The following is a 576716-nucleotide window of genomic DNA, read 5'->3' on the forward strand; positions in this document are numbered from 1 at the left end:
GTGGAACACAGCAGGCTGGGCAGCATCTATAGGGAGAAGCACTGTCGATGTTTCGGGCTGAGACCGATGAAGGGTCTGGGCCCGAAACGTCAACAGTGCTTCTTCCTATAGATGCTGCCCAGCCTGCTGTGTTCCACCAGCATTTTGTGTGTGTTGCAAGTCTATTGAATGCAATTATAGTAATTTATAATAAATATTATGTACAACAGGATATTCAATATAACATAGAAATACAGTTGTGTCAGCATGAATTAATCAGCCTGATGGCCTGGTGGACGAAGCTGTCCCGGAGCCTGTTGGTCCTGGCTTGTATGCTGCAGTACCATTTCCCAGATGGTAGCAGCTGGAACAGATTGTGGTTGGGGTGACTCAGGTCCCCAATGATCCTTCGGGCCCTTTTTATACACCTGTCTTTGTAAATGTCCTAAATAGTGGGAAGTTCACATCTCCAGATACACTGGGCTGTCCGCACCACTCTCTGCAGAGTCCTGTGATTGAGGGAGGTACAGTTCCCATACCAGGCAGTGATGCAGCCAGTTAGGATGCTCTCAATCGTGCCTCTATAAAAAGTTCTTAGGATTTGGGGGGGCCATACCAAACCTCTTCAACCGTCTAGGGTGAAAGAGGCACTGTTGTGTACAGACTACGTGAGATCCTTGGTGATGTTTATGCCGAGGAACTTAAAGGTGCAAGATAAGGACAGAGCTGATTGTACCGTCAGGAGTCCATGTCCGCATACTAGGGAACAGTTTAATAGTAGTAAAAGGTATCCTGAGCTTGGTGGTATGGTAACTTCAGGCTTTTACCCGATGGGAGGGGGAAGAAGAGAGAATGTCCGGGTGGGTGGGATATTTCGTTATGCTGGCTGCTTTACTGAGGAAGCGAGGTGTAGATAGTTTTCACAAATAATTTCCTATGCTTTTAAAAGATAATGTTGTCAAATCAGGTCAGCCAGCATTTATGGAAATGAATAAACAGTTGACATTTCAAGCCGAGACACTTCTTGAAAATTGGCTTTGTGGACGTTGAAAGGCTTTGAGTCAACAGTCAGAACTGAGTGGCTCTCTGTAAAGTGTTCTGCCAACACCAGCCGGCTCAGGAGCTCAGCTGAGGAGGAGGAAGAGAAGAAAGAAGAAATGAAGAAAGAGGGGGGAGAAGTTGGAGGAGTAGGACAGGAAGAGGCAGTTGGGGTGGAGAAGATGGAGGAGGTGGGAGAGGGCAAGGACGTGGAGGAAGGGAAGGGAAGAGGAGTTGGATGAGAAGTAGTAAGTGGAGGAACTGAAAAGATGGATGGGTTGGGGAGAAAATAGGAAGGGGAAAGATCAACTCACCCAGACAGCAGCAAGCTGGTCAGGGACCAAGGGACTGTGAGCACTGGCACTGTCATGTCCCAGCCCCAGGGATCTTGCTGAAGATCAGAAGAGGACTTCATACAGACCCCCACTGGACCCTCTCACAGTGTGAATAACCTGGTGGTCAGGTACCAGGAAGCCTCATGGTTGTTGGAGGAGTCCTACACTTTGGCCACCTGAAGTCATTTGATCTGCCACCCAGTTAACCTAGAGACTGGAGGTGGGCAGTGTCCACAGAGATGTAACGTGAAGATCTCCATAGAAAGGGTTGGGTGGAGTCTACCCAATGGCTTCCTTTGTCTGTGCTTTGCATCAATACAGAGGGCAGACACTAATCATCACTACCTGCAAGGTTTCCCCTCTCCCTCAATGACTTGAAGGACTCAAAACCATTAACTGGACCCTGTGAGTTTGATCTATCACAAACTGACCTAGCTTAGGCAATTCACCACACAACTCTTAGATACCTCACAGTGATACCTCCTGTTACTTGTAGATAGAAGTATGCATAGAAGAACCTTTAACCACAAGTCACACAGACTGCCACCCACACAAAATGTCTCCAGGGCTTTGGAAAAGCTGTGGATCACGGTGGGATAGTCCTCTAAGCACCTATCAGGAGCTAGGTGCTCTAGCTTGTGAGCTGGAAACAGAAAATACTGGCTTTCCTAACACAAGGAAGTCAGGCAGGATTCCAGTATGTCTTTCACCTTTCCTTTGGAATGCTCCAAATCAATTTTCTCACTGAAGTGCGAAGTAAAGCGGGAAGTGTGCCAACCAACCCGTACAAAGAAAGATTCCTCAAGCAGCAGTGGGTGAATGAACTACGTGGCCCTGTTGCTGAATGTGGAGTCTCTGAACAAGACGCTGTCCTGGCCAGGGGGTATCTTACACACTGCTCGGACAGAACGTTCAGCAGACATCCCATCTGAAGGACACAAAAACAGAATGCAAGCTGACACCGAAACACTTGATCAAGTTTCAAAGAAAATTTATTATCACAGTATGTATAAGTCACATATACTACCTTGAAATTCTCTTTTTTCTCGCAGGTATCCACAGTAGAACTGGAAAGTACAGTAATCAACAAAACATTACATACAGACTGACAATCAGCCAATGTGCAATAATTGTGTATATTTAAATAGATAAATAATACTGAGAACACGAGTTGTAGAGTTCTTGAAAAGTGAATCCTTAGTTCAGAGTTCAGGTGAGTGAAGTTATTCTCGCTGGTTCAGGAGCCTGATGGTTGAAGGGTAATAACTGTTCCTGAACCTAATGGTGTGGGAGCTGAACCTCCTGTACCTGCTTTGTGATGGCAGCAGTGAGAACTTGATCTTGAACCTTGAACAATTATGTTCAACGGGGGAGCTGTCAAACTTGCTGTAAACACTTGTGCAATCTGAAATGAAATTCCCGGCCTGTTCGCTGCCCAGCAAAATCTCCTCCCATTAAGGCAGCCAGGTCGGTGTAATCTCAGGAGCTGCTTCACAGATAGCGCTGTACTATTGCACCGAAGGAGATGAAGAGCAACCTCGTCACCTGACTGATTAGAAATGGACCAAGTTCAAGGCCATTAAAGGCAAGTTTAAAACTTGATCCCAAGCCTCCAGTCAATCTCTTCTCAAGTTTCCAGGGAGCACCAAGCCACCTTAACCAGCTGCAACATGAAAGGTTGGTGACACCGCAATTCAAATAATCTGGATTATTTAAATATTCCACTTGACTAACAAGTTTTTTGAAAATTGGAGCTCGTTGTACAACCAACAAAGGATACACAGATTCTGCTGTTCCTGGAATCATTCAAAATCAACCCTTCTCTAATGTCTAAAAAAGCACTCATTTCTCTCTTGTTTCTGAAACTTTCCACAGATAAAGAGAAGGCACCCAAGGAGCAGGGAAGCTCAAAGGTGAGTGGATTTTCTACCGTTCATTCCACACTGCGTTCGGATTGCCTTACCTCTTGCTATGGAACCATTCAGAATCAGTCATAGTGCCTGGATGAGAGACTGTCTTTTACAGGGAAGATACCCGATCAATATTTTTGCTGTGCAGCACCTTTACAAAGAACAAATTAGTTGTAGAATGTCACTCTCTACCTGCCGAGTAATAAGTTATAAGGAATCTTTCGTACACCAGTGTAATAATTCTGTTTCTAGGTTACTTTTGAAGATCACTATTAATCATTTCCTTTCCGCTTTGAACTGCTGCTTAATGTACTTTCTGTTGCAATCTTCATTGAAATATTGCCAAGAAATGTATTTAACATGTTTCCATTCTTGGTAAGATTTATGATGATCTAAAATTATACTTCAGTCATGACTGTCAGACACTTGCCCACATCTTAATTATTCCTGAGGTTTCAACTCTGGAAGAAAAGGTTTGCATTTTGTCGTAGAAGGGAAAACACTAGGTATACTTAGCAGATCAGGCAGCACCTGTGGAGCGAGAAACAGAGTTAATGCTTCAGGTGGAAGATTCTTTGTCAGAAAAGAGAGAAAGCAGGTTAGTTTTTAAGCGGCAGAGAAGATTGGACAGGAGGAGAGGGGTTAGACCAGTGGTTCCCAACCTTTTTTTGGCCATGCCCCACCTAATCACCTCTAAAATCCTGATGCCCCCTGTGGTGATATATAATTCTTATTATTCAAAAAGTGAACTCCTATTCACCTGGAGGAAGCCTAAAAGACCATTAACTTGGTTTAAACAAGCTTCCAAAGAACATGGCATTCATGAAAGAGAAAAATAAAAGAACCAAAGGACTGTTAAAGTTCTGAGGAAGAAATTACTAAGAAATTGTAAAAAAAAAGAACATTAAGTGATATTAAAATAATAATAATAATTAATAAATAAAACAATGCCGATTCGTTTCTACAGCATACAAAGACAGATACACCGTTTAAAAGAGATGACGCAATGTACACACCTTCACACCACCAAGAACCGAAAGCTACTGCAAAAAACAGCATTGGCGCGACCTCGTACGAGTTTCTTACGCGTTTGGACTTGTTCATTTGTTCCTTCCTACATCAGTCAATTCATTAATTTAATTATGAAAGCCATTTGATGGTTGTAATGATGGTGATACACTATATATACAGTACATACGCAATTATGCATGTACATACACAAGTATTTTTATGTATGCATACTGTATATACACATATGTATTAACTCGCACACACACTCATACTCACACAGACTTACTAGAAAAAATTCACTGTTAATAACTCATTCTCGAATTGCCCCCCTTAAAAATCAAATTACCCCCCTGTGGGGCGTACGCCCCACATTGGGAACCACTGGGTTAGACGGATAAACCAAAGGGAATATCATTGATGGGGTGTGGGGTGTGATGCTAAGCTTATTGTGGGGAGGGAGAGTCAGTGGGTGAAAGGGTGTGGTTAGAGAATAAAGCTGTGAAATGAAAACGATTAGAAAGTGAGAATACAGACAAAGGAACGTGAAATACTGTGAAACATTTTACATGACTGTGCAGTCTATGCAAATGACCCAGTATCACTGACACCTAGCTGACTTTTACTGACTTATCCCCACAGCAACCTTAGCACCACCCTTCAGAGAGACTCCACTTGCCCTCCTTCCCCCACTCTCTCTGCAACTTCATGCTAACTTGTCTTCTCTCTATTGTCCTGAAGAAGGACCTTTAACATGAAACTTTAGCTCCGTTTCCCTGTCCACAGTCACGGCCAGAGTGTTCCCTGCACTTAATGGTTTTATTTCAGATTTACAATGGCTTTTGACATCACAACTTGTAGTGACGTCTGTAAGTCAATGGATAATGTTGTGAGAATACTCACTGCTGAAGCCCAGAGACACTGCGGCCGACTTTGCATGCCAGGATTTCCCCAAGAGCAAATGAAAAGGACCAGACAATCTGCTGGTGGATGGTGCTGAGTGAGGGAGACAGGAAGACGATTCTGGCTCTCTGAGCTGTGGCCCCCACATCCACCTGAGCAGGCAGGTAGGATCTCATTTCTTATGAGGAAAGGTTGAGTAAGCTGGGACTTCCCTCTTTGGAGTGAAGGAGGATGAGCGGTGACTTGATAGAGGTGATAAGAGGCATGGATAGAATAGACAGCCAGCACCTTGTTCCCAGTGTGGAAACGGCTAATATGAGAAGGCACGATTTTAAGGTGATTGGTGGAAAGTATCGAGGGGATATCTGAGGTCAGATTTTTTTGCACAGAGTGGTGGGCGTGTGGAGCATGGGCCAGGGTGGTGGTAGAGGCTGGTACATGAGGGACATTTAAGAGATTCTTAGACGAATGAAAGTAAAATGGAGGATAATGTTGGAGGGAAGCATGAGATTGATCTTGGTGTAGGTTAAAAGGCTGGCATAACCCTGTGGGCCGAATGGCCTGTACTGTGCTGTACTGTACTGTTCTATTTTCTATGTCAACATCTTCTCTGGAAGATGGTGACTGACACTCTGTCACACCCTAGGAGTGCCAGTCTGTCGAGAGTCACTAGTGAACCCCCCAAGACCAAACTAGTGGTTAACTAATAGCTGAACTCCCTAAACCAAAAAGCACTCAATGGAGCTAGAAGGAGAATTAAATCCCTCAGAATGGGCTTCAAGTTTATTGCCTCTAACCCTGGGGCCATTAATCCACAGAATGGGCTTCAAGTTTATTGCCTCTAACCCTGGGGCCATTAATCCACAGCTGAGTAGACATCAGACTTGCTTTTGTGCAGGCCTCCAATTTAAATAATTGGTTCACCCAACGCGATTAATGAAAGACTTTTTGTTTGTGCAAGGACTGGCTGCTCATTTACATTAGTGGATACAGAGATATCTGCAACTCAGATGGATAAAAGTTACCAGCCTTCCTCGTTACAGTCATGTCAGCAACAAATATTGCGAATGAAATTTATTTCAGGTTCAAAGGTCCTGGTTGAGGAAGTCCACTACTCTGTTGACTTTGCCGTTTGGAATCTTGTTTGGATGTCTTTGAGAAACCTTCAGCAGCTCTCTCAGTGTGTGATATACACTACGTCGATTGTTACAGGTCAGGGGTGTGATCCTCACCAGAAACTGGAAACTACCAAAGAAAATCAGGAAACAGCAGGTGCTGGAAACGTAAAATAAAAATACAACTCTAGAAACACTCAGCTGGTCAGGCAGGAGGTTATCATTTCAGAACTGACCCTGAGGATAAGCTGTGAACAGGTTTGCCTGGTTATTGAGTGAATGGGAGCATTTAGAGAGTGAGAATGTAGACAAAATGATGGGGGAGTTGTGAAACGCAGACTGGGGCGACGTGTCCGGAAGGTTAGGCTGGGTACGTCTTCCACCCCAGAGAGGAAAAAATTGAAAGGGCTAGGAAAAACAAACATGGTAAGTCAACGTCACAGACCATTGACTGTAACAGACAGAAATCAAGTTATCTGAAGCTGTAGATTTCAATAGTGAGTCCAGAAGGCTACCAGGTGCCCAGACAGAACATGAAGTGGTGTACCTCGATCATAATTTCCCCAATTATACCTTAGCGGAGACAACCCAATCCCCAAGCTTCTTTTGTCTCCTTCCCAGTTCAGACAGATGGTTTTCACCCTGAAACATTAACTCTGTTTCCTTTTCCATAGATGCTGCCTGGCCTACTGAGTGTTTCCTTCACCTTCTGTTTTTATTTTGGATTTCATGCATCTGCATTGTTTTAAAGATTTGGTTTCAACAACTCGTCCTCTTCTTTAGATTACTAGAGTAATATCCTTCACCTGATCAATAAAAATATAGTTCTCCTGTCAGTGTGATATGTAAAATTGCAGAAAGGTTCAGAAGAGGTGCAGACCATTCATCTCATGGTCCCTATGCTGGTTCTTTGAAAGACCTAGTCAGTGCAACTCTCTTCTCTAATAAGCTACTCCCCTGGCAAGAAACAGCTCGGGAGTTTAAACCTTGCAGTGTTTTCAGGAATACACGTTTGGCCTTAGCACAATGTGTTAAATGTGCACATGTTCCCCATCAGCACTAGCCTCCACCTTCTGCCTTCACTCACAGCCCTACTACACATTCCCGCTTCCATTTCCACCATCCAGTCCATGCTCTCTTCTCACTACTACCATTGGGTAGGAGGTGCAGGAGCCTATGGTTCATCACCACCAGGTTCAGGAGCTCAGGAACAGTTATTACCCGACAGCCATCAGGCTCCTGAACCAACATGGATAACTTTACTCAGGTCAATTCTAAACTGCTTCTACAACCTATAGACTCACTACAACCTACAACACGTTCTCAGTATATACATTTATAAATACAGTACGCAGTATTGAACCCAGCTCACTAAAGCTGTGAGACACCAGCTCTGCCTGATGCACCCCTGTGCTCAGGGCCCACCACCATTGCAAGGAAGTTCTTCCTGGTTTCAAGCCTCCCTATCAAATGTCCCTTCATTCTCAAGGTAAGAGGGATCTTTTTATTCCTGAGAGGATTCCAGTAACAAACACAAAATGCTGGAGGATTCTTCTTCAGATCCCAGGCCTTGAAATCCTGCACAACACCCCTGGGAACTATTTCTTCTCAAACTCTGTCTGCAATTGTAGTCTTCCACTTAAATTGAAAGGTGTTAATTTCAATCCCACCCAAAGATTTGAACATAAAGTCTTGGTTGGAACAACAGATGATCTGTTGTTACGTGAAAGGCATTGCATTTTTAACTAAGATTAAACTGAGATCCCATCTTTTTAACAGCTTTAGAATAAGAATAGTATGGAAACAGATACTTTGGTCCAACCAGTCCATGCCAACCAAGGTGTCCATCTATGTTCGCTCATTTGCCAGTGTTTGGCTCTTATCTCTCTAAGTCGAGGGCTCCAAGCTTTTTTGTGCCATGGACCAAAGCCATTAAGCAAGGGGTCCATAGACCTCAGGATGGGAACCCCTGCACTAAATCGTTCAAATCCATGTACCTGTTATTACTGTTGTTCCTCTTCGTGCCCTGTGGCGCACTAAGTGGAAACCTTGCTGTTTCTTTGGCATTAGTCTATTTTTTATGAGGCCGAGTTGCTAGCCCAGTGCTCAAACCAGCATGAATGGAAAGTGTGAAAGGAGCCGGGCGGATTTGTACCCAGGACCACTCATCCCGAAGTCCGGTGTGGGTGCCACTACACCTCCAGCCAGCAACGTACCCATTACATGCTGTTTATGAACCTGCCTCAACCACTTCCTCTGGCAGCTCATTCCATGCCCTGACCACACACCTTGTCAAAAAAAAGTTATCCCTCAGGTTCCTATTTCTCCCTTCTCACCTTAAACCAATGTCCTTAAGTTCTTGTTTGCCCAACTCTGGGATAAAACTGTGCACGTTCACCCTAACCAAGCCCCTATGATTTTATACAACTCTCTGTGATCACCCCTCAGTATCCCACACCACAATAAATAAAGTCCTAGCCTGCCCAGCCTCTCCTATCACTCAGCTCAACCTCTCTCTCTCTATAACTCAGTTCCTTTTTTATAATGCCTCTGTTCATTTGCATAATGGATTGTGCCAATTCAGTACCTCGGAGGCTTTACTGGATTACTTCAGACCTTCACATTCCAAGTTTGCTTCATACAAGAATACTAGATGCACGCTGTAGGACTGCTGTCCCAAACAGAAGATCAGGGAAGAATTGCTCGAGTACTAGGCCTATTGTTCCTTCTGATTGACTCGGGTACTCGAAGGACTGATCTGAGGTGATTGAAGGGTTTGCTTGGGATGGAGAACTATTCCCCTCTGGAGAAGGCTGCCCTCAGAGTTGTCTTCCAGTCAGTCATGAGTGAGAGAAGGATATGTGGAAGTTGTGGCAAGGCAAGGGTTAAGATGATGTCCAGGCGAGGATAGCCTTCAGATAATGTGCAGTCAGCCGAGGCAAGAAAGGTCTTTCAAGAGCATAGCTTCCCTCTACATAGCAGGGGCCCAGAGCCATTGGGCTTACTTGAGACAAGGTAAGGATGTAATGGAAGGATGCAAGGACATGCCAACTGAGGGATTGTTCCTTTAATAACCTCATAGTATTGTAGGCTGTGAGCTTGCAGTTTCTATTGATTTTTAACAACTGTACTGTGAATGTCAATTAAACTTGCAAATAACAAATTTGAACAAATACAAGGTTAACCATTGATCGATTCTGTACAAAAATAGCATTTCTTTGCTCAGAATTCAGAACAGTGTGGTGACAGGGGCCATGTTGTTCTCCTCGTGCACAAGGAACTAAAGAACGATTGAGAAATGAGTGTGAGTTTGCAGGGTCCAGGTAATCGGCGGTGACAGATACACCTCCTCCTCACACTGCAGGAGCCAGGAGTCTGAAGCTCCTGCCCCCAACAAGGGTGGGGCGTCAGTAACAGTGGCTCATCTGAGGTTGTTTGAAGTTTGTTTTGGAGAGGCACAGACCTAAAGTAGGCCAACGTGGTCAAGGGACAAATTAATCACGGAGTAATGGGATACCAGGAAGCGAATGTCCTCCTCCTGTTCCAGTTTAATGTCCCTGAGTAAATATCCAAACGAAGGGAGAGAATGAAGGCAGAAACCTTGACATGGTGATAAGAATATTAAAACTCAGCATGTAGGTAGGTCAGTGCAGACATTTATAAAAGAGTGTGCTAAAGCCCCTCAGTCATTCTTGACCCATTGGGCACAACCCTAATCACTACAGTTTAGCAACATTATGACAGCTTTGATCACTTTGCAGTAAAATGGACTGTTTTATTTCTTTCTAATTGTGTTCCCTTTTGTAAAACCAGTGATAATTTACGCTTCATTTATATTTTGTCTTGTAAGTGCTTCTTATGTATGTGCTCTGCAAGTTAGTCTTTGACAGCTCCTGTGCATTCATGCATTTGTGCACCTGACAATAAACTCAACTTTGACTTTGACAGCATTAGATACTAAAGGGCAAAGGGAGTCAATTGGCTGTTCCTACAGCCTATGGACTCTATTTCAAGGACTCTTCATCACAGGCTCTGGATGTTTATTGCTTATTAATTTATTTATCATTATTATTATTATTTCTTATTTATTTTTGTATTTGCACAGTATGTTGTCTTTTGACCATTGGTTGTCAAACAGGGTGTGGGCTTTCATTGATTCTATTATGGTTATTGGAATTATTGAGTATGCCTGCAAGAAAATGAATCTTGGGGCTGTATATGATGACATACATGTAGTTTGATGATAAATTTACTTTGAACTTTGAGGTACTCATCTACCTGATTTTATTGGTCACTATAAATGAAAAAAAAAATCTTCAGATGCTGGAAATCTGAAATTGGATTAAACAACACCGGAAACACTCAGCAGGTCAGGCAGTATCTGTGGAGAGAGATAGAGAGTTAATGTTTCAGCTTCAAGACCTGATGAAGGGTCTTCAGCCCGAAACATTAACTGGTTTCTCATATCACAGATGCTGCATGCACTGCTCAGTTCACAGAACTTAAAAAAAGATTCTGTGTTGATTGTAAACCTGGTTGGGTTGCGTATTAAATCAGAATTTTAGAACAGTGAGTCCTTTTGGAGCTTCTCCTAACTTGCTGCCTTAGACATGCCAGTCCTCCACCCGGATGTGGCTCTCAGCTTCCAGCAACCCAATCGTCGTCCATCTTCCATCCCCAACCTCCTCCATCCCCCTCCATCCCCCTCTTCTCACTTTCTTTCCTCCATGTGGACCTCACTGGTGATGCCTGCATTTTTTGGCCATCCCTAATCACCCTGACTGAGCAGCCTGTTAAGAGCCGACCATGTTGGTGGGTCTGGAGTCACTTTGAGGACAGACCAGGTGAGCACAGCAGGACCTTAGTGAAGCATTCCTCGCTGGTTTCTCTTACCTGGGATGAGGTTGCTCTTATGTTTAGTTGTTTGACTTCAAATTGTAATGGCAGGATTCCAGCTCGTAAATTTAGAACTAGAAACCCAAGCTTTGCCATGGGAGACACAGCACAGAAACCCTTCAGCCCATCGAGTCCACACTGACAACCAACCACTCATTTACACCAGCCCTACATCCATATCAACTCTCTCAGTTCCTAGCTACACCTATAAACCATAAGATGTACAGTAGGAGCCATTCAGCCCATTGAGTCTGTTCCACCATTCAATCATGTTTCGACCCCATTCACTCCAAAACCTTTAACTTCCTTACCAGAGTTAGAATCAGAATCAGGTTTTTTAATGACTGAGATACATTGTGAAGTTTGTTGTTTTGCGACAGCAGTACAATGCAAGACATAAAAAAGCTATAAATTACAATTTTTAAAAAAAGTGTAAAAGAGGAATAGTGAGTTAGTGTTCATGGGTTTGCCAGCTGCACGGAAATCTATCCAATCTCTGCTTTTCATATACCCAGTGACTTGGCCAGCACGTCTTTTCTTATACACAGGGGTCACAATATTCCAAATGTTTGATGAAACCTCAGCAGTACATCCTTACTTTTATACTCTAGTCCTCTTGAAAGGAATGGTAATTCCCCTCTTTACTGCTGACTCAACCTGCAAGCTAACTCAAAGAGCATGCTGAACTAGGACTCGCAAGTCCCTTTGCGCCTCCAATCTATAAATTATTTCCTCATTAGGAAATAGTCTATAGCGACAATTTCCTGTAGACAATTAACCTATTGACCTAAGTATCCTTAGGAGTGTCTTTAGGAAGAATCTCATGTGGTCACATGGAGAACGGGCAGACTCCACACAGACAGCAGTGGAGGGCAGGACCGAACCATGTCTCTGACTCTGAGGCTGTGCTGGCCATTGATTCAGTAAATTAACCACGATGTTACTGAGGAGTCTGTCTGTATCCCTTCCGTCCATCACACCTGTCTTCCCCCATTTCCATATGACTGTTAAACATAGGAGCAGAATAAGGCCGCGTTGCTCATTGAGTCTGCTCTGCCATTCCATTGTGATTTATTACCCCTCCCAATCCCTTTCTCCTGCCTTCTCCCCCCAACCCCAAGGACGATCCCAGGTTTGAGGTTCAAAGTTTAAAAGTTCAAAGTACACTTATTATCAATGTACTGAGATTCATTTACTTAGACCATAAGACATAGGAGCAGAATTAGGCCATTCAACCCCATTTACCTCCCCTCTTGCCACATCCCTTGATGCCCCGACCAATCAGCTTCCACTCTGAATGTACCCACGGACTTGGCCTCCGCTGCAGCCTGTGGCAGAGCATTGCAGTCCACTTGCAGGCATTTACAGGGAAAAAACAGAATTTAATCAAAATCTGCACATAAACTGGAAAGACTAATATATAACGAATGTACAAAAGAAGACAGAACATGCAAATAAAGAAAATAATGCTGAGAATCTGAGTTGTCAGAAGCCTTTGAAAGTGAGTCTGTAGGTTGCTGAATGAGTTCAGAGTCGTTTATTCTCACTGGTTACAGGGTAATAATTGTTCCTGAACTTGATAGTGTGGGACCTAAGGCTTCTGTACTTCCTGCCCAATGGTAGTAATGAGAAGACAACATGGCCTGGATGATGGGGGTGATGGGTCTCGGATGATGGGGGTGATAGGTGTCTGATGATGGGGGTGATGGGTCTCGGATGATGGGGGTGATGGGTCTCTGATGATGGGTGTTGCTTTGTTGTGGCAGCACTCCATGTACTCAATGGTGGGGTGGACTTTGCTTCTGATGGACTGGGTTGTATCCATCATTTTCTGTAGCCTTTTCTGTTCCCTTGTCATTGGTGTTTTCATTACCAGGCAACCAGTTAGAATACTCTCCACTGTGGATCTACAAAACTTTGTCAATGATTTTGCTGATACACCGAATCTAGACAGACTTCTAAGAAAGCAGAGGTGCATGAGGGCTGGTTCATGACTCAGATCCCTTCTGACTTCCCGCCTGACCAGCCCTTGACCAGCTGGTTGTGTTAGGTGACCCAGGCATGTGGTTTGGAGTTCATCCACCCAGGCCTTGAGATGGACAGAGAGCATAGAGTTCACTTACCATCTTATAACAGAATCCTGGCAACAGCTCGATTTCCTGCCCTTTGTAGTTTTTGTTTGTAACAGGAGCTGGATTTTCTGATTTTCTTTCCCTTTTCTGGGAAAATGGGCAAAGGAGGCGTTTGCCAAATGAGACATTCCCTAAGGCACCAAGGTCTCTCAAAGACAGTGGGGGAAGCCAGCCTGGTACCTTGGGGACAACTTGTCAATCTCACTCAGAAAGGGTGTGTGGTTCTCACCATCGAGCTACCATCTTGCAATGACAACTACATTTCAGTGTTTGTGAAATGCACTTTTGAAGCACAACCGTTTCTTTTTACTGCCTGGTTATTGAGTTAAAGCATTATTTCTGCTTCTCTCTCCACAGGTGCAGCCTGATCTCCTGAGAATTGCCAACACTTCTTATTTTTATTTCAGATTTCCAGTATCTGCTGTACTTTGCCTTTGTTTGTGTCTGCTCCTCTCCGCTTCCAGTCAGTATGTTGTTTCTCATGACTACGATTAAACAATAAGAACCAATCAGTGTTCAGGTCCTATCACTCATGCATGAAGATGACATATTCGGACAGCAGGGGCAGGTGTGACACGTGATAAGCCAGCTCCTTATCACAGATGGACCATTGATGAAGATTGGAGGTCACGTATCTTTGTTTTCTTACAGCTGAATATTCTTGGATATCCCATCAGCATCTGCTTCATTGTGGTTAATGAATTCTGCGAAAGGTTCTCCTACTATGGAATGCGAGGTACCAGCTGTTTTGTACGCGATGTGTCAGTGACCAAAAATCCTCGTCCCTGGGTTCTACCTGGTAGCGGGTGACTGCATGGGATCTTGTGGTTCTTGGCTGGGTTGGTCGTGCTCTATCCTCACTCTGAAAAAGTGAAGATGCTACCTAGGATCCCGTATCCTGTTTCAGAAACTTATTGACACGAGACTTATCTTTCTAATGAGCAATGACTGACAAATAAATGGGTTCAATAGCACTGTGATCACTAAGTCAGCATCCAGGGACCTGAACTGAATCCTACCATCGTGGATGAGAGTATAACTTAAAATTGGAAGATCATATATATTATTACTAACTTATATCACATGAAGTTTGCAGCAGCAATACAGTACAAAGACATAATAATTAGGCAGCAAGGTAACTTAGTGGTTAGCAAAAGGTTTTACTGTATGGGGAACCCAAGTTCAATTCCTGCTGCTGCCTGTAAGGAGTTTGTACGTTCTCCCTGTGACTGCTTGGGTTTCCTATGGGTGCTCCAGTTTCCTCCCATAGTCCAAAGTCGGTAGGTTAATTGGTCATTGCATATTGCCCCATGATTAGGCTAGCATTAAATTGGTGGGTTGCTCGAGGGGCCAAAAGGGCTGTATCTCATTAAATAAATATATAGATAGTTAAATAGATGACTATAAATTATAAAATTAGTAAATAGTGAAAAAAAGAAAGGCTGGTTTCTCAAAGAGTATTGAAAGGAGGGATTTAGGGAGGCAACTTCACAACTCAAAGCCTTGGCAGGCAAAAACATTGGGGATTCAAATTTGGGATGAGTGGGAGGTCAGAAATGTTAGAGTTCAGGAGATAAGAGGGGCTGGAGGAAGTGGAGAGGGGCCAAGCTGATGAATAATTGATGTTGGGTTATTACTGTCACACATACCTAGACACGGTGAAAAAACTTTGTTTGCAGACCATTCAAGACAGATCATGCCAGGCACAATGGCACTGAGGTAGAAAACAGAGTTAAGTATTTTTCATTCATAGAACATAGAAGAGTACAGCACAAAAACAGGCCCTTTGACCCACAGTGTCTGTGCCAGCCACGACTGCTGTCGAAACTAATCCCATCCACCTACATATGGTCCATATCCCTCCATTCCCTGCCTGTTCGTGTGTCTGCCTAACTCCCCCTTAAACATCGTTGTTGTCATATGGGCTTCCACCAGCTCCCACGGCAGTGCATTCCAGGCATCCACCACTTTCTGTGGAAGACAGAAAGCTTGCCTTCTAAACCTCATTTAATCTTCTCCCCGCTCACCTTAAATCTATGCCCTCTGATATGTGGCATTTCCATCCTGGGAAATCGATCTGTTGTCGGTCTATTGACTGGAGACAGAATTGAACACTGAGCATGGGTGCTGGAGTGTACTCGACCCTGTGGAAGAGAGGACACAGGCAGCAGAGGTCTGGACAGTGCTGAGTTTACGGGACAGGAGAGGACAACTGAAGACGACAAAGGCGAGGAGAGTATGTGCCAGAACAACAGAGGACAGGAGAGCCCTTTTAATATTGCAATTTAATTAGAGTTGTAGATCATACAGCATAGAAACAGGCCCTTCAGCCCGACTCACCCATTCTAACAAAGGTGCCCTCCTAAGGCCATACTCTCTAAACCTTCTCTTTCCATGTACATATCCAAGCGTCTCTTACATGCCATTAACTCACCTGCCTCAACTACCTTCTCTGGTAGCTCCTTCCACCCTCTGCATGACGAAGTTTCACCCATAGGTCTCTTCTTAATTTTTCCCTTCTCCCCTCTCACTTTCCACTTAATTTTCATTTCTTATGCAGATTCACCCTATCTATGCCCCCTCATGTCACCCCTCAATCTCCTATGCGCCAGGGAATACAGGTAAAGTCCTGGCCTGCCCAAGCTCTGCCTGTAACTCAGGCCCTTGAGTCCTGGCGACTACCTCACGAGTATTCTTTGTGCTGTTGCACACTGATTTCCTATTTTAGTGTGTGGGGGGGGGGGGGGGGGGAGATGTCCACGAATGAACAATGCTGAGATGATTCTGCCATTCTGTCTCTTTCACAGCGGTGCTCGTGCTGTACTTCCGCTATTTTCTTCGCTGGGATGAGGATCTCGCCACCGCAATTTACCACGGCTTTGTCGCTTTGTGCTTCTTAATGCCTATCCTTGGAGCAATTATCGCTGACTCCTGGCTGGGAAAATTCAAGTAAGCTCCTTAGAAATTGCTTTACTTCATAAATAAATTTAGAAGAAAAAAGCCTGGCCTTGCGTAGCATCTACGTTGAACTCTCAAAATGTTTTCTAGTCTGTGCGGGAGCAAGTGGCCACTCTGTAATATAATCAGTCTCTAAGATTAATGTGGTGGAGTAACTACCATCTGGAAGACTGGAGACAGCTTCAATGCTGAACCGAAGCTAGGGTCTTTGGTGCCATCTGAAAGAGCAGAAGGAGCCTCAATTTAAGTTTTCATTCAACAATACCATTCCTCTAATTACGTATTGGAGCGTGCACATGTGTGTAACATATTTAAATGAGGATTCTTGTTTTTGTGTTTCAGAGTGTGAATGAGTGTGGTTTTGTGTGTGTTTATGGGTGTCTCCTTGTATCAGGGAGTGTGTGTATATCACGATGTGTGTCAAAATGTGTGTGTGTGTGTGTGTGTGTGTGTGTGTGTGTGTGTGTGTGTGTGTGTGTGTGTGTGTGTGTGTGTGTGTGTGTGTGTGTGTGTGTGTGTGTGTGTGTGTGAGAGAGAGAGAGAGAGAGAGAGAGACCGCCACAATAGGTGTAAAAAGTGCCTGAGTGTGTTTGGTGTGTCTGTCTCACTATATGTGTGAAAGTGCGAGAGTGTGTGCTTACGTTTGGGTGCCTCTGTGTCAGAGTGTGTGTGTGCGGAAGTGATTGAGTGTGAGGGGGTGGAAAGTGAATATTTGCTGACTGATTCGGAGAACAAGGGGAAGAATGTGTCAATAACAGCGGGGCAGTGAAGGTGAGTACCCACCTGAGACTTGAGCCTTTGAGTATAAGTGTGCAGGCTGGAATATTGTCGTGGTGTGATAGATAGATAGATAGATAGATAGATACTTTATTCATCCCCATGGGGAAATTCAACATTTTTTCCAATGTCCCATACACTTGTTGTAGCAAAAACTCATTACATACAATATTAACTCAGTAATAATATGATATGCATCTAAATCACTAATTCAAAAGCATTAATAATAGCTTTAAAAAAAAAAGTTCTTAAGTCCTGGCAGTTGAATTGTAAAGCCTAATGGCATTTCTATGCTGCCTGAGGCGAGCACTTTCTCAGTTCCAGCCCAGATGCTGAATGACCTGGAGGCACCTGTGTTCTTCTCTGATGTATCTCTATTTTTATTGCAACAGGACTATTGTCTACCTGTCTATTGTGTACACCATTGGACAAGTGGTTATAGCCGTCAGTAGCATTGCGGACATATCTGATACTAATGGAGACGGTTACCCAGACAACCTGAATTTGCATATGTAAGTAAACTCAATCTTTCAATTAAATTGCATCAGTAATACTCGCAGTGTGGGTTCGCAGATCTCTTGCAAATGGGGCTTGAACCCATAAACCTGGGGCATTGCTTCAGAGAGACTATGGAATACTAGTGTTCCAGACGTCCTCGGAGAGTTCCTATGCCAATGCAGCAAGTAATGAAGAGGCTGGTTTCTATTGCAAGGGGCATAAAGGAAGAAGTTGGTGACACCACGAAGAGTTTGATCTTCTCATTTTAAAGAGGGATATTCTTGCCTTGAAGATGGTGCAGAGGAGATTCACTGCATTGATTCCAGATGTGAAGGAGCTGCCTGATGAGGAAATATTAAGCATTTTGGATTGAAAAGCAAAAGAAAATCATAAGATGCAGGAAACACTCATCAGGTTTGGTAGACCCGATGAAGGGTCTTGACGTGAAAGGTCAACCATCCCTTTCCATTCACAGGCAGTGCCTGACCCAGCATCTGTCGTCCCTCATGTCAACTGTGGGGAAGAAAGCAGAGGGAACAAGCTGATATGTTAATTCAGCATCTCTCTTGACAGATACTGCCTGATTTACTGGGTGTTTTTGGCTTTGCCTTTCTTATTTCGGACATCAGTGTCAGGAGATTTTGCTTTTTGTTAAGCAGACTGGAATTTGGAAGAATTAGAGGTGATGTTGATTATCAGTGGGCTGTGCAGAATGGATGGTTGGAGGGTGTTTTCTTTGGTGGGGGTATTTAAAACTAAGGGTGATTGCTTCATGATCAGGGTCGGCTATTAGGGATGGAGACGAGGAGGAATTCCTCTTTCAAAGGATGGGGAGGGAATCTTTGTAACTCACCAATTGGGGAGTTGTGGGGGATCAGTGATTTAATATATTCAAGTCAGAGATAGGTTTTTAGAAATTGGGGGAATGGTAAATTATGGGGACTAGAACATTACGAAGATGAATTGGTGGGATAATTAGCCTCTGCTAATGACTCCATTGCAGAGGTGACAAGGAAGGCAAGTAGTGCTGGTGGGCTGGTGCCTTAAGGAAGAGGTTGCAGAGACTCAGTGAAGAAAGGAGAGCAGGAGTAGGACTGATAGTCCTGGGTGTTACGGTTTGAGGGGTTGAATATCCAGCTCCCTATCCTTGTGTTTGATGCCTCAGAAGTGAGACTGCAACCAAATGAGCTGCAGCCAACTTTTTCCCTCAAAGTCTGCACCAAAGCCCAAGTGTTACAATGCAAGATTCTGTTTCTCCCAGAGGTTTGTCAATGCTCGGACTGCTGCTTATTGCTTTGGGAACTGGTGGTATCAAACCATGTGTGTCTGCATTTGGAGGAGACCAGTTTGAAGATGATCAGGTAAACAAAAACATTAAGATTAAAGTATATTCTTTAATCTACTGCTAAAGCCAATAAGAAAGTACTTTAATATATCAAACATGTTAACAATCATTTCAGTGCAAAAGCATATTTCTTCATTAACTGCATAGCGATTTTATTTTGTAATTATTCAAGTGTGAACATTACAGGACATGCTGTCCCTAGCTGAATGGAGCATCTCATGATGTACTGTTAGGTAGATCTATCCCTGCATTTACTGTACTTTCCTGTATCTCGCTGGGAGATACACGTAGCAAAGAAAACATAGCAGATTCCAATAAGTAATCTGTCTCCTGAACAAAACAAGGTCACAAAAATGGTGCTAGAAGAAAGCAGGTGAATTCAAATCATGTACAGGCGGGTTAAGCAGGCTGGCATTTTACTCATTGGAGCAAAGGAGAATTTGAAGTGAACTTGCAGAGGTGTATAATATCATGAGGAGCATAGGTATTGTGAATGCACGCAGCCTTTTACCCAGGGTTGGGGGATTAAAGGGCCATAGATTTAGGCCAGGGGCCTGTGGATCCCTTGCTTAATGGAAGTGGTCTATGGCATAAAAAAGGTTGGGAACCCCTTGTTTAAGGAGAGAGGGGACAAAGTTAATAGAAACCTGAAGAGCAACTTTCTCACCCAGAGTGTGGTCAGTAAATGGAAGTGGTTGAAGCAGGTACAACAGTAGCATTTAAAAGACTCTTGGACAGGTACATAGATAGGAAAAGTAGGAAAAGTTTAGACTGAGATGCAGGCCAAATGCAGGCATACTGGACTAGCTTAGACATGTGTCTTGGCCTGCATGGACAGATTAGACCAAAGGACCTGTTCATCCGATTCTATGAGGGACAAATAAAAGAGTGGGAGAAAGATTGGATGGATTAAGAGAGAAAGGAATATCGAGGAAACATGTTAAGTTCCTAACAATTGACGTTAAACCATTCCCTAAAAACAATTTGCTACCTGTTGGTGAGAGGTTGCCTAGATTCTGGATCTGAAAGGTTTAGGAAGAAATCAAATCATTAAAAGAATCATTAATAACACAGTGTGATGTGCCAACTCTAATTTTCTGCAGATACAGCAACTTTTCAATGCATCAGGTTTCTGGTTCTCTCAAGGGTTGATTGAAAGGGGGTGAGACTTGTTGGAAGATTTAGATATGACCTTAAGCATCATTAAACCTACTGTAACATCATCAGCTACACCAGGAGTAGGTAAATGTGATGATCTGTGAAAATGCGTTTGGTTCCTATTGCTGCTGGAGTCAATTCTCTCTTCTTTCTCTCAAGGAAAAGCAAAGGAGCAAGTTCTTCTCAATTTTCTATTTATCAATCAATGCAGGAAGTCTAATTTCCACAATTGTTACTCCCATCCTGAGAGGTATGCATGTCTGATGAAGCAAGTATCAATGTACAACAATCAACCGCAAAGTTTTTGGAAACTACTCCAAGCCAATCAGTCTTTTTTGATCAACATTCTGATTGAAAACACATCAAAGCTAATTGCAAAATAATCCAGTATTCTTGATTTCTACCATTTTCCGGATGCAGCGATTGTATATGCCTTTCAGTGCGGCTTTGTGCAACTGCGTTTTCATCAATGGAGTTGATATTCACTCCATGCATTCTTTTCAAAAAAAAGGGGAAAAGGACAAAGAAAACGGCTATTCAGCTCCTTGAACCAATTCAGCCATCGCCAGTCTTTGGCTCAGCTCAACTTACTCACCCTGGTCCCCAAGCTTCAAAGTTCTTGCCTACAAGAACAAAAATCAATTAAAGGTGCAAAGATCTAGAAAATTACAACGTAGCAAGTTGTGTTTGCAATAGGTTAGGCTGCATCTTTGCCGAGAAAGAGTGCTGATGTTTCTGATCATTAGGCTTTCAAAACTCTACTTACCCCTTGAGCTGTTAAGGACAGCATTCCAGATTTCCCCAGCTTTTGAAAAAGTGCAGAGAGAACTCCCTTTGATTTTGTGGCCTTGTCCGTTTGCTATAGGCTCTCCCTGCTATCTATCCTCTGAAGACCTACAATCATCTTAAGCTCCCCAATTAGGTAATGTTCTGAACTCCAGGGTAGGCAAGTTTGGTCTGAGTGATATATTTCTTTCGACCCTAAGCTGTTGTCTCGTCAATCGCTTCTCCTCCGAACTTTTCCATCCCTACAACCCATGCAGATTGCCATTTCTGGGCCTCTAATCATCTTGATTACTCTGTGATTGGGTGGCCATGTATTCAGTGCTTCATCCCACAACTCCTGATTCCTCCTCCCTCGGTCCTCTAGGAAGTTCCTTAATACCGCTCTCTTCCACCAAGTGTTTTGCCAATTGGCCTGAGGTGATGCCCAATGGTAACACTTCAGTGAAAACCCATGCATGTTCTGCCATTGTTGAAGGCATAGCACATTTTGATCTTCACAGTTGTTGGTGAGTCTGATCGAGCTTTCCTCCGAGGGCAGTAGATCCAACCTTAAGTGCAGTGTTCCAAGCTATTCTCAGAGCTCCAGATGTGGTCCAATCAGAGTCCAGTACAGCTGGGTGGCCTCCAAACCCTGTCCTCCTGATCAATGCATTCCAGCCGTCCTCACAAGATACACCCAGGCAGATCGCTTGCGTTTTTGTTTACATTTTGTACCCGACCCTGAATAGTTCACAAAATGGTTTTGCCTTTTGGCCTTCTAACCTTGGAATGCTCTTCTGTTTTAGAACAAAAATGTGGCCATGTTCCCCAGGCATGTTATCCCCTGGCCTTTGGGGTCCCAGGCGCACTGATGGCAGTGGCTCTGCGTAAGTCTTGTTAATTCTTTCCTCCAAGAAATGTACTGTAACCGGTATCACTTTCCAATATCAGTCATCACTGCAGGGGAAGTGATGTTGGTGGTGAAGTAACCATATTGGGTCTTTTGGTTATAGATACAGCATCCAATAACTTACCTTACCTTCATGAGGGGGAATAACCATTGACTTTTGATTCATTAAGGGCTGTCAATGCTATAATGTGGTCCAGGGACCTCTGGGAACTTGGCTTCCTCAGGTGTACTCAGAATGACCATCTCCAGAAGGGGCTGAAGAATTATCTTTTATGTCTCATTTAGTTTGAAACATTATACGCTGTGGAAGGAGGCATTTCAGCCCGTTGTCCCTGTGCAAACTTTTTGAAAGTGCTCTGCGGTAAAACCCTCTCCTTGTAATTATTGAGGGCGGGGATAGGATGGAAGACTATTTTATTTGGCATTTTGGAGGACAAAGGACATTTGACAAAAGCTCAAAGAAATCCCTGAACCAGAGTTGTGGAACCCTTTAGTAAAAGATGTCTTTGCATCCCAGAAATGGGTAGGAAATCAAAACCATGGAAGTACTCAGTGAGCTGGATAGCATCAGTGGAGAAAGAAATTGGTTTCATGTGTCAGGTGGATGAAGATTAGAGGAAGTTATAAATGAAGTTTGATAAGTACTCACCTTCTAACTCCACCATCTAGAAGGTTCAGGCTAGGAGTGTCATCAAACACTTTCCAACTTCAGCAACTCTAGAAGCCACACACTGTCCAGGACACAGCAGCCCAGATGGTAAGCACCCAATTCATAATCATCTCACTGCACCACTGACACACAGTGGAAGCAGTTCATACCATCTTCAGGAGCAACAACTTGCCAAGACTGCTGGGACATCACCTTCCAAACACACCGCCTCTACCAGTCAAAAGGACAAGGGCAGCAAAAGCACACTCTCAGCTGGAAATATATCACCGTTCCTTCACCGTCACTGGGTCAAAATCCAGGAATCCCCTCCCTGATAGCACTCTGGGTGTACCCACACCTCAAGGAATACAGCGATTCAAGTGCAGTCTTCCCACCTTCTTCTTAGGGGCAGCAAGGGATGGGCAATTAAATGCTGGCTCAGCCCACACCCTTTCAATGAATAGATGGAGGGAAGGGGGTTGAGCAAAGACGAAAGGGAAGATGTGTGAAGATGGAAGGCAAGTGAGAATAATGGACAGGGGAGATGATGGTGAAATGTGAAAGTGATAGTAATCAGGCAGGGATGGATCAGAGAAGGTGAAAATGAGAGCTGGAGATTTACTGGGTTACTTTCATTGATTTTCCCAGATCTGACACTGTGGGCAAAGAGCATTATTTACTGCCCTTCCCTGATTCCCATGAAGATGCTCCCACAGCACTAGTGGGGAGGGTGCACCAGGACTCAGACCCAGTGACAACGGAGTTCCAGTGATGGGCTTTCAAAGTCAGGGTAGTGTGGGGATCTGAAGGTGGTGGTGTTCCCCCGTGCCTGCTGCCCTTGATGTTGGACCTCATGGGTATGGGAGGTGTCGGCGTAACCTGCTTGAGGAACCACAGTGCACTCTGTAGACGGTGTACATTGAACATAGGAGCAGGAGTAGGTCACCTGGCCAGTCAATCCTGCTCTGCTATTCAATAAGATCATGGCTGATCTGGCCATGGACTCATCTCCACCTACCTGCCTTTTCCCCATAACCTTTAATTCCCCTGCTAAGCAAAAATCTATCCAACCTTTTCTTAAATATATTTACTGAGGTAGACTCCACTGCTTCATTGGGCAGAGAATTCCAGATTCACCTCTCTCTGGGAAAAGCAGTTCCTCCTCATCTCCGTCCTGAATCTACTCCCCCGAATCTTGAGGCTATGTCCCCTAGTTCTAGTCTCACCTACCAGAAATAACTTTCTTGCCTCTATCTTAACTATCCCTTTCATAATTTTATATATTTCTATAAGATCTCCTCTCATTTTTCTGAATTCCAGCTAGTACAGTCCCAGGTGACTCAATCTCTCCTCATAGTCTAACCCCCTCATCTCTGGAATCAACTTGGTGAACCTCCTCTGCACTGCCTCCAAAGCCAGTATATCCTTCCTCAAGTAAGGAGACCATTTGCTTTCTTGATTGCCTGCTGCACCTGCACTACAGCCACTGTGGGTGGTCATGGTGGGAAGGAATGCCTAAGACGGTGAGTGAGATTTCAGTCAAGTGAACTGCTTTGTCCTGGATGGCTTTGATCTCCTTGGGTACTGTTGGACCCACTTGATGGGACATGTGGCAAGCATTTCAATACAATCCATGGGTTCTCATCTGTTCTCTAAGCTTGTGAGAAGCTTCATATTCAAATGATCATCGTCGATTAACCATTGCATTTTGTGTATTTCAGTTGTATTTATCGGAGGAAGTCCCTTGTACAAGAAGTCTTCTCCACAGGGAAATATCGTGCTTAAAGTTAGCAAGTGCATCACAGTAAGTAATAACTTGGGAACGGAATTCTTTAATGCAAAGCAGCAGAGCAGACATCACGAGAAGGGTATGAACATAAATATCGTGATTTCCTCTCAACAGCTGTTGGCTTGTATCACAAATTGCTAACTCTGTAGGCCGACTAACACTCCTGCAAACTAATGTCTGCACTCTTGAACAAGTGTAGCAGAAACTGGTTGCTCTAATTAGGGAAGTGTGTTTGCCCATTCTACATTCCCTGTTCCGAGGTTAATTTCCCTGGGTGTTGCTAGAACTAAACGCTGTGAGGGAATAAAGCATGGGTCCTATAATCTTGCCTCAAGGACTAATCTCCCCGTCAGAACCCCAGGATTGTCTTCCAGCTCAAATTCCCCTCAAAAGTGGCAGATGTGCAACACCTAATGGCTCTGTTCAAGGAGAGTGGATGAAGTTGGGGCAACTTGGCACATGGGTATAGTTTAGTGAAGGATGGTTTAAAATGTCAGCTTGGTGAGCTGGATTTGCAGGAAAAGGGGAAAAAGAATACGACATCCAAGACAGAAAGAAGAGTAGCTGTCAAAAAAGTCAAAGGAAAGAGACAAGACTTGCAATTGGTTTTATAACCATATAACCATATAACAATCACAGCACGGAAACAGGCCATTCCGGCCCTCCTAGTCCGTGCCGAACTCTTAATCTCACCTAGTCCCACCTACCCGCACTCAGCCCATAACCCTCCACTCCTTTCCTATCCATATACCTATCCAATTTTACCTTAAATGACACAACTGAACTGGCCTCTACTACTTCTACAGGAAGCTCATTCCACACAGCTATCACTCTCTGAGTAAAGAAATACCCCCTCGTGTTTCCCTTAAACTTTTGCCCCCTAACTCTCAAATCATGTCCTCTCGTTTGAATCTCCCCTACTCTCAATGGAAACAGCCTATTCACGTCAACTCTATCTATCCCTCTCAACATTTTAAATACCTCGATCAAATCTCCCCTCAACCTTCTACGCTCCAATGAATAGAGACCTAACTTGTTCAACCTTTCTCTGTAACTTAAGTGCTGAAACCCAGGTAACATCCTAGTAAATCGTCTCTGCACTCTCTCTAATTTATTGATATCTTTCCTATAATTCGGTGACCAGAACTGTACACAATATTCCAAATTTGGCCTTACCAATGCCTTGTACAATTTTAACATTACATCCCAACTTCTGTACTCAATGCTCTGATTTATAAAGGCCAGCGTTCCAAAAGCCTTCTTCACCACCCTATCTACATGAGACTCCACCTTCAGGGAACTATGCACTGTTATTCCTAGATCTCTCTGTTCCACTGCATTCCTCAATGCCCTACCATTTACCCTGTATGTTCTATTTGGATTATTCCTGCCAAAATGTAGAACCTCACACTTCTCAGCATTAAACTCCATCTGCCAACGTTCAGCCCATTCTTCTAACCGGCATAAATCTCCCTGCAAGCTTTGAAAACCCACCTCATTATCCACAACACCTCCTACCTTAGTATCATCAGCATACTTACTAATCCAATTTACCACCCCATCATCCAGATCATTTATGTATATTACAAACAACATTGGGCCCAAAACAGATCCCTGAGGCACCCCGCTAGTCACCGGCCTCCATCCCGATAAACAATTATCCACCACTACTCTCTGGCATCTCCCATCTAGCCACTGTTGAATCCATTTTATTACTCCAGCATTAATACCTAACGACTGAACCTTCTTAACTAACCTTCCATGTGGAACTTTGTCAAAGGCCTTGCTGAAGTCCATATAGACTACATCCACTGCCTTACCCTCGTCAACATTCCTCGTAACTACTTCAAAAAATTCAATAAGGTTTGTCAAACATGACCTTCCACGCACAAATCCATGCTGGCTACTCCTAATCAGATCCTGTCTATCCAGATAATTATAAATACTATCTCTAAGAATACTTTCCATTAATTTACCCACCACTGATGTCAAACTGACAGGTCTATAATTGCCAGGCTTACTTCTAGAACCCTTTTTAAACAATGGAACCACATGAGCAATACGCCAATCCTCCGGCACAATCCCTGTTTCTAATGACATCTGAAAGATCTCCGTCAGAGCTCCTGCTATCTCTACACAAACTTCCCTCAAGGTCCTGGGGAATATCCGGTCAGGACCTGGAGATTTATCCACTTTTAAATTTCTTAAAAGCGCCAGTACTTCCACCTCTTTAATTGTCATAGGTTCCATAACTTCCTTACTTGTTTCCCACACCTTACACCATTCAATATCCTTCTCCTTAGTGAATACCGAAGAGAAGAAATCGTTCAAAATCTCTCCCATCTCCCTCGGCTCCACACATAGCTGACCACCCTGATTCTCTAAGGGACCAATTTTATCCCTCACTATCCTCTTGCTTTTAATATAACTGTAGAAGCCTTTCGGATTTACTTCCACCTTATTTGCCAAACCAAACTCGTAACTTCTTTTAGCTTTTCTAATCTCTTTCTTAAGTTTCCTTTTACATTCTTTATATTCCTCGAGCAATTCCTTTACTCCATGCTGCCTATATCTATTGTAGACATCCCTCTTTTTTCGAACCAAGTTTCTAATATCCCTTGAAAACCATGGCGCTTTCAAACCTTTAACCTTTCCTTTCAACCGAACAGGAACATAAAGATTCTGTACCCTCATAATTTCACCCTTAAATGACCTCCATTTCTCTATTACATCCTTCCCATAAAACAACTTGACCCATTCCACTCTCTCTAAATCCCTGCGCATCTCCTCAAAGTTAGCCTTTCTCCAATCAAAAATCTCAACTCTAGGTCCAGTCCTGTCCTTCTCCATAATTATATTGAAGCTAATGCTATTGTGATCACTGGACCCGAAGTGCTCCCCAACACATACATCTGTCAGCTGACCTATCGCATTCCCTAACAGGAGATCCAACACTGCCCCATCTCTAGTCGGTACTTCTATGTATTGTTGCAAAAAGCTATCCTGCACACATTTCACAAACTCTAAACCATCCAGCCCTTTTACAGAATGAGCTTCCCAATCTATGTGTGGAAAATTAAAATCTCCCACAATCACCACCTTGTGTTTACTACAAATATCTGCTATCTCCTTACACATTTGCTCTTCCAACTCACGCTCCCCATTAGGTGGCCTATAATACACTCCTATCAGTGTTACTACACCTTTCCCATTCCTCAATTCCACCCAAATAGCCTCCCTAGAGGAGCTCTGTAATCTATCCTTCCAAAGCACCGCCATAAGATTTTCTCGGACAAGCAATGCAACACCTCCTCCTCTGGCCCCTCCTACTCTATCACACCTGAAGCAACTAAATCCAGGAATATTTAGTTGCCAATCACACCCTTCCTGCAACCATGTTTCACTAATAGCTACAACATCATAATTCCAGGTATCAATCCACACTTTAAGCTCATCCACCTTTCTTACAATGCTCCTAGCATTAAAATAGATACTTTTAAGATACTCTCCACCTCCTCCTCTCTTTTCATCCCTAGCAATGCATTGGGTTGGGGATTTTGAGTTGGGGATTTATGCTGTAGGGACACACTGTGACTTTCCAGGCACTTGTTCTGAACAAAGAGTTGAGTAGAGGACACAGCACATGGACAGACCACTTCGGCCAGCCTCTCGCAAGCCTCCTCCCACCCCAGCATTTCAGCCCGTCGACACACCTTGGACAAGCAAATCTGCACGGCAGCTAAAGAGAGATTATGGATACACCAACCCTGACCAGTGCCAATTTTGATCTTTACCATTACAACTCAGTGTACAGTCATCAATGTAACTAGTAAAAAGTGCAAAGTTATTGGCTCCTCCCAAGCACATGGAAACACTGGGGCTGGAAATAATCAAGCAGGAATCATATGAACATCAGATCTCAGTTACTAACACACAATCATCAGCACCTACAATTCCCTCCCATTAATATATTTCCATCGTATTTTTTGAATGGTGAGAGATTGAACTGTATTGCTGTCCAAGGGACTTGGGTTTCTATGTAAATGAATCAGTAAAAATTAATGGTCAGGTTGAGCAAGTAATTAAGAAAACAAATGGTATGTTGGCCTTCAATAAAGAAGGCTTTGAGTACAGGCGTCAAGATGTATAACTGCAGTTAAACAGGCTCCTAATGAGACAGCACTTGGAATATTGTGTAAAGGTCTGACCTCTCTAACTCAGGATACATTTGAAATAGAGCAATGCAACAGCAATTTATCAGATTCACGGGTTGGGGAGTTACTCAGTCAGTAGAGGTTAAGCACACACTGGCCTTATGCCCTTGAGTTTCGAAGATTGGGGTCTCTAATTGGAATTGGTTTACTATTGTCCCATGAACCAAGATATGGTGAAAAGCTTGTCTTGCATACTGTTCATACAGTGCAGTAAGGTAGTTATAAGCCAAAACTATAACAGAATGCAGAATTATAAACTCAAGAGACTCTGCAGATGCTAAATCCAGAGCAACACACAAATTGCTGGAGGAACTTAGCAAGTCTTTGATTATATCAGATGGGTCTATTGAGGAATATAGGGTAGCAAGAAAGGAGCTTAAGAAGGGGCTGAGAAGAGCAAGAAGGGGGCATGAGAAGGCCTTGGTGAGTAGGGTAAAGGAAAACCCCAAGGCATTCTTCAATTATGTGAAGAACAAAAGGATGACAGGAGTGAAGGTAGGATCGATTAGAGATAAAGGTGGGAAGATGTGCCTGGAGGCGGTGGAAGTGAGCGAGGTCCTCAATGAATACTTCTCTTTGATATTCACCACTGAGAGGGAACTTGATGATGGTGAGGACAATATGAGTGAGGTTGATGTTCTGGAGCATGTTAATATTAAGGGAGAGGAGGTGTTAAAATACATTAGGACGGATAAGTCCCCGGGGCCTGACGGAATATTCCCCAGGCTGCTCCACGAGGCAAGGGAAGGGACTGCTGAACCTCTGGCTAGGATCTTTATGTCCTCATTGTCCACGGGAATGGTACCGGAGGATTGGAGGGAGGCGAATGTTGTCCCCTTCTTCAAAAAAGATAGTAGGGATAGTCCAGGTAATTATAGACCAGTGAGCCTTACGTCTCTGGTGGGTAAGCTGTTGGAAAAGATTCTTAGAGATAGGATCTATGGGCATTTAGAGAATCATGGTCTGATCAGGGACAGTCAGCATGGCTTTGTGAAGGGCAGATCAAGGCTGATAGAGTTCTTTGAGGAGGTGACCAGGCATATAGATGAGGGTAGTGCAGTGAATGTGATCTACATGGATTTTAGTAAGGCATTTGACAAGGTTCCACATGGTAGGCTTATTCAGAAAGTCAGAAGGCATGGGATCCAGGGAAGTTTGGCCAGGTGGATTCAGAATTGGCTTGCCTGCAGAAGGCAGAGGGTCGTGGTGGAGGGAGTACATTCAGATTGGAGGGTTGTGACTAGTGGTGTCCCACAAGGATCTGTTCTGGGACCTCTACTTTTTGTGATTTTTATTAACGACTTGGATGTGGGGGTAGAAGGGTGGGTTGGCAAGTTTGCAGACGACACAAAGGTTGGTGGTGTTGTAGATAGTGTAGAGGATTGTCGAAGATTGCAGAGAGACATTGATAGGATGCAGAAGTGGGCTGAGAAGTGGCGGATGGAGTTCAACCCGGAGAAGTGTGAGGTGGTGCAGTTTGGAAGGACAAACTCCAAGGCAGAGTACAAAGTAAACTGCAGGATACTTGGTAGTGTGGAGGAGCAGAGGGATCTGGGGGTACATGTGCACAGATCCCTGAAAGTTGCCTCACAGGTAGATAGGGTAGTTAAGAAAGCTTATGGGGTGTTAGCTTTCATAAGTCGAGGGATAGAGTTTAAGAGTCGCGATGTAATGATGCAGCTGTATAAAACTCTAGTTAGGCCACACTTAGAGTACTGTGTCCAGTTCTGGTCGCCTCACTATAGGAAGGATGTGGAAGCATTGGAAAGGGTACAGAGGAAATTTACCAGGATGCTGCCTGGTTTAGAGAGTATGGATTATGATCAGAGATTAAGGGAGCTAGGGCTTTACTCTTTGGAGAGAAGGAGGATGAGAGGAGACATGATAGAGGTGTACAAGATATTAAGAGGAATAGACAGAGTGGACAGCCAGTGCCTCTTTCCCAGGGCACCACTGCTCAGTACAAGAGGACATGGCTTTAAGGTAAGGGGTGGAAAGTTCAAGGGGGATATTAGAAGAAGGTTTTTCACTCAGAGAGTGGTTGGTGCGTGGAATGCTCTGCCTGAGTCAGTGGTGGAGGCAGATACCCTAGTGAAGTTTAAGAGACTACTAGACAGGTATATGGAGGAATTTAAGGTGGGGGGTTATATGGGAGGCAGGGTTTAAAGGTTGGCACAACATTGTGGGCCGAAGGGCCTGTAATGTGCTGTACTATTCTATGTTCTATGTTATGTTATATTGGCCACTCTACCGAGGCAGTGAGACATGTAGACAGTCCGTCAAAGAGAGGTTGGTTTCGATGATGTGCTGAGCCATTCCATGACTCCCTGCAGTTTTTTGCGGTCAAGGGCAGAGTAGTTGCCCCTCCAAACCATGATGCATCTTCTTGAAGCATCAAAAATTCTTAATGGGCTTGACAGAATAGATAGGGATATGACCTTACCCTGAGTGAAGTGTCTAGTGCTTGGGACCACAGTGTCAGAGAGATGGACGGCCATTCAGGACTGAGTTGACAAGAAATTCATTCACACGGAGGGTAGAGAATTTGAAAGATTCTCTACCCAAGAGAGCTGTGTGGGTTTGATCATTGGGAATATTCAAGACACAGATTGAAGGTTTCTGGGATATTAAGGAAATTTATGAATATGAGGATAGTGTAGAAAATGGAAGTGGGACACAAGATCTGGGATGTTTTCATTGAATGGGGGAGCTGTTGCAAGGTTCTATCCAATGAGTTATTGTATGATTAAATACATGGCCGACATATTTATAGGGGGAGTGGATAGGGATGTGGAGATGATATAAAATGGGACTCATGCAGGTTTGGTGTAAGTCACTAACCTCCCAGATTCGGAAAGGCCTGGATAGAGTGGACATGGAGAGAATGTTTCCATTAGAAGAAGGGTGTAAGATCTGAGGGTACAGCCTCAGAATAAAGAGATGTCCCTTTCAAAACAGAAATGAGGAGGAATTTCTTCAGGCAGAGTGTGGTGAATTTGTGGAATCTGTTGTGATGGAGTGCTGTTAAGTTGCTGGGTGAGTTTAAGGGAGAGGTTGATAGGTTCTTTATTGGTAAGAGGGTTAAGGGTTACGGAGAGAAGGTAGGAAAATCAGCCATGTTTGATTGGCAAAGCAGACTCAATGGACCGAAGGGCTTAATTCGGCTCCTCTATCAATGGTCTAAATGGGTGGTCAGCATGGACTCAATGGGCCAAAAGGCCTGTTTTCACGCTGTTTAGCTTGGTAACTCCATAAGTTTCTGAGGATTCCCCTGATGTTTTACTTTTCTAAAACTTTTATTAACTTTCATTAATGATGTGTCAAAATGAATGTGTTTTCTCCCCCAACAGTTTGCAATTAAAAACAGATTCAAACACCGAAGTAATCAGTACCCCAAACGAGAGCACTTTATGGATTGGGCTTCTGACAAATATGATGTAAGTCTCTGGAAAGAACTTTATTTCCATACTAGTTTCTAATCATAAAATCACAAGTCCCAACTGTTCAGCTTTGCTTCCATATCCAGGGAAATGCTTATTCCCAATGTATTTGCAACCTGTCTCCAGGATACTGCCCCTTTACATACAAAAGAGTTCCTGTAATATTATTAAATTCAAAAGTTTGACTTGTGTTCATTTCTATGTGTAGTAGAATTAGTTTCCTTTCCCTCCCCTCCCCCTCCCTCTCCTCCTCCCCCTCTCCCCTCCCTTTCCTCTTCCCCTCTCCTCCTCACTCTCCTTTTCCCCCTCTCCAACTCCCTCTCCTCCTCCCCTCCTTCTCCTCCTCCCCTCCTTCTCCTCCTCCCCGCTCCTCTCCCTCTCCTTCTCCCCCTTCTTCTCCCCTCCCCTCCCTCTTCCCCTCCCTCCCTCTCCCCCTCCCTCTCCCTCCTCTCCAACTCCCTCCTCCCCCTCTCCTCCTCTCCCCCTCCTCCTCCTTCTCCTTCTCTTTCAGTAACTGTTCTTTCTTATCAATCTTACACCCCTTTCATCATTTTCATTACAATACTATGGAGGGATGGTTACCATATCAAGTGATTTTTGTGCATTTTCCAACTTGCTGACAAAAGCAACTCTTAGACATCTGTAAAAACAGAATCTGTAGGTTATCCAGGAATAGCCTGTATGCAACTCCGTTTTTAACGTCTCCTTGTACACTCTTTTGAGCAATGTGTTTGAGATCAGAATGGGTAACAATAATGTTTTGAAGCAATATCTCTGTGAATCCTTGGCCAGTGATTTGAAAGCCATGCCTGCTGCCACTCATCCCTCTGCCAATTTGTCCTTTCCATCTTAAACATGCAATGAAGACCCTCACTTAGACCGAACAACAGGCAAGTTGCTGGAGGAACAGCAGCGTCTGTGGAGGGAGATGGATAGTTGATACTTCAGGCTAAGACCTTGCATCTGACTGATGAAACGTTTCTATCCAAAGCTCCGACTGACCATTCCCTCACTAGACTGACATGGCTCTTTTATTTAGACATACAGCGTGGAATAGGCCCTTTCAGCCCAGCAATCCGCCTATTTAACACTAGCCTAATCACAGGGCAATTAACAAAGACCAATTAACTTACTAACCGGTATGTCTTTGGAATGTGGGTAAAAACTACAAAAAATGACAATGTTTAACTGTATGGCTGAAGTCGACTAATCTTTGTTCACCCAAGGGAGGGTGGGATATGGTGGGTGAGAGTACAAGTGGACGACGGTGGGGCGCAGCTCGTCAACCCTGACCTCTGGTGCCATCTGTGTGGAGTTTGCACCTTCTCCCTGTGATTGCGTGTGTTTCCCCAGGGGTGTCCTGGTTTGCTCCTATATCATGCAGGCTGAAGGGTAAGTTGCCCCCTGAGCATAGAATCTGGGCAGAACAGATGGGAATGTGGGGAGAATAAAATGGGATTTTAGAAATTGTTGACCTGCCCTCAGTGGGCCAAAGAGCCTCCTTCCTCGCTGAGGTTTTCCTCAGCTCTGAGGCAGCCGTCGTGCTGGGAAAGTCCCGAGGGATGGATGGCGCCATCCCAGTTGTACGTTGCTTTCAGCGAAGAGCGGGGGTGTGCCAGGTGGACTCGCTTGGACTGGCCTTGCTCTATGTCAGGGGGCAGAAGCTGGTGTTGGCGTCAGCACTGAATTCGTCCAGTCAGAGACGATTTGCGTTACATTTCAGAAAGACGGAACAAGCAGAGAAAACGACTCACCTCCTTCTTGTTATCTCTTCTCTTTATCAACTGGTTTAGGAGCATTTGATTGCTCAGATCAAGATGGTGCTGAAAGTTCTGTTCCTGTATATCCCTCTTCCGATGTTCTGGGCGTTGTTTGACCAGCAGGTAAGGCATTCGTATATCAGTAAACATGAATAAAAGGGATTGAGGTACAAATTGGCTATTCGGCCCTGGTGTCAACTACACCACTATAGTGACTTGATAGAGGCGTGCAAGATTATAATGGGTGTAGATAGAGTGGACAGCCAGTACATTTTCCCCAGGCTGCCAGTGCTCAATACCAGAGGACCGTGTCTAAGGTGAGTGGAGGGGAGTTGAGAGGAGCAGTCTGAGGATCGATATACAAAGAGTAGTAGGTGCATGGAATGCACTGCCTGGGGCCGTGGTGGAGGCTGATACAATAGGGACATTCAAAGGACTGGATGTAAAAATACTGGAAGGTTGTGGTTGTGTAGGGGTTAGATTGATTGTGGAGTAGATTTATATCGGTTGGCACAATATCATGGACTGATGGGTCTGCGCTTTGCTGTACTGTTCTATGTTCTATGACTATTGGTCTAAATATGATCGTGGCTGATCTTTTATCTCAGCGGCACATCCCTATATAAATCCCATCACCCTGATTCCCTGAATATCTAAAGGTCTGTTGATCTGTGCCTTGAAAATATGCAGACTAAACCTCCGCGGTCCTCTTGAGGCGGAGAGTCCCGAGATTTACAGCCCCTTTTCGTTTCAGTCCTCACCTCTTCCCCCAGCTTGCAGGGACCCATCCCTGCTCTCGGAGCAGAGAACATCGTACAGTACTGCTCAGGGTCAGGCTCTTGCACCCTCCGTACCTCCCTCCGTCCCCTGCATCTTAGCCACTCCCTGTGAGAGGGAGATCCACTTGCTCTCCCCTTTCTGGGAAAGGAGGGTTCCCCCCCCCACCCCCGAATCCCTGACTGGCTATTTTATTCACGTTTTAAATATTTATAATTTCTCAGGATTCCTTACTTGATTCTACAGGGTTCAAGATGGACTTTGCAAGCTGTTACAATGAATGGAAATTTCGTAAGAACATCAATGAACAATTTCACTATATTTTACAAAATTGGATGCCTTTTTATCAGCCATGCCGATGGTCACTAACAAACGTCTTTTTATCTTTAGGGAGGGATTGATATCCAGCCTGATCAGATGCAGGTAAGCATGCTTCACTTGTCCAGGCGCACTCTGTGTTCATCAGTTGATCCCCTTTGACAAAGAATCTGATCGATTTTTAATGTGCTTTCTACCCAGACAGTCAACCCCGTTCTGATTCTGATTTTGGTTCCATTTGTTGATACAGTCGTCTACCCCCTGATTGCTAAGTGCAAACTAAACTTTACGTAAGTATGACAAATCTGCCTGGTTTAGATGATGATACTGAGGTTACTAGTGCATATTTCAACAAGGTGTTGGGCACGGGATTGAATTGAAGTCAAAAAGTCAAAGTTGAGTTTATTGATATCTGCACACTAATGAAACCTTACTTTCAGCAGCACCACAGGCACGTAGCATCAGGTAAGCACGAGTCATATGAAGACCATGAATTAAGCATAAATTAGACATTTTTTACAAGAAAGAACACAATCTGGGGGGGAGTCGATTTTAGTGCAAAGTGATCAAAGTGATCAGAAAATTGGTAAACTGCAGAGAATAGGGTTATGCTGGTTGGTTCAAGAACTGAATGGTTGAAAGGATGTAGCTGTTCTTGAACCTGGTCGTCAGGATGCTGAATAATCAATATAAAGTGTGATTCCTCTGTGGAACATCTCCATTTACTCTGCACGGTAATCGTAAGCTCCATCGCATGGCTCCATCTTCCTTCTTGATAGGTCACAGCCTTCAGCATTCACACTAAATTCCATTGTTGCTGCTAATCAGCTACTGTAGTCTTTCAACCTCCCAGTTCCAGCCATCACAGGCTTTCAGCTTTCCTGTGGCGTTTCTGGACAAACATTCTCTAATTTCATCTAATAATTATTTTCCAGTATAAGAAATATGGAGGGTCATGGACCATGTTGGAGGGAAAAATTATATTGATCTTTCATTTTAGTTAGATTTAAAACAAAGTTTGATAGGTTCTGGATTATTAACGTTGTCAAAGGCTACAAGGAGAAGGCAGGAGGATTGGGTTGTAAAGGAAAATAAATCTGCCAGAATCAAATGGTGGGGCAGATGTGATGGGCCAAATGGCCTCACTCTGCTCCGATGTCTTATGGTTTTGTGGTCACTGTGAAGAAGATGGCGCCAGCGAATAACACACCCGAAGGCGACATCTTTAAGATGGTTTACAATCTACTCCTTCCACTTTATAAAATTTCAAATATAGTTTTGCTACTGTTGGAGCCTGTTATCTACACTCTGGCAGTGTGTTTTCGGGCCAATCGAGCCATCTGGTGCTTTGCTACCTCCGAGAGTGCACCACAGGGCTGCAGGCCGAGCTTGTGGCAAGCAGGCCAGGAGGCTTGGAGACAGGGAGTAGGCCCATGGTCGACTCCATCTCTCAATCATCTTGCCGACTGAAGCGGCGAGGAAAATTGAAATCTTCGGGGTGGGTGCAGAGGACGAGCCAGTGTTCAGGGCCGTCTACCAGCCTCTCACTTGCTGCTGCCGGAGGAGGGTATCTACGTAGGACAGTCTCTCTCTCTCTTTCTCTCTCTCTCTCTCTCTCCTTCTCCCTTGCGTTCAAATGATCTCCCTCTCACCTTCAGCGCTGTTGGAAAATGGTGCCAGGGTAAGGTTTAATCGAAGCGGGTTGTGGATTGTGGACTGAGGCACATTATGATGTGTCTGTAGGCTGTCCTGGTCACTCCTTATTTTTTGTTGCTAGTTTGGACAATTTGAATCGGGGCAAAGGAATACTGAACTGAAATGAAATACGCCTTTTGATTTTGTGTTTTACATTCTGTGCTTTTCGCTCATTTTTTTCGTTGCTGTTTGTGCGATTTGTTTTGTTTTTGCACATGGGAGTGGGTTTGTTGCTTTTTATTCTGTGAGAGGGTCCCATGGTTCTTCCTGTTCCGTGGCTGTCTGTGGGGAAGACACACCTCAGGGTTGTATACTGCATACAAGCTTTGATAATAAATGTACTTTGAATGCTTTGAATTTGCATGCAGGCCCCTGAGGAGGATGACGGTCGGGATGTTCCTAGCGGCCATGGCCTTTATAGCGGCTGCTCTGGTGCAAGTTGAAATCGATGTGAGTAAGGAAAGTCCGGAATTCAGAACATGAACCGCTGAAGTACTGGTTCTTCCAGTGAAACGGTTCTTGGCAGGGCACAGTCTCTAAGAAGTTTCTATGTCCTCCTTGTGACGGTGTGGATTTCCTCCAGGTGCCCTCCCACAGTCCAAAGAGGTACAGCTTAGGGTTAGTGAGCTGGGGCCACGCTATGTTGGCACCCGAACCGTGGTGAAACGTGCGAGGAGCCCCAGCACAGGCTGGTACTTGGGTGCTCGCAGACTCCAGCGACGCGTTTCACCGTATGCTTTGATATACGAGCGACAAATTGAGCCAAACTTAATCTTGCAGTGTTGCATTAAACTACTTTGGATAATTGGCTGCTCCAGCTTTCATCATGGAGTCACAGGGGGACACAGTGCGGGAAGACGGTGACACAAAAGACGAAAATGCTGCACTCTTAGCATGAATATAAGCCACTGGAGGAACTTTAGTGAGTCAGGCGATATCAGATGCTGCCTGATAACTGAGTACCTCCATCAGCTCGCTTACAGCATGGAGACACTCCCACCCAGTCCGCACTGGGCAGCGGTGACCCATTTCTATCAGTCGCCCGTTACCCCTCCCTATGTTCCCATCAAAATCCCCCAGATTCCACCACCCACCTACGCACTAGGGGCAATTTACAGCGGCCAGAGAGCCACCACCCTGCACGTCTTTGGGATGTGGGAGGAAATCCGAGCACCCGAGCGGTCACAGGGACGACATGCAGACGGAGAGCACTGGAGGTCAAGGTTGATGCCTGGTTTATGCCTCTGTGCTGCACTTGTATTGAGATTCTCTCACACTTACAACCTTCCTTCTTCTCTTCTCTGCTAGAAATTTCAAACTTGCCCCCTTTGACCCTCACCAATTTTTATCGAAGCGCCATAGAAAGCATCCTGTCTGGATGCATCACGGGTTGGGATGCCAACTGCTCTGCCTGAGACGGGAAGAAGCCACAGAGAGCTGTGGACACAGATCAGTATCCCACGGAATCCAGACTCCCTTCCATGAACATCCCACTGCCTCAGTATGGAAGGGTCTTTATGTTGGCCAAGACTCTACCCACCCAGGACATTCTCTCTTCTCTCGCTTCCCATCGGGCAGAAGACCACCAGGCTAAAGGACAGCTTCTATCCTGCTGTTTGATTCTATTGTTTGAAAAGATGGACTCTTGACCTCACAATTTATCTCATTATAACTGCACACCTTATTGTCTACCTGCACTGTACTTTTTCTGTAACTGTTGCACTTTATTCTGTTACTGTTTTCCCACTATTGTAATGAAGTGATCTGTGGGAATGGTATACAAGTTTTTCACAGCAGCTCAGTACAGGTGTCAATAATAAACCAATTTACCTGTTTACTCCTCCCTCAGATCTACCTTGTGTTAGTCCCCAGTTCTCACCTCCCTTTCTCAGCCAGAACCAGCTCTTCATGTATCATTCTGCCTCTCCTGCCCTTCGCTCTTTCCCCTCTTAAAGCTGACTCTTCTTCCCGCAACAACAATCCACCTGCTGCAGGATTTCAGAGGGCTGAGCAGTATCTGTGGGAGGGAAAGAAGAGATTACCTCTCAGGGCAAAGCTGCAATGATAGGCACGTGATGAAAGAAGAACGGAGGACTATATAGGAGGGAAGTGTTTGATTGATCCTAGAGGAGGTAAAAAAGGTCAGTACAACATTATGGGCCAAAGGGCCCGTTCTATGTTCCATGTTCTAGCACCCTGCTGTAAGTTGCTGCTCAACCCACTGACTTGCTGCAGCAGATTGTTTGTTGCTCGAGGTTTCAGCAACTGCAGTCTCTTGTGTCTCCTTCCAGCTTCTGCCTGTTCAGATGAAAGGCCATTGCCCTGAGAATTGTCTGATCAGTCCCTTGCAAAGCTGCTCAGACAAGACTCCCGTCAAACTGGACTTCCATGAACAACTAACACTGTTTGCTAAGTATGTTCAGAAAACCTAATGCTTAACAGCAGGGATTACTGCCGGCATTGCTATTTCACATTTGACTCCGTGCTTCTCCCACTACTCACGCTGACTGTTTTCAGCATTTGCTGCTTTTATAGAAGGTTGCGAACATGTTTGTAATTTCCTCTGTTCTACTGCGCGAGATTGACGTTCGTCTCCCAGCAATGTCCAGGAGCATTTCAGAGGCGCAGTGACATAATGGGTACATGTGGGGTTTGCGTCCTTGCCCTACGGCTGCGTGGGGTTTCCCATGGGTACTCCTGCTTCCTCCCTTATCCCAAAGACGCACGGGTTGGTTTGTGTGTTTAGCCAAATGGTAGAATCCAGGGATAGTTGTCTGGAATGTTTAGGAAAAATGGGTTAGGGTGAGACAGGTATAAAAAGAAGGTGGGAGATGATTGGCATAACTCTGTAGGCCAAAGGCCTGTTTCTGTGTTGTATCTCTCCATGTTTGGGCAACGACTAGAATCATGTTGTGTGGTCCTAAATATATCTTCCTTCTTTCCCTTTTAGAAAACTCTTCCTAAGTTTCCCGTTGGCAAGGAGAGTCAAATCAAGATTGCAAATGTCGGTAACACAGTAGTCAACGTATCCCTGGATGACCTTTCCAAGTCTTATTATTTGGTGGAGCCTTCAAAGGTGCGTGATATCACAGTGGCCCATCTGCCAACAAGCACTCACACCCTACACAAAGGAATGGGACTCACTGAGAAGGCATAACAACTGCAATGTAGTCACCATTTCTCCTCCTACTCATTCCTGAATCAGGTTTAATATATATTCAATTAAATTAGTGCAAAAATAAAAATACAAAAGTGAGGTCGTGTTCATGGGTTCAATGTCCATTCAGAAATCGGATGGCAGAGGGGAAGAAGCTGTTCCTGAATCGTTGAGTGTGTGCCCTCAGCCTCCTGAACCTCCTTCCTGAGGGTATCTCTTGAGTGGTGGTGATCCGTAGTGAAGGATGCCGCCTTTTTGAGGCATCGCTCCTTGAAGACATCCTGGATACTATGGAGGCTAGCGCCCATGACGGAGCTGATTAAGTTCACAACTTTCTGCAACTTCTATTGATCATGTGCAGTACCACACCCGCCCCCCCCCCCCCATATCAGATGGCGATGCAGCCAGTTAGAATGCTCTCCATGGCATATCGAAACAACACTGTCAAGATTGTGTTCTGTTCTTCAGACAGCCCCTCTGCTTGAGGATAGTCTACTCCTGGCACCATGTTTTAGGAAGCAGTTTTAGGGGAAACATCTTAAGTGAGTTTTGAGCAAGGGGGTTTCCAGAGCTGAACAATTAGACAGTAGAATGCACAGGAGGAGTGAAGGGAGGAGATGTGTCCTGGAAATGGGACGGCTCTTTTGATATCGGCATTCTGATCTTCCTGGTCCATCAGGTAGGGAAGGCCAGCAATGGAGTTGGTACAGAACTTCACTCACGATGTGTGACTTAGATGTGGGGGGCGGGGGTTGATATCAAGGTAACCCCTCCTGCTTCGCAATTAAAGTGGAATTGTGGCTGGGAATTACTCCCAGAGTAAACACTTGCGCATAGTCACAGAAAAGAACTTTCACTCATTGTTCAAGATTCAGATGTTGTTATCGAGGTCGGCATTTATTGCCTGTTCCTAACTGTCCTTGAGAAGGTAGGGGAGAGTCGCCCTCTTGAACCACTGCAGTCCTTCTGGAAGGTGCTCCTTGGGGAGAGAACTCCCGGATTTGGACCCAGTGCTGAAAAGACAGTGATACATTGCTAAGATGGGATGGTGTTTAAGGGGAACCTGTTCCTGCTGGTTTTTGTGCCTCTTGGTGGTAGAGGTCATGGATTTTGGAGGGTACTATCAGATTAATCTGGGTGAGTAACTGCTGTGTAGATTGTAGGTGGTGCACATTCACATCCACCAGCCTAAACCTTCATTTCCTTCACCGTGGTTCTGCCAGGTCTTACAGCCCTGGTACGTTAATGGTTTTGGCTGGTGGATGTGAATGTGAAGGAGGGGATGAGTTCAGAAGTCTGAAAGCAGTCGGGAACAAGCCGTTCTTAAGTCTGGATGTTCAGTCTTTCAGTCAGACAGGCTGCTTTTTTTTTCTTGAACAGTGTTAAGCTTTTCAAATGTTGTTGGAACTGCACTCATGAGGGAAGGCAGAGGGTGTTCCATCAAACTCCCAATTCAGATGGTGGGAAGGACTTTGAGGTGTCAGGAAGTGTTTGATTCACTGCAGCTCCCCCCCCCCCCACCCCCCCGACCTTCCTTGCAGCTACGGAATTTAAACCACTACCCTGTTAAGATCCTGGTCAACCACAGCCAAAGGATGCTGAAGGTGTGAACTCTTTTGATGGTAATGACTTTGACCGTCAAGGATGGATGGCTAGATACCCTCATATTGAACATTAGATCAGTTTCCTGTCATAGAAACCAGGGTGAAATGAGCTGCCCCGCTGATGTAAAGGTCACAGAGTAAACTGTGTGCGTGGTAACAATAAATACATTAACAAACAGTACATTGATGAGAGCAAAACATAAGAATGGTACAAGGATTGTATTGCAGTGCATTTCTACTGTGACAGCAACTTAAATGGTGAAATTAAGTTCCTGAGAACATGGCAGAACCACCGGGAAGGGATGGTGAAAGAGGTCACTGGTTCAGGCACCTGACCCCAGTGGGAAAGAAGCTGTTTTTGTGTCTGGCCACCTGGGTTTTCAAGCTCCTGTACCTTCTCCCGGAAGGTAGAGGAAAGAAGGTATAACGGCCAGCGGGTATACCTGGACCATACTGTCAGCCTTCCTGAAGCAACACACCGTGACAACCCTGTGATGGACTGGGCAGGGTCTGCCACTCTCTGCGGGGGTTCAAGTGAGCTTTTCTTTTCCCTGTTTATGTCATATATTATTCCATCTTTACCAGGCCACTGACTACATCACCGTCGCAGCAGCTGATGTGAAAAATGTTGCTGTTTATTTTAACAATGTCAGCAGATCCATTCCAATTGATCTTATCAACAAGACTCGCCACACCCTCCTGTTGCTGGGCTCTTCAAACTATGCATGGGTGAGTGAGCTTTTGTGCATAGTACAAGTGAAGTTAAAGGTCGCCTGTGAGGGGAAAGGAGAAAAGTTCCGATAACCTGACATGCACAGTTATTCAAAAATGCCGGAGTGCATGGTGTGGCAGATGCTTCTCCCATTAGTACACCAGCACATGTTCTTATATGCTACACAGCAGAGTCATTAATTTTCCAGCGAACAGGCTGAGTTCTAGAATCTGAATCAGAATCAGGTTTAATATCACCATCTTAAAAAGGTGGTATTTGTTGCCTTGGGGGCATCAGCACAGGGAAGAGACGTAATAATACTATAAGATGCTAAAATAGATAAATAATGCAAAAAAGGAATTATGAGGTAATGTTCATAGCTTCGTGGACCAGTCAGAAATTAGAAGGTGGAGGGGAAGGTGCTGTTGCTCATACACTGAGTGTGGGTCTTCGGAATCCTGCACCTCCTCCCCAGTGGTAGTAACGAGAAGAGGGCATGTCCTCGACGGTGAGTTCAGAATGAGAAGAGGAAACCAAAGCTGTAGAACCTGTACACTGTGTGGGAATGGGCCTCCGGTGAGCAGGCAACTGGACCAAGGAACAAACAAGAGGAAATCTGCAGATGCTGGAAATCCAAGGAACACACGCAAAATGCTGGAGGAACTCAACAGGCCAGACATCACCTACGGTGAAAAGTACAGTTGACATTTTTGGGCCAAAAACCTTTGGCAGGACTGGAGAGAAAAACTGAGGAGTAGATTTAAAAGGTGTGGGGAGGGGAGAGAGAAACACAAGGTGATAGGTGAAATCTGAAGTGGGAGGGGTGAAAGAGACGGAAGGCCATGGAACAAAGAAAAGGGAGGAGGAGCACTAGAGGGAGGTGATGGGCGGGCAAGGAGATGAGGTGAGAGAGGGAATAGGGGAGGGAACATGGTGATGGAGAGCAGGGATGGGGGTGGTATTACCAGAAGTTCAAGAAATCAATGTTCATGCCATCAGGTTGGAGGCTAACCAAATGGAATATGAAGTGTTGTTCCTCCACCCTAAGTGTGACCTCATCATGACAGTGGAGGAGGCCATGGATAGACATATCAGAATGGGTGGCTACTGGGAGATCCCACTTTTCCTGGCGGACGGAACGTGGGTGCTCGGCGAAGCAGTCTCCCAGTCTATGTCGGATCTCACCGATAAACAGGAGGCCACACCAGGAACACCGCACGCAGTATATGATTGTGTCATGAGGGAGATCAGTGGGGAGGGACGAATGGGCAAGCGTAGGGAGCGATGCCTGTGGAAAGTAGAATATGGGGGGCAGGGAAAGATGTGCTTGGTGGTGGGATCCCATTGGAGATGGTGGAAGTTTCGGAGAATTATGTGCTGGACGTGGAAGCTGGTGGAGGGTGGTGGTGGGGGGTGGTAGGTGAGTTCCACTTCATTCCTCACAAAAGTCAAAGGCAAGTTTATGGCATATGCAAAAGTACATGCAACACCACAGGCACATAGCCTAGCACAGAGATGAGTGATGCTGTATAGATAATGAATAAAATACTGTAAATATTTGAAATAATATAAAAATTGTAACCATTTCAATTTTACTAACAGAAGTATGAAGTAGGATTGCAAATCTGTCTTTAAAGGTTGAATCATTCAATTTAATATCAGAGAATGTTTACAGTATACAACCTGAAACTTCTCCTCTTCACGGATATCCATGAAACAGAAAAAGAACAGAAAAATGAATGACAGCACACGTTAGAACCGCAAAGCCTTTAGTGATGGGTTAGAAATTAGATGTTGACCTGGAAATGTCCCCACTTGTTTGTCAAAATACTAACACTGGAAACTTTTTCCTGTTCAAAAGACCTCAGTTTAGCTTCTCAGCTGAGGTGCTTCGCTCTCTTAGTCTTTCATCAGCCAGGAATGTTGTATCCACTCTCTGGAGTGGGACTTATACAAGCTATCTTCTGACCTAGAGGTATAGAAACCCAATTCACAGTCCTGCATAGGAATACTGAATTGTGTACAGTTCTGGTCGCCGAATTATAGGAAAGATATCAATAAATTAGAGAGAGTGCAGAGACGATTTACTAGGATGTTACCTGGGTTTCAGCACTTAAGTTACAGAGAAAGGTTGAACAAGTTAGGTCTCTATTCATTGGAGCGTAGAAGGTTGAGGGGGGATTTGATCGAGGTATTTAAAATGTTGAGAGGGATAGATAGAGTTGACGTGAATAGGCTGTTTCCATTGAGAGTAGGGGAGATTCAAACGAGAGGACATGATTTGAGAGTTAGGGGGCAAAAGTTTAAGGGAAACACGAAGGGGTATTTCTTTACTCAGAGAGTGATAGCTGTGTGGAATGAGCTTCCTGTAGAAGTAGTAGAGGCCAGTTCAGTTGTGTCATTTAAGGTAAAATTGGATAGGTATATGGACAGGAAAGGAGTGGAGGGTTATGGGCTGAGTGCAGGTAGGTGGGACTAGGTGAGATTAAGAGTTCGGCACGGACTAGGAGGGCCGGAATGGCCTGTTTCCGTGCTGTGATTGTTATATGGTTATATGGTGAGATTGGGAATCCACCAGGGGTAATGTCAAATGAAATTGAATGCTAAAATTATTTTGGCACTGATGAAGACTATTCCACCCATCAAGTGTATGCTATCTTCTAGCAGACCGATTTCTCCTGTTCTTTCCCCAAAAACATTCTATACCAGAAGGGACCAATACCCTTGCGGGCAGGTTTTCTAGAGCTTTTGGGGAGGGAAAAACTGATTTGGTAGGGGGATGAGAACCGGGACGATAGGGCTGAGGATGGGGCAGATGGTATACAAGTCAATGTAGTGTGTGATGAGACTATGAGGATGGACAGCCAGATGACAGGGCAGAGTTGCAGTCAGTGTTCCATGTTGAAGCGGAACATGGGAAAAGTCAAAAAGGGTGATGAATACAGGGGTTGTATTTGAATGCACGTAGTGTTCGGAAAAAGCTAGATGATCTTGTAGCTCATTTAGAGATTGACAGATAGAATAATGTGGCCATCGCTGAGTCATGGTTGAAAGAAGATCATAATTAGGAGCTTAACGCCTAAGGAGACACACAGTATCAAAAGGACAGGCAGGTAGGCAGAGGGTGTGGGATGGCTTTGTTGCTAAAAAAAAAATAAATCAAATCCTTAGAAAGAGGTGACATAGGATCAGAAGATATAGAATCCTACTGGGCAGAGCCAAGAAAATGCAAGGGTAAAAAGACTCTGATGGGAGTTATATGCAGGCTCCCAAATAGCAGCCAGGATATGGAGTACAAATTACAATGGAAATAGAAAAGGCATGTAAAAAAGGTCATGTTACAGCAGTCATGGGATATTTCAATATGCAGGTAGGTTGGGAAAATTAGATTTGTGCTAGATCCCAAGAGAAATAATTTGTAAAATGTTTATGAGATCACTTTTACAATAGCTTGTGGCTGAGCCCACTAGGGGAAAGGCTATTTTGGACTGTGCATTGTGTAATGAACCTGATTTGAATCAGGAGCTTAAGGTAAAGGAACTCTTAGGAGTAGTGATCATAATATGATAGAATTCATGCTGCAGTTTGAAAGGATGAGGATAAAATCAGATGTATCAGCATTACAGTGAAGTAAAGAGAATTATAGAGGCATGAAAGAGGAGCTGGCTAAAGTTGATTGGAAAGGACACTAGCAGTGATGATGGCAGAAAAGCAATGGCTAGAGTTTCTGGGAGCAACTTGGAAGATACAGAATGGATGCATCCCAAAGATGAAGAAGTATTCTAAAGGCAAGATTCACAACTCTGGCTGACAAGGGAAGTCAAAGACAGCATAAAAGCAAAAGAGGGGGCATATAAAAATTAGTAGGAAGTTAGAGGATTGGGAAGCTTTTAAAACCAATAGAAGGCAACTAATAATGCAATAAAGAGAGAAAAGATGAAATATGAATGTAAGCTAGCCAATAAGATAAAAGAAGATAGAAAAAGTTAGTTCAGATTTATAAAGAGTAAAAGAGGCACAATTGGATATTGGACTGCTGGAAAATGACACCGAAGAGGTAGTAATGGGGGACAAAGAAAAGGTGAATGAACTTAGTAAGTATGTTGCACCAGTTGTCTCTGTGGAAGATACTAGCAGTATGCCAGAAGTTTAAGTATCAGAGGGCAGAAGTGAGTGAAGTTGCCATTACTAGGGAGAAGGTGCCAGGGGAACTGAAAGGTCTGTAAGTAGGTAAGTCATCTGACCAGATGGACTACACCCCAGGGTTCTGAAAGACGTAACTGCAGAGATTGTGGAGGCACTAGTGTTGATCTTTCAAGAATCACTAGATTCTGGAAAGCTTCCAAAGGACTAAAAAATTGCAAACGTCATTCTACTCCTTAGAAGGGAGGGTGGCAGAAGAAAGGGAGTTACAGACCAAGACCTAAATGGTTGGGAAGATGTTGGAATCCATTATTAAGGATGCGGTTAGGGCTACTTGGAGGCAGATGATAAAATAAGCCAAGGGGAAATCTTGCCTAACAAATCTGTTGGAATTCTGTGAAGAAATAACAAGCAGGAAAGACAAAAGAGAGTCAGTGGGTGTTGTATTCTTGGATTTTCGGAAGGCCTCTCATAAGGCGTTGTACATGAATCTACTTATAAAGATAAGAGCCAACGGAATTAAAGGAAAAGTACGAGCATAGGTTGAAGATTCGCTGACTGGCAAAAGGCAAAGAGTGGGAATAAAGGCATCATTTTCTGTTTGGCTGCTGGTAGCTAGTGGTGTTCTGCAGGGGTACGTATTGGGCACTTCTTTTTACATTATATGTAAATGATTTGAATGTCAAATTTGATGGCTTTGTGGCCAAGTTTGTGGACACTATGAAGGTAGGTGCATGAGCAGGTAGCGTGGAGGAAGCAGGGACTCTGCATAGGGACAGATTAGGAGAACGGGCAAAGAAGAGGCAGATAGAATACAATTAGGGAAATATACAGTCATGCACTTTGGTAGAAGGACAAAGCATAGACCATTTTCTAAATGGGGAGAACACTCAAATTTCAAGGCTACAAAGGGATTTGGGGCCCTCATGCAGGATTCCCTCAAGGTTAACTTGTAGGGTAAGTTGGTGGTAAGGAAGGCAATGTTAGCATTCATTTCAAAAGGACTAAAATATAAAAGCAAGGATCTAATGTTGACTCTTCATATGGCATCAGTCAGACTGCACTTGGAGTACTGTGAGCAGTTTTGGGTCTCTTATCTAAGAAAAGGTGTGTTGGCATTGGAGAAGGTCCTGAGGAGGTTCATGAGAATGATTCTGGAGGAAAATACGATGGAGGCATTTGAGAGGATCTCAGATAGCCACGAGAATGTGCACAAAACGGAGGAATACGGGTACAGCATAGGTAGTAAGGATTAGTGTATACGGCTGAGGATTATTTGTTTGGCAGAGCATTGCGGAATGAAGGGCAAGATCTTATGCTGTATTGTTCTATATTCTAAAGCTAATGGAAGTAGAGGTTACAAAGATTGAGTGGTGACCCCCATGGAGGGAATTCAACACAGATGATGGGAGGACACAAGGTGATACCAGAGGAGGAGCTGGTATAGTTCAGCAGTTATGGGGATACTGAGTGAAGGGATCTTGGTGCAAGTTAGAATACAGGCAGTGGGTAGTTAGATTTTCAGCAAGCAGAGAGTTGGGAATGTAGACCATTCCAGGCACGATCCTACACAGAGCAGGCTTGAGGGCTTAAGGGGATCGTCATGCTCCTAGTTCTTCTATATATCATACAGGCAGTAGGTTCCAATCCATCCTATATCTCGAATAGTGGGAGCCAGCACCATTACAGCCAGAGTGTTTAAGCTGTAGACTACAGCTGCAGTTTGGAAGGACAGAGCAGGTTGTCTCTTAGTGGTGTATAAGCCATGGAATTAGTCAAATGAGGAAGGAAGTCACACAGTTGTGACCAAACATCACTGAGGAGATGTATAAACTATGGAACAAAGTGACTATATAACTACAGTACACTCTGAAGTCAACACAAAAATAAGCTATACCTTTTTTTTGACAGTCGAATGATATTAACAGCAAACCAGAAGAAGGAAAAAATGCCATCAGGTAGGTTCCTTCGTAAGGAAATGCTGCCCTTCCTCTCTCTGTATACTTGAGGTTGAAACCCCATTGCCTGTACTCTAACTTGCACCAAGATCCCTTCACTCAGTATCCCCATAATCGCTGAACTATACCAGCTCCTGCTCTGGCATCACCTTGTGTCCTCCCACTATCTGTGTTGAATTCCCTCCATGGGGGTCACCTCTCAATCTTTGTAACCTCCTCTGAAGTAGCTCAAAGGTCACTGGTGTCCTCTCACCCTGGCCTCTGAAGCATCCTCTGATTTAATATCTCCATCATGAATCCTGCTGCCCAGTGCTTGAGCTCTGAATCTCCCTCTCTGGATTTCTTTCAAGCTTAACACATCGACCAAGACTTTCTCTAGGGTGATCCACCATCAGGTTTTGTCTGATATTACTCTAGTGAACAGACTCAACATGTTTCCAATATGTATCCGAAAATAATGACTGTTGTTTCTATTCTCTTATTTATCCACGTCTGTAATTACACCCCGATTTTGAAACATTCTTTTATTTCTCTCGCTACGTTTGACCAGTTGCTGAAATAATTAACTTTGGTTTCTCTCCAGATTTACCACCACATTGACCCACGTTGAAAACGTCACAATGGGTGGTGTTGATTTTGGCAATTTGAACCAATTAGCCGTGTCTAACTACACACTTTTCACCAAAGGGACGTAAGTAACTATCTTTGGCAGTGTTAAGTTCCCACAAAGTCAGTGAAATAGCTCTACAGGTACCTGAACTGGGACATTACGGAAGCTTCCCCAGGTCATCTTGGCATCTTGGGAGAGGAGACAAAGCCTCAGTTCAAAGGCTTGTCCAAGAAATGGCAAATCAGAGTGTGCTTGCCCACCTTGGTATTGTGGGTATGTCAGTCTAGATCTGCATGCAGCAGCCTCTGGATTGTGCTTGAACCCACAACCGTCCGACCCCGAAAGTGAGATGATCACACACTGAGTCAGAAACAGGTTTATCATCATTGACATCGGTCACAAAATTCATTTTGTGGCAGCAGTACGGAGCAAGACATAAAAATCACTATAGATTACAGAAAAAAATAGTGCTAAGACGAGAATAGTGAGGTATCGTTCATGGGCCATTCAGGAATTTGAAGGTGCAGGTGAAAAGCTGTTCCCAAAACATTGAGTGTGAGTCTTCAGGCTCCTGTCTCTCCTTCCTGAAGGTAGTAAAAAGATGAGGGCATTTCCCAGATGGTGAGGATCCTTAATGATGGATGTGGCCTCTTGAGGAACCACCTCTTGAGAATGTCCTCGATGGTGGGAAGGGTTGTGTAACTTGATGCATTTGGTTGTGTCTCCAACCTCCTGCAGTCTTTTGTGATTCTGCACTTTGGCATCGCCATACCAGGCAGTGTGGGGATGTAGAGGTAGATTCAGTGGTACTGTAGAGAATCCAGATTGCATTTAAGATGATGATATAGCAAACATGGATGTGTTCTATTGCAAGATACAACATTTTCAATCACTTTGCATTGTTCTCTTGGAAAACCCATCTCCACTGTTGGGACTTTCAGTCCATTGTGCATAATGCAGTGCACAGAGGTAGCTGGCCCAGGGAAGAATCTCAATTGACAAGCAATGTACGATTGCCAACTCTTGCAGCCTCCTGTAATGTGAACAAGGAATGCAAGCTGCTCCAATCGTGACTGTAGGAACAGAGCCCTAATGGAGGGTTAAGACTTCTTCTGCCCCCTGCAAGGTGGCAGTGGTAAACCCCTACAAGGAAATCTGGCACTGAAGGATCCAAAGGCCCACATTTTCAACAAAGTCGACAGCATGCTGCTGGAACAGAGGAGATTTGTTTATTTAGAGATACAGCCTGGTAACAGGCCCTTCTAGCCCAACGAGCCTGCGGCGCCCAATTACACCCAGGTGACCAACCTGCGGGTAGACGGAATGTGGGAGAAAACTGGAGCACCTGTAGGAAACCCATTTGGTCACGGGGAGAACGTACAAACTCCTTACAAGCAGTGGCGGAATTGAAGCCCCGGTCGCCCACGTTGTAATAGGATTACACTGACCTCTGCCTTGTCATGCCACCCTAATGGGATACCTGAGTGGTGGTACAGGAGCTGTGAAGCCCAACGCTTCACAGTACAGGTGGCCCAGGTTCAATGCCCGCTTCTGCCGGTAAGAGGTTTTTAACGTTTTCCCTGTGACCGCCTGGGTTCCCTCCGAATGCTCCAGTTTCCTCCCACAGTCCAAAGATGTACCGGTTGGTAGGCTCATTAGTCATTGTAAATTATCCCAGAGTTAAATCAAGGAACTGCTGGACGGCATGACTCGATGAGCCATCAGGGCTGTTCCGCACTGCATCTCAATAATTTTTTAAAAATTGTGTTATTTCATATTTCTTTACAAGAGACGAGACCATTTTGTCCAGCGCTGACTAATAGAGTGATCCAATTCACGTTCCCTGCAATCTAATCTCCCCACATCCCCATCAATTCCCTCTAGATTCTACCCTCCTAGGGTGGGGGCAAATTACAGCAGACAATGAACCCCTCCCCCAGACCTGTGCATTTTGGGGTGTGGGAGGAAGCTGCCGCACGCACGTGGTCACAGGGAGGAGGTGCAGACCCCACGAGGGCAGCACTGGCGGCTGGGATCGAACCTGGGACATTGTGTCCCTACCTGCCGTGCCACTAAGCTGTACTTAATCTCCCTCCAGTGGAGGGGCAACGAGGAAATGCAGTGCCCAAGTGGCACCAGCTGTTCCTCTTTGGGTTTTAACCTTCTGACTTCTCTGACACAGGAAGACAATTTCGTTCATCAGCAATGGAAAGATGTGCTCACAGACATCAAAAGACTTTGGTTATGGGAGCTCATTCACAATCGTCATTAATGAAACGGTTTGTATGCTAAGAGATCTCTGGCTGTGTGGGCATTCTTTGAGCTTTAATTTTTAAACTATTACTCCCCCAAAAAACCATCTGCTCTACCTGAATGGAAGTAATGTAGTGTTGTACAGCATGGATGTAGGTCCTTTCGCCCAACTCGTCTATGCCAACCAAACTGCCGAGCTGAGCTAGTCCTTTTTGTCTGTGTCTGGCCCCTAAATCTCCGAACCCTTCCTATCCACGTACCTGAAGCAACAGAAAACCTGCAGCTGCTGGAAATCCAAGTAACACACACAAAATGCTGGAGGAACTCAGTAGGCCAGGCAGCGTCTATGGAAAAGAGTAAACAGTCAACATTTCAGGCCGAGACTAAGGGTCTCCACATACCTGTCCAAACGCCATTTAGAATGGGAATTAGTGTATTATTGTCACTGGTACCAAGGTCCAGTCTTGCATACTGTTCACACAGATCAAACCAATTACACAGTGCACTGAGGTAGTTCAAGGTTAAACAATAACAATGCAGAATAAAGCGTAACAGATACAGGGAAAGCGCAGCGCAGGCTTCTTAACGGATAACAAGGTTAACTTTATTTGTCACAGGTACATTTAAACCTACAGTGAAATGTGTTGTTTGCATCAAATCAAATCAGCGAGGATTGTGCTAGGCAGCCCAGAAATGTCGCATTGCAACTGGCACCAACATGGCATACCCAAAACCCACTAACCTTAACTCTGTGCCTTTGGAATATGGGAAGAAATCAGAGCACCCGGAGAAAACCCATGTGACCATGGAGAGAACGTACAAACTCCCTTCAGAGAACAACAGGAATTGTACCCCGAATGGTGCTATAGATGCATTATCCACTGCGCCACTGATCCACCGCCATGCATTAGTTTGAAAAGGTTTCCTTCAGATCTCTTGTAAATTTTCCTCTCCAACTTCAAACGTTTGTCCTCTAGTTTTGGACTCCCCCTACCTTGGATAAAAGACTTTGGCTTTTATCTTTATGCCCCTCATGATTTTATAAACCACTGTAAAATTACCCCTCAGCCCCCTACACTCTAGGGAAAAGATTTCCCAGCATCTCCCTCAAACTCAAGCCCGATAACATCCTTGTAAATGTTTTTTGCACCCTCTCCTGTTTAATGATATCCTTTCTATAATAGGGTGACCAGAGTACACCCCTCTTCAAATTTTCCTTTCCCCCTGTGTCCGTCAGGTATCTGGAGGAACTCAGCAGGTCAGGCAGCATCCATGGAGGTGTAAGGACAGTCAACCCAAAACATTGACTGTCCATTTTCTTCCACAGATGCTGTCTGACCCACTGAGTTCCTCCAGCATCTTGTGTGTTGCTCCAGATTCCAGCCTCTGCTGTCTCTTGTGTCCCTGTCAAATGCCTTTCTTCGTGGGGTATGGTTAACATAGCAATAATATCTAGTTAAATAGCCCATTTAAGCTACCAAAGCATTGAAAAGTGATGCTATCTCCAAACTTTAACACTGAGTTAAACAAGGGGAGATTACAGAGAAGAGGAGTGGGGGAATTGCCAGGCTTGGGACTCAGACGGCTGAACACACTGCTGCCAGTGGTGGAGTGAATAAATCAGGGATTCTCAAGGGGCCAGAAAAGGAGGAACTGCAGTGATCTTGGAGATGGGAGGGGGGTTCATAGGGCTTGAGTAGGGTATGGGGATGGGGAGTAAAGCTGTATGAATAGAACCCTGCGTGGGTCAGCAAGCTCGGGGTGATGGGAGAATAGGGCCTGACAGTCTGGCTGTAGGCAGAAGCTGGGACGAGCTGAAGGCTCTGAAACATTCAGAGTTCTGGATGGGAATGAGAGCAGACAGAAGCTGCCAGCTTGTGTGAATTTAATGATTTCAACATTGCATTTTTTTAATTGTTCAGTGTTCCAGCACGAGTTCTCGATTACATTACGTTGAAGAAATTGAAGAAAACAGTGTTCACATGGCATTGCAAATCCCTCAATACCTTCTCATTACAACTGGAGAGGTTGTCTTCTCGGTCACTGGTCTGGAGTTCTCCTACTCTCAGGTGAGTAATGGCGCCCGTGGTAACTGCTCAGAATTTCCGGTAAGCCCAATGATCAATGCCCAAGATCCGTAACTTAGCGGGTGAGAAGTAATGTTTGCCCTATTAACGACTTGTCTTTCCCTTGTACCCTCAGAAATGCCAACACCAGACAAGTGTTTGATATTTTATCCCAGCTATTGACTGTTAAATATCGTACCAAACATTTGAATTATCAGCTCCATAACTTCTCATCTTTCCTCGCGCTTCTTTATGACAAAGAAGGAGGCCACCGGGGCCATCAAGTCGATGCTGTCAGGAGTATCCATTCCCCCATTTATTTCCTTGTAAATCATTCTCTCCAACAAACCAATCAGCCCCACCCTGACACGGGTGCTGCCTCCTTGTACTAGGACTTACTTATAACCCACAAAACTCACACGTCAGGAGCCTCATGGTCCCAGGGAGAATGTGTGAATGCCAAGCGGACGGCGACCCGAGGTCACGATTGAATCCGGATCACTGGGACCATGAGGCGGCAGCTCAGTGTACTGAGTCACCAAAGAATACCAGTGGAGAGGGAGGTGTTGCACAGGGTGCAGATGGTGTCCTTAGGGGAAGCAGAAGGAGGTCTATTATTTTCACTTGTACCGAGATACAGTGACAAGTTTAGTATCCATACAGATCATTTCATCACAGAGGTACGTCGAGGGAGTACAACAGCAGAATGCAGAATATAGTGATACAGTTCGACCATCACCCACCCATTGACGTGAATCAAAGGTTCATTTAATATCAGAGAATGTGTGCAGTATACAATCTGAAATTCATACTCTTCACAGACATCCATGAAACTAGAACACCACAGGACGGATGATGGGAACATCCAAGCTTCCTCACCCCTCCCTTCACATAGGCACCAATCGGGCGTTATCCCATTTTCATCCCACCCGCTTTCTCATCAACACCCCACCCCCCTCACCTGCAGATCCAACCCCTCACCCACATACTAGGAGCAACTCACAGTAGCAAATTCACCTGGCGAAACTGCACACCTTTGGGATGTGGGACGAAATCAGAGTGGCCAAGGATCACAGGGAGAACGTGAAAGCTCCACACAGACAGCAGTCAAAGTCAGGACTGAACCTGCTGCTGTGAGGCAGTGACTTTACTAGCTACGTCACTACACTGCCCTGAAAATTGTCCGATTACCATAGTAACTTTGTTAATTTAATTATTAACAATGTCACTCTGTGTGTCTGGCTATAGACCAGGAGAATTGTCCTAACTATTTCTTTGTTTTCTCCCTCAGGCACCTCCCAACATGAAGTCAGTGCTCCAGGCTGGCTGGCTCCTGACCAATGCCTTCGGTAACATTATTGTCTTGATTGTAGCAGAGGCTTCGACGATTCAGGAACAGGTATGTGGGATTCAGGAGGCGAGGGATTTTAGACAGGATGAGCTGAGGCTGTTTTCCTTGGATCAGGGGAGTTTGGGAGGACAACTGATGATGGTGGGCAAGGTCAACACTGGTTTAGAAGAGAGAGAAACTGCTCCCATTCGTCCCAAAGACCCGGTGACACAAATACTAAATTTTAGGCAGCTGATACGGGGGGGGGGGGGGGGGGGGGTTTCAACCGAGAATTGGAAGGGCACTTGAAGAATAATTAATTGCAGGAATCTGGTGAAAGTGCAAAGTAGTTACATTTGATGGGATTGTTCTTCTTGAGGTGAAAGCGATCCTTCAATTTCATAGCAACTCTCTGCTAATGAGAGTTAGATAACACGATGGGCAGGCTGAGCAGAATGTTAGGATGTTGATGGGGTCCTCCACGATAACACTGGGACAACTGGGAATGGAAGGAATGCTAAATACTTGAATTTCCATTGGGGTGGTTGGAGTGGGGGGGGGGGGTGTCTGAATCCCAAGGCAGTTTTAGAAATTGATCTGTCACAATGCCAGAGTCCTAGGTCAATCCTGACCCTTGGTGCTGTCCATGTGGAGTTTGCATGTTCTCCTTGTGACCATGTGAATTCACCCTGAGGGGTCTGGTTTCTACCCTCTTCCCAGAGAGGTGCAGGTTACTTGTTTCAATTGCCCTTAGTGAGTGGGGTGAGGGTAGAATCTGGAGGGGTGGGGGGAAGATGATGAGAAAATAGGGAGAATAAGATGGGGTTAGTAAAAATGAGAAATTGATGATCTGTTTGTGCTGTTCATAAGTTGAAAGTTCAAAGAAAATGTATTATCAAAGTACATATATGTCCCCATATACAATCCTGTTATTCATTTTCTTGTGGGCATTCACAGTAAATACAAGGATCACAACAGAATCAATGAAAGACCACACCCAACAGGGCATTAAACAACTAATGTATAAAAGGCAATGAGCCATTTCTTTTACATACAAAAAGAAAGAAAATAAAAGAGTGATTAATAATAGTAAATGAATACATACATACATACATAAATAAATTAGCAATAAATATCAAGAACATGTGATGAAGAGTCCTTGAAAGTGACTCCATAGGTTCTGGGACTAGGTCAGTTAATGGCTGAGCCGAGTTGAGTGAAGGTATCTCCTGGTCGAAGAATGCCTGCTAATGTAAAGCAGGAATTTGTAAACAGCAAGTACCCACAAATAGAAAGGCAAAATGAGATTTAGTGAAGCTGACTGATAATAGACGTTGCCCAAGGACGCAGGGCAACATAAGTGGGTCGAAATGGCTTCATGGCACCAAAATCTCATCTGGCTCCTCCAACCCGAGTTTCCACTGGAGTTCCAGACTTTGAACGCAGAACCCTCTGGCTCAGAGGAGTAAGTACAGTCCACAGAGCTACAGTGGATGTTCGTCCTTTGGCTTCCCACACACCCTGGTCAGGGTATGAAACCTTGCCACCGTGTATAAGTATTGGGAGAAACTTGGAATAATTATTCAGGAAACGGCACTGTACTGTAGCTGAGAGGTCAGACGACTGTCCTAGTGCAGTTGGTGCCTCGGAGGTTGGGATTGAGGGACGTCACTGGGAGAAAGCCATCAGAGCTCCCCACTGTCCCACGCAATACTGTGCCTGCTCAGTTATTATCCACCAGACGGTCAGCTAAACCCAAGAGAAAGTCTAACAATAGAAGAGCGACTAGGTTGATGTTGGGACATATTTTAGTAGTTTATTTCAAGAAAGGAAATGCATAATGTCCGAAGAATTTCATAAAATCTACTGCACAGTTACAAAAATAATATCCATTTATACAGTGCTTTTCAGAATATAGAACATCTCTTCTGTCTGTGTCTGATCCCTATGCCTCTATCCATGCATATTCATGTATCTATTTAACAGTCTGTTAAATACCACTGCCATATTTGCTTCCACCATTACCCCTGCTCTAGGCACCTCTCCACTTTGTAATTGATGCACCATCAATAACTCTCTCTGAGACATGAAGGCGAGATATCGGCTTTTATTGACTGGAAGAAAGAACAAGCAGTAGTTGACCACCATACTACATCCTGGAGACTGAGAGGCTGGGCTCAGGCCTCAATCGCCTTTATACAGGGGTCTGTGGGAGGAGCCACAGGACCAGTCAGCAGGGGGCGTGTCCAGACAGATATATGTAGTTCACCACAATAATAAAAAAACATCCCCTGTAAATTCCCCCGTGCTCATCTTAATGACTTCCTGTACTTGACACCTCTCCCCTCGGGGGAAGAAAAAAACTTGACTTGATCAATGCCCACCCCGATTTTATAAACCTCTATCAGATCTACCCCAATCCAAGCTTCTCCAGCCTACATCACAGATCTTCACCCAGCTGCTCTCAAGAGCTAAATGATAAAGGTTTCAAGGAGATGGCTCAAGGCTTAGTCACAGGTGGACTTAAGGAGAATGGGAAGGAGGTGGAGAGATTTGGGGTGAGAAGGTCTAGTGCTTGGATTCTTGGCTGCTGACCATTAATTGAATTCGGCGGTGATCACAAGTCCAGAAATGGAGGAACCACTGAAACACTGGGGACGTTTTGATTACCGAAGTGCTACAACCATGGAGGGACCTGAAAACCAAGATGAGAATTTTAAAATGGAGGCTTTGTTTGGCTTGAGCATTGGCAGGCAAGGGGTTGATGTGAAACTAACTGACCTTAACCACTCTGAGCTGCACATAACCCTCTGCCGCACTCCACACCAACCCTCGACAAACCGCAGGAGTTGATTTCCTGCTCCTTACGGTCATATATGTGCCACCAGACTTGTACAGGATCAATTCTTTGCTCAGCTAAGGGAAATCCTATTGATCTCAATAATTAAAATGTACAATCATAATGTCCATAGAATTTCTGAAATCCTACTGCACAGTAACAAAAATAATGACCATTCATAAATGGACATGCAAATTAGTGCATTGAATGGACAGTAGTAATAAATCTCTATTCTTTAATCAGAATCAGATTCAGGTTTAACATCATTGGCAATGTCATGAAATTTGTTGTTTTGTGGCAGTGGTATAGCACAATACAGAGTAATCAGATTACAATAGAAAGTACATACAAACATAAGTTAAATAAGTATTGCAAAAAGAGAGGGAAAAGAACTGAGGGAAGTGTTCATGGGTTCATTGTCTATTCAGAAATCTGATGGTGGAGGGGAAGGAGCTGTCCCTGAAATACTGAGTGTGTGCCTTCAGGCTCCAGTACCACCTCCTTGATGATAGCAGTGAGAAGAGGGTGTGTCCTGGGTGATGGGGGACCCTAATGATGGATACCAACTTTCTGAGGCATTTCATTTTGAAGATGTCCTCGATGCTGGGGAGTCAAGTGCCAAAATGGTGTTGGCTGAGTTTGCAACTTTCTGCAGCTTTTTTTCCAAAAAGCTGTGCGGTGGACCCTCCCTACCAGATGATGATGCAACCAGTTAAAGTGCTCTTCACGGTATATCTGTAGAAATTTGCAAACGCCTTTGATAACATACCAAATTTTTCTCAACCTCCTAAAGAAACATAGGGGCTGTCGAGTCTTCTTTGTAGCTGCATTGATATGTTGGCCCCAGGATAGATCCTCGGAGATGTTGACAGCCAGGAACTTGAAACTACTCAGCCTTTCCACTGCTGATCCCTCAATGATGACTGGGGTGTTCCTTCGACTTCCCCTTCCTGAAGCCCACAATCAACTCCTTGGTCATTCTGACATTGAGTGCATGGTTGTTGCTGTGACACCACTCAACCAGCTGAACTATCTCACTCCTGTAAGCCTCCTCTTCACCACCTGAAATTCTGCCAACGATAGTTGTGTCGTAGGCAAACTTATGGATGGTGTGCGTGTAGACAGATTAGAGCAGTGGGCTGAGCACGCATCTTGAGGTGCGCCAATGTTGATTGTCAGTGAGGACTGACAATAGAATTTCTCACAATAAGCCCTTCTTCCCCACAAACCCAATAACATTTATGAAAAACAATGTATGGGTTTCATATATTTTATTATATTTCTTTATTTTCCTGTAAATTCCTGCAGGAAAATTATTCTGAAGGTTGTACATGGTAACAAATATGTCCATTGATAATAAATTTACTTCCACTTTGACATTATTGCACATTGGTACATTATCATTTTGTGTATTATTATTATTCAAGTCTGCACACTGCTAAATGTGTTTTTAAATGTTGCTGCTGTAACAAAAAAATTTCCCACTCAGAATCAATAAAGCATTTATTAATATCATTATTAAATTCACAGCAGACCCTCTTTCTGTACCAATACACAAAACCCAACATTACTGGCCAATTTTTTAATCTTCTCAAGTCAAGTAAAGTTTATTGTCATTTAACTATATATATTTATACCATAAAATAAGACAATGTTTCTCCAGACCTGGGTTTAGAGCACAGTAGTACAATAACTTGGGAAAGTAAGAATAAAATCTACAGATGAAATATGCTTAAATAAACAAAGTAAAGTGCATAAATTAAATATTGTCTGGTAGAGAACAGATTGACCGATCATACTCCAAATGTGACGTGGCAAGGAATTCAGAAGCTTAATGGCCTGAGGGAAGAAACTTCGTCCGATCCTGACCATTCTTGTCTTTACACATCGGAGTCTCTTGCTCGATGGTAGAAAGTCAAATAGGATGTTGGTTGGATGGGTGGGATCTTTGATAATACTAAGGTCCATTTTCACAGCCATTTGTAGGGATTTCTGGTCCAATGCTCGGCTGCTCCCGTACCAGATGGAGATGCAGCTTGTCAGGATGCCTTCGATGGTGCTCCTGCAAAGTTCAGTTTTGATGGGGGAGTGGAGTTTCACTTGCCTCAATCTCCTTAGGAAGTGGGGTTGCTGCTGTGCCTTCTTGTTCAGAGAGGTGATATTGAGGGATAAATGCCTTCTGAACTTCATACATCTTACATCCACTTGTCTCCCCTCGTACATCCTAGCAGATACATCCTCAAATAAAACTCTACTAGTTCCTATTAAAGTCTGTTAAGTTTATTGAGATTGCAATAGTTCACTGTACGAATGGTCTGAGTCTTTTTGATATTCCAAGGTTCCATTGCTAACTATTTTTCTCTCTTTTTCAGTGGGCCGAGTACATTTTGTTTTCTGCTCTCTTGGTAGCCGTTTGCATAATATTCGGCATCATGGCCATGTTCTACACGTATGTGGACCCGAAGGAAGTGGAGGCTGAGTTTGAGGAAAAGAAACAAATCAAAAATAAAGAGGGAAAATCAAACAGTGTCATGAACACAGTCCAGTCAGAATTCTAACGATTTCTGTTCCACAACTTGACATCCACATGGACTAGACCCGTGGGCTGGCACTTGCCTCAATACAAAAACTCAAGTGTGACATTGGTTCCTTAGTTAGAAGTCCCTCACAGTGAATATTTTCTTCATTGTCTAATCTAGCCAGAGTTTCAGTATTATTCCCAAAAGTTGAAGAAAAGCCCAAGTAAACACATTTGAAACTGAAATACTCATTTTCATGTCTCTTCATAACTTGAAGCTCACATCTACCCTCTGGTGTTGATTGATGTCCTAAAGTGTTCACTTTAGGTTTGATACATTTATATATGTTGATATATTGGATTTAATTCTGATTATATATTTATATGAAATATTACAGTACTTCAAGGATGTATTTGTTCTTAATTCTGTATTGCAAACTCAGTCAAAGGAACAAGAAGATGAAAGCCCACTCCTTCCCCATCTAAAACAGCTTTAATACACTGGAATCCTGCTAGTGTTTAACAGTGCCCGCCAAGGTAACTTGGCTTGATCAGGATACCCTTTCCAAAACAGCCTGACTGCTTCAAGGAGGATTGTGCTTAAGTTTCATACATGTTGAAGAAGGTATAAAAGCAGATATTAAAGTGTACATATATTTCTCAATTTTAAATTGGATTTATTTGTGTTCTATTACATGATACATGGTCACGTATGTGTTATGTTACACGGTCCCATAGCCGTTAGTGTAACGCTTTACTGATCAGAGTTCAATTTCCACCATTGTCTGTAAGGAGTTTGCATGTTCTCCCTGTGACCGTGTGGGTTTCCTCCCCAGCCCAAAGACGTATGAGTTTGGGTTAGTAAGTTGAGGGTATGCTATGTTGGCGCTGGAAGCATTACGAGACTTGCGGGTTGCCTCCATTACATCTTCGGACAATGATGGTCATTGACGCAAAGGATGCATTTCACTGTATGTTTCCGTGTTTTGCTGTACATGTGCCAAATAAAACTACTCACTTTAAACCTTGTCTACTGCATTTGGTGCTCTCAGTGTGGCCTCCGCTACATTGTTGAGATCAAGTGCAGACTAGGTAACTACCTTGCTCTGTTTCCAGGCTGCCTGGAGCTTTTGGTTGCCAGCCATTTTAACTCTCCACCCCATTCTCACACTAACCTCTCTATCCTCAGCCTCCTCCACTCCAGAATGGAACCAAACGTAAACACAAGGAGCCACTCCTCATAATGCCTGATGAAGGGTCTCGGCCTGAACCGTTGACTGTTTACTCTTTTCCATAGATGCTGCCTGGCCTGCTGAGTTCCCTCCAGCATTTTGTGTGTGTTGCTTTGGATTTCCAGCATCAGCAGATTTTCTCATGTGATTTACCTCATTAGCTCTGCCTTGGTAGTCTACAACCAAACAGCACGGATATTGAATCCTCCATCTTCCTGTAACCTGCTCCCACTCTGCTCCCTTTATCTTTTTTCTGATCCACCCAGGCACTTTCACATACCCCCTTCTTTTCTAATCCTCAGCTCTCCCACCTGTTACCCAGTTTATTTCCCATTCCTCACCTAGTTGCATCTATCCTTCACCACACACTTTTCACACTGGGCTGCCACCGGCCCCTCTCGCCTCCTCCTACTGTTTCCAACTGGCCTCCCATCTCCTCTACCTGGATCAATGCTCCAGCTTCCTCTCAGATTTCATCGTCTGTTGCTTCCAGTAACACCTCCTGGCCTCTTTCACTCTCTCCACCGTTCCCCTCGCCACTGGCCCATCAACCTAGCATCACCACATCTACTTTTCGCTTGCCAACTCCTGCCTCACCTCTTTATACTGGCTGTCACCTAGCTCCCCACTACCCTCCCGGAATTGGGGAGGGGGGGGTCTTAATCTGAAATGTCAGTTATTCTATTCTTCCACAGATGCTGCCTGGCCCACTGAGTTCTTCCTGCAGATTGTTTTTTTTTTGCTTCAGATTCCAGCATCAGCAATCTCTTTGTGTCTCTCTCTGTTTTATATGTTCCCTGTTTTTCTTTGTCCCCCATGTTGCAAAGGCAGCCTCTCGTTTGCTGCATTTATTACAAAACCATATCTGCGCTGGAGAACCTGGTAGTGAATTGTCTTCTTCAACCGCCTCATTGCAATCCTGGAGGCAGATCCTTGATTTAGACCCCAGGATAATGAAGGACCAGCATGATGTCTGACATGGTACAAACCCTCTTCATGTGCTACTATGGTCCTTCTCGGCAGTGGAAATTTAGTTAAAGTCATGGTCATTGCCATGAGCACAATTCATGTGTGGGATCCAGAATCAGTCATGATGAAATGGCAGACCAGACTCGATGGACTGAATGGCCTAATTCTGCTCCTATGTCTTATGATCTTATGGTCTTATGTATGCACGAGTCAATAAGGAACTTGCTTGCAACAGCATCATGGGCACTATGTAGCATTCACAAGAATAACATGAATTAAACATTTTTTTGCAAGAAAGAGCACAATTAGAATAAAAAAGTCAATTTTAGTAAAAAATAATTTGAGAGATGTTGCTAATCTCCATTGATTAGGGAGTCAAAGATCAAGGGAGAGCTGGAATCTATCTGAAGTGTTTAACTAAACAAAGACTACACATGGGTTGAGAGAGAGAAGTTCTTCCCTTTGGACATGGGAATCTAGAACAAGAGACTAGACTTTAGTGTTTGGGAGTAGTGTCAGCTCTTAGGTTTCTTCCCTATTGAGGATCTGGAATTCTAACTTCCATCTCTCACCCTAAAACTGTCTGAGGGTCAAAACCAAGATCAATCTGTTCTTTATGTGTGGTGGGCTTGAGGGTTAGGGACCAGGCTGATTTAACGGAGTTGCTCTGTGTTTCAGCCATCGAATAATAGGTAGCCTTGAGTCTGAAGCTCCTCATTCAGTTTTCAAGTTCTTGATAGTTATCGAATTTCTGACCTCTGTCAACTCGAGCAATTACATTGTCAATGTAATTCGAAACTTCTTCAAATGTAATTCGAAACTTCTTCAAATGGACATTCCTTTGCGAAGATGATTGAAGATTGGTAAATTGGCACGTACACCGAGGTACAGTGAAAAACATAATCTTGCATCCTATCCAAGCAGATCATTTCATCACATCCAATGCATTGAGGTAGTACAAGGGAAAAGCTCTAACAGGGCGCAGAATACAGTGTTACACAGAAAGTGCAGTGCAGGTAGGCAATAAGGTGCAAGGTCATAACAGGGCAGATTGTGAGGTCAAGAGTCCAACTTATTGTACAAGGGAACCATTCAATAGTCCTTAAGTGTAGTGGTACATGCTTTCAGGCTTTAGTGTTTTCTGCTCAGTGGGACAGGGTAGAAAATAGACCGTCTTTGGATATGTTGGCTGCTTCACTGAGGCAGCTAGAAGAGTAGACCATGGAAGGAAGGTTGGGTTCCATAACGCACTGAGCTGTGTCCACAACTCTCTACAGTTGCTTGTAGTCATGGGCAGAGCAAGTGTCATGCCAAGCCTTGATTCATCTGGATAGGATGCTTTCTGTGGTGCATCGATAAAAATAGGTGAGGGTCAAAGGGGACATGCCAAATATTTTAGCCTCCTGAGGAAGTAGAGGCACTGACGAGCTTTCTTGACAGTAGCATTGATATGGTTGGACTAGGACATGTTCACTCTGAGAAAGTTGGAGCTCTCAACACTCTCAACATCAGCTCTGCCGATGTAAGCAAGAGCAAGCGGACCACCCCACTTCCTTTTGCTGACACTGAAAGAAAGGTTGTTGCCATGGCGCCATGCCACTGGCCTCCCTACCTCTTTCCTGTATTCCGACTCATCAATATTTGAGAAGCAGCCCACTACAGTGGTGTCATCTGCAAACCTGTCCCTCGCAAAACAGAACACTGCTTTGGGAATGTTACCCACTAAGCTGGGTCGTGTTAGCAAGATTTCAAAGCAAACTCTTCACTCATAGGGAAAGGGAATGATTCTACAGTCAGCCGGAGTTTGAGGTGCTGCCTGTGATTAGATGGCAAATGGAGAGACCAGGTGGTCCAGCAATCCATGGAGCCCGTCATGGACAGAGAAGCTGTCAGTGTCCTCTGGAAAGAATCCTCAGTTGAGACTGGGCCCTTGATATATGTGTTCCAAGAAAGATCTGATTTGAAGAGTAAGTGGCAAACAGACTTTCAAACAGGAGAAAATCCACAGATGCTGGAAATCAAAGTAATACACCACCAAAAGCCGGAGGAACTCAGCAGGCCAGGCAGAATTTATGGAAAGGAGTAAACAGTTTATGTTTTAGGCCAAGATCCTTCACCAGGACTCCCCTTGTTTCGTTTTAAAGGCGATAAATTGTGCAACGTGACTTCCTTCTGACAGGAGATGAAGTTGAGGATTTTTAAAAAGTTTGCTAACAGGACATCCCTGGGCTACAAATGCCCAATTTATGGACACCCATAGATACCAAACAGTGGTGCACTGGCTTCAGCACTGGACTTCGAGGTGAGTGGTGCGGGATTCAAATCCATTTGATTTCTTGCACATTTTCTGTCCTTGCTGTGTTGAGCATCGAACTAGTGACTCAGCCTCGTAAAAGGCAGACAAAAATGCTGAAGAAATGGCAAGGTTGCCACATTATGTGCCACAAGGCACAGAGGGGAATAAGAACAGTAGACATCAAGGAGTTTTCAAAACATTATCCCAAATATACGTTCATTCCTATGACCATCAGAGCTAGTTTCCTCTCTCTCCACCTTTAATTGTTCTTTAGCATCACTTTTGATGCCATTCACTTCTATACTGTGAAGTTACTTTAGCAAGTAATCTTCATGTATTTTCCAACTTAGGAACAAAACTAACTTCTGGAGAGCCAGTTCATTGCACAGAGACAGCCTGTAGCCATGGTTTACAGGTCCCTACTGATGGTGAAGAACAAAAGCGAAGCTTGTTTACCCTCAGTTGGTAGCATGAAAACATCATTGCAATGAAGATAATTGCCTGGTTTGGTACATGTGTTTGGTACCTGGTTTGATACATGTGTTTATGTCCAATCAAACTGTGGCCCAGCGAGATGTGTCTAATCCCAGAATTCAATCCTTGTGTCTAATCCCAGCTATGCCTCATTGACACATGTCCAATCCCAGCTATGGTTTATGGCTTGCGTCCAATCCCTGTATCCAATCTGTGGTATGGCTCAGTGGCATATGTCCAATCCCAGCTAAGGCCCACTGGGATGTGTAAAAATTCTAGAGTTCATTCCATGTGTCCAGTCCCAGGGAATGTCCAGTGGGATGGAATGTTGTCAGCCTGTCAGAAAGTTGGGACTCTTGAAATATAATTGCTATAATCTTGTTTGATACCAATGCTGCACTGATGGAGAATGGGACTATCTGAGATGTTACATTCAGGTGAGGTTTCATTGCATCACTCACACAAGAGTTATCAGAAGAAGCTTCTCTATCTAAAAAGCAGTGTGAATGTGGAACTACAGAGACACATTGAAAGGGAAGAGGGACAAGTCAATGACAGAAAAAAGGAATGAGACCAAGCTGGTAGATTTTGAGGTGAAAACTCACAAGAAACACATGAATTAAACACGTTTTTAACAAAGGAGAACACAATTAAAACAAACAGCCAATTTTAGTCCAGAATAATCTGAGTGATGTTGCTAATCTCCTTTGATTAGGCTGTTAAAGATCAGGGGAGAGCTGGAATCTGTCTGAAGTGTTTAACTAAACAAAGACTTCACATGGATTGAGAGAGAAAAGCTCTTTCCTTTGGACATGGAGGTCTAGAACAAGTTAGCAGAAGTTCGTGTTTGGGAGAAGTGTCAGCCCTTATAATTCTTCCCCATCCACAGAACATTGGGGATCCAGAACTCAAACCTCCATCCGTCACCCTGAGGAATTATGTTTGGCCTCACCACAGTGGAGAAGGTTAAGGACGGATATGTTGGTGTAGGAAAGATTGTGTTTGGCCTCACCACAGTGGAGAAGGTTAAGGACGGACATGTTGGTGTAGGAAAGATTGGCTGAAGCTTGAGTGGAGCATTAATGCTGGATTGATTGGGTTAGAAGGATGGATACTGTGTGACATGATGAACAACATTTAAAGAAATTTCTCCTCATATCTCACCTACTACACTCAGTGCCCTCCTGTGGCCTCCTCTAAATCAGCGAGGCCAGGCATGGATGAGATTACCTGTTCTCTGTCCATAGTGGCCATCTTGAACTTCCATTTCCGTGTCATTTCAACTCCCCTTCTCTTTCCTACACTGACACGTCCATGCTTGACCTTCTCTGCCATGGTGAAACCAAATGCAAGCTAGAAGAATAATTCCTCATATTCCATCTGCTTAGCCTATAACCCAATGGTATGAACTCTGAATTTTTCCCATTTCCAGGGAACAAACACTGTTGGTGTTTTTCCCATTTCCACTTCCCCCCCTCTCTCTCACTCACTCTATATTTTCTGTCTCTTCTCTATTTACTCCATGCTTTTCTCTTCCTCTCTAACTCTTTCTCTCCCTCTTCCTGTGTTTTCTCTCTCCCACTCTCTCTACCTACGTATCTCTCTATCTTTCTCTTCCTCTCTGTCTGTTCAGCTTTGTGCCTTTCTGAGCAACCTTCGAAGTTTTGTATTTAGTGAAATAAATTAAGACTACTGTCTCCCTCTTGTGATAGAATTAATATTTACATTTCAAAGTTCACAGCAAAATTTATTATCAGAGTACATACATGTCACCACCAATGTTCCCTCTAATCTGTAATGACCAGTGTGCACAAAAATCTTGTGGTGTGCAATTTTTTGCTCAGTGACAAAATATGCACACTGAATAATGTTTTAAATAAAAACAGTATAAATATGCCAGTATAAAATCTGCAGGCAAATCATCGGAAACTCCATGTTGTCAACACCGTCTGCATCAGAAGCCGGAAAAGGAAATGTGATTGTGTATAATCATGAAATATACTTAACATCCTGATTCACCATCAATAACTCACTCTGAGACGTAAGAAACGAGATATCAGCTTTTATTGACTGGAAGAATGAACAACACTACATCCTGGGGAATGAGGCTGGGCAACAGGCCTCAGTCGCCTTTATACCGGGGTCTGTGGGAGGAGCCACAGGAGCAGTCAGCAGGGGGCGTGGTTCCTGGAGACTGAGAGGCCGGGCTTAGGCCTCAATCGCCTTTATACAGGGGTCTGTGGGAGGAGCCACAGGAGCAGTCAGCAGGGGGCGTGGTTCCTGGAGACTGAGAAGCCGGGCTTAGGCCTCAATTGCCTTTATACCGGGGTCTGTGGGAGGAGCCACAGGAGCAGTCAGCAGGGAGCGTGGTTCCTGGAGACTGAGAGGCCGGGTTTAGGCCCCAATCACCTTTCTACAGGGGTCTGTGGGAGGAGCCACAGGAGCAGTCAGCAGGGAGCGTGGTTCCTGGAGACTGAGAGGCCGGGCTTAGGCCTCAATCGCCTTTATACAGGGGTCTGTGGGAGGAGCCACAGGAGCAGTCCAGACAGGTATATGTAGTTCACCACATTCACCCCCCCCCCTTTGTTTTAAAAAGAGTCCCCAGGTGGCGAAGTTTCTTACAAGTATATTTACAGGTTAAGTCTATCAGGTGGTCGAATCGTTCGCTGCGATCTACGTAGCTCCGGCTGCAATTGCACAGGTGCCGGTGGTGGTGATTGCACAGGTGCCGGAGGTGGTGATTGCACAGGTGCCGGAGGTGGTGATTGCACAGGTGCCGGTGGTGGTGATTGCACAGGTGCCGGAGGTGGTGATTGCACAGATGCCGGTGGTGGTGATTGCACAGGTGCCAGTGGTGGTGATTGCACAGGTGCCAGAGGTGGTGATTGCACAGGAGACAGAGGTTGTGCTGGTTCTGGCCTAACTGGAGGTGTCAGGGATCCCTCACGTGTGTGCGAGGCACCCGGAATATACGCGTACGAGATGCCTGGTACATAAGCGTCGTGAGGAGTCTGTGTGGGGCACGGAGTGCGCGGTGTCACCTCGGGTACAGGGTTCATAGTTACCGTGGAGTGTTCGGGGTAGTGGTCTGCTGCTCCTGCGGGCGCCAGGTCGCGGACAGAGACCGTGTCCTCCCGCCCATCAGGCAAGACCACGTAGGCATACTGGGGGTTAGCATGCAAAAGGTGAACCCTCTCAACCAGCGGGGAGTATTTATTACTCCTCACATGTTTTCGTAGCAGCACTGGCCCCGGGGACGTCAGCCAAACTGGTAGGGTGGTCCCAGTGGCAGACTTCCTGGGAAAAGAGAATAGGCGTTCGTGAGGGGTGGCATTGGTGGACGTACATAACAGGGAGCGGATAGAGTGGAGTGCCTCAGGGAGGACCTCCTGCCATCGAGAGACCTGCAACCCTTTTGACTTAAGGGCTAAAAGTGTGGCCTTCCACACTGTGGCATTCTCCCTCTCCACCTGTCCATTTCCCCGGGGATTATAACTCGTGGTCCGACTAGTAGCAATGCCCCTAGCCAGCAGGTACCGGCGCAGCTCGTCACTCATAAAGGAGGACCCTCTATCACTGTGGATATAGCAGGGATATCCAAACAGAGTGAAGAGCTGGCGCAGGGCTTTTATGACGGACGTGGTAGTGGTGTCAGGGCAGGGGATGGCAAAGGGGAATCACGAGTACTCGTCAATAATATTGAGAAAATAGACATTGCGGTCGGTGGAGAGAAGGGGGCCCTTAAAGTCAACACTCAGTCGCTCAAAAGGGCGGGTGGCCTTGACAAGTTGCGCAGTGTCAGGACGGTAGAAGTGCGGTTTGCACTCAGCGCAGATTTGGCAGTCCCTGGTCATCGTCCTGATGTCCTCCAGGGAGTACGGCAGGTTCCGGGCTTTCACGAAATTGTAAAATCGGGTGACCCCCGGATGGCAAAGATGTGCATGAAGGGCATACAGCTGGTCGAGCTGTGCGCTAGCACACGTTCCCCGGGATAGGGCATCAGGGGGCTCATTGAGTCTCCCAGGCCGGTACAGGATATCATAATTGTAGGTGGAGAGTTCTATTCTCCACCGCAAAATTTTATCATTTTTGATTTTGCCCCGCTGTTGGTTGCTGAACATGAATGCAACCGAGCGCTGGTCGGTCAGCAAGGTGAACCTTTTGCGTCTCACACGGGTAGGTAGGGACGGGGCATGGTGACGCCGGCAAAGATGGCCGCTCACATCCGGGCATGCAAGATGGCGGCCCCCACGTCTCAAACGCAGCGCTGCTCGACCCCGCGCGCGGTTTAGACTTACAGGCTCTGGCAAAATGGCCCAGTTTTCCGCAGCTGGAGCAGGTCGCTTCTCGAGCTGGGCAACGGTTTCGAGGATGTTTCTGAAGCCCACAGAAATAACACAGCTTTCGGTTTGCCGAGTTCGGGGAGTGCGTGGAACCGCGATTGGCAGCGGCGTTGGTGAATTCGCTCGCGGGAACTGGTGGGGAATCGCGCGGCTGGACAGCGTCAGCGTTGTGCAGAGCAGCCTCCAGCATGTCGGCCGTCTCGATCGCCGAGTGTAAGGTCAGATCAGCCTTTTCCAGCAGCCACTGGCGCACATACACTGACCTGATTCCTGTAACAAAGGCGTCTCATACCAAGAGTTCCACATGCTGTTCCGCCGTGAGCGTTTTGCAGTCACAAATCCGCACGAGTGCCTGTAGAGCTCGGAGAAATTCGGTGGACGACTCCGCAGGGCGCTGTCTGCGCGTGGCCAAGCGATGTCTGGCATAGACAGCGTTCACCAGCCACAGGTACTGTCTTTTGAGGGCGTCAAGCGCCCCTTTGTAGGTCGAGAGGTCCCTGATGAATGAATAAACTTTTGGGGCGACTCTCGAGAGGAGAATTCTGTGCCTAACAGCGGGGTCAGTTGCACGAACCTCCTCCAAGTATGATTGGAAGCATGCAAGCCAGAGTTCAAAGGCAAGAGCTGCTTCAGGGTCTTGGGGGTCCAAATCCAATCTTTCCGGACGTAAAACGGTTTCCATGTTTTAACTTCCAGTCAATAAAATTGATGCACCATCAATAACTCACTCTGAGACGTAAGAAGTGAGATATCGGCTTTTATTGACTGGAGGAATGAACAACACTACATCCTGGAGAATGAGGCCGGGCTCAGGCCTCAATCGCCTTTATACCGGGGTCAGTGGGAGGAGCCACAGGAGCAGTCCAGACAGGTATATGTAGTTCACCACACATCCCAATGAGGTAGAGGGTGACAACCTTTTGTGCGCAAAATAAATTCCTTCGTGCCCCAGTAGCAAAAGATGTGTGCGCAGGTGCACACGCACACACATTAAAGGGAACATTGGTCACCACATACGACCCTGAGATTCTTTTTCTGTGGGCATACTTAGCAAATTTATAGAACAGTAACTGTAAACAGGATCAAGAACAACAAACTGTGCAAATGCAGATTTAAATAAATAACAAAAAATAACTAGAGTATGAAATAACAAGATAAAGAGTCCTTAAAGTGAGACCATCGGTTGTGGGGACACCATGAGTAGAATAAGCGGTTATCCCTTTTATTCAAGATAGTTGAGGGGTAGTGACCATTCTTGAATGTGATGGTGTGAGTCAAGAGGCAACTGTAACTTCTAGCTGATAGCAGCAGTGAGAAAAGAGCGTGGTTTGGGTGGTGAGGATCTTTGATGATGGGTGCTGCTTTTCTACGACAGCGTTTCATGGAGATGTGCTCAGCGGTTGGGAGGGTTTATCTGTGACGTACTGGGCCAAATCCACTGCCTTCTGTAGGGTTTCCATTCAAAACCATTAGTGTTCCCATCCCAGTCCCATAATGCAGCCAGTCTGCACACTTTTCGACACACATCGAAAAAAAGTTCACCAAGGTTTAAGATGACATGCTGAAGCTCTGCAGACTCCTGAGGAAGCAGAGACACTGTTGTGCGTTATTTACAATTATATTTATATGATGGGTCCAGGACAGGTCCTCTCAGATAGTAACACCCAGGAATTTAAAGCTATTGACCCTCTCCACCTTTGATCTTCCGATGAGTACTGGCTCATGGACCTCTGGTTTCCTTCTCCTGAAGTCTACAATCAGTTCCTTGGTCTTATTGACATTGAGTGAGAGGATGTTGTTATTACACCACTCAGCCAAATTTTCCATCTCCCTCCTGTATGCTGATTCATCACTACCTTTGATATGGCCCTCAACAGTGGTGTCATCAGCAAACTTGTATATGGTGTTGGAGCTGCCCTTAGCCACACGGTCACAGGTGTAAAGCGGGTAGAACAATGGGCTAACTACACATCCCTGCAGTGCTCCTCTACTGATGGAGATTGTGGAGGAGATGTTCTTGCTAATTCAAACTGACTGAGGTCTGTAAGTGAGGAAATCCCGGATCCAATTACACAAGTGGGTATTGAGGTCCAGGTCTTGGAGTTTACTGTTTAGTTTTGAGGTGGATGTTTATATTAAATACTGAACTGTGATCGATAAAGAGCATCCTGATGTATGCATCTTTGCTGTCCAGGTCTTCCAGGGTTGGGAGAAAAGCCAATGAGATGGCATCTGCTATAGACCTATTGCTTCAGTAAGCAAAGTAGGAGTGAATCCAAGTTGCCACCCGGACAGGAGCTGATACGCTTCCATACCAGTCTCTCAAAACACTTCATCACTGTGGATGTAAGTGCCACTGGGGGATCGTCACTGAAAGAGGTTGCCACACTCTTCCTGGGCACCGGTGTGATTAAAGGCTGCTTGAAGTAGGTGGGTACCTCACACTGCCGGATCAAGAGGTTGAAGATATCCGTGAACACACTAGCCAGATGGTCCTCAGTACTCGGCCCAAACTCACTGGAATTCGGAAGAATGAGTGGGAATCTCATTGAAACCTATCGAATGCTGTCCCGATAGTGTGGATGTGGAGAGGATGTTTCCTATGCTGGGGGAGTCTAGGACCAAAGGATACAGCCTCGGAATAGAGGGACATCATTTAGAATGGAGATGAGGAGGATTTTTTTCGCCAGAGAGTGTGGTGAATCTGTGGAATTCGTTACTACCAGCAGTTGTGGAGGCCAAGTCATTGGGTATTTTTAAGACAGAGGTTGATAGTCAGGGCATGAACAGTTACAGGGAGAAGGCAGGTGATTGGCCTGAGAGGGATAATGGATCCGCCATGATGGGACAGACTCAATGGGTCAAATGGCCTAATTCTGCTCCTATACCTTATGGTCTTATGGAAGGCGACAGTAACTCAAATAACCACGTGTTACAACAGCGGTGTGTAGAGGAGTGTCTCTGAATGCCCAACACGTCAAACCTTGAAGTGGATGGGCTACAGCAGCAGAAGACCATGAACACACATTCAAAAGATACCTAATAAACTGGCCACTGAGTGTAGTTTAGGAGTCATTAATGCAAGCAATTGAATAGGCATGGCATAGCAGGATTTTGATCCAGTGCAGGCAAATGGGATCAGGGTGGATGAACATTAAGATCAACATGAATGTAATGGGCTGAACGTCCCCCTTTCTGTGCTGTGCAACACGATGACTGACAATGAAGGAGTGAGAGAAACCAGTTGGGGGTACTCTGAGCATCAAATGCTTTGGCGTTTTTAGGGGAAGGGAGAAACATCGGCAGTTCTGCGTGGAACATGACACGGGGGCAGCAGGGTGCTTGGTCGTGAGGATCGACAAGCCGTCCGAAATTCCAGAGGACGGAGGATCCGAACGGATAGAAATTGGCCATGCAGCCCGTGGCCCACTTACTGACAACGGTAATCCTATTCCTCGCCTGATTCGTGGTAGTGTGATTACTTTACTGTGCCAGCTGCCAGATATGATTCCCACCACTGTCTGTAAGGAGTGCGCATGCTCTCCCCATGATTGAGTTGGTTTCCTCTGTGTGATCTGGTTTCCTCCCTCATTCCAAACACGTGCACTTAGGGCTAATGATTCGCGGCCGGGCTACGTTGCCGTTAGAAACTTGGCGACACTTTTGGGCTACTCAGCACAATCTTCGCCAATTTGGTTCAAATGGCACATTTTTCACTGTATGCTTCAATGTATAAGTGACAAAGTTAATCTTAAATCAAACCTTTTCTTAATCTGATACCCCCAAAACCCAGCCCTGAACGTACCGAGCGCCCATAGCCTTTGGAGTCGTGTGGGTAGTATGTGATGTATTGCACTCCTTCCTTTACTTCTACTCCTTGTACTTGACCTTGAGGTTGTCATTGCCATAGCGAATGTTCCTTCCCTATTTTAAGTGGTCAAGGGCCATAAGTTCCCAGGAGTCAGTGGGGAAACTGCATTTCTTCAATGTGGCCTGAAGCACGTCATGAATGGTTCCCGCTGATAATGTTGTAGCCTTTTCGCAGGAATGAGCTGGGAATAACTACCCGCTTTGGGGGTCTGTTGTCAGGCATGGAAATACCCAACAACAGTGGCCAATCAGAGGTGGGGAGTGAGAGAAGGGGTGACTCAGATCTGCGAGAGTGCATCAGTGTTTGAGCAGTGGCCAATCAGAGATCGGGATTCATCAGTGAAGGCAAATAGTAATAAGGCCGGGGCAAACGGAGCAGCCTTTGGTGGAGTGGCTATTGCTGGAGTGGGGATTTGAGGGTTCAGTGAGGAGAGGCCTGAGTGAGAGAAGGCAAAAAGCTGTAGGTTGATTTTTGTTCATTTGTTGTTTCCCTTTTTATAATGGTACAGTTAAAGCAGTAGGGGTGCCAGGCAGGGTAGTTGAATGCCCCTCTTGTGAGCTGTGGGAAGGCAAGGAGACCTCCAGTGTTCCCCAATGACTGCACCTGCAAGAAGTGCATCCAGCTGCAGCTTCTAACACTCTGCGTTAAGGACGCTGGGGCTGGAAATGGATGAACTCCTGATCACTCGGGAAGTGGAGGAGGTTATAGACAGTAAACATGGAAAGGTAGTTCCACCTAAGAAGCAGGACACAGGAAACTGGGTGAAAGTTGGGGGGGGAAGGGGGTTAAACAGCCAGTGTAGAGTACCCCTGTGGTCCTCCCCCTCAACAACAGCTATACCACTTTGGATACAACTTTTGGCGGATGACCGAGCAGAGGGAAGTCACAGCGGTCAGGTCTCTGGCACTGAGTTGGGCTCTGTGGTTCAGAAGGGAAGGGGGGGAGAAGAGGTGAGCTGTGGTGTTGGGGGGGTTTGTTAGTTAGGGGAACAGAAAGAAGGTTCTGTGGATGAGAACAAGATTCCTGGATGGAACATTGTCTCTCAGGTGCCAGAGTCTGGGAAATCTCGGACTGAGTCCTCGACATTCTTTAAGTGGAAGGTCGTGGTCCACGTAGATACCAATGACATAGGTAGGAAGAGGGACAGGATCCTGCAAAGTGAGTTCAGGGAGTTAGTTGCTAGGTTAAAGGACAGGACATCCAGGGTCGTGATCTCAGGATTGCTACCTGTTCCGCATGCGAGTGAGGCCTGAAATAGGAAGATCATGCAGTTTAACACGTGGCTATGGAGTTGTTGTAGGAGGAGGGGCTTCGGACTTTTAGATCATTGGGCTCTCTTCCAGGTAAGGCGGGATCTGTACAGAGCAAATGGTATGCATCTAAGCTGGAGGGGGACTAATATCCTAGCGTGAAGATTTGTTCGTACTGCAAGCTGTGGGGATGGCAGGGTTTAAACTAGAGCTGCAGGGGTACGGGAACAAGAGTACCAGAACGGATAGTGGAGTGCTTATGGAGACAGATGTTGTTAAGACCTCAGGCAAAGTCAGGAAACAAAAGGTTGAGCATGGTGAGACCTTTTGAGAATATACGTTCTGAGTTACGTATATTTCAATGGAAGGAGCATTGTAGGAAAGACAGATGAGCTCAAGGCATGGATCAAGTCATGGAATTACGATATTGTAGCCATTAGTGAGATGTGGTCGTGGGGGTGGGGGGCAGGACTGGCGCCTTGGTGTTCCAGGGTTCCACTGTTTTAGACGTGATAGAGCAAGATGGATTAAAGGAGGAGAGGTAGCATTACTAGTCAGGGAAAATGTAACAGCAGTGAACTTTATGGGTGAAATGGAGGAATAAAAAAAGGTACGATCATGTTAATGGGCCTATATTACAGGCCGCCCAACAGTCCACAGCATTTAGAGGAACAAGTTTGGGGAGAGATCGCAGACTGTTGCAAGAAGCATAACGTTGTGATCGTAGATGATTTTAACTTTCCACGTATTGACTGGGACTCCCAAACTCTAAAAGGGCTAGGTGGGATAGAGTTTGGCAAATGTATTCAGCAACGTTTCCTTTTTCAGTACACAGAAGTCCCAATGAGGGAGTGTGCACCCTTGATATCCTACTAGGGAATGAGACAGGGCAGTGACAGAAATCTGTGTGGGGGAACACTTTGCACCCAGTGACCATAATGTCACTAGTTTCAAAGTAATTATGGAAAAGGATAGGTCTGGTCCTCGGGTTGAGATTCTAAATTGGAGAAAGGCCGATTTTGATGCTATCAGAAAGGATCTGGCAAGTGTGGACTGGGACGGGCTATTTCCTGGCAAAGATGTACTTGGTACGTGGAAGGACTTTGAAAGTGAAATTTTGAGAATACAAAGCTTGGTCAGAATAAAAGGCAAGGACAACAGGTGTAGGGAAGTTCGGCTTTTGAGAGATATTGAGGCCCTGGTTAAGAAAAAGAAGGAGGTGCTTAGCAGGTACAGGAAGGTGGGATATATGAGGTGCATAAGAAATGCAAGAGAACACTTAAGAAATCAGGAGGGCTAAAGGAGGGCATGCTGTTGCTCTCGCAGACAAGGTGAAGGAGAATCCTCAGGGTTTCTAGAGATATGTTAAGAGCAAAAGGATCGCATGAGACAACATTGGTCCTCTGTAAAATCAGAATGGTAATCTATGTGTGGAGCCAAAAGAGATCTTAAATGGATATTTTGCATCTGTATTTAATCCAGCGACTATAGAAGTGAGGTAAAGCAGTGGTGGAGTCATGGATCCTGTACAGATTACAGAGGAGGAGGTATTTGTTGCCTTGAGACAAATCAGAGTGGATACATCCCCAGGACCTGACAAGTTGTTCCCTCGGCCTTTGTGGAAGGTGAGTGCAGAAACTGCCGGGGCCCGAGCAGAGATACTTGAAACATCCTTAGTGACAGGTGAGGTACTGGAGAATTGGAGCAGAACTAACATTGTTCACTTATTCAAACTCAAACTACCTGCGTCTCAATATCACCAAGACCAAGGAGATGGTGGTGGACTTTAGGAGATCTAGGCCTCATATGGAGCCAGTGATCATTAATGGAGAATGTGTGGAGCAGGTTAAGACCTACAAGTATCTGAGAGTACAGTTAGACGAGAAGCTAGACTGGACTGCCAACACAGATGCCTTGTGCAGGAAGGCACAGAGTCGACTGTACTTCCTAAGAAGGTTGGCGTCATTCAATGTCTGTAGTGAAATGCTGAAGATGTTCTATAGGTCAGTTGTGGAGAGCACCCTCTTCTTTGTGGTGGCGTGTTGGGGAGGAAGCATTAAGAAGAGGGACGCCTCACGTCTTAATAAGCTGGTAAGGAAGGCGGGCTCTGTCGTGGGCAAAGTACTGGAGAGTTTAACATCGGTAGCTGAGCGAAGGGCGCTGAGTAGGCTACGGTCAATTATGGATAACTCTGAACATCCTCTACATAGCACCATCCAGAGACAGAGAAGCAGTTTCAGCGACAGGTTACTGTCGATGCAATGCTCCTCAGACAGGATGAAGAGGTCAATACTCCCCAATGCCATTAGGCTTTACAATTCTACCGCCAGAACTTAAGAACTTTTTAAAAGCTATTATTAATGCTTTTTGAGATAGTGATTTAGATGTATATCATATTTTTTACTGAGTTAAGTATTGTATGTAATTAGTTTTGGTACAACAAGTGTATGGGACATTGGAAAAAAGTTGAATTTCCCCATGGGGATGAATAAAGTATCTATCTATCTATTCAAGAAAGCTCTAACAATAAACCAGGAAATTAAAGGCAGTGAACGTGACATAGGTAGTGGGGAAGTTATTGGAAAGCATTATGAGGGACTGGATACATGAGTATTTGGATAGACAGGGACTGATTAGGGATAGTCAGCAAGGCTTTGTGCTTGGTAGGTTGTATCTAACCAAAATTATAGAGTTTTTTTGATAGCAAGGCACTTGATATGATCCCACATGGGAGGTTGGTCAGGAAGGCTCTGTCGCTTAGCATTCAAGACAGGGTACAGATTAGACATTGGTTTAAATTGGATTAGACAGGAGAAGCCAGAGAATAGTACCAGATGGCTGCCGTTCTGCCTGGAAGCCTGTGATTAGTGGAGGGCTGCAGAGATCGGTGCTGTGTCTGTTGTTTTTTTGTCATCTATATGAATTACCCGGATGATAATGTGGTTAACTGGATCAGCAAGTTTATGGATGACACCGAGATTGGAGGTGTGGTGGACAGCAAGGAAGACTATCAAAGGATCTGGTCCAGGTGGAAAAATGGCAGATGGAATTTAATGCAGACAAGTGTGAAGTGTTGCACTTTGGGATGACCAACCAGCGTAGGTCTTACACAGTGAGCAGGACGGGACTGAGGAGTGTGGTAGATCAAAATGATCTGAGATTACAGGTCCATAATGCATTGAAAGTGGCATCACAGATAGATAGGGTCGTAAGGAAAGCTTTTGGCAAGTATTGAGTTCAGAAGATGGTATGTTATGTTAAAGCTGTATAAGACATTGGTGAGACCTAAATTTGGAGTATTGTGTGCAGTTTTGGTCTCCTCCCTACAGGAAAGATGTAAATAAGATTGAAAATGTACAGAGAAAATTTACAAGGATGTTGCTGGGACTGGAGGACATGAATTGTAAGAAAAGATTGAATAGGTTAGAATTTTATTCTTTAGAATGTAAAAGACTGAGGGGAGATTTGATAGAGGTATGCAAAATTATGAGGGGTATAGTAAATGCAAGCAGGCTTTTTCCACTGAGGTTGGGTGGGACTACAACTAGAGGAGTTCAGGTGAAAGATGAAAAGTCTAAGGGGAACATGAGGGTAAACTTCTTCACTCAGCGGGTAGTGAGAATGTAGAACGAGCTACCAGTATAAGTGCTGGATGCCAGTTTGATTTAAATTTTTAAGAGAAGTTTGGATAGGTATGGGGGTGGGGGGGAACTATAGTCCAGGTGCAGGTCAATGGGACAACACAGTTTAAATGGTTCAGCACAGATTGGATGAGCCGAAGGCCCTGTTTCCATGTTGTAGTTGTCTATAGCTCGATAAATGATATTTCACTCAGGCAGGAAGGAAGAGTGGATAAAGAGAAGGCAGGTAAAATACAGCACTGACAAGTGTGGGGCTATACATGTTGACAGAAGAATAAAGGTACAGTCTATTTTCTAAATGGGGAGAGAATTCAGATTTCAGAGTTGTAAAAGAATTTGGGTGCCCTCGTTCAGGATTCCCTCAAGATTAACGTGGTGAAGAAGGAAAACGTGATGTTGGCATTAATTTCAAGAAAAATAAAATAAAAAAAGGAAGGGCTACTGAGGCTTTAAAAAGTGTTGGTTAGACTGCACTGTTAGGACTGTGAGAGATTTTGGGCTCCGTATTTAAGGGAGGATGTGACGGCCCATGAGGGGTTTCAGAAGAATGTCTGTGGAATGAAAGCTCAACGTATGAGAAACGTTTGATGTCTCTGGGCCTGTACTCCGTAGAGGTCAGAAGGATGGGGGGGGGGGGGGGGCGGGGAAGAGAGTCAGGGGTCCGAGGATACAGCCTCAAAATAAAGGGTGCTTCTTTAAAATTGAGTTGAGAAATTTCTTCAACCAGAGGGTGGTGAATCTGTAGAATCTGTTGCTACAGAGGACTTGGATGCCAAGTCATTGGCTGTATTGAAGGCAATGATTCCTAGGTTCTTGATTTGTAAGGGATCAAGGGTTATGAGAAGCCAGAAGAACAAGATCGAAAAAAAAGCCATAGAACAGACTTGATGGGTCAAATAGTCTAATTTTGTACCTATATCTTATGGATTTATGGTCCTGCCAAGTAGTAATTCAATGTGCTCGATCCTAAATACTCAGGCGAGTGCCCCTCGGGCACTCTTAAAATATATTGAAGAGGCAAGTTTTACAGTTATTACCAACTGGGAACTTAATCGAAATAAGGGAGGTAAAGTTTCATGGCTAGTAAAGTCATTGACTCATAGCTCCCGTGATCATGGTTCAAAACTGACCTTGGATGCAGTCGTGTGGCTTCTTCACATTTTCCCTGTGACTGCTGAGGACCTCCACGCCCCCCACTCCCTGGGATAGTCCGATTTCCGTTCACTCAGGTTGGTGGGTTAACTGACCATTGTAAATTTACCGCTTGGTTGCAGCTAGGGTTTAGAATCTGGGAAACCGTTGATGGGGATGAATAAATAAATAGATTCACGCAGGAGTGGTGAAAGAGGGTGCATGGTGGTCGGCATGGACTCTGGGCAAAAGTTCCTGTTTCCATCCTGAATTAGTCCGTGACTTTACATTCCGTGGAATTTTGACCTAAGATGTTAACTGTTTTTCCTCTCTATAGATACTGCCTGTTACGAGTTTTCAGGGATTTCAGTTCAAAAAAGACATTTATCAGCATTCTTAGTGCTTAAAACCTAAGCTTTCGAACTGTCGGAGCGCCAACAGCGGGCGGGATTTTAACTCCCATCAGGACCAATGAAAGCTCACGGCTGCATATTTTTGCATAGTAAGCCCCACCTACTCCCGCGGGAGAAAGCGGATGACGATTGCGCGGTCGTCATCACCGCTGTGGCGATTTCTGGCGGGAACTGGATCCCGCTCGTCATTCATAAAGTTCCGCCCATCTGCCGAGGGCGCTGGCGCTGCCCTCTCGCGATCGGAAGTCGTGCGACATTCTCACGGCCGGTGACGTGCTGAAGTAAGCCCCGCCTCTTGGCTAGATCCCGCCCCCTCGCGCGCAGCGCCCTCCGGCGGCCGTCCGCGGGCACTGTCCGTGACGTCACAGCGCGGCGCCGGCTTGTGAAGATGGCGGCGGCCGAGTGAGCCGAGAGACGCAGGTGGGCAGCACCGGAATCCTCCTTGCACTAACGGGCGGGTGGTACTGCGGATGGAGGAACGTGGCGGCGGCATATGGTGGGGGTAGTTAGGCGGCAGACTTCCTCCGGAAACGTACCGGGAAGAGGGCACGGGGGGAGGGGGGTGGTGCTAAGCGGTAGATCCGTTAGTCAGAGCCTGGACCCCAAACAAGGAGCAGGTTCTAGCACTCTAGAGTTGGGGGTGGGGGGTGATTGTTCCGGGGTCTCAGGAAGAGAGTTTCACCCCGGGGCTCTGAGATTGAAAGTATTCCGAGGTTCTATGGAGAGGGGGAAATTACCCTGAGTCCTAGAACCCCAGTGAGAGGGAAATCATCCCAGGAACCCAAGATTGGAGCACACTTTGACTCCAGGGTGAGTGTTTTCAGCCCGGTACTTGAACTGGGGCTTTGCCTGGAACCGCAGGATGGATTCTTGCCCGGGACCTCAAGGTTGTGAAGACGACCCAGTTTGCGGATGTGCCCCTGCATTTTAGGGGTTGGCATTCTGACCAGAACCACAGATCTCTGGAGGAAAGGGTGTGGGGACGAATTTGTCCAGGGACATCTTGTGTAGGGGTTTGTTCCACCATCGTCCACCCCACCCCCCAGAGGGGCCTGGCCCTGCGACCCCATTACCCCATCTGCAGGTGTAGGGGTTCTGGGTATATGCCTGAGGAATCAAAGTTTCATCCAAGGGCTCAGAGGTAGGGGCTTTGTCGGATGGCCATGGAGGGCTTGTCACTGGACCTTTAGATGTCTGTTTTTGTTTGTGGTCTTGTCCCTGCCTCTTGATGGTGTGATCCTGACTTAGGACCCCGGATGACTGGGTGGGTGTTCAAACAAGGTCCTTGGTTGGCTTTTGAGGACAGCGAGCTGATGGTGAGGTACCCAGGACCAAGCATTCCTCATGCTCTTTCCTTGTATTGCAGGTCCTGTGGTTGGATTGGCATCATCCCAGGCAGGAGAGGCAGCTCCTGTTAGTATAGACCCGTGCCTTGCTCTTGATCCCTGGTCTTTATTGGGTTCGTCGTGTGGATCTATAGTGCTCCTTACAGTCTGTCGTTATCCTTGGCAACGGAAGACTTGAGGAGGAACCGTCGTCGGCAGCGGTGCAATGGCTCAGTTTCCAGGGCAGAATGCTCTTCCTGGGGTTCAGGTAACCGACGTCCAGGGAAAGTGTGTGCCGGGGCTTGTGACAATGTTTTGGGTTGAGGATGCTATCCCCAAAAGTGTTGGAAAAGGAGAAAGGCAGTATTGCAAAAGGTAGTTCTGCCAGTCAGCAAGATTGCAGTTGATTAGAATGACATTTATTTTCACTGTCTTGTTTATAAGGCATGGGTGCAGAATTAGGCCATGTGGCCCGTCAAGTAAGCTCCAACTTTCGATCACGGCTGATTTATTTTCCCTCTTAGTCTCATCCTTCCTGTAAGCTTTGATGTCCTTATTAACTAAGATCCAATCAACCTCTGCTTTAAGTATACCCAATGACTTGGCTTCTACATGCATCTGTGGTAGTGAATTCCACAGATTCAACACCCTCTGGCTAAACAAATTCCTCCTCAGCACATCAGGCAGCGTCTGTGGAAATGAATGAACCATCTATATTTTGGTCTAAGGCCCTTCTTCAGGACAGGAAATGAAGGGGAAAGATGCCAGAATTAAAAGGTGGGATGAGGGGAAGGAGGACTTGCTCGAAGGTGATAAGAGGCAGGTGGGTGGGAAAGGCAAAGGGCTGAAAAAGAATAGATCTGATGGGAGAAAGGGAAGAAGGAATGGCACTAGGGGAGTTGATGGGGCAGATGAGAAGAGCTAAGAGACCAGGAGTGGGAATAGAAGCAAGGGAGAGGGGAAAAATTACTGGAAGGACAAATTGATTTTCATGCCCTCAGGTTAGCGACTACCTAGATAGAATATGAGATGTTGCTCCTCTATCTGAGTGTAGCCATTGACTGGCATGTCAGAATGGGAGTAAGGATGGGAATTAAAATGGTTTGTCACTGGGAAATTCCGCTTTTGGTGGATAAAGTGGAGGTGCTCGACAAAACATTCTCCGGAGGGAAGAGGACCGGGTTGAGACCACAGAGACTTTTGGAAAAGAGGAGTTATAAGCCGTGTCTCCTCCTGTCATTATGGACAATGTGAGATTGCTGGGTAATAAAATGGACGAGTTGTCAGCACTAGCCAGGAGTCAGAGGACTTTTCGGGAGAGCAGTGTTATGTGTTTTACTGAAACTTACTCGATATTTCCCTCGGGATCAATAAAGTATATCTGTCTGTCAAAATATGTTGGATATCGGAGGCTGTGCTATCTGTTCTAACTCTCCAACTACTGGAAACATATTCTCCACATCCACTGTATTTAGGCCTTATATGAGGTGAAGTGTGTTGTTTTGCAGAGGAGTTCAGTGAGAAAACATAAAATTACTATTAAAAAATTAATAAACGTTACAGGAAAGAGGTTGTTTTCATGTATGGTTCAGAAATTGGTTGCAGACGGAGCAGTTGTTTTTGAATCATTGAGTGTAAGTCTTCAGGCTCTTGTACCTCCTCTCTGATGTAGTAATGAGAAGAGATCATGGCCTGGGTGGTGAGGTGCATTGATGCCTCTTAACGAAAACCCTCAAATTTTCTATCGTTATCATTTGAAGTATGGTGTTTAAAATTCCCCACCTATGAGTAGTAATGTTTCCAATTTTAGGCCCAGCTTTAAGTTTAAGATTGCCCCAGGCTCACCAACCAGTGGAAGTAGTTTAGCAGTATTAGTTAAGTAAATAATCCTATCATTAGGCTCAGTCTCAAGACATGGTACTGCAGCAGGGAGGACTCTGTGTGAAATTTTGCAGGCTTCCCCAGCTTTACTGGAGGCTAAAATAAATAAAATTCAAGCTCCTTCCGCTGACATTTCTCTCCATTTTATCAGCAGTTATCATTACATAACTACCCTGATCACAATCTTGGGCAAACCAACACGATTTTGAAGGAACTCAGTGGGTCAGGCATCGTCTGAAGAGGGAAATGGGTAGTCATTGTTTCAGATTGAGACCCTTCATCTGAACTGTTCATTCCTCTTCACAGATGCTTCCTGACTCCCCCCCCCCCCCCACCACCCCCGAGTTCTTCCAACATCTTGTTTGTCACTCCAGATTCCAGCATTTGCAGAGTCTTGTATCTCCTTGTCATGTTTGAGATGAGATTAGTTTCACCCTAGTTGGCGTCATCTTCGAGACCACCTTCTGATTGCATTTTGTTGCTGACATTGTCCCTGCCTTGACTCTTACTGAAGCAGTCATCCGTGCTTTTGATACACTGCACCTGACTATGCCATAACTTAATTAGGCAGTTCTGTGTTACTGACCGTTACGCTGCTGACGTTTATAGCAGTGAAGAAGGTCCTTTATCTTTGTAGCACACAGCTATAGAAGGGTTCTTCATTGCTGTTTCTGTAACTTTTTTTGAGCTGAACCCCCAAACCTGGAGGATTTGTGGACCACTCTTACTCTGGCCTCTACCCTTTGACTGGGTGCCCTTACCAAGAGCCAAAGTATAAAGTCCTGACTCCAGCCAACATAGCCCTCCGGGTCATTGAGGCACACAAGCCTCCAAACCCTACGATGAAGTTATGGTCCCTTTGGAGGTTCACTTGTTCTACTGTATCTAAATTTAGTCCTCCTCAACTAGGATATCAGCTGAGCAACAAGAGCTGAGTAGATACTTCCACTGAAATACTTGACCAGAGAATTCTTGCAGGGATCTGAGCTGAGGTCATAATTGTTCACTGTAATTCAGGAAATGACTTGAATATTTCTTCATGTCAGTGAATAGGGAAGTGTTAAACTGCTACAAAATGTAATATCTTGTGAAAGCAGGCAAAGCTGCTAGATGAATTTCAATATAGGCAAATAACATGTCATGTAGGTTGTACCAGAACAACCAGAGAACAAATTATTTTCCAAATGGTGAAGCCCTAGAAGCAGAGGTGAAAAAGGACTTGGATTCCATGTACACAGGTACTCAAAAGATGGTGGGCTGATATCACAGGTTTCCTGAAATCAAATAGGAAGGTTAATGGATTGCTGCTTGGTATATCTGGAGCAGAGCGAGATGGATGTGATGCTACAGATGTACAGAGCCCTGGTTAGACCATATCAGGATTTCTCTGAGCAATTCTGAAACAGTGTACCTTAAGAAGGATTTGTGGTAATGTCATGTAGATTCTGTGGAAAGATAGTGCTCTCTAAGGGTTGAATTACAAGGAGAGGTCAAGCAAATTAGGATTGCATTTGCCAGAAGTTAGAAGGACGGGTTTTGATTTAATTAAAGTTTCCAAGATTTTAAAGGGAACTGGTCAGGGAGAGAGTTTCAGTAGGTCAGGCAGAAATTTGCAATTTTGTCACAAATGGTAGCTCATGTTCAGTTAAATAATGAAGCTGAGAGTGATAACCTGGGATATTAAGGACATGGGGCGAGTGGGGGGTGAAAGGGATTGGCTTACAGAGCAGTCATGCTTTAATTCAAAGGCACAACACGAGGGTCAAAGTAGCTGTCTGTTCTTGATCTTTTGTGCCTGACCTGCATTAGGTCATCAGGATCTGTGTTTCTCCAAATGTGGCCTTCACTCATCAGCTGCCTTTGTCTGTGTCTCTGACGTGCCTTCCCCAAGCCTCCCTGAAAATGCTCCTCAGGACATGTGACTCTGGCCAAGCTTTTAGACACCTCCCTTCACATTTGCTTTTCTTCCCAAGTAGCTCCTCGGACATTCAGCTGCATCATCGTCGTCATTATGTTCCACGTTGTATGACGTGGGCTGTAATAGTCTTTCCAGGACCATGGTTGTTCAGGACAAATTTTTCCTACAGAAGAGGTTTGCCATTGCCACCTTCTGGGACAGGTGGCCCCAGCCATTATCAATACTCTTCAGAGATTGTCTGCCTGGGGTCAGTGGTCGCATAACCGGGACTTGTGATATGCATCAGCTGCTCTTACAACCATCCACCACCATCTCCCATGGCTTCATGTGACCCTGATTGGGGGGTTATAAGCAGGTGCTACACCTTGTCCAATAGTGGCCTGCAGGCTAGCAGAGGGAAGGCGTGCCTTACACCTCCTTTGGTAGAGATGTATCTGCACCCCGCAACCCTACTGCATCAGAGGTACTATTTAAAGAGAAGTGGTTGTGCAGGTGTTGCTGTGTGGTGCAAGTCCAGGTTTAGGGATTTATTTGTCAGCCAGTTAATGACCTGTGAACATGAAATTATGAAGTGTTTTAGACAATAGGTGCAGGAGTGGCCATTCGGCCCTTCAAGCCAGCACCGCCATTCAATGTGATCATGGCTGATCATCCACAATCAGTACCCCGTTCCTGCCTTCTCCCCATATCCCTTGACTCCGCTATCTTTAAGAGCTCTATTGAATCATTGAATCATACCCTTTGAAGCAGACCCTTCAGCCCATCTGGCCCATGCTCACCAAGGTGCCCATCCGAGCTAGTCCCCTTTGCCGACATTTAGAGGGCTATATCTCTCTAAACCTTTCCTGTCCATATCCCTCTCCAAGTGCCTTTTAAATGTTATTAATTTAGTTTTCCTGTCCATTTACGTGCCGTAAATTCAATCAGGACGTTAGAGCAAAAATGGTGAGGTAAGAATTCATGGATTACTCAGAAATCCTGATAGCGGAGAAGAGTAACTGGTGGGACTGATTCTGCTGCAGAGGGAGGAGAGAGACGAGAAGACAGAATTCAAGGTCGTTGATAAAAGAATCGGTGGAGAGATAGAGTCCACGTTAACCAAGATGCTGACTTGAGCTTGTCCCTTTTACCTGCATTTGGCAAACCTTTCCTATCCATATATCTAATACAAATATCTTTCAGACGTAATTGTACTGGACACTACCTCTTCCTCTGGCAGCTTATTCCACCCACCCAGTTCCCTCTGTTGTATCTCAGGTTCCCTTTAAATATTTCCCCTCTCATGTTAAACCTATGCCCTCCAGCTTTAGATTCCCCTGCTCTGGAATAAAAGATTGTGACCATTCACCTTATCTGTGCTCATGTTTTTACAAACTTTCATCCTTCTGTGTTCCAGGGAAAAATAAGTCCCAACTTCTCCTTGTAGCTCAAGCTCTCTAGTCTTGGCAACACCCTCATCAGTTCTTTCCTGCATAATGACGTTCTTCCTACAGTTCGGCGACCAGAACTTCTGAGCAGATGTGAGCCTTGTTTTACAGCGGACTGAAAAGTTTGAGCATGTAGATATTAAGGAAGAGGATGTGCTGGAGCTTTTGGAAAGCTTCAAGTTGGATAAGTCACCAGGACTGGACGAGATGTACCCCAGGCTACTATGGGAGGCGAGGGAGGAGATTACTGAGCCTCTGACGATGATCTTTGCATCATCAATGAGAGGTTCCAGAGGATTGGAGGGTTGTGGATGTTGTTCCCTTATTCAAGAAAGGGAGTAGAGCTAGCCCGGGAAATTATAGACCAGTGAGTCTTACTTCAGTGTTGGTAAGTTGATGGAAAAGATCCTGAGAGGCAAGATTTATGAACATTTGGAGAGGCATAATATGATTAGGAATAGTCAGCATGTCTTTGTCAAGGGCAGGTTGTGCCTTTCGAGCCTGATTAAATTTTTTGAGGATGTGACTAAACACATTGATGAAGGTAGAGCAGTAGATGTAGTGTATATGGAGTTCAGCAAGCATTTGTTAAGGTACCCTGTGCAAGGCTTATTGAGAAAGTAAGGAGGTATGGGATCCAGAACTGGCTTGCCCACAGAAGGCAAAGAGTAGTTGTAGATGGGTCATATTCTGCATGGAGGTCGGTGACCGGTGGTGTGCCTGAGGGATCTGTTCTGGGACCCCTACTCTTCGTGATTTTTATAAATGACCTGGATGAGGAAATGGAGGGATGTGTTAGTAAATTTGCTGATGACACAAATGTTGGAGGTGTTGTGGATAGTGCGGAGGGCTGCCAGAGGTTACAGCGGGACATTGATAGGATGCAAAACTGGGCTGAGAAGTGGCAGATGGAGTTCAACCCAGATAAGTGTGAGGTGCTTTAGTTTGGTAGGTCAAATATGATGGCAGAATATAGTATTAATGGTAAGACTCTTGACCGTGTGGAGGATCAAAGGGATCTTGGGGTCCGAGTCTATAGGTCACTCAAAGCTGTAGCGCAGGTTGACTCTGGTTAAGAAAGCATACGATGCACTGGCCTTCCTCAGTTGTGGGATTGAGTTTAGGAGCCGAGGGGTAATGTTGAAGCTACATAGGACCCTGGTCAGACCCCACTTGGAGTACTGTGCTCGGTTCTGGTCGCCTCACTACAGGAAGGATGTGGAAACCATAGAAATGGTGCAGAGGAGATTTACAAGGATGTTGCTTGGATTGGGGAGCATGACTTATGAAAACAGGTTGAGTGAACTCGGCCGTTTCTCCTTGGAGCGACAGAGGATGAGAGGTGACCTGATAGAGGTTTATAAGATGATGAGGAGCATTGATCATGTGGATAGTCAGAGGCTTTTTCCCAGGGCTGAAATGGCTAGCACAGGCGGGCACTGTTTTAAGGTGCTTGGAAGTAGTTACAGAGAAGATGTCAGGGGTAAGTATTTTACGCAGAGTGGTGAGTGCGTGGAATGGACTACCAGCAATGGTGGTGGAGGTGGATAGAGTAGGGTCTTTTAAGAGACTCTTAGATAGGTACATGGAGCTTCGAAAAATAGAGGGCTGTGGGTAACCCTAGGTAATTTCTAAAGTAGGGACATGTTCGGCACAGCTCCTGTATTGTGCTGTAGGTTTTCTGTGTTTCTATGTTATGCAATTGCTTTTTTCCATTTAAAAAAAATAAAAACAGATCCACTGGGTTGGAACAACACACACAAAATGCTGGTGGAACACAGCAGGCCAGGCAGCATCTATAGGGAGAAGCACTGTCGACGTTTTGGGCTGAGACCCTTCGTCAGGACTAACTGAAAGGAAAGATAGTAAGAGATTTGAAAGTAGTGGGGGGAGGGGGAAATGCGAAATGACAGGAGAAGACCGGAGGAGGTGGGATGAAGCTAAGAGCAGGAAAGGTGATTGGCGGAAGTGATACAGAGCTGGAGAAGGGAAAGGATCATAGAAACATAGAAAATAGGTGCATATCTAACTTCCTCTTAAATATAGCCAATGAACCGGCCTCAACTGTTTCCTGTGGCAGAGAATTCTACAGGTTCACCAGTCTCTGTGTGAAGAAGTTTTTCCTCATCTCGGTCCTAAAAGGCTTCCCCTTTATCCTTAAACTGTGACCCCTCATTCTGGACTTCCCCAACATCGGAAACAATCTTCCTGCATCTAGCCTGTCCAATCCCTTTAAAATTTTATATGTTTGAATAAGATCCCCCCTCAATCTTCTAAATTCCAGTGAGTATAAGCCTAGTCAATCCAGTCTTTCTTCATATGAAAGTCCTGCCATCCCAGGAATCAATCTGGTGAACCTTCTCTGTACTCCCTCTATGGCAAGAATGTCTTTCCTCAGATTAGGGGACCAAAACTGCACACAATATTCTAGGTGCGGTCTCACCAAGGCCTTGTACAACTGCAGTAGAACCTCCCTGCTCCTGTACTCAAATCCTTTTGCTATGAATGCCAACATACCATTTACCTTTTTCACCGCCTGCTGTACCTGCATGCCCACCTTCAATGACTGGTGTACAATGACACCCAGGTCTCGTTGCATCTCCCCTTTTCCTAATCGGCCACCGTTCAGATAATAATCTGTTTTCCTGTTCTTGCAACCAAAGTGGATAACCTCACATTTATCCACATTAAATTGCATCTGCCATGAATTTGCCCACTCGCCTAACCTATCCAAGTCACCCTGCATCCTCTTCACAGCTAACACCGCCGCCCAGCTTCGTGTCAACCGCAAACTTGGAGATGCTACATTTAATTCCCTCGTCTAAATCATTAATATATATTGTAAACAACTGGGGTCCCAGCACTGAGCCTTGCGGTACCCCACTAGTCACTGCCTGCCATTCTGAAAAGGTCCCGTTTACTCCCACTCTTTGCTTCCTGTCTGCCAACCAATTCTCTATCCACATCAATACCATACCCCCAATGCCGTGTGCTTTAAGTTTGCACGCTAATCTCCTGTGTGGGACCTTGTCAAAAGCCTTTTGAAAATCTAAATATACCACATCCACTGGCTCTCCCCTATCCATTCTACTAGTTACATCTTCAAAAAATTCTATAAGATTCGTCTGACATGATTTTCCTTTCACAAATCCATGCTGACTTTGTCCGATGATTTCACCTCTTTCCAAATGTGCTGTTATCACATCTTTGATAACCGACTCTAGCATTTTCCCCACCACCGATGTCAGACTAACCGGTCTATAATTCCCCGGTTTCGCTCTCCCTCCTTTTTTAAAAAGTGGGGTTACATTAGCCACCCTCCAATCCTCAGGTACTAATTCAGAATCTAAGGAGTTTTGAAAAATTATCACTAATGCATCCACTATTTCTTGGGCTACTTCCTTAAGCACTCTGGGATGCAGACCATCTGGCCCTGGGGATTTATGTTCCTTTAATCCCTTCAATTTACCTAACACCACTTCCCTACTAACATGTATTTCCCTCAGTTCCTCCATCTCACTAGACCCTCGGTCCCTTACTATTTCCGGAAGATTATTTATGTCCTTAGTGAAGACAGAACCAAAGTAGTTATTCAATTGGTTATCAAAGTAGTTATCATGGGATGGGAGGCCTCGGGAGAAAGAAAGAGGGAGGGGGGGAAGCACCAAAGGGAGATGGAGAACAGGCAGAGTGATGGGCAGAGAGAGAGAAAAAAAACAAAACTAAATATGTCAGGGATGGGGTAAGCAGGGGAGGAGGGGCATTAACAGAAGTTAGAGAAGTCAATGTTCATGCCATCAGGTTGGAGGCTACCCAGCCGGTATATAAGGTATTGTTCCTCCAACCTGAGTGTGGCTTCATCTTGAAAGTAGAGGAGACCATGGACAGACATATCAGAATGGGAATGGGACGTGGAATTAAAATGTGTGGCTACTGGGAGATCCTGCTTTCTCTGGCGGATGCAGCGTAGGTGTTCAGCGAAACGGTCTCCCAGTCTGCGTCAGGTCTCCCCAATATATAAAAGGCCACACCGGGAGCACCGGACGCAGTATACCACACCAGCCGACTCACAGGTGAAGTGTCGCCCCCTGAATGGTGGTGAAGGAGGAAGTGTAAGAGCAGCTGTAGCGCTTGTTCCACTTGCATGGATAAGTGCCAGGAGGGAGTTCGGTGGGAAGGGATGGGGGGGGGGGGGGGAATGAGTGGACAAGGGAGTTGCGTAGGGAGCGATCCCTGCGGAAAGCCGAAAGGGGGGGGAGGGAAAGATGTGCTTGGTAGTGGGATCCTGTTGGAGGTAGCGGAAGTTATGGCGAATTATACGTTGGACCTGGAGGCTGGTGGGGTGGAAGGTGAGGACAAGGGGAACCCTATCCCGAGTGGGGTGGTGGGCGGATGGGGTGAGGGCAGATGTGTGGGAAATGGGAGAGATGCGTTTGAGAGCAGAGTTGATGGTGGAAGAAGGGAAGCCCTTTTGTTTAAAAAAGGAAGACATCTCCTTCGTCCTGGAATGAAAAGCCTCATCCTGAGAGCAGATGCGGCAGAGACAGAGGAATTGTGAGAAGGGGATAGCATTTTTGCAAGAGACAGGGTGGGAAGAGGAATAGTCCAGGTAGCTGTGAGAGTCTGTAGGCTTATAGTAGATATCAGTAGATAAGCTGTCTCCAGAGATGGAGACAGAAAGATCAAGAAAGGGGAGGGAGGTGTCGAAAATGGACCAGGTAAATTTGAGGGCAGGGTGAAAGTTGGAGGCAAAGTTAATGAAGTCGACAAGCTCAGCATACGTGCAGGAGGCAACGCCAGTGCAGTTGTCGATGTAGTGAAGGAAAAGAGGGGGACAGATACCCGTATAGACTTGGAACATGGACTGTTCCACAAAGCCAACAAAAAGGCAGGCATAACTGGGACCCATACGGGTGCCCATGGCTACACCCTTGGTTTGGAGGAAGTGGGAGGAGCCAAAGGAGAAATTATTGAGAGTAAGAACTAATTCCGCTAGACGGAAGAGAGTGGTGGTAGAGGGGAATTGGTTAGGTCTGGAATCCAAAAAGAAGTGGAAAAAAAAGAAAAAAAGAAACTGGGTTGGGTAATTGTTAAGGAAAAGTATCATGTTTTGGCACAAGTGCAGTGAGAGAAACTAACTGAAGTGTGCTTTCAGGGAACTAGCTCAGGTATGATGGGCTGAACACTCACTGTGATAGGCACATGAGTTAGATGGCACTGCTAACTTGTGTTTTCACTGCATAAATTAACAAGAGTTGTAAAGTCTATACCTCTTCAGTCAAGATATGTGGAGCGACCATTTTTTGTCTCCATCTTGTGGTTGTTATGAGTGGTTTTGGTTTCCTGTGTTGTGACACGGCTGGGCATCTTAAGAGATCAGCTTTTGATGTGCGTAGGTGATGTGCATTTGGCAGATACTGTTTGAATTGGCTGGAGCCAATTTGTTAAAGCCTGCTCTGTCAATTTTGTTTCTAATATTGTCCTTCATGAATTTAGTTCTAACCACCATGTTGCACAATGTTCACAATCAAATAATGTTCTTTAAAGAGTTTGGTAAGTTGTATTTATATATGGTAGCAGTATTGCAGTGAACTACTATACAGATTTTAAATTTTAAAGATTATTTTTGTTTCTCACATGTACATCCAAACTACAATGAACTGTGTTGTTTACATCGACAACCAACACGGTTTGAGGATGTGTTGGGCAGAGTCCGGAGGGTCGCCATAGCATGCCTGCAATTTACGAACCCTAACCCATACAGCTTTGGAATATGGGGGGGGAGCCCATGCGATCAATGGGGAGAACATACAACTCCTTGCAGACAGCAGTGCAATTGAACTCGGGTCACTGGCGCTGTAAGTTTGTTATGCTAACTGCTGCATTACTGTGCCCAGATAGTGCATTTGCACTGGATTAAGTATTTTGGGTGTCACTTATACAATCTGATGAACCTGTGAAACTCCTGTATTAGAAATGTGTTTCAGAATGAAATTTGACAATGAGAATGCCTGTGCAGTAATCATTGGTGGCCAGATGTCACTGCAGGTTAATTTGACCTTGTGGTTATATTACATCCGTCTGAAGTTGACTTCTCTCAACCAGAGACATTGAATCTTATTCTCCAGGAGTTAATTATATACTTGACTGCAGATGAAATCAAGCATGCAATTACACACCTCTTCCTTTTTATAAGATCACTATAAGATACCTTTAACTATGAACTGGTCTTGTGTGATCCAGTTTTTAATAACAAGGTAATGTGGTTTGCATTTCTGTAGTGTCTCTGACATCCTCAACTATGCAAAAGTGCTCTACAGTCATTGAAATGCAGCCATGGGTATTTTGTGAGATATAGCACTCGTTTTGTGTACAAGTTCCTCCAAATGAAAATGTGATACAAATGGGATAATCTGCTGTTATGCCTGTTGATGGGTATGTATTTGTAAGACTAGACCATATATGTCAAACTCAAGGCCCGCAGGCCAAATCCGGCCCGCGGTGGAATTATCTTTGGCCCGTGAGATAATATCTAATTACTATTAAAGCTGGCCCCAGTAATCGAAGCGCCTATGGCGTATGATATGGCTAATGCTGAGTTTATTCAGGTACCAGGTTTTCAGGGTTTTTAGTGTTTATTCGGCAGTCTTCTTCATAAGAAACGGAATTTGTAAAGTGAAACACTTTGTAGTTATAGCAGAGACTGAGACACATGAGAGCAGGCTGAAAAAACGGAGGCAACGAAAGCTGCGTTCGCATGCGTCCGACTGATCCGGCCCGCATGAAGCTGCATTTTGCTCAATCCGGCCCGTGACCTAAAATGAGTTTGACACCCCTGCAGACAAACCCTCATTGTGGGCTAGCCATGAATTCCACAGCGTTCTGACACAACAGTGGTTCAATCCAACTGAGAATCCAAGAGATAGTAATATATAATATTACTATCAAATAGTAAATTGATTTATTATTGTCACATGTACCGAGGTACAGTGAAAAACCTGCAGGTTAATTCAATGCATCAATGCATTGAGGGAGTACAAGGTAAAGCAAAAAGGTGCAAGGTCATAACAAGGTAGACTCTGAATTCTAGAATCCATCTTATTGTACTGGACATCTTATTGTTCAATAGGCATCTAACAGTGGCTAGAAGCTGTTTTTGAACCAAGTGGTAAATGTTTTCAGCCTCATTTAGGAGGCATGGGATCCATGGAAACCTGCCTGTGTGGATCCAGAATTATCTTGTCCAGAGGGTGGTAGTAGATGGAGTGTAATGCTGTCTGGAGGTGGTGGGCAATTATGTTTTGCAGAGATGTGTTCAGGCACCTCTGCCCTTTGTGATTTTTGTAAGTGACTTGGATGGGAAAGTGGAAGTTCGCGATGACACAGGTTGGTGGTCTTATGGAGAGTGTAGAAGGTTGTTACAATGGTTCATTGATGGGATGCAGAGCTGGGCAGAGAAGTGGCAGACTAGTTTGATTTCGAAAAGTGTGAAGTGTTTCACGTTGGAAGATTAAACTTGACGACTGGTTGCAGGGTTAATGGCAGGATTCTTAGCAGTGTTGAGGAACAGAGAGATCTTGGGTTCATGCCCATTGGTCTGTCAAAGATGCTGCCCAAGTTGGGAAGGTTGTTAAGAAGGTATATGGTGTATTGGTCTCCATTAGTTGAGGGATTGAGATCAAGAGCCATGAGGTAAAGTTGAATCTTTATAAAATGCCTTTTATGGTCACTTTGAAAGGGAGAATAAAGCTGCATCTCTGAGGATCCCTGCAGCACCCGGTTACCCTGAGACCTGAGGCTGACGTCAGGCTGTCTTTCAGGAAGGTGAACCCTCACAAAGTGTCAAACCCTAATGGCGTACCTGGTAAGGCTCTGAAAATTTCTGCCAACCATTTGGCAGGAGTGTTCAAAGACATTTTCAGTCTCTTGTTGTTACAGTGGGAAGTTCCCACCTGGTTCAAAAGGGCAACAGTTATACCAGCGCCCAAGAAGAGCAGAGTGAGCTGCCTTAATGACTATCGTCCAGTAGCTCTCACACCTATGGTGACGAAGTGCTTTGAGAGGTTGTTCATGGCTAGAAACAATTCCTGCCTCTGCAAGGACCTGGACCCATTACAATTTATGGTGGATGCAATCTCACTGGTTCTCCACATGGCTTTGAATCACCAGGACAATACAGGATACTGTCATGTCGGGATACTGTTTATTGACTATAGCTCAGTGTTTAACACCATCATTCCTACAGTCTTGATTGAAAAGATACAGGACCTGAGCCTCTGTACCTCCCTCTGCAACTAGACCATCATCTGCCTAATCAGAAGTCACAATCTGTGCGAACTGGTAATAAGAAACGAGAGAATTTGCAAATGCTGGAGGAACTCAGCAGGTCAGGCAGCATCCATAGAACAGAGTAAACAGTCAATATTTTGGGCTGAGACCCTTCATCAGGACTGAAGAAGGATTGGTAATAACATCTCCGCCATCCCTGACAATCAACGCTGGCTCACCTCAGATATGTTTGCTTAGCCCACTTCTCTGCTCTCTCTACACCCATGACTGTGTGGCTGGGCACAGCTCATGCCATCTGTAGATTTGCTGATGATACAATCATTGTCAAAATCTCAGATGGTGACAAGAGGGCATATGGGAATGAGATATACCAGCTAGTTCAGTGGTATATCGGAAGAGGTAAGATGGGGGAACACACCCCAATCCTTATAGCGGGAGCAGAAGTGGAGAGAGTGAGCAATTTCAAGTTTCTGGGTGGATATCTCTGAGGACCTAATCTGGTCCCAGCATATTGATACAGCTATAAAGAAGACAAGACATCAGCTATATTTCATTGGGGGTTTGAAGAGATTTGGAATGCTACCTAAAACACTTGAAAATTTCTACAGATGTACTGCAATCTGACTGGCTGCATTACTGTCTGGTGGGGGTGGTGGGGGAGGCTACTGTAGGATTAGTCAGCTCCAACATGGGTACTAGCCTCCATCGTATCCAAGACATCTTCAAGGAATGGTGCCTCAAAAAGGTGGGGTCCATCATTAAGGACCCTTGTCACCCAGGGCATGCCTTTTTCGCACTGCTACCATCAGTATAGAAGCCTGAAGGCACACACTCAGTGACTCAGGAACAGCTTCTTCCCCTTTGCCGTTTGATTCTGAATGGAGATTGAAACCATGAACACCACCTCACTACTTTATCTATTTCTGTTTTTACACTAATTTAACTGTGTGACATACCTACATATCCTTACTGTAATTCACAGCTTTTCCTTATATTATGTATTGCAGTGTACTGTTGCCACAAAGTGAACAAATGTCACAACATATGCCAGTGATATTAATTCTGATTCTGATTAGCCCACACTTGGAAGTTTTGTGGTCTGGTTGCCTCATTATAGGAAGGATTTGGAAGCTTTAGAGAGGGTTCAGAGGAGATTTGTACCAAGATGCTGCTTGGATTGGAGAGCATATCTTCTGAGGATTGTTTGAGTGACTCAGGGCTATTCTCTTTGAAGCGAAGAGGATGAGAGATGACTTAATAGAGATGCACAAGATGATAAGAGGGATAGATAGTTTGGACAGCCCAGGGTGGAAATGGTTAATAAGGGCATAATTTTAAGGTGATTGTGGAAAATCTTGGGGCGGGGGTTGATATCTGAGGTAAGACTTGAACATAGAGAATGGTAGGTACATGAAATTCACTGTCAGAGGTATTGGCCAAGGCAGATATATCAGGGCATTGTAGATCCTTTAGGCACATACATGAAAAATGTGTGAGGGAAGTGTTAAATTGTCCATTGAGCTGACCAGCTGGATGCATTGTGCAAAAGGCTGGATGTACTCAAGAAGGAGATAGACAATAACAGAATGCAATGAAAAAGGTAGGAGGAAGCTTGCGTAGAAAGAGGTTCTTTTGAACCAGCTCTGTGCTGGTAACGTAGTACTGTGGCTGAAAGACTTCTTTTCAGAAGCAAAGAATTAGTTAACAACTCATCCAGATGAAATGCTTTATTGTGTAATCTGTAATCCTTTTGATTTCTGAACGGAGCCCGCATTCTGGTGCTGCACATGTCACCAAGACTCCTTTGTGTTCCCTCTGTCCCATATTCACCTCCTCTCTTTCCATCACAGGTATTTGTGATCTCCAACTTATTCTTCCTATTCCTAGTTCTCACTGCTACACTCAGTATGAAGCTAATTTATTCTTAATGCTCTGCTGCCCGAGCCACAATAAATCAAGCCCTGTGCTACTGCCATCCTTAACAAACCTTCATCGTTTAGACTTCTGCAAGGTTGAGGGAGAAAACTAACAATTCTGTTCTTCTGGCTGTGTGCCGAAGTTTAAATCTGTCCTTTAGATGGGAGAGAAAATAACTAACAATATTACTTTTAAAATTGTGATATTTTACACCTGCATTGAGAAGACGATTCAGAATAGCATACATAGTAAATTAGATTATTATTGTCACATGTACCAAGTCACAATAGAAAAACTTGTCTTGCATGCAGTTCATACAGATCAGTTAATTATAACTACACTGAAGTGGTACAAGAGTAAAAAAAAGTCCTACAGAATAGTGTTACAGTGAAAGAGAAAGAACAGTACAGTTAAAAAAACTTTTAAAAGATCAGCTTTATCACATGTATATTGAAACATTGTTTTGTGTCCTAGATGTGCTGGTGTGGTGGGGGGAGTGGCATGCTTCCTAAGCCAACTTAGCATGGCCACAATTTACTGAATTACATGTGCGTCTTGGGGAAGTGAAAGGAAGCCAGAGATCCAGAAGAAACTCATACGGTCAAAAGAGAACGTACAAACTCTTTACAGACAGCTGGCACTGTAAAGCATTACGCTAACTGCTACACTACCATGCTGCTAGCATGCCCTCTGATATTTAATGCAACAAAATATCCCATGGCTCTCCACTAAAGTTTTACCAATTAAAATTTGATTCCATCCTAGCAAGCCATTCACTGAAAATTCCAAAGGAGTATGCTTCAAAAAAGGTTGTCTTCATGGGAAAAGAGGCCACAAGGTTTAGTGATTAAATTCACCGAGGCATAGAGCCTTGGCAGCTAAAACTAATGAGCATTGAAAATTGAGGCCAGAATTAGAGGACTACCACTTTAGAAAAGTCTTTGCTTTAACTCTGCTGTTTATGTGTTGCACAGCTCTGCGTTCTATAAACGATTTGCTAAATTTGGCACCATGCCTGGTAAGGCCTGTATGGGCTGAAGGGCCATTTCCTATGCTCTACTGTTCTATTTTCTAACATCTGTAATGGACGTTAAAACTTCATGCAGAATTTTTACTTTTAAGTGAGTCAACAATTTGTATTCACCCTCACTGCAGAACTCCACACCAGGCTTACTTCCCTCACAGGAAAATAGCCACTCACAGGAGACCTGGCCCACGCCCAGGTTTACGGCTGCACAGGTGGAAGGTCAACTGAGGAAGATCTGTACCAGCAAGGCGGCTGGACCGGATGGAGTTTCCCCACGATTACTGAGGGCCTGTGCGACTGAACTGGGAGAACCACTACAGCGCATCTTCAACATGAGTCTAGATCAGGAGAAGAGTACCCAGACAGTGGAAAACATCTTGTATTGTCCCGGTACCGAAGAAACCACAACCAAAGGAGTTGAATGACTTCAGACCTGTTGCCTTGACGTCGCACGTGATGAAGACCATGGAGCGGCTGATAATACAGAATCTGAGGCCACAAACCAGGCACGCCCGGGATCCGCTTCAGTTTGCGTATAAGGAGAAGGTGGGAGTGGAGGATGCTATCACGTATTTGCTGCACAAATCACTCTCTCACCTAGATGGGGTCAGTTGTGCTGTGAGGATTACATTCCTTGACTTCTCTAGTGCCTTTAATACCATCCAGCCCAAGATCTTAAAGCACAAACTAACGGAGATGGGAGTAGACTCTCACATGGTGGATTGGATAGTGGACTACTTGACAGATAGACCTCAGTATGTGCGGTTGGGAGACTGTAGGTCTGACACAGTGGTCAGCAGCACAGGAGCGCCACAGGGAACCGTACTCTCTCCGGTCCTGTTCACCCTGTACACATCTGACTTCCAATATAACTCGGAGTCCTGCCATGTGCAGAAGTTCGCTGATGACACGGCCATAGTGGGGTGTGTCAGGAATGGACAGGAGGAGGAGTATAGGAAACTGATACAGGACTTTGTGATATGGTGCAACTCAAACTACCTGCGTCTCAATGTCACCAAGACCAAGGAGATGGTGGTGGACTTTAGGAGATCTAGGCCTCATATGGAGCCAGTGATCATTAATGGAGAATGTGTGGAGCAGGTTAAGACCTACAAGTATCTGGGAGTACAGTTGGACGAGAAGCTAGACTGGACTGCCAACACAGATGCCTTGTGCAGGAAGGCACAGAGTCGACTGTACTTCCTTAGAAGGTTGGCGTCATTCAATGTCTGCAGTGAGATGCTGAAGATGTTCTATAGGTCAGTTGTTGAGAGCGCCCTCTTCTTTGTGGTGGCGTGTTGGGGAGGAAGCATTAAGAAGAAGGATGCCTCACGTCTTAATAAGCTGATAAGGAAGGCGGGCTCTGTCGTGGGCAAAGTACTGGAGAGTTTAACATCGGTAGCTGAGCGAAGGGCGCTGAGTAGGCTACGGTCAATTATGGAAAACCCTGAACATCCTCTACATAGCACCATCCAGAGACAGAGAAGCAGTTTCAGCGACAGGTTACTGTCGATGCAATGCTCCTCAGACAGGATGAAGAGGTCAATACTCCCCAATGCCATTAGGCTTTACAATTCAACTGCCAGGACTTAAGAACTTTTTTAAAGCTATTATTAATCCTTTTTGAGTTAGTGATTTAGATGCATATCATATTATTACTGAGTTAAGTATTGTATGTAATGAGTTTTTGCTACAACAAGTGTATGGGACATTGGAAAAAATGTTGAATTTCCCCATGGGGATGAATAAAGTATCTATCTATCTATTAATGGGAACGGGGCAATTGTTTGTAAGTACAGTTCAAAGTAAATTTATTATCAAAGTACATACATTCGGCCCTCCTTATCCACGGGGGATTGGTTCCGGGATCCCCCGCAGATAGCAAGAAACGTGGATGCTCAAGTTGGTGGACTTTAGGACCCGGTGGAGCTCCAGACCTGATTTAACCTGTCTCGGTGTGGTGGACTTTAGGACCTGGCGGAGCTCTGTTCAGTTGATGGAAAACGATCACAATTGAAAATAAAGTGGAAATAATAAAGTGATCGGAAAGAGGTGAAATGCCATCGGTCATTGGAAAAGCATTAGGCTACAGTTGGTCAATGATCGGAACAATTTTAAAGGATAAAGTGAGAATAATGGAGCATGTGAGGGCCCTGCCCCGATGAAAGCTACAATTATTACTAAATAACGCAGTGGTTAAATTATTGAAATACATAATGTTTCTTAAGTGTTTTGTATGCATAGAAAGGTAAAATATATACTAAGACTAAGGTTTGACTAACTGAATCTAAATAATACCGGGTGTACGTGTTCCGACATAGAGAACTTCCATTTTTTTTTATTCCCGATCCGTGGTAACCTATGTACATCCTCCTGTATACTTTAAATCATCTCTAGATTACTTATAATAGCTAATACAATGTAAATACTATGTAAATAGTTGTTATATTGTATTGTTTAGGGAATAATGACAAGGCAAAAAGTCTGTACATGCTCAAACAACAAGTGCTGGAGAGAGAACTTCCGGGTTTTCCCGATCTGCAGTTGGTTGAATCTGCACATGTGGAACCCGTGGATAAGAAGGGCCGACTGTATATGTCACCATACATAACCTTGAGATTCATTGTCTTGACTTATTGTCTTATTCATAGTCATATTATTCTATGGAATAATAACCAGAACAGAATTAATGAAAGACTGCACCAACTTGGGCATTCAGCTATTGTACCAAAGACAACAAACTGTGCCAATACAAAAATAAATAAATAAATAATAAATAAATAAGCAATAAATATCGAGAATATGAGATGAAGAGTCCTTGTAAGTGAGTCCATAGGTTTTGGAAACATTCAATTATGGAACAAATGAAGTTGAATGAAGTTATCCCCTTTGGCTCAAGAGCCTGATGGTTGAGGGGTAGAAACTGTTCCTGAACTTGGTGGTGTGAATCCTGAATCTCCTGTACCACCTTCCTGATGGCAGCAGTGAGAAGAGAGCATGTTCTGGGTGGTGGGGGACCCTGCTGATGGATGCTGCTTTCCTGTGACAGCATTTCATGTAGATGGGCTCAGTGGTGGAGAGGGCTTTACCTGTGATGGACTGGGCTGTATCCACTGCTTTTTGTAGGATTTTCCACACAGTGGCATTGGTGTTTCCATGCCAAGCATTGATGCTGCCAGTTAATATACTTCCCACTATGCATCTGTAGAAGTTTGTCAAAGTTTTAGATGGCTTACTATGCTGTTGTAGATTTTATCCCGTACATGTCTTCCCAGGGCTGAAGTGGTTGCCACAAGAGGACACTGGTTTAAGGTGCTGGGGAGTAGGTACAGAGGGGATGTCAGAGGTCAATTTTTTTACTCAGAGTGGTGAGTGCGTGGAATAGGCTGCCGGCAACGGTGGTGGAGGCGGATACGATAGTGTCTTTTAAGAGACTTTTGGATAGGTACATGGAGCTTAGAAAAAAAGAGGGCTATAGGTAAGATTATTAATTTCTGTGGTAGGGACATGTTTGGCACAACTTTGTGGGCTGAAGGGTCTGTTTGTGCTGTAGGTTTTCTATGTTACAAGAGGGGTCTAGTTGCAATGTTATTGTACTTATGAGATACTCCTAGAGGAAATCAGTCTTGCATGCACCTATATTCAGAAAAAATAATGTTTTCAGTGCCTAATGAAGTTTTCAATATTTAACATTTTGCATTATGAATATGGAATGCAATCTTTCTTTGAATTTTGCTAAGTAGAACCAGATTGTGGGCACTAGAGCATTCTTGCATCCTTTTATTGGATCAGTAAAATTCCACAATGCTAAATAGAAGTCATGCTTCAAAACAAAGATGCATAGCTTAAAGATTTGAGCTGAGTTCTCTTGAAAGAGGCTTCTTTCCTAGCATAAGATGCTATGGAGAAATGGGTTAATTCCTAAAATATTTGAATTTGATGCTTAATTGGTAACATTTTGTATTCAATTTCACCATGGAGCACCTCGTAAACCACGCCAACACTTCCCCTGCGATTTGGTTTTGAAATAAGTACTTCCTGTTACATGTGGTGAGATCGAATGGCATGTAAAATCGCATGGTCCCACAAATAGCATTGAACAGAAATTGCTGCATTCTTCCAAAGGGCCATTGTGGGCGTGTTTGTGTGTATTTATATATATATATATATATATATATATACACGTGCAGGTGTGAAACTAGCCGATAGTGTTATTACCAATTACAGTGTAGCTGTTGCAGTGCATTGTGATCTTTGCACTGTATTTCTATCAACACAAATCCCAAGATGTCAGGACATCGTTCACTTCATGATGTGTTTGGAATTAAGTCTTGGTAATACAGCACAAACAAGTACCCATATATGCTAATTTTTAATTGTTCAAGCTGATGATTCATAAGACCATAAGATACCGGAGCAGATTTAGGCCAGTTGGGTCTGCTCCATCATTCAATCAGGGCTGATTTTTTTTTTTAAAACCCAGTTCTCCCATCTTCTTCTGTAACCCTTAATCCCCTTACCAATCACAAACCTATCAGTCTCTGCCTTAAATAAACCCAATGGCTTGGTGTCCTCAGCTCTCTGTGGCAATGAATTCCATAGATTCACCACCCTCTGGCTGAAATCCCCTCTTATCTCAGTATTAAGGGAATGTCCCTTTATTCTGAGGCTATGCCCTCGAGTTGCACTCTCCTACTGATGAAATATTCTCGCTGTGTCTACTCTATCGGGGCCTTTCAGTACACAGTAGATTTCGATGAGATTCCCCTCATCCTTCTGAACTCCACAGAGCACAGACCCAGCCATATCATACGTTAAACTTTTCATTCCCACCATCGTCCTTGTGCACCTGCTCTGGACTCTCTCCACTGCCAGCATATCCTTCCATAAATACATTAAGTAAATTCTCCCAGCTGGAAACTTTAGGAAATACAAGTATTAATGCACAGTTGATGGTTTCTGGTCATCCGAGATCCCATCCCCATCCGAAGTATGGTCTTTGCAGTATCATGAAGAACACAGCCCAATCAGGTTTAATATCACTGACATACAATATGCCGTGAAATTTGTTTTGTTGCAGTAGTACAGTGCAAACATAGTATACTATAGTAGTAGTCTCTCAAAGTCCGAGGAAGACAGATGTGTTGCGCAGTCAGTGTCTGTGGGCATGCATATGACTTCTGAGGCTGAAGTCCGAAGCGCAGATACGGTTGCAGATGGGGCAAGGAGCACCGCCTGTTGGGGCAGGAGCGGACACCTTCCTGTGTCTCTCTTGACTCGCCTTGAGGCGCTGCATGCGCCAGTTGGCTTGGAAGTTGTTTGCTGCCTTGGAGCATAGATTGCGCCACTTGGACCGATCTGCAGCAGTGTGTTTGAGATCACGGGGCTGGAGTTCGGCCCACTTAAGGTTTGACATGAGGTTGTCCTTGTACCTCTTCCTTGGGCGACCTTGGGCACGGTTGCCCTGCTCCAGTTCTCCGTAGAACAACTGACGCGGCATTCTGGACTCATCCATGTGGATCACATGGCCAGTCCATCTGAGCTGAGCCTTCGAAACCTTGGCTTCAATGCTTGTGGAATTGGCTCGGTCCAGGACTGTCAGGTTGGAGATACGGTCTTGCCAGCGGATTTGCATGATTGATCGCAGAGCGCGATTACATAAAATATAACATAAAATGCTATAAATTACAATAAGAAATCTAAATAAAAAAATAATTAGTGCAAAAAGAGAGCAAAAATAATGAGGAAGTGTTCAAGAATAGTAGTGAATAGTGTGGCAGCATTCAAGGCTGAATGGAGAGCCAGTGAGATTTCATCCACCTATTGCAGCCAGCAAACTTGGTCATCGGTGAGGCTACTACAGCGGAGAACTCCCCTCCTCTTAAATCGCTGTGTGGGGCCTTTCGTAGCCACATGAGACAGGTGCTGAGGCCTTGGTTTAGTGGTTAATTTAAAAGTTGCTCCACTGACAGTACAGCACTCTGAACTGCACTGGAGTATCAGCCTGGAACCTGAAGTGGGACATGAACACACAATCTGCTGACCAGAAATGGAATAGTGTTGGCTGAGCAGCCGCGGATACAAAACAAAGGGTGAAATTTAGATTGTTGCCAACATGATCTATGAAGACTTTGATTCTTTTGCACAGCAATAATGTTGGAATAAAGATATAATGTGCACATATTTGGATCATGTGCAGGCAGAAGGTGTTTAGTTTAATGTGGCATCATGTTTTAGCAGAGTCATCTTAGACCGAAGGATCTGTTCCTGTGTTTTACTCTTCTATATTGTGAGTAGTGTGTAGCAGAAAGAAGATTTCATTCCACTAACTAAGGATTACAATGGGTAAATATTCAAACAGAATAGAGAGAATGTGAAACATAGGAAGGGGTTAAGGGGAGTAAATTGGTTTATTATTGTCAAATGCCTGAGGCACAGTGAAAAACTAGTTTTACATGCTATCCAGATAGATAATTTCATTGCAATATTGCATTACAACTTACACAAAATGTTGGAGGAGCTCAGCAGGTCAGGCATCATCTATGGAGGGGAATAAACAGTCGATGCTTCAGGCCAAGGCTCTTTGTCAAGGCTGGAATGAAAGGGGACGGAAGCCCTATATAAGTTGGTGGAGAGACCAGGTGAGAGGGAAGGTGGATGAAGTAAAAAGCTGGGGGGAGGGAAGTAAATGGAAGAGGTAAAAGGCTGAAGAAGAAATGGACAACCTAGATTGAGGACTGCTTTGTCAAGCACCTTTTGCTCTTACCACTGGTGACCGCCCATTTCAATTTGACTTGCCATTCCATTTTTGACCACTGCTGCCTCTATTACCACAATGAGGCCACGCTTGGGTTGGAGGAGCAATAAATCATATTCTGTCTGGGTCACCTCCAACCTGGTGGCATGAACATTGATTTCACCAACTTCTGGTAATTACTTCCACCTCCCCTTTTCTCTTTTTACATCCCACATTTGGGTTACCTTCTAACCCCTTCTCTTTTGATCACCTCCCCACCACATCCATCTGGTTACCCTCCTTCCCTTTTTTCCATGGTTCACTGTCCTGATAGCCATGATAGTTTATTCATTCTTCTTCAGCCCTTTACCTCCCCTCCCAGCTTCTTACTTCATCCTCCTCCACCCACCCTCCTCCCCCTCAACTGTTTGTACTCCTTACCCCCACCCATCTTCTTATGCTGGATTCCATCCCTTTCCCTTCCAGTCTTGTTGAAGGGTCTAGGCCTGAAACATTTATTCCCCTCCATAGGTGCTGCCTGATTTTCTGAGTTCCTCCAGCATTTTGTGTGTCGCTCTGGATTTCCAGCTTCTGCAGAATCTCTTGTGTTTATAATAGTGCAGTGCAGATAGGGTGAAGGGGAAACCGGAGAGAAGAGTGATGAAGAAGGCTTAAAGGAAGCCAGTTAGCTCTGGCTGTGATCTCTTGTAGCTTGTTTCAATGCTGTAATGTTAGACATTGAAGAAGATATCAGGTCTGCCCTCAGTTTCCAAATACTTTCATGGTGTTTGTTTAGAATGTTGGCACCAGTATGTTACAAGAGAAATCTTGCTTTAAGGCTAAGCTTTAATACAGTTTACCATATTCCCTGTAGACTCAAAATACAAACCAGATGAGTTTTATATATTTAGGACAGGACAAGTACAAGGCAACCTGCAATAAATTAAGTAAGCACATGAAAATGCCAAGTTCTCCAAGACTTTACAGTAATCCATGTGACAGAACTGTCCAACGTAATCAACTTCTGCCCCACAGCATTTGCCGTTTGGGCTGGTCTGTGCATTTGATTTTAGTGCTCATGCTTCACGTCATGGGGTGAAAGGTTTCTCTCATTCAAAGGCAATGTTGCTAATAGTTTAAAAGATAAATTGAACTAATGCTAGAAATCTGAAATAAAAACTAAGTGTTGGAAATGCCTAGATCATGCAACATCTCTAGGGAGAAAAATAGTGTTAACGTTTTGAATTGATGGCTGTATATCAGGACCTCTTGGAAAACATTGATTCTGGTGGAGAAGTAACTCCAACAATGTGCACTGAGACAGTGGGATTAGTGTATACAATGGGCCCCTCAGCAGCATTCTCAAACAAAAAGCATGTCTTACAGGGAAAGGTATGAGCGAGCTAGAGTTTATCTCTGGAGCGAAGAAGGAGGAGAGGTAACTTGACAGAGGTGTAAAAGATGAAAACAAGCACAGTTTAAACGGTCAGCCAGGGACTTTTTTCCAGAGCAGATATGGCCAATGTAGGAGACATATTTTAAAGTGATTAGAGGAAAGGGGGGGGGGGGGGGGAATGTCAGAGGTAATCTTACACAGAGTGGTAAGTGTGTGGAACACGATGGCAGGAGTGGTAGTAGAGGCAGCTATATAGGAGGGAAGGGTTAGATCTTAAAGTAGGTTAAACGGTTGGCACAACATCATGGGCTGAAGGGTCTGCACTGTGTGTGATGTGATGTTTTATGTTCTAAAATTTGACACCAAGCTATAGAAGTCAATGTTAGAATGGGTGACCTAAAGTTTGGTCAAAATGGAACATTTTAAGCAGCGTTTTTAAGCTAGACAGGTTTGGGAATTAACTCCCAAGAGTCAGGACCCATGCAGCTGAAAGTATGGTTGCCAGTGATGGAATTGTAAATTTGAGATATCTCAAATGTTTAGAGTTGGAAGAGGTTATACAGTGGTGCAGCAGTTAGTGCTGCTGTCTTGTACAATTTTAATTTTATCTACGTCGAGTTTGCATGTTCTCTGTCACCATATGGGTTCCCTCCCACCCTGTGTTCTGTCATTTCTCCTACACCCTAATGATGAGATGGCTGTTAATTATCCCTAATGTGGGTAAGTGGCAAAAAGAATCAATATTAGAGAAAATAAGTTGCTGAACTCAAAAAGAAAATGGGAGGTGGAATGGATCAATGGTTTTGCTCTGTTGAGAGCTGACGTGGACTTGATGGGCTGAATGGTCTCCTGTGTTTTCATCATTAGTAAGAGAGAAAGGTAAGGACCTGCCTTGAAAACAATGCCGAGAGTTTTGAATTGGTGTGCTGGTCTCGTCAAGCACATTGAATAGGTGGTACAGCTAACAGAGCTTTGGATAACCTCAAGTTTACAACTGTTGAAAGAGACCATTATGGAAGAGTTTGCTGTTTTTAATTACGTTCCCTTTCAAAAGTTGTATTCTTATAACCCCATGCAAAATATGGCAGAACATGATTAGTGCAGTCTCAGTTTATGTTTTGAGGATGTCAGTCATGGCCTTAAAACAAACTTTTTATGGCTTTTAAAAATAATTTACAATGATAAAATAGTTAGCACAAGTATTTTCTCAAATTCCTTTGAATTATACCTAATCTGCTTGATGTGGTTTTATGTGATGTGAACTGATTGAGATTGTGCAACAGGAACCACCCATTCATGATTTACCCAATGGTCTGAACCTGCTTTTATGTAATAGAGGGGTGTTTCACCTGAAGATGCATTGAGAAGCATAAGTTTAAAAATACCTTTGCCTTGGTATTTTCACAGAAATTCTGTGATGGCAAATTTTATTCTGTATCACAAGATTTTGAGGTGGTGATTGAGAATTCTGTAAGGAATGACATAGGGGTTGCATGCAATCCTCTGCCTCCTTTTCTCCATAAGGTGTTTCTCTGACCAAGTGACTACGTAGTTGTTGGGTGTAGCATATCTCACTTAACTAATGTTTTGTTTGCTAACTTTAAGTGATTTAATATGGGTTATCACAACCAATTTGTTGTTTGCTTAAATTCCATTTCACCTAATGAAGAGTAAGAGAGTTCTCACTTGGCCAATAATTATTAGTAAGTAAATGTCACTAAATTCGTTATGTAAGTGTCTGTGGGAGTTTGGTATGTCCAAATTAGCCATGTTTCCCACATGAACACACTAACTCCATTTCATTAGTTCTGAGGGGAAGAGATGTGCTAATTAATTGCAAGTTGTGCGATTAAGATATTTGTCACCTTGTCTTTCTCATATTTACTTTTTTCTTTTCCTTAGAATTTAAAAGCGGATCCCGAGCAACTGTTCACAAAACTGGAGAAAATCGGCAAAGGCTCCTTTGGGGAAGTTTTTAAAGGAATAGACAACCGGACTCAAAAAATTGTGGCCATAAAAAATATTGATCTTGAAGAAGCTGAAGATGAAATTGAAGATATCCAGCAGGAAATCACTGTGCTGAGTCAGTGTGACAGTCCGTATGTTACTAAATACTATGGATCTTACCTGAAAGTGAGTGAGGCTTCTCAACAACTTGCTGGTGGTAGTGGGCTTTTGGCTGATAAAATATGCTCCTCAGAAATGTGGTGTTTGGTTGTTCATTCCTGGGATATGGCTGAGTGGTCTTTTAGGGCATTTCAGAATATGGTTTGTTATGACTGACATGAAATTTGTTACTTTGCCCCTGCAATATGGTGCAAGTCATAAAAAATTACTAGAAGTAACAATAGGAAATATATTTTTTTAAAAACGAGTGCAAAAAGAGACCAATGTAGTGATATAGTGCTCATGGATCATTGAGAAATCTGATGGTGGAGGGGAAGGTGGTGTTCCTGAAACATTGACTGTGCATCTTCCGCCCTGATGGAAGTAATGAGGAGAGGCCATGTCCTGGATGGTGAGGGTCCCCAGTGATGCAACCTTCCCATCACTGCCCCTTTGAAGATGTCTCTGATGGTGGGGAGGCTTGTGCCCCTGATGGAGTTGATTAGAGGGAAGTTGAAAATCATGTCTGTCTAGCAAAAAAAGGAGCTACTGTAGAAAACTCAACTGGTCAGACAACATCTGAAATCGACATTTCAGATCAAGGCCTATCACCTGCCAGCTTGCGCTCCTTGCAACCAGAGAATGCCATCCGAGATTCGTCGACTTTGAGTAGCCTTAAGACTATGTTGCTTACTGTATTGTCCATGGCTGTAGCTGTAGATTTCAGCTGCAGCAGTTTAAAATGAGAATATTTGAAGATTTCCATCAAAGCTGTTCGTACAAGTAGCCTTCGTAATGGTACCACCAAAAGTTCTTTTCACAATACTGCTATAGAAACATAGAAACATAGAAAATAGGTGCAGGAGTAGGCCATTAGGCCCTTCGAGCCTGCACCACCATTCAGTATGATCATGGCTGATCATCCAACTCAGAACCCTGTACCTGCTTTCTCTCCATACCCCTGATCCCTTTAGCCACAAGGGCCATATCTAACTTCCTCTTAAATATAGCCAATGAACCGGCCTTAACTGTTTCCAGTGGCAGAGAATTCCACAGATTCACCAGTCTCTGTGAAGAAGTTTTTCCTCATCTTGGTCCTAAAAGGCTTCCCCTTTATCCTTAAACTGTGACCCCTCGTTCTGGACTTCCCCAACATCGGAAACAATCTTCCTGCATCTAGCCTGTCCAATCCCTTTAGAATTTTATACGTTTGAATAAGATCCCCCCTCAATCTTCTAAATTCCAGTGAGTATAAGCCTAGTCGATCCAGTCTTTCTTCATATGAAAGTCCTGCCATCCCAGGAATCAATCTGGTGAACCTTCTCTGTACTCCCTCTATGGCAAGAATGTCTTTCCTCAGATTAGGGGACCAAAACTGCACACGATATTCTAGGTGCGGTCTCACCAAGGCCTTGTACAACTGCAGTAGAACCTCCCTGCTCCTGTATTCAAATCCTTTTGCTATGAATGCCAACATACCATTTGCCTTTTTCACCGCCTGCTGTACCTGCATGCCCACCTTCAATGACTGGTGTACAATGACACCCAGGTCTTGTTGCATCTCCCCTTTTCCTAATCGGCCACCGTTCAGATAATAATCTGTTTTCCTGTTCTTGCAACCAAAGTGGATAATCTCACATTTATCCACATTAAATTGCATCTGCCATGAGTTTGCCCACTCACCTAACCTATCCAAATCACCCTGCATCCTCTTAGCATCCTCCTCACAGCTAACACTACTGCCCAGCTTCGTGTCATCCGCAAACTTGGAGATGCTGCATTTAATTCCCTCGTTTAAATCATTAATATATGCTGTAAACAACTGGGGTCCCAGCACTGAGCCTTGCGGTACCCCACTAGTCACTGTCTGCCATTCTGAAAAGGTCCCGTTTACTCCCACTCTTTGCTTCCTGTCTGCCAACCAATTCTCTATCCACATCAATACCATACCCCAATGCCGTGTGCTTTAAGTTTGCACGCTAATCTCCTGTGTGGGACCTTGTCAAAAGCCTTTTGAAAATCTAAATATACCACATCCACTGGCTCTCCCCTATCCATTCTACTAGTTACATCTTCAAAAAATTCTATAAGATTCGTCAGACATGATTTTCCTTTCACAAATCCATGCTGACTTTGTCCGATGATTTCACCTCTTTCCAAATGTGCTGTTATCACATCTTTGATAACCAACTCTAGCATTTTCCCCACCACCGATGTCAGACTAACCGGTCTATAATTCCCCCATTTCTCTCTCCCTCTTTTTTTTAAAAAGTGGGGTTACATTAGCCACCCTCCAATCCTCAGGTACTAATTCAGAATCTAAGGAGTTTTGAAAAATTATCACTAATGCATCCACTATTTCTTGGGCTACTTCCTTAAGCACTCTGGGATGCAGACCATCTGGCCCTGGGGATTTATGTTCCTTTAATCCCTTCAATTTACCTAACACCACTTCCCTACTAACATGTATTTCCCTCAGTTCCTCCATCTCACTAGACCCTCGGTCCCTTACTATTTCTGGAAGATTATTTATGTCCTCCTTAGTGAAGACAGAACCAAAGTAGTTATTCAATTGGTCTGCCATGTCTTTGTTCCCTATGATCAATTCACCTGTTTCTGACTGTAAAGGACCTACATTTGTCTTGACCGATCTTTTTCTTTTCACCTATCTATAAAAGCTTTTACAGTCAGTTTTTATGTTCCCTGCCAGCTTTCTCTCATAATCTTTTTTCCCTTTCCTAATTAAGCCCTTTTGTCTTCCTCTGCTGGTCTCTGAATTTCTCCCAGTCCTCAGGTGTGCTGCTTTTTTTTTGCTAATTTATATGTTTCTTCTTTGGACTTGATACTATCCCTAATTTCCCTTGTCAGCCACGGGTGCACTACCTTCCCTGGTTTATTCTTTTGCCAAACTGGGATGAACAATTGTTGTAGTTCATCCATGCGATCTTTAAATGCTTGCCATTGTATATCCACTGTCAACCCTTTAAGTATCATTTGCCAGTCTATCTTAGCTAATTCATATCTCATACCTTCAAAGTTACCCATCTTTTAAAACCCTGTGTTTTGACTTACTTTCAAATTTAGAAGTTGACACTTTAAGCCCTTAAGTCTTTGTGTCGTTAATAATAGATTTATTGAAAACCACCTATGGCCTCAATACTGATTCCCAGGAACCCTCAGCATTCACCTTTCTCCCATCAGGGAAGCAACCAATCACCATTACTCTGTTACTTGTTTCTTTGCAAACTTGCTATCAGTGCTGTCACTGTCACTTGTACGCATTATGTAGCACATTATAAAGTCTTCTAGAGGTCCACATCCACTACATTGCCTCATCAAAGAACGGTACTAAATTGGTTAAATACAATTTGTCTTTAACAACGTTAGTGCTGGCTTGCTTTAATTTTTCTGCATGTGACCATTAATCCTGTTTGGATCAATGTTTCTGAAAACTTTCCCATCACTGAAGCTAAATTCATTGGCCTGTAGTAACTAGGTTTATCCTCTCTGCTTATCCTTGCCTCTTATTCTTGGAGTTGACGAATCTACTTATTGAGGGAGCCAAAAGAGGACCATAACCTGATATGTCCACAAGGGTACATGGGAAATTCCTTTCCCTCGGAGAAATGAGAATTTGGCATTCGCCCTCAGAGAGAGCAGTTGAATCAAATAGAGGTGTGGTTTTGGTGAAGCTCCATGGACTGTGCCTGCACTTCCCAGTCCCATGGGGAAAGCAGCATGAATGGGTATCCCTCCCACCTGAGTCAGTTCAATCTTCCTACCCCACCCCTCCCCCACCCCCGGTGTTAGGTAAAAGATACAAAAGGTTGAAGGACAGCTTCTATCCCGCTGTTATCATGCGTTTGAACGGACCATAAAGATGAACTCTTGATCTCCCTATCCATGTCATCATGGTTCTTGCACTTTATTTGTCTACCTGAACCTTCTCTGTCACTAGCCCTCTGTTATCATTTCCTTCGTACAAGCTTGATATACTGATGTTTGGAGCGATTTGTGTGGAAGACATGCAAAACTAAGTTCTTCACTGCATTTAGTACATGTGTCAATAATAAACCAGTTCCATTTCTACACAGATTGGAATTAGAAGAGCAGTTTAAAACTTTTCCATTGAGGGCGATGGAGTGCTGATGTCTTGTTACTACTGGACATTGGTGGGACCATACCTGGATTTGGGTACTGTGTTTGGTCTCCTTACTTTGGAAGGATTTAATTGGCAAAGGTTAACTCATGTAGTGAGGTAATTATCATATAAACAAAGGTTGAATGGGTTGGGTCCATGATCCCTGGAGCTTAGAAGCAAGGTAGTTCTTTTTCTGGGGGCACAGTTTTAAGGTGAGAGGAAAGGGCTTTAAATGGATTTGAGGGGCCTTGTTTTTTCAAAGAGTGGTTGATATCTGGAATGTGCTGTCAGAGGAGAAGGTGGTGCCAATTAAAAGGCAACAAAGAAAACAATGATCCTCCACCTGAAACCCCCTTATGGCGTTTACAACCCACCTCGGATCACCATTGACAAGCACCCTCTGCCTGGGCAGTGTCATCTCTAACAATGCTACGTTGAGAGTCAATTCATCAAAGCCAGTAGTGCCTTTGGGCACCTCCAGAAAAGTGTGTGGTAGAACTACCAGCTGCTTCCGTCCACAAAAATCCAGGTGTACAGGGCTGCTGTTGTCACAACACTGCTATATGGTTCTAAAGCCTGGGTCTGGTACAGCAACTCCGGTTGCTTAAGCGCATCCATCAGCCCTGCCTCTGCTCCATCATGGGTATCAGCTGGCAGGATTGTGTCTCCAACAACGAGGTCCTGGAGAAGGTTCAACTTCCAAGCATTGAAGCCAATTTGCTGCTCAGGTCACGTGCAGTATCGCGTGGACAGCCGAAAGCTGTACTCTAGGGAGAAATCTCTCAGGGCAAAAGGGAGATTGTGGTGCCCTGTGCAAGAGGTACAAAGACCAGCTTAGCACCAGCTCTCTCAGGCAAATATTGAGGCCAATGAGTGGCAGCAGCTGGCTTGTGACAGAGACAGAGATCACTGGAGAAGCCTGATCCATGGTGCGGCCAAGAGTTTTGACGAATCCAGAGGGCAATTGCTGAAGAGAGGAGGAGAAGCAGAAAGGATCTTACTACCCAAGCACCTATATCCCAGCTGTTCCCCTGTCCCTACTGCTCCAGAGTCTGCAGATCCAGAATTGGCCTCTACAGTCACCAACGATCATGCCATTACTCTTGAGGACTCTTCTTCTCTCCTGATCTTCACAAGTGAAGAACCAGCCATCACCATCAGACAGACATAGAAGGATGTGGTGGGCAAGTGGACTTTGATTAGATGGGCTGAAAGGTCAGCATAGATGTGGTGGGCTGAATGGCTTGTTTCTGTGCTGTATGACTCAAAGTTGGCATAGTGGGAGCAGCCTTGCAGAGCTGAAGGGTAAGTGACATGTTCTGGTCTCATAAATCGATACCAAGTACTAAACGTGTATTTATGTGACACTTGTCATTTGGTGAATTCTGATAGGACTTGAGCCTTTTAATAAATATTAAAAATCAGATAATATAATCCACTATCAGGATTAATGCACAGTAGATGATTCTGCTAAAACAGATTAGTTGCAAAACCAGATATCCCATTGTTTTTCTGTGTTTTGATTGTCAGCTTTTGGACAGTGCAGCGAGAGGTTATTCTTTTCTCTCTCCTAATCCATCCATCTCCCATCACCCCATCTCTTTCCCCCTCCCTCACTCACTGTTGTTAAATACTTACACACACCTCTCACTGGTTCCCCTCTCCATGTCCCTCCCATTATCCCTTGCTGCACCTTTTCCTCATTGGATTCCATCATCTTCAGCCCTTTGACACTTCTACCCATCACCTCCTAGTTTTTGAGGTAATTTCTTCTCTCTCACTCTCAATGACCCATCATCCCTCTCATCTGGATCCACCTATCAACTGTCAGTTCTTGTTCCACCCCATCAACCATTTTATACCATCTATCTCTGTTTCTGGTGACAGAGTTCCCAGGTACCCACAATTAATACTGTGATTCAAGCACGTAAATTTTCCAACTTGTTAATAGATCAGCTATGGATATGCTAAGTGATGGTATGCATCTAGTCTGCAAGCTTCCTCAATCAACATTGTCTATTTGAAACAAGCCCAATTAAATAACCCACTGCCTTAAACTGCACCTCTTGAGCAGTTAGCCCAGGTGTTGTGGCTGGCATCTTGTGCTCTATAGATTGTGTCTGTTTGCAAAGTTGCTCTTTCAATTTCAAACCGATTACTGCTTGAAATTTGCAGTAAGAACTCAAGGCTGTCTCCTGTTAACAAACAGCAGGTAAAGAAAGAATATTAGAAGTTTAACTTAATCAAAATACAACACTCTGTCTTTACAAGTGGCAGCTGTTATATTTACAAAGCTGAGTTTGGCAAAAACAAGAGGCCTCCTTTGATTCTGGATGGTGAATATCCATCACAAAGGAAAAATCCGAAGGAGAGATATGAATGTCAAAAATAGTAATGGCACAAGGCAAGTGGAAGGTAATAGAGCAAGTAGTGGCTTTGCAGAGCTGGTATATGTGCAGGAACTTGGTCCATCTCTCTCCTGTAATGACTGGTTTGGTGTGTGTCTGACAGTCATTAGTGTCACTGAGCTTAGACTTCCAGCCTCTGGACTTCTTTGCTTTTGTAACTTATTAGTGTTTAAAAATTGTTTAATTTTTAAGACAAGTGTTTAAAAATTGATTACTTTCCTGCTCTGTGAGAGTTTCAAGCTCCTCTAATGCCTTTCTTACAAAATTGATGTGTTGCCTCATTTCAGTTGTATTTTGAACAACAAACCTCCTACAAATCAGATATCACCCATATTTATCTCTGTGAAAACAAAACCTAAAAGTTTATTGACTGAGTGCCATCAGAAATATGTTGGTACAATCTACAAAGCCACATTTACAATTAAAATAATATTTGTTCTTAAATTTCAGCAAGGAAAGCATTTGAAAAGCAAATTGATTAAAAGCAGAAAACAGAGCTTAGGATCATCCAGGAGGCAGAGCATTTGATAGACACGACTTTTGAGCAGGTGGTTACACACAGAGTGAAGACTTCGGGGAGTAGATGGGTGAACACCGACAGAGGTAAAGGGAGAAGGAAGTCAGTGTAGGGTCCCCTGTGGCCATTTCCCTAAGCAACAGGTATACCCCTTTGGTACTGCTGTGAGGGTTGACCTACCTGGGCAAGGCAGCAACAGCCAGACTGTGATCAGCTCTGAGCCTCAGAAGGGTAGGGTGAAGTCAGGCGGAACAGTGGTCATAGGGGACTTGATAATTAGGGGAACAGATAGGAGATTCTGCAGCAGCAAAAGTATTGCCACGATAGCATGTTGCCTCCTGGGGGCTAGGGTCCAGGATGTCTCTGAGTGGTTGCAGAATATTCTTGAAGGGGAGGGTGAGCTGCAGGGGGTTGTGGTACATGTTGGTACCAATGTCATAGGGAGGAGAGGGGTAGAGGGCCTGCACAGTAAGTTGAGGGAGTTAGGAAGGAGACTGAAGAGGAAGGGTGATCTCCGCATTACTCCCAGTGCCACGAGCTAGTGAAGGTCAGAACAGGAAGATAGCGCGGGTGAATGAGTGGCTGAGGAGATGGTGCAGGGGGCAGAGTTTCAAGTTCCTGGATCATTGGAACCTTTTCTGGGCAAGGGGTGACCTGTACAAGTGGGGCGGATTGCACCTGAACTGGAGGGGAACCAGTATCCTGGGAGGGAGGTTTGCTAATGCTGTTGGGGAGGGTTTAGACTAGACTTGCAGTGGGGGGGGGGGGGGTGTTGGGAACCGAAGTGAAGAGGCAGAGGATGGGGCAGTTGACACACAAGTAGTGACTGCTTGTAGGGAGTTTAAGAGGAAGGACAGGTAGGTGGTGGAGCAAAGAAGCACTCGGCCAGATGGTTGGAGATGTGTCTATTTTAATGCAAAGAGCATCAGAAGCAGGGCAGATGAACTTGGAGCATGGATCAATACATGGAACTATGACCATTACAGAAACTTGGATGTCTCGGGCAGGAATGGTTGCTGATTGTGCCGGGCTTTAGATGTCTCAAAAAGGACAGGGAGGGAGGCAAAAGAGGTGAGGGAGTGGCACTGCTAATCAAGGATAGAATCATGGCTGCAGAAAATGAGGAAGTCATGGAGGGATTGTCTACTGTCATTGTGGGTGGAAGTCAGAAACAGGAGGGGACAATTACTCTACTGGATGTTTTCTTATATACCCCCCCCCCCCCCCCCCCCGTAGTAGCAGAGACATTGAGGAGCAGATAGGGAGGCAGATTCTGGAATGGCACATTGATAATAGGGTTGTCGTGATGGGTAATATTTCGTAATATTGACTGTCCTCTCCTGAGGGCAATTGGTTTAGGTGTGTTCAGGAAGGTTTCCTGATGCTATATGTAGATAAGCCAACTAGAGGAGAGGCTTTACTTGATCTGGTATTGGGAAAAGAACCTGGTCAGGTGTCAAATCTCTCGGTGGGAGAGCATTTTGGAGATAGTAATCACAACTCTTATCTCCTTTACCATGGTGCTGGAGAGGGATAGGAGCCGACAATTTGGGAAAATGTTTAATTGGGGTAGGGGGAAATATGATGCTATTAGGCAGGAATTTGGGAGCATAAATTGGGAGCAGATGTTCTCAGGGAAACGCACTGCTGAAATGAGGCAAATGTACAGGGAACGTTTGCAAGGCGTTCTGCATAGGTATGTTCCATTGAGGCAGGGAAAGGATGGTAGGGTAAAAGAACCATGGTATACAAAGGATGTAGAAAATCTTGTTAAGAAGAAAGGAAAAACTTAATGAAAGGTTTAAGAAACTAGGTACTGTTAGAGCTCTAGAAAATTGCAAGGGTGCCAGGAAAGAACTCAAGAATGGAATTAAGAGAGCTAGAAGGGGACACGAGAAGGTCTTGGAGAGCAGACTTAAGGAAAACCTCAAGGCTTTATACAAGTGTGTGAAGAGCAAGATGATGAGCCGTGTAAGGATAGAATCAATTAGGAGTGACAGTGGAAGCATTTGTATGGAGCCAGAGGAGGTAGTGGATGTACTTAATGAATACTTTGCTTCAGTATTTACCAGTGAAAAGGATCTTAGCAATTGTGGAGATGACTTGGAGAAAACTGAAAAGCTTGAGTGTTTAGACATTAAGAAAGAGGATGTGCTGGAGCTTTTGATAGGTATTAAGCTTGATAAGTTACTGGGACTGGATGAGATATACCCCAGGCTACTGTAGGAAGCGTGGAAACAGGTTGTTGAGCCTCTGGCAATGATCTTTACATCATCAATAGGGATGTGAGAAGTACCAGATTGGAAGGTTGCAAATGTCGTTCCCTTGTTCAAGAAAGGGAGTAGAGATAACCCAGGAAATTATAGACCGGTGAGTCTTACTTCAGTGGTGGGCAAGTTGTTGGAGAAGATCCTGAGAGGCAGGATTTATGAGCATTTGGAGAGATATAATCTGATTAGGGATAGTCAGCGTGGCTTTGTCAAGGGCAGGTTGTGCCTTACGAACCTGATTGAATTCTTAGAGGATGTAACAAAACACATTGATGAAGGTAGAGCGGTAGATATAGTGTATATGGATTTTGGTAAGGCATTTGATAAGGTTCCCCATGCAAGGCAGTAATGAGACATGGGATCCAAGGAGACCTTGCTTTGTGAATCCAGAACTGGCTTGCCCACAGAAGGCAAAGGGTGGTTGTAGATGGTTCATATTCTGCATGGAGGTCGGTGACCAGTGGTGTTCTGCGGGGATCTGTTCTGGGACCCCTCCCCTTCGTGATTTTTATAAACAGTCTGGATGAGAAAGTAGAAGGTTGGGTTAGTAAGTTTGCTGATGACACAAAAGTTGGGTCCACTGTGTATAGTCTGAGGGTTGTCAGGGGTTACAGCAGGACGTTGGTAGGATGCAGAACTGGCCTGAGAAGTGGCAGATGAGTTCAACCCAGATAAGTGTGAATTGGTTCATTTTGGTAGGTCCAATTTGAAGACAGAATATAATATTAATGGTAAGTCTCTTGGCAGTGAGAAGGATCAGTGAGATCTTGGGGTCCATGTCCATAGGACACTCAAAGTTGCTACGCAGGTTGACAGTGTTGTTAAGAAGGCATATGGTGTGTTGGCCTTCGTCAGCTGTAGGATTGAGTTCAAGAGCCGTGAAATAATGTTACAGCTATGCAAGACCTTGGTCAGACCCCACTTGGAGTACTGTGCTCAGTTGTGGATACTATAGAAAGAATGCAGAGCAGATTTACAAGGATGTTGCCTGGTTTGGAGAGCGTGCCTTAAGTCAAATCAAGTCAGTTTTTATTGTCATTTCAACCATAACTGCTGGTATAGTACACAGTAAAAACAAGACAACATTTTTCAGGACCATGGTGCTACATGAAAACAGTACAAAAACTACACTGAACTACGTGAAAACAACACAGAAAAAAAACTACACTAGACTACAGACCTACCCAGGACTGCATAAAGTGCACAAAACAGTGCAGGCATTACAATAAATAATAAACAAGACAATAGGCACAGTAGAGGGCAGTAAGTTGTTGTCAGTCCAGACTCTGGGTATTGATGAGTCTGATAGCTTGGGGGAAGAAACTGTTACATAGTCTGGTCGTGAGAGCCCGAATGCTCCGGTGCCTTTTCCCAGATGGCAGGAGGGAGAAGAGTTTTTATGAGGGGTGCATGGTGTCCTTCATAATGCTGTTTGCCTTGCGGATGCAGCGTGCAGTGTAAATGTCTGTAATGGCGGGAAGAGTGACCCCGATGATCTTCTCAGCTGACCTCACTATCCGCTACAGGGTCTTGCGATCTGAGATGGTGCAATTTCCGAACCAGGCAGTGATGCAGCTGCTCAGGATGCTCTCAATACAACCCCTGTAGAATGTGATGAGGATGGGGGGTGGGAGATGGACTTTCCTTAGCCTTATGAAAGTAGGTTGAGTAAACTTGGCCTTTTCTCCTTGGAGCGACGGAGGATGAGAGGTGACCTGATAGAGGTGTATAAGATGATGAGTGGCATTGATCGTGTGGATAGTCAGAGGCTTTTTCCCCAGTGCTGAAATGGCTTACACAAGGGGGCATACAGTGGCATGCAAAAGTTTGAGCTCTCCTGGTCAAAATTTCTGTCACTGTGAATAGCTAAGCGAGTAAAAGATGACCTGATTTCCAAAAGGCATAAAGTTAAAGATGACACATTTCTTTAATATTTTAAGCAAGATTATTTTTTATTTCCATCTTTTACAGTTTCAAAATAACAAAAAAGGAAAAGGGTGTGAAGCAAAAGTTTGAGCACCCTGCATGGTCAGAACTTAGTAACACCCCCTTTGGCAAGTGTCATAGCTTGTAAACGCTTTCTGTAGCCAGCTAAGAATCTTTCAATTCTTGTTCGGGGGTTTTCGCCCATTCTTCCTTACAAAAAGGCTTCTAGTTCTGTGAGATTCTTGGGCTGTTTTGCATGCACTGCTCTTTTGAGGTCTATCCACAGATTTTCGATGATGTTTAGGTCGGGGGAATGTGAGTGCCATGGCAAAACCTTCAGCTTGTGCCTCTTGAGGTAGTCCATTGTGGATTTTGAGGTGTGTTTAGCATCATTATCCTGTTGTAGAAGCCATCCTCTGTTCATCTTCAGCGTTTTTACAGATGATGTGATGTTTGCTTCCAGAATTTTCTGGTATTTAATTGAATTCATTCTTCCCTCTACCAGTGAGATGTTCCCCATGCCACTGGCTGCAACACATGCCCAAAGCATCATCAATCCACCCTCATGCTTAACAGTTGGAGAGGTGTTCTTTTCATGAAATTCTGCACCCTTTTTTCTCCAAACATACCTTTGCTCATTGCGGCCAAAAAGTTCTATTCTAACTTCATCAGTCCACAGGACTTGTTTCCTAAATGCATCAGGCTTGTTCACATGTACCTTTGCAAACTTCTGACGCTGAATTTTGTAGTGAGGACGCAGGAAAGGTTTTCTTCTGATGACTCTTCCATGAAGGTCATATTTGTGCAGGTGTCGCTGCACAGTAGAACAGTGCACCACCACTCCCGAGTCTGCTGAATCTTCCTGAAGGTCTTTTGCAGTCAAACGGGGGTTTTGATTTGCCTTTCTAGCAATCCTACGAGCAGTTCTCTGGGAAAGTTTTCTTGGTCTTCCAGACATCAGCTTGACCTGTACCATTCCTGTAAGCTGCCATTTCTTAATTACATTACAAACTGAGGAAACAGCTACCTGAAAACACTTTGTTATCTTCTTACAGCCTTCTCCTGCTTTGTGGGCATCATTTATTTTAATTTTCAGAGTACTAGGCAGATGCTTAGAGGAGCCCGTGGCTGCTGATTGTTGGGACAAGGTTTGAGGAGTCAGTATTTATAAAGCTTTGAAATTTGCATCACCTGGCCTTTCCTAACGATGACTGTGAACAAGCCATAGCCCTAACAAGCTAATTAAGGTCTGAGACCTTGGTGAAAGTTATCTGAGAGCTCAAATCTCTTGGGGTTTCCAAACATTTGCATGGTGCTCCTTTCTTTTTTTCATTCTAAAATTGTACAAAACAAAAATAATACACTGATCTTGCTTAAAATGTTGAAAAGAATGTTTCGTCTTTGACTTTATGACTTTTGGAGATCAGTTCATCTTCTACTCACTTAACTATTCACAGTAACAAAAATTTTGACCAGGGGTGCCCAAACTTTTGCATGTTACTGTAGTGGGTGAGTGGAATGCACTGCCAGCAATGGTGGTAGAGGCTGATACAATGGGGTCTTTTAAGAGACTTAGATAGGTACATGGAGCTTAGAAAATTGGAGGGCTATTTGCTAGAGTAAATCTCGGCAGTTTCTAGAGTAGCTTACATGGTCAGCACAACATTATGGGCCGAAGGGCCTGTAATGTGCTGTAGATTTCTATGTTCTGTGTTCTAAAACACTGGTAATAGTTAGCAACTCGGGTACCAGTTAATAATGTTAGTGCTTTGGAATTGATTATAGATAGAATGATATATCTTGTGATGTACTCAGACACATCATCAGTGATGTAAATCGGGATCACAGAGTGTTTCAGGTCTTCCAACATCAGCCACTCTCAGCAGGACGACCCAGCCAGGGTTGATCAGGCCTTGAATTCTGCCGAGTAGCATTCTGCCTCGGATCACTCCTGATCCACAGCCATCTCGAGGCTCGCTCTGCTGCCTCTATTGACCAGCAAACCCTCTGCAGCCCACCTCTATGGGCATACATTGTGCCTGCTGCCCTGAGCTGAAGCACTCCTCCACCAAGTCTTGGTACTTTGTCTTATTCCTTTCATAGGCCTCCTCCATCTTGGCTTCCCATGCTCCAACATGACCACCTGTCCAGATGACTTTAAAGCAGCACCATGTCTGGCCTAAGCATGGTTGAGGAGGTGTGCTCAGGAAATATGAGCTATTTCCCTGGATCGACTCTCAATTGCCAGTCCTTTGCTGTTCCTGGAAGGCCACATGCTCCTTGGGTTGGATATGAGTGTGCTGGTGCTTCAGCCTTGCCCCGGCAGTAGAGGTTCACTGGGCTTGACTAGATGTCGTACACCGGATCAGGAACTTGATGCGGTGGGGTTCAGCTCGCCAAATTTCCTACCAGGATACGTTACACTCTGGTCCCGTCTTGTTGGTGCATGCCAGCAATCTTGATTAAAGTTAGTTGATCTTTGTCCTTCCCTCCTTCCTCAACAAATGAAGCCTGAGCTGCTGAGTATGCCCAGTATTTTCTGTTTTTATTTCAGATTTCTGCTTTTTTTTTTGTCTTTGACTCTTACCTTGCTACCACTGAAGAAATTATTGATTTGCTATGTCAAATTCTAAAGAAGTGTGTGACGCGCAAAAGAACTGCTGGTTCATTTAATGCAGAATGGCTTAATGAAACTGTAAAAACTGCTACAACGTAAGCTCATGAGGCCAGGAACGTGCAGCTGCAAGAAATATTTATGTAAAATACAGAAACTGGTGTTACCTGTGTGTATTGTCATGATGCCAAATTGCTAGAGAACTTGGAAGTGGGGTGGTGTTTGGAAACTTGACTTTTTAAAGCGTCATTTAGGAAGCAAATCACATGTGGGCAGTGTGCAAAACCTCTGGTGTGAACGTCCTTCATTACCTGCTGCAGGTTTGGTGTGTATATTTTGTGAAAATGCAGATGGACGAGAGCGAAAACAATCAAACCCAGAGGAAATCAACAGTTCTTATTGACAGTGTTTTGCTAGCTGTTAAAATGAGTACCTCTCTATATAAAATTCAGTGTGCTCATGTTGTTGTCACTGGGCAAAAAATTGTACAGCACAAGATTGTGCATATTGGTCATTACAAATTGGAGGGACTGTTGTTTCCCTCCTCCCCTTTCTTCCACTCTCTTCTGCTGTTAGATTCTTTCTTCTTCGGCCGTTTACTTTTTCCACCTTATCTTTTGTCAGCTTCTTACTTCTTTCCCTTCACCATAAGACAGAAATGCTGCTGCAAGTAAGGTTTTCATTGCAATTATGCATATGACAATAAATTTGACCTCTATAGAGTTATAGCATTTTGATAGGCATGGACGAGTTTGGCTGTAGGGCCTGTATTGTATGACTAAAGGAACTTAAACAACAAAATGTTTGTCTTTGGACATACCTGCCAGTTCCTTTTTGTGCAAACAGAGAAGGATTAAATTGAGCCAGTATCACAGGGGGACAAGTTGCAGCAGAGATGGATGATACTGACAAGGAAATAAAGTATCTGAAGTTATCAATATACAGCCTGGAAGCAAAAGATTTAACTGTTCTTCCCACAGGTGCTGCTTCATCTGCTGAATGTTTTCAGCATTTCTGATTTTATTTTGCATTTCCAGAATCTGCATTTTTCCTTATTCTTTTGCTTCTGCGTCTCATTCCTTGGTCCTCAGTAAGTTGTTATTAGCTCAACCCCCATTAAGTTACATGTTAAAATAACATGGCAAGAAACCACTTGTTCTGCAGTGAGGCAGCATCAGAAGCAGGAAGCATGAGTCAGCTGTACTGTCCCTTGTGCTATTTTGTTCCTTTTGAATTGGTAAATCTAGCATTGCCTGAATTGAGAAATTATAACTACACAGGAGCCTTTGCAGGTCTTTGGATCTATGCCTTCTGTCTGTAAGAGCAATACAACTACTTCCACGCGCCTTTTCCTAATGTTGTATCTTTTTTCTGTTCAAGTGCTGCTCTAAATCTTGGATCATTCCGTCAGGCAATGCAGTCAGTATTTGAGTGATCTGATAAGACCCCCATAACATCCTCAAAAATGCACGTCCACTTTTGTTCTGTCAGCTGCAGTCCAGCAAGTCGATTTCTGGCTTCTGAGTCAGAGGTTTTGGCTCCAAGTTCCATTTGAGAGACCTGAGCACAAATGTCCATAAATGGACACTTTGATGCTAGTTTGATGGAGTATTATGTTGTTGGGTGTTGTGGGTGGTTTACAGGCATGGTGAGGGTACCCTCCATTCCAGGGGCCTGTACAAAGGAGCACTGCAGGGGTAGTACAGAAGATTGTGCAGAGTTGTAGAAGGGCAATATTGAGGGAGTTCATCACAGTCAGAAGTTGTATTTTTTGGACTGGGCTTAAAACAAGCCTCCATCAATTTTCGTATAATAAAGAATAGAAATAGGAAGGCCTGGAAACAATCAACAGGTCAGTCGGTAGGTTTGGAAAAAGAAGCAGAGTCAATATTTCAGATCTTTGCCCCTTCATCAGATGGTTGAAAGATCGTGAGTCAGGATGTTATCTTCAGCATTCAGGGCAATATTTTTAGTTCATAATTTTGCATTCACATCTTGCTTTATATTTTCTCTCCATTTTCATTTCAGAATATTTTCTTTTCCCCTTCCTGTCTCCTCTTTAATAATTGCTAAACGCGGTACATTTGTGTGGACTAAAAATCGCCTCAAAATTGTTTTCGAGGGAATTTGGACAAGTTTTCTCAACCAGCTGGAAGGCAACTGCAGTGTCTTCAGCAACTGCAAATTAAGGCTTGATCATTTGTTATGGGAATTGATTTGCAATTCTCAGTAATTAAACTACTCATTGTGAACAATTATCTGAAGAATATAGAACAGTACAGTGCAGGAACAGGTCCTTTGACCTATCATGTCTTTGCCACCATGTGGCCAGTCTAAACAAATCCCGTATGACGTAGATGATCCACATCCCTCTATCCCCTAAATGGGTGTGATACGGGATGAATATAAATCTGTGATTAATGGTTGATGTCGACTTGGTGGGCTGAAGGACCTGTTTCAATGTTGTTTCTCAAAATGAGTAACAAACAAAACTCTAGCATGGCGTATTGGGAGAAACCCCTGACTGGGAGTGGAATGGTTCTGTATCAATGAGCAAGTTAATTGGGCAAGTGATGAATGGAGAATCCTGGAAGAGAAAGAATTCAAGGAAGCAGATAGCTTCAGAGCTGAGGGACGTAATTGCAAATAGCTGACTGCTTGATAACTTGCAATTAGAAATCCATGATGTGTATGAATCCAGTGTTTGATGTTCCTTGCTATATGATTAACTCTGTAGGCATATTTTAATAATTATTCTTTTCATGCACAGGATACAAAATTATGGATTATAATGGAATATCTAGGTGGTGGCTCTGCTTTAGATTTGGTAAGTATTTTTTTTAAATGTTATTAAATATTCATTAGAAAACCATTTTTATATGGAATTAATCATTGCAAGGCTATTGTACCATGGAGATTATCCTTGTGACATTGCCCAGACTAGGTTTTGTAAGTTTTATTAAAAAACCAAATAGATATTCAAGGGTTTAAAAGGCAATGAAATGAGAGAGTTGTTGGTGTCAGTTGCCATTTGCAGTTGAAACCACCGAGTGATTTATGGTATAATTTTGATTGTCATTTTTAAAACTGTTTTCTGGCTGTACAGTTTTAATGAAGATTGTAACTCAGTGAAGCATTTAGATTTTTAGAAGTATATTGACATAATTATGTTTGGAGCAATTTAAGTTTATTCCACCCTTATTGGAATAGAAGTTACATTTCTCTCCAAGTGGGCAGGAGGGTTTTGTTTATTTCCTTGAGTCAGTGGTGTTGCTGCCTCACAGCTAAGACATCCTGACCTTCAGTGAAGGTTGCGCATGCTACTTGTGACCACGTGACTTCCCTTCAGGTGCTCCTGCATTTTCAAGATGCGCTGGTTAATTACCTGCTTTAAACTCCTAGTGTAGTTGATGGTAGGAGAATCAAGGAAAATTTGTGAGAGAAAAATTGACTGGGAATAAAAAAACTGGGGACCATGGGGTTGGGATTGATGGTCTGACTGCCAAACTCAGTTAGCTAAATATTCCATGTTGTAAGGAAATGCACAATAACATTTGCATTGGAAACTTGCCCTTGTTTGAGGAATGGAAAGTCTTTAAAACCCCAATGGAATGGATAGATTTGAATGAGAAATTCAAAGTATATGCCCAAGGAATAGAAACATGCGTGGAAATATACTAAGGAAGCTCGTTCAGATAGGCTCTTTATTCAGCCTTGGATAGGATTGAAAGAGGTGAAGTACACTTCCACTAGGATAATACAAGAGTTGCAAGAGTTGAATTGAAAACATTTACTTGGCTGTGTATTTTTGCATGGAAGGGATTAATGAATGGGTCATTGTTGAGAGTCATGAAGGGTTTGATAGCGTTGGAGAGGGGAACTGTATCCTCTGAAAGGGGGAGCTGAGAAAAGGGGTCATTACCTTAAAACTAGAGCCAGGTGGCTGGGAACAGCTCACACAAATGGCATTGAGGAGCTGCAACTTTTTCGTCAAAAATCCTGGTGGTTTAGGAGCCCGACTAAGTTGGTAGGATGTTCTTTTGCTAAATCAATTATAGGATTTATAGAATCGAGATGAGTTAAAATGAAGGTCATGATCTTCATGAAGGGCCGACCAAGTTAGAGGAGCTGATTGGTTCTCTATTGCTATGATGCATTCTAGTGTATTCTTTATCAGTAATATTGATTGTAATTTTTCTCTCCAGCTGGAACCTGGATCACTGGATGAATACCAGATTGCAACAATACTAAGGGAAATCCTAAAAGGTCTTGAATATTTGCACTCAGAGAAGAAAATCCACAGAGATATCAAAGGTAGGAAATGCAGAGGTAATTATCAGCCAAGTGATAGTGCAGGAGGCTCTCGTTGATTTTCGTGTTGCCTTTTTCCAGCGGCCAACGTCTTGCTATCGGAGCAAGGTGAAGTGAAGCTGGCAGATTTTGGAGTGGCTGGGCAGCTAACGGACACGCAGATAAAGAGAAATACTTTTGTGGGTACGCCGTTCTGGATGGCACCTGAAGTTATCAAGCAGTCAGCTTATGATTCCAAGGTATGTCTTCCTCCCAGAATGATTACTGCTGAGCGTATGATTTGTGGATGCCATTGGCCTGTGTTGTTGGGTGTTGCAAGCAGTGTCAATATGTATTACTTGTCACCATTTGTCCTTGATCTAGTAGCTTCCTGGGTTGTTTAAAATGGCATTTAAAAGTCAACCTTGGGAGTCAGGTATAAATAGGTTGGGATCACAGAATTACTTTCCTCAAAAGATATTTTTCCATAATATACCAGATGAGTATTCAAACAATCCAGTTGTTTTCATGCATCCATTACTGGCATCTCTGTTTTATCCTAGATTTAATTAACAATATTAATTCCCCAACTGTCATTGTGGTGGGATTTGAATGCACATTTCCAAATGTTGGTCCCTGCTTCTGATTTACTTTGGAACAATACCTGATAAGACACTGCATAAGCTGCAGCTCTTTGTTGGTGTTTCAGATTTCAGATTCAGATTTATTTATCACATGTACATCGAAACATAAAGTAAAATGTGCTTTTTGTGTTCACAACCAAGGATGTGCTGGGGGAAGGCCAGAAATGTCACCACACTTTCTGGAGCCAGCGTGTATACCCACAGTGTTCAGCAGAACAACACAAGGACAGGCCTGCAACCCCAGGACAGCTTGCCTCCAGTCCTTGGCCCCGTAATCTCAGACTCGTAGATATTGGGCCTCCTTTGGACAAACTGACCCAGGGGCTTCAACGTTTGGACCTCTACCCTTATGACTCCCTGACTTCAGCTTGCAACTTTTGGGCTTTTACCTCCAGACTCAACGAGCTCTGGAATTCAACTTCCTGCTTTGCTAACCTCTGGGTATTGAGCCCAAGACTCACCAATCACAGGTTTGACCTTCTGGCCTTGACTTCCAGACTTCCGACCCTGGATGCCATCATCAGTGGTTAAGTTCAAATTTCTGTAATAAAGAAGCCTGCAGTGTTCCTCTTTTGACCACCATCCTCTATTAATATAAGTTTTCCAATCTCTGGCTTTCTGAGTCTTAACTCGCCTTGTTCCCTTCTGCTTATCTATTAGAAGTTCCTTGTCAGGCGATGCAAAAAATTTCAGATTGCACTGTTGTGCTGAAAAGTAACTGTTTCTGAAATCCCATCCAATCATGCGAGCCTTTGAATTCTCTCTGTTCCTTTAGTGCTAGCACCTTGCACATTCTGGGTTCCATTACAGTGGCACAACTATTAGAACTGGCTCAGCTCAAGAGACGTGGGTTCAATCCTGACTCAGAAATGCTGTCTTTGTGGAGTAGACACACTCTGTCTGAGACCAGGTGGCTTTCCTGGGAGTGTTGCTGTATTCTCTCTCTCCCCCCCCCCCCCCCCCCTCCCCTTACATGTTATGGACATCTGAGTTGACCTGGTGTGATGGAATCTGGAGAGAGTTGATGGAAATATGGGGAGCTTGAAAACATTGGGATTATTGCAGGATTTGTGTAAACAGGATTTGATTGTTGGCACAGACACTGGGCTGAAGAGCTTTTTTTCCCATTCTGTATATTTCAGTGGTGTCTGACATATATCGCCAGTGTTCTTTCCTTTAGTTGCCTGGATTCCTCTTAAATCTCTATCTTCATTAAACCAACATAAACAACCTCTTTTTTTCACTCCCTATCCCCTTAAATGACTTGGTGTTGGATACACAAACAGACTGCTGGAGAACCAATCTGACGCAGGTTTTGACCTGAAACATTAAAAGATCATTTCCTCTTGACAGATGCTGCTCGACCTGCTGAGTTCCTCCAGCCGATTGTTTGTTGCTGCAGAATCTGCAGTCTCTTGTATTTCCTGGTGTTTGAAGAGTGCTGCCTTGAAGTGCCTTGGGATGCCTTACTAAGTAAAGGCATCATATTAGTCTTTTGCAGATGAGTAATGATTTCTGTATAAGCTAGAATTTTGGCCAAGCTGTTCTGGTTGACTGAATCATGTCAGCAGAAAGTGGCTGAGCAGAAGGTGTGTTCACATAAGAAAAAGCTGGTTAGGATATTAAGAAATAACTGATAATACACTGGTTAGATCTCAGCTAAAATATTGTAAAATATTGTGTACCATTCTGAACATTCTGCTTACAGTATTGTCACAGGGATAAGGAACCTTATTTCTCTGGGCTGGCTAGAGGAATTGGGTTTGTTCGAAGTTCAAAGTACATTTATTATCAAAGAATGTATACTTTATACAACCTTGACATTCCTCTCATTACAGGCAGCCAGAGAAATACCCAAAAGAACACATTTTTAAAAAAAACAAATGTGCAAACAATAAAAGTAAGCAAGTGGCATTCAGAACAAAAGTGAGTCCATAGACATGACGACCAGAGCAGGCCTCAGCCTCAGATCGTGGAGTGGCAAGCAGAACCGGCCCAACCCTCATCTTTTGTAGTGACACGCTGCCCTTTAAACCATCTGGTCATGTGTTTACATTGTCTAAACATTGGGTCATTCCTTGCTCTAGGACCCTGTCGTATCGATACACTCTGCCACCATGTTTCGACCCATACCTGACCTTTCCAAATAGGCCTGGCACCTATCAAACCTTGCTCTCGTTTAGGTGGATGGGTCTCAAACCTGCCTCTCATCTGCTCCGAATTTACTCCGTTCCACTCACCCCGACTTTGCCTCAAACGTGCCTCAATCTTGCCTCAACTTAGCCTTGCACCCGTACACTTCACCCTTCAACTCAGGCTCGCCTTTGCTCGCCCCTCTATTGTTTGCAGTGATCGTGTACCATGGATTTTACAAGAAGAAGTGTTATTAATAAAATATTTAGTTGTGGTCTTTGTTTTGTTTGCCATTAGTAAACATTCGCTGGGTTACACCAGCGTCATCTTAAACTGGATAAATCATGCAGTAAAAGTAAGCCAATAAACATTCAGAACTGAAGTTCACAAAACAGAATCCACAAATATGAATTCAGTCCCAGGTTATCCAGGAGCCTATTAGTTGCAGGCCACAGTTGTCCTCAGAAGTTTAAAAAATCTAAATTGGTATTGGTTTTTATTATTATCACATATACCAAGATCTGTGAAAATCTTGCATACTGTTCATACAGACCAGATCATTACAGAGTGCTTTGAGCTAAAGTAAAGTGAAACAGTAACAATGCAAAATAAATTCTTAAAAGCTACTGAAAGAGTGCGGGTGAACAATAAAGTGCAAGATCATAATGAGCCTCTTGTGAGGATCTCGCCCTACAAGATGTGTGTTCAAGAGTCTGATGGGACAATGGGATAGAAGCCGTCCTTGAGCCTGATGGTACATGCTTTCAGACATTTGTATCTTTTGTCCAGTGGCAGAGGAGAGAAGAGAGAATGTCCAGTGTAGGTGGGGTCTTTGATTGTGTTGGCTGCTTTACTGAAGCAGTGCCAAACATAGAGTGATAGAGGGGAGGCTGTTTCTTGTGATGTGCTGAGCTGTGTCCGCAACTCGGCAGTTTCTTGCGATCATGTATATGGCAGTGCTATACCATGCCATTATGCATCCAGATTGAATGCTTTATATGGTGCACCAATTAAAAATTGGTAAGGGTCAATGGGGACGTGCTGAGTTTCTTTAGTCTCTTGAGGAGGTTAATGGGCTGTTGAGCTTTCTTGGCCGTGACATCAACACGATGAGACTAGGACCAATGTTCCCACTTAAGAGCTTGAAACTCTCAACCCACTCCAGCTCAACACCGTTAATGTGCACGATTTCCCTGTCTGAAGTCAATGACGAGCTCCTACTCGCAAATTAAAAATTGAGAAATTGTTTCCCGTGGCGGTAAGTTTGGTCACCAGAGTGAATGATTTAAGGTTATTGGAATAAAAACCAGAAAGGAGGGGTGTGCATTTTAACAATAGATTAGAATGTTTGGAATGACTTCAGAAGTTGTGGCTAGTGCGGTTTCAAAAGTAATTTTCAGAAGTCTTCTGAATAAGTCTTTGCACAGATGCATTCAGCTAAATGGCCTTCTTTGCTGCTACATTTTTGATATGAAGCAGTAGAAGGGTATTCTGAAGCACAGAGGTGCATTCTGCTCTTCATGAAGAGCTAGTTTACTTGACGGATGGGTGAAAATAAAGACAGTTCTGGGTCAGTGGGCCCCTTGGTATGGGTTGAACTTCTGCAGACTGCCTCAATTGTTGAATGAAGTAGAAGTAGCCCTTCAATTGCCCTTCATGAGCCATGGGATCCTGGGAAACCTGGCTGTGTGGATACAGAATTGGCTTGTCTATAGAAGGCAGAGGGTGGTAGTGTGGAGTCTTCTGCCTGGTGGTTGCTGACCAGTGCTTTTCTGCAGGGATCTGTTGTGTGATCCCTGCTCGTTACGAGTTTTATAAATGACTTGGAAGGGTGAGTTGGTAAGTTTGCAGATAATACGAAGGTTGGTCGTGATATTTTCAGGATGCAGAGCTGGGCTGAGAAGTGACCGGTGGAGTTCAACCTGGAAAAGTGTGAAGTGATTCATTTTGGAGGTCAAATTTGAAGGCAGTCTACAGGGTTAATGGTAGAATTCTTCACAATTTGGAGGAACAGAGGGATCTTATTGCCTTAAGGGTGTGTTAGCTTTCAGTAGTCAGACTGAGTTCAGGAGCTGCAAGGTAATGTTGCAGCTCTAACTCTGGTTGGACCACACTTGGAATATTGTTTTCATTTCTGGTTGCCCTGTTATAGGAAGGATGTGGAAGCTTTATAGAAGGTACAGAGGAGATATACCAGGATGCTGTCTGGACATTGAGGGCTTGTCTTAGGAGGTAGTTGAGCGAGCTAGGGCTTTTCTGTTTGGGTTGAAGAAGGGTGAGAGGTGACTTGATGAAGGTGTACATGATGATAAGATGCTTAGGTAGAATGGATAGCCAGAGACTTTTTCCAAAGGGTAGAAATGGATAATACCTGGGAGCGAAATTTTAGATGATTGGAGGAAGGTTATGGGGGGGTGGGGGGGGATGTTCCAAACACAGAGGTGGGTGGTGAGGGAAATATCCTGTCAGGGGTAGCGGTAGAGACAGATACATTAGAGTCATTTAAGAAACTTATATAGGCACATGGATGATAGAAAAATAGTGTTGTGTAGGAGGAAGGGTAGGTTAAAAAGTTAGCACAACATTGTGGACTGAAGGACCTGTATTGTGTTGTAATGTTCTATGTTTTTACCCCCCCCTTATTGGGTGTTGGGCATTTGTAAAGATTGGGGTGTTGAACACGGAGGCATTCTGGGGCAGCTCATCCAGGTGAGTAAGGGGCAGTATGGTAGTGTAGCTGTTAGCCCAATGCTATTACAGACTTGTGGGCTCAGTTCTGCCGCTGTCTTAAGGAATTTGTCCATCCTCCCCATGACTGGTGGGTTTCCTCCCACATTCCAAAAGACATTAATTGGTCACATGGGTATAATTGGGTGCTGCACTCTCGTTGAGCTGGAAGGGCCCATTATTGTGCTGTATCTTTAAATAAATACATAACAAGCGGTCTGCATGTTATAAACAAGAACTTGTATTTTGGACATTATTAGAAGAAGGAGTAGAAGGGTTAACTTGTCAGCTTGAACCAGTGATAATATCTAACCCCATGTTCAGACTTGTGAAAGTGACATTTGATTTCCCTTTATTGTGTTTGTACAGGCTGACATCTGGTCTTTGGGAATAACTGCAATAGAGCTCACAAAAGGAGAACCACCGCATTCGGAGCTGCATCCAATGAAAGTTTTATTTCATATTCCGAAGAACAATGCGCCGACATTGGAGGGAAATTACAGCAAGTCTTTAAAAGAATTTGTGGAAGCATGCTTGAATAAAGAACCAAGTTTTGTAAGTAGATTTAAGCTTAATGTTTTTTCCCCAAGAACCTTGGCTTTGAGAAACAGCAGTCAATTTTTCCCACGTGCTTCCAGTTCTTTTCCACTGGCTTCGTGTTGGGCATTTTCACTGGACGATGCACTCATCACTTTCCAATAATTATACCAGCTCTCCATTGCAGTATTGAAGGCTTTGCCCTTTGAATGAAACATTAAGTTGAAATTCTGCTTCGTCCATTCTTTTGGATTGGAAAGTGCCATAGGGAGAAGTGGGAGTTAGTTGTTCAGCCCCTTGAGCCTGGTCCTCGACTCAACTAGGTGACCTTCTACCTCAAAGGCATTTTCTATTTTGTCTCTTGATCCCTTTAATGGCCAGAAATCCATCTTTGAATGCAGTCACTGAGTAAGCCTCCATTGACTGCAAAACAAATTTCATATAGTTTGTTAGTCATGGAAAATCTGATTCAAATGATTTATCATCCTAAGTAGAGTCTGTATTTATTTCTGTCCTAAATAGCCTCCCCTTTATTTTGAGATTGCAGCAGAAGAACAGTAGTATTTTCAGATGCTCTAGTCATTATTTAGTCTTCAGACAATACTTAAAAAGCAATTATCTGATTACTGTCACATGGTAAGGGTAAGAACATAAAACCACAGGAGCAGGAGTATGCCACTGGGCCCAACCAGCCTGCGTCACCATTCAGTATGATCATGGCTGATGTATGCTGCCTCAGTTGCTCTTCTGTGCATGTTCCCTATAATGTTCAATTTCCCAACCTTTCAACTGTTCGTCTACCTACATCTAATGTTCTGATCTCCACCACTTTCGGAGGCACAGAATTCAAGAGATTCACCTCTGAGAGAAGTTGCTATGCACCTCAATCCTTAGAGGATTGGAAAGCTTTTAAAAAGCAACAGAAGGCAACTAAAAAAGCCATACAGAGAGAAACGATGAAATATGAAGGTAAGTAAGCCAATGATATAAGAGAAGATACCAAAAGTTTTTTTTTGATATATAAAGATTAAAAGAAAGATGAGAATAGATATTTGACCTCTGGAAAATAACATTGGAGAGGTAGAAATGGTGGATAAAGAAATGATGGAAGAACTTTAAGTATCTTGGGTCAGTCTTCTATGGAAGTACATTCGGCCCTCCGTATGTGCGGATTCAACCAACCGTGGATCGGGAAAACCCGGAAGTTCTCTCTCCAGCACTAATTGCTTGAGCATGTACAGACTGTTTTTTCTTGTTATTATTCCCTAAACAATACAGTATAATAACTATTTACATAGCATTTACATTGTATTAGGTATTATAGGTAATTTAGAAATGACTTAAAAGTACAAACAGTCCCCGGGTTATGAATGAGTTCCATTTCCGAGTCCGTCTTTAAGTCGTATTTGAGGTCGGAACAGGTACATCCAGTATTATTTAGCGTCAGTTAGTCAAACGTTTTTCTTAGTATATAGTATATACTTTACCTTTCTTTGCATATAAAACACTTAAGAAACATACGTATTTCAATAATTTAACCACTGCATTGCTTAGTAATAATTGTAGCTTTCATTGGGGCAGGACCTTTCACATTCTCCATTAAAATTGTTCCGATCGTTGACCGACTGTAGCCTAACACTTTTCCAATGACCGATGATGTTTCACCTCTTTCCGATTGCTTTATTACTTCCACCTTATTTTCAATCGCAATCGTGATTATTTTCATGAACAGAAACACTGCGGATTCAGAGCTGCGCCGCCATGTCTTAATGTCCGCTGCACGGAAGCATGTTAAATAAAGTCCAGGGTTCCGCTGGGTCCTAAAGACCACCACACTGATACATGTTAAATAAGGGACTTGAGCATCCACAAATTTTGGTATCCGTGGGGGGTCCTGGAACCAATCCCCCGCAGATAAGGAGGGCCGACTGTATGCCAAAAATTCGACTGTGTCAGGGCACAAGTGAGTGTAGTTGGTATTACTAAGGAGCACGTACTTGGGAAACTGAAAGATCTGAAGGTAGATAAGTCACCTGGGTCAGGAGGACTACACACCCCAGGATTCTGAAAGAGGTAGCTGAAGACATTGTGGAAGTATTAGTGATGATCTTTGAAGAATCACTAAATTCTGAAATGGTTCAGGAGGACTGGAAAATTGCAAATATTACTGCACTCTTTAAGAAGAGAGGCAGAAGAAAGGAAATTATAGGCACTTGGCCTGACTACCAGTGGTTGGAAAGATGTTGGAGTCCATTATTAAGGATTGGGTTTTGACGTGCTTGCAGGCACATGATAAAATAGGCCATCAGATATAGGAGCAGAATTATGCCATTCAGCCCATTGAGTCTGCTCTGCCATTTTGTCATGAGTGATCCCGGATCCCATTCAGTCTCATACACCTGCCCTCTCACCATATGCCTTGATGCCCGGACCAATCAGGAATCTTATAAACTTCTGCTCTGAATTTACCCATGGACTTGGCCTCCATCGCAGTCTGTGGCAGAGTATTCCTCAGATTCACCACTCTTTGGCTAAAAGATTCCTCCTGACTTCTGTTTTTAAAGTTTGCCTCTCAATTTTGAGGTTGTGCCCTCTAATCTGGATACCTCCACCAGAGGAAACATCTTCTCCACATCCATCTTATCTAGTCCTTTCAACATTCGGTAGGTTTCGATGCGATCCCCACGCATTCTTCTAAATTCCAGTGAGTACAGGCCCAAAGATGCCATACTCATATGTTAATCACTTCATTCCTGGAATTATCCTCGTGAACCTCCTCTGGACTCTCCAGTGACAATACATCCTTCTCAGATAAGGGGCCCAAAACTTGACAATACTCCAAGTACAGCCTGACTAGTGTCTTATAAAGCTTCAGCATTATGTCCTTGTTTGTATATTCTATCCCCTGTGAAATAAGTGCCAACATTGCATTTGCTGCCCTTACCACAGATTTAACCTACGAATTAACCTTCTGAGAGTCTTGCATGAGGATACCAAAGTCCATTTGCACCTTTGATGTTTAAACCTTCTGTTTAGTTAACAGTCCACATTATTGTTCCTTTTACCAAAATGGATTATCATACGTTTCTCAATACTGCATTCCATCTGCCACTTGTTTGCCCATTCTTCCAATTTGTCCTAGTTCTGCTTCAATCGCATTGCTTCCTCAGCACTACCTACACCTCCACCTACCATTGTATCATCTACAAACTTTCCACAAAGCCATCAATTCCATTATCCAAATCATTGACAAATGATGTGAAAAATAGCGGTCCCAATATTGACCCCTGAGGAACATCATTAGTCACGGGCAACCAACCATAAAAGGCTCCCTTTATTCCCACACATTGCCACCTGCCTGTCAGCCGTGCCAGTATATTTCCTGTAACACCATAAGATTTTATCTTATTAAGCAGATCATGGGAGGCACGTTATAAAATGCCTTCTGAAAATCTAAGTAAATGACATCTACTGTCTCTCCTATTTCCACCCTGCTGGTTACTTCCTAAGAACTCTAACAGATTTGTCAGGCAAGATTACCCTTTCAGAAACCATGCTGACTTTGACTTATTTTATCATTAGTCTCCAAGTACCCTGAAACTACTTCCTTAAGAATGGACTCCCAACACTTTCCCAACTACTGAGGAGAGGCTAATAATTTTCTCTTTTTTGTCTTCCGCCCTTCTTAAGGAGTGGAGATAGATAGATACTTTATTCATCCCCATGGGGAAATTCAACTTTTTTTCAAATGTCCCATACACTTGTTGTAGCAAAATTAATTACATACAATACTTAACTCAGTAAAAAATATGATATACATCTAAATCACTATCTCAAAAAGCATTAATAAAAGCTTTTAAAAAAGTTCTTAAGTCCTGGCGGTAGAATTGTAAAGCCTAATGGCATTGGGGAGTATTGACCTCTTCATCCTGTCTGAGGAGCATTGCATCGATAGTAACCTGTCGCTGAAACTGCTTCTCTGTCTCTGGATGGTGCTATGTAGAGGATGTTCAGAGTTTTCCATAATTGACCGTAGCCTACTCAGCGCCCTTCGCTCAGCTACCGATGTTAAACTCTCCAGTACTTTGCCCACGACAGAGCCCGCCTTCCTTACCAGCTTATTAAGACGTGAGGCGTCCCTCTTCTTAATGCTTCCTCCCCAACACGCCACCACAAAGAAGAGGGCGCTCTCCACAACTGACCTATAGAACATTTGCACATTTCCAGTCCTCCGGGACCATGCCAGAATCAAGTGATTCTTGAAAGATCATGACCAATGCATCCGTTAGCTCTTCAGCAACCTCTTCCAGGACTATGGGATGTAGTCCACCTGGTCCAGGTGACTTATCCACCTTTGAGTTTGCCTTGCAGTTTTTCCTTTGTAATAGCAATGACACTCGCTGCTGCTCCCTGACACTCACTGACCTCTAGCATACAGCTAGAGTCTTCCATAGTAAAGACTGAAGCAAAATACTTATTAAGTTCATCTGCCATTTCTTTGTCTCCCATCGCTACCTCACCAGCATCATTTTCCAGTGGTCCAATATCAACTCTCCCCTCCCCTTTATTCTTTATATAAACTGAAAAACCTTCTAGTATCCTGCTTTATATTATTGGCTAGTTTGCCTTCAGTTTTCATCTTTTCCCTTTTTATAGCTCTTTTACTTGCGTTTTGTTGGATTTTAAAAGCTTCCCAATCATGCCACTTCCCACTCACTTTTTTTTCCTTATATGCCCTCTCCTTGGCTTTTATGCAGTCCTTAACTTCCCTTGTCGGCCATGGGTGTCTTGTCCTGCCATTTGAGAACAGCTACTTCTGTGGGACATATCTATCCTGCGCCTTGTGAACTATTCCCAGAAACTTCAACCACCTCTCTTCTGCTGTCATCCCTGCCAGTATCCCCCTCCAGTCCACATGGTCAAGCTTTTCTCTCATGCCTCTGTAATTCCCTTTATTCCATTGCAATACTGATGTGATTTATGCTTCTTCCTCTCAAATTGCAGTATGAATTCAATCATATTATGATCCCTGCTTCCCAAGGGTTCCTTTACGTTAAGCTGACTAATAAAATCTGGGTTATTACACAACACCCAATCTAGGATAGCCTTTCCCTTAGCAGGCTCGAGCACAAGCTGCTCTAAAATACATCTTGTAGGCACTCAACAAATTCCCTCTCTTGCAATCCAACGCCATCCTGATTTTCCCAGTCCCCTTGCGTATTGAAGTTTCCCTATTACCAATGTGACATTATCTTTATTACATGTCCTTTCTAGCTCCCTTTGCAATCTCAACCCCACATCTTGGCTACTATTTGGAGGCCTATATATGATACCTGTAATGTGTTTTTTTTTTCACCCTTGCAGTTTTTTAGCTCCGCCCACAAAGATTTGACATTCTCTCCCCCAAGTCACCTCTTTCTAAAGATGTAATTCCATCTCTTACCAATAGAGCCACACCACTGTCTATGCCTTCCTGCCTGTCCTTTTGATACAGATGTTGAGCTCCCAAATGTGACTTTCTTTCAGCCACGACTCAGTGATACCCATAATGTCATACCATCCAAACTCTAATTGCGCCATGAGTTCATCCTCCTATTTCTGAATGCTATGTGCATTTAAATACAGCACCTTCAGTCCTGCATTCTTCACCCTTGTGAATTTTACCTCTGTGGTACAACTTAACTCTTTGCTCTGTCTGCAGTTGTAGCCAACCATTGGCTTGACCCTCCTTATATTCATGTTACACCCATCATCTACTTGTAAACCTGCTGGCTCATCCTCAGCTCTATTGTACTGGTTCCCATCCCACTGCCATATTACTTTAAACCACTCCCACCAGTTCTAGGATGTTGGTCTCCCTTGGATGCAAGTGCAACCCGTCCTTTTTGTACAGGGCATACCAGAAGAGGTTCCAATGATCCAGAAATCTGAATTCCCTGCCCCTTGATCCAATTCTTCAGCCACACATTTATCCACCACCTCATTCTATTCCTATACTCACTGTTGTGTGGCACAGGCAGCAATTCAGAAATTATTACTCTTGAGGTCCTGCTCCTCAGCTTCCTTCCTATCTCCCTGTATTCTGTTTTCAGGATCTCCTCCCTTTTTGTACCTACGTAGTTGGTACCAATACATACCATGACTTGGCTGCTCGCTCTCCTTTTCAGGATATTGTGGACGCATTCAGAAACATTGTGGACTTTGGCACTTGTGAGGAAATCTACTATCTGTGCTTCCTTTTCATGTCCACAGAATCGCCTGTCTGTCCCCTAACTATAGCGTCCCATTTACTACTGCTGTCCTCTTCAGTTTCCTGCCCTTCTGAGCTACATGGCTAGACTCAGTGCCAGAGGCACATCCACTATTCCTTTCCCCAAGTAGCTCGACCTCCCCAACAGTACTCAAAATGGAGTACTTATTGTTGAGTGCTCTCTCATTCTTTCTTCCCTCTCCTGATAGTCACCCGTTTTTCTGTCTCCTGTAGCCTTGGCATGACTAACTCCCTGTAGTTCTGTCTATCACCACTTCACTTTCCCTAACAAGCGGAAGGTTGTTGAGCTGCAGTTCCGGTTCCTGTTCCCTAACATGGTCTCTAAGGAGCTGCATCTTGATGCACCGGGTGGCCATCAGGGAGGCAGGTAGAATCCCATTTCTCTCAAGAGTTAATTCAGAAAAAAAGAAATAAGGAATTAACTTACTTACTTGCCTTGCTTCCGTCTGTTCTTGCTGAAGCTTTGTTGAGCCAGAGTCTTACTATGCTGACTCAGACTATTCCGACAACCGCTCCCATGATGACTGCTCCGCTGGTGGTGGTACTTTTCTATGGAGACTGGGGTTTTAATGCTCTTCACCGGACTTGGGCTGGAATGCTTCTGTTGCATCTGCACAGTACTCCAGGCCTAAGTCAGCATGGTTGCTTTAGGGGGATATATTGCCTGACAAATCTGTTGGAATTCTTGGTGGAAATAACAGGCAGGATAGGCAAAGGAGAGTCAATGGATTGTTTACTTGGATTTTCAGATGGCCTTTGACAAGATACCACACGTGAAGCTGCTAAACAAAGTAAGAGCCCATGGTATTATAGAAAAGATACTCACATGCACAGTAAAAGTAGGAATAAAGGGGGGCTTTTCTAGTTGGCTGTCAGTGACTAGTGGTGTTCTGCAGGGGTTGGTGTTGGGATGGCTTCTTTTTACGTTGTATTGTTAAAGAAGGCGAATGGTATGTTGGCATTCGTCAGCTGTGGGATTGAGTTCAATAGCTGTGAAGTAATGTTACAGCTATGTAAGACCTTGGTCACCTGGATTACTGTGTTCAGTTCCAGTCACCTCACTACAGGAAGGTCATGATACTATAGAAAGAGTGCAGAGGAGATTTTACAAGGATGTTGCCTGGATTGGGCAGCATGCCTTATGAGAATAGGTTGAGTGAACTCAGCCTTTTCTCCTTGGAGCAACAGAGGATGAGAGGTGACCTGATAGAGGTGTATAAGATGATGAGAGGCATTGATCATGTGGATAGTCAGAGGCTTTTTCCCAGAGCTGAAATAGCTGCCACAAGAGGACACAAGTTTGAGGTGCTTGGGAGTAGGTACAAAGGAGATGTCTGGGGTAAGTTTTTTACTCAGAGAGTGGTGAGTCCGTGGAATGGGCTGCCAGCAACGGTGGTGGAGGCGGATTATGATAGGGTCTTTTAAGAGACTCTTGGATAGGTACATGGAACTTGGAAAAATAGAGGGCTATGGGTAACCCTAGTAATTTCTAAGGTAGGTGCATGTCTGGCACAACTTTGTGGGCCGAAGGGCCTGTATTGTGCTGCAGGTTTTCTGTGTTTCTGACTTCTTCAACCTGGTGGTGTGGGAGCTACCTCCTTCACAATTGTGGCAGCAAGCGGAAAGCGTGGGCTGGATGGTGGAGGTGCTTGATGGATCCTGCTTTCTTGTGGATGTGCTCATTGGTGGGGAGGGCTTTACCTGTGATGGACTAGACTGTATCCACTACTTTTTATAGGCTTTTCCATTCTTGGCCATTGGTGTTTCCATACCGGGCTGTGATGCACTCAGTCAGGATACTCTGCACGGCACACCTACAGAAAGCTGTCAAAGTTTTAGATGACGTGCTGAACTTGTGCAAACTTCAAAGAAAGTAGAGGCGCTGCCGTTGAACATTTTGTTGGAGTTGCTGACCAACCTTTTGTTTGAGAGCTTGTGTACGAATTTACTGTTGCATTCTCTATGTTAAAAATGCGTCAGTAACTGTAAATCATTTGGAGCTTCCTAAAGACGCACAGAGTGGCATAAGGTTTTTGCCAGTTAGAGTGACTAGATGTCTTAATTTCCTCTGCTCTTGGGGTGCTTTGTTTAACCTCATTCAGATGTAACAGCAACCAGCTATTGTTCTTCTGTAAGGTCCCTGAGCATTGAAGGAACACTGAGTTGTTTCAGGCTCACGTCAACAGTACAGTGGTCGCAAAAGGCATTCAGTCATTTTCTTAAACCTGGCAATGCTGTAGAGTTAGCTGGAATGACAGAACAAAATTCAGGATGTGAATGACTCACTATGCCACAACTGCTTGCTTTTGATAACTCCCTGAGGGTTTTCAGATGAACAGGCTACAAATCATGATGGCATACATTGTGTGCAACTTTTTGCCTGAATGCCAATTTAAAATTAAATGGAAACATCAGAACTGAAGAACATCTGAGAATGGAACATAATTACTGGCTTGTGTTTAAGGGGAAGATTTCACAACTGCAAAGACCTTTAGCAACTAACAATGAGCTGGAGGAACTCAGTGGGTTGAGCAGCATCTGAGGAAGGAAAGAAATTGTCGGAAGTTTTAGTTTGAAACCTTGCATCAGGATTGAAATTGGAGAGGCAAGATGGCCAGCATACAGTAAGGAAGGAGAGTAATGAGAAATTACTGTGAGGTGATTCATAGACTGAGGAGAGGTGTGAGGTGACAGGTAGTGCCAGATAGTTCTAAGTATAACGAAAAACTTAGTTATTGCAGCCCAAAACATTGGAGACGCAACATTTGTAAGGGAAAAAAAAGTACATTCAATTTAAGTTCCTCAAAATTATATAAGAGCAAAAAAAAGTCCATTGTATTGCGAAGTGGTCATAGTGCTGTTTTACTGAAATGGTAGGTAGGATTTTGCCAGTTGGTCCAAAAGCCGAATGGCAGAAGGGAAGTAGATATTCTTGAACTTGATGGTGCGGACTTCCTGCCTAATGGTAGCCGTGAGAAGGTATGGCCCAGGCGGTGGGAATTTTTCATGATATCTGTTGCTGTCTAGAGGACACCAACTTACTGCCCTCTACTGTGCCTATTGTCTTGTTTATTATTTATTGTAGTGCCTGCTCTGTTTTGTGCACTTCATGCAGTCCTGGGTAGGTCTGTAGTCTCGTTTTTTTCTGTGTTGTTTTCACGTAGTTCTGTGTAGTTTTTGTACTGTTTCATGTAATACCATGGTCCTGAAAAACATGGTCTCGTTTTTACTGTGTACTGTACCAGCAGTTATGGTCGAAATGAAAATAAAAAGTGACTTGACTTGACTTGATCACCTCTTGTTGATACTATCAGTGGTAAGGAGGGATGTGTCAGTGATGTGTTGGGCAGAGTCCACTGTTCTCTGCAGCTTTTGTGCATTCAAGTTGCTGTACCAGACCGTGATGCCACCAGTCAGAATACTTTTGACAGTCCTCCTTTAGACGTTTGTTAGTATGTTGGGTACAATTAAATAATACAGCAAGTGTGAAGATGTTTAGCCTGGTTGCCACGCAAAGGACCCGACATTGTAGAATGATGAGCTTTGCTTTACTTTTCAGCTTTAAAGGGATTCATATGTACTTTATTTACTTTCTTAAGAGACCAACAGCAAAAGAGTTGCTGAAGCACAAGTTTATATTACGAAACTCCAGAAAGACCTCCTACTTGACGGAACTGATTGACCGGTACAAGCGGTGGAAGGCGGAACAGAACCATGAGGACTCCAGCTCGGGTGACTTAGACTCGTGAGTGTTGCTCTAGCACATACTCATATAAGGCTTAGGTGCATCCAATGAAACATGCGAAGCTATCTATCACAAAGCTCAGAAGTAGGTCATCAGATCTGTGTTTCAATAACTATAGAGTATTTAGAACTTCCCAAAGTCATGCAGTGTGCATATTTTTGTGGTAAATGGAGGTCTTCACTTCCTCAGATCAAGACACTGGTAAACCACATTTGGTGTTACGTGCAGTTCTGTTTGCCGATGTCATTAAACCAGTATGGGTGGAAAAAAAATTATGAAGGTGTTACTAGGACCAATGCCTTGCATTATAAAGAAAGACTGGATAGGCTGAGGCTTTTTTCCCGGAGCGTAGGAGGCAGAGGGGTGACTATATAGTTGGAAAAAAATTATAGGACAAGGTAAGTCTTTTCCCCAGTGTAGGAAAATCCAAAATTAGAAGGTATAGGTTTAATGTGAGAGGGGAAAGATTAAAAGAGAATCTAAGGGGGAAATTTTCATAGAGACAGTGGTGGGTGTATGAGTATGGAGTACCAGGGGTAGTTGTAAAGATGGTTACAGTTGCAGCATGTAAAAGATATTCAGAATGTTGCATGCTTAGAGGAATTTTGGAGGGATATGGGCCAAATGCAGGCAGATGGGACTGGCTCAGGTTGGCACTTTGGTTGATGCATACGAGCTGGGCAGATGGGGATGTTCCAATGCTCTATGGCCATGTGACTCTATCCAGTGCATTCACTGTTTCTTTCTCCGCAGATACTGCTCGACTTGCTGAGCCTTCCAATATTTTTTGTTGTTGTTTCCGATTTTCTGCATCCATGTTCTTTTTCAAACTACCTCTCAGATCTGTGCTGCTGTCATGTTTCCACCTTTTCTGCTTCTCTCACCCTATCCAAATCTCCGAGGCCCTTATTCTTATCAGATTTCAATTCTGTGAATTGGCGGGTTTTAGCATGTTAAAGGTGTTGTAAAAGCACGAGTATGTGTAGCAGTTCTTTTTCTTGGTGAAATTGCCTTCCTTTGGTTTGGATGGATAAGTTTACCATGTGGGTGATTTGTCAAGTAGATGTACCAGTTATGATTTTTTTTCTTATCATTAGGGATGCTGAAAGACAGGCATCAGGAGGGGAGGATACAAGTGACTGGATCTTTACAATCAAAGAGAACGACCCAACCAAACTACAAAATGGAGCAGGTCAGCTTGACAGCCTCAGCGAGAGTGATCAGGTACTGATGATCTTGGTCTTAAGTTTGATGAGCAAATCTTTGTAGTTCTACTGTCCTATTGCTGCTAAGGTGATCACTGGGTATCAAGATAAATTATTATGGTTTTAGCCAAATTAAAGTTCTGTCAAAATCTTATCTAATGCCGAGCACCACAGGTCACTGTGATGATATGCATTCATACATGTATATATTCTACATCACAACAGAAGACATTCTCAAAGGACTTTAGTGGCCTGTAAAACACTTCAGAGTGCCTTGAGATTGTGAAATGCCTTACAAGAATACAACATTTCCTTTCTCTCATTTAAAACATGTCTTAAAACTCATCTGATTATCCAAGTTTTCAGTCATCCATTTTAGTTTTACTTTGGTGTTCAATCTTATACGGTATCACTACTGTGAGGTACACTAGGACAGTGGTCCCCAACCACCGGGCCGTGAGGAAATGATATGATTTGTCGATATGAAATGATATGAGTGAGCTGCATCTTTCCTCATTCCCTGTCACGCCCACTGTTGAACTTGAACACACACGAGGTCATCAGTCGCCTAAGTGCAGTGATACCCTAGCGCCAGGGATCACCGGTTGGCCTCGGGTAACTGGCGAGAAGTGCCATTGCTACTGGCCTGGAGCATGGACAGATGGGCACCGCCTCTAAAAGCTACCTCGCTGTGATCTACTGAAAGTCATCCCTCGAGCCAAATTTTAGTCGTCCTACAAGGGGGCCGGGCACACGCCCTGTCGCACTCCTCGCTCGGTCGGTCGCTCTCTCTGGACTGTGACCGCCACGGCCTCAGTATGGGGACCTCCGGCCCTTACCTTGCCCTCTCACCCCACCCATGACAAGCCCGCACCTGGCCAAGGTGTCTGGTGGGGGGGGGGGGGGGGCGGCGGGAGTCTAATGAGGCAATGAAAACTGCTTCAGCATCTTAAGTCCAAGCACCCTGCAAAGCAGGACAGAAGCAAGTGCTGAGAGCCACGAAAACTAAATTGCAGAATAGACTGGACTTAAGGAACCCTCTTTGAGTATCACTGTCTCCCATCACCCCTCGTTGGGACCGTCTTGTTGCAGGGAAACAAGCCCAGGGCTCCCACTGATTCAGCGATATTGGTGTGTTGCGATGATTTTATTATGTTCATGCAAGGAAAATATGCACTGTGTATTTAATATTAAATTCATTAGATAAACCCTTTTAGAAACGAAATTGAGTGTATTAGCCACTTATAAGTGACTCATAGTTGACTTATCACCTATATTCCGGTTGTGATTAACACCCCCCACCGTCAGCCGGTCTACAAGAATATTGTCAATATTAAACCGGTCCACGGTGCAAAAAAGGTTGGTGACCCCTGCACTAGGAGATCTTTAGAACTGAGATGAGGAGGGAATTTCTTCAGCTGAGGGTAGTGAATATGTGGAATTTGTTGCCACGGAGGGAGGTAGAGTCCAAATCATTGGGTGTATTTAAAGCAGAGACTGATTAACTACGCAGAAATTTACAGCACTTTACAGACCCTTTGGCCCACAGTGTTGTGCCGATCACATAACCTCCTCTAGAGACTCCCTAGCATTTCCTTAGCGCGTAGCCCTCTGTTTTTTTAAGCTCCATGTACCTATCTAAGAAGCTCTTAAAAGGCCCTATCATTTCCGCCTCCTCCACCACTGCTGACATTCCACGCACCCCCCCACTCTCTGTGCAAAAAACTTAACCCCTGACATCCCCACTGTACCCATTTCCAAACACCTTAAAGTTATACCCCTTCATATAAGCCATTTCAGCCCTGGGAAAAAGCCTCTGACTATCCACATGATCAATGCCCTTCATCATCTTATACATTTCTATCAGGTCACCTCTCATCCTCCATCGCTCCAAGGAGAAAAGGCCAAGAGCACTCAATCTATTCCCATAAGGTATGCCCTCCAATCCAGGCAACATCCTCGTAAATCTTCTCTGCACTCTCTCTATAGTATCCACATCCTTCCTGTAGTGAGGTGACCAGAACAGGACACAGTACTCCAAATGGGATTTGACATAACATATCGCCATAACATTACCTCACAGCTCTTGAACTCAATCCCATGGCTGATGAATGCCAACACAACATACGCCTTCTTAACAACACTGCTAGCCTGCGCAGCAGCTTTAAGTGTCTTATTGACACGGACCCCAAGATCTCTCAGATCCTGCACACTGCCAAGATTCTTAACCATTTATATTATATTCTGTCTTCAAACTTGACCTACCAAACTGAGCCACTTCACACTTATCCGGGTTGAAGTCTATGTGCCACTTCTCACCCCAGTTCTGCATCCTATTGATGTCTCGCTGTAACCACTGACAATCCTCCACACTATCCACAACACCTCAAACCTTATGTCATCAGCAAACTTACTAACCCACCCTTTTACTTCATTCGGGTCATTTATAAAAATTACAAAGGGGGGGGGGGCGGTCCCAGAACAGATTACTGCGGAACACCACTGGTCACTGACCTCCATGTAGAATACAAACCATTTACAACCACTCTTTGCCTTCTGTGGGCAAGTCAATTCACAAAACAAGGTCTCCTTGGATCCCATGCCTCCTTACTTTCTGAAGGAGCCTTGCATGGGGAACCTTATCAAGTGGCTTACTGAAGTCCATATACTGCTCTACCTAATCAGATTATGTCTCTCCAAATGCTCCAAAATCCTGCCTCTCAGGATTTTCTCCAACAACTTGCCCACCACTGAAGTCAGACTCACTGGTCTATAATTTCCTGGGTTATCTCTACTCCCTTTCTTGAACAAGGGAACAACATTTGCAACCCTCCAATCCTCCGGTACTTCTCCTGTCCTCATTGATGACACAAAGATCATCGCAAGAGGCTCAGCGATGTCCTCCCTTGTTTCCCACAGCAGCCTGGGGTATATTTCATCTGGACCCAGTGACTTAATCTAACTTAATGCTTTTCAAAAGCTCCAAAACATCCTCTTTCTTAATGTCTATATGCTCAAGTGTTTCAGTCCGCTCTAAGTCATCCTCACAATTGCCAAGGTCTTTTTCCCTGGTGAATACTGAAGCAAAGTATTCATTAAGCACTTCTGCTACCTCCTTCGACTCCATGCATGTTTCCACCATTGCACTTGATTGGTCCTATTCTCAGATGGCTTATCCTCTTGCTCTTCACATACTTGTAGAATGCCTTGGGGTTTTCCTTAATCCTGCTCGCCAAGGCCTTGTCATGGCCCCTTCTGGCTCTCCTAATTTCATTCTTGAGTTCCTTCCTAGCAACCTTGTAATTTTTCAGAGCTCTAACAGTAGGTATATATATGTATATTTTATAGTTGATTAAAAACAATGCAAAGCAGAAATAATATAAAGAAGAATTGAGGTAGTGTTCATGGGTTCAATGTCCATTTAAGAATCAGATGGCAGAAGCTGTTCATGAATGGCTGAGTGTGTGCCTTCAGGCTTCTGTGCCTCCTTCCTGATGGTAGCAATGAGAAGAGGGCATGTCCTGGGTGATGGGAGTCCTTTATAATGGATGCCTCCTTTCTGAGGCACGGTTCCCTGAAGATTTTAATAGCTTCTTTTGGTCCTTTGCAGTAACAAGCCTCCCCATACCAGATAGTGATGCAGCCTGTCAGAATACTGTCCACGGTACAACTATAGACTTTGTTCCTTGCAAGAAAAATATAAACCAGCTTTAATGTATAGATTTGTTTCATCGTTACCCACTGAAGCACAGTTATAGTCTACAAGTTAGTAGTATTCAACTACTATTCTTTGTTTTAGGTCCAAGATGCTCCAAAGCAATCACAGTCTCAATGTTTACCGACAATTATTTCTCCATTATTTACTGAGGTAAGCAAAATTCATTTACATGAGTGTAATTCAGCTGTTGAATATTCCATTCATTTTCACATATCTATAATGAATTAATTGATGCCCATGTTCTGGTCCATTGTGTTGATCTGATACACGAAGTGCATGAATCGATTGATACATGTTCCTGGTTAATTGACTGAAATGCTTTCACTCTGGGTCGGGTGGCTGGTGGATTTCAGTGTGTTGACTGATTGACGGACACAATTTCAGCTCAAGGAGAAGATCCAGGCAGGTGGAGGCTACACTGAAGCTGTTGACGAACTGAGAGAGGCCTTTTTCCTGGCAGAAGAAGCTTGTCCAGGCATTTCTGATGCACTTGTGAACCAACTCGTGCAAAGACTTCAGAGGTATTTGCTATCATTAAGACAATAATACTGTTTGCCAAAACCTATTTAGCCATTCAAATTATATTAGCTGAGTCTGAACCCAAAAGCTTCCATCGTTATTCTTGTGTGTAATTTGTAATTGTTTTAAAGTTGAAGCAGACTATTGCTGTTTGATTTTTTTCCAGCCAATTTTACTCATGTTACATCATCTATTGGTTTTAATGATCAATGACAGCTTGTAGATCGAGAAGACTGTGTGCAAAAGGGTAGGATTTTTTGGTGTAGCTGCAAGAAGTCGTGGTTGACCCCAGTTGGAGCATTGAGTAGCTCCGTGCACCATATCAAAGGAAGGCTGTAGTGGTTGTGAGGGGAAAAATTCTGAATGATGTTTGGACTCCATAGATTAAATTAGACAAAAAGATGTATAGAATTATATTCCCTAGATTTGGAGGGTGAAGCGGGTGATTGAATTGAAGTTTTCAACGTAAGGGGAACCAACTGGATAGGGATTGACTATATCTGGTGCCTTTCATGCTTGATTTGAAGGTGATGGTTAGACTGCATTTGGCACATGGAGAGCAGTTTTAGGTGCTGTATCTCAGAAAAGGTGTGCTAGCCTTTTGAGAGAGTCCAGAAGAATGATCCCAGGAATGAAAGGCTTAATGTGTGAGGAGTATTTGATTGCTCTGGTCCTGTGGTTGATGGAGTTCAGAAGGATGGGGGGGTGGGGAGTTCATTTAAACCTCTCAAATACTGAATGGCTGGGTGGAACGGACATGGAGAAGAAGTTTCCATTAAGTAGGTGAGTCTAGGATTCAAAAGCACAGTGACAAAATAAAGAGATGTCTCTTTAAAACAGAGAAGAAGAAGAAGAAGAAGAAGAAGAATGTCTTCAGCCGGAAGCTACCAGGTCCTCAGGGTGTATTTAAGACAATGATTGATAAGTTCTTGATCAGTATCAGTTACTGGGGAAAAGAAGGTCAGCCGTGATTGAATGGTGGAGTGGAATTGATGGCACAGGGGGACTAATTCTGTTTCTATATGTTACGCCTTGTATGGCGATCTCAACTTGTATAAAGCAGGTTCTTTATGAATAACCTCAACCGTTTGGCCCCCTGGATTGTTAACAGCTTAAGGGAGTCGCAACAGAGTTAGGAATATTTTCTTCCTTTATTTACCCTCTGCATTTTGCTGGATCAAGTTAAACAGACCAGTTTGTGCCTCATACTGGAGTCATTATGTGGATGAACAAAACGTCAAAAGCTAATCATTTACTGGCAGCAAAGCCAGTAAACCATTTGTTACTGATTCATAAAGGTAAAAAGAACACGTACAAACAAGCTGGAGGAACTCAGCAGGTCGGGCAGCATCCGGGGAAACGAGCAGTCAACGTTTCGGGCCGAGACCCTTCTGAGACTGAAGAGAGAGGGGGCAGGGGCCCTATAAAGAAGGTGGGGGAGGGTGGGAAGGAGAAGGCTGGTAGGTGCCAGGTGAAAAACCAGTCAGGGGAAAGATCAAGGGGTGGGGGACAGGATAGGCAGGAAAGGTGAAGAACAAATGTAAGGGGAAAGCACTATGGGTAGTAGTAGAAGGCAGAATCATGAGCGAGGTGATAGGCAGCTAGAAGAGGAGGCAGAGTGAAACTGGGATGGGGGAAGGGAGAGGGAGTAGCACCCTCCACTACTTTCTTGACAATAGACCTCACCAGTTCCCCAACACCACCACACTCCTCCGGCTGGCGGAACTGGTATTCACACTTAATAACTTCTCTTTTGGCTCTTCCCACTTTCTTCAGACCAAGGGTGTAGCTATGGGCACTTGCATAGGCCCCAGCTATGCTTGCCTCTTCGTGGGTTATGTGGAGCAATTTATGCTCCAAATCTATACTGGTACTGCTCCCCATCTTTTCAATCCCTCTCCCTCCCCCCATTCCAGTTTCACTCTGCCTCCTCTTCCAGCTGCCTATCACCTCTCTCATGATTCTGCCTTTTTCTACTACACATAGTGCTTTTCCCTTACGTTCCTCCATCATTCCTCCTGCCTTCCCCTCCCCCACCCCTTGATCTTTCCTCTGACTGGTTTTTCACCTGACACCTACCAGCCTTCTCCTTCCCACCCTCCCGTCACCTTCTTTATAGGGCCCCTGCCCCCTCCCCCTTCAGTCCTGACGAAGGGTCTCAGCCCGAAACATTGACTGCTCATTTCCACGGATGCTGCCCGACCTGCTGAGTTCATCCAGCTTGTTTGTACGTGTTGATTTGACCACAGCATCTGCAGTGTACTTTGTGTTTACTGTAAGGTAAAAAGAATAATCTTTGAAATTTCTATTTCAGATATTCATTAAGTGGGGCCAGTTCTTCCAACTGAAGGTGAATGTTCATTTCTGGAAGGATGATGCCGCTGAGACTACGTTGGTGCTCTTAACAGTGATCACATCCAACAACCTTGCAAGACATTATAGGTTATCCCCTGGACAAACAGCGCCAAAAGTCTCTCAGAGCAAATTGTCAGCCAGTTTATGCTGCTTGAAGCTGTTAGTTTTTATCAATTTCTACCATAGTGCACATTTTCAGGTGGGATGAACTGCCTACCAATTTTTTTTTTTAAGTTTTGTTTTATATCCCAAATTGTATATTTAGGACTGAGATTCGGAAAGTGAAGCCTCTGCAGTGCCTCAGGTAACCTGCTTAACGTTGATTATAACTGGGAGACGGAGAGGTTCTCATTAGCTTGTGTACATTTGTGTATATAGAATCATTTTTACTGAAGGTGCAGATGATGAGAGCGCATTGGGAGCATAATTGACTTATTGTACAGCCTCAGGGTCTGAAATGGCCTGCTTCTACTCAGTTCTCAGGTGGCTCGAGACCCATGTAGGATTTGATGACTCCACCATAGGTGGGTCAGGGAGCGCTTGATGGGGAGGGGAGGGGTTGGGTAGTTCGGGTGTTGTTTGCTCCTTCTGCTGTTTGTGCTTGGCCTCCATTCGTTCCTGTCATCGAGACTTAAGGTGTTTAGTGCCTTCCCGGATGCTGCTTCAACAAACTTGAGTGGCATGGTAACTGTATAAATCACGTCAACAACCAATTGCTTATGTGGACTTTGTTCTGTGGATGAAACTTCGAAAGGGCCATTGTTAAATATTACCTGTATAGATCGAATAACGTTCTGGTGACTATTTAGTTGTTTTCTGGACCTTGCCATTTTTGTAATTATACTGTCCAACTTGGATGATCTTGGGTCACTTTTTAGTAGTTTCTCATTTCCATCTGGCCCAACTCAATTACTTTTTGAAATCTAGCACCCTTAGATGACAAGAGATGAACAGCTCCATCTGAGTTGTGTTTGTTACCTTGCAAGAGTTCAGAATGACAAATGATGTTTTCTTTGATCTTTCACTGGGTTTTCAAAGCAATTCAAGCAAAATTGGAAATGACCAGTTGTCACCTTGCTCTTCTTAGTAAGTTGCATCTTTGATGAGATAACCATAGTTGTCAAGATGATATCTGTCCCTTCAAGAAGCATTTAGTCTGGTTCTTAGAGACTTCCTTGTATGTCTCAGAGTAAATAGTCCAGTGTGTCCTTTTACATCAGTTTAAGTTTTGAGCTGGTGAGGTAACTTCTGTAGAAGATTAATTGTCAACTTCTAGGCAAATAGATTGGAAAGATTATTTTCTGCATCAGAAAGTTAGATTCTCTTGTGTTTTAGAGTGTGTGCCAGCACCTGGCTTCAGATGTTTCAGACTGTTACATTGCTGTTAATTTGCAGTAGTAAATGTCAAGCTAATGAGGGAGAGAGGCTTCAGGAGCTCAACAATGTTGAATCAAGCTGAACAGGCCAAATCACACATTGTGTGCGCCAAAAAGCATTGATCAGTCAAGAGCTACTTGAACATCAGAAAAGTTGTAGATGCAGGGAATCTCAAAATAAAAATATGACACTGCGAACACGCAGCAGATCTGGCAGCATTGATGGGAAGAGAAGCTGTTAGCATTTCAGTTTTGGGATCTTTTGGCAGAACTGAGTAAGAGAGAAGGCGGGTAGAGAGGTAGGGGTGGGCAGTTTCTCAGAAGGGTGAAATATGGCTATTGAGGGACTGTTAATCTACTTTGTGTAATAGATTGCTGATATTGTAACGTTGGTATGTAGCATAATTAGAACAAACTGTACAAATGTAAGAGGAAAGGGTAAGTGTTGGCAACCAAAAATGGCCAGTTCTGATACAAGCTGAAAGAGGATTTTTGGAAGATGGAGAATTGGATCGTGTGCCTAGATGAAACATGAGGTGATTTTCCTCAAACTTGCAATAGATCTCATTATCAACCTCCATAAATCAAAGCTTTTGCAGAATTGCTAGATCAGGACATCCCTTTCTGGTTTAAAGCATAATTCCCATCCCTATAAATAATTGATTTTTGTCTCTGATCCTTAAAGGAATTTAGAGAAACAACACAGAGTAGGCCTTTCTGACCCCTTGAGCTGTACTGCCCAGCAAACCCCGACAACCCCGATTTAATCATAACCTGTTTGCAGGACAATTTACAATGACCAATTAACCCATCTGGTACGTCTTTGGACTGTGGGAGGAACCCGGAGGAAACACACGTATTTCACAGGGAGGATGTACAGAGACTCCTTACAGAGGATGCTGGAATTGAACTCCGCTGTCCATCCTGAGTCGTGATAGTGTTGTGCTAACTGGCACCCACGAATGTGCATCAGAGCTCGCCTTGTTCATTGGGCTGCAAGACTAAGAGGAAAATTTTGCTTGATGTTCCTTCATTTGATGGTATACCCAACTTAAAAAAAACAGAATGATGGAAATACTCAGCTTTTGTGGGAAGCAAAACAGAATCACCATTTCCTTTTGTCAATTCTTTGTCAAATTTTCACATTTACAACCTTATTTGTCAGATACATAAGTGAAAGCTTGGTATTTGTGTGACTGACGCACTCCACTGTTCTAACTTGCCACGTGCTTGTAACATTCTAACTATGCAATAGAACCAAAGAGTCCTGGATTCAGGATCCTTCCTGAAGGGTTTATGTTGTATAACTAACACAGTAAACTTCCCAAGTGTTTTGCATATCAGAGTCTCTTTGAGACTACCTGCAAACAACTCATGCAGCTTTAATTGGTTGAAAGGAGTATCTGAAATACAATGTTTAATCTATAGTTGTGCCAGTGTAAATATTCAATTTTTGTTGGATTATGCCTGAGAGAATTTACTATGTCTACAGCTTTGGCATCTTGCGTCCCAATTCTAATGTTTCAGATGAAGTCCAACGTCACTTTTGACCATTAAAAATGCAACTTTGGGATGTTTAAAGTTTGCGAATTTCTACAATCAACATTCCGGCCCAGATCAGGTTATGTTTTATTCCATCATGTAATCACTTTGATTTGTACTGAAGACAAAGAGGTAACCAATTCCTGCTTCCACTCATTGCTGCAAAGCAATTCTGCTGTGTGTTCATTCCTTTAGCCAGTTAGTAAAATCACAGTGTATTATTTCATAAACATTGGAGCTAGCGCTTCTGTTGATTGAGTGAGCTAGTTGGTATTGGACCATCTTGTGCACTAATTAGAAAAGTTAGTGAATCACCAGAAGGCAGTGAGTAGTAATAATGTATGCTGGCTGCATTGTGATTGCCTACCTGATAGAATAGGCCACGAGGTACTACTTATAGATCCACTTTTGTAAAGAGTGTTAAACAATCTGTCGTCACAGATTATAGTGTTTGCATTAAGTTCTGTTATTTAAAGATGCATATTTCCCTATTTGTTTGCACTATATAATTGGCCATTTTAAAGAAGTAAGGTGACATTAGACCTTGTGTAGTAATTAAGATCTTCAGTCTTGTCACCGTTTCCATAACAGAAGTGCCATGGCTCGGTCTACCCCCTTTACTGCGGTGGTGTGCTGCACTTTCCCTGTTTAGTTTGTATTACCTGGCTGCACTTTTGAAAGTATTTTTATTTTAATATTTCAAACATGGTACATGGATTGCAGTTTTTGTACCTGTTCTCTCCAGCTAACTGCAAATATTTTACAATCAAAAGGAATCTGTAATTAGTGTATTTTGTGCACATAATGGCAATAAAGTAGTAAGGTCATCAGAAAATGTTCTTAAACACAGGTACATTGTATGGAATGATTCAATTAAAAAGACAATATTTTTATAATTGTGTGTAAAGAGCTAGTGTTGCAGTAAATCTGGTCCTTTAAGATGTTTAATAATGACAGGATACTTAATAAAGATGCTAATTAAATGTGTAAATTTCATTTTATGTAACATTGCTGACAGTTTATAGTCTTGTATATAATCCTTGCTTCTGTCATTCAACACAATGTACTGAAATTCTCTGTAAGCTTTTAAGTGATTTTAAATAAAAGGTGAATTCTGATGCAATGTAGAATGTTAGTTCTGTCAAAAGATGTTTTTGTAACTGAAGGAAGCACAGTGCATAGACAGCCTAACATAAGAACATAAGACATGTTGTTGAAACAGAAGTTGTCCATTCCTCCTTTTGAGTTTGCACTTTGATAAGACCATAAGTAACCTTCAAGCTCAGTTTCATTTTTCTGTCCAATGTTTATCTCAGTTGGTTCTTTTAGAGTATTCATGGTCCTTTGTGCAGCTTGGGTATTTTTTAACCCAGTTTTTCCCTGCTTTCAGTCCTGAGAGAATGGCTTTTTCCCCTGAGACTGCTGCTCTCATATGGAGGGGAAGCAGACTCCTGTTGTCCATTATGTGAATCCCTCTCAGTCTCGGGGTTCTGCAGCGCTGTATGTAACACTCCTCTGCTGTGGTGCTAGTTGCATTCATCAGCTTGCATTTGGGCAGACCCCACAACAGGCCTGGAGCTGCTTTAATCCCCAGAGATGCTGAGTGACAAATGTCTATGGTGTAACTGAGACCTAAGATAGTCGTGATCTCAGAGAGGTGGATTCAATGCTTATATTATTTTTAATGTTTTTAATGGTTTCTTAATTTTAATGCATTTTAATTTATTTTACTTGGTAATTATTTGATTGTAAGCATTTATAACTATTGTGTTTTGAAAAAGTGCCCCAGCATTGACAGAAGACTGAACTCTGTGCCCAGCCTTCTCACCTCTTTAAGCCTGTCTTCATCTGGTTCAAATTTCATAAGATGTAGGAACATTTGGGACAGGTGAATTTGAGTGAAGCTATCCCTTTTGGTTCAAGAGCCTGATGGTTGAAGGGTAATAACAAGTTGCCCCTTGTTGTACTATGGGTTTTGGGTCTAGGTTTTCCTGAAGCCTTTCTGTTTAATTTTAAAAATGTGTAAGGCTGCAGCAAGTATGTATGGCATTAGAAAAGATCCCATTATCAGGATTGTGGATTTCGGAAACTGGAGTAAGTATCGATTTTTGGATTTTTCCATAGTAATTAAACACAACTTGAAGTGATGCTGATTAAACACCTAAATATCGGTCAAGAAGCTCCTGCTGGTCTTCACAAAAGTGCCATAGAATTGTATCCATCTGATAAGAGTCTCTATGCTACCTTATTTGAAATACAAGGAGTGTGTGGTAAGTGTTATAAACTAGTGTAGGATTAATGTAGCTTTTTATAAATGCCAAATTTAATAATTCATTTATAAAAAAATCTTTTACACTGGCAAGAAGCTTTGTATCTATTCACCATTTTATATGTATTTTTTAAAATTCCTCTCTGTGCCTTGTGGCTCATCAGGTGACAATCTTGCTGTTCCTTTAGCATTTTGTCTGCTTTTTTAAAAAAGAGGCAGAGTTGCTAGCTCAACCTGGTGCGGATGGAAAGCGTGCTCGGAGCCAGCTGGATTTGAATCCGGAACCAGCTGCCACTGCATGACCGGCTGGCACATGTTATATTCTTGTTCCAGGTTTATGTTCACGGCACTGACAGTTCAGAATGACGAAGGTATCCTCTCTCCATCGCATCCTGTGCCACCTGCTTACCTTACAGCATCAGTGTTTGTAAACTTTCACAAGTATGGATTTGATGCTTCCCTTTTAACATTAGAGGGCGTGCTTCCAAAGCGAGAGAGGATCCGAAGGAAATGTGTGAGGCAGTTTTTTTTAAGAGAGTCGAGTGCTCGGAATGCGCAACCATGCGTGGTGGAGACAAATAGAGACATTTTGAAGGCTCTTAGAAAGGCACATGACTGTACATACAATGAAAGGATATGGATTGTGTGCACAGAGAAGGAATTAGCATACTAAAGCACCCTTAGCTTAATTACCGGTAGTTCAGCAAGGCATGGTGGATAAAAAGGCCTGTCTTTGTTTTGTTTTATGTTCTCATATAGTTTTTTTTAAATGTTTTGTGATGTTTGAACTCTATAAATGTTAATGTAGTTTTGAATAGCTGTGTTAGATATTTTATGTCATTCAGTGGTTGGCAAGGTAGTCTCATTCAGAAAGTTGTGTGGCATGGGATCTTGGGAAACTTGACTGCATGGATTCAGATTGACTTGCCCCGTAGAAGGCAGAGGGTGGTTGTAGGTAGAGCATATTCTGTTTGGAGGTGTTCCAGGTCCCAGCAGGTTTGTAACCTTTATAAATGACTTGGATGAGAAAGTGGAAGGATGGGTTGGAAAGTCTGCAGATGACATGAAGGTTGGTGGTGTTGTGGATAGTGAAGGTTGTCATGCCTTAGTGTAAGACATTGATAGGCAGCAGAGCTGGGCTGGTAAGTGGCAGATGGAGTCAATCTGGAAAAGTAAGAAGTGATACAGTTGAAAGTCGAAACTGAAGATAGAGTACAAGGTTATTGGCAGAATTTTTAATAGTGTGGGTGAACAAAGATATCTTGGGGTCCACATCAACAAAATCCTCAAAATCGCCACACAAGTTAACAAGGGTTTGCTTCGTTAGCTTTTATTAGTCAAGATTATGTTCAAGAGCCACAGGATATTGTTAAAGATATCAGTGAACACTCCACCGAGTTGAATAGCATATATCTTCAGAATTTGGCCAGGTATCCCACCCAGACCAGATGCTTTAGGTTCACCCTCCTGAAAGATGTTCTCACATCAGCCTCAGACTGCAATCACCGGGTTGTTAGGGGCTGTGTAACTTTGTGAAGGTGTCTCCATGTTTTGTCAGTCAAAGTGAGCATAAAAGGAATTGAGTTCATCTGGGAGTGAAACCTTGTTGTCACCAATGTCACTGGGTTTCACTTTGTAGGAGGTGATTACATTCAGTTTACATTCATTACATTCAGGTTTCAAGTGATTCAAGTTTGGTCTGGAATTGCCACTCTGCATGTGAAATGGCTTTCCAGAGGTCATACCTGGGCCTATTGTATTTTACTTGTTCGACAGTCTTGAGCACCATTGATGTGGCCTTCAGCAGACTGTGAATCTCTTGGTTCATCCATTACTTCTGGTTGGGGAAGACGCTGAATGATTTTGTGGGGACACTGTGATGGAGAGCACTTGATAAACACACTATACTATAGTGATGTACTACATTAATGCAGGTATTTCTGTTTATTTTATGATTATTGTAACTACATTGTAGGAGGCATCGTATTCTAATTCATGTGTACTCTTAAATAACTGTTGGTAATTAAAGATGGCATGTCCTAATATTAAAAAAACAGGACCTGATCACCCTCAGTAGGAAAGAGAGAGAGAGAGGGGTTGCCAGGAGTTCACATTGGACGAGAATAAGTATGGAGTTATAATAGTGTTTTTTGGAAGATATCTTTTTGTAAATATTGGCAGTTTTATTTTCACTATTTTCGCTAATTTTTGACATACCTAAAAAAGCACTTTTTCACTAAAGTGCTAAGCAATTCCATCCATTTCCCTTCTCGTTGACCCAACCCATGCATCTAACATATGGTGGCAGCTGTGCGATGGCCAGTCTCAAAGGGGTGAATTCAGCTCTCAGTCTCAATTCAGGAAGCCCCCTAATGAAATACTAAAGCTAGTTGACAAGATTAAAGAAGTTGATAAGAAATATTCTACTGCTCCTAGTAAGGAGCTTTATTAAAGAGGGTTGAACTTCAAATGGAGCATAGTTTGCTATTAACATCTTCGATTGAAAATCAATTAATTAAAACTGGGAGTCAGTTTTATGTACATGGTGATAAATCTGGTAAATTATTGGCTAATCAATTGAAAACTGCTTCAGTTAAATGCCAGATTATTAAGATTTGTAAATGAGGTGGTACTCTGATGGTTAATCATAATGAGATAAATAAAGCTTTTCAAGAATTTTATATTTCTTTATATCAGTCAGAATTTCCCAATGATCCTACTACTATGCATGAGTTTTTAATGAAATTGAATATTCCAAAACTACCACCTAATGAATGTTTAACATTAGATGCACCTATCATGTGAATTACCACAATCTTTTTATGGAGCCTCTATTTCCCTAATTCTCAAAAAAGATAAGGATCCTACTGAATGTACATCATATAGGCCCATATCCGTGCTGAATGTAGATTCCAAGATTTTTTCTAAAATACTGGTGACCAGGTTGGAGAATATATTGCCTCAAATTATTTCTATTGATCAGACTGGATTTATTAAAAATGGTTATTTGTCCTTTAATATTAGGAGACTAATGAATATTGTTTATACTCCTTCATCTAGAACTCCAGAATGTGTCATTTCACTGGATGCTGAGAAAGCGTTTGACAGAGTTGAATGGGCATATTTATTTAGTATGCTTGAGAAATTTAACTTTAGCCCAAAATTTATATCTTGGATTAAATTGATATACTATACCCCTTTGGCTTAGGTATTTACTAATAATCAAAGATCTCCCTTTCTTCAGTTGTTTTGAGGCACCAGGCTGGGCTGTTCTCTTAGCCCATTACTATTTGATATTACCTTAGAACCCTTAGCTATTGTTATTTGAGACTCATCTAATATACTTAGTATTACCCGTGGGAATGAGATACATAAGCTATCACTATATGCAGATGATTGGTTACTATATATCTCTAATCCTGAGAAATCCATTCCTACAGTAATATCCCTGCTCGCTCAGTTTAGTAATTTTTCTGGCTACAAACTGAATCTTAATAAGAGTGAACTCTTCCCATTAAACATGCAGGTTCCAATTTATAGACGTTCAGCATTCAGATTGGTTACTGACTGTTTTACTTATCTGGGTGTTAAAATTACTAAGAAACAGAAGGATTTATTTAAGGTCAATTTTTTGCCTTTAATTGATCAGCTTAAACAAGTGCTTACTAAATGGTCCCCATTGTCTTTATCACTGATGGGTGGAATCAATGCTATTAAAATGATTATTCTACCTAAATTTTTATATCTATTTCAAACGGTACCAATTTTTATTCCTAAATCCTTTTTTGATACTGTTGACTCTAAGATTTCCTCATATATATGGCAAAATAAAAATCCTAGATTAAGTAAGAAATGCCTACAGAAGTCTAAAAAGGATGGTGGTTTGGCATTGCCAAATTTAAGATTTTATTATTGGTCAATTAATATCCAATATTTAATATTTTGACCACAGGATTTGGATATAACTCCAAGTCCACAATGGGTGAACCTTGAATGTAAATCGGTACAAAGGTTTTCATTGGTTTCTATTTTAGGGACTTCACTTCCCTGTGCTCTTTCTAAACTGAATAAACAAATGGCTAATCCAGTAATTAAATATACACTACGAATATGGTTTCAGTTTCGTAAATTTTTTGGTTTGAATAAATTTATCCTATCAAGCCCGATTATATCTAATTTTTTTTTCCAACTCTCTGTTATGGATCGAGCCTTTTGATATGGAAAATGAAGGGCATAATATGCTTTCGTGACTTGTTTTTGGATAACTGTGTCATGTCTTTTGAACAGCTATCTAATAAATATAATTTGCCCAGATCTCATTTTTTTAGATACTTACAAATTAGAAATTTTCTGAATATTGCATTATCTACTTTCCCGACTTCATATCCAATTGATATCATGGAAAAAGTATTGGCTTTAAACCCTCAACAGAAGGGTTTAATAACTACTATCTATGATATGATTATGAAAATACAGGTATATCTGATAAAATTAAAAATGAATGGGAAAGGGAACTTCAACTTGTATTACCGATAGAAAATTGGGAGAAAATTCTTGAATTAGTTAACTCTTCCTCTATATGTTAAACATGTGTTAATACAATTTAAGGTGGTGCATAGGGCCCACATGACACAAAATAAACTAACTTGTTTTTACTCTCATATAAATCCTGTCTGTAATAGATGTCATTCTGAGGTAGCTTCTTTGACTCACATGTTCTGACCTTGTCTGCTTTTGGAAAAATATTGGAAAGATATTTTTGATACTATTTCAACAGTTCTGCGTAATGATTTGCAACCCTATCCTATTACTATTTTTTAGTTTACCAATGTTGGAACATTGTTATTTATCTTCCTCAGCTGGTCTGATGATTGTTTTTGCTACATCAATGGCTAGAAGATCTATTCTGTTAAATTGGAAAGCGATTAACCCTCCTAATGTTCTTCAATGGTTTTCCCAAACTATATCATGTTTAAGTTTAGAAAAAATCAGAACTGTCACTTCTGACCCTTCGGTTAACTTTGAAGAAACTTGGAGACCATTTATTCAACATTTTCATATGTAAATTGACCTTTCCGAATTCCTATTATCATGCTTAAATATATGGATAGAGGAGCGGAATTAACGACATTAATGATTTTATCTGATGTAATATAATAGCCCAGCTTTGTTTAGTTTAGTTTTGTATTGTTTAGTATATTTTTCCCCTTTTTCAATTTGGGTTTTTTTTTCCTTTTGTTTTTTTTCCCACTTTTTTTTATCATGTTTAATTTACATTAAGGGTTTGGGAGGCTTAGTATACTTACGTTATTTCTAGTTTGTATTTGTATATGCATTTATCAATTATGTAATCCCACTCTCTTTGCACTATTACTGCTGTTATGTATATGAATTTGAAAATTAATAAAAAGATTGAAAAAGACAAGGAAGCCCCCTGAGACTGAAAGTGAAGCAGATGCCCAGAAAACAGCAGAGACCTCAGAGGAGGAAGAACTAAAGCCCAGGGCCAAATTCAGGCCAGAAGCAGAAGGGCCTTCAAGAGCTACCACCTCCGAACTCTCCCTGGAAGATCTGTTTAGATGCCTTCTATCTGCCCAGCGGAGGAGGGATGATGTTTTTAGGAAGGAACTCCAAAGCCTGTAGAAGGGTCTGAAGATGCCTTCTCATCAACAAGGTGTGGATATTCGGAACTCTTCTCCGATTCCAAAGAACGGCTCCGATTTGGCAATAGCTAGAGGAAGAGTGGGCCAGCCAGCTAGTGTCACTACTGACGGGTAAAGCTCTCAAAGCCTACACTGCAATGGATGAAGAGAGGTCCAACAAATATCCTGACCTGAAAGAGGCGCTGCTGGCTAAATTTGATATCAAAAGAAACCTAACACTTATGCTTCTGTTCTAGTACTCTTCCGCCAGGGAAGTCACCCACTGAGAGGTATCATCACCTGAGGGATCTCTACCTCCAATGTATTTGCCAAGAGCATAAGTCCATGGAGGAGATCGGTGAGCCCATTCTTCTGGAGCAGCTGCTGCGAGTTTTTCCGACAGACACCAGAACATGGGTCCGAGAGCACAAGACACTCTGGTCCCACTTGCCCTACTGTACTTCAGTGCCTGCAGTGGGGCGCCATCATCCCAAAGCAACAGAAACTCTAACCCTCCAAGGGACTCTCAAGGTAACTGTAGAATTGGGGAGTGGGAAAAGAAGAGGGCAAAGAACCTTTACTAGTTTCTTCTAAGACTTGTATTTACCACCATTGTCAGCAGCCAGGTCATAAGTCACATGTGTGCGATGTACCAAGATAAGAGGAAAATGATGATGATGATAATGACTGTAATGATTGTGAGCAGAATGTGAGGAGAAAGAACTTATGTTTATGATAGTCAAAGTTAATGGGAAACCTGTTAAAGCTCCGGTAGTTCACTATCATTTGTTAAGAAAAGTTATGTGCCTGAGTTTGATGTTGACTACGGTCACTATGACTACTGTCCAATGTGTCCATGGTGACTAGCCAAACTCATTATTGAGCTGGATGACCACAAGTATTTGATGAAATTGGGGATGTTGGAGAAACACCAGTTGACATGATTCTGGGGAGAGATTTTCCTCTGTTACATAAGTTACTAAGGAAGGGAAATAGCCAATCACATCCAACTTAAGGTAAAAGAAACCTGAGGAGGCAGTGATCGCAATATGATTGAGTTCAACTTGAAATTTGATAGGGAGAAAGTAGAGTCTGACGTAGCAGTATTCCGCTGGAGTAAAGGAAATTATATTGGTATGAGAGACGAGTTGGCCAAAGTAAATTGGAAGGAACTACTGGCAGGGATGACAGCAGAGCAGCAATGGTGTGAGTTTCTGAGAAAAATGTGTAAGGTGTGGGATAGATGTATTCTAAAAACAAATAAAAACTCATGGCAAAATAGTACAACCATGGCTGACAAGGGAAAACAAGACTAATGTAAAAGCAAAAGAGAGGGCATACAACAAAGCAAAAATTAGTGGGAAGACAGAGGATTGGGATTAAAAATGTACAGAGAGCAACTAAAAGAATCCTTAGGAGGGAAAAGATGAAATATAAAAGCAAGCTAACAAACAATATCAAAGTGGATAGTAAAAGCTTTTTCAAGTATTTAAAAAAAAACGAGAGATCAGAGTAGATACAGGACCACTAGAAAATAAGGCTGGAGAAATAATAACGGGGGACAAGGAGATGGCAGATGAACTAAATGAGTATTTTGCATCTGACTTCACTGTGGAAGACGCTAACAGTGTGCCAGATGTTGAAGAGTATGAGGGAAAAGAAGTGAGTGTAGTCACTATTACAAAGGAGAAGGTGCTCAAAAAGCTGAAAGACCTAAGGAGACTAAGCACCTGGACCAGATGAGCTGCATCCTAGGGTTCTGAAAGAGGTAGCAGTAGAGGCATTAGTAAAGATCTTCCAAAAATCTTTGGACTCCAGCATGGTGCCAGAGGACAAGAAAATTACAAATGTCACTCCACTCTGTAAGAAAGGAGGAAGGCAGCAGAAAGGGCAGGTCATGCCTTACGAGCCTGATTAAATTTTTTGAGGATGTGACTAAACACATTGATGAAGGAAGAGCAGTAGATGTAGTATATATGGATTTCAGCAAGGCATTTGATAAGGTACTCCATACAAGGCTTATTGAGAAAGTAATGAGGCATGGGATCCAAGTGGACATTACTTTATGGATCCAGAACTGGCTTGCCCACAGAAGGCAAAGAGTGGTTGTAGACGGGTCATATTCTGCATGGAGGTCTGTGACCAGTGGAGTGCCTCAGGGATCTGTACTGGGACCCTTACTCTTTGTGATTTTTATAAATGACTTGGATGAGGAAGTGGAGGGATGGGTTAGTAAGTTTGCTGATAACACAAAGGTTGGGGGTGGTGTAGGTAGTGTGGAGGGCTATCAGCGGGACATTGATAGGATGCCAAACTGGGTCGAGAAGTGACAGATGGATTTCAACCCAGATAAGTGTGAAGTGGTTCTCTTTGGTAGGTCAAATATGATGGCAGAATATAGTATTAATGGTAAGACTCTTGGCAGTGTGGAGGATCAGGGGGATCTTGGAGTCTGGGTACATAGGACACACAAAGCAGCTGTGCAGGTTGACTCTGTGGTTAAGAAGGCATATGGTGTATTGGCCTTTATCAATCATGGAATTGAATTTAGGAGCTGAGAGGTAATTTTGCAGCTATATAGGACCCTGGTCAGACCCCACTTAGAGTACTTCACTCAGTTCTAGTCACCTCACTACAGGAAGGATGTGGAAGCCATAGAAAGGGTGCGGAGTAGATTTACAAGGATGTTACCTGGATTGGAGAGCATGCTTTATGAGAATAGGTTGAGTGAACTCGGCCTTTTCTCCTTGGAGTGACGGAGGATGAGAGGTGACCTGATAGAGGTGTATAAGATGATGAGAGGCATTGATCGTGTGGATAGTCAGAGGCTTTTTTCCAGGGCTGAAATGGTTGCCACAAGAGGACACAGGTTTAAGGTGCTGGGCAGTAGGTACAGAGGAGATGTCATGGTAAGTTTTTTTACGCAGAGTGGTGAGTGCGTGCGATGGGCTGCCGGCAACGATGGTGGAGGCGGATACGATAGGGTCTTTTAAGAGACTTTTGTGTAAATACACTGAGCTTAGAAATTACTAGCCTTACCCATAGCCCTCTATTTTTCTAAGGTAGGAACATATTCAGCAGAAATTTGTGGGCCGAAGGGCCTGTATTGTGCTGTAGGTTTTCTATGTTTCTAAAGGAAATTACAGACCAGTTAGCCTGGCCTCAACAGTTGGGAAGATGTTAGAGTCAATCGTAAGGATGAGATGACAAAGGACAAGATTAGGACAAAATCAGTATGGTTTTCTTAAGGGAAAATCTTGCCTGCTGAACCTTCTTTGAGGAGATTACAAGTAGGATAGATAAAGGCGATGTAGTGGATGTTGTATATTTGGACTTTCAGAAGGCCTTTGACAAGGTGCCACACATGAGGCTGCTTACCAAGTTAAGAGCCCATGGTGTTACAGCAAAGTTACTTGTGTGGTTAGAGCATTGGCTGATTGGTAGGGGGCAGTGAGTGGGAATAAAAGGATCCTTTCTGAATGGCTATCATTGAGTAGTGATGTTCCGCAGGGGTTGGTGTTGGGATTGCTGCTTTTTATGCTGTATATCAATGATTTAAATGATGGAATAGCTGGCTTTGTTGCCAAGTTTGCAGATGATATGAAGATTGGTGGAGGGGCTGGTAGTGTTGAGGAAACTGGTAGGCTGCAGAAGGACTTTAGCAGATTAATAAAGTGACAAATGAAATACAATATTGGAAAATGCATGGTCATGCACTTTGGTGGTAGAAATGAATGTGCAGACTATTTTCTAAATGGGTAGAAAATCCAAAAATCTAAGATACAAAGGGACTTGGGAGTTCTTGTGCAGAACACCCTAAAGGTTAACTTGCAGGTAGAGTTGTTGCTGAGGAAGGCAAATGCGATGTTAGCATTCATTTCAAGAGGTCTAGAATACAAGAGCAGGGATGTGATGTTGAGGCTTTATAAGGCACTGGTGAGGCCTCACCTCGAGTATTGTGAACAGTTCTGGGCTCCTCATCTAAGAAAACATGCGCTGGCATTGTAAAGGTTTCAGAGGAGGTTCACAAGGGTGATTCCAGGAATTAAAGGGTCATCATACAAGGAACGTTTGCTAGCCCTGGGTCTATTCTCACTGGAATTTAGGAGGATGGGTTGGGGGGATCTCATTGAAGCCTTTCAAGTGATGGAAGGCCTAGACAGAGTAGATGTGGAAAGGCTGTTTCCCATGCTGGGGGAGCCTAGGACAAGAGGTCACAGCCTCAGTATAGAGGGGCTATTTAAAGAGTATATTTAAAACAGATGCGGAGAAGTTTCTTTAGCTGGGGGTGGTGAATTTGTGGAATTTATTACCACAGTTAGCTGTGGAGGCCAGGTCATTGGGTGTATTTAAGGCAGAGCTTGATAAGTTCTTGATTGGACACGGCATCAAAGGTTACAGGGAGGAGGTTGGGGAGTTGGGCTGAGGAGGGGATAAAAGGATCGACCATGATTAAATGGAGGAGTAGACTTGATGGACCAAATGGCCTAATTCTCTTCCTGTGTCTTATGGTCTTATAGTCTTATCTGTTAATCCAGGAGTAGACAGTGCTGTTTTTCTATTTCAGCATGACTTGTGCTTAAAGCAAACCAACAGTCATGTTACAATCTCTGTCTAACTTGAATACTAGTCTGTGCGAGAGAGGAACTGAGAGGCCGAGCAAGTCACACCAGCAATGGTGCCTTGAGAAGTATGCTGGTTCTCCTGCCTCTGTACAGATGATTCCGAAGGGCTTGTTTTTACCTGGAAGGGGCTTAGGAAGGTTGACCTCTCCCATCTTGATGGCTGCCAACCAGTGGAGCTGCAGAGGTTGTTTGCTGATTTCCCACAATGTTTCCAACAGAATAGTGCCGTCGAATGTCCTAAAATATTCCATCAGGATCAGACCTGACTAGAGTTCGGTACGCCATTACCAGAGCGACTTGTGGGAGCCCTAAATGATGAGATTCGGACCATGCTGGAGCAGAGTCATCAAGCCTTCAAATAGCAAGGGGAGCAGTCCTATCGTCATTGTCCCCAAGAAGGGTGGCCCCCCGATTTCCGTAAGTTGAATACTGTTTTTTTCTATGCTTATCCTCTGATGACCTACTAGAAGGGACTACACTGGACCTTTCTAAAGGCTATTGGCAGGTTCCCCAGCTTGACCAATCAAAATCCCTCACTGCCTTCTGCACACCCCTGGGTCTGTTTCAGTTCATGACGCACCAGCAACCTTCCAGCGGCTGATGGACTGAATGCTCCACAGCTGATGGACCGAGTGTTGCAAGGCTGTAAGGACTGCAGTCCAGCCTACCTGGATGGTGTGGTCATCTACAGCTAGACATGGTCAGAGCACCTGGACCATCTGTACAGGGTCTTGGGGAATATTCATGCTGTGGTCTCACCGGCAATCTACAAAAATGTGAGTGGGCAAAAAAGGAAACCAGCTAGGACACTGAGAGGTTTGAGAACAGGTGGACAAAGTGGAAGTGATCCACAGCAGTCCTCTACCTCACACCAAGATGTCCTTCCAGGGTCTGGTGGAGTGGTATCACAAGTTCATTCCCTATTTGCCACAATGGCTGCTTCTCTGACTAATCTTACTGGAAAGTTTGTAAGCAGCCCAGTGATGTGGATAAGTGAGTGTGAGAACACTTTTCAAGTCCAGGTGGGTGCCTCAGGAGTAGGCACTGGGGCTGTGCTGGGCCAAGGAGAACTTCGAGAAGAGTGACCTGTCCTTTACCCAAGCTGGAAACTCCTCCCAAGGAAAACCAGGTCTTGCGCCATTGAAAAGGAGTGTCTTGCCATTCATTAGGCCCTTGACAGCCTCCGATACTACCTCCTTGGCAGGGAGTTTGACCTTTACACAGACACAGAGCATTGGCTTGGATTCAGAATAATGACGGACTGTACTGCCAGAGTGGCACCTGGAGCACCAATTCTGTGTCGGCCATTAAACAGGGAGAGAAAATGTTACTGCGGACCACCTGTTTCGACTGCCGAGCATTGGGAAGGGTGGTAATGTGACAGAGAGCACTAGCACATCCAAACACCCCACCCCATTCTGCTGTCATTGTGTTAAGTGAACATACTTCAATGTCTTCCCCACTATTTTCTGATGCGCTCGGGTTGGCTTTATGGAGCCTTTCTTGCCATACACGGCGGAACTGTTTTTTACACTAGGCTATACCATCTTTAATTACCAACAAAGTTAACTTAAGACTCCATGTAAATTAGAGTATGATGCAGCCCATGAAGTAGTTACAGTCATTATAAAATAAAGATGGTATGTCCTAATATAAAGGAACAGGAGCTGATCATCCTCAGCAGGGGAGAGAGATGGAGGCTGCAGGGGTTCACAATGGACAGGAATAAGCCTTGGATCTATTATTGTGTTTTCTGGTAGATATCTTTTTGTAAATATTGGCAGTTTTCTTTTCCCTATTTGCATTAATTTTTGTAAATTTGACTTCTGACACACCTAATAAGCACCCTTGCACTGTGCTAGGCGACTCCAGCCATTTTTCTTTGGTGAGAACCCATGTATCTAACACACTGTGTCAGCGGTGAGATAGCCAGTTGCAAAGGGGTGCATTCATCTCGGGGGAGAGTGGGGTTGCAGTCTCTAATCAGGAAGCCCCCAGAGGCTGAAAGTGAAACAGATGCCTCGAAAACAGTGGAGACCTCAGAGGAGGAAGATCTTCAGCTCAGGGCTAAAGTCAGGCCAGAAGCAGAAGGACCTTCAAGTGGCACCACTTCTGATTTTAACTTTCCACATGTTGTCTGGGACTCCCATACTACTAAAGGGTTATATGGGATAGAGTTTGTCAAATATTTGCAGTAAAGTTTCCTGTTTCTGTGCTGTAGTGTTCTATGACTCCACATGTGCCATTTTCCCCACATCAACTCCATTCCCTTTAAAATCACATCTCTATCAATCTATCTTGAACATACTCAGCAACTGAGTTCCTCTAAAAGAGCAGGAAGTAGAGAGAATCTTCAGGTTCTTTTTCACTCTCAAATGGTATTCAGAATTACTATCTTCTGGGCGTGACATCACCTTGGAGGAGTGCGGTACAGAACAAAGCAAGGAACTGGAAATGCAGTCATCATTTTAGATTCCTAGGCCCGACAGTCTTCAAGTGGTCTGTTGTCTCACTGGTCCCAGGGTAGGAAATTATAGGAATTCCATAATAGGGACGGGAGTGGAGGGTGCAGAAGGGGTTTATCGGCATGCAGCCTGGGTTAAAGGGTAGGTGCTTTAAGGAGAGGTCGGACAGTCTAAGATTGCTTTCTCGGGTGTGCTGGGGTCTGAGAGAGGACCTGAGAGAGGTTTGTTAGATTATGAAAGGCATAGATAGTCAGAATCTTTATCCCAGGGTCAACATGTCCATTACTGAAGGGCATGCATTTAAGGTGAGTCAGTGACAATTGGGGAAAGTTTTTTTTTAATGCAGAGCATGGTGAGCATCTGGAATGTGCTATCAGGGGTGGTGATGGGAGCAGAGATGATGGGGCCATTTAAGAGGCTCGTAGATTGCCACATGAATATGGAGGGATATGGGACGTGTGGCCAGTTCCTGTGTTGTTCTGTTCTATGTTCCTTTCTGAAGGGGATGAGGAGAAGCCAGCAAACATGATTTGCAGGAAGGAAGTGGTTATGGAAGAAGAGTTATGGTGCCAAAGGTGCTGGGGTGAAATTAAAAATGAAGCCTCGAAGGTAATAACATTGGGATTGCCAGAGGCGAGCGTTGGCCCAGTTTAGCTCGCTGCACCATGATGTTTACTTGGTTCTACATTGAACTGTAGCCTACCCCAGCTGCAGTGATGCCTGGCTTCATGTCTGTGGTCCCACTTTTGTACTGCATGCTCTCTGTTTGCTTTCATTGTTTGCACAATTTGTTGTTTCGGGTGCTTGACTTTCTTTAATGGGTTTTTTGTTTTGTGGCTGCCCATAAGGAGGTGAATTTCATGGCTATATCATGTATACATTCTTTGATAATTAATGAACTTTGAACCTACTGAGAATTTTTTAAAAAAGGAAGATTGGGCATAGGAATTAAGTGGCTGGGAGCCACTGAGCAAAGATGGGTTCCATCTTCACTGGGCTGGGTTTTTGGGAAAGATGGTGTGTGGTTGGGGTGGGTGGGATACAAACAAAACAGGAAAGTGCTTTCAGGAGTGAGAATGCTGGAGAGTACTGGAGAAGAAAGCAGTGATAGACAGGAGCAGACTTTGAGAGATTACAGAAACTGAATGTGAATGAGTGATGTCGGTGAGCTACAAACATGATTATTAACGTGGGGTTATGTTATATTTACAGCTGGGGATGTCACAAGAAAGGACAGGGCTGGACACTTAATGTTACGGGATATATGTTGTTCAGACAAGATGGTGGAAGGGATCCAGGCCTAATGTAGGCAAATGGGATAATTATGGGCAGGCATCATGGCCCACATTGACCATAAGGGCCTGTTTCTGTGTTGGGCAATTCTGTGAGGGTCATAACCAATTAAGGCAAAGTGATGGTAAACTGTTCCCATCAGCACAGCAGCTGGTGTAATGCTTTACAGCGCCAGAATGGCGATTCAATTCCAGCCACTGTCTCTAATGGGTTTGTACGTTCTCTCTGTTTTTTTCCCCCTGGGTGCTCCGGTTTCTTGCTGCATACCAAAGGCATACGGCTTAGTACTTGTGGGCATGCTCCGCTAGCGCCTGAAGCATGGCCTCACTTGCTGGCAGCTCCCAGAGCACCCTTGGAATGTGTTCGTCACTGACGCCAGTGAATCATTTCACTGTATGTTTTGATGTACATGTGACAAATAAAGCTAATCTTTAAATTTTCTTTTTATTAGCTGACATTCTATGGGCAAGAGAATGCAGACTTAAACTTCTGGGCAAAGTGTATGAAGGGAGATGTGATGTAAAACTTCACGATCTAGAACTCCGTCGATAGGGGTAATGGAAACTGAATCAATCAGTGCTTTCAAAGGTGATATTTGTAACAATTTCCACCATTATGGTGAAGAGCAGAGGTGGAGGGGAGTGGGGATATTGAGACTGACAGAATTGGTCTCCAAGGCAACGGTGCAGACTCAATGAGCTTAGTGCCCTTCTGTGTTTTTACAACTTTTATGGTCTCTATGAAAAGATATTAGACAGTTTCAACACTGGGTGCCAAGGTAGAGTTTATTGAAATGGTTTAGGCCATTTTAAAAAGTCAAATTCCATATAATTAGTTATAAAAGAGGAACTCTTTCCTTGCAAAAGTTTGTAGACAGGTTGGTTGCACACTTAGTGACTTTAACATTTGGTTACAGTCAACTGAAGTTCCACTGTAACTTTTGCATTTGTATGATTGTACTCAGTGCCGCTCCTCCCAACACATAACCTTTCTTCTAATAGATTTACTTTTTCTGTGTTTTTTTTTTAGAATCTTTTAACTCCAGCATTTTAAACGCTTGATTCAGTATTGGCTTTCTCATTGTTGGATATTGTAATCATTTCCCTTGTGCCAAGATAGCTCTTGACAAATGTCAGTAAGGCAAACTCAAAATATGGCCCTTAAATTCCAGCCTTCAAAAAAACTGGAATTCAGGGAGGAATACCCTGTTTACGCTACAGCCATTCAGTGTACAGCAGTGGGCTTTGGTGGGATCAAGGCAAGAGAGAATACACCCATCTTGCCCCCATGAAGAGGCACAACAGGGAATAAAGTACCTGAACTAGTCAGGAATTTTTTACCCTTTGTAATTGAACAAGGCCTCAGTGGAAGATGCTGGCTAATGTCTAGTATGAATCCTTGCAAAAGGCCTCCTCCTGACACTGGCTAAGGCAAGTTGACCCTGTTAGTTGATAGGCTTCTAAACAAATGTTTTGCCAAAGATAATGTTAATGTTTGTAAAGGGCTTACGAAGGCCATTGGCAGAGTGGGGTTGGGGAGAGGTGAGAGGCTTTTTGGGAATTCTTTCATGGATCTGATGCAGAAGCCCCATATACCAGAGCCTCTGATCATTCGTATGGGTATGTGGACCTCTGTCTGCGCTATTCTACCTTCTGTGACCGGGATGTGGCCCCAAAATCCAAATGCTTTGGTAATTACCATCAGTAATTTCAGGTAAACTCCAGAGAGCTCCTTGGATTTAAAAAGTGTAGAACTTACCACGGGGAATGACAGTTCTACCAGTCAACTTGGCATTATGCAACTTCGATCTCTGCATTATTCCTAGTGTACTGAAATCACATGAAGCTGTGTAGAATGCTTGGGTAATTATGATTTGAGACAGAATACAATGGCATTATACACGTTGGCCAAGTTAGTGGTCCATTATCTCAGATCTCTCCCCAAGACTCAGCTCTTTTGAAAATTAATGTTTTAGGTCACATTCAAGGATGAATCTTCACAAAGTAATGAGACTGTTGAGAACAATTCCATCTTCTGACATCTGGAAGTAACCCGACATTGCTTTACAAATCGATTCCATTTCACACCTCGTCCAAAACTCAGAATCCACCTTATACAAGATACGACAGTGTTTGCTCATCCAGCAAATGAAGGTAAATTATTGTTTAGTGTCAGAGGCTATACATTGTCGGTGCTGCTCGAACTCTCTGGGGATGAGCCTATGGAATGGGATTGTCTGTTTCTTGGTGGTGCCGACTGTTCGTTCAAGAATGACAGCATCACCAATGTTTCATATTCTCTTTGTATCTTCTCCTTAAATTGGGTGTTGACAGAGTTAACAGGGAATCAATAAACTTAAAACTGTCTATTTTTGTAAAAACAGCTGCCCTGAAAACAAGCTTTCACTTCAATGGAACTAGATATCTTTAGCAGTGTAGTCCCTAAATCCACAAACAATTTAATATTTTATTCCCTTCTGGCAAAACTATTTCAAATTTTATAAGTTGTGCTCTGACAATGTATAAGCCTCTAAACCATTTGATCATGCTAAATAAAAACAGTAGGTGGAAATCTGACGATGTGGAAACGGGTTAGTGTCTCGCACAAAAGGAGCCTTTGTAAATATCTAATCAGCCTCTCTACAAGGAACGCTTCCAATCTGACTTGTAAATGGAAGTGAATCACAGCTGCTCTAAATACGGCAGCAATTTTTACAACTCGCTAAATAAGATAAATATTTTTAATGTTCACTTGTGTTCAAAGTGTCTGTGTCTCCGGGCAAGGATAATACACCTGGGGCCCTTATAAAGCTGAGGCTTCTTAAAATCATTGTCAGTACAGGCCAGACATAGACTTGATCTGAACCTACCACATGATTGTCGAATCGGTATCAGTCAGTACCTAAACATCACTGGTCTAAAGCTCAAGTTTGTCTACAATAGTTAAGTTGTCAAACACTTCATATATGGGTTACAGTTTTAAGACAAGTACATTCTGGATACACAATCTTTCAAACTCCTGTCCAAGCAGAAGGTTGACTAATTATTTTTATATATACACATAATTTTCAAACATTTTAACTCTGGGCTGTGAGACAATCTGCCCATTGTTGAATTTTGCCTTATTTTGGAATAAGCTGGGAGTGATGGTGGGGCGGGGGGGGTAACAAGGACATCACAAGGATTGTTGACATCACAAGAAATTGTAAATTAACTATATGGCCATGGCATATCTTAAAGACAAACTAACTGTTTTCCTTTTAAGAAAAGGAATGAAGGCATGATGGAAGTCAGTGTGTCCCCCCCTCTACGAGTGATCAATAAGCATGAGATTCCTTGCGACTCAGCAGACGCGTACGAGTAGCAGAACTGGTGGCACTTCGGATCACTTCCATCCACCTGCAGAGAGAAATGACATGGTTGTTGGGAGTGCTTTTAAAGACCAAGGTACATTTAGGAATTAAGATTTTAAGGACAGTCTGCACTGAGCAGAGAAGAGCTGGAGAAAGAAAGTCAAAGTGGAGTTTATTGTCATATACACAGTTGCCATGGAAAACTTGCTTGTAGCAACACCACAGATACATAGCATCAGAGACACGACATTCACAAGAAAAACTATACAATTTAAAACAAAGACCATTGTGGTGGTTAGCACAACGCTTTACAGTACAGGTGACGCAGGTTCAATTTCCGTCACTGCCTGGGTTTCATCGAGGTGCTCCAGTTTCCACCCATAGTCCAAAGACCTACTGGTCGACAGGTTAATTGCTCGTTGTAAATTGTCCCTTGATTAGTTTTGGATTAAGGTCACGGGATTACTGAGCAACGTGGCTGGACAGGCCTTTTCCGTGCTCAACAAATAAATTTTTTAAAATAGTGAGTTTGAGATTGTGGGAGCCCTTACATGGAGTGGGTAGCACAAGATTTAAAAAGCTGGCAGGACCTGTGAGGACTCACTGCTGGTCTTGAAATTAATTGCATTATGAGGCAATTGGCAAGGGCCAATAAAAATGTTATGTTTAAGCAGAACAGCCATTGTTGGAGTGGACAGTTAGAGGGGGAACTGAGGCTTTGGCAAGGAGACACAGGTGAGTAGCAGGTGAAAACAGGTAAGGTTTTTTTTATATAGTGGTTATCTCAAAGGTACCAAATTACAACCAATTAACTGAAGTATGAGAGCAGGATCAGATCATGTGTTATAGATGCATGACATGGAAGCTAGTGAACTCCATTGTAGTTCCTGATGACCACATCTACAGCAAGTGTTGATTGCTCGAGGACCTGGAATCTGAGCTTCAAACACTGTGATGGATCAGGAAGGGGGAGAGTTACCTGGACACTTTGTTTCGGGGGCAGGCACCCACTTTGTTTAAGTACTCCACAGTTGGTCTGTGACCAAGTACGAGAGGGTGTGAACCATGTTGGGGAATGAAAGGCTATGCTGGGGCCGAACAGATTGTTGCTCCCTGTGAGGATGAATGTGCAGGCTGCAGGGAGAATGAGCAACTGAACTGTGGTTGTGGTAATGTTTTGTGGGTGCAGTAGGGTCTGGAAGAACATAGTTTTGTTTGGTTGTATAAATGTAAAGTCAAAATACAATAAACTTGAACTTGGTTCGGGGAGCCATTCAAGAGGAACAAAAAGAAAACTGTAATTGGGGATATTATAGTCAGGGACTAGACAACTGTCTGTCGCAAGGAGTGAGAAGCCCAAAGGCTGTAGTGACTACTTGGTGCTGGGTTCAGGACATCGCATCTAACTTGCAGAGGAACTTGGAGCGGAAGGGGAAAGATCCAGTTGCCATGGTCCATGTGGGTACCCTACAACATGGGTACAACAAGGGAAAAAAAGGTTCTGCTGAGGGAATTTGAGCAGCTAGGGTCTAGTTACCTGAACCACATGCAAACTGGCACAAGATTAATAAAATCAGTGTTAAATGTGTGGCTCGAACATTGTATGGGAGAAATAGCTTTGAATCTGTAGGACATTGAGACCAATATTGGGGAAGGAGAGAGCTTCTTTGATGGGACGTACTCCACCTGAACAATTCTGGGACCTAGGTCCTGACGAATTGCAGAACTAGGACAATGAGATGACTTCTTGAAGCAGCATGTGTTTGAATCCATTAGAGGAAAGGCAATTCTGGATTGGGTATTGTGTGAACAACACAATTTGTTGGGGAGTTTAAGGTAATATTAAAGAGGATATGAAAACTTTCTAAAGTGTAAAAGAGAGGCGACAGTGGATATCGGACTGCTGGAGAGGTGGTAATGGGGGGAAAGGAAATGGCGGATGAACTGAATAAGTATTTTGCATCAGTCTTAACTGTGCACTATCACATTAGCAGTGAAGTTACTGTTACTAGAGAGAAAGTTCTTGGGAAGCTGTAAGGTCTGAAGGTAGATAAGACACCTGGATCTGATGGTGTACTGTACACCCCAGAGTTTTGAAAGAGGTGGCTGAAGAGATTGTGGAGGCATTAGTAATGATCTTTCAATAATTACTAGATTCTGGAATGGTTCCGGAAGACTGGAAAATTGCAAATGTCACTCCACTCTTCAAGAAGGGAGAGAGGCAGAAACAAGGAAACTATAGGCCAATTAGTCTGACCTTGGTGGTTGAGAAGATGTTGGAATCAATTCTTAAGGATGAGGTCTCAGGGTACTTGGAGGAACATGATAAAATAGGTGGTAGTCAGCATAGTTTCCTCAAGGGAAAATCTTGCCTAATAAATCTGTTGGAATTCTTTGAAGAAATAACAAGCAGGTAGCAAAGGATTATCAGCTGAAGCTGTGTTCTTGACAAGGTGCCACACATGAGTCTGTTTAACAAGCTACGAGCTCATGGTATTACAGAAAGATTTTAAAATGGATGACGCAGTGGCTGATTGGCAGGAGGCAAAGAGCGGGAAGCCTTTTCTGGTAGGCTGCTGGTGACAACTTAATGGTGTTTCACAGGGGTCTATGTAGGGGCTGATTCTTCTTACATTGTATGTCACTGATTTGGATGATGGAACTGATGGTTTTGTTGCAAAGTTTGCAGATGATAGAAGGTAGGTGGAGGGACAGGTAGCTTTGAGGAAACAGCTACAGAAGGACTTAAACAGATTAAGAGAATGGGCAAAGAAATTGCAGATGGAATACAGTGTCGGGAAGTGTATGGTCATGCACTTTGGTAGAAGAAATGAAAGAGTTGACTACTTTCTAAATGGAGAGAAAATTCAAAAAAAACCTGAGTCACAAAGGAACTTGAGAGTCCTGGTGCAGGATTCCCTGAAGGTTAATCTGCAGGTTGAGTCTGTGGTGAGGAAGGCAAATACAATGTTAGCATTCATTTCTAGAGGACTGGAATATGAAAGCAGGGATGTAACATTGAGACATTATAAAGTCCAGGCAAGGCCTCACTTGGAGTGTTGTGAACCTGGAGGGGGTTCAAAGGAGGTTCATGAAAATGATTCCAGGATTGAATGACTTGTCGTATGAAGTGTATTCACTAAAATTCAGAAGAATGAGGGGTGACCTCGTTAAAACCTATGGGATGGTGAAAGGTCTTGGTGGAGAGGATGTTTCCTGAGGTGGGAGACTCTAAGACCAGAGGACACAGCCTCAGAATAGAGAGGTGTCCGTTTAGAATGGAGATGAGGAGGAAGAATTTCTTTCGCCAGAGCGTGGTGAATCTGTGGAATGCTTTGCCACAGGCAGCTGTGGAGGCCAAGTCTTCATGTATATTTAAGGCAGAGGTTGATAGATTCTTGATTGGTCAGGGCATGAAGGGATACGGAGTGAAGGCAGGAGATTGGGGTTGAGAGGGAAATTGGATCAGCCATGATGAAATGGCAGAGCAGAAACAATGGGCCAAATAGCCTAATTCTGCTCCTATATCTTACGGTCTTATTGAAAAGGAAAGCTTAGGGGGCTGTTATCATAATATGATGGGATTTATCTTGCAGCTTGAGAGGGAGACACTAAAATCAGAAGTATTGGTATTACAGCTAAATAAATGTACTACAGAGACCATATGACATAGGAGCAGAATCAGGCTATTTGGCCCATTGAGTTTGCTCCGCCATTTAATCATGGCTGATCCTTTTTCCCCTCCTCAGCCCTACTCCCCGGCTTTCTCCCTATAACCTTTGATGCTGTGACCAATCAAGAACCTGTCAAGCTCGGCCTTAAATATATCCAACAACCTGGCCTCCACAGCAGCCTGTGGTAACAAATTCGCTACCCTCTGGCTAAAGAAATTTCTCTGCGTCTCTGTATTAAATGGGTGCTCCTCTATCCTGAGGCTGTGCCCTCTTGTCCTAGACTCTCCCACCATGGGAAACATCCTTTCCACATCTACTTTGTCTAGGCCTTTCAACATTCGAAAGGTTTCAATGAGATCCCACCTCATCCTGCTAAATTCCAGCAAGTAAAGACCCAGAACAATGAAATGTTCCTCGTATGATAATCCTTTCATTCCCAGAATCATCCTTGTGAACCTTCTCCAATGCCAGCACATCTTTTCTTGGATGAGAAGCCCAGAACTGTTCACAAAAATCAAGGTGAGGCCTCATCAGTGCCTTATAAAGCTTCAGCCTCACGTCCCTGCTCTTGTATTCTAGACCTCTTGAAATGAATGCTGACCTGGCATTTGCTTTCCTCACTACCTGCAAGTTGACCTTTAGGGTGTTCTGTACAAGGACTCTCAAGTCCCTTTGCATCTCAGATTTTTGGATTGTCTGCACATTTATTTCTTCTACCAAAGTGCATGACAATGCATTTTTTAACACAGTTTTTCATTTGCCACTTTCTTGTCCGTTCTCCTACGCTGCCTAAGTCCCTCTGCAGCCTACCTGCCCTCCACCAATCATATCATCTGCAAACTTGGCAACAAAGCCATCAATTCCATCATTTAAATCATTGATATACAGCATTAAAAGAAGTGGTCCCAACTCTGACCCCTATGGAACACCACAACTCAGTGGCAGCCAACCAGAAAAGGATCCTTTTATTCCCACTCGCTGCCCCCTACCAATCAGCCAATGCTCTAACCATGGTAGTAATTTTCCTGTAATACCATGGGCTTTTAGCTTGGTAAGCAGTCTTATGTGTGGCATCTTATCAAAGGCCTTCTGAAAGTCCAGATGTTACAACATCCACTGCATCCCCTTTATCTATCCTACATGTAATCTCCTCAAAGAATTCCCACAGGTTAGTTAGGCAGGATTTTCCCTTGCCACAGTCCAATGGCTTTTGAAAGACCATTACTAATGCCTCCACAATCTCTACTGCTACCTCTGTCAGAACCTAGGATGCAGTTCATCTGGTCTGGATGACTTAAGTACCATTAGATCTTTCAGCTTTTTGAGCACCTTCTCCCTTGTAATAGTAACTGCACTCACTCCTCTTCCCTCGTACCCCTCAACATCTGGCACACTGCTAGTGTCTTCCACGGTGAAGACTGATGTAAAATACTCAATTAGTTTATCTGCCAACTCCTTGTCCCTTGTTATTATTCCTCCAGCCTCGTTTTCTAGCAGTCCTATATCCACTCTCATCCCTGTTTTATTTTTTACATAGTTGAAAAAGCTTTTACTATCCACTTTAATATTGTTTGCTAGCTTGCTTTCATATTTCATCTTTTCCCTCCTAATGATTCTTTTAGTTGCTGTCTGTAGGTTTTTAAAAGCTTCTCAATCCTCTGTCTTACCACTAATTTTTGCTTTGTTGTCTGCCCTCATTTGCTTTTAACTTACCTTGTCAGCCATGGTTGTACTATTCTGCCATTTGAGTATTTCTTCATTTTTGGAATACAAATGTCCTGCACCTTCCTTGTTTTTTTCCAAAACACACACTATTGCTGCTCTGCTGTCATCCCTGCCAGCATTTCCTTCCAATTTACTTTGGCCAACTCCTCTCTCATACTGCTGTAATTTCCTTTACTCCAACGAAATACTGCTACATCAAACTCTACTTCCTCTATCAAATTTCACATTGAACGCAATCATATTGTGATCACTGCCACCTCAGATTTCTTTTACCTTAAGCTCTCTAATCTCCTCTGGTTCGTTACATAAAACCCAATCCAGTGTAGCTGATCCCCTAGTAGGCTCAATGGAAAACTGCTCTGAAAAACCATCTCAAAGGCAGTCAACAAACGAGCTCTTTGAGATCCATTATCAAGCTGATTTTCCCAGTGGACATGTTGAAATCTCCCATGACTATCATAACATTGCCCTTTTGACATGCCTTTTCTATTTCCCATTGTAATCTGTGGTCTGCATCCTAGTTACAGTTGGGAGACCTGTATATAACTGCCATTAGGGTCCTTTTACCCCTGCAGTTTCTTAACTCAACCCACAAGGATTCAACATCTTCTGATCCCATGTCACATCTATCTTTTTTAAGATGCCATTCTTTATGAGCGTTGTATTTCAATGTACCAGCAAACATGAGAGAGGAGCTGGCCAAATTTGACTGGAAGGAGCTAAGAGCTGTGATATATGGGAGATAGATTAGGACATTACAGTACAGGCCCTTTGGCCCACCATATCCTACCAACCTTTTAACCTACTCCAAGATCGATCAAATCCTTCCCTCCCACATTGCCCTTCAGTTTTCTTTCATTCATGTGCCTATTTAAGAGTCTCTTAAATGTCCCTAATGTATTTGCCTGTACCACCATCACCACTCTGTGCATTAAAAGCCTCTGGGATTTTCCCCTATACTTCCCTCCAAACAACTTAAAATGATGTCCCCTCATATTCACTGGGGGGGGGGGGGGTTAGTCTCTGGCAGCCCACTCTATCTATGCCTCAACGTCTTGTACATCTCTGTCAGGTCACCTCTCATCCTCTGCTCTGATGAGATAAGCCCTGATTCGCTCAATGCTTGAGCAGTGGTGGCTGGAGTTTCTGGGAGTAATCCACAGGACACAGGATCTTTATTCCCAAAAGAAGAATCATTCTAAAGGGAGGATAAGGCTAACAATGAAAGTCAAAGACTGCATAAGAATGTGGCAAAATTAGTGGGAAGCTAGAGTATTGGGAAGATTTTAAAAACAAACAGAAGGCATCTAAAAAAGCAATAAGGTGAGAAAGGATGAAGGGTAGCAAATAATTAAAAAAAGGATACCAAAAGATTTTTCAAATATAAACACTAAAAGAGAGGCAAGAAAATGACGCTGGAGAGGTAACAATGGAGGAACAGAGAAATTGTTTCAAACTGTATAAATATTCTGTTTCAGTCTTCACTGTGGGAAAACACCAGCAGAATGCCAGAAATTTGAGAGAGTCGTAGTAGAAGAGTAGAAGTTACTAAGGAGAAGGTGCTTGGGAAGTGGAAAAAGATCTGAAGGTAGATAAGTCACCTGCACCAGATGGACTACAGCCCAGGGTTCTGAAAGTGGTAGCTGAAGATTGTGGAGGCATTAGTAATGATCTTTCAAGAATCACTAGATTCTGGCATGGTTCTGGAGGACCGAAAAATTACAAATGTCACTCACTGGAGTTTAGAAGAATGAGGGGGATCACATTGAAACATCAAATGTTGAAAAACCTAGACAGAGTGGATGTGGAAAGGATGTTTACTATAGTGGGGAGTCTAGGACTAGAGGACACAACCACAGAATAGAAGAATGTGTCTTCAGAACAGAAATGAGGAACTGCATTACCACAGATGGCTGTGTAGGCCAAATCATTATATATTTTTAAAATGCGGTCGATAGGCTCTTAATTAGTAAGGGTGTCAAAAATTACAGGGAAAAGGTAGAATGGGGTTGTGAGGAAAATTAAATTAGCCACGATTGAATGATTAAGCAGTTTTGATGGGTTAAGTGGCCTAATTGTCTCAGGGTCTTATAGTGTAAAATGGTCATAGTGTTGCTAAATACTATGAGAGGATTTGTCTGTTTTACACTCTGATTTTTACACTCTGATCTGAAAAATCCTCTCTCCTCCCCTCCTACAGAATTAAAAATGATAATCCATACCTTCCTATTGTCACCTGGTGTGCGTAAATAAATTGACTTCCAGCAGAAGTGGCTCACCTTTCAAACGTATATTCACTTTCAGCCCTGAAGAAGTAAACGTGTGACTTGAACTGCAGCTTGAAGACGTAGTCCTTGTGAATGTTGTCAGACTCTGCTGGGATGGTAACCGAATAACCCAGTAGCGGCAAGCTTGCCAATGGATGGGAATCCTAGGGGAAGATCAACAGCATCATTATGAGGTGGTGTGCAAGGTTATTAACCAGAGAAACACTCATAAGATATACAACAGTACAGCTCTTCAGCTTGCAAAGTTGTGCCAGCTAAATAATCTACTCCAAAGTCAATCTAACCCTTTGGTCTGACATAGCCCTCTAATTTTCTTTCATCCATTGGCCTGAGTCTCTTAAATGCCCCTAACGTATCTGCATCTACCACCAACCATAGCAGCGCATTCCATGTATCCACGACTGTGCAAAAAGAGAAAAAATATACCTCTTATAAACTCCCTAGACTTTCCTCCAATCAAAATTATGCCTCTCGTACTAGCCATTTCCATCCTGGGAAAAGCATCCTGGTAAGTCTCTCTAAAACTTCCACATCCTTCCCAGAATGAGGAGACCACAACGGAGCACAGTGGTGTGGAAATCAGTCTGTCTCTAGTGAGGTTGTCTTCAATCATTGGCACAAGAACAATGGTCACAGAGTGCAAAGGAGATTTACCAGGATGCTGCCTAGATTAGACTAGGAGGACGGGTGAGCAAGCTAGGGCTTTTCTCTTTGAGTAGGTTAAAGGTTCAGCACAACATGGTTTGCCAAAGGACGGGTGAGCATGTTGTGCCATTCCATGTTCTAGGTCATATTGGTGAAAACATCAGTGAACCATTTCCCAGACAAGTTATATGTTGAACGACCTTTACTGTCAAAGTACATTGAAATTCAAGAGAACCACATCTCAATACATGAGCACTATTATACCATGCACTTAGTGCTTTGAACACAATGACTTTCTACCTCATTTACTGGAAAACTGCACAGATGGAATTTTTCCAGTTTATAACCGCAAGGAAAATAACGTAAGGCCTGCACTAAAGATCTCAAGTGTTGCCAGCTGGCACTTGAATATAATTAAATAATTGCAAATGGTGAAATAGTTTATTGTCATGACATTCTTCAGGGAAGGAAATCTGCCCTCCTTACCCAATGTGCCTCTACATGTGTAGAAATGCAGTTGACTGCTGAGCTGGTACAGCAGGTGGGGCTGCTGCTTCATGTTTCCACTGGCAAAGTTAGATCCTGAACTCTGACTGTGTGGAGTCTGAACGTTCTCGCTGTGACCATGTGGGTTTCCTCCCGCATCTTCCCTGGAGCGCAGGAGGATGGGGGGGGGGGGGGGGGGTGTGGGTGACTTCATAGAGATTTATAAAATCTTGAAGGCTATAGATAAAGTGGACAGTTATAGACTTTCCCCCAGCGTTAGGGAGGCCAAAACTACAGGGCATAGAGATACAAGTAAGATTCAAAGTACATTTATTATCAAAGAATGTATAAATTATACAATCTTGAGATTTTTTGCACACGGGTAGACACAAAGCAAGAAACCCGAAATAACCCAATCAAAGAAAAAAGTCATGAAAATAAAAGACCAACGCCTGATGCGCAAGAGAAAAGGGAAAAAGTACAAATCATGCAAACAATTGAAGTGAACAACAACATTCCAAACCAAATTGAGGAGAGACCTGAGAGGTAGTTTCATTACACAGAAGGTAGTGAGCACTAGAATGAGCTGCCAAAGGTAGTGGGCAAGGAGGCTGTGGTCAACATGGATCAGTTGGGCCGAAGGACCTATTTCCCCTGCTGTATCACTCTAGGACTCTATCCCAGAGTTATGCAGGTTGCTGGGTTAATTACCCAGCAAAAATTGTACTACAGAGGGTGGTGGTAGAATCTGAATGAGGTTTGGACAAGTAGGTTGCAGAGAAATGGGATTGCTTAGGGCCAGCATTGGCTCAGTGGGCCAAATGGCCTCTAATGAGAAACATTGCATAGCTGAGGGCAGATAGGGATATGCAATAGGTGCTAGATTTGTAGGCATGGCAAATGAACAAAATACTACATGAATTTTACAGAAAATTCAAATACTTCAGTTTTTACAGGGCCACAAATAGCTATAAAGATCTTGGACTATTTACAAGTTCAGGGAAGTCTTCCCTGGAATCCTGACCAATACAATTATATTCCATTTCCTTTTTACAGCTTTGATATAATTACATACAGCTTGGTCTGTCTAGATGACACGCCAAACAAAAGCTTTTTGCTGTATCTCTGCACGTGACAAAAACAAACCAATGCCAATTATATCAACCTCACCAAATTAGCTGAATGTGCCGCAGGTCAGAGGTCACATGTCCCATCTGACTTGAGTGACCGGAAGGCAGTGAGAGGTGTTGCATGGGATGCGTGCTTTGACATTTCACTCACTGTTTTAACAGAGGAAGGGAGGACACTGGCTGCAGGCACACACAATACAAATTCACCCATCGGGGCTCACTCACCTGATGTGACTTGTAGAAGAAAAGGCAGAAGTTGGTAAAGACCACCCAAAGCTTTTGCCAGCCATTGCTGTTCTTGAACTTCCTCAGCAAGTTCCCAGACAACTGATTCTGACACAGGAGGGAAGATACACACATATCAGATAATGGAAACATTGCTAGGAGATCATAAATGAGATTTCAAAATAAAAAAGAGCATCAGGAAAGATTTATATACAGCCCAGTCACACTCTTTTCCTCTCTTTAAGTATCAGCTTCCAATGACTTTTGGCCTTTGAACTCAGGTCAGCAGCTCTCCAGCAGCCCCTGGACAGTATTTGGGTCAAAAGTAATAATGGAGTATTTAGAAATGTCCTTTAAGGATACTGGATATGGGACAAGGGAAGGGAATGGGTATGAGCTTATTGAACTAAGTAAGATAAGGAGTTATACAGCATGTCCTTCAGTCTGCCATGTCAATACCAGCCTCAGCTAGTCCCATTTACCCACGTTCAGCCCACATCCCTCCAAAATTTTTCTAACCGTGCATCTCTAAACATCTTTTATGTACGTGTTATAATTGTTTGTGCTCCTACCACTTCCTCTGGCAGCTCAATCCATATACCCAAAACCTTCTGTGTGGGAAAAACTTAAGACACAAGAAATTCTGCAGATGCTGGAAATCTTGAACAACACACATAAAATGCTGGAGGAACTCAGCAAGTCAGGTAGCATCTATGGAAGAGAGTAAGCAGTTGACATTTTAGGCCAACAACTTTCATTGGGAAGTGTTGACTGTTTATCCCCCTCCATAGGTGCAGCCTGACTTGCTGAGTTTCTCCAGCATTTTGTGTATCCCCTTTTCACCTTAAATCTGTGCCCTCTCGCTTTAGACTCCTTGCCCTGTGGAAAAAGACTATCTACTCCATCTATGCACCCCCACCCCCGCCAGATTTTATAATCCTCTATAAATAAACCCCTCAACTCCCTTGCTGCAAGGGAAACGGTCCCAGCCTATCCATCTTCTCCTTAATAACCCAACCCCTCCAGCCCTGACATCCTTGTAAATCTTTTCTGCACCCTCTCATTAGTTTAATCACATCCTTGCGAGGAACCCTCTCGAAACACTCCTAGCAGAATTAGCAACATTCTTCTGAAGCCCAAGAAGAATTCTTTGATTTGATCCAGAACTGAAGGGGACTCTGTATGAAAATAATCTGAGTTCTGTATTGGTACAAATCATCTTCAACAGCTTCACTCTGACAAATGCTACTGGATGGTTAGATTTAATTCACTCTCTCTGTCTCACTGTAACATCAGTGGCTCACTTGCTGTTGTCCGGCTTTAGCTGGAATTGCAACTCTTGCAAATATTCACCTTCTAACCAAAGTTTTCTTTTCCTGGACTTGTTCAGCACAACAATCCCACTGAGCTATTTATACCCTGCTGCCATTCATCGGAAACGTTACTCCAACTGGAACACTCTGTGGTTATTCCCAGATGGTTGGACTCTGAGCAAAATCTTAGCTTAAAAACTTGAGGCTTCAAAATTTACTTGCTCAATTCTCAAAGGAACATGTCTGTGACTTTCACATTCTTCCACATGTGACAGTTGTTACCATCTGTTGTAGAGACCAGTGGAAGGGGCTTTGTGCTTTGATGAAGGGAGCTATGCCAGTATACAAGGAGCAGCACCAACAGGCCTTTGAACCTGTTCAACATTATCCCTCTTTCTCACTCCAGGCCTGCAGAGTACAGCTGGCTGGCCTGATTCTGGGTTAAGGTTGGCTTCCCCTAAAGATCCAGGAGGGAGCAGATACCACAGGAACTGTGAATCAGTTTGTGGGCAGCTGGGCACTGGCGTGAAGCCAGCTGTGTAGGCCCGGGCTCAACTTCGGACTTCACAACCAAGCAGACCTCTGCTGCTGAGCCTTTCCAGAATCTTCCGGATTTACTTCAGACTTGCAGCATCTGCTGCATTTTTCAGAGAACACACAATCAGCTAGCACGGGTGTGAAGGGCCAAAAGACCCCCTCTGATCAACCTTTACCAACTTTGCTCAATGCATTACAGGGATCATCCTATCCCGATACATCATAGTATGGCACCTGCAAGAAACTCAACACATCCCAGCACAGAGTCTGTCAACACTTACGGCTACCTCGGTAAGGCAGCTAGCATAATCAAAGCCCCCATCCAACCCAGATGTTCTCTCTTTTCTCTTCTTTGACTTAACTGAAAATACAAATCTTCAGAGCATGTACCACCAGGCTCAAGGACAAGGACAGCTTCTACCCATTGTTATTAAACTATCTAATGGATAAAATGGACTCTTGACCTCACAATCTACCTTGTATGGCACCTTAATGTCTGTCTGCACTGCACTTTCTCTGTAGCTGTTACACTTTATTCTGTGTTCTGTTTTTGTTTTACCCTGTACTACCTTGAATCACTGTATAATGATTCGATCTGTATGAAATAAATGTAAGAAAAACTTTTCACTGTATCTCCGTACGTTTCAGTTATAAACCAATTCCAGTTCCACAACATCGCTAACAAAATGGAACTAAGCAAATATTGTCTTAGACTAAACTATAATTGGCTCCATTAGAATAACAGCCACTGTATTCAGACTGTGAAACAATTTGAATCTACCTTTCATATGTTAAGATGGCGCCAATAAAGTGGTGACGCTTTGCACGCAGTTCCATTGGGAATCATCAAATATTCCCATTTAGGACAACTACAAGTGAAATTCCCAGACAGAACCATAGATACTACAGTACGCAACATAATTTTTAAGGCATTTTTAAAAAATCTATCAATCCTCAAAATCAATGGACTCCAGACAGCAGATTTGGATCATGAGTGCAATTTCTCTTTAAGGAAATGGAAGTGCGGAGGCCGACCCAATCTGCAGGCAAGATTGAAATGCATAGGCTTTAGACCCTCACTCCTGACTATTCTGTTGGCAAATGTACAGTCTCTGGAAAATAAAATTTAAGACCTTGGAGCAAGATTGCTACACCAAGGGATATCAGGGACTGCAGTATACTTTGCCGTACAGAAACATGGCTATCTCCTGCCATTTTTGACACAGAGCAGCAGCCCAATGACTTCACCAGTCTCCACAAAGACAGGACAACTGAGTCTTTTAAAGGTAGAGGAGGTGGAACGTGCTTTATGATTAACTCATCGTGGTGCACAGATACCTCAGTCTCAGTCCTGCTCACCCGACCTGGAACTTCTAGCGATCAAGTGTCATCCATTTTATCTGCTGAGGTGGCAGTGTACATTCCACCTCAGGCTAACATCAGACAGGCTCTGGAAGAGCTGAGTACTGTAATTGGCAGTCACGAAACGGCACGCCAGGGTGCCTTTCTATCATTACTGAGGATTTCAACCAGGCCAGCTTGAAATAGCCTCTGAACAACTACCACCTCAATTATGAAATGTTTCCCTCCCCTCGTAATCTCTCACCTCTCCCTCTCCTGGTAATCCTCGCAACCTGAAACCAGCCAAGCGCCTGTTCTTTCCCAGTCTGCTGCCACGATCATCCCTGAATCTAGTCAGACCTCCACTGAGGGATGTGGATTCAGCTGCCATTTCATTTCTGAAACCTCCCTGTCTCACCTTCCTTGTCATCTTTTAAACCCATCCTTTTGACCATGCTGAGAGCACAGAGACAGGCCCTTTAATCGAATCCACGCTAACCATCCCCCATCCAGTTACACTAACCCTACAAAATTTGATCTGTCCTGCAGTGCTCCTCTGAAGCACCTGGGAGTGTTTGTTGTGATAGTTAATGAGTAAAACCCACAGTTAATGAGTAAAACCCAGAGAATGAAATAAGCATAAGGATTGATAACATTTAAGTAAAGACAAGTTGTTGTATTTTGTGGACATTTTTTAAACGAACCCAGAAGAAAGGCAACACCTCATGAGATTCCCCACTTCTCTTACTGTTATAGCTAATCAAACAACCAAGTTGTCAATACTGACCAAAAGGTATGTCAGCCCATTAAATAAACTCTTCATAAGATGTAGCTAAATATAAATTTCTTATATATCTATGAACATAGGTCTTGCTCAAGGCCAGAACATAATTAGTGGGCAATTTAAATCTGTCTCTGTGAAGTAACTGAGGCTCTACTTGTGTTTTGACAGGACAAGCGATTTACAAAGCTAGCAAAATGAAGGTTTGGACTTGAATTAGTGCTTTAAAAGCTAGAAGTAAGTATGTTGACAGCCGGCCAGATTATAGTCCCCCAGTGCCCCCCGCCCCAGAAAGCTGTTACCTCAATACTGGAGATGTAATCATAAAAGGACAGACTCTGCATTCGATACCAACAGACATGAGAGAGGGCAAGAGGCCACTGATTACAGACCAGTCCCGAGGGAAGTGAAGAACAGGCAGCAACAGTGGAGATTCCTTCCATCATAAGACCAGGACAACAAAAACAAAGGAGAGAGAAGACAGAGACAGGCTGTAAACTACGCAGGGAGCAAGGAAAGACGAGAAGTTTCGTAAATGACTTGTAATTAGGGTTGCCATCTCTTCAAGATTGGACTGCAGTCCAGGAATTGATAAAGCAGGAACCCAAGGGAGAAATAATTGTGCCATATAAAGATTTTTTTTTAAATGTAAGCTGTTGCCAATTAGTTACAAGAAAAATTGGACAGAGTGCTGTCCGAGGTTGAGAATACTGATCAGGTAAAGCGCCCACTTTACAACTGGACCTCGGAAGATGGGACGTCCCAAAGGAGGGCGTGTTGGCCAATAAACCGTGACGAAAGCTCCGGGAATTATACCAACCAGAGCTGGCAACCCTAGATGTAACATGCAGTGCACACAGGTGTCCATCTGTGCAGCAAGAAGATCTTGACAGAATGCCTGGAAAATAAAATGCTTTAAAGAGGAGCCAAACCAATTTTATTTTAAGGATTTCATACGCGGTTTCAGCTAGAACCAGTGTGATTCTTGTCAGAGCAATTGTGGCCATATCATTAGCAGTGGCCTCGAACGAGCTTGCCAATCAGTGCTGAGCCCAAGGCTGGAGATTGCTGCCAATGATCGTACAGGAATGCCAGCCATTTATCCGTGCTGGCCCACCCTTCCTTTCTGGTCACCCCAAACCTTTCTCCCTCTTCCTGCTGCTCCTCAAATTGGCACCTGCTGTTTGCATCAGTATTTTTCTCTTCCCTACATTCTGCACTCACTTTCCTCAAATTCCCCAACAGATTTATTAACCTGATTCATACTTGTATGGCTTTGGACCTACCAAGCAGTACAATCACTCTCTCATGCATGGACCTATCACATTATCCGCATTCTTTGTCAGTACTTAAATGATCAGGAATTATTTTATTGTCTTTAAATGGGCCGTGCTGGGTAAAGAACTTTCTCCAGAATTCCCTAGTAAATCTATTTGTGAAAATCCTATAGCCTTGCTTAAAAATATCCCCATAATTAAACCCCTTCCTTGGTTTTAAAGGAACTATAGTAATTCAACAAACAAGTATCTTGGGCTTTTCCTGAGGCACCATTGTAAATGGAATAATAGGCAGTCCAGTGGTGAATTGGGTAGAGCCACTGCTTCACCGCTCCAGAGACCAAGGTTCAATCCTGGCCTTGGTCACTGTCGGTGTGGAGTTGCCACATTCTCCCTGTCTCCGTGTAGGTTTGCCCCGGGTTCTCCGGATTCCTCCCACATTCGAGAAACACGGGTGGTTCACAGCTGCTGTGAATTGTCCCTCGCACGGAGGGGAGTTGATGGGAATGTGGGGAGCATGCAGAAAAACGTGAATGAGTGTAAGTGGGTAGTTGATAGTTGGCACAGCCTCAGTAGGCCAAAGGGCCTATCACAGTGTTGTCTGGCTTGATTCTATGAAAAACAGACAAAGCGATATGAAGAGAATGTATTACGCCTCGCAATAGTAAGGATGTGGAAGCTGTAGCGAGAGTACAGAGGAGATTTATCAGGATGTTGCCTGGAATAGAGAGCATGTCTAATGAAGATAGGTTGAGCAAACTAGGGTTTTTCTCTTTGGAGTGAAGAAGGATGATATGTGACGCATAAATAGAGAGGGCAGCCAGTGCCTTTTACCAGGGTGGCAATGGCTAATAGCTCAGCACAACATCGTAGACCAAGGGGCCTGTTGCTGTGCTGTACTCTTCAATGTTCTGACGTCCACCCTCAGCCTCCTGCACTCCGGGTAAAACAAACCCAGACTATGCACTCATGTGAAAAGCTATGAAATGAAGAGACAATGTTTAAAATATAATAAGAATCCACTGTGGCTTTATCAATCTAGAATAAGTACCCTTGAACAGTACATTCGGCCCACAATGTCAATGCCAGCTTATGCTAAAGTTCCTCCTCCAGTTTATCATCCATATCCCTCCATTCCCTTCATATTTACTTGTAAATCTAAAAGACCCTTAAACTCCACCAGGCTGCCTAATCCTTCTCCTACCACTAGTAAACTATTCCAAGCACCTGCCACCCTCTGTATTTAAAACATATCCCTCATGTAACCTTCAAATTACTCCGCCCCTGACCTTAAAATGACGCCCGCTGGTGTTTGATGTTTCTACTCTGGGGAAAAGATACTGAGTGTGTACTCTATTCATGCTTTCCATAATCATATTAACTTCGGTCAGGTCTCCCCTCAGCCTCCAACGCTTGGGGGGTGAACAACCCACGTTCGTACAACCTTTCCTTTTAGCTCATTCCCTCACATCCTGGTAAATCTCCTCTATGCACTCTCCATATCCTTCCCATAATGGGGGCGACTGGAACTGAACACAAAACTTAAGGTGCAGACTGATAAAACATTTACACAACTTCCTCTTCCTTACGCTCGTGCTCAAATAGCAACCTTTCACCTGAAACATTAATCCCGTTTCTCTCTCCACGGATGCCACCTGGCCTGATGATTGTTTTCTATTTTTAAATCAGATTTCCAGGGTTGAGTAGAGATATCTTGGCGCATTCTTAGCTTATAAAACAAATTGTATCATTCTTAAAATAGCATTGGTTTGGCCCAAAGAAGAGTAGACACAGGTGTGGGAAATACTGTGGAGGAGGTGCCATAAATATGGTGTCACAGAGTGTGGTATTTACAGACACTTGGCAGAGAGAATTACTTGGCGAATGTGTGGGAAGGACAGATAAAATGGGACACAGAAGACATACACTAGAGTCTTTCCAATAAAAGCAGGAGGAGCTTTTTCTCCGAAGAAAGGAAAACAATTTAAGTAATTAAAGGTTAAGAATTCCACAAACTGATAATTTTACATCTGTTCTCGTGATTCTTGTAACACTAATGACTGACACTGGGCCACAATGCATTAGGAAATGACATTGCATTGGCCTTGTACGGCAACTGCTCACTCATATTGAGTGGATCTTGCAGATTTTTGGAGTTTTGTAAAAGGATTACTATAGATTTTGCTTCTTTCCCTCCACGCAAATTCAGATCAAATCATTACTATTAAACATTGAAAAACATTTAAAATAAAAGCTGCAGTGTTGTTATGTAATCCCATTTAGACAGCCCTAGATCTTACTTCTCCAAGTCCCTCCCGATCAGTGCAAAACTCCCCAAGACTGTGTCAGACTGAGTCTTGCAATTAAATATCTTAAAGCAGATAACGCAAACTTTCAAAGTTCTGACAAAACTGCATAAGTATTTCCACAGATTGAAATCTTATACCCTGGCATTGAATTCAAATAACCCTTGTATTGTCCAAGGTAAACTGACCCTGAATTGCTTAATTTATGGCAATTGTGACAGAGCAGATGAGACCATTATTTTGTGCACAGGTGACGCTGTGATCACACAATGGATAGGAGTTTCTTCTGGTGCCATTCTCAGTCCACCTGTATTAGTTTGCAACATAGACAAGCAACTCAAGTGCTTGGGAGCATCTGATAATCATCCAGTTCAGAGTGCCCTTTGTTACTTTGCCAGAAAACACTTGAGATTCTGCAGATGCTGGAAATACAGAGCAACGCACAAAATGTTGGAGGAACTCAGCAGGTCAGGCAGCATCTACGGAGTGGGGGGTGGAGGGCAAATGGAGAATAAACTGTTGATGTTTCAGGCCTAGACTCTGTTCAAAATGGCACTGTTCCTAACAATAATTCCTAAAAACAGATTTCTTTAGCCACAGATGAATAAGTGGAATTCCTACCCCATTGAGGCCAACTCATGGGGCATATTTAAAATGGAGATTGATATGGTATTGATTAGTTAGGGTGTCAAAGGTTACAGAATGAATGTAAGAGAATGGGGTTGAGATGGAAAACATAGCAGAGCAGACTTGATGGGCCAAATGGCCTAATTCTGCTCCCAAGTTTATGGTCTCCTGAATTCTATGACCAGGTCTTTATTCCTGAGAACCCATTTGTCAGAACTTTGATAGCTCAACTCAGATGCAAAATTGTTGTGGAATTCATTCACCGAATTGTAAAAACCTCTGCATGTGCCACATTGCCAAGAGATTTAGATGTATACTTTTATCATCTCAATATGGCCTGTACCTCCACAGCAATACTATAATCCACCATTGAAACACTGGTATTTCTGTGCCAGCAAACGTGCATAGTGGTATTTCCACGATGGGGTGATTGTCTCTCAAGAGAGGTCCTTGAGGCACTTAAATCATCTTCAGATTCCTGCTCTATGGACGTCTCATCAGTTGATTCTACAGAATTGATCAAGAAAAATCCTTTAAAAAAATTACAGTGATCCAAAGGCATTGTTAACTTGCGACAAGTTTCCATCTAAACCAATGAGTGACATAATATTAGGAGAAAAAGAAAAGATAAAGGGTGCATCATCAGAAAACACAGTTGATCAGAAAACTCCAGGCACTGGTTCACTGTGGGCTGTTGAGTGGTTTGTCCGATTATAGTTTAGCTTGCACCAACGTATGACCTTGAATTTTTGAACAATTATTGAATGGTTTCTTAGCGGAGAATGAAACCTCATTAAGTGCAACAAAGCTTGAACTGTTGGAACTATTTTATTGTAACTCTGTGTAAAAGTCATCTGTGGCAGCAGAGGAGAGTTGGGCAATAACAGCTGGATGAATATCGCACATCTGGCATTGTACATCTTGGACACTGATTTTACTAGAAATAACATCTGTATTACTTTAGTTCTCTAGGAGATCAAAAACTCATCGGCCAGCATTCAATCAAATCTCAACATGCAGCTTAAGTTCAGATAATTCAATAAATCTGGACAAAAAGCTCATTACAACTGTGAGATGTCTCTTTGGAACAGAGATTGTGAGGAATTTCTTCAGCCAGATGTGTGTTTGCTATTTCAATAATATTTGAGTAATCTTGTAAATCTATTGTTTGTTTAAGCACTCTTTGTTGTTTATATAATTCATTATGGTTATATTTAAAGTACATGAATTGCACATATCACAATGCTACCATGAGATACATGGTGTCTCGCACCACATAAAGAACAAATTAAGACTAGCGAAACAGTGGATAAGTTGGCCGTCATCTTCCGAACTTCTATAGAGTAAGAAATGGTTGCTCAGCAGTCTCAATGGGCTGAATAGCCTAAATTCTGCTCCTATGTCTTATAATTGTTAAATATCTCTCAGCTCTCTTGTTATCCTTTGAATTAGTTTAATGTTTTGAAGTTACAGAACCTAACAGTAGAGGGCAGTGGATCTGCGCGTCCACAGATCCCTTGCTTAATGGTTTTGGTCCACGGTATAAAAAAGATTGGGAACCCTAGTAATATCACAGATAGCTATGGAGGCCAAGTCATTGGGTGTATCTAAGGCAAAGATTGATAGGTTCTTGATTGGTAAGGGGGTTCAGAGTTGTGCAGAGAGCACACGAGAAAGGGGTTTAAACAAAAATCAGCCATGATTGAATGGCATAATACACTTGATTGGCCAAATGGCCTAATTCTGCTCCAATATCTTATGGTCAGGATGCTTAAGGCAACTTTAGGAGGCAGGAAATGGGGGCAGAAGGCCACCATGTGGCCCCTCGAGATTGCACTCCCATTCAAAGAGTTCCGTTTTCCTGCTGTATTCTTATGTTCCTCCAAGCCTCTGTTGTCCATCTCTGTTTCTGACTGAGCTCAGTGACAGAGCTGCCACACTCACCCGGGGGTAGTTTCCAAAGATTTACCTCAGTCCAAGTTAGGAAATTTCTCCTCGTGTCAATCCTGAATAATCTGCTCCTGATCTCGAGACAGATCCTCGGCCAGAGGAAGTATCCTTAGTGACTTGTGGAAAAATTTTGAGTGAGGTCGTCCCTCATCATTCTCAGATCTGAGGAGAAGGCCAAGCTGGCACAATCTCTGCGCACAAAATTCACCCGCCCACCAGGACTCAGTTCACTGCACACCCTGCTGCTGTCTGTGTAGAGTGTGCACGCTCCCCCTGTGACAGTGTGGAGGCCATAACAGAGCACAGTACTCCAGGTGTGGTCTCACTGATGCCCTGTCTTGTGGAGGGGGTGGAGATACGTCTCTACCAAAGGAGGTGTAAGGCACTCTTTCCAGCCACTGGTCTGCAGGGTCACCCTTGTGCAAGGTGTAGCACGTGCTCAGAGCCCCCCCAGATCAGTGTCATGGGAAGCCATGGGAGCAGGTGGTGGATGGTTGTATGAGCAGCTGGTGTAAATCACAAGTCCTTGTTAACTGACTACTGACACCAGGCAGACAATCTCTGAAGAGTATTGATAATGGCTGGGGCCACCCGTCTTGTAAAGACACTGCCCGGAAGGCGGCAATGGCAAACCATTTCTGCAGAAAAATTTGCCTAGATCAATCACGGTCGCCTTGATTGCCCACGTCGTACGACACAGCACAAAGTGACGATGATGTTCTTGTGCTCCAGTAACAAAGGCCAACAAACCATTTGATCAAACTGAGAATGACCAGAGAAACCTGGGGCAGGAGTCCTAAACAACAGGGCAGAACAACCAGAGCCTAACCCATCAGCAACGGTGCTACGAAGCTACTCACACTGGAGTTGAAAGCTGGAAGTCTGTCTTCCAACACAGAAACAGACCCTTTGGCCCACTGTGCATATGCTATCCATAATTTCCTCATTCACACCATTCCCACCAACTCCACACACCCCTGCACTGTAGGGGGCACCTTATAGCGTCCATTCCACCCATGCACCTGCACTTTGCGGGAGGAAACCGGAGCACCTGGAGGAAAACCTTCACGGTCACACGGAGGGCGTGCGCACTCTGCACGGACAGCAGCAGATTTGAACACGGGTGGCAGGAGTTCTCAGGCATTAGCTCTGCCAGCTGAAAGCCCGGTCAGAAATATGTCACCAGGCTGCCAGCTCTCAGGGAGGACATATCACCTCACTATAAGACATAGAAGCAGTATTAGGCTATTCAGCCCATCCTGTTTGCTCTGCCGTTCCATCATGGCTGATTTATTTCCCCAGTGAACCCCATTCTCCTGCCTTCTCCCATGAACTTTGACACCCTTTATTGATCAAGAACCTATCAATGACTTGGCCTCCACAGCCATCTATGGCAATGAATTCCACAGATTCATCACCCTCTGACTAAAGATATTCCTCCTCCTCGCTGTTCTAAAGGGACATCCTTCTATTCCTAGACTTTCCCACTATTGGAAAAATCATCTCTACATCCATTCATTCTATCTAGGCCTTTCAAAGTTTGGTGCACCGTCCCAACCTACAACTTAACTGTTGAAATCCTACTGTGTCCCTCACAGTCACTCTTTAAAGGTTCACGGTGATATGGTGGGCTTCAAATTCTCCCACCACCTCACCAGCCAGACGGAGTGAGCACTCTCCACCGTAAAGCTTTGGAGCCGGTTGCTCTTCTGACAACTGTGTTTGAAGGTTAATATCAATGGTCAATATTTCCCAGATCATTGAAACTGAGGCAGGTGCAAATTTCTTTTCACAGATGGTGGTGAATCTCAGGAATCCTCTGTTGTGGAGGTGGGTGAACAGATCAAGGAACTGAGGATTGAGGTGCAGAAGAGGAGATGGGAGTGGGGGGATCACCCAGCAGCACAAGGTAGGTTTGAAGGGTCTGCTCCTATTTTCGTGTGATGGACCTTTGTTAGGAATCAGGGTGAAAGGGTTGGAATCGTCATTGGGGTTAGGGTGCAGACCACAGTTTAACCAGTGAAGCAGGTCTGAAGGCCCAAGATGCTGAAACAATGGACTTAAAAGATCCACATTCCCCTCACCAGATTTGCTACAGTGAAGGGGCAACCTTATCCAACTCAGCTGATAGAGTGAATCACAAACCATGCTTCACTGTCCCATGAGAGAACTGAAAAGACTTGCATTGCTCTAGCGCTTTTCACATCCCTTTGAAGACATCCTAGGGCACTTTACATTCAATGAGTCTCTTTAGAATCAATACCACACCAGGTAGCCATTCAATAATTGGTCTACTTTACAACACAAAATCAATTAACAGGATCATGCCAGGTGCACTCAGCATTATTTTTGGAAAGGTGTCAACCTTTTACACAGAACGACCTTGAATTCAGAATTGAAGGTCAGTCTGATATCATTCCCTTGCACGCTGTGATTCGTGGCTTCAGGAGAAGCTCGTGTTTGGGGTCAGTACTAACAAATAGGTAAGTATGGACGTCTTGTCGGTGTTGGTGCAGGTCATCGGAACAACTTCAGCACAAAAGATAGACAAGAACTTGCATTGGCGTGCACGTCACTTACTGTTAGTCCCTTCATTGGGACTAGGGGTCAGTAGCTCGCTGCTTAACCCATTGCACTGCTGGGCAAGATCAATGGCCATCTGCAAGTCCTCTATCCACTTGTCCATCTCCACCTGGGCACTGTTGGAGAAGGGTGTTGAAATATCCAATGTTACTTAAGTAGAGTGCAAACTCCAAGTGGCATCTTGTAGCCAAAGTGAAGCAATCCATTCCAATGGAGCAAAGCCGTGTTGCTTCACCTCCTGTGCCACAACTTCTCGGGAGAGGTGCAAGTTAACTTATTTATACTCGGTAGGAACTTTATTAGGTAAACCTGTACACCTGCTTGTTACTGCAAATATCTAATCAGCCAATCATGTTGCGGCAACTCAATGCCTAAAAGCATGCAGATATGGTCAAGAGATTCAGCTGCTGCTCAGATCAAACACCAGAATGGGGAAGAAGTGTGATCTAAGGGACTTTGACTATGAAGTGATTGTTGGTGCCAGACAGGGTGGTTTGAGTATCTCAGAAACTGCTGATCTGAGGTTTTCACACACAACATTCTCTAGAGTTTACAGAGAGTGGTGCGAAAAACCAAAAACGTCCAGCAGTTCTGTGGGCGAAAACACACTGTTAATGATAGAGATCAGAGGAGAATGGCCAGACTAGTTCAAGCTGACAGGAGGGTGACAGTAACTCAATAATTTCAACAGTGGTATGCAAAACAGTGTCTCTGAACATTGATGTGGATGGACTACAGCTGCAGTGGTCGACTCTCACTGAGTATACCTTCATTAGGAACGGGAGGTACAAAATAAAGTGGCCACTGAATGCAAGTTAAAGCTATTACATTCCTCAGATTAACTGAGTTTGTCACTCATCTCCCTCCTGCAGGGTTAAGACAGGCTGAATGCCCAGAGTGCTTGTGAAAGCTGGATAACTGTCCTGCATGGACGGCCACTGCACAGGATTAGAAGAAGCTGCAGAGGGTTTATAAACTCAGCCAGCTCCATCACGGGCACTAGCCTCCCCAGCATAGAAAACATCTTTAAAAGATGATGCCTCAAGAAAGGCAGCCTCCTATATCGAGGACCCCCGTCATTCAGAAAGTGCCCTCTTCTCATTACTTCATCCAGGGAAGAGATACAGGAGCCTGAGATACACACTCAACATTTTAGGAGTAGCTTCGTTCCCTCCATTGTTCTGAATGGACAATGAACACAGGAACACAATCTCACTATCACTGCTGCCGCAGAACAACAGATCTCATGACATGTCAGTGAAAATAAATCTAACTCCCATCCAACATTCAGAAACTGTAATTGGCACAGATCATAGTTTTATAACAAAAGAGAAAGGAAATTGGCCAGCACCGGTTTTTAAGCATTCATTCAATAATACCCCTGCGCCTGCCTTGCGGGGTATCACCAAAGGTGAAGTAATCAGAGATTCAGGGTGCTGCTCTTTGAAGTTAGAACTTGAGGTAGTGAGTTGACCAAACGATTGAGGGCATTAACAGGACAGGGCGGGTGGATTTAGGACGGTGTGAGGGGAGAAGCTCCCTTCCTGCTGAACAGGAGGTCTGGGACCAGAGGGCAGAGGGTGGGGTGGCAGGGTAGTATAGCAGTTAGTGTAACATTACTACAGTAAAGCAGTTAGCGTAACGCCAGCAACCGGGGTTCAATTCCCGCCTCTGCCTGTTCTCGTGACTGCGTGGGTTTCTTCCAGGTGTTCCGGTTTCTGCCCATATTCATAAGACATACGGGTTGGGTGGGTAACAGGTCACACAGTGTAACTGGACAGTACAGGCTCATTAGGCTGAAAGGGCTGTTACCGTGCTGTATCTCAAAAAAATATCTAGAGCTAGGGTCTCAGGAGTGGAGTCAGGAAACACTCAGGGTGGAAGAAACTTGGATCTATCATGAATAGTTACTGCTTCTAAGATCTTGAACCTAAGATCAATAGGTTTCTTCCAAGAAAAATTAACAAGGGTGACGGCAGTTGGGTAAATAGATTTAGGTTAGAGATCAGTCACAAGGAGCAGCACATCCTTAAGGGGCTGAATGGTCTCCCCTGTTCATATTGAAGCTGAACTGGTCCCTCAAACCCTTTGGTTTAGGCTGTAGGAGAACCCGAGAGCTTCACAATTGTGCCCATGGGCATCTGTGTGTAGCACTGGACCCCTGCAAAGCCACATAGTAACTGCAATCAAATGGGTGCTTGGTTTTCAGAACCAGAATCAGGTTTAATATCACCGGCATATGTCGTAAAATTCATTAACTTTACGGTAGCAGTTCAATGAAATTCATGATAAATAATATAGAGAAAAATAATGCAGAATTACAGTAAAAAAAATATACATATATAAAATTGGATGGCAGAGGGGGAGAAGCTGTTTGTGAAATGCTGAGTGTGTGCCTTCAGGCTTCTGTACCTCCTTCCCAACGGTAACAATGAGAAGAGGGCATGTCCTGGATGGTGGGGGTCCTTAATGATGGACCCCACCTACCTCAGGCCCTGTTCCTTGAAGATGTCTTGGATACTATGGAGGCTAGTACCCATGATGGAGCTGACTATTTTCAAAGTTGGTATCGCCGTCGGCAGAGACGTGATGAGGTGAAAGGCCTGCTCCTGGCCTGCACTGCTCTGTGTTCTGCGATGCACAGGGAGGCACAGAGGTTTAGGGAGGGGTTTCCTGAGCTGAAGGCACGGTCACCATAATGGAACTATTAACACTGGAGACAGTCAAGGGGCTTGACTGGAGGAGCATAGAGAAGATTACAATAATGACTTTAAAATCGAGGCAATGGTTAATCAGGAGTGGGTGGCTATCAGTAAGCACGGGGTGGGGTAATGGGTGATGGGTGACGTGTGACAGGGAACCAGGGTGGTGGAAGGCGGGAAAGGACAGGAGGAAGGAGGCTGGCCCTACCTTGCAGCCACAATGATGGTCTGGTGCTGTCCATTCAGGGTAAAGCAGTGAGGAACCGACCACTCCTCCTCACTCTCCTCGACCTAAGAGGCAAAGGTACACAATCTAAGCATGTTGACCACTCTGGGGCTGGAGAAAGTGAACAAGTTCAAAACCAGTAGAAGGGAGAATCTGGCATCCAGCAGCCAAGGAGGATCCCAGCCACACCAAGATGGCCACTGGTTTGTACATTTTCAGTTTGGTTTCCAGTTGTGGGCTTGGGGGTGGGGGGTGTCTTTTATCAGTTGTACAGGGTAGTTTCCAGGACGGAATGCGGATGAGGGAAGAGTATCAGTTACCAGCCTTGTGGAGGGAGGCCGCTGGACAGAGAGGGAGGGAAGCAGAGGGAGGGAGGGAGAGGGAAAGAGGGAAGAGGGGGACAGAGAGCAAACATGAGGGGATGGAGCGAGAGGGAAAAGGGAGATTAAAAGGGAGGAAAAGGAAGAAAGGTGGGAAGAAGAGAGGGAGAAAGACTAAGGGAGAGAGGTGAAGGGAGAGATGATTAAGAGAAGGAGATATAGGTAGAGAGGAGGGCGTGAGGAAGAGAGGGAGAGGCAAATAGTGAGGTTCAGGGAGGGAATTCCGAATCTGAGCTCCTGGGCAGCCGGCCACCGGTGATGACAAGATCCACAGCGGACGGTTTGTTCGAGAGCTGACAGAGCAGGGAAAGTGAAGGCCAATCAGGCGCCAGAGAGACTCACCGTCATGCCGTAGAGAGGGACCTGGCCGTGAACCTTGAACTGATTGGATGCCGTCAGCCCTCTGCTCGTGTACAGAAGAATATCGTTGAACTGTGGCAAAAAAAAACTTTCATTAAACAGTCCCCAGATCAGCTGAGTGAAAAGTAGGTAAACAATAAAACTCTCGATCTTGTATCGATTAAAGAAAAGGGAAGCAAAAAAAATTGTATTTCTATTGTGATGTTGACGATGGGCAGTCATCATGGTATCACAGGGATGGTGGTGATCAATTTGTGCACAGTGAGATCCCACCAACAGCAGTGCGATAATGATGAGATTATTTTTTGTGGTGGTGTGGAGTGTTTCCTCAGGAAGGCAACATCCATCGTCACAGATCCCTCTATTTCACCCAAGCCACTTTTTCACAGGTCCCATCGGGCAGGAGGTGCAGGAGCCTTAAATGCCACAAATACCAGGTTCAAGAGCAGCTACTTCCCTTCAACCATTCGGTTCTTGAACCAACCTGCACAGGTCATTAGACGTTTAAATTCACATGTCTGTGCATTGCGACGGAGTCATAACACAAAGAGTTTTACTCCCTCACGTTGTGGGATGGATGTAAGATTTAAATAAATAAATTCAATTCAACACTAATCACTATATCAGTTTAGCTATGACCGCTTTGCACTATAATGAACCTTTTTTTGTTTTGTATCCTTTCTTGTAAAAATTGTGTTTCATTAATACTTAATTTATGTTTTTCTTGTGAATGCTGCTTATCCGATGCTCTCTGCCTGTGATACTGCTGCAAGTAAGTTCTTCATTGTACCTGGGCATACATGACACCTGTGTCTGAGACAATAAACTTGACTTTGAACTTTTGGGGGTAGGTTTTTGACAGTGTGGGAGGGGGTCATCCCTCAGCTCCTTTCCATGGTAACTCTAGCAGATCTTTGCCGTCCACCTGAGAGAGCGTGGAGCTGAGCGTCATGTCCAATATTGCTCACTTGGTGCTGCTAGGTGTCACTGGCGTCGGAAGATCAGGGACCCACTTGTTGATGGTAAGTAGTGTCACGTACAGAGAGACAGTGAAAAGCTCTGTCTGTACGGATTATCTGATACACAAGTGCATCGAGGTGGTACAAAGACAGAAACTAAACAAAATGCAGAATATAGTTTTACAGTTACAGGGAGTCCAGTGAAGGTGGACAAATAGGTCCAAGAGAATGGAGAGATCTCCATTTAAGTCTAAGAGAAGTTATGAGGTTAAGAATGATTATTTTCCCTTACATGCAATGTAGAAAATGAATCTCAAGGAGTAGATGGTCACATATATGTACTTTAATAATAAATTTACTTTGAAACTTTGACTTTGCGTGGAGTTGCCATGTTCTCCCTGTGAGCACATGGGCTTCCCGGGGTGCTCCACTTTCCTCCTACTTCCCAGAGGCGATCAGTAGGTTAGATACTGTTATGAATTGTCTGTAAGGTGTAGGGAAGTTATAGTAGCTGGATGGGAACATGGGGGTGGGGAGAACGAATAGAAAATGGATGAGTGTAAATTGGTAGTTGCTACAAACTCTGCGGGCCGAATGGCCTGTTCCTGTGTTGTCGGACTCCTTGAAAACATAGATGAAGGAATATGAAGAAAATGTCTTACACATTAACGCCTCATTATACGCAAGGAGCTTCAGAGAGGGTGCAGAGGAGATTGCTGCCCAGATTAGAGAGCATGTCTTCTGAGGATAGGTTGACTTGAGCTCGGGCTTTTCTCTTTGGAGAAGAGGAGGATGAGAGATGACTTGATCGAGGTGTACAAGCCGATAAGAGGCATTGATATAGTGGGCAGCCAGAGACATTTCAGGGTGGATAATGTTAAAGTGATGGAGGACAGAGGCAGGTTTTGTTTTTACATGGGGTGCGGAGGGTGTGTGGAATGTGCTGTCAGGCACGGTGTTAGCGGCACATACATTAGAGACATTTCACAGCCTTGCAGGTAGGTCTATAGATGAAAGAAAATAGAGGATTATGTGGGAGGGAAGGGTCTCGGAGTACAGGCCCTTTTGGCACATCATGGGCCGAAGGGCCTGTATTGTGCTGTACTGTTCTATGTTCTGTGAGCCTGGCAGTACGTACTTTCAGAGGCTTCTATCTTCTGCCCAGATGGAGGGGAAGAAAAGAGAATGAGGAGTCTTTCATCATGCAGGCTGCAGGAAGACTAGACAGTCAGCAGATGCAAGGCTGGTTGGTGTGATGGACTTGGCTGCATTCACAGTTCTCTGCTGCTTCTGGCAGAGCAGTTGCCATACCAGGCTGCAAGGTATCCAGTTAGTTGCATCTGTGCAAATTGGTGAGGGTTCATCGGGGGGACATGCTGAATTGCCCACACTGACCGAGGAAGCACGTGGTTGAACCAGGACAAGAAACTGACGGTGTTTACACCTCAGAACTGTAAAGTCTCAACCACCTCAGCATCGTTGACACAGAGAGCAGATCGCCAGGAAAGGGTTCGCAATGTTGAGGCTGATATATTCCAACTTACCAGAAAGAACATCCTTTGCTGGAGACCCTTAGCGGACAGCTTGCTGAGACACCCCTGACGAATGAATTCCTTCAACCAACAGAGAGAGAGAGAGAGAGAGAATGAACTACAGGTGAGAGACCGTACGTCACATCAAACTGAGCGCAGCGGATGACCGGCTCCCAGCCAAGGTCCTTCCTGAGACCCATCTTATTTTACAGCTGGTCTCCACGGTAACGGCTTCTGCAATAATGGTGTCAGTTTCCACATGAACAGGGTTCTCTCTTAACTCCTGGTGCTGTCTGTGTGGAGTCCACAAGTTCTTCCTGTGGCCACATGGGCTCCCCTCCAAAACAGCCCCAGTTTCCTCCCACATTCCAACAATCTGTGTGTTGGTGGGTTAATTGCCCCCTTTGTGTGGGTGAAGGGTAGGGTCAGAGGGGAGTGTGGGTAGAATAGGTTTACAGGAAATAAATGGGGTGATGGGATTGTTCAGATGTAGTGAGGGGTCTTCTCCTCTGTGGTTTGGGGTGGGAGAAAGGCTTGGGAGACAAGACAGGGTTTGAGTGAAGGTCTGGGAGATGGCAAAGAGCTTGGGAGAGGAAGGGTTTGGGAGATGGGAAAGGGTCGGGGAGACAGTGGGTTTGAGGAGGTGATGGAAGGATATCCCAGATCTTCAGGCCCAGACCACACTGACACCGACCACATGCAGTGAGATAGCTGAGGCAGTGCTAACCTCAGCCCTCATCATCCCTCTTTTCAGTTTCCACCCAGGTCAATGAAGCCGTGGCCTCCCCTACCCCCGGTCACCCACCTCACGCTCACAGCATTCCTTATTGACAGTCAGCAGAGACTCGGTGGGCCGAACGGCCTGTTTCTGGTGCTATCCTCTCTCTAGGCCTCATTGAAAAGGAGTTGCCAATCGGGGAAAAAAAACACCTTTGGGGATATGGGAGGCTGCCGGCACTGGATTCCGGAGCAACAAGCCCAAAGCTGGTGGAACTCAGCGGCAGAATTATTTTTCACAGACGAGAGAGGGCAGAAGGCCAGAAAGGGGGCATCCTGAGGAAGGAGAGTGTTGACATGAGAAGGGGGTCATTAGTAGGGGTGAGAGTGTCAAAGGGGCAGGGGTGAAGGTGGAAGTGACAGAGGGAGAGCTTGATGTAATCAATGCCCAGAATCCCTTGAGGGCAGAGAGCCATTATTTTTAAAGTTAGGAGAGGTAAATGACCCTGCCTCACCCCTAAATACTGTCCGTCTCTCCTGCTCCACTTGCAGTCCTGATGCTGGGCAGGGTCTTGACCCTCCCTCTCGTCTCCACAGATGCTGCCCCCGGGTGTGTGTTCCCCGTTCCACAGCCCCTCAGCACCCATTCCTGGACAGGCCCAGGCCCCCGGCAGGAGGAGCAGTATCACAAGCACCGCTCTCCCATCACACTCATCTTGCAATGAAAAAGTTATTCAACGCGAGGGACTTTACCCTTCCAGGAATCACCAGATCGTCGATGCCGATCAGATCCCTCTTCAGCTCCACCAGCTTCTGGAAGTTCTCCATCTTGATCATGCTGCCATGCAGCTGAGCAGCCATTTCCGCCACCTCTGCCAGTGCCGCTGTCAGGGCGAGAGAGGGGGAGAGGGAGTGAGGGATATGCCTCGCTTTTCTGTAACGCCTTCCGCACCTCAGGACGTCCCACTCCTCCATGGCAGCCCGTTCACACACAGCGAACTCCCTAACAACACCACTGTGATCTCAGCCGGGTCATCTGCATTCGGTGCAGAGGTGGGGGGGGAGCAGTAACGCCTGGTAGGGTTCCTGAGTCCAACAGTGGCCACGGGACCCGTTACACCACACGGCAACCCCTCACCCCCCGGAGTGTATGCCTGACTTTCCCCCTCGCCCTCTGTTATCAGACTCCTGAAACCGCAGAGAGTTGTGGACACCGCTGAGCACATCAGGGAAACCAGCCTCCCCTCCCTGGACTCTGTCTGCATTTCTCACTGGCTCAGTAAAGGACCCCACCCACCCCGGACATTCACCCTCCAGCCCTCCCCCATTGGGTGGAAGAGAGGAAAGCCTGAAAGTACATACCGTCAGGCTCAAGGACAGCTTCTTCCCCACAGTAACCTGAGCCTTGAACGGACCTCTTGTACAATGAAGCTGAACTTCATTGTGCGCCCTTGCGTCTGCCTGCACTGAACTTGCTGCACGACCGTGACACTTCGCTCGGTGGCTACTCTATTAGGTACAGGAATGGGACCAGCTGTGTTCTTCTGCCGCTGTAACCCCTCCACTTCAAGTTTGACGCGTTGTGCACTCACAGATGCTCTCCTGCACACCACTGTTGCAACGCGTGGTTAATTAAGTTACTGACGCCTTCCTGTCAGCTTGAATCAGTCTGGCCATTCTCCTCTGACCTCTCTCATTAACAAGGCAGTTTCACCCACAGCATAGTTTTTTTAAAAAAAAATTCATATCATTCTCTGCAAATTCTAGAGGCTGTTGACCGTGAAAATCCCAGGAGATCAGTAGTTTTTGAGATACTCAAATTCCCCGACAATCATTCCACAGTCAAAGACACTCAGAACATAAAGCAGAACAGTACAGCTCAGGAACAGGCCCTTCAGCCCACAGTGTTGTGTCAAACCAATTAGATTAGTGATCAAATGGCCAACTAATCTGTTCTGCCTACACAATGTCCACATCCTTCCTCACAATTACGTGCCTATCTAAACCTCTCTTAAAAGTTCCTAATGTATCTGCCTCCACCACCACTCTCTGTGTTAAAAAAACTTGCCCTCACACCTCCTTCGAAATTACCCTCTGTCACCTTCAATGCATGCTCTCTGGCATTGGACATTTCAACCTGGGAAAAAGATAACTGTGTATCTGCTCTATCTCTGCCTCTCATAATCTTATAAACCCCTGTCAGGCCTCCCCTCAGCCTCTGCCACTCCATAGAAAACAGCTCAAGTTTGTCCAAACTCACGTGGTAGCACTTGTCCTCTAGTCTAGACAGCTTCCTGGTAAACCTCTTCTGCACCCTTGCAAAGCCTCAACGTCCTTCCTTTAGCGGGGTGACCAGAACTGTATGCAAATACTCCAGGTGCGGCCTAACCAGAGCTTTGTAAAGCTGCAACATAACTTCCTGGCTTTTGAGCTCAACGCCTCGACTAATAAAGGCAAGCATGCCATATGCCTTCCTAACCACCCCATCAACCTGTGCCTGTTTCCACTTTCGGCGAGCTATGAACTTGGACCCCAAGATCATTCTGCTCATCAACACTGTTAAACATCTTGCTCTTAGAGTAGTTCCCCATGACATTATTCCCCCTTTCTAATGTTTGCTCTGAACAACATCCAAACTCCTTGACCATGTCTGCATGCTTCTATGCATTGAGTCGCTGCCACATGATTAGATATTTGCATTAGCAGGCAGACGTACAGGAGTAGCTAATAAAATGGCCACTGAGTGTATGTTTTTCCTTTTACTACCTTGATACAAAATCCTTTCACTGTACCTCAGTAAATGGGACAAAAAACAAACCAATTAGAACGTTGTACCATAAGAGATAGGAGCAGAGTTAGGCCAATCAGCCCATCGAGTCTGCTCTACCATCTGGTCATGGCTGATTTATTATCCCTCTCAACTCCACTCTCCAGCCTTCTCCCCACAACCTTTGACACCCTTACTCATCAAGAACCAATCAACTCCTGCTTTAAAGAGGAACCCAAAGTGTTCAGGCCTCTAGCACAGAGTCTGGGTTTGTGGCTCTGAAGGGGAGGTGGGAGGAGAGAGAGGGGACTGCAGTTAGAGGAGTAGAAATCAGATTCTATGGACATGGAAGAAACACCCTGATGGTACGTTGTCTCCCAGGTGCAAAGGTCAGGGAAGTCTCAAACCAGGTCCATGGTACTCTAAAGGGGGAGATTGTGCAGCAGGAAGTCTGGTACATACTGATACCAAAGTAGGAAAAGGGAGGAGATCCTGAAGAGAGAACATAGGGAATTAGGTAGAAAGCTGAAAAACAGGGTAGTAACTTCTAGGTTGCTGCCTGGGCCACGTGCCGAGAGTAGGACGATCTGGCAGATGAATGTTTGCAGTAGGCAGGGTTTCAGATTTCTGGATCGTTGCGATCTCTCCTGGGGAAGGTATGACCAGCACAAAGGGAACGGGTTACAGCTGAACCTTGTGGGTGTTCACTTGAGCTGCTGGGGAGGGCGGAAACTAAGCCGGGAGGGGATTGGCACCGGAGTGACAGGGCTGAGGGTGGGGCTGACGCTATACAATTAGATGCAGTGTGTAGTGAGGCTGTGAGGAAGGACAGGCAGATGACAGGACAACATTGCAGCCAGTGGGATGAGTTGAAGTGTAACGTGGGAGCAAAATCAAAAAAGGTGATGAATACAGGACTGAAGGTGTTATATTTGAATGTATTCAGTATATGGAATAAGATAAATTATCTTGCAGAGCAGTTAGAGATTGGCAGTCTTAACATTGTCAGCATCACTGAGTCATGGCTGAAAGAAGATTATATTTGGGAGCTTAACATCTGAAGATACACGTTGCCTCAAAAGGACAGACAGGTAAGCAGAGGGGGTGGGGTAGTTCTGTTGGTTAAAAATGAAATCAAATCCTTAGGAAGACGTGAAATATAATCAGAAGATGGAGCGTCCTTGTGGGTAGAGTGAAGAAACTACAAGGGTTAAAATGAACCCTGATGGGAATTATATACCCGTGTCCGAACAGCAGCCAGGATGAGGGGTACAAATTACAACGGGAGATAGAAATGCATGTCAAAAGGGCAATGTTACAATACTCATGGGGGATTTCAATACGCAGGTAGATTGGGAAGATCAGGTTGGTGCTGAATCCCAAGAGATGGAATTTGTAGAATGCCTAGGAGATGGCTTTTTAAGAGCAGCTTGTGGTTGAATCTACCAGGGGAAAGGCAATTCTGGATTGGGTGTTGTGTAACGAATCAGATTTGATTAGGGAGCTTAAGGTAAAGGAACCCTTAGGGGCGAGTGATCATAATATTTACCCTGCAGTTTGAGAGGTGCGATAGATACTCAATGTCCTGGGCAGGAGATCTCATTTTCGCTAATCTCACTTTCTAAACACATTTTGTAAGATCAAAAATAATGTAAGTAAACTTCCAACTAACCCTTTGTATAGTTTCTGGTTGTAAACACATGTGCTGACATTGGAGACGGTCTGGAGAAGGTTCACAAGAATGATGCCAGGAATGAAAGGGTTAATGTATCAGCAGTGTTTGATATCTCTGGGCCTGCCTGTACTCATTGGAGCTTAGAAGGATAGGTGTGTGATGGGATGAAGATCATCACCGGATGCGGTGCAAAGCGGGGGGCGAACATAAGTGGAGATGTGGAGAAAGCGAACCAGCTGAACAACTTCTTCAACAGGTTCGACAGCTCAATCTCATCCTCACCGCAGAAATCCACACCAGGCTTACTTCCCTCACAGGAAAATAGCCACTCACAGGAGACCTTGCCCACGCCCAGGATTACGGCTGCACAGGTGGAAGGTCAACTGAGGAAGATCTGTACCAGCAAGGCGGCTGGACCGGATGGAGTTTCCCCACGATTATTGAGGGCCTGTGCGACTGAGCTGGGAGAACCACTACAGCGCATCTTCAACATGAGCCTGGAGCAGAGAAGAGTACCCAGACAGTGGAAAACATCCTGTATTGTCCCGGTACCAAAGAAACCACAACCAAAGGAGTTGAATGACTTCAGACCTGTTGCCTTGACGTCGCACGTTATGAAGACCATGGAGCGGCTGATAATACAGAATCTGAGGCCACAAACCAGGCACGCCCAGGATCCTCTTCAGTTTGCGTATAAGGAGAAGGTGGGAGTGGAGGATGCTATCACGTATTTGCTGCACAAATCACTCTCTCACCTAGAGGGGGTCAGTTGTGCTGTGAGGATTACATTCCTTGACTTCTCTAGTGCCTTTAACACCATCCAGCCCAAGATCTTAAGGCACAAACTAACGGAGATGGGAGTAGACTCTCACATGATGGATTGGATAGTGGACTACTTGACAGATAGACCTCAGTGTGTGCGGTTGGGAGACTGTAGGTCTGACACGGTGGTCAGCAGCACAGGGGCGCCGCAGGGAACCGTACTCTCTCCGGTCCTGTTCACCCTGTACACATCAGACTTCCAATATAACTCGGAGTCCTGCCATGTGCAGAAGTTCGCTGATGACACGGCCATAGTGGGGTGTGTCAGGAATGGACAGGAGGAGGAGTATAGGAAACTGATACAGGACTTTGTGATATGGTGCAACTCAAACTACCTGCGTCTCAATATCACCAAGACCAAGGAGATGGTGGTGGACTTTAGGAGATCTAGGCCTCATATGGAGCCAGTGATCATTAATGGAGAATGTGTGGAGCAGGTTAAGACCTACAAGTATCTGGGAGTACAGTTAGACGAGAAGCTAGGCTGGACTGCCAACACAGATGCCTTGTGCAGGAAGGCACAGAGTCGACTGTACTTCCTAAGAAGGTTGGCGTCATTCAATGTCTGTAGTGAGATGCTGAAGATGTTCTATAGGTCAGTTGTGGAGAGCGCCCTCTTCTTTGTGGTGGCGTGTTGGGGAGGAAGCATTAAGAAGAGGGACGCCTCACGTCTTAATAAGCTGGTAAGGAAGGCGGGCTCTGTCGTGGGCAAAGTACTGGAGGGTTTAACATCGGTAGCTGAGCGAAGGGCGCTGAGTAGGCTACGGTCAATTATGGATAACTCTGAACATCCTCTACATAGCACCATCCAGAGACAGAGAAGCAGTTTCAGCGACAGGTTACTATCGATGCAATGCTCCTCAGACAGGATGAAGAGGTCAATACTCCCCAATGCCATTAGGCTTTACAATTCTACCGCCAGGACTTAAGAACTTTTTAAAGCTATTATTAATGCTTTTTGAGATAGTGATTTAGATGCATATCATATTTTTATCATATTTTACTGAGTTAAGTATTGTATGTAATTAGTTTTGCTACAACAAGTGTACGGGACATTGGAAAAAAAGTTGAATTTCCCCATGGGGATGAATAAAGTATCTATCTATCTATCTATCTAGGGTGGATCTGACTGAATATTCAAAGGCCAAGATAGAGTGGATGTGGAGAGGATGTTTCCCATAACGGGGAGTCTAGGATCAGAGGGCATAGCTTCAGAATAGAAAGACGTCATGTAGAACAGAGATAAAGAGGGATTTCTTTTACCAGAGAGTCGTCAAAGAAGCCAAGTCATTAGGTATATTTAAAGTGGAAGATGATTGGTTCTTGATTAGTCAGGGCATAAAAGGTTACAGTGAGAAGGCAGGAGAATGCAGTTAAAAGGGACAATAAATCAGCCATGATGGAATGGTGATGCAGACTCGATGGGCTGGATGGCCTAATTCTGCTCCCGTGGCTTCTGGTCTTAAATATACACAATAACTTGGCCTTCAGAGTCTGTGGCAATATATTCCACACATTCACCACACTCTGGCTTAAGAAGTTTCTCCTCATCTCTGCTCTAAAGGGACATCCTTCTATTCTGAGATTGTGCCCTCTGGTCCTAGACTCTCCCACTAAAGGACACATCTTCTGTATGTCCACTCTATCTAGGCCTTTCAATATGCAGTATGTTTCATTAAGATCCCACCTCATTATTCCAAAATCCAACGAAGATTATGGTTCAGTCACGTCTATAAAATTACCAGTCATCTAGGCAGGAATTGAACCCACAACTTTCTGTCTGCAGGAACGGAGGAACGCCTGAAGGGCTCTGTAAGAACAGGTCTCCTGTGTGCAGTAGTCAACGGGAAAGAGTAGCTAAAGTGCCCAGGAACATAAAACTTAATTCACACTTCTTCTTTAAGGGGTATCCCTTTGACACCAAAGAACTTTCAGATTTCTGAAGATTCGGAGTCTCTAAATGTGAAATATATGTGCATTCCATATATGCTGTCTAATTACACTTAATGATCTCTAAACATTAATTGGTGCAACTCCAATATGCAGCATTGCAAGAGGCTGCAGAGGGCCGACTCCTTCACAGGCACCACCTTCCTTGCTACTGAGGACATCTCCGAGAGGCGACATCTATCACTGAGGACCCTCTCCATCCAGGATGCCCTCTTTTCATTACTACCATCAGGGAGGAGGTACCGGAACCTGAGAAGGGCACTCCTGGACTGAGAAGCAGCTTTTCCCCTCTGCCATCAGATTTCTGAACGGTCCTGTTTTTGAGCTATTTATTGTGTAATTTATAGAAATGTTTATGTTTTGCAATGTGCTGCTGCTGCGGAACAAGTTCCAAGACATACATCAGCAATTACAAACCTCATTGTGATTTCGGTTTAACCTCAGCAACGCGATGCTTGGTGGAATGTGCATTGCCTGCCACCTTGTGGTGATCAGCAAGCACTGCAGCTGCACATCTCACGCCCCCTTCCAGAATCTGGTCCTATAGAAGCTGACCACATCATGCATTTGCCACTCCAGACCAAGAGTAAATTTCTTCCTCGATGAACTTATATGGTGCAAAACCATCCAGCTATGATACTGCACAGCAATCTCACAAGAGGGCAAAGAACTGGCAGCTGGATTACACAGTAGGGCTGAGACAAGGAACAGAAGACAGAGTGCTGTTCAAATGCACAGCAACTACAGAATTCCATCCTCGTGAGGCACAAGTGGTGACGAGGAAAGCAATTGGAAATCAATTTGATTGTCTAGGCACAGTACATTAAGTACATAGAAACACTGTACAGGCCTCTCAGCCCATAATGTTGTACCGACCTAGACAAACCTACTCCACAGTGAATCTCAGCCTTTCTTCCGACACAGCTCACAACTCTTAATTTCCTTCCATCCATGTGCCTATCTAAGAGTCTTTTAAATGTCCATGTCGTATCAGCTTTACAAGTATGCACAGGTGCAACGAAAAACAGGCACAGAGCATCAAAGTCATGACATCAAAAGAAAAGCATAATTAGACATAAATTATACACGACAGATTACCAATAGATTAAACAGAAACACAGTCAGTGGTCATCGTGCTCTGCGCTGCTTGGCTCAAAAACCGAATGGCTGAAGGGGAGTAGCTGTTCCTGTACTCGGTGGTGTAGGACTTCAGGTTTCTGTACTCCTGCTCGATGGGGACCTTTGGTAATAAGTGTTGCCTCCTTGAGGCAGCACCTCCCATAGATACTACCAACGTAGGGGGGGGGGGGAGATCTTGTCCACGGTCATAAAGGGGATCAGAATAAGAGAAACTTTTCTATGTTGTGCAGCACAGGACAATGATGGGACCACTCGTGGAGAACTATGTACAGTTTAGCTCCCTGTGCTTCAGGGAGGGTGGTCTTGCACTGGAGATTCATCAGGTTGGCTCCTGGGTATGAAGCTGGTGACACTTAAAGAGAGGTTTGTACTCACGGGAGAGGCAATCTTATCGAGACATTTAAGGTTTTGAGGGTGGGGGCTTTACAGAATAGATTTGAGGAGTGTTTAAACCAAGAGGGCACAGTTCCAGAATAAGAAATCACCTAAATGAGACTAATATCGGCAGAAAGTTCCCTCAGTAGGTGCTCAACTCATAAGACCATAAAATATAGGAGCAGATTTGACATATCTTTTCCCTGATTCAATCATGGCTGACATTTTTTCTCAACCCCAGTCTTCTCATAATCCTTAACCCTCCTTAACCTATTAATCTCTGCCTTAAATACTAGCAATGATTTGGCCTCTGTGACAATGAATTCCATAGCTTCACCACGCTCTAGCTAAAGAAATCCCTCCTCATGTCTGTTCTAAATGGATATCCTTGACTCGTGGGCTTCCCCATGGGTCCTAACCTTACCTATTGGAAACATCCACTCTATGCAGGCCTTTCAGTAACCAGAGGCTTTCAATGAGATTCCTCCTCATCCTTCTGAACACCACTGAGTACAGGCCTGAAGATGCTGTACATCCTCAGATGCTAAGCTCTTCGTTCCTGTGACTCACCACCTTTTAGAGGCGGAGTCATGAACACAGGGAAAGTGGCGATCGATCCTGGTTACGGTGGAGTCACGGGTTGTGGGGAATAGGCAGGAGTACATAACAGAGGCAACCATCAAATGGAAGCAGGAACGTTGGGCAAAATGGTCTGCAGATCCGATTTCTGATGTCGTGTCCATAGTGTCTTGCAGGAGCATTACACTCTATCTGCACGAGGTGAGAAGTGCGCCACACACTCACTCACTGTGGGAGACAGCCACATGCTACAAGATGAAGCAAAACCCTTCATTACCAACCAAAGGTAATTAAAGTTTGTGGTCTGGTCTCTGGATGCTCAGGTTCTGCAATAGCAGATCACTTCTTGCAACAACCTGCAATTACATAGCACCTACACACACAGAAACAAAATCTCAGGATTCTTCACTGGAGCGTCACAGAACCACATTTTACAGCCAACTTTGGTCGGGATCGGAAGAGATTGGTTTGATGGAGGGTTGCAAGAGGAGAGAGAGGTGGAGGGAATTCCAGAGAGGAATCAGTCAGCTGGAGGAACGACCACTGTTGGGGCAGCAGTGGAAATTTCCAGAAGCTTGGATCTCAGAGGTTTATAGGGCCAGAGGAGGCCAGGAAGGCAGAGAACACAGAGAGGGAGGTCAATAAGATCAAGGTTTTCTTTAACTAGGAGCCAATGTGGTCCAGGAGGGAATGGCAACCATCATTTAGGACCCTCACTATCTGGGACATGCCCTCTTCTCATTACTAGCATCAAGGAGGTGGTACAGGAGCCTGAAATCTCACACTCACTGATTCAGAAACAACTTTGTCCCCTCATGCATCAGATTTCTGAATGGTCCATGAACTCATGAGCCAAAATCTCTCTTTACCACCCAATCTACCTGTGACACCACTTTCAAGGAATTAAGGATCTATATTCCTGGAACCCTCCATGAGGACCTTGTTGTGGTTTGCAGGCTTGTGTGCCTCAATGACCCAGAGAACTATGCTGGCTAGAGTCAGGGCTTTATGCTTTGGCTCTTGGTAGGGTCACCCATGCCAAACAGGTCAAAGGGTAAAGGCCTGACTAAGGGTGGTCCACCAATCCTCCAGGTTTGGGGGTTCAGCTGAGGGCTAACAACCCTGACTGGTTAAACAAAACTGTTACAGAAACGGTAAGGAAGAATCCTTCTACATCTGAGTGCAACAGTACTCCTGAATCTCCACCTGGGACTTGTATGGCTGATGGCAAACGGAGAGGAAGCTACCGACACGATGAAAGGAAGCAGTGAACGCTGCCTGAGATGGAGAACCTTCACTGCTGCCCTAAACTCCAGTGGTGTAACAGGTAAAAGAAGACAAATTCCTACATCCCTTGGTTCTACCACACTCTTCAGTGCTCTACCGTTCACTGTGTATGTCATCCTTGGGTTTGTCTTTCAAAATGCACCACCACACTTGTCTGCATTAAATTCCATCTGCCGTCTTTCAACTGGTCCAGATACCGCTGAAAGCTTTGATAGTCTTTCTCACTGTCCATTATGCCTCCAGTCTTGCTGTCATCTGCAGACCTACTGACCTGGTTAACAGATTGTTATCTAATCATTTACATAAATGACAAACAATGGATCCAGCACCGACCGATCCCTGTGGCACGCCTCAAGTCCCGCCCCCTCCCCGTCAGAGAGGCAAACACCTACAACCACTCTTTGACTTCTGCCACTAAACCAATCTATTACCTCATCCTGAATGCAAAGCGACTGAACCTTCTGGACAAGCCTCCAACATGGGACTTGCTAAAGCCGTCCTAGACAGTGACCACTGCCTTGCTCTCATGAACCTTCCTGGTAACCACCTTGAAAATTTCTAGAAGATTGGTTAGACACAGCCTACTACATACCAAGCCAGGTTGACTAACCCTAATCAGTATCTGTCTATCCAAACACTTAATATCCTGACCCTTAGAATAACTTACCCACTACTGGCATCAGGCTCACTGGCCAGCAATTTCCTGTCTTATTCTTACAACCTTCCTTGAACCATGAAACATTAACCAGCCTACAGCACCTCACCTGCGGGTAGTGACGTTTTAAATTCCTCTGCCAGGGCGCCTGCAATTTCTACATTAGCATAAGGAGACACTTTGTCAGGCCCTGGAGACCGTTGCACCCCACTTGCCTCAAGACAGGAAACGCCTCTTCTTTTGGAATACAGATACTATTTTTGGACCTCAGTTCTACAGATTCTGTGTCCATCCCCCGAGTAACTACAGATGCAAAAAAAATCCATTTACGGTCTCCCCCATCTCTTTCGGTTCCATGTATCGATGGCCACGCTAATCTTCAAGTGGACTAACTTTGTCCCTTGCTATCTATCATTAATATATCTGTAGAAGCCCATGGGGTTTTCCTTCTTATTGTAACTTATAGTAATCTTATAGTAGACATATAGTAATATGTCTTACACTGCCGCAAAACAACAAACTTCACCACACACAGAGTGAGTGATAAAAAGCCTCTTTCTGATTGTGACCTCTGGCACAAGGTTCAATCAAACCTGCTGCTTCAGGAAAACTATTCAAATTCCACTCATTTTCTCAGCTGCATTTGCATCCCTTACACGACTAAAAAACAAATTAAATTATTTTTTAAAAAAAGACTGACATGCAAAGAGAAGGTTTATTTAAATTTTTTAAAAGCCACTCTTTGATCCTGTCAGTAGAGCGTTATGGTCTCTGATCTGCCGTTGGAGCGGGCAGCCGAGATGCAGAATAAAACAGTGTTACACCTGGAGACAACTCAGTAGTGGACTGACGCAAGTTGCTGCTCCAGAACACGTCAAGGATATAACACAAGTGATTGCAATCTATCCCTCAGGCTGGTGGAAAGATTCAAATTTGCAATTAGGCAAACAAATCTGAGCAGAAATTAATCCCATTCAGGGAGTTTCAACCTCCTGATCAGTCAGACCTCCAAAACTGCTCAGTGAAATTTTTGCAAAACACCAGATGGCCAAATAAACATCATTAAAAACGCAGTTATTTATAGACACTTCGCAATGAAATTGCTCCCTGAACAATATCTCTACACTGTGAATATACTGAGCTAAACCAGCTTCACATACTGAACCTTAATTATGATCATTGCTACCGTGCTTGCAATAATTAAACTTCCCTCATCTTATCTCCCAGGTTTGTGCCACTGCATCGTGGGGGGAATCCTCACTGGCTGTGCCATCTCCTGGTATGGAGCCACCACTGCCCAGGAATGGAAAAGGGTCCATAAAATGGTGGAATCAGCCCAGGACATCACAGGCAAGACCCTCCCCACCATTGAGCATTGCCACATGAAAGCAGTATCCATCACAAACACGGGAAAATCTGCCGATGCTGGAACCAAGCAACACACACAAAATGCCGGAGGAACTCAGCAGGCCAGGCAGCATCTATGGAAAGGAGTAAACGGTCAACGTTTCGGGCTGAGACGTCGACTGTACTCTTTTCATAGGTGCTGCCTGGCCTGCTGAGTTCCTCCAACATCTTGTGTGTATTACTAGCATCAACCATCATCAAGGACCCCCACCATTCCAGGTCATGTCCTCTTCTTGCTACGACCATGTGAGCAGGAGGTACAGAAGCCGTGGGTCTCACATCACCAGGTTCAGGGACAGTTATCGCCCTACAACCTTTAGGCTTCTGAACCAGTGTGGATAGCACCATTCGTAATTACTCAGAACTGATACTACAACCTACACACTCACTTTCAAGGACTCTTTACAACTTTTTTATTTGCACAGTTTGTCTTCTTTTGCACATTGATTACCCGGTATTTGGCAGTTTTTGTTTATGTATAGCTTTACATAAATTCTATTCTATTGCTTCTTTCCCCTAAAGTGCCTGTAATAAATTGAACGTCAAGGTAGTTTATGGTAACATATACATACTTTGATAATAAAGTTACTTTGAACTTTGAGACTCCCAATCCACTGATGCCTATTCCCTCCTAGCAGCTTCCTGGTGCACAGTCCCAGACGGATCCCATTAACGGCAGCATCCCTACAAAGCCTGACCCTCTCCATCTTGGTCGTCAATCTACCCGTTTAAAATAGATATGCGTAAACGTATCTTTATTGAAAAAAAATGGAGGGGAAAGAGTGGGGGAAGGGGGAGGGGGAGGGGAAGGGGAGGGGGAAGAGGGAGAGGGGGAGAGAGGGAGATGGATGGGAAGGGGGGAGAAAAGACAGTGGGCAGATACACGTGTGGTTTGTGGGGAGAGGGGAGAGAGGGAGATGGATGGGAAGGGGGGAGAAAAGACAGTGGGCAGGTACACGTGTGGTTTGTGGGGAGAGGGGGAGAGAGGAGAAAAGACAGTGGGCTGATACACGTGTGGTTTGTGGGGAGAGGGGGAGAGAGGGAGATGGATGGGGAGGGGGGAGAAAAGACAGTGGGCTGATACACGTGTGGTTTGTGGGGAGAGGGAAGGGGAGAGGGGGAGAGAGGGAGATGGATGGGAAGGGGGGAGAAAATACAGTGGGCAGATACACGTGTGGTTTGTGGGGAGAGGTGGAGAGAGGGAGATGGATGGGGAGGGGGAGAAAAGACAGTGGGCAGATACACGTGTGGTTTGTGGGGAGAGGGAAGGGGAGAGGGAGCTGGATGGGGAGAGGGAGATGGATGGGAAGGGGGGAGAAAATACAGTGGGCAGATACACGTGTGGTTTGTGGGGAGAGGTGGAGAGAGGGAGATGGATGGGGAGGGGGAGAAAAGACAGTGGGCAGATACACGTGTGGTTTGTGGGGAGAGGGAAGGGGAGAGGGGGAGAGAGGGAGATGGATGGGGAGGGGGGAGAAAAGACAGTGGGCAGATACACGTGTGGTTTGTGGGGAGAGGGAAGGGGAGAGGGGGAGAGAGGATAAAAGACAGTGGGCAGATACACGTGTGGTTTGTGGGGAGAGGGAAGGGGAGAGGGGGAGAGAGGGAGATGGATGGGGAGGGGGGAGAAAAGACAGTGGGCAGATACACGTGTGGTTTGTGGGGAGAGGGGGAGAGAGGGAGCTGGATGGGGAGAGGCAGGAGAAAAGACAATGGGCAGGTACACATGTGGTTTGTGGATGCTCTGGTGCCACTTTACTGACAGCTGGGTGGACTTCTTCTGAGGGGTGATCTTCTACCAGAGTCCTGGAGTCATATAGTAGTGCAACAGGCCCTTCGGCTCAACTGCTCCATGCTGACCAAGATGCCCATCTAAGCTAGTCCTACCTGCTCGGCTATGGCCTGTATCCTTCTAAATATTTCCTGTCTATGTACCTGTCTGTTTAAAAGCTGTTATCATACTTGCATCAACCATCTCCTCCCTTGATCGTTTCACATACCTCCTTCTGTATATAAAAAAAGTTGCCACTCAGGTTCTATTAAATCTTTCCTGTCTCTCACTTTAAACATATACCTCGTAGTTTTTGATTGCCTGGGCCTGGGGAAAAGACTGAGTATATTCATTCTATCTAAGCCCCTCATGATATTATACACCTCTATAAGGTCACCTCTCATTTTCCTACCAACCAAGAAATAATGTCTGTTCAACCTCTTCCTGTGCCTCAGTCTCTCATGTCATGGCAAAGCCTTGTAAATCTTTCCTTCACTCTTTTCAGTTTAATAACATCTTTCCCATAGCAATACCAGTACAATCACAGCACACTGTTTCACTGAGGCTTACTTTACATTAATTTACCAGAGAGTCACAATGCTCCTACACTGATACCAATTTCAGGCACATAAATAGATATAAGCATCGTGTTTCCATTCCACTGACTTTAAATTCTACAAAGAAGAGCAAAGGCATATCATGGTATCGAGTCAACTGTGTCAGCAAACATGCTGTAACCAAATCATCTGTTGGTGTGTAGTCACATGGACATTGGACGAGTGTTTGTGCACAAATGGACAAATCCACACCAGAGATCATGCATAAATGCTTCTTCAAACAATCCAACCCAATCAAGTCCAACACAAACCAATCCAACTCCATCTAGTCCAACACAAACCGATCCAACGCAATCAAGTCCAGCACAAACCGATCCAACCCCATCTAGTCCAACACAAACCGATCCAACTCCATCTAGTCCAACACAAACCGATCCAACCCCATCTAGTCCAACTCAAACCGATCCAACCGCATCTAGTCCAACACAAACCGATCCAACCCCATCTAGTCCAACTCAAACCGATCCAACCCCATCTAGTCCAACACAAACCAATCCAACTCCAACTAGTCCAACACAAACCGATCCAACCCCATCTAGTCCAACACAAACCGATCCAACCGCATCTAGTCCAACACAAACCGATCCAACCCCATCTAGTCCAACTCAAACCGATCCAACCCCATCTAGTCCAATACAAACTGATCCAACCCCATCTAGTCCAATACAAACCGATCCAACCCCATCTAGTCCAATACAAACCGATCCAACCCAATCTAGTCCAACACAAACCGATCCAACCCCATCTAGTCCAACACAAACCGATCCAACCCCATCTAGTCCAACACAAACCGATCCAACCCCATCTAGTCCAACTCAAACCGATCCAACCCCATCTAGTCCAATACAAACCGATCCAACCCCATCTAGTCCAACACAAACCGATCCAACCCAATCTAGTCCAACTCAAACCGATCGAACCCCATCTAGTCCAATACAAACTGATCCAACCCCATCTAGTCCAATACAAACCGATCCAACCCCATCTAGTCCAATACAAACCGATCCAACCCAATCTAGTCCAACACAAACCGATCCAACCCCATCTAGTCCAACACAAACCAATCTAACCCCATCTAGTCCAACACAAACCGATCCAACCCCATCTAGTCCAACACAAACCGATCCAACCCCATCTAGTCCAACTCAAACCGATCCAACCCAATCAAGTCCAACACAAACCGATCCAACCCAATATAGTCCAACACAAACCGATCCAACCCCATCTGGTCCAACACAAACCGATCCAACCCCATCTATTCCAACACAGACTAATCCACCCCAATCTGATCCAACACAAACTAATGCAAACCAACCTAGTCTAACTCAAACAACACACACAAAATGCTTGTGGAACACAGCAGTCCAGGCAGCATCTATAAGGAGAAGTACTGTCGACGTTTCGGGCTGAGACCCTTCGTCAGGAAGGGTCTCCTTATAGATGCTGGCTGGCCTGCTGTGTTCCACCAGCATTTTGTGTGTTGTTTGAATTTCCCGCATCTGCAGGTTTCATCGTATTTGCTCGTCTAACTCAGATTAATCCAACCCAATCTAGTCCAAAACAAACAATCCAGCTAAATCTTTCAAACACAAACTAATGCACCAAATCGAGTTCGATACAAACCAATCCGATTCCACCATGTCTAGTCCAATACAAAGCGATCTAACTAACCCAGTCTAGCCCAACATCAATCAATCCAATCCAGTCTTGTCCAATACAAAACAATCCGACCCAGTATAGTCCAACACAAACTGGTCCAACAAAAAAAGATACAACCCAGTCTAGTCCAATACAAAATAATCCACCTTATCTAGTCCAATACAAATCAACCCCACTTCAGTTTAGCCTCTCCCAAACATTCTCAGCTCAATCCAATCTAGCCAACTAGTCTAGCTCTGCACAACCTAATCCAACCCACTTCAGTCTAGTCTAACAGCTAGCAATCCATTCCCATCTAGCCCAACCAAAAGCAAGCCAACCCAAGGTATTCTAGCATTGCAGAAACCACCTCAGCTCCATCCCATCTAGCCCAGTTCAGTCTCGTCCAATCCATTGCAATCCATTGTATTCCAACCCAACCCATCATAGGTTGCCCCAGTTTGGTTCCATTGAGCCTTGCCCAGGAGTCCGTATTTGTTCTGGCCGTCCGCGGTCTCCCTGCCATTTGCCTTACCCCGCGAATCTCTGAAGTCAACATGACTGGGCGGGTAGTGCTTGCACAGCCTCTCCAGGATCTGCTTATAGTGCATCAGCCGGTGAAGAGGACGCAGCAGGAACACGTTCAGAGGGAGGTAGCACACCTTCTGCTGCTCAAATTCCCGGCACATGGCCTCCAGCTTCCGGGAACTCCGGATGGCCTTCTCCAACTCCACCAGGATCTCGCTGTGCTTCTGCAGGTGGAAGGTGAGGTGCTGCAAAAAGGAAATGGGAGTGAGGTGATACAGCTTGGCACGTCAAAGACCCCAGCCACCCCGGACATTCCCATCAGGCAGAAAACACATACCATCAAACTTGGGTACAGCCTCTGTCCAGCTGTTATAAGACTGGTGAACAGCTCCCTAGTATGATAAGATGGATTCTTGACCTCACGATCAACCTCATTGTGATCTTCCACCTTACTGTCTGCCTGCATTGCACTTTATCTGTCATTGTAACACTTTGTTCTGCATTCTGCTATTGTTTTACCTTGTTCTACCTCAATGCGCTGTGTAATGAATTATCTGTACAGACAGTACGCAAGACAAGCTTTTCTCGGTAGCTCAGTACACGTGACAAGAATAAACCAAATCCATTTCCTATACCAGTTTTGTCAGCAGGTGACACTTCTGCTCAGAGCTATGGTCTCTCCAGGCAGAGGGACCAGGATGTGGATCCCACAGCCGAGGAACCTCCTAACGTAAAGTGCGATGTTGCTCTGACCGAAGGGCTGCCACTAACGCAATGGGCCGAGTTGTGTTCTCCTGTTCTGTCAGTGAGTGTGTTTGTCTTCTCCATGTAGACACACTGAGTAACACTCACAGCAAAGACAGACGCATTTCAATAGCACCTTTCACATCCTTGGCCATTTCAAGTGCTAGGCAGCCAATGCTATGCTTGTAACGTTGAAAATGCAGCCATTTAGTGCTCCCAGGAACAGTGTGTTTCATTGGCACGGACTGAGGGATGAAAATTAGCTAGTATTCTCCACCATTCTCCTTCAAAATGCTGCTGTGAGGCTTGGCTTTAGGTCTGAACTGAAGAGCACACCTCCTACAATGCTGTACTCCCAAACAGCAGAAAAACAGAGTGCAATCTGTCAAATCCATTCTGTTTATCAACCACCCATTTCAATCTCCCCCCCCCCACCATCCCATTAACTCCCCCCAGATTCTGTCACTCACCTACATACTCAGCACAACTCGCAGTGACCAACTAACCAATCAGCTCACACATCTTTGGGATGTGGGAGGAAGCTGGAGCATCCAGGGGAAACCCACGTGGCCACAGGTAGAACGTGCAGACTCCACATGAAGAGCACCAGAGATCAGAATTGAGTATCTGTGAGGCAGTGGCTGTAACAATCACTGTTCTGGGGCAAAACTTGTACCCAGAACCTCTGGCTCAGAGGTCAAAGAGGGAGCCACAGAGTCAGAGCTGAGGTTAGAATCACAGCATAATCAAGTACGACACGACATCTGGTGTTTACACAAGCACTGACCTTCATGGAATGAAGATTCTTCAACATTACATCTCCAATTCTTTGGTAATCGCCTTTAATGTGAGCATTGGATCTGCCTTCCCTGTCGGTGGAATAAAACATACATGAGGTGAATTAAGCAGTGATGGGAAAGCCACAAACATGAGAAAATCTGCAGACGCCGGAACGGAAATCCAGAGCAACACACACACACGCACACACACACACGCACACACACACACGCACACACACACACGCACACGCACAAAATGCTGGAGGAACTCAGCAGGCCAGGCAGCACCTACAGAAAGGAATAAAGAGACAACGCTTCGGATGAGACCCTCCATCGGGGCTGGAAAAAGAAAGGATGAGGTTGGAGTGAGCGGTTGGGGGAGGGGAGGGATCAGTACAGGGTGGTAGGTGACAGGTGAAACCGGGAGAGGGGGTGTGAAGTTGAACCGTTGATCGGTGAAAGAGATAAAGGGCTGGAGAAGGGAAAGAAAGTGAAGGAGGAGAAGCACCTGAAGCTGGTGGGGGGTGGGTGGGTGGTGGTGGTGATGGGCAGGTAAGGAAAGAGGTGAGAGAGGAAAACAGGAATGGGGAATGGTGAAGGGGGGGGGGGGGGGCGAGCCAGTTACCAGAAGTTCGAGGCTACCCAGACGGAATACAAGGTGTTGCTCCAACCTGAGTGCAGCATGTATATCTATATCCCTGTATATCTAACCCCTACTCCCCATATCCCAAGTCAATCCCACCAGCACACCCACACAGTTGCACTGACTCCCAATTAGGCGACCTCCAATCACATTCCTATCTGTGGTTCCCGACCCACAATAGGAAAGCCTCCATCTTCCCATCTTGAAAATCTAACGCTATGTCATCTCCATCTTCTTCTAGCTTATTGGGAGCCTGTTGACCTAAGACATTATCTCTGCCGATAGAGTGGAGTAGGGACTCTGAACAAGTCGATGAGTTCAACAGGGGTGTAGGAGACAGCACCAATGTAGGCATCAATGAAACAGAGAAGGAGTTGGTGAATGGCCGCAGTGAAGGATTGGAACAGGGACTGTTCCATGTGGCCAACAAAGAGATTGGAGTAGTGAGGGTTCATGTGAGTACCCATGGCTACCCTTTGATGTGTAGCAAGTGACAGGAGTCAAAAGAGTGAGTTGTTTGGTTTAGGAATGATTTCACCCAGCCAGACGAGAGCGTTGGTTGAAGGATTTGGTTGGATCTTTGTTGCAGAAAGAAACAAAGGGATTTAAGGCCTTTCTGATCGGGGATCAGGGATTAACTCTGTCACTCTCTCTTCACAAACTTGCCAAACATTTGCAGCTTTTTCTGCTCCTGTACTCATTATCTGTGATTGTTTACTATAATAATCCAGTGGTCAGCAACAGACCTGCCAAGCCTCACTCCAGCATCCTACTGAGGTTTTGGTAACTAACTTGGTGAACTAAAGTCTGAAACTCTATGAGACTTCGGTGGCACTTTTAAACCTGAGCTGAGTTTCTGCTCTCTTACCCACACCTTCACTAACATCACCTTCTCCAACACCATCACCTGGCCAATTTGACCTCAGCTTCAGCCTAATTGTTTTTGTTAACTCCAGATGTGACAATTCCATCACATTCTACCTCAATACACGTGGGGCTATGAAACTCTGCTCCCCATGTCCCAAATCAATCCCAGTAGCACACCCACACTCACACAGTTGCACTGACTCCCAGTTAACCAATTCCCAATCACATTATTTTCCTTGGTTCCCAGTCCTCCTTCCTGTGTCACCTCCTCTCGCCATCCATCGTCAATTCTAATCTTTGGGTCCACCGCACATTGAATTCTCACCACCAGCATCCGTACTTTCAGCACGTAAGCCTAAAATTCTGCCTAAACCTCTGCCTCTCTTGACTGCAGCTCGCTGCCTCAATAAAACAGCCAACATATTCAAAGAGCCTACCCTTTAATGAGGACATTCTCTCTCCTCCTCTCTCCCATTGGGCAGAAGATATAAAAGCCTGTAAGCACGTACCACCTGGCTCGAGGACAGCTTCTACCCTGCTGTTACAAGACTATTGAACAGATCCCCTTGTCTGATGAGGTAGACGCTTAACCTCACGGTCTGCCATGTCACTGCTTTACTGTGTCCCTGCACTGCACTTCCTCTGTAAATGTAACTTTTACTCTGCGTTCTCTATCTTGTTTTCCCTTGTGCTGCCTCAGTGTAGTGTTTTAACCTGTCTGGATGTCATGCTGAACTATTTTTTTCAATGTGCCTTGCTCCATACAAAAATAATAAACCAGTTTATCAAGGCACCCCTTAAACCAACTTCTTCCCATGTTTTTGACCCATGGTCCCATGATATGGCTCAATGTTAATCTTAGATTACATTCCTAAGAAGCACACTGTAAGCGTTCTTGCTGTGTTAAAGTGCTATATAAATGTATTCGTTTACAGGAAAGAAATAGCAGGGGAAAAGAAGTGACTAATGTATAACAGCTTTTGCTAAAAGGGATCTTTGTTTCATCACAACGGAGCATGAATATTTACAAACATTTTGTCTTCTATGCAAAAGTATAATATTGCTTTGCATATTATTTTTAAATATAACTCAGAAGATAACTCATTTCAATCATGTTCATGTTTTTGATGTAAGATGGTCATTAGCTGAAACTTAGCAGCTAAAAATAGCTTTCCAATTAAAGTTTCATGATGAATATTTGCAAATCATTTGCAATGCACTGGGAGTCGCTCAGAATATTCCAATAAATTAATATGCTTCCAAGTGTCTGACCACGGGGACCTTGGTGCTGTTAATTTGATCAATTACTGTACAAAAGCCGAAGTGCTCTTTAGTCCACAGCTGTACAATATCTGGAATGTGTTGACCAGGCACATCTGCATTGAGGGTTACGGCTAATTCCCGATTGGATCTAAATCCAAGAACATTTTCACACTCCTTTCAGAACAAGGCATCCGTTGCAGCTGGTCTTATGTTCGGGGATTTCCTGTTCCCGTGCACTGGCGACTGTTCGGCAAACAATCATCTACAAAGGGTTTATGTGACTAAAAGAAGTGGAAAAGACAGTCAAGGTGGTCCTCACACTGATGGCTATCTTTTTTTGTGGAGACGCAAGAGATGGCAGATGCAGGAGGAACGCAGAAGGTTGGACTGCAGCTGTGGGAGGAGAGAGTACCCTGACTGGTTGCGTCACATCCTGGTATGGAAACACAAAAGGCCGTGAACAGAGAAATGGTGGATACAGACCAGTCCATCGCAGGCACAGCCTTCCCCGTCACTGTGCACATCTACAAGGAGGCAGCATCCATCATCGAGGACTCCTACCATCCAGCTCTCTTCTTGCTGCTGCCATCAGGAAGGACTTACAGGAGGCTCAGGTCCCATACCACCAGGCTGAGGAACAGCTATTACCCTTCAGACATCAGGCTCCTGAGCTTTCATGAATAACTTCACCCATCTCAACTCTGAGCTGATTCCACAACCTATGGCCTCACTTTCAAAGACTTTACAACTCATCTTCTCAGTATTATTTATTTACTTATTTTTTATTACAGTTTGTCTCCTCTTGCAAATTGACTGTCAGTCTCTGTGTGCAGTGTTCCATTGCTTCTTGTGTATTTCTATTCTACTGTGAATGCCTGCAAGAAAATGAATCTCAAGGTAGAGCATGGTGGCACATATGTACTTTGATGATAAATTTACCTTGAATGTTGAATTGTCAACGTTGTGGGTCGAAACCCTGCACTAGCACTGAGAGTGGGGAGGCAAGATGGCCAGTATAAAGTGGTGCGAAAGGATTCAGAGGTGATTGGTTGCCTGAGGAGAGGCGGTAAGATGACAGGTAGCGAGAGCAGGGATCTCCTCTCTCCAACAAAGCTTGCTAACTTGCTGTCTCCAGCATTTCCATTTTTATTCCAGATCTCCAGCATTTTCTTGAGTGTTATATTTACCCACCGAGTGATGCAGGATGGAAATTCAGCCCAATTGTTTCCTGCCATCTAAGCTAGTCCCATTTGCCTGCTTTGGCCTGTATACCTCTAAACCTTTCGTACCCATGTACCTGTCCAAGTGTCTTAAACCGGTTATTATACCTGTGTCTATCACTTCCTCTGGCAGCTCATTCCACATACATTTCACCCTTTGTGTAAAAACATCCTCCTATTAAATGTTGCCCCTCTCACTTTAAACCTAAGCCTTCTCATTGCTGACTCCATGACCCTGGGAAAGGGTTAAACTTGCATGGCCTTATTGTATGAATGGAGATAGAGATTCCAGGATTTTATTCTCCTCCAACTGATGTCTCTTTCTTTCTGTGTGAGGGGAGTTCTGTAGCCTAATTTCACTCAGGTAGAAAATCCCAGGAGCAGTGCTCTGTGAATAACCTGTGGTTACTCACGGGTGGGGTGGAGGGAGAGGGGGGCAGGGACGGGATTTACCAATAAACGCGCGAGAGGACTCACCCCAGCAACACATCTTACCACAGAGCGAGCCTTTGTTCAACCTCTCTCAGAAAGCCGGTGTGAAACTTGTGGAGAGGCTCAAAGTTGGAGAAGATCATGGTCTTCAGCTGTTCCGGCATGACATCATCTCTGGTCACAGCACTCTGGAAAGACTGAGAGAGAGAGAGAGAGAGAGAGAGAGAGAGAGAGAGAGTCAAGGATGGACCGTGAAGTGCAACCACTGGTAACAAAGATTCCACTTGATACTGAGAGTAAAGAACATATTTAAGACACCTTCACCATCGCACCTTAAACTTGCTGCTAGATCTAAAATAATTTTCAATCCCTTTCCTTTCATTTATATGGTTTAATACATTATATAAAATGCATTATACAACCTTTGACCTTATTGTCTATCTGCACTGCCCTTTCTCTGCAGCTGTTGCACTTTATTCTGCGTTGTTATTATTTTACTTAGCTCTTCCTCAGTGCTCTGTGCAATTAACTGATCTGTATGAACAGCATGCAAGATAAGCTTTCCCCTGTACTTTGGTACATGTCACAATAATAAACCAATTCCAGTTCCTCCAGTGAGAAGACGGAATGAGAGGGAAGGTACGGTAGGGGGTCGGAGTTAAAATATTCCTTTGCAAGTTCCAACTCAACTATTGTTTCAGACAGAGTCTGAATGGAAATCAGATGCCTCTCAATCATTGGAGCTGGAGGGGTACATGACCCTTGGGTAACATCCTGGAGGAGGTTACATTACACAGACACTGCCCAGAAACAAGTTGGCAGGCCTCATCCATCTCCTGCCACCTGCAGCCCCCTCAAACACCCCTCCCCCCCATCCTGGGTATGTTTATCCAACTTCTCCTTCAAACCATCTCTGTCCTTTGTCTCCTCTCCTCGCTCTGGGGATATACAGTCAGGAGTAGGGCCAATTAGATCCTCGTTCATCTGGACCTCATCACCATCTCCCTGTTTGGGTTCAATACCCTTGAATCTCCTGAACCAGCAATAAACTGTTCAGCCTCAGTCTTGACATATTGAACATTTTGGGTGGAACAGTCCCAGATTCCACTGTCCTGTGTTTGAAAGACTCCCAATATCCAAACCTCAGATATCTTTATTTCTGACACCCTGATTCCTGATGTCTGATTTTTGATATTTAATATCCTGATTCCTTATATCTGAGATTCCTGAATGGCTGGGTTCCAGTTTGACAATCTACCTGCTCTGGACATCACCGACTAGTTTCTCTGTCTCCACTGACTCCTTAAAACCCTCAACTGAAGCAAATCTTCTAGACACAAAGGAATAACCTCACATACTCAACGAGGAGAATTGAAGACTAATTTGGGGAAGAGCCTTTTACATGTAGTGTTGAGGAGTTATCAAATTTCAAGTTATTTTAAATTTTTTAGTTTTTTTTTTGTTTAAAGCATATATCTCCACAACACAAGTTACCCTGGACGCAGAAGCCAGCAACTTCCCATCAATGCTCTCGAGGATCACCCCAATTAGCTCTGTTGTTCCTGTGTTAACATAGGAGGGCAAGGCCATCCTTGGCTCCAAGCAGGTCAGTTCATGGGTGAATGAGGAGTTGAATTAGCTTAATCCTTTTCCCATACTACTGGAAGCCATGTGCAAAGGTCTAAGTCTGCGAAATTATTGAAAAAGGAACAACTTGCAGGTCTGTAATGGCTCTCAAAACTCAGTCTCTGGAGAGGAAATGAACCGTATACTAAAGGATAAATGGTTAAACTCTTGGTCTCTCAATCTACCTCATGGTGGTTCTTGTACCTTATTTGTCTACCTGTATTGCACTTTCTGTGTAACCGGAATACATACTCAGCTTTCTGTCCATTATCTCAAGGTAATTGTGCATGGAATAATCTGTCTGGAAAGCACACAAAACAACACACAAAAATACAACTGCAGATGCTGTGGATCAAAGAATACGTACACAATGCTAGAAGAACTCAGCAGGTCAGGCAGCATCCGTGAGAAAAGAGTAGCCAACGTTTAGGGCCGAGACCCTTCATCGGGAATGGGGGGGGAGAGAGGGCCGGTCCAGTAATAGAGATAGGGGAGGGGGTAGGGCCTAGAGGCGCCAGGTGGAAAACCAATCAGAAGAAAGATAAAGGGGGGAGGGGGAGGGGATAAGCATGAAAGAACTGTAGAGATAAAGAAGCAGAAAGTTGAAAGGGGAGAGAGGCAGAGAGGGACCTGGGATAGGGGAAGGGGGAGAGGGAGGGAATTACCAGAAATTGGAGAATTCAGTGTTCATACCAGCAGGCTGGAGACTACCCAGACGGTAGATGAGGTGTTGCTCCTCCAGCCTGAGTTTGGCCTCATCATGGCAGTAGAGGAGGTCATGTATGGACATATCTAGATGAATTAGATATCTAGCCTGCTTGACATTGGCCTGAGTTGGAATGTAAAATGCTACCAAAATAACCCCAGAGAACTCCCACGGTAGGTAAAAAGGATGGCTCTTTACTGCTAGATATTCCAGCTCTGGTGAGAAGAATTGGGGCAGCACTGGTATATTTGTACCCCAAGAAGAGTTGATCATGAGGCATACTCCTCCACCTCTGCTTTTGAGAGACTCTATAGATCTATCCTGACGATGATCTATCCTGATCATGGTCTTTCCATGACCACGATTGTTTTTGGCAATTTTTTCTACAGAAGTGGTTTGCCATTGCCTTCTTCTGGGCAGTGTCTTTACAAGACGGGTGACCCCAGCCATTATCAGTACCCTTCAGAGATTGTCTGCAATGGCGTCAGAGGTCGCATAACCAGGACACGCGATATGCACCACCTGCTCCCATGGCTTCACACGACTCTGATGGTAGAGAGGGGGGCTAACCAGCTGCTACACCTTGCCCAAGGATGGCCTGCAGGCTAGCAGAGGGAAGGAGTGCCTTACACCTCCTTTGGTAGAGACATATCTCCACCCCGCCAGCCAAAATGATCTGCACTATCCTGGATTGTTCAATGTTGTGTTTTAATTCCCATCTTGCAAATTCTTGATGTGCTTGGAGCAAATGAAATGCATAAAAGAAAACTTCGAAGTTCAGCACTGAACTGGGGTATAAAAGCATTTGTGATGTGGATTCTATTCACTATATGACAGGTTGAGAGTTATTTTAGCCTTTGTGAACAACATCTCTAACAGAACAAACAATTCATCGAGAAAGAGTCAAACTGAATCTGATTCATTTAATTTCCTGTCTTGCATTAATTTGGATCTTGCATGCCACTAAATTCATCGGAAGGAGCAATGATTCTCAGAAAAGTCAAAGCAATTTGAATAAAAATGCATGGCATTGTAATCAGAATCAGATTTACCATCACTGACTAATATATTGGGAAACTTCCGCTATTTTATTTAAGCTCTGCCTTCAGATTATACAAGATGGTTCTGTCAAAAGCTTAAATAATACTAAATTCTGCATAATCGCTGCCTTTGTCCAGAACCTAGTAGCACATTATTGTTTCAATACACTGGGATCAAAAGGCAATGACTAGCCCAACATTTCTTGCATTGATGCCAGGTCTGTCCTACTTGCCTTCAAATATACAGTCACAGGGCATGGGTGCCCCATACACACCATGCAACACCCCACAGACGCACAATATACCCACTAAGAAAGGGGATAGGCAGATAAACACAAACAGACATAGATGGTATATCCCTGTAACTCCCAGCCCAGCACAAAGAAGAGCTGACCGTGCAGTGACGGCACCAGTGATTGGTTTGCACCTACCGTTGTGATGACTTCAAGGTCCTTCAGGTAGGTTCGTTCGGTGGTGGACACTTCTTTGGCAATAAAGTAGGCTTTGTCGGCTGGGAAACGCTGGGAGAGTCAGAGTAACAACTTCCATTATTAGTGTGATCAGGCTTTGTCACCCGGAGTTTCACACACCTCCCAGATCAACAAGTGCTGGGCATAAGGCTCCCTCAGAACTGAAACTTGGCCTAAAAAAACGTACACGTGTCTGATCCATGTGGATCAAAGTATCTTTGTTGGTGATTTTCCTCTGAGAATTCTTGTGTTTGTGGTCAAAATAAAGGCCATGAAATCTCTGTGAGACTAAGCTCACCAACAACCTGCTCACTGTTCCTGACTTAGAGTGTGACTCAGCAAACTATGGCTGAGATTAGCACTGGCTAATAGGTGAATTTCTGCTGTTCCCTTATCAAATTAAAGTTAACTATCCATGCTTACCATAAATCTCTGCCCAACTTGTTCATAGAAAAACATTAAGGTTGCCTAACCATAAATTCGATATTGATTGGCCAGTTAGTTAACCCTCTTCCGAGTGATATCAGTTACCTTCGTGAGGCAGCACCTATTTGCAGATACTACCCAGTGGGCACAGGTGTATCTGTGCACATGACAATCAACTCAACTTTGACTTTCCCAATGTACTTTAAATTCAAGTTAATTTCATTCCAAATAATAATGGATTTCAGATAGCCAAAGTCTGCGCTAATTTAGTACATAACATAGTTTGGTTGAGATGGGGTTGGCGCAGGTGTGAAGTGGCTCAGATGTGAAATCACTGGACATAGTGCAGTGGTTTTTCTAGGTTGTTGAGATAACCAGCGTCCTACCTTCCTCCTCATTTCCTCCTCTTCGTCTGCCTTGACACAAGTGGTGTCCGTCAGCAGGGGCGTGGTCAATGGCGAGTGCGTCCTGCCGTCCGGGCTGAGGCTGGGAGACAGGGAGAGGTTCAGGACACCGGGCCCAGCCTGGGAATTCAGCGAGAGCTCCGAGACATGAGGGCTGCACGCCAGGGACACTGCAAAAGGCACAGCAAGTCACGTCACACCTTCTAGACCCCCGAGCCACCACTGGCTGCGTGCAACCATCAGCCAATCTAGATACCGCCGGCTCCCTGAAGCGAGAACCTGTGGTCCGTGGACCTCATTGGGAGGTCATCCCATCACACGGGCTGGTCTGAACAAGCTCTGCCTACAAAATGGAGACACAAGAGACAGTAGATGCTGGAATCTGGAGCAACAAACAATCTGCTGGAGGAGCTCGGCGGGTCAGGCAGCATCTGTGGCAGTGGGGAGGGAGTGCAATGGACAGTCATCTGGTCTGGTGAAGATGTGAAGAAAAAGGATTCTTCAGGTACCAAGCCCCACTGAAATTAATGGGCTCACGTACTGTGTTAGGCCCAAGACCTCATCCCCACATCCTGGTATTGGTTTATTATTGCCACATGTACCAAGATACAGTAAAAAGCTTGACTTGTATAGCACTCACACACATCGTGTCCTTCCACGGAGCATTGGGCTAGAATAAACTAAGAGAACAACAATGCAGAATAAAGTGAGAAAGCTACAGAGAGAGAGAGCACTGCAGATACAGGATGAAGTGTGAGATCATCTTATCATACAAGAGGTCTGTTCAAGAGTCTGACTAGACTGGGTTAAAGCTGTCCTTCAGCCTGGTTCTATCTCAGGCATGTGCATTTCTGGGAGGCTTGGTCGTAAAGCACAACCAGGAAATCACCCAAAGAGCCCAGAGGCATTTCCCTCACGTAACTATCAGTGCAGAGTGGGGCAGCGGGTAGAGCTGTTGTCTCACAGATCCAGAGACCAGAGTTCAGCCCTGACATTCTGATGCTGTCAGTGTGGCGTTTGCATGTCATCCCTGTGACCTCTGGGTGCTCCGGTGCCATCCCACATCCCAAAGGCATATGGTCTGGTGGGCTAACTGGCTACTGCAAATTGTTCTTCAATGCAGAAATGAGTGTAATAACTCGTGGTAGGTGATGGAAAATTAGCTGAGAATGGAGTTGTTCTGAGTCATTTCCCTCAGTCACATGGCATGTTTCCAGCAAAACCAATCAATGCATATTAAAAACAAGAGAAAATCTGCAGATGCTGGAAATCTGAGCAACACACAAAATGCTGGTGGAACTCAGCAGGCCAGGCAGCACCTATGGAAAAGAGTACAGTCGACATTTCGGGCCGAAACCCTTTGGCAGGACTGGAGAAAAAAAAGCCGAGGAGTAGATTTGGAAGGTGCGGAGAGGGAGAGAGAAATGCCAGGCAACCGGTGAAACTTGGAGGCTGTGACCTCTTGTACATCGGTGAGGCTCCCAGTGTGGCCTCTTGTATATCAGTGAGACCAACGTGGATTGGGAGACCGCTTTGCCAAGCACCTACGTTTCGCCCACCAGAACAAGCAAGATCTCCCTGTGGCCACCCATTTTAATTCCACTTCCCATTCCCATATGTCCATCCATGGCCTCCTCCATTGCCGGAATAAGGCCACACTTAGGTTGGAGGAACAACACTTTATATTCCATTTGGGTAGTCTCCAACCTGACAGCACGAACACCGATTTCTCAAAATTTCAGTAATGCCTCCACGCCCCTCACCATTCCCATCCCCCTTCCCTCTCTCATGTTATTTCCTTGCCTGCCCATCGCCTCCCTCTCCCTTGCCCACCACTCCTCCACCCTTTCTTCTTTCTTCCATGGCCTTCTGTCCCTTTGACCAATCAACTTCCTAGCTCTCTGCTTCATCCTTCCCCTTCCAAGTTTCACCTATCGCCTGGTGTTTCTCTCTCCCGCCGCCCCCCCCCCCCCCAACCTTTCAAATCTCTTCCTTAGCTATTTTTCTCCAGTCCTACCGAAGGGTCTCAGCCTGAAACATCGACTGTATTTTTTCTCCATAGATGCTGCCTGAGCTGCTGAGTTCCTCCAGCATTCTGTGCATGTTGCAATGATTATCAGGTCTAGATCAGGGGCTCCTAATCTTTTTTATGCCAAGCATGGGGTACATGGACACCCCTGGAACCTCACTGGAATACCTTTCTCTGCACTCATGTCAGAAAAGAAATAAATGACAATTCTTTTTGTAAGTTCTGCAAGTTAATTATCAAACGATTAATTTTGGAGATCGCAGCTACATGTTATATCTGGCAGTGAATAATCAGTCTACAGGGTTGTCAGAGCCATTCCTGATGCCATTATTCTTCAAAGGAGAATTGAATCATTTCCTCTTCAATATGACATATTAAAAAGGAAAAGAACGTAACTATATTGGAAGGAGAAGTAGGTCTGGGTCATTCAGCCCCTTGTGTCTGCCCTGCCATTCAATATGATCATTAATCTGATATATCTCAACAACCAAAGATCTACAGACCTCAATCGTGAGTATACTCAGTGACCCAAGGCATGAGTCTGCTTGGATAGACAATTTTAAAGACTCACCACCCTCAGGGTGAAGAGATTTCCTCTCATCTCGCAGAATTACAGAAATGTTATGCATAATTTATGCCAATTTAAATCTACTTTTGTCATGTTTGTAATATACTACGCTGCTGCAGCAAAAGGCTAACGTTCGTGGTATTTATACCCTGCGTAATATGCCTATTTCAATAAATTTAAACTTAAGAGAGGACAACATCAGCCTTGTACATAGGGAAAGCCCAGATACTCATGGTGGTCTGTTTCCATGCTGGGATATATGACATTCGTTACTACTATCAGGGAGGAGGTACAGGAGCCTGAAGACCCACACTCAGTGATTCAGGAACAACCTCTTCCCCTCCACCATTAGATTTCTGTGTGGTCCAGGAACATAACCTTGTTATTCTCTTTCACGTTATTTATTTATTTAGCCACTTGCAGTAACTATTGCACTGTACTGCAGCTGCAAAAATGACAAATTTCATGACATACGTCAGTGAAAAATCTGATTTTGATTCTAACTCCTTGTCAATTGAACTGTACTACCCTCTGCAACTGGATCTTTGACTTCGTCACTGGGAGACCACAGCTTGTGCAGATGGGAAGTAACACCTCCTTCTTGCTGACAGTAAACACTGGCCCACCTCAGGGATGGGTGCTTCGCCCACTGCTCTACTCTCTCTACGCCCAAGAGTGTGTGGCTAGGCAAGCTCAAACGCCATCTATAAATTTGCTGATGACACAACTATTGTTGGCGGAATTTCAGATGGTGATGAGGAGGCACATACAGAGCGAGATAGATCAGCTGGTTGAGTGGTGTCACAGCAACAACCTTGATATCAACATCAGTAAGACCAAAGAATTAATTGTGGACTTCAGGAAAGGGAAGTCGAAGGAACACACACCAGTTCCTCATCAAGGGATTAGAAGTGGAAACGGTGAGCAGTTTCAAGTTCCTGGGGGTGGACATCTCTGAGGGTCTATCTATCGCTGATGCATGATAGAGGTTATATTTCATTAAGAGTTTGAGGAGAATTGGTATGTAACCAAAGACGCTCACAAATTTCTACAGATGTACCGTGGAGAGCAATGTAACTGGTTGCATCTCCAACTGCACAGGACTGGAAAAAGCTGCAGAAAGTTATAAACTCAGCCAACTTCATCATGGGCACTAGCCTTCCCATCGTCCAGGACACTTTCAAAATGCAATGCCTATAAAGGCAGCATCCATCGTTACAGACCCCCATCACACTTGCCCCCTTCTCATCACCACCATCAGGGAGGAGGTACAGGAGCCTGAAGACAGACACTCAATGTTTCAGAAACAGTTTCTTCCCCTCTACCATCAGATTTCTGAACGGACAATGAACCTATGAACACTACCTCACTATGTCCCTCTCTCTTCCAGTATAATAATTTTATATCTATCTGCTTATTGTAATTTATAGTTCTTATTATGTTTGGTAATGTACTGCTGCCACAAAACAACAAATTTCATGGCATATACCAGTTATATTAAAGCTGATTCTGATTGAGCGGTTGTTTTGAAGAAACTTAGGGGTATTAAGGGCAGTTTATTCAGTCAATGGTGGGTCTGTGGGAGCATCTATACAGGACTCAGGGTTGAGTCTGGAGTTCCATGCCATTTAGATCTGATGAAAGTTGAGAGAAGACACAGGACAACTAAGATGCACAGAAAATGCTGGAGGAATTCAGCAGGTCAGGCAGCAACTGTGGAGGGAAATCCACAGTCAGCAATTTGGGTCTAGTTGAAAGATCTCAACCTGAATTCTCAAGTGTCCATTTTCATTCACAGATGCTGCCTGACCCGGTGGAAGCAGATTTATTCCTTGCAGGACATTAGTAAACCAGTTGTGTTTTGCTTCAAGTTGCTAATTAACTGATTTGAGTTTTGTACTCCAAATATATTTCTTAGACCTAGTTGGTCTTTGAGCTCAAAGCCCTGACCCAGACGGTGCATGTGACCATATCATATGGTCAATACTGGGTCACGTGCTGATGCCCATAAGACTAGTGTGTCTCCTCTGTATAAAGAAGGTGAATGTGTGGGCACAGATTTCACTCTTGGGTCATCTCTCAATTTTCAGAAATGTGTGTAAAATGTTGGCAATGGGCAGAGGGAAGATCCTCAGAAGCCCCATAGACCAGAGCCGAGGTAGGTTCGGACAATTCCATGTCATTGCAAGAGAACACCTGAACGTCTGGTGGAATGAACAACCACAAAGTTGCTCAAGATCTGGAGACACTCAGCAGGTCAGACAGCATATACAGAGGGAGAAACTGACTCTTCACCAGAAGTGGCATGATTGGTGGCTGGAATCTATTTTTGTACTTACAGATCTTCGAGATTAAATAACTTGAGACCAGGTTTAATCTTTGGAAGGAAAACCAGAATATTGGAGGAACTCATTGACTCGTGTAGCATCTGTGGAGTCAAGAGGTGCAAGCCCATAAAACTATAAAATATAGGAGCAGAGTTAGGCTATTTGGCCCATCGAGTCCGCTCCACCATTTCGTCATGGCTGATCCAATTTTTCTCTCAGCCCCAGTCTCCTGCCTCTCCCCATGTCCCTTCAGGCCCTGACCAATCAAGAATCTATCAACTCATGCCTTACATATACATAAAAACCTGGCCTCCACAGCTGCCTGTGGCAAAGAATTCTACCGATTCACCACTCTCTGGCTACAGAAATTCCTCCTTGTCTCCATTCTAAAAGGATGCCCCTCTATTCTGACGCTGTGCCCTCTGGTCTAAGACTCCCATCATAGGAAACATCCTCTCCACATCCATTCTATCGAGGTCTTTCACCATTCTGTCAACATCCTGAGTCCAGCATCTGCAGCCTTTATTGTCTTGACCTATAGAGGAGTGTGCATATGGATTGTACTCGAGTGAACCCGGCTACGTGACGCACAATGCAAATCTGTGCACTAGGGTATATATACACCGAAAAAAGGCCAGCGTTATCATGAAGGATCTCACCCACACTGCTTATGGACTGTTTGTCCCAGTCCCATCAGGGAAGAGGCTACACAGCATTACCAGGACCACTAGACTTCCCTATACTCAGGTTAATCAACACATCCACCCCATTAACCCACCCCACCACCACCACATCCACATCAGCTACTCCTCCCCACAGTCCCTCCTCACCTTCCATCCTCCTACGCACTGCCATTTTACTGTCACTTATACATTATGTTTCATAGAATTGCTTTTATATTTATAGTTATTGTGTTTTATGCCTATTTTATTTTTTTAATGCTGCATCAGATCTGGAGCAACAATCAATTCATTCTCCTTTACACCTATGTACTGAAGAATGACAGAAAGAACAATCTTGAATCTTGACTACAATAAGGCAGGGTAGGTACTAAGAAAGAGGAGAGACTGCAGATGCTGTAGATCTGGACTGGCACTCGCAGAACACTGGAGCATCTAAGGTCATTGTACATAATGACATCTGTGAACTGGCCCATGTCTTATTGCAAGCTCCTTAAAGCTTCCTGCCAAATGTATGGGATAATACCCAGACAGACAGTAACCGGAAAATGCCAAGGCTCTTGTGGCAGGACGAGTGTGCCAAGTTCAATGCAGCATAAAGCTGAACTCTGCAGAAAAAAATATTCAGAAGATTCAACGGGAGAGATGCCCATCCATTGCAACTGTAAAGACTGATCAGACTAACTCACAAAAATCAGAAGTAGACTGTTTTTCAGTCCAGGAGATGATTATAGATCCCCCTGCTCAGTGGGAGAGGCAAATTGGATAGAATGATTGAATTTAATTCACTAATGATAAATGGCAGTAAACCAATTGTGATTGACAGGAAAAGGTCACAGATGGTCCTGTATCGGGATGGCTTTAACCCAATAGGAGGAAATGAAGTGACGGCAGTGGTAAAAGCTGAAGATACGGAACAAATAAACTTCAATACATAGAAGAGTGAAGATTGAGGGAAGGGATAAAATTCTACTTTGGTCTTTGAAAAGACGCTCATTGCTATAGTCCCTGTCAATACTTCACAACGTTCCTAAGTGCCTTACAGCCAATAAAGTACTTTAGAACAAGTCAAATTGAAAACAGCAAGATCCTGCAGAAAGCAACCAAATATTCTGCTTTGCAGTCACAGTTATGTAGCACAGAAACAGGCCCTTCGGTCCAACTGGTCTGTGCTAGTCCTATTTGCCTGTGTTTGGCCTGCATCACTCTAAATCTTTCCTATACATGTACCTGTCAAAATGTCTATTAAATGTTATCAATGCAACACCCACAAAATGCTGGAGGAACTCAGTATGCCAGGCAGCATCCATGGAAAAGAGTACAGTCGACGTGTCAGGCTGAGATCCTTCATCAAGACACCGAGGAAGGGTCTCAGCCGGAAACGTTGACTGTACTCTTTTCCATAGATGCTGCCTGGCCTGCTGAGTTCCTCCAGCATTTTGTGGGTGTTGCTCAGACTTCCAGCATCTGCAAATTTTCTGGTGTTTGTTATTAAATGTTCTAACAGTACTTGCCCTAACCACTTCCTCTGGCAGCACATTCCACATACTCACCACCCTCTCTGTGGAAAGCTGCCCCTCAGGCTCCCTTTAAATCTTTCCCCTCTCACTTTCAACCTTGCGATCCTCTGGCCGGGAAAAGACTTTGGCTACCTAGCTTATCTGTGTCCCTCATGACTGCTGCCCTAACAATTCACTTTGGGAGATGTTACTGGGATACACAGGCATTATTTACATGTTCATCATACGGACATTAACTTCTACACCACTTAATCACATCCCATTCAGGGTACTAGTTCCATTCTGAGCACTAGTTTTCGAACTCTAAAAACAACGCCAGAATGAACAGAAGTCAGTGAAGCAATAACTCAATAAACTCAACATGTGCTGCAGATGGGAACTTTCCAAACGATTATTTATTCATTTGTAAAGGATATGCTTCTTTCATTAAACTGCTCAAAGGGGAGTTGCACACATGTAATCTGGGACCACCGGCTGACTAAGCAGGCGATTGGATTCATTCCCTATTACTGGTCTTACAATTGCACCGTCTACTAAACATCCATTATAGGAAAAGCAGACCTTCTTGCTATTGCTGTGAACGGTCAAGGAAGTTTCTTGTTCAGAGATTTTCTTGCTTCATCTCTGCTTACTGGGTAAAGTCTTAATTATAATCTGAGGACATCAAACATAGATTGTAGAACAGTACAGACCCTTCAGCCCATGACGTTGTGCTGACCTTTTAGCTACTCCAAAATCAATCTAACCCTTCCCTCCAACATAACTGTCCATTTTTCTTTCATCCATGTTCCTATCTCCACTCTCATGTTAGTCATTTCTGCCCAGAGAAAAGGGCACTGGCTGTCCACTCTATCTACGCTCTCTTATCATCTTCCACACCTCTATCAGGTGGCCTCTCATCCTTCTTCGCTCCAAGGATAAAAGCCCTAGCTCCCTCAACCTATCCTCATAAGACATGCTCTCCAATCTAGGGAGCCTCCTGCCCCGTGGGAGCTGCAAGAAAGTGGCATCGCATATAGGAGAGTTGCTCTCGAAATGAAACCCTTATTGACTGGAGCAGCATTGTCCCTGTTTGTCATCTTCCACTCCTGCTGGAATATGTTCTAGGGAAGCCTTCACGTTTCTGGGGAATAATATCTACTCTTTCTCCAGTAGGTTTGTATCAAAATGGGGCGAGGTCCTTTTAGAAGATTTCTCAGTGATTGGAGATGGACTGTACTTAAAGAAGCTTTCTAACTTTCTCCTTTAATGCTAGATTTGACTTTCTGACGGAGCAAATGGGGTGTTCTTAGGATGGGATCTCGAATAGGATCCAATTGGCTCTTTCCCCAGGCAGCTGGGATATCCTCAGTACTGCCCATCAGACACCCGGTTCTCCCACTCTGGATAACATTTTGCCTGCCCTTCCCTTGGGCCCAGTGACACAGACAGCCACATTGCTAGGATCGCTGTACCCAGAGCCTTCACCTCGACCCTCAGTTTCGCTTCCCCACCGCGGTACCGTGGTGGGCAGCACACCCTGTAGCAGCAGGCGTCGAGAGCTGACCACTGGGTCATCACAGCCCAGCCATCCTCTGGGAGTGGTCAAAACTGCGTGGAAGGCGACACCCAAAGCTTCTGACCCCTGTTGGCAGGGGATAGTTTTTGGTTTCTGGTGAAGCCGGACTGGCAGAAAAATGGGCATCTATTTACATAGGGATTTGTGTGGAGTTTTGATCACCTCGTGATAGGAAGGCCATGGTAGCTTTAGAGAGGGAGCAGAACAGGGACTGGTGCTGGGGAATGTTTTTACATTTGATGTAAATGACTTACATGAAAGTCCTTAGGTATGGTTGCTAATCTTAATGAAACTCTAGGGCAGGAAGATTGGACAGTACACATGTTGGTACCTGTGACAATAATAAACCAATTCAACTTCTAATTATGTGATAAATAGCTTTTACGTTAGAGATTTACGTTACAATTACGTTAGAAAAGAGATGAGGAGGAATTCATTGCCACAGACGGCTGTGGAGACCAAGTCATTGGGGAGGTTGATAAGTTATTTATTGATAAAGATATTAATGGTTATGGGGAGAAGGCGGGAAAATAAATCAGCCATGATTCGATGCAGAATCGATGAACTGAATGGCCTAATTCTGCTTCTTATGGTCGCAGGATTAGTGAATTATTATAATGCGTCTGTTTTATTGTTATTTGATGGTTAACTATTGGCTAAGAGTTGAGGAGAGCCCCCACAGTGACATAATAATGGCATGGGATTTTTTATGTCTGCCTGAGTGAGCAGACCAGTGCCCCAGTTAAAGGCACACTAACACCTCTACTTCTGAAATAAAATGACACGTCCCCGTTGACTCTTACCAATTTTTTCAGATGCACCATAGGGGACATTCTACCTGGAAGCACCATGGCCATAGCACGGCAACTGCTCTGCCAAGATTGTGCAAACTGGCAGAGAGTTGTAGACACTGCCCAGTCCATTACTCAAGCACTTCCTACTGCCCTGAGAAAGCAGCTAACATAATCAATGACCCAAGCTGCACCCAGATATTCTCTCTTTCACCTCCGCCCCCCCCCCCCCCCCACTCCATCAGGCAGAAGATTTTTTTAAAAAATGAGAACACACAACAGCAGGCTCGAGGATGACTTCTATTCCACTATGGCCCTCTCATATGCTAAGGAACGAACTCTTGATCTCCCAATCTACCTCATTATTGCCCTTGCACGTCAGTTATCTACCTGCACTGCACCCTCTCTGTAAGCATAACACTGTTGCCCTTTGTGCCACCTTGATGTTGTCAGGTGTGGAATGATTTGTCCGGATGGCACACACACAAAAGCTTTTCATTGTACCTCGGTACATGTTGACAATGATAAATCAATACCAATTCTACCAGAGCAGCAGTGGGGGGAGTGTCAGCCCATAGGAGTTCCTGTCCAATCCTCAGGAGCAGAAGATGACCCCACTAATCTTTGACTACAAGTCCCTGGGTCAGTATGGGAGTTTAGAACAATGAGGGATGACCTTATACAAAATCCTCAGGGTGTTTGACAGGGTAGATGTTGAAATGTTTTCACTAGTGCAGGGGTTCCCAACCTCTTTTATGCCATGGATCAGTACCATTACGCTAGGGGTCCGTGGACCATAGGTTGGGACCCTCTGCACTAGTGGGACAGTCACAAATAAGAAGATACACCTACAAGGGGCCAATTGTTTAATCCCAAGGTTTGTCAAAGTTCCTTCTCTCAAAGGGCTGTGAATCTCTGGAATTCTCTGCCGCTCAGGGCAGTGGAGGCCACTTCAGATTTTTAAGATGGAGGTAGATAAATATTTGAGAGATTGAGGGATTTGAGTTTAGGGGAACTGGCGCAAAAGAGGAGAGAGGCTGGGTTAGGTTAGCCCTGGTCACACTGAATGGTGGGGCGGGCATGAAGGGCTGAGTGGCCTACTCCTGTGGGCTTGTGAAAGTGAAACTCACTGAGGCACAGCCCTGGTCTCTGTGGTTGGGCCAAGTTCCTGATACTTGGATGGGTCAGAAAGCAGCAGACACTTCACTTTTATGCCAGTAATAGTTTTTAACAGTAGCTCGAATGAAATGCATTCTTAGCACCATCCCACACTGATCACATCAGATCAGTGGTTCATTGAGCCCTGTATACTTTGCCAGCAGTAGCTACATCCCTTCGAAAGGAACTTCCTGCCCGCAGCTTCCTGGCCTGTCTACATCACATTCTTTAACTACAGGACTGCCCCTCTCTTCTATGATACATTCTGAATTAATGACGGACAGTTGAAACACTCAGCCAGTCAGGAAGAGAAACAGAGTTAGCATTTCAAGTTCAAGACCTTCCTGGTGTTTTGGTGCTGCTCAGAAATGGTGTCTTTTATCCGAAACATTGATTCTGCTTCACTTTGGATGCTGCCTGACCTGCTGAGTATTTCCAGCACTTTCTGGTTTTACTTTAGATTTCTGCTACTTGTGGGAGAGGAACAGTTTATGTGTTAGATTGAAGCCTCCAAGTTATTCATTGGTTCTGATGAAGATCCAGGCTTGCAATCTTAACTTCCTCTCTCCACAGATGCTGCACAGCCTGCTGAGTGTTGGATTGTGCCGTAGATTTGTTATTTTTCTTATAACAACTTTGATATGCTTGTCTGCATTTTTCTATCACCAGTTTACATGTGATTGCTTAGTGAGTTTTTCAGTGGTTACGGTTTCTTCTGTATTTTTCTGGAACTTTCTTGGTTTCAGTGGCAGGTGTCACGTTTCTTGAATCTGTCTATTTAATTGGTTATCTGTTGGAATTTCAATGGAATTTACTGTTCTCAGTGGTCTGGTATAAGAAGACCAGACCATCTCTGTTCGTTCTCCTTCGCCCCATGCTTCTTCTCCCTCTTCCTTCTTTGCTCTTGTAAAACTTAACAATACAACCATAAACAACAAGTTTTATGCCTCGTTCTTAATTTCCAAAGAATCCTTGGATCGCTAAAGCATCAGGGCCCAACACCAGCATCTTCTGGCTTTGTTTCAGATTCCAGCATGGGACCTTCATTTGCCCAAGATGGACTATCCATACAGCACAATTCCTAGCCCTTCCAAGAGGACCACAGCCTTGTTGCTGGGTTTGGGGGCTTGCATCCCTCAATGACCCAGAGAGCTGTGTTGGTTGAAGTCAGGGCTTTATACTTTGGCTCTTGGTAGGGTGACCCATGTCAAAAAGGTCAAAGGGTAGAGGCCAGAGTAAGAGTGGTCCACCGGTTTTCCAAGTTCAGGGTTCAGCTCAGGGCCAACAACTCTGACCGGTAAAACAAAATTGTTACAGAAACAGCAATGAAGAATTCTTCTACATCTGGGTACGACGGCATTCCTGACTCTCCACCCGGAACTAACATGACTGACAGTAGTGAAAACCGAGAGGAAGCTGACACGATGAAGACCCTGAACACCGCTGGAGACACAGGACCTTCATTGCTGCCCTAAACGCCAGTGGTGTAACAGGCAGTAAGGACAACTCTTGGCAAAGTATAAGAACAATCTTTTTTTTAAAAAGAGCTAACTTTATAATTATCTTGCAGGAGACTGTCACTCTTTATGCCCAAGAGATGTGTGTTTATAATCCGTCTGGGTCATTGTTCCATTTAATTATAGATTGGCTGATCTCATCTAACTAAACTCACTTGCTCCCAAATGGATCGGTTTTACTGCGCCTTTTTTGCCTCCCTGTGGGAAATTCCAGAAGCAAACTGGAATTTGACATTTCCAGATTAAAAATAGAGCCAGAAACCATTTTTATTTTTTCAAGTGATGTTCTTGAAAAGTTGAAATTCCTCCTAAAGAGATGGCCAAATGAGATTGATGGGCTGAGCAGATGCTGGATGGTTTAAAAGTTAGTAGTTTCTACAGAAAATGTAAATCTGCAATTGATCCTGATTCATATCGTTCAAAACTCTACTATAAGTAAAAGTAGGTCAGACTAAATACTCACTATATTCAGCTGCCTTGTTCAATTAACACACTCACTCCTCACAACCTACCGGACCTCTGGGCATGTTGCCAGCAACGCAATTCAGAAAAAACAGCCTCTTCCACGTTAACTGAACCATTGATTCGATCAATAAAATCGCTGCAGCCGTCACAACACAGCCCAGCGGTCAGGCAGGACTGCAAGTTTGAATCTGCCAGTTCCAACATTACTTTTTACAACGTGGATGCTGGTGGTGTTGGAATCGCAATACAAAAGGTACAAGATGCATAGCAGACAGGCATCAATCAATAAATAATCAAAAGGGAAGAGATCTGAAAGATTACAAATGGGAAAAATAAGATGTAAATTATAAAGAAAAGTTGTACATTCTAGTACTCTGTCACTGAATAAAAAAGATTAACGGATGATCTATTTTGGGTATTTGGTTATTAAAGGAAACCATAAATTCACTAGTTTTAGCCTATTTAATTTGGCAATGTTTCTCTTTTAGAAACATTGCCCAGCCTGGGGGTCAGTTGAGAATAAACCAACCGAGGGAGGAGTGTCGTGGGTGTGGAACCAGCAGGGGTGACAGGAATATACAGCAGGAAGGATAATAATAGCAATAACTCAATGGCCTGTTCCAGTTCCCACGATGTTCATAAGATGGTGAGCATTCTTCTCAGTTTGCATCCAAAGTAACATTCCCTGCTACTGATCAGACAGCAAAACCTTTCCCCAATCTATGAAGTTTAAATCTCAGGACCAGCTATTGGAATCCCTCCACTGAGAGAGCCAAGTGGAGGAAGGGACGACCATTGTACGAGACCTTAAAAAAAAATCCAAGCTAGTTAGCCACAGTGGGGCAAATATCTCCATTCAGAGTAAAACCACTTCCACCCACCTTCCAAATTGCTCCTGAAGCACCCAAGAAGCTCCTTATCCCCACTCCAGAACATGGTCGAGTACAACAAAATGGACTGTTGACCTCATAACCTACCTCGGTATGATCTTGCTGCTTAAGGATGTAATGTTGGAGTTTCATAAGGTGTTGGTTAGACTGTGCTTGTAGTGCTGTGAGCAATCTTGGGCCTCAGAAAGGATGTGCTGGCATTGGAAAGGGTCCAGAGGAGGTTTACAAGAATAATCCCAGGAATGAAAGGGTTAACATACGAGGAGCATTTGATGGTCCTGGGCCTGTATTCACTGGAATCTAAAACAATGAGGGGGGAATCTCATTGAAACCTACCAAATATACCAAAGGCCTAGAAGGAGTGGACGTGGAGAGGATATTTCCATGAGGGGAAGTGTTGGACCTGAGGGCACAGCCTCACAATAGAAGGATGTCCCTCTAGAACAGAGTTAAGGAGGAATTTCTTTTAGCAGAGGGTGATAAATTCATTGGCTGTTGCAGCCACATCATAGGTTCTACTTAAAGAAGATTTTGATAGGTTCTTTATTAGTAAGGGTGTCAATGGTAAGGGGGGGGGAGGGAACTGGGGTTGAGAGGGAAGATAAATCATCAAATTACAAGGTTAAATAGTGGAGCAGACTTGATGGGCCAAATGGCTTAATTCTACACCTATGTCTACCTGCACTACATGCTGTCTGTAGCTGTTCAACTTTATTCTGCATCCTGTTATTGTTTTCCCTTGTTCTTACCTCACTGTGATGCTCTGAGCTGTATAAAAGGATTGCAAGACAAGCTTTTCACTCTATCTCCTTGCATGGGACAATAATAAACCAGTTCCAATTCCAAAGCCCAGAAACAGAACATACACAAGCTCCTGGGGTGGGGAATTCCAAAGGAGTTACAATCTTCCAAAAGAAAAAAAAAGTGTCAGTTCCATCCTGAAGGACCAACCTCTTTTCGCAATGCAGCTGGTTCCAGTCACCACCACTACCCGAAACAACCTCTCCATGACCGAAAAGGCTCAACGTGCACAGACATAACTCATTTCAACACGACTCTTTCAGATCCAATTTCCACACACTTAAGGCTTAAGGCTGGCTACCTTCAAAGAGCAAAATGCATTGAGGAAGGTGGAGGTGGAGACTGAACCTGGAAGCTTCACCACCATCGGAGACGCAGTGCAATTACCAGGAGGCATTTACAATTCAAAGATGCATCGGGGAAACGCATAGTGCTGTCAAAATGGTTGTTGTGACATGTCTAGGGTGGTAGAATAGTAGGTAGTGCTTGTCACTCATTTTCAGCTTCCATCTCTGGCTAGTAGACCAGACAGGTGAGTGTGTTAGGTCTCGCCCTGCCAGTACATAACCTCTCCAACAGCAAGCTTCATGTACTGCCTCCTTGCTGGCGACACACAGAAACTGAACTCCTTTTGGACAGGCTGAACTATAGAAGTTGGGGAGGAGGTCTGGCCCCTGCACACATAGCATGGAGGCCCAATGGCATGTGGACACACCCTGGTGCATGTGAAATAGGACAACAGAAATAGGTAAATAGCCCCACTACCTTGCAGGCAGCCTCAGGAGAGACGAAGTCTGCGGGAGTAAACCCAGACAGCAAATCCAGAGTGGATCTCCTACGGTGGCTGGACATCATTGAACGTCCTTCCAGCTGCTCCCTCAGCCAAGCTGGTGCCAAACATATTACTTCATAAGCTTTCCTTTGGACTACACCGGTGAGGCCGAGAGGGGGATCTTGACGACTGGGCATCTCAGGTTCTCCATACCTTCTGCCCAGGATTGTGATGATAATCATCACCCATTGTCCTTTGAGACAAACGGATGCCAACCATAGGGGAAATTATAAAATGAAACATACACCGCCTTTAAGATTTAAAAATTATTCCTAATTCTGTTTCTAGATGAATCCCCATATAAAATCAAAGGATATGCCCTTCAGGTAACAATGGAGGGTTTAAATGATAGGAAATAACTGGACAGTGAACATAAATCAGTGCCAATTTTAAAAAATTCAAAATTAAAATTCTATTATTTTTCACTTAACCTACAATATTCCCAACAGAAAAATGACCTTATAGAGATGTTTATGAGAGGCATATATAAAACTGATGGTAACTGTCTTTTCCCCAGTGTAGAGCATAGGTTTAGGGTGAGAGGTTAAAGATTTAAGAGGAACCTGAGGGTGACTTTTACACAGGGAGGGTGATGAGTATATGGAATAAGCTGCCAGAGGAAGTGTTTGAGGCAGATACAATAGAGTCATTTCAGAAGCACTTGAATAAGCTCACAGAGAGATGGAACTTAGGTGGATATGGAGTGAATGCTGGAAATTGGGACTCGCTAGCCGGGTGCATACCGTGGTCAGCATGGACTGGTTGGACCTAAGGGGCTGTGTCCTTGTTGTATTGTTCTATGTTCTACGTCAAGAGTTACCAATCTGAGGTCCTTGCTTAATGATATTGGTCCATGGTATAAAAAAGGTTGGGAACCCCTGCTCTGAGCTCAACAGGCCCGTTCATCACTGCTAGCCACAGAATACAAAGTGTACTCAGCCTGAACGACAAATACCAAATTCTCATCTGCGTCCTGGTGTTGCAAGTCAAGAGATCAATGAGGGGTCAAATCAAAGCAGTTAGTTACTTCATCAGATACTATGCCAGCAGAACAGTCCTTTGTACCAGAATGTTTTTAATAGTGTAAAAAAAATCTCATCAGCAAATATTGAGAAAATGATTAGCAGTGAAGATTTTTAGTAAATGCACAAGTCTTTGCCAACAAACAAATTAAGTAGCTGGCAAAATAAAAAGTAAAGGAACAACAAATTTTACAGTAACAAGCAGTTTAGAGCGTAAGACTTAAAATTATAAATCTGCTTATGCAAGAAAACAAATGCTCTCATGCGTACATTCAGAACATTATTCAAAGTTAATAAGCAGTTTTGACCCATCATGCATTAACATTCACCAGGCTAAGAGGAACTGCAGTGAAGTGCAACCAGAGGATATATATTACATGCTTTAGTAATCAAAAACCGAGGGAGAGAGTACGAGTGAGAAGGTTAAACAGACAGTATGTATTTTGTTAGTCTATCTGGTGCTCAGAACCTGAATGCTGAACATTTTTCAGTACAAGTCTTGAAATCTCTTAGAAAAATACCCGAGTGTACCCTCAGATTACATGCAAAATGTCTGAGAGGGAATGTGCACATGCATCTTACGGCCTCCGACTGTCAATTCTGAAGAAATGTTTGGACACTACATCTGTTTTTAATTAACCTCTCCCAAACCACTCTAACACATACTCTCCCTTCCTGCTCTGTTCATTAAGACATTTTATAGACACTCTCCCTCGATCATTAAGACAACTCGATAGGTACGTGGATAGGAAAGGTTTAGAGGGATGTGGGGCCAAAAATGAGCCAATGGGACTGGTTTAGGTGCACCCCATGGTTGACATAGTCATGTTGGGCCGAACAGCCTGTCTCCATCCTGTATGATTCTGTGACTCCAATAAAGAAGAAAGGCCAAGACTGGGTTGTCCAGAGTGGTGAGGGGGGTACTGATGAAATCCCACACAGAGTGAAAGGGAATATTTCCCTTAGCAATGGGGTCAATGGCAAGGAGCCATGGATTAACAGTGACCCGTGTGACGATCAGAACAGAGAAGGGGGACAAAGAAGGTGCGGCAGAAACATCAGAAACCTTCCCACATCTACAATGTGCCCACAGAGACCCTCAATTTGGTCTACAACAGGACCGTCCTCAGAGAGGTGGCATTGTTTTTTTCCCCCACTCATTCATATTCTGGGATTAGGATACCAGCATTTATTGCCCGTCCCTAATTTCCCCTTGAGAAGGCGGTGGTGAGCTGCCTCTTTCACCACTGCGTCCCTTTGGTCCCACTGTACTTTCAGAAGCCAGCTCTAGTGACACTGAGAAATAAAGGGGATAAAGATTTCCAGTTTGGGGAGGGTGCAGCTTGTAAAGTAAACTGTAGGTGGCGGTGTTCCAATCTGCTGGGAGCCCTCATCCTGCATAGTGGTATGGACTACAGGCTTGGGAGGTGGAGGTGCTGCAGACTGGGTGAGTAACAACAGTCCATTTTGTAGATGGAGCACTTTGCAGCCATTGTGGGCTGGCCATGGAGGGAATGAGCATTTAGAAGGCTCATAGGGAGAGAGCCAAGCGGGCAGCTTTGCCCTGGGTGGTGAAGAGTTTCAATACTGTCGGAGCAGGATCCATTCAGGTGAATGGGGAATACTCCATCCCACTCCGGACTTGTGCCTTGTCGACGATGGAAAGGCATTGGGGTTCTCTAAGTCAGTCACCCTCTGACAAGGTTTCGGAGAGATCACAGGCCAGTTCAGATGAGCTCCTGATCAATGGTGACTGCCAGGATGATGACAAGGCCTTCTCCTCTCATCCCAATCAGAGCCTAGATCTTCTCGGTCTTAATGTTGCTGAAGGAATTGAGCACAGGTCCAATGTTCCTGCACACTGGTGCGTCCCAGCTCTGCCCTGTCACAGTTGGAGCCACAGTCCAAAGAGTCACCAGCTTGTTTATTAATACAACTGACTCTTTCCAACTTTGGAAGTGTTGCCCAGGTAGCCCAGAATGGACATCAGCTCAGAGTCTACTGAATAAGGGCAGAGTTTGGCCAACTTCAGCCTCACACTCAGGGCCTCATAACTCCAGTGGGATTATTCTACAATGGGAACCTTAAATGAATCTCTACTCATCCTAATGTAATCTTTACTCTTACTAAGTCATCCTTCGAAAGGATCTGGCTTCCTGCCAGTGGAAGCCTTTGAATTCACCCTTTTGCTGAAGGGTTGCGATGTAAACTCAGTTGGAATGCATTTCAAGAGCTTTTGGAGTTAAAGGTTTTGGATGCAAAGGGCAGGAGAGTTAATGCACGCTATGGTTTTTATCTAGTGCTAATCCCTGATGAATGTGCAGGAAAGGTGTGCATGCTTCTGTCAAACTGGCATATACCTCCAGCCACAAAACAGGCCAACAAAAGAAATACTGTCTCTTTAAAGCAGTTCCTCTCCCCTGAAGCAGTGATCCTGTTAACAAGACAAGAATAGTTACAAGGCAATGCACGTTGGTTTGTCTAACAGAACAATTGCCAGAGGGCTAGATCAGGTACAATGGGACAAATGGCCTCCTTCTGTACTGTGTCAGAAGGCAAATTCCCCTACTGCCCAGCTCTGCCACTCTCCGATTAGCAGGATAACCTTCATCTTAACAGGATCACATGCCTTAAGCTGACATTCAGTTGATACAAACAGTTTTGCACCAGAGGATCAGAACATGTCAATACAGAGCAAGAACAGGCCAACATGCACTGAAAGCAAAACACAAACACGGAGCAGGAACACTGCTTCAGAGATGCGTGCTGACAGGGTACACAGAGAACACACCCTCATAAACACCAAGCCCCACACCTGGACAAATGACATGGATGAGAAGGGAGAGGGGATTTTTTGGGGTTTTTTTTTGGCCTATCACTATGTTATAACTGTAAACAGCATCAACCACAGTGGAACTCAACGTGAGAGGGCAAGTTTGCCTCCCTGCTTTTACTCGGCAAGGATTCTGTTCCTTCCCTCCAAACAGTGGGGACCCGTGGATAAGAAAAACTTACCGAGAGGCAGAACGACTCTCGATCCAACCTCAGCACTCAACACCAGGTTGATCTTTAGCATTTGGTGCACTACACCGATCTTTGATCGCTAACACAAAGCTCAGACTGCATTACATCCAAATGCTTTGGGGAATGTTACGCTGGAAGCAAGTGGCTCATTAATCAATCCCTGCGGGGAGCAACAAAGAGTGAAAATCTGAAGGCATCACATTTTATTACTTGTAGATTTTAGGTTTGGGATCACTTGGCTTCACTGCACACAGCACGGTTCCGGATATCTCCTGTGCATTAACACCGGAAGTGATTTACACTCAACAAGGAATATTCATTAGAGACATTAAACTCATCTGAATGGCAGCTCATTAGCCCTTCCAATTTACAAGTGCCTTTTGCCTAGAAAGTTCCAGCAGATTTGCGAAAATTGCCTCAAGTGGCACAGAATTAATATATTTTAAAAATGTTATTTTTTAAGATCAATAGGCTTGAGGGGAATGAGGGGGAAGGAGTTTTTGAATGGGACCCCAAATTGGTGCATCAGCAAGTTTAACTGTAGCAGTAATGTGAGAGGATTAATTGCCTCACTGTAATCACTATAGCAACCAAAGACAGCAAACAATTCATAAGATAATAAAGTACAAGAGCAGAATTAGGCCACCTAGTCCATCAAATGTGCTCTGCCTTTCAAATATTTCTGATTTTTGTTTTAAAAACCCATCCTCCCACCTTCTCCCTGTAATCCTTAACTATCTTATCAATCAAGAAGCTATCAATCTCTGCCTTCAATACATTCAATGACTTGGCTTCCACAGCCCTCTGTCCACAGATTCAACAGACTCCACCAGCAGACGGAATTTCTTCTCATCTCAGTTTTAAAGAGACCTCTTTATTAAGAGGCCGTGCCCTCGGATCCTAGACTCTCCTACTAATGGAAATGTTCTCTCCACGTTCACTCTATCCAGGCCTTTCAGCATCTGGTAAGTTTCAATGAGATCCCACCTCATCCTTCTAAACTCTGTCAAGTACAGACCCAGAGATATCAAATGCTCCTCATGCCTTTCATTCTTGTGCCCCTCCTCTGGAACCACGACTCATGAACAATAATTAAGAAGAACAAAACTGCACGCATTACTACTGGTATGGCTTCACTAAAGCCCAGAGTAGCTGTGCAAATTCACCTGCTTCTGTACAACAACCTTCTTTCAATAAAAGTTAATGATTTCATGTTGTGAGCTGTTAATTCAGAATCCACTGCATTCCAGGTCAGAACATCAGAACAAATTAAAGAATTGCCTTCAAACCATAAGAGTGATTGATAATTACTTCTCATTCACTGGGCACCTTTCTTATGCATCTGCATTGTGATCAATTATCACCATAAAGGCTTGTGATGTTGCCCATAAGACACAGGAGCAGAATTAGGCCATTTCGCCCACTGAGTCTGCTCTGCCATTTCATAATGGCTGATCCATTTTCCCTCTCAGCCCCGATCTCCTGCCTTCTCCCCATATCCCCTCATGCCCTGGCCAATCAAACTCTGCGTTAAACTTACGTAAAGACTTGGTCTCCACGGCTGAGTGCGGCAAAGAATTCCACAGATTCAATACCCTTTGGCAAAAGAAATTCCTCCTCATCTCCGTTCTAATAGGAATATCACCATAGGAAATATCCTCTCTACTTCCACTTTATCAAGGCCTTTCAACATTCAATAGGTTTCAATTAGGTCACCCTCATTCTTCTGAATTCCAGAGAGTACATGCCCAGAGCCATCAAATGACATCTGAAATTTACCCCGTGAAATTCACCCTGTTAGCTTGAAACTGATTGGTCTGGTTAACATCCCACCCAATTTTGATTGAGTGGACACAGTAGAGCCTTCTGCATCTGCCCCTACACCTCTTAGGTGCCACTGCCACATTTAGCTTCACTGTCATACTTAATAACTGCCTCCACGTTCCAGGTACCCAACAAGGTGAACAGCTTGCCAGAGAAAGCTGGGAACACTCAACAGGTCAGAGGTCAAAGAGCATCTATGGGTTGGGGGAGGAGGTGAGGAACCTTAATGTTTCAGGTCAATGACCTTAATCAGTGTTGTTCTGACTCCAATAGTTTTGTTGTTATTTCAATATATGAACCATGGCACAAGTACCATGGTGGTTAGTGCCGCACTTTACAGCACCAGCTGCAAGATCGGTGTTTGTAAGGAGTTTGTATCTTTTTCTGTGACCGCATGGGTTTCCAAATTCCCAGAGGTGAGTTGTGAGAATGACATGCTGGCCTCGGAAGTTTGGTGACACTTGCAGCCTACCAGAATAATCCTTACTGATTTGATTTGACACAAACAACACACTTCACTTGATGTTTCAATATACATGTGACAAACAAAGCTAATCTTTAAAAAAAAGACTCCAAAACATGAAGTAACTTCGCATACATGCATCAAAATATGTGTGACTTGATCAAATAAATTCAGTTCATAATCATATTTACAACATCTTCTGAATTTGGATTTTTTTTCCTACATCTGGATTCTTTATTTTCTTGCCCCTGACAGAAAGACCTGGTAGTCTGCTTTTGCATTTGACCATTTGATCCAGAGAATGAGCAGTGAGTCAGGAATGTGGCTTTTCACCAACCGGAGTGACCCATCTGCCAAAATCCTGTCAAAGAGTCGAACATTGCCTTGGGAATCATTAAAGCGTCAAAGTTAAAGTGTGAACTATTTGTGCAATAGTTTGGCAGGGAAGAGTTCCATATCAATTTTCAGTTAACTCTTCCCTTCCGAAATCAATGATCAGCCAGGATTTGGCAAAACATCATTCTGACACTGTTTAGTTTGGCTGTACTCATGGGTATTCATGTATGGTTGAATGACAATTGAACTAGACATGGTAATAGTATGCCTTCCCTAGATTTTTCCTCTTCTAATCCAAAGGCTAATATATCACTAACTTCTCTTGAAGATGAGATATGTACACAATTAAGAGACACACAATAAATGAAAATCTTCTCCTCCCTTCTTGGATCCATCATCGAGTACTTAAAAATCTAGACTGATCCTCAGTTCTGTCTAAATGTTCATGCCACAAAATTAAGCTCAGAACATAGAACCACAGAAGGAGGGAACAGGCCATTCAGCCCTCTATGTCTGTGCTGAACATGATACCAAATTGAACTACACCAACAGTTTGCACGTGATCCAAATACCATTTTCACAAGAAGCGACAAATCACACAAAAGCACATGGATAGGCACATGGATGAAAGAAAAAAGGAGGGCTATGTAGGACGGATCTTAGAGTAGATTAACAGGTTGGCACAACATGGTGGGCTGAAGAGCCTGTACAGTGCTGTATGTTCTAATGTATAAAAATTAATTATTGTCTCACCTCAACCGATTTTAGTCAAATGAAAGATTCGTTACCATCTTGTACCTATGTTCATAATTGGACATGAAGGCTGATACCGGCCAACTCTACAGCTCTCATAATGGCGTGGTATGGCTACTGCCCTGCACCTGACTTCAAGAAACTGTAAAGAGTTGTAGAGACAATTCAGCACACCACAGAAACCAGCCTCCCCTCCAAGGACTCTGCCTATACTTCCTGCTGCCTCGTAAATCAGCCGGCGTAATCAAAGAGTCCAGATATTCTCTCTTCTCCCCTCTACAACTGAGTAGAAGGTACAAACGCCTGGGAGCACGTACCACCAGGCTCAAGGCAGTTTCTACCCCTCCGTTATAAGACTATTAAATAGTCGCTAGTGTGAGAAGTTGGACTCTCGACATCACAATCTACCTCGTTATGATCTTGCACCTTTTATTGTTTTACCTGCACTGCACTCTCTCTGCAGCTGTTACACTTTATTCCGCATTCTTATTGCTTTATCTAGTCCTGCTTCAAATGATCTGATCTGTATGAACAGTGCGCAAGCTTTTCACTGTATCTCTGAACATGTGACAATAATAAACCAATTCCAATAATGCCTTTGCTAAAATATAACCAACGTTCTGACAATCAGCATTTGTCCAAATCACGCTGCGGTTGGCAGGTGCCAAAGACAGCCTCGACCACGTCAATGTACAACGGGAATCATGCAACCACGGCGACAAACACCATCCAAGCCTAGAAGGAGTACAGCTGGTCCCAAACACAGAACCCACACTCGTGGTACCTGGCTACACTTACAGCAGTCAACCGCATTACTTGCTAAGCACATTACACTGCATCTGTTCTTGGCCGTTTAGAAGTTGAATAAGGAACTGCTATTTTACAATTTAACTCAATGGCAAAACATTGAGTTTAGGTTAATAAAGATACCTTTCCTTGCTTCATGTTAAATGATTCAGTAAACATCACCCCTCAAATCCAGCAACCCTGAACGCTGACCCTGGAGGGAAGTGTCTCTTGCATGTCCATGATGGCAGTGCGATTAGAGTATAAGACATAGGAGCAGAATTGGGCCATTTGGCCCATCAAATCTGTTCCAGCATTCGATTATGGCTTATTTCTTCCCCCTCTCAACTCCCTTCTCTTGTCTTCTCCCCATTACCTTTGATGCTTAATGATTTGGACTCTGATGCACTAACCCCTGGCTAACAAAATTCCTCCTCATCTCTCTTCAAATGGACGTTCCCCCTCCCCAACCTTTTATTCTGTCGTCTTCCCTCTTCCTTTCCACTCCTGAAGAATGGCCTAAGCCTGAAATGTCCATAAACCATAAGACCATAAGATATAGGAGCAGAAATAGGCCATTAGCCAGCTGGTGGCATAGTGGCATCCAGCCGGCCCCCTTGCACGCTTTCCATCCCTGTTGGGTTCAGCGTCGAGCTAGCAACTCGGCCTCGTAAAAACAAGAAAGCCTACTAAAAAAAAACGCCATCACAACACTTTTCTTGAAAAGAAAAAAAAAGATAGGCCATTTGGCCCATCCAGTCTGCCTCACCATTTCATCATGGCCCTTCACGCCCTGACTAATCAAGAATTTATCAACCTCTGCCTTAAATGTACCTAAAGACCTGGCAACGAATTCCAGATTCACCAACTCATCTCTGTTCAAAAGGAACGTCCTTTTACTTTGAAGCTATGCCCTCTAGTTCTGGACTCTCCCACCATTAGAAACATCCTCTTCATGTCCACTCTATCTAGGCTTTTCAATATTCGGTAGGTTTTCTTTAGAGATTAAGTGCCGGTTGGTCGGTAGTCAGAGTATACTAGGGCATGGTACAGTGGTATCCGGTGATCTACTGTTAATGCATTAGCACAAGGCTGTGGCTGGCTGGTTCTGTACAGTTGATTGGGGAACTGGGCAGAGTCAAAGCTGGCCGCTAACAGGTGATGACACCGTGTTCATCCAGCGGGCTGGCCTCGTCGGAGTCACTGAAACTCACCGAGCTGTCCTCCTCCAGCTCCAAGCCCTCATCCTCCAGCTGCAAGCTGCCCAGGGAGAAGCCGCTGCGGGCCGGGGGTAAGGGGTCCAGGGCCGTGGGGTTCCCGAATGCCAGCGGGTGGCCAGCAGGGCGGGCCCCCTCCGAGTCTGACTCGCTGGACTCCGTCCCGCTGCTGGTGGAGCCGTCGGCAAGCTGGGCCGCGCCGAAGCCCACCGGGAAGAGCCGGGGGATGGGCCGACTCGACCGGGCTGGTGGTAACCGGGCGGGTGTGAACCTGCCCCGGGGAGAACGTTCAGGGCCGCCCTCGCTCAGCGGCGTGGAGGCCAGGCGGCTGAGGATGAGGGGGTCGGTCTCTGACCTGTTCCGGGAGTCTGCCACCCTCCCTGCCCGCTCGCGGCTCAGCACAGGGGAGCAGCGGCTGTTGTAATCCCACCAGCGGCTGCCCGCACCCCCCCACCCGCAGTGGCCGTTTTGCACGGGCAAACCCTTGGGGGTGGCCCAGCCCACGCCACCGTTGGGGCTCGATCCCTTGCCCCGCGTGCCCACCGGCGTCACTGCGGTGGTGGGAGACGCCCGTCTCAACAGAGAGCTGTGCCGCGGGGCCGGGGAAGCCCCGTCCAGGCCAAAGGTCAGATCGGCCGAGGCAAAGTCCTTGCCCTCCAGCTCCCTCCCGGCACTCATGAAGCTGAGGCCCGGGGAGTCCCAGCGCCCGAGACAGACTGCCCTCCCCTTCCCGGTGACCAAGCCCTCCTCTGGGATGTCATTTGCCCGCGGTGTGGAGCTGAATAACCGCGCCTGCGCTAGCTCGTGCTCGCTATCTACGTCACTGCAGTCGATGTAAGGAATGGAAGAACTGCTGCTGTGAACAGTTCGGGACGCTGGACCTGCACTCTGTTGGTCTTGCTGTGCCTTCGCCAGCTGGGTCTTCTCCCTCGCTGCCTCCTCCTCCTCCTGCTTGTCCCTCCTGGGGCTTCGGGACGGCGAGGAACTCTTGCGCTCTACCGCTGGCTTCTCGGCAGCCAGACGGGGAGTGGCCGGCTCTTTCCTCTCGTTGGGAGATGGCGGTCCCGTTGACGGGGACTCTGTCCTGTAGTGAAAGTCTTCACTCTGGAAAAGAGAGAGAAATAAACTGTGAGGGAGAGGCAGGACACAGCAGGGGCTGGAGTCTGAAGCAACACACAAAACACTGGGGCAATTCAGTGGCTGGGCAGCATCTGTTGGAGGGATAAGGGCAGCTCGCATTTCAGGTGAAGACACTTGATGTGTTCTGATCATTCAGTCTGGATTCATTCAGTGCAAGCATAGCTTCTTGCTGGATTAGAGTCTAGATCGGGAGCTCCCAACCTTTTCTGTGCCATGAATCAATACCAATAAGCAAGGGGTTGGGAACATCGCTCTAGATTGTTGTGTTTATTGTGTTTTCCCTTGTAATTTTAGCTTTCTTTTTATTTGTTCATATGTTTATATCATCTATTTGTCTCTAAAATTTGATTCTATATTACTGCAGTTTCTTCATCTACAAAACTGAAGTGTAACTCAGTCAGTACCTGTCCATTGGTTTATTTTCTAAACCGCTCCAGACCACTATGCAGTTAAAAATAGAGAGAGCCTGTGCTCAAGTTCCTTTGTTTATTTCTTTACCTACCTTGCCTGCTGGCACAGGCTGACCCTGTCTGATCTGTACTGTAATGGACATCTGATAAAGAGACAGCAAACTTCAGACTTTCACCTCATTCTTGACTTCCAAAGAACTTTCTGGACAGATCTAACCTCAACCCAAACATCAACTGTCAATTTCTCCCCATAAGTACTGGCCGACCGTACAAACCTTGACACTGCATTCTACCCTGCTCTGGTCTTCGAGTAGTTATTAGTTCCAGCCATGACTCTACATCATTATGAGAAGGTTACGGATTTAAATCTCACTCATGACCTAAAGCATTTGGACTGACTCTCCCAGTCAGCCAGAGCTATGGGAGGGTCACACTGCCAAAGGAGCAGCCTCCATCTGACACATTACTGAAAGCCTTCCCATTGAACACAGAAGATGTCACCACTCTGGTTAAGAGAGCAGAGTATTTCTTCTCAGAATGCTGGCCAACAATAACAAAGCTTAGACAGAACTGTCTAAGAAAGCTTGCCTTGCAATATTCCCATCAGATTTCCTACTTTACAGCTTCTGGAAATCTTCATTCACTCTACAGCAGCACCTCAGCATCCCTGCGCAGGCTGCGAGAGGCTCTACCCACATTCAAACCTCTCCTAACAGCAGCCTCCTCAAGCACTTTCTCTTGAAGGCATTGAAAAGCTTCATGATTAATGTTTAACACCAACCCAACCCAGCATCATCTTCCGTTGGCCGCCATCGGCCAAGAAAGCCACTGGTTGAACAAGAGTACAATTATTGCATGTGGTCTAATAGAGTATTGCTCCCAGTCACCCCCATTACAGAAAGGAGAAAATGACTGAAGTTTGTTCAACTTCTCCTTATAACTCATGTCCTCTATGTACTGGGTAAAACTCCTATGTACCCTCTCCAAAACATCCACATCCTTTATGTAGTGACCAGAACTGCACACAATCCTCCAGGTATGTCCAAACCAAAGTTTTATACAGCTGCAGCAATAAATTCTCAACTCTCATACTCAATCAGCTCCCTGACTGATGAAAGCCAGCATGCCACACATCTTATTTACCAATCTATCTCCTGGTGTTGCCACTTGCAGGGAGCAAAGGATTTGGACTCCAAGATCGCTCCGTCCATCAGTACTGTTCAGGGTCCTGTTTCACATATACAGTATATTTACATGTGTCTGCACACGTCACACTTACATCAAATGTTAAGTAATATCTACTATCCTATAACCCCTTTGTCCAGGGGTTCCCAACCTTGTCAGTTAATGGTAAGGGTCCATGGCATAAAAAAGGTTGAGAACCCCTGCCTTAGTCATTTGAGTGAACAAACGGAAACGGAAAACAGATCTGATAATCATTTACTGTAGACAATATCACTTGCTGATTTACTGACTTGTTTTGGCACCATTGACTGATGATCAGGCAGACTTCGGATGGACAACAATTTACTGTGTTTCCTGAAAGATTAAAAAAAAAGAGTCGGTAACAACTTTAACTAAATATTAATCAGAAACAGCAGTAACATAGCTTCTCTTTAACTGATGAATTTAGGAACAGCAGCGCAATTAGACCAGAATTTGCAGGATAGATTGCAAATGGCCGCAGAACAGGGTGCCACTGTAGTGTAGCGGTCAGCATGACACTATTACAGCTTGAGGTTTCAGAGTTCGGAGTTCAATTCCAACATCGTCTATAAGAAAGTCTGTACGCCCTTCCCACTTGTGCATGGGATTCCTACGGGTGCTCTGGTTTCTTCCCACAGTCCAAAGATGTACTGGTCAGTAGGTTAATCGTCATTGTAAACGGACCTGTGATTAGGCTAGGGTTAAACGGGTTGCTGGGCGGCAAGGCTCAGTGAGCTGGAAGGGCCCGCTCCGTGCTGGATCTCTAATACTAACAGAACTTGATTGCATTGGCAAGACTCAGAGTGCCAGCTTTTCCCACAATCTATTGTATGTATTCTCCGGTGCCCACGGGCATCTGCACTACTGTCAATGGCCAGCAGCAAGGGTACAACGTGACAACAGAAACACAAATGTTCACGGCATCAGGGAACGCTTCCGGCTCCCAACTCCCCGAAGTTTCTGCACCATTTGGTCAGGTTCACGGGTAGGAAAGGTTTGGAAGGACACATGCCAAACACAGGTGCCGGAATCTGGAGCCACAGACAACCTGCCTGAAGAGCTCAGCAGGTTGAGCATAATCTGTGATGGGAAAGGAGTTGTCGACGTTTTGGGTCAAAATCCTTCATTAGTCCCAAAGCACCCTGAAATTTTGACGATTTGTTTCCTCCCATGGATGCTCCTCAACCCGTGAGTTCCTCCACCAGATTGTTTGTTGCTCCAAAAGCAGATGTGACCTCCCAAAGCCAGGACTTCCTCCACTGAGGAGGAAGATGCCGATAAAGTGCATGGGGGTCACCACCTCCTACAGCTTTCCCTCCAGGTCGCACATCATCCTAACTTGGAGGTATTTCATTCCGCCTCTCCCTCCCACACTTTTCCAATTCCGTATTCTAGCTTCCCTCTTACTCCTTCCTTTCTCATCTGCCCATGACGCCCCTCTGGTCCTCTTCTTCCTTTCCTTTTTCCCATGGTCCACCCTCCTCTCCTGTCAGATTTCTCCTTCACCTATCCTTTATCTTTTCCACCTATCATCTCCCAGCTTCTCACTTCATCTCCCTCCCACCCACCTGTCTTCCTCCTCAACTGGCTTCACCTATCAGCTGCCACCTGGTACTCCTTCCCCTCTCCCCCACCATCTTATTCCCAATTCCTTTCCGGTCCAGATGAAGGGTCCCAGCCAGAAACATCAACCACTCATTCCCCTCCATTGACCTGCTGAGCTCCTCCACTGTCTCGTGTGTTGCCTTGGAAGAGTATCACCTGGCCATCATCGCTGGGCCAAATTCCAGGAACTCTCCTGCAAAGGGACAGTGGGAGCGGCTCAGAAGCCTTTTCAAGGGCAATGAAGGACAGGCATTAAATGCTAGCCAGGGCACTTATCTCCCGTGGGTGAATTACAAACCTCAACAATGGTCCTGTGTGTGCGACTCACAGTGCAGTAACATATTCCAAGTTGTTTTTCTGCAGATGAACGAGCGATTAGAACTGGTGTCCTAATGCTGCATTGGACAAGGAGCAAGATAAGCGGCTGATGCAGCTCGGCCTCAGAAAGATTTCCAGACCTTTGGGCCATGGCCAGTGGTGAATGGGAGTGATCGGGTGTGGCTGGAATTACAGGTACCAATTTCTAACCTTACCAGTCTCAGCCTCCCACCAGCTGTCGCGATATGGACAACATCTCGCTCATGGTTTGGCGGAAACATTAGCGTGACGTTTTTCAGCGGCAACTGAAAGATTGGGATCCAAATCCCACTGCTGTCTGTAAGGAGTTCGTACGCTCCCCCCCCACTCCCCTCCCCGTGACTGTACGGGTTTCTTCCCACAGTCCAAAATGGGTGAGGCTTAGCAAGTTGTGGGCATGTAATGTTGGTGCCTGAAGCATGGGTGCCCCCAGATCATTTCACATTTCATGGTATGTTCCAATGTTTCAATGTACATATGACAAATTAAACTAATCTATCCTCAATCACCTCCCTCACTCTCTCACCTCCTCAAACAAATCTGCAATGACCTATTCTCTGACTTCTGGTAACCGGCCCCTTTTCTCTCTCCTTCCAGTCTACCTAGTTCCTCCTACACCCATCCCAGTCCCCCCATTAATATTATTTCTCTCCCTTTTTCATCTGCCCATCACCCACACTCTGCTCCCACTGGGTCCCCTACCCCACTGTTCCCATCTGCCCCTCCCCACCTCCCTCATCTCCGTCTATGCTCCACCTTCCTCTCCTGTCACTTTCCTGTGACCCTTTGATGCCTCCCCACCTGCCATCTCCCAGCCTCCGTCACCACTTCCACCGTCCCTCCTCCATTCACCCACCACCCTCCTCAGCTGGATCCACCTATCACCTACCAGTTCTGCTCCACCCCTTACCCTCACCTCTTCATGCTGGCCATCTCCCCTCTATCTTTCAATCGAGATGAAGGGTCTCAACTCGAAATGTCGACCCTCCGTGCCCCTGCTCAAACTGAGTTCCTCCAGCCTTTCGTGTGTTGGCACCAGAGATCAGATTTGTTGGAAGGTCTATGTTCTGAACTCTGATTCTCTCTCCATAAACTGCTTGACTTGTTTATTTACAGTCAAAGACTCACTGCTTATACAGCAGGCAAACAGGCCCTTCAGCCCAATGTGTCCATGCTGACCAATTTGCCTACCTGAGCTGGTTTATTTACCAGTGTTGACCTGCAATACTGTGCAAAAGTCTTGGGCACATATAAGCTAGGGTGCCCAAGACTTTTGCACAGTATTGTAGTAATTTTATGTATTGCACTGTACAAAACAAAAAAAAACAAATTTCATGACATACGTGAGTGATGATAAACCTGATTTTGCTATGAGTCTCTGTTGTGGATAGAGAGTGGGAAGGGACAGGGAGAGGGGGATTCATGGTTGGGTGAAAGGGGAAGGGAGAGGGGAGGGAGTGGGAGGCACCAGAGAGATGTTCTGTAATGACCAATAAACCAATGGTTTGGAATCAAATGACCTTGCCTGATATCCCAGGGCTAACTGTGCCTGCACCCGTATCACCCCCTGCCCCTAGCAGTCCTTTGCTGCCACCTGTCCCACACCTCTCCCGTGTTGCTCCATCCTCACCAATCCTAACGTCCTTGCTCTTGCCAGATTTACAAACTCACTCTCTGCTCCATGTTGACAGATACAGTACTGTGCAAAAGTCTAAGGCAGCCTGGGGGGGGGGGGGTGTTTGTTTGTGTGTGTGTGTGTGTGTGTGTGTGCGCGCGCGTGCACACGCGCACGCCCCTAGGACTTTTGGACAGTACAGTATTTCCCTCTAAACCTTTTCTATCCATGTACCTGTCCAACTGTCTTTTAGATGTAACTGTACCCCGCTCCCACCAGTTCCTCTGGCATCTTTTTCCATACACCCACTACCCACCACCCTGTGTGTGTAAAAGTGTTTGCTCAGGTCAATTTCAAATCTTTCTCCTCTCACCTTAAACCTATTTCTTCTAGTTTTAGATCTCCCAATGCTGGAGAAAAGACTGTGATCGTTCACCTTATCAATGTCTGTCATGACTTCATAAACTTCTATAAAATCACCCCTCAGCCTCCTCTACTCCAGGGGAAGAAGTCACTCCTTATAACCCAAGCCCTCCTGTGCTGGTACTGTCCTCTTAAACAAGTTTTGTGTCCTCTCCAGTTTCACGACATCCTGGGTGACCAGAACAATATGCAGAAGTCCAAAAGTAACCTGATCAAGATCTTGTGACATCTCCCATCTCCTGTACACAGTTTCCTGACTGATGAAGGCCAGAGTGCCAAACGCCTTCAGCACCCTATCCACCTGTGATGCCAGTTTCAGGGAGCTATGTACCTGCACCCCTATCATTCATGCATCAAGGCTCGCCCTCGTTACTTAACCAAAATGCAACGCCTTGCCAGTTATCTGAATTAAACTCCCGTCAAAAGATAAAATCAGTTTCTGACGCAACGCACACAAAATGCTGGAGGAATTCAGCAGGTCAGGCAGCATCTACGGAAATGACTAAACAGTTGACGTTCTTCAGGGCTGCAAAGGAGGAAGAAGTCAGAATTAAAATGTAGGGGAGGGGAAGGAGTACAGCTAGAAGGTGAAAGGTCAGGTCAGGTGGGTGGGAAAGGTCAGGGACTGGAGAAGGAGGAACCTGATAGGAGAGGAGAGTGGACTATAGGAGAAAGGAAAGGAGGAGGGGACTCAGGGGAGATGATGGGTGGATGAGGAAAGGTAAGTGGCCAGATTGGAGAATAGGAGAAGAGGGGAGGGGGAGGGAATATTTTTTAACCAGAAGGAGAAATTGATATTCATGCCATCAGGTCGGAGGTCACCCAGACGGGACAGAAGATGATGCTCCTCCACCCTGACATGGCGAGATGGGGATGGGAGTGTTTGGCCACCAGGAACTTCTGCTTTTGGCGGATGGAGCAGAGGTGCTCGTGGAGAAATTACATTTCTGCCTTCTAGTTTCCGCTTCTAACTTGAGTTATTCAGGAATCCTTAGTTTCAGCGCCACACCCTGCCAGGGTACACTGATACTTGGTAAGAAGAGCAACGGCATATAGTCGGGTAAAGAAGCATCCTCACCTCTCAAACTGGATCTTTTTGTATCCGCCTTCTTTAACATAATCCAGCAGCTGCTTCTGGGTCCTCCCACTGCAAGAGAGGGAACGTTACTTACCAAGCTGCCCTCCGTGGAATTTTACCCGACTGTTTGATGTTTTATGATTTATAAACACAGAAACCCTCTTTATCATGTGTCCAGGCATTAGCTGTCAGCAGCCCCAGCTCCCCAAGCCTAAAGTCCTTGAGTCACTCAGCAGTCACTCGATTTTGTGCTTTTATCAACTTTGCAAAGGTCTCCAATTATCTCGGTTCCTCTGCTTTTGACCCACAGCCCCAAGCATCTTTCTTCTTAAACTGTGCCCTAATTCCCTTTCAAAAGTTCCCGTGAAATCAGCTTCCCTGCCCTTACAGGGTGTTCCAGACATACTGAGCCGAGCATTTCCCTCTGGTTCTTCTGTGAACCTCCTTCACTCAGTGACACTCGCCCTCCCATCCTCATTCACACCATCAAAACCTTTTCCGATTTTCAATGCCACCATTAAACCTTCCCTGCGACCTGCCTGTCACCCTGGCCATTCCCTTTTCTCTCTTCTACTTTCTGGGAGAAGATACCGGAGCTCGAAAGCCCCAGCAAACAGAACAGCTTCTTCCCCACGGCTCTCAGTTTTGGAAACAATCACCTCTCTCGTATTGCCCACCTGGTGATGCTTTCAAACCTTTAATTCCACCTCTTCTGTAATTGTCATTTTTTTTTTACAATACTTCTGGCTGCATCACAATCTTTGTGCCATTCTGCTGCTTAGAGCTTGTCGTCGTATTTATTGTTGCATTTATTATTACCCTGTAGACCGGTAACTCTGTGAGCTTCTCACAAACAAAGGATTCAAATACAATCCGAAGCATGAGACAATAAACTAACCAGAATGGGAATCTGATGCGGGCCAGCCCAGCTCAGCGAGGTGGAAGGAGACTGCAGACATTCCCTCCAACAGGACAGTTTAATTGCTCGGAAGCTGGTGGAAGTCACACGAGCACTTGAGATGGAAAGCAGCTGGAAAACAGCCAGCTTTTCCATTCAAGAAAAAAGCAAGTTTGTTTGAAAGGACAAAAACATCCAAAACCCTCAGCACAACCCTAACCCATATGGTCGACACAGCCACCAGTTTGTGTAGCACAACCGTAGAAAGAAGTAAAGGTCAGGACATAGAGTGAACTACCACGTTCTACTTCAGAACAATGCAAAGGGATCGGAGGATAAACAGGCCTTGGCCTACCATTTCAGGATCAGCACTGCAGCTTTCCATCAGCATCAGCCCTCTCTCGGTGGGACGTCCCCTGTTTCTGCTCTCCCACAGAGCAGCACGACCTCAGCCCAAGCAAAGCGACCACTTGTAACCAACCGCCTATCCTGCAATGCTCTTTCCACATGGCCAGGTTGTTGGCCAAATTTGCAGACGATACAAGTACAGCTGGAGGAGCAGGTAGCATTGAGGAAGCAGCGAGTATGCAGGAGGACTTAGTCAGACGAGACAATGGACTTAGACAATGGGCAGGTGGAATATAGCTGAGGGAAGTGTACGGTCATGCACTTTGGTAGAAGCAATAAAGGTGTAGAATATTTTCTAAATGGGGAGAAAATTCAAATATCAGAGGTGCAAAGGGACTGGGGATTCCTTGTGCAGGGTTCCCTAAAGGTTAACTTGCAGGCTGGGTCAGTGGTAAGGAAGACAAATGCAACATTAGCATTCAGTTGGAGAGGACTAGAATATAAAAACAAGGATCCATTGCTGAGGCTTAATAAGGTATTGGTCAGATTGTGAGCTGTTTTGTGCCCCCTATCTAAGGAAAGATGTGCTGGCATTGGAGAGGGTCCAAAGGAAATTCATGAGAATGATCCTGAAAATGAAAGGGTTAACGTATATGGAGCATTTGATGGCTCTGGGCCTGTACTGAATAAGGGGAGATCTCATAGAAACTTATTGAATATTGAAGGATCTAGATTGAGTGGATGTGGGGAGGATGTTTCCTATGGTGGGGGCGTCTAGGACCAGAAGGCCCAGCGTCAGAAAAGAAGGGTATCCATTTTGAACAGATATGAGGAAAAGTTTGTGTCCCGCTGAAAAGCCTCTCTCGCTCCAGTGTCCCAGTGAACAGCCCCTCTCTCACTCTAGTGTCCCACTGAACAGCCGCTCTCTCACTCCAGTGTCCCAGTAAACAGCCTCTCTCTCACTCCAGCGTCCCAGTGACCTGCCCCTCTCTCACTCTAGTGTCCCACTGAACAGCCGCTCTCTCACTCCAGTGTCCCAGTGAACAGCCCCTCTCTCACTCTAGTGTCCCACTGAACAGCCGCTCTCTCACTCCAGTGTCCCAGTAAACAGCCTCTCTCTCACTCCAGCGTCCCAGTGAACAGCCCCTCTCTCATTCCAGTGTCCCACTGGACAGCCCCTCTCTCACTCAGTGTCCCACTGGACAGCCCCTCTCTCATTCCAGTGTCCCACTGAACAGCACCTCTCTCACTCCAGTGTCCCAGTGAACAGCCCCTCTCTCACTCCAGTGTCCCAGTGAACAGCCCCTCTCTCACTCAGTGTCCCAGTGAACAGCCCCTCTCTCATTCCAGTGTCCCACTGGACAGCCCCTCTCACTCCAGTGTCCCAGTGACCTGCCCCTCTCTCACTCCAGTGTCCCACTGAACAGCCCCTCTCTCCTTCCAGTGTCCCACTGGACAGCCCCTCTCTCACTCAGTCCCAGTGAACAGCCCCTCTCTCACTCAGTGTCCCAGTGAACAGCCCCTCTCTCATTCCAGTGTCCCACTGGACAGCCCCTCTCTCACTCCAGTGTCCCAGTGAACAGCCCCTCTCTCACTCAGTGTCCCAGTGAACAGCCCCTCTCTCATTCCAGTGTCCCACTGGACAGCCCCTCTCTCACTCCAGTGTCCCACTGGACAGCCCCTCTCTCATTCCAGTGTCCCACTGAACAGCACCTCTCTCACTCCAGTGTCCCAGTGAACAGCCCCTCTCTCACTCCAGTGTCCCAGTGAACAGCCCCTCTCACTCCAGTGTCCCATACTGGAGCAGCTGGACAGTAAAGTCACACCTTTACGTCTTTACTGTCTGTAACCACAAGAAACTTTGGAGATTTGCTCAGCATGTCATGGAAACCAGCCTTCCCTCTGTGAACTCTGCCTACATTAATTGCTGTCCCAGTAAAGCAGACAGCATAATTAAAAACCCCACCCACTGCAAACATTCTCTTTTCTCCCCTCTCCTATCAGGCAGAAGATACAAAAGACTGAAAGCACATCCATCACGCTCAAAGTCAGCTTCTAATCCACTGTTATAATTCCATCATATGGTAAGATGGACCCTTGAGCTCACAATCTATGTTGTTACGCTCCTGCGCCTAATTGTCTACCTGCCAATACACTTTATTTGCATTCTGTTATTGTTTTATCTTATTGTACCTCAATGCACTGTGTAATGAATTGATCTGTTCTACCAGTACTCAAGATAAGCTTTTCACTAATTTGATGTGACTGCCCTTCCTTCAATGCAGTTCCCCCTCAGCACAGCCGTCTGCAACACACCCTCACCAAAAGTGAGGTGCTCCCTCATCACTGCTCCTCCAGGACACAGTGCTCCCTTGGCAACATCCCTTCCGCAGCATACTCCTCCACCACTAATACCCTTCCCACAACGGCACTTTCCGTGACTAGCAGGCACTGGTGGCTCATCTATGTGAGAAGGTACGTACGCGGTGGTCACCATCTTGGCTCTACACGGTACCTGAACCTGAACGAGGATCCTCGGCTGAAGAGGAGGGGCTTGGGTTTGGGTTTTGGCTCTTCGAACAGTCGGAAGAAGGCATGATATTCCACGCAGATCTTCCAGAAGGCCTTGCAGGAATCTCGGCTGGCCATGGTAAACTCCAAGGTGTCCTGACAGGACTGTAGAGAAGATGCAACACAAAGGTCAGCATTGGCTGCGGAGAGGGAAGCAACTGGAGAGAGGGATCCGGACCGGTTAACACTTACATTTGTCTCTGGACGGAACTTAATGAGGAACCGCTTCCTTTTGAAGCTCAGCTTGCGAACCTTGGCCCAGTTGAACGAGTTGATCTTGTTATTCCCCTGCACCAGACATCAAAACATCAACGTGTTAGAATGAACCCAGTTGGGACAGGAAGAAAATTTTTTAAAATACTGCAGTGGTCAGAAACAGAAAATAGAAGCTGACGATAATCTAAATACTCTACAGGTCAGAGAGAAAAACAGAGTTCCAGATTTGGGAAAGAGAGATTTAAAATCATATTTCTAACTTTAAGAACAAGTAAATTTAGGAGCATTTTAATTATAAGAATATTGCCAGCACTTGAGAAAATGTGTTACTGTAGAGGTTGAGCAAGCTAGGACTTTACTCCTTGGAGTGTAGGAGAATGACAGGTGACCTTATTGAGGTGTATACAGTAAAATCATGAGGGACACAGAAAGGGTGAGTGCACAGAGTCCTTTTCCCAAGGAAAGAAAATCCAGAACGAGAGGGCTTAGGTTTAAGGTGAGAGGGGTGAGACCAAGAGACAACTTTTTCACCCAGAGCGTGGTCTGCAGATGCACTGGCTGCCAGGGAGAGTGGCATTTGGAAGTCATTTGGCTAAAGATATCGATCGGAAAGATTCAGAGGGATATGGGTCAACTGTAAATAGATGGGACGAGCTTAAGTTGGCACCTTGATGGCACGAAGGGCCTTATTCCAATCTGCATTACTCCAGGACAGATGAATGATTTCTGTTCATCGCGTTAATCCTGTTTCTCTCCCCACAGATGCTGCTTGCCCTGCTGAGTGTTACCGACAGTTGCTGTTGATGTGTGAGGGAAGACACAGGGCTGCAATCCCTACCGTACACACACACACACACACCTTCTCACCTGAAAGACAATAATTCCCGTGTGCGACACAGAGAGGTTGATCTTCGTCCCTTCCCTGTCCTTCGCTCGGTGCTGGCGGATTCCATACGTTTCCAACTTCCTCGCGATCTCCAGGAGCTGGTAGTCAGAAGCAGCAGGTGTTTGACCGCTTTAGCCGGGAGAGAAAAGCAAAGGGGGTAATTCCATGAGACGGCTTCTCAGAAAATCCTGCCGGTCTCCAGCCCCTGCCTTCCACCCGTGATTTCTGTGCTGACACTCCTGGCCTCCACCCACACCCCTGTCAAGGTTGTCTCCCTGCCAGAGAGTGGCTAACGACCCTGAAGTCCCACATCATCAGGGAAACGTGAAGTCAGTAGGTGCAGAGTGGGTGGGGGCATAGATTTAAGGGAAAGACATGGAAGAGTTAAGATCATAAGGGATGGGAGCAGAATTAGACCATTCAGCCCATTGAGTTTGCTCAGCCATTTGATCATGGCTGATTGGGTGACAGAAACAAAAGCTGTCAGTGCATTTAAAAACTACTTGAACACTTCCACCTCTGGGCCGAGAGATTGAAGTTTCAACAGGCTGGTTTGGCATTTTCTTTATTCAGATTTACTGGAAATTAAGTTTTTAATCTTTTCAATGAATAATTCTGCATTCACCACCATCGGTACTATCTACAGGAGGTAATGTCTCAAGGAAGCAGCATCTGTCAACACAGATCTCATGCCATCTTCTCACAGCTACCATCGGGCAGGAGGTACAGAAGCCTGAAGTCTCACACCACCAGCTCAAGAACAGCTACTTCCCCTCCACCATTCGGATCCTGAACCGAGCCACACGCCCCTAATCACGGCAGCGCAATGACAGCTCTGCACCACAACGGACCTTGCGTTCTTTCTTGTAAAACGTGTGTTTAATTTATGTTGCTCTTGTGAATGCTACCTATCAGATGCGAAGTGCCTGTGATGCTGCTGCAAGTTCTTCATTGCATCTGTTGCATATCTACTTATGCACTTGATAATGAACTTGACTTGGAATACCTCTTGATTCCCAACACAGGACAGGCCTTAAACAAAGAGCTTGCAGGATCCAGCTACTTGGATGTCAATCTTCCTTAAGATCAACACTCCCGGTCTGACAATGTCTTTGTTGCACAACTGCCGTTCTTCTCCTCAAATTCCCCTAATGGTCCTCAATTTCCAGATGTGCCACTCCACCAACTCTAGCTTCTTGGCATCAGATAGGGCAGCCGGTTGTCACTGATCACGGACTTCAGGAAGGGGAAGTTGGGAGAACACACCTCAGTCGTCATTGGCTAAGGAAAGGACGAGCAGCTTCAAGTTCCTGGACATCAACGTCTCAGGGATTCTATCCTAGGCCCAACATTTTAATGCAGTTACAAAGAAGGCACACCAGTGGCTGGACTTCACTACAGGTTTGAGGAGAGTTGGTACTGTGCTAGTCTCAGGCACATGTAAAAATGTTCTATAATGTTTTCAAAAATAATCAAATGAAAAGATTCTAAATATCAAAAAAAAAAGACTACAGTGCAGTGAACAGTAAAAAGCTAAATCAAATCAATGTTTGGTGCTTTTTGCCTTCCAAACTGCGTCAATTCTTTTAGGTACACTGTTGTGCAGTTTTATAAGAAAATCGGCTAATAGGTTGTTTCGAGCATCTTGGAGAACTTGCCGCAGTTCTCCTGCAGATTGTGGGTGTCTTGCTTGCTTCTGTCTGTCCAGGTAATCCCAGACAGCTTCAATGAGGTTGAGGTCAAGGCTCTGTGGAGACCATAGCACCTGAAACCATATAGAAACTCTAGGGGTGCCTAAGACTTTTGCACAGCACTGTATTATCACCAAATACCCTTACAAATTTCTATTGGTGTACCCAGCATCAAGGATATCTTCAAGAGACATGCTTCAATAAGGGTGACATCCACCAGTGGAAACCCTCACTATCTGGGACTGCCTCCTTTGCCTAAGCCGCCATTGGGGAAGAGATTCAGGAACCTGAAGACCCACACTCAGTGATTCAGAAACAGCTTCTTCCACTCCGCCATCAGGTTTCTGAATGGTCCATGCAAAGGATGTTGCCTGGACTGGAGGACTTGAGACTCGGGGAGAGAGTAGATTGCTTCCCGGGAGCAAAGGATGGTCTGATGGAGGTGTATAACATTACAGGGCAAAATCTTTTTTCCGGTGGTAGAAGTATCAAAAACAAGGGGGCATCGGTTTAAGGTGAGAGGAAGGGACTTCAAACGAGATCTGAAAGGTATTTTAAATAGTGGGTGATATCTGGAACTCACTGTCAGAGCCAGATACAATGCTATGCTTAAGAAGTATTTAGACAGGTGCTTAAATAGGCAAGTCACAGAAGAATAATGGACCAAATGCAGATAAATGGAATTAGTGTGGATGGGCAAACGGGTCAGCGTGGACGTGGTGAGCTGAAGGGCCTGTTTCTGAGATCCCAATCTAACTTTGCAAACCAGTTCCAACCACCTCACCAAATGGGAGTCAACTCAAGCCTTAGAGTGCATCACATTGCAGAGTGGCATTACGTTTATGCTCCTGGTAAGGCAGTTCTGCGGTTTAACTACTCCAATGTAGTTGCAAGTTCCAATCCTGCCACGAGAAGCTAAAAAATTCAAATATCCTAAATAAATCAAGTGGCCCTCAGTGCTGGCGAAGCTTTAGGGCACGGGGTGGATGTGAAAGCCCATCTGGATCCACTAATCTCCTCCAGCCACCCTCACTCATCAGGCCCGAACAAGACTGCAGACCCACTGTTAAGGTAACTGCTCTTTGAATCAGAATCAGAATCAGAATCAGACTTTAATCGCCAAGTACCTATGCACATACAAGGAATTTACTTCCGGCAGATGTTGTCTCTCTGCTCGTAACAATAATAATGATAAATATAAATGAAAATATAGATTATACATACAGGTAGTGCAATCCAAGTAATAGTTAGCCGACAGTTAACCAGCAGTTAACTGTTCAGCAAAGTGACCACAGTAGGGAAAAAACTTCTCCAGTGCCTATTAGTATTAGTCTGGAGGGATCTGAAGTGTCTACCAGACGGAAGCAGATCAAACAGTCCGTGCGCAGGATGGGAGGAGTCCTTTATGATGTTCCCTGCCCTCTTCTTCAACCTGGAAGAGTACAGGTCCACAATAGAGGGCAGGGAGGCTCCAATGATGCGCTCGGCAGTCCTCACTGTGCGCTGTAGTCTGGTTCTATCCTGCTTGGTGGCGGCTCCAAACCACACAATGATGGAGGTGCACAGGACAGACTCAATGACTGCAGTGTAGAATTGCAGCAGCAATTCCTGAGGCAGACCGTATTTCCTCAAGAGCCGCAGGAAATACATCCGCTGCTGGGCCTTCTTCAGGATGGAGCTGATGTTCTGCTCCCACTTCAGATCCTGAGAGATGGTGGTTCCCAGGAACCTGAAGTTCTCCACGGTGGACACAGGGCTGCTGAGGACTGTGAGGGGAGACATAGTGGGGGGATGTCTCCTGAAATCCACTATCATCTCCTTTGTCTTGAGCGTGTTCAGCTCCAGATTGCGACTGCACCAGAGCGCCAGTTGGTCCACCTGCTGTCGATATGCAGACTCATCACTGTTCTGGATGAGTCCGATGATGGTAGTGGCGTCTGCAAATGATTCAGCTCAGAGCTTCAGCAATAAATTCTGGTCTTGACAGTCAGATCCCCTCATGGAACAGAGAAGGTCAAGGCAGGCTTATGCATAAAAGATTAATTTACTTTGTTTTTGTACTTTAAACGCCTGACAGAAGTCAGAGTGGAGGACTCTCCCTCTCTCGCTCCGTAAGGCTGGCAACGGAAGTCTCTCAGCAGGGAAGGTCTGAAACGAACTTTATCAAAGTCCGCTTGTGTCTCAGCCTGCCGAGCTGAGGCTGCCCTTTGCTACAAGTGATTCACAGGCTCGACATATTTCCTCTCACACAGCGTGAGGCAAGTATCAATCCTGGCACTGCGATCGACAGCTCCTATTCTTACCGTCCAGCCTGGCTCTCAGTCCCCTTCGCTTCACAGTCAAACAACACACAAGTGATGTCTACGCAAGAAAGTTTATAGGATGATGAGAGGCATACAGTAGGCAGACAGTATTTTTTTTTTACCCAGGGTCAAAATGTCAAATGCTAGCAGGCATACATTTAAGGTGAGGGGGGAAGGAAGTTCAAAGGAGGTGTGCAGGGCAAGCTTTTTTCAGAGTGGTGGGTATCTGGAATTTACTGTTAGGGGTGGTGGTAGTGGAAGATATGCTGGAGGCATGAACACGTGAATGTGCACAGAATGCAGGGACATGGACCATGAGCGGGCAGAAGAGATTAGGTGCCTTTCGTTTAATTAGTTTAGTACAGCATTGTGGGCCGAAGGGCTGTACTGTTGTACATTTTAAGCTGCTGAGAACCTGGTTTTCTTGCTTTGGGTAGCCTCCAAACCCGATGGCATGAATATCGATTTTTCAAACTTCCCATAACTGCCCCCACCCCTTCACTATTCCCCCATTCCCATTCACCTCTCTCACCTTATCTCCTTACCTTCCCATCACCTCCCTCTGGCACTCCTCCCCTTCCCTTTCCTCCACCCTCTCCTATCAGTCTCCTCTTCCTCCTCCAGCCCTTTATCGTTCACCAATCTCTTTCCTTCACCCCACCCTCTCCCCCAGTTTCACCAATCACCTACCCAGCTCTTTACTTCAGCCCACCCTCTCCCCCAGTTTCACCAATCACCTACCCAGTTCTTTACTTCACCCCACCCTCTCCCCCAGTTTCACCAATCACCTACCCAGCTCTTTACTTCACCCCACCCTCTCCCCCAGTTTCACCAATCACCTACCCAGTTCTTTACTTCACCCCACCCTCTCCCCCAGTTTCACCAATCACCTACCCAGTTCTTTACTTCACCCCACCCTCTCCCCCAGTTTCACCAATCACCTACCCAGCTCTTTACTTCACCCCACCCTCTCCCCCAGTTTCACCAATCACCTACCCAGTTCTTTACTTCACCCCACCCTCTCCCCCAGTTTCACCAATCACCTACCCAGCTCTTTACTTCAGCCCACCCTCTCCCCCAGTTTCACCAATCACCTACCCAGTTCTTTACTTCACCCCACCCTCTCCCCCAGTTTCACCAATCACCTACCCAGTTCTTTACTTCACCCCACCCTCTCCCCCAGTTTCACCAATCACCTACCCAGCTCTTTACTTCACCCCACCCTCTCCCCCAGTTTCACCAATCACCTACCCAGTTCTTTACTTCAGCCCACCCTCTCCCCCAGTTTCACCAATCGCCTACCCAGTTCTTTACTTCACCCCACCCTCTCCCCCAGTTTCACCAATCGCCTACCCAGTTCTTTACTTCACCCCACCCTCTCCCCCAGTTTCACCAATCACCTACCCAGCTCTTTACTTCACCCCACCCTCTCCCCCAGTTTCACCAATCACCTACCCAGCTCTTTACTTCACCCCACCCTCTCCCCCAGTTTCACCAATCACCTACCCAGTTCTTTACTTCACCCCACCCTCTCCCCCAGTTTCACCAATCACCTACCACCTTGTACTTCCTCCCCTCCCCCCACCCACCTTCATGCTCTAAATTCTCATTTTTTCTTCCAGTCCTGATGAAGGGTCTGGGCCCGAAATGTTGACTGTTTACTCTTTTCCATAGATGCTGCCTGGCCTGCAGAGTTCCTCCAGCATTTTGTGCGTGTTGCTTGGATTTCCAGCATCTGCAGATTTTCTCATATTTGTCCCTCCATGCACTCTGGCTATACTTCTTGCTGCCTCAGTAGAGCAGACAGCACAAAGACCCCTGATGAAGGGTCTCGGCCCGAAACGTCGACAGTGCTTCTCCTACAGATGCTGCCTGGCCTGCTGTGTTCCACCAGCATTTTGTGTGTGTTGTAGCACAAAGACCCCACCCACTGCAGGCATTCTCTCTTCTCCCCTCTGCCATTGAGTAGAGGACACAGAATCCTGACAGCACGTGGCACCAGGCTCAAGGACAACCTCCAGCCCATTGCTATAAGACTAGTAAATGGTCCCTAGTACAATAAAATGGATTTTTGACTTCACAATCTACCTTGTTATGATTTTACACCTTATTGCTTGCACTGCGTTTTTACTGTAAATGTTATACTTTACTCTGCATTCAGTTATGTTGATACCTCATACTACCTCACTGCATTATTGAAATGAATTGATCAGTATGAACAGCATGCATGACAAGCTTTTCATGGTGGCTTGCTACATGTGACAATAACAAACCAATTCCAACTGAATTCAGGAGGAATTTCGACAGCCAGAGGGGGGTATTTAGGGTGGCCTGAGGTGGGATTAAGGTGGCTCAAGGTTGTGTTAGGGTGGTCAGTAGTGGAGTTAGGGTGGTCCGAGGAGGGGAGGCCTGAGGTGGAGTCAAGGTGGTCTGAGGTGACATGAGGGTAGCACAAGGTGGAGTTGTGGAGGCCCGAGTTAGGGTGGCCTGAAGTAGTATTAGGGCAGTCTGAGGTGGGGTTAAGGCGGTCTGAGGAGGGATAGGGTGGTCCGAGGTGGGGTTAGGGTGGTCTGAGGAGGGGAGGCCTGAGGTGGAGTCAAGGTGGTCTGAGGTGACTTGAGGGTAGCACAAGGTGGAGTTGTGGAGGCCCGAGTTAGGGTGGCCTGAAGTAGTCCGAGGTGGGGATAGGGCAGTCTGAGGAGGGGTTAGGGTGGCCTGAGGAGGGGTTAGGATGGCCTGAGGTGGGGATAGGGTGGTCCGAGGTGGGGATAGGGTGGTCCGAGGTGGGGATAGGGCGGTCCGAGGTGGGGATAGGGCGGTCCGAGGAGGGGTTAGGGTGTTCCAAAAGGAAGTTAGGTGTGTTAAGGTGGTCCAAGGTGGAGATTGAGTGGTCCATGGCGGAGCTAGCCTGGTCTGAGGAGGAATTTGGGATGTCTGAGGTAAAGTCAGGTAATGTGAGGTGTCATGAACTTTTGACTATTAATGGTTGGACATCCTTGATGTTTCTTGCCTCCATTTTCCAAAGCCACCATGATGCAAATGGAAGGGCTAACAAGGCCTCTCACTTACATGTGCTGGCGGTGAAACTCCTTTATCTTCTCCTCCAGAGCGTCTTGCTGAGGGATGTACTTGTGTTTTGCCAAATGCTCGGAGAAAACATCCTCATCGAAGTCCCCAATTTCCGCTGGAAAAGAGAAGCGTGGATCACTTCAGTACGTCAGCCAGCACACCCAACTTTAACACATCACCCACCTTTTGTCCCAGGAAAAGGTTTTAAAAAAGGCTTGCATCTCTGCAGCAGCTTTCAGTGTAGCGCCTCACTTGTAACACTGAGCAGCAGAGACACTGGAACAACTCAGTACCAGCAGGTCAGGTAACAGCTGTGAACGGAAATGGACTGAGATGCTGATACAGAGGAGGAAGCCAGTGTAAAGAGGTGAAAGGGAAGTAGGGTGCAAAATCTGGCAATTGATAGTTGGATCCAGGTGAGAGGATGATATAGCAGCCAGAGGAGGGAAAAGTCACTCTATATCACCTGTTCATTTCCCTCCATAGATGCTGCCTGACCTGCTGAGTTCCACGTCGTGCTGTGTGTTGCCCCAGACTCACGCACCTGCAGTCTCTTTTGTCGAGCATAGAATCAGGGCCTTAGTCCCACACCTAGCTTCAATCAGCTACTTACAACAACCCTACATTGTATCTACATTCCCATCAACTATACACTAGGTCCAATATGCACCGGTCAATTAACCCCCCACCCACTGCGTGTCTTTGGTGTGTGGGAGCACCTGGGGAATATGCACGTGGTCACAGTGAGAGTGTACGAAACCCACGCAGGGAGGGCCAGAAGCCAGGATTGAACCCAGGGTCCGTGCAGCTGTGAGGCAGAAGCATTGCCTGCTGCATGGCTGTGCTGCAGCACTGCAGCTGTAATGCAACGCAGCAACACCCCACCGGGGCTCAGCAAGCCTCAAACACAGAGGCTCCCAGGTATTGGCAGGTGCCGCTTGTTCGGCGACGCTGGCTGTGCGATACTGTAAGTGTTAGCCAGGGAATCGGGAAGAACGTCCCTACACTTGGATTCCTCCAACACGCACACCGCTGGAGGAACTCAGCGGGTCAGACAGCATCAATGGAGGGAAGTGGACAGTCCGTGTTTCGGGCTAAGACCCTTTGTAAGGAATGAGGGCCAAAACCTGACTAAAAGAGAAGGAGAAACTGAAAATGAGAAGATGGGTGGGTGGGATGGGGAAGTGGGAACGAAGTGAGAAGCTGGCAGGGGCCAAGGCAAACGTCTGAAAAACATGGAATCTGTTAGCAGAGGACAGTGGAACATAAAATAAAGGGAAGGTGGGTAACCAGAAGGAAGGTGTGGGTGACAAACAGATTGCAAGGGCGGGGAATAGGAACAAGATGGGATAATGGCTCCAGAGGTATATAGGGAAACAAGGGGGTGTTGTTACTGGAAGTTAGAGAAGTTGATATTGATGCCATCATGTTAGAGACTACCAGGACGTAGTCAGGATCTCCCAGTGGTCACTCTTTCCCACATTGGCATCCAATCTACATCTAACCTCAAATGGGCAGTAGAGGAGACCGTGGGCAGTCATGTCAGTGTTGGAATGGGTGGTCACTGAGTGGACTTGACTGTTGCGGTGGATGGAGTGAAGATCAGTGAGGGAACGGGTAGCCATCGGGAGATCCAGACTGTTTAGCAGATGGAGTGAAGTTTCTGGGCGAAGTGGTACCCCAATCTGTGTCGTGTCTCACTGACATAGAAGAGGCCACACTGGGAGCAACAGATACAATGAAATTACCCCGATAGATTCACATTTGATTTCTTCCCACCCACCAAGAGAGAACAGATGTGTTGTCTGGAAGATAATCCCTCTGACACTGCACTATTCCTTCAGTGAGGAACTGGGCAGGTTCGGATGCTGAAGGGGACCGTTAGGAAGAGGTTTGGGATGGAATTTTTCCACAGTCCTAATTCCGCACCCAGAGTAGGAGACCTTTGAATTGACTCACATTGGATGATGTGAGAGACCAGGAGTGCTGCACTTGTATCGTTGCAAGTCATTCTGCCCGAGGCCAGGTCCTGCTTGATTTGCAATGCAAAGAGATACCTGCAAAACACAGCCAGTCAGTCATCTCAGAAACTCTGCCAGCATAGCTGCGATCAATCCGATAGCGTAGGAGCAGGGAGCACCTGCCACAGTGCACTCCATGCGATGGATTGAGAAAAGCACTCTGGTGCACTCAGGAACACAAGGGGTTTGCAGAGAGGCATGAACACAGGCCTCCCCACCACTGATAACGACTACAGGAAAGCAGCCTCTGTCATTAAAGATCCCCCACTGCTACTGTCAGACAGGAGGGTCAGAACCCCACAGTCCCAAACCACCAGGTTCAGGAACAACTACTTTCCAACCACCACCGGTTCAACTGGCCTGCATAATCCCAACTCAGCAGAACTACGGACCAACTTCTGCACTACCATGGAATTGCGTTTTTTTATTTGCACTTGGGCGTTGTTTTGCACAGTGTTTCTTTATCTTTACTCTCTTGTATAGTTTTGTATGGCCTTTGACATCGTCGGTGACGATTTTACTTGGAAACGGGTGAGGGGAAGGTGTATGATAGTCAAAAGAAAACACCTTCTTTTATTGCTCCTAGGATTGCAACTTGAGAGGACTAAAACATAAAAGCAGGGATACTGTAAACTGCTGAGGCTTTATAAGGCTCCGCCATCTGAATGGACAATGAATCCACGAACACTATCTCACTATTTATTTTCCTCTCTCTTTTTGCACTACTTGTTTAATTAAATTTTGTTACATATACTTCTTATTGTATATCCAAAAAAACTAAAATAAAACAAAAAGTCAAGGTGCTTCACAAAATACACCCGTGATGTTAAACCCCATTCTGATTCGGAGCATTTGTAATATTGTGGGCCCTGTATTACAGGAAAGAAGTGCTGGCCCTGGAGAGGATCCAGGGGAGGTTCACAAAAATGTAAAGTTCAAAATAGAAGCATTGGATGTCTCTGAGCCTGTACTCACTGGAGTTCACAACAATGTGGGGGTGGAAGGGGGAGGGCTCTCTGCAGCATACCAGACATTGAAAGGTCTGGATAGAGTGGACATGGAGGGAATGACTCCATCAGCAGAAGAGTCTGGGATCAGGCGGACACACTCAGAGTAAAGAGACGACTCTGTAAAACAGAGATGAGCAAGGATTTCTTCAACCAGATGGTGGTGAATCTGTAGATCTCTTTGCCACTGAAGGATGTGAAGGCCAAGTTGTTGGGTGTATTTAAAGCAGAGATTGATAGGTTCTTGAGTGGTGGGGGGGGGGGGGGAGGAATTAAAGGTTACAGGGAGGCAGGGAAGAACAGGATTTTTTTAAAAAATCAGCCATGTCTGACTTGTGGAGGAGACACAATGGGCCAAATGGCCTAATCTGCTCCTTTTTTATGGTATTATGGATATTCAAACAAGAGGACATGTTGAGAGTTAGGGGCCAAAAGTTTAGGGGTAACACGAGGGGGAACTTCTTTACTCAGAGAGTGGTAGCTGTGTGGAACGAGTTTCCAGTAGAAGTGGTAGAGGCAGGTTCAATATTGCCATTTTAAAAAATTGGATAGGTATATGGACAGGAAAGGAATGGAGGGTTATGGGCTGAGTGCAGGTAGGTGGGACTAGGTGAGAGTAAGTGTTCGGCACGGACTAGAAGGGCCGGGATGGCCTGTTTCTGTGCTGTAATTGTTTTATGGTAATATGCCAGGGAATAACCAGTAATTCATGGTGTTTCCAAACAAGCCATAAATTAGAGACCTTGTGACTTGAGTGCGTTGTTTGTTAATAAAATATAAACTTTTGATGGAGCAGAGACTGTTTAAAGTGTTGGAATTCTTGGAGGAAAGTGCAGGCTATAACAATAACAACAGGCCAGTTCTCACTGTCCACCCTGTTCTTCAATGATGGAGAGAGACACCTCAGAGATGTGGCAGTGTCAGGAGGTCATTCAACCACAGGAATTCCTGGAAACAATCCCAGGCATGTCCAAGAAACATTATTAATCAATACGATTCCATTCGAGTTACACAGCCCAGCCGAGAGGTCACATGGCGAGAAACACAGACCCACTGAGATAAGAGCAAAGATTTGCTTTTCTAGAATACTTCTCGCGTCTCCTCCCATAACGCTCAACAGCCATTCAGACAAAAGTCAAGGGCAGTCACCTCCGTCATGTAGGAGCTAGAGCAGAAAATGTGTACAGAGCAAATTCCCACAATATGATAATGACCAGATCATAGTCTGGGTATTTCTGCTATTTTTCACAGAGTGCTGGGTGTCTGGAAAGCTTGGCCTGGGATGGCTATGGAGGCCAGTACAATAAGGCTGCTCAAGAAGCCCAAAGACAGGTAATGGAAGGGTCTGGACCCTCGTGCAGGCAGATGGAATTAGTTTAGTTGGGCATTGGATTACAGTCAATTAGTTGAGCAAAACACTGTGGGCTGAGGGGCCTATTCCTGTGCTGTACTGTTCTATATTCTGAGTGCCCCGGTGACACTGATCTAGAAGTCAGGGTCTCTCGCAGCACTCCCTGAGGTATTCACACCCTTTTGTGAGACTAATCACAGCTTCTACGTAACGTCACAAGAGCCAGTTAGCAAAAAACAAGCCTTTTGGCCCACCATGCCAGTGCTGGCCATCAAACGAGCATACTAATCCCATTTTATTCTCCCCAAATTCCGTCAGCCCCAATGATTGTACCACCCAGTTACGCACAAGGGGCAATTCACAGTATGTACAGCACCTCCAGCCTATCTCTCAACCCAATGGCATCGTGTTGGACCTTCACAACCTCAAGGCGTCCTTGGCCAATACAGAAGGGGACAGCACCCCATTGATTGAGGGCCTCAGGTGCTCTCTCATGGTCCAAGCATTGGCTTCACCTTCTACAGTGACACTGCCTCCACGAACCCACAGAATGGGAGCTCCCAGATCGACAGCAAAAGATTGGGCACCAACCTCGTCAGTTCTTCTTGAAGCTGCGTGTGATCAGGTGGGAAGAACTTCACGACGAATCTCATCACAACGTGCCTAGGCCCTGGGGAGGGAATATTAAAGGAAGAACTGCATTTTCATAGTGCCTCTCTCAACTTTTCCCAAACAACTCAAAGCAAACTAACAAGCATTTCATGTGGTTACTGTTGGAATAAAAACAGATAAACTGGTTCACAGCAGTGTGTGTGTGTGTGTGTGTGTGTGTGTGTGTGTGTGTGTGTGTGTGTGTGTGTGTGTGTGTGTGTGTGTGTGTGTGTGTGTGTGTGTGTGTGTGTGTGTGTGTGTGTGTGTGTGTGTGTGTGTGTGTGTGTGTGTGTGTGTGTGTGTGTGTGTGTGTGTGTGTGTGTGTGTGTGTATGTACACAATACTGTGCAAAGTCTTAGGCATATATATATATATATACAACTAGGATGCCTAAAACTTTTGCACAGTACTGCAGTAATTTTATGTATTGCACTGTGCTGCTACCGCAAAAATAAACAAATTTCACGGCATATGTGAGTGATAATGCTGATATGGGTCCCTTTTGTGGATAGGGAGTGGGAAGGGGGCAAGGAGAGGGAAATCGTGGTTGGATAAAGGGGAAGGAAGAGGGAGAGGAGCAGGAAACACAAGAGAGACATTCTGTAACATCAATAAACCAATTGCTTGGAATCAAATCACCTTGCCTGGTGTCTCAGAGCTGGGTGTGTCTGCACCCGCACTATTCCCTGCCCCTGGCACTCCTTTGCCAGTGATCCACAACCCTCCCACGACACTCCTCCCTTGCCATTCCCAATAGTCTTTGCTCCCACCAGATAACCAAAATCATTTTCTGGTCCACGTTGACAAATACAGTACTGTGCAAAAGTCTTAGGTATCCTAGTCATATATACATGCCTAAGACTTTTACACAGTACTGTACTTGTGTGCAGGTGTGTGCGTGTGTCTCTTTTAAATGTGATGCTTGCTGAGGAAGATATATTGGTGAAGACTGTGCAACAAGGTTCTCTGATCTTCATTCAATAGTGAAATAGTTTTGGCTTGTTTTCTTTTGTAATTCAAATTTTTATTATTATTTATTCTTATTTTACAAAGCAGCACAGCATATCATAGAGCAGATACAGTACAGCATATTTACACAGCCGTCCCATGACAGGAAAACATATAAAATTCAGTATTAGAGGGAAACATCAACTGGACCAGTGATCTTGCATCTCAGGTGAGGACAGCTCAGCTGACAGTGTATTGAAACCAAAGCACATTTTCAACCTCACACATTTCCATACATGGTGCACAATGCTAGCTTCTTGCTGGATAACATCATGCATTGTCTAGTTTAACATGCTACTAGCCAATAAACTACTTGAAACATGGCACGGCGGGACTTGGGACCTGTGGTTTGATCTCCCCTGAACAACAGTTTGGAACTGTTTCCAACTGGCATGCCAAAGTCTGAAGTGACTCAGCACCACTGAATGTTCCCTGCATAGAAAGGACGATGACTACTGACTTCATATCGCTTATATTGAAATGACTGAAAGTGGTAACTCAAACAACTTTAGTGTTTGACAGAGTCCTGCATTAAAACAGTGACTACGTCTCACAAATATTTTGTAGACTATAAAATGCTTTAGGATGTTCTGAAAGAGATGTGAGAGGAGCTACATTATAAACTACTCAGTTTTATAAGAGATGTTAGGTATGCCGATATTTGGTCTCCTGTTGGCCCTATACTTTAAAAGTCCTTTGGGAAGGGTGTAGATGAGATTTATTGATCAGCAATGAGGTATGAGGTTCTGCTCGGAACAGAGGAGATCAGATTTGATAGATTTGATAGAGGCACACAAAGTCAGGAAGGGCTTTATAGGATTAAGAGTGAATACATTAGCCCAATGGACCAACTGCCATGAGACACGAGTTAAAATCCCACCAGAGAAGCCAGGGAATTTAATCCAAGTGAATGAGATGTAAGAGATGGCCTTGATAAAAATGACCGTTATTCATTAAACTAGCATTCAGTAAACCTTCTCTAAGGAGAGAACATTTTAAAAAGGTACTCAAAATCATTCCGTTTATTTGAAGTTGGCCATCTGGGATTGTGGAAGAAATTAATGTTTACACAAAGCCCAATACTAGGATGCTGAGTATGGGTGAGGTAGAACATGACAGAATGGATGTGAAGGAGATCTTTCTGATAGTGGCAGATGGGGAGGGGGGGGGTCTTGGACCAAAGGGCACAGCCTCAGAATAGAGGGATGTCCATTTAGAACGGAGATGGGGAGGAACTTCTTTAGCCAGAGGGTGGCGAATCTGTGGAATTCGTTGTGGAGGCCAAGTCATTGAATATATTTAAGGCAGAAGGCGATAGGTACTTTATAAATCAAGGTGTTTTACAGAATAGGGGTGAGAGGGAAATATATCAGCCATGATCAAATAGCAGAGCAAATTCAATGGGTCAAATGGCCTCATTCTGCTCCAATGTCTTATGAAGGCAGGATTTGAGGATGGAACCATCCGGCTCTCTGCCCCCCTACTGTGGACGATCTCCCGTCCATAAACTGGTCTGGCCAGACTCCTCAGATGCAAGAATGCCTCCACAGTCCCAGGGCAACCAGGGGTGGGTAATCAGGGAGATCGCCAGTTTGGGAATTGTGATGTGTGATGAGCAAACCAGGCTGAGATGGGGTCCAGAGTTGACCCCCCCTGTGAACTATGCTGCTAACGAGAGAGAGAGAAGAGGAGGGGGGAGGCATCCTGCTGCAGATGCTGATAATGAGAGAGAGAGAGAGATGATTTAGTATTATGGCTTCTTCGATAATTGTTTACTTTACTCCAAGAACACGTTGCCTGCTGCTGTGCATTCCTGCTGAGACAGCAAGGCGGTACCAGGTGATGGACATGGACAGTTGATGGATGGCTGGTACCCCGGCAGGGGAGATAAAAAGCGAGTCTGCTGAGACACAAGCAGACGCACCACGGGACACTGAAAGAGTGTTGTGCACCGACAGGAAGGTGGGGGTTTGGAGGATCGATTCGGGGGAATCGATCAGAGGCTCACAGTGTGTGAAGGCAGACCGGTGGGGGCTTGTGTGTGTGTGTCCACCCTCGCCTGGATGACAGGCTCACCACTGAAAAACGGTCTGGCCTGGTATGAAGGGGTCACAGTCGGTGACCACAACAGGACAAGAAGACAACAGAAGGTTTGCCTGCAACTGCATCACCTCTCGCTCTCTCTCTCTCTCCAACGGTACAACATCAACTACCTCAACCTAAACTAAACTGAACTGAACTCTGCACCATCATAAGACTATTCATTTACCCCTAGACTTCAATAGAGCTTGGTTTTGATTCCTATTTCTACACTTCTGTATATATCATTGCTAACCTGTTTTATATATTTGCATTTTTATAGTACTGTGTATTACTTAGTTTACTAATAAACACTTTTAGTTACAGTAATACCAGACTCCAATGTATTATTCCATTTCTGCTGGTTTGGTAACCCGGTCACGTGACAGAACGAACAACAAAGGAAACTGTTTGCCGCAACAGAATGGGCAGTAAACATCAGTCAGGATTTACAGTGGGTAGAAAAAGAGCCAGAGGTAAGAGGGGTTATACAACAAGATATTGTAATGGACATGGGCCAAATAGAACTACTTCAAGGCACTTTGGTCAGCACATGCGAGTTGGGCTGAAGGGTCTGTTTCGCAGCTGTATAGGTCCATGACTCTATACTGTGTCTATTCGAGTCATTAGAGATTGTTTATCCAGGAATTTCAACAGAAACTAACATATTTACAAATCTTGGTCAAACCAATGAAATGAATCAGATATCATACAGGAAGCCAAATTGTGATGGTTATTCCAAATGTCTGTTATGTTAATCGCTAAGTTACGTAAACTCAAGCTTTATCAGCTCAACAAAGAAAGGATTATCATCCAAAAACTGTCCCATTTAGAATACCCTTTATCCTCCCGAGTGAAGTGGGCAACTTTGATTCTACATCAACCCGGTGAATGAATGTAGATAACTTCCATATGGATGCAAAGGGAAACATAAAGTAGACTATACTCACTTTTGACTTGTTTCACAATTGGCTTCAGTAGGTCCAGCCACACCTAGAACACCAGAGGTGATAATAGTTATAATAAGTACTCAGAATAACTGAACCAAGTAATTTTTCTCAGACATTCTGCGGGGCACAAAGGTCACTGGCAAGGCTACCACTCAATGGTCTGTGCAGTTAGCAGGAGGTGGAGCAGTAGTTAGGATGGTTAGCATGGAGGTGGAGCTGCAGTTAGGATGGTTCCAGATACTGATCTAACGCAGATGGAGGAACAGCAACAATTTTTCCAGTCGGGATAATGTGGAAATGGTGCCCTTTTTGCTGCCCAATCAGCTTCTTACCTCACCGTTGCTGGGCACCAGGCACGCCACCGAGCTGATACCTCAGCATAGAAAATGATATATCCCTATTCAAAAGTCTTTAGAGTCAAGGTCAATGACAGATGATGGGATTTCACCACTTAGTGCAAATTCTGGATGAGTGCAGCAATAAGAATGATGCCTTATCTAAGCAATTAAAGAAAACCACTTGAATATTAAACTAAACCAATAAATGGAATACGATTGCCCTCTAGAAACTGCAGTCAGTTGAAGTCTTGTTCTTCAACGAAGTCCATTTAGCATTGTTCAACAGAGAAATACAGGCAGCGCATTGTATAGGCATCTTTACACATACCATAACCTTGTGATGGTCCAAGAACTCCAGTGCAAAGTAATCACTTTCAATGAGGTTCAGATTGTGGCAAATCAAATCCAGCAAGTGCTTCCCGGGGGCTTTTAACTGTAATGAATAATAAGGAATTTGTCAAGTCGAGCATGTGTGTTATAATTCTGTATTTCAAGATTAATTCAGTGGTAAGCAACAGACATTTTTAAAAAAATCTAAAATTCACGAGACATAGTCAGTGCTTAATCTGTCTTCCAACATCACTAGAATAATGTCTCTGGCTGCCAGCACATTTTATATCTACTGCAAGGAACAGGAGGGAACTCAGTTTGGAGGACCCTTTGAAAGACGGCTCCTCGAGTTCCCTGAAAATGGCATCACAGGTAGACAGGCTGATGAAGGTGGCATTTGGCATTGAGTGTAGAAGTTGGGAGGTTATGTTGCAGTTGTACACGATGTTGGTGAGCTTGCATTTGAGCTACTGCATTCAGTTTTATATATTTTTTAAAGTTATTTGGATATACAGCGCAGGAATAGGCTCTTCCGGTTGAATAGCTGCATCACCCAGCAGCTATTACAATGACCAATTCACCTAGCAACCAGTACATTCTTAGAATGTGGGAAGGAACTGGAGCACCCAGAGGACACTAGGGCGCCCACGGGAAGGGCGTACGAACTTCTTCCAAGCGGCACCAAAGCTGAACTCTGAACTCCAATGCCCCAAGCTGTAATATCGTCGCACTATTACTTAGACTACTGTCACGCTCCACAGCCTGCTACAGGAAAGATGCCACACAGCTAGAAAGAGGTCAGAGGAGATATGGCCAGGACTTGAGGAAGAGAGTTATAGAAAGGGATTGAGCAAGTTTGGACTTCGTGCATAGGACACTGTGGGCTGACATTAAAGAGGCATATAAAGTCATGAGGGGTATAGATAGGGTGAGCAATAGATGGGTTGGGGAATCAAATACTAAAGAACAAAGGCTTAAGGTGGGAGGGGAGAGAATGGGGGACTAATTTTTCACCTAGAGTGTGGTCAGTATATGGAAAAAGCTGTCAGAGGAAGTGGCTGAAGCAAATACATTAAAATTTAAAAGACATTTGGGCAGGTAAATGGATAGAAAAGCACGGGCAAATTGGAATAACTTAAATAGGGATCTTGGTCAGCATGGACTAGTTGGGCCGAAGGGTCTGTTTTAGTGACTGACGGTTCAGCACTCCCTCCGCACTGTGTGAGAGCAGCAGCCGAGGTTATGGAGATGGCGTGCCCAGGATGGGTCTTAAACCTGCGACTGCCCTCCCCGCTGAGTCACGGCCGATACTGCTGAGAGCTTGCTTCATCTGCCTCGTGGGCTCTGTGTTGTCAGATTCACGGGGATCCAATTAGAAGTGAGATACGGTGCTGGCAGAGCAGCCCCATGGGAACAGAAGCATATCCAATTAAACAGAGTGGATGTCAATGACAAGATAACTTCATTAGGTCAAGAGCTGAAGAGGAGGTAGATTGTCTGCAAGGTTATTTACACAACACAGAGGCTTGAATCTAATATTTTGAAATGGTCTATATCCACCACTGTTTGTCAGTAAATATTTGGAAAGTGGACAATTTACCGATGGAGCAAACCTCGTGTGAAAGTGTTGGCACTAATTTAGCACACTGAAATTGTTCTTCATTCACATCTTGGTATCAGGATACATTTAAACCATCTTGGCACTCCCTAACCTGGGAAAAAAAATCAAGGGCTCTGCTATACATGAACAGCATAGACAGGGTACACAAATCAGCTAAGTCTAAATTAATCTCTGCCATAACTTCAGTGAGATATCTGTGCTCCTCCTGGCCTGGCCTCTTGCTTATCCACAAATGAACTCTCCCATTGGTGGCGAGAAGCTCAGCCACCAGGGCCCTGAACTCTGTGATTCCTCTGTAAGCTTTACTGCTTCTCCAACCTTCTTTAAAGCACTCTTCAGAACCAACTTCCCTGACCAAATCTTTAGCACTGACACCTCCTCGTGTGGCATACAGTTCCGGAACATTCTTGAGAGGGAGGACAGCTGCTCAGCTCACCAACTGGGAAAAAAAGCAGCTCAAACTGAAAGAATCCTTCGCACTTTGGCAGCACCTTCCTTGTTCATTTCAGGACATACCAATGTGCTTGCGACAGCCAGAGATACAGCATGGAAGAAGGCCATCTGAAACTCTCAGTCCATGCAGCTCTACATACAGTAAGTGCAATCCAGCCATTCCCCGCCACCCTGGCCTTGGCTAGCTCTGCAAATCCCCCAATCAGACACCAATCCAGCTTCCCTCAGAATGGTGCAAAAAGATCTCCCTCCACTAAATCCCAGGCAGGGCTTCACAGAGTCTCGGTGAGCCGCAGCTACTGGAAAGGGTACAAAGATATGGGGCAGCATAGAAGCTAGTAGAGATAGAGAGGGGGCACAGAGATAAGGAGGGGTTACAAAGCAGGGATGGGTGTAGGGGCCAGAGGGAGTTACAGAGATTGAGAGGGGTGTAAGGACCGGTGGGGGAGGGGGGGGGTTACAGAAACAGAGAGGGGGAGGGTAGAGGCAGGAGGGAGTCACAGACATGGGGTAGGTGTCTCTGATGGAGGAAGGTACAGAGACAGGGAGGGGTACAGAGGTTGCAGGGGGTTATAGAGATGGGGCAGGTGTCAGGATTGAGCAAGTTGCAGATACAGGAAGGGGTATAGAGGCTGGAGGGAGTTATAGAGATGAGGTAGGTGCCAGGGATGGAGCAAGTTACAGATACAGGAAGGAGTATAGAGGCTGGAGGGGGTTATAGAGATGGGGTAGGTGCCAGGGATGGAGCAAGTTACAGATACAGGAAGGGGTATAGAGGCTGAAGGGGGTTACAGAGATGGGGTAGGTGCCAGGGATGGAGCAAGGAAGAGTTATGGTGGGGGCAAGATCAGGGAGAAACATGAAACTGTTGCTAAACTGAGAGCTGATTTGACGACGCAGAACTCAGTGGGGAGATGGGGTACAGGCAAAGGGGTTCCGGTGTGAGAAATCCTTTCTCACATCAAGGATTTGGGTGAGATTGACACGGGAGGAGTACTGGGATACCAAAGGGCAAGTTCCCAAGTGGGGACCGTTAGATCCTCGATGAAGGAGCACTGACTGAAGTGTTTCCATGACCTCCAGACTGTGGTATGTGCCCTGTAACCCAGTGAGGGCACACCAACTGACAGAGGCAGCTGCGAGCGCCATTGCCCCAGAGGAGAACAGACTCAAACTCACAAAGTCAAACAAGCCCTTTGTGCGATGGTCAGACACTCCCACTTGCACACGAACCAAACTGAGACAGCTCAGTCCAGTTAAAGCTTGTAACCACTCCCGTTCAACTGCTTTGCATCTCACCAACATCAGAACGGGGAAAGGCTGGTTGCCAATCTTTCCCAGGCTCTCAGTTTGAACACTGACCGCTTCTCACCTCAGACCCAAACGAGCATTTCCAATATAGTATTCATGGAATTTTAACATCCACAGCTTTTTCCCCTTTCCAACTGAGAGCTGGCCGCCCTGACGGTCACTATTAGTTAACTTTTATTTCACTAACGTATTAGTTACCCATTTATCCAAGGGTTTGGTAAAAATTCAGAGTGAAACAGCACAAGTTGAATTCAGGTATAGATGGGTGAAGTCCTACGCCACCAGGTTCAAGAACAACTATCCCCTTCAACCATTTGGTTCTTGAAACAACCTAATCACTACCTCAGTATAGCAAAACTATGATCACTAGGCACCAATGGGCCCTTTTTGTTCTAATTACGCTCTTCTATGTTTAATTTATGTTTTTCACGTGAATGCTGTGTCTCTAATGATATGTGCCTGTGATGTGCTGCAAGTAAGGTTTTCACTGAACCTGTGTATACAGTGTATGATGTCAGAGGCACACGAGTGAATCTGCAGATGCTGGAAATAAATAAAAAAACACAAAATGCTGGCAGAACTCAGAAGGCCAGACAGCATCTATGGGAGGAGGTACTGACGACGTTTCGGGCCGAAACCCTTCATCAGGAGTGAAGTAACATGGGATGGTCGAGGGGGGATAAGAAGTGGGGGGAGGGATGAAGTAGTGAGCTGGGAAGTGATAGGCTGGAGGGAAATGGGCTAGGGGGAAGGTGGAGAATTATAGGAAATAAAAGAGAAAGAAAGGTAGGGCTGGGGGGAGATTATAGTGAGGGGGGAAAAAGAGAGAGAAAGAGAACCAGACTAAAATAATAGATAGGGATGGGGGTAAGGGAGGCAGGGGTATCAACGGAGGTCTGTGAGTTGGATGTTCATGCCGGCAGACAGGAGGCTACCTAGGCGGGAGATAAGGTATTGCTCCATCGACCTGCGTGTGGCCTCATCTTGACGGTAGAGGAGGCCGTGGACAGACATGTGGGAGTGGTCTGTGGAATTGAAGTGTGTGGCCACAGGGAGATCCTGCCACTGCTGGAGGACTGAGTGCCGGTGTTCAGCGAAATGGTCTCCCAGTCTGCGGCGGGTCTCCCCAATGTATGATGTCAGAGGTAGGTTGAATGATATGCTCTGCTGGATTAGCGATAGAGACAGATAAATCAGAGTCTCTTAAATAGGTACATGGATGTAAGAAAATTGGAGGGTAATGGGCTGTTCAGGAGGGAAGTATCAAGATTGATCATGGAGTCAGTTAAAAGATTGACACAACATCATAGGCCGAGGGACCTGTTCTGTTCTGTACTAATCTATATTCATATGACAATTGAATTGACTTTATTTATTTCTTACATCCTTCACATACATGAGGAGTAAAAATCTTTACGTTATGTCTCTATCTAAATGTGCCATGTGCAATCATAGTAATTTAAAATAAATAGAACAGTCAATGTAATATAGAGTACACTCAAATCAGCGTGAGTTCATCAGTCTGATGGCCTGGTGGAAGAAGCTGTCCTGGAGCCTGTTGGTCCTGGCTTTTATGCTGTGGAACTGCTTCCTGGATGGTAGCAGCTGGGATAGTTTGTGGCTGGATTGACTTGGGTCCCCAATCATCCTACGGGTCCTTTTTACACACCTGTCCTTGTAAATGTCCTGAATCATGGGAAGTTCACAACTACAGATGCACCGGGCTGTTCGCACTACTCTCTGCAGAGTCCTGTGATTGAGGGAGGTACAGTTCCCATACCAGGCAGTGATACAGCCATGTCAGGATGCTCTCAATTGTGCCCCTGTAGAAAGTTCTTAGGATTTGGGGGACCATACCAAACTCAATAAACTCAACTTTGTCTTTGAAAGCTTCAGAATCAGCCTCAATATCACTGGCATATGTCCTGAAATTGTTGTTTTGCAGCCACAGTATATTGCAATACATAACAATAAAAGCAATAAATATATATATATACTAAATTAGTAGTGCAAAAAGAGAGAACACTTCTAAGATGGGGTACATGGGTTCATTGCTACCACCAAGAAGGTGGTACAGGAACCCTTCTTCCCCTCTGCCATTGAAATTTCTCAATAAATATTGAGACAAGGGCACGTTCTGGGTGATGGGGGTCCTTAATGATGGATGCCACCTTTTAAGGTATTGCCTTTTGAAGGTGTCCTCGATGTCGCAGAGGCTGGTGACCATGATGGAGTTGGCTGAGTTTCCAACTTTCTGCAGCTTTTTCCGATGCTGTGCAGTGGCCCCTCCATGCCAGATGGTGATGCAACCACTTCGAATGCTCTCCGCAGTACATCTGTAGACATTAGCGAGTATGTAGTGACATACCAATTCTCCTCAAATGTCTAATGAAATCTAGCCACTGTCATGGCTTCTTTGTAATTGTGTTAATACATTGGACTCAGAGATGTTTTCATCCAGGAACTTGAAACTGCTCACTCTTTCCACGTCTGATCCCTAAATGAGGACCGGTGCATGTTCCCTCAACTTCCCTTTCCTGCAGTCCATAATCAATTCCTTAGTCTTACTGACGTTGAGTGTAAGATCGTTGCTGCGACACCCCTCAATCAGCAGATCTGTCTCGCTCCTGTACTCCTCTTCATCACCATCTGAAACTCTGCCAATAGCTGTGTCATTGGCAAATTTATAGATGGTGTTTGAGCTGTACTTAGCCACACATTCATGGGTGTTGAGGGATCAGAGCAGGGGCTAAGCAGGCATCCTTGAGACGTGCCAATGTATACTATCAGCAAGTCGGAGATACAATTTCCAATCTGCACTAACTGTGGTCTCCCAATGAGGAAATCAAGGATCCAGGTACAGAGACACAGTTTTGAAGTTTGTTGATTAGAATTGAGAGTATGATTGTGCTGAACGCTGAGCTGTAATCAATAAACAGCAGCCTGAACTAGGTATTGCTATTGCCTAGGTGATCCAAGGCTGAATGGAGAGCCAGTGAGATTGCATCTGCTGTAGACCTATTTTGTGGCAATAGGCAAACTGCAGCAGAACCAGGTCCTTGCTTAAACAGGAGTCGATTCTATCCATGACAAACTTCTCAAAGCACTTCATCACAGTAGGTGTGAGTCCTGCTGGATGACAGTCATTGAGGCAGCTCACCCTGCTCTCCTTGGGCACTGGTATAATTGTTGCCCTTTTGAAGCGGATGGGAACCTCTGATTGCAGCAGTGAGAGACTGAAGATGTCCTTGAACACTCCCGCCAGTTGGCTGGCACGGGTTTTCAGTAATTCTTCTGCTCCTGCCTATGACCTCATCTCAGCTGTCAGCACCTGCCTGCTTACAGCAAACCTCCGGCACACACTCTCTCTCCTAATGCTTTCATGAACCCTCCACTATCTCAAGCAGCCCTTTGTCATTCAATTCTCTGGAGAACTGTGGGCTCCATTGTCATTAAAATCAGACCAGCCGCAAATTGTGCAAGAACTTTACAATCACCAAGAGGTAATAGAGCTATTAACTCTTTAGAGTCAAGTTTCAGTACTGTCAGTCATACAAATCTGGGGTGGAGGCTCAGGAATACAGATATAGAACAATTCTTCATTGCTGTTTCTAAAACAATATTGTTTTACCAGTCAGGGTTGTTAACTCTGAGCTGAACACCACCCCCCACAAAACATGGGGGGCCGGTGGACCACTCTTAATCTGGCCGCTACCCTTTGACCTGTTTGGCATGGGTGACCCTACCAAGAGCCAAAGCTTAAAGCATATATGTCAAACTCAAGGCCCACGGGCCAAATCCGGCCCGCGGTGGAATTATCTTTGGCCCGCGAGATAATATCTAATTACTATTAAAGCTGGCCCCAGTAATCGAAGCGCCTATGGCGTATGATATGGCTAATGCTGAGTTTATTCAGGTACCAGGTTTTCAGGGTTTTTAGTGTTTATTCGGCAGTCTTGCTCGGCAGTCTTCTTCATAAGAAACGGAATTTGTAAAGTGAAACACTTTGTAGTTATAGCAGAGACTGAGACACATGAGAGCAGGCTGAAAAAATGGAGGCAACGAAAGCTGCGTTCGCACGCGTCCCACTGATCCGGCCCGCATGAAGCTGCATTTTGCTCAATCCGGCCCGTGACCTAAAATGAGTTTGGCACCCCGGCTTAAAGCCTTGACTCCAGCCAACCTAGCTCTCCGGGTCATTGAGGCAACGCAATCGCCAAACCATGACACGGTTGTGGTCCTCTTGGAGATGAATAAACTCAAGAAAGATGTAATAGGAACTTGTGGGGCAAATTTCATTCCCACACGGAGTGGTGCGCATATGGAGCAAAATTCCAGAGGATGACGTTAAGGTAGGTATGAGAGCCACTTTTAAAAGATGGTTGGATAGGTAATGGATTATTAAGGTGTAGAGGGATATGCGCTAAATGTAGGCAAATGGGACTAGCTTGGATGGACGTCTTGGTTAACACAGACTCTAGACCAGTTGATCTGAAGGGCCTGTTTCTGTGCTGAAAGCCTCTATGACCTGAGAAGAGCCAAGAGGAAATTTCCTGAGGCCCCAATCCCTATCGTGTCTTGGGATACCATGCAGCTTCAGAACGAGGAAGCAAGAACTGCCAAAAACCAGCAGCATCTTTCAAGGAAGAAGTTGCAATATCTGGGACATTCCGAAGTATAAGAACTGTTCAGAAAATGGTTTAAGGGAAACGTTGCTGGGAACTTCCAGCAATTTGACAGAGTCTCGTTCGACATGCCAGAATCTTCCGATAAACAACAGAAGCTCTGGTCGGGAAGCAGTCAGTCAGGCAGCGTTGATAACGAGAACCAGAGTCTGCAGGCAGGATTGGAAGTGACTGTCAGCAGGCCAGGGGGTTGATTCTGATGGGTGGGCTATTCTCTAAATGAGCAGTGAGTTCAGAAATCAAAGGTGCAAAGGGACTTGAGAAATCTACTGCAGGATTTCCCCCCCAGATTAACTTACAGATTGAGCTGGTAGTGAGGAAGGCAAATACATAATGTTTGCATTCATTTCGAACAGACTGGAATATAAAAGCAAGGGTGTAAAGCTGAGGCTTTATAAGACACTGGTCAGGCCACATTTAGAGTATTGTGAGTAGTTTTGGGCACCATATCTGATGAAGGATGTGCTGGTATTGGGAGAGTCCAGAGGAGGTTTATGAGAATGATCTCTAGAATGAAAGGTTTAACATTTGAGGAATGTTTGATGGCTCTGGGCCTGTACTTTCTTGAGTTGAGAAGAATTGGGGGGGGGGGGGTAATTTCAATGAAACCTATTGGATATTGAAAGGTCTAGATAGAATGGATGTGGAGAAGATGTTTCAAATAGTGGGAGAGTCTAGGACCAGAAGGCACCACCTTGGATTGTAAGGATACTCCTTTAGAACAGAGTTGAGGAGGAATTTCTTTACCCAGATGGTGGTAAATCTGTGGAATTCTTTGCCACAGACGGCTGTGGAAACCAAGTCATTGAGGCGTTAAAGGTTACAGGGAGAAGGTAAGAGAATAGGTTGAAAGGGAAATTAAATCAACCAGGGTCAAATAGTGGAGAAAAACTGATGGGCTGAACAGCCTAATTCTGCTCTTATATTTTGTGGTCTTATAGTCTTATTGGCTCCAAAGGTAGTCATAGTCGAAGGGTGGTAGTGGGGACGAGCTCCCACTGCTAAACAAATGCTCTTCATGGCTTGCGTCTCAAACAGCCTCTGACAACCAAGTCCAACTCTTGGCCTTCGCGTGTGGCATAGTTCTTATGCCCGGCGGAGCTGTTCTCACTGACAGGAGAAGGGGCAAAGCGGACCACCGGTACCTTAAAACCAGTTGCTCTGGGCAGATGGGGCTCGTTAACCACGGATGGTAGCTCATCTAGGAGAGGGAAAACTCCGCTTTAAAACCACCGCTGCCTTGCGGCTGTACCCGCTCACGGGAAAGGCTTTGAGAGTAAACCCCGAGGAAAAATCCGGAACCAAGAGTCCCGAAGGCGGCTTACTGCTGGATCCAGCACTGGCACGGCAACTCCTGCGACGCTGCTGGCACCAAACTGTACCGACTTTCATCGTTCCTTTGGACCTGTCATCAGCATGGAGAGGGGGGTTCCCACTGCATGGGCAATAGACGGATCTCCATATCAACTCTACCCTGGCTTGCACCCTGGAGAAGCCACTCCCAGTGACTACCAGAGGTGCTGTACCCATGGTCAATCACTACCGATGGAAGCCACACACACATAGCCTTATGATCTGTTACCTTTCACCCTACCCATGAAGCTCACCATAATTCAAATCCACAGAACAACAGAGCAAGTTATAGACGAAAAAGCCTACAGATGCTGCCATCTGGGACAAAAGGGTCTCGATCTGAAATGTTGACCATCCCTTTTGCCTCCACAGATGCTGCCTGACCCACTGAGCACCTCCATAAACGTAACTTACCCTGGATTCAAACAATCCAGAAAATGATCAGAAACAATATTCCTGAAAGCCTCCTGGGAATCTGTCAACCCCTCCAACCACAACTTGTTCATAAAAGCAAACGCAGGGTGCAATCATTTGGCCCATTATGCCAGTGCTAGCTTTTTTGGCATCTCCACAATTATTCTCACGTCCCCGTTTTTTGCCTGTGAAGCATTTGTCTAATCCTGGTGCTTAAATGGATCCATAATTTAACCAAAAAAAAGCTAGTCTTTGTAGTTATGCCACAGTCAAGAAAAGCTCACATTTCCTCTACTTCCTCAGGAGGATAATGAAATTCGGCATTTCATCCTCACCAATTTTTATTGATGCACCTATCCGGATGTATCAGGCCTGGAGTGGCAACTGTACTGCCTGTGACCACAATGAATACAGAGAGCTGTGGACGCAGTTCAGCACATCATAGAAGCCACCCTCCCCTCCACGGACACCATCTATACTTCTTGCTGCGTCAGTAAAGTAGCCAGCACAATCGAAGACCACCACTCACCCCAGACATTCTCTCTTCTCCCCTTTCCCACCAGGCAGAAAAAACAAAAGCCTGAAAACATAGTATCCAGTACATCTTCAAGGAGCATTGTCTCAAAAAGGTGGCATCCATCACCCCATCACCCAGGACGTGCCCTCTTCTCAGGGGTACCATCAGGGAGGTTCTCCCCCTCTGCCATGGATATTGAACCTAGGAACACTACCTTTTATTTATTTTTTTTTGCACTGCTTATTTAATTTAACTATTTAGTATACATATACTGAAATTCACAGTTTTTTCTCTATTATTATGTATTGTACTGTGCTGCTGCTGTAAAGTGAACAAATTTCATGACATATGTCAGTGATATTAAACCTGACTCTGATAAACTGACCTTGAGCTGAAGACTCAAGAGAGCATATATTCTGCTGTTGAAAGACTGTTTGCCGCCCCAGATTCCAGTGTCTCTTGTGTCTCTGCGCCTCGGAACCTCCAGGCCTCACACATGAGCTCCAGTGAAGGAGATGAACTGAGGGATGCGGGCTTCACGGAAGTTGTTGCCCATCCATAGCTGCATTGTGAAGGTGCTGGTGAGCTGCCTTCTTGTTTCTGTCGCAGTCCTTGCAGCACGAGTGTACCAGCAGCGCCATTAGGGAGGGAGTGCCAGGACTCTGACACAGTGGCAGTGAAGGCAGTACATTTCCAGGTCAGGGCGGCGTGTGGCTGGGAGGGCAACTTCACGCAGGCGGTGGCAGTTAGCGCGCGAGGTTGATGCTGAGGTCCTGGATCAGCCATGATCCAGCTGAATGGAAGAACATCCACAAAGGGTCAAAAATTCCACCCCCCGCCCCCAGCTTCCGTTTCCTTTGTGATCAGGACAGCAGATTCCATGAATACCACTCCCCATCATCACAACATCTGCATGCACAGTGACTGACCTGTAACCTCTCACCTTTGTCCATGTGCACTGGACTCATAAGAGCACAAGAACGAGGAGCCCATCTGACCCACTCCACCATTCAATAAGATCATGACTGGTCTTGGCCACGGACGCAGCTTCACCTACCTGCCTCTTCCCCAGAATAGTCCATTCCCCTGCTCTCTTCACACACCCCGAGAGGGAGAGAGGACAGAAGGTCGGGGGTGGGGGGGGGGGTGGGGAGGAGAGAAATAGCAGGAGACAGAGAGAAATAGAGACAGACAGGCAAAAAGAGAGAGAAACAGGAAGAAGGCATAGAGAGAGACATAGTGAGAAAGAGAAAAAGAGATAGAATACACACTGAAAGAGATAGTAAGGAAGAGAGAGAGACAGACAGACAGGGATAGTGAGAGAGGAAGAGAGTGAGATGGTGGTAAAGAAGAAAAAAGAGCTAAAGATAACGCTCAAGGTCAGCTTTATCACATGTACGTGGAAACATTGAAGCATACAGTGCAACGTGTCATTTGCATCGATGAACAACACAGTCCAAGGATGTGGTGGGGGCAGCCCGCAAGTGTCACCCAGTTTCCAGTGTCAACATAGCATGCCCACAACTTACTAACCCTAACCCACACATCTGCGGACTGTGGGAGGAAACCAGAGCACCCAGAGGAAACCCACACAGTCACAGGGAGAGCGCACAGAGAGCGGCACCATTGAAACCCGATCACTGGGCTGTAAGGCATTATGCTAACTGCTATGCTACTGTGTCGTGAGAGAGAAAGTGATAGACAGGGAGGGAGAGAGAGACGAGGCAGAGAGAAATCAGAATCAGGGAGACCAACTGCGAAGATCAACTCAACAGGCCCCATATCACCAGCAGGATTGCCTTTCTGTGCACCTATTTTATTGCAGCTTTACTCTCACTATAAAAGCCCTTTCAGTCTCCAGCGATTCCAGACGAGAACTCTTGCTCTTTAAGCTGACTTTCCCCGGGCTCCAGACAAACACCACCTCATCCAGTAAGTCACTGGTGCGCATGGAACCTCTAGCTGACAGGCAGCCCTTTCAGTCCCTCTGTTCTTCCCAGCCTTCTCCATCTCCCCCAACCTCGTCTTCCATCACTCTCTCTCCCTTGTGTTTATCCAGCTTCCCTTTAAACCAATCCCTGCTCTTCCTGGTGGAAATGGATTCCACATTCTCCCCACTCTCTAGGAAAAGAAGATTCTCCTGATTTCCTGAGTAGATTTACTCTACTCTACTCCAGACTGATGACAGTCTGTTCTGTTGACACAAGAAAACATCACCTCAATCCTCAACACCAGCGACTCCCAGGGTTCAATTCCAGCCACAGTCTGTAAGAAGTTTGTACGTTCTCCCCATGACACGTGGGTTTCCTCTGGGTGCTCTGCTTTCCTCCCGCATCCCTAAGACGTTTGGGTCAGTAGGTTAATTGGGTGTAATTGGGTAGCACGGGCCCATTAGACCAGAAGGGCCTGTTACTGTGCTGTTTCACTATAATAAAATCAACACATTCACCATCTTATCGACCTCCTTGAGTTTCTCCATCCTGGAACACAGAGCCCCAGCTGTTGGACAGCCTGCCTGTGTGTCAGATCCAACATTCCAGGCCAAAGGAATGCAAAACCTTGCTCTCAGTTGCCGGGAGACTGTGCCAATCGCTCCAACAAAAACACTTCAAATTTGGTGGGTTTTTTTCTGCAAAGATTTGGATTACAATGAGTCATGATGCCGGGGAATTTGACCTGCTGACACTTATCGAGTACGAGCTACAGAGCAGGATTTATCTAAGACTCTGCTCCTGCGTCCGCACACTCTGTGCTGGATGACAGACAACAGCTCCCAAACTGACAGGGTCTCTATTATCAAACTCTGACCCTTGTTCAATCCCTCTGTGGACTTGCCCCGGTTGGTCTCTGTAACCTCCACCAGCACCACAACCCTTTGAGATCAAAGCAATTCTCCCTTTCTGGACTCCTGATCATCCCCCGATTTTAATCAATCATACTGGTTTTCATACTTTCAGACATTTAAGATTCTAAGTTTTAGTATCCCTTTCCTAAACCACTCCACATCTCTGCCCGAAACGTCAACTGTATTCTTTTCCATAGATGTTGCCTAGCCTGCTGAGTTCCTCTAGTATTTTGTGTGTGTTACATAGAGTTCATGGTTCAGAGAGTCATACAGCTCGGAAACAGGCCCTTTGGTCCCACAATCCCTGTTGACCAAGATTTCCCAAAAAAGCTGGTCCCCTTTTCCAAAGTCTGGCCCGTAGCCTTCTAAACTTTTCCAATCCATGCACCTGTCCAACTGTTCTTGTTGCACCTCCTCTGGCAGCTCATTCTGTATATATGCCACCCTGTATGTGGGGGGAAAGAAAAAGTTGCCCCCAAGTTCCCATTAAATCTTTTCCCTCTAGTTCTTGGAGCCACCTGAGGCTCTGCAGACACTAGGAATATTGAGCAACACAAACAAGGTGCTGGAGGAACTCGGCAAGTCGGGCAGCAACTACGCAGGGAAATGGACAGTCAATGTTTCGGGTCGAGTCAGTTCACGAGGGCTGAACAGTGGATTGAACCCAGGTTGTTGGAATGCCAAGCATGGGGAGGGCCTTTCTTGTCTGGAGTGAAGGAATTAAGATTGTGGCTTCGTTGAGTTAAACATCATAAAAACAGGTCAACACAAAGTACACTGCAGATGCTGTGGTCAAATCAAAACGTACAAAAAAGCTGGATGAACTCAGCATGAATCCTTCGGTCTCGGCCCGAAACATTGACTGCTCCTTTCAACGGATGCTGTCCGACCTTCTGAGTTCATCCAGCTTTTGTACGTCATAAAAACAGGTCCTTCAGCCCAACCCATCCATGCCGACTAAAGTGCCTTTCTATTCTAATCCCAATTGCCCGCATTTGGCTCATATTCCTCTAAACCTTTCCAATCTACATAGGCATCGGTAAGTCTTCTAAAATTTTCGATTGTACAAATATCTACTACTGCCCCGGCAGCTCATTCCAAGTACATAGCAAACTCTAGTTTCAGACTCCCCTACACTGGGGAAAAGATGGTAATAATCCTTTCTTGAGAGTTTCCATATTCTGCCTCTCAAGGTAAGCATGAAAGGGAGTCAAGGCAACAGGCCCCACTCAGACTCGATTCGCACCCAGCTGACGTAAGAACACAATTAGGCCATTCAGCCCATTGGTCAGCTCCACTATTTGACCATGGTTGTTTTAATTTCCCCTTTAACCCCATTCTCTTACCTTCTCCCTGTAACTTTTAATGCCTTTATTATCAACCTCCACTTTTAAACACACTCAGCTGCCTGTGGTGATAAATTCCACAGATTTACCTCTCCCTGGGCTAAAGAAATTCCACCTCATCTCTGCTCTAAAGGAACATCCTTGTTTTCTGAGGCTGCACCTTCCAATCCTAGACTCTCCCACTACTCGAAGCACGCTCTCCACGCCCATTCTATCTAGACCTTTCAGTATTTGATAGGTTTCAATGAGATTCCGCCTCATTCTTCTAAACTAGCGAGTACAGGGCCAGAGCCATCAAACATTCTTCATACATTAAACCTTTCATTCCTGAGATACTTCTCATAAAGCTCCTCTGGCCCCTCCCCAATGGCAGAACATCCTTTCACAGATATGGGACCCAAAACAGCTCACAATACTCTAAGTGTGGTCTGAGCAAAGACTCATAAAGCTTACATATTCTAGTCCTCTCAAAATGAATGCTAACATTTCACATCTGCCTTCCTTACTACCAACTCAACCTATTAACCTTTAGAGAATCCTGCACTAGGACTCTCCCCAAGTCCCTCTGCAGCTTCGATTTCTGAACTCACTCCTCATTTAGAGAACAGTGCACCCATCCGAATCCACCCTGGCCTGCCGACAGTCACCTCCAACCTTCCAAAGGTTTGCTCGATGGCTTATCATCCTGTTTCCTCGGGAGAACCTCCAGACACCGGATAAACTACAGACACCCTCTCTCATCAATGCATACAGTTTCTAAAAGTGTAAATAATTTAGAAGAACAGGAGGTTGGGAGTTGAAAAATAAGAACCTGATGAATGCAGCATTAGTAAGGATGAATATTCTGAAGCAGCAGTTCAGTTGGCAGAGCCAATGGCTGCCACACCTGCTTTGTGTTACCCACACATCATCATCCTTCACCAGGCAGGAAGGAGCAGCCTGCCGCCCTGCCTCGTGAGGCCCAGATCATTGCTCTGATCTGACCCCTGGGGCACTTGTCACATTTAAAAGCAGCAGGATCTCGATCAAGCAGACTGCCTTCTGCTGGAACAGGCACTTACACAGGTCTGTTAATGTCAATCACCACCTTAAAAATTACAATGGGTTTCAGTCGCCTGGGTGTTACGGAAGTAATTTGGAGTGACGTTACACAAGGAGTAAGGAAAGGAGTGATGTATGGCTTCAGTACCTGTCCGAGCTGGACGATTTACTGAGGCCCAGCTGAATTGCAAGAAACCCACGAGAGTATCTGAAGCAGAGAATCAGGTTGAGTATCATTGGCACGTCGTGAAATTTGTTAAATCTGTGGCAGCAGTACGATGCAATACATGACAATAGATATACATATATATATATATATATATAATAGTTAAGTTAAATAAATAGTGCAAAAACAGAAATTAAAAGAAGTAGTGAGGTACTGTTCATGAATCGTTGAGTGTGTGCCTTCAGGCTTCTGGACCTCCTTCCTATGATAGCAATGAGAACGGGGCATAACCTGAGTAATGGGGGGGGGGGGGGGGAGATCCCTAATGATGGATGCCGCCTTCTTGAGGAATCACTCCTTGAAGATGTCCTGGATACTACAGAGGCTGGTGCCCATGATAGAGCTAACTAAGTTTACAACTCTCCGCAGTTTATTTCAATCCCATGCAGTAGCTCCCTCCCCTCCACCCACCATACCAGATGGTGAAGCAGCCAGTCAGAATGCTCTCCACAGTATATCTATAAAAATATGCGAGTGGTTTTGGAGACGTACCAAATTTTCTTGAACTCTTAATGAAATTCACCCTCAACTGCGAGGCGCGAATCACCAACCTGACAAGAGGGAAATTATGGGGAATAAAGGTCAGAAAGCAGGCCGTTCGGCCCCTTTGTTCTATACTGGTGTCACTGCTCCACCCCCTCCATCTCTTTCCTCCTCTATCTCTCTATCTCATCCCTTCCATCTCAATCTTATCTCACCACTTTCTAGCATGTGTCAACCAACCAACCAACCAAAGTGGTGGGGAAAGTGGTTTTAATTGTGTCATTCAGGGAAGAATGGGCTCCATATCTAACAAAGGGGGCATGCTGGCATTGGAAATGAATGCACTGAAATGGGAAAGGAAGAGTTAATGTATGAGGAGTTAATGATGGCTCTGGGCAAGTATTCATTGGAGCTGGGAAGAATGAGGATGATTTCATTGAAACATAATAAATATTGAAAAGCCTGGATAAAGTGGACATGCAGAGGATGTTTCCAACAGTGGGAGAGCACAGGGCAGAGTCTCAGAACTGAAGAACAGGGATGAAAAGGAATTTCTTTCATCAGAGGCTGTTGAATCTGTGGAATTCATTGCCCACTACCACAGATGGTGGTGGAGGCCAAGTCATTTAAAGCTGATGTCGATAGGTTCTTTATTAGTAAGGGCATCAAAGGTTACAGGGAAAAGGCAGGAGGATTTGGGTCGAGAGGGAAAATAAATAAGAGCGATGGTAAAAACAGCTGGGAGGATCACAGGGTCCTCTCTCCCTCCTATTTGTGACATTCACTGGGAGCAGTGTAGACGAAGGGCTTGAATCACTGCTGAGGATCCCTACCAAATTTCTTTGACCCATTACCATCAGCAAGGAGGTACAGGAGCATCAGGACCAGGACTACCAGCTTCTTCCCTCTGGCTGTGAGACCAATGAATATCCTGCCACCAATGAGATCGCGTCTGTAGGACAACAAACTGTTTACTGTTGACATGAGCACTACATTTATTTTGAGTTAGATTTTATTGACTTATTTATGGTAATACAGTGGATTCTGGTTAATTAGGCCACTGGTTAATTGGGGCAGCCGCTGATTTGGTACAACTCTTAAAGAACAAAAACTAATTGAAAAAGTGGCCATGATTCCCTTTGTTTATTTGGGATGCTATGCCGCTTAATTGGGGCAGAAGACAGTCACTGAACAGTTTCTAACTAGCGTCAGTCATGTGCACTTGGGCAGTTGTTAGATACTACACTATGCTTTGAGCAAACAGCTTTTAAAATAGCGTCAGTTGTATGTGTTTGTCTTCAAAAGAGAACAATTTTTGTCACTGATAGTGGGCGAGAAATAAGCAGTGACACAATTCTGAACTGTTTTGCTCACTGCGATTTCAAGCATTCAGGCTTGGAGATATCAGAAGCAGCCGAGAGTGAAAATTGAAACAATTTCACTGCTTCGACAAGCTAGGAACCACAAGAATTTGAATGTTACAAATAAAGTGAAGATTTAGAGGATGCCATTGTTATCAGAGTTGTATGAAGGTAGCCCGTTAACTGCACAGGGTGTCTGTGCCAATTTTGTTCAGTAACAGTCAAAAGAACACGACATGAATGAATTCCTCCTTCAATAATTAGGAACTAATACAGTTTTATAATACTGCAGTTGTATTGATAGTGTGATAATGTATTCTGTGTTCATTTAAGTGCTCAGTTTGTCTTTTTTATACCTTTTTAGCTGTTTCCACAAAAATTTGGCTAATTGGGCCAGCCGCTTAATTGGGCCAAAATGTACTGGTCCCGGTGGCTCCCCAATTAACTGGAATCCACTGTATTTTGTTTTTGTGTGTGATATACATTTTGTGGGTGCACCGTGGTCCAGAGGAACATTGTCTCATTTGGTTGTATCCAAGTACCATCAGATGACATTAAACTTGAACTTAAATTGGGCATAATGCAATTGCGGAGAAGACTTGATGGGCTGGAATTCTGATCCTATGCCTTATGGTCCAAGAACTGGATAAGGAGCTGAAGGGAGGAACAAGTGAATGGGATTGTCTCTACACACAGCAAGTACCAGCCTGCTCGGCTAAATATGGCCTTCCTCCTGTGCCACGACGATCCCGTTCATTTCTATCCTGTGCAGCTGAGCACTACATTTTACCACTCACTGAATAAAGGATTTTCCCAAAGTAAACCCTTGTTTTTACAGATCCCTTTGTCCTTCTGCTGCCTCCCTTACCCATTCTCCCTCTCCCCCAGAATCTAATCTCCACTTTTTCCCCACCCACCCCCTCACAGTCTGTAGGTGCTGGACGTCTTGAGCAAGATCACAAAACACTGGGGGAACTCAGCAGGCCAGGCAGCAGCTATGAAGAGGAACGAACAGTTGACGTTTCAGGCTAGACCCTTCATCAGGACTCTACAGAGATGCTGCCTGAGGAATGGCTTCAGCCTGAAGTGCCAACTGGTTATTTTCCACGGATGCAGCTTGATTCTCTCAGTTCTGTGTTCTCTATTCGACTCTCTGTCCACACTTCCTTCCTTTTCTCACCCTACCCTGCACCCCGATACTCCCCTCCGCACTGCAGGAAGTAGTTAAGAAGGAGAACAGCATGATAGCAGAATGGAGTTTAAGAATGGGGAGGCTTTGTTCCAGTTGTGCAAAGTGTTGGGGAGGCCACACCCAGTTTAGGCCCCCTTACATAAACCAGAATGGAGTAGTGTTTGAGGCAGTCCAAAGCAGATCCATCAGGGGATGAGAGGGGTATCCTATCTTGAAAGACTAGACAGTTTAATTACCAAATAGTGAAACTCCAAACCCCAAATAAGGGTGGCCTTATTAAAATATATCAGATCCAAAGGGGATCTGACAGGGTAGATGTTGGGATCCCAACATAGGTCAGTGATAGTAAACCCAAGTCTGATTTTTCCACCAGTGGGAGAGTCACAAACAAGGAGGCATTTCTGCAATATTGGTGGCCAGTGATTTAAAACTGAGGTGTTGGAAAAGTATTTTCTCAGGAGGTGGTGAATCTCAGGAATTTTCCCTGGAACCAAGGGTGATAGAGGGTGGGTCACTAGGAGTACTTAAGGCGGAGGGAAATTAGTATTTCATAGGTTGAGGAACTGAAGGTATAGGGAACTGGCACAGTAGAGTTCAGGCCAGGGTAGATTACAGTGAATGGTGGGGCAGACACAAGGGGCAGGGAGGCCTCCTCTGCTCCTGTTGGGCTGTACAGCATTCCCCATGATCCATGTGCTCCATAAACTGGGAGATTCCTTCACACCTTCTGGAGGGGCTGCTGACAGTGAGACGGGATATATTTATCGAAGTCGCCTGATACAGTTCTGTACAAAGACACCCTGTCTCAATTGTGAAAGCCTTTTAAAAAAATCCACATAAAAATAACCATGCGTGACATTTTAACAGCAGGAAAACACGTGTGGGAGCTTGCTGTGTGCATTAGCTGTCACCACCCCCACCCCCTCCCCGCCATCGAGGTCACCTTCAAGACGCAGCGCCTCAAAAAGGAAGCATCCATCATGAGGGACCTCACCATCTCGGTCATGCCTGCTTCCCATTACTACCACCAAGGAGGTGGTACAAGAGTCTCAATATCCACACTTGATGATTCAGAACACCTCCTTCCCCTCCACTGTCAGATTTCTGAACGGTCCACGAACACGAACTTGTTATTCCCTCTTTTATTTTTGCAAAACTTGTTTATTTTGCAATTTATAGTCATTTTATGTCTCTGCAAAGTACTATATAAAGTTTCATGTTATATAAAGTGACAATAAACCTGATTCTAGTTAGACAGCATCTGCGCTTCTTGGTTGCGAGTGCTGGTTGAAAGCCAGCACAGTTTCGTCCATCCATTTCTATCAAGGGATGGGGTTATAAAGTCACAGACTCAGAGTACAGAAACAGTCCTTTTGGTCCACCTAGTTCTTGCAAAACTATTATTCTGCCTAGCCTCATCGACCTAGACCTCCATACCCCTCCCATCCACATACTTATCCAAATTTCCCTTAAATGGTGAAATCAAATCTGCATCCGTCACATCTGCTGGCAGCTTGTTCAACACTTTGAGTGAAGAAATTTTGCCTCAAGTTCCCATAACTATTTCCCCTCTCACCTTAACCTATGACTTCTCGTTCTAGTCTCACCCAGCTTCACTGGGTAACAAGGATTTGCAGCAGAATGTGCTTCGCACATACGATTATTAACTTAGCCGTGGTAAATAATTGTAAAGTGACTCATTGCAAGGACTCCATAAGCCACAGTCTATACAAACTTTCCTGTGTATCAGTCCATTGTCATCACTGAAGCCAATTCACCCAGCTGGCAATATAACAACAAGCTCCTTGCTTTACACTTTATTCCCAAATGTATTCCCATCCTTTGTCCTTAAGAAATAAATGTAAATGCATTAGGCAACAGATTGCTTGCCAGCTCGATGAGTTATTTGTTAAAAGATCCCCAGTAAAGCTGATGAATGAGACTCGCTTTATTGCCGTTCCAATTTCCCACTTGTTCTCTTCCCTCGTGAAGGATTTTTAAAAATATTTTTCGGGGTTCTGAACCCGACTCCAGACACGGTTCCGTGGTTACGAATTTATAGGAGGCACTGCCTCAAGAAGGAAAGTTTACCAACAAAGATCCCCACCACTGAGACCATGCCATCCTCTTGCCACTACCATCGGGCAGGAGGTACAGACGCCTGAGGTACCACACCACTAGGTTTAAGAACAGCTACTTCCCTTCAACTATTTGAGCGTAGAACATTGAACAGCACAGGCTCTCTGGCCCACAATGTTGTACTGACCGTCCAACCTACTTCAAGATCAATCTATAACCCTTCCCTCCTACATTTTTCGATCAACCATGTGCCTCTCTAAAAGTCTTTGTAAGTCACCAATGTATCTGCCTCTACCAGCACGCCTGGCAGTGCATTCCACACACCTTCCACTTTCTGTGTAAAAAAACCTACCTCTGACACCTCCCTAGACTTTCCTCAATCACCTGAAAAATTTGCTCCCTCATATTAGCCATTTTTTGCTCTTAGAAAAAGGCACTGGCCGTCCACTTTTATCTGTGCCTCATATCACCTTACGCAGTACTGCGCAAAAGGCTTAGGCCCCCTAGATTTTTATATTGCTTCAGATGGCATGGCCTCCACAGATCCTTGATCTCAACATCATCGAGGTTGTCTGGGATTACCTGGAGAGGCAGAAGCAAGCGAGACAGCCAAAGTCTGCAGAAGAACAAGTGTGAGGTATTGCACTTTGGAAGGACAAACCAAGGAAGGACATACAAGGTAACTTAGGGCACTGAGGAGTGCAGTAGAGCAGAGGGATCTAGGAACACAGATACAAAATTCCCTAAAAGTGGCGTCACAGGTAGATAGGCTAGTAAAAAGAGCTTTTGGTACATTGGCCTTTATAAATCAAAGCATTGAGTATAAGAGTTAGAATGTTATGGTGAGGTTGTATAAGACATTGGTGAGGCCGAATTTGGAGTACTATGAGCAGTTTTGGTCACCAAATTACAGGAAGGATATTAAAAAGGTTGAAAGAGTGCAGAGAAGGTTTACAAGGATGTTGCCGGGGCTTGAGAAACTGAGTTACAGAGAAAGGTCGAATAGGTTAGGACTTTATTCCCTGGAGCATAGAAGAATGAGGGGAGACTGGATAGACGTATATAAAATGATGATGGGTATAGATAGAGTGAATGCAAGTAGGCTTTTTCCACTGAGGCTTAGGGGAGAGAAAAAACCAGAGGACATGGGTTAAGGATGAAGGGGGAGAAGTATAAAGGGAACATTAGGGGGGATGCTTCTTCACACAGAGAGTGGTGGGAGTGTGGAATGAGCTGCCAGTTGAAGTGGTAAATGAGGGCTCATTTTTAACATTTAAGAAAGACTTGGACAGGTACATGGATGAGAGGTGCATGAAGGGATATGGGCCAGGTGCAGGTCAGTGGGACTAGGCAGAAAAATGGTTCGGCACGGCCAAGAAGGGCCAAAAGGCTTGTTTCTGTGCTGTAATGTTCTATGGTTCTAACTGCGGCATGTTCTCCATGATGCTTGAAGTAACCTACAAGTCAATTTCTTTATAAAACTACGCCACAGTATACAAAAGAGAATTAATGCAATTTTAAGGGTAATGGGTGGTCACACCAAATTTTGATTTTATTTATTTTTTAACTGTTTACTTCTCTTCATAGTAATTTTTTTGATATTTAGAAACTTTTCATTTAATCATTTTGAAAGCATCTTTGCTTTACAGAAATTTTTTTTACATGTGCCAAAGATTTTTGCACAGTCCTGTCCACCTTTGGTCTTTGAATCAAACTGCAGTCCTTCAAGAGAGCAACTCTGACCGCTTTACACAACAATTTTTTTTTGTTCTAGTTGAGTTCTTTCCTGTATAATTTAAGTTTATTTTTGCTTCTCTTGTGAATGTTGAATCCCTATGTGCCTGTGATGCTGCTGCAAATAAGTTTTTCATTGCACCTGTGTATACATGTACTTGTGAATATGATAATAAACTTGACTTTGACTTTGATCTGCACACCAAGGTCACATTCAGCAGACCCCGTTCTCTGTTAGTACAGCCCGCAGAAAACACGATGTTTCCCAGAAGTGAGTCTAGCTCATAATGTTTGGTTCTCAGAGATAGAGGGGGCACACACACATACACACACAGGGAATGAGTCTCTGATTCTCACCTTAACCAGGTGTTCCTGGAAAAATACCAGCATTTAACATAAACACGAGGAAGTCTGCAGTTGCCAGAAATCCAAAGCAAAACAGAAAAAATGCTGGAGGAACTCAGCAGGTCAGGCAGCAACTATGGAAAAGAGTAAACAGTCAACATTTGGGCCGACAGCCTTCTTCAGGCCTGAGAAGGGGGGAGATGCCAGAATAAAAGGGTAGGGGGAGGGGATGGAGGCAGTTGAGTGGGAAAGGTCAAGGGCTGGAGAAGAAAGAATCTGATAGGACAGGAGAGTGGACCGTAGGAGAAAGGGAAGGAGGATGGGACTCAGGGGAAAATAATAGGCAGGTGAGATGTAGTAGAAGGTCAAAATGGGAAATAGAGGAAGGGGGGGGGGGTAATTTGTTTACCAGAAGGAGAAATCGATATTCACGCCATCAAGTTGGAGGGTATCCAGACGGATTATAAAGTGCTGCTCCTCCTCCATGCGGGGAGCCTCATCTTGGCACAAGAGAAGGCCAGTCCCTTCCTCCTGCACTCTCCCCTCCATTCAGACTCTCTCCATCCCTTGACCTTTTCCACCTGGACGGCTTCACCCGTCACTTTCCAGCTCGCCTCTTTCCCCCACCCCCAAACCTTTTTATTTAGGCGTCTCCCCCCTTCCTTCCCAGTCCTGAAGAAGGGTCCCGGCCCGAAACGTCGACTGTTTACTCTTTTCCACAGACGCTGCCAGGCCTGCTGAGCTCCTCCAGCATTTTATGAGTGCTATCAGCATTTAACAGTGGCACCCCGAACCAGCTGGCAAGTTACAAATTTCTGGCTGATCCCCGGTGCCTGGCAAAAATACCAGCCTAACCATCTTCAATGTCTTCTGTCAGCTTCAGGAAAAACGCTGCACTTGGGAATTAATTGCATACTAAACTGACTGCAGAAAGGCAAGGCTGGCACTGAACAAGGATCCTTTTAATGAGAAATTTATACTCCTGCAATGAAACTCTGTGCGAGCAATCCCAGTCATATAAAATAAAGCAATGATTAGCGCTTTGGATTTAATCCAGAAACCTATATCAAAATAAAAATAACTCAATTAATTTCTGCCTTTCAGCCTGTGGAGACTGCTGTGCTGCTGCGCTTCTCGATTCTGGACGGAGGAGAAGAAAACAAGTGGAAATCAGACAATTCTGCCCCTCCAGCCTGTCTGGGATTCAGCATGAAATGATTGATTACCATCTTCCCATGATTGCCACCTTCCCACACGGCCCCTAAATGCGCTCATTCCTTTTGCTGTTGAGGAATTGACTGATCTTTGTTTCGAGTGAATTCAGCGTCACAGCCTCTGGGTAGAGAACTCCGAAGGTTCACTGGACTCTGACTGAAGATGTCGCTCCTCTTAGTGTTGAGCAGACAGTTTCCGAGATCCTAACCCTCTAAAACTTCACTTCTTGACTTCCTTATCGGGAGACCTCTTTTGGTGCATCTCCACCTCGCTGACGATCAACACAAGCACATCTTAAGGACCAGTGCTTAGCCCACTGTCCTGCTCTCTTTGACTCGTGACTGGCTAGGCAGAGCTCAAACATTATCAATAAATTCACTGACACCGCCATTTTTGATTGGCAAAATCTCAGATACTACCATTAGGGAGGAGCTACAGGAGCCTGGAGAATCACACTCAATGTTTTAAGAACAGCTTCTTCACCTCGCCTTCACATTTCTAACCAGTCCATGAACACTACCTTGTTATTCCTCTATTGCATTACAGTCGGCCCTCCTTATCCACGGGGGATTGGTTCCGGGACCCCTCGCGGATACCAAAATTCGCGGATGCTCGTCCCTTATTCAACCTGTCTCAATCCGTTGGACCTTGGGACCCAGCGGAACCCCAGACCTTATTTAACCTGTCTCAGAGCGGTGGACATTAGGACCCGGCACCAGAGCTCTGAATGCACAGTGTTTCTGTTCACGAAAATAACTACGATCACAATTGAAAATAAAGTGGAAATAATAAAGTGATCAGAAAGAGGTGAAACGCCATCGGTCACTGGAAAAGTGTTAGGCTAAAAACGGTCAACAATCGGAACAATTTTAAAGGATAAAGTGAGAAAGGCTCTGCCCCGATGAAAGCTACAATTATTACTAAGCAATGCAGTGGTTTAATTATTGGGTTTTGGGGTTTTGAGTTTTTGATCCTCCACATCAACCCAGCACGGCAGAGAGCACACTAGGGAGCGATTTGTCCCGAGTCCCGAGAACTTCCGTTCCGAAGCCCAGCGCTGAAACATACGTTCTTAAGTGTTTTATATGCACAGAAAGGTAAAATATATACTATATACTAAGACAAACGTTTGACTGACACTAAATAATACCAGATGTACCTGTTCCAACTTACTTAGTAAGAGAATTTCCGATTTTTTTTTCAATTCTGATGCACGATAACCCATGCACATCCTCCCGTATACTTTAAATCATCTCTAGATTACTTATAGTACCTAATGCAATGTAAATGCTATGTAAAATAGTTGTTATACTACATTGTTTAGGGAATAATGACAAGAAAAAAAGTCTATACATGCTCGAACAATAAGTGCTGGAACAGCACTTCCGGGTTTTCGCGATTCGTGGTTGGTTGAATTCGCACATGCAGAATCCGCGGATAAGGAGGGCCGACTGTATGTACTTTTAGTGACTTACAGTAATACTTATGTCTCCCATTGTAGTGCTGCCACAAAAAAATAAATTTCATGACATACATCAGAGATAATAACCTCGATTCTGATTCGGAAATCCTCCAGTATCCACCCTGTCCCACCTGGTAAGAAAAGTGCTTGAATTCCCAAGAGAACTATGCAGAAAAGAGACAAGAATAATGTGCTGAGCTGTTCTTGGAGATTAAAACATCTGCCCCCGTGGAACAGATGGGAAAGAGTTTACAAGTCTACAGGAGAGGCTGAAGGAAGAGGGATTAACTGGATTGTTCTCACGTAGGGAGTCAGTGGGCCAAATAGCTTTCTCCTGTGCAATAACCACTCCGTCACTCTGTCATTTCCAGATTTTTGGCATGGATAGAAGTGTTTGGCATGGATCGAAGTGCTTCCTACATCTCCTTTCTCACAAGAATGAAACAAAGCTGTTTATTGTACCTATTCAGAGATCTGCTCCAGAAATAGAACCGGTTATTCTTAAGCGATCAAGCAGATGACTTAAACACGGAAGCTCAGCAGTGTACAGGGCTTTGCAGAGCCTGGGCTCACGGCTCTGAAAGCAGGAAGATCGACACCACAGGTGGGAAGCACTGTAAAAGGCTGGGGCAAATAACCAGAGTTAAGACTTTAGCAGAGCAAGGCCCAGAAATATTAACAACTGAACTGATTCAGAGAACACGATCAGCGGAGCAAGGGCTCCTGAGACCAAGAGGTCAGCCCCAGAAGAAAACCTGCTCCAAGTCGCTGGGAAACAGACGATGCAGAGAACACTGGCTACCTTGTGTTCCTGCTGGATCGAGGGCAATGCTCGGAAACAAGGGCATGTAGTACCTTTTGGAATGAAGGGAGGGCTTACTCTTTTGGCCGCAGACCAGCTATGTGATGAGAACAGTGGCCAAAATATAACACTGCAGAGCGAGGCTTACAGCCAAGGACAAAGATATTAACAGCTATGTTTCCCGTCCCCTCATTCAAACGCAGTCAGTGTGGCAGTAAGTGGCACCACTGGTGTCTAATCTAATGAGAAGGCTGTTGAATAATTTCATGATTTCCATATCCCGTTTGGATTATTAGATTAATATCATTTCAAAACTTGGAACTCATTTCCTGCAGCACTGACGGAGAGAGAGAGTCAGAGTCAGTCAGTGCTTTCAAAAGGGAGCTGGCTCTGCGCTTCAAGTGGAAGAGCAGAGCAGGGGAAATGGCTCTGGCAGGTTTAGGCTACCAGATCAGAAGCCATGAGCACAATTAGGCAATTCGGCCCATCGAGTATGCTCTGCCATTAGATCATTGCTGATATATATTCCATCTCAAACCCATTCTCCTGCCCTCTCCCTGTATTTTTTGGCACCCTGACTAATCAAGAACCTGTCAACCTCCATTTTAAATATACATAATTACTTGGCCTCAACAACCATCTGCGGCAATGAATTCCACAGATTCACCACGCTCTGGCTAAAGAAATTCCTCCTCACCTCAGTTCTAAAGGGATGTCCCTGCATTCTGAGGCTGTCATCTCTGATCCTAGACTCACCCATTATGGGAAACATCCCCTCCCTATTCACTCCATCTCGGCCTTTCAATGTTGGATAAGTTTCAATGAGATTCCCTCCAACCGTCCCCAATTCTTCTAAACTCCGGCAAAGTATAGGCCCAGGGCCATCAAACGGTCCACGCATGTTAACCCTTTCATTACCAGGATTATTCTGATAAACCTCCTCTGGACCATCTCCAGTAACAGCACATCATTTCTTAGATATGGGGCCCACATACAAGAAGCCAGCACCCAGCCTTGAGCATTATGGTCTCCTGTGCTGAGGTGATTTTGGGAAACCAAAATGTTTTGGAAGGTGCCCTGAGGCAGGTGGGAGTTCCTCCTGGTAACATCTTCAGAAATACCTGTAGAGCAATTCTGTTCTCCTTACTTGAGGAAAGATATACTGACTTTGGAGATGGTGCAGAGGACATTCACTGGGCTGGTTCTGAAGATGAGAGTGTTAGGCTATGAGGAAAGACAGAGTAGCCTAGAACTAAACTCACCAGAATTCAAAAGAATGAGAGGGGATGTTACAGAAACATATAATATAACATTATGAACTGTATAGACAAGAAGCAGGAAAGATGTTTCCACTGGTAAGTGAGACCGGAACGAGGGGATATAGACTCAAGATTTGGACTAGTAGATTGACAGAGATGAAGAGGAACTTCTTACCCCAGAGATTAATGAATCTGCGGAATTCTTTGCCCAGGAAGCCAGTAGAGGCTACCTCACTAAGTATATTTAAGGCACAGTTAGGTAGGTTATTGCATAGAAAGGGAATTAAGGTTATGGGGAATGGGCAGCAGGTGGAGTTGAGTGCAAGGCTAGATCAGCCTTGATCTTTTTGAAAGGCAGAGCAGTCTTGATGGGTCAGATAACCTACTCCTGCTTCTATTTCTTATGTTCTTATGTCAAAAAATTGCTTGCTCTTTTCACATATAGCTCATTCACTATAATACGCTTTGGAGAATTAGTCATTGGTGTAATGATTCTTCAAACAGAATCCCAGTCAGAATCAGGTTCATTATCACTGACTCATGTCATAAAATTTGTTACAGTGCAAGATTAAAAACAATACTATGAGTTATTTAAATAGCATGAAAGAGAAATATCGAGGTGTTCATGGACTGGTCAGAAGTCAGGTGGCAGAAGGGAAGAAGCTGTTCCTAAAATGATGACCATCAGTCTTCTGGCTCCTATATTTCATCTCTTAACCACTTCCAATCCTACAGGAGTTTATCAACCCAAGCATTCACCCAGCCTCACTCCTCACAGACACAGCCTGACCTGCAGAATATTTCCACCGTTTTGTGCTTAAGGTTGCCACCAGCCCACGTTTTGCTTACGACATTTCAAATAGCTTTTAATACTTTATTTTCACAGATCTAGCATTTGAGGCATGCCCGATAGGTGTTTCTGCGATGCTTTATGTTAGCTGTTGCCAGCGCAGACATCCAACAGGTTAGCTGTCGTTATAATGTACTCCATGACATCAGTTTAAGTCGCTGAATTTACAGAACCAGGAAAAGAAAGCTGTTCCGGGTTTTTTGTTTGCATGAGGCAATTTGTGTAAGTGACTATCAAAGACCTTGCTACACCCGACTGCAGATAAAGGGAGTTCCGCCACAGAACACTGGCACCAACCTTTCAAAAGAAAGGCTGCCTTTGGTCTTTAATAAGAGCTTTTCTGTCGAGTTATGTCAACTCCCTACTCTGATCTGTCAAAATACAAAACAAAAAACTGTACCGAGGAAATCTTCAGCCACATTCCAATCAAATCCAGGTCTGCAAATAAGAAGATGGCAAGATTTTTGTTTTCATTCATATGCTGAATTTCCTTTTTAGAAATGTATTCTGGAGTTCAGCTGCTTTCCTGATATTACTGGAACACTGAAACAAAATATTTGGCAAGTTCCAGTCCCTACCACCATCTTGAGTGTTAATTGTCTGCAGACTTCTTTCGCATAACATCCAATCAAGAACCAATTTCCCAGCCACTCCTCGATGAGGAAAACCAGCCTTCCCTCCATGGACACTGTCCCTGGAAGGCAACCAACATAATCAAAAACCCCCTCCCATCCTGGTCATCCTTCTATTGGACAGAAGATACAAAAAGCTTGGAAACACACACCAACCACCCAGTTCAGGAACAGCTTCTTTCCTACTGTTGAAAACTTCTGAATGAACGTCTTGTACAACAAAGATTCAAGATCGTGGGCCGACCAAAGATGATAACCATTCAGCATTAAGGAAGGAGATGGAAAATATGACTGAGAGGTGCCACAACAACATCCTCTTACTCAATGTCAGCAAGACCAAGGAGCTGGTTATCGACTTCACCAGGAGGAAACCAGAGGTTCCACGAGCCGGTACTCATCAGAGGATCAGAGGTGGAGAGGGGTAGCAACTATAAATTCCTCGGTGTTGTCATTTTAGAGGATCTGCCCTGGGTCCAGCACTTAGTCGCAATTATGAAGAAAGCACAGCAGCACCTCTACTTCCTTAGACGTTTGCAAAGATTTAACATGACATCTGAAACACTGACAAACTTCTATAGATGTGTGGTGGGGAGTATTATGACTGGCTGCATCACAGCCTGGTATGGAAACACCAATGCCCTTGAATGGAAAATCCTACAAAAAGTAGCAGATACGGCCCAATCCATCATGTGTACAGCCCTCCCCACTGTTGATCACATCTACACAAAGTGTTCTTGTAGGAAAGCATCATCCATCAAAGTTCAAAGTAAAAAGTAAGTTTTATTATCGAAGTACACATGTCCCCATGTACAATTTTGAAATTCATTTTCTTTTATAAATCTATAGATAATAACCATAGCAGAGTCAATGGAAGACTGCACCAACTATGGCGTTCAACCGGAATGCAAAAGACAACAAACTGTGCAAATACAAAAGAAAAGTAGATAGATAGATAGATAAATCAGGGACCCCCCCCCCCCCCCCACCACCACCACCTCCCAAGCCATTCCCTCTTCTCACTGCTGCCATCAGGAAGGTGGTACATGAGCCTCAGGACCCACACAACCAGGTTCAGTAACAGTTATTACCCCTCTTGAACCAAAGGGGATAATTTCACTTGCCCCATTATTGAACTGTTCCCAACAACCTGTGGATTTGCTTTCAAGGCCCCTTCATTTCATGTTCTTGATATTAATCGTTTATTTATTTATTTACTATTATTTCTTTCTTTTTGTATTGCCACAGTTTGTTATCTTTTGCACAAACGTTGAACCCCCAGTTGGTGCACTTTTTCATTGATTCTATTAGGGTTATTATTCTATTGTGGATTTGAGTATGCCCACAATAAAATGAAACAAGGTTATATATGGTGACAAAAAAATGTACTTTGATAATAACACACACAAAATGCTGGTACTTTAGTACTTTCAAATCTCTTACTATCTTTCCTTTCGGTTAGTCCTGACGAAGGGTCTCGGCCCGAAACGTCGACAGCGTTTCTCCCTATAGATACTGCCTGGCCTGCTGTGTTCCACCAGCATTTTGTGTGTGCTGTTGTTTGAATTTCCAGCATCTGCAGATTTCCTCGTGTTTGCTACTTTGATAATAAATTTAGTCTGAACTTTATTATCATTCATCACAAGTGTAAAGGTAACCAAAGTGAGTGCTACTCCCAATGTGATGCAGCATTAAAAATACAATAAGCATAAAGAACACAACAACAAAAACACAAGAAGATGAACTCTTAACTTCACAATCTACCTGGCTGCGTCTCTTGCACCTTAATCTCTACCTGCATAGCATCTTATCTACAACTGTAACACAGTATTCTGCATTACGTTATCGCTTTCTCCTTTGTACTACCTCAGTGTTTTGAAATGATCTGTATGAATGGCTTGCAAAACAAGTTCTTCACTGTGTCTTGGCATATATGACAATAATAAACCAGTCCCAGTTCCAAGTGTCGTTTCCTGCAGTGACAACCACAATCGGCCAGAATGCAGATGTCAATCATAATACCATACGGCATAGCAGCAGAATTAGGCCACTTGGCCCATCGAGTCTGCTTCGCCATTTAATCATGGCTGATCCTTTTTTTTCCCTCCTCCTCAACCGCATTTCCCGGCCTTCTCCTTGTAACCTTTGATGCCATGTCCAATCAAGAACCTATCAACCTCTGCCTTAAATACACCCAATGACCTGGCCTCCACAGCTGCACGTGGCTACAAATTCCACAAATTCACCATCTTCTGGCTAAAGAAATTTCTCTGCATTTCTGTTTTGAATGGATGCCGCTCTATCCTGAAACTGTGCTCTCTTGTCCTAGACTCTCCCACCATGGGAAACATCCTTTCCACGTCTACTCTGTCTAGGCCTTTCAACATTCGAAGATTTCAATGAGATTCCCCCCTCATCCCTCTACAGACCCAGAGCCATCAAATGTTCCTCGTATGATAACCCTTTCATTCCTGGAATCATCCCCGTGAACCTCCTCTGGACCCTCTCCAACGCCAGCACATCTCTTCTAAGATGAGGAGCCCAAAACTGTACATAATCCTCAAGGTGAGGCCACACCAGTGCCTTATAAAGCCTCAGCATCACATCATGAATGTTGCAAGTAGTTTTAGACTGATTCATGTGCTGCCATCCTCCACTGATTGTATTTTTCTGTCAAGTTACCCTCCTTTCATCGGGAGAAGGTGCTGCACTTTCTGTGCCCGCTGCTCTTTAATTTCTGAATTAATCGACAACAGCCAACTTCCACCTCCAACTTGTTAGTTGATCTCTGGTGCAATCACTGCATTCATATAGAAACAAGATGTTCTTTACTCCAAGCCTTTATTTAATTGCCTTTAGGAACAATTTTGTGTGTTGAGCAAGGAATACTTATTACATAATACACAGTACAGTAGCATAGCAGTTGGGTGAGACAGGAATTAACCATGCACGTCTCCATTAAACTTTCCCCTTCTCACATTAAAATGGATGCCCTTTGATATTAGATTTTTCTACCCTGGGAAAAAGATTCTGATTTTCACTGTGTATTCCCCACCTTCTTATTCTGGTTTCTTTTCCCTTTCCGTCCCGAAGAAGGGTCTCAGCTTGAAGCATCAACTGCTTATTCCTCTCCATAGACGCTGCCTGACCTGCTGAGTTCCTCCAGCACTTTTGTGTTTATCACAAACACAAGAAAATCTGCAGATGCTGGAATCCAAAGCAACACACCCAAAATTCTGGAGAAGCTCAGCAGGCCAGAGAGCATCTACAGAAAAGAGGAAATAGTCAATATTTGGGGCAGGGACGTGTGTGCACGCACGCGTACGCGCGCAGATCTGGATTTCCAGCATCTGTAGAATCTCTTGTGTTTCTGTCTTTCTATGCCTCTTATCACCTTATCAACGATTGAGTCTTTCCTTTGCCTCCAACATGCCAGAGAAAACAACCCAAAGCTGTCTGACTTCTTCCCTCAGCCCACTTAGCTGAGTGTCGGGAATTTCCACTCCTGATCAATCGATCATACGCCTTAACACTGGGTTGACAAATCAACAGGCAAAAAAAAAATTAAATGCATTGGAAAAAGGATAGGCATTGATTTTGTTATAAACATTTCCAGTCCAACACAAGGTAAAAAGAGAATAACAGCAGTGCAATGAATGAATGAATGACTATATGTTTGACAACATTGATTGTGCAGGGATGTCAATGAGAATTATGGGTGTTTGGCCAATGATGCAGTGTGAAGGCTAATTCTGAGAATGACGCAGTACTCTCAAAATGATGATTCTGAAAAGGTAAGAGGCTGTGAACGGAGCGTGTTTACCAAGCAGTAACTCCCACAGGAAAGCCAAGCCTGGGATGGAAAGAATTCCCAACAAAACAAAAAACGCTTCAATGCAACCTCTCACATCCTCAGAACACTTAGGATATGTACAAACTACATTATTGAGTCACAGGGTGGAAAAGGCCCTTTGGAGTACAAAGTTCAAAGGAAATTTATTATGCAAGTACATATATGTCACCATATACAACTCTGAGATTCATTTTCTTGCAGGCATACTCAATAAACCCATAATAGAATCAATGAAAGACCACACCAATTCGAGCGTTCAACCAGCGTGCAAAAGACAACAAACTGCACAAATAAAATAGAAATAATAATAAATAAATAAGAAAAAAATATCTAGAACATGAGATGGTGAGTCCTTGAAAGTCAGTCCATAGGTTTTGGGAACATCTCAGTGATGGGGGTGAGTGAAGTTGAGTGAGGTTATCCCCACTGGTTCAAGAGCCTGATAGTTGAGGGGCAGCAACTGTTCCTGCACCTGGTGGTGTGAGTCCTGAGGCTCCTTTACCTTCTTACTGATAGCAGCAGTAAGACGAGAGCATGGCCTGGGTGTTGAGGGTCCCTGATGATGGAAGCTGCTTTCCTGCAACAACTCAGTGGTGGAGAGAGCTTTACATGTGACGGACTGGGCTGCATCCACTACTTGTTGTGGGATTTTCCATTCAAGGGCCCTGGTGTTCCATACCAGGCTGTGATGCAACCAGTCAATATACTTTCCACCGCACATCTATAGAACTTTATCAAAGTTTTAGATGCCATGCAGAATCTTTGCAAACTCATAAGGAAGTAGTGGCACTGCTGTGCTTTCTTTGTAAACACACTTACGTGCTGGGCCCAGGACAGGTCCTCCAAAATAGTAACAACCATGAATTTAAAGTTGCCTCTGATCTCTACCTCTGATCCTCCGAAGGGAACTGGTTCATGGGCCTCTGGTTTCCTTCTCCTTAAGTCAATGATCAGCTCCTTGGTCTTGCTGACACGGAGTGAGAGGTTGTCGTTGTGGCACCACTCAGCCAGATTTTCAACCTTGCTCCTTTCGGTTGATTGGTAATCGCCTTTGATTCGGCCTACGACAGTGGTATCATCAGCAAACTTGAATATGGATTGGAGCTGTGCTTAGCCACACAGTCGTCGGTGTAAATGAGTAGAGCAAGGGCTAAGTACACTGTGCCGCTGGAGATTGTGGAGCCCCCCAGGTCAGTGCCAATGATCAACCACCCATCTCTGCGTTATCTGTCCAATCATACATTAACCCCAATTTCTTTTACTCTCCTCACATTCTCATCAACTGCCCCTGGGTTCTACCATTCACCCACACAGAAGGGGTAATTAATCCACCAACTTTCATGCCTTTAGGATGTGAGAGGAAACGGGGGGAAACCCATGTGTTAACAGGGAGTGCTTGCAAACTCCACACAGACAGCAGCAAAGGTCAGGACTGAACGCAGGTGTCTGGCGTTGTGAGGTAGGAACTCCACCAACAACCCACAGTGTCACTCTCCTTCAAGTTCCGGACACTGGCAGCAGCCTCCCTTTGTGTGGCTCAGCTCCGTGTTTTGTTTGATTAAATCTCTAGGGACATTTTGGAATAATGCAGGTGCCATGTGAACGCAGAATGTCATTGTTGCTATGAGCTAAAGCTGCTGCTGACCACAGTAATCCCCAGAATAATCATAGCTGACAGCTCTGGTCACTGTGAGAACCGATGATTTGTCAGCTGAAGATTAGTATAAAACGACTTAACTTACCAACCAAGCTCCACGCCTTCTTGCTCAGTCCTTGGCGGGGATTTACCCAGGGAGACATTACAAAGTCAGTAACCGCAGGAAGGGCTGGGGCACAAGTTTAACACCCTGAACCCACAGGGCAGAGTTGGGGCAAGGGTTTTCCAACACAGAGATGGTGAGGGTCTGGAAACCTCAGCTTGAAAGAGTGACAGAAGCGGAAACTGCCAGTGCATTTAAAAACTTCACTATTTTCACCACTGGATGTTTCAAAAGAGCGTTTTGGCATTTTCTCTGTTAAATCCCATTTCCTGCAAATGAAGTTTTTGATCTTTTCAATTAATAATCCTGCATTCACCAGCTTTGGAAGAATCTTCAGAAGGTGCTCCTTTAAGAAGACAACATCGATCATCAAAAAATCCCTGTCCTCTGGACCATGCCAACTTCTCACGCTACCATTCAGCAGGAGAGACAGAAGCCCACCACCAGGTTCAAGAAGAGCTCCTTCCCTTCAACCATTCGGTTCTTGAACCAACGGGCAGAATCCTAATCGCAACATTAGACTATGACCACTTCAAAATGCATTATTATCAAATGTAGAAATTATACAACCTTCTATAATTTATACAATTTTATACAATGTATAAATTATGCAACTTTGATCATTTGCACTATTATGGATTTTGTTTTTATTCTATTTGTTATTTTTTCATAAAAATTGTGTATAATTTGTGTTTACTTGTGAGTATTGTGAGGCTACAGTACTGCACAAAAGTCTTAGGTACATATAAAGATAGCTAGGGTGCCTGAGGATTTTACACAGTACTACATATTGGTTGAAATAGGAAGGTGGTTGAGAAACAGAAATAAGAGTACTTGGCTTGGTATTATCTCAATAGTATTAGTGTTATTTGGTAACTGGAAATATACAATACTTCCAGTGCCAAAGTTGTTAGGCACACACACACACATATATATATATATCTAGGATGGCTAAGACCCTTGCACAATACTGTGTGGGCCCATGATGCTGGTGTACGTAACGTTTCATTGCAACTGTACACATATGTACTTATGCACATGACAATAAACTTCAAGCTTCGAGCTTGAAGGATGCTAAATTATGCTGTGGAGTTACAGAGTTGGTCCATTTAATCAGCCGCTTCGCTTTGGAATTGGAACATGCAAATCAGCAGAGCAGATTCTGATATTCCTTTTCCAAAGCTTGTGCATACCATCACTATCAAAATTCACAGTAAATTTATTATCAAAATACATATATACTCAGTAGACACTTCATTAAATACCTGCTCGCTGATGGAAACAACTAATCCGCCAATCATGTGGCAACCAGTCGATGCAAAAAAGCATGCAGACATGGTCAAGAGGTTCAGTTGTTGTTCAAAACAAACATCAGAATGGGGAAGAAATGTGATCAAAATTACTTTGACCGTGCAATGATTGCTGGTGCCGGACACGGTGGTTTGAATATGTCAGAAAATGCAGATTTCTGGGATTTGCACACACACGCGCGCGTACGTCTCTAGACTTTACAGAAACGGTGCAAAAAAGCAAAAAGAAACATTCAGTGAGCAGCAGTTCTGTGGGTGAAAACATCTTGTGAATGAAAGAATGGCCAGACTAGTTCCTGTTGACAGGAAGGTGACAGTAATTCAAATAACCACACATTGCAACAGTGATGTAGAGGAGCACCTCTGAACGCAGAGCACGCCAAACCTCGAAGTGACACGCACAAAATGCTGGAGGATCTCAGCTGACAAAGATGCACTCAGCAGTCACTTTATTCAGTACAGGAGGCACTTACTAAAGCAGCCACTGAGTTTATGTCACCACATACCACGCTCAGATTCATTTTCTGGCAGGCATTTACAAGAAAATAATTGGTTTATTGTTGTCACTTAATGAGGTACAAGGAAAAATGTTTACATTCTGTCCATACAAATCATTTCAAGACATTAGCATTGATGTAGTACAAGGGAAAACAAGAGAGAGAATGCAGAATAAAGTGTTACAGTTTCAGAGAAAAGGCGATAAGATGCAAGGTCAAAACGAGGTTGATTGTGAGGTCAAGAGCCCATCATATCACGCAATAGTCCTAAACCGGCGGAATGCCACTGTGGAGCCTGTACTCTACTGTCCAGCTCCCGTGATCTACATTTTGGTGGTGTGTCTTCAGGCTGATTAAGAGTCTGGAGCTGTGCCGTCTCCATGAGGATTTGGGCGATGCCTGTGGCCTGGAGGCCAAGAAGCCTGGAGACAGGGCACCCGCAGATAATGAAAACGGAGCTGAAAAATATGCCTGGACTCTTTCGATTTTGCGTTTTATATTCAGAGTTTTATTGGCTTTTTTTTTGTTGCCATTTACGTGATTCTTTTTTTTGCTCGCGAGGGAGGGCAAATTTGATGTTTTTCTTTGTTTCGTGGCTGTCTGTGGGAAGATGAATCTCAGGACTGTTCACTGCTTATAAAAACTTTGATAATAAATGTACCTTGAATCTTTCCTGGAACATGCAGTATACAATTTCCACCAGATCTTGTCTCACTGCCAGTGCAGCTAAAAAACTGATGGGGCAGATTAAGATTCAGAGTCATTTATTTATCACATGTACATCAAAACATGCCATAAAAGGTGCTTTGTTTGTGTTAACAAACAGTGCAACCGAACGACGCGCTGGGGGCACCCTCCATGGTTCACCACACATCGGTGCGGTTACACAGAGTGGCCACCATGTTCACGTCACAGAGCGACACAAGCGACAACAGAACCGGGACAAATCAACAGCAAAATAGGCTCCCAGACCTCGCTTTGAGGTGTTGCTTTATAAACAGTCTCTACATTCCTGAGGATGGGCGATGATTTAACCTCACGCACAGGTAGTCAAAAGGGAATGAGTCCAAAGCTATTTAAAAGACAACACGTCCTCAGCATTTATCTTCACTGGGACAGAGTTGATAACACTGTGTAAGATGGTCTTTGGCCGCATTTGTTGCACAGGAAGCTGGGGGTAGGTAATTATCACATTGCAGGGGGAAACCCATCATCAGAGCCAGGGTTTCATTATGCACCACATAACTGAAGATACCTGAAAGGTTTGTCAGGAAGCTGCCCAAGTTACCAGCAGAGATGAGCTCTTTCTACCCTGCTGAGCTGATAGAGGGATGTAAGCTCATGAGGGGCATTTACAGCCTGAAAGCACATTTTACCCCAGGGTGAGGGCTGCTAAGAACAAGAGGCAAAAGATTTGCAAAGGACATCAGGACAGCTTCTTCACGTAAAGGGTGGGGTATATTTGGAATGAGTTGCCAGAAACAGTGGTCGAGGTGGGCACATTAGTAACATCGAAAAGTCACCTAGATACAGGAGAGGTTTATGGAGCTATGGTCAAACACTTTCAATGACTCTACAACTCATATTCTCTGCATTATTTGTTATTCTTTTTTCTGTTCGTCTTCTTTTGCACAGTCATTGCTGATCAGCTTCTGTGTGTCATTTTTCACTGATACTATTATATTCTTTGTTCTACTGTGAATGTCAGCAAGAAAATGAATCTCAGGGTACTACATGTGACATATACATTTTCAATAAGAAATTTACTTAAACACAAGGCAGAGGGAATTGAAAGATGGGGGAGATGGAGAGGGGTGAGAGAGGACAGGCACACTGCAGAGGAACTAAATGACCCCTTTCTATGTGGTAAAGTTTAAGAATATTTTGTATTTAAAATAATCTAATCTAAGCTTCCTCTACTTTTAACTTTCTAGCACATCTTGCAACTTCAGCACGAAAAGGCGTCTTTCTGAAGTCAGCAACTCTTGAAATCTGATCTTTACGACTAACACACTTTAGAACATCGACACAAATCTACTTACAACCTAATGCTTTCCTAAAACTGCAGGTTTAACCTCAAAGGACTCCAACTTTGATATGGGAAGTTGACTAAGTGAGCTGGTATCTAGGCAACAAGCTTTTCTAATTGGGGAATAAGTCTGGAGCCAGATCTAAACGGGAAGTCTTAATTCAATATTCATGAGTTTCTCACACCTACCAGTGCAATCTGTCCCTCCAAAGGATGCAAAGATAGTCAAACCAATGACAGAAGTGTGGTGATCTGCCACTCTCTCAGCAAGCAACTCCCAAATGTTTCCAAAAAAGAAACTGTGTCACTTTTACTGGGTAAAACTTGAAAGCCTTAAACTGTGATTCAGCAGAAACTGTAACTTAGCAATATTCAGCTTATATTACAACTTCAGCCTTGGTCAGCAATGCCACCTTGCTCACTCCCTCAAACTCCTTCCTCTCTGTCCAGGGAGGGTTAGGTAGGTAAAAGAGTGGGAAAGGGAAGGAAGAACCAATAGATTCACTCTCAAGGACTCTACAACTCACGTTCTCAGTATTAGTTATTTACCTTTTAAATTATTTGCACAGCTTGTCTTCTTCTGCACATTGGTTATTTGTCAGTCCTTGTTATTAATAGTTTTTCTTAAATTCTATTATATTTCTTAATTTTACTTATATACCTGCAAGAAAGTGACTCTCAAGGCGTTATCGGCATACCTTGATAATAAATTTTCTTTGAACTTTGAAGAGGGTAAAGAATGACTAAGCAACCAGATGAGGCCTGATTGGTCAATTTCCCATGTCCAATCAAACATGGTGAGCATGCTGCTAAGAGACAGAGGTTGACTGTACATTTAACTACATCCACGTACTACACTTCCCTGGAGAGCTGACTCTGTTGTTTGCTAGAAGACGATACAGTTTGCTTCCTCCATTTTTGGGCAGGAATGTTTACTGAGTATATGGAGAACTTCAAACCCCAGCCCCTGAATCGCAAATGCTCTGCTTATTTCACAAAGTGCTCACGTTCCGTGCCTCTCGATTCTGTTGTCAGTCATGTGAATCATTTTTGTATCTTTGCTGTGCCTACTGAGGAAAAAAGATTCAAGGATGTCCTCATACATTTTGGGAAAGAAAATGCAGCCTCCCCAATAACTCACAGGAATCGATGAGTTATGACTGCTCTCACCACAAGTCCATCAATTGCAAACGTAGCAAAAATTTAGGACAGGACACATCAACTTCCAACCTACTGCCTCAGAAGCAGTCAGTCAGGCCTTTTAACAAAATAGGGTTGAGAACCGTGTCCAAGTTTCAACCCCAGCTTAAAGCATCCTGTCTTCTCATTCATGATCCCATTTCCACGTGCAGATCCCCAGTTCTACGGCTAGGCGTTCACCACCTGAGATGTGAAGCACAAGCCGGTTTTGTCTCTGCCATCGATCCCACTTCTGTCAATCATAAACACCGGGCTAAGCCTGGCCAATCATTCTTTCTCATTTCTCTGTGGTTGGGGTGGGGGGGGGGGGGGGTTCCCTCAGGCGACTTCTTCATTTATTCCTCTGTCAAAATCACAGAGGGGTATGTCAAACAAAGGAGTGGGGAGAGAAGGGCCATAAGTTCTTGTGCAACTAATAGGGACATTATGGAAGAAAAAAAACAAAATGGTTGTGAAAAATCCTGGGAGAAAAAGAAAACAACCAGGCCTTTCCATGAGTTCCTTTCAGCAGGAAGCTTCCCTATCCTTCATCCAAAAGGCAGCACCCACGACTGGGAGGGTCGGAAAAGGAGAGAGTGAGTTGTGAGTGGTGGTAGAAGGCCCTCCAGAAGCCACAGCGGTTGTAGCAGTCAACCCTGACACCAGTGTTTCTGTGAACAGAAGTGAAGCCACTGCCTCACAGCTCCCAAGACTAGGGTTCAATTCTGACCTGCACCTCCTCGCTGTGACTGCAATGAGACAAGTAGTTAAATCGGCACGGTCAAGAAAAATACGGACCAAATGCGAGCAAGTGGGATTAGTGTAGATGAGCAAAAAGGCCAGCAAAGGATCTAAAGGGCCAAATGGCTTGTATCTAGGACAAATAAGAAATTTGTTTAAGCCAAAAAAGTAAAGCTCTGGGTGTAATTCCCCCTGAGAACCGAAGGAAGTGTTGTCTTTCAGATCCCATCTGTCCTCTGATGCAGGCGTGAAGAAATAAGATCAGGATGAGCTCTCCTCGGGGGAAGCGGGGGCTCTTGGCTTGTGTTCAACTCGCATCCAAGTTCCTCCCCACCACTGAGGACATCTTCAACAGGCTGTGCCTCAGGAAGGCACAATCAATCACTAAGGACCCTCACCATCTGGGACATGCCCGCTTCTCACTACTACCATCAGGTGTCAGAGCAGATCTTGCTCATTTACAATCATTCAAAAGAAATCGGCAAATGAATTTCTCCATCGATAAGTATTAGCAACTAATGCACAGTTTTATAGTATTGATAGTGTTCTAATTTTGTTCTGTATTTCCCTTACATACAGTATATAATTTGTTACTCAGTTAAGTGGCAATTTGACTCTATTTTTACACCTTTCTAACTATTTTCTTGAAACTTCAGCCAATTAAGGCAGCTGCTTAATTGGGCCAAAATGTACGGTCCAAATGTGTCCCAATTAAATGGAATCTACCGTATTTTGTAATTTGTAATAACCTTGACGTTGCCCTGTACTGCTACAGCAAAACAACAGATTCATGTCATGTAAATCAGTGATCATAAGTCTGATTTGATCACAAAGATGCTAAGAGAGAGAGAGAGTGTGTGTGTGTGTGTGTGTGTGTGCACCTGTCCCACACAGACACACACATTATGTGTGTGCGTTCTTGTGTTTAAGTGTTTCCTACATAACAGCAACTGCCCGCAAACTGTTCTATCATTATTTAAGGCAACAAAAAGCCTTAAGTTCTCACAGAAAGCCTTCAACCTGAATGAAACCCTATCTTATTTTCTCTTTCCACAAATGCTGCTTGACCTGCTGCATGTTTCCAGAAGTTTGTTTTCATTCTCTGCAAATTTGTCCATCTCTCACTGAGGGAAGGATATGATTAAGCTGGAAAAGGTGCAGAAAATATTCACAGGAACATTGCCAGCTCTAGAGTGCTGAGATATTTGAGACTGGATTCAAATGTACTTTGAATGCTTTGACGAGATAAGCTGGGACTGTTTTCCCTGAAGTGTAGGAGGCTGAGGGGTGGTGTTATAGAGGTTTATAACATCATGGGGGGTGGGGTGAGGTGGTCACAGTCTTTTTCTCAATGGTGTAACAGGAGAGGTACGGAGAAAGGTGGACGGGTTAGAACCGAAGGGCACCTGAGGGAGAATAGATTACAGGGAAATAAGCTGAGGAATGAGAGCCAGCATAGATACAATGGGCCTAATGGCCTCATTCTATCGTGTGATGGAATCATGAAGGCTGAGAATGGAAAGGAAGTAGCTGCCAGAAGCACAGCAGGTGACAGGCAACCAGCACATGGTGCTAGGCAAGACAAAGGCAGCGTGTTCAGTGTACATGGATGTTCTGTAGAAAGTGAAAGTTGCAACATCAGTTGCCTGGGGAAAATCCCAGTGAGAGTAATGGAGCCATGTGTGGTGCTGACAGGCTGAAGAGAAGCAGTTGGAGGAAAGTAGGCGTCCTGCTCTCACTGACAAACCTGATTAAAATAAACACTCGGTGCAAGCGATTGCCATCACACATCAAGTGCTGCTATGTAATCCTGCCCCAGGCAACGCTGGATGCCAAGATCTCAAAAGTCTCCCCTGCAAAATTATTCCCACTCAATCCATTACTCACCTAAGACTAACATGGAATTCTTTAGTATTTCTTCTCGCACTACTTCAGAATGCACCACTGTTGCTTATTGGGTTGTTGCTGTATTTATTGTTACCACGTATACTGTTCACCCCGCGAGCTTCACGTGAACAAGGAATTTCATTGCACCCTGGTGGATACGCCAGTAAAATAATCTAAGTCTGACCAGAATTACTCGTTTTCACGTTGACTGGGAGATGCCCACTGGCCACGGCAAGATCACATGGTATCCACCCAAAGTGGGGCACGGCATCCCACGTGGAAGGACAGCTATCGATGGTGCTGCACTCTCCTAGCACAGAACCAAGTACAGACAGGAGAGACCGCAGGTGCTGGAGAAACTCAGCAAGTCATGGAAATAATCTGTGGGTTGAAGCTGACAGCGGTCGTTTCGGGTCTCTTGCCCCACCACTTCCCTCCAACTTCAGATACTTTGTACCTCCCTCCACTCTTTCAGTCCAGGTGAAGACTTTCAACCAAAAATGTCGACTGCTGAATCCCTTCAGCGGCTGCGTGACCTGCTGAGTTCCTCCAGCATTTTTGCGTTGGAACTGAAGATCAGATTTGGTGCTGTTGGAAGGTCACGGCCCCGATCTTGGATTCTCCTTTCACAAGCTGCCTTTTAGAGTCATAGATTTGTAGCATCGAGCTGCATGGATCCAGGCCCTACGGACCAACTCACCAAACTGTTTACCTGAGCTGCTCCCATTTGCCTGAATTTGGCCCATATCCCTCTGAACTTTTCCTGTCCATGCACCTGTCCACATGTCTTTAAGAGCAGACAGTACAGGACACTGGTGAGTTTTGTTCACCCTGCTATAGGAAAATTGTTATCAAACTGGAAAAAAAATCTGCAGAAAAGATTTACAAGGATGATGCCAGCCAGGACTTGAGAGACTGAATTACAGGGAGAGGCTGGACAGGCTAGGACATTATTCATTGGAGAATAGGAGAGTGAGAGGTAATCTTGTAGAGGTGCATAAAATCACGAAGAGCACAGATAAGGTGAATGTACCAAGTCTCTTTCTCAGGGTTGGGGAATCAAGAACTAGACAGCATAGTTTAAGGTGAAGAGGAAAAATGTAATTGTAACTTGAGGGGTATCCTTTTTTCCTATAAAGGATGGTATGCACACGGAACCAGTGGTCAGAGGAATTGGATTAGACAGGTACAATAACAAACCTTTTTAAAATGGAGAGTGAAGGTTGGGGTGGATATGGGCCAACTGGAGTAGCTCAGATGGGGCATCTTGGTTAGCATGGGCCAGTAGGGCTGAAGGGCCTGTGTCTATGAACCCTAAATGTTATAATTGTCATAACCTGAAGTCTTCTGCCCATTTCCCTCCACAGATGCCCACAGAGTCCCTTCAGTGTTTTGTATTAAGCAGTAGTAAATCAAGGCAACTGGACTTGCTGTGTTGTCTAGAACAGTGGTCTCCAAGCAGCGGGCTGCGGACCGGTGGTTGGGGCCCACTGGTCTAGAAGACATTTTGCTGCTCATCCAGAGGCTTCTTCAGTTCTGATCTACAGTGGGTAGTTTTCCGGCTTATAAACTCTGTGACAAACAGGAGAAAATCTGCTGACGCTGGAAATCCAAGCAATACACACAAAATGCTGGAGGAACTCAGCAGGCCAGGCAGCAGCTACGGAAAAGAGTACAGTCAACGTTTCAGGCCAAGACCCTTCCCTAACAGTCTCAGCTCAACTGTACTCTTTTTCAGAGATGCTGCCTGGCCTGCTGAGCTCATCCAGCATTTTATGTGTGTTGCTCATTAACTCAGTGAGTTGTTCAATGATATTGCAATCATATGAGGGCCGTTAAGAGTCGTAGAGGTAATGGGAGGGTCACCATGGATCAGAAATGAAGAAGCCTCTCTGATGAGCAGCAAAACGTCTTCTAGACAACACAGCAAGTCCAGTTGCCTTAATTTACTACTGCTTGATATACAATGACCTGGACGACTGAGAATCTTCATAGATGTTGAATGTTTTGTGGTTCTGTGCCAGCCAAGGCTCTAGGGTTGGGAGGACTGACTAACTAACTAGCTCACTAATTACCGTCCTGGAGTTGCTGCTATCCCCTTGGGCGAAGCGCAAACTGGTTAGGTGAAAAATCTCGGTTGACATTTCCTTACAACTCCATCAGAGCATTTGAAAGGAGAGCGAGGTTCAGTGGAGTACTGTAGTGGGATGAACGCTCCCACACCCATAAAACAACATCTCGGGAAGCAAGCTCCTTTGAAGTGAAATGCATGCAACAGCGGTGAAGTGTAGCCTCTTTGTTCGGGCTGGAGATGATGCTGGTGAGAGCAGAGTGGGGGTGGCGAGCGGAGACGGAGGCCCAAGCAGTAAACTTGGCCTTCCGACAGCCGGGGAATCTTGGTCCCCCCCACCCCAAAGATAACACTGAATTCCATCCATCCAGAGATCAGCAGCAGGGGACATTGGAAATGACGTGCACATTTTGTTTTAAACATAAATAACTGCTCACCTGAGTGAAACAGGGACTTGCTCTCGAAGCGAGCTTTTAAAGCACGCCAAAGGTCAGGCTCCCTTGGAGACTACTTTGAAGTGTCATTTGAGAGGAACCGGACATGACCCAGGGTTCTGTGGCTCAGCAGAAGCATGTTCAGTATTAATGAGTCCTAGCAATGACATGCAAACAGTTCAGACAGACTGGTTCAACTATCGGCAGAATGAAGTTAGGGTAATAAAGACGGAACATTTAAATACCACCTTTCGCTCCCCTTTGAGGAAATCCAGAAGACCAAAGGTATAGGAGCAGAATTAGGCCATTCAATCTATCGAATCTGCTCTGCCATTCGATCAGGGCTGTCCTATTTTCACTATCGACTCCATTCTCCTGCCCTCTCCCCTTTGACATTTGATACCCTTACTAATCCAGAACCTATCAACTTCCTTTTTAAATATACCCAATGACCTGGCCTCCAGAGTCATTTGCAAGCAACATTTCCACAGATTCACCACCCTCTGGCTCCTCATCTCTGTTCTAAAGGGACATCCTTGTATTCGGAGGCTGTTCCCGTAGGTCCTAGACCAGGGTTTGGCAACCTTTTTGCCTCTGTGGGCTGCATCACGTATTAATGAGCAGACAGTGGGCCAGATAAATGCCGTAAAAACTTGAAATATGGGAATTATCCATTAAATACATCTAGTTATGTTTTGCCTCAAATTAATGAATAACGCATGCTAGAAAATCATTTGTGCTTAACCAAGGATGCCAATTAGTAATCAAAGAACTCAGTTTAGTTGCAGTTTCTTTCAATCAAGGCATCTTTTGAATCTTTTAAAAGGACACAAAGAATCTTTAAACACAAAATGTATGAACATGATGCATTGAATGGTGATAAATTAAGTATAATAAAAAAGAAAATTTTAATGCAAACTGTTGATAAATCAATGTGAAGCTTGATGCTGTTTGTTGCTTGAAAGCTTCTGAATATTGGGTGTCAGACTTGCTGATACCAAGAACAAGACATTATCCAGATGGGCATCAGTCAATCTTGTTCTCAAATGGTTCTTGGTGTGCTTCATTTTTGAAAATAATTGCTCACACAGATAAGTGCTGCCAAACAATGATGCCATCTTTTTAGTATGGTCCACATTCTTTGACAAACTCTCCATCTATAAAAGGCTTCATCTTTTCTGCAATACATTTTGAGACTTCATATCTGGCACGGGTATTTCCTTCATTTTCACTGCTTTTCTTGGAAAAAAATGACATTGTTTTCCGAAACTAGCCTTCATTCACTCAATTTCATTTTTCCTTGCTTGTGCAGTAAACTTGTTAAGATTTCCACTATGGCGGGTCTCGTAATGTCGCCTGATGTTTGCCACCTTCTTCACAGCAACATTTTCTAGGCAAATGAGACAAACTGGTTTCCCAGCTTGCTCGATGAAGAAGTAATCTAGTGTCCAAGTGTCTTGGAAATTTCGGCACTCAGTGTCTACCTTCCTGCGTTTTGCATTCATTGCCATTGGAATTTTTTTCTTCGATTTTATTTCAAAAAATGAGATATTCAACAAGTATCGTAGCACATGTAAGTATCTGGATACTTAGCGTGGATTTCTTGTTAAAACACAGTGACGTTGTTTCTGTTTACAAATTTGAACGATCCCATCTGAAAACCTGCGTGTGCGCGGAGAGTATCTCATACATATTAATAAGGTAGTCTGCCTTCCCGTCATTCGTATATACCAAAAGCGGAACCTGGGGCCAGTGTAACAAGACGCCATGCATGCCCATCAGTGTGGTCGCGTGAAACACTCAGAATAAGGAAAAATTGCTTGCGGGCCCGATAAGCATAGTATCCCAGTACCTGCTCGCGGGCTGGTCAAAATACCTTCGTGGGCCGTAGGTTTCCTACCCCTGTTCCAGACTCTCCCATTACTGGAAGCATCCTCTCCACTCCCTAGGCCTTTCAATATTTGGTATGTTTCAATGACATCCCCTCCCATTCTTTTAAACTCCAGCAAGTATGACCTAGAACCATGAAAAGTTCCCCGTATATTAACCTTTTCATTCCCAGGATCAATTCCAAGTCTTATATCCCGCTTATGTGGACCAGGTTGACAACCTGGAGCCTGCACCAAGTGGGGCAGAAGTGCAACACTCTAGCTCAGGGGATTACTGAGCAGGGTCAGTCTGGGACCTCCTGAACTTGGCTGTTCGGGGTGGGGAGCCACTGAAGGCTTCTCTCATGCCGAGGAAGCTCAAAGCTCCATTACGCCAAAGTGTCCACCAATTCCTCATTCCCTTTCCTCCAACCCGCTTCAGCTGGGGGAGGCAGATCCCAGACTGTGCGTCAGACAGCCATACCACCCAATAACCCCCTCCCACCCCCTGCCCCCCACATCACGGTGCAGTATCACAGTCTAACCAGCCTGGTCTACATCTCTGGACCCACAGCACTGGAAGCCACACCACTACTTAGCCCTGCAGGAAGCTGTGGCTTGGGAGTATGGGCAAAGCCACTGAGACAGACTCCCCACAGCATGATAATGGAGGAGTAGAAAAGATCAGGGCAGGACACGGTCACCGAACCCCTCCAGATGGCTCTAGTTCACATAGCCACCCCATCCCATTACTGCCATTCCCTCGGAGCAAGAAAATCCATCGATTCCGCACCTTCACCACTAGGTTCTCCAACTAGTGCAGTCCAGAATGGCCAACCTCTTCTCCCTGGAGGCTCTGACCTTTGTTTTATATTCTCCATCCCCAGGACAAAGTCTCTCCGCACCCACCCAGTAACCCCCCCCCCCCCTCCCTTTTCACTTTATTGAAATCACCTTGCCGCCTTTTACCGAACCACAAGCACTGTAGGCCGATCCATCCAATCCCTCTTCTATCCAGGAGTTAATGCACTACCAATTCCAAAGTGTTCTACTTTTTCACTTTTCATTCTTCCCTACAACACAATCCGACCTGATTCTCCAATCTCATTCCTTTGCTGTCCCACATGTCAACACAAAATCCTTCAAAAAGTAGTGGATACAGCCCAGTCCATCACGAGTAAAGCCCTCCCCACCACTGAGCACATCTATGTGAAATGCAGGAAAGCAGCACCCGCCATCAGGGACCCCCACCACTCAGGACACACACTCTTCTCACTGCTGCCATCAGGAAGAAGGTACAGGAGCCTCAGAACTCACATCACCAGGTTCAGGGACAATTGTTACCCCTCAACCATCAGGCTCTTGAACCAAAGGGGATAACTTCACTCAACTTCATTTGCCCCTTCACTGAAATGTTCCAACAATCTATGGAATCATTTTCAAGAACTCTTCATCTCACGCTCTCAATATTTACTGCATATTTAGTTGTTATTATTATTCCTTCCTTTTTGTATTTGCAGTTTGTTGACGGCTGATCACCCAAGTTGGTGTGGTCTTTCATTGATTCTGTTATGGTCATTATACAGTTATGGAGTTATTGAGTATGCCCACGAGAAAACAAATCTCAAGGTTGTATATGGCGACATACATATACTTTGATAATGAGTTTACTTTAAAGTTTGTGGTAAGACACACACTGCAATGAAAACACGTTCAGGTCTTCAATTATTGCAAGTGCCCCTCCCTGCCTCAGTGCCCCACACATATCGGGCCATTATAATCTGCCAATCTCTGCAGACTGTGCAGGAAGAATGAGCAATAAACCAGACTCTAAGTTAACTGCAACAAGTCTGTGTTTCACTACATCAATCCTACTTTCTACTTAGACGTTAACACTGATCAAGCAAGCCTGCCCTGAGGAAATGAGCTATTTTCTGGCATCTCTTTGTGCTACTAAATATCTAAGTGACAGATCAGGAATGCGTTAACTGAATTGTGCAGAACTAGATGCACCAACTGTAAACACACATCTGCGCCCGCTGCCAGTAACACCTTGCTTCTCTGAAAGCAGATTCAGGAATGTGCAGCGGTCTAAAGAGGCCTCGGTCCCACAAACCTCGGCTTTAAAGTTTTTGTTTTCCCATTCCTTGCAGTCATATCCCTCCCTGTCTCTGACCTTCTGCTTGGAGTGATGGATGCAGCAGAGGAATAGGTCTACTGACCATCAAGCACCAGCTCATCCAACCCTGGCCCCTCTGTTCCCTCCATGTTCCAACCAAGCCAGTCTTGGGTTTTACTTCTCATCTACGTACTTGGGATCATTTACAGTGATCAATTAATCTTGCCAAACTGCTCACCGTTTAGTTGTGGAAGGAAACCCACACAGTCACAGGGAGAATGTGCAAACTCCATATGGAGAGTGCCTGAGGTCAGAATCAAACCCAGGTCACTGGAGCTGCACCACTGGGATGCCCACGAAACACAGAGCCATAGAACACAGATCCTTTGGTCCACGATGTCCTCACCAGCCAAAACATGCCCAACTACACTGATCCCATTTTTAAACACTTGGAACTAAACCTTTCAATTGCACTGGAGAGCCTCCAAGTTCTCAGAACCACTCCTGACCGTTCCTGAATTTAATTTCTTCCCCCACAGGTGTATCTCAGTTGCCTTGAATTGCCCTCCACAAAGCCCTTTGTCCCCCTCTCTTCCTTTAAGATGCTCCTTCAAGCCTGTCTTTGACCAAGATTTAGGTCACCTGACTTACACACCCAGAATCAGAAATATTATCACTGCACTCACAGTACTGTACAATACATAACATTTAGTATAAATTACAGTCGGAATGCATACAGTATATAGTGGAAAAAGAGAGAAAAATAATGAGCAACACTCAAAATGCTGGAGGAACTCAGTAGGGCAGGCAGCATCTATGGAAAAAAAAGTACAGTCAACATTTTGGGTTGCCCCGCCCACGCATGCTCAATGGCTTAATGATATTATGTCCTGTTTAGACCTTGAAAAGATTCATTATTCAATTCTTAATTCTGATATAAAGTTTCATAAGGTCTGGGGACCTTTTATTGAGTACTTTCATAACCTTCCTCTTAATTAAGGTTTTTTTTTCAGTCCCTTACTTTCAGCTCTTTTTTTTGGTAGTAGGCATCATTATCTTCTGTTTTCAAGTGTATTTACAGTTTTGGGGGTTTGAATGTCCTGATTTATATTCTCTATATTGTGTTGTGGTTGGTCTGGAGTTTTTTTTTGTTGTGGGGCTTGGGGAGGATACTAACTTTACATGACTTCAATTTGGGTGCTTTCTCAATTATCTTTTTTGTATTATATTATTATTGTATGTTTATTTTTGCACTGTATTAATTTTTTTCATTTTGGTTTGGGGGTTTTTTCCTATCTGTAGTGTTGTAGAAAATGCATTAAAAAACCAATTTAAAAAAAAACATTTTGGGCCGAAACCCTTCAGCAGGTAGTAAAATAGTGAGGTTGTGTTCATGGGCTAATGGACTGTACAGAAATATGATGGCAGAGCAGAAGGAACTGTTCCTAAATCATTGAGTATGAGTCTTCAGGCTCCAGTACCTCCTCCCTAATGGTAGGAATGAGAAGAGTGCATGTCCTAGATGGGGAGGCTCTTTTGTGATGGATACTGCCTTCTTGAGGTAGCACCTCTGGAAGATGTCCTCGATGGTGGGGAGTCTAGTGCCCACAATCGAACTGGCTGAGTCTACAACCCTCTGCTGCTTTCTCTGATCTTGGGCAATGGTACCTCCAAACCAGACAGTGATGCAATCCAGAATGGTCTCCACAGTACATCTGTACAAACTTGCTGGAAGCTTTTCCCAGTACCCTGCATGATCAAAATTCTTTCAGATGGAGCAAACACACCTTTACCCGAGGTGCTGCAATTCAGGAAGTCAAACCAGGGTAGGACTTCCCCAGTAAATGGCAAGTCTCCGGTGAGCATAATAGGACAGAGCTAGGAGTGCATGTCTCTCAGTCAGGCACCACAGGTAGATGCTGGTGAAGAAGGTGTTCGGCTCGCTGGTCTTCAGACGCCAGAGGATAGGAGTCGGGCTATCACATTGCAGCTGTACAAGACATTAGTGAGGTAGCCCTTGGATCAATGCTTGTCACTTTGTTATCAGAAAGCAGTCATTAAGCTGGAAAGAGTACAAAGACGATTTACCAACTTGACAGAACTCGAGGGTTTGAGTTATGGAGAGAGGTTGGGCAGATTAGGTCTTTATTCTTTGAAGCACAGGATTGACCTTGTAGCAGAGTATGAAGCCATGAGGGACATTGAAGGATCTTTGTACACAGATTGTTTCCCAGGATTGGGGAATCACAAACAAGCGGGCATAGGTTTAAGGTCTGAGGGGACAAAGATTTAAAAGGGACCTGATGTAGAACATTTTCTCTCAGAGGATGGTATGTACGTGTAACACGCTACCAGAGGAAGTGGTTGAGGCAGATAGAGTAATAACATTTTAAAGGTACTTAGACGTGTACACGGATAGGAAACATTCAGGAGGATATGGGCCAAGAGTGGACAAATGGGACTAGATTTGTTGGGAATCTTAGTAGGCATGGACAAGTTGGGTTAAAGGTCCTGTTTCAGTGCTCTATTCATCTGCATTGAAAGGCAGTAGTGTCCCACTGTCACCTAAGATTACCGATGCTATGGTATGGTAACCTGACTGGTTACACCTCAGCCTGGAACGGCAGATGTTCTGCTCTGGACTGAGAGAAGCCGCAGTGAGTGGTATACACAGCCCAGTCCATTATAGACTCATCACTTCCTTCCATCCGGTCTATCTTCATGGTATATTGTTTCTGCGACTTCAGCATTATCATTAAGGACGTCTATCACTCTGGCCCTTCCCCCTTCTCACTAGAGAAGATACAGGTGCTTGAAAGCTCAGACTTCTAGACTCAAGGACATCTATCCCACTACTATCAGACTCCTGATCCAATCACCTCTTTGACACCCCCTTCCCTGTTTCCACCATTCCATTGTTTTGCACTCATCGCTGTGTTTATTGATGTTATTTATTGTTGCCTTGCTTAGTCAGTGAGCTTCAGGCTCGCAAGGAATTTCAATTCACCCTGGTGTGTGCAAGAATAAACTCAACTGAATCTGAATGATTGAGATAATTTCTTGCAACAATGAACATAATTCAAACATGGGTCACTGGCTAAGATGTTCTGAGAGATTGTCGAGACAGCTCTTCAGTTTCCTTCAGTCTGAGAGATACATGCTTCTTTAACTGTGCAGCTCTTACCCCACTCCAGGCTTAGGGAATGGCCAAGGACATCTGAATTACACCACTGATAGATACTTGACACCAGGGCAGCGTAGACGAACTTTCCTCTCAGTAGGAAGTTGGAGACTTTTGGTTCAAAAATGATCCAAAGGGTCCATATCCATTACGGCCAACTGAACAGTTCTGTGAGGTAGCAAATGGCTGATTCAAACACAGCAGCACAGGGAGAACCCACAGAAACTGTGGGCCGATAAGTAGTGATGCCAATTGAATGAGAAATACAGAGCTACGTACCATGTGCTAGTTCATCTAGAGCTAAAGATTTACACAGCACAGAAACTGGTCCAGCCCCCCCACTTACACCAATCCATTTCATTCTCCCTGTATTCCCATCTCCTTCCCTACAGATTCCATCACTCTCCTCCACACAAAGGACAATGTCCAGCACCCAACCAACCTACCAACCCACGTCCCTGACGTGCGGGAGGAAACAGACATGGGTCACGAGGAAAATGTGCAAACTCCACACAGACAGCACCCTAGGTCAGGATTGAATTTGGGTCACTGGCATTGTGAAGCAGAGGTTCTGCCAGCTGTTCCACAGTGCAAAACTCTCTCAGTGTAAATGTCTCCTCTCCACCACAGTCTCTGTTTTCCACCAGACTTGAACCTACAGCCGTCGAGATCAGAAACGAGAGGCCAACCCACAGGACAACATCAGACTCTGGCTTCATTCCTTCAATCGTTTCAATTAGAGCTTCAGGGGCTAGCACGAGGGAAGAGGGAGCAGTGACTAAGGGTCAATACTAACCTCCAAGTACTTTTTAACATCTCAGGGTACAGGCTAACCCTGACAAACTGTGGATCCTATGGATGGATATCTCTACTGCACATACAAACAAGCTCCCATAATATTATCAAATTCAAAAGTTTGACCAAAGTACATATGTTCGTTTCTATAAACGGCAGACTAGTCCTGACTCTACTTTTTTCTTCCTTCTCATGAGCCCTGAGTGCCTTTGAGGCCATTCATGACAGAACTTGTGGAGGTGTGATTACCACAGCGTGATTTTGTACATTTTCTTGACTTAATATGGTGTGTAAAAAACAAGACCCGTTCATTACCCAGGGACTTCTTGGACACATTACCAAACAAAACTTGCCAAGTCATGTGGCGGGATGTTGAACAGGAGAACAAAGTTTACTGAGATAAGCACTTGAGAGAGAGAGAGAGAGTTCCAGAGGTTGGGCCTCAAACTCTTTGGTTCAGGGAAGTGGTGCTTAGCTAACAATTACAGGAGGAAGAGTGGCAACAGATAACAGCCTCCGCAAACTTACAGAGCCTATAAAAAGTATTCTCCCCCCCCTTGGAAGTTTTCATGCTTTATTGTTTTACAACACTGAATCACAGTGGATTTAAGTTGGCTTATTTTGAAACTGATCAACAGAAAAAGACTGGGGTCAGAGTGAAAACAGGTCTCTACAAAGTGATGTAAATCAATTACAAATATAAAACACAAAATAATTGAATGCATTAAGTATTGACCCACTTCATGCAAGCTTTTTTTTTCCAACAGTGGCTTTCTCTTGGCCACTCTCCCATAAAGCTGTGACTGGTGAAGCACCCGGGCAACAGTTGTTGTATGTGCAGTCTCTCCCATCTCAGACACTGAAGCTTGTAACTCCTCCAGAGTTGGCACAAGTCTCTTGGTGGTCTCCCTCAATGGTCACCTTCTTGCACGGTAACTCCGTTTTTAAGGATGGCCTGTTCTAGGCAGATTTACAGCTGTACCATATTCTTCCCATTTCTTCATGATTGACTTAACTGTACTCCCAGGGATATACAGTGACTTGGAAATTTTCTTGTATCCATCTCCTGACTTGTGCTTTTCCAAAAACCTTTTTTTTTGCAGAGTTGGAGTGTTCTTTGGTCTTCATGGTGTAGTTTTTGCCAGGATACTGACTCACCAACAGTTGGACCTTCCAGAAACAGGTACATTTTTATTACAATCAATTGAAATGTCTTGACTGCACACAGTGATCTCCATTTAACTAATTAAGTGACTTCTAAAACCAATTGGCTGCACCGGTGATGATTTAGTGTGTCAAATTAAAGAGGGGCTGAATACTTATGCGATCAATTATATTTTGTGTTTTATATTTGTAATTAATTTACATCACTTTGTAGAGATCTGTTTTCACTCTGACACAAAACAGTCTTTTTCTGTTGATCAGTGTCAAAAAAGCCAAATTAAATCCACAGTAATTCAATGTTGTAAAACAATAAAACATGAAAACTTCCAAGGGAGGGTGAGTACCTTTTATAGGCACTGCACCTTCCTCAGTAAGGAAATCAGAAAGAGGGAAAACAATAACTTCTCAGTGTTCCGATGAGAGCAATAAATAATGTTAAACCCATTGTTTTAATGTATAATTTCTCAGGTCATTCACAATGCACTGAGTGAATAAGAGCAGAGGGGAGAAAGCCCAACAAAAATATTCCATTTGATAACAAACATGAGACGCCAGAGAGTTTTATTTCGACAACAAGAAGGTTCTCGGGTTTGTTTACACTGCAGTGATTGCTGAGAATTTATTGTGGTGTCTGTCACACTTGGCTCACATCAGAGTGGATTCAGTGACACTCCCCAGTCATCAGCTAAGCCTGTCTTGCTGAGACGAGATTAGAAAGGTCAACTGGCATCAAACTTTAATAATGCTGTCATCAGAGAGGAAGACAGCCCACTTGCACTGCAATGCGTGAAAAGTTTCTTTACTTTCTACACACTTGCCTATGGTCCTGACTGGGGCAACTGTGACGTCAGTCATAAAGCCGAGGGGCCATTCTGTCCATCTACTTTATTTTCTATTTATCCACTTGATGGGATCAGCATTTATTAAGCTTCCTTAATTGCCCTGTGGGGGGGGGGGGGGTGGTGAGGCACTTCCTTTAACTGCCACAGTCACTCAGGTGAAGGGACTCTCATAGCGCTCTTAAGCTAAGATATTGGAGCAAAATTAGGCTATTCAGCCCTTTCAATCTTAGCTGATTCTTTTCCCTCAGCCCCAGTCTCCTGCTCTTAACAGGGAGAATAATCCACTGATTTTCCTTCATCTGTCGTGCTTGTTTTTTCCTCTGAGAATTCCAACAGATTTGTCCGGCAAGGTTTCCCCTTAAAGGAAACCAAGCTAACTTTGGCCTATTTTATCAGGTGCCTCCAAGTAACCTGAGACCTCAACCTTAAAAACTAACTCTAACATCTTCCCAACCACTGAGGTCAGGCTAACTGGCCTATAAATTCCTTTCTTCTGCCTTCCACACTTCTTGAAGAGTGGAGTGACATTTGTCATTTTCCAGTCCTCCAGAACCATGCCAGAATCTAGTGATTCTTGAAAGATCATTATTAATACCTCCACAATCTCTTCAGCCATCTCCTTCAAAACCCTGGGGAGTAGACCTTTCAACTTCCCAACCAGATTCTCTCTAGTAATAGCGACTGCAGTCACTTCTGCCTTGACACTCTTGAACTTCTGTCATACTGCTCGTGTATTCCACAGTGAAGACTGATGCAAAATACTTATTCAGTTTGTTCATCATTTCATTGTCCCCCATTACTACAGCACCATTTTCCAGTAGTTCGATATCTACTTTTGCCTCTTTTTTACTCTTTATACACAAGGCTGTGCAAGTCTTTTACATATATAGCTAGGGTACTAAAGACTTTTGCATAGTATTGTATTTGTCAATGTGGAGTGCAGAGCGAGTTTGTAAATCTGGCAGGAGCAAAGAGTGTTGGCAATGGCTAGGATGGAGCACCGTGGGAGGGGTGTGGGACAGGCTGCAGAGAAGCAGTGCCAAAAGTGAGGGGTGGCACAGGTGGAGATGTACCCAACCCTGAGACATCAGGCAAGGTCATTTGATTCCAAACAATTGGTTTATTGATCATTACAGAATGCCTTTCTGATGCTTCCAATGCTTCCTCCCCTTTTGCCAACCACGATTCCCCTCTCCGTCCCCTTCCCACTCTCAGTCCACAATAGAGACCCATATGAGAATCAAGATTATCATCACTTACATATGTCATGAAATTTGATTTTTGCAGCATCAGTACAGTGTGATACATAAAATTACTACTGTACTGTGCAGAAGTCTTTGGTACCTAGCTCTATTGTGTGTGTGTGTGCGTGTGTGTGACAGACTTTTGCACAGTACAATATCTGTTAAAAATGTTCAGTATCCTTTTTGATATTATTGGCTAGTTTACATTCATATTTCATCTTCACTCTCTTTATGGCTTTTTTAGTTGCCTTTTGTTTTCTTTAAAAAGCTTCCCAATACTTTAACTTCCTGCTCATTTTTGCTCTATTATATGCTGACTCTTTTGCTTTTATGTCCTCTTTGACTTCCCTTGTCATCCCTCGCATTACCCTGCCTTTAGAATATTTCTTCAACTTCTTTGGGAAGTTTGGAACTATCCTCCAGCCAGTTCACCGATTTTCTTTCACATATAGCTGCCGACCCTCATGTGGTGCGTAGTTACAAGATCTATTAAATTTGCATTTGTAGAGTCCAGCACTGGCATGTTAGTACGGTAGATAATCCTCCCCTGACTGAGACACACACAGTATTGCATATCTCTATGGGCTCAGAGAAAGTAAAAACAATTATCTTCTAGGCAAAGTTACCTGAACCTTCAAAACTTTATATCAAATTTCAGGTTTTCATCTGGGGCTTCAAACTCTTCCTTACCCTCAACACTCCCCATTTCTATAAAGTTGCCCTAGCCTCCCCAGATCTCAGTTGCCCCTTCAATTCTTGCAATCGCTGATTTCCATTGCTCCACTGTTAACATTCATGTCTTCAGTTACCAAGGTCTGCACCTCTGGAATTCCTTCCCAAATCCCATCTGCTTTCTCTACGTAACTCCTTAAACCCAATCCCTATGACTAATCCTTGCATCACCTGCCCTAAAGTTGACTCACCATTAATTTTTGTTCTAATGCTTCCGAAATATGTTGGAATAGTTTATTCTGTTGAAATCATAATATAAATACAAATTGTTCAATGTGGCAGGACACTGACTTGTAGACTTGTTTCAACTGGTTAAACTAATAAAAAACAGAAAATGTTGGAAGCTCTCGGCAGGTCCGGCAGTATCTGTGGAAGAAGAATTAGACCTAATGGTTTTTGACCTGAAACATTGACCTGTTTCTCTTTCCTCAGATGCTGCCTGAAACTCTTGAGTCTTCACATTTCCTGTTTTTTCCTCAGATTTTCAGCATCTGCGATGATGCACTTAAATGTAAATTGTTCCGTGAGCAAGTTTGAGGATTTACATTTTGCATTTTAAATACCTGTTAGCCCAGAAGGAATGCAAACTTCTCTCAAATCGCAGTAATAGAACATAACACAGCATATGGAAATGTGTATTTTTATAACATTGGAAAACACTCAACTTGCGCACAGTAAGATCCCAAAAACAATAACATGATTATAACCGGATCTGCTTAGTCTTGCAAGGTGTGACAGAGGGTTGAATAGAGGCCTCTGGGTAATTAACCTGCCTTACCCACTCCACGTATCTTTAACAACACAGAGAGACCATCACTTCCCTCACACTGAGCTGGGACATCAGGTTGGACTTGTCCGTACATCTCAGGAGGTACAGCTCCAACCATCGACCTCCGGCCTCGGAAGCAAGGCTGCTAATGGCTGAGTTAGCTGGCAACAAAACCAAGTCCACAATTGTTTGATGCACAGCTCCACTCCCCCAGGAAATCGGTCTTCTAATTATTAAATAGCAGTAATCAGAAAGAGCACCCACAGATTTTGATCTGCACAATTATGTGCATTAATACTGAAATTCAAACACAGTTTGTAAAAGAATTTTTAAAATTTCAAAAACCATCTTAATGTTTTCCGATCGGTCGCATTCAATACATCAAAGAGCACAATGGAACTCAGATAAAGTTCAGACCATAATCAGGAAAATCAGAAAGCTCCAAAAGCGACTCAGCAATTTGCACTAAATCGTCTGTAGTTAATTACTGCCATTCAGTTGGGATGTGTGGAGTAAAACTCCACCAGACGTGTGCACTCAAACTGATAAAATGACCATGCAAGAACAGTAGCCTAGTCAGCCAAAGATCTGGGCCAGAAACAGGAATGAAGCCATGCAGTAATTTGAGCGTTCTGGGTTTCTCATGTTCATACTTACTTGGGCACAGCTGCCAAAGGCAGCACTTTCTGCCCATTACTACCTTCCTGGACTGCTAACTCTGGCTTGGCTAGCAAAGTTAACAGTGAAGTGCATTCCTGTGGTCACAGTAACCATATAACCATATAACCATATAACAATCACAGCACGGAAACAGGCCATTCCGGCCCTCCTAGTCCGTGCCGAACTCTTAATCTCACCTAGTCCCACCTACCCGCACTCAGCCCATAACCCTCCACTCCTTTCCTATCCATATACCTATCCAATTTTACCTTAAATGACACAACTGATCTGGCCTCTACTACTTCTACAGGAAGCTCATTCCACACAGCTATCACTCTCTGAGTAAAGAAATACCCCCTCGTGTTTCCCTTAAACTTTTGCCCCCTAACTCTCAAATCATGTCCTCTCGTTTGAATCTCCCCTACTCTCAATGGAAACAGCCTATTCACGTCAACTCTATCTATCCCTCTCAACATTTTAAATACCTCGATCAAATCCCCCCTCAACCTTCTACGCTCCAATGAATAGAGACCTAACTTGTTCAACCTTTCTCTGTAACTTAAGTGCTGAAACCCTGGTAACATCCTAGTAAATCGTCTCTGCACTCTCTCTAATTTATTGATATCTTTCCTATAATTCGGTGACCAGAACTGTACACAATATTCCAAATTTGGCCTTACCAATGCCTTGTACAATTTTAACATTACATCCCAACTTCTGTACTCAATGCTCTGATTTATAAAGGCCAGCGTTCCAAAAGCCTTCTTCACCACCCTATCTACATGAGACTCCACCTTCAGGGAACTATGCACTGTTATTCCTAGATCTCTCTGTTCCACTGCATTCCTCAATGCCCTACCATTTACCCTGTATGTTCTATTTGGATTATTCCTGCCAAAATGTAGAACCTCACACTTCTCAGCATTAAACTCCATCTGCCAACGTTCAGCCCATTCTTCTAACCGGCATAAATCTCCCTGCAAGCTTTGAAAACCCACCTCATTATCCACAACACCTCCTACCTTAGTATCATCAGCATACTTACTAATCCAATTTACCACCCCATCATCCAGATCATTTATGTATATTACAAACAACATTGGGCCCAAAACAGATCCCTGAGGCACCCCGCTAGTCACCGGCCTCCATCCCGATAAACAATTATCCACCACTACTCTCTGGCATCTCCCATCTAGCCACTGTTGAATCCATTTTATTACTCCAGCACTAATACCTAACGACTGAACCTTCTTAACTAACCTTCCATGTGGAACTTTGTCAAAGGCCTTGCTGAAGTCCATATAGACTACATCCACTGCCTTACCCTCGTCAACATTCCTCGTAACTACTTCAAAAAATTCAATAAGGTTTGTCAAACATGACCTTCCACGCACAAATCCATGCTGGCTACTCCTAATCAGATCCTGTCTATCCAGATAATTATAAATACTATCTCTAAGAATACTTTCCATTAATTTACCCACCACTGATGTCAAACTGACAGGTCTATAATTGCCAGGCTTACTTCTAGAACCCTTTTTAAACAATGGAACCACATGAGCAATACGCCAATCCTCCGGCACAATCCCCGTTTCTAATGACATCTGAAAGATCTCCGTCAGAGCTCCTGCTATCTCTACACAAACTTCCCTCAAGGTCCTGGGGAATATCCGGTCAGGACCCGGAGATTTATCCACTTTTAAATTTCTTAAAAGCGCCAGTACTTCCACCTCTTTAATTGTCATAGGTTCCATAACTTCCTTACTTGTTTCCCACACCTTACACCATTCGATATCCTTCTCCTTAGTGAATACCGAAGAGAAGAAATCGTTCAAAATCTCTCCCATCTCCCTCGGCTCCACACATAGCTGACCACCCTGATTCTCTAAGGGACCAATTTTATCCCTCACTATCCTCTTGCTTTTAATATAACTGTAGAAGCCTTTCGGATTTACTTCCACCTTATTTGCCAAACCAAACTCGTAACTTCTTTTAGCTTTTCTAATCTCTTTCTTAAGTTTCCTTTTACATTCTTTATATTCCTCGAGCAATTCCTTTACTCCATGCTGCCTATATCTATTGTAGACATCCCTCTTTTTTCGAACCAAGTTTCTAATATCCCTTGAAAACCATGGCGCTTTCAAACCTTTAATCTTTCCTTTCAACCGAACAGGAACATAAAGATTCTGTACCCTCATAATTTCACCCTTAAATGACCTCCATTTCTCTATTACATCCTTCCCATAAAACAACTTGACCCATTCCACTCTCTCTAAATCCCTGCGCATCTCCTCAAAGTTAGCCTTTCTCCAATCAAAAATCTCAACTCTAGGTCCAGTCCTGTCCTTCTCCATAATTATATTGAAGCTAATGCTATTGTGATCACTGGACCCGAAGTGCTCCCCAACACATACATCTGTCAGCTGACCTATCGCATTCCCTAACAGGAGATCCAACACTGCCCCATCTCTAGTCGGTACTTCTATGTATTGTTGCAAAAAGCTATCCTGCACACATTTCACAAACTCTAAACCATCCAGCCCTTTTACAGAATGAGCTTCCCAATCTATGTGTGGAAAATTAAAATCTCCCACAATCACCACCTTGTGTTTACTACAAATATCTGCTATCTCCTTACACATTTGCTCTTCCAACTCACGCTCCCCATTAGGTGGCCTATAATACACTCCTATCAGTGTTACTACACCTTTCCCATTCCTCAATTCCACCCAAATAGCCTCCCTAGAGGAGCTCTGTAATCTATCCTTCCAAAGCACCGCCATAAGATTTTCTCGGACAAGCAATGCAACACCTCCTCCTCTGGCCCCTCCTACTCTATCACACCTGAAGCAACTAAATCCAGGAATATTTAGTTGCCAATCACACCCTTCCTGCAACCATGTTTCACTAATAGCTACAACATCATAATTCCATGTATCAATCCACACTTTAAGCTCATCCACCTTTCTTACAATGCTCCTAGCATTAAAATAGATACATTTAAGATACTCTCCACCTCCTCCTCTCTTTTCATCCCTAGCAATGCATTCAAATTTATTATCCTTTTCTTTCTTCTCCCCTACAACTTCGCTTGGCTGGACAAGCCAAGCACTGCTCTCTAAAGGGCAATAATGAGCCAGTTAGGGTTTTTACAGGAAGTTCCAGAGCTTTCACAGTTGCCATCACTGACACTGGCCCTCTCTTCCAGGTGTTCAGCACTTCTGTTTTGTGTCAGCCAAGATCCCCTACCTGACCTGCCTCCCTCTCTTCTCAACACCACCATCAGGCAGGAGGCGCAGCAGACTTGGGTCCCGTGCCACCGGGTTCAAGAACAGTGTTGCCCTACGACCACTGGGCTCCTGGACTGGTGTGGATGACTTCACTCGCCTCAGTACTCTGCGCCCTGTGCACTCCCTTTCAGGGACTGTCTTTAATATGGGGCTTTTCACGGTTTCTGTTGTACCTGTTTTCCTGTGGGTGCCTGCATGAAAATGAACCTCAAGATATACATACTTGGATAATGGATTTACTTTGAACTATTTGTCTAAATGCATTTAAATTCCCCAGTTGCTACTGTGAGATTCGAACTTTTATCCATTCTCAATGGCAGCCACCCCCATTCACTGAAATCAAACTCGTTCACCGTCACAATGGTCGGCTTTGGGGACAGCTATATACAAGTTAACTGCATTGCTTTCTACATTGCAATGCTTCAGAGATAATGTTATGGAGAAGTGCTCTAAACATTTAAATGTTTATTATTTAAGGGTAAAAATGAAAATTAAAATTCAAGATAAATAGGGGGACGAGTAAAGATGGAGTCTAATAAAACGGCTACTGCGTCACTTGGCAGAAGAGTGGTGAGACACTGTGAAAGACCTGAATTTCATAGAACCCTTCACAACAACTCCCTATAAGGCATCTCAAAGTTCAAATTCAGTTTATTATCAAAGTAGTTACATGTCACCGTATACTACCTTGAGATTTAAGTGCATTTCATTCACAGCAGAACAAAGAATTATAATACAATTGATGAAAGATTACACCCAAACTCTTGACAAACAACCAATGTGCAAAAGACAAATTGGGCAAATATACAAAAAGAACTGAATAAATAATACTGAGAACATGAGTTGTAGAGCCCTTGAAGCAAGTCTGTAGGTTGTGGAATCAGTTCAGTGTTGAGGTGAGTGAAGTTATTCGGGCTGGTTCAGGAGCCAGATGGTTGAAGGGTAATAACTGTTCCTGAACCCGGAGGTGTGGCACCTAAGGGTCCTGGAACTCCTTTCTGATGGGTCCTTGGAAGATGGATGAGACGTGCTCAGTGATGGAGAGGGCTTTAGGGCTTTGCCTGTGACAGACTCAGGGGAATCAATGAAGTGCAATCATTAATGCAACAGGACAAGTGATTACTGATCAATGGCCATTGTACAACTTATCTTTACTCATCCGCAAATTTAATCATTTCTACACTGGAACTGGAATTGGCTTCTTACTGTCATGATAAAGTGTAAAGCTTATCTTTCATGCCAGTCATACTGATCAAATCATTACACAGCAGACTGAAGTTAAACAAGGTAAAACTATAACAAGGCAGATTAAAGTGTAACAGTTAAAGGGGAAGTGCAGTGCAGGTAAACAACAAGGTGCAGGATCGTAACGAACGAACCGTGCAGTCAAGAATCCACGGACAAGTGTATCAAACTAGGAAATACTTAATAACCTTAAGCTGTCCTTGAGCCTGGTGGTACATGTTTTCAGGCTTTGTGTCTTCTGCCCAATGGAAGAGGGGAGAAGTGAGAATGTCCAGGGTGGTTGGGGTGTTTGATTAAGGCCGGTCTCTCTATTGTGGCAGTGAGATGGGCCGACAACACCGGCAGCCATGAGCTTTGCTGCCTGGGCCCCAAGGAACTCCCTGGCTAAAACCCCTCTGCCACTATGAGATGCTTCTACTAACTGTGCTTGTGATTCTCAGCACTAATAAGATAAAGGTTCTTTTTTAAAGATTTGCTTCATTTGTCACACGTAATTGAAATATAGTGAAGTGCGTTGTTGGTGTCAAATCAAATCAACGCATTGTTCATTCCTGCAAACCACCTTGGGACTTTTTAAACCACAGTTGTAACACAGTTCATGATGTAAGTGTTTGGACTCCGTAATACTGTAAGGATGGAGCTGCCTGCAAGTACTAACTTGACACGAGTCAGTAATTTCAGATGGGGAGGAGGAATAATTTATTCTTGGAGGCTGTCCCATGTACAGAGCAGCCAGGACAGTTAATTGAAGCTCCAGTGTCACAGACAGTGAACACATTGCACAGCAGTCAGAATAACACAGCACTGTTTTCTTTCCCCTACAAGGCACATTGGCTCCTGGTGTCAATGCACACAAACCAGCCCACAGTTCCACGGGCTCGGTAGGGGCACTGTGCTTAGGCCACTCTCCGCACTGTTATCTGACCTCCGGAGGTCGGGACTGATCTCTGGCAGGAAGGGGTTCGTGCGCTCAGATCAGCCTCCAATCGTCAGGGAGGCTGTCTCCCAGGAGGGAGGCCAGCACTTTTTGTCATTGGTTATTCAATCATCTGACTTTAATTAAGTGTGCTTTTCGAATGTTTGGTTTACCTTCTCGTGTAGCCAAGTGCCGCAGACGCTGCAGGTCCGAAACACAGACAGCAGACATTGGGGAAACTCAGATGCAGATTGATTTCAAAGTTCAGAGTGAATGTATTACCCAAGTACATTAATGTCACCATATACTACCCCGAGATTCATTTTCCTGCGGGCATTCACAGTAAATACAAAGAAACACAATGCAAAACTGCACACAGCAAGATTGGACAAACAACCAACATGCGAAAGACAGCCAACTGTGCAAAAACAAAAAAAACAAACAATATTACAATATTGAGAACATGAGTTGTAGAATCCTTGGAAGCATGTTCATCAGTTGTGGAATCAGTTCACTGTTGAAGTGAGTGGAGTTATCCACTCTGTTCAGAAGCTTGCTGGTTGAGGAGTAATTACAGTTCCCAAGGCTCCTGTACCTCCTTCCTGATGGCAGCAGAAAGAAAGAAGAGATGCAGAAGAAAGGAAATTATAGGATAGTTAGCCTGACTTCAGTGGTTGGGAAGATGTTGGAGTCCATTGTTAAGGATATGGCTTCGGGGTACTTGGAGGCTCATGATAAAAGAGACCAAAGTCAGCATAGTTTCCATAAGGGAAAATCTTGCCTAACAAATCTGTTGCAATTCTTTTAAGAAATAACAAGTAGGGTAGACAAAGAAGAACTGGTGGATGTTGTGTACTTGGATTTTCAGAAGGCCTTTAACAAGGTACTGCACATGAGGCTGCTTAACAAGATAACAGCCCAGGGTATTACAGGAAAGACACTCGCGTGGATAGAGAATTGTCTGACTGGCAGCTGGCAAAGAGTAGGAATAAAGGATTGGCTGCTGGTGGTGTTCCACAGGGGGCTGTGTTGGGATTGCCTCTTTTAACATTGTATGTCAACAACTTGGATGATGAAATTGATGGCTTTGTGGCCAGGTTTGCAAAGGATATGAAGCTAGGTGGAGGCCAGGTAGTGTTCAGGAGCAGAGAGGCTGCAGAAGGACTTGGACAGATTAGGAGAATGTCCACATACCCAAACATACCACTGCAACCAAGGAAAACCCCTGTAGTGATGACTGTTCGTACCACTGGACCCAGGCCTACAAAGCTGAGAGAGTGGAACTGGCTTAGTGCAATGGGATTTCCACTTTCAAAACTCTCCTACACAGGTTTCAGTGTCATCATCAGAAACAACAGACAACCAATCAATCACCCTTGGAACACACTGTGTAATCCATGCCAGTGACTTCAACCCACAAACCCAATTCAAGGGCTCCCTAACTGTAGATTTCCTCAGCAGGCAAGAAAATAAGTGAAGTAACAAACTATTTTTAGTTTTTATTTAGAGATTCAGCACAGAATAGGCTCTTGTGGCCCTCTGATCCATGCCGCCAGCAACCCTAGCCTTATCACAGGACAATTTACAATGGCCAACTAACCTACGAACTGGTACGTCAGTGGAAAGTGAGAGGAAACCAGAACACCCGGGGAAACACATGAGTTCTTTAGGGAAGGCGTAGGACGAAGGACACCGGGACTGAACTCGGAACTGGAGGAACTAAGTCAGCAATTCCTTCTTGACTTAAAAACATCACCATCCCAGATGTTGCTGGACCCAAATGAGTTCCCCCAGCAGCCAGTTTGCTGCTCACTCAAGGACAGACCCTAACCCACCGCTGTGACTCCTGAACGTACCTTCTACAACAAAGACGAACTCTTGATCTTCCAATTTACCTCGTCCGGGCCCTTACACCTCATCTGCCTACACTACACTTTCTCTCTAACTCTAGCACCATACACTCTGTTGCTTTTGCTTTCTCAATGTACTGTTGCAAATGAAATGATCTGTATATTGGTGCACAAAACAAAGATTTTCATAAACACAAAAGATTCTGCAGAAGCTGGAAATCTTGAGGAACACACAAGAAGTGATGAAGGCTGAGGCACAGTTCCAACATAATGCTCAAGTTTGCTGTCGGCACCACTGTCGTAGGCTGAGTCAACGGTCGTGATAAATCAGCATCTAGGACAGCAAATGAAAATCTGGTTGAGTGGTGTCATAACAACAATCTCTCACTCAATGTCAGCAAGACCAAGGAACTGATTACAGGCTTCAGGAGAGGGAAACCAGAGGTCCTTGAGCCAGTCCTCACTGGAGGATCAGAGGTGGAGAGGGTCAGCAATTTTAATTCCTGGGCGTTACCATTTCAGAGGATCTGTCCTGGGTCCAGCACGCAAGTGCAAATGAGAAGAGAGCAAGGCAGCATCTTTACTTCCTCAGGAGTTTGCAGAGATTTGGCATGACATCTAAAACTTTGACAAGCTTCTATAGATGTGTAATGGAGAATATATCAGCTGGCTACATCACAGCCTAGTACGGAAACATGAATGCCTTTGAATGGAAAATCCTACAAAATGTAATGGATTTGGTCCAGTACATCACAGGTAATGACCCCCCCCCCCCCCCACCACTGAGCACAAATACATGAAACACTGTCACAGGAAAGCAGCAACCATCATCAGAGATCCCCACCACCCAGGCCATGCTCTCTTCTCGCTGCTGCCCTCAAGTAGGAGGGCTCAAACCAACAGGTTCAGGAACAGGTACTACCCCTCAGCCATCAGGCTCTTGAATAAAAGGGGATAACTACACTCAACTTCACGCCCCATCATTGAAATGTTCCCACAACCAATGTTCTCACTTCCAAGGATTCTTTATCTCCTACCTCATGTTCTCGTTATTTATTGCTACTTATTTATATTTTTGTATGCACAGTTTGTTGTCTTCTACACTTCAGTTGATCTTTTATTAATCCTGTTATGGTTCCTATTCTACAGATTTGCTGAGCATGCCCAGAAGAAGTTGAATCTCAGGGTTGTATATGGTGACATACATGTACTTTGAGAATAAAACTTACTCAAAATGAGGTTTCTCCACTCAGTATATCTGACAATAATACACTGAGCACCAATTCTTCATCATCTGTAATTCCTGTGTGTCTAAAAGTGAGAGGAGGCTTGCTCCACCACCCCCACACTACCTACGGCGGTCAGTCTGGTGGAAGATTATTGAAAGCATAAATCTGTTGAAATCATGGCGTCAAAATGTTTTAATGGAGTTCCTGAGGGCAAGAGCTGATGCAATGAGCAGATGATTCACAGCTGATTGATGATTGTGTCAACAATTATTACTTCAGCTCCTTCATTCATAAATGGCCCAACCACCCAGTTCCTAATCAAACAATGTTATTTATATATATCACCTTCTAACCTGTTTACACTTCTCACAGGGGTGCTTCTAAAGAGTTCAACATATTCCACCAGGACAAGAGCTTGGCTGAAGTGATGGAATTGTGGGAAAAGTTTAGGGCCAGAAGGGGGATAATTACATAGAAGGGTGGTCAACAGGGAGGAACTAGAGAATGAGGCCATCCCAGTGGGCAGGAGACAAGAGGAGGTTTCAGGTTCAACACTGATGACAGAGTAAATCTCGTTCTGACCAGGGCTCGAGGTTGTCACGTGTACCGAGATACAGTGAAAAGGGTGTGTTTGCATACCATCCAGACAGATCATTCCATACATAAGTATCAAGGTAGCACAGAAGAAGAAGAAAAGCAAACTACAGAAACTGTTATGCAGAAAATGCAGGTAGACAAAAAACGTCCAAGGACCATGACGAGGTAAAATGAGAAACCAAGAATCAGCCTTTTAACAAACAAAAGGTTCCTCAATTGTTTTATCAAAAGCGGAATAGAAGCGGTCTTTGAGCCTGGTGCTATGGGCTTTCAGAATCTTCTGCCAACGGGAAGAGCAGAAGAGAGAATGACTGGGGCTGGGAGGCGTCCTTTCCTGAGGCAGCGGGCAATGTAAACCGAGCCAAGGGAGGGGAGGCTGGTTTTCATTTAATGCCGACAGCATAAAGATGGTTCACGGCGGGGGGGGGGGAAGGCAAGTCAAAATGCAGATCAAACTGGCACATCAACTGCAGAGACTTGACAGCCCTCAATTTTACAAAGGAAAGCCAAGGCAGAAGAACATTAGAAAAATCAAGCCAAGTGAAATTAAAATGGCAAACAATGCCAAGTATTATTTTTATATCTGATTTTTAAAACAGAAATGGCAGTAGGAGAGCCCTTTAACTTTTTGGCTCGTATGAAAGAGGCAACAGTACAGCGCGAGACATAAGAACTACTGTAAGTTACAAAACTAAATACTGAAAAAGAGGAGTAGTGAGCTAGTGTTCATGCACAGTTCAGAAACCTGATGACAGAAGGGAAGATATTTATTATTTTAATCCTCCCGCACCTCACTGGTGCAATGAGAGGCAACCTTGCTGTTTTTTTACATTTTAAGAGGCTGAGTTGCTAGCTTGACACTCAATCCAGCACGGATGGAAAGCATGCAAGGACCTGGCCAGATTCAAACACAGGACTGATCGCCTCGAAGTCCAGAGTGGATGCCTCTACAGCACCGGCTGGCAAGAAGGGAAGAAGTTGTTTTTAAAACATTAAGTGTGGGTCTTCAGGCTCCTGTAGCTCATGGTACCTGATGGTAGTAATGAGAAGAGAGAACGTCCTGAGTCGTGGGGGCCCTTAGAGATGGATGCCACCTTCTTGAGACTCCACCACTTGAAGATGTCACAAAGCAATAAATTTCTCTACATATATCACTGGTAATGAATCTGATTCTGGACTCTTTACCCTGACCGATACGGACTGAGCTGTTCTTACTCAAAGCAGAGAAGGCTGTTCGACGTGGATAGTGATGTGGTGTGTACAACATGGATCTGACAGAGGTCCTGGCCCTCACTCTCGTCTTTGTGTGCCTGTGCACCTATTTCTGACACCTTCCCTTGCAGATTTTCCACATTTCCATGACTGGCCAAAATCTTAAAACAAACTCCCAAAGTCCAATGTATTTCCGAGAACCAGTCGTTGCCTACAAGACACATGCCTTCATTTCCAGCAAGTTTACTTTTAAAACCCCTCAACGCTGGTAAACCATTAGGGAAATTATGCATCAAAGCATCAGGTAGTACGTTTGAGTTAGAGGTTACATCAGGATAAGGTTCTCCTCTCTGGGCTGGGCAGAGAGGGTTGAAGTGAAGGGTTAAAGATCAGAGAATGTATCAGAGGAGGCAACCTCTTACCTGTGGTATTCATCATGAACGAGCTCTCCAATGAGTCCATTTCTTCTCCCTACCCACCCTTCCCACAAACTGCAATTTCTTCTTTGGAGAATTCCTCCAACCACACTCTTTCAAAGTTCCTCCTGAATCCCTATCAACAGCTCATTCCTGATCAAATGACTCACTGTAGGAGAACAAAAACTCACCTCCTCTTACTTTGACTCTGTTCAGCAATTTGCCTGTCCCTGGAAACGGTTTCTCCTTAGTAACTCCATGAATCCTCTCACTGGTGTCCATTGCCTCCATACATCTTTCTTAACCTTCTCTGTTCTCAGCCCAAGCCTCTCCCGTCTCACTACACAAGCAAACTTCCATCATGTCTCTGGTGAATCCCCTCCACACTCTCAAAGGTCCATGCACCTGGTTCAGCTGAGGAGCAACCAATAGAACGGGGATTTTATTTTGTGCATCAAAGGAGTGAAAAATCTGGAAAGAGAATGCTTCTGATGCGAGGTTAACTAAGTGCTGTTCCCTACTGTGAGTCCTTCTAAGCTCCCCCTTATGAGGCATGGCTGACACATAATTTCCTCATTTAGAGTTACACAGCACAGAAACAGGCCCCGAAATGAACTCATCCATACCGACCAAAGTGCGTCTTCAAGCTAGTCCCATTTGCCTACATTAAGCCCATTTCCCCTGTTCACGTACCTGTCCAAATGTCACTTAAATGCTGTAGTTGTACCAACCCGTACCATTTCAACTGGTAGCTTGTTCCATACCCCCGCCATCCTCTGTGTGAAACATTTGCCCCCTCACATCCTCTTTAAATCTTACCCCTTTCAACTCAAACCTATTCACTCTAGCTTTAGGTCCTTTAGATCGACTCGATCTATACCCCTCATAACTTCGGAATTCTCTCTAAGGTCACCTCTCAGTCCCCTTCATTCTTTGGAGAACAACCCAGCCTATCCAGTCTCTCAAGGTCTCCAGTCCCACTGAATTTGTTCTGTATCTCATCTCCTTCCTACAGCCTGACAATCATGACTGCACACAATATTCCAGTTGACAGCAGTTTTGGGCCCCATATCTCCGGCTGGTGGCACAGTGACATCAGCGCTGGACTCCGGAGCGAAGGTTCCTGAGTTCGAATCCAATCAGGACGCACCTAGACCCACCTTCCATCCGTGCCAGGTTGAGTGTCGAGCTCTGAACACAGCTTCGTAAAAAAAACTGCGCTGTCAGAAGGATGTGGGGGACCACTCACAGAATCTTTCCTCCAAGTCAACCACTTTGAAATAAGTGGTCGCCGAGGCTCTGGCAGAGTATGGCACACACAAAAAAATCTATGAAAGGATATGCTGGCATTGGAGAGGGTCCAAAGGAGGTTTGCCAGAATGACCCTGGGAATAATAGGGTTAACATATGAGGAACGTTTGATGGCTCTAGGGTTATACTCACTGGAGTTTAGACAAATGAAAGAATATCTCATTGAAACCTACCAAATATTGATAAGAGTGGACATGAGAGGATGTTTCCAATAGTGGAGAGGTCTCACACCAGACAGCACAGCCTCAGAATGGAAGGACGTCCCTTTAGAACAGAGATGAGGAGGAATTTATTTTGCCAGAGGATGGTGAATCTGTGGAATTCATTTCCACAGACGGCTGCGGAGGTCAAGTTATTGGGTATGTCTAAAGCGAAGGTTCAAGGTTCATTTTATTGTCAAAGTATGCATGTGCAATATAACTCTGATAGGTTCTTGAATAATAAGACCATCAAGTGGTACAGGAAAAAGGCTGGAGAACGGGGTTGAAAGGGATAATAAATCAGCCATGACAGAATGATGTAATTCTGCTCTCAAGTCTTATGGTTTTTTGGTGTGGTCTCACCAACATCTCTTACAGCTGTGACATGATGCCCCAACTCCGACACTCAACGCCCCAACTGATGAAGGCCAGCGTGCCAAATGACTTCTTCACTACCATCTACATGTGTCACCATTTTCAGGGAATGATGCATTTCCATGGCCTCCTGTCGTTGGATTGAATGCATTCAATAATGAAGTGTTTCTGTAGGGGGTGGGGTTCTTGGGAAGGCTAATCTAGCCCTTCCCCTTCCTCCAGCTCCTTATTCTGGCTTCTTCCCCCCTTCCTTTCTATTCCTGATGAAGGGTCTCAGCCTGAAATGTCAACTCTTTGTTCCTTTTCATAGATGCTGCCTGACCTGCTGAGTTCTTCCAGCGTTTTGTGTATGTTGCTCTGGATTTCCAGAATCTGCAGAATCTTGTGTTCAGCTTTATTACCACTGTCGTAGCTGACACAAAATTTGTATTGGGTACACCCAAAGCCCAGGGGCTGAATTCCAATTACGAAGCAGGTTTTCTCCATTATCTATGAACAGAACCATGCACTGAACATTACTTTCCCACTACTTTGAAACTGCTGACAAGAATTCCACCCCTTTAATTGAATGCAGCCTTTTCTAAAGATACATGCGTCTTAAGCAGCTGCATCGATTCCAAGGATTCAGTTGTCAGGAACAGTACCAGCCACGTTAAGGAGCGCAAACTCAGAGACTGCCTGGTGTGTGTCAGTGAGTAGCAAGAGAATCTTGGATGACCTCGAGTTTACATTCCAGAGTGTAACCCAAACCAGCCAAACTACCGTAGCTACCTGCATGCTTTCCCATCACACAAAGACATGTTAATAGATGCAACCACAGCATGAATCTCACAGTGCAAGCAGGGGAAGATATTTGCCCCATTCTGCCTGTGTTACCACTCCAATCAGTAGTACCTTCCTGCAGATCTGCCATGATCTTACTGATGGCCTATTCCTGCTCCTATTTCTTATATCCTTAAATTACTCATCTTCACTGTCTATCTAAATCAAATGCTCTCTTCTTGCTGCTGCCATCAGGTAGAAGGTACAAAAGCCTCAGGACTTGCACCAACAGGTTCAAGAACAGTTACTACCCCTCAACCATCAGGCTCTTGAACAAAAGGGGAAAACTTCATTCACACTTTCAAGGACTTTTCACCTTATTATATAATGTTCTCATTATTTATTGCTATTTATTTATATTTGCACTTGCACAGTTTGTTGTCTTCTGCACTCTGGTTGATCTTTCATTGATCCTGTTATAGTTACTATTCTATAGGTTTGCTGAGTATGCCCACAGGAAATATGAATCTCAGGGTTGTATATGGTGACATACATGTACTTGGATAAGAAAATTTACTTTGAAATTTGATTGAATCTATGAGATCACAAGAATAATAACAAACTTTGATAGAACACAGAACATTACAGCACAGTAAAGGCCTTTCAGCCCACAATGCTGTGCTGAATCTTTAACCTACTCCAAGATCAATCTAACCTTTCCCTCCTACGTGCCCCCAATTTTTCCTTCAAATCCCCTCTGCCAATCCCTGTCTCCCCTTCACTTTTGAATTCCCTGCAAATTCATTTAAGAGCCTCTTAAATGCCTTTACCTTCTTTGGCTCCACCAGCACCAGAGGCAGTGCATTTCAGGCGCCAAACCTTCTTTGTAAAAACATCTCTTTGGAACTTAACCGTTTCTCACCTTAAATGCATGCCTTCTGGAATAGACAGTTTGACTCTTGGGACAAAGATGTTGTCTATCTACTCTATCTATGCCTCTCGTAATTTTATAAGCCTGAATCAGATCTCCTCTCAGCCTCTGCTGGTTCAGAGGAAACAACCCAAGTTTTTCTCGGGGTGGGGTGTGTGAAATGTTGGACAGATATGCTCTGATACACCGACCGATCCTTCTGCCTACTAGAGTGAATTTGTGCAAGGGAGTCCTACCAGGGATCTGTCCAAGGAGATTCCAGTGAAAACATCCAATCTCTCCCCTCATACAGGCTACATATTTGGTCTCCCTGTGGCTGAGAGGAAACTACAGTGCCCAGAACATTCTGTGCCTCACACTCCCATTTGAAAATCACAAGAAATTAGTGGACATCGGATAAATTGATGCTTACCAGAATGTCTCCTTGCTATTGCTGTGACTGTTCCTCCATTCTCCATTCTGGTTACCGCCTCACCCCATCTCTTCTCCTCACCTGCCTCTTGTTCCCCTCCCTCTTCCCTTTCTTCCTTCGTCCACTGTCCTCTCCTTCTTTGACTCTTTAATCTATCTCCTCCCAGCTTCTTACTTTGGGGAGCAGTCAGCGAAGGAGGCGATTGAGACCCTACACAGGCAGATGAAATTACTTTCAATTGGCATCGTGGACAGTGCAGACATTGTGGGCTGAAGGGCCTGTTCCTGTGCTGTACTGTTTAGCTTTCTATCACAAGAGTGAATGGTCCAGCTTTTCCCACAGCTTCTGGCATATTGCTGTGCACTAGTCTTGCACGACAATAGGTCCGATCCTCCCCCAGCATTGGATCGAACAGGTCAGAGTGTGGAAAGTGCCCCCACATCCCAGGCTACCCAACAATCATCTCTGTGGTCAAAGGGCAGGTTTTAACCACCTTTGCAAGTGAACAGCAATACTGATTCTGGCGGATATTGTACTGAATTCTGCAGTAACAAATAATCTGCTGGAAGAACTCAACCCCCCAGACCATGGTCTCCTCTCGCTGCTGCCATCAGGAAGGAAATATAGAAGCCTCAGGTCCCACATCACCAAGTTCAAGAACAGCTATTATCCCTCAACCATTATGTTTCTGAATGAGACCTGATAACTTCACTCACCTCAACACCGAACTGATTCCATAACCTATGGACTCACTTTCAAGGAATCTACAACTCATGTTTTCAGTATTATTTACTTACTTATTAATTCATTTTTGTGTTTCTTTTCATATTTGCACAATTTGCCGTCTTTTGCACATTGGTTGTTTGTCCGTCTGTTTGTATGTAGGGTTTCATTGCTCCTCTTGCCTTTCTTTGTATCTACTGTGAATGCCTGTGAGAAAATGAATCCCAGGCTTGTACAGAGTTACGTATACATATATAATTTGATAACAACTTTACTTTGAATTTGAGCTCATCTGTGGAGGGGCTATGGGGAAAAGGTGCTGCTGACATTTCGGTTTGAAACGCTGAGGACTGTTTGCTGGTCCAGAACAACTTGTACTTGCATGCCACCCCCTATGCAGTAAAACCTCTCAGATATCACAGAGGGACCCCAACTAAGCAAAGTCTGACACTGCCCCTGCAGGGAATACTAGAACAGACAATTCTGAAGTGTAGTTAAAGTGGAGAAGAGGAGGAAAAATAGAGGACTATGGGTAACTTAGAAAAATAGAGGGCTATTGGTAATTTCAAAGTAAGTACATGTTCGGCACAGCAGTGTGGGCTGAAGGGCCTGTATTGTGCTGTGGGCTTTCTACGTTTCTAGGAAAAGGAATCCCTCTGTTGCCTTCTCCATCCTCACCTCCTACAACCCTGAGGTCTCTACATCCCTCTAGAGTCATGGACAAAGGGCTGTAACTACAAGGTCACAGGCTAGTCATTTAAAACTGTGGTGCGTAGAAATCTTCTCCTCACCAAGGGGAGTGACTCTCATAAATTCTCAGCCCCCGAGGATGGTAGAAAGCCAGATCATTTAAGGCAGCTGAGCTGAATATTTCACAAAGCTAATGGCAGGATGCTTAGCGGTGTGGGGGAAACAGAGGAGCCTTGGGGTCTACGTCCATAGATGCCTCAAAGTTTGCTGCATAAGTTGAGAAGGTGTGTTTGCCTTTATTAGTTAGTGGATTGAGTTCAAAAACCATGGGTTAATGCTGCAACTCTATATAACTCTGGTCAAACTACACCTCTGTTCAGTTCTGGCTACGTCTTTACAGAAAGAAAGTGGAAGCTTTAGGGGGGGTGCAGAAGAGATTCATCAGGATTACAGAACATGCCTTATGAGGATAGGCTGAGGAAGCTATGACCTCGTCTTTGGAGTGAAAGAGAATGAGAGGCAGCTTGATAGAGGTGTATAAGGTGATAAGATGATAGAGGGAGTGAACAGTCATGCTCTTCTCCCCCAGGGTGACAATGGCTAAAACCAGAGGAAATCCTTTCAAGGCGAGTGAATGAAACGTTAGGGGAGATTTCAGCGATAGCTTTTTTTAAAAAAAGACACAAAAAGCGGTAAATGCCCAGAATGCTCTGCCAGGGTTGTTGGTACAGACAGATACACTTGGGGGCACTTGACTGGTAGAAAAATGGAGGGCTGTGCAGGAGGGAAGGGTTAGATTGACTGTGGAGTAGGTTAAAAGGTCGGCACAAGATGGTACTGTACTGTATGCTTTGGTTCTAAAATCAATGAATGTTTGGGATTGAGGCCAGCATAGATTAACCATGATTAAATCAAATGGTGGAGCAGGCTTGAACGGTCATGGCCCACTGCTTTCATGTCTGGTTTAACCCTGAGTTAATCACTTCTCCACTGGCAGCAGTACATTCACCACCCAGGCCCCGAGCTCTGGAGATCCCTCCCTCCCTCCCTCCCCTTCCAAGCTCCTCCTCCAAACTCCTGAGATGGACCATCCGCTTTAAATGGCTGAGGGCCAACTTTCATTCGACTGTGCTCCGGCTGTGCCCTGGAACGTTCCCACGGCAAAGGCTACACACACGGCAAACTTCAATTCAAGTCTTCAGAGTAGACACAAGGGCAAACTTCAGTTCAAATCTTCAGAATTTTCGGATATCCTTTTTGATTTTACTAAACAAACAGAATAATCAGCTTTGCTGAGAGGGAGGAGTGCCTTAGTGTAAACATTTGGTTCCCTTTGAACAAAGAGGACTAAACACTGCAGGCCAGGGTACACAGCTTGAGTGGGCCCTTCCCTGCATAATTGAATCATCAAGCCTTATAAGCCACAAGGAACACATCAAATCCAGCCACTTGCAATGACCGGTCTGATTGATTGATTTTGTTTGTTTAACTTAGAGTGGTAGATCACAGTTCCGGAATGGGTCAGTACTTTGTTCGAGCCTGCTCTGGCCCTGCGGTGTTTAGCAAATCCTTTCTGATGACTGGACTTTGGAAATCCGAATCCCAGGTTCCCTAAAGGCAATTCCAAATCCATCAGGGACCTCCTGCACCCACACTCTGCCCTCTTCTTGGTGCTGCCATTAGGCGGAAGGTACAACAAGTTTCTTTCCCATTGTCATTAGGTCTTGAAATGATCTGAAAAACCCCAACACAAGCTCACACCATATCATCATCAGATTTCTGAATGGTCCATAAACACTCATTATTCCTTTTATTGCACTATTTATTTTTAAAATTTATAGTAATTTAATTTCTTTGCACTGTACTGCTGATGCAAAACAACAAACTTCATGTCATCTATGTCAGTGATGATCAACCTGATTCAGATATTTTTCCTTCTCTCCATCTTGCATGAATATTATTATTTATGCTGCTCGCATGTAAATCATGTATAATTTATGTAAATTTATGTTTGCCCTTGCCCTGTAGAGTTCTGCTATCTATCAGTGGAAACAACCTCAGGGACAGGTGCGGTTGGCTAACAGTGGCGTAGCAGTTAGTGAAACACTATTATGTGGCTGTCCGTAAGTTTGTTTGCACATTTTCCTCCATGTGCTCTTTTCCCTCCCACATCCCAAAGGTCACATGGTCACGAAGGTGTAACTGGCCGGTGCGGGCTCGTTGGGCCGGAAAGGCTTGTCACCATGCTGTATCGCTAAAATAAATAAGGGCTGCCCTTAATCACCGTGTCCACCTCACAGGTTAGTGATGTGGGAGCACTGTGTATCAGAGTCACCTGGCCATCCCATCACTGCAGACGGGGAAATGGAATCAAGTTCCAAAATACGTCTGGAATAAAATCATTGGACTGTTATGGAATCACCCCTGGTAATTACCAATATCATTGGCTGAAAACAGGCCTCTGAAATCACCCAACTGGCCATTCCCTGCACAGGTAATTACAGACAGGCAATGTACACTGTCCTTGCCAACTGCACCAGCACCCTGAAAACAAGCAAGCTGTAGAACCATTCTATTTAATGTCAAGGCACAAGGACCCAAGGCAGGGGACAGTGGTGGGTGGGTGCTTTTCTGACTGGACCTCCAGAACAAGTGCTACACTGCGGGGATTAGAACAAAGTTTCAAAGTACATTTATTATCAAAGAATGTATAAATTATATGACTTTGAGATTTGTCTGCTTACAGGCAGCCAAAACAAGAAACCCGAAATAACCCAATTAAAAAAAAGACCAACACCTGATGTGCAGAGGGGGGGGGGAAGACACAAATCATGCAAACAGTAGAAGTGAGCACAACAGTCTGAACCAAAATGAGTCCTTGAATCCTAGCCCAGGAGTAGGCCTCTGTATCAGTCCATCATATTAGCAGGGACGGAGCACAGCAGCCGGGGCAGTCTTCACAGCTTCAGAGCCGTGGAGAGAGGAATGAGCACTGTGGGAGGGCGTACGATGCCTTTCCAGCCTATCTTATGATTTGGATGTGTGATGACGTGAGAACAAAGTCTGGAGACAACTCAAGAACTGGTGCTGTTGTAGATAATGACGATAATTGTTCAAAGATACAGTGTGATACAGATCAGCTGGAACGTTGGGCAGAGAAGTAGCATTTGGAATTTAATCCAGATAACTCTGAAATAATGCATTTTGGTAGAACGTAAAGAGTAAATGGCAGGACTTTGGGAATATCGATTTGTAGAGAGACCTTGGGGTGCTGGTCCATAGCTCCTTGTTGGCACTGGAACGTGTGCCAACAGTTGTGGGCTGACCCCCCCCCCCCCCCACCACATCAGTAGGCACATTGATAGTTTGACACAAATAATGCATTTCAGTGCATTTCAATGTACATGTGATCAGTAAGCGGGCAGACAGGTGGATGAGGTAGTGAGAAAGGCATCTCAGACACCTGCTTTGAAGGACCAAGGCTTCAGGTGCAATATTGGGATATTCTGTCACAAGCGAAAATTACTTAGGTCAGGGTCGAACTTGGAATACTGTGTACAGCCCTGCTCAACACACCACAGGAAGGGTGCGGCAGCAATAGAGGGAATGTGGAAGAGATTCACCAGGATGTGGTCTGGAATGGAAGGCAGTAGTTACAAACAGAGGATGGTTAGACTGGGTTAATTTGCACTGGAACACGAGAGGCAGAGGGGCAACCTTGTACAGGTTTGCAAAACCATGAAGGATACAGATAGCTTAATTAATTTATCCCCAAGGCAATGGAGTCTAGAATTGGAAGGCACTGGTATAAAGTGAGAAGGGAAAAACTTAAAGATCTAAGGGGAAAGTTTTTCTACAATGAAGGTGGTGAATATTTGGAATAAGCCGCCAAAGGTGGTGGAGGCAGATACAATTATATTTAAAAAGCATTTTGACAAGTACCCGAATAGGAAGGGAGCAGAGAGATATACACCGATCACAGGCAAATGGGATACGCTACACTATGGCATGGTGGTATAGCTATTAGCATAACACTGTTCAGCAATCCTGGTTCAACTCCCGCCACTGTCTGTAAGGGGTTTGCTCTTTCTCCCTGTGACTGCTAGGGGTTCCTCTGGGTCCTTCAGTTTCCTCTCACATTTCAAATATGTACAGCTTAGGGTGGCTATGCCCTCTGCTCCAGGACTCTCCCACTAATTGCAACATCCTCTCCACTTCTACGCTATCTTACTTCCGGTTAGATCGTGCCATGCTTGGATGCAGCGGCCTTGTTGGATCCAACCAAAGGTTTGTTCGTCCTTTACGTCATTTTACGTTCACAAAACACTGCTGGACATTAAGAACATCAAGTACAGCAGGCACACCCCATCAGCCAGCTGTTCAATAGCAATGGAGCTGGACTTGCTGCGTTAACAATGTTGTGCTGTCACCTGGACTTGTTACGTACTGTTGTTGTGTCGAGACAGTGCTAGTGGTTGTCTTGGACGCTCTTATTGTGATCGCAGGACGCAATAGGACACTGGCAACGTAGAATACAGCAAGTCTGGTTCACTGGTACGGTGGCGAGACCGGCAGCAGGGCGAGCTATGTTGCCTCGGTTGTGCCGCAGGCTAGGCCCTCGTGCTGCAGGGGAGGAAATGCCGGAGGCAATGTGGGAAAGAGCAGAGACCTCTTGGGGTTGGGGGCTAGACCCTCCCATTGGTGTTACCCTCCGATATTCACTCAGTGGGAAAACAAGCTGAACCAGGGCAACATCGGTCTACAGGCCTTGCCACTCGGGGACTTGGGCTCTGTTATATCTTTGTGACTGTAGTTTTTTCTGCTATCATAACCATTTGCACTGTGTTCCGTGTGCTGTGCACTGTGGGTAATGTGCTTTGTACCTAGGCCTTGGAGGAACACTGTTTCATTTGGCTATATTCACGTAGCCAAATTAAACAGCATTGAATGATAATTAAACTTAAAAACAAAACTATCGAGGACTTTCAATATTCAGTGGGTTTCATTGAAATCCCCCCTCATTCTTCTAAAACCCCAGCAAGTACAAGACCCAAGCCTTCAAACACTCCTTACGTTAATCCTTTCATTCACTGGACCATGCTCTGCACCCTCTCCAATGCCAGCACATGCTTTCTTGCTTGTCCGTCTTTGTGTGTGGCTTTTCATTGACTCTACTGTTTTTCTTTGTAGATACTGTGAATGCCCACAAGAAAATTAATCTCATGGTAGGATGTGGTGACATACATAATACTGTGTAAAAGTCTTGGGCATAATATATATATACACACACACAGACAAACTTATTTATTTCTAGGGTGCCGAAGAATTTTGCACAGCACTGAATTTGTCAATGTGGAGCAGAGAGCAAGTCTGTAAATCTGGTGGGAGCAAAGTACGCGGGGAATGGAGAGGGTGGTGTGCCACAGGAAAGGTGTGGGACAGGTGGCAGAGGAGGAGTGCCAGGGATGAGACCCAAGAACCCTGAGACACCAGGCAAAGCCAGTTGATTCCCAACAGCTTGGTTTAGTGATCATTACAGAATGTCTCTCCAGTGCTGTCCCCTGCCTCCCCGCTCCCTTCCCCTTTTCCCAACCATGATTCCCCTTTCCCACTCTCAGTCCACAATAAGAGACCCATATCAGAATCAGGTTTATCATCACTCACGTATGTCATGAAGTTAGTTTTTTTTCTGTACTAACAGTACAGTGCAATACATAAAATTACTACAGTACTGTGCCTGGAACTTTTGCACAGTACTGTATCTGCATATTAAATGTAATAACCTTGAACTCTTAGATATGGAACCCATAAAAACACAAAATGCTGGCAGAACTCAGCAGGCCAGACAGCACCTATGGGAGGAGGTAGTGATGACATTTCGGGCCGAAACCCTTCATCAGGAGGGTTGACTCCATGACTCCTGATGAAGGGTTTTGGACCGAGACGTCGTCACTACCTCCTCCCATAGATGCTGTCTGGCCTGCTGAGTTCTGCCAGCATTTTGTGTTTTTATTTATTTCCAGCATCTGCAGATTCACTTGTGTTGCCTGTAGATATGGAACCCATTTCTCATTTTCTTTCCAACTGACAGATCAAACTCTCCCAGTCCATCCATACGTGGCCGGGTCCCAACATTTGCGAGATGGTGCTTATGCTCAGTCAAATTTGGCAAGCAAAGATCAATGAGAAGAAATGGGTAGGGTGAAGCTTATACCCCGTATGTGATTGAGGAGAGCATTTGAGAGACAACAAAACCAACTGGAAATTAAGATTATGAAGATGAAGTTACAGGAAAACCTGGGACCAAATATTGTTACAGAACACCGGAATGAAAGCAGAAAAAGATGGGATTTCTCAGCAGGTGAGTTAATACTAGCAGAGGTAGTGTGCAGTGGTGCTTCACTGGTCCTTGGTACAATCCTGACCCTGGATGCTGTCTGTGTGGAGTTTGCATGTTCTCACTAGGACCAAGTGGGTTTTGCCTGGGTGCTCCTGTTTCCTATCACATCCCAGAGGCGTTCAGGTCTGTTGGCTAATTATTCACTGCGAATTTTCCCTAGGGTGTGGGTGAGTGGCAGAATCGGGCATGGGGGGGGGGGAGTTGATGGGAATGTGGGGACAATAAAGTGGGATCAAAGTAAATGGGCGGTTGATGGTCAGCAAGGACTTGATGGGCCAAAGGGTCTACTTCTGTGTTCTGTGACTGTCAATAGAATTAGTGTATCAGTTATACACCACAGAATCAGGCCCTTCAGCCCAACTTGCTGATCAGCCCACATTTGACCCTTAAATGATATTATTCCTATCGTTGAGCCAACATAAAAATCCCCACGGATTTTATTAAGTGTCTGTGCTTTCTTCCCCTGTAGATTGCTGAAATACAGCTGGAAATTGTATGTGACGGGGTGTGACACATTCAGCATTTCCCTGAAAGCAATCCTGACTTGTGCAACTTCTCTCCAAGGGAAGGTCTCGCTCCCCTCTCATCTGGGCAGGGACATAGAAGGAAATGGATTGCTTCTGCCTGCCTCCCCACATGAATTTCACCAACCCTGAGCAGCAAGCACAGAGGGCTCAATTCCCAACACCCACAAAATGCTGGAACTCAGCTGGTCAGGCAGCATCTATGGAAATGAATAAACTGTTGAGGTCTCAGGCCAAGACCCTTCATCAGGACTGGAAAGGAAGGAGGAAGGTGGTGGGGGTAGGGGAAGGAGTACAAACTAGAAGATGATAGGTGAAGCCAGAGGAGTGGGGGAAGGGGGATGAAGAAAGAAGCAGGTTGAAAAGGTAAAGGGCTGGAAAAGAAGGAATCTGATAGGAGAAGAGAGTGGACCATGGGAGAAAGGGGAGCAGGAGAGACATCAGGAGGTGGTGATAGGCAGGAGAAGAGGTGAGAAAGGGGCCAGAGTGGGGAATTAAAGAAGGTGGAAGGGGAAAGGAAGTGGAGACATCAATATTCATACCACCCTGTTGGAGGCTATCTAGATGGGATATAACGTGTTGCTCCCCCAACCTGAGAGTAGCCTCATTGTGGCAGTAGAGGTGGACATGGACTGATATGTTGGACAGAGAATGGGGATTGAAATTAAAATTGTTGCTTACCAGGAAATCCTAATTTTTGCAGATGGAGCAAAGTTCTGAATTTAATATTTCAGTAAAATTTGAGTAATATTATAAATATATTGTTGGATTAAGCATATTTTGTTGTTACATAAGGCATTGCAGATTATATGTGAAAGAACGTAAATGGCATACATAATTATTACACCACATCATATGTGCGCATCTTGCTTAAAGTAAAAACAAAGTTAGACTCGCACTTCCGGACTCCTTTGTTTTCCTTCCAAGAAGCTTATGTTTTGGAGCTAAACAATGTAACATCCCCCATTCTACATTCGGGTCTCACCAATGTAGAGGAGGTCACATTGGGGGCACCAAACACAACAAACAACCCCAACAGATTCGCAAGTGAAGTGTTGCCTCACCTGGATGGCTGTTTTGGGTCCTGAATGGAGGAAGAGGAGGCAGTGAATGGGCAGGTGTAGCACTCTTTTCCACTTGCAGGGATAAGTGCCAAGAGGGAGATTAGTGGGCTGAGATGAATGGATAAGGAGCGATGCCTGTGGAAGAGGTAAAGGTATGTTTGACGGTAGGGTCCTGTTGAAGATGGCGAAAGTTGCGGAGAATGAGATGCTAGATGTGGAGGGGTGGTTGTAAGGACAAGAGGAACTCTATCCCAGTTAAGACGGCAGAAGATGGGACAAGGGCTGATGTCCAGAAAAAGGAGGAGGAGATGCGGATGGGGGCAGTACCAGTAGTAGGAGAAGGGAAACCCGATTCTTTGAAGGAGGAGGACATCTCTGACGTTCTGGAAAGGAAAGCCTCATCCTGAAAACAGATGCAGCAGTGATGAAGGAAATGAGACAAGGGGATGGCATTTTTCCAGGAGACATGGTGGGAAAAGGCATAATCAAGATAGCCGTGGGAGTCAATAGGTTTATAAATGATATCAGCAGTTTTGTCTGCAAAGATGGAGACAGAAGGTTCAAGAAAGGGTAGGGAAGTGTTGGAAATGGCCCAAGTGAATTTAAGAGCAGGGTGGAAATTGGAGGCAAAGTTGATGAAATTGATGAGCTCAGCATGAGTGCACGAAGCAGCACCAATGCAGTCGTAAATATAGCACAGAAAGAGTTCGATCCACATAACTGACGAAAAGCAAGTATAGCTAGGGCCCTTGTGGGTGCCCATGGCTACAGCTCGAGTTGCAGAAAGTGTGAGGAGTTGAAAGAGAAATTGTTGAGGGTGAGGACAAATTCTACCAGGCAGAGGAGTGCAGTGGTGAAGGGAAACCGGTTGGGTCTATTGTTGAGAAAGAGGCGGAGAGATTTAAGGCCTTCTTGATAGGGGATAGGATAGAAGTGTATAGGGACTGGACATCTATTGCGGTGAAAATGAGGCATCAGGGCCAGGAATTGGAAGTTGTTGAGGAGATCAAGAGCATGTGAAGAGTTGCGGATGTAGGTGGGAAGGGGCTGAACAAAGGGGGATAGAATGGAGCGGGGATATGCTGACACAAATTCAGTGCGGCAGGTGCAGGCCAACCCAGACAGTCAGGTTTGTGTTATCTTGGGCAGGAGATAAAAATGAGCTGTGTGGGGTAAGGGAACTACCCCAGGTGGCAGTGGATGGGAGATCTCCTGAGTTCATAGTGTCAGAAATAGTTCTCTGTTGGTCCTCTTCAAGAGGCAGGTATGAAGAGGTGTCTGAGAGTTGTTGCCTGGACTCAGCAAGGTAGAGGTCAGTCCACCACACTACAACAGCATTCCCTTTGGCCTGCTGGCTTGATGGTGAGGTTGGGATTGGTGCAGAGAAAGTAGAGGGCAGTGCATTCAGGGTAAAAGTTTCAGGAGGATAGACGGGTGCTGAAGTTGAGATGGTTGATGCCCTATCTGGCAATTAAAGATGAAAAGACCCAGAGCAGGCAGAAAACCAGAGTGAGGGGTCCAAGAAGAGGAGGAGAGTTGGAGATGGGAGAAGGGGTCATCAGTGTGGGGTGGAGAATTCTTGCCAAAGAAGTGAGCTCAGAGATGGAGGTGACGGAAGAAGAGCTCATGTCATGATGAATGTGGAACTCACTGAGGCGTGGGTGAAGGGGATAAAAGTAAGGCCTTTGCTGAGGACAGAATGTTCTGCTTCAGAGGAAGAAATGGAGAAGAAGTGGCAAGGATTCGAGCTGGGGTCAGAGGGGGAAATGAGTTGGTGGCAGCAGAGGAGAAAGGAAGATCGGGGTGTTCAAGGAAGGTAGTGTGCAAGAAAGATGAAGGCTCTGAGGACCCAAGAGGTGACGGGGAAAGCCCCAGAGACCCGGGGTTGGGGAGTAGAGGTAGGGGAAAGGGAAGCCCAGGAGCACAGTGACAGTGAGTGGTCTTGGCCTGGAGGTAGAGGAGGTTGATGTCAGGCTGGAGTTGGAGCTGGAGGCTGCTTAATCCACGGTCTGAGGGTCACCAGGGTATTTGGAACTGGAGTTGGCAATGGTGGGATCTACAATCCGGAGAAGTCCAGGTCTATTGGAACTGAAGTTGGAGATGGTGGGATCTGCAGTCTGGAGAAGTCCAGGTCTGTTGGAACTGGAGATGCCGACAGTAAGAGTTGTAATATGGAGGCATCTGACTGAGTCAATGTCCAAGTACGAGGCGGCAGGGGCCACAGTCTGCTAGGAAGGAGATAAATTGGTGGTTCAAGATGAAAGGTCAGAGAGGTCAAAGACAGACAGTGAAGAGTGAGGCTGCAGCACCACCCAGTCTAGTCCCCCCCATCAGGCAGCTTCCACAAGGCATAACATTTTATTCCTGATGAAGGGTCTCGGCCCGAAACATTGATTGCTCATTTCAACGGATGTTGACCGACCTGCTGAGTTCATCCAGCTTGTTTGTACGTGTTGATTTGACCACAGCATCTGCAGTGTACTTTGTGTTTAGTATTTTATTCCTGATCTGCTGTGCATCTATTGATTCCCATTCCCTCATCTGCTGTTATTTCCAGATCGACCCTGTCCAGTGCCCTGGCACAGGACACAGCCAAGTCTCCGAAGTGGTGGGGAAGAAGCAACATGCACACATTGCACCCAGAAAATGAGACCCAGAGACAATCGCAACTTGGTCATCAGTAGTTATTGGGCTGAGGACCCAGCGTAGAGTAATGGGGTTCTCAGGACCACAGGCAGGCGTCGTCATCACCTCCAGCAAGGACAAAGGCTGTACATTCCAAGCACCAAATAAAGTATGACCTGAAGCAACAATTACTGGATTATAGGCTCTGGAAGGAGAGAGAGGGACTGAAAAAGAGACAGACAGAGAGACAGAAGATATAGAGAGAGCATTGAGAGAGATGCAGTGCTTATAGAGAGACAGAGAGGGGTACAGACAGAGGTAGGGAGAGGTATACAAAAAGATAGAGAGGGGTACACAGCGAGATAGAGAGAGGCAACAATCTCTGCGGATAGGTGATAATATCTCCTCCTCGTTGACGATCAACACTGAGGTGCACCTAGCCCACTGCTCTACTCTCTCTATACCCATCTCCGTGTGGCTAGGCATAGCTCAAATACCATCTATAAATTTGCTGACGATACAACTATTGTTCTAGAATCTCAGATGGAGACAAGAGGACGCACAGGAGCAAGATATGTCAACTAGTGGAGTGGTGTCGCAACAACAAACTTGCACTCAACGTCAGTAAGACAATCTGATTGTGGACTTCTGGAAGGGCAAAATGAAGGAACATATACCAATCCTCATAGGGGGATCAGAAATGGAGTGAGTGAACAGTTTTAAGTTCCTGGGTGTCAGGATCTCTAAGGACCTAACCTGGTCCCAACTTACCGATATAACTATAAAAAGCAGCAAGACAGCAACTATACTTCATCAGGAGTTTGAAGAGATTTGGCATGTCAACAAAAGCACTCAAAAACTTCTATAGACATACCGTGAAGAGCATTCTGACAGGCTGCATCACTGTCTGGTGTGGGGGGAGAGGGCTGATGCAAAGGACCGAAACAAGCTGCAGAGGATTGTAAATTTAGTCGGCTCCATCTTGAGTACTAGCCTACGAAGTACCCAGGATATCTTCAAGGAGCGGTGTCTCAGAAAGGCAGCGTCCATTATTAAGGACCTCCAGCACCCAGGGCATGCCCTTTTCTCACTGTTACCATCAGGTAGGAGGTACAGAAGCCTGAAGGCACACACTCAGTGATTCAGGAACAGCTTCTTCCCCTCTGCCATCTGATTCCTAAACGGACATTGAACCCATGAACACTACCTCACTTTTTTAGTATACAGGTATATTATTTCTGCTTTTGCATGACTCTTAATCTATTCAATATACATATGCTGTAATTTATTTATTTTCCTCTAGATTATGTATTGCATTGAACTGCTGCTGCGAAGTTAACAAATTTCACGACACATGTCAGTGATAATAAATCTAATTCTGATTCAGATTCAAACTCAGAGGTAGAGAGAGGGAGAGGCAGAGCACTCAGCAGGTCAGGCAGCATCTGGACAGTGAGAAACAGGTAATGCTTCAATTTCGTTAGAACTTCGCTGGGACAGAGAATCACTTCTGTAGATACCATAAACACAGCTGGTGTATATATATATATATGTACAATGTACTGTGTATGTTAATCAAAATGGCTTCTTTGTTTTGTTAAGAGTACGAATGCTTCTTTGTATGATAAGTACTTTCTCTTGCAGTTGTTTAGCTTTAGACTTGCTGATATCGGGATTGTATTCATTTGTTGACCAATGGGGAATGTTATTTTGTCTTGTGAGGCTGGGAGCTTGAGGGTTTTCGTGGTCTTTTCAGGGGAGTCAGGAAGAAGATGCCGAGGAAGGTGGACGTGCGCTGCACTGCTCGGTCAACCACCGGGGTGGTCCCAGGTGCCAGGACGTGGAGGTCGGAGGCAAGCGACGAGGGGTCGAATGGTTCGATGGTTGAGCTCCAACAATGTGCACTAAACCAACTGAACTTTGATAAGTTGGCGCCTTTTACTTTATTTTCTTTTCCTTCATATATACTGTATTGCATAGTACTCTTTCAGTTTTAGTAAAATCTTTAAAGTGTATTCCATAACGGTATCTGGTGTGAGTTTGATATGGTGTGTGTGCGCGTGGCATAAACTTGATTCTTACAGAATCTGCGTGTACGGGAGGTGGGGCTGGTGAGTGGCTGGATCTCCTTTTCCCCTAGACATATACTAGCCTGTTGGGTAAGTGTTACATTTGTGGGGGCTCGTCCGGGATTGGATTGTCAGGGGCTGTGGAATCGCGCAGGCAGCAGAGCGGAGATGGACAGAGATGAGATTGTTAGCTGGTGCGAGTTGGAAGATGTACCGGTGCAGTATGCCTGTGTAGTGAGCGGAGTGGATTTTCGAGTTTCGGGAGACGCGTTAGTGCGGGGGTTAAGTTTGGTAAAAGGTATGGGGCAGGTAGAATTGGTAGCGAGATGGTGTGGTAAAGAGGTGGAGTCTAGCTGGGTGTTGGTTCGTACGAGTGCTGACGTCATGACGTTGGAACTGCCAGCGATGGTCAGTGTTCCGGGGGAGGCAGGGTCGTAATTATAATACCAATTATAATCAGAAGTTGCCAACGGTTTTAATTATAGATCCAAACTAATAGAACAGACAGTAACAGCACAGGAACAAGCCCTTGATATGTCTATATGTCCATATCTTTTCATTTACGGCACATTGTTTGCCTATCCAAGGGCCTCCAGAACGCTCCTATACTCTTTGCTTCCACCACCACCGCTAGCAACACATTCCAAGCACCCACCAGAGTCTGTGTAAAAACCCGTCCCTCACACCTCCTTTGAACTTACCTTAAATGCCCTCTGGTTCACACTTCAATACTGGGAGAAAGATCCTGGCTACCTCCTCAGTTTATGCTTCCCATAATCAAATAAACCTCTGTCAGCCTCTTCTACTCCACAGAAATCTACCCCAAGTTTGTCCAACCTCTCCTTATAAAGAGGTGTCCCCTGTTTGTCCCACTATAAGTCCTACCTCTGCCTTAATCTAGGTAGCACCCTGTTAAACATCTTCTGCACCCTCCCAAAAGCCCGAAATCTTCTTATAATGGGGGCAACCTGAATGATTGCCTCAACGGTAGTTGGCATCCACAACACCACCCATCAGCCTCCAGTTGCTACCACTGCCCCTCCCACTTGTGGATTTGTACTACACAAGTGATTCTTTCTCTTGGGAGTACCAACCTCTCATCAGAGTTGGAACCCGTCATTGACCCCAAATGCATCCAGCCTGGGCAACAATACTTCCTAATTTTGTTTTCCCCAGTTAGAAGTGTATTCTTCATTCTCATCACCCCTTCCACCAATCCCAGGGGTTACATCACCCACTGTTAATGGATGTTCCACAGTTTCCAAGGTACTTTTACAGGGAGCCTGCCCAAAAGTTGTTGTCAAAGTAGGGACACAAGGGACTACAGACGCTGGAATCCGAAGCAACAAACAAGAGGTTGGAGAAACTCAGCAGGTCAGGCAGCATCTGCGGAGGGAAATGAAGAGCTGAAGTTTCAGGTCCGAGATGTCGGCTGTCCAATAGGTGCTGCCTGACCCGTTGACTTCCTCCAGCTTTTTGTGTCCTGTTCAAGAGATGTCAAATGGCAGATTGAACCTACAAGGAGAGGTTGTACAAATATTGCTGTTCTCTCTAGAGAGCCAGAGGCTGAGGGAGAGACTTGATCGAGGTTTATACGACTATGAAAGGCATAGATGAGACAGCTGGTGTCTTTTTCACCAGGGTCAAAATGTCTAATACTAAAGATTGCTGTTCCTCTCCACACCTTGTGGAGCAACAGGAGGCAACGTTGCTGTTCTGTAACATTTGTCTGCTTTTTACGAGGCCGAGTTGCTATCTCGATCTCAACCCAGCATGCAAGGCACCAGTCAGAATCAAACCTGGGACCACTCGCCTTGAAGACCAGTGTGGATGCCACTAAACAACTGGCCAGCTATTAATTCTAAAGAGTATGCACTTAAAGGAAGAGGGGATAATTCTAAAGGAGATATGGAGGGCAATTTTTTTTTTTAAAAAACAGAATGATGGGTGTCTGGAATGTGTTACCACAGGTGGTAGTGGAGGCAACTATAACAAAACTATTTAAGAGGATCTTAAGACAGGCATTCGAATCTGCAGAGAATGGAGGGATATGGCATTGTGTAGGGAGAAAGGATTGGTTTAGTTAGATATTTAATTAGTAATCCTGCACAACATTATGGGCTGAAGGGCCTGTTCCTGTGCTGTACTGTTCTATGTCCTCTGACAGGTCAGCAAAAGCTACACTTAGCCAGCAGACTTTACAGAGGGTCTTAAAGTTGGAGAGCGGGAAATTGAGAGGGATGGGGAGAGGATTCCAGTGTTGGCAACTGTAGGTTCAGTTCCTGACTCCACCTCATCTTGCTTCGCTCTCATCTGCTGCCAAACTGACTGTTCTCCCCACATTCATTCTCTTACACACCCTCTCACACCACCTCATTCCAGCTTCTGCAAGTCATCAAGCGAACACAAACCTTTCTCTCAGAACATCCCTAGAACAGAGAATGACTTCCAGCCGATATGTTTAACACCACTTATAATTAAAAACTGCCAGCCACTCTGATTATACGCCCAAACAAATGACTGACCTTAAGATAGTTATCCAACACCACCCCATAGGTTCTGATTTCTAAAAATGTCTTTTCTATTGGGAGATTTTCATTCTTGGCATTTTGACAAATTCCACAAATCAAAGCTGCAATTTTGAAACCTTCAATTTATGGGGCTGAGTTTCACAGGACAGAGCACCCCATCTGTTACAATTTCCCCACATCACAACTTTACTTCTGTGGCCTGGTCACCTCTCTGCACCTTGTGGCACACTGGGTGGCAACCGTGCCATTTCTTTTGCATTTGTCTGGTGTTTTTTTTTTTTTACGAGGCCGAGTTGCTAGCTTGCCACTCAACCAAGCACAGATGGAAAGCGTGCAAGGAGACGGCCGGATTCAAACCCGAGACCACTCGCCTCAAAGTCCAGTGCAGGTGCCACCGGCTGGCTAATGGCTCGGTTAGGAGATGGGGCCAGATCTCCATCACTGGGAGTTTGTGAAAACTCCACAGGGACGTGAGGGAGGTCAGGATTGAATCCGGGTCACTGGAGTGGTGAGGCAGCACCTCTACTATCTGGGCCACCGAAATAGAAAATTAAATCAAGACAAAGAGAGCTGGAAGCAGACATGAAAATAGCCTCGAAGCAGTGGAACCATGGTCCACAAATCAAACGGCATTGGCAGCAAGCCAGCTAATCCCTCTCCACGGGGTTAAACTTTAAATTAAGGGGTGTCTTGGGAACACCAGGCTTTGATTTGAGTGCACTCAAACTCCCAGGGCATGAACTGGGAGTCCAAATTTAGCTTTTCAAGTTTAGCCACAAAATTACTGCTACGGAAATATCTTTGATGGACCTTGTCCGTTTCCAATTATGAAAGGAGGGGTTTTGGACGAAACGCCATTGCAAGCTCCCATTGGAGCCTAGTGGGGAACTGTCGGGAAGGCTAATCCAAGGGAGTGTGCCAACTGGGTAGGGTGGGGCTGACCAAAGGATCTGCTCTTTGTGAACACCGCTGAAAGATTTGGTGAGAGGGGGCGTGAGCACAAAGCCAGTCGGTGGTGAGGGTCACCGTACACGCACAAAGTGCTGGAGGATCTCGGCAAGTCAGGTGGCATCTATTGAGGGAAATGAAGAGGGGATGCTTTATGCTGAGACCCTTCATCAGTTCTGGAAAGGAAGAGGGCAGAAGCCAGAATTAAAGGCTGGGTGGGGAGGGGAGGATCACAAGCTGGCAGGTGATAGGTGAGAGGGGGAAGGTAAGAGAAGGGGTGCAAGGCCCAGCGGAATGAGGAAAAACAAAGATGGTGGCAGGGGGAGAACACGGAGGGGAGCGGTTACTGGAAGTCAGAGAAATTATGTTCATGCCGTCAACGTCAAGTAAAATTTATTACCAAAGTACGCATTTGTTACCTTGTATTACCTTGACATTCATTTACTTATAGGCATTTAGAGAGAAAAAAAGAAATTCAGTAAGATTTTATGAAAAGCTATAAACAGACAAAGTCTGACAAATGACCAATGTGAAAACGAAAATAAACTGTGCAAAAAAGAGAAATAAACTAATAGATAATACTGAGAACATGAGTGGCCGAGTCCTTGGCAGTGACTCTGTAGATTGTGAAATCAGTTCAGAGGTTTGGCGAGTGAAGTCATTCATGCCGGTTGAAATAGGTGGTGGTATCTCATTTTTACTGTGTACTGTACCAGCAGTTATGGTCGAAATGACAATAAAAGTGACTTGACTTGTTGCTGCTTTAAACCACTTTCTGGTACCACTTCTCTTCCTATCCCTCACCGTCATGACCTGCCCATCATCCACACCTTCCTCCTTCTGGTTCCCCAATTCCTTCCCTTTTCTCCATGGCCCAATTTCATTTCCTATCAGATTCCTTCCTCTTCAACCATTTACCTTTTCCACCCATCTCCTCCCGGCTTCTCACATCATCTCCCTTCCCCCAGCCAACCACCTTCCCCCTCATCTCGTCTCAGCTATCACATGCCAGCTCATACTCCTTCCCACCACCTTCCTATCTTGGCATCTGCCCCCTTCCTTTCTAGTCCCGATGAATAGTCTCGGCCTGAAACATCAGCTGTTATTCCCCTCCATACAGGCTGCCTGACCTGCTGAGTTCCTGCGGCATTGTGTATTTGGGGCTTCAGTTCGACTATTCAGTCTGAAGACATTCAGCCTACACTGCAGCACTTCCTCAGTGCCAATAAACCTTCAGCACTGCCCTAGCGGCTAAAGAGCCCCAGGACAAATCCCAGTTCAAAAGCACCTAGAAACAGTTCCCAGTACTGTTATCACCACTATGCCCACTTCAGGGTCGACGATTAATCTAGTATTACAGAGATTACTGTCCCGGCATTACATCAGAGAAATAACTCCATAAACACATCTCCCGAGCCTCATTTATCCAAACAAGTAACTTCTCCCCCACAGTTTCTAGCTTCCTGGTTTTCCACAGTGTTCCCAACAGCAGCCTATCTCCAACCATTGTAGAATGCAGGTATCCACCTTACCGAACAGGTTTTCCCAACCACCCACTTCTCTGCCACACATTCCAGACGTAATAAATAGCTTGTGTCTAGCCAAGGGCTGCGGGCTACATTGCACTGGTTTATCACTACTGGGATTTCAATTAGTCCCAGGTTGCAAGATGAAAGATCTTTAAATTCTGTTTCTAAACCAGCTGTTGGAGGAGTTGTGCTTTTCGGTATAAGTTGGGTTATTATCATCACGTGTACTTTGCCCATATAGAGTTTTTCTATTGTAAATAATAGTAAAATTCTATCGTTGTATTTCTTTGTTCCCCCCATGTAAATGCCTACAAGAAAATGAATCTCAAAGTTGCATATGTTAACATACCGCATATTTATAGTACTTTGATAATAAATTTACTTTGAAATTTACCAAGATACAGTGAAAATCTTGTACCGCAGATCAATTCATTACAATACTTTGAGGTAGTAAAAATTAAAACAATAACAGAATGCAGAATAAAGTACTGTTACAGAGGAAGTGCAGTACAGGCAGACAGAAGTTGCAAGGTTTAGAGGTCAGAAGTCCAACTTATTGTACTGGGGAACCATTCCTTTTTCTTATGACAGCAGGGTCCTTGAACCTGTTTCTACGAGCTTTCAGACTTTTGCATCTTCTGCTGATGGGGGTGAGAGGAGAGGATACTCAGGGTGGGAGTAGAGTGGTGTGATAGGTTAAGGAGCATGTTTAAGGGTTTGCTTAAGGGCCTACAGCAGGAGGTCCAAGCTGGGAAACCAGTCACTCTCCACTGCTGTGATGGGTCGTCATTGACCCCTCAATCATTAGTGATGCTTCACGCTCCACAGATGCCCCCTCACCCAAATATCGAACGGATTGATGGACTTTAGACCTCACAGTCTACCTCATCGTGGCCTTTGCACCTTATTGTCTACCTGCACTGCACGTCCTCTGTAACTGTAGCACCTTATGCTACATTCAGTTTTGTTTTCCCTTCATCAGGACAGACGAAGGGTCCCGGCCCGAAACGTCGACAGTGCTTCTCCCTATAGATGCTGCCTGGCCTGCTGCGTTCCACCAGCATTTTGTGTGTGATGCTTGAATTTCCAGCATCTGCAGATTTCCTCGTGTTTGCCTTCTAAAGGCCATGTTTTTCACAGAATCAAAACACTTAACACTAGAAGGCATGCACTGAACGCGAGAAGGGGCAAGTTCAAAGGAGATGAATGGGGAAGTTTTTCCCCACACAGTGAGTGGTAGGTAGGTGGAGATATAGCCAGATACAACAGAGGTGTTAATGAGGCTTTCAGATAGGTACATATATGAGTAGAGAATGGAGGATATTTATAACGTGCAGGCAGTAGGGATTCGTTTATTTAGTCATTAGTCACGAGTTTAAGCAGTTCTACATTCTATCTACTTCTTTAAATACATAACTTCATAACCCTTGAAAAAGGTAGAGAATTCCAGACACTTACCTCCCTCTGCGAGTACTTCCTGTGTACTTTACTTTTAAATGATCACTTAATTACAGAAACCAGCTTCCCCTCCACGGACTCTGTCTACACCTCTTGTGGCATAATCAAAGACCCCGCCTACTCCAGACATTCTCTCTCCCCCCCCCTCTCCTACTGGGAGAAAGATACAAAGGCCTGAAAGTGCTCAACGACAACTTCTAGCCCACAGTTAAAAGACTATTGAATGGTTCCCCAATACAACAAGATAGATTCCCACTCACAACCTGCCTCGTTATGGCCTTGCACCTTGTCTACCAGCAATGCACTTTCTGTATTGCTGTTGCACTTTATTGTTATTGTTTTACCTTATTCTACACCAATGCCCTGTTGTAATGAATAGATCTGTACCAACAGCTTTTCACTGTACCTCTGTAGATGTGACATTAATAAACCAACACCAATAACTATGGCCCCTTCTTCAAGATGCTCACAGAGAATGGCCCCTCACAGACCACGTCCAATATGTTCATGAAGCTGCTATCTACATTAACCCCCTTTACCAGCACTTGGTCTTTAGTGATTCAAGTGCTTGCTTAGATATCTTTGTGAAGTGAAAGTAGAGAACTGGATTCATCATCAGATTCACCAATTTCAGATGAGCACTCAATCCAGTTTGTGATTCTCAGTCCCAGCATGTTCTCCATCCTATCACCTCTTCTGGTAACGTCACACCTTACTTATCTCCTCATATTTATGTCTTCCCCAGATCTGCTATCTACTACTAACCATCAAAACCCACCATTTCATTCTCTTCTAACCTGCGCTTTGTCACAAGCCTGCCCTGCTGCTCTCTGTCTATCTGCCATTTAAAAACCTTATTTATTTTCTAACACTTCTGGTAAAACTAAAGTAGCAGGATACTGGCCCATGTCCTTGCTCCATCACTCAATAAGCACCACTTTTATGCAAAATATTCCTAGATTCCCTGAATAACCAAAAGTCTTCCAAGCTCCGTTTTGAATACACTCAGCTGCTGAGCCTCCAGTACCTTTGGGTACAGAAGTCCAAGAGGAGAGGTGCACTGCAGAATATTGCAAGGATTTCTGAGTTAGTCCAGACCAAACCCACAGCCTCTGTCACTAGGGACGACAACAGTACTGCAGGCTCCCCTCCCAGTTGCACACCATGCTGGCTAGGGAATACATCAACATTCCCCCCTCTTTGCTGGAAAGTCTCATGGAAATCCTACTCCACCACACCTTCACCAGAAGGACTGCAAAGGTTCAAGAGGACAGCTTCCAAGCCACCTCCTCACGGGCAACCAGGAACATGTGTTCTCCTACAGCCTAACAATGGATAATCTCACTGAGGGGGGGAAAAAAAAAGACAATTATTGATTGCAACTAACCACAGCAAGAGATCAGTATCTCCAATACCAAAAGACACAAGAGTAAATCAAAATGGTTCCACAAGACTGAAACATGAACCATAGGACAGCTGCTGGGGGGGCTGGGGCTGGTGCTCCACTGTTCTACTTCTTGTGGTCCAATTAGCATCCACATCTTCACCTCCCTACTCCAAGAAGCCTTCTTGGGGATGCAACACAGATAACACTGCTTATATGTCTCGTTGACAAGCTGAAACGCACACAACCGCTCACTTCTTCCAAGACAGACAGCACACAAAGACCCGCGGAAAGCAGCCAGCAACAAGGGGCAGCTTCAGGCTGCTCCGCAATGCAGCAGGACATAGCAACGCATCAAGAAAAACTCGGCACAACTTGGCAATGAAGAGGAGGGACAGGGACACGAGTCCCACTCCCTAAGGGGAGGGCTTGAGTATTTACCCTTACCGGAACTTCGTGCACCTCCTGGGTGTCATCCAGCATCTGAACCTTGATGGGGACGAGTTTACCAGAGGGAGAGTTGGGTGGTTTCTGCCCTGGTTCCAAGGTGCTGATGCCAGTGGTCTGCTGTCCCAGACGGGCACCGGGGCTCTGATGCGGTTGGTGGGTCAGTTCCATGTCCGCCATGCTTCCAGTTCCAGTGCCCACACTACTGTGAGGGAAGACACAAAACATAAGTCACATGAGCATTTTAAGGCTATTCAGCCCATCATGTCTTCTCCATCATTGCATCATAGCAGATTTATTTTGACTCTCAACCCCATTCTCCTGCTTTCTCCCTGTAACGTTTGACTCACTTTCTAATCAAGAACCTATCAACTTCCGCTTTAACTACATCCAATGATTTGGCATCTACAACCATCTGTTGCAATGAATTCCACAGTTTATCACCCTCTGGCTAAAGAAATTCCTCATTACTTCTGTTCTAACAGGACGTCCTTCTATTCGGAGGCTGTGCTGTCTGATCCTAGCCTCTCACACTATTGGAAACTTCCTCTCCATGCTCACTGTATCTAGGCCTTTTAAAAGGAGCACTTTCACCACACCGACTGCCAGGGGCAATGAGTAAGGGCTTGAAGCAGCAACCCCAGGAATAAATGGAAGCTGAAAGAGTGTATAGACGCCAAGCATCTTGCTGTTGACCTGTGGAACTCACCTACATAGCAGGCAGACACAAATGGTTACGACAGTGGTGGACACAAAACGTTTCACTATAGTATTCAACAGCACAGACCGACGCAAGCCATTTAGGCCTTCAGCGTTGTGCCAGTTTCTGCCCCTCCAGGGCCTTCTCCTAACCCCAGTCAGTACCTCCTGTTCCTTTGTCTGCCACATGTGTGCAGTTTCCCTTTACTGCTCGATTTTTGCCCTTGGGCCTTCTCTGTGAAGTTCCAGAGTCATACAGCATTAAAACAGGTCCTTCAGACACAAAGTGTCCACCAACTACCAAGTACCCACAGAGAATCGGAATCAGAGTTTATTATTACCGACATATGTCATGAAACATGTTGTTTTGTGGCAGCAGAACAGTGCAAGACATAAAAACGACTTCAAGTTACAATCAAAATAGATAGATAGATAAATAAATAAATAATGGAAATGAGCAATAGCAAGGTTGGGTTCATGAACCATTCAGAAATCTGATGGTGTTGGGGAAGAAGCTGTTCCTAAAATATTGAGTGTGGGTCTTTAGGCTCCTGCACTCCTTCCCAATTGGTAATAATGAGAATAGGATATGTCCCGGACGGTGAGGGTCCTTAGTGATGCCGCCTTCTTACACAAGGCCCTTCTAGTTCTCTCAGCGACCTCCTTCAGCCAGTGTCCTCTGACCACTGAACCTCTGACCACTGAACCTCCTGCCAGAGGAAATACTCTTCCTCCTCGATCCAGCAAAATCCCTTAACAGCTTGAACACCACTGATAAATCTTCCCTTACCCTTCTCTCCTCCGATTAGAACAACACCCAGCATCTGCAGCCTCTCCGGAACTGCAAAGGGATTCCAACTACAATTCCCAAAATGAAGATGTGCCTTTAAGAACTGCTGAAGGATGTCCGTGTGACAACTCCCAAATTTTTTATCTCGTTTGCCTAACAGCTCAATGCTTTTTCTGTTCTGTTTATTTAGCAGTAGTTCTCCTGATACCTGAAGGAATAAAAGAATAGTCAATGGGCTGACAAAGGATTCAACACCATAATCTCGTCAGACCATCCAGGATGAGCTGAACTGAACTGGCGATTTTCTTTGTTTCGCATTGGTTCTTGTGACGTGGTACTGGTTACAGAGAACCTCATGGGGGAAATGATTAACAGAAAGGCCGATTTAACACATGCAGCCATTTGTAAAGCGGAACTTGAAGGGGGAACAGGAAATCTTCCTTTGTGTCTTTCTCTGAATTTCCAGCATCTGCAGAATCTCTTCTCTTTATAATCTTCCTTCAAAAGCAGGCAATGAAAAATCAGATTATCATTCCCTGCCAACGAGTGTTAGTTACCATGTACTGCTTGTGCTTACTGTACATGCCCTGCCCAACATTAAACCCACAATCTATACCATAAAACAAATAAAAATCATCTTGTTATAATCACACCGCAGCACAGCTGTGCACAGATCAATGGCCATGTTCCCTACGTGACAACCATACTTGTCCTTCAAGCAACCACCAAGTGTGTTGGGAAGATTTGAGATAATTGTCAAAGGAACAATTTCCACACATTCAGAATCAGGTTAACTGTCACTGACACAAGTTGTGAACTTTGTCATTTTGTGGCAGCAGTACAGTGCAAGCATTACAAATTACTGTAAGTTACAAAAGTTAATAACAGTGGAAAAGAGGATTAGCAAGGTAAGGATCATGAACCATTCTGAAATCTGATGGTGGAGGGGAAGAAGCTGTACCCAGAATGTTAAGTTTGGGTCTTCAGGCTTCTGTACCTCCTCCTTGATAGTAGTAATGAGAAAATTTCATGTTCCGGATGGTGAGGGCCCTCAGTGATGGATTCTGGCTTTTTGGCAACATGTCAGCCCTCTCCCACCTCTCTGCAATATCGTGTTTGTTCTGTCCCTTCCCCCTCTTAAGATCATATTTCAGACTCCTATGCTCCAAGGAATAAAGTCTTAGCCTGCCCAATCTCTCCCTATAACTTGGGCCCTCAAGTCCTGGTAATGTTCTCACAAATTTTTCCTGCACTCTTTCCAGCTTAACAGCATCAGGGTGAAGAAAACTACACAATACTCCTGTTAATGCAGCCTCAGCACCATCCTATCCAACTGCAACATCAAATTGGTAAATTGGCTTATCATTGTCACGTGCACCAAGGCATGGTGAAAAACCAGTTTTGCATGTCATCCATACAGACCATTTCAATACAACAATACTTTGAGGCAGTGCAAGGGAGAACAACAAAAGAATGCAGAACAAGGTGCTACAGAGAAAGTTCAACGCAGTCAGTCCCAACTCCTATACTTAGTGGCCTGACCAATGAAAACCAACCAACGTGCCAAATACCAAATTTATCATTCCACCTGCGACACCACTTCCAGGGGAAGCACTCGTTTGCACTGCTAGTGGCCTCTGTTCTACAACACTGTACAGGGCTCTGCGGTTCACTGTCAACATCCTATCCTGGTATTAAACTCCATTTGCCATTCCTCAGCCCACTTACCCAACTGATCAAAATCCCGCTGTACGACTTGATAACCTTCTTCTACAACACCACCTGTACTAGTCTTAACCTTGATAAAAATGTTTCCCCACGGGCAGGAACAGAATAGTGCCATTGTGAAGAACATCAGCAGATGTGGGTCAGAGTTTGGCCAAATGTCTACGATGTGAAGGGGAGTACACCCCCAGTAGCAAATACAAAAGATGTGAGTTTCTATAGCTACTTCATTATTGGGATTGGTTTACTTTGTCACATGTACCAAGATACAATGAAAAGCATGTCTTGCGTACTCCTCATACAGATCAAATCGTTACACAGTGCATTGAGGTAGAACAAGGTAAAACAATAATGGTGCAGAGTAAAGTGTTACAGCTATGGAGAAAGTGCAGTGCAGACAGACAATAAGATGCAAGGCAGGTTGTAAAGTTGAGTCCATCTTATTGTACAAGAGGTCAGACCAAGAGTCTGATAAGAATGGATAGAGTAACACACGCAAAATGCTGGAGGAACTCAGCAGGTCGGGCAGTGTGCATGGAGAGGAATGAACAGCTGATCCTTCTTTGGGACTGGGAAGGAAGAGGAAAGAAGCCACTGGGTATACAGGCTTTTCTGCACAACACGAAACACAGCTGCCAATCCAGAAAAGCCAAGAATAGTGATTAAGGTGTTTAATCACTCCCATAACTGTAATACCGGGACCAGGTAAAGTCCTTTTCTATTTTGTAAGTTGTAAACTCTGCCATTTACATCATGGGCACTAGCCTTCCCAGTATCATAGAAACATAGAAAATCTACAGCACAATATAGGCCCTTCAGCCCACAAAGTTGTGCCAAACATGTCCCTACCTTAGAAATTGCTAGGCTTACCTATAGCCCTCTATTTTTCTAAGCTCCATGTACATATCCAAGTGTCTTAAAAGACCCTATCATATCTGCCTCCACCACTGTTGCTGGCAGCCCATTCCACGCACTCATCACTCTGAGTAAAAAAACTTAACCCCTGACATCTCTGTACCTACTCACCAGCACCTTAAACCCTCTTGTGGCAACCATTTCAGCCCTGGAAAAAAGCCTCTGACTATCCACACGATCAATGCCTCTCATCATCTTATACACCTCTATCAGGTCACCTCTCATCCCAGACACTTTCAAAGGGTGATGCCTCAAAAAGGCAGCATCCATCATTAAGGACCCCCATCACCCAGGACATACCCTCTTCTAATTGCTAACATCAAGGAGGAGGCACAGGAGCCTGAAGACACACACTCAACATTTCAGGAACAGCTTCTTCCCCTCTACCATCAGATTTCCAAGTGGAAAATGAACCCATGAACGCTACCTCAGTATTTTCCCTCTCTTTTTGCACTCATTGCTTCAATTTTCTTTTTTTAATATATATCACTTATTGTACTTTATAGTTATTTTATTCTGCATTGCAATGTACTGCTGCTGCAACAGAACAATTTTTACAACAACTGCCAGCAATATTAACTCTAATTCTGATTCAGACAGCCTCCAGAGGGGGAAGGGAACAAAATCTAAAGGAGAACGACCTGTTCACCTGCTGTGCATCACGGAAGGGGGTCAGACCATTGACTCAATACCTTACCCACCCTCTCCCAGCGAGCTAGCACAGGCCTCTGTGTCAATAGGGAGGTCAGAGATCACCACCCTAACCACAGAGTCCCTCTTTGTTGATCAGATGAGCATTGGCTTGGTCCAGACTAACGGCTATGAAGGACCACCTTCTCACCACCAGCACCCATCTCCAGGTCCTGTCACAAGATCGAGCCACGGCACCTCCAAGCTCCTGTGGCTGTGGAAGTCTTGAGGAATGGTAGATTTACTGACAGAGTGCTGGGGCTATCTTCTTTCAGCCACAGAGACTCGGGCACTGCCCATGTAGTCGGGTTGAATGCGGGACAGAGGAGTGGTCTGGAAAGCCAATGTGTTCCCGCAGGTCCGCGGCAGCTCTAACTGGGAGACTTCCGTCCGACTGAAATTCTGGCTGACAAGATAGTCTCCAACCCGTACTTACAGTTCCAGATTGACTCAAGGTGCTCTGCAGCTGATGAGCCTCTTATGGTGTGGCTACTGTCACAACGCAGGAAACGTGGCTGCCAGACCGTGCACAGGAAGATCCCTCAAATGACATTGAGATCATGTACTTTATCCTGTGTCTGTTGAATATTGGCCAGTTCCCAGTAAAAATGTCCAAGGCTCGAATTCAACACAAAAATTCCACAACTATACTGGGAAGGGAGTTAACCCCGTGTAAGATTTATACTGCAGCTTAGGTCAGTAAAGTCACTGTCCAATCATAATCACACTGGTTTGTGGGAGCTTACTGTGCACAAATTGTCACCATCTATCCCAGCTCAACAGCAGCTAATAGACTTCATCCAATTATTTCTCTGTCTGAGGCACACAACTAGAAAAGAAATTTTTAAGTCTTCCTTTTGATCAGTGCCCAGACATAAGGAACCTTTTATTCTATTCTACACATAAATTACGGGTTTAAATCTGCCTGTGAAGCAAACATCTAGTGAATGGTGGGGCTTGTTCCTGCAACACTCCCTCTGTATAATGCAAATATAGAGGAGCACACTTCAACACAAACCCATTTTGGCTCTGTCCCTCGACCCAGCTCTACCTTCCCCACATACCTTCCAGCACAGTACCAATCGGAATTGTGTTCCCTCCCCAAGAGAAGCCACACCTCTGCAAAACCTCCCCAGCTCCCTCACATACAAAATACTACTGTTTGGAAATACAGCACGGTGACAGGTCACTGCGATGCAATGGGCCCAGGTCGCTCATGTGACCAATTAACCTACTAAGCCGCATGTCTTTGGAATGCAGAAGGCAGAAACGGGAGCACGCAGAGGAACCACACGGGAAGAATGGACAAGCTCCTTACTGGAATTGAACCTGGATCGCTGGTGTGTTTTATAGTTCATCAAAGAAAAATCCCTCATGACAAATGGGACAAGGTTCAAAGGCTGTGGCTGTGACATATCCAGTCATTGCAGTGTGTAGCATTTCCAGTAACTCTAAAGTAAAATACTACCAATGTTGGAAAACTGAAAACAAAATTACTCAGCAGGTCAGGCAGCATCCACAGAGAGAACAGCTTGAGGTCAATGACCTTTGTTCAGGTGTTTACAGGAGGTGTCAGAGGAAGATTTGTACAGAGTGGGTGGCAGTAGTGGCTGATACAGTAGGGAAATTACTCAGCAGGTCAGGCAGCATCCACAGAGAGGTGTCAGAGGAAGATTTGTACAGAGTGGGTGGCGGTAGTGGCTGATACAGTAGGGAAATTACTCAGCAGGTCAGGCAGCATCCACAGAGAGGTGTCAGAGGAAGATTTGTACAGAGTGGGTGGCGGGTAGTGGTTGATACAGCAGGGAAATTACTCAGCAGGTCAGGCAGCATCCACAGAGAGGTGTCAGAGGAAGATTTGTACAGAGTGGGTGGCGGTAGTGGCTGATACAGTAGGGAAATTACTCAGCAGGTCAGGCAGCATCCACAGAGAGGTGTCAGAGGAAGATTTGTACAGAGTGGGTGGCGGGTAGTGGTTGATACAGGAGGGAAATTACTCAGCAGGTCAGGCAGCATCCACAGAGAGGTGTCAGAGGAAGATTTGTACAGAGTGGGTGGCGGTAGTGGCTGATACAGTAGGGAAATTTTTAAGATTCTGATATAGGAACATGGATGTAAGAAAAATGGAGCATTATGGGCGGTGCAGGATGAAAGAGTTATATTGATTGTGGAGTGGATTTTTAAAAATGTAATTGGTCAGTTCAGAATAAGTGGGCCAGAACAGTGTTGTACTGTTCTATGTTCGATAAATCTGAACAAGTTTTGGCTTCGAAGTACAGACAAACAGGGAGAGCGAAAAAACCATAAACACAAGAAATGCTGGAAATCCCAAGTAACACAAACAAAATGCTGGCAGACTCAGCACGGCCGGGCAGCTTTGATGCAAATGACCGAACAGTCGATGTTTCTAGTCAAGACCCTTCTTCAGGACAGGGTGAGGGCACACTTCAGGAACAGCTTCTTCCCTTCTGCCATCAGATTTCTGAACGGTCCACGAATACTACCCTTATTATTCATCTTTTACACTTTTTTAAAAAAATACAACTTAGTAATTTTGCTGCCAAACAACAAATTTCAGAACACACGACAGTGATAATAAATAAGATTCTGATTCTGACAGCACGGAGACTTGGAGGAGGTAAATGATTGAGTAGCAGTGGTGCTGGCTGAGGAAGGGTTAAAGTGGGTTAAACAACAAACCAGGAGATGAATGAAATCTGGAATACTAGGAAATGAGAACAAAATGTTGGAAACATGAGCTACAAGGCTGGAATTATTGATAACGTTGAATTTGTACATTCAAAATTAACTCAATCTCTCGATCTACCTTGCATCTTATTGGATTCAAAATACATCGAGTATGTATGAACTATACAACCCTGAGATTTGTCTTCCCCACAGACAGCCACGAAACAAAATAAATCATCGAACCCGTTAACCTGTTCAAAGTAAAACATTAACGCCCCCCCCCCCCCACCTCAGCACGCAAACTATCGTGTACCTGCATTGCACGGTCCTCTGTAACTGCATCCTGTCATTGCTTTTCATTTTATACGACCTTGATGGTCTTATGGACAGATCGATTTGTCTGGATGGCACACAAACAAAAGCTTTTCACTGCACGTGACGAAAATAGACCCATTCGTTCTGGGAGGCTGTGACGTGCCAAGTCAGAAGATGAGGTGCTATTTTCTCAAGCTGATGTTAACACTCCTTATTATATTGCTGAAGATGGAGTCCCAACCAGCGAGTTTTTACAATCAGCTCTTCGAAGGACACGGCTGAAGACCGGGACATCCCCGTTACAGCTGAGGGAGTGAAGTCCCACTGTTATCCAAGCTCCATCTAGGCTGGGCTATCAACTTTAGATACAAGGAGACAATTCCCTGCATCTAAGCTCAATGAAGGCAGGCTCAGCAGTCAGTCACTTTCACATTGAGTTGCTACTTCTCCATTACCTAATCACACGGACTTCTGATCCAGATGCAAGTTCAAATCGCATCACAGCAGCTGGTATCGGAACTGGTGAACACAGAATTACTGGATTGGCATGAAAACCCTTCTGGTTCACTGATAATCATCAAGAAAGGAATCTACTGTCTTTATCCATAAGACCATAAAACATAGGAGCAGAGTCAGGTCATTTGCCTTATTGTGTCTGCTCTGTCGTTAGATCTTGGCTAATTTATTATCCCTCTCAACCCCATTCTCCTTCCTTCTCTCCATAACCTTTGACACCCCTACTAATCAAGAACCTATCAACTTCCACTTTCAATATATCCAATGACTTGGCCTCCACAACCATCTGTGGCACTGAATTCCTTAGATTCACCACACTCTGAATGAAGAAATTCCTCTTCATCTCTGTTCTAAAGTGACATCATTCTATTCTGAAACTGTGCCCTCTGGTCCTAGGCTCTCCCATGATTGGAAACATCCTTTTCACATTCACTATCAGGTCTTACAATATTCTGCAGGTTTCAATGAGATTTCCCCCTCACTCTTCTAAACTCCTGTGAGTTCAGACCCAGAGCCATCAAACAATCCTTGTACTTTAACCTTTTCATTGTCATGAATATCTTCTGGATCCTCTCCAATGTCAGCACATCCTTTTTTTTTTAGATGCGGGGCCAGAAACTGCTCACTGCACTCCAAACGTGGTTGGGCCCAGGCCTTATAAATCCTCAGCATTACATCCTCGCTTTTATATTCTAGTCCTCTTGGAATGAATGCTAACATTGCATTTGCCTTTCTTACCACTGACTCAAAGTGCAAGTTAAGCTTTAGTTCAAGTTCAAGCCTAATTTTTATTCAACCATACACACACTTATATATATTATTTTTTTGTGGGACTGTACATTTACTGCTGTCTTATATGAGCCTCCACAGTTCCAAGTGTGACTGTTGGTACTGTGTTTTGCACCTTGCCCCTGGGCGAACGCTGTGTGGTTTGGCTGTATTTATGGGCATTCATGTATTGCTAAATGAAAATTAGGCATATGCATATACACAGTACCCTAAGACACTGACTGACATGGTGCTTGGGTTTTATCAATAAGAACAGTGGCTGTCAGCAGGCCGCAAATGAACGTAGGCGCGCATGCAATCCAGAGTTTCCTCTGAGCGAACACAAACGCAGCACTTATGGGAGGGGCCAGGCCCAACACAGTGTGGAGTCTCGCTACACCACCGGTGGCATCTCCTCTCCTGGACTGCTGCCTGTAGCTTGAGGCCAAGTCCTCCCTATAACCAAGGCCACACAGCTCCCCTGCCATCTGTCTCACCAATAAACAAGGGAAATGGACTTGCGTTATTTTACGTTACCAACATCCAAAAGGATATTGCGATCACAAGAGAAACACCCAAGACAATCGCCCACTGTCAGACTGCACCAACCCCGATGTCTTTCTGTGGCAGGCAGTAGCATGGTCCGTACCAAGTCAGGCTCCTCTGTCAACGAGCAGCTCACTGATGAGGCAGACCTGCAGTTCTTGAAGTCCTTAATGTCCAACATTGTCTCACGATTGTGAAAAAAGACGACATCTTGGCCCCGGAGAGGTTGGTAAGTCCAAATGCACTACTATCTTAATGGGAGCCCCAGGGAATCCTGCAGTAGGATTCTGGATTCCATTTGCACTTCTGATTTCTGAATTTACTCCCTTTTAGAAAATGGTCTATGCCTGTATTCCTTCTGCCAAAAGAGCAAGACCAGACCATACACTTCCCTACACTGTTTATATCCAGTTTGTATGTGATTCCTGACCCACAACTATATAATCCATTAAACCACTCTGTTCAGTGGCAATTAAGGATGGTTAATAAGTGCCTGCATTGCAAATTATGTCAACACCTGGTTAACAATTAAAACTTCACCCTTGATCTCTGCGTGGAAGTAAAGCAATTCCACTCCAATTCCAGCTACAAGTTCACAGATGGTACCACCAAAGTAGTCCAGATCTCAAACAATGTCAGGACAGAGTACAGAAGGGAGACAGAGAGCCTAATGGCATCGTATCAAGACAACAGCCTTTACCTTGATGACAGAAAGAAAGCTGGTCATTGACTTCAGGAAGCGAGGCAGAGTACAAACCCATCAATATCAATACAAAGGTTTAGGGCTCCAGATTCCTAGGTGTAAACATCATCAACAAATTGTCCTGGCAAAACCATGTAGACGCTATGGCCAAGGAAGTACCCCTACTTCCTCAGAAGGCCAAGGAAATTTGGCATGTCCCCAATAACCTTCACCAATTTTTACAGGTTCACCACAGAAAGCCTCCTATCCAGAGGCACCATCGCTTGGTGTGGCAACTGCTGTCTGTGACCTCAGGAAATTGCCGAGAATTGTGAGCTCAGCCCAGTCCATCGCACAAACCAGCCCACATAATCAAAGACCCTGCCCATGCCAGTGACTCTCTCTCTCTTCTTCTCTTCCATTGAACAGAAGATATAGAAATCTGAGAGCATGTGCCACCAGACTCAAGGGCAGCTTCTATCACGCTGTTAATAAATTCTTGAACTTGACCTCTATAACGATAAAGATGAACACTTGATCTTGCAATCTACCTTAATAAACCTTATCGCCTAGCTGCACTACACTTCATCTCCAACTGTAATGCTATAATCTGCACTCTGCTAGTACCTTTGGTACTACCTCCATTCCATACCCAACTATATTATCTGTCCAGATGTCACATAGAAATGTTTCACTGTTCCTCAGTACCTGTGAGAATAATAAACCAGTTATCAACAGCAAGGACACTGGTGGCAAACGTGTACCTATCTATGATAAGCATCACAATATGTTCGAAGTATTTCACAGAATCAGTGAGTAAAGTTACCGGGAATGTTTTACAGTATTAATCCATTACTGATACTAATGGGTGGTGGGGTGAAGATGCATCTCTACCAAAGGAGGTGTAAGGCGCTCCTTCCCTCCACTAGCCTGCAGTCACCCTTGGGCAAGGTATAGCACTTGCTTGGCCCCCACACACCGACCACCCCAGATCAGGGCCACGTGAAGCCATGGGAGATGGTGGTGGACAGTCGTATGAGCAGCTGGAGTACATCACAAGTCCTGCTGGTGCAATCACTGACGGCAGGCAGACAATCTCCGAAGAGTATTGGTAATGACTGGGGCCACCCGTCTTGCAAAGACACTGCCCAGAAGGAGGCAATTGCAAACCACTTCTGTAGAAAAATTTGCCAAGAGCAATTATGATCATGGAAAGACCATGATCACCCATGGCATACAACATGGCACATAACGCACGAACAAATAGACATTAGATTCAAATTGGGTTCTAAAGCCTTGGCTTGTTTGCTAATTAGAGTATTTGCATTTATATAGAACCTGTAAGGTAGCTTCAGAGGACCACTAGCAGTCGTTTCACTCTCATAGCCATGACCCTGGAAACAGGCAGGGAACAAGGCTGTGTGCTTGGCGCCTGCTGCTTATAGCTATGCTGAATTGGACGGCATCCAGTTCACTTCGTCCAAGTCACATTTAACTAAGTCTTTGTACCATTCCTAAGCTGTTCTGAATGCTCCAATTTATTTCAATAATATAATGCTTGTTTATTAAAAGAATCATTTTCTCACAGCTTTAGACATTTTGTAAGTCGTAACACTCACATACACACCTACTGGATGGAGGGGATTCCAACACGGGAGCCTGCCATTTGGCCCATTATGCTGGTGCTGGATCTCCGAGGAGCTCTCAGGTTAGTCACAACCCCTGCTCTTTTCCCTCTGCCACAGTTCAGGGCTGCCCATGCTGCTCCAAGTCTAAAGGACACAGAACAGCACAGGAACAGGCCTTTCGACCCACAAAACCTGCGCTGTACATGATACTCTCTTCTGCCTGCATGTGATCGATCCAATCCCTACGTCTATTCTGTGCACCGTGTTCTAGTATTGTATCTACTTCCACCACTACCCACCATTCTGAGAATAAAAAAATTTGCCCCGCACATCCCCTTTAAACTTTCCTTCTTTTACCTTAAAGCTGTGCCCTCTAGTATTCAACATCTTCCCACTGGGTAAAAGGGGGAAGAGGGGGAAGGAGAGAGAGAGAGAGGAAAGAGAGAGAGGGAGAGAGAGGGGGGGAAAGAGAGAGAGAGAGAGAGAGGGGGGGAAGAGAGAGAGGGAGAGGGAGAGGGAGAGGGAGAGGGAGAGGGAGAGGGAGAGGGGAGGAGAGGGGAGAGGGAGAGGGAGAGGGAGAGGGAAGGGAGAGGGAGAGGGAGAGAGAGAGAGAGAGAGAGAGTGTGTGTGTGTGTGTGTGTGTGTGTGTGTGTTGCTCAGGTGATGGGTGGATCCAGACAATGAGGAGTGAAGTGATAGGCAGATGGAGGAGAGGAGACTGGGGAGGTGGAGGTCGTGGAAACCAGATACGGGGTGTGGGGAGGGCAGATGGGAACTGGAGGAGGAGTGGAAGGGGAATAGGATGGAGGGGGCTGGGATGGGTGCCGGAGGATCTGCGTAGATGAAGGCGAGAAAGAAAAGGAACAGGGGAGAGAGCAGTAGTTGGAAAACTGGTGTTCAGTCCACTGGAATGTGGTGTAATATCAGATACTTGATGGGTGCTATGAACTTGGAGAGCTGAAGGCCTGTGCTGTAACTCCACAAACGACTTACCACCACAGGAAGCCAGGCAACTTCTACCCAAAAACCAAATGGTTTCTGCTGCACTTGCTGACTACAGGGTCTCCAACAGCACCTATAATTGAACATAGCTCCACGGCACTTCCCAAAATGCCTCAAGCTAAGGGCACCACATAAACGCAATTCACCTCTAAGATCCATCAAATCATTAACCTGTTGAGGGCTCCTGCAGCCAGATCACCCAACTCACTGCGGAGAAACATTCTCCTCTGCTGCTCCCCTGCAGAGTGGCACTGTTCTCTGTGCCCTCCCAACCACTGATACGTGGCTGTGTTGTCATACAGTCAACGGAAACAGGCCCTTCTCTCCACTCACCTATCTATACTAACCCCACTTTTGCAGTATTATCTTTCTCACTGTAGCAACTTTTCTTTTTAAAACGCCTTGTGCTGAGCTGCTGCTCCAAAACAACAAATTTCAAGACGTATGTCTGCGATAATAAACTTGATTTTGATGCAGTGAACGAGATGGTTTCCTCTAGGGTGCCCCAGTTTCCAACCGCATTCCAACGACAAAGGTAAAGATCAACTTCATTTGTCATATGTACCATCTTGAGCAAAAGTCCTAGCGTCATGTATATAGTTATAATGCTGAAGACCTTTGTACAGTATTGTACATTTCCAGTTACCAAATGACATTTAATACGACTGAGATAATACCAAGTGAAGTACTCTTATTTCAGTTTCCCAGTCACCTTCTTATTTTAACCAATACACTGCACTGTGCACTCTTGCAATATATATGTGCCGAAGACTTTTGTAATGTTCTCTACATCAAAACATACAGTGAAATGTGTTGTTTGCTTCAACAACCAAGACGGTCCAAGGATGTGCTGGGGGCAGCCCACAAGCGTTGCCATGCTTACTAACCTGTACACCTTTGGAACGTGAGTGGAAACCAGAGCACCCAGAGGAAACCCATGCGGAGAAAATGTGCAAACTCCTTACCAACAGCGGGCCGGGGTATTGAACTCCCATCGCTGGCACTGTAAAGCGCGACGCTAGCCACTACACTCCTCTTCCACCCATAGATGTGTAGCGTGTGGGTGTCTGTTAGTCTCGATGGACATGGATTTGCACCTTGGAAAGTTCCAGGGTGCAGGCCTGGGCAGGGTTGTATGGAAGACCGGCAGTTGCCCAAGCTGCAAATCTCCCCTCTCCACGCCACCAATGTAGTCCAAGGAAGGGCATTAGGACCCATGCAGCTTGGCACTGGTGTCGTCGCAGAGCAATGTGTGGTTAAGTGCCTTGCTCAAGGACACGCACGCAGCCTCAGCCAAGGCTCAAACTAGCGACCTTCAGATCACCAGACGAACGCCTGAACCACTTGGCCACATGCCAACACCCACCCATAGATATACGGTAAAGGTTAGCGATAGCAGCTGTGAACATATGAAGCTGGCACACTGTGGGCTGCCCCCAGCACATCCTTGGACGGTGTTGGTTGTTGATGCAAACAATGCATTTCACTGTATTATTGATGTACATGTGACAAATAAAGCTCATCTTATAGACTTGGACGTCCTGTTGCAGCCGAACAAAACATTGGTCAGACCAGATTCTGAAAGGCTCCCATCAGCTCCTGCCAGATTTGACCCCCTCACCCACACACACTTGGGGTAATTTACAGCCGCTGTTTAACCTGCACTCTTTGGGAGGTGGGAGGAAACCCATGCAGTCACAGGGAGAACATACGAACTCTACACGGATAGCATTGGAGGTCAGGACTGAACTTGGGTCTCTGCAGCCATTGAGCAGCACTCTACCAACTGCGAGCCCACTTCGCTCGGTACAATGAGGGTGAGATGGAGACACAAGGGACTGCAGGTACTGGAATCGGAGCGACAAACAAGAGCTCCAACATAGACAGGATCTCCTGTGACCACCCATTTCAACGCCACCTCCCGTTCCCAAACCGACTTGCCCATCCACAGCCTCCTCTACTGCCACGATGAGGCCGAACGCCAGACAGAGAAGCAATACTTCATATTCTGTTTCAGTAGTCTCCAACCTGATGAACTTCGATTTCTCCAACTTCCAGTAACCATTTCCCTCTGCTCACCCCTCCCCCCACCAGATTCCATTTACCCTCATTCCGGTAGTCCTCTCACCCCTCTTCTCCTCCTCTGCTCTCATGGCCTACAAATCTGGTTCCTCACCTCCTTCCCTGCATTCCACGGTGCACTGTGCTCTCATACCAGTTCATTCTTCAGCCCCTTTGCATCTTCCACCTATCACCTCCCAGCTTCTCACATCAGAACACCTCCCCCACCCACCTTCCCCCTCACAATCCTCACCTATCACCTCCCAGCTTCACATCAGAACACCTCCCCCCACCCACCTTCCCCTCACACATTTCACCCCACCTGCCAGCTTCTCACATCAGAACACCTCCCCCCACCCACCTTTCCCCTCACAATCTCACCTATCACCTCCCAGCTTCTCACATCAGAACACCTCCCCCCACCCACCTTTCCCCTCACAATCTCACCCCACCTGCCAGCTTCTCACATCAGAACACCTCCCCCCACCCACCTTTCCCCTCACAATCTCACCCCACCTGCCAGCTTCTCACATCAGAACACCTCCCCCACCCACCCTTTCCCCTCACAATCTCACTATCACCTCCCAGCTCTCCTCAACATCTACCCAGCCATCCCCCCACCTGCCTTCCCCTCACAATCTCACCTATCACCTCCAGCTTCTCACACAGACCATCTCCCCCCCACACCCCTTCCCAACCCTTCACCACTCCACCCAATCACCTATCACCCTCCCAGCTTCTCACAACCTCACCCTAACACACCTCCCCCCCCACGCACCACTTCCCCTCACAATCCTCACCCTAACACCTCCCAGCTTCTCACATCAGACCAAACCTCCCCCCACGCACACTTTCCCTCACATCTCACCTATCACCTCCCAGCTACCTCACATCAGACCACCTCCCCCCCACCCACCTTTCCCCTCACAATCTCACCTAACACCTCCAGCTTCTCACATCAGACCACCTCCCCCCACCCACCTTTCCCCTCACAATCTCACCTATCACCTCCCAGCTTCTCACATCAGACCACCTCCCCCCCACCCACCTTTCCCCTCACAATCTCACCTATCACCTCCCAGCTTCTCACATCAGACCACCTCCCCCACCACCTTTCCCCTCACAATCTCACCTATCACCTCCCAGCTTCTCACATCAGACACCTCCCCCCACCCACCTTTCCCCTCACAATCTCACCTCACCTCCCAGCTTCTCACATCAGACCACTTCCCCCCACCCACCTTCCCCTCACAATCTCACCCCACCTGCCAGCTTCTCACATCAGACCACCTCCCCCCACCCACCTTTCCCCTCACAATCTCACCCCACCTGCCCAGCTTCTCACATCAGACCACTCCTCCCCCACCCACCTTTCCCCTCACAATCTCACCTATCACCTCCCAGCTTCTCACATCAGAACACCTCCCCCCACCCACCTTTCCCCTCACAATCTCACCTATCACCTCCCACGTTCTCACATCAGACACCTTCCACCCACCTTTCCCACAATTCACCTCTCACTCAGCTACACCTAGAACTCCCCTCCACCACCTTTCCCTACAAATCCCCCCACCTGCCAGCTTCCACATCAGACACCTCCCCACCACCTTCCCTCACAATCACCTATCACCTCCAGCTTCTAACATCAGACCATCTCCCCCACCCACCTTTCCCCTCACAATCTCACCCCACCTCCCACTTCTCACATCAAGACCATCTCCCCCCACCCACCTTTCCCCTCACAATCTCACCCCACCTCCCACTTCTCACATCAGACCACCTCCCCCCACCCACCTTTCCCCTCACAATCTCACCCAACCTCCCAGCTTCTCACTTCAGACCATCTCCCACCCACCCACCTTTCCCCTCACAATCTCACATCCACCTCCCAGCTTCTCACATCAGACCATCTCCCCCCCACCACCTTTCCCCTCACAATCTCACCCCACCTCCCAGTTCTCACATCAGACCATCTCCCCCCACCCACCTTTCCCCTCACACTCTCACCCCACCTCCCAGCTTCTCACATCAGACCATCTCCCCCCACCCACCTTTCCCATCACAATCTCACCCCACCTCCCAAGCTTCTCACATCATACCATCTCCCCCCACCCACCTTCCCCTCACAATCTCACCCCACCTCCCAGCTTCTCACATCAGACCATCTCCCCCCACCACCCCCACCCTTCCCCACTCACAATCTCACCCCACCTCCCAGCTTCTCACATCAGACCATCTCCACCCACCGCAAGCCTGTTCCCCTCACAATCTCACTCTACACCATTCAGAACACCTCCCCACCCACCTTTCCCCTCACAATCTCACCTATCACCTCCCAGGCTTCTCTACATCAGACCACCTCCCCCCACCCACCTTTCACTCACAATCTCACCTATCACCTCCCAGCTTCTCGACATCAAAACCTCCCCCCACCCACCTTTCCACTCACAATCTCACCTATCACCTCCCAGCTTCTCACATCAGAACACCTCCCCCCACCCACCTATCCCCTCACAATCTCACCCCACCTCCCAGCTTCTCACATCAGACCATCTCCCCCCACCCACCTTTCCCCTCACAATCTCACCTATCACCTCCCAGCTTCTCACATCAGAACATCTCCCCCCACCCACCTTTCCCCTCACAATCTCACCTATCACCTCCCAGCTTCTCACATCAGACCACCTCCCCCCACGCACCTTTCCCCTCACAATCTCACCTATCACCTCCCAGCTTCTCACATCAGAACACCTCCCCACCCACCTTTCCCCTCACAATCTCACCTATCACCTCCCAGCTTCTCACATCAGAACATCTCCCCCCCACCCACCTTTCCCCTCACAATCTCACCTATCACCTCCCAGCTTCTCACATCAGACCATCTCCCCCCACCCACCTTTCCACTCACAACCTCACCTATCACCTCCCAGCTTCTCACATCAGAACACCTCCCCCCACCCACCTTTCCCCTCACAATCTCACCCCACCTCCCAGCTTCTCACATCAGACCATCTCCCCCCACCCACCTTTCCCCTCACAATCTCACCCCACCTCCCAGCTTCTCACATCAGACCATCTCCCCCCACCCACCTTTCCCCTCACAATCTCACCCCACCTCCCAGCTTCTCACATCAGACCATCTCCCCCCACCCACCTTTCCCCTCACAATCTCACCCCACCTCCCAGCTTCTCACATCAGACCATCTCCCCCCACCCACCTTTCCCCTCACAATCTCACCCCACCTCCCAGCTTCTCACATCAGACCATCTCCCCCCACCCACCTTTCCCCTCACAATCTCACCCCACCTCCCAGCTTCTCACATCAGACCATCTCCCCCCACCCACCTTTCCCCTCACAATCTCACCCCACCTCCCAGCTTCTCACATCAGACCATCTCCCCCACGCACCTTTCCCCTCACAATCTCACCTCACATCAGAACACCTCCCCACCCACCTTTCCCCTCACAATCTCACCTATCACCTCCCAGCTTCTCACATCAGACCACCTCCCCCCACCCACCTTTCCACTCACAATCTCACCTATCACCTCCCAGCTTCTCACATCAGAACACCTCCCCCCACCCACCTATCCCCTCACAATCTCACCCCACCTCCCAGCTTCTCACATCAGACCATCTCCCCCCACCCACCTTTCCCCTCACAATCTCACCTATCACCTCCCAGCTTCTCACATCAGAACATCTCCCCCCACCCACCTTTCCCCTCACAATCTCACCTATCACCTCCCAGCTTCTCACATCAGACCACCTCCCCCCACGCACCTTTCCCCTCACAATCTCACCTATCACCTCCCAGCTTCTCACATCAGAACACCTCCCCACCCACCTTTCCCCTCACAATCTCACCTATCACCTCCCAGCTTCTCACATCAGAACATCTCCCCCCCACCCACCTTTCCCCTCACAATCTCACCTATCACCTCCCAGCTTCTCACATCAGACCATCTCCCCCCACCCACCTTTCCACTCACAACCTCACCTATCACCTCCCAGCTTCTCACATCAGAACACCTCCCCCCACCCACCTTTCCCCTCACAATCTCACCCCACCTCCCAGCTTCTCACATCAGACCATCTCCCCCCACCCACCTTTCCCCTCACAATCTCACCCCACCTCCCAGCTTCTCACATCAGAACACCTCCCCCCACGCACCTTTCCCCTCACAATCTCACCTATCACCTCCCAGCTTCTCACATCAGAACACCTCCCCACCCACCTTTCCCCTCACAATCTCACCTATCACCTCCCAGCTTCTCACATCAGAACACCTCCCCACCCACCTTTCCCCTCACAATCTCACCTATCACCTCCCAGCTTCTCACATCAGACCATCTCCCCCCACCCACCTTTCCCCTCACAATCTCACCTATCACCTCCCAGCTTCTCACATCAGACCACCTCCCCCCACCCACCTTTCCCCTCACAATCTCACCTATCACCTCCCAGCTTCTCACATCAGACCATCTCCCCCCACCCACCTATCCCCTCACAATCTCACCCCACCTCCCAGCTTCTCACATCAGACCATCTCCCCCCACCCACCTTTCCACTCACAATCTCACCTATCACCTCCCAGCTTCTCACATCAGAACACCTCCCCACCCACCTTTCCCCTCACAATCTCACCTATCACCTCCCAGCTTCTCACATCAGAACACCTCCCCACCCACCTTTCCCCTCACAATCTCACCTATCACCTCCCAGCTTCTCACATCAGACCACCTCCCCCCACCCACCTTTCCCCTCACAATCTCACCTATCACCTCCCAGCTTCTCACATCAGAACACCTCCCCCCACCCACCTTTCCCCTCACAATCTCACCTATCACCTCCCAGCTTCTCACATCAGAACACCTCCCCCACCCACCTTTCCCCTCACAATCTCACCTATCACCTCCCAGCTTCTCACATCAGACCATCTCCCCCCACCCACCTTTCCCCTCACAATCTCACCTATCACCTCCCAGCTTCTCACATCAGAACACCTCCCCCCACCCACCTTTCCCCTCACAATCTCACCTATCACCTCCCAGCTTCTCACATCAAACCACCTCCCCCCACCCACCTATCCCCTCACAATCTCACCTATCACCTCCCAGCTTCTCACATCAGAACACCTCCCCCCACGCACCTTTCCCCTCACAATCTCACCCCACCTCCCAGCTTCTCACATCAGACCATCTCCCCCCACCCACCTTTCCCCTCACAATCTCACCTATCACCTCCCAGCTTCTCACATCAGAACACCTCCCCACCCACCTTTCCCCTCACAATCTCACCTATCACCTCCCAGCTTCTCACATCAGAACATCTCCCCCCACCCACCTTTCCCCTCACAATCTCACCTATCACCTCCCAGCTTCTCACATCAGAACACCTCCCCCCACCCACCTTTCCCCTCACAATCTCACCTATCACCTCCCAGCTTCTCACATCAGACCACCTCCCCCCACGCACCTTTCCCCTCACAATCTCACCCCACCTCCCAGCTTCTCACATCAGAACACCTCCCCCACGCACCTTTCCCCTCACAATCTCACCTATCACCTCCCAGCTTCTCACATCAGAACACCTCCCCACCCACCTTTCCCCTCACAATCTCACCTATCACCTCCCAGCTTCTCACATCAGAACATCTCCCCCCACCCACCTTTCCCCTCACAATCTCACCTATCACCTCCCAGCTTCTCACATCAGACCATCTCCCCCCACCCACCTTTCCACTCACAACCTCACCTATCACCTCCCAGCTTCTCACATCAGAACACCTCCCCCCACCCACCTTTCCCCTCACAATCTCACCTATCACCTCCCAGCTTCTCACATCAGACCATCTCCCCCCACCCACCTTTCCACTCACAATCTCACCCCACCTCCCAGCTTCTCACATCAGAACACCTCCCCACCCACCTTTCCCCTCACAATCTCACCTATCACCTCCCAGCTTCTCACATCAGAACATCTCCCCCCACCCACCTTTCCCCTCACAATCTCACCTATCACCTCCCAGCTTCTCACATCAGACCATCTCCCCCCACCCACCTTTCCCCTCACAATCTCACCCCACCTCCCAGCTTCTCACATCAGACCATCTCCCCCCACCCACCTTTCCACTCACAATCTCACCCCACCTCCCAACTTCTCACATCAGACCATCTCCCCCACCCACCTTTCCCCTCACAATCTCACCTCCCAGCTTCTCACATCAGAACACCTCCCCACCCACCTTTCCCCTCACAATCTCACCTATCACCTCCCAGCTTCTCACATCAGAACACCTCCCCCCACCCACCTTTCCCCTCACAATCTCACCTATCACCTCCCAGCTTCTCACATCAGAACACCTCCCCCCACCCACCTTTCCCCTCACAATCTCACCTATCACCTCCCAGCTTCTCACATCAGAACATCTCCCCCCACGCACCTTTCCCCTCACAATCTCACCCCACCTCCCAGCTTCTCACATCAGAACACCTCCCCCACCCACCTTTCCCCTCACAATCTCACCTATCACCTCCCAGCTTCTCACATCAGAACACCTCCCCCCACCCACCTTTCCCCTCACAATCTCACCTATCACCTCCCAGCTTCTCACATCAGAACACCTCCCCCCACCCACCTTTCCCCTCACAATCTCACCTATCACCTCCCAGCTTCTCACATCAGACCACCTCCCCCCACCCACCTTTCCCCTCACAATCTCACCCCACCTGCCAGCTTCTCACATCAGACCACCTCCCCCCACCCACCTTTCCCCTCACAATCTCACCTATCACCTCCCAGCTTCTCACATCAGAACACCTCCCCACCCACCTTTCCCCTCACAATCTCACCTATCACCTCCCAGCTTCTCACATCAGACCATCTCCCCCCACCCACCTTTCCACTCACAACATCACCTATCACCTCCCAGCTTCTCACATCAGACCACCTCCCCCCACCCACCTTTCCCCTCACAATCTCACCTATCACCTCCCAGCTTCTCACATCAGACCATCTCCCCCCACGCACCTTTCCCCTCACAATCTCACCTATCACCTCCCAGCTTCTCACATCAGACCACCTCCCCCCACCCACCTTTCCCCTCACAATCTCACCTATCACCTCCCAGCTTCTCACATCAGAACACCTCCCCCCACGCACCTTTCCCCTCACAATCTCACCTATCACCTCCCAGCTTCTCACATCAGAACACCTCCCCCACGCACCTTTCCCCTCACAATCTCACCTATCACCTCCCAGCTTCTCACATCAGACCATCTCCCCCACCCACCTTTCCCCTCACAATCTCACCTATCACCTCCCAGCTTCTCACATCAGACCACCTCCCCCCACCCACCTTTCCCCTCACAATCTCACCCCACCTGCCAGCTTCTCACATCAGAACACCTCCCCCCACCCACCTTTCCCCTCACAATCTCACCCCACCTGCCAGCTTCTCACATCAGAACACCTCCCCCCACCCACCTTTCCCCTCACAATCTCACCTATCACCTCCCAGCTTCTCACATCAGAACACCTCCCCCCACCCACCTTTCCCCTCACAATCTCACCTATCACCTCCCAGCTTCTCACATCAGAACACCTCCCCACCCACCTTTCCCCTCACAATCTCACCTATCACCTCCCAGCTTCTCACATCAGAACACCTCCCCCCACCCACCTTTCCCCTCACAATCTCACCCCACCTGCCAGCTTCTCACATCAGAACACCTCCCCCCACCCACCTTTCCCCTCACAATCTCACCTATCACCTCCCAGCTTCTCACATCAGACCATCTCCCCCCACCCACCTATCCCCTCACAATCTCACCTATCACCTCCCAGCTTCTCACATCAGACCATCTCCCCCCACCCACCTTTCCCCTCACAATCTCACCCCACCTCCCAGCTTCTCACATCAGACCATCTCCCCCCACCCACCTTTCCCCTCACAATCTCACCCCACCTCCCAGCTTCTCACATCAGACCATCTCCCCCCACCCACCTTTCCCCTCACAATCTCACCCCACCTCCCAGCTTCTCACATCAGACCATCTCCCCCCACCCACCTTTCCCCTCACAATCTCACCCCACCTCCCAGCTTCTCACATCAGAACACCTCCCCACCCACCTTTCCCCTCACAATCTCACCTATCACCTCCCAGCTTCTCACATCAGGCCACCTCCCCCCACCCACCTTTCCACTCACAATCTCACCTATCACCTCCCAGCTTCTCACATCAGAACACCTCCCCCCACCCACCTATCCCCTCACAATCTCACCCCACCTCCCAGCTTCTCACATCAGACCATCTCCCCCCACCCACCTTTCCCCTCACAATCTCACCTATCACCTCCCAGCTTCTCACATCAGAACACCTCCCCACCCACCTTTCCCCTCACAATCTCACCTATCACCTCCCAGCTTCTCACATCAGACCACCTCCCCCCACGCACCTTTCCCCTCACAATCTCACCCCACCTCCCAGCTTCTCACATCAGAACACCTCCCCCACGCACCTTTCCCCTCACAATCTCACCTATCACCTCCCAGCTTCTCACATCAGAACACCTCCCCACCCACCTTTCCCCTCACAATCTCACCTATCACCTCCCAGCTTCTCACATCAGAACATCTCCCCCCACCCACCTTTCCCCTCACAATCTCACCTATCACCTCCCAGCTTCTCACATCAGACCATCTCCCCCCACCCACCTTTCCACTCACAACCTCACCTATCACCTCCCAGCTTCTCACATCAGAACACCTCCCCCCACCCACCTTTCCCCTCACAATCTCACCCCACCTCCCAGCTTCTCACATCAGACCATCTCCCCCCACCCACCTTTCCCCTCACAATCTCACCCCACCTCCCAGCTTCTCACATCAGAACACCTCCCCCCACGCACCTTTCCCCTCACAATCTCACCCCACCTCCCAGCTTCTCACATCAGAACATCTCCCCCCACCCACCTTTCCCCTCACAATCTCACCTATCACCTCCCAGCTTCTCACATCAGACCACCTCCCCCCACCCACCTTTCCCCTCACAATCTCACCTATCACCTCCCAGCTTCTCACATCAGACCATCTCCCCCCACCCACCTATCCCCTCACAATCTCACCCCACCTCCCAGCTTCTCACATCAGACCATCTCCCCCCACCCACCTTTCCACTCACAATCTCACCTATCACCTCCCAGCTTCTCACATCAGAACACCTCCCCACCCACCTTTCCCCTCACAATCTCACCTATCACCTCCCAGCTTCTCACATCAGAACACCTCCCCCCACCCACCTTTCCCCTCACAATCTCACCTATCACCTCCCAGCTTCTCACATCAGACCACCTCCCCCCACCCACCTTTCCCCTCACAATCTCACCTATCACCTCCCAGCTTCTCACATCAGACCACCTCCCCCCACGCACCTTTCCCCTCACAATCTCACCCCACCTCCCAGCTTCTCACATCAGAACACCTCCCCCACGCACCTTTCCCCTCACAATCTCACCTATCACCTCCCAGCTTCTCACATCAGAACACCTCCCCACCCACCTTTCCCCTCACAATCTCACCTATCACCTCCCAGCTTCTCACATCAGAACATCTCCCCCCACCCACCTTTCCCCTCACAATCTCACCTATCACCTCCCAGCTTCTCACATCAGACCATCTCCCCCCACCCACCTTTCCACTCACAACCTCACCTATCACCTCCCAGCTTCTCACATCAGAACACCTCCCCCCACCCACCTTTCCCCTCACAATCTCACCTATCACCTCCCAGCTTCTCACATCAGACCATCTCCCCCCACCCACCTATCCCCTCACAATCTCACCCCACCTCCCAGCTTCTCACATCAGACCATCTCCCCCCACCCACCTTTCCACTCACAACATCACCTATCACCTCCCAGCTTCTCACATCAGACCATCTCCCCCACCCACCTTTCCCCTCACAATCTCACCTCCCAGCTTCTCACATCAGAACACCTCCCCACCCACCTTTCCCCTCACAATCTCACCTATCACCTCCCAGCTTCTCACATCAGAACACCTCCCCCACCCACCTTTCCCCTCACAATCTCAACTATCACCTCCCAGCTTCTCACATCAGAACACCTCCCCCCACCCACCTTTCCCCTCACAATCTCACCCCACCTCCCAGCTTCTCACATCAGACCACCTCCCCCACGCACCTTTCCCCTCACAATCTCACCCCACCTCCCAGCTTCTCACATCAGACCATCTCCCCCCACCCACCTTTCCACTCACAATCTCACCTATCACCTCCCAGCTTCTCACATCAGAACACCTCCCCACCCACCTTTCCCCTCACAATCTCACCTATCACCTCCCAGCTTCTCACATCAGAACACCTCCCCACCCACCTTTCCCCTCACAATCTCACCTATCACCTCCCAGCTTCTCACATCAGACCACCTCCCCCCACCCACCTTTCCCCTCACAATCTCACCTATCACCTCCCAGCTTCTCACATCAGACCACCTCCCCCCACGCACCTTTCCCCTCACAATCTCACCCCACCTCCCAGCTTCTCACATCAGAACACCTCCCCCACGCACCTTTCCCCTCACAATCTCACCTATCACCTCCCAGCTTCTCACATCAGAACACCTCCCCACCCACCTTTCCCCTCACAATCTCACCTATCACCTCCCAGCTTCTCACATCAGAACATCTCCCCCCACCCACCTTTCCCCTCACAATCTCACCTATCACCTCCCAGCTTCTCACATCAGACCATCTCCCCCCACCCACCTTTCCCCTCACAATCTCACCTATCACCTCCCAGCTTCTCACATCAGACCATCTCCCCCCACCCACCTATCCCCTCACAATCTCACCCCACCTCCCAGCTTCTCACATCAGACCATCTCCCCCCACCCACCTTTCCACTCACAATCTCACCCCACCTCCCAGCTTCTCACATCAGACCATCTCCCCCACCCACCTTTCCCCTCACAATCTCACCTCCCAGCTTCTCACATCAGAACACCTCCCCACCCACCTTTCCCCTCACAATCTCACCTATCACCTCCCAGCTTCTCACATCAGAACACCTCCCCACCCACCTTTCCCCTCACAATCTCACCTATCACCTCCCAGCTTCTCACATCAGAACACCTCCCCCACCCACCTTTCCCCTCACAATCTCACCTATCACCTCCCAGCTTCTTACATCAGAACACCTCCCCCACCCACCTATCCCCTCACAATCTCAACTATCACCTCCCAGCTTCTCACATCAGAACACCTCCCCCCACCCACCTTTCCCCTCACAATCTCACCCCACCTCCCAGCTTCTCACATCAGACCACCTCCCCCACGCACCTTTCCCCTCACAATCTCACCCCACCTCCCAGCTTCTCACATCAGACCACCTCCCCCCACGCACCTTTCCCCTCACAATCTCACCCCACCTCCCAGCTTCTCACATCAGACCATCTCCCCCCACCCACCTTTCCCCTCACAATCTCACCTATCACCTCCCAGCTTCTCACATCAGACCACCTCCCCCACCCACCTTTCCCCTCACAATCTCACCTATCACCTGCCAGCTCGTACCCCTCCCCACAATTCTTACTCGAGCTTCTGCCCCTCTCATTCCCAGTCCTTGTGAAAAACATTGGCCCGAAACATCAACTGTTTATCCCCCTCCAAAGATGCTGCCTGACTTCCTGAATTCCTCCGGTATTTTGTGTGTATTGCTCAAGCTTTCCCGCATCTCATGTCTCTAAGATGCTGGAAGAACTCAGCGGGACAGGTGGCAGAAAGTGGATAATCACTGTTTCAGCTTGAGAATCCCTCAGGCTTGGTTACCCCTTCCACGGTGAAGTCGCGATCTAGCCAGCTCACCTCTCGATCACTGTGACCTCACTCACCCAAAGGAATCATTTTCCATAGACGTACCGCAACCCTTTGCAAAAGGAGATTTGGCAAGATAATCGCCATTAAGTACCTTCACTGTGCACTCTTCTCATTACTACCCCTGGGGAGGAGGTCCAGGAGCCTGGAGACCCACACTCAACATTTTAGGAACAGCTTCTTCCCCTCTGTCATCAGATTTCTAAGTGGTCCATGAATCAATGAACACTACCTTGTTATTCTTCTTTTACGCCATTTATTTATTTTTGAGTTTTAATGGTATTTTTTGTTTTCCTCTGTAATGCGGCCAACAACAACAAATTTCACAACATATGTCTGTGATAATAAGCCTGCTTTTGATAACATGTTGCTTTTTCACCTTGGTACCAGTGTGTATTTTCAGTCCCCGGAACTGATGTGTTATATGATTGGAAGCACATGATTGTTCCAAAGGTTGTATCCTCAGCCCCTTACTCTATCCTCTGTGAACTCACACTTAGGGTTCTGCTGTAACCCCAGTTACAAGTTTGTACGTGACACCACTGCAGCGGGCCAGATCTCTAACAATTTCACGAAAGGAATCAGAATCAGGTTTATTATCACTGACATACATCATGAATTCCGAGACAGACAGCCTGGTACAATGTTGTCAAGGCAACAACTTTTCCTTTAATGTTAGCAAAACAAGAGCTGGTCGTTAACTTCAGGAAGTGGGGTAGAGTACACACCCCTGTCTGTATCAATTAGACTGAGAGGTGGAAATGATTGCAAGGTTCAAGTTCCTAGGTATGAATATTACCAACCACTTGTCCTGGACCAGCCACATAGACATCATGAGCAAGAAAGTGAGCCAATGTTTCTACTTCCTCAGGAAATTCACCAAGTCCCCACTGAGCCTCACCTTTGATGCATTGATGCATTTGGTAGAACATACCAAAGCTTAAGATGAGTCCTGATGAAGGGCCTTAGCCCAAAACATCGACTGTTTATTCTTTTCCACAGATGGTGCCTGAGCTGCTGAGTTATTCCAGTGCTCTGTGTGTATGGCTCCAGATTTCCAACATCTGCAGCCCCTAGTGTCTCGGAGAGACCCCTGTGGGTAGTGGGCAAATGGATGCAGGTGAGGGAGCAAGATGAGCCTGGGCAACAGGGGTGGAGGGACCTGGATGAACTGGTGGGAGTGGGAATTGTCATTCACGTATGTGAGTTAGTGGCAGAGTTGATTAAAATGTGGGGTTAATGTCAGAATAAAGAACAGGGCAGGTGGACAAGAAGATGCAAAGCCATGACAAGATTGAGAGATTAGGAGTTCAACTTTATCGTATAAGAGGTCCATTCAAGGTTCTTATCCCAGAGGACAGAAGCTGTTCTTGAGCTTGGTGATATGTGAGCAACATACACACAACGCACAGAGGAACAGACAGTTGACCTTACAAGGTAAAACCCTTCATCGAAATTGAAGGGGAAGGGGAAGGGTCTTGACCTGAAACAATGACCGCTTGTACCCCTCCATAGACGCTGTATGACCTGCTGAGTAAATCCAGCAATTTTTGTATTTCCCATCTTTCCTAACGCCTTGCCAGCCTGCCTCTATCTGCCCATCACCTCTGTCCGACCTGGTCCCAACCATCACGTACAAGTCCCTGCCTCACTCCTACCTCATCTCGTCTCCTCTTCCCACTCTCAGACATAATGTAGAGTTTCATCCCAAAATATTGACCATCTCTTTGCCTCCACAGATGCCATCCGACCCGCTGAGTTGCTCTAGCAGCTTGTTTTGATATAAGGCTGCACCTTGATGTGACACCTTGTCAGAATGGCGTTTCTATGGCATGCCCTGGGGTGGTTGACCAGAACAATTATGGCAGTAGAGACTTGTTTCTGCTTGCTTGTCAACACAAAGAGGAAGACAACTTAGGCACAGAGCTAACTCAAAATCTAACACAAACATCTGTATAAAGTAAGGAGGTTTCCAACTAACTTTGATCTTTCACCGCCTGACACTAAGTTGGAAAGAGTGCAGGAAAGGTTTGGATGTTACCAGGACTTGAAGGGCTGAGTTACAGGGAGAGGTTGGACAGGCTAGGACTTTATTCCTTGCAGCGTAGGAGAATGAGGACTGAGGAGTGGACCAACATCTCGGAAGATCTATCCTGGGCCCAATAAATTGATGCAGTCACAAAGGCAGGACTACTACCACCTTCCCTCTCACCTGGCTTCACCTATCACCTTGTGGCGACCCACTTTCTACGCAGGCAAACCGGCTCACAAAATGGCGCACGCGTCGGCAGAGAGGCCAGCCCCAAAACGGCACTGGGCCTTCTTCACCAGCAAGGGGAGAAAGCCCGCACGCGGGAAGAGACTTTTGTAATGCACCTCTGACGTCATTTCCACCCAGAGAGGGCGGGAACGGAGCTGCGTAAAAGCCAGTGCCGCGAAGTTTGAATAAACTAGTCTGGAGTGCAACTTACAGACTGCGTTTCATTATTTCTAACTCTGTGTGTAGCACATCGCTACAAACCTTTTAGTTTGCACTCCTCCACCTCCCACTCCCCCACCTTCTTATTTTTGGTTTCTTCTCCGTTCCTTTCCAGTTCTGATGAAGGGTCTCAGCTCAAAACGTCAACCATTCATTCCTTTTCATAGATGCTGCTTGACCTGCTGAGTTCCTCCGGCATTTTGTCAAAGAAGACATACCAGCAGGTCTACTTCATTAGGAGTCTGAGGAAATGGGGTCTGTCACTGAAGAAACCTGCTAGTTTCTACAGATGTACAGTGGACAGCGCGCTGACTGGCTGCGTCGCCACCTGTGATGGAGGCTCCAACGTGCACGATGGAAAGGGCTGCGGATGGTCGTATATTCAGCAAGCTCCATCCCAGGCACAACTCTCCCCACCCTCAAGGGTATCTTCAAGAGGCAGTGCCTCAAGAAGGCAACTTCAATCACTGACGACCCTCACCATTAAGAATATACCCTCTTCTCATTACTAACATCAGGGAAGAGGTACAGGGGCCTGAAGATGCACATCTAGGAACAGCTCCTTCCCCTCCACTATCAGATTCCTGAACATCCCATGGAACTATGAACACTGTCTCCCTATTCCTCTTTTGCACTTTTTATTTTATTTTTTACTGTAACTTGTAGAAATTTTTGTCTTGCACTGCTACCACAACAGATTTCACACCATATTTCAGTAATAATACATCTTGTTCTGAGACAGTTAAAATCACGAGGGGTGTAGAGATGTGAATGCACTGTTTCTTTCCTCCAGAACTAGAGGCCATAGGTTTTAGGCGAGAGGGGAGAGATTCAATAGAAACCATGGGGCAACTGTTTGACACAAAGTATGGTCAGTATGTGGAATGAGTAGCAGAGGAAGTGGTTAAGGCAGGTATAAGATCAACATCTTTTTTAAAAAAAAAGACAGGAAAGGCTTCAAAGGTTATGGGTCAAACACGAGTACGTGGACATCTTGCTCAGCGTGGATGGGATGGGCCAAAGGGCCAGCTTCTACTCTGTGAGACTCTGTGTTGCAAAGAGTTGTCACCATTAGTGGTGTCAACTTGTCCTCAGCAAGATCCAACCAGAAGAAATGTAATAATGACTGGATAGACTCTTTCCCACGGACACTGCCTGGCCTGCTGAGTTCCTCCAGCGTTTTGTGTGTGTTGCTTGGAGTTCCGACATCTGCCAATTTTCTCTTGGTTGAAGATAGATCAGGCCTTTCTCTAGCAGAGCTCATGGGGCAAGTACAGGTGTCGGGCACAGAGAGGAACTCTCCCAATTGTCCGGCCAGACAGTGGCCACATCTAGCTGAGGGAGCAGACTGCCCTTCGTTGAGCATCTCTGGGGGTATGATGCCCACAGCTGCATGACGGAGTGGAATCCACTGTAATGGGAATCCTGTCAGGGAGCTACTGAGAAAACCAGGCACTTCAGCAGTGACAAACATCATGGAGGCATGCTTGTCCAGGTAACACAACAACGTACACAAAACATCCTGTTGGGTATATCCACCACAAGGCACACGAGGACCAGGCTGAACCAATAACGATAACTCATGTACTTTCTAGCAGGATATGCTGGTGATCTCAAAATTTTAAAAAACTGGAAATGTGAGACAGTAGTGGAAAATGCCGGTATGGCAGTTCAGTCCTCATGGGCGGAAAGACAATGGCTAATGTTTCAAACTGAACACCCTTCGTCAGAACCGTTCTGAGGAAGGATCTTTGTCCCGAGTTGTTGACGGTCTCTCTCCAGAGCCTGACCTACTGAGAATTTCTACCATCTTCTACTTTTCTATCAACTCAGGTTTGTGATAACATTGCAGTAATTACAAGGTGGTGGAGACACCATTTTAACAACCTGACCATTCAGCCCCTCTGGGCCAGGCATACCAGCTTCCTACCATCACTCTCACCTCTCCCCACCATCTCCCTCTCTCCCTCCTGCAAATCCATCCCTGCCCACTTTTCCCCTGGGAGGAGTGCCGCAATCTCTTGGGAACAAAGGAGATGGAATTCAACACGGAAAGAGACCCTTCAATACACTGAGTCCATACCCACCAATAAACGCACTTATCCTACTTTTCGTACATTCTACGGTCACAGTTATACAACTTGGACCCGTCCAAGTGTCATTCAGACACCATAAATGATTCTTACCAACTCCCTCCAGATTCTACCACCCAACTATGTACCAGGGGTAACTTACAACAGCCAATTAACCCACCTGGAGATGGAGAAGAAAGCTGGAGCACAGTGTTGGGGGTGTGGGTACGGGACACGGGAGTTCTCACTGGCACATGCAAACTCCACACAGAAACTTTTAGCAACCATGATACCACAAGGCAATGGCCTGGGTTTGAACAGTCTCCTCCAGAAGGCAGGACCTCTGTTAATGCAACACACACTCACTCCCTCCTGACCCCACCACCAGACTCAGCCACTCGGCCTCACTGGCTGCTTTTCAACAGATCCAGGGCATCAGGGCTTGGAGTGGAACGTTCTCGCCCAACACTGAGAAATAACAAGATTCAAACTGAGACATGGAATCCAGTGGTTTAAAACAAACAATAAAATCACTACAAATGTATTAGTCTATCTGTAAGTGCAACAGATAGATGGAATCAATCCAGCAGATTGAAGATGGGCCAGCAGATGGAAGATCACGGTTTGAAAGCTCGGGAGCTCTCTCCAGTCGAAAAGTCCAACATAGTATCCAAGGAGATGCTTCCATCATGATGGCTTGGTACAGAGTCTGCTCAGCCTGTGAGGGTTGTATTCCTGGACATCCTACCTCCTACCGGAGATGGTTCACAGTAAATTTATTATCGAAGTACAAATATGTCACCATATACTACCCTGAGATTCATTTTCTTGTGGGCATTCATAGTATATAGAAAGAAACAAGATGGCATCAATGAAAAACCACACACGACAAAGAGCCGAAGTGCAAAACATAACCAGCTGTGCAAATACAAAAAGAAAATAAATAAATCAATATTGACAACATGAGTTGTAGAGTCTCAAAAGTGAGCCCATAATTTGTGAAATCAGTTCAGTGTTGAGTTGAATGAAGTTATCCCCTCTCACTCAAGAGCCTGATGGTTGAGGGGTAATAACTATTACCGAACCTGGAGGGACTGGAGGCTCCTGTACTTCCTTCCTCATTGCAGCAGTGAGAAGAGAACGTGCCCAGGGCGGTAGGGATCTTTGACGATAGATCCTGCTTTCCTGTGACAGAGCTCCATACAAACATGCCCAATGATGGAGAGGGCTTTATCCATGATCGACTGGGATATATCCATTAGCTTTTGCTGGTTTTTTTTCCGTTCAAGGGCATTGGCGTTTGCATACCAGGCCGTGATGCAATAAACTCCCCTCTGCACATCTATATTAGTTTGTCAAAGTTCCAGTTGACATACCCAATCTTCACAAACTTTTAAGAAAGTAGAGGCACTGCTGTGCTTTCTTTATAATGGCACTTACGTGCTGGACCCAGGACAGGTCCCCTGAAATGATAACACTGAGGAGTTTAAAGATGCTGACCCTCTCCACCTCTGATACTCCAACGAGGAATGGCTCATCGACCCCTGGTTTCCTCGTCCTTGTAAACAGTTCTTTAGTTTTGCTGACATTGAATGAGGTTGTTGATATGGCACCGCTCAGCCAGATTTTCAGTCTCCCTCCTATATGCTGATTTGTTACCACCTTTCATTCGACCCACAACAGTGGTGTCAACAGCAAGGTTAAAAATGGCATTGAAACCGTGGAAAGAGAGTTGAGCAGGGGAGCTAAGCACGCAGCGTTGTGGTTGCAACGGTGCGGATCGAGATTGCGGAGGAGATGTTGCTGCCGATCCGAACTGACTGGGGCCTGCGAGTGTGGAAATGCAGGACCGAGTTGCACAAGGAGGAACTGTGCATGCCCTAGGACTTGGAGCTTTTTGATTAGCTTTGAGTGGATGATAGTATTGAATGCAGAGCTGTAGTTAATAAAGCCGACTGTCCACGGTCTGGTGGTTGCTAAAGGCTTCTGTGTGGAGTTTTACGTTCTCGCAGTGTGACCCTGTGTACCCCCATGCTCCAGTTTCTTTCCCCATCCCAAAGGTAGGTGGGTTGACTGGCTGCTGTGGCATGAAGGTGGAACTGCTGAGAGTTGTGGACACATCACAGAAACCATCCTCCCCTCCCTGGACTCTTCTCACTGTTTCGGCAAGGCAGCCAGCATAAGCAAAGACCCTCTCATTTGTCAGAAGATACAAAACCCTGAAAGCAAATACCACCCAAGCTCAAGGAGAGTTTCTACCCCACTGACCAGTGCCCTCGCGAGACAAGATAAGAGTCTTGACCACGCAGTCTACCTCTCCATGGCCTTGCGCATTACTGTCTAACTGCACTGCACTTCCTTTGTAATCTTAGTACTTCAATGCACTGTTGTAATGAATCGATCATCATACAGGTTTTCCACTGTACTTCAGTACACATTACAATAATCGTCAATTTACCTTTTAATCAGTGGATCAACCAGTACCCCTATATCACCCGACAAGGTGAATCAGCACAGGCGCTCTGCGGAGCAACCCACGAGGAGACACTGGGGAAGGAGTGATCGATGGGGGTGGGGTGGGTACGAGAGAGGGGAGAGGTGCAACACTCAAACTCAGGGCCCAGCCAGTGACCAGCTGGTCCACTGCAACACTTCAGATGCTGATGAAGGTCGTCCAACCACTGGTCTGCAGAAGACAGAGCTGGGGAGAGTGTGACGACACTGGACAGAATGGCACAGTGCAGGCTCTTTGGCTCATGATGTTGTACCAGTTGTGTAACCAAGATCAATCTACCCCTCCCCTCCCGCACAGCCCTCCACTATTCTTGCATCCACGTGCTTATCCAAAAATCTCTTAAATGTCCCTAATGTATCTGCCTCTATCACACACCCTGGCAGTGCGTTCCACACGCTCACCAGTCCCTGTGTAAAAAAAACCTACATCTGAAATCCTCAAATTATACCTTCTTGTATTAGCCATTTCCGCCCTGGGATAAAGGTGCTGGCTCTCCACTCCGTCTGTGCCTCTAATCATCTTATAAGCCACTATCAAGTCACCGCTCTTCCTCCTTTGCCCCAAAGAGATTAGTCCAAACTCACTCAACCATAATCCATAAGACATGCCTTCAAGTCTGGGCAGCATCCTGGTGAGTCTCCTCGATACCTTAAACATCTCCCCTTCTTGAACCAAAGTCTTCACCAAAGGAGGAGAGTCTTTAAAAATCCAGGCACTGCACATGTTGGGCACAATAGATCACCCAGGTCCACTGTGGATTAGGGACCGTCAACACTCTGGAAGTGAATCGTTCTTGTTTAAGTTTCTCATCGATATGAATCCTTTAGGTTCCTGGATATCAACATCACAGATGACCTACCCTCGCCTCAACAAATTGATGCAAACACAAAGAAGGCACACCAGCAGCAGCTCTACTTCATTAGGGAGTTTGAGGACATTAGGGATGTCAACAAAGACTCTTACAATCTTCGACGGATGTACGGTGCAGAGCATTGTGACTGGTTGTATCGCTGCCTGGAATGAAGCCTCCAATGCACAGGACAGCAAGAGGCAACATAGGGTTGCAGACCCCACCAGCTCCATCATGGGCACAACCCTCCCTGCTCTCAAGAAGGCAGCAACCATCACCATCCAGTACATGCCCTCTTCTCATTACTACCATTGCAGCCGAGCTACAGGAGCCTGAAGATCACACTCAATGACTTAAGGAGCTTCTTCCCTTCTGCCATCAGATTTATAAACGGTCCAAGAGCTTTATTCCATTTTTCGAGCTATTTATTGTAATTAATAGCAATGTTATATCCTTGCACCGTACTGCAGCCACACAACAAATCTCACTACATATAACTCAGTAACAAATCCACACGAAACGCTGGAGGAACTCAGCAGGCCAGGGTGCATCTACGGACAAAGGTACTGTACAGGCAGGGCTTCGGTCCAAAATGTCAACTGTACTTTTTTTCCCCATAGACGCTGCCTGGCCTGCTGAGTTCCTTCAGCATTTTGTGTGTGTTGTTCGGATTTCCAGCATCTCTTGTCAGTAATAAACCTAATTCTGATTCTTTACAATAAGTATACACAAGGAAGATGACCGGATCTCCTGAGGACACTGAGAATGAACTGCCAGGCACTTTGCCCACAAGCATTGGGCACAAGACTCTTCTGTAACAATTTTAGCTGCATTCCTTCCCAACTCCACACAAGCAATAAGGGCACACATATCACTTAATACAACAAAATGCTTCTTTAAAAATGCATTACAGTAACAAAGGACTCCAAAAATAAAACCAACACAATTTCTACAGTTAAATGAGACACGTTACTTGAAGTCCGATTAAAGAACCCGACATCTAACAACTAGGAGTTAAAGGTCATGAAAAGCACTCACCAATTACCCTGCGATGTTAACGTGCAATTCTTCCATAGTAACTAGGCTTTGAACAGACTGGCTTGCAAACACCGCACGGGCGACGTTATCGTCCGTGAACAGTCACCCGCAGTCTTGCGGAACCGGTACGGGGAGCGTTATTCCTCGGCCTCAGCTTCCTGAGTAAGACCGCACTGGGTCACCTATCAGTACTGGAGCTCGAACCCTGGGGTGCGTTAACCCTCAAAACATCGGACGCGCACCCGGGGAACAAATCCCCAGTCGGGGAATAAATATTACCTTTACAAAGGCGAAGGTTGTAACTGGTTAAAGCAGGAGAGACTGGGACAGATCCTCACCGCTTGTAGCTTTGGGGCGAATGAACAACCTTACTCCCAGCGAAACTGCATCCGCCAGCCACCAACAGCCACAGGAAGAAATTCTCAAACCAGACAAAGCGGCACTAGGGGTGGGTGCAGGCAAGAGGCTGCAGCTCAGAAGTTTACATGTATACGTGTGTGTGTTGTATGTATTTAAACTTGCAAGAGAATTCCCCCAATCCCTGATACACGTTTTCCTTTAAACGGCTAACTGATGACAGCGGGCATAAAGGAACTTTCAACACAAGGCGGGAGCTGATGATAAATACACAGTAAGAGAGAAAGAAAGACAAAGAGAGAGAGAGAGAGAGAAAGAAATACAGAGAGAGAGAGAGATGCAAACAGACAGAAGGAGATGGGGGAAGGATGGGGGGTGGAGGGGAGATGGGGGATGGGGTGGTTGGAGGGGGAGATGGGGGAAGGGGTGGTTGGAGGGGGATGGGAGGGGGGAATGGGGGTGGAGGAGGGAATGGGGGTGGATGGGAGGGGGGAATGGGGGGTGGATGGGAGGGGGGAATGGGGGGTGGATGGGAGGGGGGAATGGGGGGTGGATGGGAGGGGGGAATGGGGGGTGGAGGAGGGGATAGGGAGGATATAGGGGATGGATAGGGAGGATGGGGGTGGATGGGGATGAAGGGGAGATGGGATGGATGGATGGGGTGGGCGGGAAGGGGAGGGAGGAGGGAGAGAAGGGAAGGGGGAGGGGAGGACTGATGGGAGGTGAGGGGAGGAAGGTGAGTGGGTGTAGGGTAGGCAAAGGGGAGTGGTGGGGTAGGGGACAGAAGGATGGGGAGAGGAGGGAAAGGGTGGATAGAGTATGAGGGGAATGGAGGGGAGGGTGTAAGGGAAGGGCAAGGTATGGGAGGGGCAGGGTATGGGGAGGAGAGGGAATGGAGGGGGAGGGGTAGAGAGAGAGAGGGATGAGAGAGAGGAAAGAGGGGGCTCAGAGGTCGGGATAGCGATCTGAAGCCGGAACAATAGGAGTCGGGAGAGGGCAGTGGAATCCGGCCGCAGCCGATCCCACTGCAGGAGGCAGGGAACCATCCCGAGGTGCCTTGCTGGGAGCGGCGGGCACTACCCGAACAAATTAGCCTCCCTCCCTCCCTCCCTCGGCGCCGCGGAACGATCGCCCGAGCTCACCTCGCTGAGAGCAGCCTTCTCCCGGGCCGGGCTGTCTCCTTCGCCCGGGGGCTTTGCTCGGCTGGGGAGGGGGTGAAGTCGCTGCTGCACCGGCTCGGAAGCTTCAGGGATGCAGGCGGCGGGAGCGCCGGCTCGCCATGTCCCGACAGCTCAGCTCCAGCGGCCGAGGAACAGCGCCATCCCCACCGGCAGCAGAACAGCAGAAGCACCGCCCACTCCGGGAACTCGCGGCGGGCAACTGACGCTGAGTCGGGGGCAAATAACCATCATATAAGGGCGCAACTAATCCTGGCCAAGGGGCAACTAACTCTGGGCCTGGGAGAGGGCAACTTACCCTGGACGCGGAGGCGGATAAATCCACGGAATAAGAAACTGACCCCTTGGAGAGGGGCTACTCTCCCCTGGAAGGGCAAATGACCTCATGGAGGAAGAAATTAACTCTAGGCCAGGGCAACTGACGCTCGGCCAAGGGACAACGCATGGCCTGAGGAACTGGGGAGGAGTCAATATCAGCGACATTGCCCTCAGGGTGAACCAGCCCTTCTCTGAACCGCAGGAGGAAATTTGTGGTGGTTGACGTCTGGGGTCAAGGCCCTTCCTCAGGGCTGCCTCCCTCCAGCAGTTTGATCTTCACACCAGCTTCAGCTGCTGCAGTCTTTCCTGACCTATCTACCCCCGCCCCCCCAGAATAAATCCATAATTACATCCACTAAAAGTTCTGAGGAAGGTCTGTTGACTGGTTCTTCTCTCCACAGGTGCTCCTGAGGTCAGAACTCCTTCCCGATCATCAGTAGGCAATATCACTGATGACGTCCCCCGTGGCAGTGTTCAATCTGCCCTTGCCCCTCCCCGTGTGATGACCACACTGCCTTTCTCCACCGGCTCCATCCTTACCCACCCAATCAGAGCCAGTGGTGCCTCACTGTTGCTAAGGACCCAAGTTCAATCCTGGCCTTGGGACACTTTGAAGAGTTATGTGGGTTTACAACAGAAGAATTAATGGTTGGTTGGTTGCCTGGAGTGGTGTAGGACTTATGTAAGTGGGATAGTCATTGAGAATGGCTTCTTTCCACGCTGTATAATTTTCAACAACATCAAACTCTCCAGTTTTTGCCAACTCTGCCTTTGGGTGGGAGGGTGGAGATACATCTCTACCAAAGGAGCTCCTTCCCCTGCTCGCCTGCAGGTCACCACTGGGCAAGGTGTAGCCCCTGAGCGTGGTCACGTGAAGCCATGGGAGAAGGTGGTGTGTATCATAAGTCCTGGTTATGTGACCACTGACGCCAGGCAGACAACCTCTGAAGATAATTGATAGTGGCTGGGGTCACCACACAGAAGGCAATGGCAAACCACTTCTGTAGAAAAATTTGGCAAGAACAAACATGGTCATGGAAAGACCATGATCACCCATGTCATATGACACAGAACATAATGAATGAATAAACCCAGTTTTTACCAGAACTGGCCATATCAGGATTTAGTTTATTACCGCTGTTTTAAATGACACGAAGTTCGTTATTTTGCTGCAACAGTACAGTGCAAAAGCATAAAATTGCTCTCAATTACAAAATAAATCAGAATAATGAGGTAGTGCCCACGGTCCATTCAGAAATCTGATGGTGGAGGGGAGTGTGGGTCTTCAGGCTCCTGTACCTCCTCCACAATGGTAGTAATGAGAAAGGAGCACGTCCCAGATGATGAGGGTCCTTAGGGATGGAGGCTGCCCCTTGAGTACGTCCTCGATGATGGGGAGGGGTTGTGCCCCCTGGCGGAGCTGGCTGAATCTCCAATCCTCTGCAGCATCTTGTGATCCTGCACCTTGCGGCCTGGACACCAGCTGGCGATGCAAGCAGTCAGAATGCTCTCCACCATCTATGGAGCGCTGGGCAAGTTTATTTCACACACAGGAAGTGGTCAGTGTCTGAAATGTGTTAACCAGGGTGGGCATGAAAGCAGGCAGTTTGGTGGTGTTTAAGAGGCTTGTAGATAGACATGAATATGGAGGGATACAAATTGGGCATTTAATATAAATTGGCACCAAGATCAGAACAATATTGTGGGCTGAATGGCCTGCCCAGTCCCGTATCCATCTGTGACTTTGGATCTCTTACTACGCTCTGACCTGTTGGCCATGTCAACAGCCCTGATATTAGCAATGCATACACAGGCAAAGCAACGTAATCACCTTCTAATTTCTCCCATTTATTCATTTGACCTGGTTTCACCCTGTGTTAGATATTCCCCTTCTCCTATCTATCCCTTGCTCCAATTTTTCTGCCCCTGCCGCTAAAAATTACTTTTCCTCATCTCTCTTTCTCAGGACTACAGTGGTTCTCTGACCTCAGACTGTAACCTCATTTCTCTCTCTGCGGCAGATGCTCAACCTGTCGCTTGGTGTTTTTATGTCAGATCTCCAACCTGCAGGAACGATATGCTGACACTCTACAGGGGTCAGAGGGCTCCTGATCTGGAGTAATGCTGCGGTGGGGAGATGCCGACTGTTGTTCCCATCAGAACGGAACGGATTTCATTGCACTGTACGAGTCTGTGCAGGACTTCACCCTGAAATGTCGAGTTCCTTTTTTTCCCCCACGGGTACAACTCGACCTTCTGAGTCCTTCCAGCAGATGTTTTTTTTTTCCGCTCTAGATTCCAGCAGCTGTGGTCTGTTGGGTCCCTACGATTATCTGGGCAGGTGAACAAGAATTGCTTTCCCCAGGCAGAGAGGCACAGAGGCATCGTTACTTAGCACAGAAACAGGCCCTTTGGCCCAGCAAATCCATGCGTCTCAAGTTGCCTACCTGAGCTACTCACATATCCTTGTGTTCGACCCCTTTCCTATCCATGTACCTCTCTGTTGGACATTGTAACTCTACATGCCCTTATCACTTCTCTAGGAACCAGAGGTCAGTGATTTAGTTATTTATCAGGATCAAGGAGCTCTGATTTAATAGAGAGGGGTAGAAGGAAGGTTGGAGAATGATCTCACTCAGCTTTAGAACTCATTGTCTGAGGGGTTGGTGCAGTCAGAAACCTTCCCAACATTTCATCAGTACCTGGATGAACTCTTCAAGAACGAGCCTCAGGTCTAAGAGTCTAGAGCTGAGACACGGGATTAGCCCGCTCTGCTTTTGCTGCCAGGGACATAATGGCACAGAACAAAGTCAAGTTTACTGTCATATGTGCAAGAACATAAATGCACGGGTGCAATTAAAAAGCTACTTGCAGCACCATGACAGACAGATAGCAGCGGTCATAAGAGACAGATAAACTAACATCATAAATTATACAAAAGACTATTAGAGCAAAGAGAAAAAGCAAAACCATTGTAGTGCAATGTGGTCCTATCCTGAGGTAGTGATTAGGGTTGTGCCAATTGGTCCAGGAATCAAATGGTTAAAGGGAAGTAACTGCTTTTGAAACTGGTAGAGTGGGACTTCAAGCGTCTGTATCTCTTGCACAATCGCTGCCAATTTTTGCACGATGGGCTCCAGTGATTCTATTTCCCACATTATTATCCTGGAAGATCTCTCCCTGTCCAACCCCTCCAGAACAAAGATGTGCTGGCTTTTGTGGAAGGACACACACACCCTAGTAGTGTCTGTGTGTGCTCACTTACATGATTTTATCCACTTACTGTGTTCACACCTCTTGATTGGCCACTTTCTATTTTGCAACAGCAATAAACCACTGAATTTCCTCTTCGACTATTGAATTGAACATTGAGCAGATATTTCCTCCAGTCAGACACAGGGGAGATCACAGCTGTAGAATTCTGTCCACCCTGAGGAACCAGCTCCTCTCGCACCCTCCACAGAGCTGAGGAAAATGAAGGTCTATGCAGGAGGGAAGTGTCAGATTGATCTTGGATGGGTTAAAAGGCTGGTACTGAGGGCTTGTGCTGTACTGTTCGATGTACTCTGCGGCTCTGAGAGGTCAGCATCTGACCCACCAAGTTGATTCCCACCTTTTCCTTACCCTCAGCAAGGCCTCACTTCCCATGCGTACTTCAAACCTACCAGTAATGTTTCCCCACTCTCCAACCCTTTATCTTTTTCACCAGTAGACTTCCCAGCTCTTTACTTCAACCGTCCCCCTCCAGGTTTCACCTATCACCTTGTATTTCTTTCTCCCTCCCCCCCCCCCCCCCCCCCAACCTTCTTACACTGAATTCTCATCATTTTTCTCCGGTCTTGAAGAGTCTCGGCCCAAAACATTGACTGTTTACTCTTTTCCATAGATGCTGCTTGGCCTGCCGAGTTCCTCCAGCATTTTGTTTCTGTTACTCTCTTTACACTTACTGGCTTCACAGGAATACTTTAGATATCACTGGCTAACTAAAAGAGGTGATTTAAGTGTTGGTACATTAACAGGAACATCATCCAAAAAGACCATAAGACATAGGAGCAGAATTAGGTAATTTGGCCTATCGAGTCTGCCCCACCATTTCATCATGGCTGATTTATTTTCCCTCTCAACCCCAAACTCCTGCCTCCTCCTCATAACCTTTGACACCCTTACTAATCAGGAACCTATCAATCTCTGCTTTAAATATGACTTGGACTCCACAGCTGTCTGTGGCAATGAATTCCACAGATTCACGATCCTCTGGTTAAATAAATTCCTCATTTCTGTTCTAAGGGACGTCCTTGTATTCTGAGGCTGTTCCCTCTGATCCTGGACTCTCCAACTATAGGAAACATCCTCTCCACACCCACTCTACATAAGCCTTTCAATATTCGATAGGTTTCAATGAGATCCCTCCTCATTCTTCTAAACTCCAATGAGTACAAGCACAGACATCAAGCACACCTCATCTGTCCTATAACACTATCTATTAAATCTCTGCCTCTTGGTTACAAACAGTGCAGAAAAGCCATCAGCCCAGCAGTACTGAGGTCCTGCAGGTGCTGGAAAACTGGAATTTTACTGTATATGTCTCCTCTTGACAGAGTCAAGCATCAGTACGTTGACATTGTCCATCTCCACCTTTCCTCCTTTGTTAGGATTTAAACTAATTTGGCAGGGGGAATGGAAACCAGCTGAGGATGGGGCAGTTGGTATACAAATTGATGCATTGTGTAGTGTGATTATGAGGAAGGACAGGCAGATGATAGGGCAACATCGAAAAGGGCGATGAATACAGGGCTGAAGGTGTTATACTTGAATGCATGCAGTATACAGAATAAGGTAGATGATCTCGTAGTGCAGTTAGAGATTGGCAAGTATGATGTTGTGGACATCATTAAGCTGTGACTAAAAGAAAATCAGAAATCATGGTTGGGAGCTGTACATTCAAGAATGCATCTTCTATCAAAAGGACAGGCAGGTAGGCAAAAGGGTGGTTCTGTGGTAGAAAATGGAATCACATCCTTGGTAAGAGGTGACATATAATCAGAAGATGTAGATTCCTTGTGGGTGGAATTAAGAAACTGCAAGGGTAAAATGACCCCAGTGAGAGTTACATACAATAGCCAGGATGTGGGGTACAAATTACAATGGGAGACAGAAAAAGTATGTAAAAAGGGCAATGTTACAATAGCCTTGCAGGATTTTAATAGGCAGGTAGATCAGGAAAATCATGTTGGCGCTGGATTCAAAGAGAAAGAATTTATAGAATGCCTACAAGATAGCTTTTCAGAGCAGCTTGTGGTTAAGTCCAGTAGGGGAAAGGCGATTCTGGATTGGGTGTTGTGTAATGAACCAGATTTGATTAGGGAGCTTAAGGTAAAGGAACCCTTAGGAGACAGTGATCATGTTAGACTCCATCCTGCAGTTTGAAAGGAAGAAGATAAGTCAACTGTATCAGTATTACTGTGTAGTAAAGGGAATTACAGAGGCATAAGACCAAAGTTGATTGGAAGTGACACTATCAGCCAGTGGTGTAGTGGTATCCAGACTGGATTTCGAGGTGAGTGGTCCTGGTTTGAATCCAGCCACTTACCCAAAACTCACTTTTTTAGATATTTACAAATCAGAGACTTTTAAAGATCTCAATTATGCACATTTCCTATAAGCTCAGATAAGAACTTACTGGACGTAATTTTTAGCTTGATACCTTTTCATAATGGTTCAATAGCTAATATTTATGGTATGTTACTGGAGTCGAGAATGTTCCTTTAGGCAAAATTAAGAATCTCTGGGAACAAGATTTACAGACATCAGTGTCTGAGGAAACTTGGAATGAAAATTTTAAACTGGTTAATACTTCATTGCTATGTGCTCGTCATTCCCTCATACAATTTAAGGTGGCGCATAGAGCTCATATGAATAAGGATAAGCTATCTCGTTTATATTTGGATATATCTCCCTACTGTGACAGATGTAATAATGGAGAAGCTTAATTAATTTATATGTTTTGGACTTGTCTGAGTCTTGAAAATTATTGGAAGGAAGTTATTCAAACTTTTTAAAAGTCAATTTTAGCCTAACCCTCAGACAACCCTATTCGGTATTGTTGCAGGACGAGATATTAGGCTAATAGCATCTGATTTACATACTTCAGCCTTTAGCTCTCTTATAGCGAGGACGCTTTTGTTTAAATGGAAAGATGTTCTTCCTCCTCCTCATGCTCAATGGTTATGTGATGATATGTCATATTATGTCATATTTAGATATAGAGAAGATTTGTCGTTCAATTTCTGAATCTCGTCAAGGCTTTCAAACATTGTGGGGACCTTTTCTGAATTATTTTCAAAACCTTCAATTCGTTGTTTAAACTCAGATGTTGGCTATTATTAATTTTTACTATATGAGAAGGTATTTTACCTTCTTTTCTCCTTAAAGAACAGCTTCGGTCTTGGAAGGAGTTAGATTCTTTTTTTTTGTAATCAATTGGTATATTTCAATATAACTATTGATTAACTTTCATGAATATGGGGTAATGAGATAGTTATTATGAACAGATATAATGTAATTGGTAGTTTTAAAAAAATCTTTCTTGACCTTTTACATACACTTTCTTGTACTCTGTATTGTTCTATGTAGAAACTAATAAAAATATTGAAAAAGAAAAAAGAAAGAATCCAGCCGGCTCCATGCACACGTTACATCCATGCTGGCTTGAGCATTGAGCTAACAACTCTGTCTTGAAAGGTGTACACAAATGTTAAAGAAAAGGCAAAGTTGCCACCTGATGTGCCATGCGGCACAGAGAGGAGGAACAACCACCACCGTTATGAAAGCTGACGGCAGAACAACAGTGGCTGGAGTTCCTGAGGGCAATTCGGAAGGTGCAGGAGAGATACATCCAAAAATGAAGACATATTACAAAGGGAGGATGAAGTGACTGTGGGTGAACAAGGGAAATCAGAGACAGCATAAAAGCAAAAGAGAAGGCATATAGTAGCTAAAATTAGTGGGGAAATTAGAGAATTAGGACGATTTAAAAAACCAACTAAAAAGCCAGAGGAAAAAAAAGAAATATGTAAGCTCGCTAGCCAATAAGAGGATTCCAAGTTGTTTAGTTAAAGAGTAAAAGAGAGGCAAGTGTGGATATTGGACTGCTGGAAAATAATGTTGGAGAGGTAGTGATGGGAGATAAAGAAATGGCAGGTGAACTAAGTATTTTGTATTAGTCTTCACTGTGGAAGACACTAGCAGTATGCCAGAAAATTGAGAGTCAGGGGGCGGAAGTGAGCATAGCTGCTATTAGTAAAGAGAAGGTGCTTGGGAAGCTGAAAGATCTGAAGGTAGATAAGTCATCTGCACCAGATGGACTACATCCCGGGATTCTGAACAAGGTAGCTGAAGAGATCATGGAGGCATTAGTAATGATCTTTCAAGAGTCACTAGATTCTGGAATGGTTCTCAAGCCTAGATAGAGTGGATGCTTCTGATAGTGGATGAGTTCAAGAATAGAGTGCACAGCCTCATAGTAGAGGAATTTCTTTAGCTAGAGGGTGGTGAATCTGTGGAATAAATTGCCACAGACTTCTGTCGAGGCCAAGTCATTGGCTATACTTGAAGTGGAGGTTGATAGGTTCTTGATTAGTATGGATTATGGGGAGAAGGCAGGAAAAATGGGGTTGAGAAGGATGATCAGCCATGATGGAATGGTAGAGCATACTTGATGGGTAGAATAGCCTAATTCTGCTGCTACATTTATGGTCTTTAACCCTTCCCACCATCTTCAATTTATTAGACTGCTTATGCTGAATAAAGAGAAATTTCTTCTAGTCAGATACTGGGGAGACCACAGCCTTCACCTCGAGTCCATCCTCGACAACTGCCTGAAACTGAATCAGCCTTGGGGTCACATCTTCTATTGTCAACTGCAGGTTGGATCACTAGTCATTTTTACAAAAAAACACAAAATTATGTATTACCTGTATTATAAATCAACATCTTGTTAGCGTAACAGAAAGTCTTCGTTTAAAGCAAGCAATTGCTTATAAGCAGCAAAATTAATTACCAAATATTCAGTTGCTGTGAGGTTAAGTTCAAAGTGGCTGCAAAGGGCATCTCAAGTGATGAGATCTGTACAAGCAGGTATGCAAGAAAAAGCTATTTGGCCCCTCCTTCTGGTCCCATTTTCAGGAAGATCTGAGTTTTATCAGTAGCTTTCCTGCACCAACCTTATCCCTTGATATGCAAAAAAAATACCCACCTCCATCTACAAGGTATACACACTCCTAAGGGATAGACAATTTCATACCTCTGATTTTTATGGTATGAATTCTTTGCTTTGAAACTGGTTACGGTAAATATTCCTGCATCTATCTGGTGAACATTAATTGCTCTATCACCCTAAGTGGGAAGATCAGACTTGCACACAATACTGGGGCGCTCACAACAGTACCCAATATTATTGCAATAAGGCATTGATACCCTTGGTCTCAGATCTTTTTGCTTTCCAATTCATTTCACAACTGTGTTGACTTTCAGTAATTCATGCAAAAGTTTCAGATCCTTCTAAACTTCCGATCTCCCATCGGAAACCCTGCTTTTTTGTGTTTACCTCCAAAGTGAATGACCTCACATTTATCCAGACTACATCCCATCTGCCTTATCCTCACACCTTCACTGAATCTATCTATATCCCCACACATCTCTCTGCTTCTTCCTGTCAGCCCACACTGTCACACAGCTTTGTCAATCCTGGTGTTGCCAAATCCAACCATACTGTTTTGCACTCCTGATACCTTTACCTCATATTACTAATGCTTTGTGCCAATTATTGCAAACAAACCTGTTATTTTTCCATGCCAATTTCTAATTTTCAGTCTTCATAGCTTTGTACGTATGAATTACAATATTGTATGAATTGCAGTACTATTGTCCCCACTGTGATGGCTTCTTAATTTTACATTCCTTCATAATTTAACCTGAATCCTGCCTATTTTTCCCTGGTCCCATTATTCATTTTCAATGTTATTAGACCATTGAATTGATCCCTAGTACAAGATAGACTCTTGATTTCACAATACACACAAAATGCTGGAGGAACTCCGCAGAGCAGGCAGCATCTATAGAAGTGTACAGTCAACGTTTTGGGCCAAGACCCTTCAGCAGGACATGACACTCACAATCTGACATAATCTTGCACCTCATGTGTACCTCCATTTTCTCTGTAGCTGTTACTTTCTTCTGCATCATTGTTTTATTTTGTTCTATCCCAATGCTTTGAGTAATGAGTTGATCTGTATGAACAGTATGCAAGCTTTTTTTTACTGTATCTTTGTACATGACATTACTAAACCAATTCCACTGTCGATAGTCTTCCATTGCCTGGCTTCAGCGACCCGAATGAACCTCCAAACCTCTCCACATCTGTAATATACTCCTTAAAAACTTACCTCTTTCACAAAAAAATTTGCTCAGCTCTCTCCTGTTGTTGGAGATGCAAGACACTGCAGATGCTGCAATCTGGCATAACAATCTGCTGCAGGACCTCAACTCACCGAGTTCCTCCAGGCAGATTACCTCTCCTTCTGGTCAGTGGTAGCAAAAGGTACTTGTTGAGTAATAACCCCCACCCTTATTTAAAATTCATTTGCAAAGCCCCCCCCCCATCTCCCCAGTTCACAAGTGGGAGTGGGTGGAAAGCTTTTCCTTGCAATAGATATACATTATCAATGTGTGGTGATAATGTGACAGCGTGCTGATCGATTACTTCACTGCTGGGTATGGAGGCTCCAACATGTGGGATCACAAGAGGCTGGAGAGAGCTGTAGACTCAGCTTTCTTCCCCAGAGGCACAACCCTCCCCACGAGGCCATTTTCAAAAGGTGATGCCTCAAGAAGGAGGCTTTTGTCATTAAAGAGCCTCACCATCCAGGACATGCCCTCTTCTCATTACTACCATCAAAGAGGAGATACAGCAGCCTGAAGACCCACTCTTAATGATTCAGTAACAGCTTCTTCACCACTACAATCAGATTTCTGAATGGTTCAACATCACCGGTTTTTTTTTGCAGGTTTATTTTAATAGATACTCATCTCTGCACCATACTGCTGTCACAAAACATTTCACATTGTGTAAGTGATAATAAATCTGAGTCTTATATCTGGACATATCCAAGCAGAAGAAAAAACTTGGAGAAAACTGAAATTGGGAAAATATGGTTGGCTTATCAGGGAAAGAAAGCTTTTACCAGCTTTTGAAACAAGTCAGATTTATTTCCACATGGTATCTATTTTTTCTCCAAGGCTACAGAATGTATCCTGTGGACCATCTTTGAACAGTATTGCAGTCATGACAGGGAAAATTGAGCCGCTATAAATGGACTTCATTAACAGAAAATAATGTACACTATTAAAACCACAAGATAAAGAGCATGTTGGGTATTGCAGTCTATACTTCCATCCCTCCTTATGTTCTCAAATAACCCAATCTTACACATTGTCAGAAGGAATTTGTTCTTTTAGTTTACAGAATCCTGTGAGGCAGGGCTGATGTAAAAAGAACCTTGTCAGTCTAAAACAGAGAATGAGGACAAATTTACTTTTATTGAAGATTAAAATCACAGTTGCTGGATATTGGACAGAGTGGACCTCTTCCCTTCCACAAAGTTCAGTAACCTGGGAGCATTAATTTCAATTGGGATTGTTGGGCTTTGCATGGGACTGAACAGAGCAATTCACTGTACTTCACAACACTCCACATTAACAAATCCGTTTAGCTTTTCTTCCTGAAACCCATTCCCAGAAGGAAACAACACTCCCACTGTTTTCAAAAATAAATACTTAGTTGAGTGCTTTATGCTGGTTTCTGGGATAAGGCTGGGCTGTATTTTTAAGCTAGCATGCCTGCAATAGGGTCAAATAACCTCCATTACTTTGTGTGGTGAGAGTGGAGGTAAGGGAAGGTCGTAGCTCGTGTCTCCACTTAACCTTCAGTTTGGAGAACACCACCTTTAAATGCATATCAAATAAGAGCACAAAATGAACCTACCGCTAATAAAACACCTACAGTGCATGCGTTAAGAAATATGAATTGGAAAAGAAAGACCATTTGTTTCACAGTTGTGCATTTAACTTTTCCCCAAAAGTTCAGACTTCTTTCCCCACAACTGGATTTTATTTCTGGGGGAGTCATTTGTGAATTCTCCAAAGGCAAATTTGTGCTGGACAAATGGCTGGACCGTGGCAGACACTTCTAACCCAGGAGAGCATGTCCTCAAGTATTCATCTCCGGTCCAAGCTTTACAGAACAAAAATAATCCTGGCTACGGTAACCCTGGCCAATTGGCAACAACATCGGAAAAGCAGAACTAAAACTATGTCATCTTTTATGATCAAGCTGGTCGTAAAATAAAAAATAATCCAACAACTGCGCAAGCTAAGCAACTTCACCTCAAAAAGCCAGCTACGCTCACTTATATGAGGTAATAGTATTTTTCAAGTGCAACCTCATTGCAGGTCTTTTGATGAAACAGAATGCTCGGAATGTTCTCATCCAAACTTAAAGTAGAAGTTCTTTCCCCAAGTCCTAATTTTAAGAGGTTTATGGGAAGACTAATTGGTACAAGAGTGGATTCTGAAACTTGGGTGAGGCTGCATCTGGAGTATTGCATCCAACTGTGGTCACCCCATTATAGGAAGGATGTTGAGACAATGGAGAGGGTGCAGAAGAGGTTGACCAAACTTAGGTCAGCTTCTCTGGAGTGGTGGAAGCTGGAAGGAGATCCAATTAGAGGTTTTAAAAAAAAAATAATGCAAGCATGCAAAGATGGTCATGACCTTTTCCCCCTAGGGTCATGTCAAATAGTAGAAGGGATGTATTCAAGGTAAAGGGCAGTCCCAACACCCCTGCTGCTCCAAGAAGGTGCAGTAGGTAGATGTAAGTGTTTAAGAAGCTTTTAGTTAGGCGTGAATTTGGAGGAAATGGAAAAATACAAATTGTGCAGGAAGAAGCAATTACATGCCAATGGCTTAGTTAGTTTGACACATCATGGGCCAAAAGGCCTGTTCCTACACTGTACTGTTCTATGTTCTAAGTACAAGAAATTTTAAATGCTGGTTTGACAAGTACATTCAGTGACCATTTTATTAGGTACAAGAATGGAACAGGTGTTGTCTTCTGCAGCAATAACCCACCCAGTTCAAGGTTCGACGTGTTGTGTGTTCAGAGATTCTCTTCTGCAAACCATTGTTGTAACATGTACTGCGGCCCTCCTGTTAGCTCAAGCCAGTCTGGCCATTCTCCTCTGACCTCCCTCAGCAACAAAGAGCTTTCACCCACAGAACTGCTGCTCACTGGTGTTGGAGTAGGTTGTTTTTTATTAAATGTTTTAACAAGACTAAAATTGTGGTCTTTACTAACACAATTTGTATTTTTTTTAAACTCTTATTTTATTATGTGGCGTTTGTCTCCACCTACTGGTGGAAAAGCAGTACAACAGTGCCTTTTAACTAAAAAAAAGTCAGGCTCTGCAAAAATCAACATCTGATTCTTGTCTTTGTCTTTGACTCAAATCTTTTCTTTAGTTTCATATGCTCTGCATCCGTTCCATTGTTTAAACTTTAAATTAACAACTGCGAATTGGTTGACTCCTAAAAGAACACGGGGATCGAAAAAAAATATCACCAGATCCCACACTGGATAGGTTTTACTTTTTGCATCATTCTCTGTAAATTCTAGAGACTGTTGTGCATGAAATTTCCCCCCCCAAAAATCAGCAGTTTCTAAGGATACTCAAATCACACCAGCTGGCACCAACATTCATTCAAGTTAAACTGAGAAACCTCTTGACCATGTCTGCATTCATTTATACACTGAATTGCCTTCATGATTGGCTGATTAGATACTTGCATGAACAGGGTGTACCTAATAAAGTGGCCACTGAGTGCACATGCTTGCCACATTCAATGTTTTGTGATCTTTTACACTAGGTAAGATTCAAGTAGCTCAGATCAGAGCCCACTCATAAAAGCGGGCATGGTTCAAGGTTAAAGTTGCAAAATTCCAGTGCCTGCTGTCCCAGGAAAGTCTCTTAATTTTTCATATTGCCTTGGCCATACTGCAACTAGTTCCTAAATTTAGCAGGAATAACTCTGGGCAGAAATATTCAGAACAATTTTTTAATTTGGTCTCCAGTGTTTGAAGCCGGGAGAATATGGGGACTTAGCATTAACTGTCTCGTGTCTGAGTCAGGAACCTTCATCAGGGCAAGTGGTATGAAGATCATCCAAGATTACATACATCATATCACTTAAGCTTTTATTAAATTTCTAGGTTTTCAGATAACATGCAAAGATCAAATTCAAAAGATATTTTATTGGTGTCTATAACAGATTGTATTGAAGTGGGACAAGTTGTCTCTCTTTAAAAACTCCAGAAATTACTTTTATGAAAAAGTAATACGTTTACGTTCCAGGATTCTTCACGGGAACAGTGTTTAAATAAAACAGAAATGTGAATAGACTGCATGAGGCAGCTCAGCGGTACAGCTAATTGAACCCTCTGGTTGTGTGCAGTTTGCATGGTCTCCTTACTACCGCATAGGTTTCCCTCAGTTGCTCTGGTAATCTGGACGCTGTCCCACACCCAAAGGAAGTGTGGGCCCGGTTGGTTAAGTAAATGGTGACTGTGAATTACACCTAGTGTGCAGGTGAGTGGTAGAACCTGGATTGGAGGAGGGGGTGGTGGTGGATATTGATGGGAATAGAGGGATTTATGTAGGATTGCTGTAAACTGGTGATTGTTGACATGGACTCTCTATAACTGGCCTTTTCTGGCATCTCCAGGCCTGAATGAAGTGAGCACAACAGTTCAGTTCTGAATTGTCTCACTGCTTATTTCTCACTATCGGTACCCAAAATCATTGCTTTTTGAAAACAAACATGCAACTGACACTATTTAACTATGTTTGGCCAGTTTCCTCTGCAAACTAAATGGTATAGTGTCCCAAATAAACAAAGGGAATCTCAACCATCTTTGATGAGTTTTTGTGTTCTTTAAGAGTTGGCCCAATTAACCAATGGTACAAATTCTTCCAATCAATTTCTCCAGCAGAGTTAAATTCTTGAACTCAAAACTGGGGTAACTCCAGATTCAGATTCAGTTTATTGTCATTTAGAAACCACAAATGCAATGCAGTTAAAAAATGAGACAACGTTCCTCCAGAATGATATCACAAAAGCATATGACAAAACAGACTACACCAGAAAATCCACGTAACGTTTGGCAATCCCCAATCCAGAGTCCGGAGAGGCTGCTGCGTATTAATATCGTGCTGCCGTCTAGCGCGTTCCCCAGAAAGGAGCTCCAAATCCACCAGACAAAAACAAGACCAAAAACTAAAGCTACAAGACCTGCACAAAACCACATAATTACAACATATAGTTACAACAGTGCAAACAATAGTATAACTGATAAAAAAGACTATGGGCACAGTAAAAATAGTCCAAGATGTTAAAGAACTGTAAGTTCAAAAGAAATCACCACAGTTTCCACAAGTCCTCAGGGTCCTGACAGACTCGCCATCCCACACCGGTGGCAGAAGGGGATACCCCCGCTATGGACTTCCAAGGCGCCGCCCGACTCAGCCTCACAGACGCAGCACACAATGGAAGCTCCGTCAAAACCAGCCTCGCAGACGCAGCACACACCGAAAGCGACCCGAGTCCGTCGAACCTCCGAGCCGACGACCATCCCATCCAGCACAGCTTCTCCGAGCACCATCCTCTGCCGAGCGTATTAAGACGGCCCCGCGAACGGCCATCGGCAATGCGACCCCGAGGACTGGGGGCCTGTTCTTCCTAGCAGAGTCCCGGACCTCACAGCAGCAACGAAGGTCTTCCTGGAGATTTACCAATGTTCCTCTGTGCTTCCACGTCTGTTTTCAATCGATTATGATTGCGCACAGCACCCCACTTCACAAATAACAGATAATCAGTTCCGGAGTGGCCGCTGCAAGCTGCGTCACGCCGCCATCTTGGAAATATGATATTTCAGCGACATTACCAGCTTGTAGATCAACAGGATTCACCATATCCTTAATTCAGAAATATATGTTTGTTGGATTATCAGGACATTATAGAGGAATGGGTAACTAAGACAAGCATCTTGTTCCATTCCACACTGATTGCATGAACAGAACTAGGGCTCAATACCACACATAATTACAATAGTGAAATATTTCTCACAATCAAATGAATTGCCCCTCAACAGAGTTGAGAAGGTTCTCCATAGTAGGTGTATTAAGAAAGCCAGGAGGCATGGTGTCCATGAAAGTTTTGCTGCCTGGATTCAGAATTGGCTTGTCCACAGAAGGCACAGGGTGGTCACGCATGTAACGTCTTTTGCATTGACATCACTGAATGCACGCATCTTTTCTGGGACCTGGCATTTTGTAAATAACTTGGATGAGGAAGTGGAACTGTGGGTTAGTAAACTTGCAGATGACATGAAGTTTGATGGTGTAGGTTACAACAACACATTGATGGGATGCAGAGCTGGGCTGAGCAGTGGCAGATGGAGATCAATATGGAGAAGTGTGAAGTGATTCAGTTTGGTAGGTTAATGGCAGGATTCCTTACAGTGTGGAGGAACAGAGGGTCCTTGGGGTTCACATCCACAGTCCCTCAAAGTTGCAGTGCAAGTTGATATGGTTGTTAAGGTGTACGGTGTGTTAGCCTTGATTAGTTGGGAGACGGAGTTCAATGATTAGATTGATCTTGCAGTATTCAGATTGTGGGCTGAAGGGCCTGTACCGTTTTATGTCATTTCAACTTCAACAATCCTGGCAGAGTTGGTTGCAGCAGCAGTTTTAGTTTCATAGAGTGAGGTACATCATGTGGCATAAAAAGGTGTACAAGGCTGCAAGAAGATGTTCAGGATGATAAATAGAGGAAAAAAAGATGGAAGTAAATAAAAATTATTTTGGAATTAGACAATCTAATTTTTACAAAGGATATCATTGCAGAATACAAAGTCCTTTTTCTCTTCACTTTTCCTTTCAAGTTCATTTTTCCCATTTTAACATCCAAAACACACATCTGTTTAACAAACAAGAAAACTAACTACTGGAACAAAATGGGTTTTGTATTGTATTTATTTGGAAATTACAATTACAACGAGAAGAACTGCTTTCTACAGAAGTTAGTAAAATCCAATGTTTAGCAGTAAGGGGAAATCGAATGAAATTATCTTGGGGAACTATAAATAGTCATAATACTGCCAAGGCAGCTGTTAGTTGTCTGCCATTACTCATCAAGCCATCAGCTTGTTTCAAAGATTACTCTGATTTCTTTGCTAAACTTAGGTATGTATGAAATTATTTGTTAGGGAAATTAAGTCAGCCAGCTTTTGCTAACATGTCATTCATCTAAGTGTTAAAAATTAAAACTTGCTTTATACTTAAGCACCAAACACAGCGCCATTATCTGTAGTTTAGCAGTTGGAGGCTATAGCCATGCAATCCTTGCTCTAAAGTTTGGGCGTCGCATCAAAACTTTTCATACTAAAAGAAGGCAAATGCCACTGCTTCACAGTTTGGGAACGCTATTTCACACAGTGCGATCGATTCTGCAATATGTGAATGATAGTCATTTGGAGCACTGGTTCAGATACAAGTTCTGCACCTTTAATGCAAAATCAGCAACACCAGGCAATTTAATTTTACTTGTATTACTGCAACAATGAAGCTGCATAATTAAAGCGGGATATGGATGCCAATTTTGCCTGTAGATTACCCTGCAATAATTGAAGGATATCATTGATGAGATCTGTCTCCTCACTGACCACAGGGTGTTGAATGAAAACCATGTTCACATTAATAAAGGTGCACAGCAATTGGATTCACACTCCATCATCGTTTATTGGACTGAGGTACCGCTGGACAAAGTGAAGGACTTCACATTTCAGAATCGTTTGCAGGACTGCAAACAAAGAGGGCAGGATCATCAAAAAACAATAGCAGAGATGAGAGATCTTGCATGCCGCAGTTTTAAAAGGCAGGAGAGTATATTGCTTACCTTGGTTGGGAGAAGGGTGGGGGCGGGAAATCAATCGCCACACTATTTAGTACAATACTAGATGGATAGAAATATCTTGCCAGTTTAATGCACACCAATACTACAGCAACTCGTTTCAAAATAGTAATGGTTGATATGAGAGAGTTTTTGTTCAAATTGACCACAATTGTGCCATGTTCTTGTGGTAAAAGTAGAAAAATAACTATCAGTGCTGTAAGGGTGGGACATGAAGATATTCCTCTGTAATTTGCAGCAGTCTTAATACACAATGTGTGCTGAATCAGAGCTTCCTGCTACTCACTGCGGTCTGCATAAGTGACCCACACAACAGTTCTCTCACAGAAGAGGGAGAAAAAGGACAAATCATGAATGATTTTTGCATGTTAGGAGTATTTAAGGCCATTCAAGCAGTGTTCAACAGATTGTGTATTGCTGCCTGCTGTGTTTCGTTGAGCGATCCGATGCACTCGGTCCACAGAGTCCCTGAACCCTGGAAAGAAAAAAAAACACGGGCTCTTCAGCAGGTGCACCACACTGTCAGGGCAGTTACCCTCTCACTGTGCAGGAACTGTTCTCTGAATACACAGTGCACCGCATGCTGTTTATTAAACCATGCAGTACAGATGAAGAAAAATTTACCAGCATCATGGCCATTTGGGTTACCTTGCACATGACACACTTCCCAACCAACATCCAAATATTGAATATTGCACAACTGATACACAGCAGCAAGCTGATCCAATACGGACCGGAGAAATTATACCAACCGTTTCCAAAGACAGACATGGCACATCATGCCCCCTTTTAAACTATGTCTGATCACATTACAGGCTGCTCCCAGGTAAGAAACAGGATGCATTTTTACAGATGTCCAATGGACAATTTTGTTCACAAAAATACACTCAATATAGTAACCACACCTTAATAGTAATTAACAGTAGAGAGAAAGCTAGTTCAAATGCTGATAGTAATGAACATATCTATACCTGTGGTTTGTTTATATATACAGATGGCTGTAAGATGAGCATTCATAACCCGGGACAGCCTGTACTAGCAATGAGTACTTTTGGAGAATTGTCACTTTTGTTAAAAATGATTAAGAGATGAAAGAAAATCCTTGCTCATTACTGCAGGTTCTTATGTTCACCTGACTGTAGAATTTCATTTGAACATCTCTTCTGAAATGCTGCATCACTGACGATATAGCACTCTCTCAGTACTGCATTGCAGTATCTACTTAGATTTGAGCTCTGGTCACTGACATCCTTCTCACTCACAGAAGTGAGATTCGTGCAGTCATAACCAAATTACCTCAGGTAATAACCTCTCACACCCTGCTTTCACCCCCATCCAACCCCATCCCTGATTTGGACTGACAATACTTACCTGTACCTGTCGGATTACATTGGCCAATCTTTTGCTACAGGCATCTTCATTCTTTATTGCTTCATTAGCAAGACCTTCTGCAATGATAGCAAACACTCTAGGAAGGCTGGAATTATTGGGGCCAAGCACAATTGGATTGTTACTGTGGACGAAAATAGAAAACAACAACTTTACTTGTGAAATCAATGGATTGATATACTTCAATTTCTTGAATGTTTCTGAATTCAAAAACAGCAGAATTTACCAAGCTATTCGGTGAAATAACCAATTTTAACCTTGCTGTTGCTTCAAAGACACTTGGAACTTTCACTCTTCAAGTTGTCTCCATACCCAAAACCAGACAGTCAGGTTGCACAACTGCTCCTCCTACCCCTCATCCTCAATAACGCTGACCCCCAAGGTTGTGTGCTGGGCCTTTTGTGCACACTCCGCTCACACATAGCTTCATGGCCAAACACTCGAATAATCACATCGTCAAGTTCGTTGGTGACGTGGCATTGGTGGGGCTCATCAGCAACGATGATGAAATGGCCTACAAAGAGGTAGAAGAGCTCGAGAGTCGGTGCCAGGCAAATAACCTCTTCCTTAATGCCAACACGACAAAGGAGATGGTTATCAACTTCAGAACTCTCACCACTCACACACTTCTTTACATCAGTGGCAAAGCAGTGGAAAGCAGGTTCAAACTCCTGGGAGTGCACAACATACACTTTCATGGTCCCAGAGCACATCTTATACAGTCAAGGAAGTTCAATGCCTGTACTTTGAGGCTGAAGAGAGCTGGACTTTGCACATCCATACTCAATTCATTCTGCAGATGAGCAGCGGCGAGCATCCCGACAAGCTGCACTGCAGCAGACGTGGCTCAACAACAGGTAGTCAAAGCCAGGCAGCAAAACGATATATTGTACATACAGTAAGGTGCCGGGAAAAGGACTGTAACAACATGAAGGATCCCACCCACCCTGCTCATGGACTGTTTGTCCCGAGAATGCCAGGACCAGACTCAAAAACAGTTACCTTCCCCAAGCAGTTAGGCTGATCTGCCCATTATATCTACCACTACTTTGTTGTTTACTGTCAATCATCTTATGTACAACCTAGCGTCACTTTATGGACATAAAAATATACAGATTTATATTTATTGCATTTTTGTATTAATGTGTTCCTATCTGTTATATTCCTTTAATGCTACATTGGATTTGGAGTAACAATTATTTTGTTTCCTTTAAACACGTGTACAGGAAATGACATTAAACAATCTTGAATTTTATATCCCCAACATCTCCATGTCCCTCCGTTTCTGGTTTCTTGAACATCCCTCTATTTCCCTCGATGACATTTAGCTTCCTGGGCCCAAACCTTAGAAATTCCTATCAAATTACCTTCACCACCTCATATATTCACCATTTTCTTAACCTGATTTTTATCACTTGTTCCCAATATCTCCTTGTATTGCCTAGTGCCAAATTTTGTTTGGGTATTTTATTAAAGATAGATTTGTGTTTCTGTACACCTTTCAGCACATCCTAAAGCTCCTTACAGACATTCAAGTACTGTTTGACATGTAGGCAATATGAAATCGGAAATAGCCAAATTACGCAGCAAAAACTAACATGATTTTGTTCTAGTGATTTAGTTGGCCAGCGCCATCAGTACTTGTACACACAAGTCTGCTGACTGGGTCTCAAGTACACTTCCACTTTTTCTTCCAACAGTATATAAAACTATTTTGGTTAGTTCTGGTCACCACACTAAAAGAAGCATGTGGAGGCTTTAAAGAGGTTCATCAGGACACTGCCTGGACTGGAGTGCATTAGCTATACAGAGATTTGAAACAAACTTGGATTGTTTTTCCTGAGCATCCTGATAAAGTTATAAGAAGCACAACCAAGGTAGACGGCACAGATTTACAGTGAGAACGAAGTTTAGATTAGAGACTCTTTTAAAAAAACACCGTGGAAGATGTCTGGAATGCACTGTCAGAGTAAGCAGATAAAATAGTAATATTTAAAGGCATTTAAACAGACACATGAACAGGAAGGGAATGGAGGGAGATGGACCATGTGTGGGCAAAGGGTCTGTTCCTGCACTGTACTTTGTATTTCTACATTAGTATAGATAAAACTATATTTAATACGGCACAAAATACTGGACTGGAAATGCCAACCAAGATCAAGCCTTTGGAGTGCAACATGAAACCACAACTTAAGACTAATAGAACAGCCAAGTGAGCTAGTTATTATTTACTTTGTCAAAAGCAATATAGAGATGCATACTTATAACTTTGTTGATTAATTCTACCCCAATGATGGATTGTTTAATGCAAGGGGTCCCAGCTTGGAGTCCACAGACCCCTTGCTTAATGGTCGGTCGATGGCATACCCCCAACTTCAGTGCCATGCTTGCTAAGGACAGGAAAGTAATTTATACAGTCTCCACAGATCTGCAGCACCATCTACAGGTTTATTCATGAAAATACAGTATTAAGGTAACAAAGTACACAGCAGGAGTTAAACAATTATCCTTGTCACTCATACAGTCCCTAGGCAAACCAGAAAGTGCTATGGTTATTGGCCAATTATAAAGAAACTTGCTTACTAACTGGTAGCCACAAAGAGAGTGGATTGTGATAAAAAACCCACCAATGTTCTTACAGAACTTTCCTTTGAGTCTGGTTTCCAGACTCACCAGTGTAATTGACATTTTAACTACACACAAGGAACCTAAAACAATTGCAGATGCTGGAAATCTGAAACAAAAACAGAAAGCTCTGGAAACACTCAGCAGATCAGGCAGCAGTGGTAGAAAGCCAAAGCTAACATTTCCATCAAAAACCCACTAGCAAATCTGTGAAAGGGAAAGCAGGTTTTAAATTGTAAGGAAGGTGGGGTATGGGATTTCACAGATGATGCCCCGACCTATTGAACTTTTTCAGCAATACAACTGTTCTTTGTTGTAATGAAATGATCTGTACAAACGATTTGCAATGGCTAGTAACTCGGCTGTATCAAAAGCCACAATGAAATGCAGGAATACTTTAATCTCATGAAACTGCAGTGGTCCAAGGAAGTGGCTCACCATCAACTTCTCAATAGCAAAGCATGCATCTTGTGAATAAACTAATAGAACCTGGGAAAGGACAGGATAACAAGAGCATTTCCCACGAGACTGGACGCTCCCCTCCCCCTCCTCTAAGTTCTGTGTCAGTTCCAGTCATGACTAACATGGGAATGTGACCTTAAATTGTGTGCAGCAAACTTATGAAAACAAAAAGACCAAGTAAGCCGATGGCTTTCCAAATAAAGCCATGGAATCCAACATGCACCCAAGAGCAGAGTTTAATGTATCATACAAAAGATGGCAGCTGTCCCAGAGTATTATTCACTTAGCAATGCACTGGAGTATCAGCCTAGACTTCAGGGCTCTAGTCCTGACTAGAGCTTAAAGTTTGGAACTCTGATGCAGTGACACGAATGGTAGTCATCACGCCACACATGCAGTTTTACCGTTACCTTATTCCTGGGGCTGCTCCATCACACAACAATTAAAACCACTACCTCACACCTCTGGTGATCCAAGTCTAATTCCTGTGTTCCCTTTACAAACTACACGGATTTCCCCTTGTTACTCCAGGTTTCATCACCAATACCCTGCCCTGATCCAACGATGGAAACACTCTGGCCAAGAAAGCACACCAGTGCCCCCAGTTCAGCATTCCAGCAGGTAAATAGGTCTATGTCACAGCAGACATACTGTAGTGAGGAAAATCATACTTTACATACTGTCCATACAGATCAGTTCATAACAACAGTACATCGAGATATCACAAGGAAAACAACAAGAGTGCAGTCTTCACTTCTGACAACCTCCATCGATTTTTGCAGATACAGAATCTTCTCTGGACGCATCATGGCTTGCCGTGGCCACCACTCTGCCTGTGACCGCAAAAATCAATAATCCTCCCCGCCACAGACCCTGTCAACACTTCAGCAGAATCAAAACCCCATCTACCTTAGACATTCTCTCTTCTTCCTTCCAATGGGCAGAGTTACAAAAGCTTGAAAATACACACCAGGCTCAAGAACAACTTCTATCCTACTGTTAAAGACCACGAATAGACACTTATATGGTTAAGATGCTGTTGATCTCAATCTAGCTCAATGCCCTTTCACTTTGCCTGCCTGCACTCTCTGTAACACTATCCTGTATTGTTATTCCTTTTGTGCTACTTCCATGTACTGATTTAATGAAGTGATCTGTATGGATGGAATGAAAATGAGAAGTTTTCCCATTGTACCTTGTCTTGCTATCTATTATCACTCTGCACCGCACTTCCCTGTAACTATAAATCTCTGTACTCTTGTTTTTAACCTTGTACTACCTCATGAGCCGTTGTAACAAAACGATCTGAAGGAACAGTATGCAAGTTTTTCCTCACTGTACCTCAGTACATGGCAATAGACTGATTCACATGACAATAAATTAATTACCGCCCAGCATGTCCTGGTTGATAGGTCACTCAAGCTAGCACAGGTAGGTTGCAGGGGAAAATTGATGCAGAGGGAAGTTGATAGACATGGGGAAAATTGATGCAGAGGGAAGTTGATAGACATACAAGCAGAAAAACTGAGATTGATAGGTGCAGGTGTGAGTTTGATGACAGGCTGGAGGATCTGTTCCTTGCTGAGAAGCTCCAACTCTTGTCCCAGTACCTTCCTTCACCTTTCCATACTACTTGGAATTAGCATTACGATGAGATGGAGCACTTGCCTTTCGATAAGGTCGCACAGGTAATTGAAAGTGTGCACTGCCTCCTCTTTGTCCTCATGCAGTGGCAGCCACGAGAGCCAGTGAGGTAAAATCTCATTGACATTTACACATTCTGGTCGACACTTCATGACCTTCCCTACAGCAGATATACAGTTTTCAGTTGCGTTAATGTTCTCTTTGGTTTTAGATTCTTCCATCTGGATAACTCCAACCAGGAGTGGGATCGCCTCTGTGGAGGAGAGAGAAATTAATATATATTAGTCCCAATGGCAGGCAAATGTTTTAATGGCTACTCTTAAGACCTTGTCCATCGTGACACAGGCGCAGTGATCTCCCAATTTACCTTTTTGTGGCTTTACACTTTATTTATCTGTAACTTTGACAGTATACTGTGCATCCTCTTTTTACTACCTTGCCTTAGTTCTTTCAGGCAGTGTCTATTTGAACGGCAAGCATCTTTCACTACATCTCAGTGCACATGACAATAATAAACCAGTACACCCAGATGACCAGCTAACAGCTGGGACTGTCACACACCCAACCCATGCATCTTCAAACTGCCTGCAGCATTCTGAGCAATGCCCACATGTGTATGCAGTTAGCAGGGGTGTGGTTCATAGCCTGAACTTCAATTGCCAGACCTGTACCAAGTTCATTTGCTCACTTGGAGTGCATTCAACAGAAACCCCCAACCCTCCATGTGGCGAGTAGACTTAATGATACCTGAAAACGTTCTCAATCAGTAGTCAAGAAAAATTTAATAGTTGCATCTTTTTAAAATCCCAACACCACCTTGAAAACTTCAATAGCTCCAAACTCTGCAGAACTAGAGAGCACGAAACAAGAAGCTCTTGTTTAGCAACAAATGCAGAGTAAACCAGTGATAGGAAATTCCAGCTTTATGCCACACCTATTCACAATAATTCTATTGTGGCTACAGATTTCCCCGTAGACAAGCTTTGATTAATTAAAACTGGTGATCTAGGCAGTGCCATCTAACCTTCAATAAAATTGTTCCTAGCAATATTCAGTCAGGTTACAGTAGTCAGTCACTTGAATCAAGAAAGTAGAATCTTGGTAGGAAAACTGTTTAATCCATTCATTCTTGTGGCAAAACATCTTTATTCACTTAACTTCGTGGGGAATGGGTTCAGGATGAAAGCAGATCAAATTTGATGGCAGTGTTCAAAAGGTTTTGCCATATAATGGCACCACACATCTTAAGACTTCTTAGTTGCAATGTTGAATGTTTGCTTAAAATTTGTAATTACAATGCTACTTATATGCTCCTTTTCCATTACCCTGGAGATATTTATATTAAGAAAAAAATTGGGTAAGGTTACAAATATATATCAATAACAAATTAGCTTAAATACATATATTTATGGAATACAGCTCTCAATAATCAGAATCTATTTTTTGTAGTCAGATGTGGGAAATGGGAACTAAATAATCTCTAATATTTGTATATCTGCACATGTAATGCTGTGACACTAATTTCCTTAGTGTCAATAAAGGATCTATCTATCTAAATAGGTGCACATCGTTGTTGGCATGGACTAGTTGGCCTGAAGGTGCATGTATCCATGCTGCAAATCTTTGACTGACTTTCAGAGAAAATTATCACATTTAATGAACCAGCTAAGTCTACTGTTCATTTATAACACCATAGGCACTGAAGCAGGCTGCTACACTTCAGTGATCAAGTCTCTGACCCTTTCCCAGAGGTAAAATTTGATAGTGTACTGGTAAAGAACTGATGTGAATTAACAATCTATGTGTTCATAAATTAAGACCCTGGCTCATACATCAGTGCCAAGTTGCTACAGGTTACTGGACTTAAAATACGTTACATACTGTAGAGCGTGGCAGCACAGTTAAAAAGAGCTTGTATTTCACCTCAACAACACTCAGTCTCTGTTCAACTGCAGAAAGAAAACAATCTGTTGAACTTACCAGTACAGAATGGCCTGTAATTCTCTCCACCAAACTGAGCCATAACTCCAATTCCATAGGCTGCTGCCTGTCTGACCTCAGGGCTGTTATCACAGACGTACTGCAACATGGGCCGCAGGAAATACTCTGCATATTTAAAGGACGTAGGACTGCAATGCTCAATGACATCATCAAAGATGCACAAGCCCCACTGCTTGTCTGCCCATGGCCTGTGTGGACACTGCAGGGAGGAAAAGCACTCATCAGAATGAAAACACTGAGCAAACCAAAACCAGTCCTGAATATTTTGTTTTAAACTTACAATTAGATTGACTATTAGAGGGAGAATCTGTTCAAACCACGGCAACATTTTCTCTTTGTAGCAGCTGAACATCGAGTGCAAGATGTCCGAAATTTTAGTCAAAATGTAAACATCGCTATCATCCTGTAACCAGACAAATGCATAATACACAAATTTAAAATAGTCTGAACTCATTCAATATAAACCTTCAATAATTGCCTTTACACAAATTTATGACAACTACACCACAATAAAGAAACACCATATTACTTCGTCTTGTAAGTTTTCTTCCACTTGTTCATCATAGTCTTCATCTTGTCTCTTTGCTATGGGTTTAAAAAAACACCCAATTACACTTCAACACAAAGCTACATTTTAATATATGCGCACAGAAAGATAAAATAGCAAACAAGAGAGGTGACTATGATTATCAGGAAACCGTGAAGTACAACTGTAACAGGAGATTGCCTTGAAGTTTACTAAAGATGCAACACATTTATACCTTGTCTCAATTCTTGATTTTTGAAGTGCTCCTCTAATTTCCCTTTCATAATGTTGCCCAGCTCCTCAAGGTGCTCCTTGTTTAAGCAGCCTTCACCCATCAACTCTATGCACTAAAGAGCAAAGGAGAGAAAAATGCAAGGGGCAGATCAATAAAGACTCAAGTACTGTAGTCAGATTTGGGATGGAAAGCACAATATATTAACACACACGAGGATAGGTGACCCTGTGTGGGATATTCCAACGACGAGTAAACATTTTGAACAGACGATGGAGGAAATGCTTCAGGGTCATTAAACTCACTTCAGCTTTAACTAAGTAGTTTCAGTCACGTTCTTGCCATGTCTAAAGAAGCCTGACGTCACGACAGGTTGACTCTTTATTGCGTTTTACCCACTCCAGGCCTGTGACCGATGCACCTCACTGCACTAGTCCCTGGGATGCATTTTCAGCAATTCATCTGGCAGTTAAATAATATACCTAGAATCCTTTTACCATGGCTGAGGATTATCTGGATCGAGAAATGCCAGCCCGAATTCCTCAAGCTTTTCTAATATTGAACAGACCAGCGGATTCGTAACAAAAACAATTAAATATGTGGAACGGGCATTTGTTTAAACAAACAAAAAAACCCCAGCAACTTCAGCATAAAAACCTGGTATTTCAGGAACGTGTATGGCAACTTGGAGAAGACACGACTTGCCCTGATCTCTACTCATTTTTGAAGGCAGGCAAGCAAGCAAGAAATTGCAAAGGAAGTAACTCCACCCTGATTAAATGCAGGGATTAAGTTTTGTGCCAAAACAACTATTGTTGTTTTGCCCATTTCAGAATGAAGTGTCTCATGTAGGGTCGTAACAGCAAATTCAAAAAGATCAGAATTTCTTTCGCACCTTTCAGGATAACCAAGGAGTGTCAGAGACAATGAAACAATTTAGAAAAGTGGTTGCTGCTGTTGAGTAGGAATTACATCATATTTTACATACACTAAGCTACCACAGGCAATATAGAAATCACTCTGATCTAGAGTAACACACACAAAATGCTGGGGGAACTCAAGGAGGTTAGGCAGCATCTATGGAGAGTTAACACTTCAGACCCAGACCTTCATCAAGTATTCAGCTCAGTCTCATTTGAAACACTGCCTTTTGTGGAGAGACTCAAACGCACCAGAATCAGACAGCACAGAGGCACAGTTAACAGAGCCACTGCCTCACAGCATCCGAGACTCAGGTTCAACAACCTTGGCCTTGAGTGCTGTGCATGTGGAGCTTTCTCCATGAAGGTTCCCCCGGGAGCTTGGGTTCCCTCCCAGTTTGGTAGGCTAATTGGTCACTAAATTGCCTTGAATGTGTAGGCGAGTGGTAAAATCTGGAGTTGGCGAGAATGTGGGGAGAATAAATAAGTGAGATTAGCGCAGGATTAGATAAACAGACAGCTGGTGATCAGCATGGACTCAGTGGGAACTGTGTCCACCCTGTTTGCACAACTAATGCAGCCACAGTCTAGCAGCATCAGCAAATTCTATTAAAATAGGAACCATTTAGCACTGTGAAAGTTCTTGTACGCAGTTGGAATAAAAGATTACCTTTGCGAAAGAATGCATAATTTCAGAAAGGACGTCAGAATCTGGCTCCGTCCCAATTCCTTTGATGAGAGAGTCGCACATAAAATGCCACATTTGCGTCACGTACTCGGGCCCTTGCACCCGGGCGCATTCCAGCAGCAGAGGCATCGATTCCGCAGCAGCAACTCGAACACGTCTCACCGTTAAGGATGACTGAGCAGTACTTTGAAAGAACATTGACAGCTTGAAAGGAGACTGTTCAGCCAAGTTCACCCCTGCTCTTTGCAACAGCAATCTAACCACCTGTACTCTGTTCTGTATCCAAGTTATTTCCTTCTAGATAGCTGTCTGGATCCCTTTAAAAGCTACATTTGAATCTTATCCCACTATTCTCTGTAGCCATCCAGACTCAACACTCATCTCTTCGCCTATTACGTTCTCTCCATGCCCTGTTTGTCTAGCTCCTTCTACAAATATACTGCCTCAACACTATCAATGAGGCACAGTCAAAGTAACAGCATGATAAATAAAATGCATATCTAAGCAGGTCCCAACCTTTCCTAACCATTTTCCTATCTGAGTGCCTTTCGAATGTTCTTAAAGTACCTGCCTCAACCACTTCCTCTGTGTGAAGTTGTCCTCAGGTCACCTGTACAACTTGCCCCTCTCACCTTAAACCTTTGCCCTCCAGTTTTTAATTTCCTTTCCTTAGGAGAAAGACTATGTGCATTCACCCCATCTTCAACCTTCACAATTTTATACCACCTTCTAAGATCTTACCTCAGACACCTATACTCAAGGAGTAACGTGCTAGCCTGCCCAACACTTGGATTTTAAATACTCAATTATCTGCAATCATCTGTTGTGAAAACAGCCAGTTTCTCTCATCCATCGACAAAACTAACGTGGTTCCTCCCCGGAACTACTTTGGTCAACTGCTGAATCCTCTCCAAAGCTTTCATGTCACCCGTACAGTGCAGTGCCCAGAACCAGCCCCTGATGCAAATAAAAGCTCCTGAAACAAACTGTACAGCTGTTTTCCCCTCACACAGTGGTGGAACTATAAAGCCACAAAAGGCAGCTAGTATACATACCAAATCTTATAACTAATCCTAATTTTCTTTATGAACTCGACAATCATGTGGGGAAAGGAACCGTCGGTGATTCAGGTTGAAACCCTGCATCAAGCCTCTCAATTTTATTTAAACCAATTACGTCTTTTTCCCCTCCAGCTAATACATTTTATAAGAATCCTAGCCAAACCAATCTTTGTGAATAAAACTTCAACAATTTGTAACCTCTTCAATGTGATGGGAGTCACTATATCACTGTTTGGAATAGACTTCAACTAGCTCCATTCAGCATTCTTCACTTGCACTGATAGGACGTGGTTATTTCTGTGCTGAGTCAGATGATGTGCCAGTTACTCAGCAGTCTGCAAGATCCTGAATGGAATCCACTGCTAAAATGATTCCAAAATGCAAATTTTCCACTTCGAATCAATGACTGCAAAATAAGTTTTCTGAAAGCTTGATTTTTTTTAAAAAAAAGTGACTTACTATTTTCACATTTGCATTATAGATCAAAATGTTACTGAAGAAAGCACCGATACAAGATGTTAAAGATATTAAGCGTTCATAGAAAATACACAAAGTACCTTTAGTACTTATTTTCAGATTTCCCAATTCTACACGACTTTGTTTAATTTTGCATCATTACTTTTTACTTGTACTACCTCAATGGACAGCGTTGAAATGAACTGTACAGATAGCATGCAAAACAGTTTTTCACTGTACCTTTGCAAATGCGACATTTTGCTAACTTACATGAAGTGACTGAACCATCCAAAAACACTTAACACAACATTCTCACACAAAATATCCTAGTTATACCTCGTACTTTATCAAATTACATTAAGCAGAAACAAGGACCTTCCCCCTCACTTAATTCAAGTGTCCATAATGCAGAATATTTTTCAAAAATTACATAGAAGATCACATTGAACGAAAGGATATCATCGTGAAAGTAAAATTTAAGGAGCGGTACCATCAGTTTCACCACTTGTTCGGTGTATTCAGCAAATCCTTCCTTTAACTCTTTTGCATAGCAGACCTAGGGACATATATTGCAGGTTACCAGTGGTTAATCTCTGGAACAACCACTACAAAGCATATACACCTGTTTCAGTTTCTGGGTGGGAATTGCAAGTGACTCAGATTACTGTTGGAAGAGCAAATCCAGCAACAGCAAAACTGATCTCATGAGTCACTGCTGCAAGATACAACACTATCCAGCTGGGTGACAGAAGTGCTCACCATACAGCTGCAGTAAGGTTTTAAAAAAAAATCATTACATGTCTAAAATTAGACATCTTGAGTATGTCAAGATAGTTATTGTTGGAATTATACCATCCAATGTATTCACTCAATAATATGGCAGAAACCATACTATAGAAGTTTGTATTGTCCTCTTTAAATCTTCCTTAACAGAATTACTAAATTATTCTGTACAGTCTATAATAGTGCTAGTATTATGAAGCCAAAATATAATTTTAAAATAAAGAACCTGGGGTTATTTTAACATGAATTGTATATTCCCTTCAATGCCTGGCTTAACAAATCCAGGAATATGCAACATTTTCGGGACATGTTGGTGGAAAGGCCTGTGTTTAAATATACATCCCTAACTGTCTTGACAAGGTGATGGTGAGCAATCTTGAACAATATAGAGCTTCTGGTGACATACACCCAAAGGGAAGGTGGTCATGTATCAACAACAACATACTGCAAGACCAGGATGGTGTGCAGTTTGGAGAAAAACCTGCAGGGAGTGATACTCCCTTGCATACTACCCCTTGCCCCTCCTAGCAGCAGAGCTTGGGTGCCGAAGGTGCTCAAAATGACAACCAGCAGGGCTCCTGCAAATGGTGGCCACTTTGCACTGGCACCAACAGAAATATTTAAAATGGTGTTGAATTTTTGAGTTTTGCTGGAGCTGCACTCATCCGGGCAAGTTGATGTTCCAGATGTACCTTGGATACTTTTGGAGAGGGCCTAGGATAGCTGCATGTTACAGGATATCCAGCCTCTGAATTGTTCTTGAAAGCACATTTATAATTATATACCATACATAACCAGAACAGTTTGGTTTGAAATAACAAGAATAGCTTATCAAGAACTGTGTTAATGTGATAGCTAAATTAGTCCTTACCAACATCTGACAAGCTGTCGCTTTCTCCTCCAGCCCTGCAGTTTTTATTCCAAAACTTTGCTGATCACCAAGGTTTACAAATTCCCAGCCATCATCCTCACTCATGTTTTCCATATCTTGTGCTGATAAAATAAAAGTGCTTTATAAAGCTCGCATAACAACAACCTGGACACGAATCTGCAATGTGGACATTTATTTGCAGTAAAATCTTTCAAATCTAAGGTTTAAGAAATCACGAAGCAGAGCATAATCATGCATACACAATGTACAGCCGAGCCATAATCTCAAAATGTCAGAAGTTAAATGCAAATTATTATTTGAGTTACTTTAAGGTTGTGTTATGCCAAAGTGTACTCTAGTTCACCTTTCATGACCTCAAACGCACAAAATAAACTTTCCAGATAATGAAGTACAGCGGTTTCTGGTTAATTGGGCCATCTGTTAATTAGTGCAGCCGCTTATTTAGGACAACTCTTAAAGAACAAAAAAGCTGGATTCCATTTGTTTATTTGGGACACTATGCCACTTAATTGGAACAGAAGATGGTTAACAAATGGTTTCTAACTGGTGTCAGTTGTGTGGCCATTAGACACAGAGACATAGAAAACATACAGCACAATACAGGCCCCTTCGGCCCACAAAGCTGTGCCAAACATGTCCCTACCTTAGAACTTTACCCATAGCCTTCTATTTTTCTAAGATACATGTAGCCACCCAGGAGTCTCTTAAAAGACCCTATTGTTTCCTCCTCCACCGGCAGCCCATTCCACGCACTCACCATTCTCTGCGTAAAAAAACTTACCCCTGACATCTCCTCGCACCAAGAGAGAGAGACGTGCGGAAGACCACGTTCTCCCAAGAAGCAGAATAAAGGTGACTTTGACTATTGTCTCATGGAGACCACGTGAAAAGCCCTCGGGCAAAGTGGGCTGGTTGAGAGAGAGATCGCAATACCTGCAACTTGATTGACACCTGCGATCCCGTGAAGAAGTATAAAGGCGGGTCTGAGGGGAGGACCCTCAGACGCACCCAGGAGACACGAGATCGATTCCTGTGGGAGCGGGACGCCATTTTGAAGGAAGCCACGTGCGTTAGATTCCGAATTTGAATCTGTGGCTAAAACCAACGAAAGACTGCTTTTAAATAACAACGGGGAAGTCTGCTCCCCTGGTTCCAAGGATTTGCTCTGCCAAGACGACGGGCAAGTGTGTATCTTTTCTAAGTCCTCTCTCTCTCTCTCTCTCTACAACGTGAAAATCCCAGCGGTTCCCAAAAGGAAAAGCCGGCAAACTTCTGAGTGACTCTTTATATTTCCGTTGGACTCAGTATTAACCCCTAGACAACTGTAGAGCTTATTTCTGATTGATTATGGTTACACCGGTGTTTTAGATTGAGTTTTGACGACGTGTATGATCTGAATGTTTTGTATTAACCATACCTCATCATCTTGAACACCTCTATCAGGTCAAACCTCATCCTCTGTCGCTCCAAGGAAAAAAAACCGAGTTCACTCAACCTATTCTCATTAGGCAAGTTCCCCAATCCAGGCAACATCCTTGTAAATCTCCTCTGCACCCTTTCTATAGTGAGGTGACCAGAACTGAGCACAGTACTCCAAGTGGGGTCTGACCAGGGCCCTATATAGCTGCAACATTACCTCTCGGCTCTTAAACTCAATCCTACGATTGATGAAGGCCAATACACCGTACGCCTTCTTAACCACAGAGTCAACCCTGCATAGCAGCTTTGAGTGTCCTATGGATTCGGACCCCAAGATCCCTCAGATCCTCCACACTGCCAAGAGTCTTACCATTAATGCTATATTCTGCCATATTTGACCTACAGCATATTTAAAACGAAGTTTATATATAGGATCAGTTTGGTGTGTTTATGTTCAGAAAGCAATGATTTTGATCACTGATATTTGGTGATAAACAAGCAGCAAGATATTTCAGTACTATTTTGTGTACTGTGGTTTCAAGCATTCAGGTTCGGAGTTGCTAGAAACTGCGGGGAGTGAAAATGAAACAATTTCACTGCATTAAGTCAGAAACGATGAGGAATTTGACAAACTGGAATGTTACAACGAAAATGAAGATTTGGAAGATACAACTGTTCAAAGCATTGTATGAAGGCAGTCAATTATCTGTACTAGATGCCTGCACTGAATTTGTTCATTGAAGGTCAAAAGAATGCAGCAGTATACAATAGATGAATTCCTGTCAATAAATATTAGAAACAACACAGTTTTATAGTACTGTAGAAGTGTTGGCTGTGTTCTAATTTGTTCTGTATTTCATTTACATGCATACTTTGTTACCCAGTTTGTCCTTTTCATACCTTTAACCTTTAAGTTCTATGTAACTTCAGCTAATTGGGACAGCCACTTAATTGGGCTCAAACTTATTGGTCTCGTTATGTCCCAATTAACTAGAATCCACTGCACTTCTGTAGAAAAGCAATAGGTAAATCTCCCACCAATTATAAGTTCTAGGTCATCAGTGATCTTCAATACACTGCTGTAATGGCTTTTTACATTCACCAGGAAAGGGGCAGATGGGCCCACAGGTTAACAATACAAAGGAAAGCCATTTGCCACACAGAATTCCAATGCAAGTCCGTACACTTGGTTTTAATTTTAATAATTTTTAAAATTTGAAAACAGAGATCAATGAGAAGGAACCAACCTAACTGGTTTTCAAAGACAAGGAAACCATTGGTTTCTTTAGCTGATGTAACCTTCATTCCAGAACTGAAATGATTCACAAGTGCTCTTGAATAACCTCTGTTATGCATCACTGAACTGTGAACAGTGTAGCAGCCTCCACATTTAGTCTAGTCTGTTTTGAAACCTACTGCTTTCCCGAATTTGTCTCCAATTGTTAATTCAGTTTAAAACACCTTGCCATCAAAATGTTGGGGTATTTGTGCAACAAAAATATTGTAATGCTATCAAATATTTTTTCTTTGGAGATTAGAAAACTAAGGGTGACATTAAGGATGTACATAATCATGAGGGGTATAAATGTCTAAAGCCAGACAGCATTGATTTAAGGTGAAAGTGCAGAATTAAAGAGAATCTGATGGGTATGTTGAACAAGCTGCCAGAGTCAGTACTAAATTATAACACTTAAACGTGGAGTGAATTCAGCTGTTGGAAATGCAAAGAGAATTGGGAGTCCTAGTACAGACTTCCATAAAGGTCAACTTGCAGGTCGAGTTGGTAGTAAGGAAATCAAAGGTAATGGCAGCATTCACTTTAAGCAGACTAGAATATAAAAGCAAGGATGCAATACTGAGGTTTTATAAGCCATTGGTCAGATCACATATGGGTATCATGTGGTGGTACCTCAGTGAAACCTACCAAATACTGAAAGACTGAGTGGATATGGAGAGGATGTTTCCAAGTGGAAGTGTTGAGGCGACAACCTCAGAATACAAGCGAGTCCTTTCAGAACAAAGATGAAGAGGAATTTCAGTGAATCCGTGAATTTCTTTGTCACAGATGGTTGTGGAGGCCAAGTCATTCGGTACATTTAAAGTGCAGGTTGATATATATTTTATTAGTAAGGGTGTCAAAAGTTATAGAAAGAAGGCAGGAGAATGGGGTTGAGACTTGAGACCTAATTCAGCTCCTATGCCTAATGGTCTTAAAATACTTGAACAGGAACCAAGCATAGGAAAGGTTTATAAAGATTTGGGCCAAAAGCAGGCAAAGCGGGCTAAGCCAGGTAGACAACTTTAATAAAATAACGTGTGGCATTTTATATTTAAGATAAACTCTAACAACTCATTTTGTTGTACCTCAAAATCTGAACAATGTGGTAAAAGTCCTTTACATAATTATATCATCACATCAGATCAACCTCTTAAAGTGAACCCCAACTCATTATCGGTGGTTGTGAATTATGTATGCTTCCACCAATTATATTGCCCCACAGCATTGTGGTTGGCATAACGTTTTACAGCACCAGCAACCATGCCTCAACTCCTGCTGCTGCAAGGAGCCTGTACCTTCTCCTTGTGCGTGCGCGGGTTTCCTCCCACATTCCAAAGATGTACAGGCTACAGTTAGCAAGTTGTGGACATGCTGTAGGCTAATGCAATTAGTTTTGAGGGACAGGTGTCCCCCGCTTTAGAAATGTTCACTTTACGCCACTTCGCTTTTACAAAAGACCTACATTAGTAACCTGTTTTTGCATTACAAAGAGGATTTTCGCTTTTATGAAAATTTTTCCCATATAAATTAATGGTTCTTCACTTTACACCATTTCGGCTTAAGAAAGGTTTCATAGGAACGTTCTGCCTTTGTAAAGGGGGATGGACACCTGTACAATAAATGAGTTACAATTTTTTTCCCCCAAATATAAAATGCCTCACACTATTTTATTTGAGGAAGCCTACAATGTTATGCTGGTACCAGAAGCATGGCTCCACTTACAGGTTGCCCCTAGCACATCTTTGGACTGTGTTGGTCATTGATGCAAACACATTACACACTGTTTCAATGACAAAGCTAGTTTTTAGCCTTCAACTTTTTGTCATTGCTCATTGGCACCCAAAGCTTACATCTGACTAGTTTGTACATGACTTTAACCTTCTTTAAGACTATTGTCTCAAGTATGCTCCTGAAGAAAAGTAACATATGTACATGGGATCAAGATGTCCCAGGTGAACCACAGCAACGTTCTGTTGGTTACGTACAATACCTGCTGAATTTCTCTCACTGCAATCTACAGCATGTCATTTCCCTTTAAACCAACTACTTTTAAATTGATATTCGTTTATTATTATTTCTTTATTTTTGTATTTGCACAGTTTGTTGCCTTTCGCACACTGGTTGAACGCCCAAGTTGGTGTGGTCTTTCTTTGATTCTATTATGGTTATTCTATTATGCATTTATTGAGTATGCCTGCAAGGAAATGAGTTTCATATTTGTATATGGCGATACGTGTACTTTGATAATAAATTTACTTTGAATTTTGATTAGTAAGGGACCAGACTGTGACAAAAGTGGAAGTTAAATACAGAATACAATCCTTATTTCAGTGAACATGTACAGACACAGGTTTCCACCATAAAGCAAAGTTGGCGTAGTTATTCCAGATGAACCACTAATCCACCCCCCAATATGCTGATCCACCTCACTGAGGCAGATGAAACCACAGGGAACAGGAGCAAAACAAATAGGCTGACCTGGGAGGTTTTAACTTGGAGAATCTTAATATTTCAAAGAGTGATTCTGTGAGCAGCAAAAAATTTTTAAAATCATACTGGCCTGCTTTGAACAAAGCTACAAAATATCTACAGGTCCTCTCCAGTTTACATACAGCCTGTACGTATGTACAAGTGCTTGAGCGACCAACAGGATGAATTTGCCAATAGCTTTGGAGCTGCAAATATCTTCTGCCAGGTGGGGCTTTGTCCACAGTCTTAGTTCCAACGTGCTAAAACCATTCAGGTTCTGAACATTTCACAAGAATGGAACCCTGTCCTAACCTGTATTTAGATGGAAGATAACAGGGAGATGTGTCATTCATACTTACTGTCCAGGAGGGCCACTTCCGGCTTAATGGAAGCAGTTTTCATCAATGGTCCCATGACAACAGGAAGATACTGCTGGAACTCCTTTCCAAGGATCTTGCACATTCTTGCCCACGCAGAGATCATGTAAGAAATCTGGAAGCAGAAATATAGACCTTGAGTTTCAAATCTCTTCTTGTGCCTCACCATTAATACAGACATGTCAACACTTCCATATCACACACATATATTAAACAATAAAGGTAGGATTTTTAATGGCAATGGTTTAACAGAAAATCGGTTTTCTATGGTACGAGTCCAAAACAGCTTCTTCCCCTCTTCCATTAAATTTCTCAACAGTCCACAAACACTACATTATTCATGTTCTTATGCACTAGTAACCTTGCAATTTAGAGTAATTTTTGGCTTTGCAATGTACTACTGCCACAGAACAACATATTTCACATCATATGAGACAGTGATAATGAACTCGATTCAGATACATCTCTACATAAATCATCAAGTTGTTTGGTAACTACAAAAAATAAACGTATGTTAGTTTAGTTATTAAGCCACATCAATTAGTTGATCATAGGCTTAAGAGTAATTTTGGTTTTAAAACTTCTTTCGACTTTCTGTACAAGGGACATTAGCTTCTAGTAAATCCGTGGAATATTTATCATGTGGATCATTCCATTTCCTAAACACCTTTATGAAAGGACTCAGTATGCTGTCAAAACTTGAGGTACAGGGTACAGATAGCACTACGTTCTCTACTGGCACCAGCAAGCAAACCAAACATCTTACCCACACGGCCAATAGTGAACTCTACATGAACATAAACCTGCTTCTAAGGGTCTGATAGGATAAGTAAATGCAAATATTTTTCACTAATGAGATGGGAGATTTGCATTTTGGTATCCAGAGAACACAGATCCAGTGAGGGAAAAGTCAGAGGTCACAAGAGGCAGTACTCTTTAGTGTGCAGATGGCTGACTGAATTGCAATGGAAGCAGAACAAACAAGAACTTTCTAAATATTTTAAGGGCCGTGAGAAATAAAAGAGGGTACTGAATGCACAGGTACAATGGGGACAGACAGCCTTCTGAGGTGGTGGCTCAAACAAATTCCACTCAGAAATTTCTTCTATTCATCACGCTTTTCTGTTCCAAAGGTGTCCATTCTCAGCCCAGTGGGGCTTAACTCTCTTTTTTGAAAAAGCATCCTTTTCAAACCGCACTGCAGACTTCTCTTGCCCCACCATAATTTTGAATCTCATTGCTTTCAATGGGTATGGTATTAGGAGCCCAACTACCTGGGGTCTTAATATCATAAAGTTTCCACAAAACCCAAAAGTTGCTAACCTCTTTAAGAAGCTCTTCAAAACCTGCTTCACTGACCAGACACCCCAAAATCTCAGGTGTACTATGCTCCCGTGAAGAGCCCCAGAAAGAAATAGCTTGTACTTATGTAGAACCCATCAAATCCCCATCAGATTGTCCGTCTGTCTCTTCCTGGGAGAAGATACAGGAGCCTGAAAGCCTAGATGACCAGACACAACTTTTTCCTGAACCAATCACCACTTTCATATCCTTTTCCTGGCAGTGCTGCACATTCTTGGGCCCCGTTCAACCATTCCACTATTGTAACTTCACACTTCTTCAGACGGTCAAGTCATTCTTGACTTCCAAAGAACCACGGAAGAAAACCATCAGTACCCACAAGGAGAAACTACTTCCAGAGGAGTGGTGAATCTTTGGAATTCTCTGCCCAGTACAGGCTACCTCATTAAATCTATTCCAGACACAGTTAGATTCTTGCATTGTAGGGGAACTAAGGGCAATAGAAAAAAGGCAGGCAGGTGGAGCTGAGTCTACAGCCAGGTCAGCCATGATCTTATTGAATGGCAGAGCAGGCTCAATGGGCCAGATGGCCAACTCCCACTCCTATTATGTTTTGTTCAAGTGTTCAAGGAATTTTATTGCATCCCATGGCACTTCACAGCCACTTTTGGAGAGTAGCTACTGTAGAAGAAAATGTGCACTGCACCCCACAGAGCAGTGCAATAGTGACAAAGTAATTAATGTGTTTTAGATTTAAAGTGTTAATTGAGAGAAATATTTCGAAGACAACGGCTCTTCTGCAGGGCAGACCAGACTTCTACTTGAAAGATAGTACCTTCAACATTGCAGGATTCTCTTAGTACTCCACTAACTAATCTATCCAGGTAGTTCTGTTATTTTATTTAATGTAACTATTTTATATAACTCCTAAGAAACTGCATGTTGTAGAAAGTCATGTTACAGCACAACAATCTGTAGTTGTTTTCACAGCACAGACTTAAAACATTTTCATCCTGATTGTGATTATGTTATAACCAATACAGCCCAATGCAAGTAGTGTTCCTTAGTGCCAACAATAATGTTATAGCAGAATTACCTGTACTTTTAAACTCGGTGCTAGAGTATATCTTGATCTTACAACCTTCAAAATCAGAACTTAAGACTGAAAATAAAACCTCAATGTTTTGCTGTGTCAAAGAAGATTTAAGCATTAGCTCCTATTGTAATCACAGAGGGCTGCACAAATAAATGTACCTGTGGGTCATCGTCTTCCAATTCGCTGGAATCAGTTTGGGTTTTTAGAAGCAACTGCATCACATCTGAGGCGTCTTGCATAAACTGCAAAGTACACAAGAGTTAATGGATTGAACGCCACCATTAAACCAGAAAAGCTTTTGAAATTTTAACAAAATCTGTTACCTTCTCTTTACCAACAGCAAGGCCTATTAGGCTGATGCACTCGATTGTCTTTCCCCTCAATAGCCGGAGCTCCTTCTGCACTCCATTTTCCACGATGTGTTTCAGTGATGGCATAAACAGGTCATAATATGGGACAAATTTCTCCTCTGCAGTGTCAGCAACAGAAGCAATGGAGGTAACGACCTGCTCCAACACCAGCTTCGTTCCTTTCTGTATAAGCTATAGGGAGCACAAAGCAATTAGTACAAGGGTCTAATGAAATCTTGAAGCATGAAGACAGCAGTAAATAAAGGAATAAAACTACTTCTATGCTGATCCCTCTAGGAAAGCATTCTGTCTCTGAAACCTCTTGCCATTTATTTAGAACATGGTTGATAATTAACTCCATCTACCAACTTTGATTCCAGTTCCTAATACCATCCCCTATGACAACCAAGAATTTAAAAAAATACACAAATCAGCCGTTTCAATAGTCTCTAGAATCAACAATTTTTTTTGTGTGGATAAAGTTTCTGCACTTGGTAGCTTGGTGCTTATTTTAACCCTTGTACCATTACCTATAAACGGTTTTCTCTTTATGTATTCCACTTTCTGACTTGAATCTTTGCAAGTAAATCATCATTTAGCTTGGAGTTCCCTCATTACAAAACCCTGGGATAGTAGGCTCAATCTGTAGGCACCCCTTGAAGGAGTAACTGATTCCTTGAAGTACACCAGGAAAACTGAACAGTTCTCCAGATGGCCCATGACTCAAACATCATTTCTCTGGAAGGTAATACCTAACACATTAACTAATTTGATTAAGTTTTTTCCATTGGCCCCATCTATTTAAGCTACCCAGTGCCTTCTGTGACCATGGCTATACAATTCTGTGGTGTAGAAACCTGTGCAGTCACAGGACAAGGCACAGTACAGTGCTGGCTGCACACCGCACTCTGCTTTGAAATTCAGTTCCACTGACATTAACTAACCTGAATCTCATAAGCTGGACACAACAAGCAACTGCGACTAAATAATGAATTTAATGCTAGGGGCTTAAGATGGATTTTTACTTTTGTTTGTCATTGATAAACATGAAGGTGAATCTCGAGTGCAAACATCGCCAGGAAAACACAAAATTCCACTAGCCTCCCCCTTTACCTCCATCTCAGTGACAAGCTTATTCTCCCCCCCCCCCCCCCCCCGAGTATTCAACCAGTTGTCATTGCATTGAGAATTTCAATCAGCAGCTACAAAAATACTGCGGAACTGAAAGCAAGTTACCTCCTGTAACTTAGCCACCATGATAACATGCAGGTGATTTACGAGATTATCCAAGTATGGGAGCAACAGCGATTTGGGGCAATCCTCAGTGAAGTTAATGAGAGCTGCAGCAGCGTGAGCTTGAACTCGTGGATTAGCCTGATCTTCCATTGTTTGCAAAAGCGCTGAAATGACCTGTTGGAAACAAAAATTAATACTGACACCAAGGCTGGTCCTGGGCCCTTTGTGTGAATTTCTACACATTGCTGGGTCAGGCAGAATTGGGACCAATTATAAATTTAGCAATTTAGGATAAACAACCAAGTAGGACAGTGGCAAAGCTATTCAAATATGACCCAAGCTCATTTTAGCACTAGCTATTTATTTATGTATGGAATGTGAAAACAGCTGGTAAATGCAGCATCTATTGTCCATCCTGAACAGCTCGAGTTGTTAGACCACTTCAGATGGTAGTTTAGAGCCTACACAGTTTAACTAGAATGGTTACGGATGGCAGAATACCCTGTTGAATGCATCAACCAAATCAGGTCAATCTTTACAAAAATCTAGTAGCTTAATGTTAATCTTTTTATTCCATATTTAATAATGCAATTTTAAATTGAACAACTTCCATGGGGGAATACAAACCCATGTTACTGAATCAATGGACCATTAGTAGATTGCTCAGTAAACCACCCACTGATAGCCCAATATGACATTGCCTCTGTACCCCCTTCATTTATGAACTGATGTTAAAGTACATGGTATCTTAATACTGCTTTAAAAAGACAACTATTCATAATTGACTTCAAGATGCTTACCTTGTCATGAAACTTTCTCTGGAACGTTGGTGCAAAATCTGTGGCCATCTGACCTATGGCATTACATGCTGCATACCTAACCCTTGGGTGCTAAAATTAAATTATAAGGATATTATTCAAATCCTCCACTTTAGAATTTGTACTCTATAACTAAATATAACAAATATCTGTACAGATTACACATTTTAAATACACACACACACACACACACACACTCTCAGTAGCCACTTTATTAGATACACCTGTTCATTAATGCAAATATCTAACTTGGCAATCATGTGGTAGTAACTCAATGCATAAAAGCATGCAGACATGGTCAAGAGATTCAGTTGATGGCCAGACCAATCATTAGATTGGAGAAGAAATGTGATCAAATGACTGACTGTGGAATTATTGTTAGACAAAATGGTGTGGTTTGAGTATCTCAAAAACTGATCTCCTGGGATTTTCACACAGAGTTTAAATAATGGTGTGACAAAAAGACCTAGAGAGTGGCAGTTCTCTGAGGATGCCTGGTTAACGAGAGGCCAAGAGAAAATTGGCAACAGTGGTATAAGCTGACAGCAAGGCAACTGCAACTCAAATAACCATGCTTTACAACAGTGGTGTGCAGAACAACATCTCTGAATGCACCAGTTGAACCTTAAAGTGGATGGGCTGCAGTAGAAGACCACACTGGGTTCTACTCTGGTTCGTCAAGATCAAGAAACCGAAGCTACAGTGGGTATAGCCTCAACAAAACCAGACAGTCGATGTTTGGAAGAGCATCATGTGCTCCAACAAATCTCTATTTCTGCTGTGCCGTGTAGGGTCAGAATTTGTCATTAAGCACACATCATCTTAAGGTGGTTCCATGAACACAACAATGAATTCAGTGTATTCCAAAAGCTTCCACAGTCACCAGATCTCATTCCAACAGAGCACCTCTGGGATGTAGTGGAACAGGGGAGTTGCAGCATGAATGTGCAGCCGACAAATCCACAGCAATTACACGTTATCATGTCAGCATGGACCAGAATCTCCAAGGAGTGCTTCCAGCATGAAGAATTCATACTCTCTGGCGGCGTACTAGTAACAATGCACCTAATAAAGTGGTGATGGAGTATACAACTGTACTTGAGAGATTTGTATCTCTCCACAATTTTAACTAATTTGCTTGTAATTATAGCCACCAATCCCTGCACAGCATTTTTAAAATGTGTGCATCACTCTCCTGAACTAAATGTCTGTTAAGGGTAGTTTCTGATGAGGAACACTCCCTCTTTAGACAGAGCCCAGGGAGGTTTCAGCCAATTTTACATACACACAATGAACAGTAACGGGACATTCATCCCACACCTATGCACTTGGTTTCACTTACTGGATCTTGAAGGAATAACAAGACGAAGTTCACAATCTCACTGAGGATCCCCTCCATTTGCTGATGACACCCTTCCCCGATTGCTGACAAGGCCATCAGTCCTGCGTGTCTGTACCTCCAGTCAGCTGTAGGGAAACAATCTGTGTTGACCACGTGCATTTACACAACTTCAGTGATAGATAACATGCTCAAGATTCAATCGGGCAAAAAAGAAATTGTGATTGTAGTATTGGGCAAAGCAATTTAAAAGGTAGCCATAAAATTAAGCTTTGTATCTGACCTTGAAAAAGCTTCAGGAGGAAACTCTTAACTGATTTTGCACAATGGGATGTATGGACAAAAATATCGAGGCGAAGGAAATGCAAAAGAAATGCACCTGTCTATTGTTGTGAAACCAACAGATGGTCAATCCATTTTAAGGACATTGGCTGTTCTTTGACTGGGCATTTGGCAAAACCAATTCAATTTAAAAAAAACTGAGCCAGAGAGTCTGTCACCGTAAATGGAGGTAAAGGGCAGCTGACATTTCAGATTGAGAGCCTTCATGAGGACTCAAATAGTCTTCACCCAAAATGTTACTTGTCCATAGATGCTACCTGATCTGTCAAGTTCCTCCAAAGACTTTGTGTGCTGCTTCAGGCTGAGAACAAAGATTTTTTGAAGACCATGTGTATCAGAAGTAGCTTAAGAGAAGAAGTGGCCATGAAGTGCCCTGCTCTTCTAATCAAGGAGATCATTACCTCTCCGTGACACAAGTGTCTACCCTTGTCCTTAACTGTCAAAATCAATACCAAATCAAAGACTGAATTTTGAGAAAAACTGAAGTTCAAATGAATGAGATTTCCAAATTTCTACCACCCTCAACTAGAAATGTGCTCCAGTTTCCATCTCAGAAGCCTGGATCTGTGTTTAAGATTATTTCCCCCTTATTCCATGTGCTCTGACCAACTGAATTACATTACATAATCCCTATTTTACAAGCAAATATTTCAAAAGAGAACTGCTGGCAATGCCAAACACACTAAAGCAGTGGCGCAATGTGATATTAAAATTATTTCTGAAATACATTTCCAGCTTTCTCAGGGTTTCCCCCACAAGCTCTCCACACAGTATATTGAGAACATTTTAAAAGGAGGAACTGATATTCAGATCTGCTTCAACATCTGACAGTATGAAGACATTATTTACACCCATTTGTGGGGAGTTTGCCTGTGTCGAGCAATATGTTCTGCGGCATGTATTCAACCCATGCTTGATAATTAGAGAACTTAGAAATAAAGAACACTTATTCAGAAAGTCAGAAGGCATGGGATCCAGGGAAGTTTGGCCAGGTGGATTCAGAATTGGCTTGCCTGCAGAAGGCAGAGGGTTGTGGTGGAGGGAGTACATTCAAATTGGAGGGTTGTGACTAGTGGTGTCCCACAAGGATCTGTTCTGGGACCTCTACTTTTTGTGATTTTTATTAACGACCTGGACGTGGGGGTAGAAGGGTGGGTTGGCAAGTTTGCAGACGACACAAAGGTTGGTGGTGTTGTAGATAGTGTAGAGGATTGTCAAAGATTGCAGAGAGACATTGATAGGATGCAGAAGTGGCAGGTGGAATTCAACCTGGAGAAGTGTGAGGTGGTACACTTTGGAAGGACAAACTCCAAGGCAGAGTACAAAGTAAATGGCAGGATACTTGGTAGTGTGGAGGAGCAAAGGGATCTGGGGGTACATGTCCACAGATCCCTGAAAGTTGCCTCACAGGTAGATAGGGTAGTTAAGAAAGCTTATGGGGTGTTAGCTTTCATAAGTCGAGGGATAGAGTTTAAGAGACACGATGTAATGATGCAGCTCTATAAAACTCAAGTTAGGCCACACTTGAGTACTGCGTCCAGTTCTGGTTGCCTCAGTATAGGAAGGATGTGGTAGCATTGGAAAGGGTACAGAGGAGATTTACCAGGATGCTGCCTGGTTTAGAGAGTATGGATTATGATCAGAGATTAAGGGAGCTAGGGCTTTACTCTTTGGAGAGGAGGATGAGAGGAGACATGATAGAAGTATACAAGATATTAAGAGGAGTTGATAGAGTGAACAACCAGCGCCTCTTCCCCAGGGCACCAATGCTCAGTACAAGAAGACATGGTTTTAAGGTAAGGGGTGGGAAGTTCAAGGGGGATATTAGAGGAAGATTTTTTACTCCCAGAGAGTGGTTGGTGCGTGGAATGCACTGCCTGAGTCAGTGGTGGAGGCAGATATACCAGTGAAGTTTAAGAGACTACTAGACAGGTATATGGAGGAATTTAAGGTGGGGGGGTTATATGGGAGCCAGGGTTTGAGGGTCGGCACAACATTGCGGGCCGAAGGACCTGTAATGTGCTGTACTATTCTATGTTCTAAATACTGGGTTGACTAACTACCTTCTAACAAAAATTAATGTATCACAACATGGCAATATTCCTTGGATCTAAACTAATCTTAAGTAGAACAACTCATACTAATTGATATGGGGCATAAATGATACAATTTACAGAGAGAACAATTTGCCAGTTGCAAATAAACTGTCAAAGTACACATTATTTAATTTGCTCAATTCTGAAGGCAAATCAATAACTGATACATTGGTTGCCATGAAAAGCGAGCCACCTAGAATTTAGTGCCTGTTAGCATAAGCAGTTATTTACATTAAACCTGCATCTTTGGTAACGTCAAAAAAAATTAGCAAAATGTTCTTAAACTAGAGCAGAACTGGAAATTAGAAACAATTGAAGATGCTGGAAATATGGAACAGTGAAGTGCTGGAAACATTTAACATGTCAGGCAGCACTTGTGGAAGGAGAAAGTTAAAAATTTCAGCTTTGAAACCATTTGCCATAATGATTCCAAGTCTTAACAAAGAGGTCATTGCCTGAAAGGTTAACCACCTTTCTCTTTCCTCAGATGCTGTTTAGTGTTTTAAGCATTTTCTGTTGTACTTTACAATAGCAGTATTGCTTTTCTTACCTCCAGCGTTCTCGATGTCAACTCTAAAAGGCGAACAGGCAATTACACAAAACAGCTTTGAAACCAATCTTCCATAACTGAAAGAACATGGTCTCCAACCACTCACTTCACTTACTACTTCAAAGGATAAGTGTCTTGTTAAACACGACACAGTTATGGCTTATTTTACTAAGACATTCTTTATGCAGGTATGAGATCTGATCAACGTAGTTACCCACTTTGAATGGATTTCTAAATTACTAAATGCATTATACTCACAGTTTTGTAACATCTGCATGATATGTTCTTTGATCAGTGGGAGCACTACTTTACCACCAAGGCCACAGGCAATCCTATCCAGGGCACTCTCACCAGCAACAGCATTGCTACATTCAGAGAAAAAGGAGTTTTTGATTCCAAGGAGAACTGAGTTACTGGCAAAGCTTTCAAATGTTAAATTATGCCAGAATATTAAAAACTTATGTCTAAAGGATAATGTCTATAACTGTTTTAAACCCAAACCCAAGTATAGAAGAACTTCCAGCAAGATGGCGGTGTGTTCTGTCAACCAAAAGTGTTATTGTCTTTTTAAAATGTATTTTTTTTTATGATTGCAAGACTGTCTTGCAGATCTACCGTATCAGCAAGTTGCTCGTTGGCAGAGGAACTGAAACAGCTGCATTTGGTGTGGACTGTGATGCTGCCCGTAACAGCACAGGGGCTGTGTGGTGTCAGTCATAGCAAGGACTAAGACTCAAGCTGTGGTGAGTCAGTGCTGTATTCAGTGTTCGCTGGACAGTTTTCAACAAATCAAACTTCTGAAATGTTGGGGATTGTATGTCTGAACTTTGGAATTGGAAAAAGTTTCAGCTTTATTCCAATTTTAAAAGGAAAATTCTACTTAATTAATAACCTGCACTAATGTGGTAAAGCACCATAAGGTGTATAGTCAAACACATTAGACCATGAAAGGCCAGAGGGGTGGAAAACACATTTGATAAAACAAAAGTGGAGCCAGAGACGGTCACTTGGCTCCTTGCAGCTGCTCTTCCATTCACTACAGTTAAAGCTGATCTAATTGTAATTGTCAATATCATTTCTCATATGCAACCACTAGCTCCAAGTTTCCCCACAAGGAAATATCTTCAGTATGTACAGTCCAGCAAGATCTGTTAAAATTAATCCATTTTGCATTTCAGATGGAAATGGTACACATACTTTGAGTCACTCAGCTCTGGAGTGATTGGGGCTCACTGTGGGCTAGATGCATGGGTTGGAATGATTTTGCAGCAGTAAGCCCATCTTGTTCCCATAAGGAGAGGGAACATCCATCTTCCATTGAAATAATAGGATTATTGGCAATCTCTGTGCAAGCATATGTGATCATTAGCAATTAATTCAAAAGAAATCAGAAGAAATAGTCTTGCAGTGAATTACATAAATTGTTAGGGTAAAGAAAGAAAAGTTAGATTGTGAAGTTGTCATTAATCTTCTTTCCTTCCACAGACAAATACGTTCTGATGTTGCCAGGATGAAAGTCACTCACACAAGTACTTTTCAATTATATCCGCCCAGTGTAAAGCATTAACCAATCAGATTTTGTGACCCTGTTGATGTGTCAAAATTAAAAATGAGACGTACTGAATGATTAGTTAGTTAGGAAGGTTTAATTGTTAGGTATTAATATTGAAGTAGTAAAATGGATTCAACAATGGCTGGAAGGGAAATGCCAGAGAGCAGTGGTGAATAACTGTTTGTCAGGTTGGAGGCCGGTGACTAGTGGTGTGCCTCAGGGATCTGTACTAGGTCCAATGTTGTTTGTCATATACATTAATGATCTGGATGATGGGGTGGTAAATTGGATTAGTAAGTATACAGATGATACTAAGATAGGAGGCATTGTGAATAATGTAGGTTTTCAAAGCTTGCAGAGAGATTTAGGCCAGTTAGAAGAGTGGGCTGAAAGATGGCAGATGGCGTTAAATGCTGATAAGTGTGAGGTGCTACATTTTGGTAGTTCTAATCAAAATAGGACATACATGATAAATGATAAGGCATTGAGGAATGCAGTAGAACAGAGTAATCTAGGAATAATGGTGCATAGTTCCCTGAAGTTGGAATCTCATGTGGATAGGGTGGTGAAGAAAGCTTTTGGTATGCTGGCCTTTATAAATCAGAGCATTAAGTATAGGAGTTGGGATGTAATGTTAAAATTGAACAAGGCATTGATGAGGCCAAATTTGGAGTATTGTGTACAGTTCTGGTCACCAAATTATAGGAAAGATGTCAACAAGAGTACAGAGGAGATTTACCAGAATGTTACCTGGGATTCAGTACCTAAGTTACAGAGAAAGGTTGAACAAGTTAGGTTTTTGTTCTTTGGAGCGTAGAAGGTTGAGGGGGGACTTGATAGAGGTATTTAAAATTATGAGGGGGATAGATAGAGTTGATGTGAGAGTAGGGGAGATTCAAACAAGAGGACATGAGTTGAGACTTAGGGGGCAAAAGTTTAGGGGTAAAATGAGGGGGAACTTCTTTACTCAGAGAGTGGTAGCTGTGTGGAACGAGCTTCCAGTAGAAGCAGTAGAGGCAGATTCGATATTGTCATTAAAAAAAAAATTGGATAGGTATATGGACAGGAAAGGAATGGAGGGATATGGGCTGAATGCAGGTAGGTGGGACTAGGTGAGAGTAAGCGTTCGGCACGGAATAGAAGGGCCGAAATGGCCTGTTTCCGTGCTGTAATTATTACATGGCAATATGATGGCCCAGATTTGTTGGATTCACACCCTTAACATATTTGCTGTATTAAAAAATGTCATCATGCATGAATTACCTATCAAAGTCATCATCTTCAAGCTCATCTGAATTTGACCAGTTGTCATCATTTTCTAAATCCACCATCATTGCCAGCATCTGAGGAACTGAAGCAAGATATTTTAGAGTGAAAAAGACTGAAAACTGCAAATTGCTGTTTACAATAGCACTGGTGACTAAATAACTTTAGAATCATTATACATAACTGCTTATTGCTTTTATCATTCACACATGCCTGTCCAAAATTGCACACGAATAGTTTACTGTAAATAGTACTTTCTTCCCAAACACATCCCATTCAGCATTTTTTCCTACAATGTCAACAAGTATTTCAAGAGAAGTACTTTGATTTTGACTTTGCACAGTGACTTGACTGGTTGTGCAAAACAACAAAAAAAAAGCAGATTTACTAATTCTAGAATGTACAGAGATATGGTTTGTTGGTTACGCCCCTGATGATGAGATAAACCACTCTTAAGATGGCAATAACATTCAAGCCAGAACATGAAAACATAACCAACTAACACTTATCAATGAAGCCCTACACCTTTGAGTAATTAGAATTGATTTAATGCACATTTGCATCATATAAAACCTTCTTCCCCTCACTGCATGATCTGGAGAAACTTTCCAGCCCTCCTGCTATGTTTTGATTGAGAACTTGGAGTTTCCATAGGTTATTAAAAAACCCAGCTGCATTATAACTCACTGTTGCTAACATTACATTGTTTTCAATTTGCTCAGAATGATTGCCAATTTCCGGTAATAGTTACTGCGACTAGAAGTTTAGGTGACAAAAAGATCTGGCTTTAAACATGGAAGTTGTATGGGAACAGAACATTCACTCATTTACTCTTAAATTAGGATGTACCTTCCCCACTGCATTGAGGCTATTTTATGGTTTGCATTAACTAGAGATATTACCCAAACCCATAGCAAGCTCCTACTCTTATTTAATTTACAAATGTGCAGTTCCTCTAACATGGTATATCATATACATTTAAAAAAACTGACCCAAACAGCTCAAAGTAAATTTATTAACGCAGTACATATCAGTTCAGGTGCCTTGCCATTCGGCGTGAGTGATCGTGTCTCTCCATCCATCAAGGTCCCTAACCCTCCGAACTGTAGTTGTTGCCCCCCCCCATTTCTAACCATGATGTTAATAATCTATCATTTTCATTCTCTGTCTGTCTCTGCTTCTTTCTCCTTCCAGCTTTCCAGTTGTAACTAAATGTTCTAATGTCTCTCTTCACATGATGTGTCCAAGGAACTTTGATTGCTGTTTTCTGATTTTAAGTAATGTACATTTTGTTTTCATTCTCTGTAGAACTTCTTCATTGGTTATCCTGTCCGTATGATACGTATAGCATTTTTCTGAGGAACCACATCACTGTGGCATTGATTCTTTTTTTCCCCATTGCATTTGTGATGGTCCATGACTCGCAGCCATACATCAATATAGGCAGAATGCAGCAGCTGAGAGTTCTAAGTACATATACGTCACCATTTACAACCATGAGATTTGTTTTCTTGCAGGCGTGTTCAGTAAATCCAAGAATCATAATAGAATCAATGAAGGAGCACACCCAACAGGGGAGACAAACAACCAATGTGCAAAATAGAAACTGCGCAAATACAAAAGAAATAATAATAAAAACTAAAAAATAAACAGACAGCATCAGACAAAGTGCCCTTGAAAGTGAGTTCACAGCTCAAGGGAACAGTTCAGTGATGGGGCAAGTGAAGTTGAGTGAAGTTCCCCCACCGGTTCAAAGGCCCAATGGTTGAGGGGTAATGGCTGCTCCTGAACCTGGTGATGAGAGTCTTGAGGCTCCTGTACCATCTTCCTGATGGCAGCAGTGAGAAGAGAGCATGACTCGGTTGATAGGGTTCCCTGATGATGGATTGCTGCTTTCCTGGTACAACACTCTGTGTAGATGTGTTCATTGATTGGGAGGGTTTTACATCAGATGAGCTGGGCTGTATCCACTACTACTTGTAGGATTATCTGTTCAAGGGTTTTGGTGCTTCCATACCAGGACGCGACGCAACCACTCAATACACTCTCCACCATGCATCTATACAAGTTCATCAAAGTTTTACATGTCATGCTAAATCTTTGCAAACTTCTAAGAAAGCAGAGGCATTGCTGTGCTTTCTTCATATTTGGGACCCAAGCTGGATACTCTGTAATGATAACACCGAGGAACTTAAATCCTGTTTCCTCCTTTTGACACCAATAATCAGCTCCTTGGTCTTCCTGAGAGGGGCTGTTGTTGTGGCATCACTCAGCCAGATTTTCAATCACTCTCTTATATTCTGATTCATCACCACCTTTGATTCAGCCTAGGACAGTGGTGTCATCAGCAAACAAATATGGATTTACAGCTGTGCTTAGGGAGTGGATCTGGGGGCAAAGCACAAGGCCTTGTGGTGTACCTGTGCTGATGGAGATTGCAGAGGTGTTGCCAATCTGAACTGATAGGGATCAGCACGTATGGAAATAGAGGATCCAATTACACAAGGAGGTATTGAGACCAAGGTCTTTACTTGAGGGGATGATAGTATTGAATGCTGAGCTGTAGTTGATAAAAAGCTTCCTGATGTATGCAACTTTGCTGTCCAGATGTCCCAGCGTTGAGTGAAGAGCCAATGAGATGGCATCTGCTGTGGACCTGTTGTGGAGCAGATCCAAGTCACTTCTAAAGCAGGAGTTGATATGTTTCATTACCAACCTCTCGAAACACCAGAGTGAATGTAAGTGCTACCGGATGATGGTCACCGAGGCAGGTTACCACGTTCTCCTTGGGCACCGGTATAATTGAATCCTGGTTTAAGGTGGTGGGTATCTCAGACTGTTGAACTGAGTGGTTAAATATATCAGTGAACATTCCAGCCACTTGATCAGCACGTCTTTAATACTTGGCCAGGTACCCCATCTGGGCCAGGTGCTTTCCATGACTTCACCCTCTTGAAGGATGCCGTCAGGTCAGCCACAAGGTTGAAATCACAGGCTCATCGGGGAATAAAAGATATGTAGATTTAGCACACAAGTGTCAAGCCAGGCACAGACCAGCCACGTTCACATTCCTGCAGTGGGACACGTACAAGCTTAAGTGGGGAAGACGAAAGATTATGGTGGGTCAAGGGCTGGAAAGCATTTTAAAGTAAAATGCTGGTAATTGACAGATCAAGAGAAAGGATTAAAAAAAGTGAGCAAAATTAAGAAGGAATAGCAATCAAGATTTCTGTTGAAAGAGCTGCAAAACAAATTCACCAGGTTTAGAGATTTAGAGAAGAAATAGGTTCAATCTTCAACATTTGATTGCGTAAGATTAATGAAAGCAGTTGGTAAAAGTGACTGGGAACATGAGCACAAGTGGCAGGTAAACACCTACGAAAGGCAGAGTGAGCCATATCACCGTCAAGAATTTTATAGGATCTATACACTTCAACCCAAACCTGAAAATGCTTGACAATCAAATGAGTATTATGAAATTCCACCCATTACTTACTGGCTTGTGACACAATATTGGTATGCTTTCTTAACATGGCAGAGGCAGTTTCCGACAAAGTTACGATGACTTCTAATGCCAGCTGGCGTTGCATATTTTGCAAATTAGTGTCTGCACAGAGCTGTAGGTTAGAAAGGGCACATCACCATTAACAAACCTTTTACAAAGACCACAAAACAAAGTTATGTTTTTTTAAGGCACAACTATCATTGGACAGTTAAATTAAGTCCCAATGGCAAATATGCATTCTGGAACAATCATCACACACCTTTCCTTCTTCCTCGTGCTAGGTACCATTTTACTAATTTATAACAATCAGTGGCTGGAGTTAAAATTATTCCATTACAGCCAACTATGTTCTAAATATCAACACATAAATACACAACTCACATTAAAGGTGGTGGATTACTTTTTCAAGAAAAAAAGATTTACTGAGCAGATGTTTTTGATTAAGCATATATATTTTGAATCTGGAAGTGATTGCTTGTCAAACTCCAGACTATCGATACTCTCCTGGAGGGCCATTTCAAACGGAGCATTTAGGAGGCAGCAACGTTACATGGACCTCAAGTCAGACAGCCCAGATGAAAAAGGTGACATCTTGTCATCCTTGTCAGACAGCAGTGAACAGATGGATTTTTTTTTAAAAAAGCATTCAGGTAATTTTATGGTCACAGTCAAAGACAGTAACTAACTAAATAGTTCCAGATTTTTTTAATTAGCTTCTATTAAGATATCTGAACTTGTGCCTCAAGATCATCTGTCAAGGGCTTCAAATTAATAACCTATTAATTTAACAGATCTGTCACTCTACTGCAGTATTCTGTGCTGGGTCATGCTAAAATAAAAGTCCCCTAAAATTTCAAAATACAAAGCTCCAATTAGGACATCTTAAGGAATATTCATCTGTGAATACTAACCAGAGGCACACAAGGAAACAGGCTGCAAATAGCTGCACGTTTGATACACAAGCACCAAATCCAAACGACTGCACTCCTGAAGAGGATACATTTATACACGCATTCACCTGCATACATTTAATTAGGATAAAGAGAAATCTTTACAGGGCTTACCTTGAGGCTCAACGTTAATGTTGGTTCAAGATGAGGACGCAAATATTTTGGTGTGGTGTCTGCAAGCTCCACCAATGACTTCAGCACAGAATCATCATTTTGATAACAGGAGTCATTAACAGCCTAAAAACAATGACAAAGTATTTATTATTAACATATTTGCAACCAAAGTTATGAGGCCAACAAAGCAACTTATGTCAGAGAAGCACAGCAACTTGTATTTTCAAAACAAATTAATATACAATACAACACCTTACTTTTTAAAAAAAATTAGGTGTACTAGTTGATATCATTTCTAACGCCCTCACTCATTTCAAGGATAAAATGCTGAATACAAAACAGATAATTCTGCAAAACACAACAGATAACACTTCTGGAGATAGAAACAATTGTTTCAATTCCTGATGAATGTTCTTTGACCCAAAACATTAACCTTTCTCTCACTCTCCATAGATACTGAATATTTCCCATATTTTCTATTAGAACACACCCAAATTTGTTCAAGCCTACATCACCATTACAGAACTCCAAGATTTTGTACGTCCTTAATTTCCTTCACCTCTCCACAGGCCTGTCTTCAGCTGCCCAGGTCCCAGGCTCTACAATTCTTGCCCTCATCCCCTCGGTCCTCGAAAATATCCTCTTCTCATCCTTTCAGCCGATCATAGTCACCAGCTCTATTGTTCTGCAGTATTACATTAATCTGATTACATTCCTACAAAGCATCTTTGGATATTTTACCTTTGTGTATGGAATCTCTTGATTACAAGATGCTGGTGACATACATTGCTTTTCAGTGTAACATTTACTACTCAAAAGTATGCATGGTTGCATGAAATATTAAAAAATGCACACACGAGGAAATCTGATGCTGGAAATTCAAGCAACACACACAAAATGCTGGTGGAACGCAGCAGGCCAGGCAGCATCTATAGGAAGAAGCACCGTCGACGTTTCACGAGGGTCTTGGCCCAAAACGTCGACTGTGCTTCTTCCTATAGATTCTGCGTTCCAGCAGCATTTTGTGTGTGTTGCATGAAATATTAGATTTTTTTTAAAAGAATTATGAGAGGCATAGATAGAGTAGACAGTCAAATATTTTTCTCCAGAGCAGGAATGTCAAACACCAGAGGACAGGCTTTTAAGGTTATGGGGGGAGGGGGGGTAGGGAGGAGACGAGAAGAGGGGAATATTTAAAATCTATGTGAAGGGCAGGTTTTTTTTAAATATGAAAAAGGGCAGAAAATGGTAAGTGGCTGAGATGGGTTACCAAAGGTAGTAGTGGAAAGCAGTTTGCTGGATTTTGATAAACAGATGAGTGTGAAGGGAATGGAAGGAATCTGATGAAACACGAAGGAAGACATTTAGTATAAATAAGCATCAAGACTGGTACACATCATGGGTCAAATGTCTTGTCCAGTGTGGTACATTTGTTCTATGAAACAACGAATAATGACAACGCAAGAGTTACCTGGAAGGACAGCACCAAAGCAAGGCTTTCAGACCAGAAACTCTATGCAGGTCCACAAACGAGTCATCTCTGCTCTTTCCCCTATCAATACATTCAATTCCTTTCTCCTTCAAATTTGGCTTATGCCCCCCTTAAATACACCCATGGTATTTGCCTTAGCTGCTTTATAAGGTTGCACGTTTCAAATTCTAACCATTCTCTGGTTAGAATCCAACCCCCTATCTGCCTCCATCCAACTTCTCAATTAGAAGTAACTATATCAATATTGCATTTCGAATCATTAGTCAGAACTCTCTTACCAACAGCAAATAGTCAGGTTACACACATACTATTGCTGAGACCCTTGGCTATTTGGAATGAGTTTGCTATTGCAAACTTCGTACCAGTGATGATCTAAAAAAAAATAGATGCAGTGTGGTAAATGTCATGCAGAAAGAAAAACTCCTTACCTGCAGAATTCCAGGCAGCATGTCAGCAAAGTGTTTTTGTAAGGGAGCGTTGTTCTCATTGGCCAGAACAAAAGCTGCTGCAGCCCTAGCAGCCAGCATTCGAATCTAGAAGAAAGCCACATGGATGGAACACAGAATTAACATGTTTGGAAGATGCACGAACTGCCTTACTCAAGTACAAAAGCAGACAATCAAAACAAATTTACCAACACAACAGACTCCACTGACTGTGTACCTCTCCAATCCTCTTGGGGCATATATAAATGCACTCTTCATTTCGGGTTACATGTGCACCACCCCTCTTCACTCTATCATTTGTGGCCAAGCCACCAGGACCCCAAAATCCCTCATACTCTGGGATTTCTTTGAAGCTCCAACTCTTTGGTTCCCCTTAAAACCTAACCACTCCATCTCCTTACATGGTGCCGTAGTGTTTTATTTGATAATACAGATAAACCGCACCCCCCCCCCCATATAGTACTTTTAAAAAGTAGCAACCTGCTGATATCTGAAGCACTGAACTTCTATCCACAATGCGATTTCTATACTGAGCCTGTACATTAAGTTGCAATTTACATCCTCAAGATTTTTTATTTCTGGTTATTAACTGCTAGCCATTTTAACAGCAGCTACTGAACTTGAATTTCCTTTGAACTTAAGAGTTTTTTTGATAACCAAGCAAATCCCTCAGATGCATAGTTTTGTGATAAAGTTTGCCATGAGAGATCTGGAGTAGGGGTTCCCAAGCTGGGGTCCATGGACCCTTTGGTTAATGGTAAAGCTCCATGGCATAAAAAAAAGATGGGGAGCCCCTGGTTTTAGAGTGATGTGGGCCAAATGAGATTAGCACAGATTGAAGTCTTGGTTGGTATGGGTAACTTGGGCTGAAAGGTCTGTTTCCATTCTCTGTGACTGTGAATGATTGGAATTTACCAATATATACAAAGTCAGATCCTTCAAAGATAAGCAATTCTCTTTAACCTCAAAAAAGCATTTCAATTTCTCATGTGTTGCAGCCAGAAGTAACTCACACAATACTTAGCTCCTGCTGGAAGAATATAATAGTCATTTACTTTGTTAAAACAATAAATGGGAATGAAATGCACATCTACAAGGAAGGTTGAGGGAATTTTCATTACTCTGCTTGGTGCTGACTTCACCTTGGAAAAGAATTGCATTTACATAGCACCTTTCAGAACCTCATTATAGTTAATGAAGCTCTTCTTGGAACTAGTAGCTGGTGTAAAGGGAATACAGTGTCCCAGCTGCACACAGCCAGCTCATGCAAGCAGCACTACAGTAATGACCAGATCAAGATTTCTTCAGTAAAATATAGTGATGGAGAATAACTTTGGTTTAACCAGGAAAATAGAGGTGAGAAGTTTATTTTCCTTGGCTGATGACATTCAAGCAAAGAAGTTAGTCTCAGAATAAGGGGCTGATGAATTCATAACAAGGTTAGCATGTTGTTCTTAAAGAGGGAATTCTCACTTCTTAGGGCTCTGGAGGCTCAGACATTGAGTTCATTCAAAATTAAGGGAGTCCAACAGATATAGGTTTAATGCAGGGAAATGCCATTGAGCCAGAACATAAGCCAGAGTCAGAATCACCATGGAAACAGCTCCTTCAGCCCATCACACCTGTGCTTACCAAGCTGTCTATTCAAGCTAAGGTACTCAAATGTAAGCTTATCTTGCCAACAGACAACTTTATATTAAAAAAAGACCCTATTTATAGTTTCAATGAAAAGGTTCACACTTCACATGAACCACTGATATGTTAAGTTACAAAATGTTGGAGGAACTCAGCAAGTCAGGCAGCACCTATGGTAAAGGATAAACATTGATGTTTCAGGCCAAGACACTTCTTCAGGAGTGGGCAGGAAGGGGGAAGATAACTCCCCTTACTTGAAGGATATACTGGCTTTGGAGGAGGTGCAGAGGAAATTCACCAGGTTGATTCCAGAGATGAGGGGACTACACAATGAGGAGAGATTGAGTCGCCTGGGACTGTACTCACTGGAATTCAGAAGAATGAGAGGAGATCTTACAGAAACATATAAAATTATGAAAGGGATAGATAGAGGCAAAAAAAGTTGTTTCCACTGATAGGTGAGACTAGAACTAGGGAACATAGCCTCATAGCCTAAATTTAGGATGGAGATGAGGAGGAACTGCTTTTCCGAACCAGAGGAGAATCTGTGGAATTTTCTGCCCAATGAAGCAGTGGAGTCTACCTCAGTAAATATATTTAAGACAAGGTTGGATAGATTTTTGCATAGTAGGGGAACTGAGGGTTATGGGGAAAAGGCAGGTAGGTGGAGATGAGTCCATGGTCAGATCAGCCATGATCTTACTGAATGGCAGAGCAGGCTCAACAGACCGGATGGCCTACTCCTGTTTCTTATGTGGCACAAGAGGAGGCCATGGACGAAATGTTGGAATGGGAATAGGACCAGGAATTAAAATGGTTGGCCATCAGGAAATTCTGCTTTGTGGATAGAGTGGAGGTGCTCAACAAAGCGGCCCCCAATTTATGTTGGATCTCACCAATGTGGAGGATGCTGTATTAAGAGCACTGATACATCAGACAAGATTCACAGGTGAAGTGCTGCCTCACTTGGAAGAACTGTTTGGGGCCCTGAATGGGACGAGGGGGATGGGTAGGGGTGGAGGATGGAAAAAATCATTTGGTGGTAGGATCCCGTTGAAGATGGCAGAGGGGGCGGAGAATAATGCGTTGGATGCGGAGGCTCTTGGGGTGGTAGGTGAGGACGAGAAAAACTGTAAGGCAGTGGGAAGAAAGGGTGGGCGCAGATGTCTGAGAAATAGAGGAGATGCAGGTAAGGTCATCAATGGTGGAGGAAGGGAAACTCTCCTTTGAACGAGGACATCTGATGTTCTGGAAAGGAAAGCTCCACTCTGGAAACAGATGCAGTGAAAATGAAGGAACTTAGAAAAGCAAATAGCAATTTTACAAAAGACCGGGTGGTTACAGGTATGGTCAAGGTAGCAGTATGTTTATAAAAGATGTTGGTAGACATTTTCTCTCCAGAGATGGAGACTGAGCGATCGAGAAAGGGAAGGGAGGTGTCAGAATTGGACCAAGTGAATTTAAGGATAGGGTGGAAGTTGGAGGCAAAGTTGATGACGTTCATGAACTTAGCGTGGTTACATAAAGCAGCACCAATATAGCACAGGAAGTGTTGGGGACCATCCCCAGGGTTGACTTGGAACATGGTCTGCTCTATGTAGCCAATGTGGACATAGCTGGGGCCTATGGCTACCGCTTGAGTTTGGAAAAAGGAGGAGATGAAGGAGAAATTGAGGGTGAGGACCAGTTCTGCCAGACAGAGGAGGGTGGTAGTGGAGGGGAACCAGTTGGGTCTTTTGTTGAGAAAAGATCAGAGCACTTTAAGGTCTGCTTGATGGGAGAAAGAAGTGTATAGAGACTTCATGCTCATAATGAAAAAACAAATGAGGCAGTCAGGGCCAAGGAACTGAACATTGTTGAGATCAAAAGCATGTGAAGTGTTGCTAATGTAGATGGAAGGGACTGAACTAAGAGAGACAGTATGGAGTCGAGGTATATGGACACGAGTTCAGTGGGGTAGGAGCAGGCAATGGGCCTACCTGGGCAGTTAGGTTTACGGATCTTAGCTAGGAAGTAGAAACGTGCAGCGTGGGGCACGTTTGGAGGGAGTGGAAGGGAGTTGTCCAAAGTGGATGAGGTTAGGGATGATGTCAGAGGTAATTTTCTGATGGTTCCAAGTGGGAGCCCCTTTCAAGGGGTAATTAAGAGGTGCCTGAAAGTTGCCATCTGGCTTCAACAATGTTGAGATGAGTCTGCCACATGACAACAGCACCCCCTTTGTCTGCAAGTTGGATAGCAAGGTCAGGATTTGAGCAGAGCGTCTGGAGGGCAGTGCATTCAGAGGGGTAAGGATTCAGGAGGAGAGAGGGCTGCTGAAGTTGAGCTGGTTGATGTCTTGTCAGTAATTACACATGAAAAGATCCAGAGCAGACAGAAAATCAAGAGCGTGGTATCGGGGGGGGGGGTGTGCAGGGGTTGGAGAAGGGCGAGTAATTCTTGCCAAAGAAGTGGGCTTGGTGGAGGCAATGACGAAAGAAGAGCTGTGTTTTAGCAGGTGCAGAACTCAAGAGGTGTGAGTGAAGGGAGACAAAAGCCAGGCCCTCGTTGAGGCCAGAATGTTCTGCCTCAGAGGAGAGAGTCAGAGGGAATGTTGAAGACAGAGCAGAGATTAGAGCTGGGATCAGAGGGGGCGGAGAGTTAGTGATGTCTGAGGGGGAGGGTTGGGGTATACAGGGAAGGTAGGGTGGGAGGAGGACAAGAAGTAACAGGGGAGCCTGAGAGATGTGTTGTGACTGTCTATTGTATCTGCTGCTCCTGATGCTGCATCCTCTACATTGGTGATACCCAACATAAATAAGGAGACTGGCTAGTTGAGCACCTCTTCTCCATCCACTGTAAGTGGAATTTCCTGATGGTTAACCACTAATTCCTGTCCCTATTTCTGACATGTCAGTCCACAGCCGCCTCTTTTGCCACAATGAAGCCTCTCTCGGGGTGGAGGAGCAACACCTCATATTCCATCTAGGTAGCCTCCAATCTAATGGTATGAACATTGATTTATCTTTCTCGTAATTTTTTTCCCCATCACCCTTTCTTCATCTTCTATTCTCCACCCTGGCCTCTTACCTCTTCTCACTTGTCTATCACCTCCCTATGGTGCTCCTCCTCCTTCCCCTTCTCCCATAGACCACTCTTCTCTCCTATCAGACTCCTGCTGAATTCCTCCAACATCTTGCACGTGTTGTGCTGGATTTCTAGCATCTGCAGGATCTCATGTTTACACTTTAACAAATGCATCATTTGCCCGAGTTTGACCCAGATCCTCTAAACTTTCCCTTCTATCCCACTGTTATAAATCTATTGAATAGTCCCCTATTAAGCTCAATGTGACCTCACAACCTGCCTCACTATGGTATTGGATCTTATTGTCTGCCGAGACTGCACTTCCCTAGTGACACAATATTCCCTTTCCCTTCTGCAGCATGGTGCTAGAAGATCTTTTACAGCCAACCAAGAGGACACCAGTTCAACACTTTGCCCAAAACAAGCAAATCTGACTACATGTCTTCAATACTTTGATAGGATATAATCTCTAAGTTTTTGGTGTGGGTCTTGAACCCACAAACTTTTGACTAACAAGGAAATATACAGCACATTTAGAAAAATATGATTTTTAAGGGTGTATTGAGATTGCGGCAGTTAACGTAACTCTTTACATTGCCAGCCACTATCTGCAGGGAGTTTGTAAAACCTTTTGTTTTCCTCTAGGTGATCCCATTTCTTCCAAAATTCTGTATAGGCTAGGATTAGTCTTGTTACGTTAGCACCTCAAACATGGCGGCAGTTATGGGCTTCCCCCCAGTACATCCTCAGACTGTGTTGGCCTTTGACAAAAACAACCATTTTACTCTATGTTTTGATGTGCATGTGACAATACTATTCTTCTTTTAAAAATAGGAATGTTATTTGCACAACTTTGTTTTAAATGATAAATGCTCACACTATCTCAACCTTTACATTTTATCACTTATCAGAAATCTAAAAAACAAATAGGACAATCATAAAGCACATGATAAGAGTAGGCAGCAGTGATAACCACCACTGGTCGCCCTTACATTTGTGTTTTCCAGATCCTGCATGCACTGCAGCAACATGCGTTTGATGACTTCAAGATAATGTTGTTGCTGGTTTCCAAAGATGCCAGGGAAATTCCTATTATAAATAACATTTTAATAGAAGTTTTAGAGTTAACTCATAAGTCATTTTGCATTTGATTAATGAAGACACAAGATATTACAAATTCTGGAATTTGGAGCAAGGAAGTGAGCAGTTGATGGAACCCAAGCATCTATGGAGGGAAACAAACAGTTGACGTCTCATCAGGACTGCACAGCAGCTTTTTTTTACTAAACTGAACACCAAACAGACCAACTTCTGCTGTCACCACTTTAGATATTTAACCAACTCTTCCTTCCATCCATTTTGGCCTTCCAATTTTGTTGTCTCCTTTATTCACTCCTTTCTCTGTACAGCATTCATTTAAAACTTAAGCTCGCACCAAAACTAACCCGAAACATTAACTCTGCTTCTTTCCTCAGAGATACTGCCCAAGCTACTGTGCATTCCCTCTCTTATTCAAGGCGGAGAGGAAGTGAACTACACTGAGACGATACGATATCTTTCCACTATGCTGTGCATAAAGGTTTCCATTATAGGTAGCAAACCACAGGCTGAGGTCAGAAAAATTGTCTAATGACAAATTGAACCAAAATGACATCTGGCAAAACTAGAGCAATCCTGCAAGCTTATGGCATAAAGATTTGAGAATATTTCAACTCTTCTACTTGTGGTTCTTTTTAATTCCAGGGAGCACATCAGAATCAGTACACAGCACAAGACTCACTTGTCAAGATCAAATTTCAGTAAGTCAATGCTGGAAAACAGTTCAGGCCAGATTGATTACATTTAGATTCCCACAGTGAGACTCTAGAGAAGGCCTTCATATTTAAAGCTAGAAAAAGGAATACGTAAATAACATTAAGTAAAATATTAAAGATGGATTTCACAATTTTAAAATTCCTGCAATAATCTCTTTTCCTTCACAGCTTTCTACCCACTACAAATTAGCAAGACAAATAGAACCACTTTAGTTTATAGGTCCTCTGTTGACAATTTGCAGACCTGAAACCCAAGCACAAAAAAAATACTCTTCAAAAAGTGGTAGGAGCAAATGTGTTACCCAAGAGTGACATAATTTAGGTGTCTGAGACAATTATTGGAGTTAATAAAATGGATAAAAAGGTATCTGGTGGGGGAAAATCAGAATATGAAAGCAATTTTAAAAATGTTAGAACAGCAATTATTCACTGAGGACTGAAAATCTGAAATGGAGTCTTCTTACTGCACATGCTCCCCATCCTTTCCAACCATTGCTGGAAAGCAGTTTCAAGTGTTTAAAACTGGATTGGTAGATTTTGGTTACGTCAGAGTATTGAGAACCATAGAAACAGTGGGAAGCAAGTTAAGTTCAGCCACAAGTTAACCAAATGACAGAACAGACTCAATAGATTAAATGGCCTACTCATGTTCCTGTACAAATGTTTATCAACTGGCTCAGGGAAACTACGCCTGACTGTTTCAAAACAGTCAGTTCAGATTGCAACACCAACTTGAATTCAGTTACACCACAGCCAAAACTAAAAACAAAGAAATGCATTGTCAACTAAGCAATTATGATTATGAACTGAAGCGGTGCTACATTCGCTGAAGTCGAATCTACATTAAATGGACAGTTTTGTAAATAAGTACAATGATCTGACATGGCAGGAAGTATATAAGTCTGTTCAGTAGCCAAGAGGTTCACACAATGCTGTACTGTACAGGTGACCCCGGTTCAATTCCCGCCACTGTCTATAAGGAGTTTGTACATTCTCCCCATGACAAGTGGGTTTCCTCCAGATGCTCTGGTTTCCTCTCACAGTCCAAAGACACAGCACTTGGCAGATTAAGTAGTCATTGTAAGTTGTTACTAGGAATAAATCAGGGAATTGCTGGGTGGCGTGGCTCAAAGGGCTTATTCCTTGCTTTATCTCAATAAATAAAAAGCACATCAAGGTGCTCTAGGAAAAAAGAACACCTTGACCCAAAGCATTATCCATTTATTTGTAGAGTCTCAACCCAAATCGGCAACTGCCCACCTTACCAGGATGATACCTGACCCCACTAGGTCCCTCCAACAACGTCTTTTGCTCCAGATTACAACACTGGAATTGGTGTCTTCATTAACCTTTGCTTTAGTTCAAGTTCTTGTCACATCTGTTGAACATCCTCCACACTGTTTTCAGTTATAACATCACCATCGAGTCCTTAAACTCATTCCACCATTCCATTAAAAGAAGCCCAACAGCAACTCAACACCAATTACCTGTTCATGCTTATTTCTTCATATCACACACACAGACTTAAAAAAGATGCTGGAATTTCAAAACTAAAAAGACAAAATACTGGGAACATTCCACAACACAGCCAGCTTCAATAGTGGTGAAAAAAAATGTTTCAAGTCACAGGTGATATTCCATTGATTTCCATTTTGAATATTTTACCAAGTGTTTTAGATTTACCACTACTGTTGTAACTGCACAAACAATAATAATCAAATAAAAAGCTTGGTTGAGGAGGTTATTATTTTGAACAGAAGCATCAACTCTTCACTGCAAGGCCAATGAAGAGCTACTTCAGTTGTACCTCCACCTTTATATATCGCATCCAAGTTGCTGTAGTACCTTCCTTTTGGACTCTCCCATTGAGATATCAGTCATGGCGGGACAGTTGCAGGCTCCTTTGTCTATTATGGTTGTACCCCATAGTATTTCACAACTAACAGCATTTGGGAAATACAGAGGGACAGAATCCCCCACTTCCACATGGATGGAAGCAACAGGGATCAGATCCAACACACACACTGCCGCAGGAACTCAGGAAGTAAAACAGCATCTATGGAGGGGAATAAACAGCCTGTTTCAGGCCAGGAACCTTCACCGGGACTGGGAAGGAAGGGGGACAGAAGCCATAATAAGATAGGGGGGAGGAGTACAAGCTTTTAATTGGTGATAGGTGAAGGTGGGTGAGCAAGAGAGGGAGATGAAGTAAGAAGCTGGAAGGTGATAGGTTCAAGAGACAAAGGCTAAAGGAGAAATCTAACAGGAAAGGACAGTGGATCTTCAAAGAAAGGGAAGGAGAAAGGAGACCAGATGTACAGATGAATAGGGGAGAGAGAGGATGAGAGGGTAATCAAAATGGGGAATGGAGGAGAGGAAGTAATTACTGGACACTGTAGAAATCGATATTCATGCTATCAGGTTGGAGGATACCCAAACAGAATGAGGTGTTGCTCTTCATATTGGAGTTTGGTCTCATTATGGATGAGATGAGGCCAATGGACAAACAGGAATGGGAAGCTAAACTGAAATGGTGGCCACTGGTAGATCCTGCTTTCTGTGGCAGGCAGAGTGAACGGGCTGACAAAGCATTCAGCACCTGTAGAATCTTGTGTTATTGATTAGATAAGCTGTTTAAGCAATGCTGGTGAAGAAATCACAGTAATCAGAACCTTGGGGTGAATTATTCTTCTTTTTGAAAACACAAGTTGTGCTGAAGGCCTCTTAGCAGCACTATGTGACAAAATGTCACAAGTTGTAGAGTTGCTGGCTCAGCACCTGGGATCCAGGTTCAATCCTGGCATCCAGAGCAGTCTATGTGACATTTCTCCTTGTGAGACCTCAGTGCTCCTGCTTCCAGTGAGAGATGATGGATGAAATGAAGAACTAAAAGGGTTAGCAATAAATCAAGTCAAATCAGTAGATGGCATAGGCAGGGAAGGGATTATGTTATGGTGAATGTGACTGGGAGTCAGTAATTCACTGTAGGTAATTCCATAACAAAATTGTATCATATTTTATTTCAGTAGCATCTCTGTACCCTACGTAAAAGCTTAATATGGGAATTCACTACAAGGAACTTACCAGAAAATATGCAGGGCAGCTTCACGCAGAGCCACGTTTTGGGAGCTGACAGATTCAAAGAGAAATTTCAAGATTTCTGGCCATTGGTTGTTGCCATCATCATCTGGATATGAACAAGCAATAATCAGCTAGTGGCATCTGCATTTAAAGATTAAGTTATTACTTTGGAACTCTGGCACAGAATAAAATCTAACAGGACCATTTTATTTTGTCATACGTGCTCCACAGCAGTTGTTTCTGTCATTCCTAACAACCTTTTGGATTGTATTACTGTTCCCTTCATTTATCTAACCTCTCTGAAAAAAACATCTTTACAGTATGGTAAAGAGGTTTCTTGGAAATTCATTATTGAATTTATTAATAACTCTTTATACTTATGATCCCAAGTTTCTGTCTTGATTTTATGCAGAAACATCTGCTCAACATAGAAGAAATTCTATCAAAGTCAACAGAGAGATGCAGATTTACAACAGGCAATAACAGCTTTGATATTGTTCAAAGGATCTGCAATGAATTGAAATACGATTATTATTGTTTCTGGTATTTCATCCCTTGCTAAGGTTAAGCTGCACAGTAACCTAATCCACTCTAAGCCCACGTTGCCATCTTCTGATAGAATGTTAACAATCCTAGTTTTTTTTTTATCATGGGGGCTTAATCTTTTAATAATATGGCTTACCTATTAACAATTGCTAAATGAGGTAGAGTAAAGCACAATTCCCATGTCCAAACCTGGTCTCGGCTCTGAATGCCTAGGTGAGTATATTGCACTGAACAGTTCAAAAATGAGCAACCTTACCGGTTTGTGAACTGTCCCAAAATTCATGAGAGTTGGAAACAAAGTAAAGATTTTACAGAACAGAATCACTTAAACCAATTGGCCTGTGCTTTTGCTTATCCTTCATACAAACAATACACAGCAGGGTCAATTACAAGTAAACACTGAAAAGATGGAGAAATTCAAAAGAAATTTCTAAAAACGTGTAGGAAGGTTGATAGGGCTCAAGTACAGAAGATGTTTCCAGTCATGAGTGATGAAATCTAGGAACAATTGATAACTTTTAAGATTTCAAAAGAAAGAACTTTACCCAGAGTGGCAAGAAATGGGATCTTGATACAATATGGAGTGATTGAGCCAAATAGTGCAACTACTATTCCATTTCATGATGATATTTCAGATAAAATTTGCCTTTATAATTTCTCTGCTCTTCGCAAAATAGCAGATAGTGAAGTATCAATAAAATGCTGCAAGCAGTATATCACTAATATCAATGGAACCATCTGCTCCCCACTTTACGCACAACAGTAGTTTAGCTCAACACTTTACAGCACAGGCAACTCAGGTTCAAATCCTGCCACTGCCTGTAAGGAGTTTGTAAGTGCTCCCTGTGGGATGCCCTCCACAGTCCAAAGACGTACCACTCAGTAGGTTAATTGGTCACTGAAAATTGTCCCCCTATTAGGTTAAGATTAAATTAGTTGGTTGCTGGGCAGCGTGTATTGAAGGGCCTACTTGCACGCTATCTCAAAATAAATGTTGAAAGCTCCAGTTGATTCACCTTCCAGTTCCCTTGTATGCACTCGGTTTCAGGTGATAAGTACCCTTGGTGCAAATATGTTCTTATCTCCATTCTGAATTGTTTGCCCCTTTAAACCAACACGCTCATTCCTTGAACTGGCAAGAAACACTGAAGATCATTGCTTAAATTAAGATATTACAAGTCACTAACCAATCAGATTCCTAGAGAGCTCTGCTGCAATGTCACATGTCTTCTTCCTGATGTTTGATGACCCTTCCACCTGGATACCGAGAAGCAGCTCATGTTTGACAGCATTTTGTACCTCAGGGGTTAAATTTGGGAATATTTCTTCAAAAGAAGCAGACAGCATTCGCCGCATTAAAACAGCGGCCATTTGTCTCACCTGAAAGACAAAAGCCCATTGATAAAGGCCTTTAATAGATGACGCAGGGAGATCATTTAGATGTTTCAAATGTTAAACAAAAATGCTCTTTGGTCAACTTATCCCATTTGCGTTGATTTTAATGCATAGTCCTGAAAATATCCATTTTCACACCTACACAATTCTCTTCTGAGCACTGATGTTGGATTAGCTATCACCAGGCCTTCACCTAATGTATTGTAGAGCACAGCCTGCTGCATGATAACTGCCTAATAACTAAGGCCGTTCCCTCTAAATGCCAGTTTCCGCATTACAACACTCTTAAACCATGACAGTTCACAACAACGCAGGACCTTAGTAACACTCAATGGCTCCCCAAAAATATCATAAGTGACTGCATGCCCAAAATGACAATATTAAATTCTACAAGAGTTGTGATGCAAAAATGTGCACTGCAATACTATTTCTAATATCCAGAAAGACATACTCAAATCTCAACATTACACAGTATTCATGCCCCTCCAACAAATCCATATTAAATCTAGTACAATACCAGATGATCTATCCAGAAAATGGTTTGTAAAATTAACAAACAATTTTAGTCTAAACAGATACAGGCTCTTCAGCCCACAACATGTACCAAACCCGTCTAATTACACTAATCCCATTTCCTGTCACCTTAAACGTATGTCCTCTTATTTTTGATACCCCGACTGTGGGGAAAAGATTCTGACCATCTATGTTTCAGGTTACCTCTCGGCCTTCTTTACTCCGAGGAAAACAGGCCCAGCCTCAGGTATGAGCAAAATTAGATATTTGGTCACAATGAACTGCAAGTCAAAATAGTCTCATTCATTTGATTTCTGGATTAGCACGATGAAACATGAGATACAAGTCTTTAAACACTCATTCGGCACAAAGCCTTCCTATTATTCAATCAACAAACTGAAGGAAAAGTAAAGATTGATAATTACCTCCTCTGCAGCTGCTGAATTCCTGAGAGCTTGCAGAAGGAATGTGATCTTCGATTGTCCAGGTATATTCTCATAAGTTTCCTGAATAACAGAGAGAAGGATTGAAAATCTAAAGTTCCCAGTGCAAACACCAATAAACTTAGTCTCAAACACTGCAGGATCTTAGATTAAACAATTTTTAGCCCAAATAAGCTTGAAATTTTAGTTTAACTTTGGAAGTTTGGAACTTTGAGAACAAGGACAGGCATGACACATTGACAAGACACCCTGTCACAAGTATTAGTGCATCTATTTGATCATTATTAGTGTACTAATTTCAGCAACCATAAGTGACCTCTAAATCTGGGGGAGCAATCCATTAACTGCTCATCCACCTCATCAGTAACTTTGCCTCACTTACAGGAGTATCTACATTACTGCCTATGGACGATACACTGTTACAAAGGTTTAAACTGTCAAAGTTCAACATCATGAGCAAATACAGACGAGGAAACAAAGGGAGTCCAGCATTTAGCCCTTTTCCCATGCCAACAATCTGACCAATAATCAGGCTCACTCTCAGGTGTTTTAACATCATTCATGCTGCATCTGCTCTAATTAGGTAGAAATATAATCCTAACAAAAAGATTGATACCTACAAGACAAACTGTGCAAGATTGCTGAATTGTCATGGACTTTATAAAAACAGCCATAAATGAGTGTCCCCACAAAATCAGAGTCTTCCCTAACCAGAAGCCCTGGATGAACCATGAGATCCATTATCAGACGAGGGCCAGATCAGAGGCATTCAAGTCTGGCAACCAAGAAAGTTACAAGATTCCTAGTACGATCTCCAGAAAGCCATCTCACACGTGAAGTTGCAGTTCTGGACTAAATTTGAATCAATGAAGGATGCTTAACAGCGGTAGCAATACTATCACCTCTTACAAAGTGAAACCAAGTGAACTAGGTGACAACAGGGTTTTGCTTCCAGATGAGTTCGAAGGCTTTATGCTTGCTTTGATCATCAAAACATGGAAGAGCCACCACGAACGCCCACTGCCTCAATGATCCTGTAATTTCAATCTGAGGCCAGCATGAGAGCATCCTCCAGGAGGATGAACTCACAGAAAGCAGCCGGCCTAGATGGCCGAGTACGAAATACTTGTGCTGATAAACTGACTGGGGTGTTCACTGAGATCTTTAACCTCTCGCTTTGGCAGTCTGAGGTAGCCACCTGCTTCACGCAGACTTCAATTATATCAGTGCCTATGAAGAACATGGTGAGCTGCCTCAATGACAATCGACTTACTATCAACTCAGTAACTACGACTAGCACTCACATCCAGTGATGAAGTGCTTTGAGAGACTAGTGATGAAACATATCAACTTCTGCCTCAGAAGTGACTTAGATCTACTTCAATTTTCCTACTGGCACAACAGGTTCACAGCAGATGTCATCTCTCTGACTCTTCACTCAACCCTGCAACATCTGGACAGAAAAAATGCATACATCAGGATGCCCTTTATCGACTACAGCTCGGCATTCAATACCATCATACTCTCAAAACTAATCAATAAGCTGCATGATCTTTACCTCAATAGCTCCTCATGCAAATGGATCCTCTATTTCCTCACTTGCAGACCCCAGTCAGTTCGGATTGGCAACGACGTCTCTTCCACAATCTCCATCAGCACAGGTACACCATAAGGCTGTGTGCCTAGCCCCTTGCTCTACTCACTTTATACTTATGACTGTGTGGCTAAGCACAGTGCCGATGCCATATCTAAGTTTGCTGACGACACGAATCAAAGGTGGTGATGAATTAGCAAATAGGACAGAGATTGAATATCTGGCTGAATAGTGCCTCAGCAATAAGCTCTCATTCAATGTCAGCAAAGAGCTAATTGTGGACTTCAGGAGTAGGAACCAGGAGGCTCATGAGCCAGTCCTCATCAGGGAATCAGAGGTGGAGAGGGTCAGCAACTTAAATTCCTCGTGTTAAGACATCAGAGGACCCGTCCTTGGCCCAATACGCGTGCAATTATGAAGAAAGCAACAGCAGCACATTAAGGAGTTTGCAAAGATTCAGCATGACATCCAAAACTTAAGACAAACTTTCCATAGAGAGTATAGTGACAGGCCGTATCACAGCCTATTATGGAAAAACCAATGCCCTTGAACAGAAAATCCTACCAGAAGTAGTGGACACAGCCCAGCCCATCATGGGTAAAGCCCTCTCCACCACTGATCATATCTACAATGTACACTGTCACAGGAAAGCAGCACCCATCATCAGGGACCCCCACCACCCAGCTCATGTTCTCTTCTCGCTACTGGAAGGTACAGAAACGTCTGCATTCACACCATCAGGTTCAGGATCAGTTATTACCCCTCAACCATCAGACTCCTGGACCAAAGGGGATAACTCCACTCAACTTCATTCTCCCCAATCACTGAATTGTTCCCATAACCTATCGACTCGCTTTCAAGGACTCTTCATCTCATTCTTGATATTACTCATTATTTATTTACTTACTTTCTTTTTTATTTGCAGCTTTTGTCTTTTGCACACTGGTTGTCCACCTTATTAGACGCAGTGTTTCATTTTCTATTATGGTCATTGGAGTTATTGAGTATGCTCACAAGAAAATGAATCCCAGGGTTGTATATGATGACATATGTACATTAATAAATTTACTTTGAACTTTCAATACATCTTTCTAATGAACCCAATTTCTAGATGATGTGTTCACCTGATAAACTATATGCATTAAAAACTTTGTTTTAAAAACTTTTCTTGCTTCATAAAATGCAAAAGGATATTGAATCAAACATGGAAGTTTAGCACATGAATGTACTTCGGAAATCAAAAATAAAAACATTGAGCAGATTAGGCTCTGCCAGAAGCAATTCACTGGGAAGTAAGCCTGTTGCTCCAAACTAGTAACTTACTGCCTTTGGTCCAAACTGTCAACTATGATGAGCTCAGAGAAGTCGAGTTTATCTGAAAATTAATTAGTATTATCCAAATTCAGGCGAGTTTACACACGCTCACGTGTGAAGTGAAAATGCTTGATGAAATGTTGGCCTATACTTCATGGCAGCTGGCATATAAAGGGCTGCAAGTTTAATTAGTTACATGAAGCGCTGAGCAAGCCTCAGGAGTACTGCATTCAATACTGCATCTCTGGAATACAGATGGGCCTTGAAGGATTCTGGAGAACAATACCAGGATTAAAAAGGGTCAAGCTATGGGGAGAGGGGTGCATAGAGTAGGCTTGTATTCTTCAAAATAGAACAGATTAAAGGTGATCTATTTGAAAGTGAGTAAGGTGATTAAAGGATTTAATAGAGACTGCCCCTAGTGAGAGTCCAGAAATTGCCATAAACTTTACAATTAAATCTAGGACATGGTGTAATACAAGGAAGCATTTCTTCACATAAAAGGTAGGGAAATCTCTGAATTCATACCATCTAACAATGCACAAAAGTGATTAGGAAGGCTAATAGAGTGTTGGGCTATATAATGCGCTCAGTGGAGTTCAAGTCTAGAGACGTTCTCCTTAAACTCTGTAATGCGCTTGTGAGGCCACACCTTGAGTACTTCATATACCTTTGGTTTCCATATTTTGTGAGGGATGTGAAAGCACTGGAAAGAGTTCAAAGGGCGATTAGACTCATTCCAGGTCTGCAGGTTATAAGCTCTGAAGACTGAAATAATTGAATCTTTTTAGCCTAAGTAGAAGTAGAATGAGAGGAGACATGATAGAAGTGTTCAAAATCATTAAGGGTATAAGGTGGATGCCAGCTACTACTTCAGAATTAATCCATTAACAAGGACACAGGGCCATAGGTGAAAACTGGTTAAAGGGAGATTTCAGTCTAACATCAGGAAGCATTTCTGTACACAGCAAGATGAGAACACATGGAACAAACTACCTAGTTGTGTAGTTGAAAGTATAACCTTAGACTTTCAAATCTAAACTCAATGGTTATTTTAACACACTACGTGAATAGAAATTTAGCAAGTTTTGTTAGGCCAAATGGCCTGTTCTTGGCAAAACTTTCTAATGTAATGTTCTGTCAACTCAAGAGCTGAAGATATAGAATCAATTAAAAGTCAAAAGGTTTTTTTTAAAAAAGACAACAGATTATAGCATCAAGACAAGCAAGCTAGAATTCAGAACAAAGTGCTAGAAGCATTCAGGTCAGGCTTAACCTGACCAGTATTTCTAGTATTTTCTAACTTTTGTTTTAGATTCCCAACTGCAGTTTGTTTTTAAACTTTTCAAACTTTTTTGGTGCATTTTGACTGCAATCTGATTGATGAAAACTGCTGGGGAATAAAGATTACCTTCATCTCTAAACCATCAGTGCAGACAAATTTTTGACATTTAGAGGGAGATAATCAGGACAGGACGCCAGTATAGGTTTCCCAATGGAATACCCAATCACCCCATCTAAGGCAGTGCACAATCATTCCTGACCATAAAAACCATCACTTAAAAAAATACATCTTTACAAGAAAATCTGATGATTCCTTAAAATGATGCCGCTTCACATTCTTTTCTGAAAATTGCAAAATATCAGACTGATCAAGGAACACTGAAATCTAGTAGCTGTAATAATGTGGGATACACTTCCATACACAACAATTGGTTAATCTGCAGATGTGTTCGCAATCCTGGCTGAGGGACAAAAAATTAGCCTGGAGATTGAAGCAATACCTTACTTCTTCAAAATAATATCATGAATCTCTATGGGACATTCTAACGCTGCCTCTAGCTCCAAATATCCAGGTTCAATCCTAACCTTGGCTGCTGTCTTGGTGAAGTTTGCACATACTTCATACAAGTTTTCTCCTGGTATTAATTTCTTCCCATGTCCCAAATGCTTGCTTGTTGGCTGTACATTATCATTGCTGTAGAAAAGTTGCAAAATGATCAAAGGGCAATTGATACAGATAAGGGAAAATAACAAAATAAAGAGGGAAAATGGGACTGACCATGGGTTTATTGTGAACTGGCTGAATAGCTCCCTTCTGAGTTCAACTAGAAGAGTAAAGGAGGCCCTCAATCTAGTAGCTAATCTAGTCTCAGTACTTCACCTTTGGAGGTGCCTTCTTTCAAATTAGATATTAAATTGAGGCTCACAGCAGCATTGAGAACAGAAGTAGCAAAAGACTTTGCTTTTCATACCCACTCTGCATTTCACTGATCACACATGATCTACCTCAGTACCATTTTCCTGCACTAACCCCATCACTTTCATTTCCCTTAACCTCCAAAATCCACTAAATGTCTTGCAAAGGAGTCTTCAATGCCCCCCACATAGAGAATTTCAAAGATCAATAACCCTATGGCTAAGAAAAGTTCTCTTTCAATCCCGAAAGGCCAATTCCTTATCTTGTGACTGTGACCTGACCCTACACACACTTTAGCCATGGGAAAACATATCCATGTCCTCCAACAAACCAATTATTTTGCAAATTGGTGACACTAGAGCATTTGGAGTGGCTGCATTACCATGGTATGGAGGTGCCAATGCAGAGGATCAGAAAAGCTGCAGAGCGTTGTAGACTCAGCTAGCTCCATCATGGGCACTAAAGTGCTTCAAGAAGGTGGCATCTATAAATGGGACCTAGCCTCTTCTCATTACTGCAATCAGGGAGTCTGAAGACCCATGCCCAGTGTTTTAGTAACAACTTCTTCCCCTTTGCCATCTGAACTGTCCATGAACCATGGACACTTGCTCACTAATTTACCCTTTTGGCACTATTTAATTATTTAATTCTTGTACCATAGTAGTTTTTGAAGCATTTTACTATCCTGCTGCCACAAAACAAGAGCTATCACAATGCAAGTCAGTGTTGATAAACTTGATTCTGATTCCACATTCTAAATTTATAAGATAAACCCTACCCAAGAAATCAATCTGATGAACCTACATTACATTCCCTCTACTGCAAGTGCATTCTTCCTGAAGTAGGGACACCCTACCTGTACACAGAATTTCAAGTGTAGTTTCACCAGGGCTTGAAACAATTCCAGTAAGAGGCATCTACTCAAAACCATTGGCAATAAACATACCGTTCTGCCTTTCCAATTACTGTATTTGCTGCACCCTTGCAAACAAGCAATTTGATCCTTCTGAACACGCAACATCTTTCAATCTAATGTTAAAATCCTAGATAGATAGATAGATAGATACTTTATTCATCCCCATGGGGAAATTCAACTTTTTTTTCCAATGTCCCATACACTTGTTGTAGCAAAACTAATTACATACAATACTTAACTCAGTAAAAAATATGATATGCATCTAAATCACTATCTCAAAAAGCATTAATAAATAGCTTTTAAAAAGTTCTTAAATCCTGGCGGTAGAATTGTAAAGCCTAATGGCATTGGGGAGTATTGACCTCTTCATCCTGTCTGAGGAGCATTGCATCGATAGTAACCTGTCGCTGAAACTGCTTCTCTGTCTCTGGATGGTGCTATGTAGAGGATGTTCAGAGTTATCCATAATTGACCATAGCCTACTCAGCGCCCTTCGCTCAGCTACCGATGTTAAACTCTCCAGTACTTTGCCCATGACAGAGCCCGCCTTCCTTACCAGCTTATTAAGACGTGAGGCGTCCCTCTTCTTAATGCTTCCTCCCCAACACGCCACCACAAAGAAGAGGGCGCTCTCCACAACTGACCTATAGAACATCTTCAGCATCTCACTACAGACATTGAATGACGCCAACCTTCTTAGGAAGTACAGTCGACTCTGTGCCTTCCTGCACAAGGCATCTGTGTTGACAGTCCAGTCTAGCTTCTCGTCTAACTGTACTCCCAGATACTTGTAGGTCTTAACCTGTTCCACACATTCTCCATTAATGATCACTGGCTCCATATGAGGCCTAGATCTCCTAAAGTCCACCACCATCTCCTTGGTCTTGGTGATATTGAGACGCAGGTAGTTTGAGTTGCACCATATCACAAAGTCCTGTATCAGTTTCCTATACTCCTCCTCCTGTCCATTCCTGACACACCCCACTATGGCCGTGTCATCAGCGAACTTCTGCACATGGCAGGACTCCGAGTTATATTGGAAGTCTGATGTGTACAGGGTGAACAGGACCGGAGAGAGGCTTTTTTATGTTGGTTGTACTAAAGTGTGAGTTCACATCTTTAGATTATATTCCATATGCCACATCCATTCATTGTTAACCCACAAGCGACCAAACATCAATCCCTGCAGCATCCCACAAGTTTGCCTGGGTTTCCTGTGCTTAAGTCACTGGAATAAAACTTGCGTCTACAACTTTCTTATTCAGTACCATCAACCGAACAGCAACAGAGTGAAAGGGCACATGGCTGAATAATAACATTACAAAAAAAACCTAGAAAAAAAGTCTTTAAAGAATTTTGCAACTGGTCATAGACCAGAAAGCTCCAGGTTAACACAGAGCTGAATTTATCTCAATTGCAACAGGACTGAAAGAACTTTAACATGATGCCATAAATAAACGACTGCTGAAGTTAGATACAGCCAGAGTGGAAATGGTTGGGTAGCTCCCCTGTCAATCAAGTTTGACAACCAAAGCACAACCGAGATTGATTTTATATATGTTGTATACACCACTACCTTCTACTCTTGGAGGGATGACCCTCTTTAATTGAGAGAGTATATTTAGTGCATTTTCTTTTTCCTGTTCAGGAAGTGGCTTGAGTAATTTGATTGCATTCACTAGAAGTCATGTACCCCAAGCAACTTCCTACCCATGGAGCTCTAAGCAACCTGCAAATAAAATCTGAATGCCACTCCTGAGTACCATTCTAATAACTATTTAGAAGCTCAGATAACTATCAGCTGAGGACAGGTTCACAAATTGATGTAGGCCACTTCAGGGATGACAGTACAGTTAGAAGCAAAATCAGGTTTAACATTATTCTGAAATGTTGTTTTGTGGCAGCGGTATATTGCAATACATAATTAAAAAGTAATAAAATGCAGTAAGTACATATCTTTAAAAAATGAGTAAGTAATGCAAAAAGAGGGAAAATAGTGAGAAAGTGTTCATGGGTTCATTGTCCATTCAGCAATCTGATGCTGTTCATGAAACATTGAGTGTCGTTCTTTCAGGCTCTTGTACTACCTCCTTGATGGTAGCAATGAGAAGAGTGCATACCTGGGTGTTGGGGGTCCTTAGTAATGGATGCCGCCTTTTTAGGCATCACCTTTTGAAGATGTCCTCGATGCTGGGGAGGCTAGTGCCCTTGATGGAACTGGCTGTTTATAACTTTCTGCAGCCTTTTCCCAATCCTGTGCAGAGGATCCTTCATAACAGACGATGAAGCAACAACCAGTTATAATGCTCGCCATGGTACATCTATAGAAATTTGCAAAGGTCATTGGTGACATAACGAGTTTTCTCAAACTCCCAATGAAGCACAGCCATTGTCATGCCTTCTCTGTTGGACCCAGGATAGATCTTCAGAGATGTTGACACCCAGGAACTTGAAACCACGCACCCATTCCATTTCTGATCCCTTGATGAGGACTGGAGCGTGTTCCTGCGACCTGCCCTTCCTAATGTGCACAATCAATTCCTTGGTCTTACTAACGTTGAGTGAAAGGTTGTTGTTGCGATACCACTTAACCAGCTGATCTTGCTCCTGTATGCCACAGTCATGGGTGTAGAGAGTAGAACAGTGGGCAAAGCACACATACTTGAGGTTCACCAGTGTTGAATGTCAGTGAGGAAGAGATATTATTTCTGATCTACAGACTGTGCTCTCCTAGTGAGGAAGTCGAGGACCCAATTGCAGAGGGAGGCACAGAGGCAGTTTTGAAGTTTGATGATTAGAATTGAGAGTATGATTGTGCTGAATGCTGAGCTGTAATCAATAAACAGCAGCCTGAACTAGGTATTACTATTGCTTAGGTGATCCAAGACTGAGTGGAGAGCCAGTGAGATTGCATCTGCTGTAGACCTACTGGGGCAATAGGCAAATTGCAGAGGGGGCAGGTCCTTGATTAAGCAGGAGCTGATTCTCGCCATGACAACCTCTCAAAGCACTTCATCACAGTATATGAGAGTGCAACAGTCATTGAGGCAGCTCACCCTACTCTTCTTGAGCACTGGTATGACTGTCGTCCTTCTGAAGGATGTAAGGGGCAAGAATAAAACAACTGGGCAGAGAGGAACTAGCAGTTCAAGTTTGAGCATTAAAAGATTGTTCTTTCTAATGAAAGTGCAGGAAGTTGGTGAGGTACAGCATGGAAACAGGTCTTTCAGCCCATACATTTACATTCATCTCATTTTATTCTCCACACATTCCCATCCAATCCACCCCCCCATCAGACCACTCATCAAGGCTTGAGGCAATCTACGACGCCCATTTAATCTACCAAACCACGCCTTTAGAAGGTGCAAGGAAACAAGAGCGGTAGGAGGAAGCTTATGTGGTCAAAGGGAGAACATGCAAACGCCACACATTTCTGATGCAGAAAGATAGATGCACCAATGGAGCTTAACCCAGCCAACTGAGAGTTACAGTTGGGAAGATCAAATGTAAAGAGACAGTAGTTTGTTAAAGGCAAGCCCCTTAACAGTGGCAATGTGCAGAACGATCTTGGGGTCTAAGCTAAACAGGTTGACAGGGTGGTAAAGACGGCATACAGCACGATTACCTTTACCAGTCAAGGAAATGAGTCTAAGAGTTTGTAAGTTATGTTACAGATTTATAAAATTCTAAATTAAGGTAAGCTGCATCTGGAGTAATGCATTCAGTTCTGGTCACCATTATGGAACGTTGAGGCTTTGGAGAGGGTGCAGAAATTTACCAGGATGCTGTCTGGATTAGAGGACAAATGCCGTAAGTGATCGGACAAATTTGGGTCATTTCCTCTGGAGTGGCTGAGGGTAGACCTGATAGAGGTTTGTAAGATGAAAGGCAAAGATAGTGTAGACAGTCAGTATTTTTTTCCCAGGGTTAAAATATCTAATAGCAGAGGGCATGCACTTAAAGTGAGAGGGGGGATAATTTCAAAGGAGACATGCAGGACAAGTTTATCTTTAAACAGAGTGGCGAGTACATGAAATGCGCTGCCTGGGATGGTAGAGGCAAAATGATGCAAGAGCTCTTGGACAGGCCCATTAATATGTAGGAAATGGAAAGAATTTGCAAGTCTTGCATCTGATTACTAATTTATCCAAAATTACTTAAAATGTAGTCTTATCATTTTATCAGCAGCCATCATCATGGATTAACTATCTAAGGATTAATATTGCTTCTTTTCAGAGTCCACCGCATTGTCCAGTGTTCACTGCTGTGAACACCAGAACATAACCCTTAATAGGATATTTCTAAACAGAAGTATAAAAAAATCTTTGCTGCCAGAATTACAAAATTCAGATTTCATTAGCTCATCTACTTGGAGATATCATAACCAATTGTCTTTTAAGAATGAATGTGCTGATTATCAGAAGTGTTACAACCAATAAAGGGCTGACTAGCTTTGATGACAAATCAAGACTCAGCAGTAGTTCAGCCTGACTAGACACATGAAGCTGACTGAATCCATAATGGATTCCCCACCAGGCTTAAGAATAGAAACTCACGCATTTTTAAGAATGAATGCACAAACTAAATCACAAAGGGCTCTTGCACATGACACAAAAGCCTGCTTGGAACCAAGCCCAGTGCCCCGCATGGAATGAGGCCCATACCATAATGCAGGCCACACTAATGGAATGCTGCATTGTTGGAGATGACAGCTTTCAAATGAAACATTAGACTGATAATTCATTTATTTCTCTTCAGTGGGCATTAAAAGATACCATTCTAAAACATCCAACTTAAAGCCCTGCCCCTCAACTTATTTCAGCAGTACCATACAACTGGAAATCTGCTTAAATAACAGGCAAATGTTTAAAAAGTACAAAGTGATGTGAAATATTTTGATATGAAAGGTACAGTGTATTATCATTACCTTCCTGCTTTAAAACATGGCCATTTATATTCATTACCAAATCTAGCAATCACTAATTTCCCAACCTTTCACCCAGTGAAAACCCACCTTCTTGAATGGCTAAGTTAACATAATGAAAACATTTGCACAGAGCTCGTGACTTCAGGGTGATAACAACCCAGACCTGCTGCGCTTCCTTGAAGGCAGTGGAGAATGAGGATTTGGTATGCGACAACTAAGCCGTCTCAAGCAGTTGTTGTATTGCAATTCATTGGATTCTGCATATCCTAAGTGTGGCACAGCAGCTGTTGGGCAAATTGGGTAATGGGTAGAATGACGACGAAATTCAATGCTTTAACCTGGAGTGTTGTTAATCTTGTAGCTGCAGCCAAGCAGCAGAATATTATTTCATGCTCAGTGCAAGAAATATCTGATTCAATATAGCAAAACATCTTAAGGAATTTTAGAAAAACAAAAATAGATAGCAGATCACAGGAGGCATTAGACAGATTTCCCAAAGCTTTGTTAGAGATGCATCTTGAATGGGAAAATAAACAACAAATGGAGTTTGTAAGGGAAGTGAAGCCCACACCTGAAGAATTTGGCTGAAAAGATGGATACTGTTGGAACATTTCAGAGGAGCTCAGGATGGTTGTATTGAAGTGTACAGTGACCTTGGAGAGTTTTACGACCGAAGGAGATTCTAGAAATCAGGGTGAGATATGAAGGGATTTGAAAAGAGATTGAATTGTTTAATAGGGAAAGTTTAATCAGCAAAACATGTACAGCAACGAGTAGAGGTGGTGGATGAATTCAACTTGGATGCTAACCAGAATTCAAGCTTACTAAGACCGAAAATATAATCACCAGTCAGGGGAGTGCAAAATAATTGAGAAAAAGCAACTGAAGTGCTCATGGTCCTGGCACTGGACTAGAACCTACCATCTTTGCCTCAGATGAGAGCTTTGCTCCAAAACCCATGTTACTTAAATGGCATGACAAATCAAACCTTTAGTCTATCGTAAAGTGAATATACTGTGGGACTCATGTTAACAATGACTATGTCATGAGGAAGTAGCTAAACTGATTCTCTGGAGCTAGTCAAGATGTATTTTGTTTGAAGATAGTCACGGCATTAGAAACCTATTCTGGACAACCTGAAATACTACAAGTACATAAAAATGCAGTCTTTTTAACACTGAATTACCAGTTTAATACCTCTAAAAAAACTATTCCACACATCAGCCAAATACAATATTTGCTGCTTCCATTAGTATTTACCTTAAAAAGAAACAGTGGCACTTAGCACTGAAGCAAATTAGTTTTGGTTAAAAGTTTAAGTTCCACCTGCTGGTTTAATAGACCACCTTAACAATTACACAGCCTGAAGCAGTTTAAACTATTGAAGAATGCTGAAATTAAACATGGATGAAAGAAAATGAGGGCTATGTGGGAGAAGGGTTAGATTGATTTTAGAGCAGATTGAAAGGTCAGCACAATATTGTGGGCTGTATTGTTGTTTTCATTTTAAAAGTGTCTAACAAAGGTCACTGAATTGAGTTTTTACTTCCTCCATAGATGTCTCCTGACATGAAAACTTCCATTTTCAGTTCTTATTGCATTCACACAGAATATTACACAACATGACAATAGTTTACAATCAATGAAAAGCAATGCACACTGCAAAGTTCCACAAGTAGTGTCTCGGAAATGACAAGTCACTAAAAATGTCAACCACTATACAAATATTGACCACAACACACATGAAACAACTTGTTCTTTAAAATAAGGCCATGGAATCTTTAGACAAACGATCAGCCTTGATCCAACATCTTAACTATGACAACAGCTACGATGTATTACTCGCTTTGTCGATTGTGCCCGCTCCAGTCTATTGTGCGACTTGACCAACTCAGAAGCTTGGGCTCCCACTTGTCTACCCAGTCCGAATTCTAACATCAATCACGATTCGGGATCCAATGATATATCATTAAGACAGTGTTCCGTATCCTTGTCAAGTAGAGTGAATTCAGGGGGAGAAAAAAATCACACTCATGGTTCAAACTACTTCCTGTTTAAAACCAAGTCATGCTTCCCAATCATTTTCTCACACTGCTTCCTGGAGACATCAGCAGATTGTTCTGTGATTTAATAGGTATAATTTGCCCATGCTCCAACTCAATCATCTCAAAATTTATGTCGTACTGGGCACAATTCATTCGTATCCACACAACTTGTCATATTGCACCAGTCATCCTTCTCCATGAGTATGTCTGACCCTGCACCTCAGATCAGTTTCTCTCCAAGCCTCTCATTTTAATGTACATTGGTCAATACATGAAACTGAGCAACAGCACTCTGCAGCAAAGATACTGAATGATAATATTACCCAGTCTATGAGGCTCAGGCTAGACTGCCAATTGAGAAAGGAGCTCATTGTCAACTGCCAAGACCTTTGGCAATCCGTGTTATGAATTCTAATTCCAAGTTCAACCCTCCATTCAGTATAAAACCAGAAACACACTTCCTTTATTTTAAAAACCTCTCAGCTGGCAGGGTGGAGATACATCTCTACCAAAGGAGATGCAAGGTGCTCCTTCCATCCACTAGCCTGCAAGGTTAGCACCTGCTTTGCCCCCAATCAGGGTCATGTGAAGCCATGAGAGCAGCCGGTGCATATCACAAGTACTGGTATGTGACCACCAACAATCTCTGAAGGGTATCAATAGCGGCTGGAGTCACCCATCTTGTAAAGACACTGTCCAGATGGTGGCAATGGCAGACCACCTCTGCAGAAAACATCGTCAAGAACAATCACGGTCATGGAAAGACCATGATCACCCACATCATACATCACAGCACATAACAAACAAGTCTCACCACCAGACTTTAGAAATAACAACACAGGGAAAGAGATAGTTGACACTGAGTTGACTTGTACAAGACCCTTCATCTGCACTGGAAATTTCAACCACATCTATTCTTCAAAACATTACTACCCACTTCATAAGCATTATTTCATATACAGATAATGTAATATATCCAAAAACATGCTTGGAATTAAATTACATCATGACCACTAAAGCTTCAATAACAATAGATACACCTACTATTTGAGTGACAGATTTCTATACCAAATAAATGCCTTTAGGAAACAATGCAAAGAAAAGAATCTACTTCTCCCATATAACTTAGTTATAAATAATGGAGCATTATGTTTTGACTTTAAAGTTTACATCAATCCCTTTACTGTCCAAGTTAAACAAAATTAAACCAGAACAACAGGTTTTACAATGAGGAATAATGTACTTGAGAGCAAGTATACAATTTTTTTAAAAAATCCTGCTTTAACCTGTAACTAAGTCTACCTGTGTCAGGCTTCCAATTCTACAGCCAACGATTTAACCCAGCATGCCTGCACTAGCATTTGGCAAGAGCTGTCTCATTCCCCCTATGCATATAACTAATTATCCTTTTAAAGTCACTCCTAAAGTTTGTACAAGATTTAAACTGGTCATTTAACTTAAAATGTATATTAAACCATATTACATATTGATTAAACTCACGCTCGGAAAATCATTCTATAAGAATGAGGTGTGGCTGAAAATTAATGTCATTTTAAAGACGGGTGGCGAAGAACAATAACTAATTCCTGCTGAGACAAGAGATTCTGCAGATGCTAGAAATCTGGAGCAATACACAAAACGTTGGAGGAACTCAGCAGGTCAGATAAGGAAACGTTGACTGCCTGACCTGCTGAATTTCTCCAGCATTTTATGAGCGTGAGGCTCGCCTAATTCCTGCTCAGCGCTCGGAACTTCCACCTTTCAAGCAGCCCATTGCAAATCTTTGCATCTATTAAATATTTTCACAATCTGGATTTGCTATGAATTTTAAGATGTCAATAGAAAAAAAAAGCTTTTCCAGCGATTTAAAAATAACCTCATTTTTCAGACAGTGAAGGGACCAAACAACCCAAGAACCGAACCCCAGATTAACTGCAGCTGGAGGTATTTAATGAACCACCCCTCACCCACCCTCTGAAGCAGTGTAAGCAGCTGGAACTCAATGCAACGCCAAATCTGGCCCACGTGGGGAGGCCGGGGGCCGGGGCCTCTCCTTCCTCACTGGGGAGAAAGAGCCCCAGCGCCTCCCGAGGCCACGGGTAGGCCCCTCTAGGGGAGGGGGACACCATTGAACCAGGGCAGGGGCCACCCCTTCCACCGAGCTGACTTACCTCGGCCTGTTTCCTGACGGCGTTGTCAGGGCTGAGGAGGTTGCTAAGCAGGAGGTAAAACTGCTGTTGCTCCGCCATTGAGCCGAGTGAGAGAGGGAGGGAGGGAGGGCGGGCCGGCTCAGCTGAACTCTGACACGTGGAGCGCCGCAGCCCTGCGGCCAATAGCAAGCGGTCCCGGTGACGCCGACGTTCCCTGGGCGTCACCACGCACGGTGGGGCGGGAAGATGCTGTCGTCGGGTGACGGCGGCGCCACCGAAGCTGAGTGAGTGTCTTTTCCGCGGATGAACGCCAAGCCGCACAGTGGGCGGGGAGGAGTAAATTCGGGAAATGACTGTGCATTCAGTGGGGCTCCGCCGCCGTTACCATGGAGACGCATTCTAGCTGACGTTCAGATGCTGGAGGCCGGATGGTTCTTTGGAAGCGCATGCGCAGTAGCAAGCCACTACCCCCCTCCGTAAGGGGCTAGCGGTGACACCGGGCGCGCTGAGCCTTGATTGGTCGAGACGCAGCGCGCCAAAATGACATTGTGCCCATTCAGAACAAAACAAAGTAACGCCAGTGCAGTGATGTCATCGGAGTCACCGGAGCTTCCCGGTGCCACAGAACGCGGGAAATGGGTCTGTCTCTGCGGAATGAGGTCCCTGCCATCTGCAGGCGTTTTACAGAATTCCAGTTTGGTCACACACATCCTGCATGAAAGATGCGTATCAGAACGCTCTCAAACATAAACTGCTTCTGGAAGATCATGAATTTGATGAACGTCCTATATAGAGTGGACGCAGACAGGACGCTTAGGAAAATCCAGGATCCGCGTGCCTGTCCTCAAAATAAAGGAACGCCCGTTTAGAAATGAGATGAGGTGGAATTTCTTCATCCAGAGGGTGTTGGAGCTGGGGAGGTTAAATAATTGGGTGTATTAAAGACAGATTCAGAAACGAGAAGCTCTGCAGTTGCTGGAAATCAAAGTAAGGCCCACAAAATGCTGGAGGAACTCAGCAGGCCAGGCAGCATCAATGGAAAAGAGACAGTCAACGTTTCTGGCTGAGACCCTTCATCAGGACTCCAAGTCAAGTCAGGTCTATTCTTCGTCCCACCCTGTCTCTTGCAAAAAGGCTATCCCCTTCTCACAATTCCTCCGTCTCCGCCGCATCTGCTCTCAGGATGAGGCTTTTCATTCCAGGACAAAGGAGATGTCTTCCTTTTTTAAACAAAGGGGCTTCCCTTCGTCCACCATCAACTCTGCTCTCAAACGCATCTCTCCCATTTCCCGCTCATCTGCCCTCACCCCATCCACCCACCACCCCACTCGGGATAGGGTTCCCCTTGTCCTTACCTACCACCCCACCAGCCTCCAAGTCCAACGTATAATTCTCCGTAACTTCCGCCACCTCCAACGGGATCCCACTACCAAACACATTTTTCTCTCCCCCACACTTCCTGTTTTTTGCAGGGATCGCTCCCTACACGACTCCCTTGTCCACTCGTCCCCCCCATCCCTTCCCACCAATCTCCCTCCTGGCACTTATCCTTGTAAATGGAACAAGTACTACATCTGCCCTTACACTTCCTCCCTCACCACCATTCAGGGCCCCAGACAGTCCTTCCAGGTGAGGCGACACTTCACCTGTGAGTCAGCTGGTGTGGTATACTGCGTCCGGTGCTCCCGGTGTGGCCTTTTATATATTGGTGAGACCCAACACAGACTGGGAGACTGTTTCGCTGAACACCTACGTTCGGTCCGCCAGAAAAACCAGGATCTCCCAGTGGCCATACATTTTAATTCCACGTCCCATTCTCATTCTGATATGTCCATCCATGGCCTCCTCTATTGTCAAAATGAATCCAAGCTCAGTTTGGAGGAACAACACCTTATATACCGGCTGGGTAGCCTCCAACCTGATGGCATGAACATTGACTTCTCTAACTTCTGTTAATGCCCCTCCTCCCCTTCTTACCCCATCCCTGACATATTTAGTTGTTTGCCTGTTCTCCATCTCCCTCTGGTGTCCCCCCCCCCCCCCTTTTCTTTCTCCCGAGGCCTCCCATCCCATGATCCTTTCCCTTCTCCAGCTCTGTATCACTTTTGCCAATCACCTTTCCAGCTCTTAGCTTCATCCCACCCCCTCCGGTCTTCTTCTATCATTTTGCATTTCCCCCTCCCCCTCCTACTTTCAAATCTCTTACTATCTTTCCTTTCGGTTAGTCCTGACGAAGGGTCTCAGCCTGAAACGTCAACAGCGCTTCGCCCTATAGATGCTGCCTGGCCTGCTGTGTTCCACCAGCATTTTGTGTGTGTTGTCAGGTCACTTTTATTGTCATTTTGACCATAACTGCTGGTTTTTCATTTAAAAAAATTTTCATTGTAAAAATGAGACAACATTCTTTCAGGACCATGGTGTTACATGACACAGTACAAAAACTAGACTGAACTAAGTAAAAAAAACTAAACTAGACTACAGACCTACCCAGGACGACATGAAGTGCACAAAACAGTGCAACCATTACGATAAATAATAAACAAGACAATAGGGTAGTAAGGTGTCAGTCCAGGCTCTGGGTATTGTGGAGCCTGATAGTTTAGGGGAAGAAACTGTTACATAGTCTGGTTGTTAGAGCCCAAATGCTTCGGTGCCTTTTCCCAGATGGCAGGAGGGAGAAGAGTTTGTATGAGGGATGTGTGGGGTCCTTTATAATGCTGTTTGCTTTGCGGATGCAGCGTGTATTGTAAATGTCCCTGATGGCGGGGAGAGAGACCCCGATGATCTTCTCAGCTGACCTCACTATCCGCTGCAGGTCTTGCGATCCGAGATGGAGCAATTTCCGAACCAGGCAGTGATGCAGCTGCTCAGGATGCTCTCAATACAACCTCTGTAGAATGTGATGAAGATGGGGGGGGGGTGGGAGATGGACTTTGCTCAGCCTTCGCAGAAAGTAGAGACGCTGCAGGACTTTCTTTGCTATGGAGCTGGTGTTGAGGGACCAGGTGAAATTCTCTGTCAGGTGAACACCAAGAAATTTGGTGCTCTTAACGATCTCTACCAAGGAGCCGTCGATGTTCAGCGGGGAGTGGTCACTCCGTGCCCTCCTGAAGTCAACAACTATTTCTTTTGTTCACATTCAGAGACAGGTTGTTGGCTCTGCACCAGTCCGTTAGCCGCTGCACCTCCAGCATTTTGTGTGTATTACTAAGACAGTGATTGATGAGTTCTTGTTTGATACGGGGCTTAAGGGTTTATAGGAAGAAGGCAGGAAAATTGGGTTTGAAGAAAAAAGCCATAATTGAATAGCAGAGCAAACTAGATAGGCCAAATAGACTTATTCTGCCCTTATGTCCTGCCTGAAATTAATCGGCCTCTCATCGGAAGCAAATTGTCACCATGAGGGGTGCATCGAAGCTCAGTGCACCGTGGGGAGGGACCACAGTCTAGAGTCATAGCACCCCTGAACACTAAGGGAGTAGAACATAGAAACCCTACAGCACAATACAGGCCATTCAGCCCACAATGCTGTGCTAAACATGTACTTACTTTAAAAATTACCTAGGGTTACCCATAGCCCTCTTTTTTTAAGCCCCATGTACCTATCCAGGAGTCTCTATCGTATCCACCTCCACCACTGTTGCCAGCAGCCCATTCCACGCACTCATTACTCTCTGCATAAAAAAACTTACCCCTGTCATCTCTGTACCTACATCCAATTACCTTAAAACTGTGCCCTCTTGTGTTAGCCATTTCAGCCCTGGGAAAAAGCCTCTGACTATCCACACTAGGTCCAGTGTGAAAGCCACTCAAGCACTTAATGAGCGTATTGTTTAAAGAGGAAACACAAGTGGTATTGGTAATTTGTTAAAATATAGTTTAGTTTAATGGCATAATGAAAGTAAACATTTTATATCACAATGCAAAGAGAGATGAGTATTGACTGTATTTCCTGTATACATTTTTATGAATTGGGTGTATTTTTGAAATTGAAAAAGGAAGTTCTTCCCTACATTCCAGCGCAGCACTCTATATCGGTGTTCCCTGGTCCATGGACCATCAGTTTAGTAGAACAGCTGTTGTTTTATCTTCCCTACCACAATCTGCTGCACTCCTGCTCATCACATTCAGATTACCTCATTTACAGTAGCTTCTTCCCCATTGCCTTCACGTTTCTGAACTGACCTGAAAAACATTAACACTGCATTCAACTATATTTCAAAGGTCCAATTTAATGTCAGAGAAATGTATACAATATACATCCTGAAATGTGTTTTCTTTGCAAACATCCACGAAAACAGAGGAGTGCCCCCAAAGAATGAACGACAGTTAAATGTTAGAACCCCAAAGTACCCACCCCCCCAGCTCCCCTCCCTCATGAGCGTAAGCGGCAGCAAGCTACAATCCCCCTCCCCCCCACAGCAAAAAAAAACAATGGCACCCGCCACCGAGCACTCGAGCATGAGCAAAGCAATAGCGAAGACACAGACTTGCAGTTACCCCAAGGACTTCGGGTTTCACCCGGGATACGACTTACTTCCTCTGTCTGTTTTGCACTAGTGTCATTTATTTTGCACGTATGTGTATGGTACGTATGATTTGTATTCATTTAAGTTAATGTTAACTTGTGTTTATCTTTGTAATGTACTGTGCTGTTGCTGCTAAAATCTAATTTTCACTGGCTTTTATATTTTGTTCAGTACAACGTTGATAAACTTGAACATGTACCATAGCTCCAAGGGGAATATTTCCAGATGTTCCATCTCTGTAACTAAAATCTCTCCTTCCTGGAATCATTCTGGTAACTGTCTGCAGCTTCCCAAGAGCCTTCAATTGTTTAAAGGTGTGGTGACCAAAAGTGAATACAGTTCTCTGGCTATCGCCATGTCTGTATCAAAAGTAATTAACTCATGTAAATAACTTTGGCTGTTCCTGGAGAAGGAATATTTTTCAGTCCCAGGGATTTAAAAATCAATTTTAAATGAATATAATAATTACAGCAGATAATAATCCCAAACTAATGCAAAGCAGAGTTAATACCCTAAATTCATTATAAGAAATAACAGAAAAGTATTACAGTTATGGAACAATTACCTAAATGCTGTTGGAATCGGTTAATTTGCATCGCGATATCCTGTGAGTTACTTTGATCAGGATTGCACTTGCTGAGTAAAGGGAATAAATCCAACAGTGACTTAGAGGGAAGTTGTATAATACTTCAGCATGGTTAGCTGCAGATCTGTGGGGAAAGAATGGGGCGTGGAAGCACTTTGAAGGAGATGGCACGGGCATAGTGGGACAGATGCTCACTTTGCAGTAAGGTTCTATGTAATTATAGTACTTTCTATTTCCTGTGTTAAACCTCAACAAAAATACACATTAGGAATAAGCTTATAAATCAATTAGTATTTATTTACCAATTAAATCCCTGCTAAATTGAGTGTAAGGGTGATATAAAAATTCATTGATAATGAACAAAATATTGGTGATTGTAACTATTACTCAAGAGTTGGTCTCTGCTTTGGTACTGTTAATATGAACTTTTTGATAATTCCTATATCATAAGCTTTTGGAAAATTCAGGTGCACACTTCTGTTTTCTACTCCCTAGAATTCTCAAAACTGAATTTTGATGACTTTGATCTCCAATAAAGAAGTTAAATAAAGCATTGATTTCTCCTTTCTCCTAACACCACTAAAAGGTGAGCTCCATTTATTCCAACAGCTCACTTGACTCTTCGGAGAGCTTGAGAGTTTCTGTCAGATGATAATTGACGCTCTGTCTACGTGATGCACGTGTACCTGTGCATTACAATAAACTCTGCTTTGACTTGGGCATCCCATATGAAAAGCCTTTTGGAGATTGTTGTGTATTGAAGGTTCATCATCTCGTTAGGTCTGGTGGGAAAACAATTGGTTCACGTTGCATCATGATGCATGAGCACTTTACTCGTGAAAGTCCATGTCAGCTAATACCATGGGTTAGTATCTCGTTTCTGTCAACCCCCCATTGTAAACCTGTATTAAGTACATATTTTATATGCCTCCAACATTATTTAATGTGCCAAGCTTGTTTAAAAAGCATGCACATGTGTCACACTCATCTGCTGTCAAAAGTGTTAATTTTTTAAAGAGACTTGTGGCAATGATTCTTCTCTGACCTCTCTTTGGGGTCAGGACATAGCTTGCATTCTTCATGATGAAGGCCATCAGATTGTCCAGGTTCTGAGGTACTGCATCCAAAGAAAAGAAAGATGACCTCCTTTAACCTATAATAAGAGTCTCGGCCCGAAACGTCGGCTGTTCATTCTTTTCCATAGATGCTGCCCGGCCCGCTGAGTTCTGTGTATCACTTTAACCTATAACAGAGCAATCATTTACTAACTGAGAGACCGCTTCATTGAGCACCTCCAAAGGCCAAACTTCCTGGTGACCAAACATTTCAATCAATAACGATTCCCATTCCGACATGTCGGTCCATGGCCTTCTCTTGTGCCACAATGAGGCCACCCTCAGGGTGGAGGAGCAACACCTTATACTCTGCCTGGGTAGCCTCCAACCTGATGGCATGAATACCGATTTATGCTTCTGGTTTTAAAAAAAATTCTCTCCCTCTCTGCTGTTCTTTAATTCCCCACTCTGGCCTCTACCTTTTCTCACCTGCCTATCACCTCCCCCTGGGTCCCTTCCTCCTTCCTTTTTCCCTGTTGTCCACTCTCCCTTCCTATCAAATTCCTTCTTCAGCCCTTGACCTTTCCCACCCTCATGATTTAAACTATCACCTTCTAGCTATCCTCCTTCCCCTCCTGCCACCTTTTTACCCTGGTGTCTTCCCCCTTCTTTTCTAACCCTGAGGAAGGGTCTCAGCCCGAAACGTCGACTGTTTATTCATTTCCATTTAAACTGCCTGACCTGCTGAGTTCCTCTAGCATTCTGTGCGTGTTGCTTTGGATTTCCAGTGTCTGCAGAATTTCTGGTGTTTTAGTCATCTGCTGTTTAAGGATGTTGCATTGTGAGTAAGCAGACATAGTAGAGACAGAGCCACTCTTAAATATTACTCATAATAGTGGTTAAAGAAATGCCCTGGATTGTGTTACCAAGTACGTCTTTAATATCCTGAATGTCAGCTGATTAGAGAATTAGGATATAGCAGCTGGTCTAATCATTCTGTAAAATGCCACATTTTATTCTTTAGAAGTTCATAGTGTTCAAAGTTTTCAGCTCCACATCCCACAGATGTTTGGGGTCGTAGGTCACATTGGACAGCGTGGGCGCGTTTGGGCCAGAAGGAGCTGTTACCATGCTGAATCTCCAAATAAACTTGGCAGCCTCACTCGGAGATACAGGACATAGAAAAGAAATATCCAGCTGGTGCGGTAGTTTGTGACAAAGGAACACTGATGAATCAGAACAGAGCCAGAATTTATCCAAGCCATGTGCGACCTAGAAATGAGATGCAAGAGCAAAAGCCCCGAAGCAGGGTTTTGATCTGAAAAGTCATCAATTCCTTTCCTCCCACCGATACTGCCCGGGGGCTTAAGGACCCCCCTATCGTAGGTGCGGCGCAGTAGTGTAGTGGTTAACGCAGAGCTTTACGGTACCAGTGACCCGGGTTCAATTCCCACCACTGCCTATAAGAATGTTCTCACCCTGACGGCGTGGGTTTCCTCTGGGTGCTCCGGTTTCTATCCACAGTCCAAAGACGTACCAGTTGCTAGTTTAATTGTTCACTGTAAGTTATCCCGTGGTTAGGCTGGGATTAAATCAAGAGACTGCTGGGTGGTGTGGCTGGAAGGACCTATCCCGCTCTGTATCTCAATAAATAAATAAATTGCTTATCGTCATTCTCTAGTACAAAAGCGGGGTTAGCTTGGGCGATTTAACTTTTTGAGTCTAGTGGTCCTAGCGTGGATGCTGCATAGCTTTATCCCTGATGGGAGTGGGACATACAGTCCATGGGTGGGTGGGATCCTTCATGATATTTCTGGCCTTCTTATGGCACCTTTGTGTGTGTTACAAAAACAAACAACCTCTCATAATATTGTTACAAAAAGTCCAACATGCAGGGCCTATAAAAAGTATTTACCCCCACCCTTGAAAGTGTGACCCTCAGTTCGGTCGGCAGTGTTACTCTAGGGGAAGACACTCTCTGGCCTGCCAAACTTGTGAAATTTCGTTTGTGTGGATGCTGCGTGATGTTTTCCCCTGTTACAAATCAGTGTCACAAAATAACAAACGGTACACCATAAGCAATTAAACAATATAGCTTTATAATTCTTCATTTTTTCTAGAGGGTTAGTAGAAGAAACACAAGGGAAAGGGCCCATTTTGATGAAACAGTTGAATGTGCACATAGGAGCTCAAGGTTTTTCCGTCCCTTTGTTCTCCATTGATTTCCCCCGAGCATCGTCAACTCCTGACCCCATTCCAAGTCCACTCTGGCCTGTAGTCTACGACCTCTCCGTTCTGGCATCTCCTCTCTCCGTATTCCACAGGAAAAAAGCCTGCAAATACTTCGCTCTCGGGCACACAACAAAACAACACACTCCTCTCATTGGATGGCGCGCACTCCAGAGCCCCCGTTATCTCCAGTCATAACCCAAACACCGCTGTTACAGAGAAACCATTACATTAGCAGTGAAACCTTTCCCAGGGCGTTTTCATGTTTCATTGTTTTACAACATTGAATCACGGTGGATTTAATTTGGCTCTTTTTGGCACTGAAAAAGTCTCTTGCATGTCAAAGTGAAAACAGATCTCTACAAAGATTAATTACAAATATAAAACACAAAATAATTGATTGTATAAGTATTCACCCCCTTTAATATGACACACCTAATCATCACTGGTGCAGCCAATTGGCTTTAGAAGTCACATAATTAATTAAAATTGAGATCACAGTGTGCAGTCAAGGTGTTTCAATTGATTGTAGTAAAAATACACCTGTATGTGGAAGGTCCACCTGCTGGTGAGTCAGTATCCTGGCAAAAACTACACCATAAAGACAAAAGAACACTCCAAGCAACTAGCGAAAAGGTTATTGAAAAGCACAAGTCAAGAAATGGGTACAGGAAAAATCCCAAATCACTGTATTACAGTTAAGTCAATCATTAAGAAATGGAAAGAATATGGCAGAGATGTAAATCTGCCTAGAGCAGGCCATCCTCAGAAACTGAGTGACTGTGCAAGAAGGGGACGAGTAAGGGAAGCCACCAAGAGACCTATGAGAACTCTGGAGAGCTACAAGCTTCAGTGGTTGAGATGGGAGAGACTGCACATACGACAACTGTTGCCCCGGGTGCTTCACCAGTCTCAGCTTTATAGGACAGTGGCAAAGAGAAAGCTTGTTGGAAAAAACTGTCATGAAATCTTGGATAGAGTTTGGCAGAAGCCATGTAGGAGACTGGAAGAACATTTAATGGTCTGATGAAACCAAAATAGAGCTATTTGGCCATCAGACTAAACGCTATGTTTGGCATAAGCCAAACACCACACATTATCAAAAACACACCATCCCTACTGTGAAGCATGGTGGTGGCTGCATCGTGCTGTGGGGATGCTTCACTGCAGCAGGCCCTGGAAGGCTCATGACGGTAGAGGGTAAAATGAACTCAGCAAACTACAGGGAAATCCTGGAGGAAAACCTGATGCAGTCTGCAAGAAAACTGCAACTTGGGAGAAGATTTGTTTTCTAGCAAAACAATGACCCCAACACTAAAGCTAAAGCTACACAGGAATGGCTTAAAAACAACAAAGTTAAAATCCTGGAGTGGCCAAGTCAGAGTCCAGACTTCAAACCAATTGAGAATTCGTGGCTGGACTTGAAAAGGGCTGTTCAAGATGCCCGTGCAATCTGACAGAGTTTGAGCAGTCTTGTAAAGAAGAATGGGGAATAATTGCAGTGTCCATATGTGCAAAGCTAATAGAGACCTATTCACACAGACTCAATGATGTAATTGCTGCCAAAGGTGCATCTACTAAATACTGACTTGAAGGGGGAGAATATTTATGCAATCAATTATTTTGTGTTTTATATCTGTAATTAATTTAGATCACTTTGTAGGGACCTGCTTTCACTTTAATACAGAAGAGTCTTTTTCTGTTGATCAATGTCAAAGAAGCCAAATTAAATCCACTGTAATTCAATGTTGTAAAACAATAAAAAATGAAAACTTTCAAAGAGGATGAATACTTTTTATTGGCACTGTAGCTACATACATCTGTTCCAATGAGCAGCAGCACTCAATTCCTCTCTGCCTCTATTTTTAGTAATTTTGTTAACATCAATCATGTGCTTTTAATACCATTCATTACAATCAGAGAGATGTAGATAGGTTAAGTGAGTGGGCAAGGGTCTGGCAGATGGAGTACAATGTTGGTAAATGCGAGGTCATCCACTTTGGAAGGAAAAATGGAAGATCAGATTATTATTTAAATGGTAAAAAATTGCAGCATGCTGCTGTGCAGAGGGACTTGGGAGTGTTTGTACATGAATCGCGAAAGGTTGGTTTGCAGGTGCAGCAGGCTATCAGGAAGGCAAATGGGATCTTGTCCTTCATTGCTAGAAGGAGTGAATTTAAGAGCAGAGAGGTTATGCTGCAACTGTATAGGGTACTGGTGAGGCCACACCTGGAATACTGTGTATAGTTCTGGTCTCCTTAGTTGAGGAAGGATATACTGGCTTTCCAGAGATGAGGGGTTTACACTATGAGGAGAGATTGAGTCACCTGGGACTGTACTTGCTGGAATTCAGACGAATAAGAGGAGATCTTATAGAAACATATAAAATTGTGAAAGGGATAGATAAGATAGAGCAGGAAAGTTGTTTCCACTGGTAGGCGAAACTAGAACTAGGGGACAAAGCCTCAAGATTCAAGGGAGTAGATTTAGGATGGAGGTGAGGGCGAACTGCTTTTCCCAGAGAGTAGTGAATCTGTGGAATTTTCTGCCCAATGAAGCAATGGAGGAAACCTTCGTAAATATATTTAAGACAAGGTTGGCTAAATTTTTGCATAGTAGGGGAACTAAGGGTTATGGGGAAAGGCAGGTAAGTGGAGATGAGTCCATGGCCAGATCAGCCATGATCTTATTGAATGGCGAAGAAGACTCAATGGGCCAGGTGGTCTACTCCTGCTTCTATTTTTTATGCCCTTATGTTCAAAGCTGTGGGGATACAGTTATTGTATCCAGTGATTATTTTTGCATAATTTCCGACAAAATTGATTTATGGACATTTTTTAAAGGCAGAACCTATTTTTACAGAAGGATAGAACGTACAGCACAGGAACAGGCCATTCAGCCCACACTGTTGTGCTAAATCAGCTGAAAAGCAAATCAAAAACACCCAAACACCAAATCCTCCTACTTACACCATGTCTATTTCTCTTCATCTTTCTCACATCCATGTGCCTATCCAAACATCTCTTAAAAGCCTCTAAATGTATTTGGTTCTACCAACATACCAGTGCATTCCTGGCATCCCCACCACTCTCTGAGTAAAAAACTTACCCCTCACATCCCCATTGAACCTGCCCCTCTCATCTTCAATGCATGCCCCCCAGTATTAGACTTTTCAACTCTGGGAAAAATGGCTGCCCACCCTATCTAAGCTTCTCATAATCTTATAAACCTCTATTGGATCTCCCCTCAATTAGTTCCTGAATCCAAAGATGAAAATAATCAAATAATCATATAAAATGTGTTGATTTTCCAACAGGAACAATAATGTTAACTTGAATTGTTCTTGTCTTCTACTGATACTGCCCAAGTATCTCTAGCATTTGTTGTTTTATTCCACATTTCCAATATATAATGATTTTGTAGTATCAAGTGCAATAGCACTTGTGGCAAATGAGGGAGAACTTTGGCTCCTCAAGTGTCTTCCTCATTCACATTGCTGAAATGGTGGATTCATAACTCTGCTTGAAGATACAGCTGTGGTGCCCAAGCACTGGACGTGGATGTTGCAATTGTACCAGATGTTGGTAAGACCATATTTGTAATATTGTGTTTCGTTTTGGTCACCCTGCAAGAGAAAAGGTGTCATTAAGCTTGAAAAAGCGCAGAGGAGATATACGAGGATGTTGCTGGGACACAAGGAACTGAGTTATAAGACCATAAAAGCATAAGACATAGGAGCAGAATTAGGCCATTTGGCCCATCGAGTCTGCTCCACCATTCAATCATGGCTGATCCTTTTTTCCCCTCCTCAGCCCCATTCCCTGGCCTTCCCACCTTTGATGCCATGTCTAATTAAGAACCTATCAATCTCCACCTTAAATACACTCAATGACCTGGCCTCCACAGCTGCCTGTGGTTAAAAAAAATTGCACAAATTCTCCACCCACTGGCTAAAGGAATTTCTTCGCTTCTCTGTTCTAAATAGACACCTCTCCACACTGAGGCTGTGCCCTCTTGTCCTAGACTCCCCCATCATGAGAAAGATCCTTTCATATCTACTCAACATTCAAAAGGTTTCAATGAGATCCCCCCCCCCCCCCATCCTTCTAAATTCCAGAATAGTCTCTCTTTTGTTTTTACATTATGGAGAAAGGTTGAACAGGCTGTTATTTCATTGGAGAGTAGGAAATTGAGGTGTATAAAATTATGAGGGTATAGGTAGCTTAAATGTGCCCGGTCCTTTTTCCAGAGTTGGGGAATCAAGAACTAGAGGGCTTAGGTTTAAGGTGAGAGAGACTTATTAGGACCCGGGGGGGGGGGGGCAAACTTTTTACCCAGCTGGTGGTCAGGATATGGAACGAGCTGCCAGAGAAGTGGTTGAGGCAGATACGTTATCAATATACACTCAGTGACACTTTATTAGGAACATCTGTGCGATAATGCAAATATCTAATCAGCCAATCATGTGGCAGTAACTGAATACATTAAAGTATGCAGACGTGGTCAAAAGGCTCAGTTACACACACAAAATGCTGGAGGATCTCAGCAGTTCAGCCAGCATCTATGGAGATGAATACCTAGTGGACATTTTGGGCCAAGACCCTTCTTCAAGACTGAGAAGGAAGGGGGAAGATGCCAGATTAAAAAGGTGGTGGTGGTGGTGGTGGTGGTGGTGGTGGTGGTGGTGGTGGTGGGGGGGTGGCAAGGAGAATAGCTAAAAGGTGTTGCCTGGTGGGTAGAGTCTATAGGAGTGAGGCAGCAGCGAGGTCATGGAGATTACAGACGAGGAGGTATTTGCTGTCTTGAGGCTAATTGGGGTGGATAAATCTCCAGGGCTTGATAAAGTGTTTCCTCAGGGAGGTAAGTGCAGAAATAGCAGGGGCCCTAAAGGAGAGACGTATTTAAATCATCCTTAGTGACAGGTGAGGTACTGGAGGATTGGAGGATAGCTAATGTTGTTTTGTTGTTTAAGAAAGGCTCTAAGAGTAAGCCAGGAAACTACAGACCGGTGAGCCTGACATCAGCAGTGGGAATGGTAGGAATGTATTCTAAGGGACTGGATATACAAGTACTTGGATAGACATGGACTGATTAGGAATAGACACCATGACTTTGTGCATTCCTTACCAATCCTATAGAGTATTTTGAGGAAGTTGCCAGGAAAATTGATGAAGGCAAGGCCGTAGATATTGCCTACTTTAGCAAGGCATTTGATTAGGTCCTGCATGGGAAGTTGGTCAAGAAGGTTAGTTGCTCGGCATTTAATATAAGGTTGTAAATTGGATAGACATTGACTTTTGGGAGAAGTCAGAGAGTGGTAGTAGATTTTCACCTCTTTGACTGAAGGCCTTTGACTAGTGGAACATCACAAGGATTGTTGCAAGGTCTGTTATTCTTTGTCAATATAGACAATAGACAGTAGGTGCAGGAGTAGGCCATTTGGCCCTTCTAGCCAGCACTGCCATTCACTGTGATCATGGCTGATCATACAGAATCAGTACCCCATTCCTGCCCTCTCCCCATATCCCTTGACCCCACTATCTATAAGAGCTCTATCTAACTCTCTCTTGAATACATCCAGAGACTTGGCCTCCACTGCCTTCTGGGGCACAGCATTCCACATATCCATCACTCTCTGGGAGAAAAAGTTTTTCCACATCTCTGTTCTAAATGGCCTACCCCTTATTCTTAAACCGTATCAATGATCTGGATGATAATGTGAGTAAGTTTGTGGAGGACACTAAGATTGGGGATGTAGTGGACAGTGAGGAAGACTGTTAGTACTTGCAGTGGGATCTGGACCAGCTGTGAAAATGGGCTGAAAAATGGCAGATGGAATTAAATGGAGACAAGGACAAGGTGTTGCACTTTGGTAGGACCAGCCAGTGTAGGTCTTACAGGGTGAATGGTAGGACACTGCCGAGCACCGCAGAACAAAGGGATCTGAGAATTTAGGTCCATAAATCATTGAAAGTGGTGGCACAGATAGTTAGGGGTCATAAAGAAACCTTTTGCTACTTTGGCCTTCATATATCAAAGTATTACATGTAGGAGATGGGTCTGTGGTCACCTGCCTACAGGAAAGATGTAAATAAGTTTGAAAGAGTACAGAGAAAAGTTACAAGGATGTTAATGGGACTAGAGTACCTGAGTTATAAGGAAAGATTGAATAGGTTAGGACTTTATTCCTTGAAAAATGGAAGATTGGGGGAAGATCTGATAAAGAGATACAACATTTTGAGGGGTATAGATAGAGTAAATGAAAGCGGGCTTTTTCCACTGAAGTTGAGTAGGACTACAACTAGAGGTCACAGGTTAAGGGTGAAAGGTAAAAAGGTTAAAGGGGAACATGACTGGAAAGACTTCACTCAGAGGGTTGTGATAGTGTGGAACGAGCTGCCAGTGAAAATGGTGCATGCAAGCTTGATTTCAACATTTAAGAGAAGTTTGGATAATTACTTGGATGATAGGGGTGTGGAGGGCTGTGGTCCAGGTGCAGGTCGATGGGTGTAGGTAGCTTAAATGTTTTGGCATGGACTAGATGGGCCAAAGGGCCTCTTTCTGTGCTGTATTTTTCTAGTTCTATGACTCCTCCAATCTGACTGTGGCCTCATCACAATCATAGACTGATGTGTGGAATTAAAATGGGTGGCTACTGGGAGATCCCAATTTTTGTGGCAGACAGAGTTTAGGTGCTTGACAAAGCAGTCATCGATATCTCCGATATGCACGAGGCCACACCGGGAGCACCGGATACAGAAGAGGATCCCGACAGACTCACAGGTGAAGTGTCACTTCACCTGGAAGGACTGTTTGGGGCCCTGAATGGTAATGAGGGAGGAGGAGTAGGGGCAGGTGTAGCACTTGTTCCCCTTGCAAGGATAAGTGATGGGTGTGAGATCAGTGGGGAGGGACAAATGGACAAGAGAGTCTCGTAGGGAGCGATCCCTGCGGAAAGCAGTAAGTGGAGGGGAGGGAAAGATGTGCTTGGCGGTGGGATCCCGCTGGAGATGACAGAAGTTATAGAGAACTATGTGCTGGATGCTGAGGCTGGTGGGGCAGTAGGTAAGGGCAAGAGGAACCCTACCCCTGGTGGGGTGGAGGGAGGATGGTCTGAGGGTAGACATGCACAAAATGGAAGAGATGCAGTTGAGGGTAGTGTCGATGGTGGAGGAAGGAAAGCCCCTTTCTTTGAAGGAGGACGACATCTCTTTAGTTCTGGAACGAAAAGCCTCATCCTGAGAGCAGATGCAGTGGAGACAGAGGAATCGAGAGAAAGGGATGGCATTTTGCAAGTAACAGGGTGGAAAGAGTATAGTCCAGGTAGCTGTGAGATCAGTGGGCTTACAATAGACATTAGTAGATAAACTGTCTCCAGAGATAGAGATCGAGAAAGGGGTGGAGGTGTCAGAAATGCACTGAGGAGTGTGGTAGAACAAAGGGCTCTGGGAATACAGGTACATAATTCATTGAAAATGGCATCACAGGTAGATAGGGTTGTAAAGAAAGCTTTTGGCACATTGGCCTTCATAAATCAACATCTTGAGTGCAGAAGGTGGGATGTTATGTCGAAGTTGTATCAGACTGTGGTGAGGCCTTATTTGATAGATAGACAGATAGATAGATACTTTATTCATCCCCATGGGGAAATTCAACATTTTTTCCAATGTCCCATACACTTATTGTAGCAAAACTAATTACATACAATACTTAACTCAGTAAAAATAAGATATGCATCTAAAATCACCCTCTCAAAAAGCATTAATAAATAGCTTTTAAAAAGTTCTTAAGTAGTTTACTTAAATACATTGAGTCCTAACCCCGGCACTTTAACATATCTTACTCCTGGCGGTTGAATTATAAAGCCGAATGGCATTGGGGAGTATTGATCTCTTCATCCTGTCTGAGGAGCATTGCATCGATAGCAACCTGTCGCTGAAACTGCTTCTCTGTCTCTGGATGGTGCTATGTAGAGGATGTTCAGGGTTTTCCATGATTGACTGTAGCCTACTCAGCGCCCTTCGCTCTGCTACCGATGTTATACTCTCCAGTACTTTGCCCACGACAGAGCCCGCCTTCCTTACCAGCTTATTAAGACGTGAGGCGTCCCTCTTCTTAATGCTGCCTCCCCAACACGCCACCACAAAGAAGAGGGCGCTCTCCACAACTGACCTATAGAACATCTTCAGCATCTCACTACAAATTTGTATTTGTATTTGGAGTACTGTGTGCAGTTTTGGTCTCCTACCTTCAGGTGTCGTGGTTTCTCGTGCCCCACAAACGACCAGGAGACGCAGAAGATTCTTCAAGAAGTATTAAACTTTAATTTGCAAATCAAAGCTGAGACAGTCATTGAGCTAGTCGCTGATTGCCCACCGATCCTTGTACATAGCATTTTTTATAGCAATCTCCTGGTTTAGTTGCATTAGCATATCCAATCTACGGTTGGTTGCGTATCACAAGTACATCCGCCACTATTGTTTCTACCCATTGACTTAATCATGTTCTAATCTACATCTCTGAGCTACCTCTCATTAACACACCATTATCTTCTACATTCTTAAGATTTCATTCTCCTACTAAATTGGATACATGCATAGCAAAATAGCAAGCTCAAAGCTGACTACATAGTTTTGGTTACACAGCAAACAATGCAACTTTTATACTCCAATACAGGAAAGATGTAAACAAGGTTGAAAGAATACAGAGAAAATTCACAAGGATATTGCTGGGTCTGTGGGACCTGAGTTACTAGGAAAGACTGAATAGATTGGGACTGTACTCTTCAGAACATAGAAGATTGAGAGGAGATTTGACTTAAGTATACAAAATTATGAGGGGCATAAATAGGGTAAACACAAGCAGGTTTTTTTCCTTGGAGGTTGGGTGGGACTACAACTAGAGGCCATGGCTTTAGGGTAGAAGGTGAAAAGTTTAAGGGGAGAATGAGGGGAAACTTTTCTCAGAGGGTCGTGAGAGTGTGAAATGAGCTTCTAGCACAAGTGATCCATGCGAGAGAAGTTTGGATAGGTACCTGACTAGCAGGGGTCTGCAGAGCTATGGTCTGGGTGCAGGTTGATAGGAGTAGGCAGTTTAAATTGTTTCTGCATGGACTAGATGGGCTGAAGGGCTCATTTCTTTGCTGTGGTCAAAGAGGCTTTTGTAGGCCAGAGATCTGGTGTGAAATTACGAACTAGACTTGGAATTGAATAGGAGAAAGGGGAGATGAAAAATTACAAGAAAAGCTTGGTGGTTGTTGTGTATTTAATATTTTAATAATATTTGAGTAAGCTTGAATGTATATTGTTTGATTAAGCATTCGTCTTCATTTAAATAATTCATTCTGGGTTATTGTTGATGGCTTGGGCTTTGATCTGAGACATTGACAACTCCTTACCTCCAACAGATATTACTTGACCCATTGAGTTTTTCCCGTAATTTCTTTGTTGCTCCTGTTTCCACAAGTGCAGTTTCCTGTGCCGTCTTTATTAGCTCTGGTGCCTGCTTCATCTGTGACTGTTGATGATTACTAACCTCCAACACAGCAGCAAACTCTGAGTTCTGCTTTGGCTGGCTGTCAAATGCTCCTCAGGCTTTAAATCTTGCCATTTTGCAAGTACGATCTAAAAAACATTCCCGCTTCTAGAAATAAGATCAGGGCAAGGAAACAAATCTTATTACACATATATGAACAAATAAAATTAATCCTATTGAACCAAAGCGAGTGGAGCCACTCCCTCTCAGCTCAGTGACCCAAGTTCAGCTTTGACTTCTGGTGCTGTCTGCATACTCTCCCTGTGAATATGAGGGTTCTCCTCGGATGATCCGGTTGCCTCCCACAACCCAAAGGTGATAGGTTATTTGGTCAATGTGAATTGCTCCTAAATTGCTCCAAGGTGAGCAGTAGAATCGGGGGTGGAAGTTGATGGGAATCAGAATCAGGTTTATTATCACCGACATGTGACATGAAATTTGTTAACTTAGCAGCAGCAGTTCAATGCAATGCATAGGATAGAAGAAAGAAAAAAAATAATAAACAAGTAAATCAATTACAGTATACATATATTGAATAGATTAAAAATCATGCAAAAACAGAAATGATATACATTAAAAAATTGAGGTAGTGTTCACAGGTTCAATGTCCATTTAGTAATTGGGTGGCTGAAGGACAGAAGCTGTTCCTGAGTGTGTGCCTTCAGCCCACTGTTCCTCTTACCTGATGGTAACAGTGAGAAAAGGGCATGCCGTGGGTGCTGGAGGTCCTTAATAATGGACGCTGCCTTTCTGAGACACCGCCCCTTGAAGATGTCCTGGGTACTTTGTAGGCGAGTATGCAAGATGAAGCTGACTAAATTTATGACCCTCTGCAGCAGCCCCCTCATACCAGACAGTGATGCAGCCTGTCAGAATGCTCATCATGGTATGTCTATAGAAGTTTTTGAGTGCTCTTGTTGACATACCAAATCTCTTCAAACTCCTAATGAAGAAAAGTCACGGATTGGTGTGCGTTCCTTCACCTTACTGTTCCTGAAGTCCACAATCAGCTCTTTTGTCTTACTGACATTGAGTGGAAGATTGTTGCTGTGACACCACTAGTTGGCATATTTCACTCCTGTATGCCCTCCCCTCTCCATCTGAGATTCTACCAACAATGGTTGTATCATCAGCAAATTTATAGATGGTATTTGAGCTATGCCTAGCCACACAGTCATGGGTATAGAGAAAGCAGAGCAGTGGGCAAAGCACACTCCCCTGAGCTTCACCAGTGTTGATAGTCAGCGAGGAGGAGATATTATCACCTATCTGCACAGATTGTGGTCTTCCAGTTAGGAAGTTGAGGATCCAGTTGAAGAGGGAGGTACAGAGGCTCAGGTTCTGTAGGTTATCATTCAGGATTGTGGGAATGATTGTGATAAATGATGAGGTATAGTTGATGAACAGCATCCTGACGTAGGTGTTTGTGTTGTCCAGGTGGTCTAAAGCCATGTGCAGAGCCATTGAGATTGCGTCTGCCGTTGACCTATTTAGGCGATAAGCAAATTGCAATGGGTCCAGGTCCTTGCTGAGGCAGCAGTTCAGTCTAGTCATGACCAACCTCCCAAAGCATTTCATCACTGTGGATGTGAGTGCTACTGGGCGATAGTCATTAAGGCAGCTCACATTATTCTTCTTAGGCACTGGTATAATTGTTGCCTTTTTGAAGCAAGTGGGAAATGAGAGGTTAAAAATGTCCTTGAATACTGACATAGGTGCTGGTTGGCACACATTTTCAGAGGCTTACCAGGTACTCCATCAGGCCTTCCGCCCTGCGATGGTTCATCCTCTTTAAAGACAGCCTAACATCGGCCTCCGAGACAGAGATCACAGGTCACCGGGTGCAGCAGGGATCTTCACAGCTGTAATTGTGTCCTCCCTTTCAGAGCGGGCATAGAAGGAATTGAGTTCATCTGGTAGTGAAGCATCGCTGCCATTCATGCTATTGGGTTTGGCTTTGTAGGAAGAAATGTCTGGCAGACTCTGCCAGAGTTGTCATACATCCGATGTACATCCAATGAGGGGAGTGTATTGTTTACTTTTTAACGATCATAAATGCACATTATCATTTGTTAATGTATTTGTGGTAATATTACTTCATGTATTGTGTGTGAGTTTTATGTACTGTGTTGAGCATCTTGGTCAGGAGGAACATTGTCTCATTTAGCAGTATACGTGTATGTGGCTAAAAGGCAATAAACAAACTTGAAGTTGAGGAGCCAGAGGTTGTAGATGATGGAATCTGTTAGGAGAGAAAGGAACGCAGGCCCAAGTCAGGTGGGAAGGGAAGATGGGAACAGTGTGGGGGTTGTGGGGATAGGGGGCGTCAAATGGAAGAAGATGTGGACAATGGACAGATGGAGTAGTAGGTAGAGAAGGGGGTAAAACTGAGCAATAGGGTGGGGTTGGTGTGAGTGTCTATAGGAGGAATTGGATAGACAAGGAGGAGAGAGAAAAGGGACAGGGCAGAACAGGCTACTTGATATTGGAGAATTCAATGGTCATGCAGTTGGACTGTAGACCACCCAGGGGGAATACGAGGCACTGCTGCTCTAGGTTTCATCTGGCCTCATGCTGGCAGTGGAAGAGGCTGTGGACAGACAGGTGAGTTTGGGAGTTGGGAGGGGAATTAAAATGGCTGGAGATTCCAGCATCTGCAGTGTCTAGTATCTTGGGCTCACACTTCTATCCTGGGCCCTACACAAAGAAGGCACACCAGCTGCTCCACTTCATTAGGAGCTGGTGGCGATTCTCTATGTCACTAAACATTTTTACAGATTTCCACAGCTATACAGAGGAGAGCATTCTGACTGGTTTGTATCTCAGTTGCTATGGAGGGTCAAATGCACAGGATCGCCAAAAGCTGCGGAGTTTGCAGACTCAGCCAGCTCCCTCACAGGCACAACCCACCTCACCATCAAGGACAGCTTCGAGAAGCGGTTCCTCAGAAAGATGACATCCATCACTCGGGACCCTCACCATACAGGACATGCCCTCTTCATGTTACTACCATTGGGGAAGAGGTGCAGCAGCTTGAAGACCCACACTCAAAGATTTAGGAAGAGCTTCTGCCCTTCCACCATCAGATTTCTGAATGGTCCATGAACTCTACCTCATTATTACCTTTTTTGCATAATTCACTAATTTTCAAATCAAAATCAAATCAAGCTTAATTATGATTCAAGCCATACGTAGATACAGCTAAACGAGACAGTGATCCTCACTTTTGTAATTTACAGTAATTTTTTATGTCTTGCACTGTACTGGTGCCACAAAACAACAAATTTCACACCATGTAAGACGGTGATACTAACCTTGATTCTGACTTGGTTCTTCACACCAGATGGCTGTCAGGTCAAAAGCTGCCTGCATTATGGCTCCAGTCCTCCTGGGGGCGCACTTGGCCACTGGAATTGACAGCTGTATTATCAGCAGCATGGCAGAATGGGAAGCAATATATCTTTCTCACACCTGCTGAGGAGTTTGACAACTGCCCCTAAAGGGCTCCAATACATCAATATGAATAGCAAACACAAATGACTTTCATACACTCTGACATCAGCGATTACAGGAATGAATAAGGGAGCAGATGAATTGCAGTCTATGATAGACCCTGGGTTGTTGGAATCAATGAAAGCATAGTTTGTGTGTGGGCTGGTCTAAGCTGATGTAGGGGCCAATTTCATGTAGCTAAACAATGCACACGCCTTGCAAACTATTGATCTCCAAAGGTTAACTTAATTAGCAACCTTTGACCTTGAGCCTTTGAAGAAATATTTAAGCAGCCTTTAGTTTCACATGACTCTTCTCTGCAATTATTGCCACCAGTGATTGTAGTCTTCCGAGAACCATGAAGATACAATTGAGCTTAATGGCAGGAACAAGTGATAGGTCTAAAAGAACAGGGATACTGTATGTCCTTAACTTGTTCTAGTGTCAATGACCAGGACAGAGAAAACTAATGGATGTGTCAGTTAGGTGTTTCTAGATTAAAGAATTGTGAAAGAGAGAGAGAAAAAGAGGGAGAGAGGGAAAGAGGGAGAGAGGGGGAGGGAGAGAGAGGGGGGGGGGAGAGAGAGAGATTTCTTCCCTAGGTGAGGTGGGGAGGGGAGACTCCCTTGGTGAAGGGGTGAACAAGGGGCCAAGCTGCTTGATACTGATGGCAGGAAGCCCATCTTCATGCAGAGCCCGGGGCACACTCCAGAAGGATGCAGTTGAGATCAAATAGAAATGACAAACTGACTCTGACAGATTTTTATCAGGCAACAGTATTGAGTATCATGGATGCAAGGTGCATGGATAAAACTGCACAATAGGCCAGTGACAGCCTCACTGAATGACAACACACAGCTCTGACTTATATTTCCGCATGTCTAAGGGGGAGGCCATTCAGCCATTCAAGTCTGTGCCAGCTCACAGAGCAACCCATAACCTGCTAATTTCACCTATTCTTCTCACATTTCCATCACTTACACACTGGGGACAATTCACAGTGGCCAGTTAACTTACCAGTCTGCTAGTTGTTGGGATGTGGGAGAAACAGGAAGGGCAGCTCCCAAGGTTAGGATTGAATCTGGGTCACTGGAGTTGTACCACTACATCGTCCTGTAACTATTCTGAAACAGGGATGTAATGCAGATCGTTAAAGATGAACTTTATTTGTCACATGTACATCAAAACATATAATGAAATGCGCCATTTGCGCTAATGACCAACACAGTTTGAGGATGTGTTGGTGGGAGCCCACGCGCGTTGGCCTGTTACCAGTGCTAATATAACATGTCTGCAATTTACTAACTCTAACCTGTAGGTCTTTGGAAACTGGAGCTCCTCAAGGAGACCTACATGGTCATGGGGAGAACGTACAAACTCCCGCGGACAGCGGTGGGAAGAGAAACCCAATCGCTGACACTTTAAAGCATTAAGCTCGCCACTGTGTCGCCCTGTCTGGTCAGTTCAGTCCTCTACCCTACCACACATGGAAACTGCGGCCAGTCTCAATGGTTTCCACTCACAGGGTTCTCACAGCGCTCGTACAGAAGGTCGCACTCAGGAAAAAGTAAAGGCAATGCCTTCCTTACCACCCCCGCCCAAGACACAAGAACCAGTAACCACACTCCAACTGCCACTGGGGTTAAAATATTAACTTCGTTTTCACTCTCCACAGATGCAAAGGGATCATAGAGAACGATCCAATCCATCATTAAACAAGCCATCCGACTGGGATAAAATAATCCCAATTTCCATCACGCATTCTGGTTGCCCCACACAGGGGGTGTCAAAGTGGTTTACCAGGGTGCCTGGACTACAGGCTATGTGCTGTAAGGAGAAGTTGGACAAACTTGGGCTGTTTTCTCTGGGGTGCCGGAGGCTAAGGGGAGACCTGGCAGAAGAGTATAAGATCAAGTAGACAGTCGGTGTCCTTTTCCCCAGTGTCAAAATGTCTAATATCAGAGGGCATGCTTTTAAGGCAAGAGGGGGAAAATGCAAAGGAGATGTTTTAAAAAAAGCACCGAGACTGGTGGGTGCCTGGAATGTGTTGCTGGCTGTGGTGGTGGAGACAAATATAATCAAAGTATTTAAGAGGTTCTTAGAGAAGCACATGAATATGCAGTGATGGAGCGATATGGACTTCGTGCAGGCAGAAATTACTTTAATTAGTTCAGTACAACATCATGGCCTATTCCTGAGCTATACTATTTTGTGTATTCTAAAGAATGGTTGACACTGAGTGGCTTCACCACTAATGGTATTGGCCTGTTACCCTGGACTGACTGTAAATTGATTGAAAAACTTTGAGATGATAAGTGATGTCAGCTCAAAGAAACCTATTCAGCAATATTTATCTTGATCTTAAGCAACATGTGAGTCTTACACAATGATAACAGAAATGAAAAGTTCATTCACACAGATTTTTGAATAAAACTTTGTCACAAATAGAAGAAAAAACATTTTCCTCCTTAGCCTATCACCATGCTGGTACTCCTAAAAATCTCTCCAAATGTTTATTTTTCTGCAAGAATGAGAACATATGCAGTAGAAATGGAACTGGAAACACTGCTCATTTTTACCTCAAATGCAAAAGGGACTGGATGATACAAAAGCACATGCTGAAAAACTGAAATAAAAATAGAAAACTTGGCAGATTCCAGAAGGCCCAGACAGATGGACTGGAAAATTACAGACTACGAAGAGAAACAGAAAGTAAGTGAGTTACCTGGAAGAAAGGTTATTTTTTTTTCTCACACCCACATCCTTTACTTTAACAAGGGCAGGAATTGGGAGATGTGAGTGGAGGTGTGATCATGCAGCTGAAAAACTGCAGAACACAGCTCAGTGCAGGGGAGACGATTAGACCAAGTGCAGGAACAGGCTTAGGTTAAACATAAACCCAGACTTGGTAACTAAAAGGTGATTGAAAAGGCCACTGAGGTGGATTGATCTGCACTGATTAGCCTTCAGGAAGAAAATATACATTGAAAGGGGAAAGAAACGAGGACTGGAACCATTGCAGTTTATTTTAATGCAGGATGCGAGGTGCAAGAACAAAATTTATTCCCATTTTCAGTGCCCTTCAGTGGTGAAGCACCTTCTTGAAGTTTCACAGCTATTCTAGTTAAGATATTCTCTGAACACATCGGCAAGGAGTTCCAGGAAGTAAACCCAATACTGTATATTTTAGTTGGCACATGCTACATCTGGTGGAAGAAGCAAAATGCTCAAGTTAATGAATCAATTGAAGCTAAATTTGTTGGTTTGTCCTGGGTGATGTTACTCCAGAAAACAAACTGGCAGAGGAACGTCAGCGAGTTAGGCAGCATCTCCATCTGTGGAGAGAAATGGACAGTCGACCTTTCAGGTCAAGATCCATCATCAGGATTGAGATGTCTGTCTTGATGAAGGCAAGTGTATCCTATCACACTCATTGAAGTTACTGGAGACTGGTGGAATCCTCAAGGGCTGGAGATGGGCTATCGTTGTCCCAGTATGTAAGAAGGGTGTCTGCACTGACCCTGATAACTATAGACCAGTAAGCTTAACATGTATTGCAGGCACGATAATGGAAACAATAATAAAGAATAAGATGGAAAAGCGGCTGATAAGAACAGGCTTGTTAGCAGAAAGCCAACAGGGGTTCAGAAAGGGGAAATCATATCTTACTGATATGCTGGAGTTCCATGAAGAGGCAACTAAATTTATGATAACAATAGAGTGGTTGATATCATTTACTTGGACTTTCAGAAGGTTTTTGATAAGGTACCCCATGAGAGATTAATAATCAAATTACAAGAGGTAGGAATTGAGGGTTAGAGGTGCGAATGGGTGCAGAATTGTCTCAAAGGCGGAAAATGAGTTATGGCGAGAGGATCGCTTTCACACCTAGCAGATGTTGAAAGTCTGTTTCCACAGGGATCGGTTTTGGGTTCGCTGCTGTTTTTAATTTAAATTAATGATTTGGATAAGCACATAACGAGTAAACTAGTGAAGTCTGCCGATGACATAAAATTAGGGGGACGGGCTGATAACATTCAGGCAGCAGAATCAATACAGTTAGATCTAAACAAGATCCAGATGTGGGCAGGTAAATGGCAGATGAAATGTAACGCAAGTAAGTGTAAAGTCTTACATGTAGGAAGTAGAAATATTTGATGTAATAAACAATGGGGGGTCTTGAGTCAGAAAGCACACTGTACGAGAAGGATTTGGTCATCCTGTCAGACTCATCACTATCAACATCCAGACAATGCACCGAAGTGATTAGGAAGGCTAATAGAATGTTGAACTCAGTGGAGTTCAAGTCTAGAGACGTTCTCCTTAAGCTGTATAACACGCTTTTGAGGCCACACCTTGAGTACTGTGTACGATTTTGGTCTCTGTATTACGTGAGGGATGCAAAGGTACTGGAGAGAGTTCAGAGAAGGGCAATTCGATTCATTCCAGGTCTGCAGGGTATGAGCTATGAAGAAATTTTGAAAGAATTAAATATTTTCAGCCTACGTAGGTTTAGAATGAGAGGTGACATAATAGAAGTGTCCAAAATCCTTAAGGGTAAAAGTAAAGTGGATGCTAGCTGCTACTTCAAAATTAATCCATCAAAGAGGACAGGGAGCCATAGGTGGAGGCTGGTTAAAGGGAGATTTCAGTCTAACATCAGGAAGCATTTCTTCACACAGCGAGTTGTGAACACGTGAAACAAACTACTGTTACGAAAGAGGAGCAACTCTGATGGGCAGAAGGGTGCAAAGTCGCCCCCCCCCCCACTTTTTGAGAATCGCAAAATCGCTACTATTTTGGGTCTGATACCAAGGAAGTGAGAGAGAGACAATGCAGAGATACACAAAAGTGGAATGTCTCCTCCTAACAAAAGCGGAACGGAACCACTGATTACTGCTATTGTCTCTTGGAGAAGGATTGTGTATTGAGTACTGTTCTATTCATTGAAACCCTTCAGGGGGCAACCAGAGTGGTCTGGTTGATGGGTTGCATCATCCCAACCTGATTGACACCTGAGACCCCGTGAGTGGGGATAAAAGTAGGGTCTGGGGTAACACCCCTCAGACGCACCAGGAGAGATGCTACGAGACCGGTGGGGGCTTGTGTGTGTGTCCACCCTTGCCTGGGTGACGAGTCCGCCACGGAAGAACGGTTTAGCTAAAGGACGGAGGGGTCATACATGAATGGCCACAACAACAATGCATTGACGGATCAAGATCGTAAAGGAAAGTCGGCAAGTCAATAGCTGTTACTGTTCTCTCGTCTCTCTCTCTCTCTCCAACAATTGCAACACAGCGACCAACAACTACCACAGCCTGCATGAACTGAACTGAACTTTATATTTCCATCGGACAATTCATTATCCCCTAGACAACGATAGAGCTTATTTCTTATTGATTATTATTATACCCGCACTTTTAGGTTTAGTATTGATGATGTATATTATCTGTATATTTGCATTGATATTATTTTTGTGTATTTTTACTAATAAATACTGTTGAAAGTAGTATCACCAGACTCCAATGGATACTCCTATCTTTGCTGGTAAGATACCCAGTTACGGGGTTCGTAACACTACCTAGTTGTGTAGTTGAGAGTATCACCTTAGAGACCTTCAAATCTAATCTTGGTAGTTATTTCAACACACCATGGTGAATAGGAATTTGGCAAACAACACACACAAAATGTTGGTGGAACACAGCAGGCTAGACAGCATCTATAGGGAGAAGCACTGTCGACGTTTCGGGCCGAGACCCTTTGTCAGGACTAACTGAAAGGAAAGATAGTAAGAGATTTGAAATCTTGGCCCGAAATGTCAACAGTGCTTCTCCTTATAGATGCTGCCTGGCCTGCTGTGTTCCACCACCATTTTGTGTGCGTTGTTTGAATTTCCAGCATCTGCAGATTTCCTCGTGTTTGCTCTTAGGAATTTGGCAAACATCTTTTGGGTTGCTAAAAGTTGGCTAGTTGGCTCTCCCCATGCACCTCAAGTAGCATAGTCGCTGTTGTGCCATCCCTGCTTTCGAGGTTATGTTGACGGACCCGGAGAACTCCTTGGTGATGTTCATCCCCAAAAACTTGAAACTAAAGATCCTTTCCGCTACCTCACCATTTATGAATAAGTACATCGGACAACAATAAGCTAATTACCAACCTCTGCTTCCATGACATACGTAAAGATTTTTGCTTCAATAAGTATCATCGATACAGAATCCCTTGGTTTAACTCATCTCTGCAGGAAGAAATCCCACTTGACTTTTCTCTGTATTGGTGCATCGTTCCTGAGCCCCTTGTGCCTCCCCAAAGTAGGAGGAAAGAACCCTCTTTGATTAATCTACACTTCCCTTTTCTTCTGCAGGGGAAATAAATCAGGAAGTTCAGGCCCTAGATACAGTGTCATGCCCCTGCAAATACCTGAACTGGACACTCTTAATGCAGTTAATATGTATAAAATGCTCTTACCAATCTTTGGAGCTAAATTATCTGTTTTCCCTAAGTCTTGAACTTCAAGGAATTATCTATAAAATTCTAATTTGAAGTACTTGAGTTCCTCCTGCTATTTATTTGCTGCTTTAAGACTATAGATGTGGTTCAAAGTTTAAAGTAAATTTTGTTATCAAAATACATATATGTCATCATATACAGCCTTGAAATTAATTTACTTGTGGACATATTCTAAATCTATAGAATAGTAACTATATCAGAACCAATGAAAGATCAATCAGAGTGCAGAAGACAACAAACTGTGCAAATGCAAATATAAATAAATAGCAATAAATAATAAGAACATGAGATAATGAGTCCTTGAAAGTGAGATTATTGGTTGTGTGAACATTTCATTGCTGGGGCAAGTGAAGTTGAGTGTAGTTATCCCCTTTTTTCCAAGAGCCTGATGGTTGAGGGGTAGTAACTGTTCTTGAATCTGGTGGTGTGAGTCATGGTGTGAGGAGAGAGCATGGCCTGGGTGGTGGGGATCTCCGGTGATGGAAATGGCAGTGGTTTATGTAGATGTGCTCAATGGTTGGGTGGGTTTTACTGTGATGTACTGGGCTAAATCCATGACCTTTTGTAGGACTTTCTATTGGTGGTTCCACAGCAGGTTGTGAAGCAGCCAGTCGATAGACTCTCCACTGTACATCCACAGAAGTTTGTCAAAGTTTTAGATGCCATGCTGAATCTCTGCAGGCTCCTTAAGAAGGAGAGGCACTGCTGTGCTTTCTTTCGCAATCGCACTTACACGCTGGGTTCAGGACAGGTCCTCAGATGGAGTAACACCCAAGAATTTAAAGTCGCTAACCCTCTCCACCTCCGATCCTCCGATAAAGACAGGCTCGTGGACATCTTACTTTATCCCGCTGTGCAGTTTTGGGGGTCCAGTGGAAATGCACGATTGCAGATGCTGGAATCAGGAGCAAGACAAAATCTGACAAATAAATTCAATGGGCTGAGCATCATCCCTGACAGGGTTTTGATCTGAAATGTCGACAGCTCCTTCCTTCACTCCCAAAGAAGCTGGCCGACCTGCTGAATTGCTCTAGCAGATTCTTTGTTGCTTGGGGATCCAAAGTCAAAGGTGAGTTGACTGCCATTTGCACAAGTATACGTATGCTCAGGTGCAGTGAAAAACTTACTCGCAGCAGTATCACAGGCTGCCAAGATCATTAAAACAGCATTCACAAGAAAAACAAACTAATTATAAACTAAGCACACATTTTACAAGAAAAAATCCAATTAGAATTTTAAAAAAGCCAACTTTAGTGGAAAGTGATCATAGTATTAGGGTTTTGCCAGTTGATTCGAGAATGGAATGGTTGAAAGGAGTAGCTGTCTTGAGCAACAAGCTTCTGAACCTCCTGCCCGCGTTTAAAATCTGATTTCAATGTTGCCCCTGATTCTCTTCGGTATCGATAACTTTTAAATCACCGAGGTCCTCCCTCTGTGGTGTTCATTCTCTGGTTGTACATGGGGTCCATCGCACATGGCACGAACTGCTCATCATTCAGCCTGAAACATCAATTTCCCCCTTGTCCTAAACTCTGTAATCCTCACTGCAAGCTGAGCGCATCCTTAATTACACTTCCTACAGCATCCATTCCTGTGACAGGAAACAGACCGTCTCAGACTCCTAGTGTTGTGTGTGCACTGTGCTGTGAGCTTCAGATCAGAAATTTCGGAAGGCCTTCGGTTCAACTTCAGGTCAGGAAGAGGGTTCTCTATCACTCTAGTCAGTGATTATACAAATCTATATATTCGTCAATGACACCCCTATTATCCGTAGAATCTCAGGAGGAAATGAATGAGATAGATCGGGAGAGAACTACCCTTCCCACCATCAAGGAGGTATTATCCATCACTAAGGAACCACTCCATCCGGGACATTCCCTCTTCTCATGGCTGCCATCCAGGAGGTGGTACAGGAGCCTGAAGACCCACACTCAACAGCCTCTTCCCCCCTCCAGCAGATTCCTGAATACCTCATGAACGCTACCCCAGTATTCCTATTCTCCTGTACTATAAATTTATTTTCATAACTTATAGATGTTTATGTCTTTGCACGGCTGCCACAAAACAACAGATTTCGCACCATATGTCAGTGACAATAAATCTGCATCTGATTCTAAAATGTTACTTCTCGGCATCATTATGCTCCCAGCATTGATGTACACTGGCACCCGGTTCAGTAATTCTCCCATTTAAGAACTCTACCCTGAAGTTCCCTCCATGGTCTGGGTAACCCTATCTCTGTAGTCTCCTTCAGCCCCCTGACCCATGGAGACTTTTGGACTCTCTCACTCTTGCTATGTGTGGCTGCACTTTGAACAACCAGGACTTAAACTCCAGAATTCCTGCTTAAAGTCCCTCTGCTCCTCTCTCCTCCTTTAATAGTACTGGGATATTATTGTCACGTGTACTGAGATATGGTGGAAAAACTTGTCTCGCGTACTGATCACAGATCAAATCATTACCCGTGCATTGAGATAGAACAACAACAATGCAGAATAGAAAGTGTTACAGCTACAGAGAAAGTCCAGTGCAGGTAAACAAGGTAGGTTGTCAGGTCAAGAGTCCAGCTGTTGTACATGAAGTCCATTGACGAGTCTGATAAGAGTGGGGTGGAAGCGATCTTTGAAGCTTGTGGGACGCACTTCCAGGCTTTTGTATTTCTGCCTTATGGAGGAGTGGAGAGAGAATGTCCAGAGCGGCGGGGGTCTTTGATCATGCTGCTGCTTTACTGAGACAGCGAGAGGCGTAGACAGAGTCCATGGATGTGTCCACAATTCTCTGCAGTTCGAATTCTCTCGAAGAAGCATTAAAAAATGGTAAAAGTTGATGGGGTCATGACAGATGTTAGCCCTTTGAGGAACTAGAGGCATTGGTGTGCTTTCTTGGCCATAAAATCCAGGTGGTAGGGCCAGGACCACCAACACTAAGATCCTCCTTCAACCCTACCTCTTTTAGCAAGATCCCATTCACTTTCTCTATATAATCCATGGCTGAGTACACTTCCAATTGTTTATTATTACTCCTGCAAAACACTTGGAGAAATTCGTCTCCCATAAAGGCGTTGTAGTAGAGTATTTCACTAAAACAATGCAGTGACGGACACATGGATTGCTTGCATGGTCAGTGTCCCATACGTACTTACCGTGTGTACAACTGATCCTATCCACACAACTTGAACCATGGACCTGGCTACGCCTTGGGTCGAGCTTCAGAGAGCTGGGTTTGATCCTGACCTGGAGTTCCCCTGTGACCAGTGGGTTTCCCCTGGGTGCTCCAGTTCCTCTTTTTAGCATTTCCAGTTTGTGGACTGCAATATTCTCATTTTATTCTGGTGATGTGCTAGTTTACTGAGCCCAGACCCTGGGGCTTCCCTACTTTCCCCATTCAGATCCTTGCAATAAGGGAGATTTCAGCCGTTTCATTAGCTGCTTCCCAGACACAGACCCCCTCAGTCTGAGACTGCTTTGGGCTTGAGTCCAGCTATTGGTGACGGAGGTCTCCATTTATGCTGCCCAGTAAGGGTTAAAATACAGCCTTGAGACACCTTGCCACAGAAGTGCTTGCGCAAGACCTCTGGAAGTTCAAAGATTAAAACTTCCTGAATCTAGGAATGCCCCTTGTTGTCAAACAAGAATTTTTGGAAAACAGGAAGCAGATTTTCAGTTGATAATAGAAGTCAGAGTGGATCTGAAAGACTTTGGGCCTTCAGATTGGTACTTTGTGCCATTAATTCAAAACAACATTCAAAGGGACGGGATGTAGAGAGTCATTTCCTTGCATTGTAATGCTGCTTAAGGTCAACGAGAGTCTGAGTGGAATATTCCACACGGAGCATTGTTACACTAGGAGGCACTATAGTTAACCCTTTCATTGCCACCACACTTATTAACAGCAAATGAGAAGACTTACATTTGGATGGCCACCTTCAAAAGCTACGTGCATATTGAGACTTTCATTCAACACTGGAGAATGTGTAGCTACTAGGAAATTGACACATTGGTATCAAGGCACTGCGGAAAACTTTGCCTTGCATGCCATCCATAGAGGACATTTCAAAACATAAGCACTTTGAGGCAGTACATGGGAAAAGCAATAACAGAGTGCAGGATAAAGTGTTACAGTTATGGAGAAAGTGCAGTGCAGGCAGAGCCATAATGAAGTAGATTGTAAGGTAATGAGTCCATCTCATCCTAACGGGGGGACATTCAATAATTTTACAATTTAATTGGAGAGAATTATGGAGAGTTCAAGTTATGGAAAGGTCTATGTTTCCCCATTGAGAAGCCAACAACCCCTAGCTCCTTGCTGGTCTACTAGCTCAATGAAAGTAGTGTAGGTAATATAGTAAACAGAAACATCAGAGGCAGCAGATTCTGGAATCAAACGTCTTGGTGCAGGATTTTGACCCGAAATGTCAACAATTCCTTTCTTCTCACAGATGCTGCTTAACTGCTGAGTTTCTCCTGCAGATTGTTGGTTGCGTCAAACAATAAATAATTGGTGAGGATTACAGAGGCAGAAGAAGGTACGAACTTGCATAAAAATGCAGAGGTGATAAAATTGTTGGGGAGAGGGGGAGAACGGGCTCAGGGGGCAAAGGGACTGGTGGAAACAGCAGGAAGAACCTGCTGCTGAATCTTTGAATCAGACTGCACAGTTCAAGGCCTTTACCTCATTGCACCATGACAGCTGTTTATAGTTCTCCAGAAAGTTCTGCTCACTCCGCTCTTTCCTCATGCCCCGGGTAAAGTCTTCCCTTCCTGATTTTCTCTGATTCCCTTTAGAAAGTCCCCATCAAATCTGCTTGCAGCACTTTCTCAGACAGAGTGTCCCAGAACACCACTCCCCATGAGAAGTTCGCTCACCTTTGCCCACTTCCTCTGCTGCTCACCTCTGCTCCCTCTCTCAAACTCTTGCAACCACATTGGCGCTAAAGTCCTTCTTTTGTTGTGATAAATGATTTGTAGAAAGGAAATGCTCTGAGCGTGACATCCAATTGCTAACAAAACAAAAACTTGAATCGGTTCCAAATACCAAGCCAAGGCCAGATTGAAAAAACTCTACTCTGACCTGTACACGCACGCACGTTCACACACAAAAGTCATCTCTCCGCTGAAGAATAAAACCAAACATTTCTGATTAAATCACCAAGCATCATTCAGAGATGCTCCTCTGGGGCTTTTGTTTTTCTTGTTTAGGTGCAGTTCCTGGAGTGGTTAATTACCCAGGATAAGTCAGCAATGGGTCCAGTAGGTACCTTTATTCCATCAGGATGTGATCCCAGTGCTTCCAAAGGAGATTCCAGCCAATGGATTGTTGAGAAGAGTAGTAACTCCTGGAGTGTAAGAAACACAAGCCCACAAAGGCAGGAAGGTGATAATGATGGAATATTTCACTGATCTTGGTCCCATCCTTCTGCTAACAGTGGTCACACCATGGCCAAAATAGCACACCAGAACCTAACATTCCATCTTTAACTCTCACTTCAGCTAGCAGCTTAACATGGCCCGGCCAAATTTAAGAAATCTCCTTTGGGTGGATGCTGTGCGATGTGTCCCGTTAAGGGCCCAATCTTATGAAACAGTCTGTTGCTCAATGTTGGAGCTCACTGATAAGCCGATCTACCGTCGTGGTGAGGCCATGCTCAGGGTGGAGGAGCGACACCTTATATTCCATCTGGGTAGCCTCCAACCTGATGGCATGAACATTGATTTCTCAAAGTTTTGCTAATGCCCTCCCCCCTCACCATTCTCTATTCCCATTTCCCTCTCTCACTTTATCTCCTTACCTGTCCATCATCTTCGTCTGGTGCTCCTCTCCCTCTTCTTTCTTCCATGGCCTTCTGTACTCTCCTACTAGATTCCCTTTTCTCCAGCCCCGTATCTCAATCACCAATCAACTTCCCAGCTCACGACTTCACCCATTCACGCCCACCAGTTTCACCTATCACCTTGCCCCCGCCTTCTTACTATAACTCCTCATCTTTTTTCTCCAGTCCTGAAGAAGGGTCTCAGCCTGAAATGTCGACTGTTTACTCTTTTCCACAGATGCTGCCTGGCCTGCTGAGTTCCTCCAGCATTTTGTGTGTGTTGCGAGGTAGATGGTGACAACCTTTTGTGCAGAGTTTAAATTCCTTCGTGTGCTAGTCGCAAAAGATGTGCACATGCGCACACCTTAGAGGGAACTTTGCCAGATCCTCTACTTCCTCAGAAGGCTAAGGAAGTTCAGCATCTTCCTGATAACCCTCACCAATTTTTACAGATGCGCCATAGAAAGCCTCCTATCTGGATGTGCCCTATGGCACATGCTCTATCTGTCACTGTAGAGAGTTGTGAAGTTAGCCCAGCCCATCGCACAAACCAGCCTCTCTTCAATGACTCTGCCTATTCTCCAACTTCAGATGATCACTTGTACAGTAAAGATGAGCCTTTGATCTCGTCATGACCTTTACACCTTATCGTGCACCTGCGCTGCACGTTTTCTGTAACTAGCGCTATATTCTGCAATCTGTTTTTGTTTCCCTTTTCCTGTTGCACTTCCTTGGAATGGAATGATCTGCCCGGCACGCAAATGAAAACTTTTCACTGTATTTTGGTACATGTGACAACAATAAACCAATTTCCAGTCACAGGATCTTTTACATCCACAGTAGAGAAGATGTGGTTTACATTTGGAACCACAAGGAAGACTTCAATGCAAGTTTCTCGAGTGGAACTTGAACTTGCAACCTTCTGACTCGGAGCTGCAAGTGTGAGACTGCCCCTCGCTAACCCACTGTTCGTGAACAGGAAGTGGTGTGTGTGACAGGATATACAGTGCTTGCGTAAGGGATGTATGGAGGATTGAGACAGTATGACATGACACAGACTGTGGTTGCAGCCTTTACACCAAATAAAGGCCAGGAATAGTTCACAGGGGATATTTTGCCACTTAAAGAAGGGACTCTGTGTTCAGCTGACACAGCCTGAGCCTGTCAACACTTATTTGATTGTTTCTACACATATCTCTGCGAACACAAGAGTACAACACTGGAAAAGGCCCTTTGGCCCTCCACGTCTGTGCTGAACACGACGAAAAATTAAACTCATCCCTTCTGCAAGCACATGACCCGTATCCTCCCATTCGTGCCCAAAAGCCTCTTGAATGTGTAAATCATACCTGCCTGCAGTTCCAGGCATCCATGATTCTCTGTGTAAAAAAAAACACACACATCTCCTTTAAACTTTCTTCCCAAATCTCAAATTCCCAATGCTATAGAGCCACTGGTTGAGGGAGAGTGATTCAGCAGCTGCTGAGAGCAGCAGAATCATATGAAAGGTGGCCGATTGCACCAGTTACAGAGGCAGAGACAGAGTGAAGACTCTCCTGGGTTTAGCAGTTGCACCAACAAATGTCCTTCACCGTAAAATCAAAGAGGGAATCTAGATGACTTCCAAAGTTCCTGAGATCACCTGTTCTTAAAAGCTGAAGGATAAATATTTGCTGGGATTTGGTGGAGAATTTACCAACTATTGCTGGAAGATGGAACTTTTTATCAATTTCTTCTGGGTTCCCCCACATAGATGCAATCATGAAGGGCCACCAGAGTTTTCATATTCTTGGAAGTTTCAGGAGATTTGGCATGTCATCAACATCTGACAAACTTCTACAGATGTAACAGCAGAGAGCTTTCCGGAAGGTTGTATCAAAGCCCGGTATGAGAACTCTGGTGTACAGTAATGCAGGAGTCTACAGATAGTGGTGTATTCAGCTTTCCCCACCATCCTGGACATCTGAAAGAGATGGTCTTAGGCAGGCGACATCCATCGCCAGGGACCCCCACCATGGAGGCTACGCCCTCTTCTCGATGCTGCTGTCAGGCATGACATACAGGAGTGTGAAGGCCCACACCTCAAGATTCAACAACAGCTTCTCCCTAGTGCACCTTTAATTCAACTTCAAACTATATTTCATTTCCTTCTCTAAACTTGCACTGATGGGTTTGTATTTTCTTGTCAAGTAAATTATGTTCATTTAAGTTGAAATAATTGATATTCATCACGTTTGCAACGTCCTGTGATGCCGCTGCACAAAGGTGATCTTCACGGCATTCATACCCTGTGTATGTAAACGCCAGCCACGTTTCTTCATTCGGAGCTTAAGGAGATGTGGTATGTCTCCAAAGACTCTTCTAGTATGTATAAATGTATGGCGGAGAGCATTCTGACCCGGTATGGATGTTCCAAAGGAGACAAGACACTGCGGAAGGCTCAGCCAGCTCTATTATGGGCACCATTGAAGCCAGCTTCAAGAGGCACTGCTGAAGAGGATGGCATCCGTCCCTAGTGACCCTCACCACCCGAGACATGACGTTTCATTACTGTCATCAGGGAGGAAGTACAGGAGCCTGATTCAGAAACCACCAAATACCCGAGCAGCCTAAGAACACTACCTTGTTATTAGTTTATACTGTACTATTCATAGTTTAGAATTTAACTAATTTTATGTCTTTGCATCGTACTGCCGATCCAAAACAATGAAGTTCACGGCATCTAACTCAGTGACATGCATCTGATTCTATGGCAATAAATGAAGGTGAACACATGCCCAGAAGTAGGGTGACAGGGACACAATTTAAGATCACACCCAAAGGGTGATACCTCCAACAGTGCAGGATCCCCATCGCAGGTGCAAAAGTGTTTACTTCACCACTCCTTCACAACCTACACTCGTATCAACACATCAGAATAACTGAGACTTTTCCTGTCGTGCATGAGACCATATTAAAAACTGGAATAGCTCACTTACCCCCCCAAGCCTGTCCTGCCATTCAGTATGCTGGCCTCAGCTCCTCTTCAGTGTCAATATTTCCCCATCTTCCTATTTCTCTTTAAATACCTCCCCCCCACCCCAGCAATACCGCTTCCATAACCCTCCAGAGGGTAGAGAATTCAAGACTTATCACCCCCTGTGAGAAGCTGCTGTGCACCTCGGCTTGAAATGATCAACAGCACCCCAACGAGATGCAGGCACTGTAAAACTGAAGTAATATGGCCAAAGAAACCTGCTCCAAACCCTATGAGAGTGACCTGGTAGACTGCTTGCCCTGGCAAGCTGGTGAAGCTGTTGAAAATGGCAGTGGCGACCAATGGAGATGTCTCGCAGACAGCACACAAAACTACTAGATAATGTCTAGCAGATACACTGCTTCTTCTGAATTGTGATCGCTGCAGTCTGCAGCCTGTAATTCCCCTTTTAATGATGTTCTTTTGAACCAACCATGCAACCTGATGCTTTTGCCATCTCCTGGGGGATTTGGCAAACTATACTCTCAAGAGTGTAGGTACAGCCAGAGCAGCCGTCACTGGGGGGTGGATGCCGCGCCGAGGCCTGATAGTGCAGACGAATCTGTGGTCGGCTCCATTACTCCGTGTCGATTAAAGCGTCGAGCAAGATTAAAACCATTGAGGCTGAGAGTGGAAAACCAGCAGCGGTTCAGTGCCATCTGCCTGTCTTTGACCGGTCTCCCTCTCTTCCCTCCACTACCACAGAGTCAGAGAAGCAGGAGTTGAGTGCCATGCCCGCAGGTTCAGGAGCAGTTGCTCCCCTTCAGCCATCGGGCTCCTGGATGGGCTCCACAGCTGTGGACTCACTTTCGGGGACTCTGCATGTTCCATCTGTTTTTGTTCGCTTTTTTTTGCCCCCACTAATTGCATGATTTAATCAAGGCATCAAAACCAAGGGCCAAGGATGAGCTGGTGTTCAGCTCACTACTCTTTCAGGTTTACTTGCTTCAGTGCTGAACTGACTTTGGGCCTATCAGTGGGGTCAACAGAGCTCTATGAAGAGGTGTTTCTCACAGGTGGGCGGTGATTATTTAAAAATATAGCTTTGTGGGTGTTCGTCCATTGTACAGGGCCTATCAGCTGCGTCAACAGAGCTCTCTGAACTAAATGAAAGTACAGAAGGGATAAGCGGAGTGGCCATTGTCGGGAGTAGGTCAGTGGCGAGAGTAGAAGCGATAGGCTTCAGCTCAAAAGAGGCTTTGCCTCTGTGTAAAGTGTCTGTTAAGGTTTCCTTTTTGTTTCTTTTTCTCTCTTACTGTTCGATTTAAATGGCTGTGGTGTGTACTTCATGCCGGATGTTGGAGAACTGGGAGACCCAGAGTCTGCGTGAAGTGCATCCGGCTGTGGCTAAGGCTGCGTGTTAGGGATCTGGAGCAGCAGCTGGACGACCTTCGGCTTGTACGGGAGAGTGAGGAGATCACTGATCAAAGTCATGCCCAAGTTGTAGGAGGCGAGTAGCTGAGTGACTGTCCGGAGAAATGGAAGTAGGCAGTGAGAGCAGAGCACCCCTGTGGCCATTCCCCTCAAAAACAAGTCTACCACTTTGGAATCTTTTGTGAGGGATGACCTCCCAGGAGAATGCCATGGAGACTGGGTTACAGGCACTGAACGTGGGTCCCTGGTGCAGAAGGGAAAGAGAGAAGGGAGTGGTACTGATAGGGGATTCAACAGTGAGGAAAACAGGAGATTCTGTGGACGTGAACGGGACACCGGGTGCCAGGGTCAGAGATGTCTCAGATCACGTCCACAACATTTTGGAGAGGGAAGGGGAGCTGCCAGATGTCTTGGTACATATTGGCACCAATGACATAGGAAGGAAGAGCAAAGAGGTCCTGAAAAGAGAATTTAGAGAGCTAGGTAGAAAGCTGAGAAGCAGGACCTCCCGGGCAGTAATTTCTGGATTGCTGCCTGTGCCATGTGCCAGTGAGGGTAGAAACAAGATGGTTTGGCCGATAAACGCATTGCTGAGAAGCTGGTGCAGTGGGCAGGGCTTCAGCTTCCTGCATCATTGGGATCCCTTCTGGGGGAGGTATGACCTGTTCAGGAGTGACCGGTTGCACCTGAACCCGAGGGGGACCAATATTCTCAAGGGCAGGTTTGTTAGAGCTGTTGGGGAGGGTTTAGACTAATTTGGCAGGGGGTTGGGAACTGAAGTGAAGGGACTCAGAATAGGACAGATGGTAAAAAAGTAAAGGTCACATGCAGTCACACTGTCAGGAAGGACAAGCAGGTGATGGGACTTAGTTGCAGCCAACAGGCTGATTATCAAAACATTAGGGATGCAGAATCAGAAAGGATAGCAAATACGGTACTCGAGGTGTTGTAAGTAAATGTGCATAGTATAAGAAATAAGGTGAATAATCTTGTTGCACTATTACAGATTGCCAGGTATGATGTTGTGGCTATCACTGAATCGTGTTTGAAGGATGGTTGTGGTTGGGAGCTGAATGTCCAAGGTTATACATTATTTTGGAGGGACAGGAAGGTAGGCAAAGGGGGTGATGTGGCTCTACTGGTAAAGAATGGCATCAAATCAGTAGAAAGATGTGATATGGGATCGGAAGATGTTGAATCCTTGTGGGTTGAGTTAAGAAACTGCAGGAGTAAAAGGACATTGATGGCAGTTATATACAGGCCTCCCAACAGTGGCTGGGAGGTGGACCACAGATTACAACAGGAAATAGAAAAATCGCCTCAAAAGTGCAATGTTATGGTAGTCATGGGAGATTTTAAAGTGCGGGTTGACTGGAAAATTAGTTCGGTAATGGAACTCAAGAGAGTGTGTTTGCTGAATGCCTATGCGATGGCTTTTCCGAGCAGTTTGTTGTTGAGCCTACTAGGGGATCAGCTATACTGGATTAGGTGTTATGTAATGAACCAGAGATGATTAGGGAGCCTAAGGTACAAGAGCCCTTAGGAACCAGTGATCACCATATGATTGAGCTCAACTTGAAATTTGATAGGGAGAAAGTAAAGTCTGATGCAGCAGTATTTCAGTGGAGTCAGGGAAATTAGTGGTATGAGAGAGGAGTTGGCCAAAATAAATTGGAAGGAGCTGGTGGCAGAGATGTCAGCAGAGCAGCAATGGTGTGTGATTCTGGGGGAAAATGAGGAAGGTGGAGGACATGTGTATTCCAAAAATGAAGAAATACTCAAATGGTAAAATAGTACAACCGTGGCTGACAAGGGAAGTCGAAGTTATTGAAAAAGCATAAGAAATGGCATACAACAAAGCAAAAATTAGTGGGAAGATAGAGGATTGGCAAGTTTTAAAAATCCTACAGAGAGCAACTAAAAAAAATCATTAGAAGGGAAAATAGGAAATATGAAAGCAAGCTAGCAAATAATATTGAAGTGGATAGTAAAAGTTTTTCAAGTATGTTAAAAATAAAAGAGAAATGAGAGTGGATATAGGATCGCTAGAAAGTAAGGCAGGAGAAATAATAACAGGAGACAAGGAGATGGCAGATGAACTAAATGAGTATTTTGCATCAGTCTTCACTGTGGAAGACACTAGCAGTATGCCCGATGTTGTAGTGTGTGAAGGAAGAGACGTGGGTGCAGTTACTGTTACAAGAGAGAAGGTGCTCAAAAAGATGAAAGACCTAAAGGTGCACAAGTCACTCAAACCAGATGAACTGCACCCTAGGATTCTGAAAGAGGTAACATTAGAGATTGTGGTAGCATTAGAAATGATCTTTCAGAAATTATTGGACCCTTGCATGATGCTAGAGGACTGGAAAATTGCAAATATCTCTCCACTCTTTAAGAAAGGAGGAAGGCAGCAGAAAGGAAATTAAAGACCAGTTAGTCTGACCTCAGTGCTTGGGAAGATGTTAGAGTCAATTGTTAAGGATGAGGAGATGGAGTACTTGGTGACACAGGACAAGATAGTACAGCATGATTTCCTTTGGGGAAAATTGTACTTGGACGACCCTATTGAAATTCTTTGAGGAGATTACAAGTAGGATAGATAAAGGGGATGTAGTGGATGTTGTATATTTGGACTTTCAGAAGGCATTTGACAAGGTGCCACACATGAGGCTGCTTACCAAGAGCCCATGGTAGTACAGGTAAGTTACTAACATGGTTAGAGCATTGGCTGATTGGTAGGAGGCAGCAAGTGGGAATAAAAGGATCCTTTTCTGGTTGGCTGCCACTGACTAGTGGTGTTCACAGCAGTTGGTGTTGGGACTGCTTCTTTTTATGCTGCATATAAATGATTTAGATGATGGAATAGATGTTTTTGTTGCCAAGTTTGCAGATAATATGAAGATTGGTGGAGGAGCAGGTAGAGTTGAGGAAACAGGTAGGATGCAGAAGGACTTAAACGTTAGGAGAATGGGTAAGTGGCAAATGAAATACAATGCTGGAAAATGCATGGTCATGCATTTTGATAGTAGAAATAAATGTGTGGACTATTTTCTAAATGGGGAGAAAATCCAGAAATCTGAGATGCAAAGGGACTTGGGAGTTCTTGTGCAGAACACCCTAAAGATTAACTTGCAGGTCGAGTCGGTGGTGAGGAAGGCAAATGCCATGTTAGCATTCATTTCAAGAGGTCTAGAATGAGCAGGGATGTGATGCTGAGGATTTATTAGGCTCTGGTACGGCCTCACCTTGAGTATTGTGAACAGTTTTGGGCCCCTCATCTTAGAAAAGACGTGCTGGCATTGTAGACGGCCCAGAGGAGGTTCACAAAGACGATTCCAGAAATGAAAGGGTTATCATACAAGGAACATTTGATGACAAGGGGGCACATCATTAGGATAGAGGGGCGCCCTTTTAAAACAGAAGCAGAGAAATTTCTTTAGCCAAAGGGTGGTGAATTTGTTGCCACATTCAGCTGTGGAGGCCAGGTCTTTGGGTGTACTTGGGCAGAGATTGATAGGTTCTTGATTGGATATAGCATCAAAGGCTATGGGGAGAAGGCTAGGAACTGGGGCTGAGGAGGAGAAAAAAAAAGGATCAGCCATGATTGAATGGTGGAGCAGACTCGACTGGCCAGATGGCCCAGTTCTGCTCCTGTGTCTTATGGTCTTACGGACTCTGCAGCTGTGGCCTGCGACCATCAGCACTGAACTGGCTGTGTGGCTGTGGCCTGCAGCCATGGGGCTCCCAGAACCGCTTCACTCACCTCAGAACTGAACTGGCTCCGTGGCTGTGGACTCACTTTCAGGGACTCTGCAGTTCATGTTCTGTGTAGCATTTGTTTACTTTTTTTTTGCATGATTCGCTTCTTTTTTCTGCATGTTAGGTGATTGTTGTCTGGGTTTTTTAAAAAAAAAGTGCGTTCTAATGTGTTTCTTCATTTCTGTGGCTGCCTCCAAGGAAACAGATCTCAGTTTTCCATACAGTGTACATACTTTGAAAATAAACAGTGCACTTTGGTGGAAGTTGGAACAACTGGAAACCATTTGGCAATGTTGGCTGAGGAACAATAAATCACAGTTGATGTGTACAAGGTCTGATTCCCCACTCAGTATCTAGCCAGGAATAAACACTTGCTGAGCCACACCAGTCACACGGTGACCTCTCACTTCCATCTCTGCCACCACATGCCGTGCACAGAACGTATTAATAAAGAACAACAAACATCTTTCAGAAAATCTCAGGCAGTAAAATGCACCTAGGGTTTCTGCCACAGCCTGTAAACATCAGCTGATGCCAGGAGCTGCTCGAAGATCAGTGCTCTTACTGTTGTCAATAGGTAATTCTCAGCCCAGAGGCCGAGGCAGCGAGAAAGCTTCCAGCAGGGTGTTCAGGGAGTGAGGAGCTTGCTTTACAAGTTACAGAATGCCTAAACAGGCTCTTCAGCCCACTGACGCTCTGCATACCATTGACCCTCCCCCCCCCTTACACAAGGCCCATCATTTCTATTCTCCCTACATTCACATTAACTCCAAAGATCCATACCTGCTCTGCAGCCAGTTAACCTACTGACCTGCGAGTTTGTGGAGGGAGGGAACATTCATACCTCCAAACCCCGAGCAGGTCACCTGCATCGGGCGAATTTTAAGTTCGGACTCTACTCCCGGAGAGTTTGTTCTGGTGACAATAACTGAAGAACCGATTCCCATTCATCTACAATCCAGCCGATCAGCGTCAGGGAGCCCAGGCTTTGTGCACACACATAACTTTTCTCTGGCCTCTGGAATGCAGACCACAAGTTCCTCGCACGTGTGTGTGAAGCGTTTACTTGTGGAGCCTGCCAGCAGCCTTTTCATTCACACAGCTGCCTCGTCCTCTGGGCTGAGAATTACCTATTGAGAGTTTTGGGTGATGACCAGGTGATGAAAAATCTCCACGTGATGTCCCTCCTGCTTTGATCCCCTTTCCACAGCACCTCAAGATCTGTGTCAGTCTTGCTGCTCCTGTAGGGCGCCATCCCTGCATACGGTCGGCCTGAACTACCTGTCTCTGCTGGACATTCAAGGTCCTACCATCTTCTTTCAGCGGGGCATGGTGAAACTTCAACCTGTTAAGACTGTCAAGCCTACCCCTGGTTCCTCAGTCACAAGCTGACAAAAGATAGCAACTTAATCTCAAGCATGGTGCAAATTAAAGAGCCCTCAATGTCACAAGCAGCTGAGAAGCAGCACGAGGAATTGACAATGGATATCATTTGACACCATCACTTCAGGGAAGTTGACCAAAACCTTGGTGAGAGAGGCCTGTTTTAAGGAGCGCATGAGAGAAACTCTGGAGGTTAGGCTCCATTTCAGTGGCAGATTCAGCTGTCTTCAAAAGGATTGTCAAATTCTGAACATTTCAAACCAGCCTCAGATCACAATCCACAGACAGTGGCCACTCCGCCAGGATTATTGCTTCATGCCACTTTATTCCTCGCTCTCTTGGTATTAGTTTAATATTTTCACATGTACCAAGGTACAGGGGAGAAACACGTATCACTTGTGCAGATCATTTCAGAACATACTGTAAGTATTTTGAGGAAGCGCAAGAGAAAATTAATACCAGAATGCAGAATAAAGTATTATGGTTACAGTGACAGAGGAAGTGCCATAGACAGAGAAGGTGCGAGGGCAATATTGAGATAGATTGTGTGGCCAACAGAACACATTTAATCTACAATTGATCCAGCTTTCCCCAGAACACATCTCTGCTCTTGAGCACAACCACTTCGGATGGAGGCACTTGCATCCCACTGCAATTTGCCTATCGCCACAATAGGTCAACGGCAGACGCAATCTCAATGGCTCTCCGCACGGCTTTAGACCACCTGGACAACACAAACACCTACGTCAGGATGGTGTTCGTTGACTATAGCTCAGCGTTTAACACCATCATTCCCACAATCCTGATCAATAAGTTGCAGAACCTGGGCCTCTGTACCTCCCTCTGCAATTGGATCCTCGACTTCCTAACCGGAAGACCAAAATCTGTGCAGATTGGTGATAATATTAATAAGGTTATCAGCAAATTTTATAGATGGTATTTCAGCTACACATAGCCACACAGTCATGCATGTTAATAAGGATATTAATAAGGTTGAAAGAGTGCAGAGAAGGTTTACAAGGATGTTGCCGGGACTGGAGAAACTGAGTTACAAAGAAAGGTTGAATAGGTTAGGACTTTATTCCCTGGAGTGTAGGAGAATGAGGGGAGATTTGATAGAGGTGTATAAAATTATGATGGGTATAGATAGGGTGAATGCAAGCAGGCTTTTTCCACTGAGGCTAGGGGAGAAAAAACCAGAGGACATGGGTTAAGGGTGAGGGGGGAAAAGTTTAAAGGGAACATTAGGGGGAACGTCTTCACACAGAGAGTAGTGGGAGTGTGGAATGAGCTGCCAGTTGAAGTGGTAAATGCAGGCTCACTTTTAATATTTAAGAAAAACTTTGACAGGTACATGGATGAAAGGGTACGGAGGGATATGGTCCAGGTGCAGGTCAGTGGGACTAGGCAGAAAAATGGTTTGGCACAGCTAAAAAGGGCTGAAAGGCTTGTTTCTGTGCTGTAATGTTCTATGGTTCTAATATCTGCTCCTTGCTGATGATCAATACTGGTGCACCTCAGGCTTAGCCCATTGCTGTGCTCCCTTTACACCCATGACTGTGGCTACATGTAGCTGAAATACTATCTACAAAATTTGCTGATAATACAACCATTGTTGGTAGAATCTCAGATGGAGATGAGAGGGCGTACAGGAGCAAGATACACCAGCTAGTTGAGTGGTACTAACTATTCTATTAATTACACTTTTTCTGATCAGTGCAGTGCACAGCCTGGAATTTCCCTTTGGGAATTCTGTTTTTGAACTGTCTGTACAACCTGGTGTTTTTGTGGTATCCGGAAGGATCCAGCCAACTGGCCTCTGGAGAACGATCAGCCGCAGCAGCCATTGCTGGAGCAAACTTGGGGCCCGGATTGAAGCGGTGGGGCCTGGGCCCAGGCACAAAACACAAACAATGTTTGGCCAATTTAAGCAACGATGCAGATTATAGAGGCATAATAAACTACACCACAGAGAAAGGCCCTTCAGTTTATCCCTTAATCTGCTCCGTCCCATCGACCTGTTCCCAGACAATAGCCCTCTCATCCATACACCTATCTAAATTTCTCTTAAATGTTGAAATTGACAATATTATCCCTCTCAACCCCATTCTCCTGCCTTCTCCCCATAACCTTTGATGCCCCGATTAATTAAGAATCTCTCAACCTCTGCCTTAATGATTTGCCCTCGAAAGGCATCTGTGGTAATGAATTCCACAGATTCACCATCCTCTGGTTAAGGAAATTTTTCCTCACCTCAGTTCGAAATAGATGTCCCTCTATTCTAAGGCGGTGCCTTCTGGTCCTAGGTTCCCCCACTAAAGGAAATATCCTCTCCCCACCCACTCTACCTAGGCTTTTCAACATTCGATAAGTTTCAATGAGATCTCCCTCATTCTTCTAAGCTCTAGTGAGTACAGGTCCAGTGCCATCAAACACTCCTCATAAGTTAACTCTTACATTCCTGGGATCATTGTCATAAACTTCCTCTGAATCCTCTCCAATGCCAGCATAGACACAGGGTCGGAAGGTGTTAAATCATTGTGGGTAGAGCTAAGGAACTGCAAGGGTAAAAAGACCCTGATGAGAGTTATATACAGACCCCTAAACAGTAGTAAGGATGGGGTCTACTAATTACAATGGGAAATAGAAAATGCATGCCAAAACGGCAATGTTACAATGAGGGTCGACCTCATTGAAACCTATCGAATGGTGAAAAGTCTTGACAGAGCGGGTATGGAGAGGATGTTTCTTATGATGGGGGTGTCTAGGACCAGACGACACAGCCTCAGGATAGAGGGGCGTCCTTTTAGAATGGAAATGGGGAGGGAGTTCTTTAGCCATAGAGTTGTGAATCTGTGGAATTCTTTGCCGCAGGCAGCTGTGGATTTAAGGCAGAGGTTGATAGATTCTTGAATGGTCAGGGCATGAAGGGATACCCTTTCAATTCCAGCCCGGTTACACTTCAGCTCATCCCAATTTTACTCTATCATCTGCCTGTCTTTCCTCACATTCTCACAACACAATGTATCTCGTTGCATACCAACTGCCCTATCCCCAGCCTGATCGCCCTGGTTCCCACACCTCTGTCAAATTAGATAAACCCACCCCAACAGCTCTAGCAAACCTGCCTGCAAAGATATTGGGTTCTCCCTCCCCTACCCCCCAGTTCAGGTGCAACCTGTCCCTTTTGTACAGGTCACATCATGCTCCTGGACCTGCTTCACCTGCCTCTGCACTGAACTGACTGTGGCCTCTGTGGCTGTGGTCTGCAGCCTTTGGACTCTCGGACAGGCTGCAACACTGAACTAGCTCCGTAGCTGTGGACACATTTTCGGGGACTCTGTGATTCATGATCCATGTTTTAATTAAAATAAAGAATTGTTCCCATGATTTGTTCTTTCACCCCCCCCCCCAGATACATTGGGTGCTTAATAGTCTTGTGTGTGTGTGTGTGCGCGCGCGCGCACGCCTGTTCTATTGTGTTTCTTTCCTTTGCAGCTTCCTGCAAGACGAATCACAAGGTTGAATATACTATAGATAATTTGATAATAAATGTGCTTTAAAATTTCAGCCCAAAATATCAGCTGTTTATCCCCCTTCATAGATGCTGTCTGACCTGCTGAGTTCCTCCAGCATTTTGTACATAGTGTCCTGAATTCCTGCCATCTGCAGAATCTCCTGTGTGTGGGACTTAGTTCTTGACGTCTCACATGTAGTAACATGAGCTTGGACAACGAAGGCCCTTCAACAGCTTGAAATTGACCTATCGTGCAAATCTACAAACCCCATTTCCAGAAAAGTTGGGATATTTTCCAAAATGCAATAAAAACAAAAATCTGTGATATGTTAATTCACGTGAACCTTTATTTAACTGACAAAAGTACAAAGAAAAGATTTTCAATAGTATTTTGTAAACATACACAAATTTAGAATTTGATGACTGCAACACACTCAACAAAAGTTGGGACAGAGTTAAAATAAGATTGAAAAGTGCACAGAACATTCAAGTAACACCTGTTTGGAAGACTCCACATTAAGCAGGCTAATTGGTAGCAGGTGAGGTATCATAACTGGGCATAAAAGTAGCGTCCATCAAAGGCTCAGTCTTTGCAAGCAAGGATCGGTCGTGGCTCACCCCTTTGTGCCAAAATTCGTGAGAGAATTGTTAGTCAGTTCAAAAGGAACATTTCCCAATGCAAGATTGCAGAGAATTTAGGTCTTTCAACATCTACAGTACATAATATTGTGAAAAGATTCAGAGAATTCAGAGACATCTCAGTGCGTAAAGGGCAAGGTCGGAAACCACTGTTGAATGCGCGTGATCTTCGAGCCCTCAGGCGGCACTGCCTAAGAAACCGTCATGCTACTGCGACAATTATAGCCACCTGGGCTCAGGAGTACTTCGGTAAACTATTGTCACTTAACACAGTCCGTCGCTGCATCCAGAAATGCAACTTGAAACTGTAATACGCAAGGAGGAAGCCATACATCAACTCTATGCAGAAACACCGGTGAGTTCTCTGGGCCCGAGCTCATCTCAGATGGACCGAAAGACTGTGGAACCGTGTGCTGTGGTCAGATGAGTCCACATTTTAGCTAGTTTTTGGAAAAAACGGGCATTGAGTTCTCCGTGCCAAAGATGAAAACGACCATCCTGATTGTTATCAGTGAAAGGTGCAAAAGTCAGCAACTGTGATGGTATGGGGGTGCATCAGTGCCCACGGCATGGGTGAGTTGCAGGTATGTGAAGGTACCATTGACTCTGAGGTGTATATTAGAATTTTAGAGAGACATATGTTGCCATCAAGGTGACGTCTCTTCCCGGGAAGTCCATGCTTATTTCAGCAGGACAATGCCAGACCACATTCTGCACGGACTACAACAGCGTGGCTTTGTAGACACAGAGTGTGTGTGCTTGACTGGCCTGCTGCCAGTCCAGATCTATCTCCTATTGAAAATGTAAGGCACATCATGAAGAGGAGAATCAGACAACAGAGACCACGGACTGTTGAGCAGCTGAAGTCTTATATCAAGCAAGAATGGACAAAATTTCCAATTGCAAATCTACTACAATTAGTATCCTCAGTTCCAAAACGATTAAAAAGTGTTATTAAAAGGAAAGGTGATGTAACACAATAGTAAACATGCACCTGTCCCAACTTTTGTTGACTGTGTTGCAGCCATCAAATTCTAAATTTGCGTATATTTACAAAATACAATTAAGTTGGTCAGTAAAACTATTGAAAATCTTTTCTTTGTACTTTTGTCAGTTAAATAAATGTTCACATGAATTAACATATCACAGATTTTTGTTTTTATTGCATTTTGGAAAATATCCCTACTTTTCTGGAAATGGGGTTTGTAAGATGATAGCACATGGAATAAAGATGAAAGCATATAGAAAAGTAATTCAATGTGTGGTTAAAGGAAAGAGAATTTTGGCAGGATTGTATGCTACACTTCATGAAAAGGAACCCACAACTCACATGACAGCTCTTTATTCAAGGTTTGCACAGATGTTCAACAATTAGCCTCCAGCCTAGCAAAGGTCGAGCAGTTCAGATCAGAATCTGAAGGTTCTGTTGCTAAATCTGGCGAAGGTTCAGTACCACAAATTAACCGGACAGTGAGGCAGCACACTTGGCTGCTTTAACCACCAAGCATTGAGAGCCTTTACTGAAAGGCAAAGCCTCATGAAGTGGGAAATAGCAATAGAGCAATTGTAGTTTGATGTCTCTACTTCAAAAACTGAGCCCCTCTCCAATAGACACCCAAGACCTCTCGGTACTGTTCTGAGAAAGAGCCAGTTGGTGGGGTTGTTAGTTCACCCTAACATTCTGGCTGGTATCTCTCTTGACCAATTACCGACAAGACAATTCTATCTATCTAATGCGATCTGGCTGCCTTTGGGATCTTGCTGTGCACAAAACCGGTCCCAGCTCCTGGATGAGAGGAGTGACAACAACAAAAAAAATTTCACATCATCAGTGGTATGTGGGGGGTGGGGGACAGTGTGAAAGAATGGGAAACTGTTTTCTTTGCAAAAAATGAAGTCACCAAAATCTACAGTCAGATCCAGTCAGCTCGGAGAGTAAAACATTGGTGCAGTGAGTCAGTGCAGAGATGTTTGCCTGCAGGCACAGTCCAATTACTGGACACTGTTTTTGCCCTTAAAAGCTTATCATGAAATGTGGTATTTGAAGAATTTTATACCCTGTTCTTTCAGTAGTTGCATACTTGCCTCAGCACAGCCATCTTTGAACTTGATTAAACTGTGCAATATTTTTAGCTTCTTGAAACCCCAGTAACTGCTATCGATGCTTAATTCATTAACATGCAAGAGCTGTTTCCACTCTCCAGCCGGCATAGAGAGATGCTTTTGACATTAAAGTGCTAAATTCAATGACTGCAACAAAATACCACCTCTATTACAATATTTTGAATCATTTTTCAAGTCCTGTTTAATCATACCGATTTATTTTACTTAAATAAAAAGACACATGCTCCCATGTATTTCTCTGTTCTGTTAATGAATTTCCAGTGGATTTCTTGTACCACTGTTGGAAACATCAAGCACGATGGAACAGTGCATCGCTGGAAAGCCCATTTGGGTCACAATATTATGCCAATCTAAATACCAATTTGTACTAAATGCCCTCCAACTGCATATCACCCCTATCCCCCATATTCCCTTCATACTCATGTGCCTAAGAGCCTCTTAAACTCCACTGAACTGCCTGCTTCCACTACTATCCCAGTATCCTATTCCACTCTGCGTAAAACAATTGCCCCTCACATCCTTTCCTTTGCTCACAGGAATGGATGTGTATATGTTTTTCTAATTTCCTAAGTTTTTTTTTGGTCTGTAGATAATTGGGACCCTCAGTCCCAGCATTGGACCAGAACTCACCTCTCCCTCCATGATTGAGGCATGGAAGGTGAAAGCTTAATTTATTTTGAAGTGTCAACTTCCTTGTGTTCTTGAATGAGGAACCATGGAAGTGGAGACACAGTTACAACACAGGAGAGAAGTTCTGGACAAGGTATTTTATATCATTGGTTCATAGACCAAAAGAAAAGACACACTACTGAGATTATGCCAACTCTTGCAAGCTAACCAGTCAAACTTTCCAATTTCCCCTACAATTCCTGCTCCCCTTTGAACCCATAAAACATGTTCAAAATATCACAGAACAGTACAGTATATGCTCAAAAGATAGAACAGTACAGCCCAAGATGTTGTGCCGACTAATTAAATTAACTAATCCCTTCTGCCCTCAGAATATCACTATCATTCCATTTCCTGCACACGTATATGTCTACCTAAGAGCCACTTGAATGCCCCTTTTATATTTGCCTCCACCAACAAAGCATGCAGCAAATTCCAGGCACCCATCAATCTGTGTATAAAGAAACTTGCTCCACGCACCTTTGAACTTTCCCCCTCTTACCTTAAATGCATGCCCTCTAGTATTAGACATTTTGAGCCTGGGGAAGAAGATACCAACTGTCTACTCTATCTATGCCTCAACTTTATAAACTTCCAGCAGGTCTCCCCTCAGCCTCTGCTTCTCTAGGGTAAAGAACTCATGTTTGTCCACCCTCTCCTTGTAGAAAATGTCCTCTAATTCAGGCAGCATCCCGGTAAACTTCTGCACCCTCTTCTAAGCCTCCACATTCCTCCTATAAAAGGGCAATCAGAATTGAATTCAGAGTCAACTATTAATGCTTTATCCAATAAACCATTCAACATCCAATTTTCTGCTTGCTGCATTCAGTTCTATTGGGGCAGTGCCTTTTCCTTCAGAGTCCCCTCAATCTTCATCGAGACTTCATTCTGCGAAGCCCATGGGAATACGTAGCCAATACCCCGACCACATAACTGCAAATTTCACTCCATATTGTAATGCTCCAGACCTGAAATACTGGGATTGTCATGGACAATCCTTGCAGTGACAGACCCGAACATTGTTCAGTTATAATACCACAAAAATACACCCATTTACCACCTACCCCTGCTCCCCAGGCAGAACCTATCCCATTTGTGGAAGAGTCTATTACTCCCATCTTTGGCTCATCACTCCCTTGAGAACTGGAGACCCACAAAACCAGAGATGGACCAAGTCATTCTCAATCCCCAGTGAATGCCTTGGAAAAAGCTTCATCCAGGATCTCAATAAGGACAATACACAATAGGGACAAGCTGAGATGTTGTTACAGGCAAGGCTTGGGTATGGGACAGAATAAGAAGGAGTTTCTACAACCAAGGCTGAGGCTGATTGATTCCAGCAAATGCCTTTACTGCCACAGGACTCTGTCTAGAGTGGGAAATGCAAAAGAAAGGAACATTTAATAAGGTTTGAGACCAGAAACAAAATAGAAAAACAGTGAAGGTCTAGGGATGACAGTAAAGGTAAAATAGTTCTCATTGAGACATCATAACTTTGGGAAATAGATGAATGGGTTTCACATAAAATGCTAGAGGAATTCAGCAACTATGAAGGGGACCCCTCATCAGGACTGGAAAGGAAGGAGTAGAAGCCAATATAAGGTGGGGATAGGGGAATAAGGGAAGGACTCCCATCAAAGAGAAAACTTACAATTTGCATGTGCAGAATTTCATCTTTAGTTTACGGCTGCATTGCAATATTAACTTTGTGGCATGCCTACTCTGAAAATGTTTAAATTTTCTCTTCAACAGGAGTGCAGTTAGACTGCATCTCACTGCTCCTCCTCTGTCATATCTGTCAGCTTGCACTCCTCCTCCTCCCACCATCTTATTCTGACTTCTGGTCCCGAATCGGCCATGATGGAATGGCGGATTGCTAACAGGGCTGTTTGGTGAAAAAGACTTCTAAAAATACCTTAAAACCTTGCAAGCTATTTTTTTTTTTAAAAAGTGGAAAGTTGATTTTGAGTGTGAGTATGGAAAATTTTTGTGCAAAACTTTTGGGTTCCTTCAAGATGTCAAACAGAACTGTTATTAAAGGACCAAGAAAGGATCGGGGGGGGGGGGGGTGCAGATTGTAGAAACATCAACAAAACTTGGAATCCAGCATTATTCTCACCTTTGCAAGACCAGGATGGCCAGCGAGGTCTGCACTCATAACTTCAGTCAATGTCCACCTGCAGAAAGATCTGGACAATACCAGATGCAGGGCAATAATCACTGATCACCTTCTGGCTCCTGCCTCTACTGCCTCCATTCCCTCCGAGTTCCATCTGCCTCCCTCATCTCTCCTTATGTCTCAAACCATCACCCAGCAGCCAACATCTCAGGACTGCATCCCTTGGATTCATTTGTCCACTGTGTCGCTGCTCACCTGCTTCCCTCTATGTTCTCAGGGTTGAGGATCGACTGAATGTATATGGGGAACGACGTTTGGATCAGCTTCAGATTTCCTTAGGAAGGATGCAGGAGTCAAACAAGACAACACTGAAGGATATTTAACTTAAAAACTGTCATAGTTGCAATCGGGCAAGGTGTGAATCCACAGGCTAACAACACACCTAGTGGCTCTGGTGACAGGGTAGATCAATGGTTTGGATAGCCATGGGTGTGAAATACAGGCCAACAACGGCTGAAAATGAGACTCACCCTCACCATTCACTGAAGCTTAGCTGGGTAATACAATGCACTGATAGTTTGTTCACAACTTCTTCTGTCCAAAGTGACACCAAATTCCGTCATATTCCACCCTTTTCCCAGTACATCTCATCCATTCACCATTTACCCACTGAACTCCCAAAGCTTGTAAAATTGGCTTCCACCACCCTCACTGGGTAGTCTACAACCAGTGGCTTCCAACTTCACCCCTCCCTCAACCATACCTGCCATTCATCACCTGGTTCCACCTATTATCTGCTTGCTCCTGCCTCACCCCTCCCTCTAACCTCTTCATATTCACTATCCATAAGACTTAGGAACAGAATTAGGCTATTTGGCCCATCAAGTCTCCTCTGCCATTCGATCATGGCTGATTTACTTTCCCTCTCAATCTAAATATCAGTGCTAAATTGAACTGAACTAAGCTGAACATTTCTAGATTGTTTCAATGACTGTTGTTTGATGTTTTATTTTCTGTGTTTTTAGACATATTGTCGATTTGTTCTTTTTTGTGTTGGGTGTTTCTTTCTTTGAAAGGGGTTTCATGATGCTTTCTTTGTTTTGTGGCTGTCTGTGGGAAGACGAATCTCAGAGGAGTATACTGCACACATGCTTTGATAATAAATTTATTTTGAATCTTTCCTGCCAGCTCCCTGTAACCTTTGGCAACCTTACTAATCAAGAACCTATCAATCTCTGCTTTAAAGATACTCAATGACTTCACCTCCACAGCCATCCGTGGCAATCAATTCCACAGATTCACCACCCTCTGGCTAAAGAAATTGCTCACCTCTGTTTTGAGGCTATGCCCCTGCTCCTAGACTCTCCTACTAAAGGAGATATTGTCCCTCTACACTCTTAATTCTTGGAGGGTCTTGACTTGAAACATTCTTTCACTCTGCAGATGCTACCTGACCTGCTGAGTTCCTCCAGCAGTTTATTTCTAGCTCCAAAAGTCAGCATTCTGCAGTCTCCTGTGAATCTCATTCCAGTTCATGACTCTTTTCCCCACATCCAAAATTCTTCACTAATTACCTTAAATTGGGTCCCTGACATTCTGCCTGTCTACTTGAAACCTCCCCACAGTGTTAATACATTATAAACAAGAGTACTGCTGTGAAATGACTCAAGCATTTAACAGCTTATGATATAAACATAAACAATTGTGTTTTACTTGGCTATCAAAATGCATCACACATCTACGCTCACACGAAGAGCTAAATCTCTTCTCTAGACAGGAGACTTCAATCCGTTGGTCTTCCTTTCAACGGCAAACTCAACAGGAGAATTAGAAATCAATGATAGCGAGCGGGGGAAGGGACAGCAGGAAACCACTCTTTCCTGGTGCTATTCTCTATCCAAGCTTTGTGCTTCAGAATTAGGCATACAGCACAGAAACCAGACCTTCAGGCCATTAGACTATGCTGACCATCAACAACTGATCCCATTTTATTCTCCTCACATTCTACCACTACATTAGGGACAATTTACAGTGGCCAATTAACCTAATGACCCGCAAGTCTTCAGGATCTAAACAACGTGGGAAGAAAACAGAGCCCCTTTGGGGAAAATCACACAGTGACACAGAGAAGGTGCAAATGCTACACAGACAGTTTTGGAGGTTGGGATTGAAACCAGGTCTCCGGTGCAACTCTTCCAGCAGATCCACTGTGCCTCCTTGGTTTGGGTGAATGTTCTATTGTGTTTGATCAGTTGATTCAATTACTTAGACCAGGACACATTTTCTACAGCTATTACTGCACCACTTTGTATGAATAACTACTTAGTGGCTGGGAGTGGCAGAGATCAGATGAGGTGATTCTCATTTGGCTTGGGTTACTGATAGGGTAGTGCCAGCTCAGTGCATTTCCTGCTGCTGAGGTTGGCATTTTATTTGGGCAGCATACCAAAGTATTTGGAGTCTTAGATAGAGGAGAAGAGTCATAGAGCTCTTCGGCTCACAACGTTCTGCTGAGGTTTTAATTTACACTAAGATCAATCTCGACACTCCCTCCCAATAAGCCTTTGATTTTTCTTACATCCATGTTTCTAATAGTCTCTTAAATGCCTCTACCACTAGCCCTGGCAGGTTGTTCCACACACCCACCACTTTCTATACTTTTCTTCAATCACTGTAAAAATATGGACCCTCTTTTTTTTTGCACAATGGTAGATACTGGAATGCACTGCTATAGGAAGAGTGGAAAAAGATATGACAGTGACGTTTAGGAGGTACTTAGAGATGAACAGGTAGGGAGTGGAGAGTCATAGACCACATACAGGCAGACAGGGTTAGTTAGATTGGCATCAAGGTCAGCACAGACAAGTTGGCACAAAGGGCTTGTTCCTGTGCTGTTTAATAAACTGAGCACCCTTGTAAAGGTAGCAATCACAGCTGTGCTGTCCATGACAGGTAAGGGGCCTTTGGTGAAGTCTTACTCCATACTCAAATACAAAACCTTACTCCAAGCCCACATCCCATGCTGACTGGACAAAATGTTCAAGAGGTAAAGGCGGCAAATGTAGTACTGTATTAGCATTCATTTCGAGAGGACTGGAATATAATGCTGGGGCTTTACCAGACATTGGTCAGACCACATTTGGGAGCAGTTTTAGGCCCCATATCTAAGTACTGGCACTGGAGAGAGTCCATATGGGTTTTACGAGAATTATCTCAGAACAAATGGAATCATTAATGTATGAGCAGTGTTTGATGGTGCTGGGCCTGTACTCACTGGAGGCTTTAAAAATAAAATCTCATTGAATCCTACTGAGTATTTGAAGGCCTAGAAAATGTGGCTGTGGAGACGATATTTCCACTAGTGGGAGAGTTGAGGACTGGAGGGCACAGGCTCAGAATAGGCTGTTCTTTTAGGATGAGGATGAATATCTTTAGTCAGAGAGTGTGTATCTATGGAACTCATTGCCACAGATGGCCATTGAGTGTATTTGAAGCAAAGTCCAATGGGTTCTTTATTAGTAAGGGCTTCAAAGAAGACAGGGGCTAAGGCAGTAGAATGGGATTGAGGGGGAAAATAAATCAGCCATTATCAATAGGAGCAGAAGTTATTCGGTCTGTCCTATGGTCTAAGGTTGCAAGAGAACTTACACTGCCATTTCACAGAGCAAAAGGCTTTCTCTCCTTGCAGCATCTCAACCAGAAACATTGACGATTTCTTCTTTCCCCAAAGATGCAGCTCGACCTGCTGAGTTCCTCCAGCAGATTGTTTGTTGCTTTCTCCAGATTCTTAGGCAATATTTAACTCTTAAATATTATCAAAACATATCTGGTAATAAATATGTTGCTGTTTATTATGGTTGGTTGCATGCAAATTGTCCGCCTCCTTCCTCACTTGACAGTAAGTGTGCTGCCAAAACACTTCACTGACTTGGGGAGTGGGGCGGTCGGGAGTGAGGGGGTTGGCCAAAGGAGAAAGGAAGAAGGGGCAACCTTAGGAAGGGCAGGATTGGGAAATGCATAAGGGCTCGAGGCAGATGGACAGAGGCGCATAGTGCAAGAAATGGAATGAGACACACCACCTGTAAGGTGGACAAGAGTGAGAGAGGGAGTTGAGATTTCTAGCTCAGCTCTAACCCATGGTCCCACAAGAGCAGAGACAAGATTTGATCAATTGCCACAGCATTTGGAGTAACAGTACATAAATTGGCAACATTTGTAGTTTTGGAATTTGCTGCTCTGTCTCCACACAACTCAGTTCTCCAATGTCAAAGGAAGATTAACTCCATTTGGAATAATTGTAAATCAGCTGTGCAATAAAAGTCAGGGTGCAGTGGCGGGCATGCTGGGAAAGCAAAAGGATCCAATCAATGTTGCATTTATGTAGCACCACCCAGATGTCTCAAAACAATTTACAAGTACTTTAAAGTACATTAGTCATTTAATTCCCAACACAACAGGGGCACATCCTTCTCCATATTGGTAGTATCTACAAAAGTTATTGCTTGAAGACTACACCCATCATCAATGATCCTCACCATCTGATCCATGACATCTCCTCAGAGCCACCAGACTTCTATAGCTCCTGCTAATGAAGCCCCACACCACCAGGTTCAAGAATTCAGTTCTGGCACAGCCCCATCAACCATTTCTGCGACACTATGACCCCTTTGCGCCAATTGTGTTCTTTCTTATATAAACTGTGTATAAGTCTTTGAATTTAGATTACCTGGATAAGGCAGGAGAACGGGATTGAGAGGGAAAAACAAATCATCCATGATCAAATGAGAGAGCAGACTCGATGGGCGAAATGGCCTAACTCTGCTCTATATCTTATGCATAGCGAGACTAGATTATTGATTTTAGGGTGCCAGTTGAGGGAGATACAACATCCTACTATTCAGAATGAGGAGATGGAAAGGTAAGAATGGTAAGGCCTGTCTACACTCAAGTGCCATGGTAAAGACAGTTCCTCCAATGCTACAACTTGCCAATGGTGCAGGTTTGAATCCATTACTATAACTAAATAAGGCAAGCAAGCAAAATTTACTTTTGTTGCAGCTTCTAAGCAGAAGTACTGGTCATGTCAGCAACATGTGGCAGATTAATTTAATCCATGCTTAATCAATGCAATTTTAGCGGATGAACATGTTTGGAAATCAAATGCCATAACTACAAGCTCCATCACGAACTCTACTAAACTCAAGCGGTGCGGCAAGTTAAATTAGAAATAAAATAAAATTATTACTGCTGTCACCATGACCTGTGTGATTATTCAATGTACATCTTCAATGTACTTTGCTCATTCCTTGTAATTAAATGGGCAGGTTCCCCAGATCTAAATACTTGTTCTCTGATTTCACAAATATGCAGAACACTAAAATGAGTCTAGTGGCTCTCGAGGTGGTTCAGTAATGCAGAGAATTGCTCAGCCTATTAAGTCATGCATATGTATGGCACAACTGTTTCAGTACTATTTCCTCTCTGACGTAGGTGAACATCTCACCCCTTATCTCATCCACAACTATCTCAAGCTCATTTGAAGGAGAAATCCTGAATTACAGGTGTGTTGCCTTGGCAACTCCAATGTTACCCACATCAGCTTGAGCTCATCTAAAACTCTGCTTCAGCAGTAATATTTCTTATGACAGAAACACTATTTCACAATTTGGATCCCAAGGTCCATAAGGAATTTTCAAATGTTATTTAATGGAGTAGACAGTCAGTATCTTTTCCCCTCCCAGGGTTGAAATGTTTAATAACAGAGGGATCACATTTAAGGTTGTGTATGTGTATGCACATATTTAAGGTGGGTGGGGGAGTTCAAAAGAGATGTGTGGGCCTTTTTTTTAAAAAAAAGCAGTGTGATGGGTGTCTGTAATATGCTGTCTGGAGTGGTGGTGGAGGCAGGTAAGATAGAGGCACTCAAGAGGCTCAGACATATGAATATGCAGATAAGGGAAGGATATGGATATTATGTCAGTGGAAAGGATTAGTTTAGATGGACATTTGATTACTAATTTAATTAGTTTGGCCCAGTATTGTGGGACAAAGGGAGTATTCCTGTGCTGGACTATTCTACGCTCTAAAGAAGTTGGTTTTAAAAAAAAGAGATGTTCTGAGGATCTTGGAGGGTCAGATTATCCTCTACAGTTTCAGTTTGGAAGAGATTAAAAGAGACAGACATTCAGGGAACAGTGGCACCATTTTAGCCCAAAGCCTTAAACTTGAGCTGGGCTAGATTGAAAATAAAAGTTTGTAAACAAGCTATTGCCTAAATAAGAGCCAAAAATTAACAGACCAAAAGCCAGTAGACAAACATGACCTGTTTCAGGTCTGTATAAACTGAGCTCAACAAATATACACTTTGTTCTATCCAGACTCTTAACGTCCAGACACTTCATAATCATTGGTTTGATCCCCAGCCCAAACTATGCCATCTTGTCATCACATCCTTGATAATCCAGGGTTTCCACAGCCCTCCTGTTGTGAGTGGGAATGTTCTGCTGGAATCTGTCTGCAGAAATACTAAGTATTTACTTCCAGTTTATTAAATGACTGAAACAGTCAAAAAGACCACAGCATCTGTGAATGTCTAACCCTTTGGAATTAACAAGGTTAAAATATTTCAAAAGCCTGCAGTTCATTCCCTAAAAGATCCATCACAAAACACACACACGTCCTCAAAGTTATGTTATATTGACACCATTTACTCAAGATTTTTTACCTTTATATTTCAAGCAAATCCATTATACATTAGATTTGATTTAAAGTAGTTAGGCTTCTTTGTGTATAGATGGCAAATACCAGTCCAGTTGTACAGCTAAGGTTCTGTACTGAAGACTGCACAATGCATTGATACTGGTGCTGCAATAAAATACCAGAACTATTCACTGCTGTACAGTTGGACTGAGGTTGAGGTAACAGTTTTTGATTGAATGAAGAGCAAAAACTAACTTGCTGACTTGCATGATTCAACATTCTCCATCATAATTAAGAACATTGTATATTTCTAGCATCTTCTTTATAGTAAGTTCCACCATGTTGTGCCAAATTAAATGCCTTTGTGAATTAAACTTTACATTTCACCTCAACTGCACTAACATTTAAGTTTTCACTTCGTACACAGGTCAATTTAAATCCTTTTGCCAAGTATTCTCCTCTCCTATCATAGCCCTTCACCTTTTCCATCCATCACCTCCCAGGGTATTCCTTCCCACATCTCCTAGCTCTGGCTTCATCCCCCTTCCTTTCCACTCCTGAAGGGTCTCAGCCTGAAACGTCTCTATAGATGCTTCCTAACCTGCTGATGTTCTTCCAGCATTTTGTTTGTTCCACTGTATTTGCTCCCTTACTTTCAAAACCACAATTTTAAACACTTAGAAATCACCCTTCATTCTTCCAAGAACAACCGATTTCTGATCAATTCGCAGAACTGCACATCCTTGGTTGCAACCTGTTTCCCTTCACCTCTGCACTACACCCCCATCCCATTTCGCCCAGTGTGGGGCCAGCAATGAACAGTGTATTCTGACAGAGGCTTAGCCGATGCATTACAGACAGAAGTGGTAAATTGGTGCTCTGCAATGTATTGTGCTATAGACTTTTGCAATCTCTCAACCCTTCTGATTAACTGCCCCAAATTCCAGTTAAGGTTTAATACAGAAGATCACATTGAGTAGCAATAATCTTTTCAAACAGTGCCCTTAAAATTTTCATTAATCTACAAACTTGCCTCAACACTCCCCCCATCTGCTCATTGGATTCTACTCATCTCCAAACTACCTGCCTCACCCCTCTCTTATTTCTGTATTCTGGCCATCTTCTCTGTGCACCCTGTCCTGACACAGGCTCTCAACTCAAAACGCCAACCATCCCTCTGCTTCCATGGATCTGCCTGACCTGGAGAGTTCTTCCAGCAGTTTGTTTTTTGCTCTGTAACTTTTTCCTGGAGCTATCAGACACTAGAACACGATAAAATTATATGGTGAATGGAAAAAAAATTGATTACAAAGGGTGTACTCCCACTGCTGTCTGTAAGGAGTTTGCATGCTTTCCCCATAACCATGTGGGTTTCCTCTGGGTGCTCCGGTTTCCTCTTACATCCCAAAGACATACCGGTTATTTGGGTCACATTGACCTTGCTACATCTCGAAATAATAAATAAAATAAAAAGCAAGATTTTTCATCAGATTTTTCAGAAAGGTCTTTGGACCATAAAGAGGCACAATTTTAAAAGTTCATACTAGAAAGGTTCTTCTATTTTTATGTTTTATTCTTACCACTAATCTCTGAGTAAATGTTTCATCACTCCATCTACAAACCAGTGAATAATTCAACCTCCGGACAGCAGCAATCACCATTTCTGCTTCCAAACCAACTGCTTTACTGTCAGACTTGTTACATGGAAAATACCAATTCCCAACTGTCCTCATTTGCAATTGCTGTTTTGATGCTCAGATTACAGATTCATATCTATTAAATCTATTGCCTCAAGGAATGCACATTTTTTCGCAGTTCCAAAAGCCAAACATTTGCAGTTTGCAGCTGGGAACTTCTATGTAAAGCTTTAACATCATGCCACAAAACTGAAATACAGTTGGAAATCCGTGGAAGCAACAGGAAATACTCAGTAATCGCACAGCAAGTGTTCTCATAGCCCCAAATCTCTTCCCCTTATTTATTGTCTGAACATCTAAGAATTCCCAACATTTTGTTATTGTTGCTAGCCCACACACAAAACCATGCATTGCTCTTTCTACAATCAGCCTTCATTAAAAAGGTATTCAAAACAAAAAGCTGCTGCCTATAGAGCTGTTACATTACTTTTCCCTTCACTCCATTTTATCTTCCTACTCAAGGCCATTAACAGCAGAAATCCCTACCTAAACATCTTTATAATTCAGCATCGCATCCAGCAGAGACATCATAGGTGAAAGGGTCTATTCCTGTACAGTTTTACATTCTATAAGCACCACCTAATCATTAAGGCACAAGAAGAGGTTAGATTTCATTAAATAAATTTAATTTTGTTAAAATAATTTAAATCCAAATACAGTTAACATGTTTGCATCAAATTATATTTACACTTCTTGCTTAATTCAGAAACAAGGCTACAGCACAGTCAACACCTGGTAAAAATGGTGCCATTAAGTATTCAGCTGTGTTAGTGCTCAACAGTGAACTGCCAAAAAGGTTATGTCTTATTTCACTTCAGCGAAGCGCCAAAAATATAGGTTAAAACTCAAGAGTTAACTGAACAAAATTCTAGAAAAAAAAAGCATCAGAAACAATTAAAGCCAATATAATACAAAATAGATTTTAAAAAAAATATCAAATGGTGGTTTGGTTTTGGTTTTAACAGGAAAGTAAACAATTTTCTGATACATTAGTTAAAACCAGAACCCAAGCCAATGTGTCCTGTTAAGGCAACATTCTTTACCAAGGTAAATAACTGGATCAATCTTTCCCAAAAAGCTATGGCAGCGATTTGGGTAGTTAATTGGCTACTTCCATCCCCTAACCCACTCCCAGCAGTGCTCACTTTGAAAGATTAGAAGCAAATGCAATGTGTGAGCCAACACACAAACCTCAATGAATCAGTTGCTTTAAGTTTTCAACAGGAATACACATGGCAAATCAGAATGTTGGATGAATATCCCTGATCATAGTCTCCTGAAGGAGAGACTAATAAGAGTATCTGGCATCAAAGTTTTAGTTGTTCAGAATTTAATTGCTCATTTGCATGATTCCCTCAGCTATAATTTTGTTCAAAAATGCATCCTAAATAGCAATTATCCTATATCATTCCAGTAAAAGACATCAAAACCAACACATGCAGCAGTATTCACTCCTTGGGTTCTTTTACACGGATAGCAACTGAGTGAGAACAAATATCTACGAAGTGGGTTGAATTCCCTGCCTCATTTGAAAATAGGCACTAGGACCATTCAGCAGCACAGTAAACTTCTCTAGAATAGCAATACTACTTGAGTGTGTGTGGTGTTTGGGAAGTGGTGATCTTCTTGCAACCACCCTGTATTGCAGAAAACAGCAGACATTCTCCAACTTTAAAAAAAATTGTCAAATCCTTTTACTAACATTCTAAAACAAGCACTGCTGGACATGTGTCAAAGCATCAAACTTCTCAGAAAACTGAGAATGAGTAAGAAAAATTCGGATGAGAACAGAACAGATTTTGACATTAGAGGCTACTCAACTAGGAAAGGGCTTATTTCCTTCAGAAAACAGTTTTTATTGGGCCAGAATGCTAATGTCGTGGTTTAGTTATACCTCTGCTCCCAGTACAGACTTATATAAATTGCACACTACCCAGCCAATTCACAAGGCTACATTTCTTCTTGCACAGCACATGGGCTGCTTTAGTTAAAGATATTTTATTACTGGCAGATACTTTTAAGAGTCATGTTTGTGAGAAGCAAGGGTTTTCTTTCAAACAACTTAGGAATGTTACGATTATCTCACATCATTTCCCCACATACACAAAATGAGGCTTGTGTCAAAAATATACGTGGGGGGGATATGCTGCATGCCAAATGCATTAAGCATCATCATGTCTATTTCTGTTCTGTGCCTAGACATCTCCAATTCACATTGAGATGTATCTTTTTGCTGTGAATAACCAGATTTTATTCCAGCCAGTGTATGTGTGGAGGTTCAAGGATTTCAACATGTTTTCACACCCAGTACAAGGAAAAGTATCAGCAATAAAACTCTTCTTTACAAGAAGCTTGACCAGAACTATGACCTGTGTTAAGCATCACTAATACCTGCTTTCATTTGGGAGTCATGACTTGATGGTCCTTCCTGCTGTTTTGGGTGCCACTTTGGACACAAAAACTTGGCCAACACTTTATTGTATTTCTGAGAAAATGATGCAGCATCAGAGGTGGATATAAAGAAAAAACACAAAGCACTATTGCAAGTGCAGTGAAACTCAACAGGTTACCCTCAATTAACAAGGAAAGCTGCTGACATGGACTCTGATGCACAAATTGCAGTGGGCCACTGGAGGCAGGGAGTTGTGTCAGAACTACACAGGGTCTTGGTGAAAGCACAGATAGATTAGTACAGTTTTAGTCTCCCTGCAGTGATGCAGAGGCTCACTGGGTCAATTCCCGGGTGTCCAACAACAGCAGGGTGGGTTTATGTATCCAGGAGCTTAGAGCAATGGGCAATTGCCATAAAACTTTTAAGACTGGAGTTCTCCAAGGGCAGATGGTAATATAATCTGATTGCGGTGGGAGCATAGCAGAAAGAAAGTGACTCCACTTTCAAATACAATCTCAAGGTCAGGAAGGGGCTACCTAGCTAATCCCGACATGAAGATTCTCTTCACTCCAATGTGAACATCCAGAACGCTTTATCTCAGAGCTGTAGATGGCCTGACATTAACTATATTCAAATCCAAGACTGATTTCTGGAAATTGGGAAGAATGATGGATATGAATCTGGTGGACAAAGAGATTTGTGCCTAGAAACTGTGCATATTAAACAGAAGATATGTACAGGAAAGGATTGTTTATTTAACACAGGTAAGATGTGCTGCCCCAGTACCAGTGAAGACAAGAGTTTACTAAAAACTTAAGAGGCTTAAAGATCACATGGTCTGCTGTTTCTGATATTTTGTCTGTTTTTATGCACAACTGTGAACACCAATTTAAAGAAAACTCATTTGACTGAAGTTCATTGGAATAATCAGAGGAATGGAGGGAAGCACTTGTGTGAGAGGTATATTTTGTACAAAGCACCAAAGTAATGAACCAAGAAATGGTTGATAGAAGACACTTTGTCTTTCTTTTGAGGGGAATACAGGTGCACATGCCACCGTTTCTCTGTAAAGCCAATGCCTAAAGTTCCATAAATTAATCTTAAATCATAGCAAAAGTGAATTGGTAGACGCACAATGGTAATAAAATATTAAATATATCTGATTAGATCTCAACTGTTGTGGTTTCCCACACAGGCTTTATAAAAAAACACACAGAAAGTCCTTCTCTTAACATTTTCCTTAAACTAACCCAATCTAAATTTCTCAACAAACAAACCGACCTTCTCCACACATTTGAAAACCAGGTGGTCAGGGATTTGGTAAATGGAATGCTTCTCAAACTTAACAGTATCAATGGGAATGTAAACAATTTAGTCAGCAAACTGCAGTCTACTCATATTTGTTCCAATATTTTCTTCAGCATCTACATCCGTACGCAGGACGCAAACAAATCCAAGTTTGAGGCTTCGACATGTCTGGCTTTCCCCTTTGTGTTTGTTCACTAGTTGACTGCTTCAATACAGCTATTAGGTTCTACAAAAACAGAGGTTTTAAAATACTCCAACTTCATAAAATAAATTAAAAGAGACAAAAAATGGAATAAAAACACTGATGAATAGCTCCTTTTATCCAGTCAGCATAAACATTACATTATCAATGACATAACTTAAGCACACACATCACATAACTAAATACTGTTCTAACCTGTGTTTACAAACCGTATGCAAGAGCTTTCTCACTCAGAAGATATTTGGACTGTTCTTGTTACTCCACAGCAAAACAAACAAAACAATCAGTATTTTAAATAGGTCTTGCTCAACCTGTCGTTGGGAACCTTCGTGACATTATACTAAACAGTGGTCTAACACCAAGATTTCAATCCTTTCCTAGGAACATGCATGCAACAGGAATTGATTTCTTCCACCAAGTATGAAAAAGGCAGATATATAAATTTTGAAAATATTCAAAATAATTCATGAAGATGAGAAAATTTGCAGATGCTGGAAATCTGAGCAACACACAAAATGTTAGAGGAACTCAGCAGTTCAGGTAACTTCTATGGAAAAGAGCAAACAGTCGACATTTCGGACTGAGACCTTTCATCAGGACTGATGAAGGGCCGCAGCTCAAAATGTTGACGGTTTACTCTTTTCCATAGATGCTGCCTGGCCTGTCGAGTTCCTCCAGCATTTTGTGTGTTGCCTGAAGTAATTCATAATTCTGGCTTGAAGGTGTTATTTTCGTACTATGACAAATTCAGGTAAATTTCATTTGTGGGAGGGAGGGAGAATTTCAGTTTAGTTTTGCCCAGTTGTCGCTTTAGTCCAGATAGTAATACAGAAATTGTTCAAAACTGGGCTATGCAAGAGTAATATGAAATTTGATTCAGTTCAGATTCTGGTGAAAAGCTGTGAGGATAACTAGGACCTAACCACACCAATGGGATTTATATTCTAGCAAACATCTCATGGCACTGGGAACATCTGATCAGGCACCAGGTAATGTGTTTCTGTCCTCACCTGAACAAATTAAGAAAGCAATCAGTAAGCTCTTCCAAAAAAAGCCTGAAAAAAAATGCCATTTGCACCAAGATTTAAATTTGTGTAGCAATTACATTTGACCTTAAACTACTGATCCTCCAGATTTTAAAAGTAATGCTGACATTCAATGGCTTGCAACATTTTGTGTTACGTGTTCGATGTTTCCAACTTTTAATAACTTACAATCAGATCAGGACACAAGAGCATCTCATCACATTTGAAAGGGGTGTGATGCGGTCAGAAAGACTAGCTCCAGTGCATCAAAGAAACGTGAGGACACTTGTTTACTAGACTATCATCTATCTTACAGAGAGATTGTAAAATTAGCTAGTTTTAAAAACAATGAACACACCAATTATTAAGGAGTTCTGCAGTACGAGACCCAGTGTTGGAATGTCAAAAGCAAACTTGCTAAAAATGATATTAGCATCATTATGAGAGGCTGGTGGCAATTGTGCAGATTAGACATAACCCCCCCCCCCCCACCAAATCTCTCCCTTCCCTTCACAACTCCCATTAAAGTTACTTCCTTAGAACGATAACCATCATTTTCTGAACAAATGGTCTCATCTAATTCCAGGAAGCATCAGATTGAAAAGAAATACCTGCATTTACGATAGCAATTTGTGTACCTGTGGGTCTTCTGTCCCATGCACAGGCTACCTTCTTCAAAATGTCAATTTAAGCGATGGCTGAAATTGTATTCTGGAAATTTAAAATCAAACCACCACTGTTGAACATTTTTAAAATGAGATTACGCCAGCCCCAACTAAATTATGTACATTGCAAAGAATGTTGCCCACACAGATGTTTTTAAGGGGTGGGAAATAATAAAAAAAAATCAAATGAAGCACTGCTGTAAATACACATTAAAATTCAGGTAAATAATAAAAACAATGCAAGACACTGTTTTTAAAAAATGTAAACTGAAGCTGAGATATACGGATAACCAAATATATTTCTGAATGCTTAAAAATGTCCGCACGAGGCTAAGGCTTCCATCATCCTTTACAGAAGCGTCATACAGAGTGGATCCCCCATTTACTGCATTTTCGTTCATTAGACCAGAAATGATCCCAATCTGCAGAGAGGTCCTTTCACCCAATAAATCTGCGCTTGTGTTTAAAATATTTCTCCAACAGATGAAGTCACAGAATCCACCACAGATTGTTGAAGATGCAGGAAGTCATCCACAGGAGGGGTCAAAGCAGCTCCCTAGTACAGGAAATCCTCAAAGAAGATCCCAGTGAATCTAGCTGCTTTACTTGTATTGGGATACACACAAAACTGTTCAGCTTTTCACTTAGACCCAAGTAAAGCACTCCCTGGGAAATCCTGTGGCAAAAGCTGAATACAGGGTGCATCACATCTCCACACAAGGTCTGTTTGATCAAGGGTTAGAACTTTTAACGACATTCTTGTTACTACTCTCTTTGTAGGGATCGACTTTTGAAAAAACTTCATAATTCCAATTGCCGGTTCTATGCAATGCCATTTTAAAAGATAAAATATAAAATGCTCTTGTAACACAACTGTCATATTTAAAAGCAAAATAAGACAGCAGTGACCAAAACACTTCATTACTGCACTCAATTTTAACAACTACAGAATGCTTCAATGTTAGACTTCAGCAATGATCTGGTATTCAGCCATGCATACATTATATTCTTGGTTCAACGATAAAAAATAAAAATCCCCATAATACTTAAAGTACTGAGCACCATTCATAAAAGAAAATATATTTCCACCATTTCTGCATCAGAAAAGGAAATTGAGGGGAATAATTGTAAAATTTGATCATTTCAAAAGGCTTCCATTTCTACAGAATCAAGCAGCAAATGCAATACGATTTTTCCTCAACGTGCAATACAAGAATCTGAATCACATTTGTCTGGATTGACTGTAGTGCCGATACAAAGTACATTTAAAAAAAAAATTTCAACTGGAAAGCTATGGAATTTGAGAAATTGCCAACATGGTACACGTGATCTCAGGGCACACATTCCCCATGAGCTCCACATACCACTATACCCACTTAAAACATGCCTGCTAGCAGATGGAAGTCATGTGTGGGTATGGAGGAACAACAGCCCCCTCCACTCTGCACAGTCTTAAAACTTAACCGAAGGTTCCAGCCAATCCTAGAGGTGCCTTCCCACTCCCCACCCCATCTTTGTTGCCCACATCTGCCAGAACAAAGAGTGTGCAAGGACATTCCCACCCCCTTTCTTGGTGGAGAGCCACCACTTACAGACACCCATTCAGAACAGGACCAAGTCCCACTTACACACCTGAGAAGCAAAGGTCACCGAACTTGCCCCTTTACTTCATTTACCCAACAACTGTCATCTACAGGGCAGTGGAAAACCTTTGGTCACAGGAGGATTCTAATTTCCTTGTCTTGGACAAATAACGTTTTGCTTCTTGGCATAGCAAGCAATTGACTAACTTCCCATTCGTGCATCGTTCTGATCTGGCCACTGACATTCCACACAGAAAACAGTTTTCTGTTCCTTTCTCTCTCCCCTTCCACCCCACCCCCACAAAAAAGTTGCAAGGAATGGAAATTGCCATTCAAAAATGCATTTGGAGGCAAACATTAAAAAAAAAAGCCATTTGAAAAAGCAGGTAGTTTACCAAGTCTGGAAGCTGTACAAAGCCAATTACATTTTTTCCTGCATCACCAAGTGTTGGATAGCATTGATCTAAGAACAAATCATACTTTGACAAATTAAAACTTCTGTGCAAGACAGAAATTAGAGAAAACCTTTGCTTCCCCCCCCCACAGCTGAAACCCCTTCCCCAGCTCCCTGCAGAGCCACACAAGACCACCACTAAGGGCTTGCACCAACACAATGCAGAGCAGTTAACATGCCACCCACAAAATTAAATAAAACTGAATTAAAAGCATTCTTCTTGTTTGACACAACCATTTTGGTGGATCAACAGTCCATTTGTTTCCCCCTTTCCTCTGGCTTTAACAGAGCAACTTAATGTCCATCATTTCTCCTGCAATGACATGTGAAATTACAGAACGGATTGTTAACGTCCAACATAATGTACCGAGGAACGATTTGTGCTCACTGATGGGATCCTGAAGAAAAGCCTGTGGCGTCACTGTTCTCTTGGCTCTAGAGTTTAAAGGTTCACTGATTTCGCCTTTACGTCGGTAAACAGCAGCAGCGTGCAGCCTGTTACTTCCTCCACGTGCACCAGGCAGCACGCACAGGTCGCTTTCCCTTTCACTGCAGAAGACAAGAACTTGACAAGTCTCTGCTCTCCCATTTTGGTTTTGTAGAAGACTCTTCAGCCGACTTACGTCCCTCTTTAAAACAGAGATTTCAATTCCTCATTGGCATCACATTAGAAGAGGGCAGCCAGGCCTGTCAAGCGTGGAGTTCAACCTTGTTATCAAATTATTTGTGTATTTTTTCTCTTTTTAAAAAAAAAAGCAATCTTATAAAAGCAGTGCACATACACAATTGAAACACTGGCCATCATCTTCAGTCTTAAATTTCTGAATGACTCTTATTTGCTTTTTTTTTTCCATAATGGGATGAAACAGTCTAGTTCTCCCAGGCTGATGATGTCAGAACTGACGCATTCACATATATCATATCCAATTGAGATTATTTCAAAAACAACATTACTCTTGCTTTTATTTTTCAACAGAATGAGACTGGAGGAGCAGCACTGCTCTTTTAAAAAGCTCTTGATGATATCCTCTCGTCCACAACAGCAAGATGATATAATCGGACTGTCCGGCTGAGGAGGTGTAGGTCTCCCACGTAAAAGTGTTTCAGTGTCTGTCAGCCAATGACACTTGCTTTACTCCCTTTGCTGCAAGACACAGTAAGAACAGCGATTGGCAATTAATCTCATTTTAGTCATAAAGCTCTGTCAGTATCATCATCTTCTTGTAACAGCAATATGAAATAATCGAGTTGTCTCCCAGGATAGGAGAAGGTGCAGTTCTCCCCATCAGGGCTGAATCCATCTGGTCTCAACATTTCTGTTGTTGTCTTTTACTGCAGTACACAGGAAGAACAGCACTGATCGTCCTTGTCGGGCTGGGCTGCATAATTCATCTGCCTTACGATTTCAGCAAACAGCTCATCCACCATGGTCTTGCTCTTGGCTGAGGTCTCCATGAAAGGGCAGCCCCACTCCTCAGCCAGGGCTCGACCCTCGAGCGAGGACACCTCCCTCTCGCTCTCCAAGTCCACCTTGTTGCCCACTAGGATGACCGGTACCTTCTCGTAGCGCTTGACGCGGATGATCTGGTCCCGCATGGGCCTGATGTCCTGGAAGGACTGCTGGTTGACCAGGCTGTAGACCAGGATAAAGCCCTGGCCATTCTTGATGTACAGGTCCCTCATGGAGGCAAACTGTTCAGTACCCGCTGTGTCCAGGATCTCCAGCACTGAGGGCGATGAGTCCACCTCGATCTCCTTGCGGTAGAAGTCCTCAATCGTTGGGTCATACTTTTCAATGAACGTGCCCGTCACAAATTGCACCGTCAAAGCTGATTTGCCCACTCCCCCACTGCCCAACACCACTACCTTGTACTCCCTCATGACTTCCTACTGCCTCCTCCAGACCCCCTTTATCCAGCCAATGGATTGGAGCCAACCTCCCCTCTAAATGAGGGCAACTCCGGAGGCCTTTCAATTGATTAAAACTCGGCAGAACAGCACAGCACACCTTTCCTCAGGTGATTAAAAGTCGGCAAAGTCGGCAGCTGTACCTTTAACCAACCACTCCCCTTTAAGTGATTAAACGTCGGCAGACTGGAAGCACAGTTGCCCTCCCCTTTAACGGAAGGGTAGCCGGGCAAAAAACGAAGAGGGCGAGGGAGAATTAACGCTGGAGCGAGCGGGAATTTATCTAGCGACTGTTCCGCTTCAGAGGGGCGGCTTAAAGACAAAGGCCTCGGGGCCTGCCCGCCCGTCAGCAGGCTGACGGATCCTCACCCGCCCGGATCTCAGGGAGAACAGCGCCGGCTCCTCCACATTCTCCGCCCCCCTTTGGCTCTCTGACCACCGGTCGAGTGGCTTCCTCTCCCCACCCCCTCCGGGCCTCGCCGCTCTTCAGCCGCCCGCTTCCTTCAGCACCGCCATTCTCTCTCGGGCGGGGAGTCTCCGCCCGCGCCGATGGTCACGTGATACTCGCCGGCCACCGTAGCGAAAACCGCACCCCTCAGCTGCCAGGCATTCGACTACGCAGACGACCAATCATCGTGGGGGATTCACCATCGGCACCTCCTCCTCGCTCTGACCATTGCCTCATTGACTGTCTATCAAGCAGTCGTTGACTGACAGTGGCGCGGAACACCGCCAGCACAGCCTTTTTCCTTTCTCATTGCACCAATAGCTGTCTGTCAAATTGCCTTCAACGAATTGCAGTACAGAATTCTACCAGCCCCGCCTTCCTGCCCATAGTTGACGTCCGTCAAGGATGGATTGTCCAATCGGAGTGGAGGACGAAGGAAGCCTCACCCACAGATTGGGGTTCACTGATTGACGATAAAGGAAAATTACCGCAGAAAATGCGGGAGACACTCCGCCGATCGGACCCCTTCAGTCAGATAGTATTCCATAGAAATTCTCTTTCCGAAGACGCTGCCAGACCGGGAGAATGCTTCCAGCAGTGAACAGAAGTCGCCCAATCATGGCACTGTTGTCTGGGAGCCACGCCCATTTCATGGCCATCATGGATTAACGTGTTCAGCCGACCACCCCGGCAACCCACTGCCATGTGACATCAAATCGTTCAATCGACGGATGCCTTCTCCCGGAAATAGATAGATTAAACAATCGATTGGACGCGGTGTCTCCGACAATCAGCCAATGGGAAACTGGCTAGAAGGGACCAGTCACCAGGTTCGCCGCCGGATGCGGTCGTCATGGGAACGCCCAGATTGACAGGTGTGAATTCCGAGGCTGATAGCATTGCTCGGCAAACTAATACAAAGAAGCACCGACATTTGTGAGTCTCCCAAATTTAAAAAAAAAACAGTGAGTTATAATATGCCTTTCATATACTAAAGATCATGCATTAGAATAGTCAGCGAGTTTGCCCAGGCACTCGCTGTCATCTGGTGGTGAAGGAGATTCTGCACCCTTCTCTCTTGCAGATTGCAGTGATGCCCTTTTCCCGAGCTCCGACACCCGAAAGGGAAAGGCATTTCTAATAAATTGGATTAGCGGACAGATTCAGCCCCCGGGGTGATGGGATCTTGCATATATTGACCGGAAGATTGTGAAGATAGACAGTACATTAAATAGTATCTTCAGTTCTCGACTCTGCAGAGCTACGGACCGGGAGCTGGCACGTGTGTTTGGTCCCAAGCCTTAACTTGTATGGCATCTTTTCGGACCTACTGTCGGGCAGGAGGCACAGAAGGCTGAAGTCTCACACCGTCAGGTTCAAGAACAGCTATTTCACTTCAACCGTTTTGTTCTTGAGCCAAATTGCACAACCCTAATCACCACCTCAGTGTCGCAACACCATGATCACTTTAGACTAAAATTGACTTTTTTGTTTTATTTGTGTCAGTTCTTGGAAAATTGAGTTTAATTTATGTTCTTCTGAATGATGCTTTTCTGATGCCATGTGTCTGACAGTAAGTTTTTCATTGCACGTGCATATTACAATAAACTCGACTTTCTACATTGACAGATACATTGGTCTCCTTCAGATTTCTGGAATCTGTTTTCTTATAAATATGCTTTATATGATAATAAACACAGAAAATGCTGGAGGTATTCAGCAGGCCAGGCAACAATGTGGAGAGTGAGAGTTTGATTTAGATTGATTTATTTATCGCATGTACATCAAAGCAAACAATGTTTGTGTTAAAAATGAACAAATACTACACATTCTTGTGCCAACATAACATGCCTACAAAGTTCTGCATAGAAATCTACAGCGCATTACAGGCCCTTCAGTCCACAATGTTGTGCCAAGAATTTCCCTACCACATAGCCCTCTATTTTCCTAAGCTCCATGTACCATCTAAGATTCTCTTAAAAGACCCTATTGTATCTGCCTCCACCACTGCCACTGGCAGTGAATTCCACACACCCACTGCTCTGTGTGTGAAAACTTACCTCTGACATCCCCTTGGTACCTATTTCCAAGCACCTTAAAACTATGTTCCCTCGTGTTAGCCATTTCAGCCCTGGGGAAAAGCCTCTGACTATCCAAATAATCAATGCCTCTCATCATCTTATACACCTCTATCTGGTCACCTCTCATCCTCTGTTGCTCCAAGGACAAAAAGCCAAGTTCATGCAACCTATTCTTATAAGGTATGCCCTCCAATCCAGGCAACATCCTTGTAAATCTCCTCTGCACTCTCTCTACAGTATCCACATCCATCCTGTAGTGAACTGAACACAGTACTCCAAGTGGGGTCTAACTAAGGTGAGCTGTAACATTACCTCACGGCTCTTGAAGCCAATCCCACAGTTGATGAAGGCCAACACACCATACACCTTCTTAACAACAACGTCAGTAACAAAACTAACCAATAGCAAAACAAACCCCCCACCCACTTACTCACACACAGAGACCTCCAACCCCAGGGCAGGCCACATCTGGGCCTCCGACCTTCAGACATGGGGCATCCAACAGCCAGTCCTTGACCTGGGATGGTGTGAACAACCAACCACAGTGTTCAAAGAGGAAATAACCTGTAGAGGTGTAGGACTGTAGCACTGAAGAAAGATCTCCGACTGAAACATCAACTGTTAATTCATTTCATAGATGCTGCTTGACCTGCTGATTTCCTTCAATATTTTGTGTGTTGCTTTAGTGGGACTTTTGTATGAGGAGTCAGACATGTTGAATGATTTCCTCCAGTCCTACCCTTTCTCAGGTTTAAAGTCCTGGTGTTTCAGGCTCATATTTCCTCATGTTAGAGTTGCCAAGCCTTCTACATTGAAGACCAATTCCTAGGGCATTATTGTCATTGAAGACTTTTCTTTAATCGATTAAGAGAATACTGGAGAATGGATGATGCTGTGGTCAGAGACTGTCCTGACAGCATGTACTTTTATTTTTGTTTCCTTAACCCAAGTTTAATTTGTTAACTAAAATCTGGGGGGGGGGGGGGGGGGGAAGTAAGGTTAAATTCAGAAGTTCTGCATTAATATATAGATGGAGATGGTGACACTAGCTACAGTACATCCTCACCTGAATTTCTCCAGCCCCTTCATAACTTAATGAAATTTGCTTCCTAAGGCCCTCACCATCCAGTGCATGCTCTCTTCTCACTGCTGCCATTGAAAAGGAGGTACAGGAGCCTTAGATCTCACACAACCAGGTTCAGGAACAGTTACAGTATTAATTGATTGATTGGAATTGATTGTGAACTTCAGGAAGAGGAAATTGAGGTAACACACACCAGTCCTGATCAAGGGATCAGCAGAGGGAAGAGTGAGCAGTTTCAAGTTCCTGGGTGTCAACATCTTTGAAGGTCTACCCTGGGCCCATATTGATGCAATAACGAAGAAGACATGATGGTGGCTATATTTCATTAAGAGTTTGAGGAGGCTAGGTATGTCACCAAAGACTAGTAAATTTCTACAGATGTACCGTGGAGAGCATTCTAATTGGTTGCATCAAGTATGGAGGGGCCAGTGCACAAGATTGGAAAAAGGTGCATAAATCTGCTCACTCAGTCAGGCCCATCATGGAAAGTAGCCTCCCCAGCATCGAGGATATGTTAATAACCTTCCTCCACCATTGATGCTGCCCTCACCTGCATCTCCTCCATTTCCTGAACAACATCTTCCCGTTGCTTTAACAGTGAGTTCCTCTCATCTTTACCTACCTCCTCATAAGCCTCTACATTCAACACATCATTCTCCACAACTTCTGCCATCTTTAATGGGATCCTACCACCAAACCTATCTTTACCTCTCCACCTCTCTGCAGGGATCACTCCCTTTGTGATTTCCTTGTCCATTCGTCCCTCCCCAATAATTTCCCTCCTTATATTTATCTCTGCAAGCAGTCCAAGTGCTCCACCTCCATTCAGGGTCCTAAACAGTCCTTCCAGGTGAGACAACACTTCACCCGTAAAATGTGTTGCGGTAATCTATTTTGTCCGGTGCCCCTGATGCAGCCTCCTCTACATTAGTGAGACATTAATGTTGTAAATTGGGGGACCACATTGTCTAGCACCACTGCTGTATCTGCCAAAAGTACATCTTCCCCAGTGGCTAAACATTTTAATTCTGATTCTCATAATAAGTGACTTGACTTGATTTGTCATTCCCATTCCGACATGTTATTCTATGGCTTCCTCTTGTGCCAAGAAGAGGTCATCCTCAGGCTGCAGGAACAACACCTTATATTCCGTCTGAGTAGTCTCCAACCTGAAGGCATGAATATCGATTTCCCCCTCTGGTAAACAAAAATTTCCCTACTCCCTCCCATCTTCTTTTCCCCACTCTGGCCTGTTACCTCTTCTCACTTACCTACAACCTCCCCCTTCTCCTATCCTATCAGATTCCATCCTCTCCAGCCCTTCACTTTTCCTACCAACTTGGCTTCATCTACTACCTTCTAGCTTGTCTTCCACCCCCACACCTTTTTATTCTGACATCTTCCCCCTTCCTTTCTAGTCCTTAAGAATCTCGGCCTGAAACATTGTCCATAGATGCTGCCTGACCTTCTGAGTTCCTCCAGCATTGTGTATGTTGCTTTGTATCTTCAAAAGGCGATGCCTCAAAAAGGCAGCATCCATCATTAAGGATCCCCATCACCCAGGATACGTCCCCTTCTCATTGCTGCCATCAAGGAGGAGGTACAGGAGTCAGAAGACACTCACTGAACTTTTAGAAACAGCTTCTTCCTCACTGCCATTATATTCTTGAATGGGCATTGAGCATTCACTTTTTGCACTATTTATTGATGTTTTAAATATGTATATTAATGTAATTTGTAGTTTTATTATGTATTGCAATGTACTGCTGCTGCAAAACAACAAATTTCACAACATATACCAGTGATATTAAACTTGATTCTGATATTATCCTTCAACCATTAGGCTCCTGAACCAGCATGGATAACTTTACTCTGCTCAACACTGAACTGATTCCACAACTCGCTTTCAAGGACTTGACCACTCATGTTCTCCGTAATTTGTTATTTTTTGCACAATTTGTCTGGCATGTTGGTTGTTTGTCAGCCTTTGTGTGTAGCTTTTCATTGATTCAACCGTATTTCTTTATTTCTCTGTGAATGCCTACAAGAAAACAAATGTTAAGATAGTATCTGGTGACGTTCTTTGATAATAGAAATAAATTTACTTTGAAATGCACGTATACTGTACACATTCTAGTACTGGGGATGTTGCACTGACACTTGAAAGCATTTCAGTGGCAAGGTGGGAATTCATACGAACATGGAAAGTGGTAATTGTGACCCTTGGAATTTCCTTAACATCAAAAGCCAGAAAAAAAATCTCAACAGCTGCATAGATAGGAACCTATTTTTATAGGTTAAATATATAAAAACACACCTGAATTATCAATGTATTTAGTTGATTGCAGGGGCCCATACCCCTGTAGCGTTGCTCTTAATTTAGTTACGACACACAAAGCGCTGGAGGTGCTCAGCAGGTCGGGCAGCATCTATGGAGGGAAATGGACAGTCAATTTGGGTTGAGACTAGGAATCCTGAAGGGTCTCAAACCGATACATTGACTGTCTGTTTAATCTCCACAGATGCCCTCCTGTTGAGTTCCTCCATTGTCTTGCAGGTTGCTCCAGGTTCCAGCATCTGCTGTCTCCATTTTAATTTAGTTGCATCTTGTCCCTAAGACTTCCATTCCAACTGGTTTACTGTTAATAAATCGGGAGCTACAAGACCACAGTTTGAGCCTTCTTATCATTCGAGCACGACAAATGCTGGCATAAAACTGCGAGCAGACACTCATCTACAGGGAACCTAAATCTTAAGTAATGATTACAAACTGTTGTCAAGTGCCAGGGGACTAGATATTATGTGATCAAACCTCCAGACATATGTCCACCAAGGAGTGCCAACTCTGCTGGACACTTCCCTTATTTAAAGGGCCACCACTTTGAAATGAAACAACAACAATACATATATGCAAGTTTTTACCTGTTCAGTTTAAAGCTGTGACCAGGATTGGGGCAGCAAGTTTAGGGCCATCAGTAGTGGGGCTACCTGAAAAGCAGCCTTGACTAATACGATTAATGAAATTAGATGCCTGGAAGGATGGCCTTGGAGAATGGAGCAGGTTTGATTTGGAGCTCTTTCGATTCTGTTGAAGGCTTCAGTGTTAATAAATGGGTGATTAATGAAGATATGGGATTTACCAGATGCAGCAGGATAAAACATATTTTTTCCCCTCAAAATCACAAACGTGATTTTAAATTTATTTTCTTTTAATTTAATTGTTTACCCTTCCTGGAAGGAATTTGGCCAGCCTGCAATTTTTTTCCCCCAGAAATGAAATTCTCACATGAATCATGGCATCAGAGATACGGCATAGAAACAAGCCTTTGGCCAATCGAGTCTGTAGCGACCATCCATCTGCAACTGTCCTGTGATTAGGCTAGTATTAAGTGGGTGGGTTGCCGGACAGTGCAGCATGCTGGGCTGTAAGGGGCTTGTTCTGCACTCTTATCTAAAAATAGATAAAGGCATTAATCCTATTTTATTACCACCATGTTCAACTCCCTCCTCCACCTCAGATTCTAACCCTCACACTAGGGGCAATGAACTGATCAACACACGTTTTTGGGAAGTGTGAGAAAACTCATGTGGTCACAGGAAGCACGTGCGGACTCCACACAGCCAGCACCCAATGTTAGGATTGAACCTAGATCTCCGGGGTCATGAAGCAGCAGCTTTACGCACCGCACCACTTTGCCACCATAAGTCTTTGGAGC

General features: G+C 44.3%; 5 protein-coding genes and 1 long non-coding RNA gene across 12 annotated transcripts; 2 read left to right on the forward strand and 4 right to left on the reverse strand.

Moving 5' to 3' along the window:
* The first annotated feature begins 2865 nt into the window (after positions 1-2865).
* LOC140715867 (solute carrier family 15 member 1-like) lies at positions 2866-60223 on the forward strand. The gene is made up of 23 exons (XM_073028351.1): positions 2866-3029; positions 3228-3265; positions 13968-14052; positions 16124-16265; positions 17444-17563; positions 18811-18910; positions 20212-20302; positions 21624-21704; positions 24098-24180; positions 31730-31816; positions 33613-33702; positions 34603-34647; positions 34747-34779; positions 34876-34964; positions 36738-36819; positions 39320-39445; positions 41716-41859; positions 47897-47943; positions 48527-48634; positions 50736-50832; positions 52729-52875; positions 54164-54271; positions 59414-60223. The coding sequence occupies exons 1-23, from the start codon at positions 3023-3025 to the stop codon at positions 59597-59599; spliced, it is 2136 nt and encodes a 711-aa protein (XP_072884452.1). The 5' UTR covers positions 2866-3022; the 3' UTR covers positions 59600-60223.
* Positions 60224-79533: 19310 nt separating this feature from the next.
* Positions 79534-153269, forward strand: LOC140715875 (serine/threonine-protein kinase 24-like). The gene is made up of 12 exons (XM_073028363.1): positions 79534-79599; positions 80546-80772; positions 106998-107228; positions 123848-123904; positions 125283-125391; positions 125470-125627; positions 131241-131426; positions 141279-141424; positions 142522-142648; positions 146429-146497; positions 146732-146868; positions 149181-153269. The coding sequence occupies exons 2-12, from the start codon at positions 80731-80733 to the stop codon at positions 149212-149214; spliced, it is 1296 nt and encodes a 431-aa protein (XP_072884464.1). The 5' UTR covers positions 79534-79599; positions 80546-80730; the 3' UTR covers positions 149215-153269.
* Positions 153270-169200: 15931 nt separating this feature from the next.
* Positions 169201-416913, reverse strand: farp1 (FERM, RhoGEF (ARHGEF) and pleckstrin domain protein 1 (chondrocyte-derived)). 5 transcript variants are annotated; one of them, XM_073028410.1, is made up of 27 exons: positions 416365-416913; positions 378989-379193; positions 283491-283595; positions 282825-282867; positions 278728-278806; positions 275717-275814; positions 273758-273872; positions 266676-266823; positions 265785-265880; positions 265537-265697; positions 261776-261844; positions 256967-257030; positions 254823-255045; positions 229363-229550; positions 228512-228601; positions 224772-224905; positions 220292-220373; positions 218768-219005; positions 202303-202433; positions 200845-200913; positions 198324-198413; positions 197584-197666; positions 194671-194789; positions 186233-186366; positions 181959-182066; positions 179464-179615; positions 169201-171831 (listed from the first exon to the last, which is right to left on the reverse strand). In XM_073028410.1, the coding sequence occupies exons 2-27, from the start codon at positions 379166-379168 to the stop codon at positions 171750-171752; spliced, it is 3081 nt and encodes a 1026-aa protein (XP_072884511.1). In that variant the 5' UTR covers positions 379169-379193; positions 416365-416913; the 3' UTR covers positions 169201-171749. The 5 variants fall into 5 exon arrangements, with proteins under 5 accessions (XP_072884511.1, XP_072884492.1, XP_072884474.1 ...); XM_073028391.1 differs by lacking the exon at positions 186233-186366 and adding an exon at positions 190484-190647 and having other exon boundaries at positions 378989-379190; positions 416365-416898; XM_073028373.1 differs by lacking the exon at positions 186233-186366 and adding an exon at positions 190484-190647 and having other exon boundaries at positions 416365-416897.
* Positions 416914-432845: 15932 nt separating this feature from the next.
* kpnb3 (karyopherin (importin) beta 3) lies at positions 432846-499243 on the reverse strand. 2 transcript variants are annotated; one of them, XM_073028422.1, is made up of 26 exons: positions 499135-499243; positions 483950-484030; positions 482804-482996; positions 481074-481176; positions 477168-477264; positions 471460-471564; positions 469540-469662; positions 468467-468587; positions 464968-465055; positions 462411-462517; positions 459168-459292; positions 457808-457897; positions 457008-457181; positions 455745-455963; positions 455580-455663; positions 453006-453138; positions 447459-447580; positions 446264-446360; positions 444270-444442; positions 442683-442794; positions 442451-442506; positions 442202-442324; positions 441901-442120; positions 439945-440173; positions 435172-435313; positions 432846-434275 (listed from the first exon to the last, which is right to left on the reverse strand). In XM_073028422.1, the coding sequence occupies exons 1-26, from the start codon at positions 499210-499212 to the stop codon at positions 434189-434191; spliced, it is 3282 nt and encodes a 1093-aa protein (XP_072884523.1). In that variant the 5' UTR covers positions 499213-499243; the 3' UTR covers positions 432846-434188. The 2 variants fall into 2 exon arrangements, with proteins under 2 accessions (XP_072884523.1, XP_072884532.1); XM_073028431.1 differs by lacking the exons at positions 483950-484030; positions 499135-499243 and having other exon boundaries at positions 481074-481211; positions 482804-482942.
* A 4987-nt stretch (positions 499244-504230) lies between these two features.
* On the reverse strand, positions 504231-532399 carry LOC140715918 (uncharacterized). 2 transcript variants are annotated; one of them, XR_012096215.1, is made up of 5 exons: positions 532303-532399; positions 521556-521662; positions 520361-520453; positions 516910-517135; positions 504231-511137 (listed from the first exon to the last, which is right to left on the reverse strand). It is a non-coding gene; the product is annotated as an uncharacterized lncRNA (long non-coding RNA). The 2 variants fall into 2 exon arrangements; XR_012096216.1 differs by lacking the exons at positions 520361-520453; positions 532303-532399 and adding an exon at positions 531911-531984.
* Positions 532400-560454: 28055 nt separating this feature from the next.
* Positions 560455-570538, reverse strand: LOC140715914 (ras-related protein Rap-2a). Its single transcript, XM_073028442.1, has one exon. The coding sequence runs from the start codon at positions 569358-569360 to the stop codon at positions 568809-568811; it is 552 nt and encodes a 183-aa protein (XP_072884543.1). The 5' UTR covers positions 569361-570538; the 3' UTR covers positions 560455-568808.
* Between the last annotated feature and the right edge of the window lie 6178 nt (positions 570539-576716).

This window comes from Hemitrygon akajei, chromosome 2, assembly GCF_048418815.1.
Source record: "Hemitrygon akajei chromosome 2, sHemAka1.3, whole genome shotgun sequence".
Lineage (NCBI taxonomy): Eukaryota > Metazoa > Chordata > Chondrichthyes > Myliobatiformes > Dasyatidae > Hemitrygon > Hemitrygon akajei.

Excerpts from the sequence above, each read along its gene's own strand:
- LOC140715914 (XM_073028442.1), bottom strand. The coding sequence starts at position 569,360 with ATGAGGGAGTACAAGGTAGTGGTGTTGGGCAGTGGGGGAGTGGGCAAA.
- LOC140715875 (XM_073028363.1), top strand. The coding sequence starts at position 80,731 with ATGGCTCAGTTTCCAGGGCAGAATGCTCTTCCTGGGGTTCAG. Across the intron at positions 123,905-125,282 it reads GTGGCTCTGCTTTAGATTTG|CTGGAACCTGGATCACTGGA; the intron begins GTAAGTATTTTT and ends TTTTCTCTCCAG. Across the intron at positions 146,869-149,180 it reads CTCGTGCAAAGACTTCAGAG|ATATTCATTAAGTGGGGCCA; the intron begins GTATTTGCTATC and ends TTTCTATTTCAG.
- farp1 (XM_073028391.1), bottom strand. The coding sequence starts at position 379,168 with ATGGCGGACATGGAACTGACCCACCAACCGCATCAGAGCCCCGGTGCC. Across the intron at positions 255,046-256,966 it reads AGTCAATGGTGCCAAAACAA|AGTGAAGACTTTCACTACAG; the intron begins GTCAGTAAATCA and ends TCTCTTTTCCAG. Across the intron at positions 190,648-194,670 it reads TCCCAATGAAGGGACTAACA|AATCAACTGATGAGACGTCC; the intron begins GTAAGTGACGTG and ends TCAATTCTGTAG.
- LOC140715867 (XM_073028351.1), top strand. Across the intron at positions 17,564-18,810 it reads GACAACCTGAATTTGCATAT|AGGTTTGTCAATGCTCGGAC; the intron begins GTAAGTAAACTC and ends TGTTTCTCCCAG. Across the intron at positions 52,876-54,163 it reads TGGAGTTCTCCTACTCTCAG|GCACCTCCCAACATGAAGTC; the intron begins GTGAGTAATGGC and ends TTTCTCCCTCAG.
- kpnb3 (XM_073028422.1), bottom strand. The coding sequence starts at position 499,212 with ATGGCGGAGCAACAGCAGTTTTACCTCCTGCTTAGCAACCTCCTCAGC. Across the intron at positions 446,361-447,458 it reads CGACAGCTTGTCAGATGTTG|GTCTGCTATGCAAAAGAGTT; the intron begins GTAAGGACTAAT and ends ATATGTCCCTAG. Across the intron at positions 442,325-442,450 it reads AAGAAAACTTACAAGACGAA|GATGATAGCGATGTTTACAT; the intron begins GTAATATGGTGT and ends GTCTGGTTACAG.